At 44.7% G+C, this 521153-nt stretch overlaps 16 protein-coding genes, 1 long non-coding RNA gene, 1 other non-coding gene and 1 pseudogene across 37 annotated transcripts; 10 read left to right on the top strand and 9 right to left on the bottom strand.

Annotated features, from left to right (window-relative positions):
- Positions 1–16561: 16561 nt before the first annotated feature.
- Positions 16562–119016, bottom strand: SMURF1 (SMAD specific E3 ubiquitin protein ligase 1). 5 transcript variants are annotated; one of them, XM_037814828.1, is made up of 19 exons: positions 118669–119016; positions 43619–43657; positions 42343–42451; positions 41110–41243; positions 40898–40963; positions 39587–39662; positions 37713–37957; positions 36950–37034; positions 36250–36327; positions 35208–35354; positions 33970–34168; positions 32282–32385; positions 27811–27925; positions 26506–26684; positions 25307–25444; positions 24474–24594; positions 23200–23401; positions 20981–21056; positions 16562–19612 (listed from the first exon to the last, which is right to left on the bottom strand). In XM_037814828.1, exons 1-19 carry the CDS (start codon positions 118721–118723, stop codon positions 19513–19515), a joined length of 2268 nt encoding a protein of 755 aa, XP_037670756.1. In that variant the 5' UTR covers positions 118724–119016; the 3' UTR covers positions 16562–19512. The 5 variants fall into 5 exon arrangements, with proteins under 5 accessions (XP_037670756.1, XP_037670755.1, XP_037670757.1 ...); XM_037814827.1 differs by having other exon boundaries at positions 20981–21065; positions 118669–119014; XM_037814829.1 differs by lacking the exon at positions 40898–40963 and having other exon boundaries at positions 20981–21065; positions 118669–119015.
- A 39279-nt stretch (positions 119017–158295) lies between these two features.
- On the bottom strand, positions 158296–282853 carry KPNA7 (karyopherin subunit alpha 7). Its single transcript, XM_037814919.1, has 14 exons — positions 282236–282853; positions 241531–241668; positions 205067–205219; positions 196030–196205; positions 189113–189201; positions 187239–187367; positions 171282–171364; positions 170571–170839; positions 169023–169105; positions 166759–167022; positions 164910–165143; positions 163234–163416; positions 159474–159620; positions 158296–158401 (listed from the first exon to the last, which is right to left on the bottom strand). Exons 5-14 carry the CDS (start codon positions 189176–189178, stop codon positions 158327–158329), a joined length of 1533 nt encoding a protein of 510 aa, XP_037670847.1. The 5' UTR covers positions 189179–189201; positions 196030–196205; positions 205067–205219; positions 241531–241668; positions 282236–282853; the 3' UTR covers positions 158296–158326.
- Positions 206458–269412, top strand: LOC119517801 (myosin-16). Its single transcript, XM_037814808.1, has 44 exons — positions 206458–206575; positions 209349–209621; positions 212730–212873; positions 215659–215815; positions 217346–217373; positions 217682–217778; positions 218437–218529; positions 220154–220217; positions 220455–220553; positions 221946–222049; positions 223300–223438; positions 223816–224084; positions 226155–226325; positions 227654–227833; positions 229386–229512; positions 230621–230679; positions 231577–231664; positions 232018–232135; positions 233727–233847; positions 237198–237334; positions 238437–238518; positions 241558–241731; positions 242947–243174; positions 244168–244272; positions 244442–244528; positions 244734–244879; positions 245933–246023; positions 246505–246561; positions 247278–247364; positions 249378–249623; positions 250413–250530; positions 251617–251744; positions 252056–252252; positions 253625–253757; positions 254739–254955; positions 256573–256709; positions 256802–256905; positions 260160–260352; positions 261319–261522; positions 262510–262635; positions 263552–263722; positions 264351–264551; positions 265570–265792; positions 269043–269412. The coding sequence occupies exons 2-43, from the start codon at positions 209412–209414 to the stop codon at positions 265768–265770; spliced, it is 5838 nt and encodes a 1945-aa protein (XP_037670736.1). The 5' UTR covers positions 206458–206575; positions 209349–209411; the 3' UTR covers positions 265771–265792; positions 269043–269412.
- A 27-nt stretch (positions 282854–282880) lies between the features above and the next one.
- Positions 282881–310592, top strand: ARPC1A (actin related protein 2/3 complex subunit 1A). Its single transcript, XM_037814882.1, has 10 exons — positions 282881–283033; positions 287523–287615; positions 289649–289753; positions 294612–294834; positions 296972–297079; positions 302214–302426; positions 304249–304324; positions 304543–304736; positions 308269–308359; positions 310232–310592. The coding sequence occupies exons 2-10, from the start codon at positions 287552–287554 to the stop codon at positions 310268–310270; spliced, it is 1113 nt and encodes a 370-aa protein (XP_037670810.1). The 5' UTR covers positions 282881–283033; positions 287523–287551; the 3' UTR covers positions 310271–310592.
- A 5640-nt stretch (positions 310593–316232) lies between these two features.
- On the bottom strand, positions 316233–317165 carry LOC119517177 (translation initiation factor IF-2-like). The gene has a single exon (XM_037813750.1). The coding sequence runs from the start codon at positions 317163–317165 to the stop codon at positions 316233–316235; it is 933 nt and encodes a 310-aa protein (XP_037669678.1).
- On the top strand, positions 316595–329804 carry ARPC1B (actin related protein 2/3 complex subunit 1B). 2 transcript variants are annotated; one of them, XM_037814880.1, is made up of 10 exons: positions 316595–316696; positions 322668–322750; positions 323388–323492; positions 323963–324185; positions 324867–324974; positions 326410–326616; positions 326709–326784; positions 327714–327919; positions 329021–329111; positions 329500–329804. In XM_037814880.1, the coding sequence occupies exons 2-10, from the start codon at positions 322687–322689 to the stop codon at positions 329536–329538; spliced, it is 1119 nt and encodes a 372-aa protein (XP_037670808.1). In that variant the 5' UTR covers positions 316595–316696; positions 322668–322686; the 3' UTR covers positions 329539–329804. The 2 variants fall into 2 exon arrangements, with proteins under 2 accessions (XP_037670808.1, XP_037670809.1); XM_037814881.1 differs by having other exon boundaries at positions 316613–316696; positions 322675–322750.
- LOC119517846 lies at positions 325437–327913 on the bottom strand. Of its 2 annotated transcripts, none has more exons than XR_005213639.1 (2): positions 326386–326957; positions 325437–326041 (listed from the first exon to the last, which is right to left on the bottom strand). XR_005213639.1 is itself a non-coding variant. In XM_037814909.1 (2 exons), exons 1-2 carry the CDS (start codon positions 327622–327624, stop codon positions 325672–325674), a joined length of 669 nt encoding a protein of 222 aa, XP_037670837.1. In that variant the 5' UTR covers positions 327625–327913; the 3' UTR covers positions 325437–325671. The 2 variants fall into 2 exon arrangements, 1 of the variants encoding a protein (XP_037670837.1); XM_037814909.1 differs by lacking the exon at positions 326386–326957 and adding an exon at positions 327326–327913.
- A 3362-nt stretch (positions 329805–333166) lies between the features above and the next one.
- Positions 333167–343102, bottom strand: PDAP1 (PDGFA associated protein 1). The gene is made up of 6 exons (XM_037814911.1): positions 342961–343102; positions 339989–340080; positions 338492–338599; positions 336757–336878; positions 334651–334802; positions 333167–333396 (listed from the first exon to the last, which is right to left on the bottom strand). Exons 1-6 carry the CDS (start codon positions 342971–342973, stop codon positions 333338–333340), a joined length of 546 nt encoding a protein of 181 aa, XP_037670839.1. The 5' UTR covers positions 342974–343102; the 3' UTR covers positions 333167–333337.
- A 184-nt stretch (positions 343103–343286) lies between these two features.
- BUD31 (BUD31 homolog) lies at positions 343287–363918 on the top strand. 2 transcript variants are annotated; one of them, XM_037814912.1, is made up of 6 exons: positions 343287–343419; positions 344423–344537; positions 345069–345191; positions 361856–361978; positions 362423–362589; positions 363686–363918. In XM_037814912.1, exons 3-6 carry the CDS (start codon positions 345098–345100, stop codon positions 363734–363736), a joined length of 435 nt encoding a protein of 144 aa, XP_037670840.1. In that variant the 5' UTR covers positions 343287–343419; positions 344423–344537; positions 345069–345097; the 3' UTR covers positions 363737–363918. The 2 variants fall into 2 exon arrangements, with proteins under 2 accessions (XP_037670840.1, XP_037670841.1); XM_037814913.1 differs by having other exon boundaries at positions 343340–343419; positions 344423–344456.
- Positions 344856–381122, bottom strand: LOC119517806 (pentatricopeptide repeat-containing protein 1, mitochondrial-like). Of its 5 annotated transcripts, none has more exons than XM_037814825.1 (10): positions 380880–381122; positions 378789–379298; positions 376628–376768; positions 374130–374348; positions 372308–372409; positions 370128–370829; positions 368669–368785; positions 367791–367973; positions 364274–364452; positions 344856–345025 (listed from the first exon to the last, which is right to left on the bottom strand). In XM_037814825.1, exons 2-10 carry the CDS (start codon positions 379260–379262, stop codon positions 344902–344904), a joined length of 2241 nt encoding a protein of 746 aa, XP_037670753.1. In that variant the 5' UTR covers positions 379263–379298; positions 380880–381122; the 3' UTR covers positions 344856–344901. The 5 variants fall into 5 exon arrangements, with proteins under 5 accessions (XP_037670753.1, XP_037670750.1, XP_037670752.1 ...); XM_037814822.1 differs by lacking the exon at positions 344856–345025 and adding an exon at positions 354365–363357; XM_037814824.1 differs by lacking the exon at positions 344856–345025 and adding an exon at positions 354365–363357 and having other exon boundaries at positions 374151–374348.
- LOC119518003 (HIG1 domain family member 1A, mitochondrial-like) lies at positions 352254–355276 on the bottom strand. Its single transcript, XM_037815108.1, has 2 exons — positions 355096–355276; positions 352254–353209 (listed from the first exon to the last, which is right to left on the bottom strand). Exons 1-2 carry the CDS (start codon positions 355274–355276, stop codon positions 352875–352877), a joined length of 516 nt encoding a protein of 171 aa, XP_037671036.1. The 3' UTR covers positions 352254–352874.
- Positions 381123–381405: 283 nt separating the features above from the next.
- CPSF4 (cleavage and polyadenylation specific factor 4) lies at positions 381406–394523 on the top strand. Of its 3 annotated transcripts, none has more exons than XM_037814901.1 (8): positions 381406–381549; positions 383688–383738; positions 385431–385583; positions 387670–387765; positions 388075–388168; positions 389256–389328; positions 390930–391022; positions 393546–394523. In XM_037814901.1, the coding sequence occupies exons 1-8, from the start codon at positions 381447–381449 to the stop codon at positions 393612–393614; spliced, it is 732 nt and encodes a 243-aa protein (XP_037670829.1). In that variant the 5' UTR covers positions 381406–381446; the 3' UTR covers positions 393615–394523. The 3 variants fall into 3 exon arrangements, with proteins under 3 accessions (XP_037670829.1, XP_037670828.1, XP_037670827.1); XM_037814900.1 differs by having other exon boundaries at positions 390927–391022; XM_037814899.1 differs by having other exon boundaries at positions 390852–391022.
- An 867-nt stretch (positions 394524–395390) lies between these two features.
- On the bottom strand, positions 395391–402854 carry ATP5MF (ATP synthase membrane subunit f). The gene is made up of 4 exons (XM_037814918.1): positions 402777–402854; positions 397587–397694; positions 396262–396378; positions 395391–395546 (listed from the first exon to the last, which is right to left on the bottom strand). The coding sequence occupies exons 1-4, from the start codon at positions 402787–402789 to the stop codon at positions 395518–395520; spliced, it is 267 nt and encodes an 88-aa protein (XP_037670846.1). The 5' UTR covers positions 402790–402854; the 3' UTR covers positions 395391–395517.
- Positions 402855–430182: 27328 nt separating this feature from the next.
- Positions 430183–431133, top strand: LOC119517176 (olfactory receptor 2AE1). Its single transcript, XM_037813749.1, has one exon. It carries the CDS (start codon positions 430183–430185, stop codon positions 431131–431133), a length of 951 nt encoding a protein of 316 aa, XP_037669677.1.
- A 10300-nt stretch (positions 431134–441433) lies between these two features.
- Positions 441434–441505, top strand: TRNAW-CCA. The gene has a single exon. It is a non-coding gene; the product is annotated as a tRNA-Trp (tRNA).
- A 5088-nt stretch (positions 441506–446593) lies between these two features.
- Positions 446594–459398, top strand: LOC119517175 (annotated as a pseudogene).
- An 8744-nt stretch (positions 459399–468142) lies between these two features.
- Positions 468143–476065, top strand: LOC119517859. Its single transcript, XR_005213645.1, has 4 exons — positions 468143–468278; positions 469271–469908; positions 474273–474496; positions 476043–476065. It is a non-coding gene; the product is annotated as an uncharacterized LOC119517859 (long non-coding RNA).
- Positions 476066–477895: 1830 nt separating this feature from the next.
- Positions 477896–490510, top strand: ZNF789 (zinc finger protein 789). Of its 6 annotated transcripts, XM_037814877.1 has the most exons (6): positions 477896–477948; positions 481317–481390; positions 484553–484679; positions 487464–487577; positions 488684–489734; positions 490252–490510. In XM_037814877.1, the coding sequence occupies exons 2-5, from the start codon at positions 481358–481360 to the stop codon at positions 489685–489687; spliced, it is 1278 nt and encodes a 425-aa protein (XP_037670805.1). In that variant the 5' UTR covers positions 477896–477948; positions 481317–481357; the 3' UTR covers positions 489688–489734; positions 490252–490510. The 6 variants fall into 6 exon arrangements, with proteins under 6 accessions (XP_037670805.1, XP_037670802.1, XP_037670807.1 ...); XM_037814874.1 differs by lacking the exon at positions 490252–490510 and having other exon boundaries at positions 488684–489788; XM_037814876.1 differs by lacking the exons at positions 477896–477948; positions 490252–490510 and adding an exon at positions 477986–478051 and having other exon boundaries at positions 488684–489788.
- Positions 490511–497472: 6962 nt separating this feature from the next.
- On the bottom strand, positions 497473–511272 carry ZNF394 (zinc finger protein 394). 2 transcript variants are annotated; one of them, XM_037814857.1, is made up of 3 exons: positions 510617–511272; positions 506118–506244; positions 497473–501505 (listed from the first exon to the last, which is right to left on the bottom strand). In XM_037814857.1, the coding sequence occupies exons 1-3, from the start codon at positions 511070–511072 to the stop codon at positions 500424–500426; spliced, it is 1665 nt and encodes a 554-aa protein (XP_037670785.1). In that variant the 5' UTR covers positions 511073–511272; the 3' UTR covers positions 497473–500423. The 2 variants fall into 2 exon arrangements, with proteins under 2 accessions (XP_037670785.1, XP_037670786.1); XM_037814858.1 differs by lacking the exon at positions 506118–506244 and having other exon boundaries at positions 501333–501505.
- Positions 511273–521153: the final 9881 nt, after the last annotated feature.

Here is a 521153-nt window from a genome sequence, read left to right as displayed (position 1 = left end):
AGCCTGCCCCTCTGAGTTTTTCACTGTGTGACACGGCTTAGCGAGCAGCAGTCACGAGGCCATCACGGAAGGCATGTCTGTGCCCGTGGAGGGGCTGTTGAGGAGTGTGTCTGCAGACTTGTGGATGGTGTTTAGGTAGAAGGAACATTTGATTCTGAGCTGTTTTCCCCAAGTGCTGGCTGGATGTTGGATCTTACTGTGGAGTGATCTCTGCTGGCTGAGCTGGCCTTGGGTGTAGCCCTGTCGGGGAGCCCAGACCCAGGCTGGGGGTCTGGGCTGGAGGTGGGCGCCGTCCTGGTGGGCGGCAGATGCTGGAATCACCGCCCTGGGGCTCCGAAAGGCCCAGGAGGTTCTGGAATGTGCTCACCAGGGGTCACCCCCAGCTGGCACTGGGCCTCGTCACTCCCCTGCCTCCACGCAGTTGGGCTCAAGAATGTCGGGTCTAATCCTGGGGAAGGACAAGTTTGTTGACAACTTGATGCCATCCCTTGTCTTGCTTTTTGTTTTTATTTCTAATCCTGTTTTTCTCCTTGAGTGCAGCAAGCCCATAATTTAAGCCATAATTTTACTACCTTTTTTCGTTTTGAAAATACATTATTACAGTTACTTTTGCTAAATGAATCACAATGAATCAGTATGACTGTTTTCTGTTGAATCCCCTAATATGGCGCTGCTGGAGGCCGTGTAACTGGGCTGCCCGTAACAGACGCGGAGGAATGAGGCCTCTCCAGCATTTCAGTTACAGAGAACATTGTTTCACAACAGCAGTAGAATAAGGGCAATTTTGAAATGAGTTATATAGCATTAAGTATGTGGGAAATTGCCTGTTGCTATGAAGCCAAAACTGATATCTAGAGAATGTAACTTGCCCCTGTGTTTTCTCCCTAGGGAGGAGGTAGAGCTGCAGTTAATACTTTTCTTACTTTGTTTATCCAGGTAGATAGAAAGAGGACAGCTTTTTTGGGTAAATGCAAATTTGTAAAGGAGTTTGAATTATTTTTAAATGCTTGTTGAATATTTACGTTGATGGATCTCAACTTGTGCCCGTGAGGCACAGGACAGCCGGGTCAAAGGGGGAGGAGGGGTAGTGGAGCCCCGGGGCAGACGGGCGGGCCGCTGCGGCCCCCACCCACCCGGAGCGCACCAGTTCAGTAAGGAGACCTGACCCAGGTGTCCGGGGAGGAGGGCGTGATCCGGAGAGGAGAGTAAGGGCGTTCCCAGCCGGGCTGAGGACAGGGGGTGCCCCTGAGCACCCTCAGGGCTGGCCAGGCTTCGCTGTGAGCTTGGGGGGATGGGTGGGAATGTGTTCTAGAAAGAGGATGTGGGGTGAAGCATGGTCGCCTGGGAGATGTGAGAAGCTGCTGTTGAGCGGCTGTCGGGGGGCAGCAGGCAGCGCTGGGCGCTCAGCAAGGTCCACGAAGGAGCTCAGGTCAGACACGGAGACAAGGTGAAGACTTGCCTGCTGCCCAGGGCACTGGGAAGTCACGAAGCACTGGACGAAGAGGAACGAAGGGCCCTGGTTGGTGTTTGGAGAGGTCTCGCTGGTGCCGAGGGGGCCAGAGCGGACACTACGAGGCCCATCCCACCTCGGGCGGCAGAGGACAGTGGCCTGGTGGCGGCCTTAGTCCGTATCTCTCCCCTCGTCCTACATGAAGATACAGAAAAATACAGATCCAGAAGGAAGGCAAAAAGGACCCTTGACGCCCACATCTACAGGATAAGTACAGGACAGACCTGTGGGCTCTTCACACCCTGCAGCTCGGTGGCCAACACCCACCTCCCACAAAGCCAGCGCTGGAGTCCGCAGGGCAACAGGGTCAAGAAGAGACTGTGCAGGAAAGAGAGGAGGGTGGGCTGGGGCCAGGGGCTCTACAAGTGGCCACACAGGTTCAGTCACCTCAAGAAGGGAAAGGGCCCACCTAGTGGGGGCTGCTGGGAACAGCCACCTCCACTCACCACTGGAGAGACGAGGTAGGTCCCCTGGAGGACCACGGGCAGGACGGGAAGGGGGACCGGCTGCTGCTGGCCGGGGAGAGCGCTAGGAGAGAGGACGTGGCCGTCCCTGCTGAGAACCGGAACATACGTGACGAAGATAATATAGCAGAATTGCCAAACACAAAGGAACAAACCCAAACACAGAATTTGATATGTAATAGAGGTGGCCCCATAAGCCAGTGGGGAGAGGAATTCAGGAGATGGCATTGGATAAACTTGACTCATAAGGAGAAGAATTGGATTTGTTACTCACCATATTCTGTGAACTCCAGATGAACTACCGAAATGCAGAAGGAAAACTATAAAACTAATTTCTTTAAATGTAACACAAAGCCTTGCAACATGGGGACTTCTCAAACAAGACCCTAAAAATTAGCAGCAAAGAGAAAAATAAATGGATGTGACTAGCTCAAGTTTCTGTTTGGAAGTATGAAAAACAGAAGATAGGCTGCAGCCTGGGAAAAGGTGTTTGCAATGTCTAAATCAGCCAGAGATTAATATCTAGACTATGAAAGACTATAGTGCAAATCAACAAGGAAAAAAGATAAGCATCCTGATTTGTAAAAATCAGTAGTTCACAGTAGGAAAAATTTGAATGACAACAATTCTACAAAGAGGTGGACAAGTTCACCAGTAACTACAGAAATGCAAGTTAAAGTGCAACGAGATACACTTGTCATCTGATTTGGCAAAAATGAGACTGTGAGTAAATAAGAGCGTCCTGCTGGAGAACAGCCAGGCGGGTGGGTCCAGACCCTGGGTATCACCCCCACACCCCTAGGCTGGAGAAGGATTGAGAATTGGCTCTCTTAAAGGTAAGTCCTGATGCGTGGTGTTTGCAGACTTCCCTGATGTTTTTATCCCACCGGGGCCGATAGCCTCACAACTCCGTTTTCCTGCCTCATCCCTGCTGCTGCTCAGCTTGCCTGGGATGCTTGTCCTGCCCTCTTCTTGGCCATAACCTTTCTCCAAGCACAGCTTTCAAAAGTCACCCTCCTGGGTCTGCTCGGTGACCCCAACTCCCTGCGTTCTGGGTGTCCACTGTTCCCCACGGGCACTAGGGTTTGCTGCAGAACCCAGAGCTGCTCTCTTGGATTTTCCGTCCACCAGCAACCTGTTTTCTGCCCTAGGTAGGCACTGAGGTTTGGTGCAGGGTGGCATCCACCTGCCTGTCCTGCCCCCAACCATGAGCTCCAGTTGAGATGAGGCCTAGAGGTGGGGAGAAGAGAGGTAACTAACCTGAGACCATGGGTGTGGCTGAGCTCTGTGGAGCCAGGACTCCAGCAGCCGGCACGGGATTCTGGGTGGCTCCTGCAAGGCGCCTTCACGAGGAACCTCATCCATCAGTCCATCTCTGATGGGTGTTGACTCAGCGTGAAGTGTGTGGCAGGGAGTGCCGTAGACTGCGGGATCATTGGGGACCCTCCTGGGCTATGTTATGGTGGAGGAAGACAAAGAAGTTACAGCATACCCGGAGCAGGTATTAGTTTCTGAGGGCTGCTGTAACCAATCGCCCCAGACCTGTGCCTCCAAACAAGGGCAGTTCATTTTCTCTTGGTTGTGGGGGGGTCAGCAGGCATCGGGTTGGTTCCTCCTGGCTCTGAGGGGGGCTCATCCCGTGCCTCTCCCAGTGGCCGTGGCTGCTGCCAGCCTTGGCATTCCTCGGCGTGTGGACGCATCACTCGGCTCGGCTCCTGTCTTTCTTGGCTGTCTTCTGTGTCCCCTCCTTTCCTGTTTCTTGGGAGACCCTCATCATTGGATTTAGGGTCCAGTCTTGTCTAGGATGATGTCCTCCTGAGATCCTCACCTTAACCACCTCTGCAGAGACCCTTGCTCCAAACAAGATTGTATTCGGAGGTTCTGGGTGACATGTCTTATGGGGGTGCGCAGTTCAGTCCACCACAGCTGATGTTTCCTGATGGAACCCCAAGCTATGCAGAAAAGAAGCTGGGAATGCGATAAAAAGGAACCGTCTGTATGAGAACAGGTGGGGTGGAGGGCACCATCTTTGGCAGGGAGGCCTCGTCTTGGCATCTGAGTGAGCTGACGTGGTTTACTGGGGGAAGAGTGCTTTGGGCAAGGGGAACAGAATGTGCTAAGGCCCTGAGGCAGTCGGGAGCTGCAAGTAAACCCCTGGGGCTGTGGGAACAGGGCGAGTGTGCCCCAGGTCAGAACTGGACCACGGTGGAGTGATGGGCTCTGCCAGCTGTGGTGAGGATTGTGGGTTTTCCTCTGGGCTGGGAACCCTCAGAGGCTCTGCAGAGGAGCCACCATCTGACTCGTGGGCTGTCACAGGGCCCTGGGTGGGGAAGGACCACAGTGAAGCACTCAGAGAAGTCGGAGCCCAGCTGAGAGGCCCCACGAGGGTCGGTTAGAGACCACAGGCTGGGTGGGAGGGGGACCCAGTGAGAGAAAGACTGTTTCTGGTTATACACACACACACACACATATGCACACACATATGTATATACACACAGATATATATATATACAATTTAAAAATCAAATTCTATTAGGACAGAGCTGACAGGATTTGGTGGTGTGTGACATGTGAGAGAAAAAGGAGTCCAGGATGTTCCCAGGCATTTGGCCTGAGCCAGTGAGAAGAATGGAGATGCCTTTAAGTGAAGTGGAAAAAACTGTGGGAAGTTTGGGAGAAACAAAACCAAGTTGAGCACTGGGCACGTTTCGTTGGCATCCCAGAAGCCGTCGAGGAGGCCTTGGACGGTGGCTGGGGTCGGAGTCCCTGCTCCCGGCAAGGAAGGGGTGGGGTTCCCCGCCAGGCTCCCTGGGGCACGAGCCGGCCCTTATCCCACTGCCGACCCCACGCCCCGTGTTATCCTGCACCGGGACGGCCACCCCGCTGCGCTCCCTGGTGAGCATTACCTTTGCCCTCACTGCTCGAGGGGACCTGTAAGTCCCTGGAAGGTCCTGCCCTAGAGGAGGGTCTTGTTTGCCTGGGAGCTCTGGGCCATTCAGAATTAGTTCCGACCTCTGGAGGGGCTGGCGATAAAGGTCAGTCCTGTGGGCAGTTTGTCATCGAGCCCTGGCTGGCAGGACTGTGTGTCACACGCCGATGCCAGGAGGTGGACATGACTCCACGGGGAGACGGTGACTGCAAACTCCACACGGGACTCTCCTGGGCACCGCCCCTCGTGCCTCTCCCTTTGGTTTATAGCCTTTTGTGCAGCTGTAAGCCTAACTCAAGTGCTTCCCTGAGTTCTGTGAGTCCTGGTGGGTTATCTAAGCTCAGGGTGGGTGGCCCTGGGGACCCCGACCCTGCAGCCGGAGCTGAAGTGAGGGAGTCTGTGGGGACGCTGCAGTCTGGGGAGCTCCAGGCAGCTGGCTGAACGCTGCACCTCGGCACGGCCAGGCCAGGAGACAGTTTCCCCAGCATCCATGCTGGGCTCCGTCTCTGATGGAAAGAACGGGGGACTGGAGCCAGGAGACCCTGAGTAAGTTCCTTAGTGACCACGAGGCTCCGTTTCTCACCTGAACATGGCGCTGCCGGGAGCTGCCCCGAGGAAGCAGAAGGGAAAGGGCCCATTTCCAGGGCCGTGCGTGTTCTGTGTCCCCGATTCTTCAAGTGCCATTTGAGGCAAGTACTATTTTTTTGGCGAGCTTTAATTTAAACACTAGTATAAATGCTTAAAAATTTAAAGGAAAATTTTAGCAACCATATTAATCTTAAAACCAGAATAAATCCAGCCTCTGGTTCAACAGAGAGGGACTTTGAGGCTGCGTGGGTGAACTCTTGCGGGTCATGTCACTGGGGATGTGGCGGGAACTGAGGGGCTGTCATACCTTTACATCCTCATGACACAGGAGAAAAGGGAAACGACCTGACTTATGAAATTCACTTAAAAAAAATAGGCTTTATTTTTAGAGCAGTTGTAGGTTTGTAGAAAAATTCCCATGTACCCCCCCACACACACACACATGCTCACATTTTCCCAATTATTAACATTTTACATTAGTGTGGTATGTTTGTTACAATTGGTAAACTGATACTATTAGAATTATATTATTAACTAAAGTCTACGCTTTACATTAAGGTTCACTCTTTGTATGGTATGTTCTGAGGTTGCTTTTCAAAATGTTTTTATTGTGGAAACATATCCAACATAAAGGTTTCCCGTTTTAACCATGTTTAAGTGCCCATTTCACTTTTCCATCACCCCAAACAGAAACTGTGTGCCCATTAAGCATCAACTCCCCAATCCCCACCTCCTCTCCAGCCCCTGCTTTCCTGTGATCTACTTTCTGCCTAGGAATTTGCACCTTCTAATTACATCATAAAGTGAAAGCATGTGATATTTGTCCTTTGTGTCACGCTTATTTTGCTCAACATGATGTCTTCAGTGTTCACCTGTGTTGTAGTAAGGATTAGAATTTCATTCCTTTTTGTGGCTGAATAATATTTTGTGTGTATATCACATTTTGTTTATCCAGGCATCTGTTGATGGACACTTGGGTTGTTTCCACCTTTCAGCTATTGTAAATAATGCTGCTGTGAACAATGATGTACAAATATCCATTTGAATTCCTGCTTTAAATTCTGTGTATATTACCCAGAAGCGGGATTGCCGGGTCATATGGTAATCCTATAGTTAACTTTTAAGGAACTACCAAACTGTCTTCCACAAAAGCTGCACCATTTTACATTCCCACCAACAATACACGAGGGTTCCTATTTGTCCATGTCCTCTCCAACACTTGTTAAATGTTCACTTTTTAAAATAATAGCCATTTTAGTAGGCATCTCATTGTGGTATTGATTTTCAGTTCACTAATGGCTCATGATATTGAGCGTATTTTCATGTGCTGATTGGCTATTCTTATATCTTTGGAGAAATGTCTATTCAAGTCATTTGTCTATTTTTAACATGGTTGGTTGTCTTTTTGTTGTTTAGTTGTAGGAATTCTTTTTATATTCTGGATATTAAACCTTTATCAGATATATGGTTTCCAAATCTGTCTTCCATCTTACAGGTCATCTGTTTACTTTGATGTGCCTTTTGTTTTTATTTTGATGAGGTTTAATTTTCGTTTGTTGCTATGCTTTTTGTGTAAAGTCTAAGAATCCAATGTCTGATACAGAGTCCTGAAGATACTTCCCCTATGTTTTCTTCTAAGGGTTTTTTGGTTTTAGCTCTTATATTTAGGTAGTTTATCAATTTGGAAAATTAATTTTTTTATATTGTGTGAGGATGAGGTCCACTTTCATTCTTTTGCATGTGGAAGTTGTCCCAGCACCATTTGTTGAAGAGACTGTTCTTTCCTCTTGAGTGCAGTTGGCTCCCCTGTCAAAAACAATTGGCCATAGATGCCAGGGTTTATTTCTGAACTCTTAATTCTGTTCCATTGGTCCATATGCCTGTCCTTGTGCCAATACCACACTGTTTTGATTACTGTTGCTTTGTAAAAAGTTTTTAAACCAAGACATGCGAGTCCTCCAACTTTGTTCTTTATCAAGATGGTTTTGTTCTTCATGGTCTCTTACCCCTCCCATATGAATCTGATGATTGGCCTCTTCCATTTCTGCAAAGGCTGTTGGAATTTTCATTAGGATTGCGTTGAAGTTGTAATTTGCTTTAGGTAGTACTGACATCTTAACAATATTTAGTCTTCCAATCCATGAACGTGGAATGTCTTCCCATTTATTTAGATCTTATTTAATTTCTTTAAGGAGTGTTTTGTAGTTTTCCATGTATAAGTCATTCTTGGTTAAATTTATTCCTGGATATTTTATTCTTAATTGCTATTTAAATTCACTTTTAAATAAGTACATTTGTAAAAGTAATCCCCAAAGAACTATAAATCCTGTCAAGTTTCCATTTGAGCCTTGGGTAATCACTTACCTACAGCAGTGAAACTAAAACAGAGAAAACTCAAAGTTACTTGAGAGAAAAGATAAGAAATTGCTGTTTATGGATTAACAGAAGAAAACTTGTAAGGTAGCAAACAAAAGTACTATTATTATGCTTCCTAGAAATCAAATAGGATGCAGTTTATTAATAATATTCACATTCTTATAATGTACATTTATTAAGCATATCCTAAGAATTGTATTATGAAGTTTTCATTTTAGCTATGGTGTAAACACTTAAATACCACCTATAAAACCCAAAAGAAAAAAGGTCAAAAGTATTTTAGAAGAAAGGCAAAAAAGAAAGGATTGCTGTGTTTCTGATTATTTAGTAGACTAACAATGAAAATTCCGAAATAATACTGCCTTTAAACAGAGTGAAATGAAAGCAATTAACATAGAAGATTCACTTTTAAATATTCTTCAGTTTTTAAGCATTATCCTGAGAATAATAATTCTGTCGAGGTTCTAATTTGAACCACTGTACAATCTGTAGACTTTAAGCAATAAAACCAAAAAATTACTTTGGTAGAGAGAGAAGAGCTGTTGTTCTGGGTATCCCACAGCAGGTACCAGGAGGGCGGCAGCTCAGCCACAAGCTGTGTGGACAGAAGGTGGGATCCCGCACTTGGTGTCCTCATCTTCCCAAATGTGGGAAGGACAAGGGATTCTTCCTCAGGACGGGCCCCTGGGACCCCTCGGTACCATCGCACTGAGCAGGGCACGGCTGCCAGCTGCTCCCCGGCCCGGAGGGGCCCGAGAGGCCGGGCTCTGCCCCGCGCCCCTGCACTGCCTTCCGGGGAATCTGGTGGACTCCAGAGGCTGTGCGGCTGCTTCACCCGAAACTTCAGGAGGGAAGGGTGCTTTTCCAAACGTTTAGCTTTCAGTCTCCTCTCAGGAAATTTGTCTGTATTCTGCATTTTCTTTTCCTAAATGATCGTGAGCATCTCTCTCGAGGGAAATGAGCTGGCCTTGAGTATGACTGGTGAGGAGATACGGTTTCTTATTTCTCAGTCTCTGGGTCTTCCCGTGCATGGCAGAGCTTTTAAATTGCTTTGGAAAGATTCTCCTCTCTTATTCCACAGGAAATTGCTCAAAATTGAATATTCAGTGGAAATTTGTTTCTTTATCTAGATGCAGATTCTGCCAGACTTCTACAATTCACATTCTACTTCTGTTTTTTTCTGAGTGAAGTATTCTTGGGCTGCAGGTTTTTTGTATTTTGGTGTGTTTTTTTGGTTCTAATTTTTAAGTGGTTTTATTGAGATTTATGCACATATCATACAATCCATCCAAAGTGTATAATCAGTGGTTCTCAGTATCATCACATAGTTGTGCATTCATCATCACAATCAATTTTAGAATATTTGTATTGCTCTAAAAATTTAAAAAAAACACCCCATATCCCTTATCCTCCCCCCCCCCCATTACTGACCCTTAGCATTGGTGTGCTACATTTCTTACTGTTGATGAAAGAACATTAAAAGTATTACTGTTAACTGCAGTCCACAGTTTGCAGTAGGTGCATTTCCCCCCATTTGTTCTAGTTCATGAAAGAACATTTTATATTCTGTTAATCACAGTCATCATCCACCACAGGGTTCGCTATGTTACACAGTCCCGTTTTATCCTCTAGCTTTTCTTCTAGTGACATACACAACCCCAAACCTCCCCTTTCAGCCACAGTCACACACATAATTCAGTGCTGTTACTAACACTTACCCTAATGTGCTACCATCACCTCAATCCATTTCCAAACATTTAAATTCAACCTAGTTGAAAATTCTGCACACATTAAGCATCTGCTCCCATTCTCTACCCTCATTCTATTTCCCAGTAATCTATATTCTAGATTTTAACTCTATGAGTTTACTTACTATAATTAGCTCATATTAGTGAGATCATACAATATGTGCATCTCATTTCACTTAACATAGTGTCCTCAAGGCTCACACATGTTGTTGCATGCTTCAGGACTTCATTTCTTCTTACTGTTGGATTATTTTCCATCACATATGTATAGACCACATTTTGTTTACCCATTCATCTGTTGGTGGACACCTGGGTTGTTTCCATCTTTTGGCTATTGTGAATAATGCCGCTGTGAACATCAGTGTGCAAGTATCTGTTCATGTCCCTGCTTTCCGATCTTCTGAGTATATAACCAGTAGTGGGATTGCCGGATCATATGGTGGTTCCATACTTAGCTTCCTGGTGAACTGCCAGACTGTCTTCCAAAGTGGCTGCACCATTCTACATTCCCACCAGCAGGGAATAAGTGTTTCTGTTTCTCTACATCCTTTCCAACACTTGTAGTTTTCTGTTTGTGTAATAGTGGCCATGCTAGTAGGTGTAAAATGGTATCTCACTATGGTTTTGATTTGCATTTCCTTGACAGCTAGTGAAGCTGAGCACCTTTTCACGTGCTTTTTAGCCATTTGTATTTCCTCTTTGGAAAAATGTCTATTCAAGTCTTTTGCACATTTTTTTAACTGGGCTGTTTGTTTTTTTATTGAGTTGCAGGATTTCTTTATATATTCTGGATATTAAACCTTTATTGGATATGTGGTTTCCAAATATTTTCTCCCACTGAATAGGTTGCCTCTTCACCTTTTGACAAAGTCTTTTGATGCACAAAAGTATTCAGTTCTGAGGAGGTCCCATTTATCTATTTTTTTCTTCCATTGCTTGGGCTGAGTTGGAGATTTTTAATAGTCTTCAATTACTTTGGTGGTTTTTATCTCTTTCAGCTATTTTAAGTGTATGTTTGGTTTCTTTTTTTCTTCAGGTGTTTTAGACAGTTCCTTCAAAAACCCTTTGGCTCGCCTCGTGTGGGGTCACCTCGGGCTCCAGGCTTCTGGCCCTGGGGCCTCTCCGGGAACAGCCCCCAGTGCTGGGGTTGCTTGGAGCTTGGCGGCCTCTGTGTCGCTGAGGCTGCGCCCGCTGCCAACCATGTTTTCTAGCATTCTGTTCCGTGAGGTCCTGTGTTGTTTTTTTTCCCGTCCTCCTCCTCTTTCCCCCCCTCATTTAATCTTTTTTTTTTTTTTATTGAGGTGAAATTCATATAACATATTGTTCTAGTTTGCTAATGCTGCCGGAATGCAAAACACCAGAAATGGATTGGTTTTTACAAAAGGGGGTTTATTTGGCCACACAGTTACAGTCTTAAGGCCATAAAGTGTCCAAGGTAACACATCAGCAATCGGGTACCTTCACTGGAGGATGGCCCATGGTGTCCAGAAAACCTCTGTCAGCTGGGAAGGCACGTGGCTGGCGTCTGCTTGCTCTCAGGTTGCGTTTTAAAATGGCTTTCTCCAAAACACCTGCATCAGCTTCCAACAGCCATCTCCAAAATGTCTGTTTCCAACAGCCATCTCCAAAATGTCTCTGTAAGCTGCAGCTTCTCTCTCAGCTCCTGTGCGTTCTTCAAAGTGTCCCTCTTGGCTGTAGCTCCTCTTCAAAATGTCACTCTCAGTTGTTCTTCAGAATGTCACTCACAGCTGCACTGAGTTCCTTCTGTTGTCTGCTCATTTTTATGGCTCCAGTGATTTAATTTAGACCCACCCTGAATGGGTGGGGTAACACCTCCATGGAAATTATCCAATAAGTCATCAGCCACAGTTGGGTGGGGCACATCTCCATGGAAACACTAAAAGAATTACAATCTAATTAACACTGATAGAGATTACATCAAAGATAATGGCATTTGGGGGGACATAATACATTCAAACTGGCACATTCCACCCTGAACCCCAAAATGACATGATCTTTCCATATACAAGCACATTCATCTCGTTGCAATATCACAAAAACTTAAATAATTTCAGTAACAACAGGTAAGTACAAAAGCCCATCAAAATCAGGTACAGGTGTGGTCTGTCAAAAAGCAAAATTCTCCTCTGACTGTGGACCTGTAAACTTAGAACAAGTTATGTGTTTCCAATATGCAAAGGAGGGACATTCATAGGATAAACATTCCCACTGTCATAAGGAGAAACTGAAAGGAAAACAGGGTTCACAGGACCAAAACAGTTCCTAAAACCTGCAGGACAAAATCCATTAGATTTCAAAGTCTGAGAGTCATTTACAGAACAACGTTGCATCATTAGGGCTTGAGAGAGCGGGAGTCTAACCCTTCCTAAGGGCCTTTGTGGCAGCCCTTTTCTCTCCAAATGCTGGGGTGAGTTCTCCAACATATCCAGACACTGGGGAGATCACCTTCTCAGCCCCACCCTCCTCAAATATCGGGGCAGCACCCAGATTCCCTTCCATCTCCAGGGCACACGCTCAACCCCTTCGGAACCGTGTGGTGGCAGCCAGGCTCTCCCCAATTCCCTGGAAATGTGCTCCACCCTCTTTGGGGCTTGGGGTGGCAGAACATTTCCTGAGCATCGAAGTAGAAGGCCCGCCCTTGACCTCCGGGGCAAACTCACCCCTTCCATGCGTGTGGGCCACTCTGCTCTCCCAGCCCAAGGCCTCTTGACTCCAGACCTCAACCTCCATGGCTCTGTCTTTGAAGAAATATTTTCTTCAATTTGTTCCTTGTCTGTCTTCTCCAGTCCAGACCAGCAGTGGCTCCGTCTATAAAGATCTTGCAAAAAGTCTGTTGGCTTCACGTGAAGCACACAGGGGTCAAAGCCGTCAGACAATAGGACTTTCCGCATATCCTTTCTGCTTAACTCCTTTTCCAATTTTGGCTTCTACTGAAATGGCGGCTGGGTTCCATGTTTAATTACATCCTTACGTTGGGCTGTAGCTTCTGGAGTTTCACCCCCTGGAAGTACAGAGTTTTTCAGGCCATCAATTTCTGGTTTCCTTCAGTCCAACAGTGACATTTTGAAGAGGAGCTACAGCCAAGAGGGACACTTTAAAGAAAGTGTCCTCTTGCATTTTACTATAAGCTGCAAGTAAAAGCCAGGCTGCTACTTCTATATTTTGCTTGGAGAGCTCATCAGCTAATATTCCAGGTCGTTGTTTTCAAATTTGGCCTTCCATTCAACACCACAACTCAACTTTGCCAAATTCTCTGCCACTTTAAAATAAGGATCACCTTCCTTCCAGTTTGCAACATCATTTCTGCTCAAGGCCTCATCAGAAGTATCTTTAGAGTCCATAGTTCCACAGTCTCTTCAAAGCAGTTTAGGCCTTTTCTATCAAGCTCCTCACAATTCTTTCAGAATCTTCCCCTTATCCATTTAAAAAGCTGTTCCAACATGTTTGCTATTTGCAAACACAGCAGCACCAGCACCCCACTCCTGGTACCAAAATCTGTTCTAGTTTGCTAGTGCTGCTAGAATGCAAAACACCAGAAATGGATTGGCTTTTATAAAAGGGGGTTTATTTGATTACACAGTTTTAAGGCCATAAAGTGTCCATCAGCAATCAGGTACCTTCACTGGAGGATGGCCAATAGAGTCCGGAAAACTTCTGTTAGCTGGGAAGGCACATGGCTAGTGTCTGCTCCAAAGTTCTGGTTTCAAAATAGCTTTCTCCCAGGACGTTCCTCTCTAGGCTGCAGTTCCTCTAAAATGTCACTCTTAGTTGCTCTTGGGGAGTTTGTCCTCTCTTACCTTCTCCGGAGCAAGAGTCTGCTTTCAACGGCCATCTTCAAACTGTCTTTCATCTCTGCAGCTACTCTTTCAGCTTCTGTGCATTCTTCAAAGTGTCCCTCTTGGCTGTAGCTCCTCTTCAAAATGTCACTCTCAGCTGCACTGAGTTCCTTCTGTTTGTCAGCTCATTTATATGGCTCCGGTGTGTTAATTTAGACTCACCCTGAATGGGTGGGGTAACACCTCCATGGAAATTATCCAATCAGAATCATCACCCACAGTTGGGTGGGGCACATCTCCATGGAAACAAAGAATTACAATCTAATCAACACTGATACATCTGCCCACACAAGATTACATCAAAGATAATGGTGTTTTGGGGGGACATAATACATTCAAACCAGCACACACATGATTAACCATTTTAAAGTATGCAATTCACGTGTGCCACCACCGTCTCATCTGGTTACGAAACCTTCTCACCCAGAACCCCCTGCACTCGTCAGCAGTCCCTCCCCATCCTTCCCATCCCAGCCCCTGGCAACCCCACTCTACTTTCTGTCCCTGAGGATCTGCCTGTTCTGGACATTTCGGGTAAGTGGAATCGTGGATTTATGGCCCCTGTGAGTCGGCTGTTGGGGATGACGCTGCTGTGGACATTGAAGGTTGAGTTTCTCTGTGGACGTATGTTTTCATTTCTCTTCTGCTGCTTTTGAAACGCCTTTATGCTTCTCTCAGGAGCCGAATTTTGATCCACAGCATTTTGTAGTGTGGTCCAAAGTTGTTTTTCATTCCCCTGATGGATTTTGAAGGTGGTTCCAGTTGCAGTTCCTTGGCATGGGGTGTGTTTTGAAGCATCTCCCAAAGACTGAATCTTTTCTTGTCAGCCGTCAGGTCAGTGTGGTCTGTGTGTTTCTGTTTCGCTTTGCTTAGTTCTGTGGCTCCTCACCCACCCCCTCCCTGCTCTCGGAGCCTCCTGGTGTGGGCCTGACTGGCTTTGAAGATGTGGGGGCTGGGGGGTCAGTAGAGAGCCCCACCAAGTGATAAGTTGCCTCCCCTTAAGTGTTGGTGGAATTGTTGAAACCTGCACATCTCAGGAATGTGTAATCCAGCTGTGCAATGAATCCTGATTCTCAAACCCTTCCTGCTTGTGAAATGCTTGCGGCAGAGCTTTTGAGGGCACTGCTGTCAGAATGGTGGTCTCGGGGGTGAGGCTCTCCTGGGAGGGCAGCAGGAGGGGGGCAACCTGAACCTCCGTGTGGAGCCTGTGCCCCTGGGACCCCAGCCTGGCCCACTCTGCGGGCAGCTCCATCTGACTGAACGCAAGCCCGCGGGTGGCTGCGGCCTGGCCGGCTGCGCATGCACAGTCTGGGGTGGCTGGTGCAGGCTGGCCGCAGCGAGGGCCCCGGTTGCCCCCGTGCAGCTCTTCTCCGCCAGCTTGGACAGAGGGAGGCTCATCCCTGGCTTTGCGTTGCCCCAAGTTTTCTCTGGCTGCTACGAGGGAAACAGAACAGAGCAAGAGTGAGTGAGGAGAAGCAGGGAGGGGGCACAGAGCAGCCCCGGTGGGGAACAGTGCTGCCCGGAAGGACTGCCTTGCCTGCCCATCTGGCCTCCTTGGTGCCAACAGAAAGGGCCCCTCTGGGCACCCAAGCCGGGGCCTTTGTGCAGGTGCCAATGGCACAGCCTGGGTTGCTCTGGGGAGTGGGGCCTTGGGGCCGTGTGACAGCAGTGGGAAGGTGGGGTGCTGGGTGCAGGGAGGGGCTGAAGGCAGCAGCTGGGAACTGGCATAGCCCTGTGCGGAAAGCTGAAAAAGTGTCGTTTTTTGTATCAAAGGACTGGGTGGTGGGGGGGGACTAATGGACATTACGAGGGTGCGAAGGATCCCCAAGCCACCACCATCCAGCCACCACCACAGCCGCGCACAGTGCCAGGGCCCGGCAGGATCCCGAAAGGATGTCATTTTGCGTCTGGTTTTGTCAACACTATTTTGAGAATCATCCATGTTGTGTGTATCAGTCAAACTTTTTGATTTTAGCCTGAGGAAAGCAAGGCTCAGAGGCATTAGTAGCTCCCACAAAGCATCACAGCTGTGAGCTGCAGGGCTGGACGGGCCAGCACGGACCCCTTGCTCCCTCAGCGCTGCCCCATTGTTGAGGACGCGGCCTCGCGTCTCCCGGGAGGTCCCAGCTCCTGCCCAGGGGAGGCGAGAGCCTGGCTCCAATGAGCGCCCCTGGCGCAGCGCCCTCGCCAGGGCCCCCGGACATGCCTTCCTCCCGGGCAGGGGCAGGGAGGCTATGTTTGCAGCCAGTAGCTGCGGCCTGCGCTGTCCTCAAGGAAGAGGGACGAGAGGCGGCGGCATGAGGACCACGATCCAAGCAGGTAAAACAATGTGAGCTGGAGCTGACAGAGCGTTTCCATCTGCTCTGCTCCAAGCCCTTTACATAAGCACAAAACTCGCCTAAACCGCACCGCAACCCAGGAGGAAGGGGCACTGCCACCCCCGTCTTACAAAGGAGGAAACTGAGGCACAAGCTAGGGGCCGTGCCCAAGGTCAGACAACTGGGAAGTTATGAAGCCAGGATGCGATCCCAGGCTGTCTCGCTAGCTCTGCTCTTGCCAACGCCACCCTGCATACATGTACATGCCTGCCTGTCTGCATATGATCATACGGTCACGGGAAAAATACAGAAGACGACATAGAAAGCTGTTAGCGTGGCCCCTGGGGAGGTCAGTGTTTCAAGGAGCAGGTCTGAAAGGGTCACCAGGGCCCTTGCCAGGCAGAGGGAAGCCCCAATGACCTGGAGAGGAGCCCAAGAGCAAACCCAAAAGGATTCTGACTTTTGGCAGCAGGAAGCGGCTGAGAGGCACTCACATTTGCTAACATGGAGCACGGTGTCCTCTGGAGGACGGCAGAGCACGGCGGTGGGCGTCTGTGCTGAGCCCACGGACACTGCGCTCTGAGGACTGAGCCCTGGGGATAAAGACACCGAGGACCCGGGGCCAGCTCCTTCCAGCCTCCCGAGGCGCCAGCCCATGCTCCTTTCTCCTTAGGAGGTTCAGCCACTGCTTCTGACCACAGATTTCCTTCCTTGTGGGATTATAAGGAAACTGGAATTTCATCGCCACACTAAAAAAATAGACGCCAAAAATGTAAAGTTGTGAGTTTATTGCATATGTAACAAAATGAGCCTGACCTCTGGGTCCAGCCTGCTGTACAATCACTGTTTTGTGTTTCCAGCTGGTTCCAAAACCACATTAAATAGAACTAGTATTTCTTTAAATACTTTTGATTTTTGACAAAACCGAACATTAGTGTACAACTCTCACAAAATAAATCAGCAATAAAAACAGTGGGAGGAGTAACAAGGATAGCAGCAATACTTAAGACATTACAAAATAAATTAAAAAATACATTATAAAGTGGTTGAGAAACAAAAATAAACAAATTTAAAAAATTCATACCATGTTTTGGGAGGGCTGCAGTGCAGCTCGCGCCTGGGCCGGCTGCGGGGAGGGGCGTCTTCTCTGACAAGGCCGTTCCCGACGTCTCCTGACCTGAACTTGGACCGTGTGGCTGAGCGAGCCGAGGGGCCTCAATGAGATCGAGCAAGCAAGATGCTCTCCCCAGAAGTCGAGAACTCAATCTCTGTGCGTCCCCAGCCTCCTACCTTTCCCTGTTTAAAGCACTAGAGGATGGTGGTTTGCTACGTCCCTGAGTGTTGGCTGGTGACCGCTGGTGAGGACAAGCCTGAAAAGGGGCCTCTGAAGCATCTGGGCAAACAGGCGAGGGGGAGGAAGGAGCAGCGAATGAGACCGCGCCTGGGAAGGTTCATGCAGACCCCAAGTGGGCAACCAGGAGCTTTCACCATGGGCCACGCTGTGTGCTCTGGGATGGAGCAACAAGGACCAAATCACTGTGGATATCTAAGGTTCTAGGGGAGCAGGGCCATGGCAGGCCGGCTGTCGGGACCAAGCAAGCTGGAGCTTAGAAGGCTCCTCTTTCAGGCTCTGTGACGCCCGCGACACTCGCAGCCATGAGGTACCCGATGCAAGCGCTGCAACCCCACGTGATTCGGGAAGGAGGAGGGCCAGGGGCCTTTCCTGGGACAGGCAATGCGTGCAGACAAAGGATGTGCCCATCTGGACCTGGGCTGAGGTGATGCTGGCCATGAGGGGGGCAGGGCCACAGCGGCCACCGGGGAAAGCCCCCCACTCCTTCCCGACAGCGAGAAGGTCGTTTTAAAGGTATCACCTGAACATCTCTGCACCAGAGCCTTCCCAAGCTCCTGGGTGCTTTCCGAATTAATGCAGAGCTTGGATGACACTACCAGGAAGAGCCCCGGGGGCCCCGTCCACAGTACAGGCCCTTTGCAGAACAGAGCCATCTCGGGGACTCCACTCCTCCCTCTTCACAAGGAGGATGCAAGAGAAGTTGGGGCACAGCGCTCAGAAAGCATCACAGGAGGCACAGAAGTGCAGCTGGATCAAGGCAAAGCTGCAGAGAAAGCAGCCCTCAGTTTGGCCTGGACATTCTGAATGGACTCAATTTTCCTTCTGAGCAAATCCCACCTGGCCTCCCTCCCATCCTGGACCCTTGGTGGCCCAAGGCCATGTGTTCCCCACGCCAAACCCCTTTGGGAGCAAGCAAAAAGGACCACAGTGGGCTGCAGAGGAGCAGGCAGACTTCCCAAACCCCACTGTTCAAGGGTTTAGTAACAAAAAGAACAGGTAAAACAGTCATCCAGCTCAGACCTACGGCTGTGTCCCCAGGCTTATCTCATAAGCTTTAACAGCAGCTAAATATCTGTTAATGAATTGCCTATGCTTGCTCCCAACAAAATAAAAACCACCACCAGAAAACCAGACAGGAAACGCTACTTCTTTCCACTGAAACTTGGCACCTCGAATCCTGCCGCTTTGCTAAGATACTGTTGGAACTGCCGTGCACACTGGAAAACGGCATTAGCAATTAAGGTCTAGGCTAGCTTGGCCTTCCTCACATGAAGACACCTGGCGGGTGAACTGACAGCAGCCGTTAGTGCCCCCATCTGACACTGGGGGAGGGGCCAAGGGTCCTGTGTCGCAGCCCCCTGCGCCGTCCCGGGGTCACAGCGGCTCCACTCACCCCCCTCTCCTTGTAAGCGCGTTCTCACCAAGCCAGTAGCTGTGAGAACAGAGTTCTGTTTTGTTAGTTCAGCTCTTAGCAGTTTCCCCTTAATCGTCTGTCAATAGTTCAGGGACGAGCCCAGGCTCTGCCGAGTCTAACAGGGTGAGGATCACAGCTTGGGGACCAGCTGGAGCTGAGGCTGGTCTTATCTGTTCTTTTATAAGCTTCATTATGTGATGTTTTCATTGAAAAAATATTTCTAATTGGCTAATGTGGCAAAAGGGACCCTTAGAAGGAAAGATAATTTTTCTCTGTGCAAAACAGATTTTTCAGCCTGGATACCCTGGAAAGGAACCCCCTATGCCTGCAGGGAAAGCTGCCCCAATTCCTTTACCTTCCCAAAGGGGAAACATTTCTGACCAGAGCTTCCTGCTGTGACAGAATTCCAATAACCATACATCAGTTATTTTTCAGGTAGTAATTAATCTGCTACCCAGGGCACGCTGCTAGGATGTGAAATTTGGAATTTCAGCTCTAATAAGATACCCATCAACTGCTGAATTTAAAAAGAGCCCTTGAGACTGTCCAGAGACGGAAGAGTGATCCATCCACCACTCCAGCCCTCCAGGCGGCCAAGCGCAGGCCCAGCTGCAGGCCGGCCCCCGACAGGAGCCCACGGGCCTGAGCCTGGCACAGTGCCCGTGACAACCCAGCAGAACATTCCCACACAACCAACGCCAAGTGCTGCCCCTGGCTGCGTGGTATCGGACAGGGGATGGAAAGGGGCGGAAGTATCATAATAAAGGAGGAATAGACGGGTGGGAGCCACCAACCAAAGTCCTCCCGCCCTCCCCAACACAGGCGGGAGCCAACCCCTCTCCCTCAGGTCATCTAGGGTCCCAGGGCCTTGGGCACTTCATGGGGGCCGCAGAGTGAGGTGCTTCGGGTCTGTCTGGTGGGCCGTGGGCTGGGGCCTGCAGCCCCGGTCGCTCCTCACTCCACAGCAAACCCACAAGTCTCCTCCACCGCGGTCAGCAGCTTCTCGTAGAGCTTCTCATAAGACTCGTAGGGTGGGATGTCGATCCGGTTAAAGCTGCAAGGAGACGGGGTCAGAGGTCAGTGCTGGGGCCACTGAGGGGCTGCTCCCACAGGAGGGGGCAGATCTCCAATCCCCCCAACCCCAAGCTTTTCTGCTTCTAACGCAAAGACTTTTTCCAGTCAACGCACAGCAAAACAGATCCTGAGAGCTTTAAAATGAAAATAAAACCAAATTCAAATTTATTGGTTATATTAGGAGAAAGTGCTCAAGTTGGTTTGGTTTGGTTTCATTTGGGGGGGTATGTGGTTTACTCTGTGCAGGAAACCACCTCTGCAGACCCCTTAATTCAGCCTGGCTGCTGGTAGTCAAATCATCACGATTTGTCACGTATCTATCCCTGTGTGACCTGATCTGAGACCAAAGGGTTCAGTTTGGAAAACTCGCTGCAAAAACACAATCAATATCTCAAAACTAATAAGATGTCAAATCCCTGAAAGATGAAATGAATGTTAACTGATGGGCTTGATATCTCCATTGGAAAATTCATTTCCAGCTTTTGTGCAAAGAAAAGGACACCCTATAAGGTAATTAGCTTACAGCAAATCAAAAAATACGAAGTCATGAGCCAGAGGATGTGAGTGCCCCACTAAATCACTAGGGGCTACTCATTCGGAGAGTTTTGTGAAGAAAGGGTCGGGTTAGATTGCACGGCCGCCTTTTATCTTTGTTTGAGGCTGTCTTTGCTGTTCATCTTATTCTAGGCACTAAACGATGGAGTGACAGTGCACCAGCCTGGGCTGACAAGGTGCGCCTCGCCAGGCGCTGCTCCTGAAGACCGTCAGGACATCACGTGAGCGCCCCAAGGCACACGGTTAGGAGGGGACAGGGCAGCACTGGGATGGGTTCTCCTGCATGACGGGCAGCCACACGTCTCAGCACATGCTTCCCAGACAGCGTGTAGGTCCGTGATTCAAATTTTAAACCACAACAGGAAATGACCCATGACTGATGGAGAAAACATTTTTCAATCGATACAGTACATCAGAGGCAAAGTTCTTTCTGAGAAGAGAAATGGGGCCCCCAGAAGTCAAGACCAAAACATCCAAATGAAAAACTGTACACTCTTGCCTGCTGACACACAAACAAGGCACAGCTAAGGTGACAACGTGGCTCCGTACAAGTCGGAGTCGGGGGCAGTTGCTGAAGCACCTGCACCAGTGACAGTGTCGTGGCCGAGGTCCTACGTGACCCTCACCTACCAGACACACGGAAAAGTCCTCGTCCAATTCGACACGTGTACAGATCCCAGTTACCTGTGACACCACGTACACGGGAAATGCAGAGCGTGACAATATGGCACTTTTTTAAAATATCACACGGAAGATGGCACCCCTGGTGGGGGCCCGCCTCTGGGAACCTTACCAGGTGTGGGCCTTCGGGAGGTTGTCTGTGTTCGCGTCAATCAGGTGGATGGTGAACAGCCGGGGCCCTGCAGCGCCTGTAGAACCTTACAAGACAACATTCTAGTTAATGCACTTCGGGGCCGGGCTGCAGTGCGTCCGCATCGCAGCTCCCAGTCGCCTGGGCCCACCTCCCTCACCACTAAGTAGCCGAAGCCTGAAGGTGCAGAACAGCCCGGGGGGCAGAGCAGGGACTGCTGAGAACGTGACTGAGGCCCCTGCCCCTAGGCCCACTCCCGTGGGGGATTTTAAGAGTAAATTCCCTGAATCACTAGTGATTTTTTTTCCTCACAAATATTTTGCAAGCGGGCCTGCTGTTGCCAGAGGACAGCGCGTCATGGGAAACGAGGAAACAGAGTCGGATGGCCTCTCCAGGCAGAGGAGCCAGGGAGGAAGACAAAGACAAACATCCGAAATGGAGGGAACTTCTCTCATTCAAAGAGGATCTTGCAATAAGGAGAGCCCCTAGTGAACATGCTACACGTGAAATCTATCTGCTATGACTATTAGTATGTAAAGTTCAATTCATTACACTTTAATATGTTAATATCTTTCACCTCCCTCCTTCCAGCTCTCAGAGTCATCGGGTGACAAAATTGAGAAATTTCACAAGATCACAGGGCCAGGGAGAAGCCTGTGAAGACCTCCCTGGTGGGCCGTGGCTCCTTGGAAGGCAGAGCCTTGAGTTTCTTCCCCTGTGAGACAGGGACACCAGCCCCCGCCCCGCTGGCCTCACTGTCCTGGGGCAGTGACCAGGCCTACCAGTGTGGGCGGCGACACAAGCAGCTGGAGGTTCCCATGATCAAGGATGCTCAACCCGGAACCCCGTTTTATTCCCACACAGCCCCCCACCAGCAACTCGACAGGTGGAGGCTTCAGTGGGGCAGAAGGACACACAGGCCCATCTGCTCAAGGTCGCAGGGTTGGAGGTGGGTGAAAGCGGGAGTGACAACTCTACATGTGCACTGTCGGCTCCAGTAGTGTTTCAAGTCCCATTAACTCAACGTTAATCCAGTGTGCTGGTTTGAATGTATTATGTCCCCCAGAAAAAGGCATATCCTTTGATGCAATCTCGTGGGGCAGATATATTAGTGGGGATTAAGTTGGAATGTTTGGATTAGGTTGTTTGCATGGAGATGCACCCCACCCAGCTGTAGGTGATGACTCTGATGAGATAATTTCCATGGAGGTGTTACCCACCCATTCTGGGTGGGTCTAAATTAAATCACTGGAGCCATATAAATGAGCTGTCAAACAGAAGGAACTCAGTGCAGCTGAGAGTGACATTTTGAAGAGGAGCTACAGCCAAGAGGGACACTTTGAAGAAAGCACAGGAGCTGCAGATAACAGACAGTTTGGGGACGGCAGTTGAAAGCAGACTCTTGCTCCAGAGAAGCTAAGAGAGGATTAATGCCCCAAGAGCAACTAAGAGTGACATTTTTGAGGAACTGCAGCCTAGAGAGGAACGTCCTGGGAGAAAGCCATTTTGAAACCAGAACTTTGGAGCAGACGCCAGCCACGTGCCTTCCCAGCTAACAGAGGTTTTCCGGACACCACTGGCCATCCTCCAGTGAAGGTACCCGGTTGCTTGGACACTTGATTATACAGTTACTGTGTAACCAAATAAACCCCCTTTATAAAAGCCAATCCATTTCTGGTGTTTTGCATCCCAGCAGCATTAATTAGCAAACTACAACATCTAGTCACATCCTTCACCCTCCTCCTTCCCGGGTCACTATACTCCCTCGGAACCCTGAGGGCGGAAGAGGACGGATCAGGCCGCCTGCCCCACGCACAGTATGGGGCCCTCCCAGGGACCCCTGTCCCACACTTGAGGCGAGGCTGCTGGGTGCCCCGACCGCGGTGGTCACTGAGCAGAGGTGCGGCACGAGCATCTCCCCAGCTTCCCCAGGGCCTTTGTGACGAGACGAGGCCCCTGCCGGTTAAGCCCCGTGGCCCGCTGAGGGCAGTGAGGGGTGGGAAGCCGCCACCCTGTGCTCAGCAGGGAGGCCCCACTTGCTCGCTGACGGCATCTGCCAGCAGGCCCTCAGCGGAGTCGAGCGTTTGTTATAAAGGAACCATCCACCATCTCTTTTCCTGGCAGACGTCTCAGAAAAGCGACCCGGCCCCACTCGGGCTCGTCCTGCCCGGTGCCAGCAGCCCCGCCCCCGGGCCAGTCACCTTGCAAGGCCTTGAAGCCCTGGAGGGGGACACGTGTCGACCCCGTCACAAACTGCAGGAGCCGCGCCCTCCTGTCCTCATCGAAGGTCTCCACCGCCTGCCAGAACCACCTGACGATGTTGCTGTCTGCCGCGCAGTGCTTCAGGCGGGTGTTGGCCTTCCAGTCGTTCAGGTCTATTTTATCCAGGCCTCCGATTATCAACTGGGAAAGGGTTTAAAGGCAAATTATTCCTAAAATGTATAAACGAACGTCATGATGCACCTCAGAGGTTCCCCACAAACTCTGTCACCCATACAGGAAAAGGAGTAAAAAACTTGGTTCCCAAAAGCAAAGCCTCATCTTGTCCAAATAAACTCGAGACATATTTAGACAGGAATAAAGTTGTAAAAACATTTAATGCCTGAAACACAATGTGTCGATCTTGCTTCCAACTCCAGGCCAGGTGGAGCCCCTGTGACAGTTCAGAACAGCTATGACACGATCTTCCAACAAAATTCTGGGTTTGTGAGCTCGTGCCACAGTGCAGGGAATGAGGAGGAAAGAAGCAAAGGGCAAGACTGAACGGGGGTGACCGGAAAACAGGACCACATCACAGGGATCTCAAGGACATTGCACGTTAGGTGTAATTTAAAGTCTGACAAGAACGGAACATAGCAAGAGTTACATGGAGTTAAGGAAATCAAAGCCTCCTCCCTCAACTCGTTGAAAAGGTTCCCTCCAGAGCTCCTCTCCACCCAGGGAGGGCCGCTTGGCTCACAAGCTCCCGGGCTCTCACTGGTGGCAGAAAGCCCAGGAAACATCCTAAAGGGCTGAGCTATGTGGCCTCAAACAGAGATCGATAAGGGATGAATGAATCATTGCTTTCAAGTGCATGAAGTATGATTAGAGGGAACAATATTTTGTTCTTATTCTAATAAGAGCTAGAATTAAAAACCAAAAAGCTGACGTTGTAAGAAAATTTGATTATATACAAGGTAATTTCTGAGATCTGAGGCAATAACCCAAGGAGGTTATGCAATTGACACTGCAGGTAATCCCAAAATGCAGGACAAGCCACGAAATACCCTGAGCAATTTACAAAAACTTATCTAAACTCACTGCCACCCCCACAGACACCTCGCCTTGTTATAAACGAGTACAAACACCCTCGACACCCCTTCTCGCTCAGCCCTGACCTGCTCCCAGCTGGACACAGTGTGGCCATCACTCTGCAGTGAGGTTTTCAACAAGCAGACCCTGACCACCAGCTCAGCCCGGCCCGGCCGCCACATACCTCCAGCTCCTTCTGGTCAAAAGGCTTCAGTAAGTGTTGAGGGATGAGCTCGTTAAACCCTTTCTGAAGAGCCAGGAACTGGGCTTCAATTCCTCTCATAAACCTCCAATTTACATACAGCCTGAAAGAAAAAGGCCCAAGGTGGAAGTAACACCAAATCATCCCAGGGGAAAAAACCCATCTTCCTCCTCCTCAGGTTCTGCTGTCACCATTCAACAGGACACTGAATCCGAGGCAGGCACGGCCACCCCATCCCTCCCCAAAGGGGCCCCCCAGCCCAAGTATCAAATTGAAAATAAAACAGCACATGCCCTTAAATATTCTCATTCTTTATTCTTTACTAGACAAGTAGCAGGGCTCAGCCTGCCCTGTGACCGCAGTCGCCGTAATTTGACAGAGCAGATGAACCTAAATTACAGGAATGTGAGAAATGCACGCCGGCCCGGGAGCTCGGGCAGAGACCCAGCCGTGTGCTCTGTGTGTCCCGTCTGAGGGACGGGCCCTTTCTGTCCACTGCCTTGAGGGAGAGGCGGAAACAGGCCACAGCAGGGTCCACCCTCCTCCAGGCCTCCTGCTCCCCATTTTCCACCCAGAGCTGGGAGCCGTCCCCCACCCAGGCCCTGGGGCCGTCATTCTCCCTTCAACGTGTCGGCCGTTGTCACCTGGGGCTCCCCCAAGCCTCCTCTGCTGACGGGATTCTGGTCACAGGTGGCACTGGGGACAGGCAGCCGCAAAACTGGAGGGCCTCGAGCAAAGGAGCTACAACCATCTGAATGGGAACCCAGCCATGCCCAGGACGGTCCCAGACCCCCACTGAGGGCCCCTGGCATTACCGGACATATTCTTTCTTGTTCTCCTCTGTGACGGGCACGTTCCTGCCATTGGGTTTCAGCTCGTGCTGCAGGATCCGCCCGAAGGCGTTGTGCTCCACGCAGAAAGTGTGGTCCAGCACGGGGGTGATGTCGTTCTCCCTGCCGGGACAGGAGGGGCGGCTCGGTCTCTGCCGCTGGGCAGCAGCGAGTGGAACACTGGTGGTGCGTCCAGGGGAAGAGAGGGCAGCCTGTACTGACGGCCGGACCCAGAGCAGCAGCGGGGGCAGAGCAGGCCCTCAGGGGGACACAGGGTCATGTGGGTGGGGAGAGCCGGGGCCACAGCTCGAGATACAGAGGTATCCTTGACGCCCGGCTTCCCAACGTGGGAGGAGGGTGTGGTGGCTTCTGCCACTCTGCCTGTTTGAGACACGGTGCCCTAATCACTTTGTCAACCAAGTCTGTGAGCAGAAAGAAAGGAACCACGAGGGGGCAACCGAGCCAGAGGGAAGGCGCCCCGTGGAAGGCACCCTGAGGAACACCTGCTTTCCGTGTGGTTGCCCTTGTAAGGCAGACTTTCCAAATGTTCCAGCTCAAACAAAAAAGCACTTGAAAGTTAAAACCCATTCCTTAAACTGCCATAGTTTTGGAAACAGACAATGAAAGATTCTCCACAGGGTGACAGGCCCTGGGTTCAAGCTGGCACAGGCACAGTGGGACGGGCGATGTTAACTCCGGGCACAGGCGAGAGCCCCCGCCTCTGCTCAACCCCCCAGCTACGGCCTTGCAATCGGCCCAGCCACAGTGACCTGCCGCACCGGCAAGGCCACCCTGTCACCGCGCCTCCGGCTTGTAACAGAGACATTTAGGAGCTTTCTCAAACAGACTGATGATTCTGTTTTGATATTTCCTTGACCCCTTTAGAGAAAAACTGGAGACGAGTGTCAGCAACCAACCAACCCACCCCAGGACTGGGGGTGTCACCTCATCAGCATTGGGACCTACCACTAAGCCAAGGGAACCACAAAAGAAAGGAGTGTTGGAGGAAGAGGCAACAGCAGGAGGAAAACAAGCCCGGTAAGCATTTGTTGGCTAAATCTGCTTTTTTGTGTGTGGCTGTAGTATGCTGGTTTCACACACACAGACACACGCGCAGATGCACATGGGTTCTGCTCAGGCAGGAGCCTGAGGTCTCAGTTACAGAGCAGTGAGTTGGTACTCACAGGATCCACACTAAGCTCTTGTGGAGTTCGGGGTCCACCGATTCCAGGTCCGAGAGCTGGATGGGTTTCCCCAGGAGCTGCTTATAGAAGGGGACTGTGAAGCCCCCGTTTATGTAGTGTCCGTGGAACACAGCCAGACCCATGATCCGACCCACGAAGTGGAAATAAGACAAGTGGTCCTGCAGGGGGTGCCAGAGAACACAGTCAGAGAACGGCAGCCAACACTGACCTCCCAGGCTTTCCCCCTCCTCGGGGGGCCTTTCCCACCGCCCCATGGAGCACGTCGGTCACACGCTGGCTGCTCTCCTGACCAAAGGGAAGAAGAACCTTCAGGTGGTCGAAATCTAGAGCACATCCTTCGTATAGATGAGCTGAACCACATTTTGTTTGCCCTTGGCCCAAACACCTCTCCTTGGAGGTGCTACATACTTTGTGGAGCCCGGTGCAAAATGAAAATGACTGTTTCAACCTGGCAGCATCAGAGCAGCGGCCGAGCCGGTGGCCCTCCTCCGTGCAGGGCCCCGGTGGCCACACAGGTCGCAGCCCCCGAAGGCGGCCCTCGGAGGAACAGAAGAGCAGAGGGCAACCCCGCTTCTCCTGGCCACCCTCCTCCAATCCCACCAGAAAGGAAGAGGGAGAGGAAACCCAACACGCCCGGAGCTCTGTTATCAATCAGAGGACCTCGCATCTCTACATTTCTGTTTGAAAATATCATCATCTCCAAGAATTATTCAGGGCTTGGGTTCCATGTGCTAAAGTTTCTCCCACTGCTGGATGCTCGAGGAGAGCTTGGCCTTGGCTTCTCCTCCAGAGCCGTGTGCCTGCAGGATGTGGCCCTACGGGAAGGCTCTCCTCCACCCGCACGGCCTGGCCTTGGGAGCTTGTCTCTTCATCTCTAAACCAAGCAGGCCATGAGTGTCAGCATTTGTGGCTAAAAAGGCCAGTTATGGGGAGATTCCAATTTAGATGGGGAGGAGGAAGGACAAGACCCGCTGCAGAAGGACACCCTGGCTGAATACGGTCATCATCCCAGGGTCCTTAGATGGCAGCAACGCATGTAGGAGCAGCTCAGTGTCACTCTGGTTCTTACTGAAAACAAGAGATCCAAAGATCCCTGTAACTGTAAGCGCTCAGGATCGAAATCCGCCATCTTAACTGAGCTCTCACACTAACTTTCAGTGTTTTACTTACCACTGTCTCTGAGTAAGTCTATAGTGAAGAAACAGAGATTGAGGCAGAAACTGAAAGTGCATTTTAAAAAATCCTCCAAATAAATTCCCTGCATCATGATTCATTAGCACTTACAGGGTTGATTGAAGAATCTGGATTGATTTGCAATGTGTAGATGTTGTCTGTAGAATACTGGAAGAGCCCGTAGTAGGGATTCAGCATTTCATGGCACAGTAAATAAAGCCATTCCCTAGGAAGGACAACAAGAGCATCTGACAGGTGCTGACACTTGAGCTTTAAATTTTTACAAAATTAATTAATTTTTTTTTTTTTTTTTCCCCCAAGAAAGGGGCGTGATTCCCTGTGTCCAAGAAGGCAGACAGCACACAGTCCGGACACTGGGCTGAGAGAGCACAACTGGTCAGACCATGCAACTTGCCAAAGTGAAAGCTCATCTTTGGTAGTATCAGAAGTAGCTTTTCTGGCCTCAGAAAACTCACAGAATGTAGAAAAGCACCCAGGAGCAACTCAAGAATATCCAATTATCATTACTTACCATAAAATGAACCAAAACCCCAACCACACACCCACAGCCAAGAAAGAACTGCGAAAGGTTAGAATTAGTATCATCTTAAAAGTACAGGGTTCTCAGCAGCTTACTCATGGCTTTCTTGTACCTCAGCCAAGGTTTTCAATATCTTACAAAGATCAAAATCTCAGGTGATGTTCATGATGTGGTACTGACATAAGTGCAATAAAAAGCAGTGGGATCCTACTTTTATTTTAGGGTATGTGTGCATGTTTACATACATAAAACTTAGAAAAATATACATCCCATAGAAAAAGACTGGAAGGATTTATACTAAAATATTAACAGCAATCAAACTGGGACTTAGGATACTGGGTCATTTTCATTTTTTCTTTTAATTTCTAAGTTTTCAGTTTTCTACAGTAAACATATTATTAGCACATTAAGTAAGGCAAAAACATTCCAAAGTTAAGTGAGTTAGGGGAGGGAATTTAAGAATGACTTTTGCCCTTCATAATCTTCTGTCTTGCTAAATTCTTATCCTTTTATCATCAACATTTATCACTTATAATTTTAAAAACTAGTTATAACTTAAAAATGTTAATTCTAAAAGTTTTAAAGCTGGATGGAGCACATAAGTATGAGTTATATTATTTTCTGAATTCCTTTATGTTTGAAGCATTTCATTATTCAGAAAAAGGAAAAAAAAAAAACCACCAGAAACCCCAAATCAAAACAAGCAAACCAAAAAAAAGTACTCAAAATAGAAACTGTATGATTCGCTGGCTCTGGCCTGGTTGTGATAAGCCAGATGTGGGGGAAATTGTATACAACCACCCATGGCAGTCCCATAACCAGCCTTTTATTCTCCTACTCAAAATTCCTTTCACATGGGTAAATCTTATTAAGATAGCAGGCCTAAATTTTATTCTGGAATGTCTTACTCTTTCAAACAGAAAAACAAAACAAAAGAAAACAAAAAATCCAACATGGAATTGAGACAGAAGAGGGAATAAGCACAAATGCAAATATAAAATTTGTCTAGGAAAATTCAAATACTATACAAAATACAATCAGATCAAATCAAAGTTATGTACCAAACTCAGAAAAACGGAAAGGAACTACTACAAGGGATGACCCTCCAATCTCATAAAGCTTCTTCCCTAGAAATGCAGAATTGCTCAACTATAGTAGTTTGTTTCAACCCCAAGTCTGGAGTTTGGATTTGAGAAGAATCATTTTCAGAAAAGCCAAGGACCTGTAACTATCTAGACAGGAAGTGATTAAAATGCAAGCAAACATTCTGATGGAGCCATGGACAAGGTAAAGAGGTGTGTTAGGAATGTTCTGGAAGTGGTACAGGAAGAGTTAACTGACAACAAAGGCAAACAGAGAGGACTGGGATGGCTTTAGGGCCAGACACTGGGAAGATAATGTAGACTCATCCTCTCGGACCAGATAATTAACCCATCCGCCCACATATATGTCATCCGTGTGTCATTTAAATCTCTGTGATTCTCTGAGATAGGCAGGATCCCCATTTATAGAAGAGGACAGCTTGGAGGTTGAAGTAACAATCCAAGGCAAACTGGAAGTGGGGGAACATGGATTCAAAGCTCTGTCCAATTCAGCATCATGTTAATCAAAGGAGATACACGAAAGAACTTGTCTCCGTGTTGAAAATTGGATTACGGTGGAAAATGCAGAAAATCTATGAACTCCTACCAAACCAAACCAAACCAAACCAAACCAAGTCAAAGGTATACACATGCGGGTGCACGCCTAGGAACCACAACACCAGCCATGCAAAAGAACACTGGTAAACTGAAACAGTCTGAGAGACAGAACTCTTGAGTCATCTTGAGCCTACAAAAGAATCTGAATTTGTTTTTTAATTGTTTGGACAAATATGGATAAGCAAGTAGGAATATTCTCACCTGAAAAAGAGAGACAGCCTAAGCTTCTTACCAGGAAATGGGATTAGTACATACCAAGGGCAAGCAGAATTACATTTTGCTAAAAGAGATGGTTTTTAGAATCAAGATTGAGAAGATCAAGGAAGAAACTTGGGACGCTCATGAGAAGGAGAAATCTCCTCTTCCCTTGGAGAGGCAGTGCCAGAGAGAGCTCACTGTTAGCAAACTGCAGGTGCTCCCACAATCCCTTCCACCAGCTGAGTCTACGAACAAGCTAGGGGCACGAGGTGATGTGCACAGGAGAGCAGAGAATCAGCGCAATGACTGCAGAGCTAAGAATTCTTGAACAAAGTTTTGTTGTCCCCAGAATTTCTAAATATTTTTCTTCTTGCCTTGCTTTTTCTGCCTTTATTGCTCCCTTAAGCTTAAAAAGGAAGGGGATGTAATGTCAAGGGCAGTTTTGTGGGCATGTTTGTTTAAGAAGAGTTGCTACAGCACCTTCGTATGAGGATGAGATTGACTCAAGAGAGAGGGACACTTTGATGAAACAAGAGCAATGTGAAATAAAAGCAAGAGCAGGAGGGCCTGGGCTGCACGGGGCCAGGGAGGGCTGCACCTCTGCAGCAGCCCTACATGGGCCCCAGGGTCAGCGGACAAAAGGCCGAATCTAGGGGCAGGTACTAGTAGACGGGACATTCGGTGGTGATGAGGGAATTCTTTTCCGATTGCTTCTATTTCCTTGGATAAGTAGGAAGCCAAGTCAGCAGCAAAGAGTGGGGGGTGGGGGGAAGAGTGAGGATGGAGATCTGAGAAAGGAGAGTGTGTGACAGAGCTGCCTTGGAGAGCAGGGGGTCAGCTAGAGAACCAGAGCACAGGAGCAGGGGCTGCTGAGATCCCTTGAGGTCCGTGGTCACCAGCATGGAGGAGGGAAGGGCCAGCAGCACGGGGGGTGTTGTTCTCCAGCCACATTTGGCTGTTCAGCTGGGGCTCAGAGCAGCCTGAGGACGGGGTGTTGCCAGGCAAGTTCCACTAGTGGGAAGAGGAGCGAGGGATTGAGAGTAGATGCAAGGAGTGATTATGATGTTGGATTCTGGATAAGGAGGAAGTGAGGACATGAGCAGCTGAAAAGCAGAAAAAAGGTGGCAGGATCTATACCCATAGATGGATAATGGATTGCTGGTCCTGAGAGGGTCGAAGAACCTTTGGGGAGGAAGTGAGCTGTCAAATCAGACTGGCATCAGATCACTTCCCAGTGGCGCTGGATGCTGGAAGACACAGCAGAGCAATGCCTTCAAAGTCCTCCTTGAAAATTATTTTCTTTCTAGAGGTCTATAAATAGCCAAACCATGAGGCAAATTGTTAATAAAAAGCCATTTTCAGACTCAAGATCTTAGAAAATTCACCTCCCACAAACCCTTTCCAAGAAAGCTCCTTGAAGATATACACCAGTAACACAAGGGAATGGGCAAAGAAAGGAAGCGACGGGATCTACCCAACAATGGCTCTACCTCAGGAAAGCAGTGACGGGAAAGTCTAAGACAACAATGGGCAGAAGGCCTAGTTGTCATCATGGGACCACGACCATGTATCATTGAATCAGTGGCTAATATTCATGAATTTAGTGATTAAAGAGATACCTACCAGAAGAAAAAGCTAAAAGTGTAACCAGGGTTGAAAAGAGGTAGGACAGGAAGTAGTGGCTTTTTTCATGATATACCCATATGTTTAATTTTCCCAGTCATGTGCATGAATTATTTTGATCAAAGTTTCAAAATTTTATTTTAAAAAATTCCTTTGATAGGAATGTACTTTACTGCCTCTTTCCCCATGGAAGTCCCCCTCTAATGAGAAAGCAAGGCCTCCCATGTAAATTTTAGTAGCAGATCCTTGATGTTTCAGGTTCAGACAAGCTGGATGAAGAAGGAGGCGAGTTTAAAAGTTCAGTTCCACCTTCCCGAGAAGTAAATGGATGGTGACGGCCACATACATCCTGGGGCGAGTGGGAGGCCGGAGCAGGTGTGAGCGCTGAGGCGTCCCCTAAGGAAGCCCTGGGGGCCTCAGTGACAAGCCCTTAAGGGGCGAACCTTTTCGGTGCAAATATTTTATTACAGTCACGCTGCAGTCCCTGCGGCAGAAAGGGGGAATCAGTGAGCCATCTCACCTTGCCACGCCACCATAATCCAATCCTTCTTCTCCACGGAATTTCACCATTAGTCGTTTTTTCAGGTCTTTTGGCCGCATCTTCATTATCTGGCGATAAGACTCCTACATACCAAAATGACAGTCTCAGAGAGAAGAACTCTTCTCATGCTTAAAATTATAAAAAGACGAAAGGTTATGGATAACGGGGCTCAATTAAAAATAAGCATTTGTTCAAATCCAAGTTTTCTCTGGCTCTTATTCAACAGGTCTCTTCAGTACCCAGTCCACTGCTGGTTCTATCAGCTTTTCCTCCACTTTCTCTCCCAGAAACCACAAAACAAACATAACACGAGGTGACACTATAGAGAGGGAAACATGTATTTGTTTTCAGCCCAATCACTAATGACTCAAGGACAAGATATTCTTCACTAGAGTTGATTTTCTTGACATAAATTAATTTCAATGTGCCTTATAATCAATTTACATATTTTAACCAAAGTGAAGATATCATTAGAGTCTTAATATTGTAGAAGTTCTGAGCCTGTTTTTATACCTGAAGTGAAAAAAATCACACAGGATTCCCACTGAGTACAAAAGCAAACGAGGGTTTAAAACATAAAGCCGCTTATCCCAGAGCCTAGAAAACACGTGGTCAGCCTGACAGTCCCTCAGATTCGGCTAGAAGTTAGCAGATATTTCCAGCGATAAGGCACTTAATCTTTTCAGGCTTTAAATTTAATGTAGCTCAAACTCTACTATCCAAGAGGGCACGGGGATGTTGAGTGGAAATTATCTGGCAGCAAAATGTCAATAACTTGTCTCTCTTCCTCTCCCCAGCAACCATTACAGACCACCCCGGGGCCGCAGTCGGTGCGCTGACGGGTTCTCTCATTCTGCACGTTGGCGCGGTGCCGGGCACTGTTTCTTCCGCGCCCTGTGGAGAAGGCGCTCAGCTCCCCCACGCCCCAGCACCTCCTCAGCTGGCATCACCCAGGAAAAATCTATGTTCACTTCTTGCCTGGTCTCATTTTATAATTTCTGCCAATTCCTTCTCTACAAAGAAAGGCCGGATATGGCCCAAGCTCAGGATGTGACCCTCCAAATATCTTTTTTGAGAAAAGGGTCCTCTCTATGGGAGAACATTGACCCCGCAGGGCACTTGTCTAAGGGGAGACCCTTGCCCAGGAAGATCTGATCTTTCTGTTAAGAGGAGACAACAGAGTGGTCACTAGGCCTCGGGGAAGGAAGTGCCACCAGGGAAGTTCTGTGCAAGATGACAGCAGAAGAGAGTGTGGTTCTGAGGGAAATGTGCAGACTTCAGGAGTATATAATCCACATAATGCAGATAATGGGAATTACACCACCATTTATGACTGGTTTCTATACAGATCTGTAGGTTTTCCGTTCAAAAGGCATCCAGTTTTTAGACTTTCACCACTGAGGAACACAGGCCCTCTCTTTCCCTCTAGGCTTTGCTCCTGGAAAGCTCCTGCCTTTCACTCCCTAATAAAATCACCACCTGCAACACCAAACCTAGAGAACAGCTCACTGAAACGCAAAAATCACTGCAGAACACTTCGTTTAAAGCAGCCCCCTCTAAAGCAAAGGGGTTCACTCAAGAGGTGACCCCTGCGACTAGTCACCATCTTTGTTTATCACCAGGAATGAAGGGTCTAGGCCTGACTGTCGGTCGCCCGAGGTCTGTACCTCAAATATTTCTTCTCTGGATACTTCGATGCGGCAATGACCAGCTTGGGGTTGCTGAAGTGCAAGTTCATGCCTGAGGACTTTGAGCTTCTGGACCAAATCTCTTTCATATCTCTGGGCGGGCAGCTCCTCGTCCTCCATGGAGCCCTCGCTGGGCAGGGGCGGCGGCTGGCTGGGCTCCTTCAGTTGGCACTGGTGGCTGGAGAAGACCAGAAGCATCAGGGTGACACCCAGAGCACAGGCCCAGGAAGCTGCAACCGACGCTTCTCACCCAAAAGGAACTGTGACGCAAAACTTCCTACAGAAATTTCTTCTCTGAAAACATACCTGGGTACATGGATATGTACAAACTGCTGGTGGCTACAATAAAGGAGAAGCCGATTCCAAGCATCTCCTTAGCTTGCACATTGTCATTGCTACAGATAAAAAATCAGAATTGCTGCTATTTGTCCTGGATCTATTATGACCCGGCAAGGCTGCCCAGTGCACCACCAGATGCCCCTTAGCAGTGAGAATTAAACGGGGTGCATGAGACATTTAAAAAGGAGGTGATAGTGGATGGACGCTGGGGAGGGGTGTAAACAAGAGCAAATTTAAGTGAAAGGTAATGGGAACCAGTCTTCATTTTTATCACCAAGAGATTCCTACATCTGCTCATTAAAAGCAAAATTCCCGTCAAATAAAAGGACAAGGCCCAGCAGAATGAAGACGTGGCGTTTGTCTTGTTCAGTGGCAGCTGACCACGAGAAGAGCTATGTGTGTGTTTTCTTCTGAGAACACACAAACTTCGAACAATGAATGTGGGATCCAAGATAATTCCCAGCTCAGTTATCCCGGAACGGTGGGCACAGGAAAAGGCTCCAGCAAGTGCCATAACCAACTGCACCCACAGTAGTGAATGGGCACCGCGGGAGAAGCCCGTTTTCACTCCTCCTTGCAGAGGGCACTGTCAGGGCAGCTCCGCTAGAGGACGGCCTGTTACGGATGCCACCGAGTCGTCACCGAGTGAAAGTTATCTAGGCTGCAGGGAAGGAAAAGGTGGCAACCACAGGTGGTGGTGGTGCTGTCTGCAGCTACTTTAAGGGTTTGAAATATGCAACAGTCCACCAAACATGTCATATTTTGCTTCTGCCTCTGCTCCACTATCAGACAACGCAGTAGATACATCAGGAACAATATCAGTATAAAACATTAAATTGCAAATGTAAGAAGTCAACATAGGTGAACAAAAGTCTTACTTCATGATGTGGTGTAACCTCGGGTCTGTAAACTGGGTCGTTCGGTTATTATGATCTACAAAATATATTCTCCCAGAAACTGTACTTCTGACTTCCCAACCTGGTGGCAGAGGTCCCAGCTCATCACAGTTCACGCTGTTCAGGTCTCTACCAAAACGGAAGACACAGAGAGGTTTGTCCCCCTGCGTGTGGAGGGGTGACACCCACACTTCAGCCAGAGGAGCCACAGCGGTTCCTGATCAGGGCACCCATCTTCCAGCTTTGCTCAGACAGACAGACGTCCTGCTACTCATGCCACAACCCCACTGAGTCCACACCGCTGTGCTACGAGCAACGGCCAAGGCTGGTGGATAAAAATGGAGCTTTCGGAGCTTATGACCAGGTCAGGGAACATGGTCTACCCAGGGGACACCAGCTTTGGTAACTAGGAGGAAGTATCTGAATGCTGCCAGGAAACTGTCTGAATTCACAAGATAAATTAAATACTCAAGGTCAGAAAGGTTTCTCTGTTGAAAAGCTCCCAGAGGGCACCAAGACTTTTAAAACCAAAGGGGGTATGTCCACATGCACTCAAAACGCAGTTACAAACAGCTGTACCAGAAAAGGGGCTCTCACTGCAGAGCTGGCTTTTTGTTAAGCAAGTGTTTCTAATTCCAACCTCCTTATTAACTATTTCAGTACCATTAGCAGTCATGTGGGAGCACAGCATTACTGACCAAAATGCTTCCCTAATCAGCACGAAAACCTGACATTTCTTACAGGTGGTTACTAGAGAGACCCCCTCATTCGCTTGCAGGTAATATTTCCATTCTAATTATGAATACAGAATGGCAAATCCAACACAAACTTGGAAAATGAAAGACAGGAAGCTTAAACTCAGATGAAACAAATTATGACTAAAAAGGAAATAAGCATTACTAAACTGTTATTAGGTAGTAACGCTGTTCTTTTTTTTTAAAAAAAAAAAAAAAAAGGCAAAGCAAAGCAAATTAAAGAAAGAAACTGAATTCCGTTCCGGGGTGGGGTGGGGAGTCTCTCTGACCTGGGCTCGGAGGTGTGGCCTTGCAGAAGGAATTCGTATAGAAAAGCTGCATCTCCCCCAGGAAGGGTCCCCAAGGGACTGAGGCAAGAGGGACAGTAAAGTAGAAGAGAGAAAGGGTAATAGCGTCTTTATCGTTTCTTTTGAACTTATTATTATGGAAAATTTTAAGCATATAAAAAAAGTAGAAAGAGAACATAAGGTATCTCCATGTACCCAACATCAACGATTATCCACTCCTGGTCCACCCGGATTCAAACATACCCCTATTCGCCCCCCACCACACCCCAATCTACATGAAGTCAATCCCAGGCAGCAATCACGCCATTCCCATCAATGTTTTTGGTTTAAAATGAGAACAACACATCTTGAAGGGTTCACTGGCTTTTCAAATAAGATAAACATCATAGAGTACATTTGATTTAATCTAGGATGAGGGTCTTTGTCAGTTAAATGATCTGATTTCAAGATGTCCCATCGCTTTCTAAGTGGCCCACCGTGTTTTAACCCCGTGGCGTCTGGTGGGGGCAGCAGAGCCACACTGGCAGACACGCAGAGCGCAGACCCAGGTGACAGGTCCTCACGCACTGCTGCTCTTCAGAGTTTACATTTTCAGACCAAACAGGCTAAAGCGTCTCCAACGGGGAGATCCAGGCAACGGCTGGAAAACCAGCTGCGCTCACGCACCGTCGGGAAAGCCCACCTTGGTATCCTGGGGTCGTGCCACGTGCTGACTCCGGTCTGTGTGTGCAAGAAGTAAACCTGCCCCTGAACGGTCGTCCTTTGCTCTGCACAAAAAATTGGGGAGTACACTCAGTTACATTCAATTCAAAGAAGAGTTCTCAACTCATCTGCTAGGTATCTTCCCGCAGATTCTCAGCTTCCTCTCCACATTCTTCACCGTCACAGAGAAAGGGATGTGAGAGGGCCCTGTGGGGTCAACGTCTGGGCTTCTCTCACCGTCTCCTGACTGCCTGGAGAGGCAGGACCCAGAATGAGCCGGCTTTACGCCTGTCACCACCTCTGCACCGCCCTGCCTTTGCTATTACTTCCAGATTATCTGCCACATCTGAACAAGATCCCTTCTGCACTTCGTTCTTCTCTCTGTGGTTGTCAAACCATCACTTTTTCCCTCTGGCCTGTGCTGTCCTTCCCACATTCAAATCGCAGAGCTTGAAAAAGATCCTCATCCAAGCCTGGTCATCATCTTGGTTTTCTTTGCTATTAATTTACCTACAACTGTCACAGTTTCTAAACTGGGAGAGTGGAGCAATTGCTGACAACTCACCAGGAGCAAGCTTGCCCGCCATCTTTTTCAGCTACTTGCCCTTGCCCTGACACAAGCATCCTCCAGCTCGACCATTCAAACGGCAGCGGTTAAGGCAAGTACGAGGCCCCCAAAACCCAGCCCTGGAAGCCCTCAGAAGCCCCCAGGGCGCCCGCTCCCGGCCGCGGGCCCGGCTCACCGTAGCCTTCGGGCAGCTCGGGCGACTGGTGGCCGTGGGGCCGGCTCTGCGGCGTCTGCAGCGCGCCCCGGACCTCGGGGTTGCGCGCGCGCTGCGCGGGGAGCCTGTGGTCCTGGCCGGGGGACTCGGCGAAGCAGCGGCAGCCCCCCGCCCCGGCGGCGGCCCCGGGCCCGTCCGAGTAGGGGGCCGGCTCCTCCAGGAAGCAGCTGAGGGGCCGCCCGGGCCCCGAGTCCTCGTACACCGTCCTGCAGGGAGCAGAGCAGAGCCCGGGGGTCGCGGCGGCCCCGGCCTCATCTCCAGATTAAACCGAGGCTGTCACACACACTGACTTTCCTTCCCTGCAGCAATTTAGAAAATCCCAGGTGCTTCGTTTCCTGACATCCCCCTTGTCCACTTAAATACAAAGACAGACTCTTTCAAGAGGAACCAGCAGCCAAAGGGAGCCACGTTCAGCCGAGGCGCCCGAGGCCCGCATCCTGGCGCAGCGCGCAGTGACTGAGAAAGGCCACCCTTCCACTATAAGGAGCATGAAATGAGACTTCATGTTTCTTGGTTTTAGATCAAATCCAAATACTCCATTTTCCTTGTCATTTTACTCTGTAACAGAATGGGCTACATAAAATACAGCAATATGTTTAAGCCCTTTTAACACAAATCTCCACCCCTCCAAATAATTTTGAAGACAATTTACCTTAACTGGTTATTTTCCCTTATTAACAAGTACTTTCAAAAAACTTTTTATATTGAAAAATTTCAAATATATGCACCACATGAGAGCCCAGCATGGGAAGCCTCCGGGCTCCCATCGCCCGGCCCCAGCAGCGAGCTCCTCGGGCCACCCTTCCGGTTCCTCCCCTGGATTATTTTGAAACCAATCCCAAAATTTTATCATTTCACCCCTTAAAGGTTGTTAAATATCCCAGCGTGTACTTCTAAAAGAGAAGGGCTTTTTCCATTATCACAACTAAAAAATGTGCGTTTTCAGTGTCAGTGCCAGCCAGTGTCCAACTCTCTCCAATCAGCCGTTCACACTGGGACCCAAAGGCCTGCACGTGGCATTTAGGGGACACATTTCTTAAGCCTCGTTTAATATTAATTTATAGGTTCGCCTTCCCTCTTTTTTCTTTCTTTTTTTTTTCCCCTTCAAATGCATTTGTTGAAGACCCTGGGTTTCTGTCCTACAGAGTGTCCCCTTCTGGAGGTTGTTTGTTGCACTCCCTTGGGAAGTGGGAAGTTTCCTCTGTCCCTGTACTTCTGAGGAAGTGGCAGTGAGACCTAGAGGGTCAATCTAAGGCAGGTGCCATTTTTGTGGCAAGACTATTCCAGAGAGGATATCTTATAATTTCATCAAGAGGCTTTTAAAGCAACTGTTAGTGATTATCCAAGAGCCATGAATCATGAGGGATTGCAAAACTGTGATATTCTAAATGTATCATCCCTTCTTCATCATTAGCTGGAAACTTGTTCATCAGTTATTTGGTGACCCTGAAATACAGTTCCCACAGGAATGGCAGGGTAAATGCCTGCTGCTTGCCTTTATTTAACGGGTTTCAGAATAAGAGGCTCCCTGGTATCTTCCCAAGGAGACCAATGAGTGTTTTTGAGTGTTGTTTTTTACCCCTAAGTATATTATGAACTTGTGAGTTTTTAATACACTTGCTATGTTGCAAGCCATTGCAGTTACAACTTTCACTGATGCTCAAACTGTCCCTTTTTTGGCCAGTGGGAGCCTCTTCAAATTGGATCCTGAGTCTTTGGGGCACAACCTCAAATAGTCTTTTAACCTCCTTTATAACAAGTAAACTGGACCACAGTCTTATCCCAGAGTCCTATATATGCAGAGGGCTCAGCCCCATCGCCAAGCTCATACGTACCCGTCGTTTTCCGTGAGTCCCCTGCAGTCCACCACAGACCCTCCGGAGCCTATTCTGTCCCGGGTCTGCAGACTGACTAAAACAGAAAAGAATGTCTCACGTTAAAATCCAGTGCTATTTTATCCACCTGTAATACACTGAGCCATTACGAATTTATAGATTATGTACAATATTATTTTTTAAATGAGGCATACGCGCACACTCACACACGTATACATTCATTTATAGTATGAAGCATTTTTCTCCAGTACTTAGATACCACCACATACCCCTGGAACATTTTTTGTAAATGCAGGACAGAAAGAGGTGCTGTGTTTCTCATGCTATTCATAAAAATAACAGAACATAATATTCAATTCTCTAAGTTACCTTATTTTTAAGAAGACTTGTGCTTAATAAGGACACAGCACTGTCAATATCTACAAAGTTTAGATGAATCTAAATATACATGCTCTACCCCACTGTGAACAACAAAAAGATTTATAAAGTTATTTACAGTTACTCATTTTTGCCCTGGCACATCCCTCCTCAAACAACAACAACAACAACAAAAGAAGAAGAAGAAGAAATCACAAACAGAAAAACCTTAAGTGAGAACTTCTCCATTTATGCAAATATCAGAATGTGTGTGCACTGCACATTTATTCTGGGTCAAGTCTAGATAAGATAATACCTGAAAGATCTGGAATCATTAAGTGGCTATGGAGTGCTGCTGAGAGACTATGTTTTCTCTGATTCTTATAATGCATATGGTCAACGTTCGAGTTACCCCAAAATGCTCATAAAACTGGGTGGACAATAGGATGAGCTACTTCACAGACAACTCATTTCCGACGGAATGGCCTAGCCAACATTCTGTAACATTAGCACATCTTATTTTTCCCTTTGAAATAGTGCAATCTTCTGACTTCATAATTCATATTACATGGAATTCTTCTCATATCATCTTTGCTGTTATATTTATAATGGGCCTTCTAGAAGAAACTATTTCCCAACTCTGGCATCTGTGGCCACTAGTCTCATCACCTACGCCTGGATGATACAATGACAAATGAACTGTCCCTAATGTGATGCTTGAAATTGCATTTAAAATTATAACCCTGAATCTTTCTGTACCATAATCATTTTTACTCAACTTTAAATGACAGGATGAAGGCAATTAGGTAAAACAATAAAAACCCCACAAGATGAAGCTTTTTGTACTGAAGCAATGGCCCCCGTATGTGGTTTGTCCTTCGAAGGATGTCATCGGTGTCACTGCCTGTTAAGTTCTGTAAAAGCGTCTCTTTATACAGATGAGAAAGTTCTTACCCACTATTTGGCCACGAACTGCATCAGTATCTGAGGGATTTAGTTTGCATAGATCCAAACGCTGGTCTGCAAACAAACAATTCAAAACTTAACCCAGGGCAGTGTTAACTAGGGAGCAGGGCAGGAATTCTGTACTCAGCATTCAGGGGAAAAGGATGCCTCATAAGCCTTTTTCAGTTGCGTTAAGAGGCAGAAAAGCGTTTGGTTCTTACAGCCGGTGTCTTTGAATCTGCTGATGGCGTTGGAGAGCAGCCGCACACAGCCCAGGAAGCCCGCTCCCTGCTTCTTGTGAATTTTCTTGTGGTTCCACACGCTGATCGTTATCGAATCAGTTTTCCCCACGTATCTGAAAAGAAGATACACCCTCATTTTGAACTTTATTTCTGAATTATGATCTCTGATTCATATTTTATCTGATGGACTTGTTAGTACAGAGGAATCCTTTAACTACTTTAAATCCTCATTTAACAGGTGAGCAGTAAATACAGGTCTACTAACTTCAGGCAGCTGGAAAAAGGACTACGATCGGTTATGCAAGGAACAGACAGCCACATGAGAATAACAATCTTATAAGGAGACTTACTCTATTTTAGTAGTTCCTAGGACAGTGTTGTGATTCATAAATTCCCACCAATTAGGCTTAACATCCAATACTATTTTGCAACAAAGGACTGAATATATAAGCCCTAGATCCATCCAAAGTGCACGCAAGCATACTAAGATTCTAAACCCCCACTTATTTCAGTGCCAGTCAACCACAGAAGGAAGCTTATGGACAAGAATTAACAGTCATTTTCTAAGACACGATAGGTACCTCCGTGTAACAGAAACTGAATCTGATCTATTAAAACTCCCGCCCAAACATGGTACAATTTGTGTTGATAAATAAAACAATAACCACTCAGTAATCCTCTGATGAAAATTTCTTAGCAGGGACATGAAAAGATGGGTGCATCAAAAATAGGGGGTTTTCAATGAATGTAAGAAACTGTATGATGGTCTGTGGGTTTATATACACTCAAGCATACAAAACTATATTCTCTCTTACAAAAAAATATATGGTACAAATATAATCACATCAAAAGAAATATATAGTCACAATAATACATTTTCTTAGGTAAAAACTCTACTAGTGAGTTTAGGGTCTCACTGAAAAACATTAGCATAAGGGGACGTGAACCCTCGGGCCTTCTTTCCTGCTAAAATGGCCAGGAGATGGCCAAGTTCGAGGATCGCAGCCACAGGGGCAAAACGAAAAAAATCAATGAAAATGTCAAATGCAAAAGCTCCAAGCCCATGTATGAATTCTGAAATTAGCCGTATGTATTCACTTAACCATCTACTTCTGTTACTACTACTAAGTTATGAATGCTTTTTCTTCCCCCTAAATTCTCTTGAAAGCTAGCCCCCTGCTACCCGGCCACTGCCCAAACGGCTCGACTCACAGGTCATAGTGCTGGCTCCACTTGGGGTCCAACGTGTTCTTCACCGTGTCAGTTGAGTGGCACTGCCCGGACCCGTCGACAACAATCTTGGCAAAAGGGTCGGGAAGTCCTAGAGGAGAGGGACAGTCACCCCTGGGGGATACTACAGCTCTGCCGCTGGCAGCACAGAGCACAGTCTTTCATGCTAAAGAGCTTCGAGGGCGTCATTTGGGGAAGATCACACCTGTGTGATCTGTGCTCTAAATGAAGGTTACTTTCGATCAGCAAATAAGTGATTTCTATTTAGCTATCTAAAAAGGCAATCCAGTGTGACATCACCCCCACCCCAGATTTTTGAGGATATGAAAAGAAAATTATAAAAACAGGCTTAAATTCAAATTTCCTTTTCTGATGAGTACTAAGTAGGGCTAATTCGGTGGAGGAAAAGGCATCTGTAATTAATTGCACTTATACTTTCTAAAATATCATAATGATACCCAGAAATCTTGTTTACTGATCTTTATCTGTTTTATCAATGGAAGCAGGAATTTGCCAAACCTTAATCAGGGACGTTCCTATATAAATAGGCAAGTATGAATCAGACAGCTCTAGAGCAGAAAGGTGGCAAGCTGCAAGGTTTCTGAGACAGCCCTGGATCCGAGCCACGACTCGGGAGCTGTGTAACCGCTTGGATTGAGCCGCTGAGCCTGAGTTGCTTCATCTAGCAAACGTGAACGATACCACCTGGGAACTGGGCTGCGTTCCCGCAAGGATCAGGAAGCGGGATCAGGAAACCGGCAAGGATTCAGAGCCACAAGCACTTACTTCAAGTAGGTGAAACTGAAGTTCCAGGGTAATTCTTTCCTTTTGAAAAAGATTCTGTCTTTATATTTGCTCCCAAAGTTCATTACAGGGCATTTAAAATATGATTGAATTTATAAAATCTGGCTAACCATTTTACTCGAGCCCAGTTCTTCTCTAGGAAAATGAGCGGAGGACACGTGCTCTAGCAGCAGCAAGGAACACGCTGATGGGCGGAGAGGCAGGGACAGGGTGTGGGCTCAGAGGGAGTGAGCGAGTGAGTTTTTCTGGTATATGCAAGTTCCCTGCCTTTGAGCCAACAAGCCCCTAGGGTGTAGCCAACTGGGAAATGAAGGTCATCAGACCACGGATTTCTATTTAGATAAGGGCAGGGCTTTTAGGAGAATACACCCAGTATTTTTAAAAATGTTTAAAATTTCAGAAATACGTAAAGAATATTAATATTGTAAAAAAGCAAAAACAGAAGTTTACTTACTGAAGAAGTCTTTCTTTGCAAGGTTCTTGGCACATAATACTAAAAAAAAAAAGGTTAAAAAAAAAAACTAGGGTTAGCATTTAGGGACACAATTTCCACCATAACTACTCTGTATTTGCAATGGGAAAAAAAATTCTAAAAATGATCTTTGCCAATTTGTCTCTCAAATTTAGTACCACATTAAACAAAAAACCAACAAGTAACTAAAAAGTGTTTTCTCCTCAAATCGGGGATCCACTAAAACAAATTCAAAATGTTCTAGTTTAAAGTTAAATACATACAGATGGGTATATTTAATACATCATTAAATATATACAGATGGATGTATCAATGTACTCATATACTGTGTGGGCTCACACTGAAAACCAACCCAAATCAAGACCTGGAGCATTAACCTTTATCGCTACTGCCAACAACAAAGAAAAGAACTGTGCATTTCTGATATTTTGATAAATAACACAATTGTATACATATGGACTTTGCTATGTGGGAGCCCAGAAAGCAAGGAGTGGTAGAAAATACAGGGCCAGCCTCAGGGTGTGTTGATAAATAAACGACAAAATGCACGTTAGCAATTTAGCATGGTGTTGGCATACAGAAGGAACACAATAAATGCCTGTGTTCTTGTTACTGTTTTACTAATGAGGTAGTATCAACCACTGGTAAGAAATTTTCTCACCAGACTGCTACAGTGAGATGAAGGTACTGGGTACTGTATTGAGGGAGAAAACAGTTTCCCCTTTTGCACTGCTTCACAAATTTTGCCAATTTTTAAGAACATAATGTTTTATTATGAATTTATAACTATATTATTATTTACAAAAATGTGTCCACAAGATAGACTGTTCTGCCAGCTTTGCACATATGAGTATATTTTTAAATATAACACCTTCATTGAGCTATTATTCACTCACCATGCAATTCACTCACTTAAGTGCACCAGTCAGTGGTATTTAGCGTACTCAGAGCTGTGCAATCATCACCATAATCAATGTTGGAACATTCTCATCGCCCCCATACCCATTAGCAGTCACTCCCCATTTCTCCCCAACCCCACAGCACCACCCCCAGCCTGGGCAACCATTAATCTACTTTCTACTCTGCATTTACCTGTTCTGACATTTCATATAAATGGAATCATACAACATATGATCTTTGGGGACTGGCTTCTTTCACTTAGCTTAAGGTGTTTAATGTTTTTCCACATTTTAGCCTGAATCACTGTTTCATTCCTTTCTGTGGCTAAATAATAGTCCATCGTATGGACAGACAACATTTTTTGTTTATCCACTTCATCTGTTGATGGAATGGACAACTTCGGTTGCTTCTGCCTTTGGACATTCGTGTACAAGTTTTGTGTGGACCTATGTTTTCATTTCCCTTGGATATGCCTAGGGGTGAAATTACTGGGTCATAAGGTAACTCTATTTTCAATATTTTCAGGAACTGCCAGACTGTTTTCCAAAGTGGCTACACCATTCCTACCGGAAATGCACAAGAGTTCCAGTTTCTCCGCATCTTGCCAATCTTGTTATTGTCTGTCTTTATTTTATCCATCCGAGTGAGTGGCAAATTTCATTCTGGTTTTGGTTTGCATTTCCCTGATGACTAATGATGCTGAACATCTTTTTATGTGCATACTGGCCATTTGTATCTCTTCTTTGATGTAATGTCTTTTCAGACGTCTTGCCTATTTTTAATTGGGTTATTTGTCTTTTTATTATTGAGTTCCAAGAGTTCTTTATCTATTCTGAATTTAAGTACCTTACTAGACATATGATTTTCAAATATTTTCTCCTATTTTGAGTTGTCTTTTCATTTTCCTGAAGGTGTCCTTTGAAGCACGAAAGTCTACTTTACCTGTTCTTTGGTTGCTTGTGCTTTTGGTGTCCTAACTCAGAAAGCTTCGCCTAACCCAAGGTTGCGAAGATTTACTTCTTCTAAGAATTTTGTAGTATTAGCTCTTACCTTTAGGCCTGTGATCCACTGAGTTGATTTTTGTGTATGGTGTGTATGCAGGTGGATATACAATTATGCCAATTGTACCAGCACCATTTATTGAAGAGGCTCTTCTTTTCCCACTGAATTGTCTTGGCACCTTGGTCAAAGTCAATTGACCAAGTTGTGGACTCCCAATTCTAATCCACTGATCTATATGTCTATCCTTTGTTAATACCACACTGTCTTGATTACTTCAGCTTTGAAGTAAGTTTTGAAATTTGGAAGTGTGAGTCCTCCAACTTTATTCTTCTTTTTCGAGATTTGAGTATTCTGGGTCCACTGAATTTTCATTTGAATTTTAGAATCAGCTTGCCAATTTCTGCAGAAAGCCAGCTGGGATTTTGATAGGAATGTGCTAAATCTGTAGATCAATTTGGGAAGCATTGCCATCTTAATATTAAATCTTCCAATCCATAAACATGGGATCTCTTTCTATTTATTTATGTCTTTAATTTCTTCTAGTGTTGTTTTGTAGTTTTCAGAGTCTAAGTTTTGCACTTCTTTTGTTAAGTTTTTCCTTAAGTATTTTATTCTTTTTCATGTAACAGAATTGTTTTCATTTCATTTTCAGATCATTTGTTGCTAATATACAGAAATACAACTGATTTTTGTATATTCATCTTGTATCCTGCAAACTTGCTGAACTGGTTTTAGCTCTAATACTTATTTTGTAGATTCCTTCAGATTTTCAATATAAAAGACCATGCCATTTGCAAACAGAAATAGTTTTACCTCTTCCTTTCTAATCTGGATGCCTTTTATTTCTTTTCCTTGCCTAATTGCCCAGTATCAGTTTTGAACAGAATTGGCAGACATCCTTGCCTTGGGGGGGAAAGCATTCAGTCTTTCAACCATAAGTGTGATCTTAGCTGTGGGTTTTTCATAGATGCCTCTTATGAGTTTGAGCACAGTTGCTAGGTTGTGAGGGTTTTTTCAGGAATGGGTGTTGGATTTTGTCAAAAGCTTTTCCTTCATCTAGTATGTGTTTTTCTTTTCCTTTATATATTTATATGACATTACATTAACTGATTTTCAGATGTTAAGCCAACTCTGCATTCCTGGGATAAATTCCACTTGGTCCTAATGTGTAATGCTTTTTTATTTTTTAATATGTTAGATTCAGTTTGCTGGTATTTTGTTAAGGAATTTGTATCTGTATCTGTAAGGAATATTTGTCTGTGGTTTTCTTTTCTTGTGGTGACTTTGTCTGGTTCTGTTACCAGGGCGATACTGGCCTCATAGAATGAATTCGGAAGTATTCCCTCTTCCACTGCCCACCAACACCACCACCTGGAAGAGTCTGTGACGAACTGATAATAATTCTTTAAATGTTTGGTAGAATCCATCTATAATGCTCTCTGGGCCTGGGATTTCCTTTGTGGGAACTGTTTTTAATTATTAATTCAATCTCTCTACTTGGTATAGATCTAAGCTGTTTTAGTTTGTGCTCTAGAAATATGTCTCTTTCATCAAAGTTGTCATTTTGTTGGCAAACAATTGTTCATAGTATTCCTGATAATCCTTTTTATTTAAAGCTGGTGGTAAGGTTTCCTCTTCAGTGTAATCTTTATAATTCCTTTCCAATGAAAAATATATATATCTGCCTCAGTCTTTTTTGTAGACAGATCATAATTTATTACAGCTCCTGCTGGTATTTTATTTCTTTCTTCTCTAATTACAAAAGCAATATATAATTATAAAAATGAAAACATAGAAATATGCAAGTAGAAAACAGATGCCCCTAAAACCTCACCATTACCCTTTTTTCAGCATTTTCCAGGCTACTTGCAAATGCTTATTTTTCCCATTGAACTTTAGATCATTCAGGGCAAGTTTAAAAAAATGACTTAGAAGTAAATTTGCGAATTTCCTTCTTTACTACATTGAATATTCCCTTCTTAAATGTAGCAGTTTCCATTTATTAAGTTCTTTTATGCCTTTAAGTGAAGTTTGAAAGTATTTCATAAAGATTTTCCACATTGCTAATTGGGTTTACTCCTCAGTATTTTGGTTTGTATTACTATTGTGAAAGAGATCTTTCCTTTCATTACATTTTCTGATTGATACTTGGATACAGGAAAATGATTGATTTTCTAACATTAATTTAAAATCAACTACCTCTAAACTCTCCACAATGAGCCTGTGATGTTTTATTTGTTTCCTTCAACTTCCTTTTTCTTTCCCAAAGCTTGGACTGTCTCAAGGGCTCTTCAGCCCAAACTCTTCATCCGAAACTGAAGTTGTGACCTCCCTCCCCTGCCTAAAACCTTTGTCCTCTCCCAGGAGTCAGCACTCCAGAGAACATCGCCAACCCCCACCAACCGCACAAGCCAGAAACCTAAGTGCCACCCTTTTACCTCTCTCTCTCACATTTGTTGACTTCTCAGTCTCCATCTTCGTCTAAGCTCCCAACATCTCTCTCCTCTCACCAACACAAAGTGATCTTTTCAAAACTCAAATCTTGTGGGTCTCTTTCCTTCTTGAAATTCTGCAGTGCCGTCCCACTGCAGCTCCAGGCCTTTCACACTCTGACCCGTCCCAGATATCATCCAATGATTCTGGTGGGTAAGTCTGAATTCTGAAGCTGGCGCTGAATTGCTTCTGTCTGGAATAATTCTAGTCATTTATCTTGAAAAAGATTAATCTTTGTTCATATTTACAAGGCTACTAGCAATGTTTTAATTTAAGGCTCATTCCAGTGGAATTTGGTTACATCATAAAATGGAGGAGGTCTCAGTAGCGTTAGCACAGAGAAAATTCTGCCTCAGTTTTGTGCAAAGATCATTCAGGGTCATGCTGAATCTCCTTTAGTTAACAGCTTATGACTTCCCTCCCTCACTAAAAGAATTTTGTGAGCCCAAGATAGAATGTCCTTTGTCCACTCTGGGAGATACGATGATAAAAGGTGATTTATTGCACAGCATAAAATCATGCTCTATCTAGATCTACCACTCATTTTTAAACAAGCAAGCGTTATATGCCAATAATGAATGAGGTTCGGAGATACAACAATGAACAAAAGAGACATTGTCCTCCCCTTCATGGAGGGCACAGTCTGTGTATGTCAACATAAGAAAGTATCATATGTGTTACTCTTACAGAAAAATAGGCTATTTTTCAGTGTAGACCATTGTATAGTTGCTTCAACTCCAACTCATGTCCTCAACCTTGGACAAATCATGTCTTTTACATCCCATAATTCCTCATCACTTGCCTAGTTTCCTAGTGCTGGGCTTATGGAAAGAGCAAATTACCTAATGTTCAGTACCTGAAAACACGTGGACAGAGAGGGCTCTGCTAACAGGCGGAACATTCAATTTACAAGACGAGTTTCTCTCTCAGGTCCTTGACAAAAGCACAGGGTCACAAAAATACTGTTTTCATGGTTTCACCCACTCCCAGAATGAGCTACAACACAGATTTAGTACTTTAGAATATCAACTTAAGAAATTTCCTAATTTGTATTAATACTTCCACTATTTTTCTATTCTCCAAGGCTAAAAAACTTATTTTTTTATTCCTCCCTTTTACTCTTAAATTTAAATGTGCCCCAGCCCTCTAACATCTTTCTTCTCAATGTCTCTGGAATTTGTCCTTCCCCCACTTTGGTGCACCCCCCACCCCCCCATTCTCAGCTTTGCTGCTCACAGCTTAACCCATGAGCCCCCACTCCAGACTGCCATAGCTGCCGGATCAATCTCTGAAATGTCACTTTCGTGTTCCTAGGCCCCCAAAACCACCACGGTGATGGATGACTGGGTGAGTAGATGGATGGAAACACACGGATCATTATATAGAATGATTTGGCAAATGCAGCAAAATGTTGAAAGCTGGTGGATTTTGGTAAGTGGGAGGGGTGTGGTGTTCTCTCTGTGGGTTTTGTTATTATTTTGGCAATTGTCCTGTATGTTCGGAAGTATTTCAAATTAAAAAAAAGAGGATGATAACAGCTGCATAAGAAGAAACCTACAATGGCTCCATTTTATGTTTCACTGCAAATCCAGATTTCTCCCTGAGTTTTAAGGATTTCTGTTCCCCTAGTATCACTTTTATTTCCTACCACTCTCAAAGCATAGTTCAGTTCATTATCCTTCATACACACCCCACCATTCCTACCTCTAGGTGTTATTCTTGCTACTCAACCCACTGGACAGCCCCTCTCTTCCCCATGCTCCATCTCCCAGGCCCAGGCAGGGCCCACTTGCTCAGCGACACCTCCCCTTTCAGGAATGTGCCCCCCAAATGTCACTCTGTGGCAACACTCTTCACCAGGGCCAAATCAGAAGAGTGAGGATGATGCAGTAAGGATTTCACAAAACTATTTAATTTTAACTGCTGTCCCTTGTTCTGGTTAGATCTTTCCTATTTTTCGTATGTGTTAAAATATTCTTTTTATGAGGTGGCCAAGAATGGTGATAGTTTTAACTATCTTGGCAAAATAAAACGTTGGCCCCCACATTTAAATAAATGTTTTCACTGATCTGGGAATCACTATTCTAGCCATCTGCAATCTTGTGACGAAAAAGAAACAAAAACAAAGAACCCTGTGGTTTAGAACTCAGTGCCTTTTCATACAGGTGGCTCTGTCACCCCAGCTCGGTGAAGCTCCTCTGGGACAGGAACCCCGGCGTCCACCCCTTTACAGATGGGCGTCCTTTGGCACTGGCCACATAACAGGCTCACACTAGAGGCTTTTGTGATGAATAAGAAACAAAAAAAAATAAGCCAAAGAGAACAACTGTGACAAAAACAGAAAATTAAGATATCATTTCAATAATTTAAAACATCTAAGTAAAATTTTCATTTATTCAAAAATGTAATTTGTCAGCTGGGATAGCTGCCAACACATAGTATGCACTTAATTTTAATGTATGTTAGCTTCATTTCACTCTTAAATCTAACACTCACTTTTTTATCTACCTGGGAGGGTCGAGGGGGTGGGGAGGGTCCTTTAAGCTACAAAAAGGGGAAAAACGGAATCCCTGCTAAAGGCAACAAGCAAGGTTTTCTATTCAGTGTGTTTCACTACCGTGCCACTTTCTAGGCCACTCTACCAGAGTCAATAATCTCTCAATTCTGAAACAAGCTTAGGAAATTCTCAAATTTGCACTAAGAGAAAAAAAATACACATTTCAGTTACATCAACAAATTCAGCACGCGGACATTCTCGAGCCCATACCACAGAACTGAAGTCTAACCCCCGACTCCCTTCCAATCTTTGCTTATTGAAATAAACAACCTCTCTAGTCCTTCTCAATAAGTTTACACATACACACATTCCCACTATTCAGACACCATTAGATGATAAAACTATTTCTTCTTGTAGGAAAGATTGTCCAAGTTAGCAAAACAAAGTTTAGCAACCATCAGTCGTCCCTATTGGTTTTGGGGGTGACAGTGAATCTCTGGTAAACTGACAATCCTGCTTTGCACACATGAGTTGTGGAAGTTACTGCTGTACCTTCATCTTCTGTAAGTTTAAATTAAACAATGACTGGCAAAATCAGGTGAAATATTTGGAATCATTCAGTTGACTGAAATCATTTGCCGTGTGCCAGAGTTCAGCCTGTCCCCAGGCACTGAAGGCGGCGGCCTGGCCACAGGGCAGAGCCCAGCCCGGGACAGGGGGTGAGGGGCCGCCCCCTGCCTGGCCTCTGGGCCCAGCAGCAAACACTAATACCATTTGTGGGGCCCTTTCTCATCTGAAAAGCTCTTTGACATACACTATTCTCTACTTTCAGCAACATGGGGCAGGTGACATACAAGGGCAGGGGCTCGTATTGACATGTGCGGGTGAAAGCATTAAAAGCCCGAAAGAGTCCGAAAGAGTCCGAAAGAGTCCGCAGCCACCTCCACTTCCCCTCATCCCACAGTACATCGGCGCCGCGTCTTCACAGCTCTTACCACAGTCTGAAACAAATCCTTTATTTGTATACTGCTAAATGTCTGCCTCCCCCCCTGGAGAATGTAATGCTCCCCGAAATGAGGTCTGTGTCTTTCTTGTCCGCCTTTGTAGCCTCAGTGCTTGGCACAATGCCTCGCACACAGAGAATACCCTTTTTTTTTTAAGCTAATTACCCACGAGAATGTAAGTGCCAAGAAGGCAGAGACCATCTTCTGAATCATTACGCTTCCAGCACCAGCATGGTGTCCGGCACGACTCAACAAATGCCTGCTGAAATGAATGGACAATTGCTTGAATGAATGAATGAATGAATGAGATGGTTTTGCAAGCGCCTCCACTGTGATGTGCTCGCCTCCCATCCCACAGCCCGCAAGGAGCCCAGCGCCTGGCAGCTCTACCCACCACTCCTGGCGGAGGCTCCTTCTTCAGAATGTATTCACGCTATTTCTTAAGGTAACATTAGTGACATTTCATTGGCTGTATGGAAATAAAATGTTCCCTGCAGTTTCAAACCACAGGTAACACTGCAAGGGGGGAGAAATAAAGTATATGTCAAACAAAAAAGACGTCTAAAGTCCAGAGGGCATTTGGAACTTTTTACTTGAACAAAGCCCTCAAAGATGAACAAAGTCATTTTAACATCTTGAGGGATGATTTCCAAAGATTTATCGGGCCATTACATTCCAAGAAAATCTATAACTCAGTACAAACTCAATATTTTTATTTGAATTTTCCTAATATCCTGAATCTGCAGCATCGAACCTGTACTCTCTGAAGGAGGATGACCTCTTTCTGGGTGAAGAAAGAAGACGGGCCTCACAGGAAGCAATTTCCAAAGTCACTGTTCCCTTGTTTGATTTCTTCCCAAGTGTCACAGCCTAGACACCTTGGCCTCCGGAAGAAAAGAAAAGCATCTCCTTTAAAGTCCCTCGCTACAGAACCATTCCTGTCTACAGATGGTAGTTTCTGCCTTCAAGAAACCAAGTGGAAGTTTTTCAATCATGTCCCATTACCAGGGCCTCAAGAATCAGGGTACTTGGGGGGTGGGATGTTTTAGGTGTTCTTTTTCACTTTTATTTTTATTCTTGTTTTTATTATCATTTTTTGGAGTAATGAAAATGTTCAAAAATTGATTGTGGTGATGAACGCACAACTGAAGATGATACTGTGAACAACTGAATGTACACTGTGGATGACTGTATGGTATGTGAATGTATCTCAATAAAATTGCAGGGGGAAAAAAAAGAATCAGGGTGCCACCACTTACTTCTATCTCTGAATGTGGTTCAAAGGGGCAATTTTAGTTTGTATTTATGTTGCTGAATTAAAAGTTTAAAAAATCACAGGACTGTGCAACACAAAGAGTGAGCTCTAATTTACACCATGGACTGTAATAAATAGTGTAATTATAACAATATTGCTTCATCAGTTGAAACAAAAGTACCACACTAATGCAAACTGTTAATAACAGGGAAAACGGGAGCAGGGGTTATGCAGGAACTCTTTATTTTCTGCATGATTTTTCTGTAAACCTAAGCCTCTCTCATTTAAAAACGTGTCGGAGTAATTTTATGACATACAGATATTTTCTTACCTTTGAACATAAGAAAACCCAGATTTTTATTAGACTAACTTTTGTGTCTAAGTACTTAAAGTCCTAATCCAAAAGTAATCAGTTCCTAGACAGTTAATTACTTAGTTTATTCCTTTCAAAGGTCCCTCATTCAGATGCCAGCAGTGATGGCCACATTTATGAATGCCAACGCTCCAGCCGCCAGTGCCCAGGGTGGCATCTTCTGAGAAGCTCATGGTGGTTTTACAACCAGGAACTAATGAGCAGTTGGCAGCTTGCGCTTCTGCAACCACCCTGGAAAGCAGATTGTCTCCCAGGCAACCATCTGACTGATTCAGCTGCCAGAAACACTGGCTGAAACCTATCGATGGAACCACACTGGACTGCCTGGAAACTGTCTTTGTTTTGTGAAACTTGAAAAAATACAACCTAATTCACTTAAATATCACTAATAATAGCAGCTAAAACTTACTGAATGCTCGCAGTGTAACCCGGCCCTCCCTGTGTCTGACAGGCGCCACCACCTTCACTGTTGGCCAGTGTTCACCCAGTTCCATGTTGGCTGTGGTGACGGTTATCATAATTCATTTATTAATGAGAAAACAGAGGCAAAAAAGAGTAGGAAATGTGACCAGCCAAAGCCACAGGTAGTCAAAGCTGTTGTTTCTGAGTAGCGACTCCATTTATCCGGGTGACAAACATTTACTGCTCTAAGCTCCGAGGACGCCTCCAGGAACAGGACACGTGGAGCCCACCCCGGGGTTCCTTCCAGGCTAAAGGGTTTGATTCTGAACAGTAGTAAACCAAGATCATCTTTTCACAACATCTTAAAATTGACTTAGCATGCCTGGATTATCATCCTTAGGTTCTACAGTATAAACTAAACTAAACCTTGTCAGGAATGAAAGAAACTGAACCCCCAGAAAAGCCTATCAAAAAAATAAAAAAATTAAAAAAAGTCTATCATTAGATGAACTGGATTTGATCATCACCCAAGAAGGAAACCAAATTAACTGCACTAAAAGGAGCTAATCCAGGGTTGATGGGGAGGAGATTACCACTGAAATCCAAACACATCCCTACCTACAGGAGTTCTGAAGACTATAAATATGGATCTGCGGCTTTTTGATGAAGTCATTTGAAGCAAGGTGATGAGTGCTAGGGTCATGGGAAAATTGAGAGATTTCAGGGGAAGAAGGTAAGACAGCTAGAATTGTACAGACAGACCTCAAACAAAGAGGCAAGGATATAAAAGTAATCTTTAATGAGCAATCACAACGAGACGCACGGCCAGCCCATTTTCACTCTTTTGGTTACTATGCTGCCAGAGGAAGGATTCTTAATTTGATGTATGGAAAGGTCAACAGAAATCCAAAGGTAATCAAAAGTTTAGCAAGGTAATACATGTCAAAATCCCACACATGCTTACGAAAAACCCATAAAATACACAATCTTCTAAAACAAAGACCTTTATAATTTATTTCCTATTTTTCATTTTATAGCACCAAGTTCAATAGCACTGATGTACTTAATGGTATTATCTTTTATAATTATTTTATAAAAATTATTATAATTATTTTGCTAGTCATTAGTCAACATCACTGTATTAAGTCAGGGTAAAATCTGACCTGGCAAAGTCTGTGATGCAGATAAGAACCAATTTACCTCTTGTATGAAAACCATGAAAATACGCTACTTTATCAAGACAACTGAATTGGCAAGAATGAAGCAATTTGTCATGACATTAAAATCTTCAAACCAGTGTGGCCAACAATGATTCATGATATTATTTAAAATTAAAAAGGAAATCAATGATGACCCAGCAATTCTACTCCTAGGTATACACTCAATGAGAGTTCACACATCCATACGTTCACTGTGTAGTAAAATGGCCCTGGCACAGTTCATAAAAGTCAGAGGCAGAACTAGCAAGAGGCCTGTCAATATAATGAAGGTGTGGGGTTCATAAATTCGGACACTACACAGTAATGAGAATAACAAACTATATAACCACACACAAAAATGAACCTCGCAAATGTGATACTAAATGAAAGACACAAACAGTACATATTGTTCGATGCTATTTATACAAAGGACAAAAACTGGCTGAACTGAGCTTTGCTGTCGAAGTCAGGCGAGTGTACATCCTTTAAGAGGGCGAGGTAATGACGGAAAGGGACCAGGAGGTGGGCGTCAGGGCACTGGCCATATGCTCTTTCCTGATCTGGGTCCAGGTTACCAAGTGTGTTCAGTTGGTGAGAATTCTGTGAGTATACACTTATACACACTCACATTTTTCTATAAGTATATTTTACTTCATTAAAAAGTATGTAAATCAACCATATAAACATAAAGATCTATGGAACAGGATAGAAAGTTCAAATTTAGAGCCACAGGTGTAAAATCAATTGATTTTCAAAAGTGCCTATTCAATTAGGAAAAAAAAGATCGTCTTTTCCAGAAATGGTGCTAGAACAAATGTATATCCATATGGGGGGGGGTGGATATATACCTTACATCATTCATAAAAAAACTGACTTGAAGTGGATCATAGATCCAAATGTGAATGCTAAAACTATAAAACTTCTAGAAGAAAATCCTCATGACTCTGGGGTAGGCAAAGGTTTTTAAGACATAAATAGCATAATCATAAGAGAAAATAATAAGCCAGACCTCATCAAATCTAAAACTCCTATTCTTTCAAAGATATCATTAAGAAAATAAATGGCAAGACAGATATATGGAGAGGGAGATAGAAAGTATTCACAATATATGTATCTGACAAAAGATTTGTATCCAGAATGTATAAAGGAACATTTACAACTCAATAATCAGAAGGCAAACCACCCACTAAAAAATGGGCAAAAAAAAAAAAAAAGCACACGAAAACATGCGCATGTTCATCATCATCACCAGTGAGCTGCCAATGAAAGCACCAAGGCACCACTCCCCACCCACTAGAGTGACTGAAATTAAAAAGACGGACAATATCAAGTGTTGATGAAGATGTGGAGGAACTACCACTCTCAGACACTGCTGATGGCGGTATAAAATGGTACAGCCACGGTCAAGTGTTTAGTAAGCACCTCCCCTATGATCTAGTAATGCTACTCCTAGGTTTTTACCCAAAGAAAAGAAAACATGTTCACAAAAAGACTTGTCCATGAAAGTTCACTGCAGCTTTACTCATAGCCAAAAACTATAACCCAAATGTCAACCCATCAGTAGGTGACTGGATAAGTAAACTGTGGTACACTCCCACAATGAATACAGCACAGTAATTAAAAAGAGTAAGCTATTGACACATGCTTGTTGCATGGACAGATCTCAGAAACAGGATGGGCAAAAGAAGTGAAGACACTCAAGTACACATTGTGTGATTGCATACATATAAAACTTTAGACTAACACTAATCAGTAGTACGGAAAGTAAATCAGTGGTTGACTGGTTCCAGAGGTGGGGCAGAAAGACTGATTGCAAAAGGTCACAAGGACTCAGCAGGTAAAGTTACTGCCCTCCCCACTACGTGGGACGTGACTCCCAGGGGTGTAAATCTCCCTGGCAACATGGGACATGACTTGCGGGGATGGGCTTGGCCCCAGCATCATGGGATTGAGAAAGCCGTCCCAGACCAAAAAGGGGAAGAAAAAGGAAATGTGTCAGTGGCTGAGAGATCTCAAATAAAGTCTAGAGATCATTCTGGAGGTTATTCTTATGCATTATACAGATATCCCTTTTTAGTTTTTAGTGTATTGGAATAGCTAGAAGGAAATTCCTGAAATTGTTGAACTGCAAACCAGCTGCCTTTATTCTTGAAGCCGATAGTATAACTATATAGCTTACACAGTGTGACTGTGAAAACTTTGTGGCTCCCACTCCCCTTATACAGTGTATGGACAGATGAATAGAAAAATTAGAACAAAAAGTAAATGAATAATAGGGAGAGATAGGGGGTATGGGATGTTTTGGGTGTTCTTTTTTAACTTGTATTCTTATTCTTTTTTGTGTGTGGTAATGACAATGTTCAAAAATTGATTGTGCTGATGAATGCACAGCTATATAATGGTACTGTGTACAACTGATAGAATGCTGTGGATGACTGTATGGTATGTGAATATATCTCACTAAAATTGAATTTTTTTTTAAAAAAAAGGAAGTCTACTAAGTCCTACCTCTAACTAGAGAGTGGAAAAAAAAATCTCGTTAAGTATACAATTTTTAAAATAACATCTTTATGATGATATAATTCATAAACCATAAAATTCAATTATTTAAAATGTACAATTCAATGGTTTTTAGCATATTCAGAGCTGTGCAACCATCACTGCTATCTAACTTCAGAACATTTTCATCATCCCCAAAGAAGCTCCACACCCATTAGCAGCCACTCCCTATTCCCTCACCTCCAACTCCTAGCAACCATTAATCTACTTTCTGTCCTTATGGATTTGTCTATTTCACATTTCATATGAATGGAATCATACAACATGTGGCCTTCTGTGACTAGCTCCTTCACTTAGCCTAATGTTTTCAGGGTTCATCCATGTAGCACTTACCCGTATGCCATTCCACCCTATTGCCAAATAATACTCCACTGTATAAATACATCACATTTGGTTTATCCATCAGAAGATGGACCTGTAAATTCCTCCCCTAAAGTATATACTCAAGAGAGTTGAAAACATATGTCCACACAAAAACATGTACATACATGTTCATAGCAGCATTATTCACAATAACTGAAAAGTGGAAATAAACCAAACATCAGTCAATTGAGGAATGATAAACAAAATGTGGTCTATTCATACAATGGACTATTATTCAGCCAAAAAAAGGAATGGAGAACTGATACATGATACAATATGGATGAACCTTGAAAACATTATTCTAAGTGAAAGAAGATGGTCCCAAAGGACCACATATTGTATGATTCCATTTATATGAAATATCTAGACTAGGTAAATCCATAGAGAAAGAGAAGAGATTCCTTTTTGCCTATGGTGAGAGAAAGGGGAGGATGAAGTGTAACAGCTAAGGGGTGTGCAGTTTCTTACTGGGGTGATGAAAATGTTCTACAATGGACTGTGATAATGGTGCACAACTCTCTGAATATACTAAAAACCACTGAACTGTGCACTTTAAATGAGTGAATTGTATCTCAATAAAAGAGTTACCCCAAAAAAAGGACGCTACTGAGTTGATGATACATAGCATTTTGTACTACATTTCATTTACCTCAATAAGAGAAGTTCCATTTCCCCAGGTCAACTGAAAAAAGACACAGGTAAGAGTGTCACCATTGTTATTCAACATTGTGCTGGAAGTTCTAGCTAGAACGATTAGGCAAGAAAAAGAAATAAAAGGTGTTCAAATTGGAAAGGAAGAAAAAAAACCTTCACTGTTTGCAGATGACATGATCTTATATGTAGAAAACCCCAAAAAGTCTCCAGCAAAGCTACTAGAGCTAATAAAGGAGTACAGCAAAGGGTCAGACTACAAGATCAACATACAAAAATCAGTAGTGTTTCTATACACTAGTAGTGAGCAATCTGAGGAGAAAATCAAGAAAAAAAATTCCATTTTACAATAGCAACCAAAAGAATCAAATATTTAGGAATAAATTTAACCAAGGACATAAAAGACCTATACATAGAAAACTACAAAATATTGCTAAAAGAAATCAAGGAAGACCTAAATAAATGGAAAGACATACCATGGTCATGAACTGGAAGACTAAATATGGTTAAGATGGCAATTCTACCCAAATTGATTTACAGATTCAATGCAATACTGATTAAAATCCCAACAACTTACTTTGCAGAAATAGAAAACCCAATAATCAAATTTGTTTGGAAGAGCAGGGTCCCCTGAATTGCTAAAAATACCTTGAGAAAGAAAAATGAAGTAGGAGGTCTCACACTACCTGACTTTAAAACATCTTACAAAGATACAGTGGTCAAAACAGCTTGGTACTGGCATAAAGACAGATATACTGACCAACTGAATCGAATTGAGTGTTCAGAAATAGACCCTCTCATCTACAGACAATTGAATTTCGGTAAGACGGCCAAGTCCACTAAACTGGGACCGAGAAGCCTCTTCAACAAACAGTGCTTAGAGAACTGGATATCCATATCCAAAGGAATGAAAGAGGACCTCTATCTCACACCTTATACAAAAATTAACTCAAAATGGATTCAAGACCTAAACATTAGAGGTAAGACCATAAAACATTTAGAAGAAATGTAGGGAAACATCATAAGAGATCTTGTGCTAGAGGGTGGTTTCCTAGACCTTACACCCAAAGTGCAAGCAATGAAAGAAGCAATAGATAAATGGGAGACAATATTTGGAAACCACATATCAGATAAGTGTTTAATATCCACAATATATAAAGGCATCCTACAACTCAGCAATGAAAAACAAACAACCAATTTAAAAATGGGCAAAAGACATGGATAGACACTTTTCCAAAGAGAAAATACAAATGGCTCAAAGGCATACCAAAAAAAAATGCTCAACTTCACTAGCTATTAGGGAAATGCAACTCAAAACCACAGTGAGATATCATCTTATACCTACTTGAATGGCCATTATCAAAAACAAAAAACAAAAACAAAACAGAAAAACAAGTGCTGGAGAGGATGTGGAGAAATAGGTACACTTATTCACTGTTGGTGGGAATGCAGAATGGTGCAGTCACTCTGGAAGGCAGTTTGGGGGTTCCTGAGGAAGCTAAGTGTAGAACTGTCATATGATCCAGCAATCCCACTACTAGGTATATACTTGGAAGAACTGAAAGCAGGGACCCAAATAAGACATTTGCACACTGGTGTTTATGATGGCATTATTCACAATTGATTGCCAATGGATGAAGGTGGCCTAAGGATACATTGAGGAGTGCAAGGGCAAACTGTGCTACATACATACGATGGAATACTGAGCAGCTGCACAAAGGAATGAAGTCATGAGGCATGCAACTAGGTGAATGAACCTTGAGGACATTATGTTGAGTGAAATACGCCAGAAATGAAAGGACAAAGATTGTATGGCCTCACTATTATAAACTAACTATAATGAGCAAACTGAGAATTGAATCTGAGAGCACAGGTTTTCAGGGAATAGAAAGCAGGCAGACCTTGGACAATTGATGATTAAGGAGTACACAATGTTCATAAGGCTCACTGTAAAGGTTCCTAGATTGTAAGCTCTTTCAGCAGTCACATTTATTCCTGAGTTTTAAATGTTATTTCAAAATTCTGAGATGCTGTGCTCTTTGTATATAACCTGGGACTTAAGGTATCTGTGTGACACCTGAGAATCAGAGTTCTACAGCTCTGAAAGTCAGCCTTACTCCATACAGCAACTGTTAAAAGAAGCTGAAAAAGAGATCATACTTCAATTAGAGATATGAATAAAGCAGATTCGGTTAGGACTAAGATAAATCAGAATACAGGGTAAAGAATGATGTCTGTATTTTAAAACTTCAACTTCAGTGTTACATCAAAGGAAGAGATCTTTATTTTATCCAAAATTTAAATTTTCTGTAGCACACTATCTAATTTAACCTGTCTGGTCAGTTTATTTAAACAAACATAATTACATGAAACCTAGAATAGGGAATGAGATCTTGCTATTCTGTACAGGTTAATATAAGACCCTGATACATTCTAGAGTATTTGGGGCAGAAAATTTAAAAAGTATTTGCAAAGTTCCCTTGAGGAATGGGGAAAAAAATGTGGAACTATTAAACTTTCCCACCTGGGGAATTCCTGATGTTTTCTCAAACATTAGGGACTCCCAATTTAATAAGCCAAGTCCTTGATCTTGAGGCTTGCCCTTATGAAACTTATTTCTGCAATGGGAAAGCTAAACCTACTTACAATTGTGCCTAACAGTCACCCCCAGAGAACCTCTTTTCTTGCTCAGATGTGGCCTCTCTCCCTAAGCCAACTCTGCAAATAAACTCACTATCCTCCCCCTGCGTGGGACATGACTCCCAGGGATGAGCCAGGCCCTGGCACTGTGGGATTGAGAATGCCTTCTTGACCAAAAGGGGGAAAAGAAATGAAATAAATTAAAGTTCCAGTGGCCAAGAGATTTCAAATAGAGTTGAGAGGTCATTCTGGAGGTTACTCTTATGCAAGCTTCAGCCAGGTATTACAAATTGTCACAGAATGCCAAGCCCCAACCAACGGTATTTCTGAAAACCCTGAAGAATACCCTGGGCTCTCTCTAAGACTCTATAAAGGTTTACTTATTAAGTTCATTTTTTTCAGAAGCTTAAGGCCTCCAGATTATTCCTATGCCAGATACACCCTGAAACCCAGAGGTACCAGTCTCTCCAAGAACATCAAACAGTTTGGTTCCTCTACCCCATAAGGTTGACACCCCTTTCCAGAACAAAGAAGCTAAAATGGTCATTGCCCAGATATTTCTGAAGATTGAGAGAATGATCAAATGAGAGGGAGGAGTTGTAACTGAGAAATTAAGATTTAACAAATAATTATGACTACTGACTCATTACATAAATATTGCCTTTTAGTTTCTAGTGTATCAGAATAGCCAGAAGGAAACACCTAAAATTATTGAACTGCAATCCAGTAGCCTTGATCTTTGATAATGACTGTATAACTATATAGCTTCTATCATGTGACTGCGTGATTGTAAAAATCTTGTGACTGACACTCCCTTTATCCAGTGTATGGGTAGATGAGTAATAATATAAAGACATGCATAAAAAAAAAAAAAAAGGCACAGGTAAGACATCAGCGATTTACTTGGAAACATTCACTCCTGTTAAATCAGTTTAGGGTAATGATTGCCAGAGGAAAAAAAACTCTGCTGTTCGCTTTTGTAAATTGTTAAACAGAATGTTGATAAAGTACTTTTTGGATTGACAAATAAATAACATGTTCAATAAACAAATCAAATAAAGTTTTCTGCAAAGAAGAAGACTTCAACTGCAATTCCTGCTTCTTATCTTGATGCAAATCCAAAGTATTCTTAAAACATTATCAAAATCTGTCTTGATAACTTTTCAAAGGTCTCTACTGCCTACATGATCAAGTTCAAACTATTTTTCTTGGAGGTCAAAGCACAAAATACAACTTCTCTTGATCCACTTTTCCAGCTTTATCACCCCAACATGGTTTACTTCACAGACCACAACATAGCCATTTTCACCTCTGGGCTTGTCTCCGTGTTGCATGTTGTTCCTTTTCAAAGACATCTGACAACATTTCTTGAGATAGAATGCACAGTAGGCACTCAATCAATGTTTTCTGAAGAGCTCCACCTCTTACCTTCTGCTAGACTGTGCTAATTACTTCACTTCTATTACCACCTGTAATCCTTCCATAAATCCTGTGATGAAACTGAGTCCAAAAGAGGTTACTTGCCGAAGGCTACACACACTGAACCACTGTCCAGGAGTGAAATCCTATTCATTCTTTGGGTTATGGCTCAAATCCTATTTCTTCCCTGATCTCTAAAGTCAACAGTGATCTCTCCTTTCTCTAACTCTCTGTATGTACTTTCTGCCTTTGACACATAAACCTATACTACCTTGCTTTATAATTTTCATACTTTCGTCTCACAAAATTGGGCCTCAGGTGAACTCACTGCCCTCCCCGCTATGTGGGACCTGACTCCCAGGGGTGTAAATCCTCCTGGCAATGCAGGACATGACACCTGGGGATGAGCCTAGCTAGGCACGGCATTGTGGGATCGAGAAAGTCTCCTTGACCACAAGGGAAGAGAAATGAAACAACATAAGTCTCAGTGGCTGAGAGATCTCAAATGGAGTTGAGAGGTCACTCTGGAGGGCATTCTTATGTGCAAAAAGATATTCATCTTTAGTTTTTAGTGTATTGGAATAGCTAGAAGGAAGTACCTGAAATGGTCGAACTGCAACCCAGTAGCCTTGATTCTTGCAGACGACTGCATAACTATCTAGCTTACACGGTGTGACTATGTGATTGTGAAAACCTCATGGCTCACCATCCCTTTATCCAGTGTATGGAGAGATGAGTAGAAAAATGGGGACAAAAATGAAATGAAAAATAGGATAGGAATGGGGAGATGGGATGTTTTAGGTGTTCTTTTTTACTTTTATTTCTATTTTTTTTTTTGGAGTAATGAAAATGTTCAAAAATTGATTGTGGTAGTGAATGTACAACTATATGATGGTACTGTAAACAACTAACTGTACACTGTGGATGACTGTAGGGTATGTGACTATATCTCAATAAAACTGAATTTTAAAAAAAAAGATGGACAAATCCAAAAGTTGGCAGAGGTGGAGAAATTGAACCCCTCATACCTTGCTGGTAGGAATGTAAAATGGTGCAGCCACTTTGAAGTCATTTTGGCAGTTCCTCAAAATGTTACCTTATGATCCAGTATATACTCCACTCAGGTATATACCCAAAAGAATTTAAAACATATGTCTGCACAAAATCTTGTACACAAATGTTCACAAAAGCATGATTCGTAGTAGCCAAAAAGTGGAAACAAACCCAAATGTCCATACTGCTGAATGGATGACCAATGTGGTTTAAACGGGTAAACAAAACGTGGTATAGCCATACAACAGATCAATATTCAGCAAAGCTGACACATGCTACAACATGGCTAAACCTTGAAAACATTATGCTAAATGAAAGAAGTCAAGCACAAGAAACCACATGTTGTAGGATTCCATTGACATGAAATGTCTAGAACAAGGCAAGTGGATTAGTGGTTGTCCGGGGTTGGGGCAGGGGATGAGTGAGTGGCTCCTAACATATGTGGGGTTTCATTTTTGGGGTGAAGAAAATATTCTAGAATTAGGTAGTGGTGATGACTGCACAGCTCTGTGAATATACTAAAAACATTGAATTGTACACTTTAAAAGGGCAAATTTTAGCATTTGATCATTTTATCTCAAAAATATTTTTAAGTGCAATAGTGATTTGAAGACTAAATGTAAGTGGTCTTTTTTTGTTTCTAGTCAGACAAACCCTTCAGTCTTAGCTGTATCTTATCAGGGAGTTACATGCCAGTGTTTAAAATGCCACACTGTGTGGAACATTATCTGTCAACCAAAACCTTTAAAGGAATAAAAAGACAATAGACACTTCCTACAAAAGGAAGATAGGATGGAGTGTCTGCTCCATGAGAGCTTTCATTTTAGTTACAATCTACGCTGGCAAAATGCAGCCTAAACGTGATGCCAAGTGAATCACTTTTGCTAATCACACTCACTTACTCATCAAGTCCATCAATTCATCTTTTGTAATATCTTTTAAATCTCTCCTTTTCAGTCCCACTGCCATTGCTTAATTCCAAGTAACCCCTGTCTCATGCCTGGGTTATTACAGTAGGCTCTGTCATCCATCTCTTTTGTCTAATTCATTTTAATCATGAAACAATTATTTGTTGGATAAATGAATAAAGCACTTGTCATTGTGTAAGCCCTCTACACATCAGCCCCTGAGGTCAGCATCACTTACAGAATAAAATAGAAATTCTTTTTTAAAGAGAGAGATACTATAAACTCCGGGCATCTAGCACTTAAAATCTTCCATGATCCTGTCTCAACTTTCCAGTCTTATCACCCGCCAGCCCCTTTAAAGCCCCTCCACCCCGCACTCCTTGTCTCCCAACCTCCCTCCCCACCCCACCCCTTCTTTAAATGTACTCATTTGCTCCTCGGCCACCTCTTCACCCACTCGGATCCATGCTCCAGGCCCAGGCCGGCTCTCCTTTCTGCGGTCATTTGTCACCTATCCTTTGCTGCCCTGTAAAGTTGCTCACACTTTTTATCAGTTATTGATATTACCCTCCAAACAGATTTTAAACTTACTGAGAGTAGGATCCATGATAGGGACAAATCTAAGACTAACATTCTGCCTAATAAATACTGATATAATGGAATCCAATTCCAGAATGAACTGTACAGATTGCAAGAATCCAGAGAAGAAGTATTATCGTGGGGATGATTAGAAAGTTTTTGGTTATCTTGTCTTTGCAGAAAACAATCTGGGCATCAAAGGGCAGCAGGTTTTAGGTACAGGAAGAGGAGTGGAGAGGTGACTGTCAGCAATCAGAGGGGTCAGGGAGGCAGGCACATCCTGCGTAGCAGTGGAGACATGTCCCAGGATGAGTGTGCCAGCTGCCTGTGTGTCACAGGGTGGATCTAGGCACAGACACAAACGGAATGTTTAAAATACAACTGATCGCTTGTGTTGTCTTCAAAAGCCTTTCAAATTTTTACACAATTCATCAAAATAATGTTGGATTTTGCTCTGGTCATGGAAGTCCAAGTTTTGGTCTGTTATTTACCTGTAATAGGATCTTAGGTTCCCTTTTCTGCAACCCACCAGGATGGATCTGTTTGTCACTCTACTATTTTCTGTTCACAAATACTTCCAAATGGAAACAGTGTGCGTGTGGTAAGGAGAGGCTCATTCTTTTTATTAATAACAGTATAATAAATGCTTAAAGGAAGGGTAGCCTTCACATGAGCGTATTTAAAAGAAAAGGACTTAAGTCTCAAGGAAGAAAAAAACATGAATTTATGAGTACTGGCAATTATAGAAAAGCACTTTATCATGGACACAAATCAGTTAAAGTTAGTTTGAAAAGGGCTGGCGGGAAGCAGGTGGCTAATTGTCACCGCTTCTCACGAGTACCGTTGTTCTCCAACAGGAACTGTGCGCAGACATGCGACTCCTCTCGGCCTCTGGAACAGGCGGAGGGCGAGAGGTCAGCGTGTAAGCTAACGTGCTTTGACAAGGGGGCATTAATGCAAAGTGCTTTAAAAACGGATCCTCCACTAACTGATCACCACCAGCAATCATCAAACAAGGTGCTGTGGAAACTTCTTGCCTCTTCCTCCCATGAAAATCCACGCCCCAACCATCAACTTCCCTAAAATCCACGCCCCGACTGTCAGCCTCCCTACTGCCCACCACAGGGACTGTGTGCACGTGTGTGTACGCATTACAGTTTACAGAAGACAATAAACTAGCAAGCTCTGCCTTAGGCTCCTGAAATATTAAATGCCCCCAAAGTTATTGTCAAATGCTCAATTTGTAATAGAAAAAGAAAAACAAATATATAAGCAAGCTGTTTAGAGTTCCTGATATTTAATTTCAATTTTCCTTTCCTAACACCAACAGAAAAAGGTTCAATAAACTTAGTACTTTGATATTAGAATCTTCTCCTTGAAGCAAAATCCAAAGGCAATTGGAAATTTTTTACTTACCATTGCTTTGACTGCCCTACCCATGAGGTTATAATGCAAACTTTAAAATGATGCACAGGCAAAATTCTACTACAGTTTATCCCTACAAAGACGTTATGCAGATCTTAAAGTAACAGCTGTGTTCTAGATCAGGGGTTGGCACCCCATGGCCTGTGGGGCCAAGTTTTATCAACAAGCCTACTGCCTGTTTTTGTAAATAAAGTTTTATTGGAACACAGCCACTCTCAACTGTTGACGTATTGTCTATGGCTGGTTTCGCACTATGACGGCAGAGTTGAGTAGTTGCGACAGAGACCGTAAGGTTTGCAAGGTGTAAAATATTTACCATCTGGGCCTTTCAGAAAATGTCTGTTGACCCCTGCTGCAGTTGTATAGTAGCACTGACTGGACAGATAAAACCTCAGAGGATAAACTTCTTAAGGCCTCATAAAATAAGAAGAACATATTGCCAAATGCAACCCTGGCTTTTGATTACTTGTTTATCTACAAGGATTCTAAACACACAGTCTGGTGACGTGCGTGCAAAGCTTACCCACCCAAACTTGAACCGATGTAGAAAGAACCTTTCCACGTGAACGGCGCAAAGCACTCCTCTCACCCTGCCGGGCCACAGGCGAGTGAAAACTCACGGCAGAGTGACAAGTTGAAAGGGGCAGACGATTCCTATGTGTCCCTGCGAGTTTGGGCTCTCACAGCATTCGGCTCAGCCTGGGCTCAGACAGATCTCTCTGCAGCTGTTGGGGGGTGAGGGGACAGTGCCTTGGGGAGGCCTTTATCTACCAAAGGATCAGACTTAGGGCCACGGGAGAGCTACGGCACGTCCCAATCCACTGCACTCACCAACACTAATGTCACCAGTAAGAGACGCCCTTCTCTAAAAGCACCCCAGGAAAGAACCATGTCAGGAATAAGACTTCGATGAAAGCACACTCTCAATAAGACTTCGATGCAAGTCATTTGGATACCTGAGAAACAAAGAGTTTTCACTAAATGCTAACTTCCCTAAAGAGGTGAGAACTTACAAAGGTCAGAAATATAGAGAGGAAACTGACTCTAAGTACTACCTTTGCAAGTCCAGTTTTGGACAGGCAGGGAGATGTCAGGCAGGAACATCTGATGCCAAGGAGTCCTGGGTCCACTACCTGCCTCAAATGCATCATGTTCCTCACCGGGGCCTTCCCCACTGAACCCTAGCTAGATCCTCTATCTCCTTTGAGCTGCTCCTGGCTTCTCCCCTAATCTAGGTTAAGATTTTTCTACTTCCAAGAACTGTCACTTGGAGCGATCGCTCTGGGCTCCTCCTCTACCTTTTCCAACTCTGGGGAGCAAGGACAGCCTCCTACCCCCACAGCCCATTCCTCCTTCCCCAACCCTCTCCGGTCTCATCTGGGTGGACAGCGCCCAATTTGGTTACCTGGAACCTGAAACCATATAATCTGGTGACAGGAGACAAATTACTTAACTTCTCAGGGCCTTAATTTTCTCATCTGTACCACAGAGCTAATCTCCTACTTTTCAGGAGTATTGTAAGGATCAGAATAGATATTCAACAAAGACAGCTGCTACTATTATTTTCAATTAGTTTTAATAATATTACTATAACAACACCAACAACAACTATTGAAGGTGTGCAATGTGCATGGCAATGTGCCTGGTAATGTGCTAGCGACTTTATTCATTTAAATCCACAAACACATGATGAGTGTAATATTTGATCCTCATTTTACAAATGTGGAAACTGAGACAGAGAGCGGCTAAGATCACACATCCATGAAGTGGAGGAGTGCAGACTCCATGCTGGTTTTTCAAGCAGAGCCCTCTTCCTCCTGACTGCCAGAGCTCAGATACTCTGTCCAGACACACGCCACCCACCAGACACACTGCTGGGGGCAGGGGCGGGGGGCACTGGCAGAGGAAGGAACAAGAGTAAAATGAGGGAAAGAGGTAGGGAATGTGGCTTACAAATAATCTTAGCTTGCTCAAAAAAGGAGAGGAGAGAGTGCAAGCTACACAACAAAAACTCCCTGTTTCTCTCTGCTCCTCCCTACTTCCAGAATTATAAGAAGATTTGGTGGTCTCAGAAATCCTTATATTAAAGATACATTTCCAAAAATGGAGTACAGATTAATTAATTTAAAAAAAAAAAGAAAGCAAAGGCTGAATGGGATGTTTTATTTTTTTTTTTCTTTTTCTGGAAGTAATGAAAATGTTCTAAAATTGATTATGGTGACGAATGCACAACTATGTGATGATACTGTGAGCCAATGATTGTATACTTGGGTTAGATTGTACGGCATGTGAATATATCTCAATAAAATTGCATTTTAAAAAAAAAGTATTTTTAAAGCCAAAAAGAAAAAAAAAAAGGCTGCTTTTAGTCTGGCATTCTCAATATTTGTCAAATTTCCTTCTCTCTTATTTCCAAAGGCGCACTCCTAATTCTGTTTTTGGCTTTAGCTACAGAAATTAGGTGAGAATAGGGAAAGTATTATCACCACGCAGTTCTATTGGGGACTGCCCTAGAAAATAAAGCTTCCCCTGGAATTTACTGCCAAAAAATCAATACAATGCAACAAAGCATACACCCTATAACATTAAATTATCACCAAATTATAATCCTATAGGAATGGCATCCAAATCCTAAGCCGTTTTTAGTTTCAATCCTGAAATTTGTATGCAAAAAACATTTTATGCCAAGCTAAGTGTCATTTATAAGTTATTTTCTCCTCATACAGAGGGTTGGTCTTTAAGAAATTTTCCTTATTTAGAAAAATCGGTCTACTTTGAAAAGAAAAACATATATAAAGATCAGGTTGAAATGAGGTAAGAAACCAATTTTTCAATTATTGTTGCTTATGAGTAAAAGTGCTGAAATAAAGTTTTACAGTCTAAATTTTAATTAAAGAGCCCATAAATGAAGACTTCCTTTGTTGTATAATACATTAATTTTCAAAAATAACAGATACCAAAGGTCAAATTGTAAGTTTCATTAATTGCTTGGTTGAAATTTATGCACAAGATTAACAAAACTAAAAACTATTAATAAAACAAAGTTATTTGAAACCATAGACATCATTTCTCAAAATTAAAATCCAACAATTATTATTTAAGTGTAACCTTAACTACTTCAGGGCAGCAAACTAAAAATACTAGAAGCATGATCGGGATCAAATCAAAAATTCATAAATAACCCCCTAGTAAGGAAGGAAATCAACAGGAACAATGAACAGCTTTACAATCAGAAAGAGACCGTCTCCTAATAATGAATTGGAACAATTGTTAAAACCAAACATGTTTAGGGCAATATATATGCTGACTTAATTTTTACATATCTCCACTGGTGATTTTTAGAATTCTTCCAGCTCCAGATAACTCAGTGTGTTTTAAGTCACTTGAATTTAACATAAACAGCTGCTTAGGAGACTAACAGGTGAATCTGAAGAAAACAAAAGGTAACTCAATTCAATTCAAAAACCATCTGTTCTACTACGTGTCACTGTAGCATAGATGAGCTCATGTTTGACTGTGAAGTGGGAGTGACGTCATTAGAGCACGGAAAGTGCAATGATTGGTTTGTGAGTTTCCTAAGTGGAAGAAGTGAAATTAAAATTTTTGGCAAGAAAGGAAAAAGCCCTCACTTAGCTCGGCTTTGGCCAGCAGCTGGATTTTAGGAAAGCTGTAAAAGAGGGCCTGCACTCTGCAAACCTGGGTGAGGTGCCAGCCTCCCACGGGTGCCCCCATGACAGCCCCCACCAGCTCAGAGCTTCACTTCTACATCGTGCCTCTACACTCACCACCCACGCAGCAACTCAAATATTGCCAGAATTTCCACTCGACTGGGTTTTGTGCATTTTAGTCTCCATTTAAGCAATCTCCAGCCCCAGTGAGATGCCTTCCTGGGCGGCCCGTGTAATTGCCTATTGATTTTGCTAGTAGGTATCCAATTGCATAGATTTTGAGAGATCTGCCATACTCTTATTTTTCTCATAAAAATACTTGTATTTTTAGTGCACAATTTTGCAGAATGTTGGACTTCTCAGAGCATAACATATTCCATTATAGCAGAAACATCTATAAGTATTTATTATGTGCCTACCTATATGTACATGCAATGTGCTAGGTACCTGACGTTAAACTAAAATAATGTTACCTTAAAGACCTCAACTTAGTCAAGGGAGGAGAAGAGTAGAGAATATAAGAACCTCTAATTCAGAAACTAGAAAATGTAAAAAATCATTATTTCCAGCAGATGAGGCAAGTCAGTTTGCTGAAGAAAATAAAGGCCGAAAGAAATACAAAATACATCTTGGAAAAAGCACCAAATAAACCAACAAGGTGATCAGGATGTATGGGGCCAGGAGCCCGGGCAGTTCCTGAGCACAGAGAGAAACCAGAAGGCCAGCGGCTTTTGCCCTGGGGACATTTGCTGAGAAGTATCCTTTGAGGATTTGGACCAGGGCACAAGTCTAGTAACTGCCAAGAATAGGGTGCCTGGAGAACTCTTTCCCAGTTTGGGCTACCACTGGGATTGGAAGGCAGAGAGCAGTTCAGCTTGGTGTCACTCAAGTGGCTGAGAAAATCTTAAGCTTTGGTTCTGGACTATTATGAATGATTTTCAAATACCAATGTCCTAAATCCCTGAACTATGGGGTAAACCACTGGCTGGGTCCCAGGTGGCTTTTGGTGGTGATGGATGGGTCGGATACAAATAGCACCGCAAAAGTTTTGAAAACGGAGTTAACATTGAAACCACAACCCACAAAAGGATGCTTAGAACATGTGCCTTGAACCCAACCAGGTCAATGCCTGCAAGAAAAATACATCAACATTCTCCATAGGATTCAAGACACTGTCCAGGAAATAATCCAAAATTACTCAGCACAGGAAGAACCAGGAAAATCACAACTTGTGTGGGAGAAAAAAGATAACATCATGCAAACTCTAATCATAAGAAAGCTGGGATGGCTATATTAACATTAAACAAAGTAGACTCAGAGTAAAGAAAATTATGGGGGATAAAAAGGGACATTACATAATGATAAAAGGGTCAATTCATCCTCAACATATATGCACCTATCAACAGAGCTTCAAAATACATGAGCAAAAGCTGACAGTATTGAGAGGAAAACAGACAAATTCACAATTACAGCTAAACACTTCAACACCCCCTTTCAGTAATCGATAGAACAAGTAGCGAGACAGTCACAAGGAAATAAAACTGAACAACACCATCAACTGACTGGATCAAACTGACATATATAGAAAACACCGCACAACCTCAGCCGTGTATACACTTTTCAAATATACGTTGAAGTCACCAAGATAGACCACATCCTGAGTCATAGAACAAATCTTAACAAATTTGAAAGACTGAAATCGTACAAAGTATGTTTTCTGACTATGATGGAATTAAACTAGAAATCAATACAGAAAGATAATAGGAATATCTCCAAACACTTGGATATTAAACTTCACACTTCAAAATAATTCATGGGTGAAAGAGAAACTCTCACGGGATATCACAGAATATTTTGAACTGAAAGAAAATTAAAACAAAGCAAAACAAAATAAACAAAATACCAAAATTTATGGGTACTTTGAGAGAAATTTACAGGTTTAAATGCTTTTATTAGAAAAGAAGTTTCAAATCAAAGATCTATGTTTCTACCTTAAGAAATCAGAAAAAGAAGAGTAAAATGAACTGTTATCATGAGAAAGTCTAACAAGTTTAACTGGAGCCCCAGAGAAAGAGAGTGATGATGGGACAAAGGCAACACTGGAAGAGACCATAGCTGAGAAATTTCAAGAAGTAATGAAAAGCATCAATCCGTAAATTCAAAAGGCCTACCAGAATAAATAAAAAGAAATCCACATCTGGCTACAACAAAGTGAAACTGCCAAAAATGAAAACCAAAGAGAAAAACCTTAAAAGCAACCAAAAAGAAAAGAAAAAGAAAGAGTACTTTCTAAGTAGATGGTTGACTTCTCAAAAGTCTTCTGTTCCAGAAGACAGAAGACTGGGGAATTTCATCAGGAAAATAACTGCTAACCTAGAATTCTCTACCCAGCAAAAACAGCTTTCAAAAAATCAAGATAAAATAAAGTTCTTTTCAAACAAATAAAAGCTGACAGAGCTGCCAGTGAAATTTTCATTTTTACCATCAGGAGATGCTTTTATTTAAAACACACATAAAACAACAAACAAAACAAAAAATTACCAACAAGTGAAAGTTTATAAAGTAGTCAGACAATAAAGCTAAATTTACTACTAGAACAAATAAAATAATTTACCCTCTTTCCCTTATATTCAGAAGCTAAAAGCAATCCTCAAAATTTAAATATACCAGAAAGTTACCTTATTTTCTGGTAAGGTAAAGAAACTGAAGCAGGGGATGAAGATGGGAATATTTGAATCCAAAATGAACACCTTCTCAGGGACATTACAAAAGGCAATTGGCTTGGACTGATGTCTTTCTAAGAACACGCAGAGGGCTGGGAGAAAAAAAAAAATTGATGCTAATCAAAGGGAAAGAGGCAACTAGATAATAACAAAACATGAATTGCCGGTGGTCTCACAACAAAGAATAATTTTTAAGAATCTGACAAGACTGCATAAACACGGTACGTTCTATTTTCTCATTTTCTTCACTAATTGACTCACATTCCTGCCCTGAGTCACCAAATACTTCAGCCCCCACTCTGTCTGGAGCTTTACTGTAATAAGGGCAGTAACACAGAAAAGAACGACACGGTGCTCGGAGAAATTTCCAGAACACGAAGCTGTATGGTTGATTAAAACTGGACAGATTTATATTTGTACCATATCAGGTCAAGAGAAACTGCAGAATTCAGCTGGTTATCTCCAGCCCTTCAGGCATCCTCTCGCCCCGGTAGATTATAAGGCCCTGTTAGCAGGTATTGTGCCTCAGTTTGACATAACATTTCATAAGTGCTTTTGCGCCAGGCCCTGTGCCCCTGGGGAAACAGAGGGTTAAGACTCTGCCTCTCCTATAGCAGCAGCAAAAAAGGCAAGGAAATGAGTAAGATGAATAGGGTTATGGACACCCTGCTTGGGGGGACGGGAGACAGTGGCCAGCCCTGCCAGGCCGTGGGACTGGGGCGGTCATTCTACAGAGCAGGACCACGTGCAGGACCAAGTTCAGAGGCACAGCGCATTCAGGAGTGGGGGGGTTCCAGGGGATGTCTTGTTCAGGAGCAAGAGGAAAGGCTAGACCTGGGCTAGAAAAGGCTGTACAGGCAAAGCTAAGGAATTTAGACTTTATCCTGTAGGCAATGAGGAGCCAAACATGACCAGATTCATTTTCTTTTAGAAAGCTGGACACGGGCGCTGGAGCAGAAAATGAAGAGGAAGGAGGCAGGAAACGGCCCTCTTTGGAGGCTGTTCCAGTAGTCTAGGGAGGGCTAATTGCCCTCACCCTACAGCATCTAACAGTGTCTGATGCCTAGAAAGAGAACAACAATGATGAACTGAATTGACTCAAGAGCAAAAGACATACATTTTGTACAAACTGGTTTGGCTGCTTTCTAAGGTATGCATAGTAGTTCCTTGTCCAAGATAGGGGGAAAAAAAAAGAAAAAAAAGTAAGTCACACCATGTACACTCTGATAAGACTACCAGTGCCTTTCACCATTTTCAGACACAGCTAAGACCCTGGAAAACCCCAGCTCTCGTAGATTTTCCTTGTCTTCATTTCATCATATTGTCACTGATCTCAAAACATTAGTGGAAAGAGTAAAAAACTGCAATGCCTCTGACCACAGGATGCCAGCAATATTTTTTAATAATCTAAATCAAGTAAAGAATACAATATATAAATAGCTCAGTGTTTCAAGTAAAGAGTACAATATATAGATAGTTCAGTGTTTCTTCAAAGAATTCCATTTGGGGAGTTGCACTGATTTATCCAGAGAGAAACAGGGCTTCTATGCATCCTCCCAATAACTGGGCCCTGTTCCAGGAGGTAAATGCAATTAACTGTAGAGATTTGGTAGATCATTAAAATAAGATGGCATCATACTCCCCTCCGCCCCATAATGCAATTCTTATCAAATTCCCAGCTGCTTTTGTACAGAAATTGACAAGTGATCCTAAAATTCATATGGAAATGCCAGGGACCCAGACTAGCCAAAACCTTCTTGAAAAAAGAATGAAGTTGGAGGACTCATACTTCCCAACAGTAAACAAGACAGTGTGGTCCTGGCATAAGGACAAACATATAGATCAGTGGACTAGGACTGACAGTCCACAAATAAACTCTTATATCTATGGTCCACTGATTTTTGATGAGGGTGCCAAGACCATTCAAAGGCAAGAGAACAGTATTTTCAACAAGTGGTGCTGGGAAAACTGAAAACCCAAGTGCAAAATAAAGATGGACCCCTTCCCCACACCACACACAAACTGTAACTCAAAATGGATCAAGGACCTAAATGTAACAGCTAAAGCTAGAAAACTCTTAAAAGGATGTATAGGAGTATGATAGGTTGAATTATGCATCCCTAGAAAAAAGACATATTCTTAATCTTAATCCATTTCTGTGGGTGTGAACCCATTGTAAAGAGGACCTTTTGAAGATGCTACTTTTAGTTAAGGTATGGCCAAATGAATCAGGTTGGATTTCCCTCCAGATTACTGGAGTCCTCTATAAGCACAATGATATCCAGACATAGAGAAAGCCGCAGGAAGATACCAGAAGTCAAGAGAATCCAGAGGAAGAAGAAGACATCTCCATGTGACAGAAAAGCCAAGGACCCAAGGACCGCCAGGAGCCAGCCCCAGATTGCCAGTCTTCAGGTGGAAAGCATCACCTTGATAACGCCTTGATTTTGAACTCTCCTAGTCTAAAAACCGTGAGCCAATAATTCCCATTGTTCAAGCCAACCCATTGTATGGTTTTTGTTTTAGCACCTGGGAAACCAAGACAAGGAGTGAATCTTTCTGACTGTGCAATGCTTTCTTAGATACGATACAAAAAGCATAAGCAACAAAAGAAGTAATAAATTGAACTTCCTCAAAATTTAAAACTTTCATAGTTTCGTAGGACACTATCAAGTGAAAAGACAACCCACAGAATGTGAGAAAATACTTGCAAAGCATGTATCTGATAAAGAACTTGAATCCAGAATATACAAAGAACTTTCACAACTCAAACAATAAAAAGACAATCACAAAATAGGTAAAGGACCTGAATAGACATTTCTCAAAAGAAGATACACGAACTGCCAATAAGCACATCATTTAATAGGCATCCGAGAAATGCAAGTCAATTAAATATCTAATTCCACAATTAGATATCACTTCACACCCCCTAGGACAGCTAAAATTATAAAGACAGAAATAACAAGCATTGGTGAGGATGTGAAGAAATCGGAACCCCCATACATTGCTGGTAGGATTGTAAAATGGTTCAGCCACTTTGGTAAACAGTTTAGCGGGTCCTTGAAATGTTGAACACAGAGTTGGTATATCAGAGAATTGAAAACATACATGCCCACAAGAACTTGCACAGAATGTTCATTAGCAGCATTATTCATATTAGCCTGAGAGTGGAAACAATCCACATGCCCATCAACTGATGGACGGATAAACAAAATGTAGCACAGCCACACAATGGCATGAAATGCCCGGAATAGGCAAATCCATAGAGACAGAAAGTAGTGACTGCCAGGGCCTAGGGGGAGGGAGAATGGGGAGTGACTGCTCATGAATATGGGGTTTCTTTTCAGAGGAATGAAAATGTTCTGGAATTAGATAGTGGTGATGGCTGAACAACTCTGAATATTGTAAAAGCCACTGAACCGTACACTTTAAAAAGATGAATTTTATAGTATGTGAATTATATCTCAATAAAGCTCTTATATATTTTTAAAAGATGGTACCTGCCTATTGTTTATCAACTAAAGTAACATCTGGGTTGAGGTGTACTTTTCCTTCCATAAACAGTCAGCAATTGTTTGTAAAAATATAGAACTAGAAAATCATCACAAAGGTATGGTTAACAACTGCAGAGAGATAAGACTCCAGGAAAGATTTTTAACCTGAAATAATGCCAACATGCTATGCTCTTGTTTTTCTAATTATACAGGATGAGTTCCACTTAAAAACAGTCAAGTTATCTCTTCAGTTTGACCAACAGTCCCTGTTTCTGCACAGTCCAGCACTACTCTGGCCCCAGGGCTAAATAACACTAAAGGGGAAAAGTACCTGGCAAATAGCTGAGATGAAACAACCGAATGGGGCAGAATGGAAGTACAGGGGTTATTTCCCAGCTGGAGGATTTGAAGCCAATTATCCTTGAAATTAAAAGAATCTCAACCTTTTATTTTAAGCATATGGTCAAGGGACATTATTAATAACAGAGGCTCAGAATTAATAGGCAAACATTTATTTAAATACACTGGAGGGTGACAATAGACCAGAGAGCAGGAAATCTATGAATTTAGTAGGGGAAAGATGTTGAGCTTTACCTAGTAAGAAAGTAAGGGAACAAGCAGCCCTTGTCCTTAATTTTAAAGTGTAATTCCAAGTTCTGAGCCCAATGACACTAGAAATATTTAGTCCAGCCTCCCCAAGTGACTATTGTAAAAAAGCATATTTATTTGAAAAAGTTTTCGTATGTTTGTTTGAACAACAATCATTAATTCATAGTCCTACCTTATAACTTAATATTAGCAACATTCTATCAATGATCAAACTGAGGCTGAAACAGAAGACTACAAAAGGAAAATTTCATGATGTGGATGGAAGGAGATGAAGATCATACATATACACCTTGTGAAGCAAAAATATTCAGAGCCAAAGAGGGAAACAAGACAATCCTTATCAGATATCAAATCCAAATTCAAGAAACAACGGCCCAGACATAAACATGGCAGAGAAAAGAAGGCTATACACAGTAAAGTGATTTTGAGACTTTTTTTAATAATCAGAGGAAGCGGTAACCAATTTTTAACTGTACTTAATTTTTCAACCATTTTTTCAATTGAGAATGCAGTTCAATTTTCAGTTCAATTTTTCTGAATCAATCAATTTGATTCTTGATAAGGAGCAAATACTCGCTATGCTCTAAAGAAATGGAGGCAGGGAGGAAGGGAGGGGATTAGCAGTGAGAATTTACCATCATTTTACCAACGTAAATGTAGTTTCAACTAAATTCAAAAACTGAGGTATACTGTTCCTGGTTCATATTTGGAACAGAGTTTTAGACATGTAAATAAATTCATTACAGGAGACACACAATTAAATTTCAAATGACATGCAGTACATTTAATTCATTGTGCAGTGTGCAAGTCAATTTTTGTAAATGGAGGTAGTGGGAGTTCCATATCCAAAGGATTAGACATTTCAACGTCACTCTAAAAGGGAAAAATGATATATACAAAGTATAAAAACTGAGGTTTTATTTTGCATTTCTATGCCTAGACAAATTCAAAGACTTTTAATGTGATATTATGGTGTGTGTTTTGAAATTTTAAAAACCAAAGCATCAAAATTGGCCAAACTGTGTGACAGCTGAGACTCAGAGCTAGAGCTCAGCAGCTATGAATGTCAGTACTACACAATACAGCAACTGTTTAAAAAGCTGAAATATAGTTCAGACTTCAATTAGAGATATGAATGAAGCGGATCTGGTTAGGACTAAGGCAAATCAGACTAAAGGATAAAGGACGATATTGAGGGTGTTTTAAAACTTCAACTTCTGTGTGAGATCAAAGGAAGAGATGTTTATGCAGTGCAAAATCTGTATTTTCTGTAGCACACTATATAACTTAACTTGTATGGTCAGTTTATTCAAACACCATAATTACCTGGAACTTTGAATAGGGAGTGAGATCTTGTTGGTTTTTACAAGTTAGTGTGAAGCCCCGATACATCCCAAAGTAATTTAGGTGGAGAATAAAAATGTTTGCAAATCCAAAGCCTCCTTGAGAAACTGGGGAAAAATGTGGAAATATTAAACTTCCCCATATGGGGAATTACTGATATTCTCACAAGCACTGGGGACCATCAATTTAGAAGGCCGAGCCCTTGATCTTGGGACTTGCCCTTATGAAGTTGTTACTGTAAAGGGGAAGCTAAGCTACTTATAATTGTGCCGAAGACTCACCCCCAGAGAACCTCTTTTGTTGCTCAGATGTGGCCTCTCTCACAAAGCCCACTTGGCAAGTAAACTAACTGCCCTCCCAGAGGTATAAAGCTCCCTGGCAATGAGGGACATGACTCCCAGGGATGAGCCTGGACCCAGCTTTGTGGGATTGAGAAAGACTTCTTGACTAAAAAGGGGAAGAAAAATGAAAGAAAAAATAAAGTTTCAGTGGCTGAGAGATTTCAAATACAGTCAAGAGGTCATTCTGGAGGTTATTTTTATGCATTATATAGATATCCCTTTTTAGTTTTTAGGGTATTATAATAACCAGAAGAAAACACCTGAAACTGTTGAACTGCAATCCAGTAGCCTTGATTCCTGAATACAAATGTATAACTGTATTTAGCTTACATGGTGTTACTGTGTGATTGTGAAAACCTTGTGGCTCACACTCCCTTTATCCAATGTATGGACAGATGAGTAGAAAAATGAGGACAAAAATTAAATGAATAGTAGGGGGCGATGGGGGAGTGGGATGTTTTGGGTGTGTTCTTTTTTACTTGTATTTTTAATCTTTTTTTGGGGGGGGAGTAATGAAAATATTCAAAAATTGTGATGATGAATGCACAAATATATGATGGCACTGTGAACTGATTATACACTGTGGATGACTGTATGGTACATGAATATTTCTCAAAAAAACTGAATTAAAAAAAAAAATTGGCCATACTAGGATTATATAGGGACATCCTCGGATTCTGAATTTTGATCCCATTGAAGTTTGCACTCTGTACAAAAGATAGACTAAATATGATCCCTCTTAAATAACAGCTTGGAATTTTTAATATATTTATACATTCTAAAATCTCACTAATATTTTAATGGATTCATCTCAATATTTTTCCATTCTTTGTACCTATTTCTAACATCCAATACATATGTCTCTAGAAACTCAATAGTGAGGCCTATATTATGACAAAGGCATGCTATATGACAAAGGCTATTATTCCTAGATTCAAGGTTAAAGAAACCAAGTGATAGGGAGAAGAACAAGGTCTTTCAGAAATTCAGGAATGGAGCAGGGACTACACCTTGGTCTAATTTGCAGATGTGACACTTCTAAACAAAAGTGGCCCCGGGGGGGAGGAGACAGGCAGGCAGCAACATAAAAGTTAAGACTACAGATGGCAGCCACCTTCCAACACAATCTATGCAAATGTGAATGTTCTCAAAACATAGTTATGCTGTTCCGCAAAATTAATATGCACTTGGAACTATATTTCTATTATCTAGAGTTACCAAAGGAACTAAAAATAGAAACTTACAGTGGAGAAAAGAAGGGAAAGATACTATCAATTTTTCAGCCTAATCTCTTCTGTACTATTATACTATTTTATTTATTAAGATATTCAGGTATTAATTTTTTAAATAAAAATGTTAATTAAAAATAAAATATAATGAAGTTGCTAGATCTTTGGATCCTAAGGTAGATCTATAAGTACTGACATGGAAAGACATACAGATGTTTCCAACTTGAACAAATTATAAAACAATGTTAATATGATTCCATCAAAATAATAAAATATAATGACAATAAAATGACAGCAATAATAACCGTAATAGGCATAAAACAAAATCTGGAGTCTGATATTCCAAACCATAGCCAACTGTTATCTTAGGGAGTGAGTGCCATGGAGAGATGGGGAAAGGGCAAGCAGGTGGCATTTGCTTTCTATGTAAATAATTCTGCAATTTAAAAATTGAGTATATATTACTTTTGTCAGGAATTTTAAAGATAAAGAATATAAACATAAAACCCATATGCCTGAAAAATGACTAAAAAATAAAAATCAGAGTAAAAGAGTAATAGTTTTATTTCTAAGAGACAGAGAGAAAAATGGCAAGTTATCTTTTCCTTCATATTTTTGTACTAAGAGGCTATATTCCTTTATAATGGGAAACTTTTCATTTTAAAAAATAAATTATTTTAAAAGAATACATTTAGATGAAAATCTACCAATATAGGCACGTGGCCCACCATATCCTTAAAGGTGTTCCCGCTCTATGGAATATCACCGTACAATATTTCATCGATTCTGAGGCCTGCATTTTAACATCTCTGAAATGGAGATGCATCACAGTCAGTCAGTGACAGTCCTGACATCGTTGTCATTGCCAGCATGTGCCAGCATCCAATCTTGCAGGGATAAGAATGGAGCACTTGTCTAAAAAAGCTGTACTGCCACCACCCTTGATGCCATATTATGTGGAAAGGCACAAATAGCGTCAATTCTATGTCAAATGGCTGATTCAGAAGAGATGGACACGGAATGTGAAGATTATTTTAGGAATTCTTTTATCTATTTTGCTTGTATTTTTTAAAATTATGTATGCACAAGAATAATACATGATATAAACCTATTTGCTATTGCAATTACTAAAATAAATGTACTGCCTTCCTGTTAAGGTATGACAAAGCAGAAATCTGATATAGATATAATGTCAGTTACTCATCTGAGTCCATGACTCAAGAGTATTTTAAATATGCATATGGAAAGTGGAGTCTTTTCAGAATCAGACTTCACAAACGAGAAACTCATGCCAAGGCATGACAAACACAAAACTAAAAAGCTTCACAGGTTTCAATCTTGCATTTGAAACCCAAACTATTTCATCAATGCTTTTACATAATCTTGAAAATACAGCAATGCTAAGTTTAAACTTCCTATGACATTTTTTGGTTTAGAATATGGTAACTGCTTGTCCCAACAATATGGCACATACAATTTCAAAGAGCATATTTATCTATCAATGGAGATAATTATTGGGGCTTCTTATTACATAAGAAAGAAATTTGCAGTGGGTATCTCTGGACACACAACTTTTCAACTAGAAGACAGGCACTCTAAACTTCATATTTTTACAATAACATGAATGTTTTTTGTCAGTATTAAAGTTTCTAATTTCACAGAAATTAGAATAAACATATAGTAGTGAAATAAAAGCACCCATAACCCAACCACCCATAAGTGCTACTACTGTTTTCATATAGTCTTTCTGCTTTTGTCAGAGCATGTAGGGAAGTGGCTGAGTGCCCGGTTCTGAAACTTAACTCCCAGGTTTGAATCTTGCTTTCTCCACTTACTAGCTGCACGACTTTGGACAAAATAGTCAACATCTCTACAGTCGTCAGTAAAACAGGAATAATAACACTACTTACTCCATTGAGTCAAGTGTATTCTGTCCATATAGTTTTGCTACCTGCCGTTTTCACTTAACAGATTGTGAGAAGAGTTTCCATGTCACTAAATATTCTTACATAAAATGTTAAAGGGCTGCGACGTATTCGACTACACGGCTATTCCCAAATGTACTCAGGTCCCTATTGCCAGGCATTTAAACTGCTTCCAATTTGTTGATATTATACAACAGGGCAGTTGCATCAGGAGACTAGGGATGGTTGGAAGGTGGACATCCTAAACTGCAGTGGCAGCGACGACAACAAGGGCTGCTGGGCCTCCTGGCCCACCAAGCTCCCTCGGTTCCTGCCTGTTCTCAAGCCCTCTGGCCGTTGTAGGAGTCCCCAGCAGCATTCCAATAAATTCCCTCTTGCCTAAGTTAGTCAAAGTCAGTTTCTATTGCTTGCAACTAAAACACTCTATCGATATACAAGGTATCATCCTCTTCCCAAATATCCCATTCATTTCAAAACAGACTCGTCAAGAAACCATGAATGTACACACACATACACACACACATACACACACACAAATGATGAGCTTCACAGCAAGAACCTTCACAACCAGCTACATCCCAGGAAGCAGCCAGTAAAACTACACAGCTGCAATGCAAAGGCTCTCAGAAAGAAAGACATTTTTAGCCCAGTGAACATTCTGCTAAGACAGTCTTCTTGCGCTTACAAACCTGAGACCCTATAATTTCACTAATGCAAAATTACATAGAATATGTAAGCTACAGAAAGACTAATCTTTCTCAGAGGAAAACATTCAAATTGCACATTATACCCAAATACTAATACTAAAATCACCACTACACTAATTACTAACACTTATATAGTCTTATATATAGACAAAGCACTGTTGGAAACAATTTGCACATTAGTGCTTTCTCTTTCCAAAAACCTGTGAGTAGGTATGACTAGTATCCCATGTTCTATGTGAGGAAACCAAGGCATGAAAGAGGCTGAGTAATTTGCCCAAGCTCACGTAGCTATTAAGGATCTGAACACAGGCAATCTAGCTTCAAAATCTGTGCTCTGATATACCACATGTACAGCGTCGTGATTTTTGTCTTACAATGAAAAATTTGAGTTCTAATCATATATTAAAATGTTATTATCAGGTGTCACAGTCAGAGCCCAAATGGCAAGAGCATATTTGCCACACAGTTGGACTCCAGTAAATGCCTCTCATCTTCTACAGCTTCTCCTACCAGGGCTACGATCCCAGGACACAGAATGATGTGCCCCCAACAAATGTGAAGTCACATCCTACTTCTAAGGCCTTTGCTCCAGCTATTTCCATTATTTAAAAGAGCCCTCCCAACAAATTACCCATCTGCCTACTGCCAACCCATCATGCCAGGCCAGGTTCAAATGCCTCATCCTCCACAAACCTTCCTCAAAGTCCACCTGACAGAACGAGCTCACCTCTCTCCCGGGCCCCCGTGACTCTGTTTACCTCCAGTAGAGTATGTATTGCCGTCTGCCATTTTTCCTCCCTAACCCTCCCTTCCCAAAGGAAGATTCTAGAAAGCAGGGAATACATCTTTTTATATAAATTTCCTTCTTTATTTGGTATCCTCCGCCATAGAGAAAAAAAAAATTATTACAAGAAATAGTTAATTAATGTCTACTGAAGTTGAGGAAGTCAGAGTGTTTATGACTTCTCTATCAGAAAACAGCATTCCAAGGAGGCAAACTAGAAAATATCAAATATCTATAAAAATTTAGCCTACCAGTAAACTATTGTAAGCCCCTGTGAATCTAAATCTAAAAATCTATCACTGAGATACACTGTGATTTGTAGAATTTTAGTATTTATCTCAATAGGTCCTTTTATGGTCTGAATATGCACACTGTGCAAAACAAAGGAGGAAAATTTTTGGAAAGCTATTTAAAATATTTGGTAAATACTGAGAACACAAGGTCACAGAGACCACAAAGGAAAAAGCCTAAACATTGGCTGTCGCTATCGTGAGCAGCTCGGGTAGGAAATGCGGCAGATCAGACCAAAGGCCAATCTGTCACTTTAAGAATCCCCGCTGCCTTCTGGACCTCATTTTTCCCTTTAGTTCATTTTCCTCAAGTGATTCATGGATTAAATCAAAGCTCAAAAGCTCTCTGCTTTTTGAGTCACCTATGCATAATTACATGCTGTGAAGATGAACTATTTCCTTTGCACACTTCCCATACTGGATCAAGTAAATGTGGAAAGGTGGTAGGAAGATATCCAAATGTAGTTATAATTATTATGCAAACAGAAATAATAGAATGTAGATCCTGTGACAAGTTTTTGGTAAAGGGAGATTCCTGTATCACCAGAAGAACGAGGGTTTAACAAAGACGACTCCCTGGCTTTTACTGGTTGCATCCTGGGATGTAGCAGATTGTGAAGGTTGGTTGGTTGTGAAGCTCATCATTCGAGCTCATCATATTCATGTGGGTCTGTGTGTGTGTACCTGCACGGTATCTCAGACCACCTCAGAGCTAACATAGGAGATCTCTTGTGCCATCTGCAAGGGGCGGAGGGGGTAGAAATGAAATCTACCCTGACATCAGTCCACGTGAACTCCTCTGCCATCAGGAAGAACCCTCACAGGGGAAGCACCTCAAAGAAAACATTCTTTTCAAGTTTCACTTTGAAAAATATAAAATCCACATTGAGATATTTCTGATGGGGCTTAGTTGATTCCTTATGATCCGAATTCATTAGAAGCTTTCTGGAAATCCCTTGGACCTAATACAACTAACAATGGGAAAACAATTCTTGGACACAGAGAAAGCTGGGTAACAACCTCCAATGGTCCCCCCATCAGAAACGATCTTTCTGCCCCATCTGCAGGCCTGCCCTATGCCAAACAGCACACAGTTAAAGGAAGCAAGAAATGCTGAGCTGGTCCCAGCCTTCCAGAAGCCAATCTCCAAAGCGGCATCAAGAGCATTCCCTGAGGAATAAAAGGCTACCCTTAACGAAATCTCACACCTGTTCTTCTGATATGAGCAACAACGCCCAGGGTGGTGAGCCATTTTATTGTCCATCTCAACAGCAAACCTAATTGCATTTCTACACACTTGTCCCTGAAAATGTAATGAATGTCCTAAAAATGGGAGAAGGATGAAAAATGAGGTGGTTAACCTAATCTGCCTTTGTGAGAACACTTTCAAAAGCTGTTCTTCTGAAAAACTCAAACATTCATAACAGCCCTCTCTGAACTCCCTGAAAAGTTTTAAGACAATCCCTTGAAAGTAGGTGAAAACCACAATCAGTGCCAACCGCAAGCAGCCATAACGAAACTCACACTACCACTCCTGGCCCGAGAACACCTGGCCACCGTTTCTGTGGGGTGCCTTACCAACCAGCACACCAGGCGCTCCCCATTAAGCCCTTGGAGCCAAGACCTTCCACTGGAAAGAGGTTAATAGGATCTCCCATCTTGAAAAGAATCCTTCCTCTAATAAAGAACAACAATTCTTAAGACGGAAAAATTCCCTTTAGAGATGCTATGTGTTTAGATGTGAGTGTACACCTTGTGTAAGCGTGTATGTTTCAGACCCTGTGCATGTATACTATGACTATTTGTACACACAGCCACCTTCAGTCACGGGCCCATTCATCAACTCCAACCCCAAACTTAAGCCTCTCTCTGTATGGCTTCCTCATAAGGTGACCTATAAGGGAACAAAGCTAAAAACCAAGGGGCTAAGTTTTGTAATTTCTAATAATAGAACATACCAGAGAAAATGGCTTGGACATCAGTCAGAAAAGTTGTATGTAAAGTGAGCATATCAACCAAACTAGGGTGCTTTTTTAGGGAAAAAAAGAGGGGTGCTGTTATTAATTATGCCAGGACGACAGATTTTAAATGAAATTGCTCTGGGCAGAAGTGTGAATGTATGCTCACCCAGAATATACCCTCTAGATAAAGTTCCAAGAGAGATTTCCAGTTCTAAGACATATTTCTACTGCTCTACAGATGCTAAACCATGCCACCGCCCCCCTCCTATTGGGCATGCTATTTGAAAATGGCAGCATGAAGGAAAGAGGGGGAGAGGGAGGCAAGATATGGCTAAGACCTAAAATACGCTTTCCTCCAACAAACTAATGCAGGAACTGATAGCATCCCACTCATTCAAGCTTTGAAAAGGACATGGTAGCATTTGTCCATTAGATGCACAGCACTTTCCAGAGCCATTTTGCAGTGACTGCACTAGAGACACAGCTGTGAGCCTCAAGTAAGATGGGCACCTGAAATTGAAGGCAAGGGTTGTAAGAGTCACAGGTGGCATTCAGGATCTCCAAGAGTAACCAATTATAAGTGACCTGTAATTTATAGCAGGGGCTGATTTCTCCCAATATGACATTCAGAAGCTAATTTACCATGGTGGAAACATTCTGATCGCTCGGATACAGCATGTTTGGGGACCATGACGATTCCTCATGGGCAGTTATTTACCTTGGTCCCCTCCCCAGGCCCACTCTGCTGGACTCTGCTCTATGAGGCTGGGACAGGAACTCGACAGACTACATCTCCCAGGCCCAGTACTGCAGGGCTCCCTCTTAACTTCTGCCAATGCAAGGCCCTAGAGAGGGTGAAAGATGGGAGGAGAGGAAGAGGGACTTCCTTCCAGTTTTCCCTACTGCTGTCAGAGTCACTCCAGCAGCAGCGCTGGCTGGCCCAGCTTCCACCTTCTTCGGCGATGCTCCGTACCGATCTTGCCATATCCCCTCACCGGGGGCCCTACCCTGGGCTGTCAAGGAACCAGTCCACACCATCCACCCCGTGCCTGCCAAGCCATACCTGCTGGACCATCCCAACTCACACCAGATGACACCCCTCTCAGTCAACACCTGCCAGGTCAGGCTTAGCACCCACTCAGGCCCTCCTCGGGGTCTGGGAACCTCTTGCTTCCCCAGCCTTGGAAGCAGTGGTGTCAGCAGCATTATCAATCTCTATGCTAGTGTAGCAGCCCCCTTTTGTTTTTCAGCCTTTGAATAGCTGTATAACCCAATTCTTGCATTAATTCCTCTGTCGGAAACACCTGAACGAGTTTCTGCTTTTCAGACCGGACTCTGAATTAACAAAGATACCAAACAAGCATTTGATAAAACTCAACGTCTATTCATGATTTTTAAAAACTCAGTACAATAGAACGCTATAGCTACTTTCCCAACATGATAAAATATATGTATTTTAACTCAAAAGCTAACATCAGGCTTCATTTAGGAGCAAAACAAACACACCTCTGGGCACCATCAACACTGCCCTGGTATTGCCGAGTAGTCTTTTGGAGGCAATAATGACTTAACAGGATAAGAGAAAGAGCGAGGAAAAAAAAAAAATAAGATCCTTAAAATAAAATATATTTTATCTTCAAATGATATGATTATTTACCTAGATAAACAACTGAAAAACTATTATAAAAAATGAGAATAATTCAGTAAGATAACTGAGAACACAAAATACTGGTATCAGTAGCCTTTGTATATACAAACAATTTTAGTTAAAAGATGTGATAAGGGAAAAAAGACCTCATTTAAAATAACAGCAAAAAAGATAAAACGCCTAGAAATAAACTTAACAAGAAATAAAGGAAACTAAATGAAGAAAGATGAAAACTATATAAAGAGCTGAGCAAATGGAAAAACATAAGTTCATGGATAAAAAGATTCAACACTATAAACATCAGTTCCCAAATCTAGAACTGTAATGCAATCTCGTTAAAATATCAATGTGATTTTTCTTGGGAGGACAGACAGGGGAATTACACATCGATTAGCTAACTCACAGAAAGTAAAGAAAAATGGCCCCTGAACATATTATATGATGTTCCACCTCACTCAGAGAGATGCAGATATAAACCTTATTGAGGTATATTTCCCACCTACCATACTAGCAAAAATCCGAGTATGATAATCTATTGGAAAGGCTGTGGGAAAACAGACAGGTAAAAAGGCAAAAATGTTATAAGACCTATGGAGGGAAATCGGGCAATATCTATCAGATTTTAAAAATGTATTTACCTTTTAACCCAGAATCTTACTTCTGGGAATGTACACCATAGACAAACTGGCACATGTATAGAAATGATATATGCATGGGATTACTCAGCATGTCACTGAAAAGCAAAAGCCTGGAAACAACCCAAGTGGTCCAACAACACAGGACTGGCAGAGTAAATTCCGGTACACCCACAGAATATTACGTACCTACAAAAAAGAGTGAGAAAGATCTCCAGGGAAATGGCAAGTGGCAAAAGCAAGGTACAAAACAGCATACATAGGATGTCAGTCACCTTTTGTGTAAAAGGCGGGGGGGGAGGGATAAGTATATTATTGTATTTGCATTTTAAAAATCACTGGAAGGATAAAAAAGAAACTAATAAAATAATACCATAGTTACCAGTAGGAGACAGAGGGAACAGAATGAATGGGGTAAGGGTTGGTGTGAGACTTACTGAGTACTCTTTTTACATCACTTTGATTTCTGAACCTGGTCAAAAAATAATAATACAGTAAAATAAGTAATGAAAATTAAACAGGAAAATGACAATGGGAAAGGGGGGGGAGTAAATGACATGTGAAAGGATGTTTATCCATAACCATAGGGAAAAAGCCAATTAAACCAAAAAGAAACCATGTTCTTCATCTATTGATTTGTAAAGATCAAGAAATTTGATATCACACGTTGATGAAAGTGTGGGGAGATAGGCACTCTTACATAGCTGGTAGGAGTGTAAATTAATATAATCTCTATGAAGAGGAATTTAGCAACGCCTATCAAAATTTAAAATATACCAAATTTTGACATGGAAATTTCCGTTGTAGAAATTATGCAGATAGGCTTACCTGATAGGCTAGGATACTCACAGCAGCAACATGTATAATAGCAGAAGACTGGAGAACCCTACATGTCCATCAAATAGGGCCAGTTGGATTAATGTACATTTAAGCAATAAAATACTAAGCAGCTGTTAAAAAAGATGAAAATTGTGCAGTAGGGAACTTCAAAAGCCCATCTTTCCATAAAAGCAATGGCTGGCAAATAAACTTGTTCAGAACTCTGGAAACTAATCAAAAGTTTAATGCAACAAGGGGAGCACAAGAAGAAAAAAAACAGCTGAATTTCAGTAAGAAAGCATTATGGCATTTTAATTCATCATTCCCCACTCCCCAACTCAGAAGCAGACCTGAAGGCACTAGAAACACTCTCAGTACATGTACCTAGTACTGGGCGTGGGGGATAGAACAAACTACATTCTCAAGGAATTATAGTTGGTTGTTTTGACCGTTCTAGTGGCTCCCTAAAGGACCAGGTCAACAGGTCTACTTTCTTTTTCCTAACTCAGAACTCTCCCAGGGGAGCACGTGTGGGAAACATTTAAAGTATTCATCACTGCCACCTGGAGCAAGAGATAGCACTTGGGGCAAATGAAAGACTAACCAAAAAGCCTAGGATGAAAGGCTGAGGAATGAGACACATTTGGGAAGTAAGACCTTTGAAAAACTCCCACACATTCCTGGAAATCAGAGCACATGCTAAGAAAAGACCTAAGAAGATCCTAAGTTCACACCTCTGGCTGAACTTCAGGTTCTGGGCAAGTAGGATGTGAAGACTAAGTCACAGTTGTCAACTGCCTGGTTCAGTGTTGAAGGAGTGCCCAAACACCCACAAAGAGCCCTTCTGCAAAGACTAGGAGCTTTTATTTTATATTTTTTGGTTCCAGGTGTTTAAGGAAATCTCTGTTGAATCATTTGCTAACCAAAAAGCTAATGGAACAGAGACTTCAGTGGCCACACATGACAAAGAATACAGAGTTTACAAAATTAGTTCATAAAAGTAACTAAACAAACAACTATTACAACAAGCAGCAGCAACAGCAAACCCCTGGGGAGACTAGAGAATCTGATTTCCAAAGTCACCATGTTATAATATTCAAAATGTCCAGTTTTCAAGAAAAAAAATACAAAACATGCAAAGAAACAAGAAAGTATGGCCCATTCATGGGAAAAAAAGAAATTAACAGAAACTGTCCCTGAGGAAGGGATACTGGACATAGACTTTAAATCAATAGTCTTAAATGTGCTCAAGGGCGCTAAAGGGAGTTATGTCCAAAGAACAAAAGGAAACCATAAGAATGATGTCTCATTAAATTGAGAATATCAATAAAGAACTAGAAATTATAAACAGGAGCCAAATAGAAATTTTGGAGCTGGAAAGTACAATAACGGAAATGGAAAATTCACTAGAGGGGTTCAACAGCACATCTGAAAAGGGAAGACAGAATCAGTGAATTAGTTAGATAGGTCAATTGAGATTATCCAGTTTGAAGTGCAGAAAGGAAAAGAGAACCAAGAAATGAATAAACCCTGAGAGACCTGTGGGATATCATCAAGTGTACCTATATATATGCAACGGGAGTCCTAAAAGGAGGAGACAAAGGGGCAGAAAGAATATTTGAAGGTACAATGGCCAAAAACTTTCCAAACTTGATGAAAAACATGAATCTATACATCCAAGAAGCTCAACGAAATTCAAGTAAGGTAAACTCAAAGTGATACACACTGAGGCATGTCTGTTTGTTTATAATTGAACTGCTGAAAGATAAAGACAAGGGAAGAATCTTGAAAGCAGCAAAAGAGAAATGACTTGTCACGTACAAAGGATCCTCAGTAAGATTAACATCTGACTTCCCATCAGAAACCATGGAGGCCTGAAGGCAGCAGGATGACATATTCAAAGTACTAAAGCACCAAAAGAAGAAAAAAATGTCAGCTAAGAATTCTGTATGTGGCAAAGCTAGCTTTCAAAAATGAGGGAGAAATTAAGACATTCCCAGGGTAACAAAAACTAAGAGAATTAGTCTATAGCAGAACTGTCCAATAAGAAATGCTAAAGAGAATCTTTCAGGCCAAAATGAAAGCCCTCTAAACAGTAACATGAAACCACACAAAGAAATAACAAATATCAGTAAAGGTAACTACATTAGTAAATATAAAAGTCAGTATTAATGTATTTTTGGTTTGTGACTCCTCTTTCATCCTATATGATTTAAAAGACAACTGCATAAAACAATAATTACAAATCTATGTTGATGGGGACACAAGGTATAAAATGAACCATATAAGAGCAAAGTTTTTGTATACTATTGAAACTAAATTGGCATTAATTTAACTAAATAGCTATGAATTAAGATGCTAATTGTAATCCACAGGGCAACAACTAAGACAAATGAAATGAGAAGAGATCAAAACGATATACAAGAAAATGTCTATTTAACACAAAACAAGGCAGTATTGGAGGAACAGAGTAACAAAGAAAAAAAAACATAAAGTATACAGAAAACAAAGAGCAAAATGGCAGAACTTCCTCATCAGCAATTATATTACACGTAAATGGATTAAACTCTCCAATTAAAAGACAGACTGGCTGAGTGGCTTAAAAATATGATCCAATTACACACTGTCTATAAGAGACTCAATTTTGATCAAAACACACAAATACATTAAAAGTGAAAGGATGGGAGGCGGGGCAAGATGGCAGACTGGTGAGCTGTAAGTTTTAGTTACTCCTCCAGGAAAGTAGGTAAAAAGCCAGGAACTGCGTGGACTGGACACCACAGAGCAATCTGTCTTTGGGCATACTTCATACAACACTCATGAAAACGTGGAACTGCTGAGATCAGCGAAATCTGTAAGTTTTTGCGGCCAGGGGACCCGCGCCCCTCCCTGCCAGGCTCAGTCCTGGGGGAGGAGGGGCTGTCAGCTCCGGGAAGGAGAAGGGAGAACTGCAGTGGCTGCTCTTATCGGAAACTCATTCTACTGATTCAAACTCCAACCATAGATAGACTGAGACCAGACACCAGAGACTCTGAGAGCAGCCAGCCCAGCAGAGAGGAGACAGGCATAGAAAAAAAACAACACGAAAAACTCCAAAATAAAAGCAGAGGATTTTTGGAGTTCTGGTGAACACAGAAAGGGGAAGGGCGGAGCTCAGGCCTTGAGGCGCATATGCAAATCCCGAAGCAAAGCTGATCTCTCTGCCCTGTGGACCTTTCCTTAATGGCCCTGGTTGCTTTGTCTATTAGCATTTCAATAACCCATTAGATCTCTGAGGAGGGCCCTTTTTTTTTGTTTTTTTTTGTTTTTTTTTTAAATCCTTTTTTCTTTTTCTAAAACAATTACTCTAAGAAGCCCAATACAGAAAGCTTCAAAGAATTGCAATTTGGGCACGTCAAGTCAAGAGCAGAACTAAGAGAGCTCTGAGACAAAAGGCAATAATCCAGTGGCTGAGAAAATTCACTAAACACCACAACTTCCCAAGAAAAGGGGGGTGTCCGCTCATAGCCACCATCCTGGTGGACAGGAAACACTCCTGCCCATCGCCAGCCCCATAGCCCAGAGCTGCCCCAGACAACCCAGTGTGACGGAAGTGCTTCAAATAACAGGCACACACCACAAAACTGGGCGTGGACATTAGCCTTCCCTGCAACCTCAGCTGAATGTCCCAGAGCTGGGAAGGTGGAGCAGTGTGAATTAACAAAGCCCCATTCAGCCATCATTTCAGCAGACTGGGAGCCTCCCTACACAGCCCAGCAGCCCAGAACTGCCCTGGGGGGACGGCACTCACCTGTGACATAGCACAGTCATCCCTCAACAGAGGACCCGGGGTGCACAGCCTGGAAGAGGGGCCCACTTGCAAGTCTCAGGAGCCATACGCCAATACCAAAGACTTGTGGGTCAGTGGCAGAGACAAACTGTGGCAGGACTGAACTGAAGGATTAGACTATTGCAGCAGCTTTAAAACTCTAGGATCATCAGGGAGATTTGATTGTTAGGGCCACCCCCCCTTCCCGACTGCCCAGAAACACGCCCCACATACAGGGCAGGCAACACCAACTACACACGCAAGCTTGGTACACCAATTGGGCCCCACAGGACTCACTCCCCCACTCACCAAAAAGGCTGGGCGGGGGAGAACTGGCTTGTGGAGAACAGGTGGCTCGTGGACGCCACCTGCTGGTTAGTTAGAGAAAGTGTACTCCACGAAGCTGTAGATCTGATAAATTAGAGATAAGGACTTCAATAGGTCTACAAACCCTAAAAGAACCCTATAAAGTTCAGCAAATGCCACGAGGCCAAAAACAACAGAAAATTATAAAGCATATGAAAAAACCAGACGATATGGATAACCCAAGCCCAAGCACCCAAATCAAAAGACCAGAAGAGACACAGCACCTAGAGCAGCTACTCAAAGAACTAAAGATGAACAATGAGACCATAGTACGGAATATGAAGGAAATCAAGAAGACCCTAGAAGAGCATAAAGAAGACATTGCAAGACTAAATAAAAAAATGGATGATCTTATGGAAATTAAAGAAACTGTTGACCAAATTAAAAAGATTCTGGACACTCATAGTGCAAGACTAGAGGAAGTTGAACAACGAGTCAGTGACCTGGAAGATGACAGAATGGAAAATGAAAGCATAAAAGAAAGAATGGGGAAAAAAATTGAAAAACTCGAAATGGACCTCAGGGATATGATAGATAATATGAAACGTCCGAATATAAGACTCATTGGTGTCCCAGAAGGGGAAGAAAAGGGTAAAGGTCTAGGAAGAGTATTCAAAGAAATTGTTGGGGAAAACTTCCCAAATCTTCTAAACAACATAAATACACAAATCATAAATGCTCAGCGAACTCCAAATAGAATAAATCCAAAAAAACCCACTCCGAGACATATACTGATCACACTGTCAAACATAGAAGAGAAGGAGCAAGTTCTGAAAGCAGCAAGAAAAAAGCAATTCACCACATACAAAGGAAACAGCATAAGACTAAGTAGTGACTACTCAGCAGCCACCATGGAGGCGAGAAGGCAGTGGCACGATATATTTAAAATTCTGAGTGAGAGGAATTTCCAGCCAAGAATACTTTATCCAGCAAAGCTCTCCTTCAAATTTGAGGGAGAGCTTAAATTTTTCACAGACAAAGAAATGCTGAGAGAATTTGCTAACAAGAGACCTGCCCTGCTGGAGATACTAAAGGGAGCCCTACAGACAGAGAAACAAAGACAGGACAGAGAGACTTGGAGAAAGGTTCAGTACTAAAGAGATTCGGTATGGGTACAATAAAGGATATTAATAGAGAGAGGGAAAAATATGGCAAACATAATCCAAAGGATAAGATGGCCGATTCAAGAAATGCCTTCACGGTTTTAACGTTGAATGTAAATGGATTAAACTCCCCAATTAAAAGATATAGATTCGCAGAATGGATCAAAAAAAATGAACCATCAATATGTTGCATACAAGAGACTCATCTTAGACACAGGGACACAAAGAAACTGAAGGTGAAAGGATGGAAAAAAATATTTCATGCAAGCTACAGCCAAAAGAAAGCAGGTGTAGCAATATTAATCTCAGATAAAATAGACTTCAAATGCAGGGATGTTTTGAGAGACAAAGAAGGCCACTACATACTAATAAAAGGGGCAATTCAGCAAGAAGAAATAACAATCTTAAATGTCTATGCACCCAATCAAGGTGCCACAAAATACATGAGAGAAACACTGGCAAAACTAAAGGAAGCAATTGATGTTTCCACAATAATTGTGGGAGACTTCAACACATCACTCTCTCCTATAGATAGATCAACCAGACAGAAGACCAATAAGGAAATTGAAAACCTAAACAATCTGATAAATGAATTAGATTTAACAGACATATACAGGACATTACATCCCAAATCACCAGGATACACATAATTTTCTAGTGCTCACGGAACTTTCTCCAGAATAGATCATATGCTGGGACATAAAACAAGCCTCAATAAATTTAAAAAGATTGCAAATTATTCAAAGCACATTCTCTGACCACAATGGAATACAATTAGAAGTCAATAACCATCAGAGACTTAGAAAATTCACAAATACCTGGAGGTTAAACAACACACTCCTAAACAATCAGTGGGTTAAAGAAGAAATAGCAAGAGAAATTGCTAAATATATAGAGACGAATGAAAATGAGAACACAACATACCAAAACCTATGGGATGCAGCAAAAGCAGTGCTAAGGGGGAAATTTATAGCACTAAACGCATATATTAAAAAGGAAGAAAGAGCCAAAATCAAAGAACTAATGGATCAACTGAAGAAGCTAGAAAATGAACAGCAAACCAATCCTAAACCAAGTACAAGAAAAGAAATAACAAGGATTAAAGCAGAAATAAATGACATAGAGAACAAAAAAACAATAGAGAGGATAAATATCACCAAAAGTTGGTTCTTTGAGAAGATCAACAAGATTGACAAGCCCCTAGCTAGACTGACAAAATCAAAAAGAGAGAAGACCCATATAAACAAAATAATGAATGAAAAAGGTGACATAACTGCAGATCCTGAAGAAATTAAAAAAATTATAAGAGGATATTATGAACAACTGTATGGCAACAAACTGGATAATGTAGAAGAAATGGACAATTTCCTGGAAACATATGAACAACCTAGACTGACCAGAGAAGAAATAGAAGACCTCAACCAACCCATCACAAGCAAAGAGATCCAATCAGTCATCAAAAATCTTCCCACAAATAAATGCCCAGGGCCAGATGGCTTCACAGGGGAATTCTACCAAACTTTCCAGAAAGAACTGACACCAATCTTACTCAAACTCTTTCAAAACATTGAAAAAAATGGAACACTACCTAACTCATTTTATGAAGCTAACATCAATCTAATACCAAAACCAGGCAAAGATGCTACAAAAAAGGAAAACTACCGGCCAATCTCCCTAATGAATATAGATGCAAAAATCCTCAACAAAATACTTGCAAATCGAATCCAAAGACACATTAAAAAAATCATACACCATGACCAAGTGGGGTTCATTCCAGGCATGCAAGATGGTTCAACATAAGAAAAACAATCAATGTATTACAACACATTAAAAACTCGAAAGGAAAAAATCAATTGATCATCTCAATAGATGCTGAAAAAGCATTTGACAAAATCCAACATCCCTTTTTGATAAAAACACTTCAAAAGGTAGGAATTGAAGGAAACTTCCTCAACATGATAAAGAACATATATGAAAAACCCACAGCCAGCATAGTACTCAATGGTGAGAGACTGAAAGCCTTCCCTCTAAGATCAGGAACAAGACAAGGATGCCCGCTGTCACCACTGTTATTCAACATTGTGCTGGAAGTGCTAGCCAGGGCAATCCGGCAAGACAAAGAAATAAAAGGCATCCAAATTGGAAAAGAAGAAGTAAAACTGTCATTGTTTGCAGATGATATGATCTAATATCTAGAAAACCCTGAGAAATCAACGATACACCTACTAGAGCTAATAAACAAATTTAGCAAAGTAGCGGGATACAAGATTAATGCACATAAGTCAGTAATGTTTCTATATGCTAGAAATGAACAAACTGAAGAGACACTCAAGAAAAAGATACCATTTTCAATAGCAACTAAAAAAATCAAGTACCTAGGAATAAACTTAACCAAAGATGTAAAAGACCTATACAAAGAAAACTACATAACTCTACTAAAAGAAATAGAAGGGGACCTTAAAAGATGGAAAAATATTCCGTGTTCATGGATAGGAAGGCTAAATGTCATTAAGATGTCAATTCTACCCAAACTCATCTACAGATTCAATGCAATCCCAATCAAAATTCCAACAACCTACTTTGCAGACTTGGAAAAGCTAGTTATCAAATTTATTTGGAAAGGGAAGATGCCTCGAATTGCTAAAGACACTCTAAAAAAGAAAAACGAAGTGGGAGGACTTACACTCCCTGACTTTGAAGCTTATTATAAAGCCACAGTTGCCAAAACAGCATGGTACTGGCACAAAGATAGACATATAGATCAATGGAATCGAATTGAGAATTCAGAGATAGACCCTCAGATCTATGGCCGACTGATCTTTGATAAGGCCTCCAAAGTCACCGAACGGAGCCATAATGGTCTTTTCAACAAATGGGGCTGGGAGAGTTGGATATCCATATCCAAAAGAATGAAAGAGGACCCCTACCTCACCCCCTACACAAAAATTAACTCAAAATGGACCAAAGATCTCAATATAAAAGAAAGTACCATAAAACTCCTAGAAGATAATGTAGGAAAACATCTTCAAGACCTTGTATTAGGAGGCCACTTCCTAGACTTTACACCCAAAGCACAAGCAACAAAAGAGAAAATAGATAAATGGGAACTCCTCAAGCTTAGAAGTTTCTGCACCTCAAAGGAATTTCTCAAAAAGGTAAAGAGGCAGCCAACTCAATGGGAAAAAATTTTTGGAAACCATGTATCTGACAAAAGACTGATATCTTGCATATACAAAGAAATCCTACAACTCAATGACAATAGTACAGACAGCCCAATTATAAAATGGGCAAAAGATATGAAAAGACAGTTCTCTGAAGAGGAAATACAAATGGCCAAGAAACACATGAAAAAATGTTCAGCTTCACTAGCTATTAGAGAGATGCAAATTAAGACCACAATGAGATACCATCTAACACCGGTTAGAATGGCTGCCATTAAACAAACAGGAAACTACAAATGCTGGAGGGGATGTGGAGAAATTGGAACTCTTATTCATTGTTGGTGGGACTGTATAATGGTTCAGCCACTCTGGAAGTCAGTCTGGCAGGTTCCTTAGAAAACTAGATATAGAGCTACCATTCGATCCAGCGATTGCACTTCTCGGTATATACCCGGAAGATCGGAAAGCAGTGACACGAACAGATATCTGCACGCCAATGTTCATAGCAGCATTATTCACAATTGCCAAGAGATGGAAACAACCCAAATGTCCTTCAACAGATGAGTGGATAAATAAAATGTGGTATATACACACGATGGAATACTACGCGGCAGTAAGAAGGAACGATCTGGTGAAACATATGACAACATGGATGAACCTTGAAGACATAATGCTGAGCGAAATAAGCCAGGCACAAAAAGAGAAATATTATATGCTACCACTAATGTGAACTTTGAAAAATGTAAAACAAATGGTTTATAATGTAGAATGTAGGGGAACTAGCAGTAGAGAGCAATTAAGGAAGGGGGAACAATAATCCAAGAAGAACAGATAAGCTATTTAACGTTCTGGGGATGCCCAGAAATGACTATGGTCTGTTAATTTCTGATGGATGTAGTAGGAACAAGTTCACTGAAATGTTGCTATATTATGTAACTTTCTTGGGGTAAAGTAGGAACATGTTGGAAGTTAAGCAGTTATCTTAGGTTAGTTGTCTTTTTCTTACTCCCTTGTTATGGTCTCTTTGAAATGTTCTTTTATTGTATGTTTGTTTTCTTTTTAACTTTTTTTTTCATACAGTTGATTTAAAAAAGAAGGGAAAGTTAAAAAAAAAAAAAAAAAAAAAAAAAAGACAAACAAGGAAAAAAAAAAAAGATGTAGTGCCCCCTTGAGGAGCCTGTGGAGAATGCAGGGGTATTCGCCTACCCCACCTCCATGGTTGCTAACATGACCACAGACATAGGGGACTGGTGGTTTGATGGGTTGAGCCCTCTACCATAAGTTTTACCCTTGGGAAGACGGTTGCTGCAAAGGAGAGGCTAGGCCTCCCTGTATTTGTGCCTAAGAGTCTCCTCCTGAATGCCTCTTTGTTGCTCAGATGTGGCCCTCTCTCTCTGGCTAAGCCAACTTGAAAGGTGAAATCACTGCCCTCCCCCCTACGTGGGATCAGACACCCAGGGAAGTGAATCTCCCTGGCAACGTGGAATATGACTCCCAGGGAGGAATGTAGACCCGGCATCGTGGGATGGAGAACATCTTCTTGACCAAAAGGGGGATGTGAAAGGAAATGAAATAAGCTTCAGTGGCAGAGAGATTCCAAAACAAGCCGAGAGATCACTCTGGTGGGCACTCTTACGCACACTTTAGACAACCTTTTTTAGGTTCTAAAGAATTGGGGTAGCTGGTGGTGGATACCTGAAACTATTAAACTACAACCCAGAACCCATGAATCTCGAAGACAGTTGTATAAAAATGTAGCTTATGAGGGGTGACAATGGGATTGGGAAAGCCATAAGGACCAAACTCCACTTTGTCTAGTTTATGGATGGATGTGTAGAAAAGTAGGGGAAGGAAACAAACAGACAAAGGTACCCAGTGTTCTTTTTTACTTCAATTGCTCTTTTTCACTCTAATTATTATTCTTGTTATTTTTGTGTGTGTGCTAATGAAGGTGTCAGGGATTGATTTAGGTGATGAATGTACAACTATGTAATGGTACTGTAAACAATCGAAAGTACGATTTGTTTTGTATGACTGCGTGGTATGTGAATATATCTCAATAAAATGATGATTAAAAAAAAAAAAAAAAAGTGAAAGGATGGAAAAGATATTCCATGGAAACAGTAACCCAGTACAGCTGTAGTGACTATTTTAATATCAGATAAAACAGACTTTAAGAGAAAAATTATTACAAGAGAGTAAGACCTTATATGTTAATAAAAGTCAATCCCTCCAGAAGACATAACTATTAAAAACATGTATGTATCTAATGAAAGAGCTCCAAAATAAATGCATTAAAAACTAACAAAATGGGGAGAAACAGACAGTTCAACAATAAAAGTTGGAGATGTCAATACCTCCTTTTCAATAATAGAGAAGGCAACCAGACAGAACATAAACACGGAAACAGAAGATTTAACACTATAAACCAACCAAAACTAATATACATAGAACACTCCACCCAACAACAGCAGACACACATTCTTCTCAAGTACATCTGTAACATTTTCCAGGGTAAACCATATGTTAAGCCACAAAACAAATCTCAACTAAGTTTAAAGACTGAACTCATACACTGTATCTTCTCTGACCACAGTGGAATGAAACTAGAAATCAATAACAGAAGTAAATCTGGAAAATTTACAAATATGTGGAAATTAAATAACATACTCAAACAACGAGTCAAACACATCATAAGGGAAATTAGAACATATTTTGAGATAAATTAAAAAGAAAACAATATTTCAAAAATTATGGGGGGGGTTGTCGGATAGGGAAAAGGAATAAAATAGGGTATGACTGCTTAATGGGTGTGGTTTTTTGGGGAAGGGTGATGAAAAATTTCTGGAATTAGATAGTGGTGACTGTTACACAACCTTGTGAACATAAAATGGTAAATTTTATGTTATGTGAATTTTACCTTTATTAAAAAAAATATTTAATGAGGCAGCTCTATATATACTGATAAGGGAAGATCTCCAAGATATATATTGCGTGAAAGCCAAGGTAAAGAACTCTGTAAATATGCTGCCCCTCAAAAAACATGGGGTGGAGGTAAGAGGAAGAATATATAAGCTTTTTTATGTAATATATCTTTACAAAAATATACAAGAAATTGTTACCAGTGGATTGCCTCTGGAGAAGAGAACTGGAAGGCAAGGAGTGGGTATAAGCAGAATTCCTTTTCAAAAAAACCATTCTGTACATTTTAAATGTTGTCCTGGGTATACATTACCTTTCCCAAAAAACAAACAAACTTTTTAAACAAAGGGAGGAAATTTATAATGAAAATATACTCCTGGGAAGGTTGTTGATCCGTGCAGGGGAAAAAAGACTAGGAAGGAAATCCTATATGTATGTATCTAATAGTGACAGATATTAGAATAATTTTAAGACTACAGTCAGGCATTTCTCATGTATAAGACATGTAAAAGTGATCCATACATAATAGAAACTGGAAGGCAATTCCCGGCCCAGCTATAAATGCCACCCAGCAAGCAGTCCTCAGGACACATGAAAAGCTAGGGCAGCTTCCCCCTTCCACTTCAGGTCTCCCCAGCTGGGGCCCTTGGGCACTGACAGTTAAGGGACTTCTCCATATTGAAAGGAGCCTTGAAACACCACTTCTGTGAGAGAGAGAGGGAGGCTGGATAAAAGGCCCGTGATTATGGCCCAACGCCCCATTTTCAACTCTTTCTCTTGACTCTGAAGATCTTCCGGCATATCGCTGTTCCTGAAAGTTAAATGTACTTGTTTACCTGATAGCTTATTAAAGGTACCTGTACCGGTGTGGACAAAAAGAAGTTCCATCATTATCCATTGCTACCTACAATCTACAATATAATCCAAAGTGACTTGTCTTATCCATATTCCCTCAGACACGTGACTGTTTTCCATTTCTGTCAGATTACCTCCAAATCCTCTCTCCTAATCTTCAAGTTCATTACAGAAGCTGCCACTAATTTCAGCTACCAAGGCAGAACCTCCTGAAGAAGGTGGGAGTGAAAGCCAATCCCTCTAGAGCCGAAAAATATAACAAACCTGGAAGCCTCACTCAGCAGCAGCTTTTGCAGCCTGTGAATTCATTTAAGGAAGTATTCTATGAAACCTCTAAAGGGAATCTAAATTTAGGTTAGTCTTTCACCATCAACGCCAGCTTCCTCAGCTAAGGGAACCCACACACACAGCAGCGTAGTGAGGAAAAAAAGAAAAGGAAAAAAACTTTAAAATACATAGAAATGTGTCATCGTTGAGGGAAGTAAAGCTGGCACTGTTCAGCTCAAAGAGATTTTTTTCTGGCACCACGAACACCTTACTTCTTGATAAAAGGGTGGTGACTTACAAAAACTTTTATGGAAAGAAATGGTGAAATAAGGGAGGCAGATTTTTTCACAAGCTTTCTACTAAAAGAACAAAAGGACAACTCTATGTACCAGGATGGCTGTAATGATATCACCAGGCATCAAGATACTGAAATCAACAACTGTCTAAAACAGAGTGCTCTGGGGTTGAATCATATGGAAGGGGAAGACATCTACTGACTTACCAGCACCACTTCCTCAACAACTGGCTCTTCCCAAATGTCTCACTTTAGCCCTTCAACACTGAAATGAAAAGAGGCACAGCAAAAAACTGGGATGACTTGAACTCAACAACAATTAACAGGAAGATAATACTATTCTCTATGTATTTTTTTCCTTTTTTGTTAAACCTTAACAAGTAAGGCTGATCCATTTAAAAGCTACTGTTCCACTCCCCAGATAAAATTAAAATATCTTAAGCCAATTTCTACATTAATATTTAGCAACCCTATCCTACTACAGAACCCAAGGCTGCTTCTGTTTTGCAAGCTGTATCTGCAGACAGATGTCAACAGATAACTGTGTAAGAGATAAAAAAGAAGTGAGTAATATTTTCTCTGTCCTTTAAGACTTGCATCCTCTTCTCCCCACCCCCAGTCAGCTGGGAAACATTCCCAGATTCTTCTCAAGCTTAGTCTGGAAGGAAAGCTCGGCCTTGATAAACACTCAGCCCAGGAAATGCTTTGGACCATAGACCACTTAGAACACTTAGTTTGTCCTTTCCCAAGAGGTCTCTTTTCAAACTCACTTTGATAGGCGGTCTGGCTGTTTTATATTTTCACTAGAACCTCCTGGAACATTGCTGAGAGATAAAATCATAGTAGTCTGGAAATGATACAAATGGTGGAGGGAAGCACCACACCCAAGTACAAGCTCCTCCAACTTCAGGGGAAAACTATTGTTCCAAGGAACCCTCGCCATCCTCCCTGCAGGACCAGGCCATGGGGAGGAGTGCGGTCTCCACCGTGGGCACCACAGTGCACGGTACTGCCACTGTGCCACCGTGCCACCGCAGCAGCTGCTCTGTGCCGTCGGCAACAGATGAAGCCGGACACGAGACCAATTAGAATGACCTGCTTTTAGTATTTCTGAAATGTTAGTGTCCTTGACCCTACACTACCAAAAGGCTAACTCAATTGCACTGTCTACACTGCAGGGCATTTTTTTTTTTTTTTTTTTTTTTACAAAATCACAATTTCACATCATTTCTCTTATATCCTTTGGACAACCGCTGGTGCTATATTTGGGTACTGTTCAAAATGTCTTCAAGACCCACAGTTTTCTAGCCTAGCACATATTCTCCTAAACTTGGTTCACTGGTTCAAAGGTTGTTTCATCAGAACCACAAAACACTCTATCTCTAAGTGACAACAGCTTCGTAAGAGCGAAAGGAATGTAAGCGAAGTTCTTTTGCAGAGAGAGGGTGGGGGCAAAGCCTAAGGTCCAAACCAAACAGAAGTACAGCCCAGGGCTAGTCTAAGCCAGAGACTTTCCAACTTCTGGATGTTACCAAAATGTTATTATTTTTATGTTATTATTTTTTAGTGGAACAGCAATTATGGAGTAACACTTCAATGCTACATATGCAACAAATAATAATAAGGCGAGGTTTATTCTGATATCTGGTAAATAATCCATAGGGATGTCAACCAAATTGGAAATAGGAATAAGATATAAATATTAGGTTGGTAAGAAAGGGTGGAAATTTAGGGAGAACAAATGTTCTCTTTCCCTTTCCAACTGTTAACTTGTGTGACAATAAAGCTAGTGCCATTTTCTCCCTCCATATAACATCCCTTGAACTGATCACTTCCTAAAGGTCATTGACTGAACTTGGGAGCTCTTATGTAAATATGGTGGTAAGAGTTTAATTTGTAAACAAAAGAGAACTAAACTCAGAAACAGTCTGTTCACAGACTTGTAGAAGCCAAATAACTTCACAACATGCTTAAACTTGAGCTCACTTACAAAATACTCTCAGTGAAGCCTCAGACAAGCTACCCCTACCATATTCTGGGCAGCAGCTGGGTACTGAGTTGCTTCATTTATTCCTCAAGTTACTTCATTTATTCCTCGCAACAGCCTTAAGAGGCAGGTAATGTTACAGGTTTAGAGATGAAATGTGTGACTGCCCAAGGCCATCAGAATGGGATGGATCTGGGTCAGCCGACTCCACTGCACCCCGCTTTTCTCTAAAATGGGGAACAGGACCTACCTCGTAGGTTTTTTGAGAGGAGGTAATATGATAATTCAGGGAATGCGCTTAGCATAGTTGCATGCCTGGAAAATAGTAAAAGCTTCAATAATTGACGACAACAACGACGAGGACGATGATGATGATGATGATGCAGCAAAGGCACACAGCTCCTGAGCAAAATTCAAACCCAGGTTAGTTGTACTCTAAAACCTATACTCTAACAGCAGCATTCGCCTTAAAAATCCACAGTACAGGGTTTGCAAACCTGACCTGGATTCCATAAAAGGCCAAAGGACAGAAGGGGCATTCCCAAAGAATCACGTACCAACCCTGAAGCTTTAGAGCTAGACTTAGCAGTATCTCCTTCTAGGATATTTTCAGAGAAATTCCAGGCTTTGGGTCTGAAGGCCGCACAGCCCAGCAGGGCAGACCCGACGGAAGGGGAGCCTGGCAGCAGGCCGCCGCCCTGCCATCTGCCTTCCCACCCCAAGCTACAACTCCTGTGCACTTCAGTTTTGACCTGTTTTGCCCACAAAAAGATTATAAGCAGTACCCAAATGCAAATAGATGTATGTCCAATAACAAAAAAATCACTGCACAAACACCAATTTATCAACAAGCCTGAAGAGCCACGGTTTGCTCCAGCTAGAACTTCAAAGAAGGCTTTAAGTAAGCATGTTACAATAAACCATCAGGATACAAAAGTAGGTGGGAGACAGGCTAAACTTTCCTGTTTGCTCACTACATTTTATCAGGATGTCCAACATCATTTTGGGCTTACTACAATTAACCTGTTTTACAGACCCTTCTTATCTCTTCTAGTTGGAATGGTTTTTCAAGGGCTGAATAGAAATCTGATTTTAACTTTTAATAATGTACAGAATGCCAACAAATTAGATAACTTGGATGAAATGAACAAATTCCTAGAAACACACAAACAACCTACACTGACTAGAAGAAATAGAAGGCCTCAACAGACCAATTACAAGCAAAGAGATTGAGATAGTCATCAAAAAACTCCCAACAAAGACAAACACAGGAACAGAGGACTTTACAGGTGAATTCTACCAATCATTCCAAGAAAAATTAATACCAATCCTGCTCAAACTCTTCCAAAAAATTGAAGAGAAGGTGTTCTGGGTTGCTAAAGCTGCTGGAATGCAAAGTACCAGAAATGGATTGGCTTTTAATCTGGGGGTTGATTAGTTCACAGATTTACAGTTCTAAGGCCATGGAAATGTCCAAATTAAGGCATCAAGAGATAGATACTTTCTCCGAGGAAAGGCTGATGGCAACCACGGTTCCTCTGTAAAAAAAAAAACAATAAAAAAACCCACAATGTACAGAATGGGTTAACATAACAAAAAGTACTTCCTTCCTTCCTTCCTCTGGTCTATGTCCCTTCACTATTTCCAGTATACCACTTGCCACATGATCTAGCACATAGTAGCTACTCAATAGATGTTTGTTAAAAGAATCTTTGTAAACCATTTAGCCTAAACTTAACTCCAATAAAGATTCCTTGTAAAACACCCTAGGAAGACTATCATTGGGTATTTGCATAAACACAGAAACAGAACACTTACTACCTTGAGAAGCCTAATATAGTCCTACATGGGACAACTCTCCCTGTTACTAAGTTGCTTTCCAAGTAGCAGCCGCAGCAGCAGCCATCCCAACCTACATTCCCTGAGCTTGCCCTGCCCTCTTTCAAGCACTTTATGCAGATAGAAAGTGGCAAAGCCAGCACTGGAACCCAGGTCACTTGCCTCCAGAGGCCTGTCACTTAGCCACCACGCTACTGCATGCACTGGATCCTGTGCTGTCCTCTGGGCACAAAAGAATAAATCCCTTCTACAAGCCAAGCTTCTAAAATCAGAAGTCCATCACCTGATTTCCTGACCAGATCTCTCCAATGCTTGCCATGCTCCTAGACGTCAACCTACCCCTTAGCCTGCAGCTGAAGCCACACGTCCTCTGTCCTCTCCACCTGTCTGCCATCGCTAACTTCAGTCCAGCCTTCGAACAGGCCATGCACTTGCTTGACTGTCGTGGCTTGTGCCAATATTGCGTGGTCCCTCTCTCCACCATCTGGATCTTTCCAGATCCAGGTCAAAGTTGGCATCTCCAGCAGTTAGACTTCTCCAGCCCACAAACAGCTCCCTTTTGAGCTCGTACTTTTTAACTGTTACTGTTTCTAGTGAATGTCTCACTTTATGCACTGTTACAGCTTTTGGTAGTTGAACAGAATATTTTAAAAATACTCCTTTCTTCCTTTAAATATCATTCTTAATACGAGTAAAGCAAATGCAAATGACTTTGCTGCTTGTCTATTCTGCTTTTAAAATAACCTGACTAGAAAATTAATATCAAATTGCAATGTAAAAACTAGAAGCTATGATGAAAAGGAATGACATTTCATTTTAAAAAATAAAGGGCTTATTTCTCCTTTTTAGTTTTCAAAACATATATATACTACATTTGAGTAGTAACACACTGAAGTAAAATGTATTTTTTTGGTATCTGTTTATTTAAAATCATTATTCTTTAATTAGATGTCCTTTTGATCTTTAACAAACTATCAGATAATCCAAACTGGGTTCATTCAAAGTGTTACACATTTCACCGCTGTTAAGAAGAAATAAGCCATATCAATCAAGGAAGCCTAAAAAGCCACAGGAACAAATTAACGCAACAGTGGATTACTCCTTGCTGTCAGGACATATCCAACATGGGTGTGTTCCTGGGAGAGGAGGGAGAAGGGGAGACCTCTGCTCCACACAATCATTCCGGGACCCAGGCTGACAAAAGGCTTCACCACAAGAACACACAGCTTCAGGACGCTCCAGGGCAGGGGAAGGGAGAGCTGGGGGGTCTTAACACTTCAGCCCAGAGGCAGGACAAGTCACTGCCTCTCACAGTTCATTCACCAAAACTGGTCACATGGTCCCACCAAACTGCAAGGCAGCCAGGAGATGTTGAAATGCACATGGATTGTCACTGAGCAGTAAATGTCTCTGCCACAGAGGCCGCTCTGGAGGTAGGAAAATGGAGCAATCCTTGACGCACAGCATGTAAAAAAAAGCAAGTGCACATAATATGCTATCGTCTCATCTGTGTTGAAAGAGAGAGAGGGAACGCAGAAAGCCTCTGGAGGAGTTCAAGAGAACTAGTAATACAGTGGTAATAATAGTTACTCCTATGCAGGCAAACTGGCTGACAAGCAGACAGGGTTGAAGGGAGACTTACTGTTCAGTGATACCCTTTTGCATCATATGCATACACTATCTATTTAAAAACGCTAATATAATTTTTAGGCTGTGATATATATATGTCAAATTAATGAGTTTTTTTCTGAATAAAGTCCAATCTATTCTAGTATAAGAAACACTAAATCCTTGATTCAAACTGCTTGAAATTAAACATCTGGAGGAACGCTGACATAATCATATCTTTATGAAAAGCCTTGCTAAAAGATCTTGGACTGGCTTCTGTCTATTCTAAATATAAACATGGTTACTATTCAGGTGATGAGAAAAGGACTTAAATTGATAAACTGTCTCCTTTTTGAAAGGACTTTCCTCTTATTTCAATTTAAATATCTTTTTCTAAAGTAAAACTCCTTTTCTAAAATAAAAATGTCTTGTTTTGCACTGCTAGGCTGGAACCTATACAAAATACACCAAATAAACCCTCCTGGGTTTCCGAAAAGAAAACAACACTGCTTTTTCAGAATGTGTTAACATCTAAAATGAACCAGGATACAGTGTTTTACAAAATCATAGTCAACACCCTCAAATAATATTTACAATTTCACACTAGATGTGCTCGGGAACAGCTTCTGGAGCTTATGACAAGGTAACCCAACGAGACATCTGTTACTCTCATGCAGTCATCTTAAACAAAAGTAGAATCCCGCTGACGTTCAGCAGATGAGGTAAGACATAAATAATGCAACAAGTAAACAGGTAGGTCAAGTCCCCAAAAAGACTTTTATAATTCACTTCAATATATTACACAACCATACTAGCTATACTAGCTATACTACACTATACAACCCATACTAGCCCATCACAAATGGTAAACACCAGACTCCTAGGAGAAATATCTCTCTAATAAGGTTATATGGTATCCTTACAGGTTTAACCTCTAAATTTACGCTGAGCATGTTACAAAGCAGCTTTTTACAATGCCAAGTTAGTATTTAAATAGCCTGTGACTATCTCTGAAGCTCTACAATAAACTGTCCACATTTGAATTTTAGTGGAAAACCAACTACCACACATTGCTTTTAAATATCAATACTATGCTTTCTAAACTGAATATGTTTGGGTGAATCAAAAGCGTTTTCCTAAGCAGGCTTTCTCTCAATAACTCATGATATTCCAAAAGGTTACAGCACCATTTAACTTGCCTTCAGCTACAGTAAATAGGTTTATTCAACCAACATTAAAGATTTCCAAAAACTTAACTCAAGGTCTTTCTAGATCGCTGAAGAAAACCAATAACCAAAGTTGCCAAGTCTATCTTGGGTCTTGTATTATTATTAAAACCTACATAATGAGTTATTGAGTATTAACTTGCCAATATTGGAACACATAAGACCAAAATCAACACTAAGTTTAGGATTAAAAAAAATGAAAAGAACCCTTAGATCATATGTGTTATGTTTCAGCTGAAGACAGATGGCATTAATTTGTGGGTATGCAAACAACTTCCAGGACTTTCAAGCCAAAGGCAGTCATTATACCATATATCATTAATTCTTAGATACATTTTTTTTTCATACTTTCACATTGCTGAAATCTTAAAATGAATCACATATTGTAGTATAATTAACAGTGTTTCTTTTTAATGGTACATAAAACCCTGGTGTGACTTTCAATCAATGTCATCTTAGATTCTTTGAAATACAATGATGCTACTATAGCTCCCACTCACCATGTACCAGACATGGCATGTGTATTATTCCACTTAATGCCCACAGCACTGAAGGGGCTCCAATTATTTTCCCCATTTTTAGAGCCAAGGAAACTAAGAGATGCAGCAGCTCGCTAAGGTCCCAGGCTGGCTTCAGCCCAGCTCTTAACCACCCTGCCTTGCTGCCTCTACGGAGGGAAGAGCTAGGGGGTCTGAAAAAACCAACCCTTCCTTAGAGTGTGGGTTCAAACCTCAGCTGAGCAGCTCACAAGCACTTTTATTTAGGAATATAGGCATGAAAATACAGGGCTCCAAATATTAAGAACAGGTATTAATTCAAAGCATTTATTGTAAGGGAAGGCTGGTTGGTAATCATCTAACTCAAAAAAAAAAATTATGCTTTAGTATGAAAACAAAATTCTTTTCTCCTTTCTATATATCATAAATTCAATTCACAAACTATTATTACCATGTATTTTTCTTCATTGAAAAGGCCCTCTTACCCATCCAATTGTCCATCAACAGGTAAAGGAAAAATTATGGTATGAATGATCCACAGCCACACTCAACAATACAGAGGAATCTCACAAACACACTGTTGCACAAAAGAGGCCAGTCACAAAAGAGTGTATGTATGATTCCATTCATATGAAGTTCAAAGCCAGCTGTTAGAAGGCAGGACAGTGGTTACCTTTAGATACTGGGGGGTAGTAACCGAGAAGGGAGCTTGCGGGGTTTTCCAGGTACTGGTAATTTTCCATTTCTCCATCTGGCTCCGAGTTTCTCCGATTCAGCACTACTGACATTTTGAACAAGGTAATTTTTGGTTGTGGTCCGCTGTCCTGTGCGTCGTAGGATGTTTAGCAGCACCGTGGCCTCTATCTGCTAGCACCCCTGAAGTCATGACAACCAAAAGTGTCTTCATACCCTGCCAAATGTCCCTTGGGGAGCAAAACTGCCCCTAATTGAGAACCAGCAATCCAGATGCTGATTGCACAGGTGTGTTCAGTTTACAAAATATGAGCAAACTGTACAATGCCCTTTACTGTATGTATATGAACTTTTTTTTCAAAAAAGGCTTGCAAAAACAAAAACAATAGAGAGCAAAGACTGAAGAGCTGCCCTGGCCAGGAGAAAGGGTGGTGTAAGAAGCCAATGTCTTTCCATCTCTACTTTAGAATTTGACAAAATGAGGAATTTGATAACTAATCTTTTAACATCTGTGAAAGAGAAATAATCAATACTATAGCAGAATGTTTGGGGTTGCAAGTAACTTTTCTTTTTTTCTTTTCTTTTTTGCAAGTAACATTTAAATAAAAAAGGGCAAGAAGCAACTGTCCAAGCAAGAGATGATCATGGTCTGGGCCAGGATAGGGCCGATGGATATGAAAAGACAAATTCTAGATGAGCTCTGGTGGCAAAAATAGGAGGACTTGAGCATAGATGAGATATGAAGAATGGCAGTAATTTCTTGGTTTGGGGCTTGAGCGAACGGGTAGATTTAATGAAGTGGGGGAGACTGGGCGGAAGGTTTTGGGGGAGGGGAGCCAAGAAGGCTGTTGTGGACAAGTTAGGGGGTCTGCCAGGCATGTGGGAAGTGGGGGCATGTGTGTGTGTGTGTGTATGTGTGTGTGTGTGCGTGCGTGTCAAATTTCCAACCCTGTATATATTACAGAGGAAAAAAGGCTACAAGAAAAAAAAAAAAGCTTATCTAATTTTGCAAGTGTGGATTATGCTCATGAAAACCTAAGAAGAGTTAATGTCCCATGAATTAATTTAGGGCTACCCATAACTATTGATTATTGTAAAACATATAAATATATTATAGTTGGAGTAAGTGTGCCTGAGTATTTTGGCATCTACATGTGAAATGACTATCCATTTAAGACTAGAGAAACTGTACTTTCCTGTAAAATGTGTTCTTAAAAGGATTAAACAAATTATTTGCTATTTTTTTTTTTAACTAAAAATAAAAACACATGCAAAATAAAAAAGGCTTTTTGGGCTTGGCTTGATATCTTGGCTCAAATGAGGAAATGTATATGAAAACCCTTTGAAAGCTATGAAACACTGTACAGGTAGGTATAAGGCATTAATATTAGTGACATGTATGAAAAGGCATCAATCAATTCTCAAACATATAAATTGGTAGGTAATATATGTAGAAATATAATAGAGTAAAACTTTGGATTTTTCCCAAAGACCTAAGATGAAAAAATGCAATATATTACATGTGGTTACAACTTCTTCTACTTTTATATAGTGAGATACCAATATTTCTTTTTTAGGTGCTGCCAAAATTAACAAACGAGCCCTTAAAAAGGCTCTAAGCAAACCCAATAATGATTATAAACACATGGAAAAAATTCTAAATTATTATTATTGGCTTATGTAAGTTACCATTTTTACCCTCATTTTAGGGATGAGCATATTTTACAAAAATCGGTCAGAGAGAACCCCGAATGACATTACAAATAAATGATATAAATCAACGCTATTATTCAGAAGTCAAGATCCTGTCTTTCAAAGGACTCAACGTGTAAACTAGGTCTAAGAAAAACTCAATTTCTGAATCTGGCAAGAATCACTTGGGCTTATTTTAATATCATGCTGCAACAAGTCTCTTGGGGGTGTCTCAATATCAGAATAAACATATTCCTTGGGAAAATAAGTTTGTTCAGACTTACAAGATAAAATATTTTACTCTCTGGGACTCAGGAATCTTCCTGGTGAGGACACACGTAAACACGGGTACATGCCCTTAGATATTAATGCCATTTAGCCCTTTAAAAAATACATCTGGCACAATTGTTTTGAATTTTCAGGACACCTGGATTTTAAACAATTGCTATTGGCAACTAATGTACTAGTTGCTCTATGAAACATTTTTCTTTTTAAGAGATAAAAATTCTTTTTTGTTTTTAACATTTTTTAATTGTTGAAAAGTAATACATACTCTAGGGGGTGAGGCAAGAGAGAAGATTAAACAGTACAAAAGGAATAAAGGGAAAAAAAGTCTCTCTCTCTCACAGGCCCAGTTCCTCTCCCCAGGGGAAACCACAGTTAATATATAGAAAACCATATCTATAAATTCCCCCCTTTTATTTTGTTTATTACTCAAATAGTAGCATATCGTATCGATGTTCTAATCTTGTTCTTTTTCACTCAATAATACATCTTGGAGAATGTTCCATATCAGAATATAAAGCCAAATCTTTTTCTTTTTAAGGGCTACACTGTATTCCACCATGGAAATAGACCAAATTTATTTAACTAGTTCTCTATTGATATACCTTTAGGTTGTTTTCAATCTTTCATAGTTTCAAACAATGCTGCAATAAATATTATTGGGCATAAATGTGTAAATATGTCTGTAAGAAAAATTCCTAGAGGCAGAATCACTAGATCTAAGGGTGCATGCACTTATTATCTGACAGATGACACCAAACTGCCCCCCATACCTATTGCATCAATTTATATTCCCAACAGCGTTAAGAGTTCCTGTTTTCCCACACGTTTGTCATCACTGCATATTTTCAAACTTCATGGTCTCTGCCAATCTACTAGAAAAAGTGTTTCACTGTTTTAATTTGTATTTTATTTGGTATGAATGGATATGGCTGATCATCTTTTCATATGTTTAAAATCATGTACATTTTTTCTGTGAATTATCCATATCATATGCCTTATCATTTGTGAATTATCCAATAACCAAAAAGGTTATTGACCTTTTTCTAATTGACTTTGAAAGCTCCTTATATTAAGGAAACCACACCTTCATTGTCATGTATGTTGCATATTATTTTTCCTACTTAGTCTTTGCATATTGACTCTATCATAATTTTACAGAGAAATTTTCTATCCAGCTATTTTGCTAAAGTTTTTTTTTATCATTTATAATTGTTTTTCAGCTGATTCTTCTAGGTTTCTCAAGATATACAATCATATCCTCTGCAAATAACAACAAATTTGTTTTCTCCTTTCTGATATCTTTCTCAAGTTAATAACAATTGTGACAATGCACGTCCCTGTATTGTTTTTTGTTTTAATGGGAATGTTTCCAAGCTTTCACCATTAAGGACGATACTGGCTTTGGCTTGTAGTATTGTTTCTCTGAACACACAGAGAATTTAACAATTCTTTCTTAATTATTGTTGTTCTATGTTTAACAATAGATCTGATGGCTTTCCTTCAGTGTTAAAGTACATCATGAGCTTTATCATTTATTCACATGGGTTATTTAGGAATAAGAAATAACAGCAATCAATGACCGTATTTACATTGCAGTACTTACAAATAACTATCCTTTAAAATATTTAACCCATCTTTATCAAGTGCTTGTGAGATATAAAAAGACAGGTACCCCCCATTACAGACAGGAAAACTGAGGCATGGAAAGATCATAATTCTACGCAGCCTCCTTCTCCATTGTGGCACTTCTGAGAGTTTGAAATAAAATCAGGACCCTCTTACTCCCAAGCCGATTCTTAAGCCACAAGAAAGCAGCGTGGCCTTTAGGGAACTCAGTGGCTGCCCAACATACAAAGAAGGCGGCAGCTGCCGGCTCCAACCCGCAGCATCACAACACCCTTTTCCAGACTCCTGAAAGCAGTCTCCAAGTTGGACTCCTGAGTTTCACACATCTGAAATGCATCACCCGGCAGCCAGCATAATAGGTGCAAGCTTCAGGGACGCACGCTGCTACCGACATTCCTCAAGCAATTAGAGCGCCTTTCAGCTGCAATGGAGGTGAACACAGCTGGAACTGCCGAGCGGGCGCATCATCAGACACACTGATTGTACATTATTTAAGCCTTGTTTTTAAACAGCAAAAGGATTTTTTTTCTCTCTTTAATCCAGAAATGTGGCAACAACATTCCAAATATATAAATGGGTTAAATTGCATCTGTAGACACAACAGTAATTCTAACGTTTTAAAAAGAAGATCTGCCGGATCCACAGGGCTATGTGCTTTTGTTTTTTGAGCACTGCTCTACAGCTCTCTTTTGAACAGAAGGGCCTTAGAGATTTTACTCAGCTAGGGGGAAGAGTGCCCTAGACAACAAGCCAATTTAAATGGGGGCTTTCTCTCCATAAAATTCACTTACCAAACAGCATGCAAACCAGCAATTTAAATTGTTAGGTGGGGGAAAAAAAACACACATTTTTTACTCCCCTATTCACTTAAAAATAAGTAACTTCTAAAACGGTTTTGAGATTACAAAAATTTGATCTAAATAAGAATCTTAAAAGTTAAGCTTTCTCAACCAGGAAAGTCAGAGCACTGTGAAGATATCAAATTATTTCATTCAATTGAGAAGATTTTTCTAACTTCCCTTTCTCTCTTAGCACTTAATAAAATGCACAATTCAGCTATTTTAACTTACAACGGGTGCCCACAAACATATTACAAAACAGCCAGTCTAGTTAGCTGGACCAGTGAGCTGATGTTGAAATATTGTAGGTCAGTCTGTCTTCTTTTTTTTTCAATCATAAGGAAATATTTCTTCACAAGTGACTCAGTCCCTAGAACCTCCCCCTCTTTAACCCAATGTTCCACACTAGAATACAACAATGTGACTGAAGAGAGAAAGTGAAATGTATGGAAGACAAGAAAACCCGAAGGTTCAGAAACAACTGTTGTGTTTGTGAAAATATTTGATAAATCACAATTACTGTAAAAATGAAGATATAAAGTAAATGAAATATTTCATTTCTAAAATCAGCTAGGTGGGTCAGTAAGATTCAAAGGAGAAAAAATGAACTTGCAAAATACAGTGTGGTGCTTTTTTTTTTAAGATAACACAAATGTGATCAAATCACAAAATCAGTGATAGAACCTGTATTTGGCAGAATGTGACTTTTTAAAGTATGACTGCAGTTTAAGTTTTCCCACAGCATTTGCTGTGACCCATCTGACGCTAATAATTCAGCTCCAGGAAGTGCTTTGACTGTGCCTTCTGGAACCTGAAGCAGATCCTAAGAAAAATATTATGCCAACACCCATGCAGAACATGGCGAAAACCTGATCACTTACTCCATCTTATGACAGCAACTGTGTTACAGTTGCTAAAGCACAAGTTTTGCCTGCCTCATATAAGTAAGGTTCTCTGCCGGTACAAACTGTCAAAATCACTACACTTAACCGTTACTAAATCTCTAAGAGAAACTTAACTATTTCTAATCAAATAGGTCACCTGTTATTGCTCAATTAAAATTATTAACAGCTATTACTACAACTACTGCTCCCAAGCTGCATCTTCTGGATGCCAAAACTCAGGGCAGCCTTACATCACATACGCTACAACTTCAGAAGTAGCCTCTCATTTCCATAGGCTGTCAAGGAAAGTATTTCCCCCTCTTTGATTGGAATTGGAATTTTTCTCGCTTCACAATACAGAGTCACGCTCCGAAAGATATAAAAACACAAGGAGGCTGGGAATATTTCAAGGGACAAAAGCACAAAAAAGTTTAGGTATGTGATATTTCGGCTAACTGGTTTAATTTCCTCAAAGACTACTGTGGAGCCCTGAGAGCTGAAAATTCCAGTCTTTTACCCAAAGTGGCCCAAAATAATGTATCTGGGATTCATTTCGTGTACCACATAAGATCAAAGTTTTTGCAAATCCTGCTTGAATTTGAAATGAAAATGTTTCCAAAGGATTCGATTTGCCAGTGAGCTCAAAAATGTCTGCACGATAATGCTCTTTAACAAAGATCACTTCATTTTGCACTTATTATACCCACATACCTACTGAAACTAATTTAAAACTTTCCTGCTAAAACACTACAAAGACATTCATTAAAATTATATTCATTTAAATATAAAGACTTAAACATTCTTCCATTGTTTAGGCCAGGTTGATTAAGCAATTCAACATTATATTACCAAATAATTTTCAAAACCAAAAAGGGTCCACAGGAAAAAAAGAGAAAGAAATCATAAAAGTAGTCATTACACTAAATCAATGCTTGGCATAAATCAAACACGAGTGCTATGCTTCAATGCAAATTTCTGAATTTCAGGATTGAGACTTACCAACAGAAAGCACAAGCACCCAACAGTAATTTGGAATAAGTAGGTGAAAATTGATATATCCCATGAAAAGTAGAATCAAAGACTATTACAATTGGGTTGAAATCTCATTTTCTATATGAGGAAAGGTTAAATAATTTGTTTCAGATCATTCAGTTAATGGTAGAGCTAACCAGAACCCACGTCTCCTAACTCTAAACGTTCGCCCCACAACCAAACACAACTGTGTACCCAAAAGGTCTAAATGTTCACAACTCCAATGTCTGAATACTTTGCAATTAATTATGCTCTGTGTGGTATTCATTGACTGGTTAGAATAGCCCTCATTTTAAAAAGTTCTTATTTTTAAGTATCAGACGTGGTAACAAACTGTGAAACCTATAACAAAAGTATTATTCTACTTTTGAAAAACAGCTGCACAACGTGCCAAAAGTGAAACGATTTCAAACTTCCCATAACAATTTTTAAAAGGTGGCCAAAACCTATTGTTATCATCAAACAAAATATTTAGTTCCAACATTTCCGTGTAAATTAATGTTCAACTGCCAACAGGTGTGTTCTACAATCACTGCTAAACTCTGAAACCTGCTGCTGCAGAGGCGGTCACTCGAAGATCCATTAAAAAAGGAAAAGGTGTTTCTTGCAGATCCATTAAAAAGGGAAAAGGCGTTTTGGAAAGAACACGCATCACCTGATCCTTTAATAGCAAACGCTATCCAAAACCTCTGTAAGCATTTCTGTATCTATGACATCTGTATTCCTGAGTCCAAAAATAATTTGGGAAGAGTACAAACTAAGCTCTCTCCTTCAAGAAGAAAATGACCAGGCCCAGGCCTACCAACTAGAATTAACATACACGCAGCAACACATACATGTATGAGGGAAACCTTTATTCTTTCTAAAATATTCATCACACTTCTACCGAAACTCATAAGATCAATTACTTCAGCTTTTCACACACACACACACACAAATAGAAATGGATCTGTTGTCAGTTAGTTACAAATCACATTGTAAATGAGAACCAAATTAAGGTTGTCAGTAATAATAGTTTTACAAGTATCACAGCGTCAGAAACATGACTTTATGTTACTTTTAAAAATAACTTAATGTTTATATCTATGCAGTGAGAAGTGTTTCCTATCCGCACCCTGGTATAAAGGATCATCTCTCCAGAAGCAAAGATCCCGGGGAAACACCTGTTTGCCTTACAAATCAGGGGTCTGGGTTTGGGACCAAATAATTCCTCATCTGACATCTTTGTTTAAAAAAAAAAAAAAGACAACCGTTTTCTTGAAACAAAAAAATGGATCAAGCAACTTTGGGTTTTCAAATTTTCATTTCCAAAAAATCACCCATTGTTGTTCTCCTGCATGACCGTAGGACCGAGCGTCTGCCGGTTCTCTCTCGGAAAGGTCGGGGCCTGACACTGACGTCGGAGTCCTCTTTCGGCCCCGCCACCGAAGGGAAGAAAAATCACGGGGGGAAGCCCTGACAGGGATGAACTGCTACTTCCTTTCCAGAGCTGGAAGGATTCTGGTGTGGAAAGTCCCCCAGCAGGGATGCGTTTACAGCACCGTGGGCCTGGGGAGCGGAGAGGGCCAAGAGGGAGCTGGCCGGCCCCAGCCTCGCCCTCCCGGGGCGCGGGCAGCAGGCAGATCCGCTCCCCGCGCGTCCAGCCCCGGCGGCGCGGGCCCACGCAGGGCGGCACGCTCCCCTTGGAGGTGGCACTACAGAGCCGCCGAGGGAAGGGCCACGGAGACTCGGCGGGAGTGATGCAGGAAGTGGGCGCTGGCGCCGATGCGCAGTGGGGGGGAGACCCCAGGAGGGCTCCACGGCAAAATGCAAATGAGAAAAGGTGAGAAGCAGAGTCAAGTGCACACAGAGACCTGGCCTGACAGACAGAGAGGAAGTGGCCCAGACTGCAGAGGTCTGGACGGGGAGGAGAAGTGAGGGGAAGGGGGGTGGGAGAGGCCAGACCACGGGATTAAGGAATTTGAGGCTGAAAGAATGAGTTGAGGCATCCGGATGGGAGGGGGCGGGGCTAGACAGGCGCGGCGGGACCCGAGCGAAAGCGAGGGGCGGGGCCAGGGAGAAACGAGGCGGGGCTAGGGGAGAAGGGAGGGGCGGGGTCGGGGAAAGTGGGAGGAGCAGGAGGGGAGAAGCAACGAGGCAGGTAGGAGAGAGAGAAAAAGGAAGGTGAGGAAGACTGGGTCTGGGCGGACGGGGTCAGAAGGGGAGAACAGAGGAGGCAGGTAGGGTGAGAAAGAAGGAGGAAAGGGGTTGGGGGGCCTCCCTTAGAAAGGAGGAGGCGGGGCCAGGAGGAAGAAGTTAGGGGTGGAGCCAGGAGGAGAGAAATGAGAGGGCGGGGCCAGGAGGGGAGAAGCAAGGGACAGGTGGTGGAAAAGAGAAAGGGAAACGAGGGGGAGGATGGGGGAGGTGAGAAGGGAGGGGGCGGGGCCCGGAGGGAGAAGAGAGGGGGCGGGGCCCGGAGGGGAGAAGCAAGGGGGCGGAGCCCGTAGGGGAGAAGAGAGGGGCGGGGCCCGGAGGGAGAAGAGAGGGGGCGGGGCCCGGAGAGAGAAGAGAGGGAGCAGGACCAGGAGGGGAGAAGAGAGGGGGCGGGGCCCGGAGGGGAGAAGCAAGGGGGCGGAGCCCGTAGGGGAGAAGAGGGGGGCGGGGCCCGGAGGGAGAAGAGAGGGGGCGGGGCCCGGAGAGAGAAGAGAGGGAGCAGGACCAGGAGGGGAGAAGAGAGGGGGCGGGGCCCGGAGGGAGAAGCAAGGGGGCGGAGCCCGCAGGGGAGAAGAGGGGGGCGGGGCCCGGAGAGAGAAGAGAGGGAGCAGGACCAGGAGGGGAGAAGAGAGGGGGCGGGGCCCGGAGGGAGAAGCAAGGGGGCGGAGCCCGGAGGGGAGAAGAGGGGGGCGGGGCCCGGAGAGAGAAGAGAGGGAGCAGGACCAGGAGGGGAGAAGAGAGGGGGCGGGGCCCGGAGGGAGAAGCGAGGGGGCGGGGCCCGAAGAGAGAAGCGAGGGGTACACGCCGAGGGGGGTGACGAGGTCCCGGGACAACGGCCGGCGCGGGGGAGGGACACTTCCCAGGGCGACAGAGGGGGCTTCCGGGGCTGGCGAGGGGCTGTGCGGGGCGAGCGGGAGCTGGCGGGGCGCTCTGGGCCTCCCGCCGGCCGTACCTGTCAGACGGATCTTGATGCTAGAGCCGTTCCTGCGCGTCCCGGGGTTCGACATCTCCCGCCTGCGATCCGGCAGCCGCGGATCCAGCGCCGCCGCCCCCCGGCCCGGCCCGGCCCGGCCCCGCCGCCGCCGCCTCAAGGTTACGGCTCCGGGCTGGGCGCCGGGGTCCGAGCCGGGGCACAAACTCCGCGGCCCAGGCGTCCGGGCGGCGGGCGGATGGTCGAGCGGGAACTGGCACTCGGCCCCGCGCCCCGACCCTCGCGCGCTCCCCGCGGAGCCCAGTGCAGAGCCGCCACCGCCGCCTCTACCACCTCAGAGCCGGACGCCCGCCGCCCTCACCGCTTCCGCCGCCGCCGCCGCCGCCTCCCGGAGTCGCGCGCGCACCCGCCGCCTGCCTTGCCGGCCCGGCCCTGCGCGCCGCCGCCTGCGTGCGCGCGCCCGGACCGCGTCGGGGCGGGGCTCGCCGCGCAGATACGTCAGCCGTCCCGCTGCCGGCGCGCTGGGGCTCTGTGGCCTGTGGGCCCGGGGCTTCCCGCTTCCTCCGGGCCGCTAGGGGCTTCACTCGGGAAATTGAGAAGAGGAGAAGCGGCGCCGGGAGCGGAGCGCCTCGGAACCAGCTCGGGGAGAACCGCGGGGGCGCGGAGTGCGGCGTCCTCCCGGGGCGGCTGGGCCGGCGCCGCCTGCGCCCCCGCCTTCAGCCTTCTGCCTTCTCTGCGGGAACCGATTTGCGGATGCGGACGCGGAGGCCCAGAGAACGGAATTCTCTTGTTCTCTGGCTCCAGGCTCCGAGCTCCGGCTCTGCTGTGGAAGGGAGGGCTCCGTGAAACCGTGGCCTGCTCTTAGACCAAGCCCCTTGCACAAGCACAGGCCTTCAAGATTTTGAATGGAGTTTTCAGATAATGCAGTTGATTCAAGGGGTGGGAGGGAAGATCTCAAAGAGACCAAGTCCCTTAGGTGTGTTCTGGGCAACTAATGCACTCTGTTGACCCGGAACAAAGTTGCCAGAATCGCGCAGGAAGTGCCATATTTGGACAAGATAAACAAGATTTGTGAGGGGGATAGAGTTAAGAGGTAGATAAGATGCTGGTTATTAACCAGTCGTTTGTCCAAACAAGCAGCAACGCCGCCTACGTTTCCCTACCTTCTACCATCATTTCCCCTCCTCTCAGAGTTGCAGGTTAGAACGAAAAGCTCAGTACACCTTCTCCAGCAAACAGGTGATACAGAGAGGAAGAAACATGTTAACAGAGAGGAAAAGCTGGGCTTTGCTTGTCAAATTTGTCTTTGACCCACTTACCTAATTGTTTTAATGTACAAATTCTTTTAATTCCTTTATTTGGTTTGTGTCTTAAAGAAACCAGGCTCTGGGCAATCGCTGCCATCCCCTGCAGCCTTGGGCCTTTTCTGAGATCACAGTCTTCGGAATAGGGCCCTGTCCCCTAGGGCCCCTTGATATTGCCTGCCTGCCTCAACCTGAGCCCAGTGAAAGCAAAGTCCTGCTTTGCCTGTGTGGGCCTCAATCCCTTAAATAAAAGATGGCCCTAAGCCTCTTGCAACTCAGACTTTGAATGATTCTGTTTAAGCTACAGGGCAGTAGGTCCAGAATCCAGCTGTTTCTGCAGGCAATTGTCCCTTGATCTGAATAAATCCATTTACAGTCTGTTGTCTAATGCCCCTATGTAATCCCCATTCTCCTTTCAACCTGGTCAGTATTTCCCTCTTTATTCTCATATTCAGGAAGTCTCCTCTCTCTAAACCAAACCCAACCTCCCTTTATTTACCTGAGCACTGGCCCTTGTTCTGATCAGCCATTCCTGGCCTAGAAACCTTTTATTTCTTAATCTCGTTGTTTGCTTACCTGCCTAGATGTCTGGACCTTCCTTTGCTTGATTGTTTCCTCAACCCCTCCACCCGCCCCTGCCCCGGGTCAGGAGGTCACTTCTGGAGTTACTGAAAGGCATTTTGTTTACTCGTTAACAAGTAATAGCTGTTGTCCTTTAACTGGATACACATAACAGTGTCTGACACCACAGCCTGCACAAGGAGGACCTTCCGGATCGGAAGCTAACGCCTTAATCATTCGGCCAAGGTTGGCCGCCTACTGTGTAGCCACCTACTAAGAGACACAAATAAGCCTCAGCATTTCAGAAGCTCAGCTAGTCTACTGGGAGAGACGGACAAAAACAATTGATGCTGATGCAGTGATAGAGGTATCAGGACAATTTTGCCTATGGGGATGGGGGGGATGGGGACAGCTCAGAAGAGGCAGGGAAGGCCTTTGGAGGCAGTGTTTGCTGGGCAAAGGGCTGGGGGAGGGCTTTATAGACAGCAGGAACCCCTCGTGCAAAGGCTTGAAAGTGAATGCCTTTTCCAGCAGTTTCCAACGCGGGGGCCATCGCATAGCTGCATTATCTTCCATCTATATACCTTATCCCACTGAAAGCTGAAAAAGACGATAAAAGATATATGCCCACTTAAAGTCTTCAGCCACTTAACCAAACAAATCATCAGCCACTATTTTGTTCTAGCCCTCATATTGAACTTAAGGTCTACCTTGAAATCCATTCATCACATACCAAATTTTGTCAAAAATGCTATCTTCTAAAGACATCTGAAACAAATAGGGTGGTGGTTTGGAACTGTATCTACCCCCAAAAAAACATATTCTTAATCTTAATCCATGCCTTTGGGTATGAACCCATTGTAAATAGGACCTTTGGATGAGGTTATTTTAGTGAAGGTGTGGTCAACTGAATCAGGGTGAGTCTTAATCTTACAGAGAAAGCAGGGAGAGAAAGAAAAGGGAGAAGTAGGAAGGAGGAATTTAAAAGAGCCCAGAGGACGAAAGAGACAGCATCGCCATGTGCACTGCTATGTGACAGAAAAGCTAAGGACCAAAGATGATTGGCAGCCAGCCCCAGAATGCCCTAGTCTTTGGGGAGAAAGCATCCACTGGCTGACACCTCAATTTTGGACTTCCCCTAGCTTCCAGATTGGGAGCCAGTGGATTCCTATTGTTTAAGCCAACCCATTATATGGTATTGTTTTAGCAGCTAGGAAACTAAAACAGATAAAACTGTCAGACATTTCTGCTGAAACAAAGCTGAGACTCAGTGAGTCTCAGCAAGCATCCTCTTTGCAATGGCTTTGAAAGGAGCAGTTTTGACTCTCCTTTCTATGGAGAGTTGGCAGCTGATTTTATTGCCCCCAAATGTATCACTTTCCTGTGTCAGTCTTATAGGGCATTTGAAAATATTTTCCAGTGGAAAAAAAAATCTCTCTGGATCTGACTGTAGTAATTATTAACCTGTTTCTGAGTCCCAAACCTCTCTGAGCATCTGATAAAAACTCTGGACCCTTTCCCCAGAAAAATTCATGCATGCAAACACACACCAAATTTTGCATCCAATTTCAGCGGGTTCCTGATCTCCTGAAACCAATTTTTGGATGTTGCAAGGGCCCATCGTCTCTAGATTAAGAACTTCTCTTCTCAAGGGAATAATCACGCAATTAACTTTGGGACTGTCTTGTATATATACGCTCAGGAGTGAGCACTGTGGTATCCCCTTTTGAAGGCAATGAAGGGTTTGAAAAAGAGGACAGCTGTGGAACCACACTGACCCACCCTCAACCCTGGCTCCACCACGTGTCCAGCTGGTGACAGAGCAAGTTCATTAAATTCTCCAAGCCTCACTTTGCTCATCTGTTAAATGGGGATAACAATGCCTCTCACACAAAGTTAACATGAGGTGTAAGTTAAATCCTGGATGTGGATTTAGCAGTCTAATAGAGCAGGTGCTTGATAAATGGCAGCACATGTAAAATGCCTGTGCTGTCTTTGCTCTAGTGCCTACCATGATAGGTGACAGCCATAATACTGTTGGGGAAGTCAGTTTGGGATATTGGGATATTGTGCAGAGTATCCCTGTGGAAGTGGGCAGCTTTAACAAATGCCCCTTGAGGGCACTTTTCTGTACCTGAGCTGGTGCTCATGAAGCCAGTGGCTGGATCAGATCAGCCTTTACAGTCTTCTCTAGAGCTAGGAGCTAAGCTCCTTTTGCTTTTCACCTGAACTTCAAGTAATAATTGGATGTACAAAATTGTGACTAATGAGCATATTTATTTACTTCTCCTTTTTTGCCCTGAAGCCTTTCAGGTCCTTCTCTAAGTTACAGACCTAAATTTAATATTGCCAATATGCAAAACTGACTATACTGTTATCACTGGTAAGGTTTATAACTTGATTTTTTTTTCATTGAAATCTTAATTGAGATCATTGGAGATGGACAATTGTAGATGGAAATAAATCAGAGGGACCCATTGTGCCATTTGACCAGTCTACCCCCATGGTAACTGTGCCAGTTTGAATGTATTGTGTCCCCCAAACGCCATTATCTTTGATGTAGTCTTGTGGGGCAGATGTTTTGGTGCTGATTAGATTTGCTTGGAATGTGCCCCACCCAGCTGTGGGTGATGACTCTGATGAGATATTCCCATGGAGGCATAGCCCCGCCCATTCAGGGAGGGTCTTGGTCAGTGGAGCCATATAAATGAGCTTACTCAAAGAAAAGGAACTCAGTGCAGCTGTGAGTGACGTTTTGAAGAGGAGCAAGCTTGCCAGAGAGGAACGTCCTGGGAGAAAGCCATTTTGAAAGCAGAACTTTGGAGCAGATGCCAGCCACGTGCCTTCCTAGCTAACAGAGGTTTTCCAGACGCCATTGGCCATCCTGCAGTGAAGGTACCCGATTACTGATGTGTTACCTTGGACCCTTTATGGCCTTAAGACTGTAACTGTGTAGCCAAATAAACCCCGTTTTTATAGAAGCCAATCCATCTCTGGTGTTTTGCATTCTGCAGCATTAGTAAACTAGAACAGTAACATTTTGCAAAACCACAGTCTAAGATCACAACCAGGATATTGGCATTGATACAATCCAATGATGTTACTTAGATTTCCCCAGTTTTACTTGCACTGATTTGTGGAGTGTGGGTGTTAAGTTCCACAGTTTTAACACCGGTGTAGTTCCAGATATCTATCACCAGGGCCAAGATTTTGACCAGTTCCCATACCACAAAGATCCCTCTTGTTGCCCTTTTATAACCGCCCTTTCCCCCAACCCCTGACAACTGCTAATCTGTTCTCCATTTCTAAAATGTTGTCATTTGAAAATTGTTATATAAATAGAATCATACAGTATGTAACCTTTTGGGATTGTCCTTTTTCACTCAGCATAGTTCCCAGGAGATTCTTCCAAATTTTTTTTCCTTTTTATTGCTGAATAGTATTCCACAGTCAGTGTGGGGCACTGTCTGTTTAACCCTTCACCCACTGAGTGCCATCTGGACTGACTCCAGTTTTTGTTTATTACAGATAAATTACTATGAACATTCATATGTGGATTTTTTAATGTGGGACCATAAGTTTTCATTTCTCTGGGATAAGTGCCCAAGAGTACGAATGCTGGGTCATGTGGCGAGTGCATGTTTAGCTTCATAGGAAATTGCCAAGCTGTCTTCCAGAGTGGCTGTGCAATTTTGCATCCCCACCAGCAATGTATGAGTAAGCCAGTTTCTTTGCATCCTCATCAGCATTTGATATTGTGACTATTTTTAAAAATTTTAGCCATTCTGATAAGTGTGTATTTAGTTTTATGACTGTGGGGGAAATATTTGAGATAGACGATTTCTTAAAATATATGCATCCAGGTAATTGAGGATGAGTATAGAAAAATAATTTCCAAGTCTTTCTTTAAAGACCCTAGTTGAATCCCTCATTCTACATTCAGAAATAGCTAAGGTCGAGAGAAAATTATTGAATTGCCGTTACTCGAAAAATAAAATTTTGTTTATAAAATAGTTCCCACTTAGGTGAGCAGTGTTTTAAACAATTAAAAAATGATTATCCTAATAAAAGTAATGAAAATGCTTAAGAATTTATAGTAAGCTCAATTTTGAAAACTCAGAAATAACCAAAGGAGATATCTAGGCTTCTGGTCTACTACTACTTCAAGATTTTCTGATCTTTATAGGTTCAAGAAAATAGGACAAAAAGTTTTCCAAATTCATTGTATCTCACTTATACTATATAAGCAAAAATAACTAGGGAAATCAACCACCCAAAGAAAGTCCCCAGTGAGACCCTGAATTGTTATTTATTGGCTAAATATTTTACTAGTTTTTGGACAGGGTTGGAGGAAACTCTAGGATATAGGTCAACGGTTCTTAAAAGTGTGGTCACCAGAGTAGCAGCATCTGCTGCATCAGCAGCAACACCTGGGAACTGTTAGAAATGCAAATTCTCAGGCCCCACCCCAGCCTTATTGCATAAGAAACTTAGGGGCTGGGCCCAAAAAAACCTGTGTTTTAATGAGCCCTCCATGTGATTCTGATGCAGGCTTGCCTTTGAGATCCAGTTACAAGCATACAATTAACTTTCTATTCTTTGGAGTAGGGGTGTACAAAATCCAAAACAAAAGTATTTTGGTTAGAATGTTAAAAACAACTGGAGGTATTGAGAACATCTTCTTGACCAAAAGGGGGATGCAAAATGAAACAAAATCAAGTTTCAGTGGCTGAGAGATTCCAAATGGAGTCAAGAGGTCACTCTGGTGGGCACTCTGATACACTATATAGATAACCCTTTTTAGGTTTTAATGTATTGGAATAGCTAGAAATACCGAAAACTACCAAACTCCAACCCAGTAGCTTTGACTCTTGAAGACGACTGTAAACAATGTAGCTTACAAGGGGTGACAGTGTGATTGTGAAAGCCTCATGGATCACACTCCCTTTATCCAGTGTGTGGATGGATGAGTAGAAAAATGGGGACAAAAACTAAATGAAAAATAGGGTGGGGTGGGGGGGATTATTTGGGTGTTCTTTTTTACTTTTATTTTTTATTCTTATTTTTACCTTTTCTGGTATAAGGAAAATGTTCAAAAGATAGATTGGGGTGATGAATGCACAACTATATGATAGTACTGTGAACAGTTGATTGTACAGCATGGGTGATTGTATAATGTGTGAATATATCTCAATAAAACTGATTTGGGATAAAAAAAAAACAAACAATAAACTGGAGGTAACTTAAGCAAAAATGCAATGTATTAGAAGAATTTCAGGGGATCACAGAATCCTTGGGAGGCTCTGGGTCCAAGCTAGAAAAGGGGTGGTGATCAACACACTTCAGCAGCCAAGGAGCAAATTCTTTCAATAGAAACAAACAGTATGGCCGGGACGACACCCTGCTCTCCGATGAATGAATGCCATCTGTCCCTTCACCTTGAGGTCACTCTCTCCAGACTGCAAGCCCCGAAAGGAGTTCCCAGCTGACTGGGTGCAGATCAGGCCGCGTGCCCTGGCTGCATGGGGACAGTGAGCAGGAAACACAAAGCCCCTTTTACTCCTGTGGTAGGAACTGCCCCCCCCTGCCCAAAGCATGCACAATAGTGCTTTCTCTCAAACAGGCCAAACAGGAAAGGGGATCGGATACTGACCAGTCCCCAAATGTCTGCCTCGGGAATGTGATGGGGGAAGGAGGCAGTAGATGTACATCTCCCATCGTTTGATTAAACTGATACCACAGTTTAAATTAGAGTTCCGCTTTTTATTACTCAAGCACACACTGACTCTCACCCAAGGATGGAGGCAGCCTAACAGGAGAAGCTGAAGTAGGTCTGTGATTTAATACCAACTGGAAAATCCATGAATCAGACACTCTTGCACTAATTATCAAAAAATAAAAATAAATAAATAAAAATAAACTGTAGTAAGTACCTATCTGTGGCAAATTTTAGCCAAAGTTTCTGTTGGCAAGGAGGTGACCTAATTCTCCAGTCCTACAGATGTGCCGAACCAGTAACTGAATCACTGTTATCTGCATCCTGCACGGTATATAAATTGAACTCATCTTTCTGCTGGGACCCAGCGAAGCTGTAATCTCACCCTGATTGTGCAAAAATAGAAACAAGTGCAGATAAATGTGACAGAGATTTCCCTAGTACCAAGAAAAGGGTGGGAGTTGTACCTCATTATTTAAAGGCCTTAATATAAACAAATTAAGTTAATTGGGGGTTTTAATAGCAGCATCTGGTTTGTGTGAAGGATGATATATAATTATTAGCTACTATTCCTGCTTAGGGAACATGACAGAGATTTTCAAGGACAGATACTTCAAATCCAGTCTTGTCCACTTTTTTAGATACCTGTCAGAGCCCTGTAGGGAGCTTAAAGCAGATACTGCGTCTGTCTGTCTGTCTCTCTGAACTGCATCAATCCTCTATCTGCCCAGACTCCCCTGGATGAAGGGCATTTAACCATCCATAGCTTCAAGACTTTGGTTCTTTCTTCCCAGGAACTGTGTTTTAGAAAACACACTTTTGTCATTTGTACACATCTACTTGTAATATTAGTTCACTTTTCCTCCCCTTGTCATTTGTAGAATATTAAGCAAACATTTATCAAGAACCTTCTGTGTGCCAGGCAATGTGCTCATGGGCAAGGGTTTAAAAAAGATCAGTAAGGCATGATCCCTGACCCTCTGTGGCTTGCATCTGGTAGTGGAGACTGTCACATAAACAAATCATTAAAAGGTAATGTATAACCCTTGGGAAGACTGTTGCTGCAGAGGAGAGGCTAGGCCTCTCTATAATTGTGCCTAAGAGCCTCCTCCCGAATGCCTCTTTGTTGCTCAGATGTGGCCCTCTCTCTCTACCTAAGCCAACTTGAAAGGTGAAATCACTGCCCTCCCCACTACGTGGGATCAGACACCCAGGGGAGTGAATCTCCCTGGCAACGTGGAATATGACTCCCGGGGAGGAATGTAGACCCGGCATCGTGGGATGGAGAACATCTTCTTGACCAAAAGGGGGATGTGAAAGGAAATGAAATAAGCTTCAGTGGCAGAGAGATTCCAAAAGGAGCCGAGAGGTCACTCTGGTGGGCACTCTTACGCACACTTTAGACAACCCTTTTTAGGTTCTAAAGAATTGGGGTAGCTGGTGTTGGATACCTGAAACTATCAAACTACAACCCAGAACCCATGAATCTCGAAGACAGTTGTATAAAAATGTAGCTTATGAGGGGTGACAATGGGATTGGGAAAGCCATAAGGACCACACTCCCCTTTGTCTAGTTTATGGATGGATGTGTAGAAAAATAGGGGAAGGAAACAAACAGACAGACAAAGGCACCCAGTGTTCTTTTTCACTTTAATTGCTCTTTTTCACTTTAATTATTATTCTTGTTATTTTTGTGTGTGTGCTAATGAAGGTGTCAGGGATTGATTTAGGTGATGAATGTACAACTATGTAATGGTACTGTAAACAATCGAAGGTACGATTTGTTTTGTATGACTGCGTGGTATGTGAATATATCTCAATAAAATTAATATTTAAAAAAAAAAAAAAAAAAAAAGGTAATGTATAAATGAGGCAGAAAAGCCAAGCCGAAGTCTCGCCTTTCTCCACAGAGACCAACATGCCGGGATGTCAGCAGAGAGAGAGGAGGATTCTGCTTTCCCCAGGATGCACAAGGAAGGTGACCTGTGAGCTTGCTGGGAATTTTGCTTTGTGTCTTAGGCAGTGAGTTTCTAAAGAGGGTCCCCCACAATACACAGCCCACTGTCTTCTGCTTACATAGTAAGTTAAGTATTGCTAGGGAAGCTTCACGACCCCCGCAGGCTGATGGGCGACGGGACAGCTCCTAGCCTGCAGGAGTTTCCACTCTCTGAATGCAGTCCTTTGCAGAATAAATTCTGTATACGTGGGGAGAAACAGGGCTACTGGGGGATTGGGCCTACACTGAATGACTTCTGAAAGTTGTGGATCTGCCAGTTGCCTAGAATATGCTATTTGGGTGGCACTAGGTTGTTTTGACCAAGAGCTGTTTCTCTTCTTGGGAAGAATTGGCCTGGAAGTTCAAAACAAGTTTCTGCCTTGACTCTAGGTCACTCAGATAAGATTCATAATTTTTTTGATAGTACAAGAGTATCTGTGTAGGTAGGCAGGTAGATTTATGGCTGTGGGCAAAGAGAAGGCCTCCGTCTACAGCATTCCATGGTTACTGAGGTGTGTATACTCCCAGAAATCTTTCCAGAGACAGCCCATAAATATCTGGCTTTTGGGCCTGCTCTCATCGTCACCTAAACAGTACTTTTCCTCCCCTCTTCCTCAAAACTAGGGGCATACCACAAACTGTTTTGTAAAAAGCCAACAAACACAAGCGTTTCCTTCCCTCAAAATGCACAAACTAAAAATCCAAGACATATAAAAGTGGAAGCAATTAATAACCCCCAGAGCAATTAATTCCCTGGAGATTTCCACCTTAGCCATATAACCTGGAGTGGATTGGAAGTGAGCAGAGTGGACTTAAATGTTCTCACACTTGCTTGGCCCTGGCATTGTGGGATTGAGAAAGCCTTCTTGACCAAAAGGGTGAAGAGAAATGAAACAAAATAAAGTTTCAGTGGTTGAGAGATCTCAGATGGAGACGAGAGGTCATTCTGGAGGTTATTCTTATGCATTATATTTTGTTTTCAGTGTATTGGAATAGCTGGAGGGAAATACCTGAAGCTGTTGAATGCAACCCTGTAGCCTTGATTCTTGAAGAAAGTTGTATAACTATACAGCTTGCACTGTGTGACTGTGTGATTATGAAAACTTTGTGGCTCCCACTCCCTTTGTACAGTGTATGGACAGATGAATAGAAAAATGGGGATAAAAATTAAATGAATAATAGAGAGAGAAGGGGGGTATGGGATGTTTTGGGTGTTCCTTTTTACTTTAATTCTTATTTTTTATTTATGTGGTAATGAAAATGTTCAAAAATTGATTGTGGCGATGAATGCAGAGCTATATGATGGTACTGTGAACTGATTGTACACCATGGATGACTGTATGGTATGTGAATATACCTCAATTAAAAAAAATAATAAATGTTCTTATACTTGCCGGCTGTGTGATCTTGGGTGATGCCTCTTTTATATCTAAACTTTGGTCTCCCTCATCCATAAAACAGAGATAATGACAATTGATGGTGCCCTTATAAGAATCAATGGTATACGATCATATCTGTGAAAGCACTTTGTAAAAGTATCATATGAATGAGAATTCTTGAGCTTGATTAATTCTACCTAAAACTTCAAGCTTCCAGAGCAGGGCTTTGCTTTCCTTCTAATATTTTCTCAGCTGAATGCATAGGGAGTAACCAAAACTATATAAATGGTTTCCATAATTTAAAATAATTGTTAAATGTTTTATGACAAAAAAAAAAAAAAAACTTTAAAGGTTTTCTAAACAATCACATTTCTCAAAGATATCTAAATCAGGAATGTGGAATACTTTCCCATTTATGATTCACCCCAACTAAGTGAAAGGGCGTTTGCTTTGGAGGAGAGGAACTCAACACTGAAACTCCTTTTTATTACTGGTAACTCCCATGTCATTTATCAGACTTTTATTGCATGTAGTTATGCTTCAGGAATTCTAAGTCTCAAATCCATAATCATGTAATACACCCTGAGATTGCACAATATTAATGTAACTGAAGGTTTTAAAAATGATTACTAGAAAAACTATCAATGGCAAAACTGAGGCACCCCCCCTCCGCCCCGCAATAACCTTAGCCAAAGGGTAACAGTTTGGTGACTAGTCTTCCTTGATGTTTTCTATACATATGCTATCAGATATGTTATATACAGTTTTTACAAATAATCTATGTACACTCTTATTTCTTGATGGACCAATTTAAGACATTATCTGTGGCTCCCCATTATGAAAGATGAGGACTTTTTAACAAACACTGTCCTCCTCCACCACCCAGGGCCTGCCCTTTTTATAGTTACTACTTTTAGTTCTTCTATTTGTACTTTTAAATAATCTATTTGAACTTGTGTTTCCTGTTCCATCAGCCTGTACTTTGTGATCCCTTCCATGTTAAACGAAGATACCAATACCCCTGCCCCGCTTCTCTACAACCCCACCTCCATCTTCTATCAGCTGAACTTTGACAACGTCAAGGCTGGCAACTTTCTCATCCTCGGCTCGTGTAGTTGACTTCTCTGTTTTGTCTGCTTAGTTTGCTACTTCTTGGATTTTCCATTTGTAAGCATTACTAGTGACTTCCCTATATGGAAGATGAGGGTTCAGTTCTCGATCAGTTCCTCTGCCTCTAACACAGACACACTTCTATTCCCCTGCCCCACCACCCCAATAGAATTATTTATATTTTTGGTTAGCTCAGTCCGCAGTGTTTACAGTATCATGTTCACAGAGTCATGTAATAAACCACAATTAACCATTTTTCTTTTCCCTAGCATTAATTTTTTTTTCTATGTGTATTTATCACTAATTCAACTCCAAACTCTGCCATTTGTCTAATTCTCCTCACAATATGTTCAGACACATCAGAGATGCCAATAATTTTATCTTCTTAGAGTCATATGGAAACTTTTGGCCTGCTCCAAACTAGACTGACTGTCATACCTATTATATAACTGTCATCCTGGGATTCATTTCCTCTCTATCTGGGATTGGACTGTGTCTTTCTTCAAAACCACCCTTCAATAACTTCCTATAAAATGCTTCATGGTAGGTGTTTTAAGTTTGTCAGGACTACTACGACAAATACCACCCCCAGGTTGTTTAACAAAAGGAATTTATTTGCTCACAGTTTGGGTGGCTAGGAGTCCCAAATCAAGGTGTCAGCAAGGCCATGTTCTCTCCCCAAAGTCTGCAGTGTTCTGGTGTTGGATTTCTGCAATCCTTTGGGCTCCTTGGCTTGCATCTCTGCCTCCATCACGTGGAACTCGCCCTGTGTCTGCTCTTCCGGTTTCCTCTGACTTCTGGCTTCTCTCTGTCACTTTTTCTGACTGACTGTATCCAAATTTCCTCTCTTTATAAGCCTCCAGTTGTACAGATGGAGGCTCATCCTGATTCAGTCTGGCTACACCTTAACTGATAAAATACCTTCAAAAGGTCCTGTTTACAAATGGGATCACACCCACAGGAACACAGATTCAGATGTGAACATATCTTCTGTGGGGTACATGATTCAATCACCAACTGTAGGTAAAGTTTTTAAAACTTGGATGTCTGAAAATGTTTTCTTCCTTTCCACAATCGATTGATTGATTAATTGGACATAGAATTCTAGGTTATAAATATTTTTCCTTTAGAATTTTGAAAGCATTGCTTCATTGCCTCCTAGCTTCCATTCTGTTTCTTGATCTTTTATATATGGCTTGTTTTTAATCTTGGAAATTGGTGGGATCTCATCTTTTACCAGTGTTTTGAAATTTCTTAATGATGTGCTTTGGCAGATCATCATCATTTTTTTCTGGGCCACTCATTAGATTCTTTCAATTTGGAAATCAGTTTTCTTCTGTCTTGGGAAATATTCTTAAATTATATTTTTGATAATTTTCTTTCCTGTGTTTTTTTCATTCTCTACTTCTGGAACTTCTCTACCCAGATTTTGAACCTTCAGGACTAGACTTATATATATTTCATCATTCCTATTTTCTATCTTTTTTTATTTCATTCTGCTTTCTGGGAAATTTCCTCAACTTCATCTTCCAACTTTACTTTTGAGCTTTTCATCTCTACTTTCATATTTATAATTTGCAAGAGTCCCTTTTGTTCTTGGAATGCCTTTTTTTAAAAATGACATCCTATTCTTGCTTCATGGGAGCAATTTCTCTTATCTCTCCTGCATGTTTTTTTGTTTGTTTTTAAATTTTTCCTTTCCTTGCATGACTTCTAATTCCTCCAAAGCATCCTTGACATCACCATTTGCCTGTTTTTGTCTCTATTATGTCAGAGACTTTCCTCAAATGTCTGGTGTTTCTTGGTGGTCTGTTCATTTGAGCAAGGTACTAAACAGCTGATCAGAAGCTCCAAAACCCTGTGGTAATCAATCCAGCTGGGTTGTAGAACCCACAATGCCATTGTCTCTGGGCATTTCCTCTTGGGATGTCAGGTTTCCCAGAGAAGGATCTTCCAGTCTCCTGCCTGGAGGATGTATATCACCTGGCTGGCAGTATTCCATTTACCTAGAGAGAGAAGCACCCTGGGGTGTGAGGGTGAGGGACGCTCACTCAGCCGTCCCTGTGTAATTTACTTAATGCCATGCATTCAGCATGTTAAATCTTTCAACTATGCTCAATGTATTCCAGGACAGAGATCCACTGACAGAATAAACTTCCAGTTTACTGTCAGGGAGGGGAAGTTGATTAGCTGCACTGAGTAAAGTGATACAAAAGTTTCATTTTTCTTTTGAACTTTTTGTTATGAAGAATTTCAAACATCCACAGAAATAAACAAAATTACAATAACCCTCTGTGGATCATCACCAGCCCTGACAACCATCATCTCATTGCCTATCCTGCCCTGTATAAACGTCTTCCCCTTCCCCTATCGTATTTAATTTTGAAACAAATTCAAAACATCATATAATTTCATCTGTAATAATTTAGTACATATCTCTAAAAGACAAGGACTTTATTTATAACATAATCCCAACACCACTAATAAACTTTTAAAAATTAGCAATGATTCTTTAATATCATCAAACATTCATTCAATGTTTGAGTTTCCAATTGTCTCATAAATGTCAAAAGTGTTTCTTGTTTTGTTTTGTTTATATTTGTTTGTTTGAGTCAGAATACAAATAAGATCCACATCTGAGGGCTGGTCAATGTGTCTTTTAAGTCTCTCTTAATTCATAGGTTCCCCATGAGCAATTGTTTAATTAGCATTTATTAGAGAGAAATTCTATAGAATTTTTCACAGTCCGGCTTTTGCTGATTGCATTTCTCGGAGTGTCATTTGACATTTTTCTGTCTTCTGTATTTTCTGAAAATTGGTAGTTGAATCTAGAGGTCCAATTGCTTCTTTCCATTTTTCTATCCTCAAGTTCACTGACTCATCTCTTTGTCTTCTCCATTCTGCTGTTGAGCCCATACAGTACATTTTTTGGTTTAGTAATTGTATTTTTCAGTTCTAAAATGTCCATTTGGTTGGTCTTTATAGCTTCTATTTCTTTGCCAAAACTATTTTTTTTCATGAGTTTCCATTGTGTTTTTAATTGCTTATTGATGCATTTTTAGGATGGCTGCTTTAAAATCCTTGTCAGATAATTCCAACATCTGTCATCTTGGTGTTGGCTTTTGTTGATTGCATTTTCTCATTTAAGTGGAGATTTTCCATGTTTTTAGTATGATGAATGACTTTCTAATGTATCCTGGACATTTTCAGTTTTGTGTTATGAGACTCTGCATCTTTTTAAAATCTTCAGTTTTAACTGAACTCCTCTGACACTGCACCAGAAGAAGAGCTGTCTTGTTACTGCCAGGTGGAGGTGTAAGGCCAGGCTTCCCATGTGGTCTCCACCGACACCTCGGGAGCAGAGGAGGGGGCTCATTTCTGCTAGGTGGTGGTGAAAGACCTGGCTCTCCACCAGGCCTCCTCTGACACCATCCCAGTGCGGGGGAATATTGCCAATATGAACATTCACATGCATGTTTTTCAGTGGACACGTGTTTTCAATTTCTCAAGTATATACGTAAGAATAGAATTGCTGGGTCATATGGTAACTCTATGTTTAATTTTTTGAGGAACTGCCAAACATTCTTCCAGAGAGGCTATACTATTTTATATTCCCAGCAGCAACGCATAAGGGATCCAATTTCTCTACAGCCTTGCTAATATTTGCTCTTTTCCATATTATTATTATTAAACTCAACCTATTGAATGTGAAGTTGTATCTTGTGATTTTGATTTGCATTTTCTTAATAATTAATGATGGTAAGCATCTTTTCATGTGTTTGTTGACCACTTGTATATATTCTTTGGAGAAATGTATATTAAAGTCCTTTGTCCATTTCTTGATGGAGTCTTCTTGTTGTTGAGTTTAAGAATTTTTTATATATCCTGGTACTAGACCCTTATCAGACATACAATTTGCAAATATTTTCTCCCATTTTGTAGGTTGTCTGTTCATTTTTTGATAGTGTTTTTTGGTATACAAAGTTTTTCATTTTGATGAAGTCCAATTATCTATTTTTTCCTTTGTTCTTTGTGCTTTGGTATCATATCCAAGAAACTGATGCTTAATGCAAGGTCACAAAGATTCATTCCTTTGTTTTCTCCTAAGAGTTTTTTACTTTTAGCTCTGACATTTAGGTCTTTGATCCATTTTGAGCTAATTCTTGAATATAGTGTGAGGTAGGGGAACAAATTCATTCTTTCCCATGTGGATATCCAGTTGTTCCACCAAGATTTTTTGAAAAGACTATTCTCTTCCCATTGAAATGTCTTGGCACCCTCCTCAAAAAATCAATGGCCCATAACCATAAAGGTTTGTGTTCTGGTTTGCTAATGCTGCCTTTTTGCAAAACACCAGAAATGGATTGGCTTTTATAAAAAGGGGTTTATTTGGTTACACAGTTACAGTCTTAAGGCCATAAAGTGTCTAAGGTAACACATCAACGATCAGGTACCTTCACTGTAGGGTGGTGACTGGCGTCTGGAAAACCTGTTAGCTGGGAAGGCACATGGTTGGCATCTGCTCCAGAGTTCTGGTTTCAAAATAGCTTTCTCCCAGGACGTTCCTCTCTAGGCTGCAGCTTTTCTCCAAAATGTCACTCTCAGTTGCTCTCAGGGCATTTGTCCTCTCACCTTCTCTGGAGCAAAAGTCTGCTTTCAAAGGCTGTCTCTAAAATGTCTCTGTAAACTGCAGCTCCTCTCTCAGCTCCTGTGCATTCTTCAAAGTGTCCTCTTGGCTGTTGCAAGCTCGCTCCTTCTATCTGAGCTTATATAGTGCTCTAGTAAACTAATCAAGGCCAATGCTGAATGGGCAGGGCCACGCCTCCATGGAAATTATCTAATAAGAGTTATTACCTACAGTTGGGTGGGTCGTATCTCCATGGAAACACTCAATCAAAGAATTACAATCTAATCAACACTAATACATCTGCCCACACAAGATTGCATTAAAGATAATGGCGCTCTGGGGGACATAATACATCCAAACTGGCACAGTTTGTGAACTCTCAATTCTGTTCCACTGATCCATGTATTAGTTAGGATTCTCTAGGGAAACAGAACCAACAGGAGGTATCTGTAAATATGAGATTTTATAAAAGTGTCTCATACAACTGTGGGGATGCACGAGTCCAAATTCTGTAGGGCAGGCAGTGAGCTGGCAATTCCAATGAAGGTCTTCAGTGAACTTCCCAGGAGAGGCTGGCTGGCTGAAGAAGTGAAGTTTCTCTCTGTTCTCCCTTAAAAGTCTTCAACTGATTGGATTAAATTCAGCTGGTTGAAGTCTCTCATTGCAGAACATACTCCCTTCATTGAAGAAATCAGCCACAGATGCAATCAATTGACTGATGATTTAATAAACCAGCATTCTGGTTTATTATCCAGCCACAAATGTCCTTGCAGTAATGTTTAGGCCAGTGCTTTCTTGATCAGACAACTGAGCACCATCACCTGGCCAAGTTGACATATGAACCTAACCATCACCATCTGTATGTCTGTCTTCATGCCAAGACCACCCTGTCTTGGTCACTGTAGTTTTGTAGTTGAGTTTTGAAATTACGTGGTTTGAGTCCTCCAACTTTGTTCTTTCTTTTTTCAAAATTGTTTTGGCTATTCAGGGTCCCCTGAGTTTCCATGTGAATTTTAGGATTGGGTGTTTGTCCATGTCTGCAAAAAAGGAATTCGAATTTTGTTAGGGAATTTGTTGAATCTGTAGATCAGTTTGGAGAGTATTGCCACCTTAACAATATTAAGTCTTCCAACCAATGAATACAGGATGTCTTTCAATTTACAAAAATTATACAAACCCCATACAGAGAACTCCAAATAACCTTAAACCCTCCCCCTAGGTACCCAGATCCACCAATTTTAACATTTTGCCATATTGGTCATCTCCTTCCATCTATCTATCACCTATTTATCCATCTGCCTGTCGGTCTGTCTAACTATTTATCAATCTATTCTCTGAACACTTCAATGCAGGTTGTACACATCATGCCCCTTAAACAGTTAATACTGCCATATACATTTCCTAAAAACAAGAATATTCACGTATATGTTACCCCTTAAGTGCAGTTACCAAGTTTAAGAAATTTAACATTAATATGAAGTTCATATTCCAATATTTTCATATGTCCCAATAATGTCTTTTTGAGCTTCTTTTCCTCCCTTGTTTGATCCCAACCAGGACCACAAATTGCATTTAATTCTCATTGTCTCTTTAGTTGCAATTTCTTTTTTTTAGTTTGCGAATATATGTATAACATAAACTTTCCCATCTCAACCACTCCCAAGCATACCATTCAATGGAATTAAATGCATTCACAATGTTTTGGTACCCTCACAACCTTCTGTTACTAAAACTTTCACTTTTCCCCAAACCAAAATCCTACACCTATTATGCATTAACTGCCCATTCTCTACTTCCCCTATCCACCTATGCACCTATTATGCATTAACTGCCCATTCTCTACTTCCCCTATCCACCCAACACTCTGTACTCTAATTTCTGACTCTATGAGCTTGCATAGTGCCCAATATGGCCTTACATTTAATATTCTAAATCTATAACAATCTCGTTTGCTTAGATACTGTGATGGTTAGGTTTATGTGTCAACTTGGCCAAGTGATGGTATCCAGGTGTCTGGTTGAGCAAGCAATGTCCTAACCATTACTGCGAGGACATTTGTGGCTGGTTTGTTAAATCATCAGTCAGTTGCACCTGTGACTGATTACATCAATGAAGGGTGTGTCTTCCACAATGAAAGAATTCAATCAGCTGGGTTTCATCCAATCAGTTGAAGACTTTTAAGGAGAGAGAGAGAGGACCTTCACTTCTTCAGCTAGCCAGCGAAGCGTTTCCTGGGGAGTTCATCGAACACCTTCATCGGAGTTGCCAGACATTGCCTGCCCAATGGAATTTGGATTTGTGCATACCCACAGCTGCTTGAGACACTTTTATAAAATCTTGTATTTGCAGATATCTCTTGTTGATTCTGTTTCCCTAGAGAACCCTAACTAATACAGCTTGGTCCTAGGAGTGGTTTTTGAGAAACAGAATCTTAAAATGGGCTTTTATAATTGGTTTTCTAGTCTGATTAGATTTAAAGGCACTAATGATTCCATTTCCAATAATCAAGATGGCACTGACAGTTCATGGCGTGAGTTGGCAATGGAGATACGCAAAGTATCACTGTTTGATTCTCCTAATCATACCCTTGTACGAAGCAAGGCGCTGGGTGACTGTGTTTTTGACACCTTAACAGAGTTTTACAGAGTTAAGAGGTATAATGATGTTGGCTGGTTGCTCTTAGAAATGCTGGATAAACTTACAAGAGAAAGGGATGAGCTAAAGACTTCAAATTTGAAACTTAAGCGCCATATGACAGATGTAAGGTTTCTATGTGTGCCCCCAAAAGAAAATCTTATTTCCTGTGGCTGCAGACTTGAGATTTCTGAAAACCAGACCCAGAGTCTCATTGCGCAAGTAGCAGATTTACAATGTAAACTAAAATCTCAACCTCTCAGGGTGTCTGCTGTTAAAGTAAAGGCAGTGATTGGAAAAGAATGGGATCCTGAAACTTGGGATGGGCACATATGGATTGATAACAATGGCAGTGAGGACACTGGAATCTTGGATTCTGCTAAGTCTTTGCTAGATATACCTGTAGTGGTCTGTCCTGAGGAAACAGCCCCCCCACCTCCAGTCTACCCTGAGGAGACAGCTACCCAACCTCCTGCCTTCTTTGAGGAAACAGCTTCCTGACCTCCAGACTGCCCTGAGGAGCCTGCCATCCAACCTCCACCTAAAGAGATGAATCCTTCAGTGCCTGCTAAACCTGTAATCATCTCCCCTCAAGAAGCAGTCCTCACTCCTCTGTCTGGAGAGATTAATCCTGTTTCACGAGATGAAACTGCCACAGAATGTCCTGAGGTAATATGGCTTAAGGGATACTTCTAATTCTTTTCATGACTCACCCCCACCAGCAGTCTTTGCTTCAAGACCTATAACCAGACTAAAGTCCCAATAGGCCCTGAAGGATGAGGTACAAAGTGTGACCCATGAGGAAGTACGTTCTACTCCCAAAGAACTGCATGAATTTTTGAATTTACATAGACAGAAATCAGGGGAATAAGTGTGGGAATGGATATTAAGGATGTGGGATAATGATGGAAGGAATATAAAGTTGGATCAGGCTGAATTTATTTTTATGGACCCACTAAGCAGAGATTCTGCATTCAATATTGTAGCTTGAGGGTTTAAAAAGGGTGCTAACAGTTTGTTTGGGTGGTTGGCTGAAATGTGGATCAAAAGGTGGCCGGCATTATCTGAGGTTGAAATGCCAGAACTGCCCTGGTATAATGTAGAGGAGGGGATTCAAAGGCTTAGAGAGACTGGAATGTTAGAGTGGATTTATCATTAAAGACCTGCTCACATACCCCTGGAATGTCCAGAGGACACACTTTTTACCAGGACTGTGAAGAATAAATTTGTGAGACTAGCTCCATCATCCCTGAAAAGCTCTGTAGTCACCCTTTTCTGTAGGTCAGCTATTACTGTGGGAACTTTTGTCACTGAGTTGGAATCCTTAAACACAATGGGGATAATCGGATCCTGAGCCGGCAAAAGCCACATGGCAGCAGTTCATCGCCAAAGATAAGGTGGGCATGGCTACCATAACAGAAATGGTATATACAAGATAGGGCTCTTGCAGGTCCTGAAGGCACAAGTAAGTTACGTGAGGAAGTGGCCCAAATGCCCTTGGCCCCCACTCCTTCCACCTTACCTTCTCTTTCCCAGCCCACAGCTATGGCATCTTGGGGAGTTCCTTACAATCAGTTGACTGAGGAACAGAAAACTCGGGCCTAGTTTACCGATGGTTCCGCATGATATGCAGGCACCACCCGAAAGTGGACAGCTGCAGCACTGCAGCCCCTTTCTGGGATGTCCCTGAAGGACAGTGGTGAGGGGAAATCCTCCCAGTAGGTGGAACTTCAAGTAGTGCACCTGGTTGTTCATTTTGCTTGGAAGGAGAACTGGCCGGAGGTGTGTTTGTGTACTGATTCCTGGGCTGTTGCTAATGGTTTGGCTGGATGGTCAGCTGTTGCTAATGGCTTGGCTGAAAGGAACATGATTGGAAACTGGTGACAAAGAAGTTGGGGAAGAGGTATGTGGATGGACCTTTGTGAATGGGCAAAAAAACATGAGGAAGATTTTAATGATCAAGTGGATAAGATGATACATTTGGTGGATACCAGTCAGCCTCTTTCCCCAGCCACTCCTGTCATTGCCCAATGGGCTCATGAACAAAGTGGTCATGGTGGTAGGGATGGAGGTTATGCATGGGCTCAGCAACATGGATTTCGACTCACCAAGGCCAGCCTGGCCATAGCCACTGCTGAGTGCTCAATCTGCCAGCAGCAGAGACCCACACTCAGTCCCTGATATGGCACAGTTCCCCAAGGTGATCAGCCTGCTACCTGGTGGCAGGTTGATTACATCGGACCACTTCCATCATGGAAGGGACAGCAATTTGTTCTCACTGGAATAGACACATACTCCAGTATGGGTTTGCCTTCCCTGCACACAATGCTTCTGCCAAAACTACCATCCGTGGACTTATGGAATTCCTCATCCACCGTCATGGTATTCCACACAGCATGCTTCTGGCCAAGGAACCCACTTCACAGCAAAAGAAGTGAGGGAATGGGCACATGCTCATGGAATTCTCTGGTCTTACCATGTTTTCCATAATCCAGAGGCAGCTGGGTTGACAGAACGGTGGAATGGCCTCTTGAAGACTCAATTAAGGCACCAACTAGGTGGCAATACCTTGCAGGTCTGGGGGAGTGTTCTCCAGGGGGCTGTGTATGCTCTGAATCAGCATCCACTCCATGGGGCTGTTTCTCCCATAGCCAGGATTCATGGGTCCAGGAGTCAAGGGGTGGAAATGGGAGTGGCACCACTATCACTCCTAATGATCCACTAGGAAAATTTTTGCTTCCTGTCCCTGCAACCTTAAGCTCTGCTGGTCTACAAAGTCTTAGTTCCAAAAGGAGGAGTGATTCCACCAGGAGACACAACAGTTCCACTGAACTGGAAGTTAAGACTGCCACCTGGCCACTTTGGGCTTCTCGTATCTCTGAATCAACAGGCAAGGAAGGGGATTACTGTACTGGCTGGGGCGATTGATCCTATCAAGGGGAAATAGCACTGCAACTACACCATGGAGGTAAAGAAGAGTTTTCCTGGAATACAGGAGATCCTCTAGGGTGTTTCTTAGTATTACCATGCCCTGTGATTAAAGTCAATGGAAAACTGCAACAACCCAATCCAGGAAGGACTACCAATGGCCAAGAAACTTCAGGAATGAAGGATTGGGTCACTCCATCAGGCAAAGAACCACGGCCAGCTGAAGTGCTTGCTGATGGTAAAGGGAACTATTGTGGAAGAAGGTAGTGATAAATACAAACTACGACCACGTGACCAGTTACAGAAACAAGGACTATGACGGCATGAATATTTCCTCCTTGTTTTGTTATGATATTTAAGTTAAAGGAAATCAAGTTTAAGAGTCAATGTCACCCAAGGACTTACACCCTATTCTGGAGAGATTTAGTACATTTCTGGTTGTACACAAGACAGCTGAGTATTGTTAGGTGAAATACATGTCTGTTATTGCGCTCTACTTAGACATAAAGTATGGTTTACGGTGATGTGTATAACTGCCAAGTTGACAAAGGGTAGACTGTGACACATGACAAAGGTTCATGTGTCAACTTGACCAAGTGATGGTGTCCAGGTGTCTGGTTGAGCAAGCACTGCCCTAACCAGTACTGCAAGGACATTTGTGGCTAGTTAATAAACCAGAGGCTGGTTTGTTAAATCCTCAATTGACTGCACCTGTGACTGATTACATTAATGAAGGACATGTCTTCCACAATGAGAGAATTCAATCAGCTGGATTTCATCCAATTGGTTGAAGACATTTAAGGAAGAGAGAGGACCTTCACTTCTTATTCGGCTAACCAGCGATGCGTTTCCTGAGGAGTTCATCGAACACCTTCACTGGAGTTGCCAGTTCGCGGCCTGCCCTACAGAATTTGGACTCATGCATCCCCAGTTGCATGAGACACTTCTATAAAATCTTATATTTACAGATATCTCTTGTTGATTCTGTTTCCCTAATACAGATACCAACTTAACTTCAATAGTATACATATACTATGTTCCTATACCCTCCATCCCACCAGCTTTATGTTCTTGTCACAAATTGTATGTTTATACATTAGAGTCCAAAACCACTGACTTATAATTACGTCATATACATTTGCCTTTTACAACTGTCAGAAGTAAAACATGGAGCTACAAACCAAAAATACAATAATACTAGTATTTACATTCACCCATACCATTATCTTTACTGGAGATCTTCATTTCTTCATGTGGCTCTGTTTACTTTTCTTCTTTCTTTCTTCTTTCTGCTCCTGAGACTGAATGATTTCATTAGTCTTATCATCAAGTTCATGGATTCTTTCTTCTGCTGTTTAACTTCTCTAGAGAATTTTAAATGTCTCTTACTGTGGTATTCAGCTGTTTGGTTCCTTCTCAGAATTTCCATCTCTCTACTGACATTTTCTTTGTGTTCAGCCATCATTTTCCTGAGTTCCTTTAGTTCTTTGTCCATGTTTTCCTTTAGCTCTTTGAGTACATTTAGGACCATTTTTAGGACCATTTTTTGAAAGTCTTTGCCTGGTAGGTCCCAAGTCTGGTCCTTCTCACTGATACTTTCTAATGCTTTAATCTCCTTTCCTGGGCCTTCACTTCCTGTTTCTTTGTATGTTTTGTAAACTTTTGTTGAAAACTGGACATTTCAATATTTTAATGTTATTGCCGGAATTAAGACTCTGAGGCATCTGTTCCTTTAGCTTGTATCCAGCTAGTGTTACGGCACAGCTTTCCTTGAATGCCAGGAGCTAACAAAAGAGGGAGAGGAGGAAGAGGAAAAAGAAGAAAAAAAAACACCTTTCCCAGTATTTGCAGATTGACCTGTGCTCTCCTTCAGAATTTATCCATACAATCAGTTTAGAGAATAGCTCAAGGCAAAAGCATAGGAGCCTGCTCTGATCTTTTCTGGGCATACCTCTTGTGTTAGGCATGCAAGTGTGGCCTCAGGAAATTCCCCCATTTACATGGATAGGAATGCCCCTCTCCCCTTGGAAACATTTTTCTCATGATCACAGGCACTGCACAGTATGTCCTACAGCCAGTAATCCCTTGCTCCAGGCAGCCACCACATGACTCTTCTCCCACAGCCTTCTGAAGGAGAGCTCTGGGAGCTGCCTTCCACATGCAGGGCAAGTTCTGGGACAGCGAGCCTGCAACCAGTATCCTGGTTCAGACCATCAGCCCCACCCCACCCAGAGAGAATGCGCCAGACATCCATGCCCCCAGCATGTGTATGGGGGTTACTCTGCTCACAACAGACTCAGAACCAGGGACCCCACTGGGAATGCAAGCTGGCTCCATGCCAAACCAATGAGGGGATAGGGGAGGGGCCAGCCAGGGCACCCCAAGATCCTACCACTTTTAAGTCGCCTTTTTCTTGATTCAGTGCTTCCCGTTTCTGCAAGCCTTTAATTGTTTTCCAGAGCTTTGAAACAACATGTTTCTGCCAGTTCTTGCTGGTTGTACAAAGTTTCTGTGGGGAGATGGAGCCCTGAAACTTCTCAGTCCACCATCTCAATCAGGGTGACTTCAGCTACAGTCTCTATTCCTAAATATTTTTTTAATTATTTTTATGCTATTGTAAATGGAATTGTTTTCTTAACTTCCTTTTCGGATTTCTCAGTGATAGTGTATAGAAATACAAATGATTTTTGCCTGTTGACTTTTTATCCTGCAATTTTGCTGAATTCGTTCATTCACTCTGATTTGGGGGGGATTCTGTAAGGTTTTATAAATATAAATCCATGCCATCTGCAAATAGAGATTATTTTACTTATTTCTGATTTGTATGTCATGTATTTATTTATTTATTTATTTATTTATACATACCTAATTGCTTCAGCTAGAACTCCTAGTATTATGTTGACTAGAAAGTGGCAAGAGCAAACATCTTTGTCTTACTCCTGATCTTACAGGCAAAGTATTCAGTCTTTATCAGGTTGGCCTCCATTATGGTGAGGGAGTTCCCTTTTAGTCCTAGTTTTTATCATGAAAGGGTGTTGGATTTTGTCAAATGCTTTTTCTATCATCAATTGAAATGATCGTGTGAGTTTTTCCTTCATTCTATTAATGTTGTGTATTACATTGATGTATTTTCCAATGTGGAACTACCCTTGCATTCCTGGGATAAATCCCACTTGCTTATGGTATAGAAGCCCTTTAATAGGCTGCTGAATTCAGTTTGCTAGCCTTTCGTCAAGAAGTTTTTACATCTATATTCATAAGGGATATGGGTCTGTAGTTTCCTTTTCTTGTAATGTATTTGGCTTCAGTATCAGGGTACTGCTGGTCTCATAGAATGAATTGAGAAGTGTTCTCTCTTCTTCAATTTTTTGAAAGAATTTGTGAAGAAATGGTGTTAATTCTTCTTTTAATGTTTGGTAGAATTCACCATTGAAGCCATCTGGTCTTGGACTTTTCTTTCTTGATAGGGATTGAGTAATAATTCCATCATATTACTTGTTATAGGTCTATTCAGATTTCCAATTTCTTCTTGATTTGGTTTTGGTAGTTGGTGTATTTCTAGGGAATTTATCCATTTGTTGTAGGTTATGCAATTTGTTGGTGTACACTTGTTCATAGTATTCTCTTATAATCATTTTATTTCTATTAAGTTGTGATAACATCCCATCTTTCATTTCTGATTTTAGTAATTTGAGTCTTCTCTCCTATCTTCCTAGTCAATCCAGCTAAAATTTTGTCAGTTTTATTGATCTTTTCAAGGAACCAAATTTTGGTTTTGTTGATTCTCTCTATTCATCTTCTAACCTCTATTTCATTTATCTCTGCTCTAATCTTAATTTTCTTCCTTCTGCTAGCTTTGGATTTACTTTTCTCTTCTTTTTCTAGTTCCTTAAGGTGAAAGTTTAGGTTACACATTTGAGATCTTTCTTCTTTTTTAATGTAGTCATTTACAGCTGTAAATTTCCCTCTAAGCACTGCTTTTGCCTCATCCCATAAGTTTTGGTATGTTGTTAGCACAGTCTTCTCTGGCCACTTCCAGACAAACCTAGCATGGCCAATTCTTAAGCCTTTTGAGGGTTCTGCAGCTGGCTTGGCATTAGGTTTTTGGGATCTTTGTAGATCAGTTTTCACTTGACGTACAGAGAAGTTAAATCTCCTTCGATTTTACCCTAACTAACTTTGGTGCTATGTAGATTTTCTCAATCTTGAGTGGGAAGAACGGACTTCAACAAGGTAATATTTATGAACTACTCCACCTCCTGAAAGTTCCATTTCCTCCTCAAATTAGAGAAGTCTTTTGGTGTAAGAGGAAGCTCATACCATTTCCAGGGTAACTGAAAACAAGGCTAGAAGTGTAAACTGTAGGGACCCCAGGCAATGGTTGCTGGAGCTGGCTCATACTGACTCACCAGAGCTGAGTGTTAAATTTTCAGAAAGTTTGAGAGCCAGTTGTCAAACACAGCCATTACTAACAGTTAAATGGTATATACCTACAATTAAATAAATTATTAAAAATATTAGTAGTTGTTACTCACCACTTCCTTGTTATTTTACTACAGTTTGCTATTATCAATCTTTTTAAGGTTATTTATGTCTATTGCATTTGTATGGTGGAAATACCATTGTGCCAGTTTGAAGGTATTGTGTCCCCCAAACGCCATTATCTTTGATGTAATCTTGTGTGGGCAGACCTATCAGTGTTAATTAGATTGTCATTCTTTGAGTGTTTCCATGGAGATGAGCCCCACCCAACTGTAGGTGATAACTCTGATTAGATAATTTCCATGGAGGTGTGGCCCCGCCCATTCAGCGTGGGCCTTGATTAGTTTACTGGAGCACTATGTAAGCTCAGACAGAAGGAGCCAGCTGCTACAGGCAAGAGGGACACTCTGAAGTATGCCCAGAAGCTGAGAGAGTTACTACAGTTTGAAGATGGCCATTGAAAGCAGACTCTTGCTCCAGAGAAGCTGAGAGAGGACAAATATCCCAAGTGCAACTAAGGGTGACATTTTTGAGGAACTGCAGCCTAGAGAGGAACATCCTGGGAGAAAGCCATTTTGAAACCAGAACTTTGGAGCAGACGCCAGCCACATGCCTTCCCAGCTAACAGAGGTTTTCCGGACACCATTGGCCATCCTCCAGGGAAGGTATCCGATTGCCGATGTGTTACCTTGGACACTTTATGGCCTTAAGGCTGTAACTGTATAACCAAATAAACCCCCTTTTATAAAAGCCAATCCATCTCTGGTGTTTTGCATTCCGGCAGCATTAGCAAACTAGAACAACCACATAACATTGTGCTACTGGGCATCTCTTCCTAGCCCTGTCCACATTCAGTGACAGCATCTTGGTAGCTTGAAATTAGCCAAAGTAGGAGTATTTATACTATAGAAATCAGCAAATGCTACAAAGTAATGCTCCTCCCCACCCCACCCTCCTCCTCCCAAAGAACTGGTCAGTAAACATTTACCAGCGTATCACTAACTCTAGGTTATCAAAGAAATGTCTTTTCACATGAGACCACGTGGTAGAGTGTGCAGTGGCAGGGTGCAGTAGCCAGCCTTCAAGATGTCATTACATGCTCGAGTAGTCCCCTCCCATATTGTTCCAAGATTAGTTTGTGTAATCTGCAGCCTTTGGAAGAAGCAATAGTATGTCACTCCTGAGATATGGTTGTAAAGACTGTGGCTTTGGTCTGGGGCACTGTTTTACTCTCCCATGCACATTCTCTCCTAGGTCACTTGGTCTGGGAGCAGCGAGCTGTCACATCGTTCGGACATTCAGGCAGCCCGTGGAGAAGCCTGTGTCATGAGAAACTGAGGTCTCCAAACAACAGCCAGCATGGAGCTGAAGCCTACTGACTACCACATAAGTGAATTTAGAAGCAGATCTTCTCCCTGATGAGCCTTCTGGTGAGACTCCAGCTCTGGTGACAGCTTGAGTGCAATGGCCTGTCACACCCTGAGCCAGAACCTCCCAGAAGCCAAAATGGTTCCAGGCCCATAGAAGCTATTCAACAATAAATCTTTTTGGTTTTGTTTTAGCTGCTAAGTTGTGGGCAAATTTGTTACACAGCAGATTAATGAGTACATTGGGGTTTGTACACGATTCCCTGCTCTGCCACTTACTAAATGATGCAGGCAACTTTCAAAGCCTAGTCAGTTTCAGTTTCTGTACTTGGAAATTAAGGATGACAATAATTTTTGCTTCACCTGTTTGAATGGTTGTTATGAGTCTCAGCTAAGGTAAAATATATGAAAACATTGCACAAACATTAATTTAATCCAATCACCTTAATTCACAGATAAGAAATTAAAACCCAGAGAAATTAAAAGAATTTACAGGTGCATGCTAAGGTCCAGAGGAATTACATGACTCACCCAGGCTTCCGCTATTTAGAAAAGGAGCCTGTTCTAGAACCCAGGGCCTGTGGCTCCAGGTCCAGTTATTTTCTCCATTCTGCCTAAAATATCACATGCTATTTAAAAATTCACACCATTATTTTTAAACACACTCACTCCTCACTTGAGACAAAGAACAGATAAATTATATATTGTACATGGTTAACCAAGAGGACTGCATTTCTTCTGTGGAACATGGCCATTTGGGCAAGATGCAAGATTACAGAGTTTTTTCCAGTTCAGCTTTCACACTGTAAGCCAACATACAGCCAGTTACCCCTTCCTTTCTTTGTTGCTCTGCCAGTCACCCCAACCTGCAGAGCTCCAGCACGTGGGCACCCAGCCAGTAGGTGACTAATGCCATCTCTTTGCACCCAGACCATGTACAAAAGGCAAAGCGCTCCTTTTTAAACCCTGCTAGACAAGTTGGTATCAGTATCTTCAAACTACAAATGCTCCTTTGTTACACAGTTTTAATAAAGAATAGTTGACTGGGAGAGGGGGGAAAAAAAACAGCTAGCATCAGGTTTAGCCAACAAGGTTTCACCATTTAGACAGCAGGGATGAAGCTCAACAGGGTTTCACATTTTTCTTTCTAATAAAGTTCATGGAAGTATTTTTGTAAACTACCTCACCTGCAACCTCCCTTCAACTTTCATCTACTGATAGGGGAAAAGCGAAGTTTTTAAATGTTGAAAAACAATCTGATCCCAACCAGATAAAATAATGTATGCAAACTCAAATTGGAAGGGATAATGGGAACATAAAGACAGTTGTGTTGGAGTGATAGGGTCAGGGGTTTGGGTTTTTTTCCATTTTTAATTTTGTTACACTTTCAATTTTGAAAATTCAAATTTTATACAATGTTTCTATCATGACAGATGGGATTTAATAGATCTTTTGGATTTAGATAGTCACTAGAGTTACAGTTTAGTTTTTCATTTTTCTTATGTATCAGTTAAGCTTCTTCAGTTACAAGCAACAGAAACTAACTCTGGTTACTTAAAAAAAAGAAAAGAAAAGAAAGAGAGAGAGAGAATCTGTTGGAGTTCGGGGGAACATACAGGACCAACGAGAGGCTTGGAAAACAGGAGGCAGGCAGCAATTGAGAGAGCAACAACACGGGCTTCACAGTCCAGAGGCCCTGCCACTGGAGTGAACAAAACATATCCCAACTGTAGCTGATTCTTGCTATTTGTAGCAGTTAGATCCTATAGAATTACTGCTACCACTGAATTAGCAAATCCTGAACCATCGTTCCAAGGGGAGATACAGACAGGGTTTGGTTTCTATGAGCCTGTGGGCAGAACATTTTCATCAACTGATCAATACATAACCTGTGTGTGTTTCTGTTTAAAGACACCTTATTTAATATATTGTTAATTCACTGACACTGAACTCACAGCCAATAGCACCCACACCTGAAGGACGCTCATCTAACACAGGTATGTTCTCCGTTGGGCACATCACAGCCTTCTTGCGCTTAGGAAAACTAGACAGCATTTCAGCACTACACCTGGGGGCCATTTTCAACAGTGAAATCACTGAAAAATAAAAAAAACCCACAAAAATGCAACAAACTTGGCACTAAATAGACCACGAAAAGGACACCTGTTCACAGTATGGGAACTGAGACAAGAAGGTAGGAAATAAACATTAGCAAGTAGGTAAATTTGCAAATGTGGAATTCACAAATAATGAGGTCCCACTGTATTTCTTCTGTTCTCAGTCCCTGGGTCTAAGATTCAAAATCTCAAAGAGCGAGATTCTGCTGAGCCAGGCTTACTAGTGGCAAGCTAGGATGCTCTGAGCTGGTGAGAGAAAGAGGGTAGAAACGAATCACCAAGATTGTTTCCATCCCTGTGTGGGAGGGCAAAATATACTGAGGATTTTACAGTCCTCAGCAATGGACAGATAATCACCCTGTAACCCAGAAGTTAGAATTTAAGGGCTGATCATGATTATTGAATCATTGTATAGATATTCCTTTGGACTTTTGGTATATTAGAGCAGACAGAGGAAAATACCTGAAATCTGACCTGTAATCCAGCTACCTTGATCTCTGATAATGATAAGCCTTTATCTTGTGCCCTTGTGGTTGTAAAAACCTTGTGACTAACCTTCACTTGTACCCATTCATCCAGTTTTTCAACTTTAAAGTCTTATGATCACCAAAGACAGCCCCTAATGTTTATTAATGAAGGGCCTTGGGTCAGCCCAGAACCAAACCACCCCAAGTCCAAAGTTATCTTGATAAATAAAGCTGGATCTAACCAAAATGGACCCACCTGACATGTGCAGTAACTCAGACTTTAACCTGCAAGTGACCTATACCTCATTATAATACTAAAAATCATGCCCATCATCATATTAAGGCTGCCATTTTCTTACATACATTCTGCGACTAAGCATGTAATCAGTCTGCACATGGGCAATAACTAAATCACATCTAATTACATCATCTGGGGCCACTGAGCTCATTACCCTAAAATCTGCCCTTCTTTTGATACTTTAAAACTATCAAAATTACTGCAGTTCAGGGAGACAGATTTTGGACTGATAGGCCATCTGCTCTCCTGATTTGTACCTAGTAATAAACTCTCTCTTTGAAACCCCAGAGTCTCAGGAATTGGTCATTTGAGCGCATCTGGTAAAAGAATCCACTGCCTTGGTCTGGTAACCACCCCACAGGAGATTAGAGTATTGGTTGGAGGCTCGATGTTCACTAAATCATAGATTTGTTCTCTCAACTAAAAGAGAACTTTGAAAGAGTGCAAATTGCTTTCAGCAATATTTTCGATGGATGCCCACAAGTCTTTCCTTCACACCTATCAAGAACCCAGTAAAGACATGCTTTCATCAAGACATTTTGATGTGACTCTTTTGAGCCAAAACATATCTTGATTTAATTTCTACATTCAAGTTATACAAATCAAATCCAGTATTTCTTGAAATGTATCCCATATCCACTACCATACTATGTAGCACCACATGTCTAGGTCCTTCCCATCCCAACCACTCTCCTTTTGACCATCTCTCCCTTACCTTTTTCTGAAGAATGTTTCTGTATTAATAGTCATTACATGAAAATAAAAAGGGAGGGAGACCCATGGTCAAATAAGTTTAGGAAATACTAGGCTGGAGGAAAGCTACTTCAGATGACCCCTTACCCACCCACCCACCCACCGACACCAACTCCTAGTATTCTCTTTCTGTCCAGAGATATGCAATCCAGAGGACTGTTGCTTTCAAGTCTGACTAGACCAGAAATTGTGGAAAAGAAATAGACAAAGATAACAAATATTATGACAGCTGGCTTCCTGAAGCTAAAGAAAAAAAAGAAAACAAAAACAAAAACCACAACCAACCAAAAAACTCTCTGCATATTTGTGCAGGAGCCATGCCTGAATCACTTCCATCTTTGTCCAACCCTCGTCATCTCACTCACCCCTGGATGACTGTAATAGCCTCCAAACTGCTCCCTTGGCTTCCACTCCAGGCCTCCACACAGCAGTCAGAGAGTGAGATCCTTCCAAACCATAAATCAGAGCACACCACTCCCCAGCTCAAAGGCTCCAGGGTTTTCCACATAACATTTAGGGTAAAACTCAAAGTCCTTACCTTGGCTTGATCTGATGCAACACCCTCTCTTCCCTGTCCTCCAGCCCCTCCAGCTTCCTTGCTACTTCTTGAACACCTCGAGCAAGCTCCTCCTGCAGTGTCTTCAACCTTGTTCTCTCCTCTGCTAGGAATGCTCTTTGCTGGGATCTCTATGAGAGCCCCTTCCTCACTTCCTGCAGCTCTCTGCTCAAACACCAGGTCTTCCCCCAGCACCTGATCTAAAATGACACCCCTATCATTTCCCTCTCCCCTTACTCTGTTTTAGCTTTCTTCATAGCACCTGACTTATTTTATATTAGTTTATTATCTTTCTCCCTCACTAGAATGTAAGCCCTTTGAGGACAGGACCTTCATTTGTTCGAAGACTTGCTTCCCAAATTTTAGACTTCAGATTCTCCTGGGAAGCCTGTTTGAAATACTGAAACACATGCCCTGCCCAGAGTCTTCACTGAGGTTCAAAAATTCTGCATTTTTACCATTTCCCCACATGGCTCTCAGGCAAGTGGCCATGACTGGCACTCTGAGGGACATGGCAATAGGCTGTTGGTGTTTCCTACAAAGCAGAACTCCCCTCTCGCCCCCTGTCCTCCACATCCAGAGCATGGGCTTCCAGTTAGACCAGCAGGACGAATCCTGGCTCTGCCATTGGTTAAGTGTTTGTCTTCACTTCTTGTTATGAGTCAAACTGGGTCCCCCAAAAGCTATGTTCAACCTAACCTCCAGGCCTGTAATATGATTTTAATTGGAAATAGGGTTTTCGAAGATGTGATTAGTTAAGATGATGCCAAACTGGAGAAGGATGGGCTGTCATCCAAAATGACTGGTGTCCTTATAAGAGGGAAATATGGACACAAAGACAGACAGACATAGGGGAGAAGAAAACAGAGGCTGAGATTGGAGTGATGTATGTACAAGCCAAGAAATGCCAAAGAGGGTGGTAACCACCAGAAGCTAGAATTGACAAGCAAGGATTCTCCCCTACAGGCTTCAGATGGAGCAGGGCCCCACTGACACCTGGATTCTGGACTTGCAGCCCCCAGAACTGCACAATTTCTGTTGTTTTAGTTTGTGATAATTTGTTAAGGCAGCCTTAGGAAACCAAGACACCCCTTGTGCTGGTTTGAAGCTGTTATGTACCCCATAAAATGCTATCCCTGTGGGGCAGAACTATTGTTGGGTGGGACCTTTTGATTAGGTTGTTTCCATGGAGATGTGACCCAACTCATTCATGGTGGGTCTTAATCCCCTTGCTGGAGTCTTCCTTGAGAGGATAAAAGACAGAAGAAACTCAGAGAGCTCAGAGAAGCTAAGAGAGAAATGCCTAGAGACATTTGGAGAAAGAGACATTTTGAAAACAGAACCCAGGAGAGAAGGACCAGCAGACGTCACCATGTGCCTCCCATGTGACAGAGGAACCCTGGATGCCAGCAGCCTTTCCTCAGAGAAGGTATCCTCCTCTTGATGCCTTAATTTGGACGTATGCATGGCCTTAGAACTGTATATTTGTAACCTACTAAATCCCCATTGAAAAAGCCAACCCATTTCTGGTATATTGCATTCCACCAGCTTTAGCAAACAGAACCCCCCCCCCCATAATTTGTTTCCTTATCTTTAAAATGGGTCTACCCATCACCTACTTTAAAGCACATCTAATATTTGATGTCACTTTGCTTTCCACCCTCAAACTCTCCATTAATGTATCCTAAAATTTAGTTTTATTGAATTTTCAGCTCCCAACCTAGAAGCTTGGAGGTTCTCTAGGAGGGTGAACTGTAATGATTCTGGACTTGGTGAGAGCCATGGAGGAGGGAATATACTGTAAATGAACATTAAGGAAATATTTTACTTCTTGACCATGAAAAACCTGGCCTTGTCCCTGTATCCTCCCCAGAAAATGGAAGGAGGTAAGTATAAATCTCCCAGGTGAGAGATGGAAGGACTCCTCTCTGGGCAAGCTAATGAGCCATTGTAAAGTTTTGGAGCACAGATGCTGGGGTGACCCACTGGAATGGCCGGGTTTCAGCATGGTTACCCAGTAGATGGTCGTGATGCCACCAATGACAAACCTCACCCCAGATCCAATTAGCCCGAGGACTTTTCTCATATGAGCAGAGAACTAAGGATAACTAGATATGTAATGAAATCCTTTAACACAAGCATACCAAACTAGAAGCAAACAAAAACCTACCCTCAAAGAATAAATGCCCGGACAAAGAGCCAGCACTGATAGCCTCCGAGACAGGATCTTGTGTTAATAAAGGAGGAGGCTTTAAAAGGGAAATCTGTGTCAACAAACTCCATAGAGAAGGTAAAGTGAAGGGGAAGAAATGTCCCAGAAGGTAAAAGAGGAGATAAAGGGACAAGAAAATTAGAGAATAGGTTTCAGGAAGGGCAACAACTGAAGTTCCAGGAAAAAAAAATGAAGGGGGCAAAGAAATAATCTTTTTTTTTTTTTTTTAAAGTACTGAAGGATGTGATTCTAGATTGCTAGGTGCATAGAGTGCCCGTCACTTGGATGTATAGAAAAGGCACCTCAGCATGACATTTTAAAACACTGGTGACAAGATCTACACACTTCAGGTGAATGGGATTGGGGGTGGGGAGAAGAGTCAAATACAAATAGTCAGTGATTAGGATAGAAGACTTTGAGTCCGACTCTGAAAGCTAGAAGGTATTGAGAAATGTCTGAAGCTTTCTGAAGGCAACAGTTTCCAATCTAGAACTCTGCACCCACCTGAATTATCAACCAAGAGTTTCAAAGTAAAGTAGATGTTTTTAGATGAGTATTATCTGGGAACTTAACTTCCCACACATCTTCTCTCAGAAGTTAAAGAAAAAAAGTAAAGGAAAGCATGGGACTCGGGAAATGGAGAATTCAACCCAGGAGAAATGAAAGAAATCCCCAGTATGATGGTAAAAAGAAATCCCAGGATGACAGATGTGTGCCAGAAGGACAGAGGACTCCAGGATGGATACGGAAGACAAGCACATTGAGAGATTACTCATGTAATTACACATTCGGGAGAGATTTTCATTTGTGGCAGAGAAATTGGTATGAAGTAAGTCCAATGAAAACAATACAAAAACAAGTGGGATTTATTAATTCTAAGGAAAACACAGTTTTGAAGAGAATTTATGCAATCATGATAAAACCTGACATCAAACAAAAATTAGATGTTTATGATGGGAGGACAGTGGAGGTTGTATGAAAATATGTATCTCATCTAAAAATTTAAAATTATTTTTAAAATGCAGCACAAGCATGTTGTTTAGAATTATGAAATATAAAACAGCCCTAAGACTAGAAAGGGCTTGTCCCTGAGGATGGGCAATGTGGAGCAGCGGGTGCGGAAAGTAGCCGATGCTCTTTCTTTTAATTTGTAGAGCTGGCTTTAAATCATGTATGAAATTGTATTAGAGTCTATTTATATTATGTAAAGTTGTGTAAGAAAATCATGGTTCATTGGACCTCTTCCTCACACCATATAAAATAATTAATTCAAAATGGACCAAAGACCTACATGAAAAGCTAAAACTACAAAATTCTTGGAAGGAACATAGATGTAAATCTTTGTGACCATGGATTAGGGAAAGTTTTCTTAAATTTGACACCAAATGCACAAATAACAAAAAAAATAGATAAATTGGACTTCATCAAAATTAAAACTTTCTGTGTAACAAAGGATGCTGTAAGAAAGTGAAAAAGATGACCCACTAAATGGGAGAAAACATTTGCAAATCATATATCTGATAAGTGTCTATGATCCAGAATATATAAAGAGCTCTTAGGACTCAACAATGAAAAGACAAATATCCAATTGAAAAAAAAAATGAGCAAAGGACTTGAATAATGGCCAATAAGCACACAAAAAGATATTGAACATCATCAGTCATTAGGGAAATACAAATCAAAATCACAATGAGATACCACTTCACATTCAAAAGGATGGCTATAATCAAAAAAAGAAAGAAAGAACAGAAGTTTGGAGAGGATATGGAGAATTGGAACCTGCAAGCATTCCTAATAAAAATATAAAATGGTGCAGCTACAGTGGAAAGCATTTGGCAGTTTCTCAAAAAGTTAAATATAGAATTACCATACAACCCAGCAATTCCACTCCTAGGTGTGTATACCCAAGAGAACTGAAACACATATCCACCAAAAACTTATATGAACATCCCTGGGAGCATTATTCATAATAGCCAAAAAGTGGAAATAACCCAGATGTACCTCAAATGTTGAATGGATAAACAAACTGTGGTATTATCCATATAATGGAATACTGTTAAGTCATTAAAAGGAATGAAGTACTGATCCATGCTATAACATGGTTTAACCTGGAAAATATTATTCTAAGTGAAAGAAGCCAGATACAAAAGGCCATATATTGTGTGATTCCATTTGTATGAAATGGCCAGAATAGGCAAATCATAGAAACAGAAAGTAGATTAGTGGTTGCAAAGGACAGGGGTGGGAGATTTGAGAGGTAGGAGGTTTCTTCACAATTGGTTGCACAATATTAGGAATATACTAAACACCACTGAACTGTACACTTTAAAATAGTTAGTATGGTGACTTTTGTTTCGGGAATTTTATCTCAATAAAAAACTAAGAAAAATGAATAAAAAAGTCATGGTCCAAATATAATATGAGATGTAAAGCGTTACATGATTAAGCGATGAGAAATACAATTAACTTTGAGGCTGGGAACATTCTTTTTCAAACAACCCACAGGTCATAACACTGGATCCACGGAGGAGAAAGTTTAATGTTGGGGTACTAGACCCAGCACCAAAGAGTTACATTATGATTACAAAAATGCTGTTTTATTTTCAATGTAAATACACATTATAGAGCCCAGAGGCTTGCTGAGGTTTAGAACTGATTCTAAGTTATCTATTATAAGATGAAAGTAAAGTGAAATAGCATCTGAGGGAGATGGGGATAAAGATAGTGAGGAAGGATGCTGAATCAGTTCATTGTTATTGAGGAAAACACCCGGGGGCTTAAAACAATGACAATTTATTATGCTCATAAGTGTACTGGTCGGCTGGGCAATTCCCATTACAGATTGGGCTCCCCTTCCCCTGGGTCAGAGACAGCTCTGTTTATCTTGGTCAAGCGCATACTTGCTTGCGGATTGGAGACCCCCACGTGGTCTCTCATGCTCCAGCGGGCTAGCTCAGGCTCGCTGGTGGCAGAGCACAGAGAGAACAAAAGCACGTGAGGATGCTGGAGACCCAAGCTTGGAACGAATACATCACTTCAGCATATTCCAGTGGCTCAAGCAAGTTCACAGCCAAGACCAGATTCGAGGGGTAGGAAAACCGACTCCAGCTCTTGCTAGCAGGAACTACGAAGTCCCACTGCAAAGGGTGTGGCTCCGAGAAGGGGTAGAGAGCCAGGACCATTTTTTTTTGCTAGCACTCTCCCACAAAGTTGAAGTAAAATACTAACTCAAATTGCCGGAACAAGCAATGTTGGAGAGGTTCTGGTTGAGGTGATAAAAATGATTGGGTTATGGATGTTGGTGATGGCAGCGCAACTGTGAGTGTAATTAATACCACTAAATTGTGGTATGTGGGAAGTTTTGAGTTGTATATACGTTGTCACAATTAAAAGTTTAAAAATAAGAAGAAATGTAGGGGCAGGTATATTGTTTAAAGGCCCAAAAGTAACCAATAAGAGATCCAAATATGGTATATCTATTAAACACAGTTGGACTGGGGATGAGGATGGTGGTATGTAAACTAACTCTTCACCAAGCATTAAGGGACACAATATATTCTGAAATATGATAAGCATAATATTTCAAGTCAAGGAAATAACTCTTAGTGGGAATTAAGACATCGCTCTGATGCATAACCCAGTGTAAGAACTTTTTCAAACTCTTTTGTACTATTTGACTTAATAATTCTTATCAACAGTTTTTCTAGACCAGATTCAGTATAATAATCCCTCCCCATACATTTCCCCTTCAGTAGTTAGGTGGCAAATCCGACTTTGAATCTTTTAAAAGATACTCTCTTTCCCCTGGCCTGCTTAAGGGAGCAGAAATGAGCTTTCTGAACTTGCACGTCCTTCGTGAATTTTGATATTAGAGCCCTGCCAGTCTTGTCCGTACTCTTGCCTCTGTTGTAGACAGCTGGAGATAACCTGGGGTGGATTAAAATGTGAATTACTGGTCCCCATCATGGTCACAGCCAAGTCGTTAGATCATTTAGCTCTTCACCCGCTTTCTATGTTAAATGACATGTCGTTAGAGGAACACAAATCAAAATCACAATGAGATACCACTTCACATTCAGTAGGATGACTATTAAAAAAATGAAAATAAGTTTGTAGAAGATATGGAGAACTGGAACGTCAAGCATCCCTAAGGGAAATGAAAAAGGTACAGCCACAGTGCGAAGCAGGTTGGTAGATTCTTAGAGTTAAACATAAAATTACCATATGACCCGGCAATTTCAAGTAACTGGGGGTAACAAGAGGGACACTGGTGGGTTAAGCCCCTAGAATCAGGGTCAGAAAAAAATTTTTTTTTTTTTTTTTTTGCAAAGGACAAGAGAGTAAATACTTTCAGCTTTGCCAGCCATAGGATCTCTATCTACTCAGTGCTGCCATTGCAGCGCGAAATGCAACAATGCAGAGATGATACGTAAACAAATGGTCATGACTATTCTCCAAAAGAACTTTATTTGTAAAAACAGGCCGTGGGCTGAATTTGGCCCACAGGCCAGTTTGCTGGCCTCTGCTTAGACCAGCGCCTTTCAAAGTTTGGGCCATGGAGCAGCACCATCACTTGGAGCTTCTCAGAAATGTAAATTCTCAGGCTCCACTCTAGACCAACTAAACCAGAACCTTTGGGGTAGAGCCCAATAATCTGTGGTTTCACAAACACTCCCGGGAATTCAGGAGCACCCTCATTTGGGAATCGCTGCCCTAAAATCATGCCCAAACTTTTTGGGAAGGATAAGAGGGATTTTTAGTTTCTAGGGTAGATTCTCATCTTCAACTTGGCAGTGTCAGGATAATAATTGATGGAGTAAAGAAAACTAAATCATAACACCGTCCCTATGGCAACGAGAACCAGTGCCATTGCATCTACTAGTCAAAGTTTCTCTAGATATCTAGGACATTCTACTCCATTTTGAAGATGTTACCTTACTTTTAAGATCCTTGAATGTAATCACTAAACCAAGCGTTCTTGGGAGATGAAATCTACGTGGCTTTAAGACACAATTTTAACTCAAGTTTTGACAGAGGTGAAAATCTCAGAAAATTTTATTAACATTAAATATAAAAAGCTTTACACCTGTGATACGCTAAGACGTTAGGAGTAAGGCTTCTTAAAGAAGCTATCCTTGAGGGTTTGATTGTCGGTTTAGAAACCGTGAAGGTTTAGGCTTTTTTCGTTACAGGCTTGAAGAGATCATGCTCTCCATCCAGGTTGGGGAGAATTATGCCATCTTCTTCCTTCAGAGAAGAAGAGACATTATTTTACCCCGGGGTCCTCAGCATGTTATTGCCACACCACTGACGCCTTAACATCTTCTGTGGATTAGAATTTGCTTGAAGTTTGCTTCAAGTCTCCCTCAGAGAGGAGACTGAAGGAGGGAAGCCCTTGGCCTACTTCTCAGGCTGGACTCAGAATGCAGTTTTGAAACAGAGAACACCATCCTTACGACGAGCAACTCTGTAGCCGCTCCTTCTAGATCAGAAGGCTTTTCTGGGAGCCCTTGGCTGAGTCCTCCCTTAAGGGATAATTCTACTTACCAGGTTTACATAGAGCCTTTAGCCCAGGTCTTCTCTGCTTTGACAGGCTCCTTTTGGTCCCAAACCAAGAGTAGCTGCCTCCAATTAGCAGCAACCACCAACCTGGACCTATTTGTTATGTGGCCCCAGATTTCACTGATGATTCAAGTTTGACATCTAACAGAAGCATCACCCACTCTGAAACCCCTGGCCTCATGTTTGACCTGCCACTCGAGAACTTTGAGCTCATCTTCCCCATGAAAATTGTCTAAAGTTTATGACCATTATTTCCGGCTTCTGTAGAAAACAGTAAAGAAGCCTTTTGTGGAATGTGTTCCAAAACGCCGTATTCTGGAAACAGACAATATACGGTAAGTGACAAAATGGTTTTGTTTTGTTTTGTTTTCCAGATGCTGAGGCTGCCTTAATTGTAAAACTTGGTTTAAAAAAAAAAATCACTTTGGCATCATATTCTCCTTCCTCCCTACCTGTCCCCCAAAAAATAAAGAAAAGAGAGAGAGAAAAAGAGGTGAGCAAAATGAAATTCTAAACAAGAGGCAGCAAGATGAGTTTCTTTGGGATAAGAACAGTTTCCAGGTGCCACGCTGCTCAAAGGCAGCCCTTACAATGCGGATGGGGAGAAACTCAGACCTGGGTTAGGAGGACACGCCACGAGAAGCCCACCTGTCTGCTCACCTGCCTCGTGGCAGCAGCACAAACACAGGGCAGGTGAGGGCCACCGAGCAGTTCTCCAGGAGGTGTGGGCCCTCCTGTACACCCCAGGGTCGCTCACCTCGAAAAAGTGGTTCTCGATAATGCTCAAAGAAGTCTGGGCAATCTGACGGTTCTCGTGAAGTTGTAACGCCTCGATTTTATCCAGCCCTCCAAGCTCTTCTATCAGAAGACACAGGTTCTCCTTCTTGGAAATTTTATCTGCCGCCTGTGAGAGCAGTAAGCAAAGGTGAGATCTTGGGCAGGAAAGCTCATGAGGTAGAATCTCTGTCACCGCAGTGGAGGCATCTGCTCTACCAGTGGAATGAGATCTAAGGCTTCCGTTCCAGAAGGGGCAGTCGCGGTTTCACTTTTCCCAAATCTGTTTTGAGTTACTTGATCTTCCTCTTAATTCAGATATTTATGTGATATATAGGTTGGTTTCTTTTCATCGATAAAATACAATATTTCTAGACTATCAGCTTTTGTGGCATGATTTCTTTTTCTGAATGTACTGTTGATTCTTATTTGCAGTAGTTATGTTCTATAAAGTTACCGTTAACACTGAGTTAGCAAATTCTGAACCACTGCTCCTAAGGGAAATACAGGGCTCGGTTCCTGTGAGCTTCCAGGCAAAACATTTTCATCAAGCAACCAATACAGAACCGTTTTTTATGTGTGTTTCTGTTGACACCTTATTGTTAATTCAGTAACTCTGAACTCAAGGCCAACAGCCCTGTAACTCACGCCTGAACAAACCTTATGTAACATACGTATTTTCTCCGTAAGGCACATCACAGCTTTCTTGTGTTAGGAATACTAGAAAGAACATCAGTTCTATACTCAGAGGCCGTTTTAAACAGTGAAATCACCAGGAGAAAGCATAAAAGTGCAAGAAAACACACACACAAAACAACACAACAAAGCAACAAAAAACAACATGGCACTAAATAGACCGTGAGAAAGACACTTATTTACAATATGAACGCCGAAATAGGAAGCAGAGTGTCGTTTTCTTTGACTTCAGCTGGCCAACTCAAACTTTTTGCCACTTTGCATGTCTGCAAATGACAGCAGAAGCTCCTTGGGTATTAATTTGGGCGTTACATATAAATTTTAGTGAGTAGGCAAATTCACAAATAAGGAGGTCTGCAGTACTGTCCATAAAATATCCTATTGCTATTAGTAGTTAGCTCCTACTATAAATGGAAATTATTTTAAATGCAGTTTTAAAGAATGTTACATGAATGCCATGTAATTGCAGCAGCTCTGGCTCTACACTCCCTGGGGAGCCTTATGAGACGGGAGACGCTTAGTAACATGCCACGGCAGACAATGAAACGTGAGACAAATAACGCTGGTCATTGGGTTAAACATCTAGGGCCACTCATTCAAACATGTTTACATATACTATGGGCAAGATATGCAAAACCAGAGATACAGATGTGGTTTAGATAAGGACTTGGGATAATTCAGACAGTTGGGGGAGATGAGCCAACAATTGTTATAGTATAATAAATATAATATGATAAACTTAATAGGCTTAAGTTATAGCAGATTTGCAGGTGGGAAGGTAGCACAGCAGTAGCACACATTCTAAATGAATGGCACTTGGCCAGGATTCATCATAGGATAACAGCATTCCCACCGGAAGGGACAGAAGACACAAAGGTCTGAAGGAATAAATGTGTTGCACATTATGAAAAGAGGGAATGGTTCAGTTAAACAGCATATTTGAGGCAAGCAGAGGGAGATAAAGAAAGTGCTTTGGTGTCATGTTTGACCTGAAGGGCCGGTCGCAATTCTGTGAGCATAGTAATAAAACCTCCTGTGGATCAAATTAAACGTTATTGAAGCTGCACTGTCTACCTGATGAGACCGTGGGATGTATGCTTAAGCCTTTGTGCCCTCCTATCCCATCTGTAGGTCTAAGATGAGTTATGGTCTTGGGGTAAAGAAAATGAGGCAAGAACCAAAGTCCTCCATTAGCCTCAGAAAGAAACTAGGAACTGGGAGCTGAACATAAACTAAAAGGCAGTTGGGACCCGGGAGAAGGATTTCTTTTCTAGGAAGGAAAGAAAATGGTCCCAAAGTTACTTTCAGGAATCCCAGCAGCGCTCTGCTGCCTGGGTGAAACTGTCTCCTGTTGCATTTTCATCTTTCTAAACCCTCCCTGTCCCACGTGCCTCTGATTCCGGGGTCTTCTTTGGTCCATTGGGTGTGATTCACCCAGACTCTCCCCAAACAATATTTCAAGCATTTACTTCAAATCAAACTGATGAAGAATATGAAATTATATTTCTATAGCCACCGGTGTGCTTTCACACACTTATGTTCAACTTTGTCTATTAGCTTCTGAGTCTCTGATTTTTATCTGTGTGATTTGCTCAAAGTCTCAGTGTCTAATTGGGCTGTGTTTCAAGTCTGGTCTGTTCTTCCCCAGATAGCTACATGAAAAGGATGCTTAAAGTGGGCTTTTAAAAAGGAGTTCCCTGGTGTTACTTTGAAGTGTTTCAAATGGGTCAGTTACAAACCAAATGAATATAGCCAGCCTCTAAGATGGCCCTCAGTGGTTTTCACCTCCCAATGATCACACCTCCATCTAGTGCCCTCCTACACTGAACCGGGCTAACCAGTGTAGCCCAAAGGATACTGTTGAAATGGCAGAGTGTGACCTCTAAGGTTTGTCTTCCACCTTGCTTTCTTGGATCAGCTTCCATGCCGTGAAGACACTCAAGCAGCTCTACCATGAGATCCACCCAGTGAGAATAACTTACCAGGCCTGTGAGGGAGCCACCTGGGAAGCTGGACCTCCAGCCCCAGTTGAGCCTTCAGATGTGGCAGCCCCAGCTGACATCCTGGCTGCAACCTCACAAGAGACCCCGGGCTAGAACCAGCCACCAAAGCCACCCCCAGATTCCTAACCCCAGATACCACGTGAGAACATGTTTGTTTCAAGCCACTAAGGTGTAATTTGTTAGGTGGCAATAGATAACCAACACAAACAGTACATAAATATTGATTTAACTTTGTTCTATTTCAGAAATAAGACTTTTCTGGAATTCCAGTACAATGCTTTGTATTCCATTTTCCAACCATACAGCTGAATGGTGGCAATAACTTTAGTCTGGCCCCTCAAAATCTATCCCTACTACCTTCGTGTCACTCCTCCAAGTACATCATATGCGTTAGCTTTCTAAACCACGTGGCTCACTGACATCTTTTTCTTCCTGCTTCAGTCCTTCCATTGGTCTCTGTCTCACTCAGAATAAACATCAAAGTTCTCACAGACCCTATGTGACCTGGTCACTAGCCGCCTTGAGGCTTATCTCCCACCAAGTCCCATCCCCTTCCCCTGCACTGGCCACAGCCCCTCCTTGTTATTCCTTTTGTCTAGAATACCTCTCCCCCAAAATCCACCTGGCTCACTCACTTCTTTCAGGTTTTTGCTGAAACGCTCCTCCTTAGAGCAGCTTCCCCTGAGCACTGCATATAAAATAGCAACATCTTCTACCCACCCCGAGCCATCAGTAGCTATCCCCTCACCCACTTTCCTTTATCCATAACATCCTACCTGATGTATCTGTTCCCCATCTGCTCATATGTAAGCTCCAGTAGAGCAAGGAACTTTGGCATATCACATCCTGAACATCCGCAACACTTCCTGGCAGATGCTCATTTGAGAAATGAATTTGATAGTCCTGCTTTGAAAGCCCTCTTGTTTTTATTATCCATGGGGTGCGTGGAGGGAGAGAATCCGCCTTGGGTTTAGGAACCAAATTAAATGTCTTAACTAAATCTAAGAACCATTATTAGAAACCAACCTGTTGGGAACAGCTCACCTGGAGGATATAAGAGATGATATCGAGGATGATGAGAACAATTTTGTTGTCTTGGACGGTGAGCAGATTCACCAGCGGCTCCAAGACTCCCGAGTGGACAAGCTGGACCAATTGGTCCATGGTTCCCCCAGTTGTGAAGTTAGCCACTATCCAGACAGCCTCCTTCTGGACTTTAAATTCTCCCTGCCAAAAAGGAATGTTAACATTTTTCTAGTTCCTGAAGGACATAGATAAAGTGCCGCCAACTTGGTTCAGTTTCTAGATAGGCTTTTGACAGCCCAGGCTGAACATGCCATTTATGTAGAACACCGTGGCCACTTGCCTCTAGGTCTTGAGCAGAAGACAGCATCTTTGAAAACCCAAGAATCAGGTAGGTGGACCCAAATAGGATCTTAGGGGGAGGTTCTAAGGTCAAATAGACCCATTTCCCTAAGTCAAACTATGGGGAAAAAGGGAACCAACATAAACCAATCCAAGTAATTCACATAGACTAGGAATTCTGCTTGTCATTTGAGGTTATAGTGTCCTATGTTCACATTTCTGGTCTTTCCGACCCAGTGAAAACTCTGGACAGGAAGCTCCATGGCTACAAAACTGGGCACACAAACATGATCTAGAGGAATGAGCCAGGAGAGAGATGGCAGAGCAAGGCCACTGAAGTATCACTCAGTGAATCCCTTGTATTTATAAAGGGCATCTTGCCCAGAGACATAACAGTATTTCATTGTGGATCCTTCTAACCCTCGGCAAGCCAAGGAATTCTTTCTTCTTTTATGACTACGGGAAAATGAGGACCTCAGCTTAAAACAAACAACTTGCTCCAAGGAAGTTATAGTTCAAAAGGCACAGCCCTGAAAGATTATTCCTTGATTTCTAGTTGGCGGTTTCCTATTAGGACATATACAGACCCACAATAGAAAGCAGGATAGGATGTGTCCAATGGATCAGAAGATGCAGTGATTTGGTCACACACCTGAACTTTCCCTTTTTCCTACCTTTTCATACCTGTTGCTTACCTGGAAACCCACCGGAAAACCTATCAGCCAACCTGAGAGCAGCAACACTGCCAGTAACTTCTCCCCAACAAACTCTACCTGCCTCCTAGCCTCCAACCCCAGGGAACCACTACCAATTTGTTTCATGTGTAGATTGATTTAAACATAGCTCATTCATTAAAAGGTGGCAAAAGGAAACACTGATGTTAGTAGTTGCTCCTGGGAAAGAAAAGTGGGAGTCAGAAGAAAGTTTTATTGTGTCTCTATTTTTATATTTTGATTTTTTGTTTATATTACCACTTTAATCAATTTAATTTGCACACCAAAAAGGCTGCCTTTTTTTTTAGTGTATAACATCGCCATAACCTGATGTTTTCCCCCTAGATAAAAATAAAAAATATGCTCCTCCATCATTTGGTGGGTAGATAATTAGATGGTACATTCTTTTAACACCAAGTAGAGATAAGCCAGTATTTGCCGGTTTGAGATTTTTCTGGTTGGTTGAGCTGTGGGCTCACCTTTGAATTGAGCAGTGCCAATTGGGGCTTCCAAATTTTTACTGGGCTCTCCAAAGTGCAAGGCCCTTTCCTTTCATAGAGAGGGCTAGGAAATTTACATTTCATAACTTGGTTGTGATGTCTATGAATACGCTTCTAGACTGACGAGTTGGAAGCTACTTACGTTTTTTAGCAGAGCCACTAAGGATGGCAGTGTGCCGTGAGCAATCAGCTGCTGGATGTGCTGGGAAGGCCCTGCAGCCACGTTGCTCAGGGCCCAGGCTGCCTCCTTCTGGATGGAAGACCTGGGGTGCCCCAGGAGCTGGGGCAGCACGCTCAGCAAACCCGCATCGATGGCCACTTGGGTCTGGTAATCTGTTCCCGAGACGATGTTCCCCACGGTACGGAGAGAAGGGATCTGGAAGAGCAGGTCCAGATGTGTAACTAAATATTGCAGACTTATCACAGTACCAGCTTACCAGCCAATATTTCTGTCTTGTGTGGAAGAATGAGCAAGGGATACCTCTATCAAGAATTGATGTTGTCCTTTTCATATCTTTACACTGGAAAAAATGCTAAATTGTTAGTGTTTCTCACGTAATAATCTCTACTGAATTTGTATTTAGCATGAGTGTCAAGCTTCTGTTGTGTATTTATAGGCAGACCTCGGTTTATGCGCTTCTCAGATATTGCATTTTTTACAGATTGAAAGTTTGTGGCAACCCCGCGTCGAGCAAATCGATTGACACCATTTTTCCAACAGGATGCTCTCATTCTGTGTCTGTGTCACATTTTAATTAAGGTATGTACATTGATTTTTTTAGACATAAAATGCTATCGTACATTTAATAGACTACAGTATAGTATAAACATAATTTTTATATGCACCAGGAAAGCAAAAAAATTCGTGTGACTTGCTTTATTGCGACATTGACTTTATCGCAGTGGTTTGCAACCAAACCTGCAATATCTCCAAGGTGTGCCTGTAATTGCAGCTAGTGGGAGCCCAGTGGCATTTCTTGGCATGTTCACAAACCCCCTCACAATAATCCTGAAGGTCCCCAGGAAGAGTCTACAATTGGGCTAACACAACAACTGTACTAGGAGCTCTAACGTGGATTTATTTTTGTTTCTCTGCACAGGAAGGTTGCAGCCCCGTACAATCCATCAACAGTTCTAGAGTTTTCCTAGCATATTATGCCACGTACTTGCTACTCAAGAGAGAAATGGAAGCAGTGCTATAGGCCAATCACAGCCTTGCCCAGGCAGCCCCAATTGGGCCCCAGATGCCTGGGATAAGCAGCTTCTTACAGATACTCTCTTCACGCTCTCCATGCCCCCTGCCCCAACACTATTCCTAAACCAACACTGACCTCCGAGGAATTCTATACTAATCTCAAAATAGATGACCATTAAGTCTTCACAATATGCAGTATCAGGCACAGAAATCAAAACGGGCAGACTAGAGGCACCTTAAATACAACACCCCCATGTTTCTAAGCAGTATATTATGTGAGTAACACTTGTTAGTTTAATAACATAGCAAAGTGCTAGATATTCCTTTTATTTGCTTTACACCTATATTTGAAGTAGTCTAAAAACAAACTGGGGAGAGGATAAGAGGAAATGTCCTTTTATACTTGTGCAAGAAATTCAAATGTTATAATGAGCTTACTTTTGATAGATAGATAGATAGATAGATAGATAATTTCCTATATCAGCTACTTGTTCAAGTCTACATGCATTGGGAAGTAGGATTATAAAAAATTTTCATTTGATGATTTTCTGTCTTTTCTAATGATCAGATTAAGAAAAAGCCAGTTACTTAACACTCATCCAGGATTTTAGATCTAAACAGATTCAAGTCTTTGGCTAGAGGACGGTAAAGACCAGAGTAATAGTTGTAGGTAAAGGATAAGAGCTGACGTTGGAAGACATGGGTGTGGGAAGATCAGAATTTGCTAAATGAATGACTCGCAGACTCTAATCTAAAGGCCTTTAGAGATACAGAGGGGACCCAGGACCACATTTACCAAGACACTGAGTTCTGAGCTTCTCATAAGGTGGACCAGCCTGGGCAGGACCCCCGTGTCAACCACTTGGCCGATGCGCTCGTTGCAGCCATCTGTGAGGTAGGACAGGGCCCAGCAGGTGTCCGAGAGAACCTCGCTGTCATAGTGCTGCAGGAGGTTGAAGAGGACGGGCAGTATTTGCTTCACCGCTTTGGGGCAAGGGTATGGGTTCTTGTTCCGGCACAGGTTGGACAAGGTCCACGTGATGTTCCGCAGAAACGTGATCTGTAATAAGAAGACTGCTTCCAGCACCAGGTGGCCAAGGAGACAAAATGCAAATGGCAGTGTGTCCTTGCTGCCTTGGATGGATATTATTGACTGGTATGAATGAACCAAAGCTTTTGAGCTTCAGCTACGAACTTGTTCTAGGTAGTGATGTGTATCAAGGTCACAGGGCTTTAAATTTCATACTCAAGTGTTAGAGGGATGTAATTCTTCAAAGTGCCCTTCCCCATTCTACTCAATTAGTGACTTAATTTCGGTTTTCATTGACAAGATAAAGATCAAGCAGATGTACTTGGTCTTCCCACTAACCTATGACTCTACCAGCACAACATAACCACATTCTACTCAAGGACTGGTCTTCTTACCCTGCCTCTGGATCCATCCCTTCTTGCCTTTGAAGACTCTAGCCCCAGGATCACCTCTCTCCCCTGGGTCACTCCTACCAGCACGGAGACACTCCCTGGGACCTTTAACATAGACAAATGCTTCCCTCTGCCCTTCTCTAGCCATCACTCCGTTTCCATTTCTCACAGTTCACCCAAGGAGTTGTTTATATTCAGGCCTACCTCACAGCTTCCCATTTGTTCTTCAACCCATTCTAGCCTGGTTTCTGCCCCTACTTCTTTGTAAATCAGCTCCTTCCAAGTCACTAAATCCAATGGCTGCTTTTTAGTTCTAAAGTTACTGTCCCTCTCTCAGCTGTATCTTGTAGCCAGCCGGTCATTCTCTTTTGAAAAAGCATTCCTTGGCACCTGTGACAACAAACCTTCTGGTTTTCTATTGCCGAATGGGCCATTCCTTCTCAGTCTTCTTGGCAGGCTATGCCTTGTTGTCTGAATATTCGAGTCTCCGGGACTTGGTGCCAGCCAGCTCCCCCTATCTGGCCCCCTCCCCCCACCACTTTAGGTCAGAGGTTGGTAAACTTTTTCTGTAAATGGCCTTATAGTAAATATCTTCATCTTTTCAGATTATAGAGTCTCTGTTGCAGCAAATTAACTCTGCCACTGCAGCACAAAAACAGTCACAACATGTATAAACAAATGGGCATGACTGTGTTCCAATAAACCTTTATTTTCAAAAATCAGTGACTGGCCAGATTAAGTTTGCTGACCCCTACTCTAGCCGATCTTGCCAGCAGGATGACTATGTGAACACACCACCTTCTAGACCTGCACATCCAGCAAGTTGACACTGCTGCCGTCATGTCCCTAACTGATTTCGACTTAACTTCTACAACTAAAGCTCCAATTCCTTCTTTCCTATGTCTTCCCCATTTCTTCAGGACAATCATCTAAACAACCTAAACCAAAACCTGGGGAATCCTTGCTTCTTTCTCTCTCCCTACCACATCTATCCCATCACCATCCCTGGTCAATCTGCTTTGGTCACACTGCATCGCTTCCCAGCTTGAAGTCCTCTGAAAGGCTCCCCACTGCCACCAGGATGACGTCTAAACCCCATCCCCTGCTTGCCTTCTTACACCACTGTCTCCTTGCAGACTCACTTGTTCATGCTCGCCTTCTTCTAGCTCAACCATGTCAGGTGTTTTCCTACCCTGAGCTCTTGCACATGTTCCCTCGGCTTTTGAAAGCTAACTTCTTTTCATTTTTGTTCAAGGCCAATCCAGAGCCCAAGCTTAATTCCTAAACCAGGCAGTCCTCTATTATTGCCATAGTGGCCAACTTTGACTCTAGACTTCAAGTCTTTATCACCCATGAACAGAACTAGTGAGACATTATACCTGTGCCCCTTGAATGGAGAGCTTAGAGAGACTTTAGAGGATCTCTTCCAATGTCCCAAAAGAAAGGTCAGCACTTCTGACCCCTAAGAACAAATCTGGGTCAATCTTAGCCAAAATATCTTTAGCCTTGTTCATAAATCCTGTCTTAGAGGCCAGGCAGCTGTCACATGACCTAGCACTGATTTGGAACTACTTCTCCAAGTTTCCCAGCCTTATGAATGTGTTACCTAACGAGGTCGTCCAGTTGAAAGACACTCACTGGTATGGTTGACGAAACCAGGGACAACAGATGTGGGATAGCGTTGCTCGAGATAACGATGTCTCTGAACTCTGGGCCATCACCTACAAATAAATCAGAATATGACATTCACAGAGGGAACTAAGAAAACCCTGGGTGGGTGACTAACTAAAAAAAAAAAAAAAAAAAAAAACAGAAAAGTCTGCTGTAAAGGTGAGAGGCCCAGACTCATTCCTTGACTCCATCCTGGATCTCCAAGGTACAAGTTAGATGGACTGTCCTGAGTCAACAGCAGGTACACTCAGCAGCAGCTGCTATCAGCAGAAGCTGGTGGGTCAAGGCGGTGTGCTCTAAATGCCGGCTGCATTTCATAGCTTGGTTCTCAGGAAGATGAAGGTTGCCACCGACCAAGCTGCCGTCTCAGAAGACTTTGGCATGGGGCAGTAACTTCCAAGTGAAACGCAGAACAAAGTCTGGGAGATAGATGGATGTTGGTGATCAGCTGTCTGCTCCTTTGGCTAGATAACCCATTTAGACCCTTGTACTATATATATATTATGTCCCCAGAAAAAGCCATGGTCTTCAATGCAATCTTGTGTGGGCAGATATACTGGTGTTGATTAGACTGTAATTCTTTAATTGAGTGCTTCCATGGAGATGTGACCCACTCAACTGTGGGTGATAACCCTGGATAGTTTCCGTGGATGTGTGGCCCTGCCCATTCAGCGTGGGCCTTGATTAGTTTACTAGAGCACTATATAAGCTCAGACAGAAGGAATGAGCTTGATACAGCCAAGAGGGACACTTTGAGGAATGCACAGGAGCTGAGAGTGACATTTTGAAGAGGAGCTGCAGCTAAGAGAGAACAAAATGCTGCAAGAGCAACTGAGAGTGACATTTTGGAGAAAAGCTGAAGCCTAGAGAGGGACATCCTGGGAGAAAGCCATTTTGAAACCAGAACTCCAGAGCAGACACCAGCCACGTGGCTTCCCAGCTAACAGACGTTTTCCAGACACCATTGGCCATCCTCCAGTGAAGGTATCCGATCGTTGATGTGTTACCTTGGACACTTGATGGCCTTAGACTGTAACTGTGTTACCAAATAAACCCCCTTTTACAAAAGCCAATCCATTCCTGGTGTTTGGCATTCCGGCAGCATTTGTAAACTACAACAACCCTAGAAATCCCCATTTGTACTCATCCACCAGGCAAGGCAATGGTGACATGACACTGCCCGGTCTTACCGGTCTTACTTGTGCCCTACTAAACCACACAAAATGCAAGACAGAAAGTCTCTGTAGAAGGCCAGCAGTCATATTGGATTAAGGGCCCACTCTACACCAGTATGACCTCATTTTAACTTCATTCCATTTGAATGACCATATTTCCTTGTCAGGCTACATTCTCAGGTACCAGGGGTTAGGATTTTAATGGCCCTTCTTGGAAGACATGATTCAACCCCGAGCAGAGGGATTTCAGAACACTGAGCCTACTACTCTACCCAAAGGACTCCCATGGCATGCTGTGTGCCCAGCCTGCTGCTTTCTCTGCCCAGTGAGGGAGGCTCACCTGCAATGTTACCCAGAGCCCACACTGCCTGTTCACACACAGTCAGGTCGGGGGAAGACAGGAGCTCCACCAAGGGCTGGATGGCTCCTCCTTTCACAACAGCTCGGGTCTGCTCCGATGTCCCCGAAGCAATGTTGGTCAGAGCCCAGGCTGCCTCGAACTGCAAGCAGGGGTAAAGGGGTGACTTCAGGAACTCCACCAGACGAGGAATGAGCCCCGCTTCAATGATCAGTTTTAGAGGGGGGTTCCTTTCCCGGGACAGCATTTTCCTATGCAGTGAAACAGAAGAGAGGGAGAAAAAAAAAGTCATGTAAAGGCAGGTATTAAAAACCTCCTTGATAGATGTTCTTGGCATTCCTAACTAACAGATGAGAGAGACAAACAGCCGGGCCAGAGCTACTTAATATCCTAGAGTTCAGCTTGTAGCACTTTGCAGTGATAAAGCAACATTTTTCCCTAGAGGGATTATCTATGAACTGAGATTCCTGCAGAGGCCAATTTAAATCAAGTAATTCATCTCTGACAAGACAGTGAATGTTTTAAGTTGCCCTCAAGGACAGCATAGAGAAGAAAGTGCATCTCATGTCTGGACGGACTAGTCTTTTCTTGTATTTTGTGGGTGTTTTGCCAATGCCAAGGAACTAAATAGGCTACTAGAGAAGCTCACGTCTACCATAAACCAGCAAACAGCAGACGTCTGTTGGGGAATACCTGGCTGCCTGGGTAGCCTGAAAACATAGGTCTGGATCTGAGTTGTTCACTCCATTGATGATTTCATCCAAGGTGAGGCTGATCTGCAAGGAGATACATATTCAGATCAGAGTCTCTGCCAGAAGGAACCATGAAGGAAATTTGTTGTATACATGTTACCAGAATAAAAATTTAAAAAAAAAACACAAAAATTCATAGGACTATTCAACACAAGGAGTGAAGGCTGATGTAAAACTATAGACTATAGTTAATAACACATTGTTTCATCAGTTGTAACAAAGGTACCACATTAATGCAAAATGTTAAGAGGGAAAACCGTATGGGTGAGGGGAGGTATATGGGAACTCTAATTTCTGCAAGAGTTTTCTGTAAACCTACAACGGCTCTAATTAAAAAGTTTAATTAAAATTGTAAAAAGGAACGATGAAGGAATAGTTTAGCCACCCATCTGACAAGAACAGGCTGGCTTGAACAGGATGCCCTTCCCATATGCTGGTCTATATTAGGGGAGGCAAGAACACTGGTGGTCTCACAGGACCCAGTGAATGGAGGGAAGGGTAATTTCTATTATCACTTGGACCCCCACCAGGTTTTTAAAGGTGTACAGTAAGAACATGCTAATGGATGCCAGCAAAAATGGCTGAGGACGGACCACCAAAATTCTCTCCTCCATAAAGGCAATGGGAAAACTGGAAAATGGTCCAAATCAACTTTTTCAGAACTCTGGAAATTAACCAAAGGCTTGAAACAATTCTGTTTATTCGAGTTGGGAAGTATTTATTCAAGAAAAATGGCTGAATTTTGGTAAGAACAGTGAGCTCTCTTGCATTTTAACTTGCTCCATTCCCACTCACCTCCTCCGGCTTGAAAAACAACTGCCCACAGTCACGGTGAAAAAACAGTAGCCTACCAGACACTGAGGGACAGAGAAGGGTTGGAGCTCCATCAAAGACTCATTCCCAGAGAGTTGTCATTATTTAACCTGTCTGGTGTTTCCCCGGAAGACCCCAGCTGCAAGGCTCTCTTTATTTTACCTGACTTGGGACTCATCTAGTGCAGAAAAGTCTTTTCCCTATTGTTGTTTTTCTAATAATTAAAGGAAATTATTCAAGTTCACAGCTGCCTGAGGCAGTAGATAATAGATGGGGCAAAAAATAAACTAACAAAAAAGCTTAGAAGGAAAAATTGGGGAATGAGATGGTCATAGGGGCTTTGACAATCTGACATATTTCTGAAAATCTAGATGGTCATATGCAGGCAAAGGAGGGCTGTGAACACATTCGTGAAAGACTTAAGAAGCCCCTAAGCTCCCACCTCTGACTGACCCCAAGGCTCTGTGCAAGCAGGAAGTGAAGGCTAAGGCAGAGTTGGAAGCTGATGGGCTGAGTGTTGAACACATGCCCCAACAAGTACACAGAGCCCTTGGCAAAGACTGGGAGACATTTTTTGTTCTAGATAGTTAAGGAAATCTCTGCCCAACCATTAACTGACCACTGACTTCAGTGGCTACACACAACAAAAAATACTGTCTGCACAGAATTAGTTCAGAAGTCACTAAACAAACAAACAAATGAACAACTAATAGTAACAAACCCTGGGGAGAGAGGAGAATCTGATTTCCAGAGTTGCAACATTATTAAAACTATTATTTTACTAACCTTAAAAAAATTAGAATGTGAGCCAGGGCAAGATGGTGGCATAGGGAGGTGTGGAATTTAATTAGTCCCCTAGAGCAACTAGTAAATAGCCAGGAACAATTAGAAAATAGCTCAGGGGTACCATCTGCTGGTAGGTCAGGGAAGGTGTACTCCACCAAGCTGTAGCTCTGTCAAATTATAGATAATTGCTCAAATAAGCCTGCATATCCTAAAAGAACCCTATCAAGATAAACAAATGCCAAGAGGCCAAAAACAACAGAAAATTTTAAAGGATATGTAGAAACCAGAAGATATGTTTAAACCAAATGCCCAAATCAAAAAACCAGAGAAGACAAAGAACTTGGAGCAATTAATCAAAGAAGTAATCACAAACAACAAGATCATTGCTCAGGATATAAAGGACATAAAGAAGACCCTAGAAGAGTATAATGAAGAATTTGCAAGAATCAATAAAAAAAAATAGATGCGCTTATGGAAATAAAAGAAACTTTTGATCAAATTTAAAAGATCCTGGAAACACAAAGCAGCAGATTAGATGAACTCGAAGAAGTTGAAGAAAATGTTTTGGAGAGTGAAAGTACACAAGAATGAATAGAGAAAAAAGTTGGAAAATTTGAAAATTTGAAATGGATCTCAGGGATATAATGGGCAACATGAAGCGCACAAATATAAGAATCATTGGTGTTCCAGAAGAGAAAGAGAAGGGTAAAGGATTAGGAAGAGTATTCAAAAACATTGTTGGGGAAAACTTCCCAACCCTTCTAAATGACAAACATGAAAATCATAGGTGCCCAATAAACTCCAAACAGAATAAATCCAAATAAACCCACTCCGACACATTCTGATCAGATTGTCAAATGCTGAAGAGAATGAGCAAGTTCTGAAAGCAACAAGAGAGAAGCAATTTGCCACATACAAGGGAAACAATATAAGACTAAGTAGTGACTACTCAGCAGTCACCACGGAGGCAAGAAGGCAGTGGTATGACACATTTAACATTCTGAGAGAGAAAAATTGCCAACCAAGAATTCTTTATCCAGCAAAGCTCTCCTTCAAATATGAGGAAGAGCTTAAAATCTTCACAAACAAATGCTGAGAGAATTTGCTAACAAAAGACCTGCTCTACAAGAGATACTAAAGGGAGCCCTACAGGCAGAGAAAAAAGGAAAGGAGAGGTATAGAGAAGGGCTCAGAACTAAAGAGTTTTAGTAATGGTACATTAAAGGAAATAAAGAGAGAGAGCAAAAAAATATATCTGACAAATAAAAACCAAAGGATATGATGGCTGATTCAAGAAATGCCTTCACAGTAATAACATTGAATGTGAATGGATTTAACTCCCCAATTAAAAGATACAGATTGGCAGAATGGATTAAAAAATATGAACCATCAATATGTTGCTTACAAGAGACTCATCTTAGACCCAGAGACACAAAGAAGTTGAAAGTGAAAGGATGGAAAAAATTATTCCATGCAAGCTACAGCCAAAAGAAAGCAGGAGTAATGATATTAATCTCAGATAAAATAGACTTTAAATGCAAGGATGTTATAAAAGACAAGGAAGGTCACTATATACTAATAAAAGGGACAATTCAACAAGAAGAAATAATGATCCTAAATGTCTATGCACCCAATCAAGGTGCACCAAAGTACATGAGACATTGACAAAACTGAAGGAAGCAATAGATGTTTCCACAATAATTGTGGGAGACTTCAACACATCACTCTCTCCTATAGATAGATTAACCAGACAGAGGACCAATAAGGAAATTGAAAACCTAAACAATCTGATAAGTGAATTTGAATTAGCAGACATATATAGAACATTACATCCCAAATCACCAAAATACACATCCTTCTCTAGTGCTCATGGAACTTTCTCCAGAATAGATCATATGCTGGGCCATAAAACAAGCCACAATAAATTTAAAAAGACTGAAATTATTCAAAGCACATTCTCTGATCACAATAGAATACAATTAGAAGTCAATAACCATCAGATATTTAGAATATTCACAAATATCTGGAGGTTAAACAACACACTCCTAAGCAATAAGTGGGTTAAAAAAGAAATAGCAAGAGAAATTGCTAAGTATCTAGAGACAAAAGAAAATGAGTGCACAACATATCAGAACTTATGGGATGCAGCGAAGGTGGTACCGAGGAGGAAATTTATAGCTCTAAATGCATACATTAAAAAGGAAGAAAGAGCTAAAATCAAAGAATTAATGGAACTACTGAAGAAGCTAGAAAATAAACAGCAAGCTAATCCTAAACTAAGTAGAAGAAAAGAAATAACAAGGATTAAAGCAGAAATAAATGACATAGAGAACAAAAAAAAAAAAACAATAGAATAAATAAAACCTAAAGTTGGTTCTTTGAGAAGATCAACAAGATTGACAAGTCCCTAGCTAGACTGACAAAATCAAAAAAGAGAGAAGACCCAAATAAACAAAATAATAAACAAGAGAGGCCACATTACTGCAGATCCTGATTTAAAAAAATTATAAGAGGATACTATGAACAACTATATGCCAACAAACTAGATAATGCAGAGGAAATGGACAATTTCCTGGAAACACATGAACAACCTAGACTGACCAGAGAAGAAACTGAAGACCTCAACCAACCAATCACAAGCAAAAAGAATCCAATCAGTCATCAAAAAGCATCCCACAAATAAATGCCTAGGGCCAGATGGCTTCACAGGGGAATTCTACCAAACTTTCCAAAAAGAACTGACACCAATCTTACTTAAACTCTTTCAAAACACATTCTCTGATCACAATGGAATACAATTATTCCATTGTGAAGAAAACGGAACACTACCTAACTCATTTTCTGAAGCTAACATCAATCTAATACCAAAACCAGGTAAAGATGCTACAAGAAAGGAAAACTACAGGCCAATCTCCCTAATGAATATAGATGCAAAAATTCTCAACAAAATACTTGCAAATTGAATCCAAAGACACATTTAAAAAAATCATATATCATGACCAAGTGGAGTTCATTCCAGGCATGCAAGGATGGGTCAACATAAGAAAAATAAATCAATGTAATACAACACATTAACAAATCAAAAGGAAAAAATCAAATGATCTCAATAGATGCTGAAAAAGCATTCAACAAAATCCAGCATGATTTTTTGATAAAAACACTTCAAAAGGTAGGAATTGAAGGAAATTTCCTCAATATGATAAAGGGCATACATGAAAAACCCACAGCCAGCATAGTACTCAAATGGTGAGAGGCTGAAAGCCTTCCCTCTAAGATCAGGAATGAGACAAGGATGCCTGCTATCCCCACTGTCATTCGACATTGTGCTGGAAGTGCTAGCCAGGGCAATCTGGCAAGACAAAGAAATAAAAGGCATCCAAATTGGAAAGGAAGAAGTAAAATTGTCATTATCTGCAGATGATATGATCTTATATCTGGAAAACACTGAGAAATTGACAACACAGCTACTTGAGCTAATAAGCAAATTTAGCAAAGTAGCAGATACAAGATTAATGCTAAGTCAGTAATGTTCCTATACACTAGAAATGACCTAGCTGAAGAGATTCTCAAGAAAAAGATTCCATTCTCAATAGCAACTAAAAAAATCAAGTACCTAGGAATAAACTTAACCAAGAATGTAAAAGACCTATACATAGAAAACTACGTAACTTTAAAGAAATATAAGGGGACCTAAAAAAATGGAAAAATATTCCGTGTTCATGGATAGGAAGGCTAATGTCATTAAGATGTCAATTCTACCCAAATGCATCTACGGATTCAATGCAATTCCAATTAAAATTCCAACAACCTACTTTGCAGACTGGGAAAAGCTAGTTATCAAATTTATTTGGAAGGGAAAGATGCCTCAAATTGCTAAAAACATTCTAAAAAAGAAAAACAAAGCAGGAGGACTTACACTCCCTGACTTTGAAGCTTATTATAAAGCCACAGTAGTCAAAACAGCATGGTACTGGCACAAAGATAGACATATTGATCAAAGGGATCAAATTGAGAATTTGGAGATAGACCCCCAGATCTACGGTTGACTGATCTTTGATAAGGCCCCCCAAACCACTGAACAGGGACATAACAAATGGGGCTGGGAGAGCTGGATATCCATATCCAAAAGAATAAAAGAGGACCCCTACCTCACACCCTACACAAAAATTAACTCCAAATGGACTAAAGATCGCAATATTAGAGATAGTACCATAAAACTCCTAGAAGATAATGTAGGGCAACATCTTTAAGACCTTGTATTAGGAGGTCACTTCTTAGACCTTACACCCAAAGCACAAGCAATAAAAGAAAAAATAGATAAATGGGGACTCCTCAAACTTAAAAGCTTCTGTACCTCAAAAGAATTTGTCAAAAAGTTGATGAGGAGGCGGGGCAAGATGGCAGACTGGTGAGCTGTATGTTTTAGTTACTCCTCCAGGAAAGTAGGTAAAAAGCCAGGAACTGTGTGGACTGGACACCACAGAGCAATCTGTCTTTGGGCATACTTCATACAACACTCATGAAAACGTGGAACTGCTGAGATCAGCGAAATCTGTAAGTTTTTGCGGCCAGGGGACCCGCGCCCCTCCCTGCCAGGCTCAGTCCCGGGGGAGGAGGGGCTGTCAGCTCCAGGAAGGAGAAGGGAGAATTGCAGTGGCTGCTCTTATGGGAAACTCATTCTACTGATTCAAACTCCAACCATAGATAGACTGAGACCAGACACCAGAGACTCTGAGAGCAGCCAGCCCAGCAGAGAGGAGACAGGCATAGAAAAAAAACAACACGAAAAACTCCAAAATAAAAGCAGAGGATTTTTGGAGTTCTGGTGAACACAGAAAGGGGAAGGGCGGAGATCAGGCCTTGAGGCGCATATGCAAATCCCGAAGCAAGGCTGATCTCTCTGCCCTGTGCACCTTTCCTTAATGGCCCTGGTTGCTTTGTCTATTAGCATTTCAATAACCCATTAGATCTCTGAGGAGGGCCGTTTTTGTTTTTTTTTTTTTTTTTTTTTTTTTAAATCCTTTTTGCTTTTTCTAAAACAATTACTCTAAGAAGCTCAATACAGAAAGCTTCAAAGAATTGAAATTTGGGCACGTCAAGTCAAGAGCAGAACTAAGAGAGCTCTGAGACAAAAGGCAATAATCCAGTGGCTGAGAAAATTCACTAAACAACACAACTTCCCAAGAAAAGGGGGGTGTCCGCTCACAGCCACCATCCTGGTGGACAGGAAACACTCCTGCCCATCGCCAGCCCCATAGCCCAGAGCTGCCCCAGACAACCCAGTGTGACGGAAGTGCTTCAAATAACAGGCACACACCACAAAACTGGGCGTGGACATTAGCCTTCCCTGCAACCTCAGCTGAATGTCCCAGAGCTGGGAAGGGGGAGCAGTGTGAATTAACAGAGCCCCATTCAGCCATCATTTGAGCAGACTGGGAGCCTCCCAACACAGCCCAGCAGCCCAGAACTGCCCTGGGGGGACGGCACTCACCTGTGACATAGCACAGTCATCCCTCAACAGAGGACCCGGGGTGCACAGCCTGGAAGAGGGGCCCACTTGCAAGTCTCAGGAGCCATACGCCAATACCAAAGACTTGTGGGTCAGTGGCAGAGACAAACTGTGGCAGGACTGAACTGAAGGATTAGACTATTGCAGTAGCTTTAAAACTCTAGGATCATCAGGGAGATTTGACTGTTAGGGCCACCCCCCCTCCCCGACTGCCCAGAAACACGCCCCACATACAGGGCAGGCAACACCAACTACACACGCAAGCTTGGTACACCAATTGGGCCCCACAAGACTCACTCCCCCACTCACCAAAAAGGCTAAGCAGGGGAGATCTGGCTTGTGGAGAACAGGTGGCTCGTGGACGCCACCTGCTGGTTAGTTAGAGAAAGTGTACTCCACGAAGCTGTAGATCTGATAAATTAGAGATAAGGACTTCAACTGGTCTACAAACCCTAAAAGAACCCTATCAAGTTCAGCAAATGCCACGAGGCCAAAAACAACAGAAAATTATAAAGCATATGAGAAAACCAGACGATATGGATAACCCAAGCCCAAGCACCCAAATCAAAAGACCAGAAGAGACACACCTAGAGCAGCTACTCAAAGAACTAAAGATGAACAATGAGACCATAGTACGGGATATGAAGGAAATCAAGAAGACCCTAGAAGAGCATAAAGAAGACATTGCAAGACTAAATAAAAAAATGGATGATCTTATGGAAATTAAAGAAACTGTTGACCAAATTAAAAAGATTCTGGACACTCATAGTACAAGACTAGAGGAAGTTGAACAACGAATCAGTGACCTGGAAGATGACAGAATGGAAAATGAAAGCATAAAAGAAAGAATGGGGAAAAAAATTGAAAAACTCGAAATGGACCTCAGGGATATGATAGATAATATGAAACGTCCGAATATAAGACTCATTGGTGTCCCAGAAGGGGAAGAAAAGGGTAAAGGTCTAGGAAGAGTATTCAAAGAAATTGTTGGGGAAAACTTCCCAAATCTTCTAAACAACATAAATACACAAATCATAAATGCTCAGCGAACCCCAAATAGAATAAATCCAAATAAACCCACTCCGAGACATATACTGATCACACTGTCAAACATAGAAGAGAAGGAGCAAGTTCTGAAAGCAGCAAGAGAAAAGCAATTCACCACATACAAAGGAAACAGCATAAGACTAAGTAGTGACTACTCAGCAGCCACCATGGAGGCGAGAAGGCAGTGGCACGATATATTTAAAATTCTGAGTGAGAGGAATTTCCAGCCAAGAATACTTTATCCAGCAAAGCTCTCCTTCAAATTTGAGGGAGAGCTTAAATTTTTCACAGACAAAGAAATGCTGAGAGAATTTGCTAACAAGAGATCTGCCCTACTGGAGATACTAAAGGGAGCCCTACAGACAGAGAAACAAAGACAGGACAGAGAGACTTGGAGAAAGGTTCAGTACTAAAGAGATTCGATATGGGTACAATAAAGGATATTAATAGAGAGAGGGAAAAATATGGCAAACATAATCCAAAGGATAAGATGGCCGATTCAAGAGAGGAAATACAAATGGCCAAGAAACACATGAAAAAATGTTCAGCTTCACTAGCTATTAGAGAGATGCAAATTAAGACCACAATGAGATACCATCTAACACCGGTTAGAATGGCTGCCATTAAACAAACAGGAAACTACAAATGCTGGAGGGGATGTGGAGAAATTGGAACTCTTATTCATTGTTGGTGGGACTGTATAATGGTTCAGCCACTCTGGAAGTCAGTCTGGCAGTTCCTTAGAAAACTAGATATAGAGCTACCATTCGATCCAGCGATTGCACTTCTCGGTATATACCCGGAAGATCGGAAAGCAGTGACACGAACAGATATCTGCACGCCAATGTTCACAGCAGCATTATTCACAATTGCCAAGAGATGGAAACAACCCAAATGTCCTTCAACAGATGAGTGGATAAATAAAATGTGGTATATACACACGATGGAATACTACGCGGCAGTAAGAAGGAACGATCTGGTGAAACATATGACAACATGGATGAACCTTGAAGACATAATGCTGAGCGAAATAAGCCAGGCACAAAAAGAGAAATATTATATGCTACCACTAATGTGAACTTTGAAAAATGTAAAACAAATGGTTTATAATGTAGAATGTAGGGGAACTAGCAGTAGAGAGCAATTAAGGAAGGGGGAACAATAATCCAAGAAGAACAGATAAGCTATTTAACGTTCTGGGGATGCCCAGAAATGACTATGGTCTGTTAATTTCTGATGGATGTAGTAGGAACAAGTTCACTGAAATGTTGCTATATTATGTAACTTTCTTGGGGTAAAGTAGGAACATGTTGGAAGTTAAGCAGTTATCTTAGGTTAGTTGTCTTTTTCTTACTCCCTTGCTATGGTCTCTTTGAAATGTTTTTTTATTGTATGTTTGTTTTCTTTTTAACTTTTTTTTTCATACAGTTGATTTGAAAAAAGAAGGGAAAGTTAAAAAAAAAAAAAAAAAGAAAAGAAAAAAGACAAACAAGGAAAAAAAAAAAAAAAAGATGTAGTGCCCCCTTGAGGAGCCTGTGGAGAATGCAGGGGTATTCGCCTACCCCACCTCCATGGTTGCTAACATGACCACAGACATAGGGGACTGGTGGTTTGATGGGTTGAGCCCTCTACCATAAGTTTTACCCTTGGGAAGACGGCTGCTGCAAAGGAGAGGCTAGGCCTCCCTGTATTTGTGCCTAAGAGTCTCCTCCTGAATGCCTCTTTGTTGCTCAGATGTGGCCCTCTCTCTCTGGCTAAGCCAACTTGAAAGGTGAAATCACTGCCCTCCCCCCTACGTGGGATCAGACACCCAGGGAAGTGAATCTCCCTGGCAACGTGGAATATGACTCCCAGGGAGGAATGTAGACCCGGCATCGTGGGATGGAGAACATCTTCTTGACCAAAAGGGGGATGTGAAAGGAAATGAAATAAGCTTCAGTGGCAGAGAGATTCCAAAACGAGCCGAGAGATCACTCTGGTGGGCACTCTTACGCACACTTCAGACAACCTTTTTTAGGTTCTAAAGAATTGGGGTAGCTGTTGGTGGATACCTGAAACTATTAAACTACAACCCAGAACCCATGAATCTCGAAGACAGTTGTATAAAAATGTAGCTTATGAGGGGTGACAGTGGGATTGGGAATGCCATAAGGACCAAACTCCACTTTGTCTAGTTTATGGATGGATGTGTAGAAAAGTAGGGGAAGCAAACAAACAGACAAAGGTACCTAGTGTTCTTTTTTACTTCAATTGCTCTTTTTCACTCTAATTATTATTCTTGTTATTTTTGTGTGTGTGCTAATGAAGGTGTCAGGGATTGATTTAGGTGATGAATGTACAACTATGTAATGGTACTGTAAACAATCGAAAGTACAATTTGTTTTGTATGACTGCGTGGTATGTGAATATATCTCAATAAAATGATGATAAAAAAAAAAAAAAAAAGTTGATGAGGCAGCCAACCCAATGGGAAAAAATATTTGGAAACCGTGTGTCTGTCAAAAGACTGATACCTTGCATACATAAAGAAATCCTACAACTCAACAATAGTACAAACAGCCCAATTATAAAATAGGCAAAAGATATGAAAAGACAGTTCTCTGAAGAGGAAATACAAATGACCAAAAAAACACATGAAAAAATGTTCAGCTTCACTAGCTGTTAGGGAGATGCAAATTAAGACCGCAATGAATATTGTCACACACCAATTAGAGTGGCTGCCATTAAACAAACAGGAAACTACAAATGCTGGAGAGGATGTGGAGAAATTGGAACTCTTATTCATTGCTGGTGGGACTGTATAATGGTACAGGCACTCTGGAAGACAGTCTGGCAGCTCCTTCGAAAACTAGGTATTGAGTAACCCTTCAATCCAGCAATTTCACTTCTCAGTATATACCCAGAAGATCTGAAAGCAGTGACATGAACAGATATTTGCTCACCAAAGTTCATAGTGGCATTGTTCACAATTGCCAAAAAATGGAAACAATTCAAATGTCCTTCAACAGATCGTGGATAAACAAAATGCATATACACACGATGGAATTCTATGCAGCAGTAAGAAGGAACGAGGTCGTGAAACATATGACAACATGGATGAACCTTGAAGACATAATGCTGAGTGAAATAAGCCAGGCACAAAAAGAGAGATATTGTATGTTACCACTAATGTGAACTCTGAAAAATGTAAAATAAATGGTTTCTATTGTAGAATGTAGAGGACCTAGCGATAAACATCAAATAGTGAAGGGGGAACAATAATCTAATAAGAACAGATAAGTTATGGAAGGTAAAGTTAATGTTATGATTATGCTCAGGAACGAGTATGGTTTGTTAATTTTTGGGGGGTATGGTAGGAACAAGTTGGCAGCAATGTAGTTATTTTAGGTTTTTTGTTTTTCCTATTCCTTTGTTTGGTTATAGTTTATTTCCTTGGGGTAGGGAAGGAACATGTTGGAAGCAATGTAGTTATTTTAGGTTATTTGTTTTTTTTTATTCTTTTGTTTCGGTTTTGTTTGAAATGGTTTTTTTATTGTTTGTTTTTTAATTTTTTTGGTAAAGTTAAAAAAAAACAACAAATGAGTTTAAAAAAAAGAAGTAAATCAACAATGCGGGGAGGAGGGGAGTGAATGTTTGTTCTTTTTTATTTTAATTTCTGTTTTGTTTTTTTGGAGTGATGAAGGTGTTCACAGATTGATTGTGGTGATGAATGCACAGCTATATGATGATACTATGAACAACTGATTGCACACTTTAGAGGACTGTATGTTATATGAATGTATCTAATAAAATTGCATTAAAAAAAGATGTGAATTTTTAACTAGGTTGAATTTAAGTGAATGGAAATGGACAGAGGTGATGTAGCACATTGTGAGTATAATTAATGGTGCTGAACTGTGTGTGAGTTTGGTTGATAGGGGAAGTTTAGAGTCATATATGTCAACAGAAGGAAAGCCAGAGGTTAAAACTTGGGAATGTGTAACTCAGTAGATCTTGTGGTAGATGATGACTGTGATTAGAAGTACAAATATAAAAAATTTCCTCCATGAACCATAACAAATGTATGAAATTATTACAAGGAGTTAATAATAGATTGGTATATGGGAAAAAAAAGCACACCAACTGCAAACTACGGACTATGAGTAACAGTAATATCTTACTATTCTTTCATCAACAGTAACAAATCTACCACACCATTGCTAGAGATCAGTGATGGGGGAGATAAGGGGTACAAGATATTTTAGATGTGCTCTCTCTCTCTTTTTTTCTTTTCAATTCCTGGAGTAATGAACATGTTCTAAAATTGATTGTGGTGATGAATGCACAACTATGTGATGATACCGTGAGCCATTGATTGTATACTTTGGATGAATTGTATAGTGTGTGACTATATCTCAATAAAATTGCAGAAAACCATATGAACTTCCTTTATTGAAGAAATTGACACTGATCCTAAAATTCATATAGGAATATGAGGAACTCTGAATAGCTAAAAAAAACCTTGAAAAAGAACAAAGTTGGAGAACTCACACTTTCTGATTTCAAATTTCTCTATATAAAGACAGTGTGGTACTGGCATAAGGATAGACATATGGATCAATAGAATTGAGAGTTTCCTGAAATAAACCTTCATGTTATGGTCAATTGATTTCGACAGGGTGCCAAAACAATTCAATGGGAAAGATAATAGCTTTTTCAACAATTGGTTTTAGGACAACTGGCTATCCACATGCAAATAATGAAGTTGGACCTCTTACACCACATACAAAAAAATTAACTCAAAATGGATCAAAGACTTAAACCTAAGAACTAAAACTATAATTCTTAGAAGAAAACATAGGCATTAATCTTTCTACACTAGGGTTAGGCAATGAATTCTTCGATATGAGACCTAAAGCACAAGGAACCAAAGAAATTAGATAAAAGTTGGACTTTTTCAAAATTAAAAACTTTTATGCTTCAAAGGACACTATCAAGAAAGTGAAGAAAACCTAAGAATGGGAGAAAATATTTGCAAATTCTATCTATAAGGGTTTAGTATCCAGAATATTAAAATAAAACTGTTATAGCTCAATAAAAAAAGACAAGTTACCTAAATCTTTTTAAATGGGCAAAGTCCTTAAATAGATTTCTCCAAAGAAAATATATAAACTGTCAAGAAGCGTACAAAAAGCTGCTCAACATCATTAGTCATTCAGGATATGCAAATCAAAATCACAATGAAAAAAAACCACACAATGAGATATTTCATGCTCACTAGATGGCTATAATCAGGAAATGGACAATAGTAAGTGTTGATAAAGATGAGAAACTGGAATCCTCAAACATTGCTTGTGGGAATGTAAAAATGGAACAGCCACTTTGGAAAACAATTTGCTGCTATAAAAACTACCAAAAGTGTTAAACTAACACAAATTTATTCTCTTACAATCCTGGAGGTCAGAAGTTCGTAATCACTTTTGCCAAGCAGAAGTCAAGGATGTTGTCAGGGATGGTGCCTTCTGGAGGCTCTGAGAGGAGAATCCCTCTCCTTGCCCTTTTCAGCTTCTAGTGGCTGCCTGAATCCCTTGGCTTGTGGCCCCTTCCTCCATCCTCAGATGGCATCACTCCATTCTCCACTTCCATCATCACATGACTTTCTCTGCTGACAACTCCTTTATCTCTCTTAGAGAGCCATTATGATTACATCAAGACCACCCAGATAATCCAGTTTAATCTCCCACCTCAAGATCCTTAATTTAATGATATCTGCAAGTCCCTTTTGCCATAGAAGGTAGCATTCACCCTTCTGGTGAATTAGGACATGTACTGATTGGAGGGGCTATTATTCATCTGACCTCAGGAAATTCCTCAAAAAGTTTAACATAGTTACCACATGATCCAGTCATTCTATTCCTCAGTTTACTCCCGAGAGGGCTGAAAACATATGTCCACACTAAAGTCTGTACACAGATGTTCATGGCAGCATTATTCATAACTGCCCCAAAGAGGAAACAACCAAATGTCCATCAAATGATGACGGATAAACAAAATGTCGCACATCCATACAATGGAATATATTTCAGTCATAAAAAAGAATAGTTCTGATCCATGTTACAATATAAAAGAGTCTTGAAAACATTACGCTAAATGAAAGAAGCCAGAAATAAAATTTCACATATTTTATGATTCCATTTACACAAAATGTCCAGAATAGGCAAACCCATAGAGACAGAAAGTAGACTGGAGGGTGCCCAAGGCTGGTGGCAAGGGGGAATGGCGAGTTACTGCTTAACAGTATGGGGTTTCCTTTAGGAGTGATGAATCCATTCTGGAATTTGATCGTGGTGATGGTTGTATAACTTTGTGAATGTACTAAAAACCACCAATTGTATACTTTAAAAGGGTGAATTTTGTGGTATGTGAATCATATCTCAAGCTTTGAAAAAGAACACTCTAATATAGTTTAAAAAGGAAAACAACTCTTTTCCAGAGATTTCTTTCGTAGTCTTATCTTCCTTGGGAAAATCCTAGGGACTACTCTGGACAAAATGCAAAGAAAGGTAACTACAAGATAGAAATGAAGTTAAGTAGAGATAAAGTTCAGACTCTTACAGCAATTCAGAGAACAATTGTACCCATTTCATTTGATTATCGGCAAGATGTCCTTGGTCCTGTTTGGCATAATTGAACCCTTCTCCCTAAGCCTAGCAGAGTACCGGTGATGTGGACAGTTAGTTAAGGTAGGACGTCAACAGTGGGGTGACAAGCTAAGGACCAAGGATCACCATAAGAGTCCTGGAGACAGGTTATTGGAATTCTAAGAAGGGAAACATCCTGGTTGGCGGTTCTGGAAAGGAGTCACAAAAATAGGTTTGGCCTTGAAGTCAACCCCAGATTTGCCTTCGGTGAAGTTGGGATAGATGGAGAATGGAAGACAGAGGACAGCATCCAAGTATTAGGCAAGACTTTATAGGTCCAATGACAAAATGCTTCAACTGAGAAATAATCTTTATAAACCCTCATTTCCTAACTTTCCAGGCTTAGTGATGGCAACTGGTTTCTCAATTACAAACGGCACCTTCTCTATTCCCCATTGGCACATGCATCTCGCGGACTAACAGCCACAAGAGAGCTGATTCTTAACCTCCTGAAAGAGCAGTTTAGCTCCAGTCATCATCTCTCCACTCCTTCCTTAAAGACCCAATATTAAAACTTGCATTAAACATTAAACATTGTGGTGGTTGGACCTACATGTCCCCCAGAAAAAAATTCTATTCCTGTGGGTGTGAACCCATTGTAAGTAGAACCTTTTGATGAGGTTACTTCAGTCAAGGCGTAGCCCACCTTAATCAGGATGGGTCTTAATCTTTTTCCTGGAGTCCTTTATAAGCAGAATGAAATTCAGACAGATCAAGAGAAAGCCACAGGAAGGAAGAAGCTGAACAGCAGCGGAACCCAGAAGAGAAGGGAAATATTAGGACATGCCGCCATGTGCTTTGCCCTGTGACAAGCTAAGGACCAAGGATCACCAGCAGGAAGCCCCAGGACGCCATAGTCTTTAGGAAGAAGCATTGCCTTGATTTGGACTTTTCCCCAGCCTCAAACAGTGAGTGAATGAATTCCCATTGTTTAATCCGACCCATTTCATGGTATTCGTTTGCGTAGCCTAGGAGACTAAAACAGACATCTTCAAGCAGAGAAACTTGCTAAGGATGTATTTTGTATACGACTGTCCTAAACATCCAACACAGTCTGACGTACCTCTTTGGCGGGTTTCTCAGATGGTGGGTCAGGGGAAAGCTCAGAGATGTTCCTTCTCTTTAAGGCCTGCTCATCCTTCTTGGCCTTCCGGAGCTCCAGAGTGACCGCCATCCGCTGCTGCCGTCTCACCTAGTGAGAAAAAGAAAGAATTTGAGCCCTTAGAACTGGGGAGCCAGGTGTTAACCTGTCTAGTCCTTAGAACATGCTTCAAAGCATTGGATTTCATTTTTACAGATGCTACAGCCTAGAAGAGTTAGGATCACACAGCTAATAAAGAGCCTCGGTTCTTTTTACCTCCTCTGCTTTCTCCTACAATAACTCATCTAGAAAAATATTCAATCTGCTTCCCAAATGAAAGTAAGATGATGCACACCCATGGTAGGCCAGAATTCTCTGCTTTAGAGGCATCTACACAAAGCAGCCCATTGCCCTAAGTCCGACTACATCTCTACTGAGGCCAATAAGTTCCTCAAGGACATGCTGCCTCCTGGGCTGGCTGGGCTGGACCTTCCAACTGTGGGGGACAGATGGGGCTGAGGGCTTTTAAGGGAACTCCCATGCCCCAAACGCCCCTGACCATTTCCACTTTCAGTGAAGTCACTCTATATGTCCTTGAAGCCTTGGTCCAGTCTCAGGAGTTTGACTTGGACACCTGAGCAAGGGAGATTAAAATCCTAAAGCTTTTCTCCTTATATTAATTAACAACTAGTGGACTTCATGGTAATAAGACTCCTTGGGAAGTGACCTAGGCTTTCTGAATAGATGAGTTTTAGGTTGAAGACTTTTCTTCAAGTATACATCATAAGGAAGTGAATTCGTACTAGATAGTTCTGGTTCCTTAAGCAAGCTACAGATGCTATTTAACTCTTGCCTAACAATGGGGCATCGTGGTGTTATATGGCAAGGCAGGAACTTCTTTGAGGCTGATTGAGTTAGTTACATACTGCCCATCACTAAATGTACCGTGGACTTCTCCCTTCACATCTGGCTGGCCCTTTCCACTGCTCTCCACATAGACAACTCAATTCCTTCGTTCGCATTTCTTTCCTGTAATCTGTGGTGATCTGGGAAGCCACGGAGCCCAGCTTGTGGGAATGGATTACTCTAAGAGCCACTTGGCTTCAGATGATATCCTAACCAGGCTGTTGTGACCTTGTGTTTCCCTTCATTATTGGGTCCTTTCAGATTCCCAAGGTACAGTCAGTATAACTGATCGAGTTACATAGACACAGGACACAGAGCTAGAGCTAAGAAACTGAGACCTGAGAACCCAAATGAAAGTTAGACATCCACGCACAGCGTGGGCTCTCAGGCCAGACCCCACACTCATCCCAGCAGCAAGTAGAACAGGCTGGATCTAAATCCTGACTCCTGTTTCTGCAGAGCTGTGTCATGCTTGCTTGCCATACCAGTACCTCCAACACTTGAGCTTCTTGCTAAGCCTCCATGGCACGAGCAGCTACAGTTAGGTATCCATACGCCAAGGTACTTGGAACTGCTATCCAACTCCCAGGAGGTTGGATAAAATAGAAAATATAGGATATCGTCTCTATTTTATAAAGCTCTGAGGCTGAATAGTTTCAAATCATACGGAGATCTTAATGTTAGTTCACAGTTGTCCAACTCCTGAGCCTACATGCTTTCTTCTTACCCATCCCCACTATTTTATTATGAAAAATTCAAACATACAGAGAAGTTGAAATTATGCCGCGATCATCCATGTACCTATCTCTAATGAACATTTTGCTATATTTGCTCTATCACATATCCATCCATCCCTCTGTCCACCCATCCATATTATTTTTGATGCATTTCAACCATGTGCTTTTACTGCACTAGTCCTTGAAAGAGGGATGTAGCTGCTTCATACTCACAGATGCATCTTTGCCTCGGTACTTAAATTTCCTTAGCCTCTCTTCTGGAGCTTCTAAAGTAGGCATACTGACTGGAAGAAGTAAATCACCTATAGGTAGGACAGTTACAAAGAGATTTTAAGTGCCCAGTGTGTGGGTTACCACGTTGAGCTCTCCAGGCTCTAAGTCCTCAAGAGGCTCACAGGGGATTGGAAAGCAGACTCAGAAGTCAGCTTCCGTACACATCACCACACCAGCTCAACAGGCAGTGAGCACTGGGGGAGCTCTGTGGGGTCCAGCCCTGGGCTGCATTAGGAAGGGAAACCTGTCAGAGGCAGTTTGACTTGAACTGAGCCTTCAACAGCTAGGACTGCCCTGGAAGGAGAGCACAGAGCCCTTTCCAGTGGCGCTGCCCATGGGGTTCTGTACCAAGGTTGTGTGGATGGTGAGGAACCCAACCAGGTTGCAGCAGGAAGGCGGCCCCTTCCTCCCACACCCAGTCCATTGGCACATTCGGTCAGAACAGCCTCAAATAGACCCAATCCTTCTAATTCTTCAGTGAACTGCCTCCACCCTGGTCCAAGCCACCATCATCTTTTGCCTGCCCTATTGCAATCACCTCTTGATTGGTTTCCCTGCTTCTACCATTGCCTTATATCCCGCTCATGCCAACCCATTCTCTACACGGCAGCCATGTAATATATTTTTAAATCGTGGGAACGTATACATAACACAAAATTTCTCATTTTCATCATTTTAAGTATACATTTTAGTGGTATTAATTACATTCACCACCATCCATTACCAAGACTTTTTTGTGACTCCCAAACAGAAACTCTATGTGATCTCTCAAGAAAAATAATCTGATCCTATAACTCCTCTGCTTAAAATCCCTCTACTGGCTGCCCATTGAGCTTAGATGAGAACTCAGACATCCTGTGGTACCCTGTGCAAGCTGGTCTCAGCCCACCTCATCTCCAGCAACTGTTTCCTGGACCCGCTGTGCTCTCAAGTTTACGAACTTCATCCTTTCTCAGGGCATCTGAATGAGCTGTTCCACCTGCAGGAGATATTGTCCCAAAATCTGCATAGTTGGCTTCTTGTCATGCAGTCTCAGCTCAAACATCACCTCTTAAAAACCTCTAAAAGAATCTAAGATCTTCCCAATGAGTCTACTTTATTTCCTTCACAGCTTTTACCACTACCAATATTTTCTTATTTGTCCATCTGCTTCCCCCTATCTCAGTGACAACAGAAGTAGATATGTGGAGGAGACTAGAATTGTGGGACTATTTCAGGGAGCAATGGCCCAAACATGCTTATTCCCTGCTAGGAATCAATAGACACTGAGGATAAATGAAGAAGCATCTCATACTGCTCATACTAACGTAGAAAATATCCCCACTTTCATGGGTGAAATCCTTTCCCAAAGTTCCCACAGCCATTAAGTGTCAGAGCCAGGACTTCATACTATGTCTGACTCCAAGGTCCAAGATTTTTATCAGTAAGCTTCATAGCCAATACTCAGTAACAAGGTCTGAATAGGAAGGCCCAATGCACCATTGTGGGTGGCCCTTAATGTATGGGTTGACATGTTGGAAAATGGGAAAGCACCTGTTTTAAGCAATGGAAACAAAAGAGGTAAACTTTGGAACACTCTGCTACATGTTGCCACTTCATGGCTGTGTCTCACCCATTGTAAGTGGCACGGCCAGCTCAGTGACTGAGACTGTTGAATTTACTTAAATAGGGGACCGGTTTGGTGGCACCTCATTCCAGGACCATTGCCACAGGGACCACACATCCTCCTGCCAGGCTATGTCATAGAAGGTGAGAAAGTGTGGCCATAAGGAGTCTCAGAAATGATCCAGGGGTTCAGACATTGGCCACCTTCCTTCCAATAAGGTAGGTGAAGTCCAGTATAAGGAGGCTCAAGCAGCGAAAGCTGAACTTCAAATCAGACGCGGCCCTCCCCTCTCCCTGAAGCATCTTTAGGAAGCAGAATGAAAGTCCCCAATTTGGCCAAACTATTTTGTTTAGGGATGTTCTGCAAAGCCAGCCATGAAGCAGACCCTTCTTTCTTTCACAGGCTTCTCCAGTCTCAGCTCAAATCGGGCTTTCTTCTCCTGATGTTGCCATTTGTAGTATTAGGGGGAACGGTCGCCAGTCATTCTTTAATAGTTGCGTGAAAATGTTGAGTTGGAGGACCTGCATTCTGCACAAAATGAATATCAGTACCTTACTTTATCGGTTCTCTAAGTTTCAGATCCAGAAGAAAGCCAAACAAGTTAAAGGCAAAAGTCACCCACTTAGGGGCTTGATTTACCTTTAAGGAGTGCAGAGGGGATAGCTTGAAAGTAACCCCAAGTTGACAATTGGTTGTGTTTTGGGGTTGTGGTTCTGCCACCAACTGCTGGAGGCCTGGGGAACCCACCTCTTCAAGTCTCCCTCCGCTGGTGGTCCCATGAGGCCATCTCCAGATCATGCACATTAGACCTCACGAAAGTCTGAGCATGACATACCGTGCGGGGGTCACAATAAGCCTTCATGAAATGAGGCTGCCAAAAGCATTTAGTGGAAGGTCCTCGAACCCTGGACTTAGGCTCTACAAATTTTAGTTTGTAGGCTCAAGCATATATGGGTCTCCGCCCAAGTAAGGGCCCTCTCAAAGGAAGTCCTCCTTACAAATAGAATCATTTAATTAAAACAAACAGAACCCCCAACCCCAACTCTTAAGTTTGCTACAGCTCTGTAACAAAACACTGCAGACCAGTTGGCTTAAGCAACAGAAACTTATTCTCTCCCAGTCCTGGAGGCTGGGAAATCCAAAAATCAAGGAGTCCCAGGGCCATGCTTCCTTGTAAAGTGGAGAATCCTTCCTTGCCTCCCCCCGCCCCCACCCGCCCCAGCTTCTGGTGGGCGTCTGGCAGCCCACAGCGGTCCTTGGTTTGTGGTAGTATAACAATCACTGCCTCCATCGCATATGACAGTTTTCTGTCTGTGTTCAAATTTCCTCTCCTGCTCAAGCTGCGGAATGCAATATTTCAGAAGTGGGTTGGTTTTTACCATGGGGATTTATTGATTTATAATTTACAGTTCTTAGGCTGTGAAAATGTTCCAAACAAGGCAGCAACAGGATGATTCCTGGACAGGCCGCTGGCATCCGGGGTTCCCCTGTCACATGGAAAGGCACGTGGCCGGCGTCTGCTGGTCCTCTTCTCCTGGATTTCATTGCTTTCAGCTTCTGGTTCCGGTGGCTTCCTCCGTGGGTCTGCTTTATCCAGCTACTCTCTCTAAGCTCCCTCAGCTTTTTCTGTCCTTGATCCTCTCATAAAGGACTCCAGTCAAAGGATTAAGACCCACCTTGAATGGGTGTCATGTCTCAAACTGAAATAACCTAACCAAAAGGTCCCACCCACAGCAGGTCTGCTGGATTAAAAGAACACAGCCTTTTCTGGGGTAAATAACAGCTTCAAACCAGCACACTTGTCCTGTTGGATTAAGACCCATCTGAATCTGTTTTGGCTTCATCTCAACTCATCACATCTTCAAAGATCCTACTTCCAAATAGGACCACATTCATGGGATCAGGAGTTGGGACTTGAATGTATCTTTTTTTTTGCGGGGGGGTGGGGCAGGGCATGTTTCAAACAATAATAACCCCTTAAAAAATAAAAACCCAACCACTACTGCAAAAAACAGCGTCTTAAAGAAACAATCTTCCCTTTACGTGTCCACCCCCTGAAGAAATTCACTTTCCCACAATATATCCACTCCCAGGATTCAGCAGTTTGCCAGAAGCCACAGGAAGTCTATGGCATCATCAATCATGGACGTTAATCAACAAGTCTAATGTGGTCCCATATGATGCGTCTGTCAACGAAGGGGACACAGAACTGACCCACCCAGGCTCGCTGCCCTCCGGGGCTCTTGCCTTCAGGCTCCTCGGGAAGGCCAGGGACCCTGGACCTCCTGCCCCAAAGCTGCTGGCACAGGACCCTCAGGAAGTAGAGGGACAAAAGACTCCAGGCCTGAGCTCTCACCCTGGTTAGAACCCACTTCCAACGGGTGGGCAGCTGTCCCTGCTCCTGCTTCCTTTGGGAGCCAGTTGGCCAAGGACTATTGATGATCCATGCCAGGGCCAGCCCACCGGTGCCTCAGGCCAGCTCCACCACTCACGTGTGACCTGTCCTGGGGGTCGGCAGCTTCCCCTGCCTCTCGTGGCCTGGGCATGTGAGAGATCCCACCAAGACCCCTGCTGTGTTCATGGTCACCGAGGGTCCCCAGCTGCTCTTGCCCATTTCATTCCTTTTGGGTGAGGGGACACTGGGGACTTCCAAGTTTTGTATTTTTCTGATGGTAGAGAAATATATCCTTAAGGCTCAAAAAAATTAAATACTTCAGACCTATGAGCATTAACTTCCAACAACCCCACTCCCTCTCCAAGTTAAGCTTCTCTGTGCCCACCTTATTTGCAAGGACCAAGAGATGGAAGCCACCCAGATGCTCATAACAGACGATGGATCAACAAGACAGGGGACATCCATGCAATGGAATATTCTCAACCGTGACAACGTGGGTGAACCTTGAAAACATCATGCTAAGTGAAAGGGGCCAGACACAAAAGGACACATTCTATGATTCCACTTATGGGAAATATCTCAAATAAGCAAATTCAGAGACAGAAAGTAGATTGGAGTTTACCTGGGACCTGGAGGAAGGGAAAATGGGGAGTTATGCTCCATGGGGACAATTTCTGCTTGGGGTGATCGAAAAGTTTCAGTAATGGATGGTGGTGACGGCAGCACAACATTGTGAGCATAATACCACCAAATTGTGCATTTAAAAATGGTTAAAATGATAAATATTTTACCACAATAAGATTTAAAAACACCACAACCAACAGCCTCACACCATCCCCCATACGTGCCCAGCGCCCTCTGTCCATGTGAGGACAAGCTAATCACAGAAGGGGTTGACAGACACTCCACTTTGCAACGTGTTTCCACTTAACTGCACCTTGCACATCTGATTTCAGTATGTCCCCGGCTACATCACTAACAGCCACTCCTTTAAACAAAGTGGGGTATTTTTAAAGCTGAAACCAGACATCGGATTGGCATGAGTGAGGCTTGCACCCCAGGAGGGAGGCCTTGAGGGGTCTGGGCTGACCTCTGCCCTAGGACGTGTGTGGCCACCTCCACAGGCCCACGTCAGGGGACATAGCCATCTCTCCAGCTGGGCCACAGCTCCGGGATGGTCACCCCCCACAGGGCTTCACCAACCTGGGTGACATGCACTGTCAGTTCCAGACCCACGTTCCCTGAGAGGAGACCCCTGACAAGAGCCTTCCTCCCCTCCCCTTTCTCTTGCCCCGATTTGGCTGGAGCCGGTCGGCAGGCAGCCCCCAGCGCCACAGGGAAGCAAGCAGAATCTCTGCCCCGGGTGACCCCAACTCCCAGGCTCTGACAGGAAGGCTTCTTGGAGGAAGGGGCAGAAGAATTCCCACAGGGCTATTTCAGGGGGAGTGGGAGCAAAGGCTCAAGGTGGGCAGGGGAACTCCTCGGCCCCTTTGGTTCTGCACCAACATCAGCAACTGCCACGTCTGCCTTACCCACCCAGAAAACGAGCCAGGGGCTGCTCGGCACAGTGTCCATAAACCAAGGCCGAGGCAACCAGGAGAGCTGGGAGCCCAGGCCCCCTGGGAGCTGGCCCTCTGGGCCGGCAGCACCCGGCTTTGGGAGGGCCCAGGAGTCACCTCCCAGTAGACCACAGGAGACATCCACGACCCCGAGCAGCTGCCTGGCTGGTCACCAGCCACCACCCAGACAGAGGCTGGGAGAGGACAACAGCTGCACCCAGGCCCCCGGGCCCCATGCACAGACACAGCCACCACCCACCCATCACTCACCTCTCAGAGCCACAGGGCCCCAGCCCCACCGTCAGCCTTAAATGGCGTCGGCAGGTGGCAGGTGTTCCGTGGGCTTTGGCCCTTCCCCCCAGGGCTGATTTCTGACCTGAGTCATTGGCTCTTCTCCCGGGATACTCATTGGAATCACCTGGGGAGCTCTGAAAACTACGACCGCCTGGGAACCCCGCCAGAGAGGCCGGTTTAATGGGTCGGGAATGAGGTACAGTCTCCCAGGTGAGTCTCCTGAACAGGCGAGGGTGGAACCAGGGCTCCCGGGACCTCAGTCTCTGCAGGTGCAGCCTTCGGATGAAATGTTAAAGGGGCAGGAGACGTGTCCCTCTTGGGAAGGGCTTGCATCCTGGATGTTTAAGGCTTCTGGGATCTGGCTAGGTTGATGGGTCTTGTTGAAACATTTGGGTATTGGGCTAAAGCTACTAACGGACAGTTGCTACTGATGGACAGTTGATGACATTTTACTCCCAAGGCAGGCAAGGAGATTGGCTGCTGGGGAGAATGGGTTCTCCTTGGTAGTAACCTGGAAATAGAAACAAAATTGCATGTATTCATCCAACAGATATGTAAAGTGTGTCAGGCCCTGACAATGCAGGGTAAACGAGTTGACTTGGTGCATCCAGCAAAGTGGATGCAGAACAGCGGTGGGAGCCATATGGGGCAGGGGAGGTCAGGGAGGGCTTCTTGGAGGAGGTGATGCCCAAGCTAAATACTCAGGAAATGCAAGGGTCAGCAGGTGAAAAACTGTGAGACAATAAAATGCTGATGTTTAGGCCATCCGGTTTGTGCGTCTATTCCAGCAGCCACAGGGAACCTCCCCTGCCCGGCCTCCCCGCACGCTGTGGACCCCACTTTCCTTGGAGCCACCTCCTCTGTCCTCCCAGCCTCTGCTCCCGGCTGACTGCTGAGAACATCTGTCCACCGGCCTGGGGGTCTTTCTGCTCCTTTAACACCTTTCCAACAAATTCTTACATTACATTTTTTGGGATCAGAACACCAGAAAGAGTTTGTTTACCTGGCTAGATTCTTCTGACATGGTAGGAATTTTCAGTCCCATTTCACAGATGGGGAAACTGAGGCTTCAGATGTTGAGGTGACCTGCCACAGTCACTTGATAGGGGAAGACCAGATCTGAGTGCTCCGTCTTCACCTAGATATTGTATGGCCCAGTGCCAGGATCACGCCTGGTTGCTTTATTGAAAACAAAAACAAATAGTTCATGTTTTTGTAGTATTGTCAATCCTGTTATGTACAGTGGTATCCCCAAAGGGACGCGCAGGGAGTGGTTCTCCCTAGCAGGGAAGAGTATTCTTCATTGACTCTGTTTAAAGTCACGAGCGGGGTGATACTAAAACTTCTTCTGGTTCTATGACTGTTTATAAATTCTCCACGGTCAATGCACCATCCCCTGGTGCCTGTGTCCTTAGCCAACTTCTCCCACCATCCCCCAACTTGGTACCCCACTGAGCGTTAATGCATAAATACAAAATTACTACATTAGTACCATAAACAGGGTGAGGGAAAAAAGAACCCCTGAATTGGAAAGGTGATATCACAGTTCCTAAGGGATTCAGGGCAGGTTTTATGATTGAGGTCAGGCTGCGGGAATCTACTGGCTCCTGACAAATGCAGCTGTCAACATCCTTGGCCTTTCCGAGTGGGTGTGTGAGTGTGTGAGTGTGTACACACGTCAAAGTCCCCAGGCCCCGGGGGGATTTTAACTTCATAAGATGCTGACCCTTAAGGAGCAAATTTTAGATTCTAGGTAGATGCTGTTTGGCCCAGAACCAGGAGATGGGAAGAAAAGGAAATCTCAAGAAAAGGACAGGGATAAAAGAGGCAGCAGAAGGAAACCAACAGCTGGTTACTTATTGGGTCTGGGGTTTCTCCAGTAAGATCAGAACCCAAGTCCCTCGATATAGGAGTTATTCCCTAAAATCATGCCCCGTTTTAGGGACAGTTCAGCACCGTTGTGCCCGAGCTTTCTCATCAGCATTACTGACTTCTCCCCAGGTCCTGGGTCTTCTGACACCATCGGGAGCTGGGCCGTGGGTGCCGCTCCATGGAGAGCAGGTGCCAGGAGCCTGCTCTGTGCTCACCTCTGCGAGGTTCAGGAGTGAACCAGGCACGTCTCTGCCTTAGAAGGTCTTAGAACTCCCAGCTGTCTTTTCATGAGCACCCAGGCTCTGCTAATCTGGACGGTTATCGCTCCACCTGGATCACAACCTGGCAACAGACATTCTTCTTATCCCAGATAAGGAGGTGGAGCAGTAATTGTCCATACCCCACAGGAGTAGCTAATCCAAGTTTCTAGAACTCGGGGCTCCTAGAGAGGACGTGCAGGTGCCACGACAGCAAGCTGGCTGTCCCTGACCACACAGGCCACCCCTCTGCTCCTGCTGGGGGTGGTGCACCCCAGCTTGTCCAGCCACAAACGTTGTATTCATCCTTCAAATGACATCGTTCTGAGTTCCCCCCAAGCCACTGGCACCCCTTGGTGCTGCCTACATAATTTCTCCTGTCATCAACAGTTACATTCTTGATGGTGTTTGCAGCTTCCCTGTGTCCCTGTCTAGGCCCCAGAAGCTGTGACTGGTTCACATCTGTTCCAAAAGTGCCTGGCACTGGAGGCTTGCGCTGTTGGCAATGTCTTTGTTGAATGAGGCTTAAGTAGGCCAAGGTCTGGGTAGGCTGTTGTGGGGAGCTTAAGGGAGACACAGAGCATGGTGGGAGTCTAAGAGAGAGAGGGAAGAATGGGGAGAGGGGAGGGGAGGGAGAGAGAGAGAGAGTGGGGTAGGGGGAGAGTCCAACTGGCTGAGGCCAGGAGGTGCTCCAGGCCTTACAGATTTCAGCGGGCAGGATGTGTTGGGGGTGGGTGATGGAGGTGGACAACCTAATTAAGAAAAGCAGACAAAGAAGAGAACGTGCTCAAGGACGGGGGGTCCAGCTTGGACTACTTGGACACAAATACATTTGCGGCAGAGAGAAGACCTTGAACTCCAGCCTGGGGAGCCCCCTGGCCCCGCAGGCGGCGGGAAGCTGATGAACCTCTGGCAGTGGAGGCTGCGCCTACGGAGAGGCCCTTGTGGCAGGTGACACGAGTGGGGTGGGGGGCTCGCTCAGCCTTTCGTTCACTCGACAGTCCCTTCCACAGCTGCCCCAGCACCGAGGATGAGTGGTGGGTGCCGTGCCTCCTTTGCTCCTTCGCTTATAACCAGCTGGGGTAAACACCAGAAACCAGACGCAATGAGGAAGGTGGCAGGGCTCTGGGAGCTGATGGGCAGCTCAGTGCACAGCCCCAGGGGGAGGTGAGGGGCCCCGGCCTCGGCCGCGGGGAGGACAGGGACGTGGTCCCCTCCGATGAAGCCCTCTTGATCACACACTTAGAAAATGGATCCGCAGGGGATGCCTGTCTGGGTTAGGATGACCAGGCCGGGGCATGGCTTCCATCCAGGTGGATGGGGCAGAACTGAATTTCTTGTCCAAACTGACTCTAAGGAGCCTCCTAATAGAAGGACGGATAAAAAGACAGGTCATTTACAATCCCTTGTTCTCCTGGGGCTTTCAAGCCTTGAAGAAGATGAATTTCCATGCTCCCACTCTCTAACCCCCAGCTGCAGCCTTCCTGGGTGGGGGGTTGGGGGACGAAGGGTGCAGGGAAGGAGGAGAGGGGCATCCGGAAAATGGGTGCCAGGCCTCACAGGACATCAGCAAGAGCTAACACTTATCAAGCACATACTGTGTAACCAGGTGAATGGATTTTCTCATTTAAACCTTATGTATGGGATGGATGATTATTGCACTGTATCACAGAGGGGAAACCGAGGCCCCAGGAGGCCACGTGGTGGATCCCAGGAGCCCCAGAACCGGGGTCTGAAGACACAGCTGGTGCCAGTACCACACTGCTTCACATTGCTTCACTGATCTCCCACCACATCTGTCCAGGGCACCCCATTTATGACGCACTCCACCAAGCCTCCTGGGAAGTAGGGATTTACAGGCTGCACTGTGTCCCCACCCTGATGCTCCCACTCCCTGTGATGGCTCTTCGGGGGATCTGGGGTCCTCACCGAGTGCAGTCAAGGAGAATAAAGCCAAGATCCACTCCAGTTCAGGTCCTGACCCCAGAAGGAGAAACATAAATATGTGCTGGCTGGATAGATAGACAGGCAGATGAATGAATGAATGAATGAATGAATGAATAAATGAAAGAAAGATTACCTGGCTGAACTGGGGTTTGACCCAATTGAGCTTCTCAGACACCAGGATTTAATTGACCTTCAAAGATTCACAGAAAGTAAACAGACTCTTCTTTGGATAAATAAGAATAAATACTTCTAGATAAAGTGCTGGAGGATGAAAAGTTGGAAAGATTGCTGAGATATTTTTGAGATAATAAAATGAAAACAGCACTTTAGTGCCAAATAAGATCAAATTGAGATGTAAGCCTAACTGCAGTATGAAAAGCAAGAAATGCAGCTGTAACCCTGGAGAAATCTGTCTTCAGCCACCTTGACCACCATGTTTTTGGGATCCTATTTAATTCAAGATTAATTAGGAAATCTCCAGTTGGCTTGAAGTCAGATAATCTTGAAGCTAGATTGACTTTGGAGACTCCTTATCCAGGCCCCGGGCTCGTCTTTACCCCAGTTCAGGAGTATCATGCTCAGAGGAGCCTATCCCAGGCACCATCTTCTATTCAGGGCCTACAAAGAAGGTTCTGGCAGTGGCCAGCTCGAAGGAGCCCCTCCCTGGGATGACCCTGCAGAATTCCAAGGGTCTCCGGGGCAAGGGGCTATTTCTGGGCCCAGGCTGTGTGTCCATGTTTGGTCTTCAAGGAGCACACAGTGAACTTCCTCCATCTGCCAATGCTTCATCCACATCCTCCTGGGAGGACACTGATCCCCCTCCTCCACAGAGGCAAACAACAGCTGGGAATGTGGCTTCCGGAACAAGCCAGGAAGGACCCTCCAGCCACCACCCTGGGTTGGAAAACTGAAAGGAGCCTTTTGAGACACATCTCTCTGGAACTTGTTCCTTTTCTCCTAAAAAAAAAAAAATCTCAGATAATAAAAATGCTACTCACTGAAAAAAATTCAGGCAACAACAATAAGTTTAAAGAAGGTTTAAAAGGAAATCACCTGAAATCCCACCCCTATAGCTAATTGGCGTGACCACCTGCTCAGCATCCTTTCTGACAGCACTCTGTGTATCTGCTCCCCAAGATGCCATTTTGCAAAAATGGGGTTGAGCTGTTCTATAATAACTCAACAGCAGGTTGTGGGCATTGCTCCAAGCCAACAAAAATGGACATACATTGTCAGTTTAAAAATTATTCCATTGTAGGGAGGTACCACAATTTATTTAAATAATCCCCGCATGATGGGCATTTAGGTTCGGTCCAGATTTTCATTCTCAACGTTTCATTCTCAAAGTTTGATTCGTTTGGCCACTCCAAGAGCGCTTTCCTGTATGATCACCCCTTCTGCCACCCACTGCCTTCTATGAAATCCGAGGGCTCTTGAGCATCCCCACAAGGTGCCCCAAGAGGTGGGGACACTCGAACCCACAGTTTATAAGATTTCACCTGCCTGCTGTGTGGTCAAGCTGGGAATTGAATCTACTTTTCAATTTCTAGAAACAGTGATTTTTCCATCACAACACGAGTACTTCCCAACAGACAGGTGGGCTGTGGCTCCATTGGAGGAGAGCAGCAGGCAAGGAAGGTTTTTATGATAACAATGATGCTAGGTATCCTTTACTGAGCACCAACTGTATCCCAGCCATACTGTCTCTAGAATTTACACAAAGTAGATAATGTCCCAGTGACACAGATGCAAAGGCAGAGGCCAGGCGGCTGCTGAAGCACCACCATCAGGCAGTGTGCAAGAACAGCAGGATCCGTGGGAATGGGTTAAAATGCAGATTCCTGGGCCCCCTCCCCCAAAGATTCTGAGTTGGAAGATCTAGGGTGTGGCCTGGGAGTTTGCATTCTAACAAGCTCCAGTGGCGATCCCAGTGCCCAGACCGCACACCCCAGGTAGAGGGCCCCTGCTCTCACTTGACCGTGACAGGAGTCCGTGGACCCGTTCTCCCAAGTGGTGAGGAGCTGTGGGGAAACCAGCTTGCAGCCTGGTGTCAGGACCCACCAGAAGGATCTGCCAAGGATGTGGGGGAAGCCTTGAGGTCAAAGGCCCTGGATCCAAGACAGGGGCTCCCCATGACCCCAGTCTGGAATGGCTGTCCTCATCGAGGTGGCATCATGTGGGAGGATTTCTGACCCGGAGCCAATGCTGGAGGTGAGGAAGAATGAGACTACACCACTGCTCTGTTATGGCCCCCCATCAGCACCCCATCCCACCCACGGACTCCAGGATCTGCCGCCCTCCACCCACCCCAGCTCCCTCCGCTCCAGGCACTCGCAGCCACGGGACTCTGCACTGGCCGCCCCTCGGCCCAGACGGCCTCCTCGGGGGCCCTTGTGCCTCCCTCCCTGATTCCAGTCGGTCCCCACCAAAGGTCACCTTCTCGGAGAGCCCCGCTGCAAAGCGCAAGGCCCTGCCCATACTCCCTGACCCCCTTCCCTGCTCTGTGGTCCCCCAGCACTCACTCAGCACCGTTGGACAGGTCCTGCATTTTATTTATTGTCCATCTCCCTGTTCCAGAAAGGAAGCCCCTGAAGGGCAGGATGTTTGTCAGCTTTGTTTAGTGCAGAGAACAGTGCTGGGAACGGAATAGGCACTCCATGGAAGGGAGAGAAGGAGGGAAAGATGAGAGAGGAAGAGAAGGAGGGGGGAGGGAGGAAGGGCAGACTTTGTGGGGCTGCTAAAAAGGTCTCCCAAAGAGCTGAGGCTTGAGCCTGGAACGGGCAGTGACCGGTAAGGGGCTACTCCAGGGCCCAGGGTGGGAGGAAGACGCAGCAGCCCCAAGCTTGTCTCCACCTGGGTTCCAGAGTCTGAACACCCTGAAGGCCTGGGTCCAGCTCCTCCTGGCCCCTGGAAAGCCTAACAATAACCTACACAGCTAACCCCAGTGGCATGTGGAGCTGGGAGGGGTGGGAGAGGCAACGGGATGCTCTCATGGGGCTGGGGGGTGGGAGTCAGGCTGCTGCCTCTGCTGAGGACATGACCCTGCAGACACCCGTGGAACCACTGCGGAAAATCTGAGACATGAGAAATAGATTCCTGGTCTCTTTCCCGCCCCTCCCACGGCCCCGGAGCAAAGTTATTGGAACTCCCAGCAACCACGGCACCAGTGCTTTGCCTCACTCAGAGGGGCCCACTGTGCTCCAGGAAAGTGGCCCAGAAGAGAAGCAGAAATTAGTGGAATTGGAATTTCTTGGGGTTTCCATTCTGAGTCATTTGAGGGCATGCTTAACATGCAGACAACATATTGCAGATTAAAAAGCATCTTCAAGAGAAGCCACAGACCAGGAGAAAATACTGACAAACCACATATTTGACAGTGGCCTTGTAGCTACAATATATAAAGAACTCTCAAAATTCAATAATAAGAAAACAAATCATCTGATATAATAAAACAAAATGGGCAAAAGATATGAACAGCCACATCACCAAAGAAGATAAGCAAGTAAAAATGTGTTCAACACCATTAATCATTAGGGAAATGAAAACTAAAAAGCATTTTCAAGTCCATAACCCCACTTGATCACTTCTTCAATTTTAGCAGTGATTATTATCATTTCCATTTTATAGTGAAGAAATGGAGGTAAGGTGACTTGTCCAAGTTCAGAACTAAGACTCCCAGCCATGGAATGCTTTCAACCTGGGAGGATTCCAGGGCCTTAGAAGGTTCTAGAAGCCGACACTTAGCATCCAATGGGACAACGACACCATTTCCCATTTTAGGCAAGGAGAGAAGACACCCCCCCACACACACACACACATACTCCCCCCACCATCATGGATGACAGGCCACCCTCATAAGCAGCAGGACCTAGCTCAGGGCTCTGTGGGTATTCAGTGAATGTGTCAAGAGAGTGACTTAAATGGCCTGTGGCCCTCCCACAGCTGGAGCTTAGCCTCATAGGAAACGGGCCTCTCTCAGGGGCAGCTGGTACCTGCCCAGGGCCTGCACCCAGTAAGAATTCTCCAGCGTCAGCTTCCTGGCTCTGCATCTGGACAGGGGTCCCATTTACTTCGACAAACATTGACTGAGGACCCGGTTCCATCTCTGGCCTGGGCCCTGGTCATAGGGTGGAGGTGGGGCCCTCCAAGGGCACTGAGTCCAGTGGCCCTCAGGCTGGCTGAAGGGACCCTCCACCCTCAGCCCTTCCCCAGTTCCCTGGACCCCCTCTCCCACAATAGTGCTCACCGGTGCTTCCCCACCAGAGGCAAGAAGGGAGTGGCACAAACTCTTAAAGGCAGAGAAAGTGCCCAGTTCATTTTATATCTTCCCTGTATATAGTAAAGGTCATAGTCTGGAGCTCAACAAGGAAGGAAGGAAAGCAGGGAAGAGGGGAGGGGAGGAGGGAGACGGGAACCCCGGAGCTGGCAGGCTCAGTTCCTGCGCTGGCTGTCTGGGGGTCCTGGACGTGGCTGCCAGAGCGAGTCCGATCTCAACAACACCCCGCACATGGATCTGGCTTTCATTCATTCAGCAGCTATGTATTGATCATCTCATATGTGCCAGATACTGTACGTATGTAACCTCGTTTCATTCTCATAAAAACCCTTTTTGTTAAGTACCACTGTTATCACCATTTTATAGACAAGAAAATCGAGGCCCAGAGAAGCCACAGAGATATTAGGGTCAAAGCTGGGATTCAGACCACGGATCCTGGTTTCAAAGTCCAGGCTCTTGGGCCACCACCCTCTACCACCTCCCACTGAAGAGGCCAGGCCAAGCCCCTGCCCTCACCACATTTACATTCCAGGGAGCAAAAGAGCCAAGAAATCACTTCATCGATAGATAGTGCATTGTCAGATAGGGGTGAGGGCGAGAAAGAAAACCAGAGCCATGTCTTAGATGCTGACTCGCTGTGTGCTTTGGGCAAATTGCTTCCCCACTCTGAGCCTCTGGTCTCTCATCTGCTAAAAGGAGGTCATAGCACATCTGCCCCACCTACCTGCCCAGTTGTTGGAAGGATCAAAATGAGCTAATGAGCACAGGGAACCTGGTTTTTACCGTTCTACCCTCACTAACCCATCATTCCAGGGAAATTTTCCCCCAGGATTTGACCTTTTTTGCTTTCTTTGAAGGACACCACTAAATTTCCTACTGATGATGCCTTTAAAGCAAATGATTCCAAGTCCAATGTGTCTCTTACGGTGTTTTTAAGGGCAGAGAACATTGCATGCACCCACACACTCTTGGGAGTTAATAGTCATCTGACAATTACTTTGACAGTCTCTGACAGCAGAGCCCTGGGCCTGCTGGAAATTTCTAGAATGCTGACCATCAAAAGCCTCCCCAGGAGATCAAGGGGTAGCTCTTGCCACACTGGGCAGGGAGTAGGATGTCCTACATTTGCCACTCCAGGTCCATTTCTTGCCCTTTGCCACCCCCTTCTGTGTTCCCGGACGCCAGTCTCCAGGGGCGACAGCCTGGATCCCACCCTCTGGTTTCTGGTTGTGCTGGGAGGAGACAGGCAAGCAGGAGGGGCTGTAGTTCCTTCTCAACGGCTCCTGCTCGCATTAGCCAGAGGATGACAGTCCTGCGGGGGCAGGCTGTGGGTGGAGGCCCTGAGGATGACTCCAGGCCCCAGCTGCTAGGGGAGGGCCCTCACTGACAGCTTCTGCCCAGTATCAGAATCGAGACCTCACCACAAAGGCCCCAGGGAAAGTGGGGGTGTGGGGAGGCCTCCTCCCCTGCCTTACTCAGAGCAGCTCCACTTTTATCTGTTTATAAATCAGACTTCTGCAGAAGGATCTGCTCATAAGAAAGTTCTGCTGCTAAAGAAATCAGCACCCTCCCTGTTTGGCATCAGAACGGACAAGATGCAGGCTGTGGGGAGTGACACTTTGGCAGGCAGGCCCAGAGCCTCTGACAACAGCTGTGCTTGGAGGCCATCTCATCTCATCTTACTTTACCTATGGGGAAACTGAGACCCAGCAGGTGTGACGTTTTCAGAGAAGACAGAGCAGATTCTTGGTGAAGGGTCTGTGTCACGATTGCTTACGAAGATGATTCTTTGTTACTGGATTCCAGTTGTCAGAGTACAGTAATATGTTTCCAAGGGATGTCTGTAAAAATCACAGGATAATAGAAAGCATTTGAAAAACATGCATGCACACGAAATAGGTTCTTTGGATCTAACATAGCTGTTCCCCAGGCCCAAATGCAGAGACAAGAAAGGAAACCAGTCCTTGGCCCTCGTGGGCTCCTTTTCTTTTAAGTACACTGACATTCACGGCAGCTTACAATGGCCAAAAGGTGGACGCACCCCGAGTATCGGCAACAGGTGAATGGGGTCTGTCCACACAATGGAATATTACTCAGCCATTAAAAGGAGTGCGATTCTGATCCACACGACAATGTGGGCAAACTTCAAAGACATCCAGTTGAGTGAAATAAATCAGAGAAAAGGACAGATATTGCATCCCTCCACTTACAGGAAATATCTAGAATAAGCAAATTCATAGAGACAGAGTATATTAGAGGTTACCAGGGGCTGGAGGGAGGGGTGGAATGGAGAGTTATTGCTTAATGGGACAGAGTTCACTTGGGAGGATGAAAAAGTTTGGGTCATGGATGGTGGTGACAGTAGCACAACATGGAGAATGTGATTAATACCACTGTATTGTACATTCGGAGGTAAAGTGGCAACTTCTGTGTTATATACATATATATATGTTACCATAATAAAAAAAAATATTTTTTTAAAAAAAGAGTGAACTGGGGACCTGGGAGTAGAGATGGGGGTGATGGCAGAGCCAGAAGAAACAATCTCCCTGCAAATCCAGAGGCCCTCTCCAGGCTGAGCACAGCATGGGACCTCACAGGGACCACTTGTCCAGTCACCCATTTTGCATACGGGCAAAGCAAGCCTGGAGCAGGCAGGGACTTGCTCAAGGCCACGCAGTGTCGGGGATAGAAGTGGGGGGCGCACAGTGTCTGCTGGCGGGGGTGGGCCGGAGGGGGCCTGGCCAGACTCGGAGTGAGGAGTCCAGGCTGGCCCGGGCCTGAGTGTGGGGAAGGGCAAAGTCGTCAACCCACCGGTCATCTGGGCCCTTCTGGGCTGGTGGCTTTGTGCACGGTGACCCGGGTCTTCCTCCTGGAGGGCCAGCCCCTCCCGAGGGCAGTTGTCACTTTAAGAGGTAAACTCATTAGCCAGCTGTTCTATTTCTGCCCGCAGCCCGCACCGCTGGGCTGAGGCCATCAGTTTCTCCACAGGGACTCCAGGAAGGAGGGGAACGCCTTGGTCCCCCCAAGGGACCTGGAGTGTCCAGCCAGGCCCTGAAAGGCTGGGCCAGCTGGGCTGCTGGAGCCCTAAGGGGATCTTTTCTTTTTTAAGGTTCTGCTGGCTCAGACCTGTTGGGCAGGTATAAAAGGGGGTGGCCAGGCTCTGCCAGACACCCAGTCTCTTCCAGTGGTCTCAGGTAGGTACCATGGGCGTGCTGGGGGAGGTGGGAAGGGGGCAGTGGCTCCCTGGAGGAGAACTGGGAGCACCCACTTGCGAGATTAGCAAGGGGACCAAGCAAGGGGTGAACCTTCCTAGAGCACCCGCCTGCCCCAGGGCTGCAGAGGTGGCCTCTCGTCCAGCCCCCCAAGTGCCCTGTGCCGGAGACAGGTGAGCTGCAGGGCCTCACCCAGTGATTCACGGCAAGACAGGGGCAGCTGGGATTCGAACCCAGACCACCCCCCTTCCACAGCCTTCCACGGAGGAGTGGCGGGGGCTGGATTCCCACGGGGCTGCAATCCCAGCCCTGCCCTTCCCACACACGCCCTGAACCCCTGAGCTGGGGTCTTCCCTCCGAGCACCTTTTAGCTTGTGCGCTCTCCGAGCTGAACTGTTTAGATGTTAGATGTTTTAAATCACGAGTTTGGGCTCGTGATTTAAAAAAGTGGGTCTTGCTCATCAAAGACGCCTGGGAAGAGCTGTTATCTGGGGGTACAGAAGTGGTTTGGGGGCAGAGGGGTCTGGGAGGCTTTAAATGACTGAGCAGGAGCTTGGTGGCCGCTGAGCGGGGTGGATCCTGCCACCAGGCCACGACGACCACGCCAAGGCTCCTTCGCTAGCTGTTCACAGAGGAACCACCCTTAACAAAATACAAACAGCCTCCCTGGAATAAACAAAGGAGAATTTCTTCCCACTCACCGCCTCCCCCTACTCCATTAGAACAATTTAGAAAGGAATCCAGCCCTCAGACGTGGGCCGTGTTTTCTTTAATGGCAAGTCTAGCGCATTTTAATGTGACTTTGCTGATATTTGCGTTTCTCTTTCATGTGGATTTTGCGCTTGTCTCCCTGGTGACTCCTGTCTCTGTTAAAGTGGAACCAGGAAAATGAGACGGCAGAAAAACAATGCAATCGAGCCATCAGGGGCAAGAAATGATAAAAAGGAAGGTCTATGTTGCGCAATCATAGCTTCCAGAAGGTGGGAGGTAGGAAGGGAGAGGTGGCTGAGCTGCCCAAGGTGGCTCAATCTCCAGGAAGCTGGAGAAGGAGAGTCTGGGCCACACAGAACCTGGGACTCCCGGCCCAGTGCTCCCCGATGCCAGGCCACAGGAGGATTTAGGCAGGCTCTTAACCTGGGGCTCAGGGGTCTCGAACAATTCCCTCGTGATTTTTCATTACCTTTAACTGAAAAGGATCATTTTCTTCCCCTTTTGACACAGACAACAAGTCACTGTGGTTTTAGCGATCCCTGCGACTTTGTCAGCGATGGAAATGGCTGATATTTTCGCATAATGTTACAATTGTTGCCCATATCTCAAAATACTGCTCATTCTCAATGTGGCTTCACAGTTACCGACATTGTTAGACCTGCTGCTTGATCGTGCTACTGAATGCATTAGTGCAGAAGCACAGATATTATCATCTCATGCATTTTTAATATTTCGATAATTATATTTTAATGTCATTTGTTTCCTTGGTAATCCTGTGCATTTTAGGACTGGAATTTAAAACATTTTTTCCCCAGGAGGACCACAGGCATCAGCAGACTGCCAAAGGGGTCCCTGGCCCCTGAAGCTACAGCACCCCCCACTTTCTCCTTCTTTAGTTCTTGCTTCGGGGGAGGGGAACCCAGGTTCCAACCAGAATTCTCGAAGCTGGACCCCAAAGGGAAATGGCAGCCAGAGGAGAAAGATATGGTTTTGCTGCCACTATTTGTCATGTCAGCTGGTGGAGCCAGTTCCCAAGGATACAGACAGGGTCACGGTCCACGGCTGGGTTACTTAAAGGTGGAGTCTGTGCTTTCCAGCCTTGAGAACACACCTTTGACAAAGGGGCTCAGAACCGGATCCTTCCCGAGCCTTCGGGAAGGTCTTTCACTCCCAAGATGAACTGGGAGACCCTTCTCTCTTTGCTCCCTTGAGCCCCCAGTTCCCCTCCTTCTGGGTGGTTTTGTGAAACTGTCTGAGTTTGGAAGTAGAAGGTCTTGACCCCACATTGGCCTTTTTGTGGGAGGGGTAATCCTTTAACCCAGACAATCATCTTGTATCAGGGACTCTTTCGGCATCAAGCAAAGCCTGTGGACCCTTACTCGGGTTAGGGTTTTTAAATGCGTAAAATAAAATTCTCAAGGTAACAAAGGAAACCAATGGCATTAAAATACATTTATCAACATATTTTAAAAAGACCAATTATATGATATGGTGATAGCAAGTTTACTTCTTTAGGAATACATTTAAATAACAAGATCCAAGAGTCTAATAAGACCATTATTTCAAAGTTGGGATAAAAGTAAACAATATTTTGCAATGTCTGTGACCACACCAAAGCATTAGGAGAATAGCCCTGATTTCCACTGGGGATGAGCCACAGGCGATGCTCATACTACTGCAATTTGTCACCTTCTGGCAAAGCCAAGTGAAAACCAAGAGGTGATAGTTTTTCCCTCCAGTTTCTCGGACCCTGGTTGAAAACCCTTGCTATCATCTCTCTTGGCCTTAGCTTCCTCCTCCATAAAACTGGGCGTGACAATCCCTACCTCACAGCCTTAGAGTAAGGTATTTATGAGATGACAGAGGCCAAAGCATCCCATGGACAGTAGGGGGTGCACAACTGTGAGGAGTTATTAGGGCACCTCTATTCTAATGGCCCCAAGACATCGCAAGTGAGCGGAGAGAAGACACCCCCACCTTTCTCGGGGCCCTTACTCCTGCCTCTACCCCGGGCCTGGCAGCCTTTCCTTGCTTCCCTCCTCAGCACCAAGGGAGGTCCTGGTTCCTGCCCCCGGCTCCTTCCTGCTCCTCCCTCAGCTACGCCGTGATGCCCGGTGGGTACAAAGGAGAATGTGGGGACGATGTGGACCCCATGCCTTTCCTGGTACCCCCCGAGAAGGAGAGGATCGAGGCCATGAACAAGCCCTATGACATCAAGAGGTCCTGCTGGGTCAAAGACGAGAAGGAGGGCTTCATCGCTGGGGAGATTCAGTCTGAACAGGGTGACCAAGTCACTGTGAAGGCAATCAACAACCAGGTGAGTGGGGAATGATCTCCAGGGTGAAGCTGAGCTTGGGATTGGGTGGATGCTTGGGCCTCAGTGGTACACGCTTCTGCTCAAGAGGCAGGGTGGCAAAAAGCACAGGTGCTTCTGAGTCACGCATGCTGAGTTCAAGTCCAGACTCTACTACACCCAAGCTGTGTGGCCTTGAGCAAGACACGTACCCTCTCTGAACTTAGGCTCCATCACAATAAACATTCCACCCAGAGAGGACCCAGGAAAGCACTTTGCACTCACTAAAACAGAACACACATGTAAGAGATTGTCATGAGTGTTACTTATATAAATTCCAAACAGCTACCACATGGAATCTATTTTTTCTTTCTTTTTTTAATTAAAAAAAATTGTGGTGTTACATATATAATGTAAAATTTCCATTATAACCATTTCTGAGTATACAATTCAGTGGCATTAATTACACTTACAATGTTGTGCTACCATCACCACCATCCATGACCAAAACTACTTCATCACCCCAACAGAAGCTCTGCACTCATTAAACAATAACTCTCCCTTTTCCGGGCCCCCTAGTAACCTCTAATCTACTTTCTGTCTCTATGAATTTGCTTATTCTGGATATTTCATATAAGTGGAATCAGACAATATTTGTCCTTTTGTGTCTGGGTGCTTTCACTCAGCATAGTGTTTTCAAGGGTCATCCATGATGTAGCTTGGATCAGCCCTTCATTCCTTTTTATGGCTGAATAATATTCCATTGCACGGCTAGACCTCATTTTGTTTATCCATTCATCTGTTGGTGGACATTTGGGTTGTTTCCAGAATCTATTTTCTAAGAGTGAGCATGAGCATCCCACCCAGTAGTAGACTCACTTCTGTGTTCAATGGCCCACGATGGCACAAGGAAGGAGAGACAGTGGGACACCACTGGTCACCTGGGCAAGCTCTTCAGCTGCCTGAGCCACAGACCTTCTACCTGCAAGGCAGTGGCAAGCTGGAGCTGCCTCATCCCAGGTCACGAGAGCCCAACAGTAAACAGGGGCTTTGCAGCCGGGTGTTAAAACTTTGGTAGCTTGATATCAACCACAGTGGAAATAATTACACCATGGAAATTGGCAAGCACTACAAACTCGAGAGTGGTTTGCCAGCATTCTACTCTCTTTGCCGGTCTACACTGTGTCCAGCCATGAGGCCTGACTTTGATAGAGTGGGTAGAAATTTTGGTTTATTAAACCCCTGCTCTATGGCAGACCCCTGATACTTTGTTTAATCCTTTCAACCACCTTATGTAGTAGGATTTATTGACCCCATATACCAGAGAAGGAAAAATAAGGATCAAGGGGACTTTAGCTCACAAAGGTAACAAGTGATGGATGGGCTTGGACCTCAAACCCACCTGGTCTGGCTCAAACGCCCGTGCCCGCCCTACCACAGCATGCAGCTCTCCCTGATAGGCTGCGAAGGGGGCGCGGGAAGTTAGTCCTTTGTTCATTTCACTAATAAGAGAAGTGAAATTATTACTGAAGACCTTCCTATTATTAGAACCTACAGCAGTTCTGCTTCCCTTCATGCCTCTCTGCTAGGGGAGTGGCAGGAGAGAGAGGTGGTTGTAGTTGGGTTAAAGTGGGTTTGAGCTTGAAAGTCCAGCTTCATTCCCAGGAGAACTGCAACAATGCAAGGAATGGTGGGTAATGGGAGTGAAGCTCCAGAGACCCCATTTGGGATGCAGATTTCGGGAAAACACTTAATTTCTTTGAGCATCTGTAGTAGGCAAGCCAGCCATTCAGGTGTGGGAGAGAAAAGATTAAGCCTGGGTTGCTGACTCACCTGGCACCTAAGATAAAGGCCTCTTTTCTGCTCAAGCTGAGAAGTTATTTGTATGTGGGTGAGGCCCAGAGATCTGGAAACTACCAGAAATGGACTCCGAGTAAAGCCCAATTTGACTTAACCGGGGTGTGGCGTCTATTACTGGATGGATTTTCCAGAACTCAAGATTTCAAACTATGTGCTTATCGTACTCATAAATTATTAAAAGTCCCAGAAATCCCCTTATGTATTTGAGCCTCAAATCTCAGGCTGTAGTCAGTTCCAGGATATGTTTCCTGATTCTATGTCTTAAGTTTTGTTCCAAGATGCGGAAACTTAAGAGCTGGCACTGGTTTTTGTTTACTGCTGAAGAGAGTGGGGTGCAGAGAGTTGGAGTGATTTGCTTCGGACAGGAGCTCTGGACTCAATGCATTGCTATTTTCACTCTAATGAATCTACTGCTGGTCACTCATTTTGTTTCATTTTTTTCTTGTTTGCCTGCTTGCTTTCAATTTTATCCTTCAAGATGGTTTGGTGGGAGCAAGGGGGAATGTCTTTAAAAAAAATGGAGACGTTTATTGCTATTTTGAAAACACCTATAGTAGTTTCCTAGGGTGTTTGTAACAAAGTACCGCAAATTTGATGGTTAAAAATAACAGAGATTTATTGTCCCACAGTTTTGGAGTTTTGGAGTCTTTAGGGTTCTGGTCGTGGCTTGCTGGCAACCAATGGCCTTCTTTGGCTTGTGGCATAACTCAATCTCTGCCTCCATTATCACTGGGTCATCCCCTCTCTGTCTGGGTCCAATTCTTCCTTTCTTATAAGGACACCGGTTATATTGGATTAGGGCCCACCCTGATCCAGTCTGGCCTCATCCAAGTAGGATTTACGAAGTTCCTGTTTAGAAATGAGTTCACACCCACAGGACTGGGATTTAGTGCTAGAACATGTCTTTGGGGGGTGGGGTTGGGTGGTGCATGATTCAGTCTACCACATGTAGGGAGGGGGCTTCGTAGCTTACAACATGGTTTAACCTGACCTCACTTAGGTGCATGTAATTACCCCAGCAACAGGCCAAGGAGGCTATTGTGGTCCCTACTTCACTTGGGGCCCACGTGGCTGTAGAAGTCCCTTCCCATCCCAAGTTGTACAGTGGGCCAAGGCTGGACCGAGTCAGGCCCACCAGATGCCTGACCCCAGCTCCAGTGCTTCAAAGAACTTCAGGACTTCAGAGAAAGCATGGAGCCCTGAGCCAGGTGCTGCAGGAGCTGGGACAGCACTATTTCCTAATGGGTGTGTTAATGTATCTTGACCTCCTAGACGCTCACCATGAAGAAGGATGATATCCAGCAGATGAACCCCCCCAAATTCTACCAGGTCAATGACATGGCAGACATGACCTTCTTGAACGAGGCCAGTGTCCTGAACAACTTGCGCCAGCGCTACAGCTGCATGAGGATCTATGTGAGTGCCGGGGTGGGGGTGGGGGCTGCAGCCCTTTGGTCCTGCTCCCACTTAGCACGTGAAACAATTTTGGCTTGGAAAAGGGCATGGAGGCCATGTTTCTGACAAGTTAGACTCTCCACGCTAAAGCTTTCAGCATCTCAATGTTGATATCATCAATGGACAGCTGAAACATCTTCTATCGAGGCTGTCACCAGAAGTCTTCCTCCCCACCCCACTCCCCAAAACTCTCCCATCAAAACATGATTTCCCCTAATGATTCATATGGCCTTAGAAGTCCCTCCCTGTCCATCCACACACCCATCCACCCACCTATCCATCCATCCATCCATCCATCCATCCATCCATCCATTCAACAAACATTAGCACTGTGCTAAGCATGGGGCTCAAATATTCGAGGCCCAAACATGAGAAAATGGGATTTAAATGCAGCATAAGGGACTTAGGAAGGACTTAGGAAGGAAGTTCAGTTTCTGTTTGTTGGAGGTGATGGGTGAAGCATGTTCTAATCAGTCCCCCAAGCCTAAGACATAAGGACACTTTCCTGAAGGTGTTGATGGTTAAACTCCAAAATGGGTTGTATAAGGAAGTTTTGGTGTTTGCATCTTTGGATGCCTTTATGAAAAAGGAAAGATTCTCATCTGGTAGGAACAGGTGAGACGGGGCCTAATACCAAGGTCAGGGGCTCACTGGGGAATTTTCCCTCCCTGGGTTTATGATTAGAGCCAAAATGGCAGGATTCCTTCCCTCAACCTACTTTAATACTATTTTGGTTCTGGATTCAAGTTCCTACCTGAACCATGGGCCTAGGCAGTGCTAGAAAGTCTCTGGAAAGCTCTTGGAGACATTTGGTAGACCTGGAGGCCTCAGTGGACCTTGGGTTGGCCAAGAGCCACGTCCATTCCTGCTGACCTGGAGCCTGGGCTAAAAATGTGTGTGTGGACTTGACGGCCAAGCTCAGGGCTGTGACTTGCTTGGGCCGCTCTGCAGCCAAGCCCTTCCTCTCCGCGGGTATCCACACCACATCTTTGGGCTGAGAAGGAACTTCTGAACTCTGTGGGGTATGGACTGTGGGACCAAGGCAGGGGGGTCACCTCTTAAATTGAAGTACCTTTGGATGAACCACTGTTTGAACAACTCCGGCAGGCAGAGGTTGCCCCATAGCCCCAAAGACTTCCCTCTCATGTCTCTCTTGCAAGGGTGGGGTTGTATGTGCCTCCCCTTTGCATTGCGGTCACAACAGGGGCCTAACTGGCTTCCAGACTGCTGGCTGTCCTGCTCCACCCCCTGCTAAGACAGGGCTGGAGGGAAATAGTGACTGGGTGCCCGAGTCCCCAGATGAGACACCTGTGCATCATACTCTTAACTTGCTAAGTAGGTTTTCGTCATCTTTTCTTTGTTTTTCTTTCTTCAGATTGCTTCCTGTTTAATAAGGTTCCTTTTGAAAACTCAACCTATTACAGCTATGCTAAAGAAAAGCTGCAGGGAGGGGGTGTTTATTACCACTTGGACAAAAGAGGAAGGTGTAAAGTTGGATTGAAGAGGGGCATATAGTAGGAACATCAACATGAGTGACCATTAAGGGTCAAGGAGTTTGGGACCCAGTGAATGGGTCCATTTGATTCTGCCATTTCTTGCCCTCCCTTTTTCACGTCTCTCAGATAATTTATTTTGCCACTTCGTGAGTTTTTCTGTCCTTTTTTTCCTTTTTAATTGGATAATTTCCTTTAAAAATTGTTTTGGTTTTTTGTTTTTGTTTTTTTACTAAGTGGTCAATGATATGTTTTGATCAACTTCAAACAGAGATGGGATTGGGGAAAAATACTGGTTCTGTGAAAATACCCCCTTTCTCCATTAGTGACATGCTCATTCAGCTCTTATCTTTATATTCCAGTAAGTTGTTTTGTTCTCACTGTTTAACAAAAAACAACAACATAAAAAGTCCTTGCATACCTTGTTCGATTGGAGAATTTTAATGTTTTTCATTTATCATTGTAAAACCGAGGACAATTTTATAACTTTTTTGCGTGTAGCTGTTACATGTAGGACAATCTGTCTTTAAGTATGGATAAATGACTCTAAAAGAAATGAGTCCTAGATAGTTTTCCCTTCAAGTCCAGCGTCTTGTTGTTTAAATACACTTCTTGTTTTTTTTTTTAAAAAAAAGGCCTTGGGGTGAAAAGAGAAACTCGTTCTTTTTTTAAGAGTAAATCAAACCCAGCTGCCACCAGTAGGGGTCTGTGATCTGTCCATACAGTAGAGGACCCTGCAGCCAATAAAACAACCACGGGATCTCTCTGTGAACTTTTATGGGGAAAATTTTTCTATTAAATAGGAAAAACAAGGTATAGAACACTATTATAGAATATTATCTTTTGTTTTCAAAACAGAGAGGAGATGAGAATGCATCTCTAGATTTGTTTGTACATGCATCAAAAAACATGGAAAATACATACGAAACCAACCTTGGTGTTTACCTGCGGGAAGAGGGTTGCGGACTGAAAGCAGATTTTAACTATGGATATGTCCACACCAATGACTGTATTACCTATTTAAATAGTTAAGGCCAAAGAAAATGAAGCAAATATATGCTAAAGAGAAAATTAATTTTGCTTAATTAATAGAGACTCTGGCATCAATTTTGCCCCCAGAATGAACAGTATCGGATCTTTCCAGGCTGCTCCAGGATAAGGCACTGAGGCCCAGAGGGGGCTGAGGGAAGGCGGCTGGGGAAGAGGGCACCATGAGGAAAGGCCAGCTAACCATCTTCCTTCCCTCCTGTTAGACCTACTCAGGCTTATTCTGCGTGACCATCAATCCCTACAAATGGCTGCCCATCTACGGGGCCCGCGTGGCCAACATGTACAAAGGCAAGAAACGCACGGAGATGCCACCCCACCTCTTCTCCATTTCCGACAATGCCTACCACGACATGCTCATGGGTGCGTGCAGGTGGGGTCCATGGGGGCTGGTGCAGCTGACAACATGCCTTCCTTTGCCACTCCAGTCACACTAGAACCATGCACTACTCAATCCCAGCTCTGACCCTGCACCACCAGTTGATGTTCTTTGTTAAATGTTGAGAGGCAGGGGCGGCATGAAATGTTAATTCCAGGTACCAGTGCTCGGTAAATCTACTGAGCATGTGCTAAGTGCCTGCCCTGCCTCACGCCATAGCACATTTCAGCATTACAGAAACAGGTGATGCCAAGTTAAGTACCAAAATTGGTATTGGTGCCCTAGGCTGCTGCAACAAAGTACCACAAACTGGATGACTTGAAACAACAGAAATTTTTTCTCTCACAATTTTGGAGGCCAGAAGTCCAAACTCATGGGGCCAGCAGGGTTGGTTCCTTCTGGAGGCTCTGAGGGAGAATCTGTTCTGGGCCTGTCTCCTCACTTCTGGGGGTTGCCGGCATTCCATGGCGTTCCTTGGCTCATAGACTCATCACCCCAACCTCTGCCTCTGTCTTCACATGCCACGCTCCTCTCTGTGTCAGTGTCCAAGTTTCTCTCTTCTTCTCAAGATGCCAGTCATACTGGATTTAGGGCCCACCATAATCCAGGATGACCCCATCTTAATGCAATTACATCTGCAAAACCCGATTTCCAAATAAGGTCACACTCACAGGTACCGGGTGCACATGGATTTTGTGGGGACTCTATTTGACTGTGTACAGTCCCCTCCCCCAAAATTCACATTCTTCCCACATGCAAAATAGATGCACCCCATCCCCAAATCCCCCAAAGTCTTACCCCATTACTGCCTTAACTCTAAATGCAAAAATTTCATTCAAATATAATCAACTCAATAACTTTCAAATCTTATCATCGAAATCAGGTATGGTCCATCCTGGGGCAAAATTCTTCTCCATCCACAGACCTGTGAAACTAGAAAACAAGTTATCTGCTTCCAAAATACAATGGCGGGACTGGTATAGGAGAGAGATTCCCATTCGGAAGGGAGGAAATGGAAAGAAAAGGGGTTACTGGTCTAAAGCAAGTATGCAACCCAATGGGACAAATTTCATGAGGTTTCAAGGCTAGAGAGTCATTCTCTATGGCTCATAGTTCATTTAAGCATCATGAAAACATGTGATGCAGAGTTAAGTAACTTGTCTAGAATGCAAATCAACTCTCCTAATCATTACCTGTACTATCTCTGCCGTACGGTATGGTAGTCCCATTATGAGATTTTTATCACTGTTTCTCATTATGCTGTTTATGGCCAGGTAGCGTTATGGCCAAAGAGACCAGGCCAACTGAAATGGTGTGGTTGATAAATTCTTGGTCCTTTCTGCAAGGAAGTACTCCGTAGTTACAGATTCTGGGTTTTCGGCCTTAGGGTGCACCATGGCCACTCTCAAGCTGGTGGGCTACAGGGGAGAGTTCCTTTGCTTGGAGTGTTGACAAACATGTGGTTTTAAGTATTTCCTAAATCTGTCTTCCTATCTCCGCTTCCTTCCCTGCAGACCGTGAAAATCAGTCTATGCTAATCACGTAAGTATCTCTTGCGTCTTTCAGTCTGTATTCATATAATTAGCACGATTTCTTACATATATAATTAAGCCTCCTTGTGATTAATTGGCGGTACTTTGTATGGAACTCTGCAGGCAGTGAGTGGGCTTAGCAGGACCAGTATATCTGCATCTGCTAAACTGATGGTGAGGCCTTAATGGCCCCAAGTCGTCCCCACCTGCCTGTCTGTCCAGTCATCGTCCAGCCCGTGCCTCTCCATTGCTTTGCTTCTCTGTGGCCTATTGGCCTCTTCCTGCTTTACTCGTCTGCTCCCATTTTTCAACCTGCAGTGGAGAATCTGGTGCTGGCAAGACTGAGAACACGAAGAAGGTTATCCAGTACTTTGCCAATATCGGAGGAACTGGCAAACAGTCCCTGGATAGTAAGGTACTGCTGGCAGGGCAGACTCGGGGTCTGTAACTCCTGCCCTTGGCTCCCCAGTCCGTTCCGTTCTGAAGGGTTCTTGTGGCAGGCTCCGCAGAGCTCAATGGGTCTTCCACCATTCTGTGAGTTGGGGATGTTTTCTAGACAATGAAGCCAAGGCTTAGGGAGCAGCGACCTGGGTGCGGCTGCCAAGGGAGAATCCCACAGGATGGTTCCACTGCCCAGGCCGTGTCTGCCTCCAGAAGGCCAGGCCACAGAACCGCTTGTGTCTGGGCAGAGGAGATACGGGATGGGGATATGGGGGCAACCAGCATTGGCTGGAGCCCACTGCAGCTGTGAAAAACTGACAAAGGGAAAGGAGCACTCCGGAAGAAGGCCAAGGATGCACAGGGAAGGGTTTTCGGCCTTGCTCGGCAGTCTCTGAACCCATACCAATGTAGGAAAACAACAGCTAAGAATCAAGGCTGAGGATCCACCGGGGTCCCTGGCCACCTCCCGATATCACAGGCCACAAGGGCCAGGCCCTCCTCCCAGGTCACCATACGGTCCCCTCCAGTCCTGCCTGCCCCCCCTCCCCCAGGGCTGTTTGAAATCCCCGGGGTCCTGGGTTCCTGGGTGGCAGCCCACCAGCCCTCTGACCTTCTGTTTCTTTCCGGGTCAGGGGTCCTTGGAGGATCAAATCATCCAGGCAAACCCCGTGCTGGAGGCCTTTGGGAACGCCAAGACAATCAGGAACAACAACTCCTCCCGCTTCGTAAGTGCTGGCAGCCGCAAACGCACACCCCTGGGGGAGGTAGAACAGGTGTTGTCACCCCACTCCCAAGTAAAGAAACAGGCTGCTTCGGCACTCAGATGGGATGAGGAAAGTCAGGGCATCTCCTTCCCAAGGCTTTTTAAAGGGGATCAGCCAAACAAAATCCACTGCGGCATTTAGACTGAGGGGACTTAAGGCGGAGACTCAGGATGCAGGCGACCGAGGGGCCAGGAGATGAGCCAGGGGGCCACAGTGAGACAAAGGTTAGCGACAGCAAGAACTGTGCCCACGCCCAGGCTGGGAGGGCGTGGGAGAGATGCCGTCCCTGGGCCAGGGAGGGTCCTGACGCCAGCCCAGACAGGATAATGGGAGATGGAGTCAGCACCACCCGAGGGGCCGCCTGAGGAGGAGAAATGCCCCAGCTTTTTCAACCTGACCCCCAAGTCTCCTGTGGGGGCTCCCGATGGGATCCTAGGAAAACAGAGCTGGGCTGGGGGTCTGGGAGGAGGTGGGGGCAGTTGAGGAACAGAGATCCAGGACTGGTCCAGATAGAGATACAGCCAATTCTCGTTCACGGTGGTCACAGTCTACAAAATCATCTTGAGCACTGAGTTAAGGAAGACTGAACTGCTGCTTCCGGAGGAAATACAGGGCTACGTTCCCATGAGCCTCTGGTCACACTATTTTCATCAACTGATCAGTAACATTACCTTGTTTTATATGTGTTTCTGTTTAAAAACTCCCTATTTAATATGCATTGTGGGTTCATCAACATGGAACTCACAGCCAACAGTGCTATAGCTCGTGCCTAGACAAAGCTTATCGAACACACAGATTTTCTCTGTAGGGCACATCACAGCCTTTTTTGCTGGACAACACTCAGCCACGACACTTGGGGGCCATTTTAAACAGCAAAGTCACCAACGAAAAGCACAAAATTGCAAAACACATGGCACTAAAAAGACCATGAAAAGGACACGTGTTTAGAGCAGGAGAGCCCAAACGAGAAGGCAACGCGTCACCTTGTTCAAACTCAGCTGGGAACATGCAGGTTGAGTGACTCAAACTTGTCGCCACAACGCACATGTCTGCAAATGACCATGAAAGTGCCGTGAGGATCGATTTGGGGGTTAAATAAATTTTAGCGAGTGGGTGAATTCACAAATATGGAATCCATGAATAATGAGGACCAACTGTATAGAGATTTCTGTTTCCAGGGGAGTTTATTTGTGGTTCTGCCAGAAGTCAAGGAGCAGACAGCTCTTGGTAAGACCTGGTAGGGTGCAAAACCCGCCCACATACACACCCAGCTGGCTGGCCCGGTTATCCCCACGCCTGGACTCGAAGCAGAATTCAAAAGGGTCTCTGCCCCTCTTGCTGAGCACTCTTCTCCCCTACAAATGCCCCAAACCTACAGGCTACTCCGTAGACCCTACATTTAGCTCAAGACCTGTCAATCCCCTTCTCTCCCCACCTGTGTGGGAAATCCACAGCTCCACAATAGTTGCAGCTGCCTTAGAATTCAGGGGGGCTGTGAGTGATCTGCAGCCAAATCTGGGCCACCTATTGCCCTAAAGCCACACATTTCCTCTCTGGCCAACCTTCCCCTCTCCCCGCTGCTCAGGGCAAGTTCATCCGGATCCACTTCGGAACCACAGGCAAACTGGCAGGAGCTGACATCGAGAGCTGTAAGTCAGGTCCCTTCTGGAGGATTGTGCATCATTTGGGAGATCCCAGTGCAAAATGAAAAAGCAGAACCCCTCGTTCCAAGGGCATCCCTCTGAGGACATTCCCCTTGGGGACTGTAGGTCTGGACCCCCACTGGCTGTTGCATTGGGCTTTCTGGAGAGCGAGGCCCTCCTTCCCATGGAGCCCCGTGCTCTGGCAAGGTCTACACATCTGCATCTTTCCATATTCTTTTCCAGATCTCTTAGAGAAATCCCGTGTCATCTCACAGCAAGCAGCCGAGAGAAGCTACCACATTTTCTACCAGATTCTCTCTAACAAGAAACCTGAACTTGTCGGTAAAGATCTCTGTATCCGTCTGCCTGCCCTGTCACTCACTTTTCCTCTCTTTACAATAGTGACAGAATTCCCACGTGCAAAGAATCTCATGGAACCTCTGCCGTTGTGTGTGAATCCCTTTGGTTTAGAGGGATGGGAATGGGTGACGGGGAACTTTCTCAAACAGTTTCATGAGGGTCAGCACCATGGTTGGCCCATTTTGCAGATGGGGCTTTGGGAGGGGTATTAGATGCCTGCAACTCACAGCTGAGACGGACCTGGGATATGGGGCTTTAACCCCCTGTACCTCGGACCTGCAACTTCCGGGCCTGACACTGAGACAGCAGCGAGGGGTTCAGCCCAGGACCACACAGACAGCCCTGCTGGCACCTGGATGTGAAGGAGCCACGAGCGCCCCTGGGTAGACACAGCCTAGACAGGGTGCTCAGCTTGGTGAGCAGGGCACACTCGTCTGCTCAGCTGGGTGCCCTTGTGCAGGGCCCAACCTGCTCAACTGTCCATGGCAGACCTGTTCAGGATGTATTATGGGAGGAACTCTGCTTAGCCTAGCCAGAGATCAGGGCATTGGTCACCACCCCCCAGCCCACAGGTGGGTTTTACTGGCATTGGACACAGAGTATTTTTTAACGTAAAAATCCAATTTCCTGGTTTCTCTTGGAATAAGAGATCCGGGTTTACCCTCCCACAGGGCCCTAGTCAGGGTGGCTGAGTGGTGGCGGCCCCTTTGGATGGAGCTCGGGCCCTCCTGTTCACCACACTCCCCACCAAGCTCTATTGCCTCCCTGACTTCAGTACAGAGTGGCAGCTGCCACTTATCTTCCTTCTCTATTATAGTTTTTCTCTATAATAGAGATGGAATGAAAGGGAAAATATTTCTTGGACCCACCTCTTTTTCAATTTCAAAAGCACAAAGATAGACCAAGAGGGGCATACATTTCAAGAAAAATAAGAGTGAGCATATTTCTTCGTGCAAGTGACAACATTCCCGTGTGTATTGTATGAAAGTGATTATGTCGTCCCACTGAAGTCGAGTTGTAACTGTGCTTTGGAGTGCAACCTACTGTTTGTGGGAGAGAGGAGGGAGAAGGATAGGAATTCATGTATTCCAAAAATTTCTATGGGATGCCCACTGGGGACCAGGTACTGAGCCAAGTGGTAGAGACATAGCCGAGTTCCTGCAACCCTCTTGCCCCTCCACAGCTGTGATCCCGTTTGAGTCCCTCCATGATTCGGGGTGATCCCAGCGGGCAGGGACCATGTCCTGTTCAGCTCTGTCAGCCCCATGGTGCCTGCCTTTGTGCCACTTGGAAGGCATTTCAAGATGACGAAAACCGAAAAAGAAGAAAACCACCCATCACCAAGCTGCTAACCTGCTTTCCTTCTTGTGGCAGAGAGTTTGCTGCTGGTCCCCAACCCCAAGCAGTACCACTGGGTGAGCCAGGGCGTCACCGTGGTGGACAACATGGACGATGGCGAGGAGCTGCAGATCACAGACGTGAGTTGGGGGTGGGGGGTAGGCAGAAGCCGGGGAGAGCCATGCATGGCCACCAGCCTTGGCAGCCTGGCCCAGATTCTTCCCCAGAGACTTCTAGGGTTGGAGTTGGCACCTAACCCAAGCCTGTAGCATCAGGGTTTCTCCTTGCAGAGTTGAACTAGAATTCCATGGGGACTGGAGAGGCCACTGAGTGCATGCAGTGTTCCATCTCCCTGCCCCAGCTAGATGTGACCCTCACAGCCTCGGTCCCCATTGCAATTGCTCGCTCTCCTCCTATGGCACTGGGCACCTCTGGCTTCCATTAGGATACCCGTGTACGAGGCTCTCTCTCCTCTCTGACAACAGACTCGATTCCTGATTCCTCTTTGACTGCCCCTCCCCCAGTATCTAGCATGAAGCCTTAACAATAACGATGACAGTAGTAACAATAATAATAATGCTTCACATTTATCAAGCACTTCTGTGTGTCAAGCCCTGAGCTAAAGATTTTACACATCATTCTGACTTGCCATCCCCACAACCACCTAGCTTAGTTTCCTTTGGTTGCAGTAACCTGTACCACTAACTGGGGGGCTTCAAACAACAGACATTTATTTTCTCATGCTTCTGGAGGCTAGAAGTTCAAAATCAAGGTGCCCCAAGGCTCTAGAACATTCTCTCCCAAGGCTCTAGAACGAAATCTTTCCTTGCCTCCTCCCAGCTTCTGGTGGTGGCTGGCCATCCTTGGCATTCTTTGATCTGCAGCTGCATCACCCAGTCCCTGCTTCCGTCTCCCCCTGGCCTTCTCCCTGTGTGTCTGCCTCTGGGTCCCTCCTCCTTTTCTTATAAAGACGTAATCATGTTGGGTTAAGGGCCCCCTACTCCAGTGTGACCTCATCTTCACTAATTCCATCTGCCATGACCCTATTTCCAAATAAGCTCCCATTCTGAGGTCCTGGGAGTTAGCACTTGAACATATCTTCTGGGAGAACACAACTCAACTTGTAACACCACCCACCATCACCCATTCCTTTGCAGATGACTAAACAGCAAGGCCAGAGAGGTGAAATTAATAAAATGACTATTTGGAGGAGCATCTGGTCCAGGTTCCTTGGAGACAGACAGACCTCTCCTGTCTCAGGGAGTGTCTGACTTCTGGAGCCCATGCCCTCTGCACTGGCCAATTTTGCTGCCCACTGTGTCCCAGGGCCCCCACTACATGGAATGGAAAGCCAGGAGTTTCTTGCTTTCTCCTCCCTGTTGCTTTGCAGGTGGCTTTTGATGTGTTGGGCTTCAGTGCCGAGGAGAAGATCAGCGTTTATAAGCTGACGGGGGGCGTCATGCACTTTGGGAACATGAAGTTCAAGCAGAAGCCCCGAGACGAACAAGCCGAGGTGGACACCACTGAGGGTAGGTGTTTGGCTGCGGCTGTTCCGAGATGGGGTGTCCCGGGGCAGGGGTTCACTGCCCTCCAGGGCTCAGTGAACATTCAGAGACAGGCCAGCTATTCTCAAACTTACCAGCAGCTCCAAACCAAGGATGTCCCAGGGATGCTCAGACATCAGTATCCCCAGGGAGACATGACAGAGGGTCAGAGACGTTTTTGGTTTGTGTATCCTGCTTGGCTATTTGACCTTGAGCCAGCGGGGAAACCCGTCAGATGTCTGTTCTCTCATTGGCAAAATGAGATCTCCAAACTCACCTCATCCTCCCCCCAGCCATGGTAGGTTTCTCCTGGGCAAGGCTTCACCTCTCCTCCACTTACCTGCTTTTTCCATCCCTACTAGTGGCTGACAAAGCTGCCCATCTCATGGGTCTCAACTCTGGGGAGCTCCAGAAGGGCATCACCAGACCCCGGGTCAAAGTAGGCAACGAGTTTGTGCAGAAGGGCCAGAACATGGAGCAGTGTAACAACTCCATCGGCGCCCTGGGCAAGGCCATCTACGACAAGATGTTCAAGTGGCTGGTAGTCAGGATCAACAAGACCCTGGACACCAAGATGCAGAGACAGTTCTTCATCGGGGTGCTGGACATCGCTGGCTTCGAGATCTTTGAGGTGTGCCTGGCCTCGCATTCGGTTTCTGCTTTGGGTTGGCCAGCCTCCTTTCATGAGCTGCTTTTCCCCATGGTTCTCTTGTTTCTCATCATGGACCTGGGGCAGGCCACTCCCAGCTTGCCACCGGGTCTCTGACTTTTGGATTCCAGAAAGATTCATCTGTCGTTTCTGTGACGTCAAGTCACAAAGAATGATGTGACCTTAATGGGTAGAACCAGGGATGTGTTGGAGTAAGCCTGTCCTGGCTCACAAAAGCCAATTGTTGCGTTTTTGGGAACTTCAGGAATTTCATGAGCCAACTGACGTCATATTGATAGCTTAAAATTGCTACAGTGTGAGTATTTATACCATAGAAATTGGCAAATACTGCAAATCAGGGATTTTTTTATTTTTTAAGAGAGAGAGAGCTGATTGACCTCACACTCTTGCCGACAAAAGTGAGGCTCAGGTCTCGTCACAAGACTGGTGTCATAGGTCATGAAGATTTTACCTTTGTAATTAGAGGCAGCAATGAGTAGGAGTTGGTAGGCCTGGTTCTGAACTCACCAGCTGGCTGTGTGACCCTGGGGAGGTGGCTACACTCCTCTGCGCCTCATTTTTCCCAACTGTAAAATGAGCAGGTTGTAAGAGAGGATCTTCGAGATCCATTTCAGCTCTGCTGTCCTATTATTCTAAGATTTCTACTAGCTATGGCCAATAATTTAAAAATGAAAATTAAAAAAACAGCTTAACCCAATTTCTTTCAGGCACTAAAAGGCTAATTTGGATGCTGCATACAATAGAATCATTAAGTTTCACAGGTGGGAGAAGCCTTTGGGAGAGTTTCCAAACCGTGCTCCCTGGAGTCCAGGGCAGCCAGGTGGGCGAGCAAGGGTGGGGCTAGGGAAGAAGGAAGGCCCCCTTGACCCATCAGCGGAGTACAGAACAGATCACCAGGGTTCAAATCCCAGCTCTGTCACCTCTAATCCACATGCCTCCATTTCCCCATCTGTAAATGGAGACAAGAATCATCCTTGCCTTGTAAAGATTTTGAGCAGATTCGGGTAAATACTTGGCATAGGATCTTGCTCTGCGAATGCTGCTGCTGTGGTGACAATGACAACTCCTCCTGAATCTGTTTTTCATATGAGCCTTCAGCATGGGGCATCATTGGGAGAAAGCATTCTTGACTTAAACTAAAAAAAAAAAGACTTGTAAGTCCCTCAAATACCTTCATCCTACAGAGGGTGTCTTAGTTTGCCAGGGCTGCTTTGACAAATACCACATAATGGGTTGGCTCAACAAGAGGAGCTGATGGTCTCAGTTCTGGAGGCCTGAAGTCCAGCATCAAGGTGTCAACAGGCCGTGCTTGCCCTTGGAGTCTGTGGGAGCTGTTGGTATTCCTCGGTGTTCCTTAGCTTGGAAAGGTATCTCAGCCTCCATCACCCGGTGAATCTGTCTCCCTCTGAATCTGTCTCCCTCTCTGCCTTCTCCTTCTGCTCAGTTGTCTGTGTCTCTGTCGAGACTTCCTTTCCTTATAAGGGCTCCTGTCATACAGATTAAGACCCACTCTGATTCACTTTGGCCTCATCCAAATAGGATCTTTGAAGATCCTATTTACAAATGGGTTCACACCCACAGGACCAGGGGTTGGGACTGGAACATGTCTTTTTTGGGGGGACATGGCTCCATCCCCAACATAGGAGGATGGGAGAAACTACAGAGAGAGAATATAATTGTCCAACCTCAAATGATTTACATCCCTGAGGAGAAAACAGCTCTTTCTGCAAGGAATTCCGTGGGTTCACCACGTGGTGCTGGGGTCTGGCTGCCTGGGATGGGAGTCCCAGCCTCACTGCAGTGTTGCCAAAGCCCCAGGGGAGCTTAACAGCCCGGAGCCACCTCTCCTATGACTGATGGAGCAAGCACTGACAAAACAGTCCATGTTCAGACATTCAGGGCAGCATTTGGCCCTGGTGGGCCCTCAACTAGTTTTAGCAATGCTTATGGCTCATTCCCCCCACCCTGGGGGCACCCAGGCCTGGGTCTTGCTGAGCCATGCCGACCCCCCCCCCTTTCCCCTGGCCACAGTTCAACAGCTTCGAGCAGCTGTGCATCAACTTCACCAACGAGAAGCTGCAGCAGTTCTTCAACCACCACATGTTTGTGCTGGAGCAGGAAGAGTACAAGAGAGAGGGCATCGAGTGGGTCTTCATCGACTTTGGCCTTGACCTGCAGGCCTGCATCGACCTCCTGGAGAAGGTAACCTGCTCGGGCAAGTTCACAGGGATAGCAGGTAGACCTGAGATCACCAGGGACTGGGGGAGGGGGCACCCAGCTTCTAGAACAGTTGGACACAGCTCATGACCCATTTTGCTGACTCCCCTTCTGCAAAATGGGTACAAAGGCACCCGCAGTGGCCACTGTTTGTTGGGTGACTGTCTGCCTTAGCTTGTTGGACCATCACAACCTACCTTCTGGGGAGAGAGGGGTCCTTTTTATTATACCCATTTTAGAGATGGGAGCAGTGGGGCTCAGAGGAGGGAAGTCACTCATCTGAGATCACCCAGCCAGGCAGGGGCAGGGACAATAGTCGTGCCTCTTAATCACACATGGAGATTGTCCTGGTAAATGGCCCAGTTCAAAAATATATATTGTTCCATTAAATGCAGAAAAAGGACCGTTGACACAATTTGAACAAAGTCTGTTCATAACCTTGTATCAAGGTTAATTTCCTGGTTTTCATAATTGTGCAATGTTTCTGTCAGATGTTAACATTCGGAGAAGATGGGCAAAGGATGGAAGGGAATTTTTGGTACTATTTTTGCAAGCCTGGAATTATTTCAAAGTGGAAAGTTAAAAACATAAAAGAAAGAAAGACTTTCTCTCGTCTCTGGGGCACATCCTTGGGCCAGTCCTGGAGATCAATCAGTTTTCAGGGAAGCCAAGGGCCAGTGATGTGGGGCCAGCCTGAGCCTGCCAGAAAAGCAGAGTCGCCAAAAGCAGGCTGTGTGCACATTCGCCCCCACCTCACCCCAAATACCTCCCTGCCCTGTCATCACACAGCCTGGAATTTCCTTATGACTGAGCTGTGGGGTTAAGCATGGCCCTATTCCAGAAGTTTCCTTTTAAGATCCAGACCCTGCACGGATTGGGGTGTTGGGGGACATGTTAAGTCACTGACATCATTTATGAGTCCCCACTTTATTTGTGTGAGGAGAGATGTAGAGCAGCGTGAAGCCCCTGGGGAGCTGGTGGGAAGGAGAAGCCAAAAAAAAAAAAGAATCCAAGGCAGAAAGGACAGTGGTCATTAGTTTCACTGCTTTTCCGAGGGCAGCCTGCCTGGGGCCATTGTCGGGTGGGATTGGCACTGGGCGAGCTTCTTGGCCCTGTCAGGCCTCAGCCTTCCCTTCTGAGAAACGATGGGGCCTGCTGGATGCAATGAACTCAAGCCTGTTTCACGTCCATATAGCCATGGTGTTCAAAGCAGACAAGGCCATGGAGAGCCCGTTTCAGGAGGTCCTCTGCTTCCCGGGTGGCCATGTGGCCTCCTCTGATGCCATCCCCCATTCTCTTTCCCCCTGTTCCAGCCCATGGGCATCTTCTCCATCTTGGAGGAGCAGTGTGTCTTCCCCAAAGCCACCGACGCCACGTTCAAGGCAGCCCTGTACGACAACCACCTGGGCAAGTCCAGCAACTTCCTCAAGCCCAAGGGAGGCAAGGGCAAGGGGCCTGAGGCCCACTTTGAGCTCATCCACTACGCAGGCACCGTAAGTACCGGCCTTGGGGACCCTCTGTGGCCATCCGCAGGCTCCTAACCACTTCTGCTCTCATCTACTTCTTGTGTTGTGATGGTAAAGCCATGGCTATATAACGGGGTGGTCAGCAATGGAAACGAATTTCCTCATTACTTCTCCATCTGAGAATCCCAAAGCAGTCCAGCCACAGGTGCTGGTTGGGGATCAGCTGGTAGTTTGCAGCTCTTGGTTTCACAGCTGAACTTCCATCTTGGCCAGAAACCCTTGCATAATGAACACACAAGCCCATTAGTTATCTTCCAACTGAGTAACTCCTCCCTCTGATAGCTTGTGGCCACCAAACCAACAAGGGGATGTCGCCGGAGCAGCTTTATCACTCAAGGCAGACTTAGTCCTTGGAGAAGAGGGAAATTAAGTACAACCAAGACCCTGGTTCTATTTGAATAATTAAGAGGGGAGACAAATGTCATTCGGCTAGCTTATAAGAATGTGTTTGGTTTCCTTGGAATTTCAATCTTGCTGTAAATACCAGAACTCCTGTAACTACAATTGCTGAGCCCTCTGTTTAACTACAGGGAGGCAGCAGCCTCAGGACAGAGCAGTCAGGAGAGCCACTGTTGCACTGGGCATCAGGGCCAAGACTCTATGATATTATCAACCATAACAATACCAATATTCACAGAGTGGATTGTGCCCATTCATTGAGCAGACAACAGGCTTGGGACCAAATTGCAGTGCTCCACCCCTGCCCCCACACTGAAATGAGACGAGCTCTGTATTTATAGCAATGGGGAACTCAAAATCAAATGGGGCCTGCACTTCCAAGAAGGCTCTGAGATAAGGTACAGAAATGACAAATGTCTATATGCTCTATAGATGGAAAGCCCAAAGGTTTTGGCTTCTTACCAACTTCCCTTGGTGTTCTGTGCTCAGATAGAAGGATCTGAAGGGCTCCTTCCTCCTCACCCCTCCAGCCAGGACCACGTGGTAACATGGGAAACTGCAGACCCCGGTTCTGCATGGCTGGAACTCCACCTTCCACCGGGCAGTGACCCTACAGTGTTGTAAGAGAGGAAGCATGCTCCTCAGCAAAGAGAGACAAGGCAGCCCTTTAGGGAGTTCTTTTTGTAGCTTGGATTTCACTGATAACAAGGACTGGGCCTGGAATAAGATCAGCACATCTGGGTAGAAGAAAATATGGGGGTCACGGAGGCTCAGTGTGGCCAATAAAGAAAGATATCTAAGAGATAACAACAGAGAAGGTCACAGCTCAGGAGAGAGTAGCCAGAGAGTCCTGTTTATGAGCAAAGCTCAGGAGATGGGTGTCCCAGACAGGCAACCTGAAAATACTCAGGAAAGTAAGGAGAGCCTCAGGGCTCAGGCCCAAGCTGGGGTTCAGGGACATTCAGGACACCACACAAGTCATCAGGACAATAACTGAAGCTGCAAGAGATGGTCCTCAGAACCCAGAGCAGGTTAGAGCTGTAGGAGGAGTTCTGAGCTGTAGGACCAGAAAGGAGGCGGTTGGGCCTGAAACTCATCACTGTTGTTTACCCCCCTCCAGGTGGGTTACAACATCACAGGCTGGCTGGAGAAGAACAAAGACCCCCTGAATGAAACAGTGGTGGGCTTGTTCCAGAAATCGACCGTGGGGCTCCTGGCCGTTCTCTTCAAAGAGGAGGAGGCTCCAGGTATGGCTGACCCCTTGTTGCACCCATCCTCCCTCTGCTGATGCCCCTTAGGGGCCAAAAGGGAAAGAAGGAAATAAAAACTCTCTAATCCTTAAGGGCAAGGGCCTTTCTAGTGCTATGTGCTCTCTGCAGACCACCGCCCAAAGTTTCAGCCTCAAATTTTAACTCATTTCCCTTCCACATAAATTCAACAAACATCTACAACTATTGAGTTTCCAAGAAATGTGTTGGGTGAAAGCAAGAAGTTTCCAGTTTGGCTGGAGAAACAGTATATTTGATGTATACATGTATATATTTATACATACTGAACCTAGTTCCAAAAGTAATATAACTTGAGATGACACCAACTAGGAAACCCCCAATAAGAGTCCTAGGAGTTTAAGAAGAAATAAATTTATGGCTGTTGGAGTAGGTGAATGACTGGCCCACAGTAAACTGAGCAAAGCCTTGTCTAATGGATGAATGAAAGAATGGATGAATGAATGACAAGTAGCTTGATGTAGGCCATGGAGGATTGGTGTCAGAAGAGTGTTGATGCATCCTGGGAGCTCTACCAACTGAATTGATCAGTGGGCCCATATCACAGGTGGAGAATACTGCTTTGGAAAAGTTGACACCAAAATGTCCTGTGCTTATTTTCTGCTCTGCACTCTCCCCTGTCTGAGGTAAACATTAAGGCCAGCCCTGCCTCCCGCCCAATGCTGGCCCATAGGGGAATTTCCTGGGTGGCAGCTGCCCAGTAGGGGAGCAGCTCAGCAGGGCACGAACTGCAAATTTCCTTGGGCTTTGAGCCATTTTCACCACCAATATGCATGTTCTCCAGATGGTCTGTGGGCTTTCCCTCCTGCCCAGGCAAGGGGGACAGCTTGTCACCAACGGAGAGCCTTGCACCTGTCCTAAACCCCAAAAGGCTACACTTTCTCCAGGGAGCACAGCACCCCCTTGACAACCAGGTCACAATCATCCCATTTGCCCACTCAGATCTCATTTTCCTGTGTGAGGGTCCTGCCTCATCTAGCCCCAGGAAAGCCTTTTTAAATCAAGGAATGCATGTCCCTTGGCATGGAGCACTTAATGGGGCTGCCTCCCCTGCTTGTCTCTTCCTCAGCTGGAAGTAAGAAGCAGAAGAGAGGGTCCTCCTTCATGACAGTCTCCAACTTCTACAGGGTGAGTAGGAGATGCCCCAGAGGCCACCGTGGGTTCAGTGCCCCCAACCTCCCTTCCAATGGTGTGTGTGGTGTCTTGCTGCTGCTCCTGGCCAAGGGCAGGATGATTTCATTTCCCTGCCCATGTCTGCATCGTCAGTTCAAAGAGTCTGTTTCCTTCTCTTGAAAGAGGCCGCAGAAGCACAGGACTGTAAGGCAGAAGAGAACCTTAGGCCAACCACGTCGATTTTTCAGCCCAAAACCCAGAGAGTACTTGCCCAATACAACAAATTAAATTATAAATGCATAAGATCTTGTGTCCCAGAGTTGGCTGGCAGGTCTTCTGGACTTGTCAAAACGTCCACAAAGTTTGGGCATTACTGGAAACGCATTCCTAAGTGCTGAAGTGTAGCCAGCAGGGAGGTGTTGCAAAGAGAAAGATTTCGATACATCCCAAGGATCGGGCTGTCCCAAGGCAGAATGGTCCACCTCACTGGAGGTATCCAAGCCAAGGAGGTTCCATCTGTTAAGAAGGTTAACAACGGGTGGGGGTGGTCCACACAGATATTACAGTTCCTTCTAGAACTGAGATTCTACAATGAGCCAGCTCTGAATCTGAAGGGCCCCTACTTCTTGTGAACAATGCCGCTTTGGGCGAGTCACTGGACCATGAGATCAGTGCTGTCCAATAGAACTTTCTGGAAGGATGGAATTGTTCTATTCCACACTGTCCAATATGGCAGTCATCAGCCACATGTGGTAACTGAGCAGTTGAAGAGTGACTGGTATGACTTAAGAGCTGAATTTTTAATTTTACTTAATTTGAATTAAACTCTAAATAAATGTCTCTCCTGAGTGTAGATGGCCTGCAGTGCCAATGCTGAGCTTCACTCACTCACTGTTTTTTCTGCACCCCCAGGAGCAGCTGAACAAGCTGATGGCCACCCTCCACAGCACCGCCCCCCATTTTGTCCGCTGTATTATTCCCAATGAGTTCAAGCAATCAGGTAGAGCATGAGGCTGGGTCTCTCAGCTAGAAGTTCTCAGGGTCAGCGAAGTTAGTGTTTGTTCCAAATTAAGTCTGCCTTTAATCACCAGGGTTACTGGGGGCAAAACATGGCACTGAGAGAATCCCAATAATGATGCACCCAAAAATAGTGTTCTGCCTGCTTTGTAAAGCAAAGTGGTGCCCACCCAGCCAGAAATCACACTCCATAGAGTCTTTGGGTATTGGGAGTTTTCGGGAATTGTGGGAAACCTGGGACTGCACTGGGCATGTTGGGAGGAGACTGGGATTGAAAAGATGGAAGTTAGGTCCGCCTCCTTGATGAACTCTATCCTGTGCCCTCACTTTTGGCAGGTGTGGTGGACGCCCACCTGATCATGCATCAACTGGCTTGCAACGGTGTCCTGGAAGGCATCCGTATTTGCAGGAAGGGCTTCCCAAACAGGTTGCAGTACCCAGAGTTCAAGCAGAGGTGGGTGGTGTCTTCCAGGTGCCTTGAATGTTGGAGGTTTGATCAGCTGATAAAGAGATAGTCCCAGACACCATGAGTGCCCTGTCAATCCTGCCTCACCCTCACTAATTCAGTGCATGTTAACCCAACTCTCAACTGCCAGCACTTCTGCATCTTTGCCTAAAAGCTTCCTCTAGCTACTGGAGCCTGCTTAGCCCCTACTTGACAGACTGAAAGTGACAGGAATTAATGCATCCCCAGGATCAGTCCTCAACCAGAGACTGAGGAGAGTTGATGTGTAAATCCTTTAGCTCCCTCACCCTTCTGATGTGCTAACTCTGAGGTATGTTCTATACTGGCTCTCAGATAGCAACATACTGGTAAATGTTTAACAACAGGCTCTTTAGGTTAAAAAAAAAAAAAAGGCCTTGATGTGTAGCGTCTGCCAATTTCCATGGTGTAAATACTCTCACCATGGCTGATTTCAGACTACCAATGTGACCTCCATGAAGGTGGAGTTGGAAAGAGCTTCGCACAATTGGCTCTTGTGAAGCTGTATGAGCCGGCTCCAGCACCACACTGCTCCCAGTGTTTCCAAAAGGATGAAGCTCCCATTGCCCTGTGTGATAACTGACTTGATAGCACACCTTTGCTTTGCTTCCCTGTTCCACTATCCCACTCTGCCACCTCCCAAATAAGCAACTTGCACTTGAATCCTTGTCTCAGGGTCTGCTTCTTGAGGGACCCAAATCAAGACTCCCACCATAGGGATTGCCTTACTTCTGCCCCTCGCTACTTGCTAGGACACACGATCAGGATCTGATGCAGCAGGAAGGGTTGCAGGAGGACGTCCACTATGGGGAAAGGATTTGTCCACAATCTCAAAGGGGGCTGCTGGCAGGTCAGGAAAAGGAGCACCGCTCTTGATAATTGTACTCAATGTGGTTACATAAGTGAATATCCTTGTTCTTAGGAAATGTACATAGAACTAGTAAATGGTAAAGGAGCTTGACCAAGCAAACTACTCTCAAAGGTTTGCAAGAGAGAGAGAGAGAGATGAGAGATGAAGAGATAGAAGATACAAAGAGAGATGATGGATATAGATAAATGAGATAGATTAGATAGATAGATATATAGGTAGATGGATGATAGGATTACATAACAAAGGTGACAAAATGCTAAAAGTTGGTAAATCTGGGTATCTGGGTGGGGGTATATTGGAATTCTCTGTTTTACTTTTGCATTATGTTGAAATTTTTCTTTTAGTGTGAAATTATTTCAAAATAAAAAGTTTTAAAAAAATAATAAAAAGAAGCATGGACCAGTGCTCTTTCCTCCACTCCACACTCTATCAGGAAGGAAAGAAGTTCAGTATCTTCATTTCTAGAAACACCCCCACCTTGAAACCAACCCCCCACACCAACACTCACTCCCAAGTTGTAGCCCTTGCCCCAGAGCCTCCCGCGGCGCTCACCCCTCTGCCGACCTCGAACATCTGTAAAATAAGTCTCACTCCTGTCTCAAAGGTTGTCTCAAAGGTCAACGGTACAGACAGGCTTTGGGTGCTGCTGCTTGGACACACTGATGACAGCTGGTGTCTCTCTCCCATCAGGTACCAAGTGCTGAACCCCAACGTGATCCCCCAGGGATTCGTGGACAACAAGAAGGCCTCGGAGCTGCTGCTCGGGGCCATCAACCTCGACGTGAATGAATACAAAATTGGGCATACCAAGGTAGGGTCTTTGGGTGGGGCGTGCTTGCCCTGTACCCATTCGGACTTGTCTTGGGAAAGTGGGCTTCCGAGGGTGAATTCCAGGTCGTCACTGGGCAAGTCCCTTGGCTGCTGAGAAGCTCTGTCTCCCATCTGAAAAACTGGGACTGATGCTGCCAGTCTGATGGGATTTTGGGGTCACAAACCATAACCTAAGGGAGAACCCAGCTCGGGACAGAGCGGTACTCAGTGAAAGGTAGAATATTTCTTAGTATCATATGAGTCCCAGATTTCTAAGAATAAATTGCCGATTGGAATAAAGTCCTTGATTTGATGCTGGCATGGCAATATCTTGGGGAAGGGATCCGTGGGATCAAGCTCCCCAGGCAGCGAACCCCAAGGCCTGAGCTGGCAGGTGAGTTGGGGCTGACTCGGAGGGAGGGACGGCCTGATGTGACTCACGAGGCCTGGGCCACTCTCAGTGTCTGGTGCGTTTCCTGGCCCCGCAGAGTCCTGCTGGGATGGAAGGGCTGGTTAAGTTGATGGTGCAAGTGTCTACCCGTAGCTGCCCGACTAGCCTGCACCCCAACATGATAGCCAGGGTGATGTGGGGAGAGCTCTAGCCTCACGGTCAGAGGGTGGGCTCCAAACCTGCCTCTGTGGGGCCAATGGCCAGTCACCGACTTCTTCCAGTCTGGGGTGTGGCCAAGCAGACATGCCTTCTCCCCCGGCCTGCTGGGAGCTTCCTAGCATGCACACACCTCCAACGCCACTCGGCATACACTTCGTGAGCACCTACTGTGTGTCAGGCATGGCCCTGGGCCTAGGGGTGCAATAGTGAACAGCATGAGTCCCCAGTTCCCTGGAGCTTGCTTTGTAATCCTCAGTGTGAGCAGAATTGTAATCACTGCGCTGGAACCTGCTGGAACTGTCCACTTTGGCCTCCTACATGATTGAGACGTGCTGTGTATGGCTGAACTGACTTGGGAGACTACCTTGGGTTTTGTCACGGAATCACTGCATAGTGGGGTCAGGAAGAGCCCCCGAGACCAGCTGGCCCCCACTTTTGCCACCCCATGTTCGACAGATGGAAAACTTAAGTCAGCCAGGAAAAGGGGTAGAGGGGACGTGGTCAGTTTCACAGAATAAGGCAGGACAGAGTGGGCATGGGGCCCCTCCACCCCTGGCCATGTGCCAGAATCTGACACAGCTCCTCCTGGGGCAGACGAGCTGCATCCAGCTGTCGTCCAAGCTGGGGTACCTCAAGTCTAGGTAAGGGCTTGGGGATGACGGGGACAGCTATGCTCCCCGAGGACCAGGTGGACCCTAGTCCAGATGACTCCATCTGCAAAGTACATCCCTATCGCCCACCCCCACCCGCCCACCTCACTGCTCCTCACTGCTCCTCACTGCTCCTCACAGGCCAAACTTTAACCCCAATTAATTCTGAAACATTGAGAAACATGTTATGAAATCAAGCCCAATCTCTCTATCCTGTGAAGGCTAGCGCCTTGCTTTTATGGTTTTTGTAGGGGAGCATTCTTTTCCATCTTTTCCTATCGGTACCCATAGCATCCCCAGAGGGGCAGAGTTGGGGGTTCTACTCCCAGAGCCACAGAGCTCCCACTGGACAGAAGAGGAAACTGAGACACCCCCCCACACACACACACACACAAAAGAGAGTGACTTGCTTAAGGTCACATAGCCTGTGGGAAGCAGGCTGAGGCCTCCTGGCTCCTCCTATCCTTCTAAAAGGGAACACTAGGTATTATTTGAAGCATGCAAAAACATGTTACACCATGCTCACAAACCCAGTTAAAAGCCCAGAACTCAATCACTGTCCTTGCATCTAATTTACATGCAACTTCTTTATCCCATTCCCTCTCCTTCCCCACCTCCAGCAGTAACCCGTCTTGAATTTCTTTGTTCACCATTCTCTTGCCTTTTTAAAACTAGTTTTATCTCATATGTGTACAGGCTCATGGCTTGTTTGCTTTTGAACTTCATGGAAGTATCTTCCTTGATATCCTCTTCTGTGGGATGCTTTTATCACTCAATTGTATGTTTCTAAGTCTTCCTTGTTGGTACCTGACATTCGTTCACTGTCATTGCCCTATCATATTCCCTCATCCTTTCTTCTGTCTGCAGATGTTTGCATTGACCCCTCCCTCCTATTTTTCCTCCCATAACCAACACACTGCTATGAACATCCTCATCCTTGGCCCAGTTCATATGTGTAGGAGTTTCTCTAGAACAAAGTTCTCAATCTTGGAGCTACATTAGACACATCTGGGGGCATTTTTAAAATACCAATGCCTGGGCCCCACCCCAGAGATTCTGTTTGCATCTTTCCTATGCCCAGGCCCTGGCATCTTTCAAAAATCCCTCCTGGTGGGTTTAACAGGCAGCCACGGTTGAGATACATGCCAGGGAGGACAGCTGCCAGTTGTAGGGTGTGCAAACGTCCAACTTGACAGGGAAATGTCAAATTATTTTCCAAAATTGTTGTACCAATTTTCCCTCCTCTTGATCCACATCCTTGCCAACACTTCTTTCATTAGAGGTCTTTAAAAGTTACAAATTTGTGACCTAGATGTGTATTTCCTTGAGGTTGAGAGGCTCACCATGGGTTTCCAGCTCCTTCTAACACACTGCAAAGCTGGCCTTATTTTCCTGGGGCGGAGGCGGGGGAGTTGGCACTCCAGCTCATACACCAGGGCCCGATGCCAGAAATTGGGTGGCTTTGGAAAAATCTCTCTCCTTTCTGAGAAAGCAAACTGCCTCCCACTGATAACTTCCCCCTCTCCCACTCCCACAATGGGGATAACCTGGTTGTCTGAAGGCTACTTTCCATCACAGTAAAGAAGGCAGGTCTCTGACCACCTGGCTGCCTGGCGAGCACCGTAACAGTGAGGATTATAGTGCACGCTCACATTTTACTTAGAGCTTCACAGTCCACAGAAGTATTTTTCCATCCATTATCTCATGTCACCCTAGAGCAACCCTCTGAGTGAGGGCTCAGCATCCCTGCTTCACAGGTGAGATGCTTGAGGCTTTGAGGTGTAAGGAGACCTGCCCCAGGTGACCCCGCCAGGAAGTGTATGGACAGGAGCGGAGCCCGGCTTGGTTCTAGGGGAGTTCACCCTGCACCTGTCAATAGGAAACAGACGCCAAGCGTGGCACTAGGTTCCTGCTGTTGTGGGTGCCCAGGCCAAGGCTGGCTGTGTCCGAGGGGCCCAAGCATCAGCAGGAGACTGGGTCTTTTAACTTTTAAGGACCCTACTGAGCCTCTGGTTCTTTGATTTGAAACTCTGCCAGTGGCTGCCACTGGGTGAGAGCTGGGCTTTTTCAGATGCTCATCTCTTTGCCCAGGTGTTCTTCAGGGCGGGCATCCTGGCCAAGCTGGAGGACATGCGGGACGAGCGTCTGGCTAAGATCATGACGATGCTGCAGTGTCGGCTCCGCGGTTTCCTCATGAGGATTGAGTTCAAGAAGATGCTGGAAAGGAGGTATCACTCCCAGACACCCATGGGGCAGGACCTTGGAGCTGCACACACCCACACCCAGACACCCAGGGACACACACACACACACACACAGTGGTCAGTGGGATGAGAGGTGCATGGCAACGTCTTCGGTAGTTCAAAGAACCCTCTTTGGGGACCAACAATAACCCCTTCTCTTTCCTGTTTACAAGTCAGTCTCACAGTCTTCCTTTTACTTGAGCCTGAGGATGATGCTATGAGAGGGACATGGTAGACCAGCACTCCCATTTCACAGATGAGGAAACTGAGGTCAAAGGGGTTAAGGGACTGGGCCAGGTTCAGGCAGAAAGTGTCAAGACTAGAACCTAGAAATCCACACTCCAAACCCCCACCCTTATGCCTCATCTGCCCAGCTGGGCCCGGGCAGAAGCTTGGGCAGGCTGTGTGCATCATTCAGCCACAGATGTTTGGCCCCAGCTCTGGAATGTTGGCACCAGAAAGAGACTGAGAAAATATTAGCTCCCCTCTCTCAAGTCAATTCAATGCCCCTTTGTTGAGTCACGATTAAGTGGCAAGGCTTGGGTAGACACTGATGCTGGCCTGTCTGTAGCCACTGCTGCAACACAAGCATGGGGGAGTGGGGGCCTCAGGAAAATGGAATGAAGAGGAGAGACGGATTCTGAGAGCATCTGAGGTTGTTGGAGACGTGACTTTGACAGGTGGAGATGGAGCACGAGGGAGGACATTCCCAGGCAAGGGAAGCAGCTCGAGTTAAGGGCTAGAGGGGGAAAAGGCAAGATGGTGGCAGTGACAGAGATGGGTATGCCTGGACACTTCATTTCATGGCTTTGGGGGTAGTTCACTGGAGAAGTCAGAAGGGGCCATGCCATGGACACCTCTGACTGTCCAGTCTGGGCACTGAGGGCCCTATAAGCAGTGGGGGCCATTGGAGGCAGCTTCTGGAGCAGGGCAGGGCATGGCTGGGCTCGAGGAAGCACTTTTGTGTCTGGACAGAGTGGGCCTGTTGGCTCCCACCCATGGCACACCCCCTTCCCCGGGCCCCTTTCCCAGGGAAGCCAGGCTTTGACACCTTCATTTTGACCCTCACAACCCGATTCTTTCTGCAGACTCGGCCTGAAAGTCATCCAGAGGAATGTGCGCAAGTTCCTGAAGCTGCGCTTCTGGGGCTGGTGGAAGCTCTACAACAAGGTGAGGGCAGAGGGGCCAGGCCGTGGGGGCTGCTGCGAGCCGGGGGGCCTCAGGCCCAGGCAAGCCCCTCGTGGGATAGAGGAGGCAGCAGAAGCAGCCTGACAAATGAGGGTGCCTTGGAGAGGAAGGAGGAATCTCGCTCCTCCCAGACAGGGCTGATTCCTCCCTAAGAAAATCATGGTGCAGCTTCCCACCTTCAGTCTCCCCCCACATCACTTAGATGTGGTCCATCCGTACAGTGGAATGTTATTCAGCCATAAAAAGCAGTGAAATGCTGATACACAGTATGACATGGATGAACCTAGAAAACACAATGCTGAGAGAAAGAAGCCAGACACAAAGGGACAAATACTGTATGATGCCATGGATGACATCTCTGGAATAGGCAAATCCATAGAGACAGAAAGTAGAGTAGAGGTTACCAGTGGTTGGGGGAAGGGAGGGAGAAACGGGGAGTTATTGCTTAATGGATACAGAGTTTCTGTTTGGGGTGACGGAGAAGTTTTGAAGATAGATAGTGGTGATGGTGGCACGACATTGTGAATGTAATTAGCACCCCTCAACGGTACTCTTAAAAATGGTAAGGTGGCCAATTTTATGTCGTATATGTATGGGACACCCAAAAATCTTAAAGTGAAATCCACATGGAATAGAGAGTTCCCCCAAAAGAGGCCCTGGACATGTGGAAGTATTTTCAGCTCCTTCTGTGAGTCATGGGCCTCCAGAAATCACGGGATCTGGCATCGCCTTTCCCAGGTTCTGCCAGACAGGAGTGAGGTCAAGGTGAGTCACCCGGGTGCTCGGGGCGAGGCAAGGAGCCATCCCATGGCGTGTCGGTCAAACAACACCCGGGCACGGTGTTCGGCTCTGGGCCACCGTGAAGAGGGGACGTGCTGCTGGGCACAGAGGAGGGGAGACAGGGGTGATGTTGTCCCCAGGAGCTGTCTGTCTGGGGAAGAGCCAAGCGGATGGTGGGGACAGGCTTTGGAATGAGCTTCTGCCTGAGCTGTGGGGGGCTCAGGGGCACTGAGGGTGTTTGAAGCCACAGCTCAGGCAGAAGCTCATTCCATTCCCCGTAAGAAAGAACTTTCTAACAAAACAATTAGAAAGCTGATCAAAAATTGAAAGAGAGGGAATGGTAAGTTCTGTGTCCCCAAAGGTATCCAAACACAGGCCCGAGATTGGAGAGTGATCTGGGTCAGCATTTCACAAATTTCTGTCCTTGCTGGCACTGCCGGGACTTTTGTCACCTGTTCTAATATGAACCTTTTTCCTTCACATCAACTCTCTTTTTAATTTTTTTTTTTTTTAGTTTTTAAAATTTTTTATTGTGTTAACATATATACAACATAACACTTCCCATTTTTACCACTTTCAAGTGTAGAATTCAGTGGTGTTAATCACGCTTACCAAGTTTCATTACCATCATCACCATCCTTTACCAAAACTTTTCCATGATCCCAAAGGAGAACTCTGTCCCTGTTAAGCAATAACTCCCCATTCCCCACCCCGACCCCTGCCCCTGGCAACCTGTTATCTTATTTCTGCCTCTATGAATTTGCCTATTCTAGTTATTTCATACCAGTGAGATCAGAAAAATATTTGTCCTTTTGTGTCTGGCTTATTTCAATCAACATGATGTCTTTGAGTTTCATCCATGCTGTCACATGCTTCGTTTTGTTATTTCTAAAGTCTTATTTTAAAAGGCAACTTTGTATCTTTACCTACTTCAGTCTCATCCTAAACAAAAATTATCCATAAAATTGTGTTTGATGGATTTTCTTTCATTTATTCAATTACCTGTTAAGGTAACTATGTAACAGCTAAAATGAAAAGGGTTTCTATGAATCCATCTCACCTGCCCCCTTGGTTTACATGTTACCTTTTGGGTAACCACAGACAATAGGCTTTAAGATTCCAGCTGATTGAGGTCCATGCTTGGCCAGGACACAGGGACAACAGATGACAAGAAGGCTGAGACTGGGAACTTACCTGCTCATTACTGTAAAGTAAAATGTGACTAATTAAACATGACAGAGCAAGGTCCTGTTCCAGTTAGTTAAAAAAAAAATTCTTTTACTCCCGTAGGTGTTTTAACTAAGCTCTTATCTTATTTAACTAAGCCAGCTGGGAAGAGTGCATAAAAAGAAAATTCAGCTTGTGGTAGGCTTCCACTGACCCAAAAGCGTTAGTCGCAAGTTTCAGTGCCTATTATAACCTTTTCATGACCACTTTGTGACTAAGTCATCCCAGATCCCAGCTGACAATGAATGAGGTTTATCTGTCCTTTTCAAAGAGAGGTGATCCCACCTCCCAAATCCACTTCCACCGCATCTGCCCTCCTGGGAGATGCCATCCCTCCTGCTCTGCTCGGTGCTGCAGGGATACAGAAGGGGCAGGAGGGAGAGCTTTGCGGTCCAGCAGGGCAGAGGAATAGAGTATGGGGCCCGGTGGACTCAGACACTCTGAAATGGGGTGAGAAGAGCCACATGCATAGAGAGGTCCAGGAATAATCTGCTGACCTGGAGGAGAGCACGGGTGGGGGGCATGCCATGGAAGCTGAGAGTTGGGACTTGAGGTTGTAAAGATGAAAGAAGTAAGAGAGACAGAGAGAGGGGGAAGAAATCGGTGAGGGAGAAAGGGAAGGAAAACCAAAGCCAGTCAATTTGGCCACGGCTCCTGGTGCAGACACATCTTACGGAACTGAGGTAAGCATGGGATGCACCTAGACACTCAGGAGCAGCTAACTTCGTGTCTCTTGGGATCAAAGGGCATCCTAAGAATTGGTCCTAAGGATGGGCCTTCTCTGTTGAGGATGGGGATGGTTTACAGAAGGGAGCTCGGCCTGAGAACATCTGTGGAGAGGGGTTCCAGCTACCCAGCTGCTGTAAAAGCTGCTCTCCACCAGAGTGGCGGTGTGAAGTCAACACTGAGGGCCAACAGTGGAGATCTGGGAGAGCCCAGAGGCTCACCCCCCATCCCCAGCTCCCAGGGAAAGCCCACTTGCCTAACCTCTCCATGGTCTTGCTCACTGCCCAGGTCAAGCCGCTCCTGAATGTGGCTCGGCAAGAGGAGGAGATGAAGGCCAAGGAGGAGGAGCTGAGGAGTGCCATGTCCAGGGTGCAGGAACTGTTGAACAAGATCAAGGAGCTGGAGGAGAAAACAGCCACGCTCAGCCAGGAGAAGAATGACCTCAATATCCAGCTGCAGGCCGTATGTGGGGTCCACCCAGGCAGGGAGGGGCCAGAGCCTGGGGTCGCTGGCAACGGCTCAGACCCCCACGGTCACTTCCAGGCTCTTCTGAGAAGCCATGTCCCTCCAATCCCAGAGAAATCCCAAACTTATCTTTCCCTCCATAACAGTGTCACCCTTGACCCAACCACCAAAACACCTGCATCGAATTCTCATTTGCCCACGGCACAGGCTGGGCACACGCCTCGGGGACTGTCAGGGGTGGAGGCTGTGGGATGTGGGGGAAAGAGCTCCCCCTGGAGGCAGGGCCCCGCTCTGCTGCGGGACCTCTCAGCCAATTACCAGGCCGAGCCCCTTTTCCTTGCCTGTCAGGTGGAAACCCAGGGCGGGGGAGAAGAAATGACTCAGTTCCCAAGCTGTCCCCTTTCTGCTTCCTGCTATCCATGTGACTTTAAACAGCTCTCTACCTCCTTCTGGATTTTGTTTCCCTCGTCTCTAAACTGTAGCTCACAGTAGCATCTGCCTCAGCAGCTTCCCAGGGGGGTTTGGAGGAGGCATCGTGGAGGTGACACCAGAGTTTCAGAGTAAGGCCAGGTGTCATCTGGGCGGGTCTCCCGCTCTCTGGTGACAGACGGAAGTGCGAGACACAGCCCAGGCTGGTGGGTGACAGGGCAGAGTCCAAACTGACGGTGCTGTCCTGATGGAGCACCCTCATTTCTCCTGGCTCACTGCTGCTGAGGACTTCATGTGTGTTGCCTCACCTGGGATCTGGCTAAAATGTACATTTGGATGCAGTAGGTCTGGGCTGCACGCTGCGCAGTGAGGGGCTCCTGCACCGTGCGGCATCGCACTCATCACTAAAGGGGCTCCAAGAGGGCCACCGAGTTCCAGTCGGAGCAAGGGAGGGCTGTGCAGGATGAGTTGGAGTCCCCTACATCTTGGACATTACAGGACTTGATGCCCAAGCATATCCTGTGGAGCTGGCCAAGTGTTGCCAGGATGTGCCTGTGACCTGTTTACCACCCCTACAACCCCTATCCCTCTCTGTTACTGATCCGCAGAATGAAGAGGAGTTAAGGAAACTCAGGGGGGAAAAAAAGCAGGGGGTGCTCAGAGATAGCCCAGTGCCTTGTATGACCCCCAGGGCACATTGGTTTGGGGCCATGAGCCCAAGCCGGTGGTGCCTGGAGTCAGGATTTTACCAGCCCTGGCCCTCAGCTATGGCTCTTCCAACAGGAACAAGAGAACCTGATGGATGCAGAAGAGCGCCTGACCCAGATGATGAAGACCAAAATGGAGCTGGAGAGCCAGATCTCAGACATGCGGGAGCGGCTGGAGGAAGAGGAGGGCACGGCAGCCTCACTGAGCGCCACCAAGCGCAAGATGGAGGGGGAGCTGAGTGACCTGAAGCGCGACCTGGAGGGCCTGGAGACCACGCTGGCCAAGACGGAGAAGGAGAAGCAGGTGGGGGGCCCTCGGCTCGCTCTCCCCGCACACGCCACACCCGGAGCCCCCAGCGCAGTGCTGTCCTGCACGGTAGCCCCTGGTCACATGGGGCTCTTTAATTTAAACCAATTCAATACCATTTAAAATGCAGTTCCTCCATCACGCTCACCACATTTCAAATGCCAAAAAGCCACTCGTGGCTAGAGCTGTTTCGGACAGTGAGGACAGAGACTTGATCACCATCGCAGAAAGTTCTGTTGGACAGAGCTGACAAAGGGTACTGGAGGCTAGTCCCATCATGGTGACATCCAGACAAACGTAAGGACACAGCCCCCAGCTCAGGCCTGGCCTGGACTGGCCTGGCCAGTCCTCCCAGTAACCAGGACGCTTCTACTCACTGTGCCCCTGGGCCAGCCGGCTGCCCAATCAGCTTCGGGGTCCCCTAGGGCCCCCTCACAGAATGTTCTTCCCTTTGGCACCCTTCCCTTCCCCCTTCCCCAAAGAGGCAACCCTACCAATATGGTGGGTGGTCCTTAGATGGGTTTCTGCCTGAATGAGTTGCTGACCCTCTGAGCAGCTTCCTAGGGGAGCACCTGGTTCCTGACGCCATCTGGCTACCTCTTGTCCCTGGACCCCCTTCCTGCCCACGCAGGTGGTTGGGGACCATAAGCAGGGCAAGGTAGAGCCTGTCTAAACCAGTGCTTCTTAAGCTTGGATGGACACACTCTCCAACCGGGATCTTGATAAGGTACAGATTCTGGGATGTTCCCAGGAGATGCCACTGGTGACCATCCGAGGCCCATGCTTTGAGAATTGGGGGTCCCGCTGCTCCCCTCCACCCCAAGATTCCAAATTGGTTGGTCTAGGGTGTGGCCTGGTCATTGGGATTTCTCAGGTGCAGCCAAGCTGAGGACCCTCTCACAGAGCAAGTTTCCCACATACACACACCTTCTCCCCACAGAGGGTGTTTCCAGCCATAAGCACCCCGTCTCTCCCCGCCCCGGTTTCCAGGTCCTGGATCACAAGGTCCGTACCCTGACCGGGGACCTCTCGCTCCGTGAAGACTCCATTGCTAAGCTTCAGAAAGAGAAGAGGGCCCTAGAGGAGCTGTACCAGGTAGACACTACCCCCCATTCCCCTCTCGAAGGAGTGGGTGGAGCTGCAGAGGACAGGTGTTGCACGTGGAGGTGGGGATGCCCCAAAGCCCTAGAGCTGCACAGATCAGAACTGAATTCAACAACCAGGTCTGCTCAGCTGGGACCCAGGGGTCTGTCTTTCCTTCCAGAAAACCCTGGATGACCTGCAAGCTGAGGAGGACAAGGTGAACCACCTGACTAAGAATAACAGCAAGCTTAGCACCCAGATCCATGAGGTAACACCCAGGTGCTGGGGCCATCAAGTGGACCTGTGGGTGTGGAGTCCTCAGACAAGTTTTGGGATCTGGGATGACACAACCCCAGGAGCATGAGGGCCCTTCTGATGCCACAACTGAGGAACCAGGCTGCGTCTGGCTCCTGACTGCATTCTGACCTCAGTCTCCCCTCCTTGACCTTCTCTTGCTTTTCTTGCCTCCACAGCTAGAGGATAACTGGGAGCAGGAAAAGAAAATCCGGGCAGAGGTGGAAAAGGCTCGTCGAAAAGCTGAGAGTGACTTGAAGATGACTATTGATAACCTCAACGAGATGGAGAGGTCCAAGATAGACCTTGAGGAGGTGGTGAAAAAGTATGTCCGTGTCGTCCTTCATTTCATCAGCAACAATATCACCAAGAGCTAGCGTTTCATGGGTGCTGCTAGGTGCCAGCGCTGTGCTTTGTGCATCACATACATTCATGCATGTCTGAGCTCCTGCTAGGTGCCAGGCACTGTGCCTGGCTCTGGGGACACAGCGGGGAATAGATGTTACCCTGTTGTGAGCTGCTCCCATTGGGGGTGCTGGAATGGGGCCTTGGGCCGGTGCTCCAAGCGCACTGATGACCAAGCAATGCATCTGCCTCAGAATCCAGAGAAGCTTCTAGAAGCCTATGAGCTGGGGTCTTGGGAAAATGAGAAGTAAAGGGAGTATTCTGGCAATAGTGTGGAGAGCAGATGAAACAGAGAAAAACTGGAAAAAGGAGTCAGATAAGGAAAGCTTGTAGGGAGGGGAATTTGTACAACACCTCTTCAAAATATATTTTACTAAGGTCATTTTGAAACAGCACAGATCCCTATGGGGGGTATGTGCAGCAGAGTCCATATTTTGGTGCATTTCCTCAGTGGCATGCCCAGAAACTGCGACCTGCCCATCCTCCTCATCTACTCGGTCTCTGGAGTCTCGGTTCTCACACGCAGCTCCTTGAACATGCAACTCACACATCAGAAGGAGACAGAGCCTTTTGTGAAAAGTTTTCAGAGGAAAATGTTTCCCCAAAAGTTAAAACATTAGTGTGATTCTAAAGTCCCTAGAATGTAAGCTGCACCAGAGCAGGGATTTCTGGCCAATTTGTTCACTGACGTGTTCCAGAGCACAGAACAGTATCTGGCTTATAGTAGGTGCTAGATAAACCTGTGTCCAATGAATAAATGTGTGAGTGAATGAATGAAAAGCCTGTGGAGTAGATTCTGGATCTGATTCCTTTGTGGGATGAGAAGGTCATTTCCCTTTTATTCCAGGAGGCTAGGGTAAGAGGGGACAGAGCTGGTTTCAGCAGGTCCAAGGCAGTCTAAGCTCCGTTCCCTCTCCGGCTTGCTGGTCTACCCTGAGAGCCAGTCCTCAGGAGATCAAACTTTCTCTTGCAGGCGGGATCTGGAAATCAACTCAGTCAACTCTAAATATGAGGACGAGCAGTCTCTAAACTCCACGCTGCAGCGGAAACTGAAGGAACACCAGGTATGTCAGGGAGGGAGGAGCCCACGTGCCTTCTGAAATGTGCTTCCCTGCAGGCTTTGCTCACATTGGCAGACTGGCTGCTGAGGTTTTCTGAGGAGTGGAGTTGGAAATGGTCACAGTTGGGTGGTGCCTTGGAGATGGTCCCGTGTTCACCTCCTGTGGGGTCAAATCCAAAGTCCTTACAGTGACTATGAGGCCCCCCACAATCTAACCCGTCCCTGACCTTGTCACCCACTGTTCCCTTTTCTACTCTGTCCAGCCACATTGGCTTCTTGTTAGATCTTATATGTGCCATGCTTCCTCCTGCCTCGGGGCCTTTGCACAGGCTCTCTGTGCCTCGTTTCTCTCTGCTTGTGATAGTGGCCATCATATGCTGAGCTCCCTTCGCTCCTTCCCATTCTAAAAGGCCAAATTGGTCATCTCTACTTTCACGTGGGGGAGATGAATCTCCCCTTTGTTTGTCTGCTTGTGTGTCTGCTAGGCCCGAATCGAGGAGCTGGAAGAAGAACTGGAAGCAGAGAGGGCAATGAGAGCCAAGGTAAACAAAATGCCCATATCCCTTCTTGAGATGATATACCTAATGCCAGCCACAAATCCAGCCATAAGCAGAAGGTTAAACTCAGGAAATCAGTAGGGAGGAGGACTAGTTTCCAGATGGGAAGCCCTAGTTGTTTCTTGAGCACCTAATATGTGCCAAGCACTCTCCTACAGTACACATCAATTATGATGTAAGATGCAAAGGTGCTGCATGTGGTGTGAACCCAGAGGAGGTGAAGAGTGTTCTGCCTGGGGCAGGCGAGGAGGCAGCATTTGAGTAGGAACTTATTGATTCAACGGACTGAGGAGAGGAATTTCTAGGCAAAGGAAATAAAAATGCACCTACCTGCACTTACAAAGGTATAAAAGTAGAGAAAATATGTTAGAAAGAGCAGAGAGGGGAGCAAAGCTTGCAGGTGGAGAGCCTAGAGAGGGGTGAGGCCAGGAGGGGGCTCGGAGACAAACCACAATGGCCTAAACTCTGCAGGCAGACTCCTGTGTTTGATTGTGGGGTTCCAAATTCAGCCAAACTGGGTTGGGGGTAGGATGGGCACTGTCACCCACCAGTGAGGCAGAAGGATGGACGGCATCCTTCACTGAGCCTGTGGGACATCAAAACCACACAAGAGCAGGCTCCTGAACTCGCAGGCTTTCCTGGAGAGAGAGGGGCTCATGGGTGGCCTAACTGAGGATGATTTTCTCTCTGAATTTCTCCAGGTGGAGAAACAGCGCAGTGACCTGTCCCGGGACCTCGAAGACCTCAGTGACAGGCTGGAAGAAGCTGGTGGAGCCACGTCCGCTCAGGTACCCATCCTTGGGGGCCTGGGGACCACAAGCCTGGCCCGCAGGGAGAAAAGATGCTGGATGATGGGCGGTGGGATCAAGACCGGTTTTTTCTTGCTGAATTCCTCCTTGAGGAGAAGCCAGTTAGTAAAGATAAGGCATGAGAGGGGCTGATTGGGTCCACTTTTCCTGGAGATCATTAGTTCTGTGGTGTTGATGGAAGCAGGATAATGGGTCGGATGCAGAGGGTGGGGTGACCCACTGCATGCTAAGGGCACCCAGCAGAGAGGAGAGGGGGGGTTGGAATGCCAGCCAAGAGGGCGTCTTCCCTGAATTCACACAGAGACCAGGAGACTAGCAGAAGCCCCTTTAGATTCTCCTTCCAGAGCTGGTGTCAGTTCTCTTACAAGTGTAGGTCCATGGCCAGAGTAGACAGCAAGGCCGCAGGGGGTGTTTCCCGCTCAGCTGAAAGGCTGAGCATCCTTGGCTGATGGCAACTCCCATGCCCCACTCCTTCCCCACTGTGGCCAGAGTCCTTGTTGGGGAACTCATTGGCAGAAAACTAAACCACCCCAGATGGTTTGCCATAGGAGGCATGAAAGAAGGGGCTACTTGTACTGGTTTGCTAAAGCTGCCAGAATGCAAAATACCAGAAATGGATTGGCTTTTACAATGGGGGTTTATTAGTTCACAAATTTACAGTTCTAAGGCCATGAAAATGTCCCAGTTAAGGCATGAATAGGACAATACCTTCTCTGAAGAAAGGCTGATGGCACCTGCGGTTCCTCCCTCACATGGGGAGGCACCTGGCCAGAGTCTGCTGGGCCTCTTCTGGGTTTAGCTTCTGGTTTCTGCTCCTTTCTCCAAAATGTCTCTAGGCTTCTGTCTTAGCTTCTCTCTCTCAGCTCCTGTGTATTCTTGCTTGTTTCTCCCAGAACGTTTCTCTCTAAACGTCTGGAGGTCCTCCTTTAGCTTCTCAGGAGCAAACTCGAGATTTCATCTCTCAGCTATTCTGGTTCTGGCTCCAGTTCCAATGGCTGTCTCCAAATGTCTCTAAGCTCTCTTCAAAATGTCGCTGCCTTTCATCTTCTCATAGAGGACACCAGTAAACGAATTAAGACCCACCTTGAATGGGGAGGGAGGCACCCCATGGAAATAATCTAATCAAAAGGTCTCACCCACAATAAGTGTGCACCCACAAGATTGGATTAAAAGAACATGACTTTTGTGGGGGTACATAATAGATTCAAACCAGCACACTACTCATAGCAGAGTAGGGGGTATACAAGAACCACAAGGGATGCCAGGCATGGAGACTAGCAACAGTGGGAGCTATTACCTCCCCTGATCCAGAGGAATGGGGGAGCAGGCTTAGGGTTATGAGGGCTGGAGTGACAGAGGGGGCACTGCCTGGTGGGAGCTGGAGCTGTGGACAGATGTGGCCACTGCCAGAGAGGCTGAAGCAGGACGGAGCTCAGAAGGAAGACCCCGGCCACCTCTGCTCCCACCCTGTGACACCTCCTGATGCCTCCCTTTGGCCAAACCCAGTAGGGAACTGGAGGGCTGGGGGCCCAAGAGAAGCAGCCCCCAAGGTCAGCCTCAGAGGGCACCAGGCAGGGCAGGTAAGGAAGAGAGCAGACTGGCTCAGGAAGGCAGGAGGAGAACAACCAGCACACATGATGGCGGGAGCACAGGTAAGATCAGGGCTTCCCAAAATCTGGGGCACGCAGACCCCCGGGATCTCATTAGAATGCAGATTCTAGTTCAACGAGTCCAGGGTGAGGACTGAGGCTCTGAGGTTCTGACCAGCTCCCGGGGGATGCAGACACTGCTGGCCCACGATACACTTTGTGAAGAGAGGACCTGGAAGCCACATTAAGGGGAAGGGGAGAGATATACAAGTCAACAGTTTCCACACAAAGGCTAAAGATTGGGATTTCAATCTGGATGTTCTTTTAGTAGGGTGCAGGAACACTGGGGACAGTTGAGCAGGGGGCGGCCAGTCCTGCTGAGCTCTGCTTGCTCCCCTCCCAGATCGAGCAGAACCGCAGGCGCGAGACGGAACTGCTGAAGCTGCGGCGGGAGCTGGAGGAGGCGGCCCTGCAGAGTGAGGCCACGGCCTCCACGCTGCGCAAAAAGCACACGGATTCCATGGCCGAGCTGACGGAGCACGTGGAGAACCTGCAGAGGGTCAAGTCCAAGCTGGAGAAGGACAAGCAGGTCATGAAGGCTGAGATCGATGACCTCAATGCCAACGTGGAGACCATGCAGAAGTCCAAGGTGAGGGAGCCCCCAAGGGGATGGGAAGAATCCATCACAGACCCCACTGGCTGCTTGTGCAACCTTGGCCCAGTTACAGAACCTATCTGTGCCTCAGTTTCCTCTTCTGTGAAGTAAGGATAATAACAACCCCTACCTCATAGCACTGTTGTACTAGAACAGTTCCTAGCACATAAGAGCTCAATAAATGTTAGCTACTACCAGAGTCATTACATTATTATGACCATGTCCTCAAGGAGTTAGAGTCTAGTAGGAGAGATAGGACCAATGCATAAAGTGCCACAATTCAAAGAAAAAGTGATACAGGATGAGAAAGAAAATCAACCCACACCTGTTGAGCACCTGCTACATGAAAAGCCCTCTCAGGACACCAGGGGAAGGGGTTCCAGAGGTGAGCAGGGTACCTCGGGGGTCCTGTCCTGGCCAACCATGGTGTCTCCAAACCACTGACACCCACGAGGCACCTTTGTAGTTCCAGTTTTCTCTGCAGACTCCTGCGTTAATGTTTGTACCTTTCCTTAAATCAGCTGATGGCATTTTCTCATTGGATCTGGTATGCAGGCGTCTGGAGTGACCACAAAAGGAGATGGTCCTAGCAGTGAGGGGCTATGTGCCGAGCTAGAGGCTCTGGGGTTGTGTTGAGAGGAAACGCTGAGCTTTGCATTCTAGAAGAATGGGTGTGGTAGGCTGGGGGAGGGGGCCACCCTGGAGGCAGAGGAAGGGTTCAGGTGGGAAGGGAGGGCTTGGCCTGAGCCCTCTTATCCTGCTGGGTTCCTTCTTCCTGAGCAGATGAACGCGGAGGCCCATGTGCGAAAGCTGGAAGACAGCTTGGCAGAAGCCAACGCCAAGGTGGCCGAGCTGGAGCGAAACCAGGCGGAAATCAACGCCATCAGGACTCGCCTGCAAGGTGAGCCTGAGCCCCCGCCCCCCGCGGCCCACCGCAGGAGCAGCGCATGGACACGAAACTGAAAGGAAAATGCCCGGGGCCTCTTCCCTGAGTTTTCTTGGCCTTGAAAATTCACATCTGATCCCCTTGTGATGAGACAAGGAGATCCTCTTCCACCCATTGAGTGTTCAGTGAAGTGAAGCAGGGAACACTGTTCAATGCATCTTCACCTCGGTTCTCCCAACCTCCCTGCGAGATCAGCAGGAGGAGCTTCAACACTGACAACATACAGTTTTCAAACATTTTCAGACATGACATGCATACTAACATGTGTCAAAGCTTTAAGTTATGAGTGAGGGAGCCAGAAAACAGGGAAAGCTGACTTCAAAGGGCATTCGTGGGACAGCAATTTACATAGTCAAAGGAAAGGAAAGCTAAGATAACTTTGCTAAGTTTGATGCAGAATTGGTTAATGTCCTACAGGACAATAATACTGTAACCTCTGCGATTGTTTTTGGTTTCTGTTTTCTACCAGAAGAAGTCCTTTGCATCTCAAGGACAAAAATAATTTGCAATTATCATTATACCTGTATATCATTATATCAGTAGACAAAGTGGACATCTAACTTTGCAGTAAGTCAGACAGAGGTGCATTTCTTCAGCGAAGTAATTACCCCCAGGGTGGGCCTATTAGATAATGAACGCTCCAGTGTGGCATAGAGAGCTTGCAGGCATCCTTTTCCCTCATTTCCCACATTTCCACACTTTTTAAAATCAATGTCCCCATTTGGTGGATAAGAAAAGTGAGGCCCTGTGAGATGAAGTGACTTGCCCAGAGGCTCAAAGCTCTGGGCTTCACTGTTTTCTCCCAACTCATCTGCTGTGTCTAATGACGGTTCTGGGTAGGGGGCTGCAGTCTCTGAGGATCCTTCCCCATGCAAGTCACCTGGGTGCTGGGGTCCCTGCACTTGTTCCCCTCCTGGGCTCACTTAACAGGGGCGTCTGCTTTGACGGTTCACTGTGCGGGAGCGATGCCCCATGGGGCTCAGGAACTGCCCAGGGAGCCAGTTCTTCTGCCAACATAGCTCCTGTTCCCTTCTCGCCCAGCTGAAAATAGTGAACTGAGCCGGGAATATGAAGAATCCCAGAGCCGACTCAATCAGATCCTGAGGATAAAGACATCTCTGACATCACAAGTGGATGATTACAAGAGACAGCTGGATGAAGAGTCAAAGGTGGATTTGGGGTGGGGGTGTGGCAGAACTGCCTCCTTAAAGAAAGTTATAGGTTATAAAGATGACAGAAGATGGTGAAAAAGATTAGCTATAATAGCAAGTAAAGAAAGTGAACTGTAAAACTATAGTCTTCTGATACATGTCCTGTGGACACTAATCAGAAGAAAACAAGGAAAATTAGACCCTGACAGTTTGGTCAGACCACAGGTCTCTTTTTTCTGTCAATGTTGCTGAAATGTTCTGTATGTAACAGAGATGGCCCTGGGGGTTGTAGAGAGACCCCTGGGCCCCTGACGAGCATGTCCCTCCAGTCCCGCAGCACGGCCGTGGTGAGTCTCGCCAACACCAAGCATGACCTGGACCTGGTGAAGGAGCAGCTGGAGGAGGAGCAGGGAGGAAAGACAGAGCTGCAGCGTCTTGTGTCCAAACTCAACACCGAGGTGACCACCTGGAGGACTAAATATGAGACCGACGCCATCCAGAGGACCGAGGAGCTGGAGGAGACCAAGTGAGTGTCCCCGCGTGTGGGGAGGGCTGGGCAGGTCTCGCTGCCACCGTGAGAGCCACTGCTGAGGCTGGGGCCAGACCTGGAAGGAAGCTCATGGACTCCTCTTAAAGGGGAATGGAGCATCTGGAAAAGAGAATCCCTTCTGTGCCCTCAGAGGAAAACCCACTGCATGTGCCTGCCAGCCTCGGATCTCCTCTGTCTTGATGCGCTCAGGACACCTGCAGGGTAACTGGGCGCTGGGACTCCAGTTCTAGGCAGGGCTTGTCTGACTCCCTTGTGCTCAAGAAGCTTCTCCAGGCTTAAACACAGGTTCCTGCAGGTGGGTCTGGAGTGGGGCCTCCCCGTGATGCTGGAAGGACAAGGGCCACTCTCAGTGACAAGGGGCTCAGCCCTGGCAGCTCTGTAGGAGATGCCCTCAACCCCTTTGAGCTTTCTTCCTCATTCACAAACTAGAGACGGGGACACCCTGTGGGCCCGAGGAAATAAGCTGTGCACACAGTCCATAGCTCTGAGCCATTCTCTTGCATAAGAAAAGGCCGGCTTGGGTGCTCATGGCCCAGGCATCCATGATAGCCTGTGAGCCATCCTGCACCCAGACAGGGAGGGGACCCCACCCTGCTTACCTGTCCCCTCCATCTACCGGAACTTTTGGTGAATCTTAGCAATAAGCCTTCCAGCTGATGCAACTCTTGTATCTAAAGCTCTTTCTTACACTGAGCCTAAAATCTACCTTCCTGCCACTTCCACCTCCTGCCCCCTAGCTCTTTTCTCCTGAGGTTGTTGGGAGCTGCCTGGTCCTTAGCAGAGCCCCACTCCCACCCCCACCCCCGCAGGGTAATCACAGTCCTTCCCGGTGTCTGCCTGCTGAGACCCTCCTCACACACCCCAGGGCCCTCTCCTCCCTCAGGTCTTTGCTCAAGTGTCACCATCTCTGGAGCCTCCCCTCACCCTCATTTAAAATCGCAATTACCCCCTCCCAACAATGGGCTCTCTGTCCCCTTCCCTGCTTTGTTTATCTTCCTAGCACTTACCACTATCTGACTTTCTCTGTGTTGTGTATTGTCTGTCTTCCCCATTAGAACAAAAGTTTCATGGGGCTGGGGGTTTTGGTCTGTTTTATTCACTGCTGCAACCCCAAAGCCTGGAACAGTACGTGGCACAGAGTAGAAATGATCGATGTTCGTTGAATAAATGGACGAATGAATGAATACACACTCCATTTTGTCTGAAACTTTTCCAACATGACAACAGAGCTCTGGGCCATGTACACAGCATGACTGGGCCTAAAAAGAGGGCCCCCTGCTTGGGAATAGGGGGCCACAACGGGGGGCTCCTACCCTGCCTTGACCGCCCCTCTGGCCCTCATCTGCAGGAGGAAGCTGGCTGCCAGGCTCCAGGAAGCAGAAGAGGCTGCCGAAACTGCCCAAGCCCGGGCTGCCTCCCTTGAGAAAAACAAGCAGAGACTCCAAGCAGAAGTTGAGGATCTCACTATCGACTTGGAGAAGGTCAGTAGTTCAGATACTCAAAGGCTGCTTCTTTCCTGGGCCAGAGTTCACAGTGGGTCTGGGAGTGAGACAGGCATAGGGCTAGGGTTCTCAGAAAGAAGCAGGTGGTCCTAGAGGGTGAGCACACGGTTTACATTCAGGAGCCCACCTGTCACAACATGTGTTCATCAACTCTTCTGAGACCTTCACACTCAACAAGCTGCTATTTGTTTTCACTGCGCCTTTAAATTTACATATATCACATAAAATTTTCCATTTTAGTCATTTTTAAGTGTTCCATTTAGTGGCATCAATTACATTTCCAACATTATGCTACCATCACCACCATCCATGACCAAAACTTTGTCCCCATTAAGCACTAACTCCCCATTCCTCTTCCCCCAGCACCTGGGAACCTCTAATCCACTTGTGTCTCCATGAGCCTGCCAGTTGCAGATTTCCATATAAGTGGGATCATGCAACGTTGGTTCTTTTGTGTCTGGCTTCTTTCAAAATAATGTTTTCAGATTGTTTTGTAGCATGTATCAGAATTTCATTCCTTCTCATGGCTGAATAATAATTACGTTGTAGAGATATACCACATTTTGCTCATCCATTCATCTGTCGATGGACACTTGGGAACAAGCTCCTATTTAAGTAGGCCCATGATAAGGATAAAACTGGTGCCAGGAAATTATGCAATTACATTTACAATGCATCTTCCCTGCTCTCTTTTCTCTTACACAAACTATATCCCACTTAGTTTCCCATTTGCTTCCCTCATCAGCCAGACTCTAGCAGAATTAAATAAGATTTCCACACACACACCCACCTGGTCTCAGTCTCAGGACCCTTGCTTTGTGCTGCTTTAAGGGGCCAGAGTGCAAGGGCATCCAATGGCCACCTGGGCAAGGGAGGCGGAAGTTAGATCCATGGGAGGAGGGGCGATAGCAGATAGGGCAGGAAGGTAAGACCCTGGGCGCCATCTCCACGTTGCCCCAGGCCAATGCTGCAGCTGCAGCCCTCGACAAGAAGCAGCGGCTCTTCGACAAGATGCTGGCCGAGTGGCAGCAGAAGTGTGAGGAGCTGCAGGTGGAGGTGGACAGCTCGCAGAAGGAGTGCCGCATGTACATGACCGAGAGCTTCAAGATCAAGACAGCCTATGAGGAGTCCCTGGAGCACCTGGAGTCGGTGAAGAAGGAGAACAAGACCCTGCAGGGTGAGTCTGAGGGTGGACAGCTTCCTCATCTGTAAAATGAGAAAGTACTACTGCCTGCCTTGGGAGGCTGTTGTAACAACAAAATAAGATAAAACATATAAAGTCTTTACCCAGTAGAGTCTCTGACACATAATAAGGGCTCAAGAGATTTTACATACTGAGCTCTTACATACATTATATGCAAACAATATACCTAAACATATATATTTCTTAAATATAGGGCTCTCAGGTTGGAAGTTCATTATGTTGGATATGGCTTGAAAAATGCTGGCTATCTGTTGAAGGTCATTTTGCCATACAGAGATTTGTCTGCATCATTTGTTCTTGTGGTAGGCACAGATTTCTAACCACAAACTCAGTTTTGCAAGAAATGTCACTTTTTTATTTGCAAGAACTGTTTGAGAGCCCCCATTCTGCTGAGTGGCAGAGATGAAATCTAGTCAATGCAGCAGTTTTTTGGTCAATTCTGGGTTACCCCACCCCGCTTTCTCCCTTGGGTTTGTCTAAGTTCCAGGGCAGCTGATATGGGGTCAGTGAAATGGAGGATGGAGGCAGATGATCCTTGATTGTTCCCAAACCTGCCTGAGGTCCTACAACTCCCTCCCAGGGAGCTGTCTGCTTACAGGGGACCATCTTGAGAGCCAAGTATCTGAGGTGGGAGTGCTCAGTTTTCTTAATTTAAAAAGTATATGTACTGAAGGATTTGAGCAAAAAGTAAATGCATGAATAAAAGACTGGGGAGGAAGAGCAGCATTGGATAAAGGCCATCTGGTCCAGGGGAGGAAGGAATATAGGAGGAGGTGAAGATCAGGCACTGGTGAGGGTCCCTGCCAAAAGGTCCGGGCTCTACCTCCTTCCCACCCCCATCAGCTTCCAAGTGCAGATGAGAAAATTCCCAGGTAACCAAGGGGTTAAGAGCAGAGCAGGGCAGCAAAGAATGTTCTAGACACAGCTACCATGTCCATGGACAGATGATGGGACACCATGTGGGCCATGGGTATGCTGGTAATGCCAGTCAGGTGGATGGCAACAGGTGAGGCCCAGATGACACCCTCCAATGCCCTCTGAAAGCACCCTGGAACCTAGACCCTAGATTGAATGAAGTTTTTCTAAACTCACCTAAATTAAGTTTCTGGCACTGTGTGGAAAACAGATTTGATCTAGAAATTGAATTTTGATTTGGTCATGGACAAATGGAAACAGTTGCATTTCTTGGTCACCCCTGGTGGCAGCCTGAGATTTGTACCTGCTCCAAGGTACAGGAGAGAAGATCAGAAAGGCTCTAATACTCCCCACAAGTGTTCCTGCATGGTTCCTTTTGAGCCATGGTGTGTGGCACTAACATGCCAGGAGTCCTGGGCACTGACCCCAAAGCTGCTCTGTGTTTGTTCACTTTTCTCTGGGTCTCAGCTCTTCATCCATAAAAAAAGGAGCTGGAATCCTGTATTCTCCAACTGTCTCCAATGTCCAAGTCCTGATATTCTACCTGTCCTTTGACACAGTGAAGCTAGGAGCACCTGCTTCTTACCCTCCTGAGGAATGTCTCTGCCATAGTCCACAGCCCTGGGGAGAGGGTGGTCCTCATGGTCCTTATTAATGAGAATATTCCTTTCTCAGAGGAGATAAAGGACCTGATAGATCAGCTGGGCGAGGGCGGAAGGAGTGTGCACGAGCTGCAGAAGTTGAAGAAAAAACTGGAGATTGAGAAGGAAGAGCTACAGGTGGCCCTGGAAGAAGCTGAGTCCTCCCTGGAGGTAACCAGAGGGCTGCCATCTTGAGGGCTGAAACCTTGGCCAGGGATCTTTGACCTTCTTGGCCAGAAGACTGATGTTTATGTTCCCGGCAGGTTGAAGAGAGCAAGGTGATTCGAATTCAGCTGGAATTGGCGCAGGTTAAAGCTGATATAGACCGAAGAATCCATGAGAAAGAAGAGGAATTTGAAGCTACTAGGTATGGGCCTGGAGGCTGACTTTTAGGCTGTGTGATGGAGGAGAGTCAGGAAATCTGGGTCCCTGCCACCTACTAGTCATATGACCTTGGGCAATTTAGGTGATCCTCTCTGAACCTCAGTTTCCCCATTTGTAAAGTGGGGATAATGATATATAGCATTACACTGAGATGACACTCTAGGTTTATAAACACTTTGAAATATAGTATTTCAGCAAATTGTCACAAAACACTAACCCATAGAAATGATGACAACGTCCTCACCACCTGTCCAGCATGGGGTGACTAAATGGGATTATAGATATGAAAGCCCATTTGAACCTGCAAAGCAATACAAATGCAAGTTACCACTGATATTAACAAACTCTGGACAAACATCCACACAGCTCATGGAAAAGAAGGAATTTTCCAAGGATTGCTGGATTTGGAGCTCTCTCTTTAATTCACTGACCAGTGATGCTGACTTTCAAGTTTCAAGAAAATTTTGGACTCCTTCCTAGATTTTAGTTTACAGAAATATGATTTGTTGTGATTCTGACAAGACCAACACATTTAGAACTGTCCACATTGGCAGCTTGCCTGAGCTGTCTGCCTGGCAGCAGAGGACCCTCCGGAAATCCTCCTACATGGTTTCCTAATTTTATAACATCCCCCACAAACCCTTCTATGAGAGCTATAGGCAGAGCCACTGGGAAGAGAATCTAATAACTGAAGCCAATGGGCTAAATCTGATCCCCACCCTAAATTTCTAGCTTTGGCAATATGTGGTTTGTAGGAGGTGTGTGTGTTTGTAAGTGTCTTTACTGAGATATATTTCACATACCATACAAATCACCTATTTTAAGGGTACAATTAAGTGGTTTTTAGTATTTCATGAAGTTTTGCAACTATCACCACAATTTTAGAACACTGTCATCACCCCAAAAAGAAACCCCATGCCCTTTAGCAGTCACTCCCCTTACCCACCATTTCCCCCAGCCTAAGCAACCACTAACCTACTTTCTGTCTCCATGGATTTGCCTATCCTGGACATTTCACAGAAATGGAATCATACAATATGTGACCTTTTATGTTTCGCTTCTTTCACTCACCATAATGTTTTCAATGTTCATCAATGTTGTAGCATGTAACAGTGTTTCATTCATTTTCACTGGTGAAAACTATTCCATTGTATAGTTATGCCACATTTTGGTTAGCTATTCATCAACTGATGGACATTTGGGTTATTTCTACATTTTGGCTATTATGAATAATGCTGCTATGAACATTCATGTACAAGTTTTTGTGTGGAAATTTGTTTTCATTTCTTTCGGGCATATACCTCGGAGTAGAATTCCTGGGTAATGTGATAACTCTGTTTATCTGTTTGCAGAACTGCTAAACTGTTTACCACAGCTGCATCATTTTACATTCCTACCAGTAGTATAAGGATTCCAATTTCTCCACATTCTTGCCAGCATTTGTATTTGTCCATCATTTTTATTATAGCCATCCTAGTGGGTGTGAAGTGGTATCTCATTGTGGTTTTGATTTGTATTTCCCTCATGCTGAACATCTTTTAGATGCTTCCTGGCCATTTATATAGCCTCTTTGGAAAAATGTCTATTCAAGTCCTTTGCCCATTTTTAAAACTGGGTCTTTTGTCTTTTTGTTGCTGAGTTGTAGGAGTTCTTTTATATTCTGGATACTTGACCTTTATCAGATACATGATTTGCAAATATTTTCTCTCATTTTGTGGGTTGTCTTTTCATTGTCTTGATGGTAACCTTTGATGCACAAAAAGTTTTAATTTTGATGAAGTCCAGTTTATTTGTCTTTGGTGGCTTATACTTTAGGTAACATATCTAAGAAACTATTGCCTAATCCAAGATCACAAAGATATATCGCTATGTTTCCTTCTAGGAGTTTTACAGTTTTAGTTATTATATTTAGGTTTTTAACTATTTTGAGTTAATTTTTTATATGGTGTGAGGGAGAGGGTCCAACTTCATTCTTTTGCATGTGGATATCCAATTGTCCCAGACCATTTGTTGGAAAGACCATTCTTTTTCCCAATGAATTATCTTGGCACCCTTGTCAAAATCAATTGATTATAAATGTAATGCTTTGTTTCTGGAATCTCAGTTCTATTCCATTGATCCATATGTCTGTCCTTACGCCAGGACCATGCTGCATTGATTACTGTGGCTTTGAAATCAAGAAGTGTGACTCCTCCAACTTTATTCTTTTTCAAGGTTGTTTTGGTTATTCTGGGTCCCTTACATTTCTACATGAATTTTAGAATCAGCTTGTCAAGTTCTGCAAAGAAGCCAGCTAAGATTTTGATAGAGACTGCACTGAATCTGTAGGTCAATTTGGAGAGTATTACCACCTTAACAGTATTAAGTCTTCCAATTCATGAACATGGGATGTCTTTCTATTTATTTAGATCCTCCTTAATTTCTTTTAACAATGTTTTGTAGTTTTTGCTTGTATTTATTCTCTAAATTAAAGTGAATCACGATTTTATTCACTTTTGAGAATGCCATAACACCTTCTCCAATATCTGGAGGTTGAATACATCTCAAAGTGCTGCAAATCCAGCAATGTGCCTGCATGTGGTGGCCTTTAGGAGTTAAGCTGAGATGAATCCAGTTGGGATTGGGGATTTCTGAAAGGGCAGGTGACAGGATCATTACAGTGCTAAATATTTATTTGCCTCAGTTCAAAAAATGTTTATTGAACACCAAAATTAACTCCTCTGGTCTCCTTCTATGGAAGGAAGTTAATATAGCTCATATGGGAGATTTATGGAAATGCTTATTATGCTGATTACAATATAACTTTTATATATTAAATACAATCAATTAGTAACTGTTGTTTTGAAGAGAGATACAAACCTGACTTATATGGCCTAAGCCCATATTGTATAATGGAAGAAACAGGGACCTAGTGAATCCTGGCTCCACTTTGAGCTAAATTGGTGAACTTTGGCATGCTTTTTAGCATCTCAGAACCTCAGTTTCCTTGCAGGGCTGTTAAATGAATTGAGAATACATAAGACGCATGGTAAAAATTCAATAAATATGATCTTCCCTTCCTTCCCCCAAAGTGTGATTGATGCTTACCCACTCAGTGCTTTAAGGAAAGACACTGTTTAATTTCACAACATTGTGGCCGTGCCCATGCTGATGCCCAGAGATCTCTTCTCTAGAGAGGTTTAGCACAGACTGAATAGCATGCCAGGGTGCCAAGGTCTTCTCTGCTTGGACTTGCAGGAAGAACCACCAGCGGGCAATAGAGTCCTTGCAGGCCAGCCTGGAAGCGGAGGCCAAGGGCCGGGCAGAGGCGCTTCGGCTCAAGAAGAAGATGGAGACGGACCTGAATGAGATGGAAATCCAGCTGGATCATGCCAACAAGAACAACAGCGAACTCGTGAAGACACTGAAGAGGCTGCAACAGCAAATCAAGGTAGCAGACTGGGGACAGGAGGAACTAATCACAAAGCCAGCAGTCCCCGAGTCTGCAGGCATACAGGGGGCTAATTCCACCTTTCTTCAGCAAGGATGAAGGAATGAGAGCCTGAACCTGGGGTGGCCAACTGTCCCAGGGACCAGGTGACTTGGGATTGTATAAATGAGAGGCTCCAGCCGCCAAAGTCCATATCTTGGACAACTGGAAAGAGGGAAGAAAGGAGGAAAACAGGAAGTGGGGCCTGTCTTGAGTTTTTTTAATCATTTTTAATTTTTTATAAACGATTTCAGACATACACAAACAAGGGACATAACAAACATCCATGAACCCATCACTTGCTTTAAGAAATGAACACAAATAGAGCTGAATCCCCGTATAGCCCCCCATCGGTGGGCTGGCCTTTTATGCATACACAGTTGGATTTGTGCATTCAGCACATTTAATGATGGCCTACTCTGCCAAGCACTGTTTTAGGTGCTAGGGGAACAAGAGTGGACAAAGCAGGCAAATATTACTGCATATAGATACTAAGCAACAAATAAGTAAGGCTATAGTATTAAAAATGGTGATGAGTGCTATGGAGAAATAAGAGGGCAGGGAAGGGGGATGGGGATTAGCCAGTGGGGGTGTAACTGCCAAAGGTCATCAGGGCAGGCCTCCTTGAGAAGGTCCTGCTGGAAGCACAAGATGTTCCGCCATCACAAAAACCTCATATTGACTGCCCATCAGACAAGTGCTTGGGACACCTGGACCCTGGCCCAGCTAGGCCACAACCAGACTGTGAATTCCCTGAGGGCAGGTCTGGGCCTCCTTCTCTCTTCTATGGCCCCCACCTCCCCACCCCACCCCCAGCTCTCTACAGAGCCTGGTCCACTACGGTCATGGTGCTCTCAGGCCTGGCCAGCACCAGGCCATGCTAGAACCCCAGGGGCTGGGCTCAGGCTGGGCCCTCTTGCCCTCCAGGACCTGCAGATGCAGATGGACGAGGATGCCCGGCAGCATGAGGAGCTGCGGGAACAGTACAACCTTCAGGAGCGGCGCCTGAGCCTGCTGCAGACGGAGCTGGAGGAGGTGCGCTTGGGCCTGGAGGGCAGTGAGCGCTCTCGCAAGCTGCTGGAGCAGGAGGTGGTGGAGATCACTGAGCGGCACAACGAGGTCAACATCCAGGTAGGACAAGCCCAGGAAAAATGACATCCAGGTAGGATGATGTCCAGGAAGGGAAACATCTAGGAAGGGGCAATGTCCAGTAGCATGGTGGTGGCCCCTTAGGGCCTATGCCACATGACCTTATGCTTGGGCCCAAACCATGTGGGCGTCCCTCAAAACTCAGTGGCAGGTGTTACCCCCTCTCGACAAATCCTCACAACACACCAGCAGAGCTTTTAAAAGACTGTTTCTCAAGGCCCTCCCCTAGAGACTCTGATCCAACAGGACTACGAAGCCGAGGCCCAGAAATCTGAATTTTTAGAAGTCTCCAAGGGGTTCTGATGATGTAGTTGATTGAGGACCACTGTTACCCCCAAGTGTAGCTGACGACAGAACTTTGGAACTGGATGGCAACTAGAATATCCATAATCTGACATTCATTTTACACATGAAAAACTGGAGCCCAGAGAGCTGAGTGGCTGATCTACAGCAGCTGAGACCCATGTCTCCTGTACATACCCGTGCTACTTATCACTCACAGTGCAAACTTTTACCAGTGTGGTTTCCCAAATCTGTTCTGACATACCTTCTTATGTGAACTCGCCAAAAGAAAAATTGCCCAAGGGACAAGTAAGGATTACAACCCCATTTCTAGATTAGAAGACCAAAGCCCAGAGAGGTAAAGAATTTGTCCACATAGGTAGAAGTGCCAGGGCTTGAACCTGGGTTACCCCAGCTCCGGGTTCAGGATTGTTCCATAGTCATCACTCATCCCAGACCTAAATGATGCTGCTCCTGGGCTACTTGTGATGCAAGCAAGCTCTGCTCCAAAACCCAGACAGAAGTACAGGGGAGAGACCCTCACCCCATGTAGAGGACCCAAAGCCATTCATTTCCTGTTGGAGGGCTCTGGAAAGTATGTCTGGGATCAGGCCATTTTCTTCCCTAGAAGTGGGATGGGTCATGCAGACTCCTGGTTCAGGGAGATGTCTTTGCTTTCTCCTCTAGAACCAAAGCCTCCTGGTGATCAAGCGCAAGCTGGAGTCCGATGTCCAGCGCATTTCCAGCGAGCATGAGGAGCTCATCAGTGAGTTCCGCTCAGCTGACGAGAGGGCCAAGAAAGCCATGACGGATGTAAGTGGGTGTCCTGTTGCTGTCAGTGGGAAGGGCCTGGGCTAGGCTCAGGGGTGCTGAGGGCCAGGCCATCGGAGGCAGGAAAGGCCACCCCCTTCCCTGTGACTCCACAGCTGTGGAGTCACAGCACCCTGCCTTGGCTTGGAGGATGTGGTCCCTGCTCTGGGGCAGCCTGAAGGCTTCTCTGAGAAGCCAAACACATGCAAGTAGGGAGTGATGACATGATTATCTGAAAGACTAGAGCGTGAGGCCAGGGGCCTCAGATCAAGGAGCCACTGAAAGAGCTTTCTGACAAGCATGAGCCTTAATCCAGCCTTGGGGAAAGGGTCAGTGAAAGGAAGATGGAAGCCACGCCCGGCAGCTCATGCCAGCAGGATGCATGATCATGGGTTCTCACTCCAATGGCCCCTTGGGGACTCATGAGTGGAATATACATTATTACCAGGCTCTTCCCACTTGATTGAAATTCCACAAGGAAGGGAACATTGTTGGTCTGATTTGGTGCAATGTCCTGAGAGTGTAGACCAGGCCTGGCACTCAGCAGACGCTCTGTGAATACTTGCTGAATGAGTGCCAGGACGAGGGGATTCCAAGGAGGTGAGCCACTGGCTGCAGGTCACACAGTGGCTGGATGAAGACCTAGGTTTTCCAACTCCACACTGGGGGCTTTTCTCCACTATGTGCCCCTCATGGAGACAGCAGCAAAGAGTTAGGCTTGAGTGGAACAGGATGGTGGGTGTCCATGGAATTGGGAGGCCAGATTGTGAGTGTGCGAGCCTGTCTCCTTCCCGGTCCCTCTGAGGGACACCCCTTCTCCCTCACAAAACCTTCTCCCAAGGTCCCTCCACTCCCAAAGGCGGTGCGAGCCTGGATGGGCATCCAGCTCCGACTCAGCTCTTCTCCTCCCCACCCCCAGGCCGCTCGCATGGCGGAAGAACTCCGGCAAGAGCAGGACCACTGCATGCACCTGGAGAAAATCAAGAAGAACTATGAGATCACCATCAAAGACCTGCAGGCCAAGATGGAAGAGGCCGAGCAGCTGGCTCTCAAAGGGGGGAAGCGCATGATCATGAAGCTGGAGGCCAGGGTGAGGGCAAAGCTGAGCTAAGCCATGAGCGGGAAAAGGGAGATCCAGCCAGGGCTGTGTGTTTTTTGTGAAAAAACACCCTGCATTTGATGAGGGTTTGGTTTATGCTGATGCTAGGAAAGAAAAGGAAATGGAGACCACAGATCTAATTTATTTATCCAGAGGTCTCGTCTCACCTCCTTCTTCTCTCCCCATCACCTTTCCTCCCAGAATATCCTGAGCCCTGAAGCAGAGCAGTTCCTCTATCAATAATTCTTACCGACATGTCTCCCTTCCCAATCTGATTCGTCTCTCTTCTCACTCACTCTAAAAAAAAACAAGCCTTAGTCTTTACTTCATGGAACATAGGAGCCAGAAGGGACTGGAAGGTTCCGTCACCTGGCCCAACTCGCTGCCTCTCCCATTTCCCAGAGGAGGGAACTTGAGGCTTAGGGGAAAGGGACTGTCTGACACCCATCCACATCCCACAAAAGGCAAGCTGGCCCCAGTCTCCTGTCCATGGCTCTGCTTGCTCATGTTTGGGGTGGAAAGTGGACACTGTAGACACAACACCCCTGCTCAGAGCCATTGTGCTCTGAAGTTCAGAAGCATGCAGTCATGTGGCTGTATTCCTCTCTTCCTCTCTCAGATCAAGGAATTAGAGACAGAACTGGATGGCGAGCAGAAACAGCACGTGGAGACGGTGAAGACGCTGCGCAAGAATGAGCGCCGGCTCAAAGAGCTGGTCTTCCAGACGGAGGAGGACCACAAGACCAACCAGCGCATGCAGGAGCTGGTGGAGAAGCTGCAGAACAAGCTGAAGGTCTACAAGCGGCAGATCGAGGAGGCGGTGTGTGCTCCCCCATGCTCTCCTCCTGCCTCCCTTTCTCTTGCTTCCCAGGTTCAGGTCGCCAGCCGTGGAAGAAATCAAACATTGGCCAAAATATGATTCTTGCCGCCTCCTGTCCATGGCACCTTGTCCTCACTATCGGGAGGGAAGGGGACCCAACACTCCACAGAGATAACATGTAACAACAAAAATCTCTCCCCAGAACCCCCACAATGACTAACACAGCAACAAAAGGGCGTGAGTTAAACCCCGGGGCCAGTCTTTGTCACCTCTGTTCTGCTTTCAGGAACCCTCCTGGCCTCTGGCAAGGATAATCTGTCCTTCTGGGTGGTAGTTTACCAAGAAACTTCACCTTTTTGATTCTCCCAAGGCCGAGGCAGGAAGGCTGATATTATTAATCATTTCGTTGGTGAGGAAACAGACCCAGAGTGGGGTATTGCTATGTTAGATCAGCAAAGTCAAAGTCAGATTGTTAGGAGATGGCGGTTTCGAGTCTCAACCTATGTCTCATGTCTGCCTGTCCTCCAGGACATACATAGCTGACTCTGCAATCATTTGCTGCCAGCTCTGGGGCCACCACAGTGAATTTATAAGCCACTCAAAAACCCAATGCCCTTCCAAAAAGACCAGGCTTACAGTAAATACTGTTCTAGTCAAAATTACACTTAAGTAGATTGGGAAGATAAGGGGATAGGAAAACGGTGGCAGAAGAAGGGGAAAATGCGAAATCCTTATCTTCCATAGTGGGGCACCCATAGATAATGCCTAAATCCAGAAATTACAGAAGCACATTTTATTTAGAAATGTGGGCATCAAGGCCAATAAGAATCAGTTAAAAGTGTTGAAAGCAGTTAGTTGTTCCTGGGGAGTGGAAGGATGTCCCCCTGGACTGCTGTGTTTTATACCAAGCCTTAAGGAACAATTGGACTCTTCCCACACCACATGTAACTGGCAAAAATGCACACATAAAAAGAGTGAGCCAGGCTGACACCCATTTTCCACCATGTCTCTCTGGCAGGAGGAGCAGGCCAACCAGACCTTGGCTCGATACAGGAAGACGGTGCATGAGCTGGATGATGCCGAGGAGAGGGCAGGCATGGCAGAGACTGCCCTGAACAAGCTGCGCACCAGGCACCGCGTGGCTGGCAAAGGCATCACCTCCGTGGAGATCATCCAGGTGTCCAAGACAGGCTCCTCCAAAACCCTTTCCGAGGAGTGAGGCCCTCTCTCCGCCGCAGCTGGTAGGTGTGGACTCCACTTGGGATGGCCATGCTCTAAGCTCACCTGCCCTGTACTTGCTTGGCTCTTTCCTTCTTGTGTGCTTCCCAGCTCCCCGGTTCTACCACACCTTGATCTCATGCAATGGGAACTCCAAGCACTCCTCTGGGTTCTCATGCCCTCGGGCGTGATGCTGTCCACCCTCACCACAGGGGCTGGTGGTCAGGATGTACCATCTGGCGGGAAGCTCTTTGCAGGTTCCATGTCTGATGCTGCTGGACACTTCCACAGCCCCAGTGCCAGGCCTGGCACATGGGTGCTTGGTACATGTTTGCTGCCACTGGAGAACCACAGGGCCATCTGCAAGCTCACAGGCAGCATGAGTTCATCTTTCGTAGTCCCTACAATATTGTTATTCACTGAGAATTCCATCAATACTGGTTGAATTTACGTTTCTAACATTAAGGAAATAATAATGATTGCAGCTACCATTTATTGAGCACTAGATGCAGAAGGGAATTTTAGAGGGGTGATTTAAAATAGTCCTTTCTTGTTATTCTTACATCAGAACCAAGTGAGCAAATATACAGGAGACAAATATATAAAAGACAGAATACCAGTTTTGTTATGCTACAAGTCTAGATCAAGGGTGTGGCTTCAATGGGTGTCTACCATGGGCACCCTAATACTTCTCCCCAGGATTAAATGTACCCGCAGAACTGAACAACCACAGGTCAGCATTCTGGGGAGCAGCCCCTTCTCCAAGGAGAGGAAGGACACAGACTCATCCTCTCCCAGGGTAGATCCAAAAGAAGAGACTAGATGGGGCTCAGCCCCACCTTCCGGTTCCTTCTTCCAAACACAGGATCAATCACTCCTCTTCCCATGGAGAGGAGTAAGGCAAAGGTAAGACAGAGAGGCAAAGAAGACTATTCTAGAGCAGTGGTTCCCAAAATGTGGTCTCCTGAACAAGCAATATCAACATCAAATTGGAAATTCTTAGGCTTCACGTGAACCTACTGAATCAGAAGCTCTGGGGGTGGGCTCAGCTGCTGAGGTTTAACAAGCCCTTCAGGTAATTTGGATTCATGATCAAGTTTGAGAACCTCTGCTATAGCAGAAATTTCCCCTTACGGAAACTTGAAGCCAGGGGGCAAAGGTTTCTCCTACTTCTACAAGAGCTAGGCATGTGGTCAATGCTTTTTGGTTTTATTTACCCTATGAGATAGGTAAAAATAGCCCTGTCAGGGAAGGGAAAAAGACTTGGAGAAGTGCAGTGACTTGCCCAAGGTCACAAGCCCTGTGTCAGAGACATGCAAGCTTCTGCTTGTCACTGTTGCGGAGACTGATAAGGTTGCCCTCTGCTTGGGATTAACCAGAACAGCTCAGAATCAAGGGCTCCTTCAGGTCGGTGCCACTGGAGTCTGAGCACCACTGTTTTACCTCCATGGATGTTGGGAATTATTTCTGGTCTCTTGAATCAGTTCTCTGTGTGGGTAAGGCTCCTCTGCTCATTTATGGCTCTGCCTCCCAAGACTGGCAGTCAGCCTGGGTTTTAGCCAAAAGTGATAACCCCACTGACCTTTGAATTGAAGTGGGCCTTATCTTACATTTGCATTGGGAGAAAACAAAAAACGGGATTAAGCATCTTTGTCTTAATTCAAGAACGGTTAGCTCAGGAAGAGGACATCAGAGGCTGCCTCTAGATGGGCCTACAACCCATGGGTTGGGTAACCACCTCCATTCAGGGCCAACACCTGGAAGGGATCCCGCTCCCTGAGCTCTGCCCTAGGTGGAGTTACTCACTAGGCTTCGTGCAGCACCCAGACTTGGAGGGGGTCTGGCCCCTTCCACCTGCTAAGCCAGCTTCCAGGAAGAGGCCTCTGAGAGTGGTCCAGGCCCAGACTTGGCTTTACAACTGTTTACTCCTGGGGTCCACTGATCCTGGTCCAATTGCTCTGCCACAATGTGGCCATGCTCCATGCCACTGGATTTGCAGCAGACGCAGTGAGAATTGGGCCTCTGGGACCTGCTCTCTGTGTCCAATCCATCCTCACTCTTTTATCCTGTTCCTTTTTCTTGGTCACAGGTTAGATATGCCATCGGTGGTCATGGAATGCTTTAAGCAAACGAGTGGATGGGTCAAAATTGAGCCTGGGCCCTGACTTCTTGTTCACTAGCCACAGAGTTCAGTTTTCTAAAGTGGCATTATACCCAGTCCAGCAAATATTTATCCAGCTCCGAATTTGGGCTAGGCTGGTCCTTGGCTCTGGGATACAGAGATGAATAAGAAAAAAGGTCCTCACCCCTGGAGCTGAGGATCCTCTCTCCTGGAGCTGAGTTGGGGGGTAGATGCACACCCAGACTGTGAGTGAATGTTCTGGGACGTGGTGATTGTATCTCAGGGATAGGAGTGCAGAGGAGGAGCGACGGGTGCAACCTGAGATGGTGGGGTGGAGCCGCTCCACAGAGGACGTGACCTGTACATGCTCTGGGGCAGTGCTACTCAAAGTAGGGGTCCTGTTTGTTACATGTCCCTGCCAATATAAGTTCAGAAATAGAGGAAGTTTTTAGAAATATTTATAGCAATTGACACTGCTAGGACATCCAAGTGCACGATCAGTATATTTTACAAAAGCACCCATTTCCTCCAGTTGGCAACTAAAAGAATAAAACAGATCCTACACCAGGCAAAGAGAAGGGCATTCCAGGCATGAGCAAAAGTGCACAGGTGGGATTTGCACAAGAGTGCAGCTTGATTGGAGCAGAGGGGCCCAGGCTGAGGTGGCAGAGCTGGACAGCAGAGGGAGAGGAAGCTGGGAAGGTCCCTGGTGGGTGCAAGGCCTCCATAACCTCCACAGTGAAATACTATCAATTCTTAAAATCGACTTGTGGGATGTGATGGGTGGTAGCTTGTCTTTCTTGGGAAGATGCTCAGGTCACACTAATCAAGTCAGCTCCTCACCCTCACAAGGCACCACTGGCAAGGCTCACGTGGGCACTGTGTCCCAGGGAGCTGCACCCTGACTCTCTGGACAGCTGTGTAGAGTTCAGGCCCACATGGGCATGTCAAGCCCAGAGAAGGTGTCTCAAAACCCTCACAACCTCATGCAGAACAAACCAAGGATGACTCAAAGCCAATCACTGTGAGGAAGTGGCAGCCCAGGCTTCTAGGGGAGCCGTCTTTCTGTGAAGAAGGGGGCAAAGATGTCAGAAATCCCAGCTCTAGCCCACATGGACTTTCACACCCACTCTCTCTCTTCTTCCTTCCAGGGTGACACAGATCTCAAGAGCAGTCCACTGAAAGGAAGAAAATCTGAAAATGGAAAATGGAGCCTGTTTTGAGAATGTTCACCATGCAAAGAAAAGTGTGAGACAGAGATGGGTGCTAAGGAATAAGGAGAGCTCTGGGGAAAATGAGCTTGGGGGTGTAAGTGCCCAGCCATCAGAGGGGTAAAAGGCAACATGGCTTCTCTGCAGTGGCATCACGCCATGGGAGCCTTTGGGTGGCAGTAACCTTGGGTCTGTTTTAGCTGAGATCCTACACGTTCATGTCAAGGACGGAATGTGTAATGTGTGTGTGACCTGGCTGCTCTTTAGAAATAATTCCTCCCCTGGACAGGTTTAACACCTTGTCCCAATGTAGCTTAAATAAAAGAAACATGAAAAATAGACTTGGCTGGAGCCTGAGTTTGTTTTCAACTGAAGAATTAGATTTTTCTGAGACTTCCAGATCAAAGGCAATGTTTAGAATTACAATATCTCAGAATTCTCTCATGTCCCTACGCCCTAATTCACAGTGCTTGTTTCTATTAGAAACCATGAAAACTATTCAGCCTTGGTGAGGTTCTTTCCAAATTTTGAGAAGGTCTGTGAGAAAAATGAAGAAAAATTAGGTTTCTTACAGCTGAGAAAAGAGTTATGGAATCACAGACTCTCAGGTCAGAAGGGATGGAAAGATCCATCCAAGCTGATGTCCCGCAAGGCCCCTGCAGGCTCTGCTTCAACATTTCCCAGGAGGTTCGGTCAGCTCCACGAGGGGAGGCAGTTTTGTGTGCTGTGTTCACTGCTGTGTCTGCAGCCCCTGGACAGTGCCAGGCCTGAAGTGGCCATGCGATACATATTTATGGAGTGGATGAATGATGGAGAACACACTACCTCCCAGGGTAGTCCTTCCAGTCTTTGTTAGAAAGTTCTTCCTTAAATCAAGCTGAGACCTGCCCTCTGCTTTTGACACCCAGGGCCCTGCAGAACAACCTTCAGGGAAGACAGTTCTCGTGGTCCCCCAAGTTCTCTCTTTTTCACACTGAAGGTTCCTGGGTCCCTCAACCTTCCCCCGTTGTCACCTCTGACACTCCTTGACCCTACTCCTCCCTCCCTTTCCTAGTCTTAGGACCGTCAGGGGAGGGGCAGTGCTGTGAGTGAGGGCTCCCTGCCGCTCAAAGCCCTCAGAAAATAAACTTCCCTGGCTCTCTGGAAATGGAAGTGGCTTGTCTTTCCTTTGACCTTCAGCACTTTGAACCCTCTCCAATCCACTGGGAGACATAAACCAGGGAGGGTCTGTTATTCAGGGTGGTGGGGGCAGAGATGCTATTTCTTTGATGGATCCATCTTCACACAGGGCCACAATTCTCTTGTGATGGTTCTAGGCGCTCTCCAGGCAGCTCCTGGGCAGACCTTGTTTTGTTCTGTCTGTGCAGCTGGACCAGATGTGAGAACACTGCCCTCTGGTGGCAGGGTCTCCAACTGCTGCGTGTGTGAATTCCCGGGGAGACTCCAAATCACAGAATCCAAGAATTATATTAGAATTTTAGGGCTGGAAGGAACACTCAGAAGGCATTTTTAACCAACTCTCAACCAGCTGGGGATTCCCCTCCATCACATCCCTGAAAACAACGGTCTTCCAACTTCCCGAACCCTTCCTCTGACGGAACCTCACCACCTCAAAGAAGACAGCTCATCCCTGTTAAATTCCCTCCAGTTGAAGGGGCTTTGGTGGTGGATGGCAGCAGTGGCAGCACAACAGTGTGGATGTGATTGGTGCTAACCTGTGTGCTTGAAGATGGTTAAAGTGGGAAATTTAGGGATGCACATATGTTGCTGCAGTGAAAAAAACAAACTTCCACCTACTACTGAACAAGAATCTGTCTCCAATGTTTCCCCCTTATTTAGTTCTAGTCTTTAATTCTATAATAACATAAAATTTCAAAATTAAGATGGCAGCTACGAGTCCCATAAATGATATACTATAAAGAGAAGCCTGGCAAAGGAGGACCGTTTTGAACCAGAGTCAAAAGGATATCCTTGAAGCATGGTCTAAGTGGAACCCTTATCCTGGCATAGCTACTGGGGAACAGCTGGCCAAAGAAATTGGTATTCCAGAGTCCAGAATTCCGGTTTGGTTTCAAAACCACAGAACAAGACAATCAAAGGCACAGCGACTAAAGTCTGGATGCTCCTTAGTTGAAGATCAAACCCAAGGTTCAGCCTTTGCTTAGGACTCAAGAATATTTAGGGGCAGGACACATAAGGAACTAGATATACATGGCAAGATCTCAAATCAAGAGTTGGGAATGAGGTAGGCTAGAAACACCCATCTGAAGCCCGCGGCCTATGGGTAGTGGCTCAGGCTGGGAGCAGGGGAGACCACTTAGGGGGAGTACGGAGGGAGGCAGAACCTGGGGTTGACTGGCATTTAAGGTTCAGGCCCAGAAGCGGGAACCAAAAAGAACGGTCCATGATCATAAGAAAACCAGCCACTTCACTCAGTGTTCTCACAGAAATATTCAGTAGATTTGCAATTTCCTATCACTTTAAATTTGTTCTTGGAGAGACACTCTTGAATTGGTAAACTTTTCTCTGGGTGTGGGATTACTCAAATTTTGCCACCATCTTCAATTAGGAGTGTGATATAGGTGGAAGCCCACAAATATATTTATGATACAAGTACACAAATGGGAGGTGTGCTATATGCTGCAATTAGAACTGCAGGCCATCCCAGGTTAATTCATTCCTGAAAATATGTTGTATAGTGAATTCTCAGATCACGGGAGTCTATATTACATTATTTTAAATAAGAAAATAAGAATGTGTTCCCAGCCTGTCAAAAAACTCCAACTAACTTCTCCAAATGTTTCAACTAAACACCTATAAAACAATCCTCCAAACATTTCTATGTAATATAAACATTTAAACACTAATCATCTAATTATTTAACATTTAATGAACACCACATTGATTATGTTTGCATGCAGTTCACAATGATATGTATGACATTGGATGAGAATTAAATATTCCCTCTACTATGCAACAAATATACTATAAGGTAAATAAACAATTTCATAATGTGTTAAAATGTATAATTAATGCAATAGGATTTAGCAAAATAAAATAGATACACAGTAATTTTAAAAAATGATTACTTAACCAAATGATTCTGGTAATGGAGGACGAGGGTGACAGAAACCCTCCCACTAGAAAAGTGGACAAAATACAAAACATCTACTCAAAGATAAGAGTGCACTATTTACTAAGAAGGTAGCACATATCCAATATCCAAGAGAAAAGAGAAAACCAGAGTGAGCCCAGCATTTGGGACGGCTTCTTCCCAGGGGCTATTTGCTGATTCTAGAACAGGCGGCTGAGAGCCCGAGGGTTCTTTTGACAGCCTCTCAGGACTGCAGAGACAAAAGTTAGAATCCAGGGCCCTCCAAAGATGGGGGTCCTGGTGAATCCCTGTGTTTTGAGTTGGGACCCCAAACTGTTATACTTGATGAGTAAGGCTGAATTAGAAGATGAACATCCTTAGTCATCTGGATGGCCCAGAAAATCTCAAATGCTAAAATGTGATCAAGGTGATGTCAGATTGCCCACATCTTCAAGTACCTGGCAAAATGAAAATGAAAATCTTATCTGGGCAAAGACAAAAACATCTTAGCTCTCAAATTAGTCCTATGCAATTTAAAAAATAAAACATCAGACACAACATTAATAACCAAGTACATGTGAAGACACCACATAAGGGAGAACCGGTTGAAACAACATGAAGCTCAAACAGGAACTTCAGAAAATGGCAAATACATGATATTTACTATAGAATTAAAATACATGATAAGAATAGCACATAACTTGGGAGAAGGATAAGAATTCTAAGACCTTTGCAGTATCCAGGAAGGGAAAGAAAGTAATAATTATTGGTGCGCCAGTAAATGTTTAACAACCAGCTCTCCAGAGGCCAAAAGCTCTAGTTTGTAACCTTTGATGCTTTCCATGGCATAAATGCTCCCACCATGGCCAATTTGAAGCTACCAACGTGAAATCACTGAACATGGAATTGAGAACTCCTGAGCCAGTGTGAGATGGTTCCAGCATGCCTCTGATTTAGACCTTGAGATGGAAAAACAAACAAACAAACAAATAAAATCAATCCAAAAGAAGGCAAGGAGGGAGAGGAAAAGAAACATGGAACAGGCAAGACAAAAAGAAAGCACAGAGTAAGATAGGAGAGTTAAACTCAAATGTATTAGTAATTACTTTAAATGTAAGTGGACTGAAAATTTTTAAATATTTAATAATAACTAGTTTAAAAACATATACTATGAAATACATAGTGTGAAAATAAAATGCAACTATATGTTGTTTACAAGCAACACATCTAAAACCTATGGTTTTAGATGACCCAGCAAATGCCTTATGATCCAGCAATTGCCCTGTGACCCAGCAATTCCATTACTCGGTATGTACCCAGAAGATCTTTAACGGTTAAAGGAAAGAAAAATTCAAACTAAGTAAACACCAACGAAAAGAAAGCTGGTGTAGCTAGATGAATATCAGAGAAAACAGATGCTAAGGCAAAAAGTACTATTAGAAAGGAACACTTGCACTGATCAAATGTTCAATTCATCAGAATACGTAACAATTCTATAACACAGAGACACATAATACTGTCTAAAAATATACTGAAAAAATGACAGAATTAGAGGAAAAATAGACAAATCCACAATAATTTGGGAAATATTAGCATACCTTTTTTAGAACTGAAAGACTAAACAAACAAAAACAAATCAGAATTAAGCTAGAAATTATGCGATTAAACTAGAAGTCAATAATATATATAATTTTTAAAAACCTGTGTTTGGAAATTAAGAAAACACTCACTAAATGAACCATACATCAAAAAAAAAAAAAGGAAATCAGTAAATATTTTGAAATGAATGATAACAAAAATATTGCATACCTACTTGAGCTAATTAATGAATTCAATAAAGTGGCAGGATACAAGATCAACACACAAAAATCAATAGTGTTTCTATACACTAGTAATGAGCTATCCAAGGAGGTAATTAAGAAAAAACTTCCATTCACAATAGCAACTAAAATAGTCAAGTATCTAGGAATAAACTTAACCAAGGATTAAAAGGACTTGTACACAGAAAACTACAAAACATTGCTAAAAGAAATCAAAGAAGACCTAAATAGGTGGAACAATATTCCATATTCATGGATAGGAAGGCTAAACATCATTAAGATGTCAATTCTACCCAAAATGATCTACAGATTCAATGCAATACCAATCAAAATTCCAACAACCTATTTTGCAAAATTGGGAAAGTTAGTTATCAAGTTAATTTGGAAGGGAAAGGGGCCTCAAATAGCCAAAAACATCCCGAGAAAGAAGAAAGAAGTGGGAGGACTCCCACTTCCCGACTTTAGAGAGTAATTTAAAGCCACAGTGGTCAGAACAGCATGGGACTGGCATCAAGATAGACATATTGATCAATGGAATCAAATTGCAAGTTCAGAAACAGATCCTGAGACCTATGGTCATTTGATTTTTGAAAAGGCCCCCAAATCCACCAAACTGGAACAGAATAGTCTCTTCAATAAATGGAGCTGAGAGAACTGGATATGCATATATCTGAAGGAATGAAAGAGGACCCCCTACCTCACACTCTACACAAAAATTAACTCAAAGTGGATCAAAGACCTAAATATAAGAGGCAGATCCATAAAACTCCTAAAAGAAAATAAAGGGAAACATTTTCAAGACCTAGTGATAGGAGTTAGCTTCTTAGATCTTATATCCAAAGCACAAGCAATGAAAGAAAAAATAAATGGGAATTCCTCAAGGTTGAATACTTCTTTGAGTTAATTAAAAGGACTTTGTCAAAAGGGTGAAAAGGCAACCAACTCAATGGGAGAAAATATTTGGTAACCACATATCTGATAAGGCTTTGATATCCAATATATATAAAGAAATCCTACAACTCAACAATAAAGGACAAACAATCCAATTATAAAACGGGAAAAAGACATTTCTCCAAAGAGGAAATACAAATGGCTAAGAAGCATATGAAAAGATGTTCACCTTCATTAGCTATTAGGGAAATGCAAATCAAAACCACAACGAGATATCATCTCACATGTACTAGAATGGCTGCTATTAAACAAACAAGAAACTACAAATGTTAGAAAGGATGTGAAGAAATAGGGACACTTATTCATTGCTAGTGGGAATGTAAAATGGCACAGCCACTGTGGAAAACAGTTTGCTGGTTCCTCAGAAAACTAAATATTGAGTTGCCCTATGACCCAGCAATTCCATTACTCGGTATATACCCAGAAGATCTGAAAGCAGGGATACGAACAGACATTTGCCACCCAATGTTCATAGCAGCCTTATTCACAATTGCCAAAAGAGGGAAACAATCCAACTGTCCATCAACCGATGAGTGGATAAACAAAATGTGGTATGTAAATACGATTAAATATTACTCAGCTACAAGAAGAAATTAAGTCCAGAAGCACACAATAACATGGACAAACCTTGAGGACATAATGCTGAGTGAAATAAGTCAGGCACAAAAGGACAGACATTATATGATTTCACTAATATGAACTAACTAGAATATGCAAACTCAGTCATAAAACATAGAATATAGGTCACCAAGAGATAGATTGAAGCTAGAGAATGGGTAGCAGTTGCCTAATAAGTACAGAATTTTTAATGAGGGTGAATTTAAATGTTTGGAAATGGTTAGAGGCGAGAGTAGCTCATTATTGGGATTATAAGTAATAGTGCTGAATTATCTGTGAATGTGGTTGAAATGGTTGTTTAGAGTCCTGTATGTCACCAGAAGGAAAGCTAGGATTGTGTAACACAGTGATCCTTGAGGTAGATGGATGCTGTTTAAGATTACTACCATAAATATTTACAAGTAAGTCCTTTCATGAACCAGTACAAACGTACGACACGTACAAATAACAGATTGGTATATGGGGAAAAAAGTAACTATTGCAAGCTACAGACTATATAGTTAACAGTAATATCTTATTCTTTCATCAACAGTAAGAAGTGTGCTACACCAAAGCTAGAGGTCAATAATAGGAGGGAGGGATAAGGGGTATGGGGTGTTTTGGGTTTTATTTTTATCCCTATCTGTTACTTTTCTTTTTGGAGCAATGAAAATGGTCTAAAATTGGATGTGATTATGACTGCACAACTAGGTGATGACACTGTGAGACACTGATTGTATACTTTGGATGCATCATATGGTATGTGACTATTTATCTCAGTAAAATTTGCAGTTAAAAATATTGCATATCAAAACTTGACATATATAGCAAAACCAGTACTTACAGGGAAATTTATTGTCTAAATGCATACATTACAAAAGAAAAAAGAAGACTTAAAATTACTAGTGAGCAGTCATATAAAAAAGAAAAATAATAGCAAAAGAAACACAAAAAAGGAAGAAAAATGAAATATCACAGATAAGGTCATAAATTAATGAAATAGAGAAAAAAAAACATGCTATAGAGAGGTTCACAAAGTCGAAACTTGTGGAAATGACTACTGAGATGGAGAAACCTCTGAAGCTGAGAGTGAACAGATGAAGGAAATGGTGAAACAGCTGATCCTGAGTTTTCCCATGTCTGAAGAAAGTGTTCACTTTCTTGAGAGGTTTTTTCATTTTCTTAGAAGACATTCTCATTTAAAAATGTGAGAAGATAACAGCAATATTTTAACAAGATGAGTGCAAAATGTGATTCTATTGGGACAACAGCTAAAACAGAACTGCAACAGTCTACAGGCTCTTACCCAGCCTTGAGTAAACAAATGTTTTTATTGGTGAGTGAATATATATTCATTATACAAGGTTTTCACTTCAGATAGTGAATTTTAGGTAAAAAAAAATGTTTTTAAGTTATAATGAATATTCAGATAATGAGAGTTCAGATAGTGAGGGATGTATAAAAATATAACTACTTATGGATAAAAGCTGGAAAAGACTATATTAAAAATGAAAACCATTACTGAGTAAGAGTCTAGAGATCATAGGTGATTTTTAAATTTTTTAACCTTTTCTTTCTTCTTCTAGACATTTTTATGCATATACACACATATATATACATATATACATACATAAAATAATACACACATGTATACATGTGAAGTGTTACATAATTGAGGTCATACTGTAAGTGGTGCTCTGTAACCCACTTTGTAAACACTCCAACCCAGAGAGGGTTTCATTTTGGATAGTGTGTGTCTTCAAATTCACAAATCCTTTTTACAATAAAAACTAAGGCATTGTTTAAATTGTTTAAATTGTATCAGTTTAAATTATATCAACCCTTGAACTTTAATTTTTAAAATTTCAAGCACTGTTAATCTATATTTCTTGACATGGAAAAATTTTCATGACATTTTGTTGCATTTAAAAGTTGGATACAGGGGACTTCTGCCTCCAGCAAAGATGCATGTAGCAGGGATTGGAATTATCTTCCTGACTCAACCGAAAAAACAAACAAAGGAAACAATGGTTCTCAGACAATGGACAACAGGCAACAGAGGACAGTGATTCTGGAGAGAAGGAAAACAAACAAGGTGGATCCTACGGTTGCCCTGGATTACTGCTTAGAGTTTCCAGGTGAGGTGCAGAAAGGAGGAACCCAAACAGAGTCCAGCCGTCTTCCTGAGTTGAGGATATCAAGAATTTAAGGAGGTAAAGGCTGGAATTCATAGGGCCGAGTACCAGGGAGAAGAGAGCTGCATAAAGAGAAAGCTCCAGATCTGTGGAGGGTTCCTCAACTCTTCAGCTAAATACCGATCAGCCCCTGAATGTCAGGAAATTACCCAAGGCCAGGAAAAGAACCACCAGAAGGGAGAAGACAGAACAATTGCTGAAGCTCATGCAGGGCCAGAAAAAGTCCATATTCTTACCAGCCAGAGTGGGAAAAAACTTTTAATGTATGTGCAAGAAAGGAAGTATTTAGAAGCCCTAAGGTATCAAACTGTTACCAGTAATTTAACTAAATCCCAGACCAAAGCTCAAGAACATTTAAAGGAAGACCTAGCATATAGCAACATAGTAGATATTTATAATATCTGGCATCCAATCAAAAATCACCAGTCATGCGAAGAAGCAAGAAAATGTGACCCATAATGAGGAGTAGAACATATATAGAAACAGATCCAGAAATAATATAGGTGATGGAATTAATAGAAAAGGACATTAAAACATTTATTATAACTCTTCCATATGTTCACGAAGGTAGAAGAAAGTATGAGCATGTTAAGGAGAGACATGGAAGATATTTTAAAAGACTCAATTCAAACTTCTAGAGATAAAACAACATTTGAAATTAAAAAAAAAAAACCTGAATGGAATTAACAAAAGAAAAAACTAGTGTATTATTGTTGAAGACATTTGTGAATTTGAAGACACACACTATCCCCAAAATGAAACCCTCTTGGGGTTGGAGTGGTTACAAAGTGAGTTAAAGAGCAACACTTACAGTATGACCCCAATTATGTAACACTTCACATATATACATGTATTATTTTATGTATGTATATATATGCATAAAAATGTCTAGAAAGATGTAATAGTGATTCAACTAGGTGATAGGATTTGCCATGATTTTTACTTTGTATATTTTTTCCCTTAAAATGTACCATTTTGACAGAAACATTAAAACAATTTTCAAATAAATTTTAATTGAAGGATTTATCCACTAATTCCACTCCTAGCAATTTCTCTTATGGAAATAATTTATGAAGAAAGAAAAAACCTATGCGGTGTAGTAGACAGCTGTCATTCATGGCTTCCCTAAAACTTCGGAACAGCTTCTCTGCGTGTTGTTAGCTCCCCAAGTGAAAGTCTCACCTTCCCAATATAGAATTATAAAACCTATACATCTCAGTCTCTCTTGCTGCTAGGGTATGGATGTGTGCTTGAAGTTGCACCAATGAAGGTAACTGCATGAGTTTTTTTATTTGTAAGTGATTAACACGTGAAAAGAGACAAGATCCAGGGCACCCACCTTGCTGATGAGAATATTAGTTTGGGAATCAGCAGCTGTGGCACCAACTTTGTGGTCTGACAGCTTCTTGATCTTGACTAAGGAAGCCGCTCCTCCGGGAAACCAATTCTTTGTGTGTTCTGGGAGTCATTTTGGAAAATGAGCCTAAAATCTGTTTCTTCAGCCCTCCCATCATTCTGTGAGCTACCAAGCCCTTAATAAATCTCTTTCTGCTTAAGTTATTTGAAGAGGATTCTGTTATTAGCATCTAGGAACAATTATCAATACAACACTAATGAATTGCAACATCGATTAATGTAACAACAACAACAAAAACGGAGACATCCAACAGTAGAAGAACACGGTGCCAGTTCCATTAAGAGTGCAGTAGTTTGTGTTGGACGAACCCACCCACAGATAACAATTATAAACTCTGGGCAAAATGTAAAACAATTAGTTGAAAGCACTTGAGAGCAACCAAATGCAGGCAGCAACTTGAGGGATTCCACCCTTGAAATAAGGAAAAGGCCCTGGGTGCTATTCCTATTTATATGGCTTTTCCCCTGAGGGCATGTCCCGGCCCACGGGGGAAGGACAACTAGATCTCAAGCAGAAAGCCACAGTCTCACAGCCTTAAGGGGGTCAGAGGATGGAGTATCAAGCTGCCAAAGTATAGGGAAGTGAGATGAGAAATCTCAGAAAGGCGGAAGCTACATTCAGGTGAGTTGCAAATCTGTGTATAAACTCCTTTCAAATCTTTGTCTGACCACTGAATTATGCTGTATGAAGGGGACTCCAAGGATCCCAGTGGTATAGCTGGAAGGCTAAAGGAACTAACTAGCAATTTCAGCTGCTGCCCACAACAGGGTAACAGAGTTTGCAGTTTGAGACCTTCCAAGTTAGAAGGGCTTGGTAACACCTGAGGCTTTCAACAGACCAACCCAAACAAAGCCTAACACTAAACGTGGTAGACTGAATTATGTACCCTAATTGAGACACATTCTTAATCTGCATTACTGTGGGTGTGCGATCATTCTAAATAGGAACTTTTGAAGATATTATTTTTAATTAAGATGCATCCCAACTGAATGAGGGTGGGTCTTAATCCACTGGAGGCCTTATAAAGAGAAGAAACGGGAAACCAGAAGTTGGAGAAGGCCACACAGGAAGAAGCCAGAAGTCAGCAGAAACTGGAAGAGACTGCTATGTGATTGGAGGCAGAGTTAGAAGCCAAAGAAGCCCAAGGATTGCTGGCCGCGGCTTCAGAACACTATAGATTTCTAGGAGAAAGTAAGCCTTGCCAATATCTTGATTTTGGCCTTCTAGCTTTGTATCACTCAGGGTTCTCATGTAACTGGTCATGTGGTCGTAGTTCATATTTATCATTACTTTTTCCACTACCCAATCCATGTTCTCACTACCCTTAGCAGGTACCTCAAATGGCTGTGGTTCTGACCCAAACTTTCATTCCTGAAATTGCTGGGCCACTGGTAGTCTTGCTTGGACTGGGTTGTTGCAGTTTCCCATGGACTTGAATCACAGGGCATGGTAGTCCTAAAAGATGCCCTAGGGGATCTCCTGTATTCTATCCAAACTCTTCTTTACCTCCATTGTGTAGCTGCAGTCCTATTTCCCCTTGATAATCCCCTTCCTTGCCTGTTGATTCAGAGGCATGAGAAGCCCAAAGTGGCCAGGTGGCAGTCTTAACTTCCAGTTCAATAGAATCATTGTTGTGTCTCCTGGTGGAAGCACTCCTCCTTTTGGAACTCAGACTTGTAAACCAGCAGAACTTAAGGTTGCAAGAACAGGAAGCAAACATTTTTCTAGTGGATCACTAGGAATAATAATGAGTGGTGCCACTCCCATTTCCACCCCTTGATTCCTAGAACTCTGAATCCTGGCTATGGGAAAAACAGCACCATAGAGTGGATACAGATTTAGAGCATACACAGTCCCTTGGAGAACACTGCCCCAGACAGGTAATGTATTGTCACCTAGCTGGTACCATAATTGAGACTTCAAAAGGCCATTCAATTCAGTGACAGCAGTTCCCACCGTAATACGATTTGTGATCTGGTCTTATCCTAGTCTCTAAGTTCCTTGAGGATAGTGGGATTTTAATCAACTCTTCCATACATTAGCGAGTACTCAAATATTTGATGAACTGACTCTTAACCAAATTCCAGTTCAATACAATACCAATACAATCAATAAAGCAAACAAAATCATCCTACAGCAGTTCCAATCCCTCTCTTCCTCCCACTTCTTATTGCCTTCCTTGGTACTAATTTTTTAAAAGGCAGAGGCTTCCTTTTGGATACTAAATCACTGTCCTTACAAATTGCACAAGTCTAAAAAATGTTAAAAATAACTCACTCCTAGGAACTCTACTGGCTTCTATACCAGGGCCTGATGGGGGTATAACAGGAAATATTCTGGCCTAGGGCATCTGGAGGCCAGTCCCACTTCCTCAGTTAAAGAATAAAAGGGTTTAACTTACAAAGTCCCTTTTAGAGCTACCATCTATGGAAATGCCTCAAGCAGAAAGCTCTGTTTAGGCTAAAAGGCAAAACGCTGATTTAAAAAAACAGAACCAAAGATTAATATTGAATGTGTCTTACTGTCATTTTTCTGGGCTAACATTCCTTTTCTTGTCATTTATCATAGTCTGATAATGCATTTGCGTGTTACTCTACTCCCCCCAGATTATAAACTCCTTAAAGAAGAAGGAACTGTCCTTTGTGAGAGGGTGGCATCTAGATAGAATATCGTTGATACTTGACTCGGGGTACCAACTCTACATAATTGTGGATTGGCTGGTGTAACTTGCAGGCACATGAGGCTTCCCATGAATGCCACGTTTCCTTTGCTAATATGTTGTCTCTTGGAGGGGTGATTAATTTAAAATGATCTTTCCACCCTATCTGTCCTCGATCCCCCTATAACCAAAGACTTTGGAGTCATGGGACAAAGTACCACCAATTACTTCCGGTTCATCAGTGCTGCATGAACAGCTGGACTAACTAACCCAAAGAACTTAACAGTGTGGCTCTGAAAACGGGAGCTCAACAAATTCACTTTCGAAAACGTCACCTTACAATCAATCATGGGGTCAAACATGAAAAACACCAGAGGAAACGCAATAACCACTTAGCAACCTGTAGTGGCACAGAGGGCAGGAGAGCTGCTCCAGAGTTTCCACGGCTTCAAGGGCGGCATCTGTTGGCAAACGAGGGGTTCAGGGTTTTTCTTAGAAGCTGCAGTTGCATAGAAAGCACACAGTCTTCCGGCGTCTGGGGGAGGGGGTGGTGGTGCTAAATTCCTCCAATTTTTTTCTTTCCCTTGGCGCCATTTTAGGAGTGAGGAGGAAGTAATTCTGACCGAGGAAGGGTCGAGAAGGCTCCTGGGAGGGGGCCTCACAGGCTTTCCAGAGGGAACAAGGTGGAGGAGGCGACCCCAGGGCCCAGTGCTGCCAGAGGGACCTGGGGCTGGCCAAGCGCCGCCAAGAAGCCGAGCCCAGGCCCGCCGGCTCTGACTGGAGTGGGGTGGGGATGGGGTCTCTGAAGGAAGAAAAACCTATTGTTCGTCAGGTCCATGTGGTAAGAAAAGCCCCAATTCTTAGGTAAGTCCTCTGATTGACAAAAGCAGTTGGGAAGCCGCCAAGGCTCCACACCTGGGCTCGCGAGTCTGAGGAAATCTTTTGAGGGAGAGAATGTAAAAGGCGCCAGCACTTCCGCCACCTGGCCCCGCTCACCTCCGGGCGACGGACCGCGCGCCCGAACTGTGCGCGTGCGCAGACCTCCCGCTCGGCCGCGCGGCGCAGGCGCCGTGGCCATTTCCGGGATCTGTCAGCCGCTCCCTCCCGGCCTGGGTCTCTGCCCGCGCCCGCCGGAGCTTGTTCGCGTCGACTGACCAGAGTCCGCGAATTCTCCGCTCCGGGACCGTCCCGACCCCAGGTAAGGCGCAGGTGGGGTGAGCTTCTGGCGTTGTCGGCCTCCACTGCTCCGGCCGCGCACCGGGCTTTAGCCCTGGGGGCGGCGAGGCAGAGGACTTAGGCCGCGGGGCCCGGAGGCTGAGGGGCGGGCCGGGACCCCTTTCCCGGGCCTCCCGAGGGGGCGGGGGATCTGCTTTTTCCGTGGGGTCCTCACATATACAGATCGCTTCTCTCAAGATTTTCGAGCCCAAGCTGCCTCCGATGCCAGAATTCACAGCTCTTTAACCTGCGCCCCCAGTTTTCCGTTTGCACCTTGATTGTGGGCATTTATCACAGTCTGCGTAAAGCTGATAATAAGTGGGATAATCTGCCCCTAATCGGGCGCCGTCTCTTTCTCTAAGATCTAGAATAGACTTTACACACAGTGGCACCCATGGAATGAATGTTTGGCTCCTGACTAGGGCAGACCTCATTCTTTCAGTTTTGGGGGAACCCCCCCCCCAACTCGAGAAGAATCTTCCCCTGAGTTCCTTAAGATTCCCCCCTCCCTCAAGCCAAAAGTGCACCCTCCTCTGAAATCTTTTATAAGGTAGCCCCTTCCACGTTCCAGCCCTCGAGTCGAACTTCCAGAGTTCCAATCCTGGCACCACCGGTGTTCTTGGGGTGACTGAAGATTGCCTCTTTGCGTCTCTCGGCTCATCCGCAGTAGAAAAGTCTATTACGATAACCGTTTCTTAGGGTTTTTCTGAGGATCGAACGAGTTTATTTGCATAAATTGCTCAGAATAGTTCCCGACCCAGGGTAGGTACTCAACAAATATTAGCTATTATTGCTGCATCTTTGTGTTCTATGCATATCTATCTTCCCTTTCTCTCCCTCCTACCCTCTCGCTCCCCAGACTTCAGGACCAGAAAGGTGTCAGACTTATTTATGTTTCTGGGCCCATCCCAGAATACATTGATGTGAACCTGTTAGGCACTTAATAAATCAGAGCTTAGAATCTTTGAGACAAGGCTGTCTGTTCTCATACTTTGGAAAGTGAAGAAAATACTAACCTACTTTTATCTCTACTCATAGCCTAAAATATCTAAATTATCTTGGTTCTGCCCTCCTATATAAATTTTATCTAACCTTTTAGTTTCAGGCAGGCCTTGGGTTTTTCAGGTATCTTTAAAAAAAAAAAAGGTTATCGGTCAAGAGGATATTTTTGACCTGTTTGGGAGTGGCTGTAACTGTTCTGTAGCCTCCTACTACAAAATTTTTGGAGACCTTCTGGGATTAATTCATCTACTAGTCACAATTGAGGGAGGAGAGCATCTTGAGGGAGGGGATCATCTTGGAAAATTAAAACTCCTGCTTTGGAGGGAGTGTGTCAGTATTTTGATCTTTTGATCTGGTTATCTAATCCAAGTTGTCCTGCATCAAGAAGTTTACAGGGGTCTGCTGGGGAGGCTGATGTCTGGAATTGGAGCCTGTCACTGTGAACGCTGGGAGGGTGTGGTGACCTTGTTGGAGTACCTAGTGTTGCTGGATTGGGCAATGAGTGCAATTAGAAGCAGGATGAATCAGTCTTGAAATCTGAACCTAACCAGGTCAACCGAAATTCCCAGTTGTACGAGTACGTTCGAGCTCCAGAGGAGTAGGGCCGAGAATTTAAAGCATACATGAACTTTTCCAGTTCAGCAGATGCTAAGGGGCACGTAATTCTAGGGATGGTTCAAAAGCTCTTAGGGTCAAGAGAAGGAAGAGAGCTATCTTACTGAACATCTATTTTAGGCTAAGCTCAAAGTACCTGCTTTCACATATGTTATTTCATTTAATCCTCCTACCAACAGCCTTGCTGTCAGCAATATCTCCATTTTACAGATGGAAAAATGGAGATTTAGAGATATTGGGGTGACTTGCCCAGGGTCTCACAGCTATTATGTGTCAAAGCCAGGATTCTAAGCCAGGCTTCAGAGCCCATGGGTAACCATGCAATCAGAATGCCTCTGTTATCCTGGTAATGAGTAAAGAAAGAGAATCAGGGAGAATTCCTGGAATCATACTATGCCACATATAGTTTTTATCTCTCTCAGTGCTGGACAGTGAAAGATAGTAAAAAATGTTAAATGTATCGGCACCTCTTTTTTTCTGTTCCTTTTTCTCCTCTCTAGCCCCACTAAGACATAGGTTTTCAGATTTCACTTAAATATTAATCGCAGTTTAGAAGTTATAATTATCACCTTACTACAGATGGTACCTTTTCTTTGGTACAAAATTCAGGCTATCATTAAAAATGGATTTCTTCTGCAGTCACTGAATTTGGTGGAATACAAGCTGTCTTTACTGGGTACGTTATAAAGTTGACAGATATGAATGTTGTCATGGCTTACAGACTTAAAATAGCCACATGATTGTAAAAGAAGGACAGGTCTGAGTGTATGTCCAAATATGGAACTTGAATGATATAACGAAATTAGAAATGCAATTTTAGAAATAATTATGCCATTCCCAATATTTGCCTCTTTGGAAGCCTTTGCTACACTGCTCATTAAGCTAAGTGGAAGAATGAGAAAGCTGTTCTTTTTTTAATTATTAAAAATTTTAATAAAATTTAATAAAAATATTAAATTATTAATTGGCAGACCAATTTTGTTTCAGTTAACAAATGAGCCTATAAAATGTGGCTTTTGAACTACATTGGTTTTAATTAAGGAGATATTTGTGACACAACAGGTAATTTTAAATACCTCTGAGTAAAACCTGTTGTGGTAAGCATCTGACATCAGAGATAGAGAATCAGGCAGTGAGCATCTGGAAGTTCATTTCTTAAAACAGCAAAAGCAATCTCATCTGAAATTTGTTTACTTTTTTTTTTTTTTTAATTTCCAATTAGGTCTTTTCCTTTGTGAGTTGCAATTTGCTTTCTAGAACATGTAAAAGAAAAAAAAATTAATGACCTAAACATCTTCACTGGTAGAATAGAATGTGAAACACTGACATCTCTCTGCCAGTTCAAGATATCAGGTGTCCTATTTAAGGCTGCACCTACCTCTTCTTGACCTTTGGGTTCCTTTCCAACAGTTGTCAGAGGAAGTTCTGCTTTCTACCAGGATTGAATTCTGCTTTGTCTGCTGAACTTACATTGTTCACTTCACCACTTTCTGATGACCCTTCCTTTCCTTTGCTGTTTGCATCAGAATTCCTGTCTCATATTTCATTCTCCACCCTGGGTCAAGATGTCTTGTCCTTGAGTGCATCCAACCTTCAGACTGTAGTGAGAATGTCTCTTGGAAATGATAATATTGGGGTGAGGGTGGGGGACTCTTCTAAAACCCGAAAATCTTTTCCCTATTTCAGGTGATGGTTGCTTCTTTTCATTTAGTTACAATAAAAAGTTTAAAAATTAATAGACATCTGTATACTCTGCACCTAGATTCACCAATTGTGAACATTTTGCCAAATTTGTTCTCTGTATTTATACTTTTTGTCTTAAACCATTGAAAATAAGTTACAGAAGACATTGTGACACTTATCCCTAAATACTTTATCACCTTTATCTCCTAAGAACTAAGATATTCTCTTACCTAATACCACTGCCATTATCATATTTAAGAAAATTAAAGTAGTTCCATATTGTCATACAATATTTAGTCCAAATTCACATTTCTCCTATTGTATAAAAAATGCCTTTTATGGCTATTTTGTAAAATATAGATTGATACCAAGTTTCATGCATAAATTTGGCTTTCATAACACTTAATCTAGAAGAATCCACCCTTTTTCCTCCCTCATAGTGCCTTTTTTGAGTAGTCCAGGCCAATTGTTTTATAGAATGGCCCACATCCTGGCTTCATCTGTTTATTTCCTCCTTCTGTTGTTCAATTCATTCCTCTCCTCTTTATTTTCTTTAAACTGGAAATTAAGTCTGGATCTTGATTGGATTCAGAGTAAATATATTTGACATGAATGCTTCATAGGATGATGGTACCCAGGTTTTTCACAATTGTCATGCCTTACACCTGTTGTTCCAGCAAAATGATTAATAGTGTCCCCTTTTGCCCTCAAAGTATTCTGGTCTAGATGGTGAATTAAATGATCACTATTTATAAGTGATGTGTACTTCATGTTGCCTCCCATCAGGGGGCCCATTTTGTTAGGTGGCTCTACTATTTATGATACAAAATTTGATCACTTGGTTCATGTGGTTACTGCCAGATTTCTTCCATTGTTTAGGCATGTTTTCACCTTTGTAATTAGTAAGCAATCTGTAGGATGATGCTTTTAGATTGTGTGACTGTGCTGTATTCCAACAATCTTTAACCATCAATAACCCTTGCTGGAATAAATTTTACGTTGATGGGTACAGTGATAGTCCTATTTAAATTATTAAGGTTTGACATTGAGATTGATTCTTTTTTAGTGGGAGAATCATGTTTTATTTAGCCCCAAACATTTCAAGATCCTCAGACCTGTTAAATATTGGTTACCTGTCATTTTTAATGATTTTTTTCTTTGGCTTATTGCAGCTTTCTACCCTTTGAAAACACTGAGAATAATGTCTCTACATCAGTTTTTACTAGAGCCAATCACCTGCCATGCCTGGAACAGGGATCGTACCCGTAAGTGTGCTCATAATTTTGTTCCTCTTTTTTTGGCCCCTTTGATACATTTCAGAATTAGGTACATTTAGGAATCACATATTTCATTGACACATGCCAAAAGAACATGAATCTATTGCTACCAATTCAGAAGACGACTAAGCCAGTCCTTCAGTTTATGTATAGAGAAACTGGGGCCTAGAGTGATGGAAGGACTTTCCAGTGGTCACCCACTAAGTTATTGTCGGAGCCAGTGCCAGCACCCAAGTCTTCTGGCTCCTTGTCCAATTCTTTCTCTACAGTACTGCTTGGAGGACCATTTATTTCAGAGACATCTTTCCTTGCTCTAAGAGCTGGTGTCATGAATGGTTGTGTAGTAACACCCTGTTCTTCCAGCGTTTAGTCAGAATACTGGGACCTAGAAATAAGCTGTTTCAGAGAGGTATGCTGTAGTCCTGAGGTGGTCAAAGCAGTATTAACTAATATTAATATGTTATTCTTAATAAGCTTGAGTTTCTAGTTTTCTAGCCTCAGCAAACCAGGAAGGAATGGAGAAGACTTTTAGAAGTAGGCACAGTACAGCAGGTAAAGTGGCAAATTATATGACAAGGAGAGAGGAGGCAAACAAACAAACAAAAACAATGTAAAAGAGAGGGACAGAAATGTATTATGCTATAAGTTATTTTTAAAAAGGTTAACTCATATTCACTGTATATATTTTTTTATACCTAACAGCTTTTTTTGGAGGTCACATACCATAAAATTCCCCCTTTTAAAGTGTACAATTCAGTGGTTTTTAGTATAGTCACAAAATTATGTAACCATCATCACTATCTAATTTCAGAACATTTTCATCACCACAGAAACAAATTCACTGCAATTTATTGTTGGGTGAAGTGAAGATTGAGATATAACCATCTATATTGGATATTTGAAAATATGTAACATGTCAGGGCTGTGAATTTAGAGCTTCGGTTTTGTGATCGTCTAATACTGCTTAGTTTCCTACATAGTCTGTCTCCACTTTCCTATTTAAAAATTAGTTTTTGGAGTATTTCCAGTTATTTTTAGTAGAGTTGCAAGTTATCATTGTCCCCATTTAAACTACTTGATAAAAATATTAAGTTAAATTTTTTGTTATGCCACATTATAATTTGAAATTTATAATATTTTCCAGTTTTAAATTGACTTTTGAAATCTCGATATGCATCTAAGAAGTTTAAAGAACTATATCGTTTCTAAAAAGCACTTAAAGTCTTAGGATTTTAGAGCTAGATATTTACCTAGTTCTACAGTTTCGTCTGTCAAACAGATGTAGCTTTCCTAAGAAGGGAAATGATTGACCTAAAGTTCGGATCATAGATCCTAATTTTCATTTTAAGAAATCAGTGTTTTTTTAAAAAAGGAAAGGATGAACTAATGAATTAGAAAGGATAAAAAAGATACATCAATAGGAATTTTTAAAAATTCTTTTCATATGTATATGAATTCTGAGTATTTTTTATTGGTTCAGAAGTTTTCTTTCTTGAAAACAGAATTTTGTAATGTGTTCTATATTGGCTTTTCTATAGAGGAGGACTTCTGTATATTTTATCAGAAGAGTCAAGTTTTCCTGATAAACTAATGGTTCCCAACCTGGCTCCATGGGAAGGCTATATAAGCTAATTTCAACTTTTCAGAAAGTATAACAGATATTAAATATTTATCTCTAACAATATTGTGTAGGCAAACTAAAATGATAAAGATTTTACTGATGACTGAAATTGTTAGCTAAGTATGGTAGCATAGTTTATTTCTTGCTCTGACACTTTTATTTGTATCTTGAAAAGTGAAACTTTAAATTTAGTTTGCCTGTAAATCATTTTCAAATATTGGGTCCAAGTAAAGGTAAAAATAATAAAGGGAATTCTTCAGGGGGTGGATATTGAGAACCATTTTGTTGAAACAGTTTTCCTATTCCTTCCTTCAATCTGTTTTTAAAATTGTAACATATCCCCTTTTTGGTGACCATTTCAAGTTTATGTGTTAACTGTTATGTTGACTTCTTCCTTCAGAGATTGCCCTTAGCCCCAATAACCACGAAGTCCACATCTATAAGAAGAGCGGGAGCCAGTGGGTGAAAGCTCACGAACTCAAGGAGCACAATGGGCACATCACAGGTAAAGGAAGGCAGCTGAGAACTTAGTACCACATTTCCAAATTAAGCACTCTTCTCTTTATATAAAGAACCTAATCAAGTAAGTCTTCCATAGGATTTAAAGTAGTGCACCATTTCTGAGCTTTTCTTTGGTAACTTTGAGAAAATGTCATAGTAATGAACTCAGTTTTAAGCACTTCTTTTAGCCCAACTGTAACACAGCACTCTGCTTTGTTCTGGTAATAACTGCACCAACTCTTGAGGACTAAAGAATAGATTAGAAGATGAGACATGAAAGTGAAAACTAGACAAGACAGCTGTAATTAACCACTGTTAATGTTTTCCTTGTGTATCATGAAACTCAAGAAACAAAATATTATTCCAGATAATGACAAAGTTCCCTCTCACCACCAGTCGTATTCCTCTCCCTTCCTCCCCAGAAGGCAGTCTGTAATTTGGTATGGCATCATCCCAGTATACTTTTAATACTTTTACATACATGTATATGTGTTCATAAGCAATCTTTTGTACTATTGACTAGTATTTTTAAAAGTTACATAAATAGCATCATATTATACATCTGCAGCTTGCTTTTGCACTCATTGTTTCTGAGATTTATCTGTGTTGGTGTATCTAGATCAAATGTATTGCTTTTAACTGCTGTTAACATTCCAGAACTCATTTATTTGCTCTTTTCTCCAATGAAAAACATTTGAGTTGTTTGCACTTTTTCCTTACTACACTGGAGTGCTGAATTGAGCATCCTTGTACAGGTCTCTGTACTTATGTATCACTGTTCGTATCTGGTAGGCTCACTGGTAAAAGGGTATGTACATCCTTAACTTTACTAGGCATTGTCAGCTTGCCGTTATTCCAGGCCTGCATGGGAATGCCCATTTTCCTGCATCCCATACCTACTTGATATGCTCAGGCTGATTAATTTTTGCCTCCCTGATGAATGAAAGGTGGTATCTCTATAAAGTTTTCTTGTTCTGAGCATATTATTAGCCATTTGGAGCCTGTCTCCTGTGACTTTCCTGTACATAACTCTTGACCATTTTTTCCATTGAACTTTTTGTCTTTTCCTTCTTGGTTTGTAGGAGACTAAATCCAAAAGCATATGGCTCTCAGGCAGATTCCTGGGTGTATGATAACTTTTGGCTTTGACAAAAACTATTAATGAACATATGGCTAGAGGTGGCAAGCAAAACAGTGCTGGGTTTTGTTAAACAACTGTCAAAGGAGTAGGAGGAGTAAGAGGTAAAAATGGAAAACTTTTTACAATGATTTTCCATAGTTAGTAAACCAAATCTGGTACCAAATTACAAGAGGATTTTTACTCTCTTAAGTCTTGTCTGGCTGTTGTTTTAAAACCCATCTTCACGTATTGAGCTAGTCAGAAAGAACTCTTGTTCTTTGATTCTTACAACTAGTTTCTTTTTTATCCTATTTTCTGGCAGAGTTGACCAACCACTTGCTTTGCACAATTTGGCCAAGCCCATCAAAACTATTCAACTATTTTCCATGACTTTTGAAACAGACATTTCTCATTGCACTCATGAGTTACCCTTTTCCTTAAATAACATTTGCATTTAAGTGGGCATCAAAGGGAAAATTATATTGTAGTAATTTTGTTGTTGTTCTGGATCCTGGAATTTTGCTTCTAATATCCTAAAATATTTGTTAACTTTAAGATACCATCTTCCCCCAAATCAGAGAAACGCTCACATGCTTTGACCTTCTGCATCCTTTACAGAAGTTGTCTTTGCATTCCCTAGAAAAAACTCGTCACCAGCCCTTCTTGCTTTTACCAGTGATTTGTATGTGGTACTTGTGAGCACAGGGAGCTGAGGATGTGACTGAACCAGCACCCAGGACATGATTTCTATTTTTGTTGCTATTGCTTTCCCATGACCTTGTTTCTATTAGATTTGGCCTATTTTGTTTAAGTCCTTTTGCTGGTGGGCTTTTGGCCTAAGAATAAGAACATTCATATTTTAAATTTTATATCTTAGCATTAGGAAATACTTTTAAATGAGGAAAGACCAAGATGGAAGACCAAAGAAATAGCCAAAAAAGGGGAATATTATAACTTATGTCTTTTTTCTCCCCTATTTACATTCTCTTTTGGGGTCCTTTGTTATTGGACCTGTTTTCTGTTCAAATACTCAAATGACATCTTTTTAGACACAGAAGAACTGTTGTTGGAAGGATTTAAATATAATTGTGGCAGGAGACCAAGGATCAGGCTTATTTTCTCAGGAAGATAGTAACTATAGAAAAAAAAATTATCTTGTAAAGCTTTCCAGAAGAAAAGACTAGTCATTACTACAGAGGAAGTGTTTTGGCAAGCATCAACGGGATATCAGACTTCCATTTTTGTTGTTTTATTTTCCCTGTGAGTTTATTCTTTTGTGTTAAGTATTTGATTGCTCCTCCCCTTTAAAAAAACACATTTTATTTTGGAAATTTTTATTCAGCTAACAAAGTAGACAGAATAGCATGTGCCCATCACCCACATGCAACAATGAACCACACACAGCCAATCTTGTTCTGCTCAACTCACTTTCCCTGTTTCCTGTACCATTTTCAAGCACATCCCAGACATATCATTTCATATTTCAGTTTGTTTCTCTAAAAGATAAGGACTCTAATATTTCAGCAGTTTAAGTGGGATGGATCCAAAGAAGAGCCACACATTGTGATTAGTTGATTCTTTTTTTTTGATTTGTTGATTCTCTCTTTTTTTTCATTTGTAATTTATTTGTTAAGAAAATTGAGAAATTAGGTTATTTGTCCTATAGTGTTTCCCAGAGCTTGGATTTTACTGGGTGTAAATCCTCAGTATTTCCTTTCAGTTGCAGGTAGGATTTAGGTGGCAATAGGTTCTTTCATCAAGGAGTCACATAACGTTTAGTTGTCTTTTTTTGTGTGTCATGTTAGCAACTGTTGATGATCATTGCCTATATCCATTAATTCAGTAGGAGTTGCAAAATGGTGATATTCTGAATCGAAACCTATTGTTTCTTCCCTATTAGCTGGAATATTTTTAAAGGAGATTCTTACCTTCGACTGCTGTTAGTTTAACGTAAAATACAGTTAATACAGAAAAGACTGGATAAATGCTTGATTCCAGTCTTCCTTTTCCTTCAAAGTTCTCTTGATGACAAAAAAAAAAAAGATGCAAAGTTAAATTAGTATGAGATAAGAATTTGCTTTTTACTGAATATTTGCTCTTCCTGGCTCTCTTTCTAACAAGTAAATGTTTAAAGAGGTAAAAGTTAATGTGATCTACAATAGTTGAGGCTGTGACTATGGTTTTACAGCTTCCATTTTCAGATGAAAGATGTGGTACAGAAATAGAACCATAAGCCAAGCAGAAGGCAGTTCCTTGTATTTTTTTAGAGAGTAAAGGCCTATTGATTTTTTTTTAGCACTTTAGGCAGTCCTCAGGAATTCTTATTAAATACATGTCTAATTAGAGTTTGATCATTTGGGATACGAGCTAAAATTTGAGATTGTCAGAATCATTTGAAAAATCACCGAGCCCTTTCTCTTTACAAGGCAATGTTCTGGGTGTTATAAAGAGAGTATTGATTCCTATTGCTGTGTAACAAATACCACAAACTTAGCAGCTTAAACCAAGACACACTTATTTGTATCTCGGTTTATTTCTTTGGCCAAGAGTCTGAGCACAACTTCATTGGGTCCCATGGTTAGGGTCTCACAAGCTGTACTCAAGGTGTCAGCCTGGGATGGGTTCTCATTACAGTATAGGATCAGTTAGTAAAGGATCTGCTTCCAAACAGCCTCAGGTTGTTGGACGAATTTGTTTCCTTGCAGCTGTAAGATATGCGGCAGCTTGTTTCTTCAAAACCAGCAACCAAGACAGAGAGAGAGAGAGAAAGGCAGTCTCTAGCAGGACAGGCACTGTACTCCTAGGAAACTGAGTAGATGGAATCAACTTCTATCCCATCACCTTTCCAGCATTCCATCAGTTAGAAGTGAGTTACAGGCCCTGCCTACCCGCCCACACTAAGGGGAAGGGGTTCACACAAAGGCGTAAACACCAGGAGGCAGGATCCTGGGGCCACCCCTGGGTCTGTCGGCCACCACAGACTTGTTTCCTATTGTCAAGAGGCTTAAAATCAAGTTAGTAAAATAAGACTTTGATAAAATAGCATTTTGCATCTCACTTCTGAGAATAGAGTAAAAAGGTATATGACTGTTAATTCCGATTTTACCTGTTTTAACAAATGCTTAGAAACTAACAAAATGTTCAACAGCATGGGGGATGATTTAGGAAATTATAATCAGTGTCCTGAAATAACGAATAACTACTAATAATTTATAAAATGCAGGGGAAAATTATTTGCCACGATATTAATATCATTTGGGGAGGAAGCGAGGGTGTGTGGACATAAAGAAAAGGGTTGGGGCTTTATTGACTTCTGCATGTCCCTTTGTGATGTTCGTTTCATAGCATTGGATGGATATTGCTTTTGTAATTAAAAATAAAATCTTATAAAGAAAGAAAAAAAAAATAAGGAATCTTCAAATCAGATATCTGTAGAGACCTGTGAATGAGTGGAAAGACTGTCCCTGGTTAGTTTTATAACCTCTGCAATTATGAAACTGCATTATAAAACAGTTCTGTTCTACCTGCCTTCATGGAGGATCCTGAGTCCCAGGAACTTTGCAGAGAAACATCCATGCCTTTGTGTGCAGCATTGATCAGGACCACAGGGGAGTGGGGAGAGGATGGGCTGGGTAGGAAGGTAACCGACCCCTCATCTGGTCCCACCATGCCAGTGCCCACCTGCCTGTGCCACACACAGTTTTGACTAGGACGAAGCAGACGATCCACATCTTACTTGCAGGTATTGACTGGGCTCCCAAGAGCGACCGCATTGTCACTTGTGGGGCAGATCGCAACGCCTATGTCTGGAGTCAGAAAGATGGTATCTGGAAGCCAACCCTGGTGATCCTAAGAATTAATCGTGCAGCCACTTTTGTGAAGTGGTCCCCGCTAGAGAACAAATTTGCAGTGGGAAGTGGAGCACGACTCATTTCTGTTTGTTACTTCGAGTCTGAGAATGACTGGTGAGCAACATTTGAACCTTTTTTACTTCTCTCTATAGAATTATTCATATGGACTGCTGTGTTCTTGGTGGGGCCCTGGGTGAAGGCTTGCCTATAACTTCAGTTTTTCCTTATTTGGAGATCTTTTTTTTCCCTCTGAAATTCTCCATTCTCTTATTGAACAAACATTTTTCCTTCTCATGCACATTGAGCCAAGTCTTGTGTCCTTCCCGTATTAATATAGAGCTATTGTTTCATTGTTTTGAGCTAGAATTTGTTGTATAAGGTAGCACTACTGTTCATACTCTATACTGCCTAAACTGCTGTTTGACATTGATATATAAATTATAAACTTGGAAGACTGTCAGTGCCCTGAGAAATAATTTTCTCTCACTAAATCTATCCACTTAAAATATCTAGGATTCTTACAGATAACAATGTTCTTCTTTCTTTAAAATGTATTTCCTAACTAAAGCTGTATCTTGGTATAGTATTTTACATTTTTAAACAACCATTGAAATAAAAATTCATCAGAATCTTGGAAGTGTGATTAGGCGACTGTACTTTTCTATAAATCACTGATAGCTGAGCCAGTCAAAATACAGAGATGTATTTTTATGTCCAAATAATTTATTTTAACTATTCCTTCCTGCTTGCTTCCATAAGAAAACAACCGTGTTCTGCCTGGTATGCATGCAGAAAGGGTGGCAAATATCCATCAACAGGAAGTTGTCATTTAGTATGAAGTTGGCAGTGTTTGTATTTCCACTGGAAATATTCAGAATACACCTTACTTTTTGCATATTAGTCGTACTGTTTGCATTCTGCTGAAACAGTGAAAGGAGGAGATTATCATATTATATTTTTGTAATTTAGCAAAACCTTAGAAGTTTTGGTTATTTGAAAAGAACGTCTGTGAATTTGCAGCAAGAGTGAATTATGAATTCAAGAATGTATTTTTCTCTCAAGCATATGCAAAAATAAAGCTAACAAAATGTTGTCTGCTAGAAATTCATTTGGAAAGCTAGCTGTAACAAATAGACGAAAAACAAATCTCATTAATAGGCTATTCCTACAGGGCTAAACTTTATGTTGGCTACTAATCCCTGCAGTCTTATTCATTTATATGGGAAACTTCTTTTCCTAGATAAGCTTCAACCCTTGTGGTTGTTTGCATTTTTATTCATTGAAAAATAGTCTCAAATATAGGTAAATTGGTTTTCACTGGATTGTAATTTGGACATGCTGTAAATTCAGGGGAGTTTCCAAGCTGTAGAGCAGTAGTTCATTGGTATGATGCGAGTACTTTAAAACAACCTCTTAGGGATTTATAATTTAATCACTCAACTGTTTATTATTTTGCTTGGCGTTCTTTCCTTAATTTAAAATGACTGTTTTATAAAACAATTCAGAGTATTGTCTGTTTCTCAGAATGAGGTTTTTTAGAAAGGTTTCTAAGAAAAGGATTCTACAGAAAAGTAATTTAGCATTCAAGGAAAGGCTTTTGGCTCAATATTAAGTCTCAACTCTTGAACACCCACACATGATTGGTTTTTAAACAGAAATTAAGTCAAAATAATGCCCGATCTTAGACATAAATAATTTTTTTTTAGTGGAGCAAGAGAATTAGAGGCTAATCCCCAAAGAGAGTTCCTACTAATTTATTGCTTGTGAATCTTTAGGGGAAAGAAAGAAATTGCAGCTTCATGGAGACTTGTAAAGGAAATTAAGGCATTTTACAAATGACCCAAAAAAGAAATAACAAATCACTGAATATTTATAATTAAAATTCAAGTAATTTCCAACCTCCATTTTTATCTCAAAGGTTAGAGTCGCATGTAACCTGAAATTCTGAGGGGCAGGGTCAAAGTTAATCCATAAGTATACTTATTAATGAGTATTTCCTGGGAGCTGAAAAAGTTCAGAACAGCTGATCTGATGAAAATGTCAAAGCCTAAAAGGACAACAGAAGGGCCTGTTTGTGGTTCTTCTTCCTCTCTGTCCTTCAGAAATGAAATGCATCTTCTCCCTGGACAGAGACCTGGTGGCCCACAGAAGAACCGTGCTTAGGTGGTCTCACCTGATGCACGTCTGTGGGTCGTTTGAGGATTGCACCTTGATGTGTGGGTAAACTAAACTTGTTTTTCTCCTCTTGCAGGTGGGTAAGCAAGCACATTAAAAAGCCTATTCGTTCCACAGTCCTCAGCTTGGATTGGCACCCCAACAATGTTTTGCTGGCAGCAGGATCCTGTGACTTTAAATGCAGGTGGGAACAAAGGAGAATTGGCAGGCAGATTTGAGCTGTTCATTGTTCATCTTTTTACAACCATTTGTACGGTTCCTTTTCTTTGCAAGGCGCTGCGAAGAACTAAGAAGTGAAAGGAACTTGTGATCTAGAAAATGTAAAATAAGTGTGTAAGTCACTGTATTAGTTAGGGTTCTCTAGGGAAACAGAACCAACAGGAGATATCTGTAAATATGAGATTTTATAAAAGTGTTTCACGCAACTGTGGGGATGCACGAGTCCAAATTCTGTTGGGCAGACAGCTAGCTGGCAACTCCAATGAAGGCCTTCAGTGAACTCCCCAGGAGAGGCTGGCTGGCTGGCTGAAGAAGAAATGAAAGTTCTCTCTTTTCTCCCTTAAAAGTCTTCAACTGATTGGATTAAATCCAACTGATTGGATTCTCTCACTGCGGAAGAGATGCCCTTCGTTGATATAATCTGTCACAGGTACAGTCAGTTGACTGATGATTTAATAAACCGGCCCTCTGGTTTATTAACCAGCCACAGATGTCCTTGCAGTAACAGGCCAGTGCTTGTCTGACCAGACACGTGGGCACCATCGCCTGGCCAAGTTGACACATGATCCTAACCATCACAGTCATTACATAGAAAGAAGTGACCTTGGAGGACTTCTGTGTGCTGGAGCAGGAGAGTTTTCCTTGGACAGATCGATGGTTTAGATTGGAGGATTAGAGTACAGTCTCTAGCAACAACAGTATTATTTCTCATTTGATATCCCAGATAGCAGACTCTGCAAATTCCCGAGTGGAACTAAGATTAACAAAACATAGTTGAACCATGCACTGCTGAGCTATCATCATGCTGTCCCTTTTCAGTTAAAGCTTTTTAATTAGCCGTTGTTGTATGAGGCTGGAAGAAACACAGCCACTTTGCTAAGAGTTTTAAGGATCAGACCATGTAAATGCTTTTTAATTTTTTTTTTTTTATTTTGAAATAATCCCAAACCTACAGGACAGTTGCAGAAGTATCACAAATTCCACATACAGAACTCTAATATACTCCCACCCCAGCTCCTAGTCACCCAGATCCACCAACCTCAAAATCCTGCCACCTTTGCCACATCAGTCCATCCATCCATCCATCATATATCTATCCATTCATCTATCTGTTAATCCATCTTCTGAAAATTTGAAAACAAGCTGTAGATTCCATGGTCCCATAACGCAAACAACTCCTCCATGTGTATTTCTCACGAACGAGGATCCTCACCCATATAATTTCTTACGTGCAGTTATCAAGCCCCAGCAGTCATAACATTTATATAAAGCTTATATTTTATACTCCAACCCTTTCTTATCTCCTAATAATGTACTTTTTAGGACATTATCTCCTAATGTACCTCTTCTCCCCCATTTTTAGATCCTATCCAGAGTCATGTATTGCATTTTATTGTCCTGGTCTCTTTAGTTTTTTTTTTTTTTTCAATTGTCGAAACATATACAGCACAAACCCTCCTATCCCAATCTGTCCCAAGCATACCATTCTGTGAGATCAACCATGCTTACACCGTTGCAGTACACTTAACCACCATCCACCACCAGAAGCCCCCCTCCACCCTAACCAGAAACCCCACACCCATCCTTCTTCAACTCCTCATTGTTCCTGCCCTTAACCCCAGCAACCTGCACTCTACTTTCTGTCTCATGTCTGCATACTCCAAAATTTCTTTGTGGTTCCTATGGCACTTAAATTGAACATCCTAAATCTATAACAATCTCATTTGCTTTGATACCAACTTAACTTTAACACTATGTTCCTGTACCCCTCTGTGCCCCCCCATGTGGTTCCTGTCACATATTACACATTTTTATATAATGAGTCCAAAACCACTGATTTAACATTACATTTTGTGCATCTGTCTTTTAGATCCTGTAGGAAGTAGAAAATGGAGTTGCCGGCCAGAAATAAAATAGTGCTGGTATTTATAATTACCCATGGCATTATCTTTACCAGAAATCTTTATTTCTTCACGTGGCTTTAGTCAGCTGTCTGGTGTCCTTTCCTTTCAATCTGCAGAACTCCCTTCAACATTTCTTGTAGGGCCAGTCTAGAGTGATGGACTCCATCAGCTTTTATCTGGGCATATGTTCATTCCTCCCTCATTTTCGAAAGATTGTTTTGCCGGATATAGAATTTTTGGTTGGCATTGTTTTGCCTTTAGCTCTTTAAGTACATCTTCTCACTACCTTCTTGTCTCTGGTTTCCTTTGAGAAATCAGCACTTGCCTTTATTGAGGGTCCCTTGTGGGTGACATGTTGCTTCTCTCTGGCAGCTTTCAGAATTCGCTATCTTTGGCATAGTATGGGTCTATTCGGGTTTATCCTGTTTGGAGTAATATGCACATCTTGGATGTGTATATTCATATCTTTATTAAATTTGAGGTGTTTCCAGCCATTATTTCTTTGAATATTCTCTCTGCTCCTTTCTTCTCTTTGTAGGACTCCCACAATGCACGTATTGGTACTTCTGATGGTGTCTCACAGGTTCCTCAGCCTCTGTTTCACTTTTCTTCATCCTTTCTTCTTTCTGCTCCTCAGACTGGATGATTTCAATTGTCCTATCTTCAAGTTCTCTTTATTTTTTAATTCTGCCATTGCCAGTCTGCTGTTGAATCCCTGTAGGGAATTTTAAATGTCTTTTGCTGTGGTCTTCAGCTCTGATTCCTTTTCATAATTTCTGTCTCTGTCGTGTCTTTGTGTTCATCTGTTGTTTTCCTCTTTTCCTTTAGCTCTTTGTCCATGTTTTCCTTAGCTTTTTGAGCATATTTAGGACCATTTTTTGAAAGTCATTGTCTGGAATATCCCAGGTCTGGTCCTTCTTATTGATGGTTTCTAATGCTTTAGTTTTCTCCTTTTCCCTGGGCCATCACTTCTGGTTTCTTTATATGTTTTGTAATCTTTTGCTGAAACCTGGACATCTTGATATTTTGATGTATCACTGGAACTTAAACTCTCTCTGAGGCATCTGTTCATTAAGCTTGTATCTCTCTAGTGTTATGACTGAGTTTTCCTTGAATGCTAGGAGCTAATAAAAAAAAAAAAGGAAAAGAAAACAACTTTCCCAGTCTTAGCAAAGTGACGTTTTCAAGCGCTCTATTTCAAAGCTTACTCTTTCAGAGCTCATCTGTACAGTGAGTTGAGAGAATAGCTCCAGGCCAAAGTGTAGGAGCCCCCTGGTCCTCTGCATGTGTGTATCTTGTCTCAGGCACATGTGGTTTGGCCCTAGGGAGTTTCCCCATGTACATGATAGGAATGTCCCTTCTTCCCTAGGAAACAGTTTCCTCGGGGTCCTTACACTGTCTTTTCTACAACCCTCACCCCAGGGAAATGACCTGAAAGCTCTCCCACAGTGTTCCTGCCATTTCTTGCTGTTGTTCAAAGCTTCTGCAGGGGGCAGAGCCCTGATCCTTCTCCCTCCACCATCTTAATCAGGGCAGAGACCCCATGGTACTGCTTTTTAAAATAATTCTAAGACAACTCTGTTTTCCTTAGCTGAGAGAGGCGGAAATGTTTCTTGTTTACTGTAAGGTGTGTGTGGGGTGGGTTACCTCTTCTTCAGTAGGCTATATGGAGAATTTCCAGAAAACCTGACTAGTGATTTATATCCAGGAATACCCAAGGTTAAGAAAAATATAAGATGTGTGAGGGAGTTTGGGTGCAGGTCTGGACTACAGTCGTTTCAAGTACTTCTTAGAAACAGATTGGTTTTTCTCCTTAAAACCAAATTTATCACTTGGAGATCATGGTATTAATTAAGTTAAATCTGTGTAACAGTAGTGATATGGAGACATTCTCTGGGCTTTTTCACATTCAGGAGTTTTGTTGTTTGTGCATGTCATTCAGGGTTGTGCCGACTCCCTTGTTGGGTGGACTTTGTGGTGCTAACAATGTCATATGGACATCTATAAATCTCATGAAAGCAGATAACAGTTCTTTGTATGATATTAATTTCAACAAATAAACTGACTCAGTCCTTTAGGTATGGGTCTGTTCCATTTGCATTCTCCAGTTGGCAGCTGAGAACCACCAGTTCTTTCTTGTCCTCTCATGACTAAGGGAACTGCTGTCAGGAAGCTGATTTAGAGCATAGAGACTCTGATTTCACACCGTCTGACTTACAGATAACTCCCTGTGGCCTTCGCTTCTCTAGTGCCCCGCCTCTCCCAGTGCTCCAGCTGCTACTATTATTATGGTGGGAAAATACCTTAGGTCTTTTAGAGTCCTTAAGTGCAGAAATTCCTGAAGTGGGGAAGCTATGCAAAGTAGAGTTAGCTTTGGAGGGCAAAAGAGACTAAAAGGATAGATTCCCAGCTGTTCTCCTTTGCCCCCTCTCCCTTCCCAGCTCAGAGTCGAGACATCCTGACACACAGCTCCATGGAATGAAAGAGAATGAGTTGAAAGAGACGGACGACACCAGGCTGTAAAGTCCCCGTCTTCATCTCAGGCTCTGCCTGCCACAGAGACTGGATTGTGGGTCTGAGGGTTGGGTAAATCCAGCCCTACTGCGTGATGACACTCAGGCGAGCCTGCCCACTCTTTCTCACTGGTGCCTCCCTGGCTTTTCTCTTTGGATGTCTCGTTCTTTCTTTAATGCCATTGCTTTGTTGCAGGGTAGCAAACAGTTTCCTATTTTCTACCATTTGATTGCACAGGCTTCCTGGAGTATGTGTTGAGAGTGATGGTGAGGTGGATAGGAAAGAAAGCTGTGATCATTTAGCAAGGTCAGATGTGGGTAAAGGAGGGGTGTGACAGCAAGGCCTTCCTCCCCCTAGATTGTTTGCTCCATGAGGGAAAGGCTTTTGTGTTCATTACCTCCAGAGCTGTGCACCTAGAGCAGTGCCTGTCATGTGGTAGGAGCTCCGTGAATATTTGTTGATTGAATATGGATTTGCCAAGCTTGGACTGGCCTTTAGGCAGCCCTTAAAACCATTTTGGGTCTTGAGCAGTTTGTGTGTCTGAATTGTCCATCACATGATTTTCTTTATGAGTCAATCTCTTTGCGCCCCGGGATATCTTCCTGTAGCTGCCTGGGACTATTTCTGTATACAGATTTTTTCATTTCCTTTTTTCTTCTCTCTTTGTACCCTAAACTGTAGAGTGTTTTCTGCCTACATTAAAGAAGTGGATGAAAAGCCAGCCAGTACGCCGTGGGGCAGCAAGATGCCTTTTGGCCAGCTGATGTCTGAGTTTGGTGGCAGTGGCACTGGTGGCTGGGTTCACGGGGTCAGCTTCTCAGCCAGTGGGAGCCGCCTCGCCTGGGTCAGCCACGACAGCACCGTGTCTGTTGCTGATGCCTCAAAAAGTGTGCAGTGAGTTTTTGCCTTTTGCTTGGTGGGGGTGGGGGGGTCATCTCTCCAAATGGGGTAAGGCATGTTGCTATGTTGCTCTTCCTTGGGAGCGAACATAGGACACAGACATCAAAAATCTCAACCAGAACTGCATGGGCAGTCATTAGAGTCACAGAAGCACATTTAAATATTGTCCACTTCGGAAAATTTAAGCACTTAATGGAAGTACCAATAGCAATTCTTTGAAGAACTCTTATGGTTTGCTACTGTTTGGCACCCTTCAAAAGAGCTAATTTAGTCTGTTGGTCTGAATTCCCTCCAGTGTGTAAATGTTACCCACCTGCCTTCCACTAAGCAGGAGATGTTTCTCACTGTCTGTAGTCAGTGACCAGTGACTCCACTAATGTGGGACTGCCATTTGGTCATTGCTCCAGGGTGGCCTAGAGCACCTTGAATTACCATGACTCACTTCTGAATGGAGAGTCTGCACAGCCAAGAGGAAGGGCGGGAGGGCTCTTATCAGACATCAAAAGGAGTATTTGCTTGTGTATGTGTTGGAGGAAGAGAGCAGATTGGAATCTTTTTTTTTCCTCTTTATCATCCATCAGTTCCCATTATAAATGATGTAGTCTTCCAGATTTTGATGCATATATAGGCACATATATCTTTTCATTTTTAACCCAAAGGAATTATGCTATACATTTTGTACAGTAATTTGTTTTCTTTCTTTCAATAATATTTTTGATATATTTTGATGCTCTAGTTATTTGATTTTTATACAGTTTATTATAACACATAGTAAGCTCCTAGAGTATCGTTACTACAAGTCCAAGTCTTCCCCTTGTATTGATTTATGTTTTGGCTTTTCTAGTACTGCCAGTTAGATTATATCCTCCACCTTTCTCCTTCCCAGACATAAATATTTCATGTAGTAAAAGCCAGATATCCCACAGTAAGGACTGAAGATGAGGAATAAGTCCTTTAACCCAGTCCTGCCTTTATAAGAGGTTTCCAGAGACAGACAGAGTTTGCTTTCAAAATGTACTATATTTTGCCTGAAGTTAGGTGATCCTGATTCCTCAGCCAAGTGTTTGGCTGCCATTTTCTGTGTAACCTCTTTGTTGGGTGCTGGGGCAAATAACTACTAACTGAATACACGTGGATAGGTGTGTACACACACACACAACCCACTGCGTGTGAGCTCCTGGCCGATAGACCATGTCCTGTTCATCTTCATAGCCCTAGCTCCTGACACAGTGCCTGGCAGAGAAAAGAGAATAGGCCCTCAGTGAACATTTGTATGGTCCCAGCCCTCTGGGAGCTCCTGGCAAGCACTGGTGAGGGGAGGCTCACAGAGTCAGGCAGTCATTCATGAGGGACAGTGACAGTAAGGACTTTAGGAAGTAAGAGAGAGAAAAAGCCACCTTACGCCAAAGTAGTACAGGAAAGCTCATGGAGGTGATCAAGTTTGGAGGAAATTTGGATAAGCAAAGGGAGCAGAGACCCCACTGTGGGTCGAGGGGCGTGTGAGCAAAGGCAGAGAGATGGGAAAGGACTTGTTGGGGACCTAGCCTTAGATGAGTTTGTCATGAGTGGGAGGGATCTCAGGAGAGGGTAGAGCATAGGCTAGAGAGAAAGCCAAGGCCTCAGTTTCTGAGGGTTCCCTCAGGGCCCCGCTCATATTTGAGATTCCTGGAAATACAGGTCACAGGGCTCCTTTTAAACATCAGTGTTCATGTATAGTGCAGAAGCCCCTATGAGAATGGGTCTTTTGTCATCCTCTGCATCTATAAAGAAACCATGGTCTTTTCAACTCTGGTTTAACAAGTGTTCTTGTGTTCAGGGTTTCAACTCTGAAAACGGAGTTCCTGCCACTCCTAAGTGTATCGTTTATCTCTGAGAACAGCGTCGTGGCTGCTGTAAGTATTTCTCTTCATTTTTCCTTGTAGAACACCATGTGCTTCGCTAGAACAGGAACAATGCGGGCTCTGTGTCATTAGCTCAAAGCAAAAGAGCCTTTTGGAAGAAACAAAACTAGCTTTTAAGAGTAAAAGATGCCTGCAGTGTTGAGCGTTGTGCTGAGGAGTCAAGAGGTGGGCGGAGAGCACTCCAGCAGCTGACTGATGTCTTGTTTCAGGGCCACGACTGCTGCCCAATGCTCTTTAACTACGATGACCGTGGCTGCTTGACCTTCGTCTCCAAACTAGACCTTCCAAAACAGAGCATCCAGCGCAACATGTCGGCCATGGAGCGCTTCCGCAACATGGACAAGAGGGCCACAACCGAGGACCGCAATACGGCCTTGGAGACACTGCACCAGAATAGCATCACGTAGGTGCCATCTGGAGAGAAGTGGTTAGGTGATCGCACTGTCCTTCTCCCCCTTTATTCCTGTGGAACCCGTGAAACCCTATGAAAGAGCGAGCAGTGAGCTGCAGGCCCAGATGGTTACAGGGTGTGAACCATCACCTAGGCATTCTGTTCCTCAGGGTGTGCAGATCCTCTTGCGGGGTGGGGTGGTCTCTTAGTGGAGCCTCTTCCTAGGGTTTACTTTCTCAAAAGCTTTATTGAGAACTAAAGGATACCTTCCTGAATGTCTTGTTTGTTCCTCTGGTAGTGAACCCTTGACAGGAAGTATAGTTATGTGCTGTTTGAAAAGGCAATTCTAGTTATCATTCTCAACTATGGATTCAAATAATACATACAAGTCAGAAGATCACTTAATTAGAGAAACAATTCCTTACCATCATTATGGCGAGCTCAGGAGTCTCTTGACTGATTTTTTTCACCAGGCAGATGTGATTAAATAAGACAGTAGAATTGTGCTTTGTTCAGAAGGTTGGTTTTGTTTCTTTTTTTAATCAATCAGAGAAATGCAATATATTCTTGATTTTTTAAATTACTGTGTTGGGTACCACGGATTTTCTCTTTTTAACTAGGCCTTTTGTGTTGAGAGATTTTTACTGTGGTAGTGGAGGTAGGAGGGATAATGAAAACCTCTAAACTTTCTGTGAGAGAATTATTAAATGCACATTGTGTGTTTCTTCATGTTCAGTGGAAAGGGCAGCTGGACTTAAAATAGGCTGAAAACGTATGTGCTCTATCGAAGTTAAGAACTTGAAGGCATAGCAGAATTTATGTTCCATACTCTTCAAGTTTCTCTGTCTTGAATGACTTTCAAAGTTATTGCTTGTGAATTTCTCTTAAGCTTCTATGCAGACTGTGTGTCAAGAAGGAAAACAACACTCTTGCTTGCCTCTCTGAGACTTCTAGGTTTAAAATAAAAGACAAACCCTTGCAGATTGGAATGTTGACTTTTCTTGTAGAAATTAAGTCCTCTTTGCTCTAGAATAGGCTCAGCAACTTTTTTTTTAACTGAACCAAAATTTTATTTTAAATCATAGGTTTTTAGTGCGTATGAAAATTTTTCATAACACATGCCATGTAAAGATGTTAGCACATTGAGGTATAATAGGAAATATTTTTATATAATTTTTAAAACCAGTAATATGCTTATTTCTCCTATGAATGAATGCACAATTTGCTTAAACTTTGTCATGGAATATCTAGTAGGTTTAAAATTTTTATATTATTGTTTAATAACTTCCTAATAAGGGTTTGGGTTTCTCTTTGACGTACACATAATATTTTTTTTTCAATATATTTACTACTATAATAACTTTTCATCTCTGGTGGAATGTATTTGATATTTAAGGATTCAAATAATTTAGATCTAGAATTACACAGCTTGTTAATAACAGTTTCAATATTATCAAGTTCAATACCAGTAGCACTAACTGGGTTTATATAATTCAGTTAATGTTCTGCTGCTGCTGCTAAAGCAAGACTTCTCTTAGGGGATCTCTAGAGGCTTGACTGTCCTCTCTATTCTGGGTTGAGGCTGTCACTAGGAGGTACCTGTTGTACCTGTGAGTTCATATCTGAAATTTTTTTCAAAATGTCTTCATTTTCAAAATATCTTCATTTGATAACTGTACTTGAATTGGTTACATAAGTGTGTGGGTGTTCAATTGTTGATACAGAAAGTTTTTCTACTCGAGATCCACCTGAGAGCTGTGGAACATCCTCTCCGTCTGTGGAGTCATCTTCATTGCTCTCATTTGAAGAGGAGACAGCTGTTCTATCGAAGGTGACATCTGAAATCATAGATGAATCAGTAACTGAATCAGTAATATATGGGAATACCTTTGGTGCCTCAGTTTCTTTCTCATCCAGGTCTGGCTCTTCTTTTTCAATATAAGGTTCTTTTACACGTAAAACAACAGAAACATTGTTTGGTTTGATCGACCAGAATACTGTACTTTTAGTACCTCTTTTCCTTACTTCTAGTATGAAGCCTCTAGTAGGGAAAGTTGTAATTTCTTCATTGATGGGGTTGGTTAAAACATGGTCATTTGAAGGTTCTCCATGTGTAATTATCTCCTTAAATCTTGATATCTGCAATCAGGATATATGGTTTGTTTCATGGCAGTGGCTGCCAGCTGGGAAATATGGAAGTTAGCGTTCTACTCAGCGAACTTTTTCTATAAGGGGCCAGATAGTAAATATTTTAGGCTCTGAGGGACCAAACATACAGTCTCTGCCACAACTACTCAACTCAGCTGTGGACAATATGTAAGTGAATAAGTATGGCTGTGTTCCAGTAAAACTTTATGGACACTGAAATTTCACATACTTTTCACAACTCTCATGAAATAGTATTCTTCTTAGATTCCCTGCCCACCCCCCCACCCCCAACTATTTAAAAATGTAAAAACCATTCATAGACAAGATCTGTCAAGGGAGGGGAAAAGGAAAAATTGGCATATAGACTATAAGCTTTATATCAATGTTAAATTTCTTGAACTTGGTAACTGTTCTATTGGTTACATAAGTGAATATCCTTGTTCTTAGGAAATATACATGGCAGTAGTAAGTGTTCAAGGAGCATGATGTATATAACCTACACTCAAATGATCAGAAAATGGAAAGATAAATACTAGCTAGGCAGATGGATTGATAAATTGATGGATGGATAAAATGATATGGCAAGATGGCAAAATGTCAAAATTTGTAGATCTGGTATCTGGGAGATGGGGGTATGTTGGAGTTCTCTGTATGGGGTTTGCATTATTTTTCTAACTGTAAGTTTGAAAGTATATCAAAATAAAAAGTTAAAAAAAAACAAAGCCCACAGAGTGAAAGAAACAGGTAATGTGGGCTATGGGTTGTCACCCTCTTCCCTGGGGGGATAAGCTCTACACATTTCAGAGGAGAAAGAAAATTACGTCTGATTTGTGGAAGTTGTGGAATTGATTGTCTTGAAAGTTTGTTAGATAATTAGGCTAAGACAAGTTGCTTCATTTACCTGTTGTCTTGCTTTGCTTGGTTGGCATCTGGCAACATGAATGTCTGACAGCTGCTAAAGTTTATAATTATTGGTTTCACACAAGAGGAGAGCTCTTGCTTGTGAGCCCTGTGTGCCCTGGATCTCTTGGTGGGTGATCTGGGGGCTTTCATTTGGAGCCAGTCGGATTTTTGGTGACGGGCCATCATGCCTTTAGTTCATTGCTGTGTCCTGCCTGTCCCTCCCCCTGGCAGTTTGTATGCTGTGCGGCCCAACCATCCTGGCTCTCCAAGTCACTCTACTTAATGCAGATTCCTCCCTCTTCCCTTCTTCAGTCTTTCCTTTTCTGGACATCTGGAGATATTTTTGAGTCAGATTGCTGCAGCCTAATATTGATGGAAACTCAATATTCTGGAGTCAGCAGTTAATTCATTTCCTTAAACTGCCAAAGTCAGGAAGGTCAGAGCTCACTTCCACCAGGTGCCTTATAGCCTCTCTTGTGTTTGCTTTCTTCAGTCAAGTGTCTATTTATGAGGTGGACAAGCAAGACTGTCGCAAATTTTGCACTACTGGCATCGATGGAGCCATGACAATTTGGGATTTCAAGGTATTTGTACCTTTCAGAACAAATCTTGTTTGTAATAAAACTTCCTGTGAGAAGAATGTTTCTTATTTCTTGAAACAAAATGTCAAATCCAGGAAACATCAGAAATACAGGCTGTGGTTCTCTTTAAAACTTTAAAGTCATTAGCGAGAGGAAGCCACATTTCCCCAATGAGATAGGATATTTACTTCTAAATGTCCATTTTTGCACTGAGGAGAAATTGAATGCTTTTTTTTTTTTAAGCAGGCCCTGTGATGGGTCTCTGTTTAACTGTATAGATATATTTTTATGGTTTGCACAAATTAATTTAATAAACATTCAGTAAGTCCCAGCACCGAGGATAGCAAGGTGAAGGAGCCTGAATTCTTACCTTGGATGCACTTGTAGAAGAGGTAGGTGGGTACTGGGTGGGGGGATTAGGTGAAGCCCCAGAAGAGAAAGCAACACCTTTGTTCTGGCATGGAGGAATCGGGGCGGGGGGGGGGATGCATGGACTGCTAGTGCAGCAGGAGGAGGTTGCATCTGAGCTGCATCTCATAATGCAGTGGAGTTGACTGGGTGGAGGCAGCAGTGGAGGGAAGTGGAGAAAGCAGTGGTGAGCATTCTGAGATGCAAGAGCAGTACACACAGGGCCAGTCACAGAATTAGATCAGTGTGCACCACATTTGTGGTTTTGCCTGTGGCATGGGTCCTAAGGAACTAGAAAAAAGAGCTGTGGTGTGGCCAGGTGGCTGCTGGGCTTTGTCTGCAGATAATAAGGAGCTGTTGCAGAACTCAAGTAGAAAAGTACCAGGTGTGGATGCCTGGATGGGGCATTCTTGGGGCCCAGGTAGCGGCCTTTGAGTCCAGTAAACAAGTGATGAGGATATGAGCTCCAGCAATGGCAGAGAGCATGGCCAGGAGGTTCTGGACTGGAAGGAGATTCAGGCCAAACGGAGGGCATGGTGACAGGGACCAGTCCAGGACTCTCCGCTCTCCAGGGAGTGGGGATTGGGCAGTTGGTGGGGCCTTTCCCTGAGACGGAATCAGGGAGGAGGAGCAGAGGTAAAAGAGAGGATGGATCCTACATGTAGCCCTGTGAATTTAATTTCTCCCAGTTGGTAACCTTCAAAACAGGTGAACATACACAATTTCGTCACTTCCTATGCATTTCCATGATGTTTGATCCCATGAGTCCAATACATAGTATGGAAAAGCTTCAGAATACTCCTTGGAGAAACAGACTGTCTTCTTAAAAGTCTCTCCCCTCCTTTTTAGCGGTACATGCTTTTTTACTGGTACAAATCCCAGGCATCTCAGCATCTGTATATCACCACCTGAGCAGTTACAGCTGCGTGTGTTAGAAAATCTTTCTCACAAATCCCCAAATCAGCCCTTTATTTCTTTGATCCCTCAGGCCAAGTCCCCGAGGGCTTGCACTTATTTTTGCACTGGTAGAAGCTAGAAAGTCCCAGTATATATTTCTCTCTGCTCAGTACACCTCTGAGCCCTTGCTCTCTGGAGTGCACTGGGCAGGCTGCTGTGTGGCCTACAGAGGAGAGTCCACCATTAGGGCCTTCACAGTGAGATGGGGAGGCAGGTGTACGCACTGAAGAGACAGGCCCTTGCCACTGCCATGGCCCGTGACCCAGGTGGGAAGCAGGAGCCCTCGCAGTGCAGGGGAGTGTGGAGAATGTCGGGGGGCCCTGTGGGCTGGGCCAGAGGGCCAGCAGGGGGAGCCAGTGCTGGAGCATCTGCAGGGCTAAGAGGGGGTGCCAGAAGTGGGACAGGAGCAGATGAGGGGGCTACAGCGCAGCCATGGAGAAGGGAGTGGTAGCATAGTGCTGTGGGGAAAATGCCTCAATAATTCTCAGTGTTCTCTCTGCCTTTTTGAAGACTTTAGAGTCTTCTATCCAGGGCCTTCGAATAATGTGAAGCTGAGTGAACCTCCAGGATCTAGCATGACAAACTGCGACTGACCGCAGCTCTGCCATTTGCATGATGGGGAGGAAAGCCAGCCGCCAAGAAACACTGAGCACATCGTGTGCAAATATCGTTTGTGTGTTTTTGTTTGAATATAATTGGTGAACATGTTGGTTTTTGAAAGCAGCAATTTTTTTTTTCTGTTTCATTCCATTTTTGACCAAAGCTTCTCTCTAAGTAGTTTATTATGGAAAATTGTCACACTAACTTAAAGGAAGGGGTAGGGAGGTATGTAAATTGTCTGCTAGAAAGTGAAATAAAAATAATGAATGTATTTTTGGTTTTGTTTCCTTATTTTCCATTTTTTATAGAAAAAATGGGTAAATGATCTGTAAACTTAATTATTGAGTAAGCAAACTACAGTTGATCCTCACTATTTGTAGATTCCATATTTGCAAATTCACCTACTTGTTAAAATTTATCTGTAATCCCCCAAATCAATGCTTGTGGCACTTTTGCAGTCATTCACAGATACGCACTTAGCAGCAAAAAATTGAGTCACTGGACACACACATTCCCAGCTGAGGTCGAACAATGTAATGCTCTGCCTTCTGGTTTCAGTTCTCTTAGTGTGTAAGCAAGTGTCCTTTTTCCTGGTATATTTAGTGCCATGTTTTTAATGGTTTTGTGATTTTGTTGATGATTTCACTGTTTAAAATGGCCCCCAAGTGAAGTGCTGAAGGCTGTGATGTGTCTTATGGAGAAAACACGTGTTACTTAAGCTTTGTTCAGGCATGAGTTATAGCACTGTTGGCCTTGAGTTCAATGTTAATGAGTCAATATATATTAAATAAGGTGTCTTTAAACAGATACACACATAGGACAAGGTTATTGTTCTAGTTTGCTAATGCTGCCGGATGCAAACACCAGAAGTGGATCAGCTTTTATAAAGGGGGTTTATTTGGTTACAAAGTTACAGTCTTAAGGCCATAAAGCGTCCAAGGTAAGTCATCAACAATCGGGTACCTTCACTGGAGAATGGCCAATGGTGTCTGGAAAACCTCTGTTAGCTGGGAAGGCACGTGGCTGGCATCTGCTTCAGAGTTCTGGTTTCAAAATGGCTTTCTCCCAGGACATTCCTCTCTAGGCTGCAGCTCCTGCTCAGAATGTTACTCTCAGTTGCTCTTGGGGCATTTGTCCTCTCTTAGCTTCTCTGGAGCAAAATCTGCTTTCGGCAGCCCTTTTCAAACTGTCTCGCCTGCAGCTCTTCTCTCAGCTCCTGTGCTTTCTTCAGTGTCCCTCTTGGCTGTAGCAAGTTAGCTCCTTCTGTCTGAACTTATATAGTGCCCCAGTAAACTAATCAAGGCCCATGCTGAATGGGCGGGGCCACACCTCCATGGAAATCATCCAATTAGAGTCATCACCCACAGTTGGGTGGGGCGCATTTCCATGGAAACAACCTAATCCAACTTAATCCCCACTAATATTTCTGCCCCACAAGATTGCATCAAAGAATATGGCTTTCTCTGGGGGACATAATACCTTCAAATCGGCACATGTATTGATCAGTTGATAAAAATATTGTGACCAGAGGCTTGCAGAATCTCACCCTGTACTTTCCTAGGAATAATGGTTCAATATTCACTAATTCAGTGTTCGCAGCAACTGTACAGAACATGACTACCACAAATGACAAGAATCGATGGTAGGTATTTTCTGAGGAGCAGCAGAACAGCTTAGATTCTTAATTCCATAAATTGCAATATTCTATGTGACCGTTAACCACAGGAATCATTTACTGAGAAAAGAACCATTTATTGAATGTTATTTTCTGCAAAGTAGCTATACTGTTTCCATTTTGCATCCAAGGCAGCAGGGAATCCTGCTGCCACTAAGCAGCCTGTTGTGTGAGACCCAGAGATCCCTTCTGCCCTGTGCCACCTCAGGGGCCACCCTCTGTGACAGCGCCCCCGCAAAGGGCCCGCTGCGAGGGAGTATACATTGGAACAGAAAAGGGAAAAGGTGTGTAAGAAAGGGTTAAGTTTAGCTTCTACATAAAGGCAACATGGAATAGGGAAAATGGCGGCAGAACTGGCTTAAAACAGGCTCCATGGTAAAGGGAAGGAGAGAAAGAAAGCCATGAGGTAAGCCTAGAATCAGCGCCAGTTCCTTATATGGGAAAAATAACCAGAGTTACTGGAATGTAAAGGGATATGGGGTATAATCAAAGGCAGGAACTCTTTGGCAGGAAATTTTAACTAGTTAACTCTCTCCGATAGGCTGCACAATTCAAAATCTCAAAGGCGGACTAGTTAGCTTTCTCAGATAGGCTGTAACCTCTGGAGTACCCAGCCAATGGGGAAACAGGGGAGGGACTTGCATATTAGGGGTAGGATATAACTATTGCCATTTTCTTTTTCTGGCACGCCTGCCACGTGCCTGGCTGTGCATCCGTTCTTGCAAGATCATGAATAAATTCTTTTCTCCTCTACAACTGGGTGAGTGTTTTAAGGTATAATGCTTGTTTCTAACAGATGTCATTGTCATTTAGATAATTGTGCCCAAACCCAATTATTTTCATCATTCTTAGACGTGAAGTTTAACATCCCACGGCCAAGAATCTTGAGGGGTACAGACAAGCTTTGCATTGCCTTGTTGGGGAACTGGACAGTCAACCCCACACACCACCCCGCTTGTAGAAGACTGGTAGCAGTATCCAAAGGACATCATGATATTCTCAAAAGAAGACTAATTTTAGCTTGTGGTGACTCAGGGGAAACATGACTTCCCTCCAGGAGAGAAACCCTTTGCCTGGGAGGCCGGCTGGTGTACCCACCTCTCCCTGTTGGCTGCCTGCTCTCCGGACACTCAATGGCAGGGGCTCGTTGTGTCTAGTGTTTGTACGAGGGCATCAGCGAGTCCGTCACCAGAGGACAGCAGGCTACTGAAGATGAGTTAGCTAAGAATTTCTTTTCAGTTTCATTAAAGCACAGTTTGGCCTGTAAGTCCAGAGGTTTTTAGAGAAACAACAGACTCTGTGAAAGAAAACAACAGCCACAGTAGCAAAAAGAAAACAAAATTTACTTAACTTTGCTTCCAAGAACTTGATAGCCACACACATACACACAAAGACACACACACATATATATATTTTGGGGGGGTGGGGGGTGGTTTGCATTTCTCACCACCCCGTCACGGCAGCCAGAAACCTCAGTGCTTTACTGCAGTGCTGGGGTCTTGAGAGGGTGGCAGCTCCCTCCTGCTCTCACCCCACCTTTAAGACTCAGATCAGGTCTGGGTCCACAAGGACACCAATCTGGGAACTCTAGGTGGCTGTTGACGGCCAGGGCTTGTTGACCAACCTCTTTGATTGGAAGCTTCAGTGTCATATAATAGTTCTGCCAAGCTCTGTGTCCTGAAGCAACACCTCTGAGCCTCAGTGTCCTCCCCTCTGAAATGGGAATAATATAGTTAAGTATTACATGTTAGGGGCTCAGTAAACCAGGGTTTGCTCTCTGGCTTGGTACTGGCACTATAATAGACTCTGGAGACCCTTCATCATCGTAAGATGGAGCAGGGAGGGAAGGGGTGTGTAAAGGACTTTGCCAACCAAAACATCCAGTTGTTCTTTCCAGAATATTATGCTGAGAAAACAGGCCTACCTCAGAACCCAGGTCAGCTGTTTAGGTCAGTTTGGCCCAACAGCCATCACATAAGTGGTGTAGTGCCTAGGTGTGCCCAAATCTGGAGGCAAAGATGGGAAGGCCCAGGGCTCCCCCAAGGTGTCTGCAGGCTAGCTGAGGAGATAAAACTACCCCCTGGGGAAGTCAGGACAGAGCAATATAATTTACATACTGGGGCAAACAAACTGTGTGTGGTGTGTATGTGTGAATATACAGATAAATAATTTAAATCCTAGGTGTGGTAGGCAGAATAATGGCCCCCAAAGATAGCCAGGAACGAATCCCCGGAACCTGTGAAGAGGTTACCTCATATGGCACAAGGGACTTTGCAGATGTAATCAAATTAAGGATTTTGAGATGGGGAGATTAGGCTGGATTATCCGAGTGGGCCCATTATCATCTGGACCCAAATGGGGAGGACATTGGGGGCTCCTGGGGAAGGTCTTCCTCCTTGTCCCCCTCCGCCTCGGCCAGCCCGCCTGTGGCTTGGCCGCCATCTTGTGACCAGGAGGCTAAAGGCCAACACAGCGAGGAGAAGCAGCAGAAAGAAAGAGCCCTGGTGGCCTGGAGACACCGCCCCAGCCCTGCTCTGCCTTTCTCCAAGTCATCCAGGCCAGAGGAGGCAGGGCCTGGCCCGGGGCTGTGACTGCACTTCCTGGAAACCTGAGAAGGTGGAAAAGAAAGTGGACTGTGACACCTTCATCCCCAGGGCGCTGTGTGAAGTGGATTCCAGGAAGAAATGGAAATTTCTCCAAGTCATTCTCAGAACTCCAGATGAAATTCTTCCATGCCCAAGCTCCCCTCACCCAAGGAGTTGCTTCTTTTAAAATTTAGAAAACTTTGTCCCCTGAGGGAAACATTGCTTTCCAGTGTGGGGTTTGCTTGCCCATCCTCTGGGTCTTTCCTCCATGACTGCAGTTAGCTTCACTGTACAGATGGGGAAACTGAGGCGCTGCATAAGAGGAGTGACTTGCCTGAGGTCACACTACCAGTGAAGTGGCAGAGCCAGAACTGGATTCAGTCACTCATTCCATGAGTGCCTCCTTATGTCAGCCCCTGTTCCCGGCCCTGGGGCTAGAGCAGTGAATGATACCTGCATGGCCTCTGCTTTCAGGGAGCTGATGAGTCTTCTCTTCCTCCAATCGAGCTACCTCAGTTCAGTTTTCACAATCAGGGGCAGGGGGTTCTCAGGTGTGTGCATTTGTTAGGATGCTTTTGGTGATGGGTACCAGAAAAACTCAACTCAAACTAGCTTAAAAATAAAGTAGATTCTTTGGTGCATGGTAGCTGAAGCCTCCAGTGGCCGGTTGGGCCAGCTAGGTTGTCCAGGGCTCCGGTCGTGTCCGGGTTCCGTCCACTCTGTGCTCTCCCTGGTTGGCTTCACCCCAGGTCTGGCTTCCCTTGCAGCCGTTCCAACTTCACATTCAGAATCACACAGACTAAGGGGCTTCTCTCCCCTTGATCATCCATCTGAAGTCTCGGGCTTTGCTTTGACTGGGTCACGTTAGGTCACAAATCCAGTACAGGCTATCCCTGTGGGCCCAGTGCCAGAGATGGGGGTCAGTCCCTCCTGGAGTCATTCCTGGGCATCTATGATGAGGGAGGGTAAAATCATGTCACCTCAGTGTTCAGTTGCACTTGTCCCCACAGGAGAGGCTGCCAGGACAAATCCGTATGAAACTGTTCTGATTAAACTAAAGCCATTGCCTGGATTTGCCAAGGATGCTGGGACCTGTCTGAACAAACCTATAGGAAAAGCAAGACAGGGAACCCCGGACAGCAGCCCCTCAGAGTCTCCCAAAGGGCTCACGGTCACAGACATCTCAGCTAAAATTCACTGAGTGCAGACTGTGCTCCCTGGGTGAGGGGCTCCACATGTTGGCCCATTTCATCCTCCCAACCACGGTGGGGGGCTGGGCTGTGTGGTTAGAATGGGAGCTGGGGTTGGGGAGCACAGGGTGCCTCTAATGAAGAGCGTGACGGGAAAGGTGTCACTCAGCCACATCCTGTAGCACAGACTGAAGTTGGCCAGATGAGGAAAGGGTGGGAAAAGTGTTCTAGGAGAAAGAACCGCCTGGGCCAAAACCCTGAGGCCTCCTGAGCTCCATGGGGAGCAGGCACCCTTTCAGCTGCTGCCTCTTGCTCCGTGGCTGACTTTGGGTGACATGAATTCAAGGGAAAGGGGCCTGATGAGGCAAGAGGGAGCAGGGTCTCCTTTGGAGACCACCTGGCCCGGCACCCAAATTCAGGAGTCTGCAGCGGCCGCAGGCAGGCTGTGGTGGAACGCAGGGTCAAGAGGCGAGCATTGAAGAAACGCTGCTGCGCCAGGGCACACCCCTGTGCGGGGCAACCCGCACCCTGGTTTCATAAGTGAGGACACTGAGGACCAGGAGGGCGAGCCCCGCCGCCTTGGCCGCACCTGCCCAGCCCAGGCTCCCCTCGTTCCCACCGCGCTGCGGCTGGGGCCCCGCACCCTCTTTCCGAGCCTCAGTTTCCCCATCCAGAAAGTAGTGAGGGGCGGTCGCGGACGACTTCTGCGCGCTCGGGCGCCGCCGTGCCAGGGCGGTGCGGGTCCGGGGAAACGCGTGCCCCGAGGGGCGGGCGGGCCCTGCGCGCTGGCGCCCCCGCCCGGTCCCCGCCCCGGGCCCCCCGGAGGCCCCGCCCCCCGCCCACGAGGAAGTGGCCGCGGCGCCCGCGGGGCGAGAGCCGGCTCGGCGCGTCGACTGCCCAGAGTCCGCGGCCGCGGCGCCCCGAGGTGAGGGGCGCGGGCGGAGCGGGGGTGCTTCCGGGAGGCGGGGGTGCAGCGGGGGGCTGCTGGAGGCGACGTGTGTCGGGGGTGGGGGCCGCCTGGAGATGAGGGGGGCTGTCTGGAGGGGAAGGGGCGTGGGAGTGAGCGAGACGGGGGGGCCGCTCGGAGGTGGCGGGCAGCGGGGGCCGTCGGGAGATGCGGGGGTCTTGGGGTCCCCCAGGAGGGGAGGGGGCTGCCCTGAGGAGAGGGGGCGCGGGGGTGCGGGCGGCGGGGCGCCGCCTCGGGACCGGGACACGCAGGGGTCCCGCGCACCCGGCGCCCTCGGGGCGGTCCCGGCCCGCCGCCCTCGGCCCGCGCGCCCTCCTCCTGCCCTGACCCCCTCCCCTGGCCTCGCGTCACCCCGACCCTCCCCGCTGGCCGCCTCCCCCGCTATTTCGGGCCGGGAGGGCCCCGCGCCCAGCCACTTCCCCTGCATCCTCCAGCCTTCCGGGTTGCTGCAACCGGGAAATGAGCTGGCGGCCCCCCCCCGCCCCCTCTCCCCGTTCCCGCCACCCGGTCCCCAGCCGACCCCCAGCCCGTGGAGCCGGGTCCCAGCGCGTCCCGCCGGCGGGGCCGGGAGTCCGGGGGTCCCTTCTGAGCTCTGGGTCCCGACCGCAGCGGATCGGGGCGGCCCCTCCCTTCCCGCCCCGGGGCCAGAGGCGAGGCAGCCCGGCGCAGGGGCAGGGTCGGGGCCGGGCGGGGTCCGGGGGGCTATAATAATGACGATTAACACGCCCCCGGGAGCCGACGCGCCCCTCAGGCCCTTCCGGGCTGTCCCCGGGCCCCTCCTGCCCCGCAGGCGGTGAGCCAGGGGCCAGGCCCACCCTTTGAGGTCTCCCGGGGGACCACGGTCTGGGTGCCTGCTCCCTCCTTCTCTGGCGATGACCTTGGCAAGCGCCTCACCTAGCTCTGGGCCTCACCTTTCCTTATCTGGAAAATGGGCGACTTCCAGTGGGAGGGGATGATGTGTGCAAAAGGCTTAGCCGTGGGCCAGGCACATACAAAGTAAATGTGTGTGCAATTACTGTTGCCATTTGGTAAGGCCTGTGAGCATTTAGTCCAAGCGTCTGCCCATGGGATTTGGGGTTAGAGTTCCAGCTGTGCCGTTTAGGACCTGTGTGACCTTGAGCAAATCTTTGCTTTTGCCTGAGCCTTTGTTTCCTCCTGTACAAAATGAAGGTTTTTGTTTTGTTTTTTAAAAGCACTTCTTAGGCTTGTGGAGGGTGGAGGTGATAAAAGAACACATGTGGAAGTCTTGGGTAAACTCTGAAGTCCTTGACAAAAGCCAGCAAAGTTAGTTTACTAGTTTGCTAGTTGAGATGCTAATTAGTTAAGTAGCATCTCAACATGTCAGTCTCACAATTTACTTTTTGTATATTTGTAGTCATCTGGATTTTTCCACCCTGTCCCCATTATAAACAGCATTGTTATGAACGTGACTGCTTTAAAAAATAATAATAATAATCTTAGTGGCTGTTTTCTTTGTTTCAAAATGGATTTAGGCAGCCAGAGTGTGTTCACAATTTTTAAGTTACCATTAATGTGATTCTGCTCTGTTTGTATTACCCAGTTGTTGAGTTGAATGTTATCATGCTGTGTTTCAGAAAGACTGAACCAATTAGCAACAAATGAGAATCTCTCCACAGCCTTGCCAGCATTGAGTTTTATGTGTTTTAAAAAAATTTTTTTTGTCTTGTTTTTGGCCATTGGCCATTACTTTGCCCGGTTTATAGGGCTTCAGGTTCAGAATTGGGGAGGAAGGTTGGCTGGTCTGGGGTGGCCGGGCCTCCTGCCCACAACAGGAAGTCACACAAAACGGCTTGCTGGCAGCTTGCTCGGCAGCAGGGTGGGGGCTTCCCTGAGAGCCAGCTCCTGGCAGCTCCTGCTTGGTTTAGCCTCTGGACTCAGAAAAACCTGGCAAAGCCAGGCCAGAAAAAGGACCTGGAGCCTGTGCCTGCTCCACCCCCAGCCTCTCCTGGATAAAGATGTGGGGAAGCACTGGTCAAGGGCACTCAGCCAGTATGGAGACAGGTAGAAACCGAACCCAATGCAGTAAGGAAGGGCAGCACCAGGGCCTGAGAACCCTCCCAGCTGTAGAGCTGGAGGCTTTGCCCAGCTTGCTTTGGAGGGGACCCACATTCTCTTCACTCTGAAGCCACAGAGAGGACCCTCCAAGATTATAGGTTTCCAAGATCTTGACTCCTATCAGGAAAAAAATTTGAACACATACTCCCCGATAAATATTATGAATTGCATACATGTGCTCCTGAACAAATACAGCATGTTCCCTACAGAACACCCCCAAGACAGATGTGAAGAAAAGGATGTGATTTATTCATTCCAGCACATTCAGTAAATATTTATCAAGTACCAGACACTCTAATTGGTGCTGAGAATGTATCAGTGAGCAAAACAGGTAAATATCCCTGTGCTTGTGGGGATATTTTCAACAATATAATTTTTTTAAAGGACTTTAATAAAAATTTTTCCATACCCCGGGGCATATTCTTGGGCACCCCCTGAATTGAAACTGCACCCCACTTTGGAGACCATGGATCCAGATAATCAAAACCCCTTCCAGTGACCCTGCAGGGAATTCAGAAGGATATTGACTATTACGGGGATCAACCTCAGGCCTCCTGCTCCACCTCCCACCCCCAAAACCATCTACCACTCTAGACATCCCTACTTCAGCCCTGGTGACCCCATTCCATTCGTGCTGAGCACCCACTGTGTGCTGGACATGGGAGAAGAGCTACTGGGTGTACAGAGAACGCCTAGCTCCAGGCTAGTGGGAGCCAGCTTGGAGCCACCTGCCTGCCCAGGGGAGCCTGTAAGGGACTTGCCCTGCAGTCTCCCAGCCCCTCTGATTTTGGGGTGACGGGGGCAGGCACAGAGCAGTAAGCTCCTAGCCCCAAGGCCATCCCCAGACACCAACCTCTTTTCCTCAACAGTCAAGTGGGCCCATGGTGCTGGCTTGGAGAGCTGCAATGACCATGGGGTGGGTGTCCTGGAGGCCACGGCCTCAGCCCGCCTTGGTCCCCAACAGGAAACATTCCCGGGAAGTTATGCTCATCTGCACGCTTGGGCAAAGCAGCCCCAGTTCCTCATGATCGTCATTTTCCTCATGATGCTTTCTGCAGCAGAGTGGCCGGCGGGAACCCACCTGTACCCCAAACCCTGCTTTTCCTGTGAATGATTCAGTCAAAAGTCCCGAGGCAGGGTGGAGGGAATAGAAGGCTCCTTTTTCTCAGGTCTGACTATGTGGAACAATCTGATAATCCTCAAGCCAGGAGGCTGGATCCCTGGCCACTCCTGGCCCTGCCTGGGCTGCTCCCCTCTGCACTCCTTTCCCCGCTTCTGCTTTGTAAGCTGTGGGGGTTGGCAATCATCACTGAGGCCCTACTTTGCAGAAGTTGCATGAAAAAGGGGAAATGAGTCTTCTCTCCCCACCCTTGCACCTCTCTCCCCTGCCCCCTTTAAGGTGTTGTTTCACTGGGCTTGGAAGTCTTGTTTGAATTCACACTAAAGTGTGATTGACTGATAGGTGTGAGTCTGAGCCTCCCTCCCCTGCCTGTCACACTGTGCATGGCCATCCTTACCAGTCCCTCTCTCTCCTGCCTGAGAACCTCTGGGGCCTGGGCAGTGGTGGTCAGGGCTTTCTGGTCCTCTCAGCTGTCGTGACCCAGTGGCATATGTGAGGAGGCTGTCCTTGCAGAGAACTTGCCTCTGCATCTTCACGGGCCACACAGCTCTTACGCCTCCGTGTCCAGCCACTCAAGACTCTGTGAGGGGCAGAGACATGCTGGGACACATGGCGAGTCCGTGACAGTTAGTGCTGGGAAGTTGGGTTCTGCTGACCAGCCAGGGCCCCAGGTTTCTTCCTTCTGGGCCACCTGGGTCCTAGGGCGCTGGGGGTAGTTGGCCTCAGCTGGAGTCCAGGGGCCCCCAGAGCCCGCCGAGTTTGGAAGTGGGCTTCTGGCCTTAGCCCTGCCCCATGGGTGACCTTGGAAATGGGAACGGGGCCGATTAGCAGTTCAGCCTGACACTTCCCGGTGTCTGCCAGGAGGCAGCTGTGACCCCCACAGCAGCTCAGCGGGGAGCCGGCGCTGGCCCAGCCCCAGGGCACGGGAAGCTCCTGGAATTCCTGCTGGGCTGAGGTGCTGAGGAAGTGCTTCCGGGGCCCTTGCCTAACCCAGAAAGGCCTTATAAGGAGAGATTGGCTCCGGGAGGCCCCGTTGTGAGCAGTGTGCTCGCGTGTGCATGGCTGGACACGTGCGCGTGTGTGTGGCCTGAGCGTGGGCCACGTATGTATTTGCTGCCTCTTTCTCAGCCAGTGCTGTCTGGGGACCCAGGCGTGCCTTGTTCTAGGCGGTGGGGAAACAGATGTGTGGGGGCAGGGGGCTGGCCTGTCCAGCCCTGGGACCCTTCCAGAACTTCCTGGTATAAATCAAACCAGGTGATTTGCATCTGCGGTAGCTGTAGTTGCAAATTGGGTGGTCAGGGAAGGCTTTTGAGCAAAGACTTGAAGGACAGCGGTGAGGAAGGGAGCTGCGTGGGTACCTGGGGGAGGAGCCTTGCTGGTTGGTGCCAAACCCAAGGCAGGCGCAGGCCCGTGTGTCAGGCTGGGGACCCAGACTCCTGCCCAGATCCACCGCACAAAGCCGGGAATGACAGCTGCTGTTCCTGGATACCCACTGAGGGCCCAGCGCAGCCCGCCGTCCTGTTTAGTTCTCTCAGTGACCTGGGATGGAGGTGGGGGGAGGCAGGATTCCTGCCCCCATTTTGCAGATGGGGAAACTGAGGCTCAGAGACGGCCAAGGCCGTGCCCGGGGTCACATGGCTGGCTGCCAGGACTACTGGGCCACTCGGAAGCCTGGAGCTAGAGGCCGTGTTGGGGAGGTGGGGAGAGAAATGACATTTGCGCTGGGTCTTGGTAGGTGAGGGGGACTTTGCTGAGCGGGAGCAGGGGAGGACACTCAGGGGGTAGGAACAGTGTGCAAAGGCCTAGATGGGTGAAACAGGGGCAGACTTGGCCTTGGAGGAGAGTCAGGCTGGGAGAGGACACGGTGATCCGGGTGGAGGGTCCCGGCCTGGCTGGCTCCGCACGCAGAGTCGTGGGGACTGCAGCCCGGCCTAAAACCCCTTGCATAGCCAGGGAGGAAGGGGTAAACTGAGGTGGAGCGAGCTGGGGGGGCTGGCCAGGGTGCCCCCAAGGGGCTGAAATGAGCAGGGCTGGGTGGGGATGGGTGAGGGTGGGGGTGGCTGCCCAGGGCCTGTGGGTTGTTGGGGTGTCCCTTGGTGTCCCCCATCCCTTCTCAGCCTGCAGCCCCTCTGCAGCTCGGGCAGGCGTGGGAGGCTGCGCTTGGGTGCCAGGGGGTGCGGGGCCCTGGCTGGAGGTGGGAGGCTGTGCTCAGTCTTGGGGGCCGTGCGTGGCTGCAGCCTTCCTCCTCCAGGCTCCCCCACACCCAGCCACCCCAGGGACTCCCTGAAGACACTCCCCCCCACCGCCAGGCTGGGCCTCTCCCCACAGGCCCCTGCACACTGGTCACCTCCCCTCCCCTCCTCCATAGTCTCAGCAGAGGGGGGGTGAGCAAGGAAATTGGGGTTCAGGGCGTGGAGGGGCCAGCTTGCTGCATACTGTCAGGGTCATTTCATTTCATCCTGACTTTCTTGATGAGGGGGAGGTGATGAGGGATGTGCATGTCTGGTTTGGGGCCCGCCACACCCCACTCTCAGTAATATCTTTGCCTGCAGCAACCTCACCCAATACCGGGAGCCCCAGGACATCCTGTGAGAGCAGTTAGGAGGAGGGAAACTGAGGCCCCAGCAGCACCAGGCTGGAAGCTTGGGGGGCTTCTTGGTCAGGGCCCCGGGGTGGGCTGGGGCTGGTCTCCGGGTGAGCCGGGTCGGACGTGGAGTCTCTCCCCCTCTCTTGGGTGCAGGAGTGAGCGAGCATGGCCTACCACAGCTTCCTGGTGGAGCCCATCAGCTGCCACGCCTGGAACAAGGACCGCACACGTGAGCGTCTGTGGCCGGCCCGATGTGGGGGCCGGGGTGGGTGGGAGGCAGGCTCGGACCTCCTGGCAGCCAGCGGCCCCATGGGAGGTGCTCACTGGGTGTTTGTGGAGGGACTGAATGAACACCCCTGGGAGGAGCGGCTGTCTGAGCTGCGGCAGCACCAGGGGGAGGAGGCATCGCTTGTGCGGGAGCAACACACGGGGGCCAGAGTGGCATGTGCAAAGGCCCTGCGTCAGTGCCGGGATTCCAGGTGGCCCCAATGCTGGGCTGGCTTGTGGGGTCTCCCAGGCTGGGGGGGGTTGGGGGTGGCAGGAGATGAAGAGGTAAACATGCAAGGCTGGGTAGGAAAAAACATCGCAGGGGAAGGGTTAGGGAGATGTGCTATTTCAGAGAAGGTGCCTGGGAAAGAGAGACCCAAAGAAGGCGAGGGAGAGGCTGCCCACGGGCCCTGTGGGCAGTGCAGAGGCCCTGAGACGGGGCGCGCCTGGTATGGTCAGGAACAGCAGCGGGAGAGCAGGGGCCGGAGCTGGGGGAGCAGAGAGGAGGGAGGAGGTGCAGAGTGGGGTGGGAGTCGGGCAGGGGGCCACCTGGGCAGCATTCCTCTTCCTACTCCCCACCCCCTCCTGTCTCCCCGCAGAGATCGCCATCTGCCCCAACAACCATGAGGTGCACATCTACGAGAAGAGCGGGGCCAAGTGGGCCAAGGTGCATGAGCTCAAGGAGCACAACGGGCAGGTGACAGGTGGGTCTGGCTGCCTGGACGGAGGCAGGGGGGCCAGGGCAGGGTTGGCCGGGGCCACCCACCCACTCACCGGATTCGGTAGGGGAGTTTGGACTGCAAGTTGCACAACCATGATCCAAACCGGCTTAAAGAATAAAGAGAATATGTTGGTTTGTGTTACCGAAAAATTCAGGTGTGTGGCCTTCAGGAGAGGCTTGATCCAGCAGCCCAGAATTACCAAGAACTCAGTTCTTTTCTGTCTCTTGGTTCTGACTTCCAGCATGTTTGGTGATTGGTTCGGAGAGCTTCGACACCCCTAGTAAGCTATAGTAGCACCCCTAAAATTACCCCCAATATACATCAGATCTAAGTAAAATGTGTGCTTGCTGTGCAGATGCAGCTCCCACCCAGACTGTGGCCTCTTGGTGCCTCCACGTAGAGCTGCCACTGTCTGGGTGACTGCAGCTAGTGCCTGCCCCTACCCCCCACAGGCATCGACTGGGCCCCTGAGAGCAACCGCATCGTGACCTGTGGCACAGACCGCAATGCCTACGTGTGGACCCTGAAGGGCCATGTGTGGAAGCCCACGCTCGTCATCCTGCGGATCAACCGGGCCGCCCGCTGCGTGCGCTGGGCCCCCCAAGAGAACAAGTTCGCCGTGGGCAGCGGCTCCCGTGTCATCTCCATCTGCTATTTCGAGCAGGAGAATGACTGGTGGGTGCCTGGGAGGGGCCCAGGGCTGGCCGAGCCCAGGACCACAGACCAGGGTGGGAAGCTACTGGATGGGGTGTCAGGATCCCTGCTCCCATGACCTGGGCACATCTGTCCTCTCTGGGCCTCGTAGGTGTCCCCAGGTACACCCACAGTCCTGTCTCAGTCATCACAAGGACCCAGCCCCTCCAGGGCCACCTCTGTGGTGCACAGCCCTGTGGGCTCGGGCCCGTTGTCCCCACTTTTCAGATGAGCAAAGTGAGGCCTGATGTGCAGTCACCAGCCTAAGGCCCCCAGCCCGTCAGACACCAGGGCTCCACTCACAAGCTTCCAGGGCATTGTCATCTCCCTGGTCTCCCCGAGGGCAGAGGCCAGACAGGAGTGCAGGCTGGAGTCTGAGAGTCCCGAGTTCAGTCCCAGCATGGCCGCTTAGCAGCCACGTGACTATGGGGGTGACTTCCCCTGGTCCAGCCTGCCCCAAGGCTTGCATGAAGTGTAAAGGGCATCACATCCCCAGCCTGAACCAGGCCCTGGTGGGCCTGTGGGCTGGAGTGCCAGGCCCCTCCGTCCTGGGCTTCGGGCAGTGTGCAGGGCCCAGTGGGAGCCTGGAATCCCTGGGGCGCTGCCACCCATGGGTGCTACTGCTGTCTCCCTCTCCCCTGCCCGGCCGACTGCCGTCTCCAGGTGGGTGTGCAAGCACATCAAGAAGCCCATTCGCTCCACCGTCCTCAGCCTGGACTGGCACCCCAACAACGTGCTCCTGGCCGCTGGCTCCTGTGACTTCAAGTGTCGGTGAGGCAGGGCAGCCATGGCGGGGTGGGGATGGGGGCGCGGCCCTGACGTCAGCACGCCAGGCCAGCTGGGATTAGAGGGTGGAGGGAGAGCCCTGTCCTGGGAGCCCCAGGCCTTCCAGACCACTCAGCTACCAGCGAGGTGACTGGAGCCCCAGTCGAGCACCCTGTGAGGTTTTGCTGTGTGAAGGCTCCTCATCGTGTGTCAGGAATCCCTCCTCTACACCTTCTGTTTCCTGGCTCTGTTTGAAAGGATATGAATAAATGTGCTTTTTCATACTAAGGTGTGAATGACTGACAAGCTGTGACAGACCCTGCCTCATTATTTTTAAAGCCTGGAATGTAGAGTCTCCAGTTGCCATGAGCTGATATTCACGATTGGGCTTAAAACCCCTGAGTATCCCTCAGCCACTGTTTTAGTTTTCTGGCTACTAAGACAAATACCATATAATGGCTAGCACAATGGAAATTTATTAGCTCATGGTTTTGAGGCTAAAAGTCCAAAACCCAAGCACCAGTAAGTTGATACTTTTTCCCTGAAGGCTGTGGCGTTTTGGGGCTGACTGCCGGCCATCCTTGGTCCCCAGCCTTTCTGTCACAGGAGAATGCACACGGCGGCGTCTTCTCCTTTCTCTTCTGGGTTCTGTTGACGTCCAGTTTCTGGCTGCTCCCTGTGGCTTCTCTCTCTGTGGCCTTCCCTATAAGGCCTCCAATAACAAGACTAAGACCCATCCTGAGTCAACTGGGCCACACCTTAACTGAAGCAACCTCATCAAAAGGACCTGTTTACGGGGTTCACACCCACAGGAATGGGTTAAGATTAAGCACGTGTTTTCCTGGGGTTCATGGTTCCAAGCCACCACAGCTGCCAAACCCAAGGCCTCAGGCTCCCAGCTCCAGACAGATGCCCCACCCCATCCCAGGGTCTCTGAGTCCCCAGCTGGGAAAGGGGCTACAGCAGGCACCTGGTCCCAGAGCAGATGTCCTCTGGTCGTCTCTTGGGGCTCTGTTGGTGGGTGGGAGTGGGTGTGTTGGCCCCTCATCTGCCAATCAAGTGGCCCCCGCTGGCTATGGGAGAGGAGACAAGGGTGAATGTGGGTGAGCGGTGCCAGGGCTGGCAGGGGTGGGGGCAGGAGGGAGAAGGGGCACTGCGTGGCAGCTGTGGAGTGCAGTGATGGCACGATGTGTCTGGGACAACCCCTGGGGCCACATCAGCCATGGATGGTGCACTCTCTGGTGAGGTCCCCAAGGTTCTGGGAGTTCCCAGGACTCTGAGCTGGGAGACCTCGTAACCCAACCCCATGCCACAAAGGGGACATGGAGGCACCCGTTTGTCCAAGCACCCATGGAGCTCCTAGACCAGCTCCAACTGCCAGTGAGGGAGAGGGAGCCCCTCCCAGACCCCCAGTCACCCCTTTTTTGGCCTCTTCTGGCAGGATCTTCTCAGCCTACATCAAGGAAGTGGAGGAACGGCCGGCACCCACACCATGGGGCTCCAAGATGCCCTTTGGGGAGCTGCTGTTCGAGTCCAGCAGTAGCTGCGGCTGGGTGCACGGGGTCTGCTTCTCTGCCAGTGGGAGCCGTGTGGCCTGGGTCAGCCACGACAGCACCCTGTGCCTGGCCGACGCGGAGAAGAAGATGGCGTGAGTAGATGGCTCCTGGGGAGGGGGTGGGGGCACCCGGGGCACAGAATGGGGGAGGGGGAGAGCGTGGCTGACATCTCTCTCCTGCTCAGCGTCGCCACCCTGGCCTCTGAAACACTTCCGCTGCTGGCCCTCACCTTCATCACGGAGAACAGTCTGGTGGCAGCGGTAAGGACAAGGCGGGGAGGGGAGGTGGCCGGTTGGAGCAGATCTGCCAGCCCAGCAGCCATGCAACGCCCCATCTGTCCCTCCTACCCTCCTTCTTTTGCTTCTACCCTCCCTCCCTCCATCCATCCATCCTTGTATCTATACTGGTCAGGACAGGTTGGGTTATGCTGCAGTAACAACCACAACAAAAACAACCCAATCTCAGTGGCTTAACACATGATGTGCCCGGCGTGGGTGCTGTGATCTGGCTCTGCTCAGTGTAGGGGAGGCAGGGGAGCCTTGCCTCCCACGTGTTTCCCCACTGCCCTGCGGGAGGAAATGGGGAGTGGGCACTCACGCAGCAGATTGTTTTATTGGCCCCTGCAAGTGGCATGGCCACACCTAACTCAGAGAGGGTGGCGGTGGGCTGGGGGAGTGCAGTTCCACCCGGTGCCCAGAAAGGGGGACCGGGAAACATCTGGTGAGCGTCACCAGTGCCTCCTCTCCATTCCTCCCTCCGCGGGTGTCTGTCCAGCCACAATGGACAGACAATGACGTTCACCTGTCAGCCAGCAGGAGGGCGCAGGCGCGGGAGGCAGAGGTGGGCGAGGAGCGTGCAGCTGCGGGGTCCTTCCCAGAGCAGGGTGGGCGGGACACTGAGGTCGCCTGGTCCCCGGGGGGCCCCAGGCCAGCCTTGCTGGGGAAGCGGGCAGCCCGTAGATGCAGGCTGCGGTGTGCACCCCTCAGCATCCGGCCCCTGCTGGCCCCCCTGGGCGGGGGGCTCTCCCCCTCCGCCGCCGGGCTGTGTCCCCGAGCGCCATCGGCCTCCCGGGAGCGCCATCCAGCCCCTCGGCGCCGCATTTTCCGGCCGACCCCGTTTTCCCGCGCGGAAAGTGAGGGCAGCACCGACACTCTCGGGGCGCTCCCCTGACCCGCGCGTCCCACCGCAGGGCCACGACTGCTTCCCGGTGCTGTTCACCTACGACGGCGCGGCGGGGGCGCTGAGCTGCGGCGGGCGGCTGGACGTGCCCAAGCAGAGCTCGCAGCGCGGCCTCACGGCCCGCGAGCGCTTCCAGAACCTCGACAAGAAGGCGAGCTCCGAGGGCGGCCCCGCGGCGGGCGCGGGCCTGGACTCGCTGCACAAGAACAGCGTCAGGTGGGGGCGGGGCAGGGGCGGGGCCACCCCTGGGGGCGGGGCCTGGACTCGCTGCGCAAGAACAGCGTCAGGTGGGGGCGGGGCAGGGGCGGGGCCACCCCTGGGGGCGGGGCCTGGACTCGCTGCACAAGAACAGCGTCAGGTGGGGGCGGGGCAGGGGCGGGGCCTGGGCTCGCTGCACAAGAAAGCGTCAGGTGGGGGCGGGGCCTGGACTCGCTGCACAAGAACAGCGTCAGGTGGGGGCGGGGCCGGGGCGGGGCCACCCCTGGGGGCGGGGCCTGGACTCGCTGCGCAAGAACAGCGTCAGGTGGGGGCGGGGCCGGGGGGCCACCCCTGGGGGCGGGGCCACCGGTGGGGGCGGGGCCGGCCCAATTTCCCCAGTGGGGGCGGGGCCTGGAGGGAGGGAGGTGGGGGCCGGACCCGCAGCGCAAGATCCGCGTTGAATGAGCCCCGCCCGGGACCGGCGCGAAGGTGGGAGCAGGGGCGACCTCTAGGTTGCCCGGAAATAACGTCAGGTGGGGGCAGAGCAGCCGGCCTCGCTTGTATTTTGGGGGCGATGGCCAGGTGGGGCCCGCTGTGGCGGCGGGGCCTGCGGTTCTCGGTGGCGGAGATCAGCGGCTTCATGTCGGCGGGGTCCGGGCTGGGGCGGGTCTAGTGCTAGGACCCGGTGAAGCAGCCGCGGTGTTCGAGGGTGGGATGGTGGAAAGACCCTTCAAACCCCCAAATCTTGCCAGCCGGGATCCGTCCCACAGCGAATGAGAGGGAAAAGACAGGTGACAAGACTTTCTGTCTGAGCCCCTGGCCAATTCCTTCTTTTGGCCAAAGTTCAAGGCCTTTTGCACGAGCCATTGCGCTCCTCTGCCCCATCTCATGCCGTTTCCCGTCCCACCACACTGTCACCCTTGACATACGTGTCCTTCACGCTGCTGCCCAGGCCTTGGTGTGTGCTCTCACGTTTGCCTTGGCTTCCCTGGGCACCCCGGACAAGATTGCTAGATCCTAAAGACCCTCTCCAGGCTTAACGGGTGGCTGGCGGGGCACCCGCGTGGAGTCAGCTCCCCCAGCAGCCTGGGATCCCTGAAGCCCTCATGGTCTTTGCAGCCAGATTTCAGTGCTCAGTGGGGGAAAGGCCAAGTGCTTGCAGTTCTGCACCACGGGCATGGACGGCGGCATGGGCATCTGGGATGTGAAGGTGAGGCTTGCCCCACCCTGGGCTCCCCACCAGGCCCCAGGACTGTCCCCTTTCCCCTCTGTTCTCCTGGCAGCCCCTCTGGATCCTGGCCATCCATCCTGCAGGACAAAGACCCTGGGGAAGGAGTCCTGCTTGAATCAGGGGTCTGGGTTTGAGTCCTGACTTTGCTGTGGACTTGTGGCATGGCCTTGGGCAGCCCCTTCACATCAGGGCCTCAGCGCCCTCCCTGAACCCACTTCCACGTGGGGCTGGGATTCAAACCCAGGTCTGCCTGGCTCCGTCTCCTGCCAGGATGCAGCCAGGGTGGGTGTGGGCCAGGCCCCTGGGGCTGGGGGTGTCTGCAGAACAGCTGAGAAGCAGCCTGTCTGCTCTACCCGTCTCCTTCCAGAACTTGGAGTCAGCTTTGAAGGACCTCAAGATCAAGTGACCTGTGAGGAATGTGTCGCCCTCATCCTGGCTGCTGAGGGCATGGCGCAATGAGGGGGTCAGGAAGCTAAGAGTCGCTTTGCTGCATGTTTCTGGGGTGCCACAGTGGTCCCCCACAGTGGCTGCTTCCTCAGGAGTAGGGGTGAGGGTGGGGGTGGGGAGCTTATCTTACCTATTGAAGGAACAGTGCCTTTTTCTCAGAGAAATATTTTCATTTATTGTAAAAAAAAAAAAAAAAAAAAATATTGCCCAAAGCACTCTGCTGGTCATGAACTGCTTCAAACCATGGAGATAATAAAAATGCAATTATGACACGTTTCTTGGTGTTTGGAAGGAGAGGTGGGTTTTAGCAGGTGGCATAGGGAGCTTTTTTTGGTTTTTTTGCTAAATGCCAACAAAATCGCTCCTTAAACCAAAGGCTAAAACTCATTTCCTGAGAGGTCTCCCTTTCCCCCTAACTGCTCCTCTGCCGCTATCACATGGTGGTCAGCACTCGGTGTCCTTCCTGTCATTCATTCCGTGGTTAGATTCCAAGACAAAACTGGTTCTAGACTTTAATGGAAATTCCATTTTTTATTTCACCATCTGATGTTTGAAATTGGTTTCTGATAAATGCTCATTTTCTAGGAAGATTTTTTTTCCCCATTCCTATTTTACTCAGGATTTATTATTATTTTTTTTAAATGCCATGTTCTCTGGCTGTCTATTCATATAATCATGTTTTTTCTTTTATTAGTGTAGCTAATACTGAATCTGGTCAATCGCTTTCTTAGTGGGGCACCATCCTTACATTTGTGGAATAAAAAGGGATCCACAGATGCTTCGTTCCTCCATGTTCTGGGGCCTGACCTCAGGATGGCTTCCCCTGTAGACAAGACCCCAGGGATTCCTTTTTTATCACAAGACAAATTACAAGACCCTGGAGACAAAGTTGGGCTGCCAAGTTTTCACACTCCTCATTCTTTGCTACGTGCCATGCCAAGGCTGTCCTGGCAAGGGCAGGCCTTTGCAAAGTGTGGTTCTGGGCTGGGCCCCAGAGTCCTGGGCCTGAGCTGATGGGGCTGTGGCCTGGACTGAAGGGCAGGGTGGTGTCCACACCCCTTGTGTGGCTTTCCTCAGAGCTGAAAGTATGGGCTCAGGGCAGTTGCCAATCAGTGTCCCCCTATTCAAGACCCTGAGAAATAAGCTTTTAGGAAGTAGGAACTGTGACAGAAATGTTAAAAGCAAGCAGCCTTTCATTTGGCCTAACAGGGCCTCAAGCGGGAGCTTCGCAGATGCCATCTCTTCCCCCTTGTTTACAGACTCGTAGCCCATCCCCGAGAGGGACACCAGTCTTGGCTTCAGAACAGGCTCACAGTCATTTGCTTCCCATAACAAGGAAAAGACATTACACATCACTAAGGGTGGCTTGTGGGAAGCCCGGTCAGGACAGGAGGGACCCTGCCCTGTGCCACTCACCTGCCCGGCAGTGGCCAGCTCCGTGCTAAGCTCTGCTGGATGCTGAGGGGAGTCACTGCCCTCAAGAAGCTTGCTAGCAGTCTGGTGGAGAGGTGGGTGATGACAATCCAGTGTGACCAGAGAAGGCTAGGGAGGCCCAGGACAGGAGGGGTGGGGGCCCCTGGCAGGGAACGGCATGGAGGACTGTGGGCAAGAGTGGCATCTCTGTGGAGGTGCAGGACAGGAGGCTGGGGAGGTCCAAAGGGCCCAGCTCCTGGAGGCCGAGGGGCCCTTGGCATCCCGGGCAGCCACGGAGGCTCATAAGGTTGCTGCAGTTGTGCAAGGTGCTGCAGCCAGGCAGTGGGGTGGAGACAAGAAGAAATGCACAGGCCCTGGTGACCTCAGGATGCTGGGGACGAGGAGAGGGAGGAGCTGCAAGGGCAGCCTGCCATGGGGCTTGGGTGACGAGGGTGGATAGTGGGGGACACACTTAGAGGACTCCAAATACACAAGTCACCACGTCCCCACCTTGGGAAGGAAGCCTCATTATCTCCATTTTGGAGAGGCAACGCCAGAGGACGTTACTTCTCCGAAGTCCCTTAACCAGAAAGTGGCAGAGCCAGAACACAAACTTAGGTCTGACTCCCAAGCCCCAACAGGCATCCCAGACTTTGGCTGAACCCCAAAAGAAATGCTCGCAGCCCTCAGGAACTCTCTGGGCACAGCATCCAGGTATGCAAGTGGGGTGTGCCAGACCACGCCGCTAGGCCTGCAGATACCCAAGTCCTTGCCTCAACTCACCCCAAGGGAGACTGAGGCAAAGCCAATCCTGGGCACACAGGACTTCTGCCTCTCATGTGGACCATGGGCTTCACACAGTGCTACACCTCGTTGCTGCCTTGTGGCTTGTCCTGCTGTCTGGCAGCCTTGTGGAGCCAGCGACAAGGTGCTGTCGGTGAAACTTGCCAAAACCACCACCTCTGGCATCTTTCTCCATCTTATCAGAGCAGCTCATTTTCATGGCCACCGATGTGAACCTGGGCAGCTGCTGCACGACCCCAGGGAAGGGACATGTAAGGTCATTCCTGCTCCCCAGGCCAGATCGGAGGGGTTTTCCAGGGCAAGTGAGGGCTTGTGAGCAGTCAGAGGGGGCCGCAGATGCTGGCAGCTGTGGTCTCCTGGGGCTGCTGACCTCCAAGTGCGCTCAAGCCCAGGGTGGTGCAGCAGAGAACATGGAGTCGGGGGCTGGACTCCACCTCTGCCGCTGAATCACTGCCTGACCTTGGGCCAAACCTGCCTGCATGGCCCCCATCACTCATCTGCCGGCTCACAGAGGGTGAAACTGTCCATGCGGAGTGCGCCCCCTCATGGCGGGTGCAGGGGTTGACAGGGACTGTGGTGTCCTCTCCATTTTCAAGGATTAAAAACGAGGTGCTGCCTCCTGAGCCCCTGGCAGGCAGTGCTGGGTATCGGCTACTGGGATGTTTCCTCCCAGCACTGAAAGCACCTGTGTGAGGGAGGCCGGCTGCTTCTGGAAGGGGGCTGGCCCCGGTACCCTGCGGTGTGCCCAGCCAGGATGCCTGGGGTCCAGTCCCCGTCCCCTCTGGGTGCCACCTGACAGAAGGTCTGCCTGAGTGTGACACCTTGCCCTGCTGGCACAGGGGCCAAAAGACGGTCATGAGATAAGGATTACGATAATGTCAAGTTTAATCTGCCAAATATACAAGTTGGATTTGTGGAGCATGTTTTGCCTGGGTGCCACACGTAAACAGAGGTTTCTTGAAATGCTAGATGGGGAAGGTTAAAAATGGGCCCTGGCCCTGGCCAGGAGGGTGGGAAAGGGGCAGAAAGGGTGGAGACGAGGCCCCAGTCCGAGGAGACTGGTGGGGGCCAAACCTCGGCCCTCAGAGATGCGGAGTGTGGGCCCCGAGGCAGCCCGTCACGACTGAGCACACAGGCAACACAGGCTGGGGCTGCTTACAAGCTGGTCGGCAGCACCCCGGCACAAGCACCCACTAACGTGCAACCTACTGACAAATGCAAGTGCTCCTGGCCTCACCTCCCAGGCACCCCGGACAAGGGCTCTGAATTTTAAAAAACAGCAAAAACATTCAAATGGTTACATATGAAATGCTTTCCGGCATCTTTCTGTCTCAAAGATAGCAGCTGCCCCTCCCCCCCAGACCCCCCACCCTCCATTCCCCCAAACAATTTCTGTGCCAAGATGAAGACAAGGCCCCAGGCCGTGGGGCTCCTGGCCTGAGGGGCTGCTGCAGCGGCGCCAGGGCACGGGCGGGTGAGCCGGCAGGGGTCCCGGAGGCACGGCCCAGGGCCCGGCGTCTCCTCTCCCCCCGGCCGGGTGTTCACTTGTTCAGGGAGAGCGACTGCATTCGTTTTCCTGATAAAGTCGCATCGTCTTTTGCTGAGGAGTGGAAGGGAAGTTAGGAGGCATTAAGAGAAAACAGAACCTGCCCCCTCCACCCACACCTACACCCCAGAAGCACAGAACTGTAGGTCTGTGCGGCCTCAGAACACTGTGCACCTGGCTCAGCTGCAGGCGAGAGGGAGACCCAAGAAGGGCTCCCCAAGGGAGAGGATTTGTGCTGGGGCCACCAGGCCCAGAGAGGCCCAGGAGTTCCCAACCTGTGAGGGCTGCTGCCCCTCCATGGAGGCCTTACACATAGTCTACCGGACAAACAGACACGCTTCTTAGCCCACCTCCCAGGCAGATCCCATAATCCAAGCTCTCTCCATGGGGACTGAGGTCTAAGTCAGCCTCACACGAGGCAGGCCCTTCTCTGCTTGGGGGTGGTGAAGCAGACCTGCTGAGTGAGGAGTGAGAGAACCATGGGCTCCCCGGGGTGGGCAACCACAGCCCCAGTTTCCTGACCCAGGGAGGCAGCAGGTCAGTGGGATTTAAGGGCACCCATGTCCCCACAGGTAGAGAGGTGTCCCTAAGGCCAGGAAATGAATGTTCACAAGTCGACTGCTCCAATAAATCACGCCAACTGCCCACAGGCCACCTGGGCCTAGAGTAACCTCCCACCGTCTTCAGCCCACTTGGAGGGAAGGCAAGAGGGACACCTGGGCCAGACTTCACCTGAGTCTGCACTGTTGTTTCCAGCCCACGCCCACCTCAGCCTCTCAGGCCCCTTGGATGGCCAGTGGGGACTCAGGCAGTTCTCCTGGCCTCACCACTCACCAAAGACCTTGGTGGGACCTTCTCACCTCGAAGATCTACACCAGGTGCCCAGATTCAAGGCCTCACTGTGCTGCGGCTGGGGGCTCCCGGCAGGGACTATCCTGATACCGTGCACAGTGATCCGCTGAGGTTCACAGTCACACTGACTCTATGGGGCTGCTGGGCCCTCCTGCACCCCAGGAGGTGGTAGGCAGCAATGCCCACCTCCACAAGGGAGACAAAGAAGCCGAAGGAAGGTGTACACAGTGGCTGGACTCGACTGAGCAGTCTGGCCAGGCAGATGTCACTCCTCACACCCACCCGCATTTTACAGACAAGAACACTGAGGTTCAGATCCTGGTGGCCCAGAAGCTGTCAGTCAGAAACCCCAAACTGTGTGCCGCCCCCTGCAGCCCACAGCCTGAGTGAGCAGCCGGGCAGGCAGCTGTCCCTCCCACCAGTTGCTGTCCCTGCCACTTGTGGCCCAGTACTCACCTTTCCTCTCCTCTTCTTTCTTCCTGGCGGCCTCCTCCCGCTGTTTCCGGATGATTGCCAGCCGGGCAAGGTCAGCCTTGGCCTGCTCTGTCTTTCCAGCTAAATGCATCTTCATGTAACGCTCTTTTGCTTTCTGTTTCTCGATTTCTTCTCTGTTTGGATAAAACAGTGTCACAGGGAACATCTTCCCCACCATTGCTAGCCAAGCTGGATGTGGGAGTCAGAATAAAGGCCGAGTACTCGGGCCTAGGGCCAAAGTGGAGGAGGGCATCGGCTGAGGGAGGGGCTCTGGGTGCCCTTGCCAAACAAGCAGAAGGAACAGTCCCAGGCCATGTGCTGACATGCCGGGGGGGCCAGGGGGTTCAGGTGTGCACTGAGCTTCCCAGATGGTGGGCCTGGGACGGTGGCGGGGGGGGGGGGGTCGCACCGGTGACCTTCACAAAGTCTTAGCATCTGGGTGGACAATGGCTGCATAGAGCTGGAGGAGAGGGGGAGGCAGGCAATGGAGAGTTTCATGACTAGGAGGTGGCATCCACATGAGAAAGGGGGACCAAACACAAGTGATCTGATGTCCAGAGAAGATGACCAGGAGGAGGAAGGCACTAAGAAACTGTATTCTATAAGGAATGAAGAAAGGAGCAGCCCCAGTGATCCCAGGCCATGGGATGAGGGCCAAGAATAGGAACAGACACCCAATCTCTGGTCAACCTGAGACAGCCCATTCTCAGAGGAGCTCTGAGCTGCCAGGGGCTGCCTCCCAACGGGTGTGGGAATAAAAGCCGACTGCCACCGGGCAAACCACCAGACAGAGGAAGTGGTGAGGCTCATTACCCTTTTGAGGATCTTCCTTCCAAGCCTGAGATTTGGAACTGCTGTGGTACCCTTCAGGGTATGAGACAGGAGGGTCCAATCTGGACGGGGTCCCTGAAGAGCCCAGGGTTGGGGGAGAGGAGGGGCCCTGCCTGGCAGGAGTTGGGGGAGGACTCTGGCCTCACCGAGGCCTTGCCTTCACAGTACACAGGGCTGGGGAACAATGAGAAAGTTGGCACGTGGGTCTAGCTGGGGAGGAGGAGACCAAGGCCAGGAACAAGTCAGATGAAGAGATGTCCCACCTTGGGGGCTCTGGGTAACAACACCTGTCAGCCCAGAAGTTCCCACACTGTGAGGGAAGAGCCAGAGTCAACAGCTTCCGCACAGCCTTGGAGCTCCAAGCCCAGGAGGCCATGGAGGATGTGGAATGACGAGCAAGGCCCCCTCAGTGATGATTAAGTGCCAGGCACAGTGCTGGGCCATCACAGTTATCACCTCGGCAGCCCCAAAAGGCCACGGTGTCAGTGGGATCCCTTTTTAATTGGAGGACAGTGAAGCCCAAAAGGCAACGTCTTGTCCAAGTGGCACAGCTGCAAAGCAGCAGTCTAGGGTGTCGGGTTTCTGGGGAGTGGATCCTGAGAAGGAAGCCCCTGGAGGAGTCGAAGGAGTCCTTCTCCACCACACCCCTCAAGCCCGTGGGGTTTTCACAGACAGAGCCCTTGGCTGTCTTGGGCACCTGGGTCAACATGGTTGGGAAGTAGATTTAAGTCCCAGCAGTCCAGTCAGAAGAAAAGCCAGAGCAGCTTTCCCCAGCGCCCTCCAACCCCCTGTAAGGCCCTTGACGTCACCTGGTGACCATCAAAAGTCTGGGCACCTCTGATCGAGGACCGACCCAGTGGCAGGCACTTACCTCACAAGGCCTACAAGAAGGTAAGTGCAGCTCTCTTTTCACACGAGCCTTGAGAGGCTGGGGCAGAACAGCAACCTTCCTGCACTAAACCGGGCTGCCTTCAGCACCCCAACTCCCCCCATACCCTATGGCCATGATCTGAGGCATGTCAAGAGTGTGAGATTGGGCTGGGTAAGGGAAGCCTCCCTGGACTAGGGCTGCTCTGGAAGAGGGGCTTTAAGGCAACCCTCCATATCCCCGGGCCACTCAGTTACTCCAAGTGCAACATATTCATCTTCATCTTGTTCTACTGATGAAGAAATACTTGTTTTTGAAGCACCTACTGTCGGGAATGAGATGAAACAAACGAATACCACAGCTGAACACCACCACCCGGCAGACATTACCGTTCTCTCCGTGAAAGCTCCTTCGGCCCGTCCAGATCCAGCTGTGTGACCTTTTTGGTTGTCTGTGCTACCCGGTTGGGGTTCTCGATGTCGATGAGCCCTTCCACACCTTTGCGCTTTTGCTAGGATTGGGCAAGAAGCTGGCCGTTGGAGAAGTTTAGGTTCCACAGGGCCCCTGGAAGCTGGGCCCCCCAGCCCTGACCAGCCCCTCTGGATGGGGACAAACTCCTACTGCACCCCAAGCCGAAGGGCAGCTCGGCCAAGTCTCACAGTGGAGACAGCACCCAGAGTGTCTCCGCTAGGCTGGGAGGTGCAGGGCAAGTGAGTGCACTGAGTGAGATGAGAGCCCACCCTAGGCCATTCCCCAGCAGTTCCAGAGGCGACAGATGGAGGCTCAGGACTAAACAAATTGCCCAAGGTCAACCAGGAATTCCACGGCAGATGGGATGGGAATCCAAGTCCAATCCACAAGCCACCAGCCTAGAGCACTACTTCCCCACTCCCAAGCTCGGCCTCCCAAAGCAGTTTTCCATAGAATCCCAGGCTGGTTTTTCCTGCAGTGCTGGATTCCCCAGGATAGGGTGAGCCAAACATGTTTGTTCTCATGACCAATTCCAATTCCTACCCATCTCAGTTGATGGGAGGCAAATGGAACTTGGGAATGAGCCTTGAGGTTGTTCAGTCTATGGGTTTGGGAGTAGACCCCAGAACCTGGCGCCTGCACCTACACAGGTTCTTGATGTAGCAGGTCTAGTCACAGTTCCAGGCCCTGCCGATCCCAGCTTTCCCAGCTTTAAGTGACCTGATGGCTTCCAAACGCCAACCTGACCACCCTACAGAGCTCCAGATGCCCGTATCTAATCCAGCTACATTCTCACGCCTCCACTTGGATGCCTGATGGATGTCGCAGACATAGTAAGTCTAAAACAGAACTGAAGACCTACCCCTCACTACAATACTAGGCACCCCCTCGACTCCCCTCTTTCCCTCAAACCCCAGGCTCAGCCCTCAGAAAACCCCAACAGGCTTATCCCTAAAATCTGACTTGAATCCGTCCACCCTTCCCCACTGCCACTACCACCACCTTAGTGCAAGCCACCATTTCTGACTAGATGACTGCTGCCACCCCCTGGCTTCTACCACAACACCTACCATTCATTCTCAAAAATATCTTTTAAAAACAAAAAATCTTTTAAAAACATATTGGGTCACCTCTCTCTCCTGCTTCAAGGCCTCCAGGAGTTGACCACTACATGCTACACTAAAACCCAAATCCCTTCCATGGCCCTGAAGAAGCCAACCTCTCCTACTCCATGCGGAATCATTCTACTCCTCACCAACAGAGCCACCACCCACCAGCCCCTGCCTGTGCCTCACCCTTGCTGGTTCCCACCCCAGGCCCTCCACACTGGCTAATCTGGCTGCCTCCAGTGCTTGGCATACCGATTTTCAAGTGGCTGGCTCTGTCTGCTCTTTCAGATCTCAGGTTAAAAGCCACCTTCTCACCACAGCCCTCTTCCAAGTATCCTCCATCACAATCCATTTTACTTGCAATCTCATCACTACTTGAAATTATCCCTCTCATTTGTTTACTTCTTTATCGCCTATACCTCCCCACTAGAACGCAAACCCGGACCTCCTCTGCACCTGCCACTAGGCGTGTACTAAACAGGCCCTCAAGAGACATCTGCTGAATGAATGAGTCCAGGCTCCAGGCTCCTGCCGGACTCCATACCTGGTAGTCATCATCGTCCTCCTCACTTTCATCTGAGTCTAGAGATTTCTTCTCCTTTTTGGGGTCACCTGCAGCCCCATCTCCACCCTCTTCTTGCTCCTCTTCTTCCTGTTTCAGAAATGGATAACCTGCAGAATCAAAAATGCAAAACAAACCCCCAAGACTGTGACCCCCACCCCCACCCCAGGGCGTGGGCCTGGAGAAACGGAGCCCCTGGAAAGCCCGACAAGGGTCCTACTCTGCAACCCTGGGTCTGAGGTGGGGACCTGGTCAGAGGCAGCCCGCCCACAGTTCCATGGCCTGGAGGTCATTATCACAGTCCACCAAGCCCTTCACCCAGCCACGAACGGCCCTGCTCCCCTTCCCTGCCCAGGCACCTAGGACAGCCAGGGTAAGAAGCTCCCTTCCCAGAGGCAGCAGGACCCAGCCTTGGGGCTGACGACCAGAGGCCTGTTCCGCTCCCCTCCTGCTCCCCCATCTCTCATGTGCAGCTGTCAATGTGTACCCCTGGGCAGGGTGACTCCTCCTTCCTTTCCACTCACGGCCAGTGGCAGGCTGGCCACCCTGACCTATCCGCACAACAGCCCTGTTGTGCTGGTTTCCCAGGATGCAAAGCTGGCACGCTGTCCCCCTACCCCTCAAATTCCTCACAAAAACCTATGTCATTCTCCTGTCTTTGCCTCTGTTCAACTCTCCCTTCTCCCTCTCATTCCACCTCTACTGTCCCAAAGGTCTTGTTCAGCTGCCACCTCAAGGTCCTCTCCAGACCCCCCAGCTAGATGTCGCCTCTCCCTTCTCTGGGTTCCTAGGGCACTTCACAGCTGTGCCACTCATCTGGCCCTGACCATGCCACCCTGTGCCCTCACCCAAGCACGGATCTGATGGTGTGGTAGGGGGTGTGAACACCAACCAACCATGAGGGAAACAGGCTAGGTCTTCACAATGGGCTGGACAAAGTGCCATGGGAACAGCGGAGAGGACCTGGGCTGGTGGGGGAAGAGGGTAGCATCAGTAAAAGTCAGGAGGTGACACTGAGCAAGACCGTGAGGAACGGATAGAATTTTGCCTGTAGGAGGTGTGGAAAGGCAGGGCAATGTGCCATGCTGGAGCCTGGCAAGTAGTCCTGTGTGGCTGGAAGAGATGAGTGGGGGGGTGGGGGGGGTGCTGGGAGCCTGAGCCACAGTGGACTGAGCGTGAGCCCCCAGAAGGCAGGGACTGTGCTCCCTCTTCTGTGTTCTCAGCCAGAGCCCAGGACCAAGAAAGAACAGAGAGCTGCTAAGGTAACCTCTGCCAAGTGAATTCTTCCTAATTGATTCAATCACAGGGGGCCCCCTATACCCACAACTGGCGATGGCTGTTCGGGTACTCCAGCCTGCTTCCTGCTGCCCAGCTATTCCCCACCAAGGTACTGGCTTCTTCCTGAGGACAGGTGGCCCCTGCCTGGCCTCTCTGGGAGTCACAGAGGCACTGCCCTGACCTGGACAGGCACGTACTCACCCTGGCCTTCTGCTTTTCAGCCTGGAGCTGTGCATCAATCTCCTCGGGGCTTGTGTACTGCCTGGCCCGGCCTTTGTGGCCTCCCTTTCTCCCTGTACAAGGATCGGCAGTTTAGGAAGGTGAGAGGGGAGTGACATCCTTGACTGCCCGGACCCCCAGAGGGCTGTGTCCTGCTTGTGGTGCTGTTCTCACAGACACTGCAGACACCTCACCAAGCACCAACCAGCACCTGCCCCTTTCTACCCTCATGTGTTCAAAGGGACACGAGAGGCAACGTGCAGCCATCCTGATGCCCCTCCAAATTGTGTGCTGGATGCAGGTTCCCACTAACAAGACCTGAAGGGAGGACATGGAGAAGGGGGCAGCAGAGAGTGCCGGCTAATCCTCTGCTCTCTTAGAATCCAAACATAGGGGACTCAGTGACATTTACACCCCTAATATCATCACAGTGCTTTCTGTGTGCAACATTCTGTCACAGCTATGAGCTCATTTGATCCTCAGTACAAACCCATAGTGCAGGAGTTATAGCAGGTCCATTTTTATAGATGAAGAGACTTAAAAAGAGCACAAATTTTGCAGTCAAACCCCTGGGTTCAAATCTCAGCTCTACAGCATACTAGCTTTGTGACCTTGGGCAGATCACTAAACCTCTCCGAGTCTCTGTTTCCTTCTCTGTGTCCCTACCTCACAAGTATTTCATCAAAATGGCTTAGTTAACAGTGCCTGGGACTGGATACACACTACAAAATTATTTGCTGATTATTACTTTTCTTTTTAATATATCATTTGGTGGGAGAAAAAAAACCAACATTGGCCAATTTACTGCAGTTATCAGGGAATATAATAAAATACTTTATGTTCATCTAAGTGTATATAGTAGAAAGAGGGAACAGACGAAAAATAAACAAAACCTATAGGAGAAAACCTTCTTGTGCTTTGAGTAAGAAACATGCCTGGCAAACAAAGGTGAAAATAAACCTGACTATGGTCTAAGAGTTAAAAACATGACTAGCAATTAAGGTTTGCATAAGAGTATCAGTTTTACAGTCTGACTCTCTTGAGCTAAGACACTAGACTAACCTCTGCCAAGGCAATCAGTGAGTTTTAGAGCAGGGTGGTAGAGGCCTGAATTGCCCACTGAGGACTTCTCCTGAAGCCAAGGTCCACCTGATTTTCAGAGTTCCTCACCATGAGCAGAAAACCTATAATTAGCCTGAACTGCTCAGGGCTCCAGGGGGAGTAGCAGAGCTGCTGGCCTCCCCTGTCTTCCTAGACAGCAGCTGCAGAGCTGTAATTGCGCTGCTACAGACCACACCACCCATATTTAATGACTACCTGGGCTCCCAAGGGCCCCTCAGTCTATGATCATGAAAGTCCTATTGTGAAAGATCAAGCTTGCCATTAAAGGAAAACACCACCCTCTCTTACCTTCTTAATATTTCAGGTACCAGTAACAACTCAAAACTGGTTACTACGGTCTCTCATTGTACACACTTGCATACATGATACTGACCTTAACTAGCTCTACAGTAAATTTTATCAGAGGCTCTTCAAGCCTTTAAAAATGCTTGGCAGCATAATGGAGGCAAGAGTTGGTTCTTTGTTCTTGGGATATTTTAAACTCTTTTTAAATTAGTTTCAAAAAACATCTTCAGGTTTTCTTATGCTTTTCAAACTAACAAATGAGAAGAAATCTAAATCTTAAGCCTGCCCACAAAGCTTTCTACAGGCAAAAGATCAAGTCATTTAGCCATGAGTTCATATTTAAGATTTTCTGATTATAACCTCCATCCTTGGTGCCAAGTCCCCATTAAGTAGGCCTCTGGAGCCAGAATTCTAGAGCTGGAAGGGCTCAATGAGCACCTCTTTTTTACAAACAAGGAGACTGAAGAATACAGAGGAGACATGGGTTCTCCAGACAGAGTAAATCCATAGAGAGCTAGCTTTAAACAGTCTCAGGTCTTCCCGCTATCTCAGGAAGTAGAGTCAAGAAGTCATTTAGGTTTGAAAAAGCTCAGGTAGAATTTCCCGTGGGCTAAGTAAGCTTAAACCAACATGACACATGAGCTACCACTATTTACTGGGCGTCTGTTTCATGCCAGCAGCCAGCCATTTTAAGACCCCCACCCCCAACTCCCGGAGCTAAGAAATATCATTCCGGTGTTCCAGATGGGGAAAACAACTTGTTTAAGGCCACAGAATTAGGCAGTGACATAGCTGGGATTCAAACCTAGGTCAAGGGATTCTAAGGAGTCAAGGAGAGAGCCTGCAATGTACTGGGAAGGCATTTGTCCTTTACGTTCTTGGCCAAGGGAGAGCCTTACAAATAACAACAGTTAATGCTTACTGGGCACTAAACGAAGGCCACGCACTGTCCTGGGCACTCCACGTGGATCAGCCTTGCATCAGTGCTACTAAATAGGAATGACTATTAACCTCATTTGCCAACGAGAAAACTGAGACACAGGGAGGTTAAGCGACTGACTCAAAGGCACACATGGAGCCACCACCGGATAGGGGTCATAGCCAGGTCTGCTGGACCTAAGAGCATCATGTCAAGTTTCACTAGGCAAAGGCCGGAGCCCAAGAAGGCCCACGATGTACGCGCGCGGCAGGCAGGCCGGGCCACAGGCGCGAGACGCGGTGACTCAGACCCCCGCTAGCCTCGAGTGGGGAGAAAACTCCAAACCCCCAGGCCCGGAGAAGCGCGCCCTAGATCCGGCCTCCGGTGCCGGTGAGAACTCAGGGCCCCTGGGTCCCTTTAGATCCCCCCAGGGAACGGCTCTAAGCCATCACTGTCTTCAGTTTCCCCATGGAGACAATTGGGCGTCGAGGCCCAGGCCCGGCCCACAGCCGGCACGAAGATCCTCCCTCTGCGCCACTCTCTGAGACACCTGCAGGCTGCGGGGACAGAGGCAGCGGGACCGGGGTCGACCCTCGAGGCCCGTGGGCCACGCGCGCCCGCCCCTCACCTCCTTTAGGCATCGCGGCTCTGGCGGCTGCTGCGGCGGCGCCTCGAACTGACACCGGAACCGGAAATGCCTCGGGATAGACTCCTTCCTCCCGGCCCAGGTCTCTCCGCGCGCCGTCGCCGCCGCCGGGGCCGCCGCGAGGACCGGGGACCTCAGAGAGGCCGGCGCCCGAAGCCGGACTGTCCCGCGCGCCGCCTGAGTCCGGGCTCGCCCGCGCGCTGCCGGGCAACAGCGTCCCTAGTCGCCCCGCCCGGGGAGACGCGGCCACCACCCCGGAAGTGAGCGCGCCGAATAACAGCAGCTGCAGAATTCTCTAGAGGCAGCGTTGCGGTCACCTAAGATGACGCAAACCTCTCACGTAAAGGGGCGGGGCTCCGCGTGGACCTCAGCCGGAAATGATCACGTGAGGGGCGGAAGCCGTCAATAGAGAAGCGGCGGCCGATGGAGACGGGTGTTCTGGTAGGTCTTTTCCGTTTGTGCTCGGGTGCTTTGGCGAAGGTCTCGGTCAGGAGTGGGAGGTCTGAGCGGCTGGACTAGGACGGGGTCGGGCCCCTGGACCGGGAGGTCGGAGTGGGTTCCCGGGAGGAGGTGGCGCCTTTGTTGATTCAGCTGACTGGTCGACGGATTGGGGATTCTAGGCATCTTTTCCGTCGGTTTTGGCCGCCGGGGACGTTTTCTGTCTAAATATTGCTTGTTCTCTAAGCCCGGTTCCGGTGCCGTCCTCGCCATGAACCTTCCCTACGTTCCCAGTTGTAACCCTTTTTTGCTAGCGCCCTCCCTCTCACATCCTCCTCCGAGCTCTCCTACCTCTCTCAAGCCTCCCGGACATCTCTTCTTGATTTAGTTACCTCCTACCTGTTAACTCCCCCGAGAGGCTTCTCCTGGCTCCCAGGCTGTGCCAGGGCTCCCGAATTTCTCTAGGTCGTAGGAAAGTGATAATTCTCTTTTGTGAAGGCTGTCCCCATGTGACCCCCGAACCTATGCGCTCTGGGGTAGGGACCAGATTCCATCCGACCTTTCGCTTCAGCGCAGGGGAGACCAGTGCAGAGCGCACTGATTTTGGCATCAGGAGCCCCCAATCAGAGTCAGACTTCCCCAGGTGGGACCCTGATTACCTCGTGGCGTTTGATTCCTCATCTGTAAAGTAAGAATAACACCTCAACAGGCTGTTCATGAGAGTAGGCTGTGTAGAGGGGGAGGGGAGGACTTTGTAAACTCTCAGGTACCTTACAAAAGGGAGAGATTAATTTGGGGAGATGAATCCGCTGTGCTTAAAAGATAAAAGCTGAACTGACTTGAGTTCTCTCTACCAGGTAGGAAACACTGTGGTTTGAAAAACTTTACTCTGTAGATTTGGACTGATCTATCGTATGGGCTTTACATGAGTTGTCTTCATGTAGCACGTTTGTTAGGTCTAACAGAGATTTTGGCAATTGGCTAACACACTGCCGTCATTTTACAGATGAGGAGACTGAGGACCTCTCCAGAGTCACCGAGTGAGTAAATTATTGAGCTGGACAAGAACCCAAGCCTGTAATTGCAGAAACTGGAGATCTTTTCTATCACATTCTCTTAAGGTGAAGACCCTAAGCAGCTTTGGTTTTAGAGCCTTTTCTTTTTAAACACTCCTCTCAGCTCCCTTAATTATAGTCCTCCTCACACTGTATCATAATTGCCTTTTCACTTGTCTCCACTGCTTGAATGTCACCTTAGGGGCAGAGGGCAGTGTCTTATTCCTTGTTCTATGTCCCAAACTTCCAGCACAGGGTCAGACTTCTAGTTAATGATAACAGCAAACATCTTTTAAGCACGTTTCATGCGTCAGGCACTTTATATTCAATTTTAATGATTTTCACAATGACCCATATAAGTTCTATTATCCCCATTTTACAGAAGAGGAAAGTGAGATTTAGGGAGGTTTAAGTAGCTTTCTAAAGGTCACTATAATGAGTAAGTGGCAGAACCAGGATTTGAATCCAGGCATTCTGAAGCTGTAGCTGTACAGCTGTATACTGCTCCCAGGAATGTGCGCTCAAATGGTGGCTGAGGAAGACCTTTGAGGAATCTGAAATTCAGACCAATTTATTTAATTTAATCTGTTTCCCCAGATCTTTGCAAGTTAATCTTGTGAAAGAAAATGCCTAAAGTCAAAAGAAGCCGGAAAGCTCCTCCAGACGGCTGGGAGTTGATTGAGCCAACGCTGGATGAATTAGATCAAAAGATGCGAGAAGGTGAGTGCAAGGGTTCCTTTCTGGCTTGGCTGGGTTCAGAGGTCACAGGCTTAGGTGCCTCCAGGTATAAATGCAGGTATAAATGGAAGAGACAGCACCATTGAGGCCCTCTGACACGGACTTGTTTTCTTTGCGTATTAACTCTAAGGAATACACTTTAAATGCTCTAAAATAAGATAACATTAAAATAAAGTTTTTTGTTTGGGTTTTTTTGGCAGATTGAATATAAAAGCTTTAGGCAATATAGGTTAAATAGTTACGTAGTCTACTTGTAATTATTTACCTTGTAATTATTTACTTTTTTGGTTAGATGTGTATTTAAAAACATATAAAATATATTTATTTGGAAATGCTGCTCCTTTTTGCTTTCACATTTAAAATTTTTTAAATCATGTTAATTTATATAAAATACAAAACTTCCCATTTTAACCATTTTTTAGTGTACAATTCAGTGATATAATTACATTTATAACATGCCATCACCCCCCCACAGAAACTCTTTCCCCATTAAGCAGTAACTCATTACTCTCTACACTTGGCCCGTAGGAACCTTTAATCTATCTATTCTTTGTCTCTATGGCTTTGCTTATTCTAGGCATTTCATATAAGTGGAATTATACAATATTTGTCTTCTTGAGTCTGGCTTATTTAACTCAGCATAATGTCTTTAAGGTTCATTCATGCCATACCAAGAATCAGAACTTCATTTCTTTTTAAAGCTGAATAATATTCCATCATATATACATACTACATTTTGTTAGTCCGTTGCATCTGTCGGCGGCACTTGGGTTGTTTCTGCCTTTTGGATATTGTGAATAATGCTGCTGTGAACTGCGTATCTGTTTGAGTCCCTGCATTCAGTTTGTTGTGATATATACCTAAGAGTATATATTGCTGGGTCCTGTGGTAATTCTTTAACTTTCTCAGGAACTACCAAACTGTTTTCCACAGTGCCACACCGTTTTACATTACTATCAACAGTGTACAGGAGTTCCAATGTCTCTGCTTCCTCGCCAACACTTGTTTTCATTTTTTTTTTAATAATAGCCATTCTAGTGGGTGTCAAGTGGTATCTCATTGTGGTTTTGATTTCCATTTCTTTAATGACTAATGATTTTGAACATCTTTTCATGTGCTTTTTGGCCATTTCTATACTGTATACTCTGGAGAAATGTGTGTTCAACTCCTTTGCGCATTTTTAAAATTTGGTTGTTTTTTTGTTGTTGAGATATAGGAGTTTTTTGCATACTGGACATTAAACCATATCCAGACATGTGATTTGCAACTATTTCCCCTTATTCTTTAGGTTGTCTTTCTTGATAATGTCCCTTTTTCTTTTTTTAAGTTTTTCTTTTGAAATACTTTCAAACTTACAAGACAGTGTTTCAGTTTAGTAAAGCTGCTGGAATGCAGTATATCAGAAATGGGTTGGCTTTTAACAATGGGGACTTACTAAATTACCAGTTATAATTCTAAGGCTGTGGAAATGTCCAAATTAAGGCGTCAAGAAGAGGATACCTTCTCTGAAGAAAGGCTGCTGGCATCCGGGGTTCATCTATCAGATAGGAAGGCACATGGCCAGCGTCTGCTGGTCCTTTGCTCTCAGGTTTCGTTGCTTTCAGCTTCTGGTTCTTTCAGTTTCTGTGGGTCCTTTCTTGCTTCTCCAGGGTGTTTCTCTCTCTAAGCGTTCTCCAAAGGTCTCTGCTTTTTATCCTCTCATAAAGGACTCCAGTAAAGGATTAAGACCCACCTTGAATGGGCTGGGTCACATCTCAGTTGAAACAACCTAATCAAAAGGTCCCACCCACAATAGGTCTGCACCCACAGAAATGGAATAAAAGAACATGGCCTTTTCTGGGGTACATAACAGCTTCAAACCACCACACCATCCAAAATGTACTGGCTGTCAGTATGCTTACAGAACTATGCTTTCATCACCATAATCAATTTTAGAACATTTTCATTGCTTCATAAAGAAAAACCCCATATTCCTTATACTTCCCTATTATTGACACTTACCACTGGTGTGAATCTTTGTTACAGTTGATGGAAGATTATTATAATATTACTGTTAACTGTAGTCCATAGTTTGCATTAAGTGTAATTTCCCCCATATACTGCCTTATTATTAATACCTACTGACATATATTCTGGTTCATGGAAGAACATTCTTATACTTCTACTATTAACAACCTTCATTGTCTACAACAGGATTCACTGTCTTACAGTCCCATATTTTCTCCTCTAACTTTCTTTCTGGTGACGTACATGACCTTAAACTTCCCCTTTCAACCACATTCACACACACAATTCAGTGCTGTTAATTACACTTACAATAATGTGCTACCATCACCTCTGTCCATTTCCAAACATTTACAATCAACCTTATTGAAAATTCTGCACAATTTAATTCACCATTCTCTATTCTCATTCTGTCTTCTGGTAACCTGTATTCTAGATAATAACTCCATGAGTTTGCTTGTTATATTTAGTTCATGTTAGTGAAATCATATAGTATTTGTCCTTTTGTGTCTGGCTGATTTCATGCAAGATAATGGCATCAAGGTTGATCCATTTTGGGTTAAGTTTTGTACAAAATGTGAGATAGGTGTTCTCTTTGATTCTTTTGGTTATGGATATCCAGTTCTCCTGGCACCATTTCTTGAAGAGACCGTTCTGTCCCATTTTGGTGGACTTGGCAGCCTTATCAAAAATCAATTGACCATAAATGTGCAGGTCTGTTTCTGAACTGTCAGTTCTATTCCATTGATCAATATGTCCATCTTTGTGCCAGTAGCATGCTGTTTTGACCACTATAGCTTTGTAATATGCTTTCAAGTCAGGAAGTATGAGTCCTCCAACTTTGTTTTTCTTTTTCACTAAGTTTTTGGCTGTTCAGGTCCCCTTACTCTTCCAAATAAATTTGGTAATTGGCTTTTCCATTTCTGCAAAGTAGGGCATTGGAGTTTAGATTGGTGTTCAGTTGATTCTGTAAATCAATTCAGGTGGAATTGACATCTTAATGATATTTAGTCTTCCAATTCATGAACATGGAATGTCCTTCCATTTATTTAGGTCTTCTTTGATTTTAGGTCTTTGATTTCTTTTGGCAACATTTTCTACTTTTCTGCATCAAGTCCTTTATGTCTTGGTTAGATTTATTCGGAGGTATCTGATTCTTGTCATTGTTATTGTAAATGGAATTTTTTTCTTGACTTCTTCTGATTGTTCATTGTTTATATATAGAAATGCTGCTGATTTGGGGGTGTTGATCTTGTACCCTGTCACTTTGCTGAATTCAATTATTAGCTCTAGGAGCTTTGTTGTGGACTTTTCAGTATATAGGATCATGTTATCTGCAAATAGGGAAAGTTTTACTTTTTTCTTTGCAATTTGGTTGCCGTTTATTTATTTTTCTTATATAATAGCTGCACTAGAACTTCCCATACGATGTTGAGTAACAGTGGGGACAGTGGGCATCCTTGTTTTGTTCATCATTTTAGAAGGAAGGTTTTCAGTCTTTCACCAGCAGTATGTTGTTACTTGGGGGTTTTTCATATATGCCCTTTATCATGAGGAAATGTCCTTTTATTCCTAATTTTCTAAGTGTTTTTATCAAGAAGGGGTGCTGAATTTTATTAAGTGCCTTTCTGCATCAGTTGAGATGATCATGTGGTTTTTCCTTTGTTGTGTTAATGTGGTCTATTTACATTAATTGATTTTCTTATGTTAAACCAACTTTTGCATACCTGAAATAAATTCCACTCACTTTATCTTGGTGTATAATTGTTTTAATGTTCTCTTGGATCTGGTTTGCTAGTGAGTTGGTGAGGATTTTGGCATCTACGTTCCTAAGAGATATTGATCTGTAATTTTGTCCTCTTGTGGTGGATTTATCTGGGTTTGTTATTAGGGTGATGTTGTGATGTTCCTCCCAAATTTTCAGAAGAGTTTGGGCACTATTGGTGTTAATTCTTCTTGGAATATTAGTAGAATTCACCAGTGAAGCCATCTGGTCCTGGGCTTTTCTTTGTTGGAATGCTGTTTTGACTACTGTGACTTTATAGTAGGCTTTAAAGTAAGGAGTCGTGAGTCTTCCTTTGTTCTTCTTTTTAGGATGTTTTTGGCAATTCAAGGCCATTTTCCCTTCCAAATAAATTGGATAACTAGCCTTTTCCAAGTCTGCCAAGTCGGTTCTTGGAATTTTGATTGGTATTACATTGAATCTACAGAACAATCTGGGTAGAATTGACATATTAATGAAATTTAGCCTTCCTATACATGAACACAGGATATTTTTCCACCTGTTTAGGTCCTCTTTGGTTTCTTTTGCAAAGTTTTGTAGTATTCCATGTAGAGGTCCTTTTTCATCCTTATTCCTAGATACTTGATTCTGTTAGTTACTATTGTGAGTGGAATTTTCTTTTTGATTGCCTCTTCAGTTAGGTCATTATGGTACATAGAAACAGTACTGATTTTTGCACAGTAATCTTGTATCCCACCACTTTGCTGAATTTATTAGCTCAGGTAGCTTTGTCATAGATTTCTCAGGATTTTCCAAATACAGGTTCATAACGAACCTGCATTTGATGAATCTGCAAATAATGAAGGTTTATTTCTTCCTTTCCAATTTGGATGCCTGTTTTCTCTTTTTCTTGCCTAATTGCTCTGGCTAGAACTTCTAGTACAGTGTAGAATAATAGTGGTGACAGTGTGCATCCTTCTCTTGTTCCCAATCTTAGGAGGAAGGCTTTCAGTCTCTCACCGTTGAGTACTATGCTGGCTGTGGGTTTTTCATATATGCCCTTTATCATATTGAAGAAGTTTACTTCAATTCCTGCCTTTTGAAGTGTTTTTATCAGAAAGAGAAGTGAATTTTGTTGAATGGTTTTTCAGCGTCAATAGGGATGATCATATGATTTTTCCCTTTTGATTTGTTAATGTGTTGTATTACATTGATTGATTTTCTTAAGTTGGACCACTCTTGCATGCCTGGCATGAACCCCACCTGGTCATAGTGGGGTTAATCTTTTAATGTGCCTTTTAATGTGCCTTTGGATTTGATTTGCAAATATTTTGTTGAGAAGCTTTGCATCCATACTCATTGGGGAGATTGGCCTGTAGTTTTTCCTTTTTGTGGTATCTTTATTTGATCTTGATATTAGAGTGATGTGATGTTAGATTCATAAAATGGGTTAGGTAATGTTCCCTTTTCTTCAGTTTTTTTTGAAAGAGTTTGAGCAGGAATGATGTTAGTTCTTTTTGGAATGTTTGGTAAAATTCCCCTGTGAAGCCATCTGGCTCTGGGCTTTTCTTTGTACCAAGATTGATTGATTGATTGATTGATTGATTGATGGATTGATTTTAATTTTTAGCATCGTATAATGTATAGATAACACATAGTTTCCCATTTTAACCAGTTTTATGTATACATTTCAGTGGTATCAATTAAAATTACAGTGTCATGCAACCATCACCAAAACTTTTTCATCACCACAAACAGAAACTCTATACCCATTAAGCAATAACTCCCCATTTCCTCTTCTCTCGGCACCTGGTTACCTCTAATAACTTTTGAGTATAAAAGGAGACTTTCTGTCTCTATGAATTTACTTTTCTATATATTTCACATAGGTGCAATCATACTGTATTTGTCCTTTGTGACTGGCTTATTTCACTCAACATAATGTTTTTGAGGTTCCTCTAAGTTGTGGCATGTGTCAGAACTTCATTCATTTTTATAGCTGAATGATATTCCATTGTGTGGATATACCACATGTTGTTTATTCATTCATGTGTTGATGGGTCCTTGGGTCGTTCTGTAGGAATTTTTGATGACGGATTGGATCTCTTGTGATTGGTTTATTGAGATCTTCTGTTTCTTCTGGAGCCAGTCTAGGTGGTTCATGTGTTTCCAGGAAATTGTCCATTTCCTCTAAGTTGTTTAGTTTGCTGGTGTATGGTTGTTCATAGTATCCTTTTACGATTTTTATTTCTTTGGGATCCATAGTAATGACCCCCTCTCATTTCTGATTTTATTTATTTGGGTTTTCTCTCTTTTTGACTTTGTCGGTCTAGGTAAGGGTTTGTCAATCTTGTTGATCTTCTCAAAGAACCAACTCTTGGTTTTATTTATTCTATTTTTTGTTGTTGTTGTTCTCCACATAATTTATTTCTGCTTTAATCTTTGTAATTTTTTTTCTTTTGCTTGATTTAGGGTTAGTTTGCTCTTCTTTCTCTAGCTTCTTCAGTTGGGTCTTTGGTTTTAGCTTTTTCTTCCTTTTTAATATATGTGTTTAGAGCTATAAATTTCCCTCTCAGCACTGCCTTTGCTGCATCTCTTATGTTTTGATATGCTATATTCTCATTTTCATACATCTCCAGATATTTACCAGTTTCTTTTGCAATTTCTTCTTTGACCACTGATTGTTTAAGAGTGGTTGTTTAACCTCCATATGTTTGTGAAAGTTCTGGTTCTTGGGTGGTTATTGATTTCCAACTGTATTACATTATGTCAGAGAAAGTGTTTTGAATTATTTCAGTCTTTTTAAATTTATTGAGATCTGTTTTGTGCACCAGCATATGATCTATCCCGGAGAATGTTCCATGAGCGCTAGAGAAGAAAGTGTATCCTGGTGTTTTGGGATGCAATAGTCTAAATATGTCTGTTAGGTCTAATTTATAATTGTTTAGTTTCTCTATTTCCTTATTGACCCTTTGTCTGGTTCTATCTATAGAAGAGAGTGGTGTATTGAAGTCTCCCACTATTATTGTGGAAACATCTAAAACGTCTATTGCTCCCTTCAGGTTTTGTTTGTTTGTTTGTTTGTTTGTTTTTTGGTGGGGGGTGTTCACTCACTTTAATTACAATACGTATATCATGTTATCACCATGGAATGTAAAGTCAGACAAGAGAATTTCACAAGTGCAACAAAGCATTCTGTAGTATGTCAGGTTTCTGTATAATGCCTGGCCAAACCAACTTGCTCATAAATACAAAACACAGGTAATATGTTTTGCTTAACATTTATGAATCGTACAGAACTAAACTGGAATCCATAATTAAGTTATCCTCATGTTTATTTATAAGTATGATTCTACAACAAATACTACTTGTAAGCAGCTCTGTTACCAGGTTTTTAGGTTTAGCTTAAACACATACACACACACACACATTTTCAGTTGTGGGAGGCATTATAATGTTATATTCCATGCACTTTTCTGAGTTCTTTAAGAGTAAACCAGCCCTAGAAACCAAAACACTAGACAAGTTTAGAAGGTGGGCAGAAAAAAATTAATTGGGGTAAATAGCACATAACAACCAATGTGATATTTTGCAGCAACTCGAAATACTTCAGGATTGGCCTGCTGTCCTTTGTAGCACTAATTTCATCATGAGAGTTTAAGAACGTGGACATTTTACCATTATCAAGAGAATCTGGATGACATGTTTCTTTTGTGCTAACTTGACTTCCCTGTGTGACCTAGTTAGTGAACTTGTCACCAATAATTTGGTCACTAGGCAAATCAAGCCTGAAAGAAAGGAAGCCAATATTCAAAATACCATGTTATCTAAACCTACTCAGATGATTTATTTTCAGCATGTATGTGTAACCTTTATTTGAGGTGTTTAACTAAAGCAAATACCATCAACACCAAGATAGCACGACAGCACCTCTTCTTCTAAGGTTTAGGTTTTACCCAGTATTCCCGATACAAGGAATAGCCCATACCAAGAGTCACTGCTCCCACAGCAAAGCCTTGGGCTGCCACGTGCATGTGAATCAGGTGAACGGACATTTTAGTATTTCCCCTGCTCTTCAGTTTATATAATCCATATGCAGCAATTGCTGCAAAACCTGTCATCCCAATTGGGACAGATGGTGCCTCTCTTGCTTTTTGGATAAGTGTAGATCCCTCATCTTCATCATATGAAGACAGAGAAACATCTGTATTGGTGGCATGATTGGTTGAAGAATCTTCCACTACCCACGACCCGTCTTGAGCTTCCTCTCTCCCTTCAGTTTTTACCACTGTTTATCTCATGTACTTTGGAGTTCCTTGACTGGGTGCAGAAACATTTATGATTGTTATTTCTTCTTGGTGAATTGTCCCTTTTGTTAATATATAGTGTCCTTTGTCTCTTACGACATTTTTGCATTTAAAGTCTATTTTGTCTGATATTAGTATAGCCACCCCTGCTTTCTTTTGGTTACACCTTGTATGGAATATTTTTTCCCATCTTTCACAATCTTTTTGTTTCATTGGTTCTAAGATGAGTCTTTTGTAGAGAGAATATCGATGGATCATACTTGTTAATTCATTCTGCTGGTCTGGATCTTTTTTTGGGGGTTTAATCCATTCACATTCGAAGTTATTATTGGGAAGGCAGTTCTTGAACCAACCATCTTATTCCTTGGCTGTTGATTGTCAGATCTATTTTTCCCTCTCTCTGTATTTTTTCCTTTAGTTACCCTTACTAATACTCTTCAATTCTATGACCATCTCCAGACCTTTTTCTCCTTTCTTTTCTTTTTTTAGCCGACAGAATTCCCTTTAGTATTTTTTGCAGGGCAGGACTCTTGTTAACAAATTCTCTCAGCATTTGTTTGTCTGTGAAAAATTTAAACTCTCCCTTACTTTTGAAGGACAGCATTGCTCAATAAAGAATTCTTGGATGGCAATTTTTCTCTTTCAGAACCTTAAATATGTCATACCCCTGCCTTCTCGCCTCCATGGTGCCTGCTGAGCAGTCAGAACTTAATCTTATGTGGTTTCCTTTGTATGTTGTGAATTGCTTTTCTCTAGCTGCTTTCGGGACTTTTTCCTCTTCAGCATTTGACAGTCTGATTAGTATGTGTCTTGGAATGAGTCTATTTGCATTTATTGTATTTGGAGTTCATTGTGCTTCTTTGATTTGCATATTTGTGTCTTTTATAAGGGTTAGGAAGTTTTCCCCAACTATCTCCTCAAATACTCTTCCTAGGCCTTTACTCTTCTTCTGGGATGCCAGTGATACTTATATTTGTGCAGTTCATGTTGTCCATCATTTCCCTGATATCCAATTCAAATTTTTCAATCTTTTTCACCATTTGTTCTTTTGTGTATTCACATTCAATTGCCTTTATCCTCTAGTTCACTTATTCTTTCTTCTTCCTCTTTAAATCTGCTATTATGTGTCCCTAGTGTGTGTGTGTGTGTATATATATATTTATGTTTCTTTTTCTATTCAAAACAACTTAAAAAGTAACTGTAGAGTAAATTTCAAAGACATGTCCCATGTCGCCAGGGAGACTCGTTCACCTGGGGGGTTCTTGTCCCATGTTGGAGGGAGGGTGGTGAATTTATTTGCAGAGTTGAGCCAGTCCCTCAAGTTGCTATTTCTCCGCATTTTTGTCTGCGTCCCCATCACCTACTACAGGGTTCCCTCTATGGCCAGTTACACCCGAAACCACAGTCCCGGGCGTCCTCTGGCCCCTCTCTGGTTTCTTTCACAGAGGAGAAGTCTGCTCTGCCTCACCCACTCCACTGTCTTCCCGGAAGTCCTCTTTAGCATATTTTTAATTTGATCTGCAGTATCTTTCAATTCCATAAGATCTACTATTTTTCTGCTTACCCTTGGAAATGCTTCTTTATCCTCTTCTAGTGTCTTCTTGATGTCCTTTTTGTCTTTAGCCAGCCCATTGGAGTTGTTTTGGAGATCTTTATGTATTTTTTTGATTAGTTCCAAGTTCTGTGCCTCCTCTGTCTTTTTAATTTGGTCATTTGGCTTGGCCATATCTTCTTGGATCTTCAAATGCTTTGTGATTTTCTGTTGCCTTCTTTGCATTTTATCTTAAGTTTATTTGGGGAGATTCAAGTCTGTTTGGACATCTGTATAAAATTTGGCAGAACCATGGTTTACCGGAGTTCGCTTGCCCTGTTTTCCCAGCACATGCTGTTGGGCCACCTCTTCCCCTCAAGCCCATGTTCCCTGACTGCAGCTGCACACTGGGCAGGGTCCAAACCAGGTGGAAATGCAAATCAGCACAGCGGTTCTCTGTGCACACTGGAGACTGCCAGTCCCGTGGGTTGGGGGTGGGCATGGTCGGTCAGGTGATTCCCAGGCTTCCAAGGGGATTAAACTCGGGCTGTGGGGCTGTGAGGTTCACCTTCCCCAGCCCTCAGTCAGCTCAGAAGTGCCTTACTTTTAGTTGGCCTGAAAGAGCCCTGCCCGCCGTGCACCTATGGGCCTCTGGGCTGGGGGAGGGGCTCTTGGTGTTTCTGTGTGGCACCCTCTGTTGTATCCCCCCTCCACCCATGCATGCCGCCAGCCTCCGTGGAGAGGGTATACAGGCAGCAGAATACAGTGTCTCTCTCCCCTGCTAATTGTGGGGTCTGCTCAGCTCAGTTCTGTGTCCCCCCTCCTTCTGAGGAGAGGGTCCCCAGTCCTCCCCAAAACCAGGCCCCTGAAGTGACCTGCCCCAGGGTTAAGGGGGAGGCACTGCGCACTGTAGCAAGGACTCCGTGTGTGGCCAACACAAATCTGTTGGTTCCTGAGTTCCCCCATGGGAGTGCCTGGCTTGGGACTGAGAAGGGTTAGCTCCCCAGCTGGTCGCGGAGATGGGAGTGTGGCAGTGCGGAGCTCCTCCCTCTCCCACTCCTGCCGGCCACAGGCCGCCAGCCCTGGAGGCTGCTAGTATTGAATACACTCGCCCTGTCCTTTCATTTGTTATTCTTCCTCTTTTTCATCCAGGTCCCCCTATATATTGTAGAAGTCCTCTGGACGTTCATACCCTGGAACTGCTTTCTCGGTCATTTTCTGCCTTTTTTCTAGTTATTCCATTTGGGAGAAATTGGATATGCTTGTTCTATTCCATCATCTTCCTGGATTTCTGTTTTTTTTGTGTGTGTATATTTACGTCTTTTGCTTTATTTAGTAAAGTTTTGCCATTATTTCTTTGGATTTTTTTTCTCCCTTTTTTCTCCTTCTGGGGTTCCCATATTCGTATATTGTTGTGCTTGATGGTGTCCCACAGGCCTGTTAGGCTCTGTTTACTTTTCAAATTGTGTTTTGTTTCTGGTCCTCAGGTTGAATTCATTTGTCTTGGCTTTGAATTCACTGCTTTTTCTGTCAGCTCCAATCTGCTGTTAAAGCCTTCTAAGGAATTTTCAATTTCAGTTATTGTGGTCTTCAATATCTGTGTTTCTTTTTGGTTCTGTTTTAAAATTTCTGTTTCTTATTGAGATTCTCATATTGTTTATTCATTGTCTTCTTGACATGCTGATGTTCTTTCTCCATGTTTTCCTTTATCTCCTTGGGTATACCGAGTATTAAAGTCTTTCTCGGGTATGTCCAAAGGCTGGTCGTCTTCGTTGATGGTTTCTTGATTTTTATCCTGTTCCTTTGGATAGGCCATCATTTCCTGTTTCTTTGTCTTATAATCTTTTGTTGTACTTTCTGCGTTTTGATATTTTAACATGTTAATCCTGGGATTTACTCCTGAGCTGTCCTATCCTGAAGATTGAATGTACTTACTGATAGGACAGAGACCCTTGAGTGCCACAACTTAAGAAAAACAAACAAGCCAAGCAAAAAGTGCCTTTCACCATCTTGGCAAATTGGCTCTTCGTGCCCCGTGCTCTTCTTCAGTTAGCCCTCCTGTCAAGGAGATCAGCCTGAGGCGATGTGAAGTGTGGGGTCCTCTGTCTTTCTTGAGCCTGCCTCTTGTTCTGGGCTGGTGGTTGCTCCTAGTCTTCAGAGTGCCCCTCTGTGGCCTGTGAAATAGACTTTCTCCCCCTCCTGGGTGCTCTTTTGTCCACTTTAAAGCAGGCCATCCTTCGCCCCAGGCCATTTGGACTTAATGGTTTCTTACATCTCTTTAGCTGCCAGCAAGCTGCTTTTCCCTTGGCAACTCGGAGGGCCAGCCAGTTCGTGGTTCAGTCTTTCAGGCTGCCACCTGGACTGAGCGGCACCAATGTACAAGCACCTCAGTGTGTGCAGGGGGTTGCTGGGGAGGGGCCAGCAGGGGCCCCAGGCTCCTCCTGCCGCTCTTAAAGCTGCATTTTCTCCTTTTTTTTTCTTCTTTAGAATTACTATGTATCAAAAGTTCTTCTTTGTAAGTGTAAAATTTCTTTTTAGGTATTCATTGAAAAAGTTTAAAAACAGCCCTTTTTTTTTCTGATTATAAAAGGGACACATACTTGTTACAGAAAACAGAGGTAACATTCCTGCTAACATTTTGGCTCTTTTCTTTGAATGATTTTGTAAAGCTGCATTTTCTTGATTCTGCAGTCACCTAGTTACTGTTTCTAGAGTTTTGAGGACAATGGCTCTGCCTGTTTTTGCCAGTTGTTCAAAAATTATGTGGGGAAATGGCACCCTGAAGAGTCTTACACTGCCTTCTTTGTCAACTGGAATACGAAACATAATTTTCTAATGCATTTATCTTTCAAATCATGTAGGATATCAAAACAAGTGAGCCAAAAATAGAATAATACTGGCATTTATATTCGCCTATATATATTTACCTATGTAGTTACTTTTCCCTGGGGTTTTTATTTTTTTGGACAGCTTTGTGTTAACTATCTAATGTCATTTCATTTCATCCTGAAGGGACTCCCTTAATATTTCTTTAGGGTAGTAAAGAATGACTTTAGAGTTCATTCTGGTAGTAATGAACTCTCTTGGCTTTTGTTTAGCTAGGTTGGGTAGTTTGTTTAGGGTAGTTTTGTTAGATAGAATTCTTGTTTGACAGGTTTTGTTTTTTTTTTTGGAATTTTAAATACATCATCTTACTCTCTCTTGCCTCCATGTTTTCTGGTGGGAAATCCATTGATCTTATTGTGAATTCCTTGTACGTGATGAGTTGATTCTCTCTTTGTCTTTCAGCTGATTGATTATAATGTGTCTCTGTAGATTTGAGTTTATCCTACGAGGTATTTGTTGAGCATCTTAGATGTGTGGATTCATGTCTTTTGTCAGATTTGGGAAGTTTTGCCCATTATTTCTTCACATAATCTTTCTGCCCTTTTCTGTCTTCTGGGATTCTCATAATGCTTGCTCTAGTATTGCTTGGTGGTGTCCCAAGGTCTCTCTCAGGCCCTGTTCATTTTCCTTTATTCTCTTCTGTTCCTCACATTGGACAATTTGAATTGTCATATCTTCAAGTTTGCCAGTTCTTACTTTTGCCGGTTCAACTCTGCTCCTTCTCTGCTCTGATGAACTTTATGCTCCAGTTGCTATGCTGTTCAGTGCTGGAATTTCTACTTGGGCATAATTTCTTTCTCTTTATTGATGTTCTCATTTTCTCATACATTGTTTTCTTCAGTTTTTGTCCATGGTTTCCCTATTGCTTTTGCGTATCTTTAAGGCAGGTGACCTCAAGTCCTTGTCTTGTAAGGTCAGTGTCTGGGCTGCCTCAGGGATGGTGCTGTCGATTTTTTTTCCCCTATGAATGGGCCATACTTTCCTGATCCTTTGTATGTCTTGCAATTTTTGCTCACAACTGGGCATTCTGAATATTATAGTGTGGTAACTTGGTAAATCTCTCTTCCTTCCCCAGGGTTTGCTTTTGGTGAATTTTGATTGCTTCAGAAGTTCTGTTGGTTTAGTGACTTTTCCAAACTATTTTTGTAAAGAATGTATTCTTTGTCAGGTGTGGTCACTGAAGTCTCTGTTCTCTTATTTCAGCAGTCAGCCGGCGGCTGGCCGAGATTTCCTTAAACCCTGGGATACTCCCCTGGGGCCTCCTTCAGTGCTACTCTGGGTGCTTCACCTCCAGCTCCTGAGCCCACAGCCCACAGCCCACCAGAAGTGAAGCCGAGAGGCCTCGCAGGTCTTTTCTGAGCATGTGTCTTGCCCTAGGCATGCGCTCTCTTTCCGCCCCTCTCTCCAAGTGGTCCTTCCAAGCCCCTTGTCACCCAATAACCTTCCTCCTCGGCCTGTTTTTCTCCAGGCTTTTGGGTTCTGTCAGCTGCTTGTCTGTCCACCATCCCTTGCCTGAAGGGGTCACTAGGTGTGTATGACCAAATATTTTGACAGACGCCCACTGCCTGGAAAGCTGCTCCAGCCCTAGTGCATTGTTCAGGGGTGAAACATGGGAGCGGGGGAAACAAAAGTCAGCATCTGCAGTGGCCCCTCAGGGAACCACCTGACAGGTCAAAATGCTCCCCCCTCCACTGGCTCCTCCCCATTTCCCTGACAGCTGGTGGTCAGCACCACCCACTCAGGCCTGGAACCTGCCCTCTCCCTTGGTGTCCCATCGAGTCACGTAGCTTTCCGTGCTCTTTACACGTGGCCCCATGTGCCTCCAGATGTGTCCTCGGGCCTCAGTTCAGCTCCAGGCTCATAAACCACGTGCTGTGGGATGTCTCCCCTGGACTATCTAAACTCATCTGAAACTCACCTGGCCCAGATCTGAACTTCTTTTTTACCTACCCTAAAACTGCTTCCTGTCTCAGGCCGTAAACCACCCTTGACACCCCTCCCCCCTTTCTTTCATACTTCATATCCAAGCATCCGAATCATCCAAAATCCTCAAAAATGGGGTAGAATGGAGAGGGAATGTTGTTCTAGGTAGTAAGCAACCAAATGTAACCAAATTGAGCGTCTGCATGTTATTTGGGTCTTGATTCAGACACATCAGTTGTCGAGAGGCATTTTTGAGGCCATCGGTGGAAACGGGGTGGGTCTGAGGAGCTGGTGAGGAGTGATGGGTGGCCTTGTGGCTATGGACACATCCTTACATATTTGTGAATGAAATGCTATGATGTTCAAGATCTGTTTTAAAATACTCCAGTCCTCCACAGTGAGAGGAACTAGATAAATATGGTTGAATCGTCAAAGCTGGGTGATAGGTCCTTGCAGGTACCTACTTTTGTGTACATTTGAAATTCAGCACAGTAGAATGTTTGAAAACTTATATATCTAAAATCCGACTACCCGTCTGGTGTCAACTCTCTTCACCTTTCACCTGGATTATTGTGCTAGCCTGCTGCTTCTCTCCCTGCAGCAGCAGCCTGGGTGAGGGTTTTAAACCCTAAATCAGATTATATCACTGTCTACCCACAATCTCCAGTCGGGGCTCCCATCAGAGCAAAACCCAAAGTCCTTCCAAAGTCTTCCAGGTCCACCAGGTCGTGTCCTCTCCCCCTCTCCATCACTTCACACCTGTCACACTTGCTGGTCCTCGATCCCCGATATGGTCCACCTCAGGGCCTTTGCATTTGCCATTTATTCTTCCTGGGAAGCATATTTGTCCCTTGCTTTCTTAAGGTCTCACTTGCCCCCTTGCCACAGGCCTTCTTTGATCACCCCATATGAAGTGGCAGTCCCCACTTCCCGCTTGCTTCCCCTTCCACGTTTCCTTTTTCTCTGTGGTGGTGAACATCGCGGCCAAGTGCTGACCTGCCTCCCTGCCCTGGGCGCAGCACCCTTGGCTCTGGGTCTTGCTCACTGCTGGGTCTTGAGCACCTAGAGCCCCATCCCCACCCTGCTGAGTGAACACTCATGTCCCCATGCCTGTGTCAGTGTCACAGAGTCCTGTTTGTTGAACTGAGCTATAATCCCAGGTAATAGGGAGTCTTAAAAGTTGGAGAAATGGAGGTGTAGTTTGCTTGACCACCCGTCACCTTTCTCCTTTGCCCTAAACCGCGAGACGTGGTTGCAGACAAAGATCAGCTTGTCACTGCTAGGAGAGAGACCCTCCTTGTGGCAGCTGTGAACTGACCTTAGCCGGAACACACACTGAAGGGGCACTTGCTTCCCGCAGACCCTCAGCCTTCTGGAAATGTGTGGGGTTTTCTTTTTCTTTTCCTTATGCCTAAAGGACTTTGGTTGGGGGATGAAATGAGATGTAACGTGATAAGGATGCCCGTCTGTGGGCTCGGAATTACCTTGTGAAATTGTGATGTACAAAAAGGTCTGAAAGGATAGAGAATTATCTTGAATGCTTTTTTAGAAAACTATGTTGTCTAACAGTCAAATATGTCAAATCATCTTTTTAAAAATTTTAAACAACAGCTTTATTGGGATATGTCAAATGCTGTAAAATCCACCTTTTTAAAGTGTTGGCATAAGTGGTTTTTAGTATATTCAGAGTTGTGTGACCATCACCACAGTCTTAAAATATTTTATTACCCCAGAAAGAAATCCAATACCTACTGCCCCTGCCAACCACTGATTTTCTGTCTGTGTATTTGCCTGTTCTGGGCATTTCACATAAATGGAATCATAGGTTTGTCCGTGTAGTGGCCTGGATGGTAGTTAGTTCATTCTTTATTGCTGAATAACATTTTGTTTATCTGTTCCTCAGTCGATGGGCATCTGGGTTTCTACTTTGGGGTTTTCGTGAATAATGCTGCTGTGAGCATTTGTGTACAGGTTTGTGGGTAGACAGACGTTTTCAGTTCTCTTGGCTCTATACTAGAACTGCTGGGTCACACGGTAATCCTTTAACCTTCTGAGGCACACCAGACTGTCTCCCACAGCGGCTGCAGCACCCCAGCGTCCGAGGGTTTGTTTCTGCACAGCCTCACCACCGCTTGTTGTGGTCCATGGTTTTTGTTTTAGCATCCTAGCAGTGTGAAGTATTTATTCCTTATCCTTAGTTATTAAGAAATAACTGTATTCTGTGCAGACTAGCCCTACCCACCAATGCACACACAGGCCTTTTTCTCTGCAGCTGAAACAGAACCTCATGAAGGGAAGCGGAAAGTGGAGTCCCTGTGGCCCATCTTCAGGATCCACCACCAAAAAACACGGTACATCTTTGACCTCTTCTACAAGCGCAAAGCCATAAGCAGAGGTAACTGGCCAGATTCTCTTGTCCCCTTTTGAACTTGAGTGGCTTTCAGATTTATTTAAGTCATGCTGCTTGTTCTTGCAACCTCAGCAAATAAAAAAAGGGGGTGGGTGGGTACGGTTTGCAACATCTGATAAACTTTTTAATAGTTCTAAAATTTTAATAACATAATTACTATAGATGCTGACCTAGGGAATTTCCAAATAATTCAAATAGCTATTTAAAAAAACTAGTCACATGCATCAGATTACCTCTTTAAGCAGACACGGTGGTTCTGAATTCCCCATGTGACCTTTTATTTTTTTCATGCATGTCTTTGTTTTCGCTCTTCACCCCCTTTATCCCTACACTGAATAAAGGGGGCGTCAGCCACTAATGGTAGCGCCAGGCCAAGGGTGGGTAAGGTCTGTCCCCCGGGGTCTGATGTGCTTTCTGTCCTCCTCACAGAGCTCTACGAGTACTGCATCAGAGAAGGCTACGCAGATAAAAACCTGATTGCAAAGTGGAAGAAGCAGGGCTACGAGAACCTGTGCTGCCTCCGCTGCATCCAGACTCGGGACACCAACTTCGGAACCAACTGCATCTGCCGGGTTCCCAAAAGCAAGCTGGAAGTGGTACGTTCCTCTCCAAGAGGGCTTGGTGACCGAGTGTGATGCTGTTTTCAGTTCCAGGGTCTGCCCTTGCTGAGTCTACAGGGTTTTGTGTTTCTTGCACTGGGATGGAGTTTTGTCACTGGCTGTCCTGTGGGACACCCTTTTGGGAGCAAGAGGAATCTGTCTGCAGGGTTTGGCAAGGACAGTGTTTGTAGGTGTGTAGCCAGTCTCCACTCCACCCCCAGCAAGCTACTGACCTCGCTTTGAGCTGGTGTCCTCCCCTATAAAGTGGGGTGATGAGACCCACCTCAGTGGTGGGAGGGCTAAATCAGAAACGGGTAGTTGGTCAGCGTGTGCACCGCCCCCATCCCACCCTACTCCCCAGGCCATCTGCCTGCCACAAGGGCACTCAGTGTTACCACTCACCCTGTAAGGACTTCTGGAACCCTGCTCCAGAACTAGACTGGGCACCTCGGGAGTGATGCTGGACACATAACAGCCAAGCTCAGGGCTCCAGCCTTGACAATGGAGCAGCACAGTGGGCAGAGGAGTGGCTGGCATTCAGCCTATCTCCCAAACTCCCAAGTGCGGCATCGCTCAGCCCAACCCCAGGGCACTAGTTACGATGTAGGGAGTGTGGCTGCACCAAGTGTGCTAACACAGCAGGTGGGCGGTGACAGCAGATGGCGGGGTGGGCTCACAGATCGAGGACAGGTGTGCTGAGCAGTGGCAGGCAGGGGCTGCCTCCCTGAGGGACGGCTCTGGTGGGGTGGGGAGGGGAGCCGAGCCCTAGGAGCCAAAACAGAGCTGGGTTTAGATTTAGTTGGGTTTCAACACAGTATCACTTGCTTAGACAAGGGTCTTGCACCTCTAAAAGCCACTGCTTGAGCTAATCCCCCTCGCCGTCACCCCCAAGCAGCAGCCCAATGATAAGACACTTTTTGGCAACAGCATAATTGAATTTGCATAAATTTAAATGCACCTGTAGATGTGGCTTCCTGGCTAATGGTAATTGTTTCAGTCTGACTTTGCCACACCCACATTGGCATGGTGGGCACCAGGAGGAGCTGGGGCCTGCCCTGCCCGGAGCAGCGTCTCAGCAGGCCCCTTGTTGCAGGGCCGCATCATCGAGTGCACGCACTGTGGCTGCCGAGGCTGCTCTGGCTGAGGCCCCGACCCCACCCCGACTCGACCTCACGGGCGTCTCCTGCTGTGAGCCCCGGTCCTGGGAGCAGCTCTTCTCCACAGAGTGGCCCACCCTGGCCTGAATTGGGGCACGGTCTCTACAGGTGAAGGCTTTGGGGGTTCATCAGCTGTGATTTGTAAAAATAAAACCTTTTAACCCTCGTGGGCCCTGCGTTCATTCTTTCACAGAGTGCCAGGCCCTGGAGACAGATGCTCCCCACTAAGGTGCTGTGTGACTGCACCAGCCCATAGGCCTCACCTCCATGGGGCCAGTCTCTCAGGTGAGTGTGAGTACGTCCGATATGTCCAATACAACCTGAGGAGGCGGCTGGAGCTCCTCTGAGACCTGCTGTGAGCTGGCCAGCCATCTTGGCCTCTACTTCTCCCTCACACGAGTCTCGAATGGTACTGACTTGTTCACCTTTCTTAACATGAAAGGGTCCTGGGGCTTTAGAAGTCCATGCACTTCGTCCGAGCTGTGCTGGAGGCCCCCAGTGCCAGAGGGTGCCTCTGCTCTCACCTGTCCGCAAGACCTCTGTCTCCATCAGCCTCCGTCACAGTGCCCTGGTCCCCCTGGGGCTTTGTTCTGAACTTCTGCCAGGGGTGGGGGGTTTCCTCTGCTGGCATCACTTTCAGCCACTGCTTGTAGTAAGCCCGAAAGCCATCGATCTTCTCCAGGTAGGTGTTTTTTCCTTTGTACTGTAATCAGAAAACATGGGGTTTAGCAGTCCAGAGGAGCTGTGATCATGATCCCGCCCTCGACAACTAACCCCTGGAACCCCTGGGCGGAAAAACTGTTAACCTTCACCCGGAGTGGCTTGTGTGTGCCATGGGGAGGCCCAGTTCCCACCTGTTCGTAATCACCTTCCTCCACCTGTGGGTGTCACCCCTGTGCCCCAGCCCCCCAAGCTGGAATCGCTGTGTCCCACAAACTCTGCCTCCACAGTCTACCACGTGCCCCCACTCCACACAGCCACTGTCCCCATCACCTCAGCCCTGTGCCAGTGGTCTCTACAGAGGGAAACGAAAGAAGGAAGCAAGATGTGCCTGGCAGATACTAACCACAAGAAAGCTGGTAGAGGAGCTTTACCAGAACAAAGACTTTAAGACAAAAAAGCATTGCCAGATATAAAGACTGTTACCACCTGTGCTGGTTTGGATGCATTATGTCCCCCAAACACCATGTTCTTTGATGCAGTCTAGTGGGGGCAGATGTATTAGTGTTGGTTAGACTGGAATCCTTTGATTGTTTCCATGGAGACGTAATTCACTCAACTGTGAGTGAAACATCTGATTAGCTAATTTCCATGGAGGTGTTACCCCACCCACTCAGGGTGGGTCTTAATTGAATCACTGGAGTCCACAAACGGGGACCAGGGAGCAACTGAGAGTGACATTTTGAAGAGGAGCTGCAGCTAAGAGAGGATAAAATGCCCCAAGAGTGACATTTTGGAGAACGCCATTTTGAAACAACCTGGGAGCAAGTGGACACCAGCCACGTCCCTTCCCAGCTAACATAGGTTTTCCGGATGCCCATGGCCATCCTTCAGTGAAGGTGCCCTATTGATGATGCCTTACCTTGGACGCTTTATGGCCTTAAGACTGTAACTGTGTAACCAAATAAACCCCTTTTATAAAAGCCGATCCATTCCTGGTGTTTTGCATAACAGCAATATCAGCAAACCGAACATCACTTGACTGTAGAAGGTTCAAGATTCTAAAGAAAACCTGATTCTAAACCTATATGGACCCAATATGGCCTCAGAATATACAAAACAACCTTACTAAGAACTAAAACTATCAAACTCTTAGAAGAAAACATGGGAAGGCATCTTCAGGACCTTGTGTTAGGCAGTGGTTTCGCAGACTTTACACCAAAAGCACAGGCAAAATAAAGGAAACTGAGACCTCACCAAAACTGAAAACTTAAGTATATAAATCAAATGACTTTATCAAGAAAATAAAAGGAAAACCTACAGAAAGGAAGAAAATATTTGGAAACCATGTATCTGATAAGGGTCTAAAAGTGGGCAAAAAACTTGGCTATTTCTCTAAAGGTATACAAATGATCAATAAAAATATGCAAAGATGCTCAGTGTCATTAGCTATCAGGGAAATGCAAATCAAAACCACAATGAAATATCATCTCACACCCACCATAGTGGCTACTATTAAAAAAAAAATGTAGTAGAGGATGTGGAGAAATAGGAACACTCATTCATTGATGATGGGAATGTAAAATGGTATAGCCACTATGAAAAAGTTTGGCAGTTCCTTAGAAAGTTTATGTAATTACCATATGATCTGGCAATCCCACTTCTAGGTATACACCCAAGAGAATTGAAAACGGGGACTTGAACAGATGTTTGCACACCGTTGTTCAGAGCAGCATTATTCAAAGTTGCCAAAAGGTAGAAGCATCCCAAGTGCCCATCAACAGATTGGATGAACAAAAGGTGCTCTATATGTTCAGTAAAATACTATTCAGCCATAAAACACGAAGTTCTGACCCATGCGACAACATGGAAGGCATGTTGAGCAAAATAAGGATAAATACCATATGATCTCACTTAAATGAAATAAGCAGAATATGCAAATTCATTAAGGCCGAAACTAGAATACAAGTTACCAGGGGCTGGGGTGGGAGAGGGAGTGGGGATTAATGGTTGGGTGGTTGGAGTTTCTCTTTGGAGTGATGGAAGAGCTCTGGCGGTGGCTGATTGTTAACGTGATTAACACCACTGAAATGTATACTGAGAAGAGGGATAAAAAGGGGAATTTTAGGTTGTATAAACAAAAAAAACCACCAATAGAACTGTACAACCCAAAGAGTGAACCCTAAGGTAAACAGTGGGCTAAATTTAACAGCATGATTATGATAGCATTGTTTCATCATTTGTAAAGCACCACACTAATGCAAAATGTTAATAGGGAAAACTTTGTGTCAGAGGGTATATGGGAACTCTGGACTTTCTGCATGGTATTTAGATAAAACCACAACTGCTATGATAAAACAAAATACAACAAAAGTTGCTAGAACCACGAACAGAAATAAACAAATCCACCATCATAATTGGAGTACGAATATATGATTTCATTACAATAAGCTTTCAGCCTATGGCAGTCATGACTTGAGTCAAACCTAAGACCCCTTAGTGGGCTCTGCACCAGAGTGAAGAGAATCCACTCAACCAGAAGATTATCTGCAACAGATAACCAAAGAAGTCTAGCGTCTTGAATATATAAAGAACCCCGAGGAATCAGTAAGGAAAAACCCTTTCAGGGTTGCCTGGCTGTGCCCTCTGCCTGGTGTCTCTCCACTGCTGTCTTGGCCTAGTACTTCCTACTCAGCCGTCACAGTGGCACTCGGGTGTCCCGCCTGTACAGCATCCCTGGCCCCGTGCCCACCTGTCTCCCTCCCTGTCTGGGTGTGTCCTTTGGGACACAGGGGCTCTGACTTGGAAGACCCGAAACGGAACCACCAGAGCCTGAACAATTCAGGACAGCAGAGAGAGAAGTGGCTGTTACAGAAACAGGTGCACACGCTCTGCTGCTGCCCCCATGTGCTCAAAAACCAGGCTATAGGCAACGTGCAGGCCCAGGGACCCAGAAGGGCTGCCCCGCCCCACCCCAGGCGCCTAGGACCAGTGGAGAGGAGGTGCACGAGTGAGCACAAAGTCAGATGAAGAGCATGGTGCGAGTGCTGTGTGTGGTGGGCGGGGGGCAGCGGGCGCTGCTGAGGAAGAGCCACTGAAGCCAGGGGCCTCGTTGAGGCAGGGACAGCCTGGTGGTGTCCAGAAGGTGGTGGAAGGCCAGTGAGTGAACCAGGGGAAGAGAGGCCTGCGAGGAAACAAGCCGTGTAAACAGGGACCTGCAGGCTGGGTTCTCAAAGGAGTTTGGATTCTCTCCTAAGGGGAACCTCTGACAGCTGTAAGCCAGGGAAGGCCTGTCCTAAAGCGCCAGGAGCAGCAGTGGGAGGGCAGGTGGTGACGGGTGGCTAAGGGGTCCGCAAGCATTCTGGAGTGTGGTGCACTCACCCGGTCGAAGGTGGGAGGGTACCTCGCAGCAAACTCCAGCTGGCGGATGACCACCTCGTTGACCGGGACCCCACTCCGCCTCATGTCCTTGAGGATGGCGATGAGGTAGGTGTAGTCCAGCCGCTTGACGGCTGCGTTGATGAGGGTGCTGTAGACGTGGGTGTTGGGAGTCATCTGGGATTTCTGGAATGTCACAGGCATAGGTCATGGAGAACATGGCAGTGCGGGGACTCGGCAGCTCCCTGCGGCCTGTCCGGCCCGGGGGTCAGCAGCTGGTTAGGTCCACTGCGAAGACCAGCAACCAGGGACTGAAGGGCAGAGCCTTGGGCAACCACGCGTTGTGCCCGGTCCTCCTGCAGGAGAGCACACCTGCCCTGGGCTCTGCTGACATGCAGGCCCCACCTCCCCGGCTCTCAGTGGGGGTTTACCCAGCGTGACCAGGCGAGTCCAGTGGTGTCCAGAGGGGACAAGAGAGACTGTGACTGGGCCCAGAAGTGCCCTCTGCTGAGGTCAGATGAAGTCCACTTGACAGGGTGGGATATGGGTCAGAGATCTCAGGGGCCTTGAAAACTTGACTCCCCCAGCTCCCCAAGAATTCTAACATGCCCCCTATGGCTGCGTGTCTCTGCTCCAGGCATACCTTCTGCCCTCTGGAGTGTTGGGGACAAAACTGCCCAGCATCCATCAAGTTCGATGTAAAAACCTGCTCTCAAATGCTAAAACCTGCAGCACCTTGGCAGATTCTCCTTTTTCCCAAGTGGAAGCGGGAACCCTCTCACTCTCCCTGCCCCCCGGTGGCCATCCTGTCTGCGTGCAGAAGCCCCCACCAGGGCTCCCCTCAGTGCACAGGCGTCCTGCCCAGGCCTAGAACCACTCACCTTCATGTCTGCAAGCAGCTGCAGCCCATCCCTGGGCCTGCGGCACCCAATAGCCAGGTTGCAGAAAGTCTGCAGGTTGGGGACAAGTCCTCTCTTTGCTAGGACTGGCAACAGTGCCTGTGGGAACAGTGTCACCGTGACCCACCAGCTCTGGTGAGCACCTTCTCTAACCAAGCCATCACGGGACACTAGAGACCCTGGGGCACAGTCCTGCTCCAAGGCCCCACAGGCCCCTCAGCTGCCCACAGTGTATTCTGGGCCTTCATTTGGCCTTCAAGGCCCCGCATGCTGCCCAGCCCCCCAGGTACAGCCTGTCTGCCTGCGTCCACTTCCCCACAAAACCCCTCACTGTTCTCATTCCTTTCTTGACAGCCAGTGTCACATGTCTCCTGCAGCCCCCCGGGCAGCCCCTGACACCCCACTGCAAGCTCCTAATGGCCATCCCTGCACTATTCTCTTCAGCCTTTGCCAGGCACCTGCCTGGAACCTCGGGAAGCTCAGTGGTCAGGCAGGAGGCAGAGACCATCTGCTCCACCGAGCAGGGTCAGGGAGAGCCCTGGGGAGGGCTTGCCTAGAGGAGGTTGGGCTATGCACGGCGGGCTTGAAGGCGGGTGCTGTGCCTGTCGTCTGAGAAGCTCGCGAAGTGCCCAGGCCAGTACTTTTGACAAAAAAAGCTTCACGTAAAAGCTTGTGTGAATGGACAAAACCCTGCAAGGGCCCCAGCTCTTCCCATTCAGTCCTGCCTGGAGCTGAGTTCGACGTCACTCTCGTCTGGTCAGGGAAGGGTGATGGGGCCACTCTCGGGGCTGGCTGAGCTTCCACCACAAAACTAGCAAAGAGCTCAACGGACAGGCCTTCCCAGGCCACTACAGTTTTGTGACCAAAGTGCTGGCTGCTGAGCCAGAGGACCCAGGCTCAAACTCAGGCTCCCCCACTTCTGAGCTGGGGACATGAGCATGTCACGGGGCCTCTAACACACGGGGAGCAGTTAGGAGCCCCAGGCTCCCATGCCGGCTCCATCCCTCACCAGCACGGAACCAAGTAGGTGGGACATGACTTCTGCACTTCGTGGTCCTGTCTGTGAAATGGGGAAAACCACAAACCACCCTCGGGTGTGACCCGCAGAGAAACCAGCAGCCGTGAAGCACTCAGAGCTGTGTCAGCACAGAGTGAGGGCTCAGGTGGGGGGGCCCAAGGGGAAGCCCTGGGGCACCATCACAGGTCACCAGCCCTCAGAGGCTGCCTCCCCAGGGCCTCCTGGGACCCGACCAGGCGTGCTCCCGTGGCGCCCAGCACACCCAGCAGCAGCGCCATGTCTAACACCCGCCCGCCCCCTGCAGCTACCAGCTCCCTGAAGGGGCAGGCGTGCGTGGGTCTAGTCACCATTGGGTGCCTGCCACCTCACTCAGGGCCAGTTCCTCAGGGCGGAGAGCCCAGTGCCCACCTCTGAGCCCCTTACCTTGGCCCCCTCCAGGTCCCCCCATTTGCTCCTCTTCCTCATCAGTGTGTTGAAGAACGTCACATCCACCTCCACCGGGCACGTGTCCAGCAGGGTCAGCAGCGAGGACTCGGCAGGGCTCCCAGGCTCCACAACCTCCGCCAGCAGCGTGAGGGTTTTGATGTCGGGCTGGAGCCCGTGCTCTGCCATCTTGCTCAGGAAGCCCTCCATGCCCCCCATCAAGGCCAGCCGGTCTGCGGGGGTGGCCACTGCCCCAAAGGAGACCACCGCTGAAGGGACCACCCCAAGGGTCAGCAAGTTGACCTCCACCCTAGGGGGTGGGGGCTCCAGGGTCATGGGGGTGAAGGCCCCCGAGTGTTCAGGCTCTGCCTGGGTTTCCACCTCAGACTGGGTCTGGCTGGAGGCTCTGGCTTCCTGAGGCTCTGGAGGCCCCTCAAGTGCCTGAGAAGGTTCGAGAAACAGCTGCCTCTCCAGGGCGTCCACGTGCAGCTTGGCCGACACACTGTCACTGGCCTGGACTCTCCTCCTCGCCCGCCGCCGGCCTGCTGGGGGCTGGAGCAGGACCGTCTCCTCCCTGGGCCTCAGGAACAGCTCTGAGGCTACCTCTGGGTCCCCCAGGCCACAGTCCCGAGCTGCCCCCAACAGCAGGTTGTAGCCGTGGCGGCTCGGCCTGAGCCCCAAACTCAGCATCTGCCGCCACACCTGCTCAGAAGAGAAAAAGCTCAGGGCTCCCTCAGAGCCTTTGGCAGGGAAGGGCGCAATGAGGATGCAGAAAGTGTTGAACCCAGTATCAGGCTCTGCACACTGAGACTCTCAAGGTTTTGGAAACAGGGATGTCAAAGGGGTGGAGTCACTCCTGTTCACCCCTATTCCTTCCCCTAGCTCACCCCAAAATTGTTCTCATGGTTTCACCCCTCTGGATTCTCCCCAGGGCTCCCGCATCAAGCAGCAGGCTTTGCCCCAAGTCTGTGTAAGGGAGGGAGGGTCAGAGTGGCAGCTTCTGGAACAATCTGGATGCCTGTGTCTCTTTCCTGGGGGTGCTGACAGGTACCAACATGTCTGACAGACGGTCAGACAGGCAGCAGCTCTGATCTGAGCGAGAGCCGGATTCAGAGACAGGCAGGCTGCAGCCACCCCCTGCTCTTCCTCACCGGCCGGGGGCCCAGGGAGCCCGTGTCTCTGTGAGACGAGCACGCAGAGGCCAGCACTCACAGTGCACCTTGACCCTCGGCAGCTCTGGCTGTTTCCAGGCCACCCCGACACCAAGACCAGCACCGTCTCTAATCCACACGAGGGGCCCCTTCTGTCTGCTTGCTCCGCACAGGCCTGCACTTCCGGGGGTGCCCAGGCCGCTTCCCGCCTCCGTGAGGGATGTGTGCGAGGCAGAGCGGGGGCTGGTCAGGCCCAGACGGGCGGGCCTAGCAAGAGGCACGCTGCCACCCGGGGCAGGGGCTGGGGAAGGGTGAGGGTCTCACAGCCACATCCCATGGGGAAAGGCTGGCAGGACTGAGGTTTTGCGGGGAAACGCTGTCACCCGGCAGCGAGCGTTGGGGCCAGGGCCCAGGCTCCAGGGCCAGCCGGACCTAGTCTGGATCCCAGCTCTGCCGCTCCCTGGCCGTGGGCCCTGAGCAGGTGGCTCAGCCTCTGTGAGCCTCGGTTCCCTTGTCAGCAGCCAGGCGGCCTAGCAAGTGCTTGCCATCAACTGGCTGTCAGAATTATTCCAGATCGCCTCCGACGACAGTGGACCAAGGTCAGGGAGTGGGAGGCACAGGCTGTGGCTGGCTTCTCGCCACAAAGAAGAAACCTGCCGAGCCACAGCCTCCAGCCGTGGAGTGGCTGCCACCCAGGCCTGGAGGAAGGACAGTGACAATGGCCACTGCTCCCTCTGCAGACCAGGGGGTCTGCCTGCCTCGGGGTCTGGCTGAAATGCCAAGCAGACTTGGCAGACCTGGGTGTAGCCGAGGCTGCACGGCAGGGCGGGGAAAGCACGGGCTGGCTGCACCCCTCCCCGCTGGCCTGCCCTGCGCCCCGGGGCCTCCACCGCCTGCTGCCCGTAGCACAGCGAACACCAGGCTATGCCGATGGGCATCGGGAAGGGCAACAGCAGCAACAGCAAACACTGCACCCAGGCAGGAGTAGGTGCTCGGGATAGACGGGGAGCTGGGGCCACCTAGACAGACCTGCAGGGCCTGGCGGAAGCCTGTCTTCTTATCCTGGATGCAGCCCATGAGCAGGAAGTTGAAGGTCTCCTCTGTGGCCACGTGACCTTTGTGGAGGATTTCCTGGGGAGGGAACGAGGAGGCCACTGGAATCCGAGACAGTCTGATCCTGGGCACGTATTTAACCCCTGCCCTCACCCCAGGGACAGCTGGGCGGGGAGTACCAGCGTCACGCCAACCATGGCTGAGCAGAGACTGTCACATGGGCCTAAAGCTCCCGTCACTGCAGAGAGCCCTGGCTGTGACTATTTCAGGGGTGCTCAGTTCTCCTAGACGCAGAGCCCAGGGCCTGTCCCAGTGGTGTCAGGCTCGGGGCAGCCCGGCCAGGACCAGGCTGTGGGCTGAGGAGGCGGGAGCCCGAAACCGGCACTGGGGCGGCTCGGAGACGTGCTCCTTAACAGGGCAGCCTGACTGCCTCTCTCCTTTCCCAGGCTGCTCTTCCTGGCTCGGCTCCCACCACTTCTGTGGACATCTCTGCAATGCCCACCCAGCAGCCACTTTCAGCCCCCAGCCCTGAGGCTGGGAGAGTGCACAGGGCTGGCTTCAGTCCTAGCTGCACTATGGGCAGCAAGAAGCTCCCAGGCCTCAGTTTTCCCATTGTGGAGTGGGGTCACAGTTAGGACCTGCCTTATGGAATTTTTGAGCCATTCCATGAGATAACAAGGGACCTGCAGGTGGCAAGAGCTCAGGGCGCTGGTCACCACTGGCCTCCCTCAGGGCTGTCAGTGAATCACACCCTCCTGGTTCTCCCACCACCTCCTCTCCTCGAGCTCTCTTCTTCTCTCCTTGCCAGCGTGGGTGTCCCCACCGCCCTGCCACTCCCCTCCTCCCCACAAGGGCCGCCTCTGTCCCAGCAGGGTGCTGGCCCAGCACTCCTCCCAAACGGCCACGGCCGTCTCTCAACAGGCCCTTGTCCCTCCAGGCCATCCTCTGCCAGCCAGTGACCCGCCTCAAAACCAACCTGACACTGGGGACAGGTCAGGACAGTGGACTGCTTGCTATGCTGCACCCTCTGGGAGCATGAGCAGCCCGCCTTGCCCACAGCACCCCTCGGAGGGATCTGTCATTTGTAGGAGGTCTCCAGGTTCAAGACCCCATGTCCCTGCCCCACCAGCTCGACCTGACTGACTGACCCAGGAACTGGCCAGTGTCGGGGAGCTGGCCTGAGGTGACGCACGATGATGAGGCCGCCATGGGCACGCCACACCCTGACTCTTTCCTTGCATCCCAGGAACCTTTACAATAAACCTTCAATTAAGGTGTTAACTCAAATCCATCTCTTTCTTGCCACCTGAAATAGTAGAACCAACCTCCTGCCCATGGTTCCCCCTGCTCAAAGACTTTTAGGGGGTCTCCTCTGTGAAACTGGGAATAAAAAACCTGGGCTGTGGGGCTGCTGGGGAGTGGCAGATCCACACCAATGTCCCAAAGCAGCCTGGCACCTCGGGTTCTTCCAGACGGCGCCTGCTCAGTGCCGCCACTCACCTGCTCCCCTCGCGCCCACACTCGCCTCACCAAGCAGCCCAGACTCTGCAGCTTCCAGACACCCAGGCCTTCTGCCCCCACCACTCGTTCTAAGGAGGCCCTCGCCTGCTAAGCACCCCTCCGCCAGGAAGCCCACCCTCCCTCCCTCCCCTGGCACTGAGTCCTGCACGGGCTCCTCCAGGGCAGCGCACACTCACCGTCCCGTGTGCAGAGGCCTCCGAGACCCAACCCCCAGCCCTGCCCCGGCCTAACACCCGCTGAGCACGCCAGGTGGGAGAGAGGAAGGAGGGGGTCCCACCTTGAACACATCAAAGCACACCCTGAGGTCGGCACACAGGGCGGCCGTCTTTAGTAGGGCGTGGTACGTCTTCAGGTTGAGCTGGAAGTTTCTGGCCTGCAGCTGCTGCCGCAGCCTCAGGGCGCTCTGCAGAGCCGAGTCCTTCCAGGGCGACTCGGCACAGACGTTGAACAGGGCCGTGTAGGTGGCATCTGAGGGCTCCAGGCCCCGCTTTTTCATCTGTCGGGATGGGGAGAGACTGTGAGCCGCTCCAGGGGCGCAGGCAACGCAGGGGGGCAGCCCGAGGAGCCTGCCGCCTCTGAGGAACAGGGGTTGAGTCCGTTGCTGATGAAAAAGGCCCAGGAGCCAGGCATGTGCTGGGGCAGAGGCTGGTGGCACCCCCACAGCCTGGCTCCCCTGACCCCCAACTCAGCCAGAGCAACTCCAGAAACTGACCCAAACCCCCAAAACACACAAAACGAGAAACCAAACCCCCCCTGAGAATCCAGCGGGGCTCGCCCGAAGTTCCCATCAGCAGGCCAGTCGAGGCGGCCCTGACCATCTGGGGCCCTAAGATGGATCTGGTCAGGGAAGGGCAGAAACTAGGCCCCAGCACTGCTGCTCACTAATGGGGAATCGCGAGCAAGCTGCCTCCCCATTGTGAACACGGGGCTGCCCATCTCCCTGAAAAGCTATCGCAAGGGTTAGGCAGGAGAGCGGCCGTCAGCGTGCTGGGTGGTCCCTGGGCCGGCAGCATCGGTTGGGAGCGTGGGAGCCACACACACGCTCAGGACCCATCTGGCCTGTGAGGCAGAAACTCTGGGCTGGGGCTGACACCGAGTCAAGAATTCACGACTCCCGGAGCAGGACCACCGGGCTGAAGGCAGACGGCCAGCGGGGTGCAGGGAGCCCCACATGCAGAGCCAGGCAGCTGCGGGCCCAAACCCCGGCTCCCACGCTCTCTAGTGGGGTGACCTGGGATATGCCCTCTCACCTCCTGGGCCTCAGTTTCTTATCTGAGAAATGACAATGATGACACGTGCCCTTCGACAGATGTGTACTCACCGGCACTGCCCTGACTGAGCTTACTCACTAGAGGGGGCGACACACCCCAAACACATCCTCACCACAGAATAAGTGCTAGACGGCATCCCAGGAACAGAGCGCAGAAAGGGGAGAGTGACTTCCCAGTGGAGAAGGGACGAGTCCCACCCACGCCCCGACAGGAGGGCGGCTGGCAGCTGGGTTGTATGACCCCTCCCAGAGCCCCAGTTTCGTCATGAGGAGACACCGGGCCAACCCAAATCGATGGGCCTTCCCCAGCACTGCTGAGGCCAGGAGCCACGAGGACACTCACAGAGCAGGGGCCTAAGGAGCCACGACAACTAAATGCTGTGTGGGGGCCCGGACTGGATGCTGGAAGAGGAAGAGGACGTCAGTGGGAAGACTGTGAAATCTGAATCAAGTCCTGAGTTTAGTGAACAGTGACACACTAAGGTTAGGTCCTTAATGGTGACAAAGGTACCACATAACGCAAGATGCCAAAAAGGGGGAAACTGGGGTGGGGGTGGTGGTGTATGGGAACACTACACTGTCTTTGTAACTTGTTTATTCATCTAAAACTATTCCAAAATATAAAATTAAAAAAAAAAAAAAAAAAAGGCAGAGTGCTCAAGAACAACAGTGATTAAATAAAGTGGTGTGGGCTTCTCTGAGCAGGTGACCGGGGGCGGGGGGGGGAGTCCTTAAAGGATCCTCCAAATGCAGGGACGTGCTCCTGTAGGGCCATTAACCAGCAGCCCCAGGAAACCAACCCCCTCACGGCCTCACTCAGCACCTGGATGCTCTCCTGTTAGCTGGCAGGGCTGGGCAGCCTCGCATCCTTCTACACTCCAATTTTGGTCTTTTAGAGGATATAATGTGTTACTTTTTTGTTTCTAACAGCAGCTTCTCCCCTTGAAGGCCCAGAGTAGGACTATCCCAAATGACAGGAAGCCCAAGAGCCCCTGCTGGAAAAAAAGATGTTCCCAGCTTTGGGCTGCAGGAGAAGACATCACATCTCCTAGAGTCCATGGTCCTCATAGGCTCTTTTCCTGACTCCCAAAGAAACTTCCAGGCATCAGGAATGACACATAAGACACACCCAAGAGGTGGCCTTTGAAAATGAAATGATCTTCTGAGAAGAATGAGTCCTTTTTCAAAGGACCAGCTTTGGGAGAAAGGTGCACATGTGGGGGGCAGGGAGGGGAAAAGGAGAGAGAGAAGGAACATGGACAATGTGGGAGTGGCAGGGGAGACGGAAGGGATGCTCAGGGACTGCCATGTCCCAGCAGGTGTCATCCCACTTTACTGTCACAAGATCACACCCACTGTACAGACACAATGATGACACCGAGGCCGGGGTGGGATGGGGGCAAAGCCACCTGCCCAGGGTCGTGTGCCAGCAGCAACCCCGTGTTCAGAACCTGCCCTGGCTCCTTCTGACTCCAGTCCACGTGTGCCCCGAGCCCCACACTCACATCATTATACAGCCTGAAGGCCTTCTTGAGGTAGCCGGCCCGCCCACAGCCCCCGATCAGCACCGTGTAGTTGCACTCCAGGGGCTGGACACGCTCCTCCTTGAGCATCTGCCTCTCAAACAGGTCCAGGGCCTCGGCCAGCTGTGAGCAGAGACAGGGGAGGGGGCTCAGGACCACCTTGGAGACCCTCTGCAGAGAGAGGCTGAGGGACCCTCCTCAGCCCAAGACCAGGCCTGCCCAGGAGCCAAGGCCCCTCCGGGCCTCCACAGCTGCTTCTGGTCCCTCTGGCTCTGCCGCATGGGAGCCCCTTGGTGCACGGCAAGCAGGGAGGGAAGCCCACCCAGACCCCCACCACCCGTAGGGGCTCCCACTGCCCCCACCACCATCATGTCCTTCCCCCCACCACCATCATGTCCTTCCCGGGTTTTCCTCCAGCTGCAGGCACCATCCGTTACCTCTGCGTGTCCCCAGAGTGGAGAGAGGCACCAGAAAACGTTAGCTCAGTGAATCTTGGGGCCTACCCTGCCCCTGCGCCCCAATCCTTCCTTGTTACCTCGGAGACCCTATTCCCACCTGGGGCTGAGCTTGATGGGAGGTCAGTAGCGGTGCCGCCCGGCTCCAGGGCCATTCCCAGAGACGGCCTTGAGAACGGCACCTCGCGGGAGGGCTGGGCAGCAAAAGCCCCTCAGCCCCCAGCTTGTCTTTGCCCCACCCCCACCCTAAATCCTCAGCTCACTCCTTTATCTCTTAATTATATTGTTCAGCCAATCGTTCAACCAGTAAATATTACGCCCTACCACTGGCCTGGCCTGGTCTAGTTGCCGGTGACCTAATGAGGGAGCTCCCACACGGAGCTCATATTCCAGTGTGGACAGACAGACAGCAAACAGATTCCTTAAGAAAAACACATAGTATATCCACAGGTGATAGGGGTTTTGAACAAAAATAAAGCAGGGAGTGCCAGCAAGAGGGTGTCGGGATTCAGTTCTAGACACGATGGCCAAGCAGGGCCTCGGCCAGAAGGTGATATGTGAACCGAGAGCTGCGGGAAGGACGGGCCGGCCGGCAGAGGCCCCGAGGCAGGTGCGTGCCCGGGAGCTGTGGGAGCAGAGAGGCGGCAGGTGGCAGCAGCAGGTGGGGGAGGCGATGAGGGAGGAGAGGTGAGGGGGAAGATCCTGCAGCTTCCAAAGCCACTGTGAGGACCCTGGCGTCACTCAGTGTACTTCCTAACTTTTCATTACAGAAAATTTCAAATCTACACCAAAGGAGAGAGAAGAGCATAACCAACCCCCATGTGCATATCACACAACCACAAAGATGATTACTGTCCTTGAATCTGCTTTCATCTACACCCCACACTTTCCCTCTAAACTGGGTTTTGTTTCTTTAAAGCAAATCCTCAACATCCTACCATTTCTTCCATCAACTCTTCAATGCGTGTCTCTAAGAGATTTTAACCATATATACCATGCCACAAGCACCACCTAAAAACAAACGGCATTAAGGCCCCTGCCACACCACAGGCTTTGGAGAGAGGAGTTACATGATCTGCATTATGTTCCCACAGGATGGCTCTGTGCTGTGGGCAGACTGTGGGGCAGGAGATGGCAAGAGGGGCGGCGGGGGGCCCAGTGTCAGGAGCCATGACAGCTGAGGAGGCAGAAAAGGCTAAGCCTGGGTGCTGGGGCTGTGAGAAGTGGGTTGGTTGGGTGACAATTTAGAGCTGGAGGGGGCAAGAGAGAAGAGTTACGGATGACTGGAGGCACCTGGCCTGGGTGAATGGAATAACGGGGTTACCACTTAGTGGGATGAAGCAAATGTGCGGAAAACAAGGTGGAGAACAGAAGTTCTGGGTTTGGATTAAGCTGCCTACATGGTTAAGGGTAAGGGAGAGAGCACAGAGCGGGACACAGTGTGAGTCCAAAGGAAGCTGGCACTGGAGATACAAATCCGAGAACTGCAATGTGGGGGGCACTTGAAGTCACAAGGCTAGAGGGTCACCTGAACATCGTCCGGGGTGAGTGAAGACAGAGACAGGCCCTTAGGCCGAGCCCTGAGGATCCCAACCTTTAGGGATTGGAAGATGGAGTAGCCCCTCCCAAAACACTGAGCTGGCAGGAATGCAGACACCAGAAGCAGCAGAACCCAAAGGTTCCCTCACCTTTCCCTCCTTGATCAGGTGTTTGCACTGGAGGAAGTACCAGTAAGGGGTGTTTCTTGGGCTCCGCTGTGGTTTTGGCTCCAGCTCCCTCTCCTCATCTTCCTCAAGGCTCTGTTCCTGGAGGTGCGGGTTGTACAACTGGGCTGTCGATTTGCGGAATATTCTCCGGGAGGAGTATTTGCTGGAGAGGGTCCCAAAGCTCTCCTCCTCCTCCTCCTCCTCCTCCTCCTGAGCAGCCGTGGGGCTGGGCTGGCTCGGGTCAGAGCTGAGGCCGCCCATGTTCTTCTGGCTCCCCTGGCTGAGGGGCGGCTGAGAGGGGGAGCTGCTGAAAGCCGCCAGAGCCAGCTGAGCGGATTCGGCAGGCCCCCGCCTGCCTCCTGCCCACTTGGCTCTGTGAGGGTGGAGATGCTGCAGGACAGACAGCCACACAGGGCGGGGACCAGAGAAGAGCCGGGCAAGTCTTACGAGGTCCATCTCTGGCTTTCTCCTTTCTCCAGGGTCTGGAAGAGACTAGAAAAATAAAGTCAACTCAGGTTCAAAGTCATAAAGAGTAGAAAGAAGAGAAGGAAGTGGTTACAAGGGTGGGCTCTGAAGTTAAAAATCCTGGGTTCCAATTTCAGTTCTGCCAAACAACCATCTGTGTGTCCCTGAGCCCTCACTGCTCTGGCCTCAGTCTCCTCACCTGTAAACTGAGGTTAAAGGTCTCCCACACAGGACTGCAGCAATAACTGAATGAGGTCTCCCACATACAGCGGTGGTGGCACAGTAAGCACGTGACAGCTATGAGTTATTATCTTTATCATTATCAAATCCTGACCTAGAGCACAGGCGCTGAAGTCAGAGCCGAGACTGCGAGTTGGCTCTGCCATGGCAGTGTAACAGACCAATTACTTGACCTTCCTGGGCCTTGACTTCTTCAGCCATCAGGATCAGAGGAGAAGTCTTCAGCATAATGCCTGGCGTTCAATAGTAGCTACTATCACATATTATCAGGAAAAAAACAGTCAGCATTCTGGGCCTCTGCACAGGGAAGCTAACGCATGTATTTCTTGTCTGCAAAATTCGTGGTCAATCAAGCTAGAGCTTTACTGTCCAATACAAAGCCACTGGCCACGTGAGGCTACTGAGCATGTGAGATGCAGCTAGTGTGGGTGGAGATGTGCATAAGTGTAAAATACACACCAGATTTCAAAGACCTGGTACAAAAAAAGAACATGAGATACACGGGTAATTTTTTTACATGTCTAAATGATAGTGTTTTGGGTATGCTGGGTTAAATAAAATATGTTGTTGACATTAGCTTCACAGTTTCCTTTAACTTTAATGTGGCAACTCACAATCACACAGCTACTTGCATTATATTTTTATCAAACAGTGCTAGGCTAGAGATCCAGCCTGCATACTTAAAAACCCTCTGATGAAAAATATCAGAACTAGCATCAAGGTATTTTAAAATCTGGTTATATTTGACAGTCAGTGTTGGAAAGACCTCAGGGGTGATAGCAGATTAAACAGATTAAGAACCCAGCGGGGCTGACTGCCTGGGGTCCCGAAGCTGTGCAGGAGGCCAGCGGGGGGGCCCCTTTCCAGGCTGGCTTTGAACCCAGGTGCATACAGTGTATTAAACCACCTTTAACCACGTGCTAGGAGGACCTCAACTCCGCTAGCTGGTGAGGCCTGAGACGCCTTCTTAGAAGCATGTGTTTATGAGTCTTAATTGAAATACACAGTTACCAAAAAAAACCAATAGTATCAAACATTTTAAAAACAAACTCATGCTGTACTAGTACCTATGCTTTTCAAAGGAGTTAAATAACGAGATCTATTGTAATTTCAGAGTAGTAATAAGCGTAAATGCTAGCTCGAGATATCTGCAACTGCGAGGTGAAAGGAAACTATCTGCACTTTCTAATTCTGATCATGTCTCGGGCACTGCTTACCCTACTGTGGTTTGCTGCCTCCAACATGAAGGAAATGCTAAATTTCACACAGAGAAAATACAAGGAATTTCCTACCCACTCCAGTTCTAGCCGCCGCATTAGAGACGCGCGCCGCTGCCTCGCCTCCCCGGGACCCTCAGACCACACGAACCTTCTCCAACCGGCCTTCAGCTCCTGGGTCAGCTCGCCGGGCGGCCCCGGCTCGGATCCCGGCAGCGCCTGGCCTGGCCCCGACCCTCTCCGCCCTTCCCCGGAGCTTCTGTTAGGTTCAACCAGAAGCTCAAGGAGGGGCGCCGAGGATAACGCCGAGTCGCGCGCACTACACACAGCCAAAGGCCCCGCGACCTCCCACGTCCCGACCCCGCCGCGCACCGGACTCTCCTTCCGGGTCACGGTCCCCGAGGCTCGCGCAGGCGCAGTCCACGTCGCGAACTCCCACCTCACGCGTGGCTTCGAACTCCTGGCGGCTTCGCAGGGAGGCCGGCGCTCGGCTGGCTGCTAGTAGGGCCTCTCGAGCGGCCCAACTCCGCGCTCGATTGGCCGGGTCTGGGCAGGCGAAAGGGCCGGTGAGGGCCCCGGGCGCTCCCGGCATCCCTCGGGCGGCGGCGGCGGCGCGGAGGAGGAGCGTGTGCGGCGGGGCCGGCGGCGGGTAGAGGGGTGAGGGGGCGAGGGCGCGAGAGACTCGAGGGGGTCCCGGGCCGGGAGGGCCGCCGCCGCCATGCAGGAAATCATCGCCAGCGTGGACCACATCAAGTTCGACTTGGAGATCGCGGTGGAGCAGCAGCTCGGGGCGCAGCCGCTCCCCTTCCCCGGCATGGACAGTGAGTGCGGGGCCGGCGGGCGAGGACGACTGGGACCCAGGACCCCTCTCCCTCGGTCCCGGGAGCTCCAACCCCTCGCACCTTGGGCTCCTCCCCTACTCTGGTCCCAGAATCCCCTTCTCTCGCCCACCCGCACCCGGGAGCCCCCCACCCCAATCCCCGGCTCTTCCATCCCCTGGTGCTATTCTGATCTTCAAGAGAGCAGAACCGTGTCCGTCTGTTCACATAATTCTTGAATTAAGGCGGGCTTTCCTGGCTTGGAAATCCCTCCAACGTTCCCTCAACTACGGGAAGGTACTAGGATATCCCCTTTCCCTAGGATCCTCCACCCCCGTCCCTCATGTCTAGCGCCCTCTTCTCGCTTTCCTCAAAACTGGGGCGTTAGTGAGAGAAGGACCTTCTCTCTTTCTCCTACAGACGCCCCCCAACGAGTCTCCCCAGTCCCCTCTTCTCCTAGGACTTGCACTCTTAGGAACCCATCCCTAGTTCTGGGCCTGCCTCTGTTTTTCCTTTGGACCCCAACTTTGGTATGGGCCAGACCCTCTGCCTGGCTAGTCTGAGCTGGCTTCCCCTTCACTACTGGTTCCTGGCTCTCCCAAGTGCCCCCCACTCCCTCAGGTAGGATGTCTTGCACTTTAAAAGAAACAGTTTCCTTCTTATCACAGCCTCATTTTATGCATGTTCAAATATTGTCACTGCTGTATCTCTTAGAAGCAGCCACTCAAATGCAGACCCAAACTTTTATCTGCCCTTTGACCTACATGATCAATCCATGCATGCACATGCACATTCACTCTTTAACACACAGCCTTTTCTTGTCGTGGTGGCACCAGCTTGGGGACATGGCCACCCATGAGGGACAGCTCTTTCCCTCCCACCCTTCTTCAGCCTGGCATCACAGACCCATGAGCCTGCCAGCCTGGCACTGTGGCAAGGGACCCGCACACCTGTTCTCAGGTGCTGCCCCAGCCCAGGGTCTCACACTTGGTGGGCACCTTCAGCACTCACTGCTTTTACAGGATCGTGCTGAGTTAAGGCACCGTCTAAACGCCCAGCGAGGCCACAGCCCTTTCTCATTCCACCCCTTCATGTCATTCCCATCTCGGTTTTGAGAACTGTCAGATCTGCCTTTAAGACGTAATCTGCTATCCCACTGCCTGAGACCCAATCCCCAGGACTGTAGATTTCTGGCTTTAAGGACCCGAGCAACCTTAACATCTGAAGAGAACAAAGACTCAGAAATACCCTTAACTGATAGATATAAATATCAGACTTTTTCAAAAGGCAAATGGAGTGACTCCCCCTGCCTCCCAGTTTCTACAATCTTAAGTCTGTCCTAGCAAAATCTATGTGTTTCTGGAGAAGCCAAGGGATCTATTGCCAGTTAGTGAGGAAAGGCACTGAAGTGGGCTTCAGAGATGCCGTCGGTGGGTTTTCAGCAATTCTAGAATGCCTGCTGATAGAGAAAGCTCTTTAGGAAGCCAAGGCTGGTTTATTCTGGTACCTGTGGCCGACGAATTCCTGGGCTCATCAAAAGGGTTGAGCCCTGGAGTTCATGAACTTCCATCCCACTCTGCCTTGGTTCTGTTTCCCTCACCTGAACCAGCTGCATCTTTAGAAATGAAAGACCATGCGCCTTTAACAGTCACGTTTGTGGTGCACACAAAAGCAGTCCTGCTTCCATGTCTCTCACTTGGACTCTTTCCTGGGCATACCATCCCAGAGGCTCCCACCCCTTCTCTGGAGCCTGCCCCTACTCAGCGTCCCCATTCTCTTGTCTGTGCTTCCGGTGAGATCATTCCCTCCCTCAGCTTCACATTTAAGTACCTATGAATTAGCCCTCCTGCAGGGTCAGAGCTGGGGGTAATTAGTTTCTCTGATCTTGTTCTCTGTCCTTCCTTCCTCCACCTGCTCTTAACTCCTTGAAAGCATCTTGCTTGTAGCACTCAGCACTGAGTATGTGATTAGTCTCAATATATACATCTCATTTTGTGGGGAACGTCAGAAGTAAGTGGCCTTTTCCTTTCTTGGGCGGTCTTTGCATTTTTTGGCCACTTTACTCCTGTACCCTGAATCCTTCATGGTTTGAAAGCCTTGAACCTAGCCTTGTTTGATGTCTCCTTTTCTCCTTTCTGCAGAGTCGGGGGCTGCTGTCTGCGAATTCTTTTTGAAAGCTGCCTGTGGTAAAGGTAAAAAGCTCTGCGGTTCTTTAATGTTCCCTCCCATGATGTTGTTCCCCAGCAGACTTGCAGGCTGTCCAGTCTCGTGCTCGCATTGCTTCCTGCAGCTTGTGTCTAGATGAAGCTGAGGTTTGGATAGGCTAGGAACCTGGTGGAGTGTTCTGCCCAAAAGTTCAAACACAAGGCCAAACCCAGCTCTGAGGCTGATTTCTCACTTCCCCTTCCCTGTGGCCACTAGTAACCCTTCCTGACGTGGGCAGAAGCCCCAGCAGCCAGGCGTTCAGTAATGTTCTCAAGGTCACGAAGTTAGAGTGGCCAAGCCCAGCGTCTGAACCCCAGCCTTTCTGATTCCAGAGTCTGCACAGAATCCCTGTGCCACAAGGCCACTTACCAGAAACCCCCACGATGATCTCTCTTACGGAGTCTTGCTCACACTAACCAGGCCCCACCAGGTGCATGAACCCAGGCTGTCGCTAATTGCTAAGGGGGAGGGTCACTGGGCAGGACCTCACACACCAGGTGCAGTTGGGGCGTTCTCCTCCCAGAAGGCAAATTCATTTGGGAAATTAAATTGTAATCAGAAGCTTGAATAGGGAGCCCAGGGTTAGAGCAAGGGGATGGATGGTTTTAAATGATTTGGGTGAGTTTTGGTTCCACGATGCGGTCATTTCCCACTGAAGCGACAGACCTGCCTGGGAGGTGGGCCAGGGTGGCCTTGGGCTGTCTGCTGAGGGCATCGTTCCCTTGCTGGCTCCTGCTCTCGTCCCCATATCCTTGCTCCGTCACTGCCCACTGACCAGCCCCTGTCTGTTAGCGCCATCCTTAGCTCAAGCACCATGACCAGCTCCGTGTTAACTAATATGGCAGCCACTAGCCACATGTGGCTATTCAAATTTAAATTAAATTATAATTTAAAATGCAATTCCTCACCTTCTCAGTTGCAGGAGCTCAGCAGCCTCATGTGGCTGGTGGCTCCCATATTGGATGGCACAGAACAGACCGTTTCCACCGGCACAGAAAGTTCTCCTGGGCAGGGCTGGTCTCAGTCGTTCACCACCTCATTCTGGCTGGGTCTTCCCAGTCAGGCCGCCCCAGTTAGGAACTGGGCTTTCTGAGAGTGTGCCTCTGTCCCTCTGGGTGGATGATCACGCAGGCCCTGCCTCAGGAGACAGCCCTCCCCACTTGGTTTAACCCTGCATTTCTTCAGTTCTGAGGTTGATCTCTGTTAATTCTCAGAGGCTAAGTGGGCACTTTTGACTGGAGACGGAGCCAGCCTGCGGTCAGGCTTCTGCCAGCGACTCACTCTACCCCAGTCATTCTTGTAGCATCCCTACAATTTGTGCCCTGCTTGTGGACCACTGAAAATAGTCTTTAATTAAATTTAAAAATAAACATATCCCTCCCCTCCCCCTACTTAGGCTTGTTTTGCTTCCATCTTGCCGTGGTAGCTGTGAAATCATGAGTTGATGTTTTAGTGATATTTTCCCAACACACTAAAAACATAGAACTTACCCAAATTACAAACGCTTGCCCCCGTCCTTCCCGACATCTTGTTGCCTCCCACCACCAGCCCCTGTACCTCCTCCCGGGATGCACTGCTCTGAGGGTGGTTCGAGGGGCTGGGGGGTGAGGACGCCTCAGCTGCCCCGGCCCAGCCCTCCTCCACCCCGGCCGCCTCTCACACCCCGTCTCCCCTGGCAGGTGGCATGTGCCCGTTCCGCCACATCAGCGGCGAGAAGACGGTCGTGTGCAAACACTGGCTGCGGGGGCTGTGCAAGAAGGGCGACCAGTGCGAGTTCTTGCACGAGTACGACATGACCAAGATGCCCGAGTGCTACTTCTACTCCAAATTTGGTAAAGACCCTGGCCAGGCCCTCCCTGCTGGGGAGGCCCCTGGGGGTCTCTGCCCGTGGGCTTCAGGGGGAAGCTGGGGCAGTGCCTGCCACCCAGCCAGCTCCGTGGTTATGGGAAGCCGTCATTCTCCAATTATCCCCAGTGCCTTTGTAGTGCTTGAGTTTTTGAGCATTTTCAAGTCCTCCAAGAAGTTGAGACTGAAGAGGGTCACAGGGTGATCGAGTGGGCAGTGTTGCTGATTAGAGACCTTGCATTTGCTTGCGGCTGCCTTCTCCCTTAAATCACCTTCCAGTGTGGCATCTGGGTGTCCCCAGGCCTGAACTCTGAAGTGGATCATCTTTCTTAGTTCTTGGAGGTGTGGTGAGAAGTGATAGAGTGTGACCCTGGGTAAGAAGAGCAGGCTGGGCGCTGTGTGCAGTGGCTGTGAACCCCAGTCTTAGGGAAGGCATGGCCGTGGAAAGCGGGGGTTGAGGTGGTGGCGTGGGCTGGGTGCAGGGCTCTGCAGAGCTGTTCCGGGAGGAAGAATCCTCGGGTCTCTGCTCCGGGGCAGGTTCTGAGGAAGAGGCCCTGTCGGTCAGCACGTGCTCGAGGGCTGGCACCAGGGGGTGTCAGAGGAAGAGCCGAGTCCAGCTCCAGCTCCGGCTCCAGGCACAGTGCATGGGCTGGGGAGGTCTGGACAGGCACTGTGGTTACTGTGGTGACCTGGGGCACGCTGGGCGTGCGTCACACTGCGAAAGCCCTGTTGTCCCAGGAGACACTGACACTCTGCATCCCAACAAGCTTGGTCTACTGGCTTGTTACTGATAATTGTGGCATTTGTTGTTGTTGTTGGGACTCAGCTTCCCAGCTCCCCTCCCTCTTCTGCAGCATCGCCCAAGCTGCCATATTCAGCCCCCCTGTACCCCCAATGGCCATGCTGGAGCACACAGGCAGCATCTCCCATCTGGCCCCAAAATGGAAGTCAGCCTTTCTGGGTGACAGCACCCCTGGGCCACTGGCCTGGGTTCTCTTCTGCTTGCAGGTGGCCCCAAGCCCACCAGCCTCCCAGGCCTCTGCGCTGCCCCCTGCCCTTCCCCACCCCCAGTGCAGATGCACTGTCCGTAGCCCCCTGTCACTTGTGCCACAGTGTGCTGAGTGTCCCCCTCCTGGGCACTGGAGGGGCAGCAATGAAGAAGACGGACCCAGGCCTGGCTCCATGGAGCTTTTGCTCTAGTGTCTGGGGGAGGGAGGCAGCTGGGAAACGCAGGAGGAAGGGGATTGTCAGTGACCAGTGCTATGAAGGAGACGGGCAGTGATGGGCAGTGCCGGGGGAGGGATGGACAGTGATGGGTAATGTGGAGGGAGTCGGCTTTAGTAAGATGGTCAGGGAAGGCCTCTAGAGGAACTGATAGCTGAGCTGGGATCTGAAAGCCAAGAAAAGGCCAGTCATGGGGAGGACAGCTGGGGGGGCGTTGCGGGGTCTGTTCTTGGAACAGCAGGAGGGCAGTGGGGGGGGTGGGCAGGCCAGACTACGTAGGGACTTACAGGTCTGGGTCTGGACTTGCAGGAGCTTTTCAGCCGGGGTTGACGTGATCAGGTTTATGTTCCACTTGCTCACGGGGGTCAGAGACAGGCACCCAGGTCAGCGGCTTCTGTGGTTAGGCGAGGGTGCGGGTGGCCCTCAGGCCCACAGCTGTTTTCATAAAGGACCCAGCCTGGAGCTTGCAGGTCGTGCCTGCTTTTGTCCTGAAAGGCAGAGCTCCTCTAGCCTTTCTCCTGCAGGTGAGAAGAGTCAGCCAGGACAGCCATTTCCTGTCTCGGCTGTGGATCCCCACACTGGGCAGGGCGCCACTTTGGTTGGGGAAAGGAGGGGGCGATGGGTTGTTAGATGAGTGTGTACCCTGCACCAGGCTGTGTTAGTGTCATCAGCCCCTCCTGGCAACACTGACACCTGGGAAGGAAAAGCTGTTTCAGTCACCCTAGGCAGGTCAAGAAAGGGACACCCCAAGACCCTGTGTGGCCCTTCTCTGCCGGGGAGAAGCCAAGGTGGGGCTGGAGTCCCCTCCCGGAGCCGCCCCAGGTAGACGTGCATCGCATTTCCCTGCAGGGGAGTGCAGCAACAAGGAGTGCCCCTTCCTCCACATCGATCCTGAGTCCAAGATCAAGGACTGCCCCTGGTACGACCGCGGCTTCTGCAAACACGGTGGGTGCGGGGTCCTGGGCCCTCCCTCTGCCCCTGACCCCTGGGTCCAGGACGTCCACTTGGCACCATCCCTTCCCTGCCCCATCTGCTCCCACAAAACCTGGAACCAGGCACTGTGGGGCACAGGAGGTGTGCACAGCCCTCCCTTCCCTCAAGCTGCATGAGGCTGCCTTGGGGGCAGCGTTGCTAGGGGAACTGGGGTTTGGAGAGGTGGGGTGCCCTGCCCGCCGCCCGTAGGAGGAAGGGGAGGGCCACCAGTGGGTGTCCCTGCAGAAGGGCTGCCCCGTGACCCGACACTTGGTCCTGCAGGCCCCCTGTGCAGGCACCGGCACACGCGGAGAGTCATCTGTGTGAACTACCTCGTGGGATTCTGCCCAGAGGGCCCCTCCTGTAAATTCATGCAGTGAGTAGCCAGCCCCCACCCCTGCTCCTTGGCTCCTTGCAGGCCTGTGCTGCCCCGTGTCCTGGTCCTGCTGGGCTCTGGTCCCTGGTGCTGTCAGCACTGGGCAGGCGGTGCAGGGCACAGCTGCTTCCTGAACCAGGGGTGGCTCGCCCCACACCAGCACTTCACCTTTAGTGGGTTGCAGCCTGCCTGGGAATCTCATACACCTGTGGCCTGGGCTCCAGAAAACAAACCCACAAGCTAAGCCCCTGGGCCCCCGGGGAGAGGAACTTGAGGGCCTTCTGCAGCCAGGCAGTGACCTCGGGCATTCACATGCGACACCTCACGTCACTCCCAGGTGTGAGTGAGGGAGAGAATGTTCCCATCCTACGGGCAGAGGACACTGAGGCTCAGAACTCGGTGAGGGCCGCTGGAGCTTGGGGGGGCGCCTGGCTCTGGATGCAAGTCTGAGGGCCCAGGGCTGAGTCCTCCCCCGCAGTCCTATCCATTGCCTCTTCCTCGGGGCTTGGTGTACATTTGGTGGTTGTGGGGCTGGGCTTCTCCCAGGGACGGTCCTGGGGTGCAGACCAGGCCTCACCCCCTCCAAGGCCTCTGCCCTTGGTGCCAACACCTGTGGATGGAGCACAGCCTGAGGGGTACCTGGTCCCTCACCTGTAACAGGTGCCCAGCTCTGCTGCCGCGGCTGTGCTCTGCAGGAGCCTGCAGGTGCTCGGGTTCCTGCGCCTGGGGTGGGGCCTGTCACTCCGAGTCTGCAAGGAGGAGAGGAGCCCCTGGGTCAGACCCTGAAGGGCTAGGTGTGTGGGGCCAGCAGGTTACGTCCCGGGAGACCACTGCAACCATTTCCTTCCTTTTCTCTGGGTATCACTTGTCCCAAGTCTCCTTATGGGGAGAGCTGGGTTTGAACCCAGGCATGTACATTCTGTTCGTCCCGCTGTTCCTACATGTCTGTGTAGCTCAGCTCAGCTTAGTGCTTGGGCAGAGGCTGGGTGTCATGTCCTCAGGTTAGACGTTTAGAAAACCCTATGGATTCGTTAACTCCCCTTCTTCTCTGGTTCTCACCCCCACCCCCTGCCCACCTGATGACCAGCCCTCGATTTGAACTGCCGATGGGAACCACCGAGCAGCCCCCACTGCCGCAGCAGACACAGCCACCGACAAAGGTACCGTGGCCCGGTCCTGCCGGGGGTCCGTGCGGGGGGCCGCACAGAGTGCCCTTCCAGCAGGAAGACCTCAGGGCCCCTCAGAGTGTGCTGGCTGCCTGAGAGCCTGGTGGGAGATCTCGCTGGAGTGGGAGGGGGAGGGATCCCCCAAGTTCCAGCAACAAAGCCGGGTGTGTCTCCCTCTGGAGATAAGGCCTGTCTGTCAGAGCAAAATTTCCACTTGGCTTCTCTGCCCTCTTGCCCAGAGTCCCCAGCAGGCTGGCAGGCAGATTCAGGCGGAGCATGAGCGAGCATCTGGAGGCAGGATGGCGCTGGGCTGCTCAGCAGTGTCCCCACAGCCAGATGGGGGCAGCACGGACACTGCATATCCGTCACCCCTGACCCTGGCTCAGATCCTCCCTTTTATAAGTGGGGAAACTGAGGCTGTGAGAGGGAGGGCCTTGCCTGAGGAGCCACAGCTCAGCAGCAGATTGGGGAGCAGCATGGGGGCCCACTGGTTCTCTGGCCCTGCTGTTAGGACTCGTGGAGGTTCTTGGCTGCAAGGAAGGGAGGCCAGATGAGGGGCTGGGCCAGAAAGGCTAAGGCTGCTGGCACTCAAGGCTAAGCCTGGGGAGAGGGCCGTGGCATAGGCAAGGGGGAGTACAGCAGGCCCCCAAACCCCCAAACCAAGGGCACCCTGGGTTTGGCTGTGGGAGGCTGGGGGCAGAGAGAGGGCTGGCTGGGGTGTGTGAGGCAGGGTCTCCAGCAGGCCGAGCAAACCCACCCGCTGCTCTTGAAGCCTCACCTGTTGGGCTCCAAGCAGCTGCCAAAGCCCGGGTGGCCCTCAGTGCTGGAGGCAGAGCAGCCAGGAGGGGGTGGGGCTGCACTTGCTGCTTCCCTGCCCCCATCCCCCAGAAGGTTCCTCGCAGGTCCTGTTGGGAGTTTCTGGGCGTGCATGCAGCTGAGGTGACCTGGAAGGTTCCTAGCTCAGGGCTCCTATATTTACAGGGGCCGGAGCCTGGGGTCCCCTTGGCTGGGAGGTAGCCTTGCTGTTGAGGCCCACCAGGAGCCCCGTGCCCCTTTGCTTGCGCGGCTCCCTAGCAGAGGCCCTCTCAGCCCCTGGCCCGCGGGGCCGCGTATCAGGCGCCAACTATTTTTCTGTGACTGTTGCTCGCCGTGTAGGCTGCTAAGCATCTGGCTGAACCAAGCGTTCATCCTGACCTGAAGCTAGAACCTCAGAAACAAAAGTAAGGCCTGCTCATGCCCTCATCCCACTGCCCCAGAGACCTCCTCTTGTCTCTTTGGTGTTTCCTTTCTCCTTTTAGTTTTCGTTTCTGTGTGTCTGCATGGTGTTTTTCGGGCAGTGGCTCCTGCCATCACCAGCTGTTGCTATTCTGCCTGCTCTCCGGAGCAAGGCCACCGAGGAAGCCCTTCTCCCCGCTGGCTCAGGCGGGAGAAGTCCTGCCCTCTTTTTTCCTGTCCCCATTGGTAGTCTGCGTGCACGTGTTTTCCGCAGTAAAACCATGTTGTGTAACTCTTTCCAGCAAAGTAACAATCCGCCATTACAAAGGTCGTCCTCCTTGATCCAGTTAACGAGTCAGAACTCTTCTCCCAATCAGCAGAGAGCCCCGCAGGTCATCGGGGTCATGCAGAGTCAAAACAGCAGTGCAGGCAACCGGGGACCCCGGCCGCTGGAGCAGGTCACCTGCTACAAGGTAAGTCCCAGAGCTGGGGGTGCGCAGGGACTGCTCCCCACCACCAGCGGGCATCCCTCGTCCCCCAGACGTTTAATTTTAAAACACGAAAACATCTTTGCTTTTGCTATTGTGGTAGGCCGGCTTCCTGCTTCTTATCTCCATACACCACAGCAAGCAAAATGATTAAAAACACGCTGTTACGTGAGTGGACTGAGCAGGCAGGAAAGCGAGGGAAGCCTTCCGGAGGCCAGGAGCCCAGTGGAAGCAGAGCCAGGGAAGGGGGTGGTCCCTGAGGCATTGTGGGGTCCCCGGCGCTCAGCCAGGGGAACGGTGGGAAACTCTGGGCTCACACAGGAGGAACCAGGTTAGAATCCTGCCACATGGAAGGGGACACTCAGAGAAAAGGGTGACTTGAAAACACATCTGTCTCACTCTTGGCTTTGGGTACAAAGGCGAACAGCAGTCCCTTGTGAGTCCGCAGTGACTGGCTGGCCCTAACATGAATTTGGGTCTCTGTGTGCCCTTGGCGAAGGCTCCAAGGCTACAAACTGAGATTTCTAATCTAAACTAGGCCCAGACAGGAGTGCCCCTGGCAGGAGCAACCACTAGTGCTTTTTGAGAAATAGATTCTCAAACCCAGGCCACACAGCATTCCCATAGCTAGAGTTTCAACGATGAGTTCATTATTAGGAATCACCAAACATACAAGGAAACAAGCACATGAGTGAGTCAGCAGAAGCAACAGGAGAACTAAACCTATAAAGGCTTCAAATTTTGGAATTGTTGGTTATGAGATACAGGAACTAGTGTGTACTTTTTATAAAAAAAAATATATATATATACTAAGACATAAGAGTGCTTAGAGTACAGAGTGAGTATTGTTCTCTTATTCTAGCCTTTCCTAAAATAGCCCCTTTATTCAGTGTGTCCAGTTCTCAAACTGTGGTTTCAGTTCCCCTTACACTCATAGACTCCTAAAGGGGACCCCCAGAGGTTCCCAGACCACACTTGGAAAACCGCTGTTTTAAGTGTTTATTCTCATAAGCCCAAGTATATATCTTATTACAAATAGGGCCATATATATTTATAATGTATTGTGGGTCTCCCCAGGTCAGTATATGTAAATCTGTCTGCATAATAATAGCCATAATTTATTTCATCAGTTCTCTGTTGGTAGACAGGTTATTTATAGTTTTTACTGCTAAAAACAGTGCTGGCCCTGACATTCTTGTAAGCTCCTGTTTGATTGGGTGGGGGTGGGGGGAGGCAGGTGCTGAGCACAGAAAAGGTAGACGTGCACGTGCTGCAGGGTGGGCCTGAGCCCTGACAGGTGAGGGGTGCGGAGTTGGCCCACTTCAGACCAGTTGGTTCTCAAGTACAGTGAGGAAACTGAGGGAGCTTAGCTGTCATCTCGCCCCCAAACAGGACTATTCAGCAAGACCTACACTGACACAAGTTCTGCTAAGACCTAAAACCTTACAAGGGCAGGGCTGGGGGGACCTGGAACCTCTTACCAAGGGCACGTCATGTTAATGTGACAAGCGCCTCATGGGACTGGCCACAGAGGCTGAGGGACGTGCCAGGTGCTATATGACCCAGGCTTTGGTTGCCCCTCCTTCTGGTCATGTCAGGAGGGCTGACTGGCAGCTGCACAGGACACTTGTCTACACAGAAGTCACACATACAGATCAGGCAACATACTTGAAAACATGGGGACTGTGGGGAGGGAATGTAATAGACAAAAGACTGAGGCACAGGGGCGAGGCAGGCCCTGGTGGATAAGTGCCCTCACCTCCACCTGTCTCATGGCCCCTGGTTTGTCCTTGAGGCTGCCTGCCTTAAAGCTTAATTCTGCTGCCATTTGCTTCCTTTCCTAAAATTCTTTTCTGCGTTTTGAGGAATAACAAGAAGGAAGAAAAGTTAATGGTCAGGGTCAGTGCTCAATTTTTGAGAGTTGATTCCACAGTCCCAAGTGTAGGCATCGTCCATCTCTTCTGATCCTGTGGTCACACCCATCCCAGGGGTAGCGTGGGCAGTGTGCCCAAGCCAGGAGGTGCAGTGTCCCCTGATTTCAAAGAGGAGCCCACTGGCTTCGCTTGCCTTGGTCCCTTCCCCTAGCTCATCCTGCCAGGGAGCCCAGAACATTGCCGCGGAGGTAAGTGCCTGGCCTGGCCTGGCCTGCTGGGGGCTTGGTCCCTGACAGGCGGGTGCCATGGGCTTCCCTTTCGTCCTTCAGCGAGAGCCCTGCATCTGGTGCAGGTGAGGTTCGGAGTGGTTGAGGTGGGGTCCCAGCCCAAAGGGGCTCCCCAGGACATGCTGTCAGGTCACCCCCTGGTGGTGGGGGCCCCTCGCTTCCATCTGTGGTTTCTGCACCACTGTACCTTCCACTTTGAGCTCCTTCCCCTTGTGTCTGAAAGAAAATCTGTACCACTGAGGAGTTCAGAGCCCCTCCCCCACCTGCACGGTGGCTTCTGCCCAAGTAGAAAATTCCATTGGAAAACGGTGTTGTTTTTGTCTCCCCTCCCCTCCTGCTGTTCCCAGTGTGGCGAGAAAGGACACTACGCCAACAGATGCACCAAGGGGCACTTGGCCTTTCTCAGTGGACAGTGATGGCAGCTGGAGCCCGCTCAGAGCAGCTTGAGGGGTGTTGTTGGGGACAACTCCGGGGCCATCCTCGGACACACGCATTTGACTGCCTGATGCCTGTGTTGGGGCATCTCTCGTCAGGGCTGGCAGGCAGGCATGCTAGGGTTCATTATTCTGGGGGGCTACATCTGTTAGTTTCCCTCTCATTTTGCTGTAATCTTTTCTATAAAAGGGACCTGTGCTCCAGCTGGGCCCCTCAAGTTGGCATCATGTTTGTCCAGGCATTACTGCCTTCTCTCCGGGACCCCCCATTTCCAGCATGGGACTCCCCCACATATCTGCCCTTTGGGAGTGAGGGGGAGGAAGTTGCTGGGGAAGGGCTTGCGCTTGCAGTTCTGTAGATGGTCACCCCTTCAGGGCCTGGTGCCCCCAGGGGCTGGGGGTCACTCAAAGCTGCGAGCAAGTCATCCTGCCTCCTCTGTGTCCTGCTGAACCCAGAAGCCGTGCCTCTCTGTGCTTCGGACAAGGCCTCTGTGGCAGTCTCTAGCCCATGTGTCACCTCAGCCTGGTCCTGGCCCACGGAGGCAGCAGTTGAGAGGAGGGGTACAGGGCTCTGATTTAAACTGGAGGTTCTTTTCTTCCTCTGACTTTATTTTCTCTTGGCCTCCTGCTTGATGGTATTTAAGGTATACCTTAAGCTGGAGCTGCAGACCCTCTTTTATATAGACTACCCAGCTCATCTGTGTGCCCAGCTCAGGCCCCATCAAGCGTTCTGTACTGTCACTGGAACACTGATGATGTGTGAAGGAGGCCTCTCTTACCCCTGAGCCTGGAAAATGTGAAATTCAACTGCAACCTGCTGGGCAAGTGGGCCTATCCAAGTTCAATTGCAAGAACAATTTTTATGAGGTTGATTAAAGCTTGTTTTTTAAACTGTGTCTCATTACTTGCGGGACCCCCTGCCCAGGAGAGGACTTGCTGCAGCTGTACTCACTTCCCCACATGATGCTCTGATACTGCTGCTCTCTGGTTCCTCCCAACAAATGTGGATCTCATGACAGGAGAAGCCCCAGTTCTCAGGGTCCTCGGCCCTGCTTTGCAGTTTTGGGGTTGCCACTGTGGGCCTCCTGACCTCGTATCTTCTGGAGATACTGGTTGCAGCACCTACCCATGTCCCCTTGTGCTCCATGCTAGGTGTTCGTGCTGACCACACACCTCAATAGGAAACCCATTCCGACTTTTATGCCACTCAAGTACTTTACTCAACCCCTTTGATGGAAGAGTACAGAAGAGAGGGTGCCAACTGGGGGCAAGACTGAGTTAAGACTAGGGCCTGTCCCTTCCACCTGCTGAGCTTTCTGCAGGTGAGGCTTCCTCACCAAGAGCCAGTCACCTCACCCATCTGCCCCTGTACCACAAAAATGTCACCTAATAACAGTCTGGAAGTGTCTCCAAACACCCCCAATTCTCCCAGCAGGAAAGCAGGCCTGTGTGCACTCCTGACAAGGGGAACCTCCAGGTGATGCCCCACCCTGGCCTGGTGGCTCCTCCCCTTCCTGCCCCAGGATGCCCCCGAGCGGTTACCGGCCAGATGCTGCCCCCCCTGCCCTGTGCAGTGAGCTTGGACAAGATCCCAGGGTGGTGGTGTGGGGAAACCAAGGCTTCATGGTTCCAAGCCCTGGGCAGTTTGTTGGTCTGTCTTGGGGTGGGGGGGGGCAGTCACCTTTGGGAGCAACCTTATCCCCCATTGGGCAGTGAGAGCTCCTTGTGTGCAGGAAAATGGCTAAATCAGTCCAACAGTACACATACCGGTCATCTTTTATTGGTCATCAGATTAAGAAAGGATTCCTCAAGGATCGTGTTTCTCGAGGGGCCAGGGCAGAGGCGGCCACAGCCAGGAATGCAGCGTGCGTCCACACTGGCTTCCTCAGTGGTACTTGCGTAACCGTTCATGTTCTGAGGTTAAGAAAACAAAAACTTGGATAATAACAGCACAAGATGATGGTGGAGAGCTGCAGGTTACAATCATGTAAAGCCACCTGAGAGCAACTTTAAAGAGGTGGAATCTGTGGACCTACCACTTGAAGGCACCTCAGGAGTGATGGTCCACGTGCTCAGCCCTCTCCTCTCGGAGAGCCACCCTGAGAGCAGCCCTCAGAGGCACTGTCACCCAGACCCAGCAGACCAGCTGGGGGCTGGACACTGCCAGAAACAGCCTGAGAAACCCAGTTAGGGGCTGCCATCGACACTTCCTTACACCAGACACACTCCTCTCAAGACTCAGAACCAGGAACAGCTGGTGCTTTTCCAGAGCATTGGAGACACTGGCTCAGACCACTTCACCTATTTCCTTGTTCACATTGGCTGCCAGGAAGTCAAAGCCAAAATTTCCACCAACCTTTAGCAGAGCCTACAGGATCTTACAGAATGCTTCCTAACCTTTACCCCAGCTTATCCTTATTTTTCTATTTTCTCTTTGCTACAGTGTCTTAACTTCTGATATCCTATACGCTGTATTGTACGCGTAAGTCTCCCCAGTCTCTTTAGAGGGGAGGGTGAAGAAGGAACATACCAATAGCTGACAACAGAGTGGGGGGGTGCTGCTAAATCAGCAAAGTGAACCCATACCACCCTTTCTGGGAAACTCCAAGACAATCCAAAAGGCACTCACTGAGTTCTTTGTATGAAAGGCAGTAGCTGAAAACCACGTAAGCTGTCAGTACCATAGAAATGCCCGCAATGCCGCCCTTCTTCACATTGACATACTTGTTGTAATACCGGTAGTAACCTGCAAACACAAGAGGAGGTCACTGTCCTGCTGCAAGGAAGCTTCTCCCAGTGCAAGGTCAAGGTGGTTTAAAGTCAAGGCTCAGTCCTGCTCTGGCTCTTTAAGCCACACACCCTAATTCACGGGCTGATAAAGGGAAAGTACAAATGCCTGGAGGAGGCCAGCTCCAGAGCCAGGCCCGCCTTGATTCTGTCCAACCCTCTGACCCCGATCTTGCAGTCTTGGCTCAGCCTGTTGGCCTTTAATCCTGCTTCACCCGCCTCCAGCCTTGGGGATCACTCACCCTAATTCTGACCAGGACTCTGTCCCCCAGTAAGGGCCTCTTGGCCATGGGCAGCCTGGCCCCTCTGGGAGAAGGAAGGCTTCTGTGCCTGTCTCGCTGGTTCCTGCCATGTGCCAGGCACTGTCACCACCAGTAAGAAACAAGTAGTCCCTGTCCTCTCGGGGCTCAGAGCTGAGTCAAGGAAGAATGAAATGACCCTAAAAGTCCCTAGTTTAAAAAGTGAAGGAACAGCACAGGGCTGTGAGCATGGAACAGGAGTGTGCACCCCCACTGAGGAGTCAGGACTGTTAGTAACTAGGCTTGAAGGCAAGGCAGCGGATTCTAGAGTTTTCTAATTTGAGAGTGAAGCTTGAGAAAAACCTTAGGGCAGGAGGGACTGTGGCACAAAAAGGCTGAAGGACAGCCAGGGAGGCCTGAATTAGGGGAAAAGCAAGCATGAGGAGGGGGCCCCTGAGGCGGCCTCTGTGGGGTGACTTGGGTCCTTATGCCTGGAATGACGAAGGGGGTCACACGAGAATGACGTGGCCGGAACAACAGGCCATTTAAAATATTAATTTTGGAACTTCTGCTGGCAGGGATACGAGTATTATATTATAAACTGATGTCCACAATGCTTCAAATTCATTTTCCTCTTAAAGAAATTTTACATTGTAAAATGATCAGAACCATTTCTTTAAGAGGGAGGTAGTGGTATTGACTCCAAGCAACAGAAAAAATGCCTTGGCAGGAATATGCAGAGCCAGCGTCTGACAGGGGAATCAGACGTGGACGGGAAAGGCTAACAGTCTCTCCCCTGGGTCCCTAAAGGAGGCAAGTCTCTTCCTGACTTGCTGGTCTGAGACAACCAGGCCTTACTGCCCACTGCGGAGAGACTGACAGGCCCTAGAGATTTACATTCCTTCTCACGCTTCCCTAAGGCTCTGACCTCTTTGAAAGGCTCCTGCAATGCCTTTGGGAGTAAAATCTCGCATCAGTATCCAGCTTGGCAGCTCCCCTAATTTGACATCCATCAGTTTCTTCTCCTTCACTGGCACTGAAAAGGAAAAAGGGAAAAAACACAAGCTCTGAAAAATCTCCCAACAAGACAAAATTCTTTTGTCACCTATTTCAACCATTCAATAAAGCCACAGAACGTGACCACACAGAGGCTGCACATAATCGGTACTATGAATAAACAGGTCACACCAATGCCAGCATTTTAAGCCTGAGTCTCTAGAATGGTACAATTCTGCCACTGCGACAGCTTTATTAATAATGAACAGGATGAGTCTGAATGACAGCTTGCTGGGAAGAACTATGCAAAAAGAGAACTAAGGGCCCTGAAGAGGAAAGCAATAAAGTGAAGGGCAGAATAGAGAGATTACTGCAAAATGACTATTTACTTTACATATATGAGGTCATTTCATCGTCACAACAATCCTAACAAGAAGTTAATGTCTTTATTTTACAGGGGTGGGGGCGGAAGAATAGACTCAGAGAGGCTGGGCAGTTTGGCCAAGATCATAGGAACAGGCAGTGGAGGTGGGACTCGACTTCAGGCCCAGACCCCACAACCCCTGCAGCCTAACGGAGGACGGATGTGTCCCAGCTCCAGGGTTGCTGCTGGAGTATGGACAAGGGGGGATGTGGAGGGAGACCAGCTGTGATGTGCCCTCAAGTTGGATACGCTTGTTTATTGGGGAAGGGCTTTAAGAAGCACCTGGGTTTCCAAGGGTCCTAATCTCCCAATGTGCCAACCTGGGTGAGTTCACTAAGAGGAACCAAGGAATTTCCACCTCAAGGATCCTACCTGGGACCACAGAGGTCAAGAATCTCCAGAGGCAGAAACAAAATAAGACAAAATATTCCAAGTCAAATGACAGTAAAAACCACTCCAAATGATCCAACAGGCCCTAGACCATCTTCCAATGAGAGTCTAGGGGCAGAGACCAGAAGTGCTCCTGGTAGAGGCCATGTTGTCTTCATCTCTGGGCCTACGAGTAAAATAGGGAGGGACACAGGAAGGGGCAGGGCCAGGGTGTGCCTGCAGGTGTCCAGGAGATGCTCATAAGGAAGAAATGGTCTCTCTTCCCATCCTTCCCCTAAAGATCTATATAAGAAAGCTTCTGGCAGTTGTTCTCTCCAGGATGAGGATTCAAAGACCACTGTCCTTTCTGAAAGATGACCAACCACAGGGGGACCCAGTTTAAATCACTCCAAAGTTTCTTCTCCATGTTTGGATCCAAGGAAAGACTAAGATTCATTTCATGAGCAGCCTCAATAGCCCATCAAGGGGAATCCCACAGGTCTCCTGACATCTTCAGACCCTTAGCAAGGGCATGGGCTTTCAGTCCATAAACAAAGACACAAGGCGTAGTGGCCAACTTCTCATCTGCTACTGGTCATCTGGAGAACCAGGCACACAGGCTTGAAGGACCAGGCTGAGTGTTTGCAAAGAGGCCACAGCAATGTTTGGAGGCCTAAGCCTATGACTAGGACACATGGCTTTAGGGACACTGTTTGGGGTGGCCACCTCAAATGAAGCAGCCCCAAACATCGATCCAGCCACATCCAACAAATATGGAGTACCTGCTGTCTACCAGCAGCATGCCAAGCACTGCAACTTCAGCACTGAGCACAGATGCTAAAATTCCATGGGGGAAACGGCCCTCTCATGTCCTGCTCATCTTCCCAGGCTTGCCACACTCTGCCAAACCTCTTTCTGTTTCTCATATGCCATGAGATTACTTTCACCTTCGAACATTTGCATCTGCAGTGGCACCTAGTCACAGGGCTATCTTAACTTAAATGTCCTCTCAACAGTGGCCTCCTTCCCTGCCTGTCCCGTCTCAAATTAGGGCCACCACTTCCTCCCTATATAACCTTTGAGCTCCAGTTTCCTCATGGTAAAATGGCATATTCCAAGCAGTAAATGAAAATTGTTGTAAAAGCATTTGGAACAGTGCCTGGAACACTGTAGGCTGCTACTATTACTGTTTAAGTCTCAACAAGATCTAAGTGAAACACCAAAAAAAAGAGGGGTTGGTGGTTAGAAAGAAATGGCATATAAACTGAAATTTTAGGACATTTTAAGCATACAGGACTTCATAAATTAATCACACACTTTAATTTTTACAAAAAGGAAACTGATTAGTTTGGGAATAATTCTGAAATGTGAGATAGTCCCAAAGGTATTCTCTCCACTCTCCAAAAAAATAAAAACAAAAAATGAATTTCAGGGTATGTTCCAAATCGCAGTTGGAGAGTTCAGTGTTAATGATATTAAAATCAGCACCAAACATTAATGTCAGAGAATGACTCTTTGCTGTTACCTTGCCTGTGCCATCTCTAGAAAAGCTTAACAAGTACACATCTTATGTCCCACTTTTGTCTTCCTTTGGAACAGTAGGCTTTCAGTCCAAGGAATTCAATACCATATTTCTTTTTGAACAGAAACAGTCAATATCTTTGCTATACTCTTAAAGCTTTCTTGCAAGTGGAGAGGAGTATAAAAATATAATTCTAAAACCATCCAGCTTTAAACATGACAGCATGGTAAGAGAGTGGGTAAAAGTATAGATGGAACTGGAATGGCAGGTTGTTGCCAACTGCTGAAGCTGGGTAATGAGTACAAAAGGTTTGTTACATTTTTCTGTTTACTTTGTATATGACATTTTCCATAAAAGAAAGTTTAAAAATGTTTTTTAAAACGAAATATGTTGGGAGAGATATGCAAAAGAAAACAAGTATTTTAAATCAAAGTATTTTCAAATGGTATAAGACTGAGGACTTAAAAAACAATAAAACCTCTTGGTTATTTCTAGGCCCAGTGAAGCTGTTCTTTTACACTCACACATACTATGAATGCATATTTTGCGTCCTCCTGACAATGGTGGGGCTAGCATGGGGTCTGACACATCACAGGCATTCAGTGAACACTGGCTGGACCAATCGATCAAAATCTTTTGGGGTCCCAATTTCATGCAGTCTAGGAGAATAAAGCTAACAAGTTAAAATTTATTTTTCTACTTATCTGGAGCTCTGTACTATGAATACAAAGAGTGTTTCCTTAACTAAAACTAAGAAATCTATAAGCACAGAAAAAAAGAGGTCACATTAGCCTCAAGGAGAGCTAAGTATAGCACCATCATGAAACTCCAAGGAACCAGCCAGGGTCTTCAGTGGCACAGCTACACTCACTCCAAGAACTTCTCTGCAGTGGAAGGCCCTCCAGCTTTGGCAACCATATTGGAGCCGCTCCCCCAACACCCCTCAGCAGTGAGACCAGTGGAGTACAGTGAGGAGCAGAGCAGACTCTGGGGTCAAGTATCCTGGGTTTTTTTTAGCTGTGTGTCCTAGGGCAAGTTCCTGCTATCTATGTGCCTCAGTTTCCTCCTCTGCAAAATAAGGGTAATAATAGTACCCACCTTTGTACTTGGCCCAAGGTACTACATAAATGAGAACTATTATTGTCTCTCTGCCTGAACATGGTTTAAGAGAACACTCCCCAACGCACGCACGCACGCATGCACGCGCGCACACACACACAGTTTCTAGTACATGACAGACTCTCAGTAAAGGCTGTGGAACAACCACAGGTTCTTGGGAGGATGGGTGGCCTTACAGAAACATACTGTTCACTTACTAAGGGAGGCACAGAAATGCTAAGTGTTTCCTGGGTGCTCAATCCAATCCAGAAGCTGGCCGGCGAATAACTATTCTAGGCTTTGCAGGCCACATCAAGTGTCTGTAGCAGTCTTTTTTTTTTATCCTTCATGGTATTAAAACAGTAAACAGGCCACTGTCCCATAGTTTGCAGACCACTGATCTATTCTTTTGCTGTTAATTCATATTTCTATCACTTTGTCAATGAACTTGTGCTTTGTGCTCTGGTAATGGGCACCATCGAAAAGATCATTAGTACTTAAGAGTCCCTGATTCTAATTCCTTCACCTGGGTGATGCTTAAGCAGCCAGATGTGGCATGACCTTTCCCAAAGCCACAGACTGAAAGTTGGAAAAACAGGTTCACACCCACTGAGAACTGAACTGGGGGCCAGGCAGTGTTCCAAGTTCCTTACATGTGCAAAGTTGTTTAATCCTCAGTCCAGAGCTCTCTTCACTATAACCCTCTGCTTAAATAAGATGCCAAGCCTCAATGTTGTCGGGTTTAAAATGTTTAAAAATGTTTTTGTAAAATGACACAGCCACTGTGGACAATTCTTACCCCTATCTGATGGGTGGAAAACGGCTTCCCTCTTGTATTTACTGAACCCCTCTTCTTTTCTCCAGCCTAACATTAAGAATATAGAACCTGAGTAAGACATACATGGGTTCATCAAGACTCTGCCATTGCTGAGTGTGGCCTCAGGCAGACCCCCAGGTCTCTGACCGTTATTTTCCTCATTTTTAAAATGGGATCAACGTTCCCGGCAATTCCTCCCTGTCAAGGCTATTGTGAAAATCGACGCTTAAAACATGGTTTCTGCTACAACAAAATTCAGTGTGTCCCGTCCGCTAAGTGTAGAGATTTGCAAAGGCTTGTCACTGAAAAGCCAGCACACGAGGGCATCCTTGTGAACGAAGCCCAGTTTAGCTCGAGGTTCGAGACTGCTAGGTTGGAATCCCAGCTCAGCCCTCTCGCTACCTGTGACCTTAAGCAGACACTTCACCTTCTCCGAGTCCACTCACGGCACATTCAACGAATATGCATCCACCCTTACACGGTGTCAGGCACCGTCTTAAGAATTAAGCTCCTCCTGCGGCTTAACTTGAGCTTCACATTTGGGAAGAAGGACAGAAGCTGCCAGGATTGCGGCGGGGAACAGAGCAGCTATTCCTTACGGGAAAAGTGGGAAAGGGGCCCGAGGCGGCGCATTTCCAGCCCGAAGACGCGTCGCCCGGCCCCAGCCCGCAGGACGCCCGGGCAACAGGAAGGCGAGGCTGGGACAGCGGGGAAGGGTCTGTCGCTCAGGGCCCGGGGCCAAGGCTCGAGCGCGCCCGAGTGAGGCGGCGGTGACGGCCCAGAGTAAGGGCAGGAGGCCCCGCGACTCCCTCCCCTCCCACAGCAGTTCTAGGCCCCGGCTCCAGCCTCCAAAGCGGCGGCCAAGCATCCCCACACAGAGCCACGGACTCACCGACAGACGCCATGTTGGAGTCCTGGATGTCCGCTGAACCGGGCCGCGCGAGGGCTGCTGGGTAGGAAGCCCGAACCCAGGCGGGCGCGGGAGCAGAGGCTCACGGGAAGCAGGTCGCGACTGGACAGCGTTTGGAGCTGCAAGAGCGCCATGGAGTGAAGGGCGGGCCAAGACCAGGAACCGAGCATCCGAGATGGGTGCCAGGAGGGCAGAAGAGGGGAGGCGCGAAGGGACCGTGTTTCCAGTCCCTTCCAGGAAAAAAAATCATGATGTTTTTTCTGGAAAGGGCAAGATCTGGTGTAGGTAATCAAGGCCTTGAATAACTGGGCTCCATTCTTGGTTCAGCAATTCAATTTTTTTTTTAACTTTATTTTATTTTTAGTTTTAAAAACACTCCCCCTTCCTGGTAATCTCTAGTCTACTTTCTATTTCTGTGAATTTGCTATTCCTAGTCATCTCTTACAGTGAGATCACACAATATTTGGCCTTGTGTGCCTTGCTTACTAAGCATAAATGTCAAGTTTCTTCCATGTTGCAGCTTGTCCCAGGACCTCATTCTTTCTTACGGTGGAATGCAATTCCATTGTGTGTTCGTACCACCTTGTGATGGTACCAGTCATTGTGGACGGACACTTGGGTTATTTCCACCTTTTGTCTATTGTGAATAATGTTGCTGTGAACGTTTAGTGTATAAGGACCTGTCTGAGATCCTGTTTTCATTTTCTATACACCTAGAAGTGGAATTGCCAGGTCACATGGTAATTCTGTATTTAACAAAGGCCCACCCGGGAAAAGTGTCAGCATTTGGGGATTTAATGGCAGGGACAAAAGACGAGGCTACAGTGAAGCAGTCGTAGCAGCCGGCACCAGCAAGCGGCAGGCTGGGTTAGAGCTGCTTGCCTGGAGCACTTGGAGGACGGTTGGATTTTCTTCCCCCAAGTATGAAAACCGGAAGCATTTGCAGTTATGCAAACACCCAGAATCCAAACGAATCCTGGGGTCACCGCACTCGGGTCCCCCAAAGACACCTGATTTTCAGGCCCTAGCCGTTCATCCTCAGCAGGCAGCTGGGTCAAGGAAGGGGCGAACCCCAGGTCCCTGTACCCGCTGCCTTGAGGCTCAGCACCGGCGCTCACGCCCTGGTGAAGAGGGCTGCGATGCACTCCCGCTGTGGGTCCACCGAGAGAAGGGGGTCTTCATTAGGGAGGAGATCCATTTTCTTGACATCTGTCCCCTTAGAGAAGTTCGATTCATTTGGAATGCTCTTTCTCTCCTTCTTTCTCTTAAAAACAAAAGAATATACCACCCTATTATTAACACCTTGTATTTGTGCGGAATATTTGTTACAATTGATGAAAGCACATTTTAATAATTGGACTATTAACTATATTCCATAGTTTAACTTAGGGTTCTCTGTGTTGTGCAGTTCCATGGGTTTTTTTAAGTTTTTATTCTAATAAACATATATACAACCTAAAATTTCCCCTTTTAATAACATGCAAATAGATAATCCAGTGCTGTTAATTATATTCACAATGTTGTGCTACCATCACCACCATCCATTACCAAAACTCTTTCATCATCCCAAGTAGAAACTCTGTACATTTTAAGCCTATTCCCTACCCTGACCCCATCCCCCGGTAACCTGTATTCTAGATTCTGACTCTGAGTTTGTTTATGCTAGCTATTTTATATTGGTAAGATCCCATTGTATCCGGCTTATTTCACTCAACATAATGTCTTCAAGGTTCATCCATGTTGTCACGTGGATCAGAACTTCATTCGTTTTTACAGCTGAATAATATTCCATTGTATGTATAGACAACATTTTATCAATTCATTGGTTGATGGACACTTGATTTGCTTTCATCTTTTAGCAACTTTGAATAATACTGCTGTGAACATCAATGTGAAAATATCTGTTTGAATCCCTGCTTTCAATTCTTCGGGGTATATACTTAGAAGTGGGTTTGCTGGTTCATACGATATTTTTATACTTAATTTTCTGAGGAACAACCAAACTGTCTTCCACCATGGCTGCAACATTTTACATTCCCACCAACAATGAATGAGTGTTCCTATTTCTCCACATCCTCTCCAATACTTGTAATTTTCTGATGTTTTTAATAGTAGGCATTCTAGTGGGTGTGAAATAGTAAGTGTGTAGTAATTTGTAATGCAGCGAAAGAAAACAAATACAGATTTTGATACCTGGAAGCGTGTTCCTGCTGTAACAATTCCTAAAGATGTGGGGGTGGTTTTGGAAATGGGCAGGGTGTGGAAGTTGGAGGAATTTTGAGGACCATATTAGAGAAAGCCTAAATGCCTTGAACAGACTGTTAGTAAAAATATGGCCATTGTAGACTTGCCAGGGAGGTTCAGAAGGAAGTGAGAAACAAATTCTTGGAAAGTGAATGGAGAATCCTTGTATATAATGCAGTGTCAGGAAGATTAGCAAAATTGTCTCCTGCACTTTTGTGGAGAGCAGAACTTGCAAGTGACAAACTTAGATAAATAGCTAAGGAGATTTCTAAGCAAAGTGTTAAAGATTCTTCCTGATTCCTTCTTTTAAGTAAAAACTGAGCAGATGCAAAGGAGAGGCTAGGCCTCCCTATATTTGTGCCTAAGAGTCTCCTCCTGAATGCCTCTTTGTTGCTCAGATGTGGCCCTCTCTCTCTGGCTAAGCCAACTTGAAAGGTGAAATCACTGCCCTCCCCCCTACGTGGGATCAGACACCCAGGGAAGTGAATCTCCCTGGCAATGTGGAATATGACTCCCGGGGAGGAATGTAGACCCGGCATTGTGGGACGGAGAACATCTTCTTGACCAAAAGAGGGATGTGAAAGGAAATGAAATAAGCTTCAGTGGCAGAGAGATTCCAAAACGAGCCGAGAGGTCACTCTGGTGGGCACTCTTATGCACACTTTAGACAACCCTTTTTAGGTTCTAAAGAATTGGGGTAGCTGGTGGTGGATACCTGAAACTATCAAACTACAACCCAGAACCCATGAATCTCGAAGACAGTTGTATAAAAATGTAGCTTATGAGGGGTGACAATGGGATTGGGAAAGCCATAAGGACCACACTCCACTTTGTCTAGTTTATGGATGGATGTGTAGAAAAATAGGGGAAGGAAACAAACAGACAAAGGTACCCAGTGTTCTTTTTTACTTCAATTGCTCTTTTTCACTCTAATTATTATTCTTGTTATTTTTGTGTGTGTGCTAATGAAGGTGTCAGGGATTGATTTAGGTGATGAATGTACAACTATGTAATGGTACTGTAAACAATCAAAAGTACGATTTGTTTTGTATGACTGCGTGGTATGTGAATATATCTCAATAAAATGATTAAAAAAAAAGAATAAAAAAAAAAAAACTGAGCAGAGAGAGATAAACATGCCCCAGTGAATACCTGCTGCCTTTAGTTAAAGTACAGGAAAATGACAGCCTACCAGGAGAGAAAACATTTAGACAATACATGCTGTACTCTAGCCAACAACCACAAGAAAAAACTGAAGCCTCACTCCCACCTGTACCAATAAAAGCTGGATAGGGAGACTAGACTTCCACCATTGCCAAACTATAATCAGTCACCCCAACCCCCACAGTCATCGTCCACCATAAGATTCACTGTCGTACATTCCCAAGTTTTAACCTCTAGCTTTTCCTTCTGGTGACATACATGACTAAACTTCCCCTTTCAAACATTCACCCATGATTCAGCATTGTTAATTATGCTCAGAATAAGGTGCTGCCATACCTCTATCCACTTCCAAATGTTTAAGTTCAACAAGTTAAAAATTTTGCACATATAAAGCAAGCTCCCCATTCTTTAGCCTCATTCTATCTCCTGGTTACATATATTTTAGATTTGATGTCTATGAGTTTATGTTTTATAATTAGTTCATATTTGTGAGATCATAAAATATTTGTCCTTTTGTGTCTGACTTATTTCACTCAACATAATGTCCTTAAGGTTCATCCATATTATTGTGTGCTTAGGACTTCATTTCTTTGTACTGCTGAATAATACTCCATTGTATGTCTATATCATACTTTGTTTATCCATTCATCATTTGATGGACACTTGGGTTGTTTCCATCTTTTGGCAATTGTGAATAAGGCCTCAATGAACATTGATGTGCAAGTGCCTGTTTCTGTCCCTGTTTTCAGATCTTCTGGGTATATACTGAGTAGTAGGATTGTGGGTCCCAAGGCAACTCTATACTTAGCTTCCTGGGGAACTGCCAAACTGTCTCCCCCAGCAGCTGTGCCATTTTACATTCCCACTGACAGTGAATAAGTATTCCTTTTTCTCCATCTCCTCTCCAACACTTGTGGTTTCTTTTTGTTTAATAGCGACCATTCTAGTAGGTATGAAATGATACCTCAGCATGGTTTTGATTTGCATTCATCTCCCTAATAGCTAGCGATGTTGAGCATCTTTTCATGTTCTTTTTAGCCATTTATATTTCCTCTTTGGAAAAATGTCTATTCATGTCTTTTGCCCACTTTTAAAATTGGGTTGTTTGTCTTTTTATTGTTGAATTGTAGAATTTCTTTATATATTCTGGATATCAAACCCTAATCAGAAATATGGTTTCTAAATATTTTCTCCCATTAAGTCTGTTGCCTTTTCACCCTTTGACAAAGTCCTTTGTAGCACAGAAATATTCAGTTTTAAGGAGGTCCCTTTTTTTTTTTTTTTTTTTCTTTTATTACTTGAGCTCTGGGTGCTGTTTTGACTACTATGGCTTTATACTATGCTTTAAAGTCAGGAATAGTGAGTCCTCCCACTTCATTCTTCTTTTTCAAAATGTTTTTGGCTATTTGAGGCCCCTTCCCCTTCCAAATAAATTGATAATTAGCTTTTCCATTTCTGCAAAGTAGGCTGTTAGAATTTTGATCGGTATTGCATTGAATCTGTAGATCAATTTGGATAGAATTGACATCTTAATGACATTTTGCCTTCCAATCCATGAACACAGAATATCTTTCCATTTATTTGGGTCTTCTTTGATTTCTTTTACCAATGTTTTATAGTTTTCTATGTACAAGTCCTTTACATCCTTGCTAAGTTTATTCCTAGATATTTGATTATTTCAGTTGCTGTTGTAAATGGAATTTTTTGCTTAATTACTGCCTCAGATAGCTCATTACTAGTGTATAGAAACACTACTGTTTTTTGCTTGTTGCTCTTGTAATTTGCCACTTTGCTAAACTTGATTATTAGCTCTAATAGCTTTGTTGTAGTTTTGGGGGGGACTTTCTAAATATAGAATCGTGTAGTCTGCAACTGATGATAGTTTTACTTCTTTCTTTCCAATTTGGATGCCTTTTATTTCTTTTTCTTTCTTAATTGCTCTAGCTAGAACTTCTAGCCCAACCTTGAATAACAGTGGTGGCAGCAGGCATCCTTGTCTTGTTCCTGATCTTAGAGGGAAAGCTTTCAGTCTTTCACCACTGAGTTCAATGTTAGCTGTGGGTTTTTCATTTATGCCCTTTATCAAGTTGAGGAATTTTCCTTCAATTCCTACCTGTCAAAGTGTTTTTACCAATAAAGGATGCTAAATTTTGTTAAATGCCTTTTCTGCATCAATAGAGATGATCCTGTGGTTTTTCCCTTATTGACTTGTTAATGTGGTGTATTACATTAATTGATTTTCTTGTGTTGAGCCACCCTTTCATACCTGGATAAAACCCACTTGATTATGGTGTATAATTTTTTTAAGGTGCCTTTGAATTCGATTTGCAAGTATTTTGTTGAGGACTTTTTTATGTATATTCATTAGAGAGATCGTTCTGGGTTTTTCTTTTACTATCTTTAGCAGGCTTTGGTATTAGGGTGATGTTGGCTTCATAGAATGAATTAGGTAATATTCCCTCTTCTTCAAATTTTTGGAAGAGTTTGATCAGGATTGGTATTAATTCTTCTTGGAATTCTTAGTAGAATTTGCCTGTGAAGCAATCTGGTCTTAGGATTTTCTTTGTTGGTAAGGTTTTGATGACTGAATCAATCTCTTTACTTGTGATTGGTTTGTTGAAGTCTTCTATTTCTTCTCAAATCATTGTAGGTTACTTGTGTGTTTCTAGGAAATTGTCCATTTCAACTAAGTTGTCTTATTTGTTGGCACAGAGTCGTTCATAGAATCCTCTTATGAACTTTTTTTGTTTCTTCAGGGTCTATGGTACTGACTACCCCTCTTGTTTTTCATTTTATTTATTTGTATCCTCTCTCATTTGTCTTTGGTAGTCTAGCTAAGGGTTTGTCAATTTTCTTGATCTTCTCAAAGAACCAAGTTTTGGTTTACTGATTCTCTCTGGTATTTTTGTTTGTTTGTTTGTTTGTTTAGTTCTCCATTTCATTTATTACCACTCAAAGCTATGTTATTTCTTTGCTTCTGCTTCCTTTGGGATTAGTTTCCTGTTCTTTCTCTGGTGTCTCCAGGCGTTCAGTTAAGTCTTTGGTTTTAGCGCTTTCTTCCTTTTTAATGTAGGCATTTAAGGCTGTAAATTTCCCTCCTAGCACTGCCTTCGTTGCATCCCATAAGTTTTGATATGTTGTGTTCTCATTTTCATTCATCTCAAGATATTTACTGATTTTTCTTGCAATTTCTTCTTTGACCCACTAATTGTTTAATAGTGTGTTGTTTAACATCCATATACTTGTGAAATTTCCAGTTCTCTAGCTGTTACTGATTTCCAGCTTCATTCCATTATGATCAGAGAAAGTGCTTTGTATAATTTCCATCTTTTAAAATTTATTAAGTTCTGTTTTGGGCTACAATATGTGGTCTATCATGGAGAATGTTCCATGAACACTTGAGAAGAATGTATATCACGCTGTTTCAGGGTACAATGTTCTATATATGTCTGTTAGGTCTAGTTCATTTATCATATTATTTAGATTCTCTGTTTCCTTATTGATCCTCTGTTTAGGTGTGCTATCTATTGAAGACAGTGGTGTGATGAAGTCTCCCACTATAGATGTATATTACTCCCTTTAGTTTTGCCAGTGTTTGTTTGCCTTATGTTCTTTGGGGCACCTTGATTAGGTGCATAAATATTTAGGATTGTTATTTCCTTTTGGTGAATTTCCCCTTTTATTAATATAGTGTCCTTTTTTTGTCTCTTATAACATTTTTGCATTTAAAGTTTATTTTGTCTACTATTGGTATAACTACCCCAGCTTTTTTTGTTTGTTTACCGCTTGAGTGAAATATTTTTTCCATACTTTGACTTTCAACATATTTGTATCTTTGTGTCTAAAATGAGTCTCTCATAAACAGCATAGAGATGGATCATATTTTTAATCCATTCTGCCAATCTTTATCTTTTGATTGGGGAGTTTAATCCATTAACATTCAATATCATTACTATAAAAGCAGTACTTACTTCATCCATTTTATCCTTTAGCTTTTATTTGTCAGGTCTATTTTTTCTCTCTTCTTTTCCTTTTAGTTACCCTTACTAATAATCTTCCTTTCAAGTCTCTCTCCTCTCTTCTTTTTTCAGCCAGCAGAACTCCCTTTAGTATTTCCTGTAGAGCAGATTTCTTGTTAAAAAACTCTCTCAACTTCTTCTTATCTGTTAATATTTTAAACTCTCCCTCCGTTTTGAAGAATAGAGAATTATTGGCTGGCAATTTTTCTCTTTCAGTATCTTAAATATATCATACCACTACCTTCTTGCCTCTGTGGTGTCTGATGAGAAATCAACACTTAGTCTTATTTGGCTTCCCTTGTATGTGGTGAATCACTTTTCTCTTGCTGATTTCAGAATTTTCTCCTTCTCTTTGGCATATGACAGTCTGATTAGTATATGTCTTGGAGTGGGTCTATTTGGATATATTCTGTTTGGAATATGTTGGGCTTCTTGGATTTGCATATTTATGTCTTTCATAAGGTTGGTAAGTTTTCAACCATTATTTCTTCAAATATTCTGCTTGGCCCTTTTCCCTTCTCTTCTCCTTCTCAAACATGTATGATTTGTTTATTTGAGCGCTTTGTGTTGACGATCATTTCCATGAGACCCTGCTTAAATTTTTCCATTTTTTTTCTCCATTTGTTCTTTTGTCTTCTCAAATTCAGTGCTCTGTTTTCTAGCTTGTGGTCTTTTCTTCTGCCTCTTCAGATCTGCTGTTGTGTGTCTCTAGTATGTTTTTAGTTTCATCTACAGTGTCTTTCTTTTCCATAAGGTCTGTTATTTCTCTATGTATTTTTAAAAATTCTTCATGTTCACCCAGTGTCTTTTTAATATCCTTTATCTTTTTATCCATCTCATTGGATTTGTTTAGGAGATTTGTTTGAACATCATTGATTAGTTTTTCCTGATTCTGGGTCTCCTCCAACTTTTTCATTTCTTTCTTTGACTGGGCCATATATTCCTGTGTTTTAATATGTCTTGTGATTTTTTTTGCTAGTATCTGATCATCTGATATCTTGTTGGCTCTATTCTGAAGGTCAGTTTCTCTCTCTTTTCTAGGATTTAGTTGTTGCTTGGGGTTATATTAGGACACTAATTTGACTGTTGGATTGTCAATATTTCCCAATCAAAACAGGGCCAGGTATCTGCACAGGAGACATAGACAAGCTCCAATGGGCCTGGGATAGAATCTGGAAAGACTCTCAAAAAGCCCTTCTTTTTTTACCCTGCATTTTCTGGACTGACCAGCAGATGGCACTCTTCAGTTACTTATTCCTTCTCTAAAGCAGTTTAAATTGTGGAACCTAGCAGTGTCTGACCCGGAGGGGTCACTTCCCCAGCCAATATCTAGCTTGGTGTTGGGCTATGTCCCCCTCTGTACTTGAGAACAGAGGACTCCTGCAGCTGTCCCATCCACAGCTGTCCCCCAGGCAAGTATCAGGCTGCCTGCTATTGCTTCCCCAAACGGTGGGGCATGGGCACCCAGAGCCATGGCCGGAATTACAGCCTTTGCCCACATTTTCTCAGTCTCTTTGTCCTGCACTGACCTTGGTGTTGAAATTTCTTCCCCTGTCTCCTGGGTCCCCAAACAGTTAATTCAGAGAGTTTCTGCCTGATTACTTGCTGCTTTTGGGAAGGAAGTAAGTTCTGCAGTTCCCAACCTAATCCTCCATTTTGGATGCTCCTCCTTGGAGCCCATTTTATTCAGTACTCCTCCACAGCTTGTGTCCAGCCCTGGGTGTGGACTTGGGTCTCTGTGTCTGGATATATGTGGGGATCTATCTCACTGCTATGAGAGTCTTTTTTAACATATTTTTTATTGTAGGATATAGCATATACACATAGAAGTGGTAACTTTCCAAGTGCAATTTAACAACTAGTTAGAGAGAAAATTTCAAAGAATGTTAGGCTTACAGTTCCACAGGTTCAGCTATTTCCCTATTGGGAAATATAATATACATATATATAAAAACGTGGTAACTTTCAAATTTCAACTTAACAAGTAGCTATAGAACAAATTTCAAAGGATGCTATGGGTTACAGTTCCACCATTTCAATTCTTTCCTTCCAGCTATTATGTCTGCTGTAGCAACTAAGAAAAGGAAAATTATGTAAAGATTCAGTATTCATAATCCTTTGTTAAATTCCATCTTGTCTGTTGCTACCCCTTCCTCTAGTTTAATCACTTTCCCAATCTTCAGGGATGTCTAGGCAGTGACTACCCTAACTTGTTCATGTTGAAAAGGGGTGTCAACTTTATGAAAAAAGGGGACACATCTGGTTGATATTCTTGAAGAGGTTATTGTCTCTGCATTTTGGGACTTAGGTGTCCTAGGAGTTCTCTGGGTCTATTTGGGTTTATCCTGTTTGGAGTTCATTGAGCATCGTGGATGTGTATATTCATGTCTTTCATTAAATTTGGGAAGTTTTCAGCCATTATTTCTTTGAATATTTTCTCTGCTCCTTTATTTTTCTTCTCCTTCTGTATTTCCCATAATGCATATATCGGTATGCTTGATGGTGTCCCACAGGTTTCTCAGGTTCTCTTCATTCTTCCTTTTTTCTACCCCTCAGACTGAATGATTTCAAGTGCCTTATCTTCAAGTTCACTGGTTCTTCTGCCAGCTCTACTCTGCTGTGAACTCCTCTGGAGAATTTAAAATTTCTGTCACTGGGGTCTTCAGCACTGTTTAGTTCTTTTTCATAATTTCCATCTCTCTAGTGATATACCCTCTATGTTCATATATCATTTTCCTGATTTCCTTTAGTACTTTGTCCATATTTCCTTTTAGCTTTTTGAACATATTTAGCATCATTTTTTAAAAGTCTGTCTGGAACATCCCAAATCTGATTCTCCTCATTGGTGGTTTCTAATGTTTTAATCTTCTACTTTGCCTGGCCCATCACTTCCTATTTCTTTGTGTTTTGTAACCTTGTGTTGAAACCTAGACATTTTGAAATTTTAATGTGTTATCACTGGAATTTAGATTCTTAAGCTTGTATCCAGATTGTGTTATGACAGAACTTTTCTTGATTGCCAGGAGCTATCAAAAAAAAGGAAAGAAAAAAAGAAAGCACCTCTCCCAGTCTTTGCAGATTGATCTGTGTAACTGCTCTCCTTCAGGGCTTATCCATATAATAAGTTTAGAGAATAGCTCCAGGCCAAAGTGTAGAAGCTTCCCTGATCCTTTCTGCACAAGCATCTTGTCTTGGGCATGCATTTAGCCTTAGGAATTCCCCAATTTACATGGTTCCAAATGTCCTTCCATTTTTCTCCTACTTTCTTTGTACAGATCTTGTGCTGCTTCCCTCTTAATAATTCCTCTCTGTATTAGGTGAGTTCATATGAAACGTGTTCCTGCCACGTAATGGTTTTATACACACACACACATACACACACACACACATATCCCATTAGAATAATAAATTGTCAGAGTACATCTGTGATTTCCAATATGGAAGCCCCCCCCCCCCGCCCCTTTACCATCATGGTACTTTAATTTAAAACTAATTTGAAACAACTAAAAACTGCAGTTCCTGATTTGTACTACCACAATGGAAGGTATAAAAGTTATAACTAAAGCATAACTGAGATACGGTAATCAGACAAATCTAGATCATACAACTCCCTTTAATGGATTACACAATAACAGAATCTTGGATGAATGTTTTTTATGCCTTCATGTGACACAGAGTTCATTTCACGATTTAGGTGTTTTTTTGGGCCTTGGGCTTATTCATTCAAGATCAGAGTTGTGTGTGTGTGTGTGTTTTCTAATGAACATTCTCTTTACTTCTGTTAATATCACCCCCTCACAACTATACTTCCTCTATACTACTCCATTCCCAATCCTATTACCACCCCACCTTCCCAACCCCTGCAACACATGGGCTCCTAGGCTCTAGCAACAGTGATTGCTCCAAGAGGTGGCCACCAGGATAAAGTCTGGTCAAACAGATTTCTTTCCTGCAGTTTTCTAAATTGGAGATGGTAGGGTATTAGATGTCAAGCCATAAGCATGTCATCAGAGCTTTCAATCGTCATGTGTCCCCACCACATAGAAATCTTAGAAAATGAGATCAACACATAGACCCAAGCTAAGATGAGAGACAGACAAAGAATGCATGGACAGTATTCAAGTTACTGGATCTAACTGATTCTGGGATTAGTTCTACTCCACTCATCTCTGTGATGATTCCATACCCCTCCCTTAAAGTAGTATAAGTTTAGATTTATGTCACTTGAATTTGAAGTCTACTGATTAATACGAACCCTTAACACAATATTATATAGCATATTTATTATGTGATTTATCTATAAGTCCCACGGGTTCGGTACTGGGCTTGCCTGTTGCTTGTACACATGCTGCCTATACAGTGCTTGTCACATAGCAGGTACTCATCAAGTACTTGCCAAGTAAATGAATTAATTATATAAATGCCATAGCTGCCTTAAATAGAGAAGATATAATATGTTTGTGAGAAGGAGGGCACTGGGTAAAAGCATTTGAGTTGTTTTCAATAACAGTAGGTTTTGAAAAAAGCTATGAGACAACGAATCTATTCAAAGGATAAGCAACATTATAGAGCTAATATAAATTCAGTGAAATAAGACGTTTTAGTGTCTAAGTTGAGATAGGGAAGGAATTAGTCAGCATACCTTTATAATGGAGAGGAAGGGCAGGGTATAGGAATGAGATGAGAGTAAATAAGGAGATGCAGGGATATTCCCTTTTTTTTTTTTACTTCTATATCTGAAATCTCTCACATGTTATATTAATGCAGTCTATCAAAGAGACTAGGACCAACAGCTAGGGTGGGAAACACTAGCGATGATGCCTGCTTCCACTTGTCGTCTTCTTTTTACAGTATGGCACATGGGAAAACTCACAAATGGGTTCTGGTGGGCAATGGAGACTGGATCTCTCTGTGACTCTGCCTTCTCAAATGGTTTGGGTGGAAAGGAGCTAGAGAGATCTGGGTTCCAAGGGGAAGCACAAGCCAGGGACTCTAGGAATCATGTCTCTCCAAGGTTAATTGGCCCCTGGAGAGAATATTCCCATGTTATTGTCAGAGCTAGACTACTTGAAATATCTCATTCTCCTGACCCCTATAAACAAACTCCAAGGAAGGTCCTTGGGGATGCTCACCTCAGAGCACACAGCCCAGTCTAATTGGCATCTGGAGTAACGGCCTCCGGAAGAGACCCAGGATGGGGCCTCTGGGCGGGAATCCCTGATGGCAGGTATTGAGTGTCCTGATTGGCCTCAGCTGACATCACAGGTCCTCTGGGTGGGGGGGATGTTTCCTTTCTCACAATCTTGAAGGTGCTCCTCTCCCCTCAAGATTGGCTCAGGTCAGGTGAAGTCTGTCCTGATCCCAAGCCCTGTGATTGCCACTGAGGAAACATTCACAGTCCAGAAGAGGCTTATTCTAAAAGCACCAGTGCTAGAGCCAAATTTATTAAGTAGGGAAGGGGGTGTCAAGCTAAGAAGAAAGTGCCCTGAGTGATCTAAAGAGAGCAGAAAATCCAAAACATTTTCCTTTGTCTCAGGACACATTGATGATTAAGCTGGTATTAGATTTAGCTTCTTAATCAGGTAACATTAATGGAAATTCCAATTGCCCAGGCTCTCACTGCCATCGCCGGCTGGAGAGGTGGCTCAGATACATGATCAGAGCCCGAGGAAGCATATGCATGATTCCAAGCCCAAGTAGTAGAGTTAAAGAAGTTCCGTCACTAACTGTGGCCTGATGTGTCCTGATGGAGTTCAAACTCTGAGTACAGCTCACAAGAGGACAGAACTACACGCACTGTTGTTCCTGCTGATGCTTGGTCTCAGGGATAACTACTGCAAACATATGATGACTGCGTCATGGTCAATGTCCTCTATGCCACCCCCCACTCCCACCCCAGGAAATGGAGAGTTCCAGGGTTAGAGAAGGAAACCCGATGAGACCTCAGAAAAGCCTTGTTCTGATCATCAGGAGCCAGCGTGTGAGCTGGTGAGAACCCGTCCTGCCCGCTCACTTCACTGCTCTCCCTGTGCCCACAAGTCTCTATGGGGGAAATTCCAGGTAAGATAACGGCAGGGGCTGTGGTGTCCTGGGAACCTTTAGTAGATTCTAGGGCATCTCTGGCATTGTCAGCTTTCTGCCCATCCCTTAAGTTAGTGGGTGATATTTGGGCAGCCCATGGGGAAAGCCTCCCGAGAAAGCAGAGAAAAAGTCACTTGCAGACCACAAATCAGAACGGAGACTTATCAGGAGAGTTGCCTAAGGGAGGAAGAGACACGTGAGTTGGATGGTGAAACGCTTACACTTATATAGAGTTCCAAGAAAGGTGCACTGTAATGAGGAAAGAGATAGGGTAGCAGATGGAGACTGAAGTAAAAGGGAGATGAGTAGCTATCTAGACTGGATCTGAGCGATCAGGGAGAGCACGGGGAAAGTTGGCTCTTGGCCCACAAGAAGCTGAGTTTGAAATAGCAGTGTGAGGTGACAGCCAAAAAGTTGGGCTCCTGGGCTGCCTTAGTAGAAAGAGGGAGAGATAATAGATGTGATCTCTGTCTTAGTGGCAAAATTGTACTTTGAAGAATACATCCAGTTTTGAGTTCTTTGCTTTAAAAAGTAAATAGGCAAGCTGAAATGCATGTAGATCTAGGGAGAGATGTTTAGGAGGAAAATCACCAAGGAGAGGGTAGATATTTAGGGGATCAATATAAATTATTGCTTTTTGAATCATGCTCCATAATGGAGATCAAACCCTCATTCTGATTAGTATTCATGTGAGAATTGGTTAAAGGGAAGATTGGGAAGTTTGGCTAATGAAATATTATAATACTAGTTTTATCAGCTTGATCCAAAATTAGATGACTCAGGTCTACCCTGGGCACATCTCTTCTTTATCTTCAGATACATGTGCATGGTGGCTTTGTTATGTGTCAACTTTGCACCCCTATACAACTCATTAAACCACACTTGATCTCCAAATAAAGAAAATAGCAAAGTCATCCTTCCACCTAACATGATATAACTATCCCACATACAACCAAAAACATGCTAACTATTTTTTTTCCCAAGAAGAGGATAAAAAAATCACACTAATTCTTTCTCCATGAGAAAATAGAAAATTCTTTTTTTTTACTCAAGTGACATTCATTCTTCTCCTAGCTGATTCTTTAACCCCCTTTTATATCCTGTAACTTAAATACTAAAATGTGAAGTTAACTATTACTAATAATGTTAGATTAGGGGATGACAGAAAGGAAGAAAGCAAAACATTTGCCTAATATAAATACAAAATATTCATATAAAAAATAAGGAGGAAAGACCCATAAGTATTACAGTTTTTGTTTCTGCAAGTGCTCATGGCTGGTATTTATAACTACCTTCTTTCACTACCTGTTCTGTATTCCTTTTGCTTTCAGCAAGCACCCCAGCTGACTGGGGTTCTTTGCCTGGTGGGGTGACCCAAACTTTTATTCCTGAAGGGTCAGGGCCATTTGCAAGCCTGCCTGGATTGTTGTAGGTTTCCACTGACTTAAAACACAGAACATGGGAATACAAAGTGGAGCCCTAGAGAATCTCCTGCATTCCAGACTTACTCCTTATCCACATTGTGTAGCAGCAGCTCAGTTTCCCGATAGTCAGCACCACCCCAGCTAGTACAGTAACCCCTCTTTGCCTGTGTTTGGTATGAGGAGCCCAACGTGGCAAGGAGACAGTCTCAACTTTCAGTACGATGGAAACATTGTTGTGTCTCCTGGTAGAAGCATCCTCCCTTTGGAACTAAACCTCTAATCCATCAGAGCCTAAAAGTGTGGAGAAGGGAAGGAAACATTTTGCTGATGGATTGCTAGAAGTTACAGCGAATGGGTCCACTCCCATTTCCACCCCCTGGTTTCTGGACTCATTCGTGACTCTTAGCTAGGGGAGAAACAGCACCATAAATGAGATGCAGATTTAGAATACATACCACATACTGGAGGACATTGCACCAACCCTGCAATGAACGTGTTGCCTCATGGCTGGTCCTGTAACTGCTTGTACAAAGCCGCTGCACGTTCTATTAAGCCGTCTGTTTAGGATGATGGAGAACATTCTAAGATCAATGAATTATATGAGCATGGGCCCATTTCCACACATGATTTTTCATGAAATGAGTTTCTGGGTCAGAAGCAATGCTGTGTGGGATATCATTATCAGGAATAAAGTATTCTGTAAGATGGTAGTTTTGACATCAGCACTGCAGGCAAGGAAGGCAAATCCGTAATCAAATAAATGTCTATTCCAGGAAGAACAAAGCACTGTCCCTCCCACGATGGGGGAAGTCCCAGGGTAATAAACCTTTCCCTAGGTAGCTGGCCGATCCCTCTGGGGCATGGTGCCATACTGTTAGTATCTGCTGAGGGAACATTGGGCATTTCCAGATCAGCTCTGGTGTTTGGGAGTCCAGGTGCTGAGCCCTTGCACAGCCTCCATCTCTGACACTGTGGCTTCTGTGTTCGTGAATCCATTGGTCAGGGACAGGAACGGCTGGGAAAGGAGAATGGGCAGTCCATTCTGTGGATTATGGTAATAGGCATTTCTTCCCTATTTTTATATGAATATTTTGCACATATATTAACCAGATGTTTTTGTTTTAAGTTACAGAATATAAAAGGGGGAGTATGAATCAATTAGGAGAAAAATGGATATCACTCAAAGACAAAAAAAAGGAACTTGTATCCTTTCGGGAGAATGGGTCAGCATGTTTTCAGTTGCATGCAAGATAGTTGTACCATGTTAGGCAGAAGGATGATTTTATTATTGGTTTTTTTTTTTTTTTTTTTTTTTTGGAGATTAAGCATGACTTGAGATATGGGTGCCAAGTTGACAAGGGATGGACTGTGGTGGCTTTGTAACGGTGTCAACTAGGATAGGATGGACTACATTCCCCAGAATCCAACCCCTTTTATTTGCTCAACTGTTTCACTTTTTAAAATTGAGATGAAATTCACATAACAGAAAATTAAACTATTTAATGTGTACAATTCATTGGCACTTAGTACATTCACAATGTTGTCTAACCATCACTTTTATCAAATTCTCAAATATTTTCATCACCCCAAAAGGAAACCCCATCCCCATTGATTGGTCAATCCCCATACCCTTCTACCGCCAACCCCTGGCAACCACCAATTGCTTTCTGTCTCTATAGATTTTTGTACTCTGGATATTTCACATAAAGGGAATCATACAATATGTGACATGTTATGTCTTGCATCTTTCACTTAGCATTTGTTTCCAAGGTTTGTTGAAACTGTAGCATATATCTGTACGTCATTCATTTTTATGGCAGAATAATATTCCACTGTAAGTATTTACCACCTTTTGTTTATTCCTTCATCCACTATGAACATTGGGTTAATTCCACCTTTTGGCTATTAAGAATAGTGCTGATATGAACATTTGAAGGGTATTTGTTTGAGTACCTGTCTACAATTTTTAAAATCAAACATGTTATTGTGGAATATAACATACACACACAGAAGTGACAGCTTTCCAAGTGCAACTTAACAAGCAGTCAGAGAGCAAATTTCAAAGAATGTTATGGGTTACAGCCCCACACTTTCAGTTATTTCCTTATTGTGAAATATATATGAAAAAAGGTAATAACATTCTAAGTACAGTTTAACAAGTAGTTATATAGGAAATTTCCAAATATGTTATGAGTTACAGTACATAGTTTTAGTTATTTCCTTATTATGATACATAACATATATACAAAAAGGTGATAACTTTCAAATTTCAATTTAACAAATAGCTATAGAACAAATTTCAAAGAATGTTATGGGTTACAGTTCCACCATTTCAATTCTTTCATTTTAGCTATTCTAATACCCTAGAAACTAAGAAAGAGAAAATTATATAGAGATTCAGTATTCATAATCCTTTGTTAAATCCTATCTTGTCTGTTGCTACCCCTTCCTCTAGTTTAATCACTCTTCCGATCTTCAGGGATGTCTAGGCAGTGACCACCCTAATTTATTCATGTTGAAAAGGGATGTTGACACTTTGGGAAAAGGGGACACATCTGGTTGATGTTCTTGGAGAAGGAACTGCCTCTGAGTTTTGGGACTTAGCTGAAATAGGAGCTCTCTAGAGGATTTAAGTTTTTGAAGAATAAACTTAGTGAGTGAAACTTCTATAGAGTCTCAGATAGGGATCCAGGTATTCTTTAAGGTTTTCAGGACTTCCGCTGACTTGGGCTTATTGTACTGTGGCCATTTGGCATATCTAGCTGAGGCTTGCATAGGAGTAACCTCCAGGATAGCCTCTCTACTCCATTTGATATCTCTTAGCCACTGAAACCTTATTTTATTGCCTTTCTTTTCCCCCTTTTGGTCAAAAAGGCATTCTCAATCCCTCGATGCCAGGGTCAGACCCATTCCTGGAATCCATGCCCCATGTCGCCAGGGAGACTCACTCATCTGGGGGGTCCTGTCCCACATCAAGGGGAGGGTGATGAATTTATTTGCAGAGTTGGGCTTGGAGAGAGAAAGTCCACATCTGAGCAACAAAAGAGGTTCTCTGAGGTGACTCCTAGGCATAATTATAGGTGGGCTTAGCCGCCACTTTACAACCATAAGTTTCACCAGAGCAAGCCTCAATATTGAGGGCTTGATGTATAAAGTAGGGGGTCCCTAAGTTCACATAGCATATGTTATGTCCATGCTAATCCATCCATATCTCACATTATCATCACTTGGTTGTACAATCCTCATCATTCTCCATTTTAAACAATTCTCATGACCCAAAACATCCATAGCTCTTTCCAGCCCTTAATTAATTTTCCCTAGTATTTTTGTGGTTCTATCAAGGTATTCCTATTAATTATAGCCCTTAGTATGCAACAGGTAGATTCTTCCTGTATACCATTCTGTTGTCAACTCTCTGTACCAGTGCCATACCTTAGAAGTTTATCATGCAAACACCTATCTATATTTATAGTGCCAATCTGTGGGTTATATGCCTTTAAACAACCCATTTCAATCCTATTCACCTTCAATTCAGCTCTGATACTTATAATCCCATTAACAAACAATCGTCACCCCTATCCATTCCCATACTTTTGAATTCACCATCATTAACATATCTGAACCTATTAGGTTATCAATCCCCCTTCACTAGCTTCTGTCTACCACTAGGTCCTCAATATTCTACATTATAATTCATTTGTTTTACATTGTTCAGGGAGTTCATAGTAGTGGTAACAATACACTATCTCTCCTTTTGTGTCTGAATTATTTCACTCAGCAGTATATCTTCAGGATTCATCCATGTTGCCATGTTTCAACCCTTGGCAGCTGTGAGCAGTGCATCCCACAGGTTTTGATATGTTGTGTTCTCATGTCATTCATCTCTAGATATTTACCTATTTCTCTTGCAATTTCCTCTTTGACCCATTGGTTATTTAGGAGTATGTTGTTGAACCTCCATATATTTGTGAAAGTTCTGGTTCTTTGGTGGTTACTGATTTCTAGTTGCATTCCATTATGGTCAGAGAATGTCCTTTGAACAATTTCAATCTTTTAAAATTTGTTAAGAACTTGTTTTGTGCCCCAGCATATGATGTATCCCGGAGAATGTTCCTGGGCACTAGAGAAGAATGTATATCCCGGTACTTTGGGATGTAACAATCTATATATGTCTGTTAAGTCTAATTCATTTATCATATTGTTTAGGTTTTCAACTTCCTTATTGGTCCCCTGTCTAGTTGTTCTATCTATAGAAGATAGTGGTGTATTGGAGTCTCCCACTATTACTGTAGATGTGCCTATTGCTCCCTTCAGTTTAGCCCATGTTCGTCTCATGTATTTTGGAGTTCCTTGATTGGGTGCATAAACATTTATGATTGTTATTTCTTCTTGGTGATTTTTCATGTTTATTAATATAGAGTGTCCTTCTTTGTCTCTTATGACATCTTTTCATTTAAAGTCTATTTTGTCTGAGATTAGCATTGCTACCCCTGGTTTCTTTTAGTTGCTGCTTGTGTAGAGGACTTTTTCCCTTTCTTTCACTTTCAGTCTCTTTATGTAGCAGGGTCTAAGATGAGTCTTTTGTAAATAACATATCGATGGGTCATAATCCATTCTACCAGTCTGTGTCTTTTAATTGGAGAGTTTAATCCATTCACATTCAAAGTTATTACTGCGAAGGGAGTTCTTGGACCAGCCATCTTATCCTTTGGTTTTTAGTTGGCAGATCTATTTTCCCCCCTCTCTATTTTTTCCTTTAAGTTACCCTAACTAATACTCTTCAGTTCTGTGCCCTTTTCCAGACCTCTTTCCCTTTCTTTTTTCCTCCAGCTGGTAGAGTTCCCTTTAGTGTTTCTTGTAGGGCAAGTCTCTTGTTAACAAATTCTGTATTTGTTTGTCTGTGAAAATTTTAAACTCTTCCTCAATTTTGGAGGAGAGCTTTGCTGGATAAAGAATTACTGGCTGAAACTTTTTCTCTTTCAGAATATTAAATATGCCATACCGCTACCTTCTCACCTCCATGGTGCCTGCTGAGTAGTCAGTACTTCATCTTATGTTGTTTCCCTTGTGTGGTGAATTGCTTCTCTCTTGCTGCTTTCAGAACTTTGTCCTCTTCAGCATTTGACAATCTGATCAGTATATGTCTCGGAGTGGGTTTATTTGGATTTATTCTATTTGGAGTTCATTGGGCATCATTGATTTGCATATTTGTGCCATTTAGAAGGGTTGGGATGTTTTCACCAACTATGCCTTGAAACACTCTTCCTAGCCCTTTACCCTTCTCTTTTCCTGGGGACACCAATGGTCCTTATATTTGTTCGCTTCATATTGTCCATCATTTCCCTGAATTCAATTTCAAATTTTTCATTTTTTTTTCACCATTTGTTCTTTTGTGTGCTCATTCAATTGCTCTGTCCTCAAGTTCACTTATCCTTTCTACTGCCTTTTCAAATCTGCTCTTGTGTGACTCTAGTATACTTTCAATTTGATCACAATTATCTTTTATTTACATAAGATCTGCTGTTTTTTATTTACTCTGTCAGATTCTTCTTTATGCTCTTCTAGAGTCTTCTTGATGTCCTTTATGTCTTTAGCCATCTAGTTGAAGTTGATTTGGAGATTTGTTTGTACTTCTTTAATTCATTACTCCAAATTTTGTCTCTTCTGGCTTTTTAATTTGTTTGGCTTGTCCATGTCTTCTAGATTCTTCAACTTCTTTACAATTTTCTGTTGGCTTCAGGGCATTTGGTTGTCTTGATAAGGTTATTTTGGGAAATGCAAGATTATTTGAGAATTTATATATAATTTGACAGAGCCATAGTTTGCTGGAGTGCAGTTTCCCATCTACTAGTAGGTGGTGCTCTTGCACCACCTTTTACTCTCAATCCTGTCTCCCGGGAACTTCTCCTTTGTGGTAGGCAGAGTCCAAATCTGGTGGGGAACCAATCAATGCATGGTTCTCCATGTGCAGTGGGGACTGCCTGCCCTGGGGATCTGATGTGGGCCCTGAACAGTTTGGCAGGGAGTCCCCTCAAAGGCACCCTCCAGATCAAACGAGCCCTGCTCTCTGCCTACTGTGCACCTGTGGGCTCCTGTGGGCTCCTGATGCATCCGTATGATGCCCTCTCCTATCCCTGCTTCTTGTTGGTGCACTGCCCCCCTGGACTTCCATTTGGGGAGAGTAAATGCTGCCTCCTGGGTTCCCTCATGGGAGTTCCCCACTGTATGGATGTGGTGGATCACCTCTCCAGCTAACTGCCAAGGTGGGTGTATGGGAGTGGAGAGCCACTGCTCACTCCTTTGCCTGGTGGTGTCTCACTGCTGCCAGCCCAGGAGGTGATCCTGGCTGGAACAAACTCACCCTGTCCTGCAAAGCTCCGTCTCTCTGCATTTTTGTCCATGACCCACCATGTATTGTAGGGTAACCTCTATGACCAATAACATCCCCAAACTGCAGTCCCAGGTGTCCTCCAGCCTCTCTCTAGTTTCTTTCATGGAGGAGAAGCCCTCTCCACCTCACTCACTCTGCCATCTTCCCCTACAATTTTATATATATATATGTGTGTATATATATATACATATATATATACACACAATTATATATATATGTAATTTTATATATATATATACACTATTTTATATATATATATATATATACATACATATATATATATATATACACACATACATACATACATATATACACACACACACACCCAGGAATGGATTTCCTTGGTTAAATGGTAAATTGGTGTTTAACTTTTTAAGGGACCACTAAATTGTTTTCCACAGTGGCTGCACCATTTTACATTCCCACCTGTCATCCTTTTAAGAAAGTATTATTATTGCCATATAAGTGGATGAGAAATAGAATCTCCTTGTGGTTTTTATTTGCATTTCCCTAATGGTTAATGATTTTGAGCTTCTTGTTGCCTCATGTGCTGGTTGCCTATTTGTTAAATCTTCTCTAAAGACTTAATGCAATTTATGATTGGGCTATCTTTTTGTTGTTGAGTTATAACAGTTCTTTATATATTCTGGACCCCTATGAGATATATGATTTGTGACTATTTTCTCCCATTCTATGGGTTACTTTTCACTTTCTTGATAATGTCCTTTCATGCAAAAAAATTGCTAATTTTGATGAAGTCCAAATTTTAATTTGTTCCTTGTGCTTTTGGTGTCACGTGTTAAGAATCTATGGCCAAATTCAAGGTTATGAAGATTTACCCCTATGTTTTCTTCTAAGAGTTTTACACTTGTAGCTCTAATTTTTAGGTTCTTGATTCATTTTGAGTTGATTTTTATATATGGCAGGGAAGGTAGGGTTCAACTTCATTCTTTTGTATGTTGATTTCCAGTTGTCCCAGCACCATTTGTTAAAAACTATTCTTTCTCTATTGAATGGTTTTGGCAACTTTATTGAAAATTAATTGACCATAGTTGTATGGGGCTATTTTTGGACTCTCAATTCTATTCTATTGATCTATATGTCTATCCTTATGTCAGTACCACATCGTCTTGATTACTGTAGCTTTGTAATAAGTTTTGTAGTAAGTTTTGAAAATATAAAGTATAAATCCTCCAACTTTGTTCTACTTTTTCAATATTTTCTTGGCTATTTCTGGCTCCTTTCAACTGCATATGAACTTGAGGATCAGGGTTTACATCTGTAAGAAAAAAAAGTCATGGGGATTTTGATAGGATTGCATTAAGTCTTTACATCACTTTGGTAGTATCACCATCTTAAAAATATTAGTCTTCCACTCCATGAATATGGGATGTCTTGCCATTTATTTATGTTTTACTTAATTTCTTTTAGTAATGTTTTATATTTTTCAATGTACAAACCTTGTTCCTCCTTGGTTAAATTTATTCCTACGTATTTTATTTTTTTATGCTATTGCAAATTGTTTTTTAATTTCCTTTTCTTTGGATTGTTCAATTCTAGTGTATAGAAATACAACTAATTTTTTAGTGTTGATCTGCAACTTTGCTGAATTTTTTAATTAGCTCTAATAATTTTTTGTGGATTCTTTAGGATTTTTAAAATATAAAATCATGTCATGGCCTGAAATATGGTCTTGTAGAATGTTCTATAAACACATGAGAAAAATGTGTATAATTTTTGGGTGGAGTATTCTGTATATCTGTTGTTTTATAGTGTTGTTCAAGTTTTCTCTTTCCTTTTAGATCTTCTGTTTAGTTGTCTATCTGTCAACTAAGTTCCTCAGTGTTATTGTAAAGCTGTTTATTTGTCCATTCAATTTTTTTGAAGCTTGTTTCATATATTTTGGGCCTCTGTTGTTAGGTGCTTATATGTTATAATTGTTATATCTTCTTGATTGATTGATCCTTTTTTCAATATACAATATCGTTCTTTGTCTCTTTAACACATTTTGACTTAAAGCTTATTTCACCTGATAGATCTTTGTCCAGCCATTCAGTTTCAAGCTATTTTTTTAATTTAACATGAGTCTTTTGTAGACAGCATATAGTTGGATCATTTCTTGAAGTCCATCTTACCAATCTCTGCTTTTAATTGGAGTAATTACATCTAAAGTAATTACTGATAAGGAAAGATTTTTCTGACATTATGTTATTTTCTTCTAACTCATATCTCTAATAAAAACTTATTAGAGCTAATAAACAAATTCAGTAAAGTTGCAGATCAACACTAAAAAATTAGTTGTGTTTCTATACACTATATTACTCCTTTTTTGTGTGTTTGTTTTTTATAGTGTACTATTTTGGTTCCATTCTTATTGTCTTTTCTGTAGGTTTTAATTATTTTCTTAGTGGTTACCCTGATGATTATAGTTAATCTCTTAAATCTATAATACTTATTTTGAATTAACACCTTCTTGACTATAATAAATATAATCCTATTCAGTTCCATCCCTCCCCTTTTGAATTGTTATTGTCACAAATTAAATATCATGTGCCTATTAACATAGATTTATAATTATTGCCTTATGCATTTGTCTTTTGAATCATATAGGGAAAAAGAGAGGATTTACAAATCAAAATACAGTAATACTAACTTTTATATTTATCCATGATTGGGTATTGAATCATGTCCCCCACAAAAGGAATGTTCAGGTCCCAACTCCTGGTCCTGTGGGTGTGAATCCATTTGTAAATAGGATCTTTGAAGATGTTATTAGTTAAGGTGTGCCCAAGGTGAATTAGTGTGGGCCTTAACCTAATATGGTACAGATCTTTATAAGCAAAGGAAATTAGACACAAGAGAGAAGCCATAGAGAGCAGCTTGAAGCTGGAGATCAGTGGAACCTGGAGAGAAAGTAGAAGATGCCACCATAACATTGCCATATGAAAGAAATACCAAGGAAGCAGGATCACTGGCAGCCAGTCCCAGAATGTCTCAGTCTTTCAGGGAAAAAACATTGCCTTGCTGATGACTGGATTTTGAACTTCTCCTAGCCTCAAAACCATGAGCCAATAAATTTCTGTTGTTTAACCCAACCCATTATATGTTGTTTTAGCAGCTGGGAAACTAAAACACCTACGAGTTCTCTTTACAAGTGTTCTTTTTTTCTTTCTATGGCTTCACATTAGTGTCTAGTATCCTTTCATTTCTGCCTGGAGGACACCCTTTACCATTTCTTGTAGGGAATGAGAAATGAATTCTCTAATCTTTTCTTTATCTGAGAATGTCTTAATTTCTCCTTCATATTTGAAGAGAGTTTTACTTTCCTTTAGTTTGACAATGTTTTTTTTTTTTCTTTTAGCACTTTAAATATATCATCCCACTGCCTTCTGGACTCCATGGCTTTGCTGAGAAAGGGGCTTTTACTTATTGAAGATCCCTTATATATAATGAATCACTTCTCTTTAGCTGCTTTCAAGACTCTTTCTTTTGTTTTTGTTGTTCAACAGTTTAATTATAATGTATCTCAGTGTGGATTAATTTGTGTTAATCCTACTTGGAGTTTGCTTCATTTTTGCATGTGTGGAATCATATCTTTTATCAAATCTGGGAAGTTGGCAGACATTATTTCTTCAGATATTCTTTCTGCCACCCCCCTCATTTCTTTCCTCAACATGCATTATACATATGTTCCCATGCTTGATGATGCCCCTATGTCTCTTGGGTGTTCATTTTTCTTCATTTTAAAAAATTTTTGCTCCTCACTGGATAATTTCAATAGACTTATCTTAAAGTTTGCTGATTCTTTATTCTTTCTCCTTAAATATACTGTTGAAACCCTTTAGTGAATTTTTCATTTCAGTTATTGTAGTGTTCAGCTCGAGAATTTCTGTTTTGTTCCCTTGTATGATTTCTCTATGTTGAAGCTATTTGTTGAGACATTGTCTTCCTGGTTTCTTTAGCTCTTTTTTCTATGGTTTCCTTTAGATCTTTGAATATATTTAAGACAGTGGATTTAAAGTCCTTTTCTGGTAAGTCTACTGTCAGTGCTTCTTCAGGGACAGCTTCTTTTATTTTTCCCTTGAATGGAACATACTTACTTGACTTTTTTCCATGTTTTGTAATATTTTTTTTTTGCTGAAATCTGTACATTTTGATTATTTAAGTGTGATTACTCTGGAAATCAGATTCTTCCTATCCTCAGCATTTGTTTTTGTTACTTGTGTTCATTGTAGTTGTTTGTTTGTTTAATGACTTTCCTGAACTATTTTTGTAAAGTCTGTATTCTTTGTTGTATGTGGTCTCTGAAGTCTCTGTTCTCTGTTCCTTTAGCTTGTGGTCAGCTAAGGTTTTGACAGAGATTTCCTCGAAAGCATGGAGCCAAAAGAAAAAAAACCCAAAAGTTTCCCAGTGTTAGCAGATTGACTTTGCATTGGGCATTCCTTCAGTGCTTAGCCAGACCATTTACAACTCTGTCTTAACCTTCAATCCCTGCTTATGTTGAACCAAAATATCAGCCAGAGGTAAAAGGTTAGGGTCTTCTCAAGTCTTGTCAGAGCATGAGTCTTCTCTGGGCATGAACATAGCTTTCTAAACTCTCTGAAATTATACTCCAAAGCATGTCAATGTCTTAATTCTTCAAAGAATTCTAAAGAATTAAGGCTTTTGGCATATGTATTGTTTGCCTCAAATTTACTCTTTTGCCTCAAGCAGAAATAGGCTGCTCCCTTGTCTTTCAGTGTTAGAGGAATGCCTCCTGAGTGGACACTTTTCTGTCCTGAGAGAGTTCCAAGTTGGGTGTCAGTACTTCAGGTAGTCCTCAGACTGGTCAAAAGACACAAGTGCAATTCTTTGGGCACAAGATCTGGTCTGCTCCCTCCAGAACCAGATCCAGGATCCCACACTGTGAACATGGCCTGCAGTCTTCAAGACTGCCACTGAGCCAGGGGAGTAGGTTTGGGCAAGGGCAAATGAAAATGCCACAAAGTTCACCTACCATTTTTAAGTTGCCTCTTTCTTGACTCCATGTTTGCTTTATTGCTATAAATCTTTGGCCATTTTCCAGAGTTCTGACAAAGTTGATTCTGACAGGTTTTGCTCATTTCTTTTTCAGTGTTTCTATGCAGGAACAGACTTGCGAGCTACCTACACTTCTAGTTTTGCTGAAGTCAAGCACTTCAGAACTCCCTTTTTTCTTTACCTGTATGTTGCTGGGTCATGGGGGATATTTTTAGGAGACTCAGAAGGCAGAATGGATGCACCCATTTTGTACTTTGCACACATTGTTAATGATATGCTGACTCTACTCACTGGTATGAAATGGCAGCTGGATCTTCAACTGCTTTTCGTTTCTCTGTATCATCCTTTACCTTCTCTGACTTCTGGGCCAGTAACGTGTGTTTAGCTCCTCTAAGAGAAGCCCAAGCTTCTTTAAGAAACCTTCACCACAACTCTAGATTCAACAAAAACTAACATAGGTTTCAGTCTGACCTCATGGGGTTAAAGCTCATGCTCGCTGGTTCTAGCCTGCTCTTGATCTGTTCCACTTTATATCCATCTTCCCTTTCTGACTGCTTGACCTGTGGACTTCAAGTTCCAGCATCAGACACAAAGACAGCAGTTTTACAGAGACTGTTTAATCACATCCCACAATTGTGTGTAAGGCCAAATTCCCACAACAAAACCCACTATACATATTTATACACATACATAAATATTTATATGTATATGTGTATGTATATGTAAAAATCTTCTAGTGATTCAGCTTCTCTGCTTAAACCATAACTGATAAACTAAGCAAAAGAAAAAAAGGTTTAGCACTTAATAGAGTCTAGATATTCTGGAACACTGGAATCATGTGTATGAAGAAAGATTTTTAAGTTCTCCCTTTTTTAAAGAGGCTATTTCAATAATTAATGCTATTGAATTATTAGAAATATTCAAAACTTCTCACAAATTCTTTCTTAGATCAAAGAATGCTTATTGTAATGTATGGTGAGCCTCAGTATTTCTGATATCACAGTCCTTCTCCACTTCTTGTTTCCCCAGGGGCTGAGAAAGGGGAAATGTGGCAGGGGAATCAGACATCCCTGGCAGACTTCATCCTTGACGGGCTCTTTGATGACTCCCTCACCCACGTTTTTCTTTTCTCCTTGACCATGGTAGTCTTCCTCATCGCAGTGAGCAGCAACACTCTCACCATTCTCCTCATCTCTGTTGATCCTCGGCTTCACACACCAATGTATTTCCTGCTAAGCCAGCTCTCCCTCCTGGATCTCATGCTTATCTCCACAACCATCCCCAAGATGGCCACCAACTACCTATCTGGCAGGAAATCCATCTCCTTCATGGGCTGTGCAGCCCAGCACTTCCTCTATTTGTCTGTGGGTGGTGCTGAGTGTTTTCTCCTAGCCTTCATGTCCTACGACCGCTATGTTGCCATCTGTCATCCCCTGCGTTATACTGTCCTCATGAATAGAAAGGTGGGATTGACGATGGTTGTCATGTCATGGCAGGGAGCATTCATTAACTCCCTAATTCACACGGTGATTTTGATGCACTCCCCTTTCTGTGAGCCTCGGAAAATTCACCACTTCTACTGTGAATTTCCTGCAGTTGTCAGGTTGGTATGTGAAGACATCACTGTTTATGAGTTTACACTGTACATCAGCACCATCCTAATGCTCCTTTTCCCCATCTCCCTGGTTTCTACATCCTATGCCTTCATCCTCCACAGTGTCATTCATATGCGTTCAGCTGGGAGTAAAAGAAATGCCTTTGCCACTTGCAGCTCTCACCTCACTGCGGTTTCCCTCTTGTATGGTGCCTGCATCATCACATATATGAGGCCCAGGTCCCAGCGCACTCCAATGCAAGACAAAGTGGTTTCCATGTTCTACAGCATCATTATACCCACACTGAATCCTCTCATTTATACTCTCCGTAATAAGGATATAGCTAAGGCTCTGAGAAGAGTGCTGGGAAGAGATATTGCCAACCAAAGGCTGAAATTGTAGTTGCCCTGAAGATAGAATGGAATGCAATGACCTCCTTAAATTGATCTGGAAAAGCTTTACGATTCCAGACCGCTGGACAGATCCTTCAAGGGTCCAGATCCTTGATGCTCCTTGACTACTGAAAAAGTACAAAGTATAAGCAGGGCACTTGTTTAGAATGAAGTGGTTTACATACAATTTCACTACTCCAACTTGGTCTTAGGTTTCCAAGAACTGCGTAAGCCTGTAGAGCATTGGGCAAAGCTTTAAAAATGCCTTTAAAAAGAAGACATATAAAGGCCAGTGGCATTTTGAGCAAGATATCAAGATAAAGGTGAAGGGCTCTTTCTCATTATTTTCATTGGTAAAAACATAGATAAAATGTGTCTGTACTGATGCAATGGACAGCAGCAAAAAGGACTGACCTGCAGGGCACTCATCTCTGCCTCAACAGTCTCAGAATTTGCTCTTGCTGTAGGCATGGCTGACATGGATACTTAAATACAGTAAGAAAACAATCAACTCACAGCTGCCTGGGGTAAAGGATTACTAGCTGAGATATGCAATAGCACCTGGACAGATAGGAAGGGCTGTGAATTTTCCTGGAGGAAGTTGAGCAATTTGGAGTATCTATAATACAGGTTAACTGATAAAGCCATGTATGCATTCCAGGACAAGACAAATTCTCATAAAAGACCTGAGAAGTCCCTCTGCTTTCACCATGGGCTGTTATTTAGGCCCATTCTAAGGCTGGCTAAATGATGAAGGAAAGCACAAACACAGAGCCAGTTTGTTGGAAGGGTGCTTCCTTTTTTATTGTTGTTGTTGTTAGCTTCTGTCATTCAAGATAATCTTGTCATAACACTAGCTGAGTTGGCTGAATACAAGCTTGAGGACAGAGACTTCAGTAACTACATATGTCAAGGGTACAGTCTTTGCATACTTTTTATGGAGAAATCACTTAACATATAGACTACTACAGCCTTCAACAGTAAGAATAAAAAAAAAACAGCAAACCCTGGAGAAGAGGAAGACTCTGATTTCCAAAGTTAACATATTAAAATATTCAAATGTTCAGATTTCAACAACAAAAAATCACAGGCATACTAAGAACCAGGAAGAGATGGCCCACTCAAAGGAACAAAATAAAGAGATAGAAACTATCAATGAGGAAGACCAGATATTGGACATACCAGACAAAGACTTTAAAAATTATCTTAGAAGTCCTGCAAAGAGCTAAAGGAAAACATGGAAAAGGACTAAAGGAAATCAGAAAAATTATATATGAACAAATGTGAATTTCAATAAGAGATACAAATAATAAAAAAGAACCAAATAGAAATGCTAAAATAAAAAAATTCCCTGGATGTGTCCAATAGCACATTGAAGCTGGCAGAAGAAAGAATCAGAGAATTTGAAGAGAGGACAATTGAAATCATCAAGTCTTAGGATCAGAAACAAAAACAAATGAAGAAAGTGAGCAGAGCCTAAGAGATACTTGGGACGCCATAGAGAGTACCAATATATACATTATGGAAGACCCAGAGGAAAAGAAAGAGAGAAAGGGACAAAAGCAATATTTAAAGAAATAATGTCTGAAAAATTTCCCAAATTAACAAAGATATGAATATACAAATCCAAGACACTCAGAAACTCCATGGAGGATAAACTCAAGGAGCTCCACACTGAAACACATTACAATTAAACTATTAAACATCAAAGACAATGGGAGAGTCCTGAAAGCTAGCTGCAAGAGAGAAGGAACATGTCATATACAATGGAGCATCAATAAGATTAAGTGCTGGTTTCTCAGTGGGATGACAAATTTAAAGTGCTGAAAGAAAACCAAGAATTCTATAACTGGAGAAATTGTCCTACACAAATGAGGGAGAGCTCAAGACTTTCCCAAATAAACAAAAGCCGAGGGAGTTCATCACCACTTGAAATGCCCTACAAGAAATTCTTCAGGTAGAAAGGAAAGGACACTAGGCAGTAGCTCAAAGGTGCATGAAGAAATAAAGATCTTTGGTAAATGTAACCACATGGGTAAATATAAATGTCAGTACTATTTTATTTTTGGATTACTATACCTTTTACTTCTTAGATGAGCTAAAATACAAATGAATAAAAAGTAATTATAAATATATGGTGTTGGGCACACGATGTATAAAGATGTAATTTGTGACAAGAACAACATAAAGTGAGGGGTGATGGAGCAGCATAGGAATATAGTTTGCATATGCTATTGAAGTTAAGTTGGCATCAAATCAAGCATGATTGCTATAGATTTTAGATGTTAAATTTAAGCCCAATGGTAACCACAGAGAAAATATATTAAATACACACACACACACACACACACACACACAAAGAGAGCACAGAGAATTGACAGCAGAAGGGTATATGGGAAAAATCTACATATTGCATACAAGGAACTATTATTAATAGGAATACCATACTAGTATTACACAAATACTAGGGACAAATAATTCTATGAGATGTTTTGGGTCATGAGAATTGTTTAAAATGGAGAGTGATAAGGATTGTACAACTAAGTGATGATAATGTGAGATATGGATGGATTATCAAGGACATAACATATATCATTGGAACTTAGGAACCCCTACTTTATAAGGCAAGCCATCGATATTGAGGCTTGCTCGGGTGAAACTTACGGTTGTAAAGGGGAGGCTAAGCCCACCTATAATTATGTCTAGGAGTCACCTCAGAGAACCTATTTTGTTGCTCAAATGTGGACTTTCTCTCTCCAAGCCCAACTCTGCAAATAAATTCATCACCCTCTCCCCCTATGTTGGACAGGGCCCCCAAGATGAAAGAGTCTTCCTGGCAATGTGGAACATGGATTCCCGGAATGAGCATGGCCCTGACATTGAGGGGTTGAGAATGCCTTTTTGACCAAAAGGGGGAAAAGAAAGGCAACAAAATAAGGTTTTAGTGGTTAAGAGAATTCAAATAGAGTCAAGAGTCAAATGTCCTGGAGGTTACTCCTATGTAAGCTTCACCTAGATATGCCAAATAACCACAATATGATAAGCCCAGGTCAATAGTAGTCCCAAACACCTTAAAGAATACTTGGATCCCTATCTGGGACTCTATAAAAGTTTCACTCACTAAGTTTATTCTTCAGAAACTTAAATCCTACAGAGATCTCCTGTTCTGGTTTGCTAATGCTGCTGGGATGCAAAACACCAGAAATGGATTGGCTTTTATAAAAGAGGGTTTATTTGGTTACACAGTTACAGTCTTAAGGCCATTAAGTGTCCAAGGTAACACATCAACAATCGGGTACCTTCACAGGAGGATGGCCAATGGCATTCGAAAAACCTGTGTTAGCTGGGAAGGCACGTGGCTGCCACCTGCTCCAGAGTTCTAGTTTCAAAATGGCTTTCTCCCAGGATGTTTCTCTCTAGGCTTCAGCTCCTCAAAAATGTCACTCTTAGTTGCTCTTGGGGCATTTGTCCTCTCTTAGTTTCTCCGGAGCAAAAGTCCGCTGTCAAAGGCCATCTCCAAAATATCTCTGTAAGCTGAAGATCCTCTCTCAGCTCCTGTGGGTTCTTCAAAGTGTCTCTCTTGGCTGTAGCAAGCTTGCCCTTTCTGTCTGAGCTTATATATGCTCTAGTAAACTAATCAAGGCCCATGCTGAATGGGCAGGGCCACACTCCATGGAAATTATCCAATCAGAATTATCACCCATAGTTGGGTGGGGCACATCTCCATGGAAACAACCTAATCCAAATGTTCCAACTTAATCAACACTAATATGTCTGCCCCCACAAGACTGCATCAAAGAATATGGCTTTTTCTGGGGACATAATATATACAAACCAGTACAGCTCCTATGCCCATTAAATCCCAAAACCCAGAGGCAATAGCCTCTTCAAGAACATCAACTAGATGTGTCCCCTTTGCTCATAAAGTTGACACCCCTTTTCAACATGAACAGGTTAGGGTGGTCACGGACTAAACATCCCTGAAGATTGGGAAAGTGATTAAACTAGAGGAAGGGGTAGCAACAGACAAGATGGAATTTAACAAAGGATTATGAATACTGAATCTTTACATAATTTTCCTTTTCTTAGTTGCTACAGCAGACATAATAGCTGGAAGGAAAGAATTGAAATGGTGGAATTGTAACACATAGCATCCTTTGAAATTTATTCTATAACTACTTGTTAAATAGTAATTTGAAAGCTATACATTTTTGTATATATGTTATATTTTATAATAAGGAGATAACTGAAACTGTGGAGCTATAACATATAATATTCTTTGAAATTTGGTCTCTACTTGTTAAATTACACTTGGAAAGTTGTCACTTCTATGTATATATGTTGTATTCTACAATAAAAAATATTATTTAAAAAAGGAAATGAGAAGGAATCCTAAATGATTCATTACAAAATATTAACTAAACACTAAAGTAGGCAGAAGAATAAGGGACAAAAAACATATAAGAGTTATAAAATCCAAATGATACAATGGCAAAAGGCCTGCATCATCAATAACTACTTTAAATGTAAATGGCTTAAACTCTCCAATCAAAAGCTTGACCCAACAATATGCTCCTTACACAAGACAACTTAAATTAAAAAAACATAAATAGTTTGAAAGTGAAAGGATGGAAGACATATTCCATGCAAATAGTTACCAAAATAGAGCTGGGATAGGTATACTAATATCAGATAAAATAGACTTTAAGTCAAAAACTGTTTCATTTTAATTTTTTTGCTGATCAATTTGTATCCGAATGTTTTGGTTTCCTAACTGCTTAAACAAATACCGTTCAATGGAATGGCTTAAACAATGGGAATATTTTGGCTCACAGTTTTGAGGCTAAGAGAAGTTCAAACTCAGCATGTCAGCAAGGTGATGCTTTCTCCCTGAAGACTGTGGCATTCTGGGACTAGCTGCTGTCAATCCATGGGGTATCTTGGCCTTTCCATCATGTGGCAATGCACCTGGTGGCATCTTCTCATTTCTCTCCCAGAGTCCACTGACTTCTAGATTCTGGCTGCTCTCCATTGGTTTCCCTCCATCTGACTTTCACTCTGCTGATAAAGGACTCCAGTAATCTGAATTACAAAGCTCAATCTGATTCAGTTGGGCCACACGTTAACTGAAGTAATCTCATCAACAGGTCCTATTTCCAGTGGGTTCACATGCACAGGAAGAGATTAATATTAAGAACATGTTTTCTAAGCCATCAAAAGACACACTTATATATCATTTCATATCCTCTTGGATCCTCCTTTCTCTTGTTTCACACTCCACCATAGCAATTAGATCTGCAGAGCTCTCATGCAATCTAAGAGTACCCTACATTTTATCACTATTTTACATGCCTACCTCCTCCCAGGCTTACTTGTTGATGCTGAGGAGTGAAATACCTCATGATTCAAGTCCAAACATGCATGTCCAAGTTCCTCTTGTGTAACTGTGTATTTGTTATGAGCATTTGTGTGTGGTTACAGGGTATATGGTGATTGTGGGATGTGTGAGACTGTTTCCTGAGTATGAGTAGTCAGGATAAGTGTGTGTGTGTGTGTATTTCCAATCATGCAATATCAGGTTTCATATATGGAAGATTTGTGGTCATTTGGAATCTGTGAGTGCATGTGTTGTCAGCCTTTACTTGTGTTGAAAGGGCATGTGGTTATTGTGATAAATTTGTGTGTGTTCAGGATGTTTTCAGAGGGTGCAGGTGGAGAGACACATTGTCTTGCTGCTACCTGTTGAACACTCATCACCTCCGGAGCACTACTGAGTCCAGCAAAGGCTCAAAGGTGACTCCAAGGGTCTCAAGGAAAGGAGGAAGGAAAAGGAGAGTCAAATATGCAGGATCTACTAGGTCCAAGGAGATGGGAGAGACCTGGATCCTGCTCAGTGTGAGAAAAAGGAATTCAAGATCTGAAATATTGAGAGATTGGGGGATGTACAGGCATTGGTGATTATGGGTCTAGTGGGTGTTCAAGAAATTAATTGGGGGACTGGAGGCTGAGTTATGGGGCTCTGGGATAGCTGTCCTATATGGTTGGGGATCAAGGATCTATGCATTCTGTGATTTTACTGACTTCAAGGATCTGCACTGAGTGGACCACTGAACCCTGCTCAAACTCAGTTGCTTCCCACTGCCCCTCACTCATGGCTCTATGGAGGACATCAAGCAGAACCCCCTGGAGGAATCACATCTTGTTTTTTGATTTTGTTTTTTTCTTTTTTTCTACATTCTTTATTATGAAATATAGCATATGTTCAGAACAGTGGTAACTTTCAAAGTATGATCTAACAAGTAGTTACACAGTAAATTTCAAAAAATGTTATGGGTTACAATTCCACAATTTCAGTTATTTCCTTATTGTGAAATATAACATACACAGAAGGGTGATAACTTTCAAAGTACAATTTTATGAGTAGCTATAGAGCAAATTTCAAAGAATATTATGGGTTACAGTTCCACCATTTCTATTATTTCCTTCTATCTATTCTAATACCTTAGCATTTACAAATTAATTTATATATAGATCTGGTATTTGTAATCCTTTGTTATATCCTATCTTGTCTGTTGCTACCCCTTCTCATTTAATCACTTTCTCAATCTTCAGGGATGTCCAGGCAGGGACCCAATATAACTTGTTCATATTTAAAATGGGTGTCAACATTATTGGGAAGGGGGCCACATCTTGTTTTAAAAAATAAAATGTAAAAATCAAACTTATAATAAGGTCCAGAAAACTCCTGAAAAATGATCCAAAAGTCTTCAAGACCTATAATCACTGCCAAACTGAGGGAGGAAATGTGGAGAATATGTACTTTTTCATGTGAGTTATGTAGTTTGTTAAGGTGAAAAATTGGATGCTTTCTCCCCCAAATCAGGAAAAAAGCCAGGGTGTCTTTGCTGCCACCACTTCTACTTAATATTACAATGAGAAACACAGGCGGTGAAATAAGTAAAAATTAAGAAATAAAAAGTATAAAGGTTGGAAAAGAAAATGAAAAATGCCTATTATTTGCACAAGACATTACTGTGCATGTAAAACCCTATGAAATAAAATAATCATTTAAAACAAATGATAAAATTAGGTTACAGAGTCCAATGTTAGTATAAAAATCATTAGTATTCTAGTATATTAGAAATGAACAAATATAAATTAAAATTAAAATTTGTATACAGTAACATCAAATAATTAAGTACAAATTTAATGAAAGGGGTATAAGCCCTCTAAATTGAAAATCCCCAAACTTTACTAAGAAAAATTGGAGATGATCCAAAAAAGTGGAGAGATAGGCAATTGCCATGGATTGGAAGATTCGAAATTGCTAAGGTGTCAATTCTTTTAAAAACTGGTGTGTAGACTCAACACAATCCCATTCAAAATCCTGGCAGGCTTTTGGCAGAAATTAGCAAACCAATTCTTCACTTACCCTTAATATATTTTGAAGATATTTCCAGCTCAGAATCTACCACATTCTTTTATTTGCCTTATTATGCCACACAAAAACTGGGCTAATATATTTAACTGTTTCCCAATAGAATACTTCCCCAAATTTTCCTTTAAGAATGATAGAGCATTAAATAACTGCATATATGCTTCTTGGGGGATATGTGCTGATTTTCCTCTAGGAGAAATGCCTAATGTACAACTGCCCCACAATTTGAGTTTTGCCCTGCAAAAAAGGCTCTAGCCCTTAGTTTCCCATACCACTGAGAGGGTGTGAGAGGGCCTGGGATCCTACCCCTTTGTCTAAGCCTCTTGAGTCTTTGACAAAGAACTCAGCCAGGAACTCCAGAGGGATTGAGGTTGGAGGTGATGGCTCTGAGAGGCAAGGTGGAACTCCCTCTTGTTTGAAGATCTTCCTGGCCTCCAGTTGCTTCTCTGCCACTGATGAAGACTTTGACCTTAGACACATTTCAGCCTTCCTGATCCTCAAGTCCATCACCACTTAAAAGACATGACCTGCCTCGCTCCTGCAGCCATTCATTTACTACGCCTGTAGCCGAGCGCCTCCTAGCTACTGGGCGCTGCACCTGTTGCCCTCTTTGGCTGTATCAATGGGAGAACAGAAGGGAGGAGTGAAGCGGATTGGAGATCCGGAGAAGGACGTCTTTTTTGCGTTGTCACGGCCGCAGTAACGGGCACTATTACTGCAGTAACAACAGCGAAGGCGCGATTGAGAAAACCAGCGAGAGGCTGACGCCGGGGGTGGGCTGGGGGGTACAGGAAAGTGACAGCGCGGCCCCCCTTCCCCGGGGTGGGCTGACAGCGCTCCTGAGGTCCCCAACGCTGTTCACCAAGGCCCCGAGCTCTCCGTATTACGCAGGAACATCTGGAACATTCAGGACCCGGACAGGTCTTCAGCTTTCCCAGAGCAAACAAACCCAAGAGCGGATTCGTATGCCCAGTTGGAAAGCCGAGGGCGGGGCACGCACTCTTTCCCTTGGGCGTCAAGGTCACGTCAAGCAGCGGAAAATCTCAGGTGGCCGTGGTCTCTGCCTCCACGACGTTTGGGAGAAACACTTACGTTTAAAATTCTGATGGATATTCCCATTGCTTCATCCCGGTCCTACTAAACCTCCCCATCCGGGTTGGCGCGAAGTTGCCCGCATCTGGCCGAGCCTTCCCCGGCTCCTCCGAGCAGTGACGCACGGAAATTTTTTGTTTTAATTTACCTGTGGTTTTGAAAAATATCAAGGGTAGTAGTTTTAAATTTAGATTCGTGACCGAGACCTATTTCAATACATTTAACAAAACGGTTTCCTTCTTTTAATGTAAGACTGTTTGGGAAGGAAAAGGAAACGCGCGCCTCTCGGGCGGGGACCTGTGAGCCTCTGCCCCGACGTGGCGGCGGGAGGCCGGCGCTGGTTTCGCCCTGCAGCGTGTCTTCCCGTGGGAGCACAGCCTGTCTTCAGGCCTCAGGTTTGTAAAGGTTGGAATTGGGGAGAATTCCTATCGTTTCCTCGTCTCCCGCGTGGAGATGACCCGCAAGTCTGTGTCCTGGAGCTGCTCACTTTGAAAATCAACTCTCATGAAGAATCATAGTATGTGTGTTTATTTATATTTGTATGTGGATCAAAAAAGAGGAAACTTTATATCCCATATATAAAGGAAAACTAGCATCACTTGCTATGATTTTTGAAAAATAAAATACATGATTGAAACTAAAAAAGGTATATTTCTTCTTTCTGCGACTTTAAGTGGCACAGTCCAACTCCGAAGAACGCGCAAGAGGGTGAAGCCGCGGCTGCAAATTCACGGCGGCATCTGCGGATGCTATTTACGAACGGATGTTCTAGAAGTTTTCCAGGAGGTCCGAGTATGCAAGAACAGTACCGCTACTGAAACCGAGACCCAACCACAGATCTTCAGGCCTTCAGCTTTACGCGCTCCCAACCAGGCTAATTTGTCCGTGCAGGGCTGGGACACACGAATGAGGAGCTATCCATCTGAACTATTTGTTTTTCCAATACATAATTGGTATTCTGTTTCTGTTTGGCGCTTCCTAAAACTCAGACATGGAAGGTTCCAGTTCCACCAGCACTGGGGATCAGCCTTGGCGCTCCACGCAGGGGACCTCCATGATGGCCAAGTCGGGGACCCCTGGCTGTCACCGTCCACAATCTCCCTCATGCCCAGCCATTGAACAGCGCTGCGACTGAAATCCTACGGTCCTAGGTCAAGTTCAGCGTCCCAGTGACAAAGCATTAATCTCCCCTTCCCCGTCCCCTCTTCTCTTTATCCTGGGATCGCATGGAGTGGCAAGACGGACAGAGCCCGGTGTCTGCAGGCGCTCAACACTACTTATTGTGGTTTTCTGTACTTGATGACATTTCCACAAAAATATGAGGTTTTTTTTTTTTTTAAAGCAAAACAACAGAAAAACCTATTAAGTACCCTTTTGATAAAGCTAAATAGTTTTCCTGTGTAGGTGTGACCCACGTGCAAATCGTCATGGTGCTTCCGTGTGGAGAAGGTCTGGGGAGAAGAAAAGCCCGACCCCTGGCGACCCCTACCCAGCCTTCCGTGTGTGCTGAGCCCCGCATTTCCCACGGCCGCTCGCTAGGAGCCTGGGGAGACGCGTTTTCCTGAAGGATGAGGCCGAGTCTTCCCCGAGCCCCCAGCCTTCTGCTTCTCATATGCTGCGTTTGCGTTTACACTGCGCTTTGAATATCCCGGTTATAAAGGGGCGAGGACCTCACGGGCAGTCCCAAACCATACCCGCAGCGCAGAAGCAAGCGCTGGGCGCTGTACCTGAGACCCTGAAACTAAGGCCTTCTAAAGTACAAAAACACCCCACCACCGCGGACCTCGTGGCGCAACGGTAGCGCGTCTGACTCCAGATCAGAAGGTTGCGTGTTCAAATCACGTCGGGGTCAAAGTTGCAGTTTTTCTCTAGGCAGCTGTGATTATGTTCAATTTCGTTAGTGGGCGAAACAAACGCCTCTCCGACTCCCAATCTCCCTTGCTCCTTCCTTAGCCCGAAGGCACTTATTTAGTGATACAACTTGGCAAGGGACAAGCACTTAAATTGAAGGATAAAGATAATTTGGAAGCGCGCAAAACTAGCAAAGAATGAGGTCCTGCTTCGCACAGCTATATCTCTCTAAGCTTTAACTCAGAGAGGGCATTAAAATCAGGGCATGAGGAAACGTTGTCAAGGAATTCAGTTTGGGGGAAAAAGTAGTTTTATTGGGTCCCAGGACTGGTACGGCGCAGTCGATCCCCTGGCTTGTCACCTTGGTGAAGAGGTCAATTTCCCAACTCTCTCTCTCTCTCTTTCTCTTACACACACACACACACACACACACACACACACACACAACAGGCATCTACACACATTGCACTTTTCATTGTATGAGTTTCTTTTGTCAAAAAACACTGTGGTTAAAGAGAAAATACTGTGAAGTTGATTCAAAATATATGATGTTTAAGACGCGACTCTTGAACTCTTTTGAGAGTGGAAAGTTCCCCGGCGCTTACCACTATTTTTACTGGGGATTCATTTAAATGAATCCCTCCAATCGGGATACGGAACCATAAAATCCCAGATAAAAACCACTTATCGCGGGGATGAAGAAAAACCTACGTTAGCAGAAATGAAGGCCCTTGTGCCCACATCCTTCAACTTTCACTGTGCCAGCCCCGCTCTGTCTTCAGTTTAAAAGCCGGATCTTTGCTGAGCAGCTCACGAAAACAAGCCTCCTTTAGGTGTTTTTCTTTCTTTCTTTCTTTCTTTCTTTCTTTCTTTCTTTCTTTCTTTCTTTCTTTCTTTCTTTCTTTCTTTCTTTCTCTTTCTTTCTTTCTTTCTTTCTTTTTAAAGCTCATCTTTGAGATCTGTTAGCCAATTCCTAGAAACGACAGAATAGAGCTTGCTTTGACTCTCACGTGAAATTCTGATCTCAAGTCAGACACACAACCTTACGATCGAATATCAGATCTGTTACCGTCTCATAAGGTCGCGAACACGAGTTCCTTCTGTATTTGTTTCCAAGGTGTGTCCGTCTCCTCATTTCTCAGTTGCACGGTTCAATATCTGTTATCCTAACTGCTCACGCGGTTTGGATCCCCACTGGGCTGCTTCTTTTACAAAGGGGATAAACAAAGCAAAATGAAAAGGCAGACAAAACAGAGACGACACGGGGTACCAGCCCCAGCTCCCCCCCGGGGGTCCTGAGGCGCCCCCTCTCCCCTGAGCCGCGCGCTGGTCCAGCCCCTTCTGCAACTCGGGGTTCCAGCAGCCACGAGGTCAAAGCTTCCCTCCAAATGAGTGTGAGGCGGGAAGGGGCGCAGTTAGTTCCCTTTGACACCTGAGCGTCCAAAGACCAGCGGGCTCCACGGGAAAATCGTCCTCCCAGGAAAAGCGGCCTGGGGACGGCGATGCCGTCTGACCCTCTCTCTCCCTTCCTGCGGTCATATTCCTAGAGGTGACCCGCAGGTCTCCCTTCCCACGTCGCCGGTCCAGGGACGGTCATTGGTCATTCTGGACCCTCGGGTCCATTGGTAATATTAATATTACAATTATATAATATTTAATTTGAATTTACGTTCAAATTCCTCTGTCCGCGCAGACCCTCCCCGGGTCTGTGAATCTCCTGCCTATGCAGGTTGCTTCGCTTTTTTGAAAGTTTTTCTTTGTTTGGAATGACTCTAGGACGAGTTTTCCCGATGCTTTAGTCCAAAACGTTTGCACAATATTAATAACGCGCGCGCCCACACACACACTGTGCGCCGAGCACTGCGCTGGGTGCCGGGATCTGTCCCCGCGGCTCCGGCTCTCCGCGAGGGAACGACCCCCTAACACGCCCGAAGGGGTTTTGACAAGTGACAAGCGCAGCAGCAGGGAAGACGGAGGGGACCGCGATGGATGGGAGTCTCTCCCCGCCAGCCCTTCACAAAAAAGTACGAGTTGCACATACAAGGAAGAATAATTATTTTGCTTTATTTTAAAAAGAGATTTTAAAGAGAGAGACAGAGAGAGAGAGAGAGAGAGAGAGAGAGAGAGAGAGAGAGAGAGAGAGAGAGAGTGAGTGGGAGAGGGAGGGAGGGAGAGAGAGAACAATGACAAAGAAAGGCAATAGGTGATCCTGGATGGCATCTAGCAAGAGAGGAGAAAAGGCTCAAGAGGAAGTTATTGGGACACATGGAACAAACAGAATACAGACTGAAAGCTTTATATCGATATTAAATTTCTTGAACTTGATAACTTCCCTTAAGGTGGTTACATAAGTGAATATCCTTGTTCTTAGGAAATGTACATGGCAATAACACGTGTTCAAGGAGCATGATGTGTGCAACCTCCACTCAAGTGTTCAGAAAATGGACTGATAGATGGATACACAGATAGATGCATACATAGCTAGCTAGCTAGATAGAAAGAATGATAGGTAGAATGATACAGCAAATGTGGCAAAATGTTAAAATTGGTGGATCTGGGTATCTGAGGAATGGGGAATGTCAGAATTCTCTATCCCGGGTTCATATTATTTTTCTAACTGCCCTGCAAGTTTGAAAGTGTTTCAAAATAAAAGTTTAAAAGAAGAGGACAACTACTAGTTTTTGTTTCTTTTAAAGTGTAAAACACACTTTTTGAAAGATATTTTGTTAAATACAGGAAATTATGATGAGAAAACTTAAAATTACCTGTAATCAAACATGTCAGAGACTATCAAGGATGTTGTGATGTCGTGTAACTTCCCTGGTCTTTTTCTATGTCTATATATTCTTAAACATTGCTCTTTTGTAAAATTCTTTTTGCAAAACAATTTCCCCATTATTTCTATATACATCTTATTATTATATCATATTTCACTATACTTATGTAATATTTATTAATATTACAATTATATAACCCAGTATATTATATTTTAATACTACTACATATAAATTATGCAGGGTCTTAAAAGCTTTGTTAAGGGGTTTACATTTTACCCCTGGGCAGTGAGAAGCCACTGATAGGTCCTGAGAAGAAAAGTGACATGAACAGATTTTAATTTTTCAGTGCTCATTTTGGTTGCTTTGAATACCATAGGTAGAGGAAAGACAAGATTAAATGTGGAGGGACCATTCGGGTAACTAGTTAACTTGGACTGGAATGGCCCTACGCTCTGAGATACAGTTAGTTCCAACCTATTTCTGTGTAGAACTCGAGCTAAAGCGCAAATGTATTTATAAACAAAGAATCTTTTTTCTGACTTTTTACTGCTTTGGCTCAGAAGAAACGGCCCTTCCAGTCGCAATGCTCTTAAACCCCAGGTCAACACTTGTTCCCACTTCAAAGACAAACTTCCTACCTGCTTCTTTCTCACATCTAACATCCTTATGAACTCATTCCTAACCACATTCCTTCTTTTATACCTCTTTAATCAGGACAATGGCTTCTCAACCCTGCCTGTTCTTTCTATCAGCCAGAATGCTAGCAACAAAATCAGCACTAGTGCTCAGTTTACAGATTTTGGTCTTTATTTTTAAAAAGAATGGGGAACTACTAGGAAAGGGCGTTTTCCTCGTGTCACAGGTACCCCCCTCCCAATGAAGAATTATACTATAAAATCACTTGGAGTTTTTAGTGACATTTTATTCAGAAAGGAAGCCTGTCAGCGTCTATCCCGAGCCCTCTGGAAGTGGAGTCCCGCCGCTGAGACCCCGACCCGGCGCGGTCGCCTCCAAGAGCGCGGACGCGGCTCCACACGAAGCCCCAGGCTCGAGCCTTTTAGTTTCCTGTGGCTCCCGCCGGAAGACAACTCGTGGGCTCCTCTCACCCCCTCACAGAGCGCGGCCCCGCGAGGACTCGGCCCTGGGCACCTTGCCGGGCCCGGAGCGTGCCCCAGGAGTTAAAGAGCCGGGCCCAAATCCAGGGATCTTCACGGCCCGCGCATGGCTGCGCGCCGCTCTAATCCCTTCCGCCGCAACCCGAGCCGGCGTTTCAGGTTCCGGCCTCCGCGGGGACGCGCCTGGGCCTTGCGGGTGTCCCGGCCCCGCTCCCGGCATCCTGCGCCCTCCTCGGGGGGCTCCCTGGCTCGTTTCCGAGCCAGATTCTCGGGGTTTAGCTCTGATCTAAGGGGCGTCCCCGACGCCGAGTTGCCGCTGAGGCCTCTGGGAAGTGGAGTCCGAGAGCGGAAAAGGAGGTGCAGCGGCCCCGAGGATTCTGGGAGTGGGAGTCCGGAGATGCGGGGAGCGCTAGGTCGCAGCTGAAGCTGGCGGCTCCGCAGCCTCTCGGTTGGTTTTGCCCTTAAACGTTGCACTACGTCAGAACCTTAGGGGTCGTAACTTACGGGGCAGAAAATAAAAAATGGGGTCCACGTCTTACCTGTTCCCCTTCTGTGCTTTGCTCTATTAGAGCTGTTGGGTTTGCCAGTATTTGGGCGCAAGGAGTTGGATTCCGAACGTGCAAGGGAATCCCAGGCAGCATGTTTTCAGGGCCTTAAAGAGTGGGTGAGGAGTCTTCTGAATAAGGGTCCCATTTACTCATTGCCTTATGCATATGACCGTAATGACAGGCAAGATCATGGCCACTTCTGTGCTTTAGGGTTTCATGGGAGTTTCTACATCGTTCTGGAACCAGGTGTGTGACTGAGGCTCAGGGTTCACTGTCCTGCTTCCCTCCTGCTTTTGCCCCGGTGTGGCATGCAGTGACTGATCTCGGTACTCCGGAGGATGAGCTTCCTGCTGTGGCGATTAATTTAGACTGTCAATAAAAGCCCCAGACAAAATAGAATGACCTCTGAGGCCCTACGGCTTAATTGCATAGGAATGAGCCTACTGGGAATGGAATCCGTTAAAGAGGAAGGCAAGCCTAACCTCAGAATCTCTCTCCAGAGCTTCAGAGAAGAATGGGATGACTTACACAAAGAAGCAGGTTGTGTATTGCTGAAAAGTCCATGCCGTTTCATCTGAAACAGTGGACACTGAGGAAGTCACAGCAATAACAGGACACAGAAGAGAAGCTGATCATGGATTTTCTGACCATGGAAGTTGAGGAGGAAGGTAAGAATTATGGAAATAAATGTGGCATTGAAAGGGGAAAGTGGGAGAAATACTCTTGATGAAAATGAAAGGATTTGGTGCCCCTGCTGATGGAAAAGAGAAGCAGGCACTTGTCAGGAGAAGGCCTCAGAGTAAAGAAATGCTCAGTGAGCTTCCTGTCTGGAAGTCACTAGTTGGCTCCTTGTAGCACATTCTTCGGTCTCATTTTCTTCCTTCAGCACTGCTGTGCTCACCCTCTGAAGCCAAGAAAGGGAGAATATTCCATAGTGCTTGTTTTTGTGATAACAGGTAGGCAACACTTTTCCACCCCTGATGGACTGTTCTCAAAGTTGATGTGTTGTGGGTCTGAGTTTGATGTTTGTTCAAAGCACTTTTTGCTTTATTGCTCTACTCTATCCTTGCCTGAGCTTTTTGAGTTAAGGAGGCTATGTGTGTAAAATTTAGCTGGTCTGTGACGGGTAGAGTCCTAGTGGATTTGGAAGTTGGAAGGTAGAGTTTACCTCCTTCATGGCTTTTTTCTATTCCCTCCAGCCATGACTACGGCGTATTCTTCTCAAATCCAAAAGCAGAGCACAGAAGAAATGGAACCTACTGTTGGGCTCCTTCCTGTTGAATTCCAGGTGAATTTAATTTCCCTCCTCTGAAATCTTATCTTGGTGTTCAAAGTGTCCTTGTTTCTTTCTTTCATCTTGTTTCAGAGGTCCTCAGAAATCCCATCTTGAGAACTGAACCAAAATTATTTTTCCTTGAAGACTTTTTATAAGAGTGATGTTAACTGAAAGCTATATTACTGACTATCTTCCATCCTCAGGATAACAGTCTTATGCTTTGAATAACGGCTATCATGTATTGGGCATATACTGTATGCCATGACCTTTACTTACTTAATCTCTTATCCTTATAATAATCTTAGTTATTTTACATGCAAGAAAACTGAGGCTCATAGAAGATAATATGGGAAGTAAAATCAAGAAAACAAAATACTATGATTTTTTTTTTATTTCTGGAAAAACTATTAGAAATCACTATTTGTAGGAAGAAAGACAACTATGCTGCAACTGGAAATGAATCGTGAAATTATTCTCCTGGCCACCATAGTCACAGGAAGCATTGTATAGTTTTCTAATACAGTAAAACTCAAAAGCAAGGGTTATTGCATATATATTAACAGATAAGGTTTTCAACCATCTTGGATTTTTACACTAGCTGTTATTTCATGACTTCTATAACTATCCAAACAGGGAGTCACAAGCCTTGAAATTAACTCAAGCATAAGGGTCTTACTGTGTTTTTCTTAATATTTTTACTCTTTAGGTATCAAACAGTTTTTAAGATGTAGAGTATGAAGTAAGAATATTCTGATTAAGAAATTTTTCCTAATTTAAGATGTGTTAGCAAAGAAATTTCAATAAAGAAAAGCTGATTTTTTGGGGGTTGAATTATGAGGAGATACTCATTATTTCCAATCTTGTATTTCTTTTAAAGACGAGTTTTGCTCATTTTCTTCCATAATAGTTTGCCCACAGTCACACAGATAATTAGGGGGAGAATCAAGCTGCAGCACTTGAAGAACAAAGTGATGTCCCCAAGTAGTTTTGTAAAATAATGAGTCATCTAACGGGGATAGAATCCTTATAAAAAATAATAGCATCCATTTATGGATTTCTTAGTAGGAACTTGACACTGTGCTAAGCATTTATTCATTCATCCATTCAACAATTATTTAATGAGCACCAACCATCTGTCAAGTACCATTCTAGATGCTGGGGATATGGACATATATGCCTGGTCACATGGAGTATGGCAGATGGTGCCAAATGAAAGAAGAGAAGGGGAATATGAAATTTTTAATAATGTGAGCAGGAAGACCTGACTGATATGGTGACACTTTAGGAAAGACCTGAAGGAGATGAGGGAGTGACCTCTGTACATATTTAAGGGAAAATAATTCCAGGCAGAGAAAATTAAAAAACCCTGAAATCTCAGTGAGTCTGATATGGTTATGGAGTAGAGGAAGCAAAGAGGAGAGGACTAGGAGATGAGCTTTGAAGGCAATTAGGGGGCCCAATTATGTAAGGTCTTGTAGCCGTTGTAACTTTGAGATGGAAAGGATGAACAGGATTTTCATCAGGAGATTGATACGATTCGTATCAATCTCCTGATGAAAGGCTTGCTCAGGCTGCTGTGTTGAGAATAGACTGAAGGGGTGGGACAGGGACAGAAATAGGGAGAACATTTAGGAAACAACTGCAGTAAACTACGTGAGAGATGGTGGTGGCTTGGATCCAGGTGATAGCAGTGGAAGTTGTTGGGATGAAGTCAAATTCTGAATAATTTTTGATGCTGATGAATTAGATGTGGGGTGTTAAAGGAAGAGAGGAAGCAAGAATAAATAAATGAAGTTTTTTAGCTTGATCAACTGGAAAAATTTGTTGCCATTCATGGAGATAAGGAATTCTGTAGAAGGAGCAGATTTAGGCTAGAAGGTAGGGATTGGATACCAGGAGCTCAAATGTGGACCTCTTAAGTTTGAAATACCTGATAGACATTCAAGTGGAGACGTTGAGCAGGCAGGCAGTTATATCACACAATTCTGAAGCTCTGGGGAGAGCTCAGGCCAAAGACTTGAATTTGGGAGTAATTGGTGTGGATGGTATTTTTTTTTTTTAATTTTGTTTTCTTTAACATTTTTTTAATTAGAGCAGTTTTAAGTTTATAGAAAACTCATGCAGAATATACAGAGTTCCCATATATCCCCCCATTATTAACACATTCCATTAGTGTGATACATTTTTTACAACTGATGGAAGAATATTATTGTACTATTAACTTATAGTCCATGGTTTACATTAGGGTTTACTGTGTTGTACAGTGCTATAGTTTGTTGTTTTCAATTTTTATTCTAGTAACATAATATACAACCAAAAATTTCCCCTTTCAGCCATATTCACATATATAATTCAGTACCATTAGTTACATTGGTTGGTATTTTTAATTATGAAGCTAACTGTGATCACTAAAGAAATGAGTGTAGATAGAAAAGAGATGAGATCTCGTTACCAAGCCCTGAAGCTGTCTAACACTTAGAGGTCAGGGAGATGATGAGGAACCAGTCAAGGAGACTGAGAAGATGTGGTCAGTGAGGTAGGGAGAACATCAAAAGTATGACATCCTGATAACCAACTGAAGAAAGTGTTTCAAAGAGAAGGGAGTGATCAGTGGTGTTAAATGCTCCTGCTCAGTCAAGTAAGATAACTGAGAACTGACTATTGGATTGAAGAACATGAAACTCACCAGTGACTGCCAAGCACAATTTCATGGAGTGGTAGGAGTGAAAACCTGATTGGAATGGGTTCTAGAAAAAGGGAGAAGAGAAGTTGGATCCAGGGACCACAGACAACTGTTTTGTTGAGTTTTACTCTAAAGGAAATGAGAAAAGCATGGTATTAGCAGGAAGGGTAATAAGACCAAAGAAGGTTTTTAAAAGATGGGATAAATAACAGATTATTTTTAAGTATCCAAGAGTAGATGGAGAAAAGAAGATATTTAAGGATGGATCCCTAGGTTATGCCAACATTTAGAGCCACTTTTTGAACATTACTTCATTTATTTTAAATAATCCTAAGAGTTAGGAAGCAAATACCTATTTCACAGATGAAGCAACTTGAGGCCACAGGACCTTGCTCAGAATCATCAACTGGGTGAACCCTAATCAGAACCCAGGTATGTCTAGCCACTCTGTTCTGTTAACTGACTTTCCCACAAAGTATTCTCCAGTTCGTTATGGTCACCAGAGTACGCTCACATGACTGACAATATGACATATAGTATGAATATGTACTTTAGAACAACTGACATTTTCAATGTAAAACCAGCAAATTCACTCATCTAGAAGAACTTTAGTTATTAAAGGATAACTAAGTAAATCTAGAAATTATGGTCCTAAGTACAGAGAAAGAAGACACTCCTAGGACAGCATGATTCTCTACAGACATTCAGGGTGTGAAACCAAATTTCTACAAAATTTCAGAATATTCCTGGAATCAGTATAAATTATATATCTAAGCCTTACCTTATCCCATCTACTATATAATATAGCAATTAACATTTAGTTATCATTCCACAATTAACTTACATTCGATTTATTTAGTAAAATATGTAGGAAGCAGAAGAATATAATTAAGAGTGTAGTTTTGGGATTAGACAGCCTGGGTCCAAATCCCAGATCTGACCCTTACTTCTGTAAATAAGGTAAATAATAGTACTTACCTTATATGAACTTGGCACAGAGAAAGTACATTATAAATGTTAGTTATTATTCTTTATAACACAGACTAATACTTAGCATATTTTGGAATATTCCATTAAAATAGTTAAAGTTTTAACGTTCAGATTCAAAAACATTTTCTCTGGTCCCTTCCCTAAAGTATTGACAGGCCCTGTAAGAATGTGCTTGTTCTTCCAGGAATCGGTGACAGTCAAGGATGAAGAAATTGACTTGACTCATGCGGAGGTGGAACAACTGAATTACCCAGAGGTGCATGGGCATGGATATGAAGGTGGAGAATTGTGGAAGCCTAGTGTTTTGGGGTAAGAAAGCCTTATTTTTTTTTAATGCAAATTACTTTATGGGACATACACTTTCTAAATAGCTAATAGCATCTTAAGATTTAGAGACTTTTGATCCCTTAGGGGATCCCTGCTCACTTTGGGCTCAGAATTGGGCTTCTTTTCTCTTTTGGTTAGTAAAGTTCATCATACATGGAATTGAGAAAGGACAGCTCCATAATACTGATTTCAAAATAATAATCAAGATAGAGTGGTACTGATGAAAGGATAAATATAGAACAATGGGACAGAATCGAGAGTCCAGAAATAAATCTACCCCATAATTTCCAACAAAGATGCAAAAGCAATTCACTGGAGAAAGGAGTCTTTGCAGCAAATGGTTCTGGAACAATTGGACATCCATTTGCATCCAAAAAACAAAACTCAACCCATACCTTCCACCATATACAGTATGTATCTCAAAATGGATTACGGACCTATGTGTAAAACCTAAAAGTGTATAAAAACTTCTAGAAGAAAATATTGGGGAAAATCTTTGTGGCCCTGTCAGGAAAAGTTTTATTAGATACACCATCAAAAACTCAATTCATGTTGGCTGGCTTTTTCACAGCAGTGGAAGCCAGAAGATACTGGAATGGCAATCTAAAAGTGCTGAAGAAAGATAATAGCCAATAAAATTCTGTACTAAGGGAAAATTAACCTTTCAGAAATTGGAAATAAAGATATTTTCAAAGAAGAAAGAAAAAAAAACAACCTCAATTCAGTGAAGCCATTTGGACCTGGAATTTGCTTTGCTGGAAGGGTCTTAACCTTGAATTCAAGTCTTTTACTTGATACAGAACTATTCAAGTTATCTTTTCTTCTTGAGTGAGCTTTGGTAGTGATTTCCCATCTTTCATTCCTGATATTGGTCATTCGTATCTTCCCTCATTTTTCTTTGTCAGTTGTGCTAGAGGTTTAACAATTTTATTGCTCTTTTCAAAGAACCCATTGATTATCTCTATGGGTTTGTGTTTTCATTGTCATTGATTAGTACTTCTATCTTGATTATTTCCTTCTTTTTACCTACTTTGTGTTTAATTTGCTCTCCTTAGGTTCAAAATAATTTTGAATTTTACTTGTGACTTTCTGTTTGGATTGACAAATTTCCATATATCAGAGGATTTCATTAACTTTCTGTCTTGGATTTTGCAGATTGATTCTGTTGAGGTCTGAAAACATACTTTGTATTTTAGTTCTTTAAACTTAAGAGAATTTGTTTTCTACCCCATAATAAAGTCTTGGTGAATGTTCCATGTACACTTAAAAATAAATGTCAATTAAATCAGCTTGGCTGATAGTATTGTTCAGCTTTTCTGTATCCTTACTGGTTTCATGTCTACTGGCTTCTATCAATAACTGAGACATGAGTGTTGAATTCTCCAACTAAAAATGTAGATTTGTCTATATCTCCTGTTAGTTCTTATCAGTTTTTGCTTAATGTATTCTGAAATTCTTTAGTTAGATATATACACATTTAGAGATGTTCTGTCTTACTGGTGAATTGACCCCTTTATCATTATGTTATGTCTCTCTTTATCCTTGGTAATGTGCCTTCTTTGTAAGTTTACTTTGTCTGATACTAATAAAGCCACTCAAGCTTTCTTTTGATTAGTGTCTATATAGTATATTTTCCCCTACTATACATTTAACTTATTTAAAGTGGGATTCTTATAGAGAACATATAACTAAGTCCAATTTCTTAATCCAATCTGATATTCTCTGTGGTTTTCAGTTGGCATATTTAGACCACTTATGTTTAACGTAATTATTGATATGATTGAATTTAAGTCTTCCATATAAATAGCTGTTTTCTATTTATTCCATCTTTTACTTGTTCATTTTTTTCTCTTTTTCTACCTGCTTATGAATTACATTTTTTTTACTATTCCATTTTCTCTCCACTAATTAAACCTGATTTTTAAGGTTTGTTAAATGATTGTTCTGCAGTTCACAATATGTTTTCTTAATTAATCATGATCCATCTTCAAAGAATATTATACCACTCCACATATAGTATAGGAGCTTTACTATTATACACTTCTAATTCTTCCCTCCCATCTTTTGTGTAATTGTTGTCATTTATTTTACCTTCACGTATACTATAAATCCTTAAACATTGCTGCTACTTTTGTTTAAGACGGTTATCTCTAAGAACAATTAAAAAATAAGAAAAAATGAATTTTATATTATCTTCAATTATGCCATTCCCGGCACTCTTCATTTTTTAAAATATAGATTAGGGGCTGACAAGCTTTTTCTGTAAATGACCACACAGTAAATATTTTCAGCTTGTGGGCCATACAGTTTCTGTTGAAACTACTTAACTCTGCCATTGTAGCGTGAAGGCAGCCATAAACAATATGTAAACAAATGGGGGTGGTCAGATTTGGCCTGTGGTGGGCCAGGTTTGGCCTGTGTACCATAACTTCCTGACCTCTGGTATAGATCCAAATTTTTGACTGATATCTTACCTTCTGCCTGAAGAACTTCCTTTAGTACTTCTTACAGTGCAGGTCTACTGGTAACGAATTCTCTCAGCTTTTGTTTATCTGAAAAAGTCTATATTTCTTCTTCATTTTTGAAAGATATTTTCACTGGCTATCATATTCTTTGTGACTATTTTTTTTTCTTAGTAATCTAAATGTGTCACTTCTTTGTCTTCTGGCTTGTATAGTTTGTGACAAAAAATCTGCTGTAATTCTTGTCTTTGTTCCTCTGTATGTAATGTATCTTTTCTGTGGCTGCCTTTAAGATTTTTTCTTTACCTTGGTTTTCAGCAGTTTGAATATGATATGTCTAGGAGTGTGTGTGTGTGTGTGTGTGTGTGTGTGTGTGTGTGTGTGTGTGTGTGTATTTCATCCTTTGGGGTTCTCTGAGTTTCCTTGGATTTGTGGTTTGATGTCTTTCATTAGTTTTGGAAAATTCTAGGCCATTCTCTTTTCAAATATTGTTTCTGCCCACTTCTTTCTCTCCTTTCCTTCCAGGATTCCAATTACATGTTAACTTGGAGCACTTGATATTGTCCCACAGCTCTTAGATGCTCTGGTCTGGTTTGTTAGTTTGTTTTTTCTCTTTGTCCTTTAGTTTGGGTAATTTCTGTTGACCTACTTTCAAGCTTACCGATACTTTCCTTAGCTTTGTTGAGTCCATGATGCACCCATCATAAAGGCATTCTTCATCTCTGCTTTGTTGAGTCCATGATGCACCCATCATAAAGGCATTCTTCATCTCTGTTACCAGGTTTCTTCATTTCTGGCATTTCCATTTGATGTTCCCTTATAGTTTCCAGCTCTCTCCTAAATTCCCCATCTGTTCATGCATGTCATACTCCTTTTTCCTTTAGAGCCTTTTACTTATTAATATTATTTATTTTGAATTCCCTATCACATAGTTCCAATCCTGGGTCATTGCTGAGTTTAGTTGGTCACTCTCACTATGGTTTTCTACAAGCAGTTTGGAATTGGACTGGGGAGGGGTTCATGGAGAAAGGATGCAAACGGAGCCATTATGAGGCTGTTTCATCAGTTTATTGGAGAGAAGATGGTGGCTGAATTAGGAAGGTAATAGTGAGCATGGAAAGTACAGAAGATTTTGGGGGTAGAATCTACAAAATTTGGTGATTTTTTTCTTGTGATGGGTAGGATACAGAGAAGGGTCCAGTATGATTCCCAAGTTTCTGACCTATAACTAGAAAAACTTCTTGGGGTTTTGTGAGGATTAAATGTATTAATATATTTAAACTTTTAGAATAATAGTTTGTATATAATAGGCTCTTTATACATGTTTCTTAATATTATAGTTCATAGCACATAATAAATTTTATCTACCATCATATTCCCAACTGCTGCAAATTATGACAACGTTTAAAATATATTTTACTGAAATATTGGTTATGCTTCTATAATAGGATGAAAGGATCTTAAGAAAGGTTTACCACCCTCCAGAGTTGCCTCATTGCTTTCATGTTTGTGTTCATTCAGTTCAAACAACATATATTTAATGTGTGATTTCTCTTTACCAGCACTATGATAGGCCCTGAGAAATAACTGTGAACAAAAAAGGTGTGATTCCTACCCTCCAAAAGCTCATTTTTTTGAAGTTCATATTAATGTCTTATATTATGTCTTTTTATTAACTCAAATGATGGTGGTGATATACTTACATGGTAAAACCTATAGAATGTACACATTGAGGAAGAAGTTGAGTTAAGGTGTAGATATTTTTGAATTTGAGATTTCCAGTGGGATATATGAATTAGATAGGTGATATATGGGTATGGGTGTGGGGGAAAGAGAATTAAAATGGAGATATGGATTTGGTATCATTGGTATCTAGTTTAATTATTAGAAGATAATAAAGCCATAGAATAGATTAGGTCTTTAAAGGAGAGAATGTAGTTGGGGGCAGGAGTAAAAGAGGGGAACATGAGACTGAATACTAAGAAACCTCAACATTTCAGAAACAGTAGAAAGAGTTCCAAGGAAATAGTTAGCAATAAGGATAAAAACCTGGGGAGCTTAGGATCACAAAAGTCAAAAAGAATGTTGTCAGGAAAAAAACATGGGCAACAGTGTCAAGTGCTGCTGGAAGGCTAAGCTAAACAAGGACTGAAAAGGATCCACTGGATTTAGGTGACATATAAATGGTTGGTGACTTCAGTGAGAGCAATTTCAGTGAGTGGTGGGGAGAGAAGCTGGGATAGTAATGAGTTCAGGGGCAAGTATGTGATGAGAGAATGGAGACAAGTGTATAAAATCTCTTTGAGAAATTTGACAAAAAATGAAGGAGGGAAGGGAGGGAGCGAACGAAAGAGGGAGGGAGGGAGGGAAGGAAGTGGTCAGCAGAGACACAAAATCATATCTAAAGCATTATCACAACCTTGTTAAACAGAAAATCTATGCATTTTAAAAAAAGATTAGAGGGGACTAAAAAAAGAAGTGGTTGTCTCAGAGTGGTATTATTCTTATATTTTGTTTTGTTTTGTTTTGTTTGTGTGTGTCTGTTTGGGAGTGGTATTATTATGAGTTAATTTTTTTGTCTAGTACTTTTTCAAAACTTTGTAATAAGCATATATTGTTTCTATAATAAAAAAACCTTTATTATATTGGAAAAATGTACAAGTCAAATGTAACATCACATTTTCAAACAATTGCATTTTTTCATCCCAAAGATCAAAAGACAGTTCTGAATGTAGCCAGATAACCTATGGTATTCTACCTCTCAAAAGAGCAAGGTAAGACGTTTATTATATTGGAAAAACAATTTGAAGTTATTTTTTCTTGTTTATAATTTTTTTATATTGGTTACCTGATGAATTGATAATATTTTGGATATATCGGGTTAAACAAAATATATTATGGAAATTAATTTTACCTCTTTGCTTTACTTTTTTAATGCAATTTTATTGAGTTATATTCACAAACCATTCAAACCATCTGAAGTATACAATCAGTGGCTCACAGTAGCATTACATAGTTGTGCATTCACCACCTTGGTCAATTTTAGAACATTTTCATTACTTCAGAAAAAGAAATAAAAATAAAAAAGAAACCCAAAACATCTCATGCCCCTTATCCTTCCCTATTATTGATCCGTAGTATTGGTGTGGTATATTTGTTACTGTTGACGAAAGAATAGTAAGATATTACTGTTAACTATAGTCCATTAGTTTGCAAAAGGTACATTTTTTCCATATACCCCTCTATTATTAACTTCTCATAATAGTGTCATACATTTGTTCTAGTTAATGAAAGAACTCTTATATATTATATTTTATATATATTATATATTATAATCATAGTCATTGTCCACCACAAGATTCACTATGTTAATACATTCCCATGTTTTAATTTCAGCTTTCCTTCTGGTAATATACATGACTCTAAACTTCCCCACATTTCAGCATTGTTAATTATTCTCATAATAACATGCTACCATCACCTCTGTTGATTTCCAAACATTTAAGTTTGACCTAGTTAAACATTCTGTACCTATTAAGCAACTGCTCCCCATTCTCTAGCTTAATTCTATATCCTGGTAACCTATATTCTATATTGTATGTCTATGAGTGTACATATTATAATTAGTTCATATTAGTGAGATCATACAGTATTTGTTCTTTTGTGTCTGATGTATTTCACTTAATATAATGTCTTCAAGGTTCATCCATGTTGTTGGGTGCTTCAGGACTTCATTCTTTCTCACTACAGTTTGAAGTTATTTTAACCTAGTTTTGGAGGAAGTCAGTGAACATCCCCAAAGTTATTTCTTGCCAGTTCCAATGTGTGCTTTCACTTTTTCCCTCTTCCTTGGTTCTTTTTTTTTTTTTCCCCCTCTTTTCCCCAGTTCTTTTATGGTAACATTTATTCTCATTCCATGTGCTTATCCTCTCCCCTGTTTTGTCGGTTCAGTTCTCCATTCTTTTATGGAGAGCATCCTCATTCTCTGACCTTTTCTTGTGCCCTATATTAGTCATTCTCCCATTTCTATTATTCCCTAAAACTCCATTTGTCATTACCGTGAGGCTCTTTCTGAGAGCATTCAAATACACACATTTTTAAAAGGCATCATTTTAATTTTTTTTATGCTCTTGCCACCTCAGCAATTTTCTCTCTCAGTATAGAGAACAGAAACATGTACTTTTTATTTATTTCAGATTATTTAGTTTCAGGTGAAACTAAAGAGACCCTATCAAAGCAGGAAGTTTATGAAGAAGTAGTCTCTGAAAGGGAGCTGCTGATGGAAAGGCTTACAAAGGATGATTCTTGGGATACCAGACTGATAGAGGCCTGGGAATGCAAAGGCATATTCAAAAAGCAGCAAAGAAATCAAAAGAAAGCTTTAAGGCAAGTCATTATTAAACACAAGAAAAACTTAATAGAAGATTGTCATGAAATTGGGAAAAACTTAAACCCAATTAAACATCAGAAAACTCAGTGAAAAAGCCTTGGAAGTGCAATGAATGTGGGAAGTCCTTCAGTTATTACTCAGCCTTTATCCTACACCAGAGAATTTATACTGGAGAGAAGCCCTATGTATGTAATGAATGTGGAAAGGCCTTTAGTCAGAGCTCATCACTTATTCAACATCAGAGAATTCACACTGGAGAGAAATCTTATGAGTGTAATGACTGTGGGAAAGCTTTCAGTCACCATTCAGCCTTTATTCAACATCATATAATTCATACTGGAGAAAAGCCTTATGAGTGCAACGAATGTGGGAAGGCCTTCAACCAAAGCACATATCTTATTTAACATCACAGAATACACTGGAGAGAAACCCTATAAATGCATGGAATGTGGAAAAGCTTTCAATGGTACTTCATCCCTTATTAAGCATCAGAGGGTTCATACTGGAGAAAATCCCTGTGGATGTAAAGAGTGTGGGAAAGCCTTTTGTGTCCAGTCAGGCCTTACTCAACATCAGAGAACTCATACAGGGGAAAAACCATATGAATGCAGTGAATGTGGGAAAACTTTCAGTTACTGTTCAGCACTTATTCAACATGAAGGAACCCATACTGGGGAGAAACCTTATAAATATAAAGAGTGTGGGAAAGCTTTCAAGGACCGCTCAGCTGTTATAAGACATGAGAGAATTCATACTGGAAAGAAACCTTACAAATGTAAAGAATGTGAGAAGGCCTTCAGCCAGAGTTCATCCCTTACAAAGCATCTGTGAACTCATACTGGAGAGAAACCATATAAATGCAGTGCTTGTGACAAAGCCTTCAGCCAGAGTTCATCTCTTACTCAACACCAGAAAATTCATACAGGAGAGGAACACTACAAATATAGAAAATATGATAAAACTTTCCATGTTCGTTCAGCCTTTCAGCAACATAAAGAAATTCATGGTAAATATAATGCATTAAATTCATGAAATAATAATTTATTCCTCCTAACTGTATAGCTCTGTTCTAAATATTACTGGGCATACAAAAACAGACGAGGCTGTGTCACACAAAAAATAGCCCTCTTCCTTAAAATGTTGTTATGTATAGAAGAGGACAACAAGAGGTAAATGTGTAGAATCTATGGTCTTTTAAAGTAACCATAATGGAAAGTGGACTCCTAAGGGTAAGATGATGAATGTCAATATTAAAGAGGATTGGGGTAGGGGCTGAGCAAGGGAAAGGGGTTCTTGGGATAGGGCAGAAGGTTTGTTGGTTTTGGTGAGGAAGGGGACAGATGAAGTTGTGAAGAGCTCAAAACACTTTTCATTAAAATTGTGGGGAATATGGATGAAGAAGGTCCAGGGGGAATGCATGAGAGTCAACTGGTGGAGTTCTGTGAGTATATCTCAGTTACAGAATCACAATAGCTGAGGCAGTGGAGGAGAAAAGAAACAGGAAGAGAATTTCTAGGGGAACGCAGAAAGAGAAAGTCTGGTTTAGTCAGAGAAATGAATAAGGAGCTGAGAATCTAAAATCAGTAGAAAAAGTAACCAAAGGAGCCTAATGAACATTACTTGTAGCTGGTGGCTCTTTAAAATAGTAACCTGAAGCTGAAGTTGGGAGAATCAGGATCCCAAAGAGGAAAGTTACCAGGAAATAAAAAAGAGAAAATAATATAAAGGAAATAAGAGAAAAAAAATCTAAGCCCAGAAAGTTCCTCTTTTTCTCTGCCCTTACATGATATTTGATCACTTGCTCATTTGCAGTCATTTAATCCACTAGTTATTAACTGTCGACATACACTGAAATTGCCTGAGAGGCTTTAAAAAATACGTGGGTCCCTCCCTGGCAATGCAGAGTATGACTCCCGGGGATGAATGTGGACCCGGCATCGTGGGACTGAGAGTATCTTCTTGACCAAAAGGGGCATGCAAAATGAGACGAAATAGTTTCAGTGGCTGAGAGATTTCAAATGGAATCGAGAGGTCACTCTGGTGGACATTCTTATGCCCTATATAGATAACACCTCTTAGGTTTTAATGTATTGGAATAGCTAGAAGTAAATACCTGAAACTACCAAACTCCAACCCAGCAGTCTGGACTCCTGAAGACAATTATATAATAATGTAGATTACAAGGGGTGACAGTGTGATTGTGAAGACCTTGTGGATCACACCCCTTTTATCTAGTGTATGGATGAGTAGAAAAATGGGGATAAAGACTACAGGACAAATGGTGTGGGATGGGGGGATGATTTGGGTGTTCTTTTTTCACTTTTATTTTTTATTCTTGTTCTGGTTCTTTCTGATGTAAGGAAAATGTTCAGAGATAGATTGTGTTGATGAATGCATAACTATGTTATCATACTGTGGACAGTGGATTGTATACCATGGATGATTGTATGGTGTGCGAATGTATTTCAATAAAACTGAATTTAATTAAACAAAACAAAACAAAACAAAACAAAAAAACGTGGGTCCAAGCCCCAGAAATTGACTAAATTGATCTGGGGTGTGGTGTGGGCATCAGGAACTTTAAAACTTCTCAGGTAATTCCGATATGCAGCCAAGATTAAGAAACACTGATTTAGACTCTGCACAAAAATTGACTCAATAGGATAGGAGGATTAAACAACAGCTGAAAGGATGATGATACTCCACATCAACCTTCAGGAGCTCTTTGTAGTTCTTGTTTCTGCTTTCCCTTGCTAATTACGTAAAATAACTTTTTTGACCTAAATTTCAGTCCCTTTGCTTGGACCTTTTTTTTGTTTCTCTGGCTTCATGTGGACTGACCTACCTGATACTAACTTCAGCTCTGACCATGACCTTTGCTCGCTGTGTTCCTTTAAACACGATTGCAGCTTTCTCAATCACCTCTACCAGCCAGGATCATATGTTGTGTTTGCTTCCCATGACATGATGCTGGCAAACCTTAATCATCAGAAACAGACTTAGAGGAGGACCTAGAGACCAGAAATCTGGCGTGAAGACAGTGACTAGAAGGGACTTTTGAAGAGTTAAACTTCTGAACCCAACTGTATAGTTTGTAGAATTCCCTGAAATTATCTTAAAATTTAAGTTGCAAGGGTGAAGTGATAATACTGAATATGATATAGGTGAGAGGGAGGGTAAGTCAAGGAAAAACTGGGAAAGGTCAACACCTGTTTGTGTAATCTTGCAGGAATGAGAGTGAAATTTTACTTTTAACTATACTCATCCAGTTGCTGTGCGAGGCACTGGGGAAGAGAGTAATTCCTTTATTGTATGGTTCCTACCTTAAAGGAGCTTGAAGTGTGGTTTCACTGAAAGCCTTCAGTCATATCCCAGCATCAGAGAATTTGCTGAAGAGAGCCCTGTTAAATGACAAATACAATTATCCAGTTGTTGAGAGGGAAGACAGTGTTGGCTAAAATAAACTACACTTCTGTGGTGGTTCAGAGGAAGAGTCCCAAAAGCCCAGCCAGGTGTCCACAGCTCTTGTTAACTAATCATCACTGTTCCATAACCTGTATCAGTTAGTACCATGATATTGTCACATTGGGTGGCTGGAATGGAGGAAGAAGGGTGAAACCCAGCATAGAGTAGGAGATCTCATAGGATGTGAATTTTAAGGGACCATTGTCTTAATTGAAAAGTTCCATTGAGTAGAAATCCTGAGGTAGATGAAGAGGGTAACCTTTGACTTCTGCCATTCAAGCCCATGTGGTCATTCTTCTGTCTTGGATCAATTAATCACATTTACTTTTCTTTTCTCCCTTAAGTCCTCAAAGATTTAGCTTTTTACAATGATCTGTTGGGGGAGGTTTCCTTCTTCCACCAGGCTTTAGAATAGAATGCTGCCACTAAAGCTCTCTTCTTAACTGTTCCCCCAATAATTATGTGGACCCTTTTTAAGGTCTGGGGATAATTACACTAGGGGAACAGAGGATTTTTTGTTTTTTTGTTTGTTTGTTTTTAAAGCATCATGAGGAAGTACAGAAGATTCTGACCTATCTTAAATCATACCTGGTAATGTCTCTCAAAAATTATAAATAGCCTGGGGTTCCTATGACAAAGTAAATTCAAGTTCACACCATAACTTAGGCTGATGGGACTCTCAGCTTCTGAGAGAAAAACAAAAAGGGAATATAAACTGAGTGTCATATGCTGTGCATTATCTTAGGCACTCCATAAAGGCTGGTTGCCTTTCCACTCCTTACAATTCTGAGAAGATTCATATTTTCCAAAAGGGGAAGCCAGATGTCACAAAGGTTATGTAGTTTATCTACGATCACATAGCTCTAGGTCTGGGTGCATCCATGTCCGACTCTTCACATTCTCTTTGCAGGATGGCTTTTCTGGCTTCCGTGAGTATGAAGCACACTTCCTTAACTGCCCCCATCCCATCCTCATCTCCTCTCCAGACCTTCCCCCAAGCTTGTGAGCTTCCGATCCTCTACCCTTCCTGGAAATCTTAGTTCTGCTATCTGGTGGGCCAACCTCCTCTCCTAGCCCAGTTTTCTGTCTTCTCTGGCTCCCTTGTAGTGTGTTCACCAACTATTTCTGACCAAAATGCTCTTCTTCAGTGAAGTTCCTGATTGTCTCTCATAATTCCATAACAATTCCTGGGCCCAGCCTTTCTGTGTAGTCTGTGGTGCACCTACTCCAGTGTAAATCCTGTGAGGACTTATGATTTAGAACAGTGAATTTTGTCATATGCTAGAGCCAATGTCTGGAAGCCTTCACTTTATTTGTGTGATGGGACAGGTTTCAGTTCCTCTTTTAAGAGAATGTTCATCATCTCTGAAGAATGTTTTACAGATGTCAGCGCGTATGTGCTGGCAGAAGAGAAAATGAACAACTGGGGCTAAGAGCCCATGGAAGTCCAAAAGTTGCAAAGATATTGAGGGCTTCTGATTAGTACTATGAGAATTGTTATATTTGAGATCGAAAATGGGAAGTTAAGTCCAGATCTGATCGAGACCAAGCAATACACCTGAGAACATGACAGGTTGTATGTAAATACAAATACCAAGGTGGAAACTGAAATTCAGAAACTAAGGCTCCAGGGATGAAGCAAGTGGGATGGCAGGATTAGTGTCAGTGGATTATGGTCCTCATGGCATTTTGGACAAAGTGGGCGTGCAGAACATAAAGGTTCTGACAGGAGGTAAACACCATAGATTAAGACAAAAAAGCCTTTGATGGACATAGAAGCAGACTAGCAAATTGAGAGAATGCAAGCAGGAAGGGAATGCAATGTGCAGGGTATCTGGTAGCCATAACATCATGGAGATCCTGGGCATCCCTTAGGGACATGGCACCCAGAGGTTAGGTCACAATACCAGCCAACTAAGACTAGATCTGGAGCACAGGGTAATAACAGGTAAGAGAACCAAAACAGATTAACACTAAGAAAAAGAGAACTCTTTGTGGTCACACAAGCAAGAATAGTCTGAGCCATGTGGATCTGAGTTTTCTTGGTAGAGCAAAGGTGGGGACTAAATGTAGCCATAGAACCAGCTGTTCGTGCTCCTGCTTAGGCTGCAGAGGGCCCAGGTGGGGCGGGGAGGGGGCACTCCTCAGGGCTTTACCTTTACTAATGGGAAAGGAGCGGGTGCAGCACGAGGGACAACAGTAAGTCACAGTCATAGAACCTAAGAAGAAATCTTAGAGGATTTATATGTCGACTCTATTCCATTAATAGAATCCCTTCAGCAACAAACAGCATCATTGCCTCTACTTGAACCTTTCCAGACAAAGCCTTTACCTGCTTTACCAAGCAGGCTATTATATTGCTGGACAATTCTAATAGAAAATTCTCCCCAATACTGAACCCACCTCTTTCTCCCTGTAATGTCCACTTATTGGCACCACAAAAAAAAAAAAAAAAGAAAAGCTCTACATGAGAAATCTTTAAAAAGGTCGGACAACACCACCAATATCAAGAGTCCCATACCCCTCCCTTACATCCCCCTCTTATAGACATTTACTTTGGTATATTGCCTTTGTTACGTTAAAGGAAGCATAATACAATGTTTCTGTTAACTATAGACTCTAGTTTGCATTGATTGTATTTTTCCCCAATACCACCCCATTTTTAACACTTTGCAAACTTGTCATTCATTTCCTCTCCCTTATGTAACAATATTCTTGTATTTATACTCATTGACCACTCTAGGTTTCATTAAATTATACCAAAATATTGGTGTGTTGTTGACTTTCCTTTTCTCTTCAAAAAAAGAAAAAATTACATGACTCCCAGGGGTGTAAAATCTCCCTGGCAACGTGGGACATGACTCCCAGGGATGAGCCTGGACCAGGCATCTTGGGACTGAGAAAGCCTTCCTGACCAAAAGGGGGAAGAGAAATTAAACAAAATAAAGTTTCAGTGGCTGAAAGATTTCAAATGGAGTCAAGAGGTCATTCTGGAGGTAACTCTTAAGTATTATATAGATATCCCTTTTTAGCTTTTAGTTTATTAGAATAGTTAGAAGGAAATATCTGAAATTGTTGAATTTCAACCCAATATCCTTGATTCTTGAAGGTGATCATATAACTATATAGCTTATATGGTGTGACCATGCGATTGTGAAAACCTTATGGCTCACACTCCTTTACCCAGTATATGGACAAATGAGTAGAAAAAATGGGGACAAAATGTAAATGAATAATTTGGAGGAGGGGGATATGGGAGGTTTTGAGTGTTCTTTATACTTTTATTTTTACTCTTATTTTCATTTTTTGGAGTAATGAAAAATTGACTGTGGTGATGAATGCACAATTGTATGATGATACTGTGGACAATTGTTTTACACTTTGGAGGATTGTATGGTATGTGAATATATTTTAATTTAAAAAAAAGTAAATGAAGGGGGCGGAGTAGTATGGGATGCTTTGAGTGTTCTCTTTTACTTTTATTTTTGTTCTTATTTTCATTTTTATTTTTGGGAGTGATGAAAATGTTCAAAACTTGTTTGTAGTGTTGAATGCACAACTATATGATGAAACTGTGACCAACTGTTGTACGCTTTGGATGATTGGTATGTAAATATATTTCAATAAAATTACATTAAAAAATAAACAGAGGGATACAGGTGCTGGCGAAAATGTGGAGAGAGGGATGTCCGTACTCCCTGTTGGTGGGGAAGCACAAGGTGCAGCCCAGCTGGAGGGCAGTGCGGTGGTTCCACAGGAAGCTAACTATGGGGTCGCCATATGGTCGTGCAACACCATTTTGGATATATACTTGGAAGAACTGAGAGCAGGGACATGAGTGGACATTGCACCCTGGTGTTCATGGTGGCAGTATTCACAGCTCGCAATGGATGGAGGTGGCCTAAGGGTACGTCAACTGATAAAGGACATGGTGAACTGTGGTGTGCGCATACAGTGGAATACTGAGCAGCGGCAAGAAGAGATGAAGTTGTGAGGTGTGCAACTAGGTGAATGGACCTTGAGGACAGTATATTGAGTGCAATAAGCCAGAATCTAAAAGACAAACATTATAACACCTCACTAATATGGACTACCTATAATGTGCAAACTCTGAGAATTGAATCTGAGAGCATAGGTCTATCAGGAGAAGGTGTATGGTAAATGTTCCTAGATTGTGAGCTCTTAGAGCAGTCACATCTATTCATGAGTTGTAATGGTTATCTCTAAATTCTGAGATGCTGAGCAGTTTGTGCATAACCTGGTCGGTTCCTGTAACATTGGGTATCTGTGTGACTCCTGAGACTCAGAGCCAGAGTTCAGCAGCTATGGATCTCAGCATTACCCTATTCAGCAAATGTTAGAAAAGCTGAAAAAGAGGTCAGACTTCAATTAGAGATATGAATGAAATAGACTTGTTTAGAACTAAGGTGAACCAGGCTAAAGAGAATAGGATAATACTGACTGCATTTTAAAACCTTAAATTCTGTGTGAGACCAAAGGAAGAGATGTTTATTTGGTGCAAAATCTATACTTTCTGTAGCATTCTAAATAATTTAACTTGTGTGGTCAGTTTATTTAAACACATAATTACATGGAACCTTGAATAGGGGGTGAGATCTGGTTGGTTTGTACTGGGTAGTGTGAAACCCCCATACATCCCAGACTAATTTGGGCAGAGAATAAAAAGTACTTGCAGGGCCCCCTTGAGGGCCTGGGGGAAAACGTGGAAACATTAAATTTCCCCACCTGGGGAATTCCTGATATTTTCCCACGCGTTGGGGAATACCATTGTGGTAAGCCGAGTTCTTGATCTTGGGGCCTGCCAAGAAGTTTGTTACTGCAAACGAGAGGCTAAGCCTACTTAAAATGGTGCCTAAGAATCACCCCCAGAGAACCTCTTTTGCTCAGATGTGGCCTGTTTCTCTCTAAGCCCACTCAGCAGGTGAACTCACTGCCCTATCCCCTATGTGGGACACAACTCCTAGGGCTTAAATATCCTTGGCAACCTGGGACGTGACTCCTGGGGATGAGCCTGGACCTGGCATCATGGGATTGAGAAAGCCTTCCTGACCAAAAGGGGAAAGAGAAATTAAACAAAATAAAGTTTCAGTGTCTGAGAGATCTCAAATGGAGTTGAGAGGTCATTCTGGAGGTTATTCTTATGCATTACATAGATATCCTTTTTTGGATTTTGGTGTACTAGAATAGCTAGAGGGAAATACGTGGAACTGTTAGGCTGCAATCCGGTATCCTTGATTCTTGAAGATGATCATGTAACTATATAGCTTATATGGTGTGACTGTGTGATTGTGAAAACCTAGTGGCTCACACTCCCTTTATCCAGTGTATGTACAAATGAGTAAAAAAAGGAGGACAAAAAGTAAATGAATAATGGGGGGGCAGTATGAGATGTTTGGGGTGTTTCTTACTTCTATTTTTATTCTTATTAATTTTTGGAGTAATGAAAATGTTCAAAAAATTGATTTTGGTGATGAATGCACAACTGTGTGATAGACTATTAAACTTCCAAAGCTGGGGTCCTGATATTCTTGCAAGCATTGGGGACTACCAGTTTAGTAGGCCAAGCCCTTGATCTTGGGGCTTGCCCTTATGTTACTGCAAAGGAGAAGTTACGCCTACTTATAATTGTTGCCTGAGAGTCACCCCAGAGAACCTCTTTGTTGTTCAGATGTGGCCTCTCTCTCTAAGCCAACTCAGCAGGTAAACTCACTGCCCTCCCCTCTACGTGGGAAATGACTCCCAGGGTAGAAATCTCCCTGGAAGCGTGGGATGTGACTCCTGGAGATGAGCCTGGACCCTCACTGTGGGATTGAGAAAGACTTCTGGACCAAAAAGGGGAAGAGAAATGAAGCAAAATAAAGTTTCAGTGGCTGAAAGATTTAAAATGGAGTCAAGAGGTCTTTCTGGAGATAACTCTTATACATTATACAGAAATCCCTTTTTAGTTTTTTATTAGAATAGCTAGAAGGAAATATCTGAAACCGTTGAACTGCAAGCCAGTATCCTTGATAATTGAAGACGACTATAATTATATAGCTTATATGGTGTGACCGTGTGATTGTGAAAACCTTATGGCTCACACTCCCTTTACTCAGGGTATGGACAAATCAGTAGAAAAATGGGGACAAAAAGTAAATGAATAATAGGAGTGGAGGAGGTGTATGGGATGTTTTGGGTGTCCTTTTTTTACTTTTAATTTTATTCTTATTTTTATTTTTTGGAGTAATGAAAATGTTGAAAAATTATGGGATGAATACACAACTATATGATGATACTGTGAACAATTGTACACTTTGGATGATTGTATGGTATGTGAATATATTTCAACAAAATTGTATTTAAAAATTCAATTAGCTAAATTAGCATAGAATTCCCCAATCTACCAAAATTCTTACCTATAGTCTTACTAAATCTAAAATCCACTCCTTTTGGAAAACGTAAGTTACCCCATTTAAAATTATTTAAATTATTTAAAATTATTATAGAGAAACCTATGAAAATAAAGTCTGGAATATATGAACCTTGCCTCATAAAAGAAAAATGCTAACCTGTTTTCAGGAGCTAATCAAAACCTTAAAGAAAAACGAAACTCTAGTAGTACAATTCTTTCACGGCACATTCCCAGGAGACAAAGATATTCAAAACCGCAATCTTCAGCCTGACTACTTCATATATTAGAGAAGACACCTCCATAAAAATGCACTCCAACATCACTGGAAGGTACCCTATTAGGTATTTTTAACCCATGTGCAGCTAAATTAGAAGGTGTTGATTCTTGGGTTCATATTTCTCATTTAACGAAAGCTCCTAGCCCTGCCTGGAAATCCATTCTTACTGTGGACCTAAAGCTCAAAATTACCAAGGATCAGAAGTAGATGGCATCTGATGCAGACAGCTATCCCAAGGCCTGGGACCAAGCCTGTATGATTAATACTTCCTGGTAATCTTAGGCTTAAGTCACCCAGAAGTAGAACGCATTTAATGTGAACGGCTAACCCAAGAACCAAGACTGAAATGAATGCAGTAACACTACTTAATCTTCATTATTATCCTATTAGCTCCCTTACATTTTTATTCCTCCCTCAACAGTCCATTTTTGTCCATCCCACAATGAATCCTACCCCTTTTAAACTCCTCATTCTCGCCTTTACTCTCTCCTCCTGGTCCCTTGCCATTCACCACCCTTTTTTTCCAGCCAAACAAAGGACTGCTGACCCAGGCAATCTATCAAATTGCTGGGTCTATTCTAATTCACACTGATCCTCAGAAGGGCCACAGTTATTAGACATACCCATAGGCACTTATTTAGTTGGCTAAATCTTAGATCTCGGGGAGACTAAAGTCACAACATATTTCAAACTTCGCTAATCCTTTTAGTTTTATAACCCAAAAATGTTTCATTCTTTATCTCTTCTCCAGAATAACAGCTGCAGCTACCTCCAGAGTTATGCTAATGAGCCAAACACTTGATCTTGAAACTTGCATTTTTAAAACTTATTTCTATAATGATGAAACAAAGCCTAATTAATGCCTAAGAGTCATCCCCTGAAAACCTCCTTGTTGCTCAAATATGGCCCCTCTCTAAGCCAAATTCTGCAGATAAACTCACTACTGTCCCCCTTACATGGGACATGACCCTCCCTGGGTCATGTGAAAACAGGATGATAAATGACTTTACTTTTACTTTACTTGAGATTTGCTTGTGCTCCTAGGTATGCAGAGAACTATGAAGAAGAAATGGAGGCCAGCTGAGCTAATCCTTTGTGGTGACGACAGAGAGTCCTGCCCCTGTGAAGAAGGAATTCCAGCAAACAAGCCAAAGCTGGCAACAGAGAGTTTGCTGCAGTTACCAGATGGCCAGATCTTGCACAAACATCCTGTTGCTGCGGTTTATTGATTATCAACCATTGCCCAAGGGCACTCTGCCCCGATTGAGCCATGTACTCCCTCACCCCCTCCCTTTCCTGAACAGCCGTATAAGCCACTCCCACAGCCTAGCCTTTGAGCAGAGACCCTCATTTGGTGCTGCTTCACATGCATGCTGCTCTTGCTCAATAAAACTTCCCTTCTGGCTCTACAGAAACTCTCCTAGTTATTTCTTTCATTGACATTTCTGGCGTCAGAAGTGGGATCCGATTGAGAACTCCATCAGCAGTCTGCCTCCGTCCCAGACACGAGCACAGTACCGGAGGAGCCCATTGTGCTCTGTCCTCTCCGGGCCATCAGTGAAGTGAGTCAGAAACTCCAACTTGGATCTTTGAACTACTGTTTCTTTCAGTTGAGGTCAAAATCTGTTTTGTTGAGCAAGTAGCCTGATAATGCTTTTGTGGATTCATTACTGAACTGCCAGGTAAGAGCTCCCTGTTTTGTTGATTCTGTTTTGTTTTATTACTCATGGGGAAATGGGTAATAAACAGTCAACTGAGGCTCCCTTAGGGAAACCTCCTATCTTAACGGCCACTTAATATATGTATAAGAATTCTGGTGTTAATAGTTGCAGCTATCTTTATAAATTTGTTAAATTAACCTCATGAGCCTAAACTCTCACAGTTGCAATGGAGCTGTTTTGATTGGGCCAAACTTAATTATCTCAGGGAAAAATTTGACAGCCCCCAATTTAAAACAGAGTTTGCTGAATGAGATACTTTTAACAAATGGTTCCTAGAGACTACTAAGAGGATACGTAAGGCTCAGTTAGAATCAGTTAATGAAACATTAAAAAATTTAGAAAAGCAAACCCACAATTTAGTTTAGCAAACTGAAAGTAAAATGTGCCTTCACTGCTACCCCTGCTGCTTCTGCGTCTGCTTTATCTCCTCCTGCCCCTGTGCCACGCAGGCCCGTCTACCCACCTCTCCTCAGACCCAACTGTCCCCCTGCACCACCTCAATCTTGCCCATCTGACCCTGGCACCCCCACCGTTCCCCAATGTTCCCTTTAAAATCAAGTCCTGAACAGTTGAGAGTCTGCTTGAGGGTGAGTCCACTGTTCCCTGATATTCTTTTATTCCTTTAACTCGGAGTGAACTTGCCGCTTTTGCTAAATGTACCCCCCACCAGTGAAAGGATCCCACAGCTTTCAGCACCAATTCAGAATACTTTGTCTCACCTACAAGCTAGGCATTCCTGATTTGTTTCAACTAGCCCAGTTGGCTGTAGGGCTGGTCTGTCTCTACAGGCATTTCAGGCTTTAATTCTTATTTCAAATATGATTGGACACCTGATGAACATTGAGAAATGGCACAACATATTTCAAATGTCCTTCTAGATGCCATAAAAACTGCCTTACCCCAGCCTGTTGACCTTTCAAAAGTCTGGGCAGTCAAGCAAAAAGAAGGGGATTCTATTTATGAGTTTTGCTCCTGGTTCACTGAAAGTTATGATGCTAACTCTGAACTAACTCACAGCCACCCCAGAGCTTTGATTAATTGTCATTGCATGTTATTAGAAGTCTCTGCCTTAGTCACATAGAACACCCTCAACTGGCAGACCTTAGACATTCAATCTTTGCTCTGAACCATAGCTGTATTTCAAGACTCTCTTAGAATGTAGCATTTAGAGAAGAAGAATAAGGTCCTAAGTTTGCAACTAAGCCAACTCCATGCCAAGCAAAGTAGAGCTCCCCAGCTGGCCATGCCACCACCCTGAGGAGGCAAAGAACTGTCTGCCCCTAAAGTAGGGTTTTGCCATATTGCAAGCATCCCAGAGTCTGGAAAATGAGGGTCCAAAGAAGTTTTACCCAAAGGAGCCACTCTGTTCCTATTTCATCCCTCCCCCACTACTTGTTGAACCTCCTTATAGGTGCTTATGCTGGTTTAGAGCTGTCATGTACCCCATAAAAGGCCATGTTCTCTTAATCTATGCCTATGGGGGCAGACCTGTTGTTGAGTGGGAACAACAACATGGAGATGTGACCCAGCCCGTTCAAGGTGGGTCTTAATCCCCTTGCTGGAGTCCTCTGTGAGAGGATAAAAGACAAATGAAACTCAGAGAGCTCAGAGAGAAACCTGAGTCTTTTGGAGACAGCCATTTTGAAACCAGAACTCAGAAGGGAAGGACCAACAGAAGTCACCATGTGCCTTCCCACGTGACAGAGGAACCCCAGAAGCCTTTCTTCTGAGAAGGTATCTTCCTCTTGATGCCTTAATTGGACATTTTCATGGCCTTAGAACTGTAAATTTGTAACCTAATAAATCTCCATTGAAAAAGCCAACCCATTTCTGGTATATTGCATTCCAGCAGCTTTAGCAAACCGAAACAGTGCTTACAGGTGCTCTGAGGAAATAGGGGTCTACTAGGTCAGTATGTCTCTGTTATGTCTCTTGGAGATGTTGCAATAACTGTCTGCGGCTGCCCCCTTTCCATTCTTGTAGACTCTGGGGCTACTCGTCTCTCCTCAACCCCACTCTGTTGCCCCATGAGCCCCCTCAGAGTACACAAACCATCACTATAGTGGGGACTCCCAATCGTCCTCTCTGTTTCTGTTTCCCAGCCTCTTCCCTTTGTACTTGGAGGACTTAAAGGAACTCACCCTTTTCTACTCTCTCCTAACTCTGCCTCCTAGGCTGTGACTTTTTATCGCAATTTCCTGTGTCCATTGAATTTCAAACGAAAGGCCAGATTGTCCTCACTGTCTCTAATAACCGTTGTAGTTCATCCTCATACCCTCTCATGTGTGTCCAGATGGCAGGTCAAATGCCTCCCGCACCTGATGCCCTTCTCTCTGTTCCCTCTAAACTGTGGGCCCTCAATGTTACCAATATTGGAGAAGTGTCCAGTGCTTCCCCATCACCATACAATTCAAAACCAATAAACCCCCTCCCTCCATACCCCAATCCCTCTCAGCTTGTTGCCCATCAAAGGTGCCCAACCTATCATTCAGGAACTCCTCTCCAAAGGTGTCAGCATCCCTTGCACCAGTTCCTGTAACACCCTGGTTTTTCCTGTTCAAAAGCCTAATGGCCCCAGATGGCGGCTCATCCATGATCTCCAAGCCATTAATTACATTGTAATTCCCCAAACTCCCATTGTGCCAAATCCCCGCACCCTTCATAACCTCGTCCTTCCTGAGTCTAAATTCTTTATCTGCGTTGACATCCATAGTGCCTTTTTCTTTGTCAAAATCTGTCCTGAAAGCCAGTACTTTTTCCCTCCACCTGGGATAATTGTCAATATACCTGGACTGTACTTCCTCAAGGATACACTGAATCCCCTTTCTATTTTCCCCAAATTCTTCATCACAATCTATCTGACCTTTCATGGGATCCACATTCTTGCAATATGTAGATGAACTACTGCTCTGCTCTCTCTCTCACAATGTGTGTCTAAAAGACTCTTCCCTGCTGACCCCCATCTAAAAGGCCCTTTACGTCTACTAACTGCTTTAGCCAATGAAGGATACAAAGCTTTCCAAGAAAGGCCACAATTGTCCATCAAGTTTCTAGGACATATTGTAGCTTCTAATGGGCTTTCTTTGGACCAAGCACGTCTCAAAGGAATTTTATGCTTCCCCCCACCTACCATTAAACAGCAAATTAGAGCACTTTTAGGACTTACTGGGTACTGCTGGCTATGGATCCCTGAACATTTAGTAATTGCCTGACCTCTGTATGAACTCTTAAAGAATGACCACCAAGAACCCTTTACTCTCAAAGGCCCTGCTTTAACTTCCTTTCTGTCAGACCCCAGAAAAAAGAGTCTAACATATAGAAGGAATGTCTGATCCAGGGGCCCCACAGCTTATCTCATAGAAACCAGGTGCACCATAAACTAAGGGTTGAAGGCTGTTTTAGAAATCCCAGTCTTAGTGGCACCTCGACCCCAAAAGGGCAGATAAGGCAAGATCAGATAGGTCCATAAGATGAATGATCACAAACAAGCCAAAAGGCCTGCTTCCTCCACATAGATAATACAGCTGCACATCAAAGAAGAGTAGTGTGTTAGAACCCTAGCAACCAATCAGCTCAGAAGTTGATAAGCCCTTACCCACTCATAGCACAGGACACCCTTCCCTCCCCATGTGGTTTTTTTTCTTTAAAAATGCCGCTCTCAGAAAGAGAGCTGGAGCCATTTTCTTTCTTTTTGCTGACTCCCCCCTGCTTTCTGCCTCTAATAAATCTTAAACTTTATACTTAAACTTTGACTCACTGCGTCGTGTGGATTCTTGAACGACTCCGACCCAACACTTTCAAGATCTTCAACATGCCCTCATAACCCACCTTCCCTCGGACTTTCACATTATTCTCTTCCCTTTTTCCTTTTTGTGACTGAAAAAGGAGGGAATGCATGTGGGTTGTTAACCCAAAAACATGTAGGACATTTTTGACCCACCGTCGTCTACAGCAAGACCCTGGATGCTGTTGCCAAGGGCCCCCCCTCCGCCTTCGAGCAATAAGTGCTACTGCCAAATGGTGAATGCAGTATCCGAGGTCACCATGGAATCTCATTAACAATGTTTGTTCCCCATGCCATAGAAGCCCTACTCAAGCCACTACACCCAACATTTTTCTGCCAGTCACCTTGCAAACCTTGAAGCAGGCCGCCTTGGTAACCCAAATCTTATAGTTAAGCAAGTTAAGACACTCAACTGCCACCTTCCTTCCTGAAACCACCTGTGATGACTTTGAACGTAACTGCATAACCTTGACTATTAGGGTTTTGTCCTCTATGCAAAACACTACTATTCTTCCTCTACTTCTAACCACCTCCACTGCAGCAAAGCTGAAGGATGTTGAATCTTGGATACATCTGTCACACCTAACGCTCCACCCTCTGCCTGGACATCTGAGCCTAACAGAGATCTAACCTTATGATTTAATAAAGTCCAGAAGCCGCTGGCATCAAGAGCAGACTGCTTTCCCGAGACTCCAGATGAGGGCTGAATAGAAGCCGATGACATCAGAAGCAGAGAGCTTGCTCAAGATCCTGGATGTGGGCTGAGTATATTTAAAATTCTTTTTAATTCAAATTGTTTAACTAATGCATACTTCTCCCAGAGAGAAGAAAACCCTTGCTGGCCCTGCTACCTTATCCTAGCCATGCTTAGTATTACTACCCTTATATGGGTCCTAGAAAACTTTATTTTTCCATATCTATTCTCCCTTCTTCCTTTGTCCAGCTAAGCTACTTCATAATGAATAACCAAGCTTCAAATCCTCTCATGTTTTTCCTCACCCTAGTACTTAGTCCTGTCCGTGTATGCTCCTGGACTAACAATGCCATTGTTCGATTGTCTCAAACAGTGGCTGCTGGAAAGGACTTAACTGTTGGATTTGCTTTAACAATCCTCATCTTTCCTTCCCAACCCCTATTGGAAATCCCCTAAAAAACATCTCTCAGAGGCCCACCTTTAACTCAGCCCATGGAACCCCTCCCATACCCCCCAGAATACAAATTATCCTCCCAAGAATCGCACCAAACTTCCTCTGCTTCTACCTCAAATCAGGACTCCAACAGTCCCACTGAAAATCAGCCTTCTCCCAGGTGGCCATCCACCCACAGTTCACACCCCTGGTGGCCAATGCTACAGTCTTCCAACAACTACCCCCATCGGCAAAGTTCCCACTGTAACAAACTGGACCTCCTGTAACCGCCCCGCCCCCCCAGCATACACAGCATATAACTTCTCCTTTACTATTCTCAACAGCTCCACCCATTGCCTGCCTAGCGGATACTCTTTCTTCTGTAATTCCACAAAGGGAACCCTCAGTTTCCCTTGTATTAGTAGCGCTCCGTTTACTGGACATTGTACCATCAGACATTTGTTTTACCCCAATTTTCAATTTCATGGGCTCAACTTCACCTTACAGTTGCACCCCTGTCACTGCTGAGTCCTAGGCCTAATCCTTGCTGGTGTTTGCACACTTGCTGGCCTAATCGCTCCCTGGGGAGGTTTTGCCTACTATGAATACACTCATCACAACTTCACTGCAACCCTTGAACAGACAGCTTCACACATGGGCAAAGCCCTCCAAGGACTCCACACCTCCCTAAACTCCCTTGCTTCAGTTGTAAAAGATAACTGTTTAGCCCTAGATTATCTCCTAGCAGAAGAAGGAGATGTCTATGCCATTGCCAACGCATCCTGCTGCACCTGGATCAACCCACTGGACAAGTAGAGACCAATATCCAAGAGATCTACAAATGAGCAAGATGGCTTCCTGCCATAAATCAGCGGCCTGAAGACATCTAGGAGTCAAAGGCTTTTTGCCCAAAGGTTCTTGACTGTATTCTCTAGTCTTATTGCTAATCATGCTAGTCATCCTCCTATTCCTTGGACCCATCTTCATCCAAATCATTACCAATTTCATGTCACAACGCATCAAAGCTACCAGGCTTTTTCCTTTATCCCCCATAGATCTAAGTTACCAGCCTGTCACATCTAGGTCTTCAGGGAGTCCAAGGACTCCCTTGACCAAAAGGAGGGAATGTGAAAATGGGATGATAAATGACTTTACTAACCACCTTGATTTGCTTGAGCACTCAGGTATGTAGAGAACTATGAGGAAGAAATGGAGGCCAACTGAGCTAATCCTTTGCAGTGATGACAGAGTCCTGCCCCTGTGAAGAAGGAATTTCAGCAAACAAGCCAAAGCTGGCAACAGAGAGCTTGTTGCAGTTACCAGATGGCCAGATCTTGCACAAACATCCTGTCGCTGCAATTTACTGATTAGTCAACCATTGCCCAAGAACACTCTACCCTGATTGTCCCATGCACTCCCTTACACACACACCCATTTCCTGAACAGCCATATAAGCCCCTCCCACAGCCTAGCCTTTTGAACAGAAACCATTTGGTGCTGCTCTGACTGCATGCTGCTCTTGCTCAATAAAACTTTCCTTCTTGCTTTACCAAAGGGCTCCCAGTTAATTCTTTTGTTGACAATACCAACTGTTGATCAGCAACGCTTTTGGAGAAAGATTTTGATCAAAAGGGGGAAATGTTAAAAGGAATAAAACAAAATAGAGTTACCAATGCTGAGATTCAAAATGGAGTTGGGAGGTCATTCTGGAGGTTACTCTTATGCGGGTCTCAGCCAGAGATCACAAATTGCCAAACTATGCAAAGCCTCAAGCAACAGTGTTCCTTGAAACCCCAAGGACATTTGGACCATAAAACAAACCACAAGATAAAGAACTCAGTTAACTCTCTAACCTGAAGGACTACTGGAGTAACCCAAATACCCACCTACCACAAACAACTTGACTAAATCTTCTTTCCCTGTAAAAACCCTTGCCTGGAAATGCCAATACAGGACACCATTTGGGTTGCTACCTGAATCCGTGGCTCCCAAATTGCAATTCTAAGACCCCCAATAAATGCTTCTGTTGCCTTGCAGCTTAGTTTGTTATTTCTCTGTTGGTAAGAGGATACTTAGCTTGATGTTATCATCACATTGGACTGACACCAGGAGTCAGTGTGAGGAAGGTTTGATAAGAGCAGAGCTGCCAGTCAAAGTGAATTCTACTTTTGTCAGCGTTCACTTTTTCCTCTACATAAAGAGGGATGTGTCAAAGGCTTGCTGGCAGTTCAGAGAAGTATTATTGGAAAAGAAAGCAAAAAAAGTAAAAACATCCTATTGCATCGTGGGACAGCAAGAAATATGTCATTGTTATTTTTTATTAAATGTAAGTAATATCTACTTAATTAGTACTATTATATTTACTGTCTCATTTTTTAAATGTCTTGCATGTGCATATATTGAATATGCACAGTATAACCTACAATATGTAAATATCCAATAAAGAATTTAAAAGAGTTAAGATAAATCAGCGGAAGCATTTTTAAACTATCATGCTTTCTCATACATATTATACGCCTACAACTAATTACCACTGTTAACTAGTCTTATTGTTGTTTAAATAACAGCATTCATGTAACAGAAAAGTAAACAACACAGGAAAATATATAATTTCATATTTTATTATACATGTGTATAACAATTCATTATATATTATGCTTCCTGGTCTGGAAGGGAACTGTAAAAAGTTGGTTGTCTTACATCAGATTCACAGCAGCTTTTAAAAATACCCACCGCGCCAGCGCCCCACCGCTACTAGACATTTTAATACAATAGGCTTGTAGGCGGGGCTCTCATTAGCATTTTCAAGGCCCGCAGGTGAACCCTCCCGGGCTGGGAAACCAACGCTTTACGCCTACACTTGACAGCCAGGGTGGGCGCGGCCTTTCAGTCACGTGAGCCCCAGCCGGCCGAGTCACCGCCTCTCAGCGGCCTTGATTGGCCCAGGCCAGGAGGGCGGGGTCGGGGTCGGGAGACGCGGGGCCGCTGCTCTCACCCACCGGACCATAGAGTTGCGAAGCCTCCGCGCTTCCTAGAGAGGACGCTGGACGGGGAGGACGGCAGGCGTGGGAGGTGACCGGAGGCTGATCGGTGAGTCCTCCCCATTCGCGATCTCGGGCCGGCGGGTGGGAGGGAGAGCAGAGTCGGCGGCCAGACTTCCAGTCCGGCCCGGGAACCGCGGGAGGAAGCCCAGGTGAATGCGGAGGGCCACACGGAGGGCTCCCGGGAGGAAGCGGCGCAGGCGCCGAGCAGGTTAGGGAGAAGGTAACTGATGGGATCGGCGGAAGGTGTAACTTCGCGAGGCCGTCGGGCTTCCAGGGGGCACTTACAGGGCATTTGGAGACGGTCTTGGGGGGTTGTGGCACGATCTTTTCAATCTTTTCCGTGAAGTCACGTCCTCAGCATCGAGGAGGAACAAAGTCCGACGAATTAAAGCCTGGTTAACACTATGGTTTGGTTATGTGTCCACCGAGAAACTACAGTGAGCTGCCAGGCAACAAAAGCATTTATTTGGGGTCCTAGCATTGCACTTCGGGAAGCACAGACTTAGGTAGCAACCCAAACTGTGTCCCGTTTGGGGGTTTTCCAGCAAGGGTTTTTAAAGGAAAAAAGAAGATTACATAAATTATTAAGAATTGTGATTGTGGCTGTTTGAGGCTTTCCAAGTGTTCTATAGGCCAAACAGCTTATTAGTTCTTTATCTTGCGGTTGGTTTCTGATGCCCAGCTGTGCTCAGGATTCCAAGAAACGTTGTTGCTTTATGGTATGCGTATTTCATAGTTTGTGTTATTGGACCGAGACGTGCATAAACGGAAATTCTTTCGTGGCCTCCCGAATATTTTAAATCTTTTAGCCATAGTAGCTCCATTTTGTCTCTTTTTCTCAGGGGGGAAACGAGATGCAAGTTTAAGGTGGTCACAGCAATCTGCAGTAGCATTTCAGATTACGTTGGATGCTCACTTCCAATTGCGCAGTTCCTGGTTTACAATAGATAATATAGTTTCCATAAGGAAAGGGATGAGGCCCCCACTCCAATCTCGGAGCCATTGGTCAAGATACTTTTTGTGGTGTCTCCTTGCTTAAGAGGCAGTGGATCTTCCAAATAGTGTTTTTAGGGAACCTGGACCGGAAGTGAGGAGCTTTCTTTAAAATGTAGTTTGAAAAAGAAAGGCCCCTTCTTTAGTCTGATCAGCCCCTCTCCCGACTTGTCTGATTTATGGTCCAATGCAGGGTTCAGCCAAGACACACACAGTTGCTTCAGCTGCTATCATGTGCTCGAGGACCACGTTTTCCCTTTTCAAGCCAGCATATTTTCAAGTGTCTACACCTCTCCTAACTTTTCTTCATGTCTCCAAGAGCCTCTGCCCTGTACCAGATGTGGGTAAACCAAATTTAAAGTGTACAGGTCTGTGGAAAGGAGAAACGTGGAATGGGTCTATTCTCATGTCCCTCTACCAGCCGGAGGAAGAAAAGAATTGACTTTGAGCCTCCTTTCAACTTATGTCTCTCCTATGATATGTCACGTAGAATAAGATGGCAGCCTGCTTGGGGCCTTGCAGGTGAGACAGGGCTTTCCAGGAGACAAAAACAATTGACTGCAGGGGTGTTCTGGAAAAAAAACAGGACGCACCAGGCAAAGCTGCAGTTTAAGCAACACTTGGCATTGAGCCAGTTTCAGTCCAGTAGAGCCAGCCTATCAGAAATAGACAGATATACCACACTGACCAGTGTCTGTGGTTCCCCTCCTTATAAGACCCTCCTCTATAGTGAGGGACGTTAATGTCAATTAACCATTGTAACTCTCCCTAACTGTCCTTATAAGCTGCTGAAACCTGCTCACTATTTTGAGACTGCCACTCAACTTCCCCAGATCTCCTCAATCTGTTCCAGCAATTTTATCTGTCAATCAACCTGCATCTTTGATTATATTGGTGACTTTGTGTCTTTTGACAGCTCTTTCTTGAATTCAGACTAATGGTCTCTTTTCTGCCCCTAGGGGATATATGGAATGAGTAACTGATGCTATGTAATCAAAATGTATTTGGAATTTAACTGTAAGTTTTTTAGAAAAAGAAAGAAACCCACAAATATATTAACAGTATTTATCTTTGTGTGTTAGAACTAAGAATGATTAAATTTTTTTTTCTAATATTACATGTAATCTTTATTGGAAATAAACAACTTTAAATTTTTTTTTCTTAAACTGAACTGGTAATAACCCCAGGAAATCTGAATCTAATCTAAAACCTGTAAGGAAAGAGTTAAGCAACCGGCCTGGTCTACTCAAAGCTACTGATCTCCTGGGGAGCCTGGAGCCCTGGTACAGACCCTTGGACTAGAGAACTAGTGTACTCTAGCCTAGAGAACTGGTGTTCATAAAAGTGTTGATTAAAACTAACAGATTTTGTTAACTTTTTAGATGTGTTATTATCTGTTGCCTGGGGGGTGACAGGGGTGATGGGGCTGACATGTCAGCTTGTGCAAACTGCTTAACATAAATATCAGGATTTATGATGTGCTCCTGGCATTTGTGTTGAGGTCCTAACTGGCAGAATGTGCCAACGGGACCAGCTTCATGTAATGGCCCTGGAGCCTGAGACCTGAGAGGTCCCGCAGATGTGTCTTTGCGATTCGCAGGTGGCGAGAAAGTGCGTCTGTTATTGTTACAGTTGCTGAACCCTGTGAGTGTCTGTCTAGTGATCACTAAACTAGAGGGTGTTGTGGGACCCCAGGACACCTCCCATATCTGCTTGGGGGTGGGGGTGGGGGCATACAGTAGAAGAAGGGTTGGGGATATGTCAGCCTTTAAAGATTTAGAAAAAGCAGCAGCCCGGTGGCATTACCTGACATGACCTTACTGCTTGAGAGCTAAAAGGCCAGGTTTGAGGGAGGGGAGTCAAGCTTGGAGAGTAGTGCCAAACTGATGGTTCATTTTATTTTCAAAAGACAAAGGGAAAAAGATAAAACCTATTTGTTGTATATGTGGATTTGTTTGGTGAGAATAAGTTCATCATCGAATTTGGAAAATACAGAACAGCACAAGAAGAAAACAAAGGTCACCTGTATACCACTGTCTATGTACAATCCTTGAGAGTAACAACTCTGAACTTATAATGACCTCCATGTATATGATGTAGCCTGACACCTAGGGAGCAGTACTAAAATAGTTTCTACACCCTCAGCTGACCCTGTTTGGGGAGGGCAGTGCTGTGGGTTCACTTGGATGGAAGCTTTGAAAGTTGATCTAGCTTCAGAAATTCCTAAGAGAACTTCTTTTCTACACTTGCAGCTCGTTTCATTGTATCATCTATTCCAACACTAAGAAAGATGACCTTCTGGAAACTCAGGGATTTGAGAGGGCCTGCTTGTTGACCCTATTGGAATTCTCTGCCCCAGGTTAGCCTAGTGAGAGAGCTTCAACTTAGGGCTGGCCTTACTCCCTGTCTTTTCTCCTTCAGCTTAGCCGCCGGGATCCTGTCCTGCCTCAAAAGCCCAGGGCATGGAAGCCGTGCTCCTGACAGCCGGGTGGAAGGTGAGCTGGGCTCCTTCTCTGCTTCCTCCCACACAGTCACTGCTGCCAGGGTAAGGCTGAATAACCCCTTGGTTTGGGCCGAACCATCTTTATCACTTTGGGGGTTTTCCTCTCCTGGCACGATGTAAAGAGCTTAACCTCTGAAGTCAGGTTCAGATCCAGGTTCTGTTACTTTTTAGATGTGTTATCTTCAGCAGGTCACAGAAACTCTCAGGGCCATGGTTTCCTTGTTTGTAAAATCGGGTAATGATAGTAGCTACCACAAAGAGTCCTGGGATCAAATGAAATAAGGGATGTGAAACACTTAGCATAGTATCTAGTTACATTTTAAGTAGTCTCTAAATTTTAGCTCTTTCCATGATCTTCACTGTTCCTATGAATGACAATTACCACGAACCTACTTTATACCAGACAACTGTCTTTCGTGCTGGGAGATACAGAGACCAGTGATTCTCAGGGAGATAAGCTCTTACTTGCTGGAGCTGACAGTATATTTGGAGAGGTGGAGATGTAAAGAAATTCTTACAATACAGGAATAAACTCTGAACTGTTAGGATTAAAAGGTACAATGGAAGCCCAGTTATTTTTGTAACATTATGGAGGGTAATTAGAAGAAGCTGAATTTAAAAGTACAGGAGATAAGTTAGGAGGCCACTGCAAGGATTCTGAAAGAACCATCCTGGTCAGGAGAGAGTGTGAGTTGCAGCAGTTTGACCATGTTGCTCCAGTGTGTCCCCACTTTCTGGGGGATTGCAAAGCTCTGCCTGCTTTTCGGGCTCCATCTCCAGCCTCTCCCGGACAGCCAAAGAATCTGCACACACCAGGGTACGGTGCTCTTTCATTCTACCATTCTTTTGTACATGTTGTTCTCTCCGTCCACAGGCAAATTCACCTGCTTGTATTTTAAGACAACTTAAAAGTCACCTTCTCTGAAATCTCTGACTTTCCTGGGTAGGGTTGACTGGGTTACTCCTTCCTGTGCTCCCAAGTGAGTGCTTGGAGGAACAGCTCCAGGGGAGGGCCTGGGGAGGTGGCGGGTGCAGGGCTGCTTGTGGAGGCCCATCTGGTGAGGGAAGGGGAGAGAGTGGTAACAAGAGGGAAGGAGGGAGTAAGGAGCATCTTTTTAAAGATAGGTGAGATCTGAGCATTTTTCTACGCTCAGGGGTCATTGGAGGGGTGGAAAGAGGGTACAGATGTAGAAAAGGAAGAGAGCTGTCCTTGGATCAAGAACCTGGAGATGTGAGAGAGTGGAATCAGAGGGAGGAGGAGGGAGTGCCGGGAGAGGGGAAATGCTTTCCTGTGAGAGGGAGGTGGGGGGCGTGGGTAAAAATGCCCGTGAAGCCCAGGGGGCAGCGGTGGGAGGGTGTGGGGAGTAGGGCATGTGCCCAGGGGCAGTTTTCTGGGAAGCAGCTGGCAGTGCCTTCAGAAAGATGGTGGCTGGGGGCTGAGCAGGCTGCCATCACAGTGTCCTCCCAGCCCCCCATTGCCTCTGTCCTCTAACTCGAGTCACTCCCTGAAGCAGGGACCAGAGCCGTACGGGCCAGGCACTTAGGAGCCCTTCACGCAGAGTTGGGCGGGCACAGTCCGACTCGCTCTGTCCCGTGGCCTGGCAGGAGCTGCGGCCTTTTGCTAGTTGTTTGTGCTCACTACTGGCCGATGGCACAGAGGCTGGCGCTAACCGGTGCTCAGTAAATGCTCACTGAAGGAACAAGCAGTTGTGAGGAGTGTGGAGTGGCAAGAGGTGCTTAAAGGGCAATCTGTGGAGCTGCCTCGAGGGGCCATGAACCGTTGTGGCCCCCGGCGCTTGTCAGCCTCCTTGTAGGTGCAGAGAACGCAGGTGGGTGACAGGGGCAGGCTGAGGAGATGGCGGGCAAGTCTGGTCAGAGGAGGGGCATTCAGGATGGTGGTGGGTGGGGGCCTGAAACCGCAGCTGTGGAAGTCAGGCTTGAGAAGGAGAGAAAAGCCTGATAGCTTGGGAGGTTCTGGCTTGTGTCTCCAGAGCAGAGCTTCTTGAAGCTTCTTGGGATGGGGCTGGGTGTTTCCGATGACTGCTCAGTTAAATGAAACAGAATTTTTGCCCATCTTCTGCTCAAACAGAGAGAAAGGAGTGCTCTGGGCAGCAGGCCTCTGCCCCAGGGGCTGCAGTAGTGTGAGTGTGCACCCCCATCCCAGCCCACAGTTGCCAGTGTCCACTTCTGGCACCCCCACTGTGCAGAAATGCTCTCTCTTTGCCCCTCCAGATCCACTCTTTACCCTTCACCTCAGGCTGTACCCTGGGAGCTGACCTTGAAATCCAGCATCCATGGGCTCCCTTGTCTTCTGGCTTTCTATTGGCTTCTGGCCACGGGACGGAGCAGGTGGAGGGGACAGAAGGCAGGGGGCAGAGGGCTGGTGGTGTTTGCTCCCCCAGTGAGGCTGCTCTCTGTGAGGCTGCAGGGTGGCCGTGGCTGCGTTCCTCCATCCAAGGCCCCAGCCCCAGCCTTGCACCCTTTCCAATGATTTTTTGGATGCCGCTTCCCCTCTCCTGCCTTACTCCTTCAGACCTAGTGGGTCATGCTTCCCCAGAGAGGTTTCCTTGAAGCCTGCCCCTGCCTTTGTCCACAGTCGCACACTCACCTGTCCTCAGCCACCTCCCTGGAGCGTGCAGTCTGTTTCCTAAGGGTAGCCTGATCAGTACATGCAGCCTGCACCCCTCCAACTGCAGATTTTATTATTCTCAACCCACTTCTCCTTTCTCTGTATATCTAACATAGAAGTATATGATTTATAAAGGGAGTAGTGTACAGAGCGGAGGTAGGCTGAGTGGCCTGCACCTGTTTGTGAAGTTTTTTTGGAACAGCCATGCCCGTTTGCTTGCCTGGGGCTGTGCTGTGCCGTAACAGCAGAGCTGAGGGGCCGCAGTGGAGAGCGAATGGCCCACCAAGGCTAGACTATTTACCATCTGGCCCTCTACAGAAAAAATGTGTTGACTGTGGTACAGAAGGCAGAACGTGCCTGGCTTTAGAATCAGAAGCCTTGAAACCCCTACTTATTCATCAAGGGACTTTGGCCAAGTTAAGTCCCTTACCTCATCAAACCTCAGTTTCACCTGTAGAAAAACAACTCAAACAGTAACTGTAAGAGTCAAAGTTGTAATTAATCGCTGTTTTCTCCTTTTTTCAGGAGTTGCTGTCCTTTGAGGACGTGGCTTTGTACTTCACCAGGGATGAGTGGGAAGACCTTGACTGGGCCCAGCAGGACCTCTACAGAGACGTGATGCTGGAGAATTACAGAAACTTGATCTTGTCGGGTAATGACTGGTCTTTACGTGGCTTTGTCTGTCTGTCCTGATTGTCTACCCATATCCTCAGTCCCCTGTCTGCAATTCCAAAATCAGAAAAAGCTTGGAAATACAGAAACATTTTTATAACTCATTTGACCTGAAATCATCGGGTGTCAAAACCTGATTTCATCTGACATGAAGCTATTCCTGGTCCTTATTTGTCCCACTTGGTGTGTGTATCTATATATTTAGCTTCAGAAATTCTCAGTGTGATTGGGGGTGCAGCTCCAAATCCTATTTGGGAAGTTATATAATATAAAATATATATATGCCAAGTTGCCTTTCTGAAATCTAGAAAAAATTCTGAATCCTGAAACACATCTGGCCCCAAGGGTTTCAGACAATGGACTGTGGACCTCAGTTCTGAATGGCTGCATTTTGTTTTCGAGTTCAGAGACACTTAATCCGCTCTCCACCACCCCCCACACCCATGTCCTCCACGTCTGTAAGATCTCTAGCACTTAACGATTCTGGCTAATTTGGATTCCAAAGGCTAGCTTCTTATTCTCTTTAAAAAGTCTCTTTTGCTTTCTTCTCTCTGGAAATGAGCAACTTCCTTATTTGCAGCACCAGTGGGTGCCCAGGAATTCATTCTTAACTTCATTGCTGAACCTTCAGTGCTTCCATCTTCCCAGGAGCCTTCCTTTGTCTCTTTCCGAGCGCTGTCTCCTCCTATGCGAGCTTCCTTCTCCTCTCTGAGGGTTGGGCACCCAGGAATACCTTTCTTCCTGGGGTCATCTGTTTGACCCCTCCCTCTCCCCACGCCACTGACATTCTTTGCACAGTCTTGACCACCTCTTGTAGGATTGTCCACTCACTTCTGGTTTTTGTACTGTTCATAGTCTGTTTTTAAAGCCTTATAAGAACATGATTGAATACAGGGAAGGTATAGAACAGTGTAAAAGGAGGGGAAAACATTCCCGGGTAGCACTGTTAATATTCTAGAATATTTTCTTCCAGTCTTCGGTCCTATGCTTTTAAAAAATGCAGCTGAAAATCACTGCCCTCCCCTTTACGTGGGATCGGACACCCAGGGGAGTGAATCTCCCTGGCAACGTGGAATATGACTCCCGGGGAGGAATGCAGACCCGGCATTGTGGGACGGAGAACATCTTCTTGACCAAAAGGGGGATGTGAAAGGAAATGAAATAAGCTTCAGTGGCAGAGAGATTCCAAAAGGAGCCGAGAGGTCACTCTGGTGGGCACTCTTATGCACACTTTAGACAACCCTTTTTAGGTTCTAAAGAATTGGGGTAGCTGGTGGTGGATACCTGAAACTATCAAACTACAACCCAGAACCCATGAATCTCGAAGACAGTTGTATAAAAATGTAGCTTATGAGGGGTGACAGTGGGATTGGGAAAGCCATAAGGACCACACTCCACTTTGTCTAGTTTATGGATGGATGAGTAGAAAAATAGGGGAAGGAAACAAACAGACAAAGGTACCCAGTGTTCTTTTTTACTTCAATTGCTCTTTTTCACTCTAATTATTATTCTTGTTGTTTTTGTGTGTGTGCTAATGAAGGTGTCAGGGATTGATTTAGGTGATGAATGTACAACTATGTAATGGTACTGTGAACAATCGAATGTACGATTTGTTTTGTATGACTGCGTGGTATGTGAATATATCTCAATAAAATGAAGATAAAAAAAAAACTTTCTTTAAAAAAAAAAATGCAGCTGAGCATATTCTATGTGTACTTCTGCCATCTCTTTTAACCTTAATACTGAAGCATCAGCATTTTCTCTACATTATTAACATCTCCCATAAATAGTGATCATGGTATAATTCCACTGTATGATCCATAATAATTAATCATTTTCCCATTTGAGGACATTTAGCTTGGTTTTGTTGTGTTTGTTGGTTTGCTTGTAGGTTTATCATTTTCTGTATTATAATGTTCCAGTGGATGTTTCTTACTATAAATCTTTATATACATTTCTGATTATTTCCTAGAATATATTCCCAGAACTGAAAATTTGGAGTTAAAGGGTATGGGCACTTTAAGGGCTTATCATATATTACCAAATGATTTTTCAAGAAAAATTTGTACTATTTTGTATCTCAAACATCTGTATTTGAGATTGCATCTTTTACTCTATTATTTTTTATAAAAATAATACATGCATATTGTAGAAATTTTGAAAGTATATCAACAAATAAAGTAGAAATGAAAACTCATCTGCAGGCCCCCTGCCCAGAAATAACCACTATTAATATTTTGGTTTACTTTTTCCTATAAAGGCATATAATTTTTTAAAACAAAATTTGGATCATGCTATACATGAGTTTTGCATTCTGCTTTCTGATACAGAGGAAGCATTTTCTTATTTTAATTAATATTCTAGGAACACCTGAGTTTTTAATGTCTGCCTAACATTTATGCTTTCACTGTCTTAACTTGCTCTACTTTATTTAGTCATCCCCCTGTTGACACCTACTTCACTTCCACTTTGGCCCTGCTAGAACGCTGTGCACAACATTGCTGGTTCACTAATCTTTGTCCTCATTTTTCCTCAGGATGTATTTCTAAGAGTGAGAGTACCAGGTCCGTGGGTACAGATATTGTTTGGGCTTTCAGTACAGGTTGCCCTATGTGCATGGTGCCTATTTCCAGTCTCACCAGCCCTTCTGGACACTGTCGTGTCTCTCTGCTTGTCACTGTCACCGAAGGGGTTTAGACTGAGCTCTGGGACATCTCTCTGCGACTCACTAACTGCCACATCCCATTTACTTCCCCACGAGTAGGATTTAGGTTTCCCAAACCCGAGGTCATCTCTCAGCTGGAGCACTGGGAAGAGCCATGGATGCTGGATCTGCCGAGAGCTGGGAATAGGAAGGCGTCCAGTAGTGCTTGCCCAGGTGGGTGAGGAGGAGGGACAGAGGAAAATGGCGAGGAAGGGAAGTCACGCTCGTGAGGCCCCGAGCCAGGTGTGGGGCACATACTCGATCCCTTACCCATCCTGCTGCCCTGGGAAAGCTCACGACCATCATCCCCGCTCTCCAGAGGAAGAAACTAGAAGGGTAAGATAGCTGGCACACAGTTAGTAGGCTGACAGAGTTGGGAGTTGATTTCAAGTCTCCAAAGCTCATCCTCCGGCAATAAACTGCTTCTCTGAAGTAGCTGGTCTGGTGTTCTCTGAGTGACAGCTCTCAGGCCACCCCAGGAACTCCTTTACTCTCATTACTTATCCTTCTAAGTGCTGTCTCTTCTTCCCTTACCTTCATTTTGGTTTCCACGTTCCCTCGGTATTCCTATTTTTTTCCTACGGATCATGTCCTCCTTGCCCCGCCTCCCCTTTTTACATCCCTCTACTCCTTTTGTGGGGGACTGTCCTACGCATTGAAGGATGTTTAGCAGCATCACTGACCTCCACCCACCAGATGCCAGAAGCACACCTCCCCTGCCACTTGTAATAATCAAAAATGTTTCCAGACTTTGCCAGATGTCCCCTTGGAGGGCAAAACCACCCCCGGTTGAGAGGCACTGCTCTATTCAATTAGCTTTTGTACCTACTTCTTTGGTTCTAGCCCATTCTTCTCTTCTGTCCTATACTTTCTCCATTTTTTAAGGAACTTTTTCACCCAGAATTGTTAAAAAATACTTATCCAGAAGATATAAGATGCTTCCTCGCCTACGTTTATGTGACACTACTGATGAATATCAGCAGGGCACAACCTGAGAGTGAGTTGTTTTTCTGATACTGGAATGGATCTTCTGTTCTCACATTCCCTGGCACACACTCTTGTGCATTCTTTGTTCGATTAGTTGATACCAAAAGCTCTTTCTGTTGTGACACAAAGAGTACTACTACATTCACCATTTTGGTCTCTTTAGATTAATGATGTAATAAAGTGAGCACATCTTAGTTTCATTTGATTGTCTTATATCTTTCATTTGATTGGCTTCTTTTTTTTTCCTTCCATAGAGCATGGGTCATTTATCTATTTTCTTTTTATTCGGCCAGGTTCTGAAGCCAGATGCAAGATGAAAAAGCTAACTCCAGAGCAAAAAATTTCTGAAGAAATGGAGTCATACAAGCTATCAGTGGTGAAACAGAAAAGGGCCACGAAATCTTCAGAAAAGTTAAACACATGTCAGGAATCTGTGGACAACTCCAGGCTCGCGTTCCCTGCTGGTGGTGATGACTGTAACAAGGGCTTCCTTCCAAACCACAACCTGCCTCAGAATCAGAATCCTCAAACAAGGGAGACGTGGGGCAGGTATGATGAGTACAGAAAACCTTTCCATCAGAGACCCCTGCCTGAGAGGCATAAGCCAATTCTTACAAAATTTTACAAATGCAGTGAGTGCAGAAGAGTCATGAGGCGTAAGGCAGATTTTATCCGCCATCGAAGAAGTCACACTTCAGAGAATCGCTTTGAGTGTAACGTATGTGGACAAGCTTTCAAACAGAATTCGGTTCTTAATGCCCATAAACAGTGTCACCCACAGAAAAACCCGTATCAGTGTCATGACTGTGGAAAGTTCTTCCGGCAGTTCTCCTACCTTGTTGAACATAGGAGGACTCACACCAAAGAAAAACCTTATAAATGTAGTGAATGTGAGAAGACGTTTAGTCAGAATTCAACCCTGATTCGACATCAGTTCACCCACAGTGGAGAAAAACCCCATAAATGCCTCAAATGTGGAAAAGCCTTCAGTCGGCATTCAACCCTTGTGAGCCACCAGCAGATCCACACTAAACAGAGCGGCCACAAGTGTGACTGTGGGCTGTCCTTTGGTCGGAACATAGATCTCATTCAGCATCAGAGAACCCACACCAAGAAGAAATTCTTTCAGTGTCGAGAATGTGGGAAAACGTTTAGTTTCAAGACAAATCTTCACCGACATGAGGTCATTCATACTGGAGAGAGACCCTATAAATGTGACAAATGTGGAAAATCTTTCAGTTGGCACACAAGCTTTATAAAGCATCAGGGGACTCACAGAGGACAGACATCTGCATGATGCTGACGGGGAACACTACTGTTTAAAGAGCAGGGCTCACCACTACTGCAAGTATATTTAACTTAATTGTTTCCTAAAATGTAATAAAAACTGAAATGCTGTTTCTGTGGGGACTCCCTTTTTGTAGCTAACTTTCCCGCTGTGACCAAGAACTGCTTCACAGAAAATGTAATAGACTGTTGTGTCCAGTCTCCCTTGAACCCCTGATTCCTTCCAGTCCAGTTAAAGCAGGAGGAGGCCCAGCAGCTTTGTCCTGTGGTCCCCCCGGGCTGGGGACCACTTGGTGGATTATGAACGATTTAAGAATACCTCTCTTTGGTTCATATAGAAAAAGACATGAACTCACTTGTAAAAACAATATGAGGGCTTCACGCTAGCAACTAGTGAAATATTAAGAATTACTAAAGTGCATTCAAAGTAATATCAGTGTGCTGCCAGGTTCTCCTGAGAGTTCTAAGTCCGTATTTGGAGCAGATGCTGTTGGTGCCCTGGCCCCCGTCCCTCTGGCTTACCCCTTCCATGTGCTGCTTCTGACCCGCAGTATCTGTCTACCTTTGCCTGCAGGCTTTTTCTGAAACCACGAGAGCCCACTGCTCCTGCTATGTACACTTCAACCACTGGCTGATGGGAATTCAAGTCTAAATACAAGATCACCGTCTTCCCTTGTGTACAACATTTTTAAAGCCTGTGTTTTACGGCTTCCCAGAGTCTCCCTCATGGGATTACACACATTCACGCACGGTGGTAGCTGCTTTATTGGCTGCCTCCCCTTCTCTGTGTCTCTTTTCCAGTCCCCCTGCCACTGTTTCCACAACCCCCCTCTCCCAAATTAATTGCTTGTACTCAAAAGGTGTTGCTAGTCCTTAAGGAGCAATGGCTCTTTTGTTTCCACAGCTCTTCTAAGAATACTCTTAGGTTCGGGTTAAATAGGTTGAGCTGATTATATTATTCTCCCTACAGCTCACCAAAACAAGAAATCCATTTGAAATTATTCTAACATCCTAGACAGCTTCCTAGGTTTGCATTTATAAATTACTGCTATTTAGACCCTCTCATATTACTCATCCTTTCTGGTTTCTTCTTGATTTTATTCTTTTCTTTCCCTTACCAATTCCATGACTTCTTAGCCAGTATAAACAAACAATTAAATAAGTGCTATTGAGAATGAGAAAAAACCAAGTGGCAGCTCATATAATTGGGGAATCTGACCCTTTGCAATGGGGAGAACATGGTGAGTGTTAGATTGTAACTTGGGTTCAAAATACACAATCAGCATTTTTGTACTGGTGAGCATGGACTGGCTAGAAGAAAGGGTTGCCAAATTGGATCTCCCTAAGCAAAATAAAGAAGGTGAGACTTTTGACTGAGGAGGAAATAAGCCAATGAGAGAGGAGCCCCACATAAAACCACCATGGGAGATGGGGATCCACGAAAGCAGGTCCAGGCCTAAGAAGACAAGTCAGGCTCAGGTGGGAAACCTGTTCTGCTTAGACGCCCAGGCCTGCCGTGCTCTAGAAAGATGGGGAGGGGCACAACTAAGTTAGGACCCAGGAATAACATGAGACACACCTACCTCAGCCACATCTGCCCCAAGGGCAAGAATATTTACTGTTCAGGATGGCAGCCACCAGCCATATGAGGCCATTTGAATTTCATTAAAATTAAAGTAAAAATCAAGCTCCTCAGCTAAAAGTCACAGTTCAAGCTCAGTGCAGATACAGAGACAGGACGTTCCCTTCATCTCAGAAAAGCATTGGACAGCTCAGGTTGACAGCCCTAAGGACTTTCTGTTAAGAAACAAGGGTAAAAAAAAAAAAAAAAAAAAGGGAGCTTGTATTTGGTGCCACTTCTGTGTTTCCACCTAAGTTAAATAGGCCTCTTTTCCCTTTATAAATGCCTCCCTATAGATTGTTTGCTTCACTGAAAATATTTATTTCAGTAGAATTCCTGGAACACAAAGTGTGGAGGGATGTGTGCGTGAGGGGTGGGGGGTGCAGGTGGGCAAGGAAACTTGACTAGGTTGGTCTGGGAGCCCTGCTGAATGAACTTGCTTTGGTAGAAAGGATGTCAGTGGTACGGGGGCTCCTAAGGAGCCCCCACCCCAAAAGAGTGTCTAGAGTGCCAGGCGAATCTTACTGCTTTCCCCCCACACGGCGAGACCGAGCCAGGTCAGGAGTTCAGACTGGCAAGTTCAACGTCAATTCATGTTCATGTTTGTTAACCTTTAGCTGATGGCAAGAGCTCCAAGTTAGCTGTCCAGAGAAGGTAACCAGGAAGAAACACTCAAGTTTTGGCTTTCCTGAAGGAGCACGAAGAAAGGCTACGATAGCTGCCTCCAGGAGTTCTCGTTTGGCTAATGGCTGGACCCTCTGTCCTCCACGGGAGAGACTCGGTGGCCACCAGCTCCGTGGGGGTCTCTCCCGGGTGGGAGGCGTCTGGCATCTGCAGTGACGAATTCCACTGGACCACAGTAGGGGATGGGGTTTAAATGCTTTCGTTTTCACATATTTTTATAGAGTTGACTAACTGTAAAATGTCACTTGGAATGTGGCCTCATGATACAGCTCATGCCATGAGCAGGGCACCATTTGAGATTCAATAGTACCTGACCGGTTTAAAGCTTGTTCTAGTCTGTTCTCACTTGCAGCTTTCATCTCATAAACCAAGACGGCTTCTTCATTTGTCAATATTTCTCCAACTGGTAGAAAGGAAGAATAGGGGAATTAGGGAGCACGTGATTATAAAGCAAAAATACTACCTGAAATTCTCAAGTAAATTCTGAAATAGAGTACAAAAAGACAATTTCCTGGCAATATATAAGTTTTTGAGGTAAGTCCTTTGATTTTTCTTGTTAAATTCATTGCTAATTATCTATGTCACTGTCATAAATAGACTGTGGGATCCCAGGGCCCAGGGCCTTCCCCAAGTGCCTTGAAGCCTGTGCACACAGCAGCTTGCGTGACCTGACAGTTAAGGCTTGACCTACTCTCCTTGTAGGATCAGGCCTCCAGCACTAAATATAATCTATAGCTTACCTCCTCCCTGAAACTCCCGGAGATACTAGTATCTACAAGATAACCTATAATCCTCCCCTCTTCCCTGCTGACTACAATCGATCCTTCCTTATGTCACAAGACCCCTGCTCCTGCACTTATGCTCTCATACCCACTGGAATGCCTTTGTCCTAACCCTTATAAACCACTCCCGGCACCCCTGCTTTTGTGGCGTATCCTCACGTTGAGCTCTGAACCCGCTGCCATTCAAAGCAGCCCCTGGATTCAGGGCAACATGACCAACCTCCCACCCTGTAGGTAAGCCCTGAATAAAAGCTCATGTCTCAGAACATGTCCGGTGCTTTCTTTAGTCCTTCGGCTGCAAAAGCCCCTTGGGACGTGACATGGGTATTTCCCCATTTCCCTTTTGAAATGCATATTGCTAATATACTGAATCAGCACTGATGTTTCTATTTTGGAATTACTTCAAACTTACAAAAAAGTTACATAATAACAGAGAACTCCTATACACTCTCTACCCAGATTCACCAAATTAAACATTTTGCCACATTTCTCTTTCTTTCTCTATGGAATTACTTTATAGCACTTTGAATGGACTGGATCTACATGTATAAACATCATTCAGTATAAAAATAGCAAATCTAATTGCAAAATTATATTTAGGATATAATACATTCTACATAAAAAATTAAAACCTGGAGGTGACATCATCAACATGGTTATGTAAACAGCTACTGAAAACCTCTCCCCAGAGATTCCACGAAAAGAAAAGGACAATTCTCACTTGTTCAGAACTCTGGAGGAAAGTATAGACTAGAGAAGGACCCCACAAACACTAAATCAAAGAAAGAAAAAATACCAGGAGGGAAACTTCCATCACAACTCCATGCTCTTTTCTCCCTTCCACTTGACTAGGTTAGAGACCCCCGAGGTGCTCCTGAAGCATGTGTTGAAGTTGGCGGGCTGCCATCACTGACAGCTGGGAGGAGAGCCCCCTACCAATCACACATACCTGCCTTGAACTGTTACATGAGCAAGAAAGACACTTCTATTGTGTTTGAGCAGTTATACCTTTTTGGGTCTATTTGTTAAAACTGTTATCATTAAGCTAACTTAACATGTGTCGTCTTTAAGAAATTCTGCATTACTCCAAGGACTGAACTATTTATCTCTTATGTCTTCTTCCAAAAGGCGTGAAACATTTCAGTAAAGAATTGGATGAATTATTGAACAAATAACTAAACTTAGTCTTTTGGCTGTCCCCATTTCAACAAGGCTGATTCTGGAAAGAATCTGTCATCCTAAATACTCAGATGTCTGTTTCTTGTGCAATAGCTGAGGTATTCTGGTTCTTATCACTCCCATGTCACTGGGGATTGCTCCCTCAATCACCTATACAGAAACTGTTTCCAACCCCAGTGTCCTCAATCCCCTGACGATCGAGGACCCACAGCTCTTCCTCGTGTTCTACCAGGCTGATCACAGCAGGTATGGAATATAAAATGAGAATCTTGTTCATGGGAAAGCAAAAGGGACTTGTGATTCAAACCAGTTAGATGGCGCAAAGTCACGGGCACTTTAGATGGGCAAAGTGGAGCAGGCTGGGAAATGTTAAAGAGGTCCAGAAGAAAACATAAGATACCCTCCAAAAAGGACTTTGGGATAGAACTGGCCTCAATCAGAGAATTCACAACTGCAAACGAAGAGTGCCAAAAGGCAGATTTTAAGTCACATAGAGACCGCCCTTATCCAGCAAAACGAGCAAGGTCATCTTCTCAGCACCACTTCCCTTCACATGTTTTTCTGAATGAAGTCCACGGTCACTTCCTCAAGTGTGGCTGCATCCTAGATTAATGCCATCAACACAGAAGTAGGGAATAGGTGGGAAAAATGGATTACTCGTCCACAAACATTTAAACTCAAGGTGGAAAATGATGGAGGAAAAGGGAGCTGGGAACTGAGGAAGCAAAGTTCCTCTTAAAAGAAATGTCCATTACACTGAGTGCACAAGACTGAAGGAGAGTATTTAGGATAGAAACAAGCATACAAGCACCCTTGGAATCCCTGGGCTGAATAGAAGATACCTGTGATGGTTTGAATGTACTATGTCCCCCAAACGCCATTAACTTTGATGTAATCTTATGTGGGCAGTGTTGATTAGATTGTAATTCTTTGAGTGTTTCCGTGGAGATGTGCCCCACCCAACTGTGGGTGATGACTCTGATTGGGTAATTTCCATGGAAGTGTTGCCCCACCTAATCGGGGTGGGTCTAAGTTGAGTCACTGGAGCCATATAAATGAACTGACAAACAGAACAAACTCAGTGTGCAGCTGAGAGTGACATTTTGAAGAGGAGCTACAGCCAAGAGGAACACTCTGAAGAATGCCTAGAAGCTGAGTGAGGAATTGCAGTTTGAAGATGGCCATTGAAAGCAGACCCTTGCTCCGGAGAAGCTGAGAGAGGACAAATATCCCAAGTGCAACTAAGGTGACATTTTTAAGGAACTGCAGCCTAGAGAGGAACGTCCTGGGAGAAAGCCATTTTAAAACCAGAACTTTGGAGCAGACAAGAGCCATGTGCCTTCCCAGCTAACAGAGGTTTTCCGGACACCATTGGCCATCCTCCAGCGAAGGTACCCGATTGCTGATGTGTTACCCTGGACACTTTATGGCCTTAAGACTATAACTGTGTAATCAAATAAACTCACTTTTATAAAAGCCAATCCATCTATGGTGTTTTGCATTCTGGCAGCATTAGCAAACTAGAACAATACCCTTTTCTGAAAAAGGCGTAAATGTCCACATTACTCTATATGGGATTATAAACAAGAATTCTAAACTAGACATAAAAGCAAGACACTATCCATTAGTTTAGCCAGTTTTCCTCATAAAATGGCACAACTCTCTTTTCCTGTCAACTTCTCATGGTGATCCCAGGCACACTGTGCCACCACCCAAGCCTGGAGCTCCCTAGCTCCAGCAGCAGCAGTTCCGAGATCCAGTCCTCTGTGTACATACCAGCCTCAGCCACTGGGTAAAGAGCCCAGAGCCTGTGCACGTCCTTAGGGATCCAGCTGAGGTCTGATGGCGGGAATACATGATCAACCAGGGGAAGTTTTCTCCTCAGATTCCTGCTCCCAGCCTTGCCACAACTTTGCCTTCATTGTTAGAGCCTGCCCTCTCTTGTGTGGCAGGAAGGGCCACAGCCAACCTCTACTGGATTTGGGAGACATTCCAACCCAACTGGCTTCAAAATCCTCCTCAAGCAGAGGACGAGCTTCAAAATCCTGCAATTCTGTTTTCTTACAGGAAATCATTGTCACTAGTCACAATTAATACTTTTATGAATATACTAGGTGAAACAAGTCACTAAGGCATTCACGCAATTTAAAAAAAATGCAGAGACCAAAACAATATTGAACATTCAGCCAAACTTATTTAAGATCTGAACTCCAGGAATATCTGTTTTTGTGCAGGTGAGAAAAGCATGGCTAGGATAAGGTACGCACATCATCCTACTCATGCATGTAAGACCCGTTCCAACATGGGACACTTGAGAGTTAGTCAGCTGTAACTCAAGTGTATAAAAATATGAGAAAATGAAAGCCTTTATCAACACAGCCTTAGAACATTTAAAAATTAACCATGATAAAACACAACCATCTGGCCATGAAAAGTAACATGGTCGATAAAGATAGGTTGTATGATTCTCTGTAATGACCAGTTAAAGTATTCAGGCACTCATCAGATTAATCGTGGTGCTTAAAGGTGCAAACAAAGGAGAACTTCCCCAATCCTTTGAACCTGAGAGACCTGCCAAATCCAGAGGGGCCGGGCCACAGAAAACGCGCAGCCACGTCCAGAAGCACCCAGCCAGAGATGGAGCTTCAAGCCTATCAGTTGTACGGATGAGAAATGACATGGAAATCTGCAGCAGTTTGGCAGTGGTGGAAGACTGAAAGAAGTGAGTTGAATTATAGGCAGTTCACTTAGTTACAGGAGGACCAACGACTTACTCTAAACACTGCGTGAGGATCTTTATGGATTCGTGGGCTGTAGTCAAAGGCTAAGCCACAGTGTCGGGCAAGTGCGCCTCGGACAACTGGACGATTAAAAATAATCAAGGGGAGGTGTGGAGCCGGATTACGGTAGGATCTGCTCACCAAGAGTCCAGCCGCGAATTCGTAGGAGAGGAACGCCAGGACAGATGCTCAAACATTCTAAGTGGCAACGTGGATTTTGGGTACCCAAGATGAGTGGCCAAGGAGGCCTCCGGTCCATTCTGCGGTAGTCAAATGACACCCTCATTCCAGTGACCTACCCGCCAGAAAGTACGATGAGGGGGTGCAGCGCACCTGCTCAGCCTCGGGGCGAGGAGCTGTTTCCCCGTGCCTCCCGCCGGCCCCGCTCCTCCCACGCCCCGCCCACCGTCCTCTCTAGGAACCACGGAGGCTTCGCAACTCTCTGGTCCTGTCGGCAAGAGTAGCGGCCTGGCTTCTCCAGTCCCCGCCCCCGCCCTGGTCCCGGCCAATCAAGGCCTTCGAGGGGCGGTGACTAGGTAGGTTTGGGGCTCACGTGACTGCAAGGCCCCGCCCCTCGGCCCGTGAGGGTTTCCTTTTATCTCCAAGGGAAGGGCCTTCCAGGAGAACAGAACTTGGGAAAGTTGTAAACGAAGACGTACTGAGACAATAGGTTCAAAGAGCTTTATTACTCTCTCCTGGCTCCAACCAGGTCTACTTTTTTTAACAAGAATGCAGAACACTGTGCTGGGTGCTGTGAGAGAATATAAAGAGTAATGAGGTTGTTCTCACGCTTTACAATCCAGTGATCACGTTAACTTAGAGTAGGTATCAGTTTGCAGGGTAAGCACTAAGCAAAACCTACAGATAGCGTTATAGTAACGGAAATGTCTTAGGGTGGGATCATTGAGAAGAGACGTTATAAAATTGTTTTCATTAGATTGGGGACTTTAATTTCCTTTATTAATTTGATGATTTGGGGACTGCGGAATGGGAGCTGGGATTCTAAGCAGAGGAAACATCTGGCAAAAGGCATATATGTGGAAATATGTGGAAAATTCAAGTAGCATTTAAGCAACAGTAAATGTCTCTAGGAAAAGGTATAGGAAAAAGGCAAAAATGGAGGAAAAACTAGAAATGCAGAGATGACAGTGCATTGTGAGTTTGCAATTTATATAATAAAAAGAATACTAGGCTAGGGTCAAAAGCCTGTACCAGATTATAATATGGCTTGATCCCTTACTAGCTCTATGAAATTGGGTAAATTGTATTGATAAGCCTGGGAGATATACTGGCATAACTTTTAGGGCTTTCTCCTTTGATTCTTACATGGGAAAGCCAATAGATAAAACAGAAGTAGAGCAAAGGAATTGCTGTACAGAAAAAAAAGCAATCTTATAACTATTTATTGGGTCCTTGTCCTCTTTCTCAAAGTGACACAGCTCAGGGTATACTTAAACTGATACTTAGGACACATCTCATCACTCTCAGCCCAGTACTCTTACTGAATCTCACTGAAATAAAAGTTAGTTTCTCAGTATGACACTCTAAAGCCTTACTACACCTATGCCAGCTTTCTCACAATTCCCTCCAGTTGGCTATAAAGGTCAAAGGAGAGAACCTACATTATTCTATGGTAACTGCAGTGGAGGGGAGTTCTAAAAGGTGATTAATTTGTTTTTGTTTTTTGTCCATTTAGGGAAAAAAAATTAAACTAGGTAAGGTGACAAAGGGTAGAGTGAATGTCTCAAAATAGAGTATAATTAGGCACTCCCTTTGGGGGCAGGCAATTGGGAAGAGCTGTAAAAATACATAAAAGTTTACACACAGATCAGGAATTCAACTTCTGGGCACCCAACCTTAGATTCTAAAGAACAATTCAAGTTATTCTAAAATTACATTCAATACAGATTGCTGATGACAATAAAAAGTTAAAAATGCCTGAAATGTCCAATTAAAGGAAAATGGTCCCATCGTTACACCCACTTGATGAAAGTGACAAAGCCATTAAACAGGATGGTTACAAAGACCATGTAATACCCTAAGGCATATTGTTAAATTTAAAGATATAAAATATATATGCACTATGATTGTTATTCTTTAAAAATTAAAGAGTAAAAAATCAGAAGGAAAAAAAAAGCCATCAAAATGCCAGTAACAGGTAGATCAGGGTGGTGAAACTACAGGTAATTTTTCCTCTACTATTTTTCCAAATTTCCAATAACGTGCTTATATCCCTTGACTTTAAAAAATAAAGGTTCTAAAAGAATTTGGATATAAGATGTGATCTGAATGAAGAATTTGGAAGATGATAGGATAGAGTTAGGTTCTAACCTGAGTTCTTAGACAAGTCATGCGCCTACAGTTTAACCCAACAGGGACAATAAAGCCAACCCTACATCCTTCCTTCATTTGTTTACAGGGGTGGAAAAAATGATAGTGCTGGAAAGTAGAAGAGTGATCAAGTTTAAACCTCATTGAGAGCTTGTATTTTGGGTCATGACATGAGTGTATACACCTGCACCCACTGCTCCTCCATCCCCTCTACTGGGGTCCACAGTTCACCATGCAAAGATGCTCTGGCTGGAGCAGAGAGGCCGAGGGGGGTGAGATGCAGTAACCAAATTGTGGGGAGGGGGCCATTCACTAATGCAAGATGTGTGTGTAGGGGCAGTGTGCTTAAGTTTATTGGTCGAACAGTCAGATCACCTGAAATCTTAAAGCATCAAGCATCAGTCTCAGTGTCTTTCTTTGTACCCAGGGATGACAATGGTTCTTACTTACTTCATAGGATTGCTTGGAAACCAAATAGAAGAATGTCTGTGAATGCACTTTCTGACCAGAGTCATACATAATACCAACAACCACTACTAACAAGCAAGAACTGAAGGAGCTTCTGGCCCCGGAGTCTTTCCCTTTTGGAGTGCCCCCAAGGAAATCCTGTGGGAACACTTCCTTATGTCCCAGACATTAAGAATCCTCTATGGAAGAAAGCATATTTTAGGATTTCTGATATCACAAGGACCCACAAAAACTCTTAGTGAAAGGTTTAGTTTTGACCTTTTTCAGGAACTAAAAGTTACCCTATTTAATAAGCTGTGACAAGGAAATGACAGAATTCACATGTGTGTGTATCGGGAGGATTTGCTTTGCATTTCTTGTTTTCAAAGAAATCAACAAAAGTTATAAAACCGAACCCCTAGACTTCTTGGATGGGAAAGAGAGGAATGATGCATAGTTAATTTTTTTAAAATTGAAAAATAGAATGCCTCTTGTAGACACTGAACTTTACAAGTGGCTGTAAGACTTATGAAGTAAAGTCCTCTCCTCCATTTGGTAGAAAGATGTCAAGTGACTAAAAATAAATCCTTAGGGAAGTACTTGGAGTGGGCAAGATTTGATCCAAAAGCAAAAGTAGGAAGAGTGAAATGATGACATAAACAGAATTCTGTACACGTCAGCCTTTTTCTTATAATCAGAAGTCTCTTACACAGAACCACCTCATCTTGTGTGGGGACACCCTACTTATACATTCTTCCTTCATTGCAATAGTATGTGTTGAGAGACTCAAGTCAGACTGACTCTATTTTGTGTGAAAAACCCAAGGAAATATGATCCATGAGTGGCTGACATAATCCAAATACCAAAGGATATAGTTCTATACATTGAAAACAACCAACAAAATAGATCATGCAGAAGCATGTCAAAACGATGAGATTTTATTTCTATGGATTCTTTGGTGTCGGATAAGGTGCGAACTTTGTCTAAAGCTTTCCCCACACTCAGGACATTTATAAGGTTTCTCTCCAGTGTGAGTTCTCTGGTGTTTAATAAGGGTTGCACTCTGACTGAAGCTTTTCCCACAAACAGAACATCCATAAGGTTTCTCTCCTGTGTGGATTCTCTGATGTTTAAAGAGGTCAGAGCGCTGTTTGAAGCTCTTCTCACATTCTTCACATTTGTAGGGTCTCTCCCCTTTATGTAGTCTCTGATGTCTAAAAAGGTTGGAAATATGGCAGGTTTCCCCACATTCGTTGCATTTATAGTATTTCTCTCCTGAGTGGATTCTTTGATGCCGATTTAGATGGGAGCTCTGTCTGAAGCTTTCCCCACATTTAGGACACATATATGGCTTTTCGCCTGTATGAGTCCTCTGATGCTTAATCAGGGCAGCACTCTGACTGAAGCTTTTCCCACATTCTTGACATACATAGGGTTTCTCACCAGTGTGGATTCTCTGGTGTTTAAAGAGATCAGAACGCTGTTTGAAACTTTTCTCACAGTCATCACACTTATAAGGTCTTTCTTCACGGAACCGCCTCTGGGTCCCAAAAAGGCCAGAGCTATGGAAATTTTCCTCACTACCAACAGATGTGTGAGATTTCACCATCTGACTTTTCACCACATCTAAACTCTGTTTGCAACTGTTCCCACTGGCAACACCATTAATAGGCCTCTCTGTTGTCTGGCTGGGCTGGTAAAGAACAGAATTTGCACTTTTGGCCCTGTTTCCAAATTCACTCTTTTTACAATCTTCCTCTTCAGTGGAACCATTCTTGTTGAGATCCAACACTCTGGTGAATCCTTGCTCTTCGGAATTTTCAACTTTCAGCTTGGAGGGGTTTCTTTTCTCCTTTTCTACCTTGTCCTCGTGGGTATCACCATACTCAGAAAACAGGGGACCCTTTATTGGGGACTCTCCCTGTAGCTGTCCCTGTTGTCCTGCTTCTTCTAAAATTTCTTGCTTTGGAATCAACTCTCTGTTCTCAGTTCTAGTTTCCAAACCTGAAAAAATAAAATAGAAAATGAAGACATTTCATTCATGTCCAAGAATGACATAACCAAGTGCTAGCAGAAAAGCCACCAAATAACCTTTTGAATATTCTCCATTAAGTCTCTCCTGAAGTTAAAATATTTTCATTAACCTGACAGATTTGCTCACATTTAACAGTACAAATCCCCTTTCTTTTCCTTTATACTTGACCTATTTCCACCAACCTACCTCTTCTCTCTCTGCCCCACTCCACTGTTTCACAGGCAACATATTATGAAAGGTAAATTTGGAAGGGGTGTCCAGAAAGGCAGTACAGCCTAGAACTTTTAAAGCATGGGCTTAGTACCGTGAAAGCCTAGCAGTGAGACCTTGGGTGATACGGAGGCACAGGATTAACTGGCAGCTAGCTGGTAAAGGCTCTGGAAGTAAAGAGGACATGGGTGTTCTCTTTCCACTTAACTAAAATTCTGTAGTTCCCCAAGTCATCCAACTTATTGTCTGATATACAACCAAATAAGGACTACACAAGAAAAGAAAATTATTGGCCAATCTCAGGAATATGGATACAAGCACCCTAAATAAAATGTTAGCAAACTGAGTTCTACAATGTATTTTAAAAAAATAATAGTGGTATATCATGACCAAGTAGTTTATACTGTGAATGAAAGATGATTTAACAAAAGAAATTCTATTCATTTGACAAGTTGTAATAATAGATGTAGCTTGTGCCTCCAAAGTCTGAAGGCAGGGGCGGGGTGGAGAGATGGTAGGTCTGGTTGAAAGTCTATAAAAGGAACAGTCAAAGCACCAGATTCCCTCAATCCAGGAGTAGTTTTTTGGTTTAGTCTCCAGGAAATTTGAATCAGATAAATTCTGGATCACGGACATCCCCTGAGAACAGGAGACAGGTAACATGCTCATATCAGGGAATTAAGTGGAAACGGCACACTAATTGGTAGAACCTCTACTCTATGCCCCTTCCTATGTTTGGGTCCTGAATCGTTAGTTCCAAAGCTTCCATCTGCTGGGCAGAAAGGGCAGGGATTTTTATATTTGTTCATATGCTTTATTCACTATTGTATCCTCAGCATCTACAACAGTTCCTGGCCTACTGTAAACACTCAATAAATATTTGTTGAATGAATCTCTTTCTGATAAAAATTACCAAACCAGGCCAAAAGACCAGGATACAGTGAAGATCACCAGTCTACAAGCTCAATGTCAAGAGACCGAGTTTCCTGTCAGAACTCTTAGTTTGACTTTTAGATACAAATGGAAAGTGAAAGGTTACCAACATTTCAGGAAAACCTCTTATATAAATGCTGATGAGACAGGCAATGCATGAAACACAGAAAAACTTTTAATAACCTAAAATTAATATCCTCAGAAAGAAAAAATATTGCATCCATGAAACAAGGAGGCTGTAAGAAAAAGAATATTTAAAGAATAAGAAAGAACTCTTAAAAATATAAATGGGAGCAGAAAAATTTAGAACATAAGACTTGGAAGATAAAGTTAACAAATCTCCTAGAATGTGAAACAATAAGACAAAAATAAATACACAGATAGATAGATAGATAACCAAAACTAGGAGGTTGGGTGGTGGGGACCTTAAAAGCATCAGTCCATGAATTCCAGCACCCAACTAAATGGAATTCCAGAAAGAACAGAGAAGTAGAGATAAATTATATAAATAAATAAAAGAATATTATAGAACATTTCTCACAACTCAAAGACATGAGTGTCTAAGGTCTAAGAGCCCACCAACTACTCAAAATAGTGAACAAAAACAAATTAAAATTAAAAACTTCTACACTAAACCACATCCACAGAGAATTTTCAGACTACCAGGAACAGATCCTAAAAACTTGACAGAACAGATTACACACCAAGGATAAAACACCACAAGGACATCCAATTTCTTATTAGCAACATGGTGAGCAAGCTAAAAAAATTCACTGTATTCAAAATTCGAAGGTAAAATTATTTTCAACCTAGAATGGTATATCCAGCCATACTATCATCCAAATGTGAGAGAGGAATAAAGACATTTTCAGTATACAAAGTTTAAAAAAAATTAGCTCCCAAGTATATGTTCTCTGGATGCTGCTGGAAGACGCAGTCCACCGATCAAGAGAGGAGATCAAAGAAGAAAATGTTGTGGGATCCAGCAAAGAGAAAAGGATTTCCCAGGATTGTAGTGAAGGGAAGTAATAAGACAACAGCTGGGTAATGGGCCTGCAGAATTAGCCTATTCCCACTGGAGCAGAGGATGCTCTGGGAGGGATTGCTCCAAGGAAGAAAAGGGAAACTGATGGTATATCTGATCCATGAGAGCACACTAAGAGGAATTTCACATTTCTAACCGGGAGTTATCGGTAGTTAGGAAAGTAGGCAAATGCAAAAGGAGATATTACTAAACCTAAGGAAAACTAAAAGTTGTAAAAGAAGAGAAATATATTCATACACATTATGCACGTGACGACAGATATTTACATAGTCACAATACTGATATGCTGACAATTTAACCAAGAAGAGTGATTTAACTACAATCAGAGAATTGGGGACTGTTAAATGTGTACGTGTTGGAGGAACAGAATTCATCTTCCTCAGTAGGCAATCACAAGATCCAAACTAAAAATGGGGCAAAGAATAGAATTAGCATCTTATTTAGAAATATGTCATACTTCTAAACAGCTAAAAGATGTTAAAGTTGTTGCCTCTGCAAAGCTGGCATCAGGATCAAGAAGGGCCTGATACTTTTCCTAAAAATAAACTCAAAAAATGCAAACCAAAGAGTAAAAATTGAGAATGTTGAGTATATTGAAATTTAAAAATTCTATATAACAAAAGACACTATAGTGAAGACAAGCCACTTATAAACCCAATAAAAGAAAGGATTAGTATCAAAAATATATAAACCTACCACAAAGTGATCAGAAAAAGATAATGAGGAGGGGGAGAGAAAAAGGATAAAAACAGGCAATTCACAGGAAAGGAAGCCAGAAGGCACAATAAGTATCTGAAGAGATGTTTAACTGGTAGAACTCAGGGCAATGCAAGTTAAAACAAGACATAATTTATTCATCAACCCAACCAGTATGATTGGGAACCTACTATGGGCTGGCACTATTCCAAGTGGTTGGAATACATATCAATGAACAAAACAGACAAGGATCCCTTCTCTTTATGGAGCTTACATTCTAGAAGGGGTGAAAGGCAATAAATAAACTCCACAGGCTGTGAGATGATGATAAATGCTATGGACAGAGTTGAACAAAGTAAGGAAGACAGTGGTGGGAGGAGGAGATAGTGGAGGGCAAGGTGCGATATTAAATGTGGTGCCGAGGTTAGGCCCCATGGAAAAGGGAGATTTGTGCAAAGACATGAAGCAGGTCAGTGAGTTCACTTAGTTGAGATCTAGAGGAAGGATGTCCCAGGCACAGAGACTGGAGGCAGGGCGTGTCCAAGGCACAGTAAAGCCTGTACAGCTGGAACAGAGTGGACGAGGGGGAAAAAGGGGAAAAGGAGAGATGGGTCAGCGAGGTAATGGGGGCCGTGCCCCAGCAGGCACCCGAGGCCAAGGCTTTTACTCCACATGAAACAGGGAGCCATTGAGGCTTCTGAGCAGAGGAGGGACGTGATCTGCCCAACATTTGAAAAGGAACACTCTAGCTACTATGTTAACAATAAATTCTAGGAGGGGATATCAGACCATTAGCTGGTTAGGTTGAAAAGGATGTGCAGAAAGAATTCTCATGGATTGCTGGTAGAAGAATAAATTGGTTACAATTCCTTTGGGCAGCATGATGGGCATATGACTCCAATATATTCTCTTGAGAAACTTCTCCATGTGAACACAGGGAGAAATATACAAGAATGTTCAGTGTAACACTGTTTGTACTGGTGAAAATTAGAAGCCCACATGTCTATCAACAGGAGAATAGATGAATGAATTTTGGAATATTCACCCAATGAAATATACAAGTGTTAAATTGAATAAACAAGAACTACATGTCTTAAAATAGACAAATCTCAAAAATGCAATGTTGAGTTGAAAAGGCAAGATGCAAAAGAATCATACAATAATGAAACAACTTATATACCATAAAAACATGTAAAAATAATTTACGTGGTATGTGTGTGCAGGGGCTACATGTGTATGTAAGAAAATAAAAATAGGCATGGGAATGATAAATAGCACAATCAGGAGATTTGTTACCTCTAGAGAAGGAAAGAGAAGACTTAAGGGAGGGTAGATAAGGGCTTCACATAACAGCTGTAATGTAATGTTCTTGGGGAAAAAAAAAAAACGGAGCCAATATGGCCAAATATTAAATTTGATAAACCAGGGTAACAGACACACAGTGGTCATTATATATTATTTTTATGCTTTTCTATATATATGAAATATTTTATTAAAAATGAACTAAAATGAAAAGCTGAATCTATCACCTGGCACTAGAGAACAGACAAGTCCTGTTTGGACCACAAAAGAGAATCTAAGGCTCTCAACCTATGTCTGAAAGTGTCAGACAGGCTCAGGGATCAAACTCCAAAATACTGAACTGAGCCCTTCACGAGTCACACTCAGCCACGAGCACGCAGATGGACAGCTCTTACGCAGTGAAAGCGCGTCCCCATAATCCTTCTGCGTGGTCTCCGTGCAGCAGTCCCTCCGAGCTGGGTCCAGCTGCTCCCACTCTTCCCTGGTTGGGGATACGGCCACATCCTCGAATGTCACCAGTCCCTGAAACAATATGAGATCTCCGCTTAGTACCTCTGTCCCCGGATCGTGCCACCACTAGTCTCAGGACGAGGCCAGGCTCCAGGGAGTAAAAGAAGCGCTGAGAACGGAGGGGCGGTCAGGGCTGGGGAGTCTTTTACTGACCAGGGAGTTTGGAAGTGACTGAAGACAGAGGCTGCCATTCTTGTGCAATCCTGAAAAATCTCTCTGTGAACTGTCTACACAAATTTGGGGTAGGAGCAATATATCTGCCTTGTGTCGTTGTAACTTACCCAAATGGAAATGTGATATAAACTGAAGATATACACATAACCAGAGAGTACTGCGCTCCCATCCTGGCTCTCTGAGACGCCGTTTCCTACTGTGTGCCCGTCTTAAGAAGACAGAAGGTGCCTCACCCAGAGCAGCTGCTCAGAAAATCTTATTTCCTTTCCCTTCCACTGAACACTTCATACGAAGATAATCACCCAACAAGATGGTCTTCTGAGGTGGCTTATTTAAATATAGGTTGACACTCTGCAGAAGATCAAGCCACAGTTCTTTTTTTTAAAAATTCAGTTGTATTGAGATATATTCACATATACAATCATCCATGGTGCACAATCAACTGTTCAGTTTCATCATATAGTTGTACATTCATCACCCCAATCTATTTTTTGAACATTTTCCTTGTACCAGAAAATGTAAAAATAAGAATAAAAAATAAAAGTAAAAACACCCCAACCATCCCCCCCTCCCATTTTTCATTTAGTTTTTGTCCCCATTTTTCTACTCATCCATCCATACACTGGATAAAGGGAGTGCGATCCACAAGGCTTTCACAATCACACTGTCACCCCTTGTAAGCTACACTGTTATACAATCGTCTTCAAGAGTCAAGGCTACTGGGATGCATTTTGATAGTTTCAGGTATTTACTTCTAGTTACTCCAATGCGTTAAAACCCAAAAAGGGTTATTTACATAGTGCATGAGAATGTCCACCAGAGTGACCTCTCAACTCCACTTGGACTCTCTCAGCCACTGACACTTTATTTTGTTTCATTTTGCATCCCTCTTTTGGTCAAGAAGATGTTCTCAATCCCACAGTGTCGGGTCCAGATTCATCCTCGGGAGTCATATCCTGTGTTGCCAGGGAGATTTACACCCCTGGGAGTCGGGTCCCACATAGGGGGGAGGGCAGTGAGTTCAACTGCCGAGTTGGCTTCGCTAGAGAGAGAGGGCCACATCTGAGCAACAAAGAAGCACTCAGGGGGAGACTCTTAGGCACAATTATAAGCAGGTTTAGCCTCTCCTTAGCAGTAACGAGCCTCATAAGGGCAAGTCCCGAGACAGAAGGCTTGGCACAGCAAACCATCAGTCCTCAACGTTTGTGAGAACATCAGCAACAATCCAGGTGAGGCAGTCCAACTCTGCCGCATTTTCCCCCGGCTCCTCAGAGGGGCCCTGCACCTATATTTTTATTCTCTGCCCAAAAGCTCCATTTCTTAGCAGGGAGGTTCTAACACTGGTGAGGTGGACAGTTGTCCAGGTTCCAGGGAGGGATCATAAACTCACCCCAAGGTGCTCGCTCACTGACAAGGAAGGGGGCTGTGAAGGTGGTTCCTTCTCTCCCTCAAACAGCAGGGCCCATAGTCCACCATCTTTTGCTTACATGGCGTTAAAATCCACAGACAATACCCAATACCCTCTACAATGTCGGAGGCACAATACCAGGGAGTGTGGAGAGGGCTGACAGGAGTAAAAAGCCCTCTTTAGGTCCTCCCTACACATCAGAGGAATGAGATGGCCGCAGTCTCCTTGGCTTCCAGTGGCTTCAGCGCCCTGTACCCTGCCTTAGCATTTGGCTTCATGCCCTCCTTCCTTAGTTCTAGCTTAAGTGACTCCTGTTCTTGCTGCCAGTTAAATTATGTGGCAATAAGAATGAGGCTGGAAACCAAGAGTCAACCATGCTTGAATCTCCTGGTTGCTTCTCTCTTTACTTTCCCAGCTCAGCAGTAAAGTGCATAGATTCTGGAACCAGCCCCCTGGGTCTGAATCCTAGTTCTCTACTAATCAAAGGACTTTAGACAAGTTGAAAGAGCCTTCTAGGTTATTCTGACACTTTACCTTTCCTTTCTTTGCCTCGTCTCCTTTTATTTTAGAAGAGCCAGGACTTCAGACGAATGCACGGACTATATATCCACCCTCTACAAATATTACTTCTCCTCCTGACAGGGCTTTTAATAACACTGGCCAGCCATGAGTTTGTAATTGTAGCTAAAGGAAGTTCCTGGACAGGAGATATACAGTTGGAAATTAAGTGTAGACCCAAATGAATAGGTTGACATCTGACGTGAAGAGCTTAACTAGAGGGCCTATCACCAGTGCATGGGAGGAGGGTGGCTGACCCAGTACCTTTAGGCAGGGATAAGACTGGTCCACTCCAACACAGACATAAATAAAAGATCAAAACCTAAAAAATTCTATGTCTTAGATCAGTGGTTCTCAACAGGAGGTGGTTTTGCCCCCCAGAGGACATCTGGCAATGTCTAGAGACATTTGGGGAGGGCGTATGAATGGCAACCAGCAGGTACAGGCCAGGAATGCTTCTAAACATCCTATAATGCACAAGATAATTCTCCATAACAAAGAATTATCCGGCCCCAAATGTCAATAGTACAGAGGATGAGAAACCCTGCCTTAGATCGTAGCCAAAGTATATTTGTCTAGAAAATACTGACTTTTCACACTGATGAAAATTTTGAATTGTATCTCACAAACAGCACATCCAAATTAGATTTCAAAACTAGTAATGGTTTTTAAGTAAGTTATATTTTAGAGTGTTACTCTACTTTCCCAAGTATTCTTCTGAAGGGCTTCCCACACCTCTGCACTTCAATATCTGCAAAACCTGAAATAACCAGGACCATAAATAAGATGTGCAGCACTGGACCAGGCCGAGGCTGTCCTCCATTACTATTTGATTGACCCAGATGAAGAAACAGACATCCAGAGAGAGGAAATCATGGCTAGGAGAAGCAGAGATGGTAACTGGCATTGGGATTTCTTAAGTCCCAGACCAGTGCTTCAGGGCTTTTTCTATCTTTAGTTGTGTGACCCTCAACTCTTCTGTGCCTCAGGTTCATCTTTAAAATGAGAGAAGATGGCATCACTAAGACATTTTTCAGCTACAAGACTTTATTGGTCTAAAATTGCTGTGAAAGGTCATACTCGAATGCTAAATACTAGTGACTCATGGATTATAAACACTATTACTCACTTTCATTCTTGTGGATAATTAAATCTAAAATAAAACCTAACTACCATGCTGCGGTGACATGAATGAACACTCTTTTCCAACTTCATCAGTGTTAGGTAAGAGACACAAAGGGAATCGTCAGAGAAATGCATTTCAGAGTGCCAGGAATCTGCAGGTGCTAGGCCTGGAAAACCCACAGCTGTGTCAACAAGTCCATGTGCTGCCTAACCCCACTGATGTTCCTCTCTTCCCCCTTTAAAACCAAAGTTGGAGAATTTTGATCAGCTATTAATGGCACCGATGCTTGTACAAGAAAATGCCATTTTTATTTGTTGTTTTCAGTGGAGAATGGAGTTACATGGAAAAGCATGACAAGTCATCAATGAAAAGTCTGAACAAGTGACATACAGCAATGAACCAAGATCATGCATTTCTGCTGATGTCTTAACATATTACTAAATCACTAAATATTTAATTCTTTTGACTGCCAGACTATGCTTTTGATGGCTAAAATTAGGTAGCTTTAGCTTTGTTTAGTCCAGCAGCAGCTAAATGAGATGAAATGACCAGAAACAAAAATTACAAAATGAGGTATATAGTGAGATATGGCTTATTTCAAGTTTACAGCATTATATTGAATCTGCTTTTGCTGAAAGCTCAACCGTGCTGCAAACTCTCTGTGGAACACTAAGTAATGTCTGTAGATTGAAAAACTAAAAAGTGCAATCATTATCACTGTGGGAGGAGGGGTAGCCAGACTTAAAAAATAAAAAGGAATTATTCTCACAAAGTGGTGGAGAATTGCTGTTCTAGCAGAAGTAGTGTAAGATTAGCCCACCTTCCAGAGCACAGATCTCCTGACATCTTTTTCCCAAAAAGTCTAGTAAATCAGGGGTTGTCTCGCAATGGGTAAAGAGTAAGCCCGTGTTGATTTTGTGCTGAGAGGTCTCTAACTCAAGGATCATTTCCTGGATGGATTTATTTGCCACTTTTCCTACCGAAAAGAAATTTCCACGCCCATCCCAAAGGTCACACAAAATGTACTAAGGAAGGAGAGAAAGGCTGAAACCCAAAGCATCCCATTCACCTCTAATGCTCCACGATGTCACACCCAGAACCAGCCTTTGACTTCTCACCTGCGGCGTGGCCCCGACAAGCGCTCTCTGAAAAGCCTGCACCACGGCCGCGGCCTCCTGCCCGCTCCCCGGGCAGTGCTCCCGCACCCAGGCCTGCAGCTCCTCGGGCAGGATGGTCAGGAACTGCTCCAGCACCAGCAGCTCCAGGATCTGCTCCTTGGTGCGCATCTCGGGCCGCAGCCAGCGACGACAAAGTTCCCTGAGCCGGCTCAGCGCCTCTTCCGGCCCAGCCGCCTCCTGGTAACGAAACTGCCTAAAATGCTGTCGGAAAGTTTCTGGGTCCTGCCAGCCCCCGGGCAGGTGGGATTCCGGGTCTCTGGCCGAGTCTTCCTCCACTTTCACTATGAGAAGTCCGTCTCGCAGGCAGGGCGCGGCGCCGCGGGACCCCGCAGCCATCACCCCGTCTCCTGGCTCAGCCTCACTCCCGCGCCTGTGGGCGGTCAACCTCGAGCTCATTTTTCCTTGGCATGTGCCGACTTCCCGGGAGTTTTGCCCTTAGGTGAGGGGAGACCAAACCCTGCAAAAAGTTAAGTAGCTCATCGGTGCTCTCCAGAGCACACGCGCACGACTGTCTGGTCCCAAACACCAGGCCCCGCCGCGCCTGGACCGGATCCCGGGGTCCGGACTTCCTCCTTCCCGCAGCTTGTCCGCTTAGACCCGCTACCAGGGAACACCCGGCAAGAGGCGGGACCAACCCGAGGCCGGAAGTGCGTCACCGACACCTAGTGCCGACCATCCCAGGGCATTTCCGGGGCCTCTCTAGGCGCTCCGGAGGCGTGTGCTGCATCTCGGTGGTTCACCTGACCGTTGGCGGTCACCTGTCCTGGATCAGTTCCCGCAAGCCCAAGAAAATAAACTGGCTTCCCTTGATCCTAACAAAGGTGAAGAAGCTGAGGCTACAGAGATTGTGTCGCCCACTGTCAAGCCGCTGGTTACGTGTTGGATGAAATCAACACTCCCATTCAAATTCCAAAACTCAGGGCCTTCTGCTGTGATGTTTATTTGTTGTAATAATAGTGTTTGGCTAAAGCTGCCTACTTCGTTCGTTTGTTCGTTCTTTCATTCATTCAAGAAACGTATGTGACCGCCTACATGCTTCTGCTCCCAGAAAAGCAGCCAGTCGAATTTTCTGTTTTTGGTATATGCCACGGCGCGTCTCTAGCTCCTGCAGGGCGCAGGGTGGGTCTTCAAGTGACCGATCGCCCAATAGATATTGACTGCGCATCCATCGCTGATGAGACTATATTAGAGAAATAGGAAGCTGTCCCTGCCCTTAGGGCGCCTGTATGAAGTTGGGGGTGGGAGGGCATGCAGCACTGGTTAACTGAGAGGGCAAGAAAATCAGGAGACTAGGAAGGACTTGGGAGAGAAGGATCTACCGCTTCACCTCTTCCTCTGTCCTCTATTCTGCAATCAATCCAAATTGGTAGGAACACCTAATCAATTTGGATGTGATACAGGAAAATGTGGCTCATCAAGGTATGCTTGTAATTCTAACTTCATGGAATCTATTCTGAAATATGGGAAGTTCGATTTTCAACCCCTGGGAAAAAAATAGTGCACTCTGATTCCAATAGCCATGGCAAATCAAATGGCTGAGTGCAAAGTCAATGGGACTCTACCCATAGTAAACAGAGACAGGAGCCGGAAAGGAAAGGAGATTTGAGAAGTACTACAAGCTGCCCCAGTAATGCATGTGAATTGTGTAAGTTTTGCATCTTGAATACAGAATTTACTTGAAGTGCAGTTCACCTGTTGTTTTTTCAGGGAGATAGAAGCTTTGCTATGGACTCTGTATGCATCTTTCAGTACAAATCTTTTTGATGTTGTGGGAAAAAGATATGAATAGACATTTTTCTGAAGAGGAAATACAAATGGCTAAAAAACACATGAAAAAATTTTCATCTTCACTAGCTATTAGGGAAATGCAAATCAAAACCACAATAAGATACCATCTCACACCAATAAAAATGGCTGCCACTAAACAAACAGGAAATTATAAGTGCTGGAGAGGATGTGGAGAAATTGGAACTCTTATTCATTGCTGGTGGGACTGTATATTGGTACAGCCACTGTGGAAGACAGCTTAGCAGTTTCTGAGAAAACTTAATATTGAATTACCCTGTGATCCAGCAATTCCACTTCCTGGTATTTACCTAGAAGATCTGAAAGCAGTGACACAAACAGACATTTGTACATCGATGTTCATAGCGGCACTGTTCACAATAGCCAAGAGATGGAAACAATCCAAGTGTCTTTCAAGAGATGAGTGGATAAACAAAATGTGGTATACACTTTCAATGGAATACTATGCAGCAGTAAGAAGGAATGAGGTCCTGAAACACATGACAACATGGATGATCCTTGAAGATATAATGCTGATTGTAATGTCTGACACAAAAGGAGAGATATTGATATTGTATGTTACCACTACTATGAACTCCCTGAACAATGTAAAACCAATGTCTTATAATGTAGAATACTGGGGACCTAGTGATAGACAGAAGCTAGGGAAGGGGGATTGATAATCTGTTTAGATATGTTAACAAGGGTGAATTCAAAGGTATGGGAATGGATAGGGATGATGATTGTTTGTTAATGGGATTATAAGTATCAGAGCTGTATTGAAGGCAAATAGATTTGAAAGGGGTTGTTCAAAGGCAAATATCCCACAGATCAGCACTACAAATATAGATAGGTGTTTGAATGATATACATCTAAGGTATGGCACTGGTACAGTGAATTGACAACAGAATGGTATATGGGAAAAATCTACCTACTAGGTAGATTTGCATACTAGGGACTATAATTATTCGGAATACCTTACTAGAACCACACAAATACTAGGGAAAAATAATTAAGGGCTGGAATGAGATATGGGGTGTTTTGGGTCATGAGAATTGTTTAAAATGGAGAATGATGAGGATTGTACAAGTAAGTGATGATAATGTGAGATATGGATGGATTATCATAGACATAACATGCTATGTGAACTTAGGAATCCCCTACTTTATAAATCAAGCACTCGATCTTGATGCTTGCTCTGGTGAAACTTATGGTTGGAAAGGGGAGTCTAAGCCCACCTATAATTATGCCTAGGAGTCATCTCCAGAGAACCTCTTTTGTTGTTCAAATGTGGACTTTCTCTAAGCCCAATTCTGCAAATAAATTCATCACCCCTCCCTCTGATGTGGGACAGGACCACCCCCCACCCCCCCACGGGTGACTGAGTCTCCCTGGTGACGTGGAACACAGATTCTGGGAATGAGCCTGACCCTGGCGTCGGGTTGAAAATGCCTTTTTGACCAAAAAGGGGAAAAGAAAGGTAACAAAATAAGGTTTCAGCGGCTAAGAGATGACAAATAGAGTCAAGAGGCTGTCCTGGAGGTTACTCCTATGCAAGCTTCAGCTAGGTATGCCAAATGGCCACCATTTAATAAGCCCAAGCAACAGTAGTCCTGAAAACCCTAACGAATACCCAGATCCCTATCTGAGACTCTATAGAAGTTTCACTCACTAAGTTTATTCTTCAAAGACTTAAATCCTCCAGAGAACTCCTATGCCAGCTAAGTCCTAAAACCCAGAGGCAACAGCCTCTTCAAGAACATCAACCCGATGTGTCCCCTTTTCCCATAATGTCAACACCCTTTTTCAACATGAACAAGTTAGGGTGGTCACTGCCTAGACATCCCTGAAGATCGGGAAAGTGATTAAACTAGAGGAAGGGGTAGCAACAGACAAGATGGAATTTAACAAAGGATTATGAATACTTAATCTTTAATTTTCTTTTTCTTAGTTGCTAGGGTACTAGAATAGCTGGAAGGAAAGAATTGTTGATGGACACTTTATGGCCTTAAGACTGTAACTGTGTAACCAAATAAACCCCCTTTTATAAAAGCCAATCCATTTCTGGTGTTTTGCATTCCGGAAGCATTAGCAAACTAGGACAATTACACATAAATATTTTGTGAAAGAGGAAATCCTGGGAAGAATCAGGCCAGATAGGCGGTATCGTGCCTCTAAGCTTTTGAAACCAAGAATTAATTCAGTTTGCAACAGAAATAAGTGACAAATCATTTTAAGTTTGATTATGTATTTTACTTCATTTTATATTTTAAGATGGTTTAAATTTGGGCCTAGGACTCTATTGTATATGACTGTAATTCATAATAACAAAATATTTGAAAATATAAAATATCAAAGACATTTAAATATCATGGGGCTAGCTGAACTTTTGATTGATGCCACGTACTCAATGAAGTCAGAAACAGGTAATAATCTAGCTACTTAATGGTGAAAGACTTTTTTCTACAGGATTTTTTCCCTTGCCTTAAGAAGCATAACATATAATAAAACTACAATAATCATATTCTACATGTTTTTTTCATGTTTTATATTCATTTAAATTTCAACAGTGTTCAGAAAAATAATTTCCTTCAAATGAAGAATACTATATATTAGTTTAGCATTTACATTAAACCATTTGCATCATTATATAAGTGAATAATTATCTATTTAAATGAGTATATTTGATGTCCTAATTTATGAATGCAAAGTCCCAAGCAAGGTCAGAATTCCATAGGCCATCTCCAAGGGCTAAAATTGAAATTGCAAATTAACGATTTATCCAAAAGTTGTGCAAGAACACGGAGAGTCAAACTCACGTCAGGCTTTTGCTGCCAAGTGGTTGTACTAGTCTATTACTGTGGTCTGTTTTGATTAGGCACTAGCAAGGCTTGAAACAGGCTGTGACGGACTTTTCAGGACTGACTTTTAGAGAAACAAATTCATGACTTTCAAGGCTCAGGTTTGTCACTCTGGAAATTTGGAGCCATATGAAACATTTTATAGACTTACAACTTGTCACATGTTTATATCTTCTCTCTCCAAGTGTCTGAAAGTCCCTTGAGGGCAGGAGCTTTGTAGAAATCTATCTATTCTTCTAGGTGGAAACTCTATCAACATCTGGCAGGAAGTCAAAACCTCTTTTCCCAATATTGCAGAACAAGGCATTACTAGGGTCGTATGGCCAAGGATGGGCAAGGGACTTAAGGGAAGAATGCATATTCATATCAGGAAATTCTTTATAGAACAGGCAAACCTAGCTCCAGAAAACATCCAACCTATATAACCAATTATGGACTCTAATGAGAATATCAAGTACTGTGAAGTCAGTACAAGCATAGTGTGTCTTGCCCAGCAAAGCTGCAGTGCCGCCTGCCTGCCAGCTGTTTACCAGTCCCCTGCATCGGCTCCTATCTTTGGGTTATGTGACTGTGTGCTCTGAGCATGATGAACTGAGAGGCTGAGCTCTACTCTCCCTTCTTCTGTTATGCAACTTTTGCTTTCAACTGCAGAATGTCAAGTGCTTCCATTTGCTCTCACTGATATCCTTGAATGGCATGTTTCTGTGTTCCCAATGCCTTTTTTTTTTGGTACTTTGTACGCAGAAGTTACTTGAAAAAATGCTAGCTGCTTCACCTTTTAAAAAATAATTAAGAACAGAAGTAATTAAGTGAGAAAAGGAAAATAACGTGGGGAAAAATAAAAAGGAACCAGGGATAAAATGGGATTACAAACAGCCTCCTGTAAGCTCCTGTATACCGGTCCACAATTTGGCTCTGAAAAGACTCAGCAGCAAGTGCAAAGAGAAAATAAGATCAGTGACATGATTCACAATGGATCTTGGGCAAAAGCAAACTATGGATTCCTGCTTAGGAGGAACCCAGCTATTTTGGGTAGTAAGAGGGAAGGGAAATTTCCCATGTATGCCCAGGAAAAGGATACTATGTGACATAGGGGACAATATTCTAGCAGAAACTGCAGTAAATAAATTAATGAAAGTCATAAAAGTGTCCCTTCAATATTATCCGATGGCAATGTTTCAAACCACAAGTCAAACAAACTGATTCTTTGAAGGGAGAAAAGGTTGGGATTTAACTATTCAGCTTTCTGATGCTCTGATTTAACATAAGGACAAAATTCAAAGTCCCTAGAGCAGCTCATTCCAGATCTTTTATGGTGCCATGCAGGTTAATGGTTATGTGAACATCCTATTCCCAGCACTAAATAGATCATCGCCCTTTTCTCTTAGGAAAGTGTATCTAAATGTGGTATACTGCAAAAAAATGGCCACAATCCGTTGCTGTTCCTCCTGTCAAAAAGTAGAGTCTATTTCCCCACCCCTTGAATTTGTGCTGTCCCTGTGGCTTGCTGTGGCCAACTGAATGCAACAGAAGTAACACGGTAGGAGATTTATTTTTTTTTTAGGTTGTTTTTTAAATTCAGTTTTATTGAGATATATTCACATACCATACAATCATCCATGGTGTACAATCAACTGTTCACAGTACCATCAGATAGTTGTGCATTCATCACCCCAATCTATTTTTGGACATTTTCCTTATACCAGAAAGAATGAGAATAACAATAAAAGATAAAAATAAAAAAGAACACCCAAATCATCCCCCCATCCCACCCTAGTTTTCATTTAGTTTTTGTCCCAGTTTTCTACTCATCCATCTATACACTGGATAAAGGGAGTGCAATCCACAGGGTTTTCACAATCACACTGTCACCCCTTGTAATCTACACTGTTATACAATAGCCTTCAAGAGTCAAGGCTACTGGGTTGGAGTTTGGTAGTTTCAGGTATTTACTTCTAGCTATTACAATACATTAAAACCTAAGAGGTGTTATCTATATAGTGCATAAGAATGTCCACTTGAGTGACCTCTCGACTCCATTTGAAGTCTCTCAGCCCTTGAAGCTTTATTTCATTTTGCATCCCCCTTTTGGTCAAGAAGATGTTCTCGATCCCACGATGCCGGCTCCGGATTCATCACGGTAGGAGTTTTGAGCCAGGTCTCACAAGAGCTTGAAATCTCTGCTCTTTTGCTCTTGTAACCACCAAGTGAGTTAAATCTGGGCTAGCCTGTTGGATGGTGAGACAAGCGGCCCAGTTGCCTCCTGTCACTCCAGCTGACAACCAGCATATCTCCTTATAGAACTGCTTAGCTCACCATCAGCTGACCACAGACAAAAGAGGGAGCCCAGCAGAACAATCCAGCTAGACCCAGACCAAACTGCCAATGCAGACTCTCTTCTGGAGTGAGGCTCCTAGGACTGCCACAGGTGCTGGTTTTCCCAGCCTTGCCTCTAGATACTCTCCGGGCTCCTTGGCTTCCTGCAGAGGCTCGGCTCCTTCCTCTGGCAAGCAAAACCTCAGGATGAGGAGCATCGCTATGGGGAACAGGTAGCGCTAGATGGAAATTATCGTTGGAAAAGAAGCTAAAACTTCAAACCTGAGACTACAGGGTGCATCTTTCATCAGTGCAGAAGTGATCAAAGAAAATCCACATCTTAAGTGATTTCATAAAGAACCAGGGCAAAGAATGAGAAACACATGAACAAGGACTGATGCTGTCTGCTCTTGATCATTTGTAAGTTGAAAGGAAATAAAAATTATTAATATAAGCAATATGATGAATATTGAATAATACTGAAGGCAGTTACATCTGGCCTTGGAATGTGTAATGCTTCAGGTTTTGATTGTTATTTATGTTAAAAGAAATAAAATAGAGTTACTATGGCTAGGAGATATAATGGAGTTGGGAGGGCATTCTGGAAGTTACTCTTCCACAGGTCTCAGCCAGAGACAACAAACAGCCAAGGTATGCAGAGCCTCAAGCTGCAGTGTTCTTCAAAACCCCAAGGACATCTGGACCATAAAACAAACCACAAGATAAAGAACTTGGTTAACTATCTAACCCGAAGGACAATTAGAGTACCACAAATAGCCACCAACCACAAACAACTTGTCTAGTCTTCTTTTCCTTCATTTCCCTTGCGTGGAAATGCCAAGACAAGACACGATCTGGATTGCTCCCTGAATCTGTGCTCCCCAAACTGCAATTCTAAGACCCCAAATAAATGCCTTTGTTGCTTTTCTCGGTTGACATGTGGTATTTGATATACTTGTCCACCTAAGCTTGGTTCAGATGGATTTAAAGTCATTTTATCAAGGGACAGGGATGATCTGCATACATATGGGAATCTAGTGCATGATGATGGTGGCATTTAAGTCAATGGATAAAAGGATGGTTTATTCAATAAATGTGTTGGGATAATTGGCTATTCATTTAAAAAAAAGAAAAAAATTAGAGCCTTACCGAATACCACACACACTCTCTCTCTCACCCTCCCTCCCCCCCTTCAGATGAACTATAGAACTAAACATTAACAACTATCTATATTAGAAGCATTAGAAGAAAATACAAGAAAACATTTTATGTATACATATAATCTTGGGGTTAGGAAGGTCTTTCTAAAAACAAGATACCTGGGAATCACAAATGAAAACATTAACAAATAAAGCTACTTCCAGGTGGATGTTGACCTTCCTTATCAAAGGACAGCTGTATAAAACCCGCAAAGAAGGCTGGAAAAGAGAACACTGATTGAAGAAGGAAGCCATGATTTCAGACACAGATTTGAAATGCCTGCAAGCGCCGTTTCTTGCATGTTACACCTGCATGCATCAGGTTTTATGAAGGATCCCATTGAAATCTTGTTGCAGCGTTAACTTGGAGTGCGCCATAGCCTTCCCACTGCTCCATCCTTTCCCTGGCCAGGACCTGGCTTCGTGGCCTTCCTTCACTTCCTCCTTTACTTTTTTCCTTTCAGGTTCTATAATTTTCTCGAAAAAGATTCTTGTTGAGTGAGTGCTAAAGCCCACATCTTCTCTGTCCCTGACGATGAATGGCTTTTCGTGGCTTCTGCACCCTCCAAGGGCCAATAGTCGATGGCTTTACCGCGTACCCTGCCGCTTGGCAGAATTCATGTGTTGCCGCTGGAAATTTGAAGTGGATTTCCTTGGAGTGTCTAGGAATGCTGCTGTGCCAGATGCAAAACGGGACAAAGCTTCCTTTCACGTGTGCTGGTCTATGCATTCGTATAACCACCTCATTTCTTTCAGTTAGGTCACATGAAATGCTGCCTCTCCTTAGAAATATAGCCTTTTCTTTTATTTAGAAATAAATCCTCTGTTGCTTTTACTAGACTTTTGAACACCTGCTGGCATCTAAAGAAGTAATTGTTTACCATCTTTACTGCTTACTAAGACTAACTACATTGACTAGTTGTGTTATTCCTGTTCTTGCGTTTCTGGAATAATCTTCCCCTCCCCATCACAGTGGACATCTTTCTTGTGTGGTGTTGCGTTCCATTCACTTGGTTTCATGCTTTTAGCAGTGGTCCAGCACCTGCCCTCCGCAGCCCTGCCCCGTGGCCACAGCGGGTACCCCATTACTCCCCGACCCCTTCCAGGCCACCCGGAATCGAGCAACTGAGACAAGGACAGCAGGCCTGTGGCCAAACCTGGCTGGAACCAGTGGACTGGGCCTTTTCGGTTCTCTGTGAAGTGCAAACCAGAAAACAAAGAGAGAATTTTCTAGCTGGTGTCGGAAGAAAGAGGGATGCACACAGCATTTAGGAGTCGCCCTCATGGGGCAGCACCGGACTGAAGCTCCTGGGCTCCCAGATCTGTCTCCGTTGTTGCGCCACGCAGGAGGCTTGGGCCGCTGCGGTCCTGGATTTAACAGTGATGGCCCTCGTCGGTATCCCCCTTGACCAGAGCCAGATTTTGCAACCTGTCAAGAGCCGACTACGCTTTACCATAGGGCAGCTTTCTGAGGAGAATTCTGTGGCTGTCTTTCCTGGTGTTCTAGCCCACTGGCATTCCTGCCCAAGACCCGCTCAACTGTTCACTGAGATGGGTTCAAACGTAGGCCTTCTCCTCTCAGTGAGTCTGACCGATGATTTTCCCTCTGGGTGTTGTTCCTGTATCGAACCCATACCGATTCATATTTAATGAGTTAAATCCCAGCCTGCCCCACACCTTCTCAATTTTGGAGGTGTTTCAATATTTCCAGCAAATCCATCACATTGGGTTATCGACAACTTCTCTTTTAGGAGTATATTTATTGTTTCTAGTCCAGGTATATTTGCAGCCTGTAGTTCTCATTGCATCAGTTTGGGTGTTTACTTTCAAAAATGTAAGTGGTTGATTTCAACGTGGCCCACAACCTGAGCTGCATCTCTTTGAGAACCATAGCCGGACCACCCCGGTTCACATTTTGTGGGTCCGCTCCCCTCTGTTCCATGCAATCTCTTTAACTTGTCTGTTTTGTGGCATTTACTCTCTCCAGCCTTGCACTGGAGCTGTTTGGGGACTTGCCTTACCCCCTCCCGTCCCTTCCCCTCCCCCGCCCACTAGATTGTGAGCTCTTAGAGGACAGGGCGGCCCTCCGTGTCTGACTCCCCTACGTTAAATGGCAAATAATAATAATAATAACAATAAAATAAAGCCACTTAAAATTTAAAACTTCGGTTCAGTAAAAGACTTCATTAAAAAAAATAGTCAAGTGACGGGCTGAGGAAAATAAACATCTGTAGGACACATAAGGGACAAAAGATTACCATCTATATATACAGAAAGCTCCTAAAAACCCAAATTTTTAAAAATCCATAGAATTGA

This window comes from Choloepus didactylus, chromosome 21 (assembly GCF_015220235.1).
Source record: "Choloepus didactylus isolate mChoDid1 chromosome 21, mChoDid1.pri, whole genome shotgun sequence".
NCBI lineage: Eukaryota > Metazoa > Chordata > Mammalia > Pilosa > Megalonychidae > Choloepus > Choloepus didactylus.
Note: the sequence above shows the minus strand (reverse complement) of the source record. Positions and strands in the feature narration are given on the sequence as shown.

Coding starts and splice junctions, on each gene's coding strand:
- SMURF1 (XM_037814827.1), bottom strand. CDS start 118,723: ATGTCGAACCCCGGGACGCGCAGGAACGGCTCTAGCATCAAGATCCGT. Junction 24,595..25,306: donor AACAAGAAAGAATATGTCCG/GTAATGCCAGGG, acceptor TTTTTCTTTCAG/GCTGTATGTAAATTGGAGGT. Junction 19,613..20,980: donor CTCCCGAAGGCCCACACCTG/GTAAGGTTCCCA, acceptor GTCTCCTTGCAG/CTTTAACCGGATCGACATCC.
- KPNA7 (XM_037814919.1), bottom strand. CDS start 189,178: ATGCCTACTTTAGAAGCTCCAGAAGAGAGGCTAAGGAAATTTAAGTAC. Junction 163,417..164,909: donor TAGTGGCTCTGCTAAAAAAC/GTAAGTAGCTTC, acceptor CCTTTTTGGCAG/GGAGAATTTAAAGTCCAGAA. Junction 158,402..159,473: donor TCGAGAACCACTTTTTCGAG/GTGAGCGACCCT, acceptor TCTTCTCTGAAG/GAAGAAGATGGCATAATTCT.
- LOC119517801 (XM_037814808.1), top strand. CDS start 209,412: ATGCCCGGTGGGTACAAAGGAGAATGTGGGGACGATGTGGACCCCATG. Junction 232,136..233,726: donor TACCCAGAGTTCAAGCAGAG/GTGGGTGGTGTC, acceptor CTCTCCCATCAG/GTACCAAGTGCTGAACCCCA. Junction 244,273..244,441: donor CCCTAGAGGAGCTGTACCAG/GTAGACACTACC, acceptor CTTTCCTTCCAG/AAAACCCTGGATGACCTGCA.
- ARPC1A (XM_037814882.1), top strand. CDS start 287,552: ATGTCTCTACATCAGTTTTTACTAGAGCCAATCACCTGCCATGCCTGG. Junction 289,754..294,611: donor GCACAATGGGCACATCACAG/GTAAAGGAAGGC, acceptor TCTTACTTGCAG/GTATTGACTGGGCTCCCAAG. Junction 308,360..310,231: donor TGACAATTTGGGATTTCAAG/GTATTTGTACCT, acceptor GCCTTTTTGAAG/ACTTTAGAGTCTTCTATCCA.
- LOC119517177 (XM_037813750.1), bottom strand. CDS start 317,165: ATGCAGGGGAAGTGGCTGGGCGCGGGGCCCTCCCGGCCCGAAATAGCG.
- ARPC1B (XM_037814880.1), top strand. CDS start 322,687: ATGGCCTACCACAGCTTCCTGGTGGAGCCCATCAGCTGCCACGCCTGG. Junction 326,785..327,713: donor AGAACAGTCTGGTGGCAGCG/GTAAGGACAAGG, acceptor GTCCCACCGCAG/GGCCACGACTGCTTCCCGGT. Junction 329,112..329,499: donor TGGGCATCTGGGATGTGAAG/GTGAGGCTTGCC, acceptor GTCTCCTTCCAG/AACTTGGAGTCAGCTTTGAA.
- LOC119517846 (XM_037814909.1), bottom strand. CDS start 327,624: ATGCGGCGCCGAGGGGCTGGATGGCGCTCCCGGGAGGCCGATGGCGCT. Junction 326,042..327,325: donor GCCCTCCTGCTGGCTGACAG/GTGAACGTCATT, acceptor CCTCTCCCATAG/CCAGCGGGGGCCACTTGATT.
- PDAP1 (XM_037814911.1), bottom strand. Junction 336,879..338,491: donor AGGACGATGATGACTACCAG/GTATGGAGTCCG, acceptor GCCCAATCCTAG/CAAAAGCGCAAAGGTGTGGA. Junction 334,803..336,756: donor GAGCTTTCACGGAGAGAACG/GTAATGTCTGCC, acceptor TTATCCAAACAG/AGAAGAAATCGAGAAACAGA.
- BUD31 (XM_037814912.1), top strand. CDS start 345,098: ATGCCTAAAGTCAAAAGAAGCCGGAAAGCTCCTCCAGACGGCTGGGAG. Junction 361,979..362,422: donor GCGCAAAGCCATAAGCAGAG/GTAACTGGCCAG, acceptor TCCTCCTCACAG/AGCTCTACGAGTACTGCATC. Junction 362,590..363,685: donor CCAAAAGCAAGCTGGAAGTG/GTACGTTCCTCT, acceptor CCCTTGTTGCAG/GGCCGCATCATCGAGTGCAC.
- LOC119518003 (XM_037815108.1), bottom strand. CDS start 355,276: ATGCCCACCCCCAACCCACGGGACTGGCAGTCTCCAGTGTGCACAGAG. Junction 353,210..355,095: donor AACAGGGCAAGCGAACTCCG/GTAAACCATGGT, acceptor TAAAAACTGAAG/GGAGAGAGGAAGCTCAAGAC.
- LOC119517806 (XM_037814822.1), bottom strand. CDS start 379,262: ATGGACCTCGTAAGACTTGCCCGGCTCTTCTCTGGTCCCCGCCCTGTG. Junction 374,349..376,627: donor CCTTCAGGCTGTATAATGAT/GTGAGTGTGGGG, acceptor CCATCCCGACAG/ATGAAAAAGCGGGGCCTGGA. Junction 363,358..364,273: donor GACAGAGGTCTTGCGGACAG/GTGAGAGCAGAG, acceptor TTTGGCTCCTAG/GGCTCGGCTCCCCTCCCCAC.
- CPSF4 (XM_037814899.1), top strand. CDS start 381,447: ATGCAGGAAATCATCGCCAGCGTGGACCACATCAAGTTCGACTTGGAG. Junction 381,550..383,687: donor CCCCTTCCCCGGCATGGACA/GTGAGTGCGGGG, acceptor TCCTTTCTGCAG/AGTCGGGGGCTGCTGTCTGC. Junction 383,739..385,430: donor GAAAGCTGCCTGTGGTAAAG/GTAAAAAGCTCT, acceptor CTCCCCTGGCAG/GTGGCATGTGCCCGTTCCGC.
- ATP5MF (XM_037814918.1), bottom strand. Junction 396,379..397,586: donor TGCAGGAGCCTTTCAAAGAG/GTCAGAGCCTTA, acceptor TTGTGTTTGCAG/GTTACTACCGGTATTACAAC. Junction 395,547..396,261: donor CCTTTCATACAAAGAACTCA/GTGAGTGCCTTT, acceptor TCTTAACCTCAG/AACATGAACGGTTACGCAAG.
- LOC119517176 (XM_037813749.1), top strand. CDS start 430,183: ATGTGGCAGGGGAATCAGACATCCCTGGCAGACTTCATCCTTGACGGG.
- ZNF789 (XM_037814877.1), top strand. CDS start 481,358: ATGGAAGCCGTGCTCCTGACAGCCGGGTGGAAG. Junction 484,680..487,463: donor CAGAAACTTGATCTTGTCGG/GTAATGACTGGT, acceptor CCCCACGAGTAG/GATTTAGGTTTCCCAAACCC. Junction 487,578..488,683: donor GTCCAGTAGTGCTTGCCCAG/GTGGGTGAGGAG, acceptor TTATTCGGCCAG/GTTCTGAAGCCAGATGCAAG.
- ZNF394 (XM_037814857.1), bottom strand. CDS start 511,072: ATGAGCTCGAGGTTGACCGCCCACAGGCGCGGGAGTGAGGCTGAGCCA. Junction 506,245..510,616: donor TTGTCGGGGCCACGCCGCAG/GTGAGAAGTCAA, acceptor ATATTGTTTCAG/GGACTGGTGACATTCGAGGA. Junction 501,506..506,117: donor TGGGGACGCGCTTTCACTGC/GTAAGAGCTGTC, acceptor TTATTTTTTCAG/GTTTGGAAACTAGAACTGAG.